Raw genomic sequence first — 573,399 nt, 5'->3', positions numbered from 1 at the left:
CCCCCAGGCAGGCTGCCCCAGCCCAGCTTGGCCCATCACTGCTGCAGGACATGGCCTAGAGGAAGCAGACACTTCACACAATTAGGGGATGGTTTTCTCATTTCAGCTGAAGCTTCGTCTCATCTCAGGCAGTAGCTGCCTGTGATTTAGGATGGTGTCCTGGGTTGCAGTCTGTGGCCCTTATCCTGCAAACACTCACATGATTTTATGTGCAGGTCTGTCTAACAAGAATGGCTTACTAGGGGGTTGCCTCAGGGGCACTGGAACAACTTGTATAGTGGGGGTGCTGAGAGCCATTGAACCAAACTGTAAACCCTGCATATGATGGAAACCACTTCAAGCCAGGGGGTGCAGCAGCATCCCCCACTCCCCTAGTTCCAGCACCTATGGGTTGCCTGGAAGGCTGCTGGGCCCAGATCCAAGGCTCACAAGCATGACAAGAAATTGCACAGAAGGCTGGACTTGCCGATACCGTACCCCTTCCAGAGCGGCATCACCAACATCAAGGGCACTCTCAGTTCTAAGGGAGTCCTCTGTTCCAGCTCCAGTTCAGACTGTAGAGCACGTACCATTGAGTGTGGGGAGGCTGGGGTCGGCCCCTGAGCCTCATGAACTCTGCCATGGAGGTGTGAGGTCTCCATGGCTTCAGGGGCAGTCACTACCTAAGGGGTATGCGCTCCTAGTTTGGACTCACCTCCCACGTTCCAGCGGCACCACTGTTTGAACCAGGCTCTGACTTCTCAGCATCGGAGGACTGGAAGGGGCACAGGGTCTGTCCCTCCCATACCATCGATATGACTCTCCAAAGGTTCTGCCGACTCAGTGGCAGTGCCCTCCTTTTCCCTAGCAAAGGAGTTGTTGGTACCCCACTCCCTGGGGCCCTTCGCAGCAAACGTTGGATCCACCTTGTTTGCTGTACGGGAGACCTGGCCCCAGTATCCACCATCAGAACCTTCCTGCTCAGCTTAGGAGGAGTCCCCCAACCTGCCTCTTCAACTGTCATAGAATAGGCATTCAAAACCGGTATTGGAGGAAGAACCACATAAGCCCGACTCCAACAACACTGCCGGTACCAGAGCAGTTCCCTTCCTTGTCACCAGACATCTCAGTGTCTTTGGCTCCCTCCTTGCCCCTGGATGACTGCCATCAGTTCCAGGACCTACTATACAGGGTGATGAGCACCTCCACCTCCCACTGGAGGAGGTACAGGACAAACAGCACCAGCTGCTTGATGTCTTGCAAGCCTCAATACCGTCCAGAGTGGCTCTACCGATTAACACCACCATTCTTCAACCAGCTCGGACTGTCTGGCACACTTCAGCCACTTGCGCATAGGCACGGGAATTAGGGGTGCTGCAGGAGCCCCAGCTTTTATGCAGAGCCGCTGGCCCCGCACCTGGGGCTCCACTCCCCGGCTCAGGTGCCAGAGGCTGGCCCCATGCCCCACTCCACCTGGGGCCCTGCTCCCAGCCCTCCGCTCCCCAACCCCACACCTGGGGCTTGGGTCCCGGCCGCTGGCCCCGTGCCTGGGGCCACCCACTGCTCCCAGGCCTCTGCTCCCGGGGCCCCACGCCCAGCCCCCCCGCTCCCAGGGCTCCGCTCCCGGGGCCCTGCTCCCAGCCCCACAGCTGGGGCTCTGCTCCTGGACCTGCACGTGGGGTCCCGGCTGCCAGCCCCTGCCCAGGGCTCCGCTCCTGGCCCCACCCCCAGCAGTGGCCACAGCCTGAGCCCCTTGACCCCTGTCTGGGTCCCCTCATCCCGGAAACACATCCCTACTCCCAGCCTCAGCTCGGGGGCAGGGGGCGCGGACAGGGGTAAGGGGGCTAGCTTTCAGCACACCCACTACTAAAAATGTTCCAGTGCCACTGCACTTGCGCCCCCACCCTCAAGGGGGGGGAGAAGAGGTACGCTGTACCTGCAAGGGGGTCTGAGTTTCTGTTCTCTCGCACCCCCCACTCAATTTCCTCATCCTACAGGTGGCCAGGGAGTGAGCCTGACAAGACCATGCACGCTCCACGTCGGTGGAAAAAGAAGTCAAACAACTGGAGTTTTCTCGCCCACCACTAATGCAATGATTCAGCACTCCTCAATTCTTCCATCAGCGGCCCTCTGAGCCGCCTCACAAATGACAGAAGACCCAACGGCCCCGTTCCAGGTTCATCTCCACAGCCTTTGGCATCTCATATGCAGTCTTCGCAGAAGTGATATTTCTGAATGCATCTAGAGAGCCGGCAACCACCTTGCCTCATGCCACACACCCACCCCATCCCCTTCAGGGGGCATCTAGCACTCTTCTTACCAGCTTGGAGTGCAGTAACAGGCAAGTGGGTCCTGGATGTCATTCAACATGGCATACGATCGAGTTCACAGTGCTACCTCCCTCACGTCCCCCGGCCACACCTCAGGGACCACTCTCAGGGCAGTGTCCTTGTGATGTTGCACTCCATATGATTTTATGAAAATATGCTAATGCGTGTGAATATAATGTAACTGGAATATGCTTCATGCAAAAGGTCTATTGTAAAGTATCATTACAAAGCTTATAATCTACTGAGTGTGGCCATCCTATTTGTACGAATGTAACATTCTTGTATCTGAAACTAGAAATATGAAATATAACTCTGAGGTCCTATTGTAACTATGCAAAGTGTGGGCCATTAATGGTGGTTTTGGAATCTTGATGGCTCCCATTAACCAGGACAATTGACTGTAGATGGCTCTGTTTACTTGCAAGCCTTCCTGTGAGTCAGGCCAGGAAGAATGAAAGCTTGGGGTCTCACAGGACATGTGACCATGTCACCTGGTACTGTCTGGAACCCATCTGAAACCTGGTGTTTTTCCATTTAGAAGGAGGAGTGGGGATCTAGAGAGAAAAAAGATTCCTGCCTTGTGCCAAAGCTATAAAAGTGGGTGGAACAGAACAAAGGGGGCTGCAGTCATGAGAAACCCCCTAAGCTAACAAGAACTGTACCAGGGGAAAGGATTGGGCCCAGACTAGGAAGGAGTCTAGTCTGTGAAAAAAATTAATGGAGATATCTTATTTCCTAGAATTGAAAGGGACCTTGAAAGTCCAGCCCCCTGCCTTCACTAGCAGGACCAAGTATTAATTTTGCCCCAGATCCCTCAGTGGCCCTCTCAAGGATTGAACTCACAACTGGGTTTAGCAGGCCAATGCTCAAACCACTGAGCTATCCCTCCCTCCCCGTTGAAACATATTATTGAAACATCTCTGAGGGTAAGAGTTTATCTGGATTCAGTTTTCTACTGTATTAGGCTTAGACTTGTGTGTTTTGGTTTTATTTTGCTTGGTAACTTACTTTGTTCTGTCTGTTATTACTTGGAACCACTTAAATCCTATCTTTTATATTTAATAAAATCACTTTTTACTTATTAATTAACCCAGAGTAAATAATTAATACCTGGGGGAGAAAACAACTGTGCATATCTCTCTATCAGTGTTATAGAGGGCAGACAATTTATGAGTTTACCCTGTATAAGCTTTTTTATACAGAGTAAAATGGATTTATTTGGGGTTTGGATCCCACTGGGAGCTGGGGAGCTGGGTGCTAGATATAGGAGTACTTCTTAAGCTGTTTCCAGTTAAGTCTTCAGCTTTGGAGGACATGGTTCAGACCCTGAGTCTGTGTTTGCAGCAGGCTAGCATGTCTGGCACAACCAGGCAGGGCACTGAAGTCCCAAGCTGCCAGGGAAAACGGGCTCAGAGGTAGTCTCAGCACATCAGGTGACAGTCCCAAGGGGGTTTCTGTGACCCAACCTGTCACAGTTTTCACCTTAGAAGTGGACTCCCTGCTGCAAAGCTGAGTGATAGAACCTGTTCCTACAACCTATCAGGGTCCAGGGTTCTACTCCATCTAGTTCCCAAGAAGATGGATAGGTGGAGACTGATCTTAGACCTCAGTCGTCTCAACCACTTCATATGCAGGCCAAAGTTTAGTATGGTCACCTTAGCAACCGTCATAAGTTTGCTAGAAAAAGGCATGTGGTTTACAGCTCTCGATATACAGGACGCTTACTTTCACATGGATATCCATACTATCCACAGGCATTTGAGCTTCATGGCAGAAACTCAACATGTCCAATACATGGTTCTACCTTGCGGATTCACCACTGCTCCACGGGTCTTCACCAAAGTTCCCTCGGTAGTGGTGGCCCATCTTCAGCATCAAAAGGTCCTTATATTCCCTTATCTCAACAACTGGCTGATAGCAGCGTGATCCAAAAAGAAGGCTCAAGCCTCAATCTCCATGCTACTCACACTCCTCTCCTCCTTGGGGATGAGCATAAACATCAGAAAATCGACTTTGGATCCCAAACAATCCCTAGAATTCATTGGGGCCCACATCAATGCGGTCTTCACACGCGCCTGTCTACCGGAGATCAGGTTCCAGAGACCCCACAAGAACGGATGGTCTCCACCGCCAGTTCTTCTGTTTCAGCCAGGGCTTACCTTTCCCTTCTTGGCCACATGGTGGCCTGCCCGCATGTTACCGCCTTCGTTCATCTTCACTTTCACTGCCTGCAACTGTGGCTCCAGAGGGCCTATTCTCCCATGCACCATACCATGGACTTCCTACTGACAGTTCCCCCTGAAAGTTCTCTCCTCCCGCCAATGGCAGATGGCCCCAGGTCAGGTCTGCACTGGGATTCCCTTCCTCCCGTCCTCTGCACATACCTAAGTGTTTTGCTGGGTTGGGGCCTTGATATTGCGAGTACGAGGACTGACACTGTCTGATTAAGGGCGAGACTGGGAAGGACTGCTTAAAATGCAGCACCGAGGGCACAAAATGGTGCTGAGCGGGTGTCACCAACATTCTCACAAAATGGGCCGCGGACTGGGAGAGACGCCATGCACAGGCTTGTGGAGAACTGACAGCTCAGAAAGCAGGAGCTGCATGGGAGGCCGTGCCCAGACACAAAAGTCTTTCCCTTTGGGCCAAGCTGGTTGTCTTTAAGCGCTCTACCCCAGGGATTTGAGATGCACAAGTGTCCTTGAAAAGTGAAATTCACCTCTGTGCTGAAGGCCTTTGGCTACTTATGTCCCACATAAGACCTCAAATGAGAGCCCACTGCCTGGGGCACTGCCTCCTTTGTGTTGGGCTTGCTGCCCTTTGATGCGAGAGGCAGGAGGGCAAGTAGAAGGGGCTGCTTAGCTCCCTCCCCCACCCCTTATTAAACACCAGGGTCTCTACTCTCGACAGCATCAGCCGCTCTTAACTGCCTATTTGAGGAGCAGCAGTCGTGAAGAAGCACACTAATATTCCTTTGCAGCAAGACGGCAGGACGTGAGCCCAGGCTCCTCCAGCTTGGTGACATGATAAGGAGAACAGCAGTACCAGACCGTGGCCAGGCCAGATAAGCCATGTGGAGTGGGCGGGCTGTTTTTCTCAAACTACTCCTTTTGTAGTATGTAGCCCAACTAACTCCTGAGGCCCTTACTGCGCAGCTACGCTGCTTTTTAGTTAAAACCCAGAACCCCAGCAACAAACTGCAAAGAAAAATGGAGGGCTTAGAAAAGGACCATCCTTACTCGGGATCTTCCCAGCAGCCTCCACCAGCCAGAGAGGAATACACTGTGCCAGGTAACATTACAAAGTTAATGTAATGACGGGTGGAACGGGAGCTTGTTATAGTCTAGTATCAGGGGGTAGCCGTGTTAGTCTGTATCTACAAAAACAACAAGGAGTCTGGTGGCACCTTAAAGACTAACAGATTTATTTGGGCATAAGCTTTCGTGAGTAAAAACCTCACTTCTTCGGATGCATCCGAAGAAGTGAGGTTTTTACTCACGAAAGCTTATGCCCAAATAAATCTGTTAGTCTTTAAGGTGCCACCAGACTCCTTGTTGTTATAGTCTAATGCATCACTAGACGTCTTAGCAGAAAAGAGATAAAATTGCAACTCACCAATAGCATGCAAAAAAAGAGTTAAATGATTGAAACTATGTACGTAAGCTACGGTAGATGCTTGGTATACAGAGTATGGAAGAAACAGATGATTGCCCTGTACAAACTAACAGTCAGGTTATTTTTCTCATTGTCGCAAAGGATACAAGCATTTGGAAATGCTTCCACAAGTACTCCTGTTCTTTATGCAAACCCTAGTCAGTCTGCTTCTCAGCCTTTCGGTCCTCTCTCACAATAATGAAAGACATGGACTGGAGGTCTCGGATTGATCAGTCAAAAAGAATTTGCTTAGGCTGGTGTGTAAAGGTGGCACAGGTTTTATTACACTTAGCCTAGAATATTTTTCTCAGAGTTAATTAGTTTGTTTCTCAGCAAGTTTTGACAGTCTCTTAGCTCACAAAAAGAAATAAGGAGTTGATCTCTGTTACACATGCAAAGTAGAACATGCATCAGTATCTAAATGCATCCTGGTTTAATAACCACCAGTGAATTCATCCCATCGGTCCTGTGAGTGTCCTTCTACCATTTGACATAGCCAGTCTTCTCAGCAAATGTCCTGCTGCTTTACTATTTGACAGACAACAGGTTATCCCCTGATCACTGTAAGCCATGGCAGGTCACTAAAATAATTCCTTCGGAGGGGGCATGGTTATTAGGGATTGTCAATATGGCATTTTTAGACCTTTAGAACGTGATATTTCACAACATTCCTGTGCTGAGAATTAAGGGCAGCCTCTGCCGTTGTATCGGACTATGGCACACACCCCTTACTACATATTGTCCACTTTCTATTACACATTTTGAATCACATTGTAATCTCCCAACCTTTCCCTGTCTTGTCTGTTTAGATTGTGAGCTCCTCATGGATGGGGACTGTCTCTTACTGGGTCTCTATAGCTCCCAGCATGGGGAGGCCTTCAGGCATTATTGTAATAATAATAATTCTGTAGCCTGGTGCTCAGCTCAGGGTGGGATCCAAAGCACGTGAAAGAAGCATTCTCAGAGTTAATTTCCCATCATTGCCTCCTGTTCAGGGTTACAGATCCAGAGAAGGCTATTCTTGGCTTAGCACACCAGATGGGCAGTCAGGAGATACTGGTTCTATTCCCAGAACAGTCAGATTCCTTGTGACCAAGTCACTTTGCCTGTCTGTGCCTCAGTTTCTCCATTTGGTGATAACCCTCCCTGGTGCTCCCAGGGCTTGTTTGGGAAGCTTAATGCATTAACGTGCTTTGCGGCTGTTGGCTGGAAGGTGTAATTATTTCGAACAGTTGTCTGTGTTTAGTTTAGTGTGTGTTGTGCAGGTCTGTTTGAAATTATGAAAGTCACAACTCATTTATTCTTTTAATGTATCAGTTACATGCCACATTCCTCACTCCCGACTCCACACCGTCCCTCACTAGAGCTGGCGCAGAGATGTGTTATATTCTGCCTGCATGGCACCTCTGCGGCCATGAGTCTCAGCCAAGGAGTCTGCTAGCAGCTCTGCCCTGAGCCTTGTTCACATTGCACTGAGGCATAGGGAGGGAGAAACAGGGTATGTACATACAGACCAAGTTACCGCAACTCGGTGCTCCTAGTGGGCAGGTGTCCGTAGCACAGGGATAACTTTGGGGCCGGGCCTCAGAAGATCGGGGTGGAAATCATGGTCTTAGTGAAGTCAATAGGAGCTTTGTCATTGACAGCAGCCCTGAGTTCTGTCCCCAGCTCCACCATTGGCCAGCAAGTCACTGAGCCAAAACCACCAGCCCACAGAGGCAGTGAGGGCTAATTCATGCATGGGTGATGTGCCAGCCCTGTGCCACTGGAGCTTTTCACACAGGGTTAATGGGGGTCTTGTGCTGGGCCCTGCGCTGCAGAGAATTGTGTCTCCTTTCTGCAAACAGCCGTCAGCACAGGGAGTCACGCTGGGTGCATCTGCTCTGCAATTAGACTGCAGCTGGCCTGTGCTAGCTGACTCAGGCTCGCTTGGGCTGCGTTGTAGATGTTCAGGCTCAGGCTGCAGCCCAAGCTCTGGGACGGTCCCATCTTGCAGGGTCCTAGAGCCCAGACTCCAGACCGAGCCTGAACATCACAATGAAACGGCCCCTTTGCTTGAGCCAGCTGGCCACAGGTGTCTAATTGCAGTGCAGACAGATCCTGTGACTGTCATTATTCCCGGCAGTGAGTGCTTGGCCTGTCAGACAGGAATGTTCCTGGTCCCTGACTGGCTGAAACCCATTAGGCCTCAGTCCTGCCAGGTGCCAAGTACTCCGACCCCACTCCAACAGAGCCCGGGAACTCATTCCTGACAGAGCCTCTCCCTGCCCTCCTCAGGACTGCTTGCCCCCGGAGCATCCGAGTGCCTTCCCGTACTGTCAGAGCTGGGCCAGGGTGCATCGCCTCTCGCAGGATCTGGCCCTACAACAGGAGAGGAGCTGATGAGAAGAGCCACGCGTGAGCACCTACTGCAGATTGGCAGATAGTGATCCCTGGCTCTTCTCACTAGTAGATCTCAAAGCACTTTGTAGAGGAGGTCAGTGTCATTACCCCCGTATTACAGATGGGAAGTAAGAATGGCCACACTGGGTCAGACCAAAGGTCCATCTAGCCCAGTATCCTGTGTGCCGACAGTGGCCAATGCCAGGTGCCCCAGAGGGAATGAACAGAACAGGGAATCAGCGAGTGATCCATCCCCTGTCGCCCACTCCTAGCTTTGGCAGCCAGAGGCTAGGGACACCCAGAGCATGGGTTTACATCCCTGACCACCTTGCTAATAGCCCTCCATGAACTTCTCATTCTTTTTTTAATGCAGTTCAAGAGACTTCCCCAGGGTCACCCAGCAGCCAGTTGCAGAGTTGGGATTAGATGCAGGTCTGAGGAGTCCTAGGCCAGTGTGTATCCACTAGGCCACAATGAATACTCAGTGTAGGGAAAACTGGATAAACCTTGGGATTCATGAATACCTGGCAGCTCTCCAAGTACAGATGAGCAATGAATACATGAGCCTTCAAATAGCAGCAAATTCAGCTCAGAGGGAGGTAAAGCCACGTGTCCAGGCCCACTCAGAGCCGAGGAAGCCAAGCATGGGACTAACTAACAGACAAGGGATGGGAAAGACAGAATGACACCCTGCCAATCCAAAAGGCTTTGGGTTAACAGCCTGCAGGCTTTCCAAGTAGCTGCTATGCAAAGATTTAATGGGAGACAATGTTCTGGATGCAGCACCCACTGCCCTGTGGGAACTATTGTCCAAGAAGCTGGGCATGTCCAGTCCATGCCCAAAGCCCGTCTGCTTTCATTAAAGTGTTATCTGCAGCATGAAGGATGTGATCACTTGCCCCTTATCTGCGGCCTCTAGGGCACTGCTGTCCCATGATAGCTGGCTGTCTGGCTGAGGTGACTCCCTTCCACTAGCAGGCCCCACCCCAGGGTGCTCCCGCTCAACTCACCTGCTGTGTCCCTGTCATCGCCAAGGCTAGTCTTCAGTCATGACACCACATTGACAATTGGTCTGTTCTTGTAGGGGCCATCACGCACCGCCTGCGAGACCGAGAGCTGCTGAGGAAAAGGAAAGCAGAAGCACAGGAGAAAGATACTGTCCAGTGGGTTCTGGGGTAAATTATACTTACACCCAGGGGAATTTGATCTTAGGGACAGGGAAGCACCCCTTGTACACAGGGAACGGCCACGTGCTGCACTGTGACTCAGACTATGTGCTCACATGGGGGGTGGAAGAACCCCTTTGCACTGTTATGGTGCGTCCCCTCTGGCAGAGCGGGAAGTGGGCAGAGTCTGGGTGAGCTGGTGCTGGGTGGGAGAGAGACGAGCCCCCGCTGGGAGCCGCGGGGCTGTAACTCTGCCTCCAAGGGCTACTTGTGGGATGATGCTGCCTACACACCACCCCGGCTCAGGGCGGGGCCCAATGGCCAAGTCTAGCCCTGTCCCTTTGAACACGTGCAGTGGTAAGTGCAATGAACGCTGCTATGCTACTGCCCAGGGGAGGAGCACAAGTAAAGAAAGGACCCACGGATCCAAATCTTCTGCTGGTCAAACATTCACACACGTCCTGGTGAGCTCAGGGATCACTGACAGAGCACGTGGGGGAAACCAATCCGCTGCCCAAGGCAGCCATGAGGTTTTACCCAGCATGCCGCACGCAATGGGCTATTCTGCAGTGGGTGGCCGGGCTGGTGGACAGAAAGTAAAGGGGCTCAATACTAGCCCCAGGCTCCCTCATGCAGACACATCCTCCCGCCAGCCCCCAGAGACAGCCCCAGTCCCCTGCCAGCCCCCAGCTAGGACTAGATACACATTAGCCTTCTCATCTACCCTCTAGTTCCCACTGACCCAGACATCCCAGCACCATCCCCACCTCCTCTGGTGCCCCAGACACCCTCCAGCCTCCCCACCCCTCCGCCTGCCCCAGCCTAGGAGCTGCCAAGTGGTGTGCAGCTCCATGTCCTATCTCTCACCGCTGCTCCAGGCAGCGTGTATTGACCATAAGCTGGCATTTATTGTGATACACAGATTGTGTGGGTGCAAAGTAGCTCATTAAATAATTTGCATAAACCGTCAGACATGGAGCCACACAAAACTTGGCAGCTGTGGGAGACCTTGGGCAGGGAGAAGGAATGGTGAGTCGGGGTTGGTGTGAGTCACGCTGCCTCTCAGGGCTGCTCCTGCTCCCTTGCTCTGGACTGGGCCATCTAGCCCTACCTACCTACCCACACATCACAGCTCAGGGCACCTGCACCCACTGTAGGCTCACAGATTCCCAGCCATCTTTCTCCCTCCTGACCAGACTGCACACCTCCCTGCCTACACTGGGAGATCCTCAGCAGTCTGGCTGCCTACGCAGCCTGCTTGACTTTTCTCCTCAGAGACAGCAAACAGGGTAATTGCCACAGCTAAGTTACCACACGGCTCTGCCTAAGCAAGCACATTTATTCTTAAGATGAAAGCATTCCAGAGAAAACAGGAAAACAGTAACAGAATCCAGTGAGCTCACCAGAGATCACCCTGACTCCAGCAAGTCCTTCAAACCCCACTGAGTGGTTTTCCTGCAGTCACAACTTCACCCCAGCTTCAACTCAGAACAAGCCCTCTCAGTCTTATGCTGTCTCAGTAAGCTAAATTCCTTCCAACTCTTCCCTAAGGATTGGGGGCCCACTGGGACCAGAGGTCCGGTCTGTTTGCTGGCTCAGGAAGAAGGCCCTGAGTCAGTTTAAACTCTGGATATTTAATCAGAAGTTCTTTCTTTGGCTGCTGGTCCCTGGAGAAGCCAGCTTGGACCAGTATATGTGAGCCTCTCTCCAGGTGGTGGTACCTCTCTGGAGGCTTTGCCCACTCACCCTGCTGGCAAGACACTTGGCTTTAGGCATGAGCCCCTATTGCCCAGGCAAGCTCAGAATTCACCAGCTGTGTGCATCAATCCATAGGAAAGCCTATGTTGGCCATGGTGCATTATCTTCCCAGGCAGTGATTTCTCTCCCAGAATAGCAAGTTTGCCCACATCTATGTTACAAAGGGGAGAGGCACTAATGCCCAGGCCAGGTCTAACTACAGACTTTTGCCAGCGTCGCTCTATGTGTGACCTGTGACGGATGTAGCTGTGCCAGCCAAAGCCCCTAGTGCAGCCAGCTATAGCAGCAGAACGATACTTCTGCCAGGAGCGTTTAGTTTGCTTGGGCTGGGCTGGGCTGGGCTGGGCTGTGGGAGAAGAGGAGTGGCTGGACTAAGCTACACCAGCAATAATGCTGAGCTTCACTGGCCTAGTTGTGTCCACAGGAGGAGCTCTTGGCCAGTAGAGCACAGCACCACAGCTACACTGACAAAGCGCTCTTTGCGTAGGGGAATCCAACACCCAACTCACATTGAAAGTGCCTGGCAGCTGGGGGCTTCCCTCTCCTTGGTGCCTGGGGGGTTGTCCCCTGGTTCACGGCGCTGGGTGAGATGCTGTAATGTTCCGACAGAGAGCGGGGTAAGAGCACAGGGCCCAAGAGGGGCCGAGGAGCTGGGAGAAGAAGAGGCCGACAGCAGGGTACAGAGCCAGAGCCTCAGCCTGACGTGCAAGAGGAGGTGGAGAAGGAGCCCCCAGAGAAAGCACAGGCATCTCCAGGGCACCATGAGGAGGAGCCCGCCCTGTCTGTGGCTCAAGAGCTGTCTGGTGGGACTCAGCAGGAGGCGGTAGAGGGCCCCCCTGCTCAGGATATTCTGCATCCAGCAGGTAAGCGGTTAGAGACCCTCGGGGATCAGAGCATATTCCCAGAGAACTCTCCCCTAGGTGCATCCTTGGGGAGGAGAGGAATTGCCCAGCCAGGCAATGGAGCAGTGACTGGCTAGCTGCAGAGCCTCTTCCTCGCTCAGGCCTGCCTTTGTACACAGCGGCGACAAAGCTGCAGCAACCTCCTGGCACCCCGCTTGCTGAGCCAGTCTGTTCCAAACGGCAACCCCTGGGAAGGCCCCGCTTCCCTTGCCACAAGTGCCACAAGGCGGGAGTGGAGTGGATAGCTCTGTCTAGGCCTTCGGGGAGGTCCTCGCAGCAGGGATGTCCCAGACAGTCAGTGCAGAGGGGGCAGAGCCGAGCAGGGAACTGGGCCTGGGCAACAAGAAGGGGATCCCGCCAAGTCCAGTCTAGGGTTACCATTCGTCCGGATTTACCCGGACATGTCCTCCTTTTTGTGCTAAAAATAGCGTCCGGGGGGAATTTGTAAATCACTCAAAATGTCCGGGATTTCCCCCTCCCCCGGCAGAGCAGAGCGAGCGGCTGGGAGGGCTGCAGGAAAGTCCCGGGCTGGACTCTGGAGCAGCTGTAGAGGAGCCGGATCTGCCCTGCATTCTGAGCCGGCAGCTCTCCCCTGTAGCCCGGTCCGGCAGCACTGTGCAGGGCCAGGGACCGGGTTTTGTTGTGCTGGGGAGCGCAGCCACGTGTCCAGCTCGGCTCGCACAGAGCCCAACACCCTGTTCTGAGCAGCAGGGTAAGGGGGCCAGGGGGCAGGAGAAGGGGCAGGGAGGTTCTGGAGGGGGCAGTCAAGAAACGGGGGGGGCTTTTTGGGGGGAGTGGAGAAAGTTTTGGGCAGTCAGGGTACAGGTAGGGGGTAGGGTCCTGGGGGGCAGTTGGGGGGGGTCTTAGGAGGGGGCAGTTAGGGGACAAGGAACAGGGAGTCTTAGGTAGGGGGTGGGGTTCTGGAGGGCAGTTAGGAGCAGGGGTCCCAGGAGGGGGCAGTCAGGGGACAAGGAGCGGGGGGGTGGGGGGCTGGGAGCTCTGGGGGGGAGCTGTCAGGGGGCAGGAGTGGGGAGAGGGATCGGAGCAGTCAGGGGACAGGGAGCAGAGGGGTTTAGATGGGTTGGGAGTTCTGGGGGGGGGGGCTGTCAGGGGGTGGGGAGTGGTTGGATGGGGCGTGGGAGTCCCGGGGTCTGTCTGGGGGTGAGGGTGTGGATAAGGGTTGGGGCAGTCAGGGGACAAGAGGCAGGAAGGCTTAGATAGGGAGTGGAGTCCTGGGGGGCAGTTAGGGGCAGGGGTCCCAGGAGGGGGCAGTCAGGGAACAAGGAACGGGGGGAGGGTTGGGGGTTCTGGGGGGGCGGGAAGTGGGAGGGGCTAGGGCGGGGCTCCTCCCGTCCTCTTTTTTGCTTGCTGAAATATGGTAACCCTAGTCCAGTCCCAAGAGGAACCCATTCATCACCAGTGCAGCCTGGAAATGGCAGGTGTGGAGAGTCTGGGGCCCAAGGCTTCTCCCCATAGGTGCCCCATGGGACAGCTACAGAGGTGACAGGGTCCCTGTATTACCTTGGCCTCTTCCTGGCTCACAAGGAACTCACTGGGACTTAGCGCTGTTGACATCAGGCCGTTCATGTTTATTCCACAGGGGGCTACCTGGAGATTGGGCTGAGATTCCTAGAACTGGCTATGGGATTTGGGTGCCCATTTCCCATTGATATTGATGGAAATGGAACATCCACCTCCCCTAGGGGCTTTGAAACCATCCCCTCAGACCCTGTTGCTCTTTTCCTGAACACCTTCCTACCTCTGAACTCGACCTTCTGGTTCCCCCACTCTCTGGGTTTGCCAGTCCAAACCCCCTCCTCCCAGGCAGTAACTGTAGACAACACTCCGCAGCCCCAAAAACACACACTTCTCCCAGGACAGGACTGCAGACTAATTTCCCCACAGCCCCCTTTCTGCTGCCAACTTCCTGGCTTTATTAACTGGCCCAGCTCCTCCCCCAGCAGGACTTTGTCAGCAATTAGGCTTTAGCAATCCCTGGCTTTCCTCCAGGGGCAAGTTAATTGGCCTAATTTACCCCTTCTGGCTCTGTGTGTGGAGGACACCCCCTCACAAAGGGATAGGAACCTTTCCTTTTTTTTTAAATAAAAGCTAAGATTCTCAAGTGATCACGATTCCAGCAGCTGGGGAGTTAAGGAAAATACTGTGACACTCAACATGGAAATGGCTTTTCTCGTTCTCTTTTACAGAGCTAGGGGAAGCACCAAAGTCAGAAGAAGCAGGAATATCAGAGGCTTTGAATATCCCTCTGGAAAATGACCATACAGATAATGGATACTACCCCTCAGTTTTATTTTGATCTTTTTTTCCTTCCCATTGCTTTGGTCAAAGTCCAGCCACCGTAGAATGATTTAGATCTGCTATTCCTGTGTGAGCAATAAAAACTAAACACTTGCACCATCTTCTCCCATCACTGGTATTTTGCCTACCTAGGAATAGTGGGGAAATATTATCCCTCTAAAACTCAGCAGCTGTGTGCTCAGGACTATATCACAGACCTTGGGCATTCTCTTCCAACCCCCTCCCCTCACCCGATTCCCTCTGCTGCTCCTCCCAGCAGCCCCTACTCCCGCTGAAGTCCGGAGGGTTCCATGGCAGAGCCCATGTCTGGATTGGGCCTTGCAACATGGACTTGGATCTCAGGCAGCACTGAAGAGCCAGCTCTTTATCCAGCTTTCCAGCCGCTCTGGACACGTAACTACAGCGTAGCTTCACGTGACTCTCCCAGACAGACCCAGGGAGGTGGGAGGGCCGGAGTTTAATTGACTGTCCCGGCAGCTGTGGACACAGCTCTCTAGCGGTGATGAATCTTAGGCCTTTCCAAAGTCTCTTCACTTTGATCTATATTTTGTACTTTTCCTTCGTGGCCCCTCATCTGCTCCCCGCAGCCCCTTCGCGGACCATGAGGGAGGGAAGCTGTGTTGCGCTTTCACCTTTCACTTGTCAAACTCACTCAGACACTCTTTAGCTGCTTTGCATAAACCATGCACCTTGGACATGGCTTCCTGTGTCGACAGCGCCAGGAGCACACAGGTAAGGCCAGGAAAAGGATAAAGAATGCATTGAAGGTGTCCCAAAGTCTTTCAGAGAGACAGTGCTGTGTTTCTAGCATCCAAAACCATAACAGTGCCCTTTAAGCAGTGTCTGGATCACAGGGAGGATGTGGCTTACCCCCCTGAACATTGAGCTGGGCACATATCTCCACATCCCATGGCTAAAGACAGCCATAGATTCCATGCTTACTGCTATGCTGAAGAAGGCTAGAGGCTGGCAATTTCTTATTCCATGCCTACATGTTATAATGGGGATAAAGGGTCGTCCAGGCAGGGTGCTCAGTGCCTTGCAGGACTGAGCCCAGAATGGCCTCAACTAAGTGGATGCTGCAGAATGTCCTAGCAGAATGGGCCCCATTCTCATGGGTGCTGAGCTCCAGGGCTCACGTTGACTTAAACAGGAGTTGTAGGTTCTCAGCACCTCTGAAATCAGGCACTGTGGCCAAAATCTTCATACTTGGGTGCCCAGAGATAGCCAGTTGAGGCCTCCTCCAGTTCCCACTGAACTCAACGAAAGTCTTCTCCTGAGCTCAGTGGATACTGGCCTAATTTTCAGAGATGGGAGCCTCTGCAACCATATTGCTTTGCTCAGGAACTGTGGGGTTTCAGTGTGTCTGGAACTGGGCTGGGCTTATAGGGGCACCTACCTGTAAGTATCCTTGGTTAAAAATGTCAGCCTGTCAGTGCCTTAGTGAGACTGCAGCTCAGTAGCCAAATGATGTGTTCAGAAGAAGGTCAAGGAGATTTTGGCTAAAATACATGGTTTCTAGTCAACTCTGGATACTGTTACCAACTCATTTGCACCAGACTCTGGTGTGAGCGAGCAGGAGTGAGTGGCCAGTTAACAGTGCATTACAAGGGCAGGTTACAGTGTGCTGTGTGCCCCGGGCTAGCCCCACCAATCTCTCCTGCCCCTCTCCTGAGGTCAAGCACAAGCCTCCCTTCTGGTCCCTGCCAACTCTAGGGCTCTGTGGATGCCTAGGACTCCTGACTTTGCTTTTGACCATATGGACCCCATAGCCCCTGCCACTCCAGTGTGCCGGCCCCTGGCTCCCCATGGCAGGTGGAGCCATGTAGGGTTGGTCCAAGATCCCTCTACCCTGGCAGTACAAAGAGATCTTAGTGGGCCCAGAGGATCGATCATACACCCGGCAGCCTAGTGATTAGCAGGGACCAGGCCCTTGCATTCAGCTTAGCAGAACTATGGCCTGCTTCCATTGGGCCTGGATCTTTTACTAAATTAATCAAAACATTTGCTGTGTGAAGAGACCTAGTCGTGTAAATGTTTCCCTCTCTTCTTCTATTTCCCTCTCTGTCCTATCGCACTGCCAGCAACTACTTTACATCCCCTGGCTACTGAACGCCAATGTGACAATATTGCCACAGGTGCTAGGGTGGAGTCGACAAGAAGTTTGAAAGCAGAAGCTGTGGCTGTTCCTGATAATTTCCAACGGAAAGCTCCCACTTTGCCATTACAGCACTGAGTGCAGTAGATGACTAGCCACAGAGTGCGGTTAGAAAGGAGCACACTTTCCCCTTGGCACACTGCCTTATTCATGCAGTCGCCTGATGAGATAACTCTGGTACAATCCTCGCTTATCTGTAAGAGTCAGATGCGTCAGGTTTCTTTCCACCTAGCCTAGGACAATATTTTCGCCTTGAAATGTGTGCCCAATTCTGATGGGAGCTAGGACGTGCAATGCAGGACACGGTCTCTTGCATTCGCCATATCAGGGGATCATTTTTTGTAAAACTTCAGTTGAAAATGCCAAGAAGCCATTACCTAGCACAGCCTTGACGTCAGACATCCCCTGAGCACTTTCTGACATCCCTGCAGATTGCAGAGGAATGCACTTCTCCTCTAGAGTGATTAAAATGAGAGCGCTACAGAGAGAGAGACATCACTAAAAACAACAGGCGCAGTCCTACTGTGCCGTTTAGGTCCCACAGTGCCATGTAAGAGTTTAGCTGGCCTGGGCTGCATGGCTCAGGGGGTTGTACCAGGCTGGCACTGGAACTGTGACCCTTAATCATTGGTTCTCTCCCAGCCCAGGTCTGTGGTGGCAGAGATACGCTGCTAGTGGATGGCTGTTTGGCAGCTTGTGTGACGTGCGTTAGTGGTGTGGTGCCATGTTGCTTGTAGACAGATGGCTCCGTGGAGCAGAGGCCCAAGGTAGGATCACAAGGCTGCTGAGCTCCCCGCGAGAGGGGCTCCCTTCATCTCACACTGGGTGCCAAGCACGGGGGGGGGGGCAATGCACTGGCCATGCTGTACCTGTGCAGAGCTGGAGAGACCCGGAGCAGTAGTGACACTGAATCTGCTATCAGCAAAATCTTGCTTGGAACAGGTGCTTTAGTACCCAGGCCAAGCCTGGGTTGCTTTGAGCAGTGCGTTCCCAGGCACGAGCTAAGGTTACTAGGGGAGGAAAATCCATGTCACTAGGGAGCAGCGGCAGCAGCAGGGCAGAGAGAGGAGCCGCCAGCTTCCTGCAGAGGATCAGACCTTCACAGTTGTCTCCTTCCAGCCCCAAATCTCTCCTTTCTGGCCTTGCTAGTAACAGCCAGCTCTGGACGCAGAGGGAGAGCTCCTCCGTGGCTGTCAGCAGAGCACGGGCTGCTGTTACAGACCCGCTGGACTCCTCAGTATGTGTCCCGGAGAGGCACCCCCCGCACCAGCCGGGAGAAAGGATCCCCTCTGCCTCAGCCCGTGCCTGAGGCTGGGGAGGAACAGAGGCAGGCAAGACTGTGTAGGTGCGACTCTTCACTGCATTTGGCTGTGTGGAGCCCTTTGTATTTTAGCCTGCACAGACATGGCTTCTGGGAAACCCTGAGGCTCCTTGCTGAGCTGGCCTGTGGTTCTGGCACTGGGCTGGGACCCTGGAGAGCGGCAGTCAGGCTCTCGCTCTGCCGCTGGCATTCTCTCTCTGTGCCTCAGCGTCCGAGCTGTGACAGAGGGATGATGGTATTTGACCTCAATGGGAGTTAGGTGCCCCATCTGCTTAGCCACCTAGTGGGGTCTTTAGAAGCACCTCTCTGCATCTTCAGTGCCTACATCCCTTTGGACGTCTGGCCCGTAGCTCGGTGGGACAAGGGCTGTACCCAGTGCCATGGGGCTGGAGTCTGGCTGGGTGGGACTGTACTACAGAGCATCCCTGCCAGGCTGGCTCACACCTCAGTACTGAAATCCTCAGCCATTGGCTTGGTACAGGAGGCTGCAGTGCAAACCAGCCCCCATAAGAGCAGCACCTGCACCTGAATGGGGCCGGAGCCCTCTGCAATGAGCAGCGTGGTTGTGTGCACAGCAGTGTGGTCATCCAGGAGCTCCCCAGTGCAGCAGCCTGGCCTGTCTCAACCTCCCACAGGCTTTCCTGGGCTCTGGGATCAGCACAGAACAACAGGGGCTTCCAGCTGAGCGCTCACATCTTGCCCTCCCCCCAGATTAGTTGCCAGTGAGCCAAAGCCAGGAAGAGGCTCTTCAGAGGCCCAGTGCCCAGCAAGCACTGCAGGCTCATGGCATGGCAGGGAAAGGAACAGGAGACACAGACAGCTCAAGGCTGCCTTAGCAGATCCCCACTGGCTGCCCACAGCATGATGCTCTCACACAGAGGCCCTGTCCCACAGCCCTTCTCCTCCTGACACAGGGGCAGCTGAGCCCCCCTTCTGCACAGAGGCCCCGGTCCTGTGCTCCTGAAGAAGGACAGGGGTGAGGCCAGGGGAACACTCCCACCCCTAGACATCAGGCTCCTTTCCTCTGGAGAAAACGTGCCAAGGGGGGCCAATATAAACCATAACATGTAGCAGCCCCTCGGCCCAGCTTCCCCGCTGGGGTAACTCCAAGGATCCATTTCCCCTCCTACCGCACCGGTAGCTGGAGGCAGGACTGCCCTACAAATCAAGACTCTGTCTTATCACCTGGCAAACAGGTGACGAATTAAACCCTCTTATCAGTGCTGCTTGTCACAAAGGGCTGATTCACGGTCAGAATCTCCTCCTGAAGGAGCACATAGAAGCCATAAGAACTCTGTTTCGTAAGCATTTCACTGTGTGTCAGCCAGAGCCAAGAAACACCGGCGCCCATGCGGCATCTGCCCCTCCAAGCTAGACCTGCCCATGAATCAGCCACTGGCAAGCTGAAGGCAGGCTCATTACTGTATGGGTGTGAGGAGAGCTGCTATTCCCACAGCCCTGCACACCAAACTGCTGGTCCTGTCCCTTCCACATGCTGGACCCCCACGGCAGCATGGCCTGGCCTTTATCAGCAGACGTTAATGAAGCCCTGATGAAAGGCGACTTTAACCTTATGAAAGAGCTGGTGGAGTCTGGAGCTGATGTGAACAGGTGGGATAGAGAGGGCCGTACCCCACTGATGAACTGCTGCCTCCATGATGGGGAAGGCTGGGTCCTCGGAGCCGCCCAATTGCTGCTGAGCTTCGGGGCCAGGGTTGGGGATTGGGACCGGCACCGATGCAATGCTCTGATCCACACTGTGCAAAAGGGCTTGGTGGGACTGTGCCTGGGTGCCCTGGACTGCGATCTGAACCACACAGACCAGGCCGGGTGCACGGCGCTATGGCACGCAGCAGCCATAGGCCACGTGGGGATTACCACGATGATCATCCTCTCACTGAAGCGATACGGCCTGGAGATCAACAAGGCCAACAAGGATGGACTCACCCCGCTGATGCAGGCTCATCGCCAGGGCCACACGGTCTGTGCCAACATGCTTCGGGATACTGGGACGAGCCCCGAGCAGGGGAGGGTTCAAGTCCGTGCCAAGATGGCTAAGGGCTGGGAAGCCCAAGCCACAACAAGCAGATCGACAGGTTGCTCTGCTCAGTACCTCTTCCCCTGCAAACCCTTGCCCAAAAGCCTGTGGGAGAACAGAAGGAAACTGCGCAGGAGTCCAGAGCCAATCAAGCCGTGTGGGGAAACCAGAGACACTGGAGGCAAAGGGAATCCTATTCGAACAGGAAAGCAAAATCCCACTGCTGGCACTGTGAGACATCCTCCGACCCAGAAAGCTGTGCAGCCCCAAGCCACTCCCAGGGGTGAGACAGTGAAAGCAGGTCAATCCCTTGGCTCCCACGGAAAGACTGGAGACAGGATTTGGAAAAGCTCACAGAGCTCCTTCAAACCCAGCTCACGCCAGCTTTTCGCTGGAAAGCCACCCCCATGCCGGCCCAGAACACTTGCCATCCCCAAGGTACAGGCAGCCCAGCTGAGCTGGAGGCCCTGCTGCTGAGGAGGAGGACCTGGAGGCTGTCCTTTGATGCCAGAAAGGACGTGTTAAAGAAGCCCCCTGCGCCGAAGAGCAGCTCCAGGAGGCAGCGCAGTGTAGCAGCCATTCCACTCATCCCCCTCCAGGGCCAGAGGAGAGCTGTGCAAGGAGGAGTGCAAGGGAAAGCGAGTGTGAGAATATCACCCAAAGCCCAGGGAAAGAACACAGCTTAGTACTTGCAGCTAAATGGGTTCAATTATTGGCAGCAATGGCCCACGCTGAACATCTCTGGGAGACTCCAGCCTGAGCCCTGAAGAGCTGCTCTCAGGGCGTAACCCAGCAAAGGAGAGTGAAGAAAGAGCTCTGAGTGAAGAAATACATCTGTATCTCCCCATGGCAGCTGCACTGGCACATGGAGACAGCACAGAGCTAAAGGACACTCTTTGTTTTACAGGGCAGTGTAGGATAGACATTATTGGCTTCATCCTGGGACTTGCTCTCAGCAGTTTTAGGCAAAGTGCTGATGGTCTTTTAATGTAGTTTTGTGTGGATAACATTCCTTCAATGTTGTCTCTTAGCTCAGTGATCTTAACTATTCCTAAGAGGTAACTAGTCTTGATGAAAGGATGCATGTGCCAGCCCATGAGCCTTCAGTAACTTTTAGTCCATAGACCTTCTCCTTTAGGGCCGACCCAAAGCTCTATGAAGACAATGGGTGGGAGTTGTTCCATTGGCTTCAGTGGCTTAGGGCCAGATCCGCAAAGATATTCAGGTGCCTAAAGAGCTAGTCAAATTCAGGTGATTTCAATGGAAATTAGACACCAGCTGGGCCCACATGTTCTACAGTTACCTACAGATTACACACTGGTAATAAATGAATGTTACTATGGGAAACAAATGCTTGTGTAAAGCACTGTGTGCTCTCTAATAGAGTACAGAGCAATTTCAAATGGACTTTTCTACTATGCCATAGTTACCATTTTTAGTGTACTGCACTAGAATTTGCCTAGGTACAAGCAACATAAAACTATCAATTATTTTTTAACTCATGAAATCATTGTCTAAATCATAAGTACTTTCACAGAGCTGTTCCTTAGCCACCACGTGCCTTGTTAATAACGGAGACCAGGATTTTCAGAGCGAGGCTCCTAAATCCATAGTTAGGTACGAGTGCTGCGCACCCCTTAGCTGCGGTGAATACTGATGACGTGCGACACTTTCGACAATCAAGTCTCTTACTTAGGTCTGAATACGGACTTGGAAGACAAACTACCAGGTGTTAGGTGCTAAATACATTTGAGGATCTGGGCCCAACATTGCAGATCTTGGCCATACTCAAAGTCATTCACTTAAGAGGGAAATGAGTCAAAACTATTAATTTAAATCTTTTTACACTCCATATGTTTTAGGTCCCCTTCCAGCAGTGAGACCTGTGCCTACATGGATATCATTGCAGGATAGAGGCCTTCATGGCTGTAATTAAATTATGTACTAGTTCCATACCAGACAGTTTTAGGAAGTGACAGAACACATATTGTCCTTTGATTATCTGTCATGAGGAAGCCTTTTCTCTTAACTGTTATATTAATTATTAACAATGATTTACAATCTGGCTCTAAAATGTTCACCTCCTATGTAGGTTGTGTAGACAACTGCTTCCATCTAGTCAGTAAACAGGATTATCTTGCTTAGGCTTGTTCTGACATGTCACTACAAAATGTTTGTTGATTTTCTGTTCAGAGAATCCTCATTAATCTAGCTGTAAACGCTGGGTCAAACAAAGAGTGATTGGGCTATAAGCAAACACAAAGAAAACAATGGCAAAGGCAAAGAGACTGGAGTTTGTCATTTGATACAGTTCAAAATTTCCTCCCTCCTTAAAAGTCCCTTGTGAAAGCCAGCAGCATGTCCTGGATCAGACATCAGGAATTCATCTTCCCCATTACTTTAGAATCATAGAATCATAGAACATCAGGGTTGGAAGGGACCTCAAGAGGTCATCTAGTCTAACCCCCTGCTCAAAGCAGGACCAATTCCCAACTAAATCATCCCAGCCAGGGCTTTGTCAAGCCGGGCCTTAAAAACCTCCAAGGAAGGAGACTCCACCACCTCCCTAGGTAACGCATTCCAGTGCTTCACCACCCTCCTAGTGAAATAGTGTTTCCTAACATCCAACCTGGGCCTCCCCCACTGCAACTTGAGACCATTGCTCCTTGTTCTGTCATCTGCCACCACTGAGAACAGCCGAGCTCCATCCTCTTTGGAACCCCCCTTCAGGTAGTTGAAGGCTGCTATCAAATCCCCCCTCATTCTTCTCTTCTGGAGACTAAACAATCCCAGTTCCCTCAGCCTCTCCTTATAAGTCATGTGCTCCAGACCCCTAATCATTTTTGTTGCCCTCCGCTGGACTCTTTCCAATTTTCCACATCCTTCTTGTAGTGTGGGGCCCAAAACTGGACACAGTATTCCAGATGAGGCCTCACCAATGTTGAATAAAGGGGAACAATCACGTTCCTCGATCTGCCGGCAATGCTCCTACTTATACAGCCCAAAATGCCATTAGCCTTCTTGGCAACAAGAGCACACTGTTGACTCATATCCAGCTTCTCATCCACTGTGACCCCTAGGTCCTTTTCTGCAGAACTGCTACCTAGCCATTCGGTCCCTAGTCTGTAGCAGTGCATGGGATTCTTCCGTCCTAAGTGCAGAACTCTGCACTTGTCCTTGTTGAACCTCATCAGGTTTTTTTTGGCCCAATCCTCTAATTTGTCTAGGTCCCTCTGTATCCGATCCCTACCCTCTAATTTATCTACCACGCCTCCTAGTTTAGTGTCATCTGCAAACTTGCTGAGAGTGCAATCCAGACCATCCTCCAGATCATTAATAAAGATATTAAACAAAACTGGCCCCAGGACCGACCCTTGGGGCACTCCACTTGAAACCGGCTGCCAACTAGACATGGGGCCATTGATCACTACCCGTTGAGCCCGACGATCTAGCCAGCTTTCTATCCACCTTACAGTCCATTCATCCAGCCCATACTTCTTTAACTTGGCAGCAAGAATACTGTGGGAGACCGTATCAAAAGCTTTGCTAAAGTCAAAGAATAACACATCCACTGCTTTCCCCTCATCCACAGAGCCAGTTATCTCATCATAGAAGGCAATTAGGTTAGTCAGGCACGACTTCCCCTTGGTGAATCCATGCTGACTTTTCCTGATCACTTTCCTCTCCTCTAAGTGTTTCATAATTGATTCCTTGAGGACCTGGTCCATGATTTTTCCAGGGACTGAGGTGAGGCTGACTGGCCTGTAGTTCCCCGGATCCTCCTTCTTCCCTTTTTTAAAGATGGGCACTGCATTAGCCTTTTTCCAGTCATCCGGGACCTCCCCCGATCGCCATGAGTTTTCAAAAATAATGGCTAATGGCTCTGCAATCTCACTCGCCAACTCCTTTAGCACCCTAGGATGCAGCACATCCGGTCCCATGGACTTGTGCACATCCAGTTTTCTAAATAGTCCCGAACCACTTCTTTCTCCACAGAGGGCTGGTCACCTTCTCCCCATATTGTGCTGCCCAGTGCAGCAGTCTGGGAGCTGACCTTGTTTGTGAAGACAGAGGCAAAAAAAGCATTGAGTACATTAGCTTTTTCCACATCCTCGGTCACTAGGTTGCCTCCCTCATTCAGTAAGGGGCCCACACTTTCCTTGACTTTCTTCTTGTTGCTAACATACCTGAAGAAACCCTTCTTGTTACTCTTAACATCTCTTGCTAGCTGCAACTCCAAGTGTGATTTGGCCTTCCTGATTTCACTCCTGCATGCCTGAGCAATATTTGTATACTCCTCCCTGGTCATTTGTCCAATCTTCCACTTCTTGTAAGCTTCTTTTTTGCGTTTAAGGTCAGCAAGGATTTCACTGTTTAGCCAAGCTGGTCGCCTGCCATATTTACTATTCTTCCTACACATCGGGATGGTTTGTTCCTGCAACCGCAATAAGGATTCTTTAAAATACAGCCAGCTCTCCTGGACCCCTTTGTCCTTCATGTTATTCTCCCAGGGGATCCTGCCCATCTGTTCCCTGAGGGAGTCAAAGTCTGCTTTTCTGAAGTCCAGGGTCCATATTCTGCTGCTCTCCTTTCTTCCTTGTGTCAGGATCCTGAACTCGACCATCTCATGGTCACTGCCTCCCAGGTTCCCATCCACTTTTGCTTCCCCTACTAATTCTTCCCTGTTTGTGAGCAGCAGGTCAAGAAAAGCTCTGCCCCTAGTTGGTTCCTCCAGCACTTGCACCAGGAAATTGTCCCTTACACTTTCCAAAAACTTCCTGGATTGTCTGTGCACCGCTGTATGGCTCTCCCAGCAGATATAAGGGTGATTAAAGTCTCCCATGAGAACCAGGGCCTGCGATCTAGCAACTTCTGCTAGTTGCCAGAAGAAAGCCTCGTCCACCTCATCCCCCTGGTCTGGTGGTCTATAGCAGACTCCAACCACGACATCACCCTTGTTGCTCACACTTCTCAACTTTATCCAGAGACTCTCAGGTTTTTCTGCAGTTTCATACCGGAGCTCTGAGCAGTCATACTCCTCTCTTACATACAACGCAACTCCCCCACCTTTTCTGCCCTGCCTGTCCTTCCTGAACAGTTTATATCCATCCATGACAGTACTCCAGTCATGTGAGTTATCCCACCAAGTCTCTGTATGCTCCACAGCGGGTCAGTGAGTGACACAAGCCATCAAAACTGGTGACAAGTGACCAAGAGTGGAATACCTTCCTTTTACTCAAATAGTATTTTGAATGATAAATGATAAAACCTGTCTTGCAGGATGTTCACTAACTGTGTAAATTAAATAAGCCATTTTAAAAGAAAGCGAACAGGGGACAATGCCATCACATGCAACTATTAGCCCCTCTTCAGGCATCAGCAGGGTTTAGACCTTCACATCCTAGCACATCCTGTGACTTGAGCGGAAGGAGCCACTTGTTTCTAGTCTGGGTCACTCCCTAGAGGGGGAGTGCGTACACTTTGCCAGTGGAGTACATACCCGATTGCTGGACAGAGGTAGTATGGAGGAGCTCAGGAATCCTGAGGAGTGTGACCTAGACGTTAGAACAGTGGTGGGTTAGAGAAGGGGTAGCCCAGCACATAGATTTGGCACAACCTTTCTGCAAGTTTGAGCGGGTGAGTCTTGCATGTATCCCAGTGGAGACCTTTGTTCTGCTACCAAGGAGCCTTGGTTAACATCTCAGCTACCTCATTTGTTATCCCAGGGGTGAGGGGAGAGAGGGGAGATATTTAACTGTGTGTTGAGTGCTGGTGTGAAGCCTTGCTCACTAATAAGGGCTCTGAAGCACACAGCAGTCAGCAGAGGTGAGACCTGAAATGGTCTCCAGGCCTGAGGGTATTTGGATGGGATGCTGGCAGAGTGCTAATGGACTCAGTAGTGCAGACTGATTCTATTGATACGAGGCATGTCCCACAGAATCGGAGCTATCTGAGAGCTCTGAATAAACACACAATACCGGTTGCAGATTTTTAAGCTGATAAAATACCACAACATATTCATGTCATTAGTCAAGATGTTCCATCGTCGTAATTTAAAATTTTATGTTTTAGGAACTGCAAGAAAAATATCTGTAGCAGCTAGTTCAAACGCCTTTCCCAACAAGTTGTTTGTAAAGGTGTATGTTATTTTGTAGAAAAATTGTATTTTTGTTAATAACTAACAACTGCAGTGTTGCCAGTTGTGATTTCAGTACGAGAATAGTGAGATTGGATGTTCTTCGTCAAGCACCAGCTCCTTAAGTCATTTTATTTTCTCAAAATCACATTCTTGTTTTTTTAAAGTAAGTTTCTAGCCCTACGGTTGTAGAGAAAAGCTTGAACCCATGATCCCAATGTGCGTTACAGCTTCCAAAACCAGACGGCAAATAGCAAGAACGCAGATTTCTTTATTTTTAATCTCATGATTTTCATCCAGTCTCCTGATTTTCAGCACTTGAGTTTGGCACGGTTTCTGCTAGCACAGTGCCATTCAGCAACCAGGGCTGTGGGGTACGTTCACCACAGCACAGGTTCCACACCACACGCTGCAGCTTGGTGCCGGGCAGTGCACAGGCCCTAACACGGTTTAAATGCGAATGAAATGGCACATAATCGTTCTAGATGGGCACCTCTGCATGGGGTGAGTGCCAGTCTCTGAATGGGGAAGGTCAGTGGGCTGGGAACAGCTGCCTCTAGTGGCCATTGGGGGAACTGCAGCCACATACTGCTCTGCCTGAAATTCCTGCACAAGAGTATCTGCTAAAAATGGCAGGAAATCTTGGACTTGGGAACAATTCCCTGCCCTGGCGTTATGCTGATGGCAGGAGGGGAGTGTGGGGTGGGCACAGAGGCGGCAGAGTGCTCAGGGCCATGATGCATTGTACCTGGGGGTTCTGATAGATGTGGGTGGTAGAGGGGATAGACTGGCGCACACGCCTTCACCAGCCTGCTCCTGGAGCAGGGCTAAGTGTGTGCATGCACAGAGCTGCCAGAGACCGATGGGTGGAGTGAAGAGCCAGTGGGAGGGGCAGATTTGCACCAGGTCACTGGGGGCCTCATCATCTCTCTCCCAGCCCCCAGATCCCCAAAGCCCCAGGATAAGCCCAGGGCAGGAGACGATGGTGGCACGTGCGGGCTCCTGCATGTAGCTGTCTCTAGAGGACAGTGAGCAGGAGAAGTGCCACATCACAGCCCTGGCCAGAATCCAAACTGCAGGCAGTCCCCCAAAACCTGATCCCCTGCCTCCCGTCCCACAGAGCATGCAACCCCCTGTCCCCACTGCGTAACCCACAGGCCCCTCCTCCTGCCCCCAGTGTCTCTGCGCTCGCAGGGGTCAGGGAGCTCCAGCACAAGCAGCTACCAGCATAGGCTCCTCCGCCCAGCCCGGCGCCTCCCCTCGGAGAGCCCACGGGCTGGAACCAGCTGGAGAGCAGCAGAGAAGCCCCATCTCCTGAGACTGTAGCCCGTGGGGTGCAGAGAAGGACACAGCCCAGGGATGGACTCTTACTCTGCTGCCCTGCCCGAGGGGTGTCCAGCCTGGTTACAGCCGAAGGGTGGGACAGGGGCACAGTGAAGCTCAGCAGCAGCAGCTGGAAGTGGGAGGTGGAATGCACGTGGGTGTGCACACACGCACACTCACATGCACACACACATGCGCGCACATGCACACTCACGTGCGTGCACACACACGCACATGTGCACACATGAACACACACACATGCACATGCATGCACATGCGCACACACATGCGCACACGCACACACACGCTCACACACACGCACTCGCACACACGCACACACACACATGCACCCACACCCACACACGCGCACTCACGCACACACGCACGCACACACGCACACACACACGCACTCACACGCGCGCACACATGCATGCACACACGCGCACACACCCATGCACACACACACACACACATGCACGCACACGCTCACACCCGCGCAAACACACACACACACACACACGTGCACACGCACACACACGTGCATCCCCCCGGCAAAGATTTTCAAAAGTGACCGGTGGTTTGGGGTGCCACTTCCTGACAGTCAGTTGCCTGAGAGGCTTTGGTCTCCCCAGGGCTGAAACGAAGTCTCGCTCTTCCCAGTGGAAGGAGGCTGGGGTTTGGAATTGGGCTACTGCTGCCAGCCAGCTCGCTAAGGTGGGTACATATAGACAGGGATTTGCCATGCCCCCACCCCCCTTCCTAGCACCTTTCATGGTACAGCCCTGCTGAGAACACAGCCTCCATAATCCTAATGCAGGAACGGCCCGCTCAAGTCTCGCTGCCCAATTCCCTGCCACACAAGGGCTTGGCCCTTCCTGGGGCAAACAAGGGCAGCTCAAGGACTGGGCTGAGAGAGATCGTTTGAGGACATGCAGACAGCCTTTGCCGCAGTAAAATCCCACAGCAGAAATACCTCCCGACAGAACACTTTCCATAGCATCCGGCTGGACACACTGGCTGCTCCAGAACCGCCTGGCTCCCTTCTGGACACCCTGCTGAGGGGGGCGTGCCTGCAGTCTGTGCGCAGTCTGGAGGTGCTTTGGTACGACTCATGTCACATGGCACGCAAGGAAGGAAGTGTCTGTCTCTTGCAGTATTGCATATTACTGGTCAGCGCTACGAGGGACATCCAGTCCAGCGCCATGCTCTGAATTAGTGAATGCATTTGGCACCCGTGCCAGCAGTGACACCTAGTGGTAACATCAATAATTGTGATCGTAAGTCCGCAAGTTTGAGTTCATATAACTAAAACACCGTGTTTGCCAACCACCTTGCAGTAGCTATTGGCACGTCGCAGCCACACCCATTCACACGCACACACACCCATGCACACGCGCACACACACAAACATGCAGGGAGCTCTGCGGTCAGGAGAGGCGCTGGTCAGAATTTGCCAGTGGAACTGTTTTTCCATCAGAAATTGCCAGCTTGTCAAAATCCAAACGTTTCGTGGGAACACGTCGATTTGGACAAACCTTCAGACAGAAAGCAGGCAGGTTTCGCACGGAAAGTTGCTTGGCTCCCTGCCAGCTCGCCCGCCTGCCCACCTGCTTGACAGGCTGATGGGGGGCCTGGGCTTCCAGGCTGCTGAGAGAAGCCCTGGCTCCCAAGATCCCAGGGTCCCCGAAACCCTCTCCTCGCGGGGGTAATGTTCTGGTTACTGCACAGCTCTAGGAGGAGGGGAGGTATCCGATGCCCCACAAGCCACCAATCCTCCCTGCCAAGGTCCCAGTAACTACGATAGCCTGTGAGAACATCCTAACCTTTAGGGCACTTTCCCTGCCAGGTGAAAGGGTGCGAGCTGGACCCCTCCCTGCCACCAGAGTCCAGCACTGCCGAGAAAGCCAAGTGTGGACTAAACTAAGCCCCTGGTTAACCCTTTCCCAGAGGAATCCAGAAGCCACTGATAATGGCAGGCTACATGGTGACCTCTCTCTCAGGTCACTCCCCCATCCTGGAATAGGGGTCGGTGAGTCCTGGACGAACGCCGTTCAGCTGGGAACATGCTCCCCCTTCTCGTGCCGAGGACTACATGAGATGGGTGTAGTGGGCACTCCCGATAAAGGGGACAGTGTGACAGCTGCCTTTCAAATAGGCCCCAGGCATGGGGGGGGCCACAGCACCCAATTCCTCTGTCCCCCCAACTTTCTTCGCTGCTTTAACGTACAATCACAACCTGCTCCGCTGACACCTCTGACTCCTGAAAGCCCTAATGCTCCAGGGGAGCAGGCCGTGCCCTGCCCTGCCCTGGCTGCCCCGGGTGTTACCTCGGAGGGAATCGTTCCAGATTCCAATGGGTGGCAGGTCCAGGGAAGAGCCTTATCTGGGGGAGGCTGTACCAGACCCGCCCGACCCAGGCAGGCTCCCAGGTACTCTCTGCTCGGGGCTGATAAGGCTCCTTAGTAGTTTCTCTCCAAACAAATTCCAGTTCAAGACACCTGAGAGCTCCAGAGCAGGGCAGCATCCCCAGAGCGCAGCAGGGCGGGGGTTAGGGGGAGCAGTCGGTAGCAGCACCTGCCCCTCGTACGGCAGGAGCGAGAAGTGCCAGCCCCTCTGCACAGAGCAGCAGCGTTCAGCCTGGGCCAGACGTGCTGGGGTGATGGGTAAGAGCGGGCTCGGAGAGCCAGAGGGTCTGTGGGGCAGCGCTGGGCCCTTCTGCTCCACACTAGGGCCGGGTGGGCGTGTTCAGCTGGGATTGGAACCCACCAGCATTTGTGGGTGCGAATGTGAGGCTGGAACTCAACGTGGGGCGCTGCCACCTCGCCCGGGGGCGACTAGGGGGGAGGGCAGAGAGACACCTGGGCTGAGACCCCAGCTCCAGGGAGACAGTCACCCCGGCCCAGCCGGGTTAAATTGCCCAGCTGTGTGACAGCCCCCCCATCCCCGAGGGGTCCCCCCCCCCGGTATGTCACAGCAGGGTAATGTGCGTATTGAACGGCAGGGGTTGCCAGAGACTGGCTGGGAGAGGCCTTTGGGGATGGAGGAAGCAGCACTAAGGTACATGCCAACCTCCCTACAGAGGAGGGGCCGTGCCCCACAGGTGTGGGGCAGGGAGCTGGGACACTGCGTGGTGGGTCATTGTCTGGCCCAGGCCCTTCCTAGCCGGAGGCCGAGGCCGAGGCATTTCCTTCAGGTAGGGTGACCAGACGTCCCGATTTTATCGGGACAGTCCCGATTTTAGGGGACTTGTCCCGCGTCCTGACCTTACATCGGTCGGGACGCACTTTGTCCCGATATCGGGGGGACCGCGGCAAGCCGGCACTGCTCACGTCTTCTTCCAGGCCCTGGGGCAGTGCAGTTGAGTTTCTGCTGGGCTGGCCGGCAGACGCCTGTAGAGTGCTGCAGCCCCACTCCCCAGGCACGCACAAAGGCAGGGGCGGGGCTTGTAGGCACCCGCAACGAGCCCCCGCCGCCCCTCAACCTGACCATGCCGGAGCTACGCAGACAGGAGCCAGAGGGACGCTCCCTCCTCCCCCCGCTGCCAGCCCTGTGAACATGGCTGCAGCACGGCCCCGCTTCTCCCTCCTGCTCCTCGCCCTAGTTGCCCTGCTCCTGCCCGCACAGTGGCCCCTCTGCTTGGCCGCCAAGCACCTGGACCGGTGCTTCGCCAAGTGCAAGCGCTGCACCGACCCAGAGTGCAGCAGTAAGTGGGTGCGGGGCGCTGGGGTCCCCGGACGGGACCTGCCTGCTGAATCCTGAGGCTAGCACTGCGGCGGGGGGCTGTGCCAGGCAGGCTCTGGGAGGGAGGACGGGGGGGGGTCCGATGCCGCTCTAGGTAGCCCGTGCGGGGTGGGGTGATGATGCTGCAGGGACGGGAGACCCATGGGGAGGCCGCGGTGGAGGCAGTGCTCTCGGGGCCGGCCCTCGGGCAGGGCCATGGGGCCGCACTTGTGGGCACCGCGATCCGGCCATGAACCGGACGTTTCTCCGTCCCTTTAAAGGGCCAGTAGCCCAGCGTCCCGTCGGGCGGGTTCTCCCACACGTGCCGGTCCAGCCCCAGTGCGGGGTGTGAGGGGAGGCGTGTGTTTGGTCATCAGCTCTCCAGCCCCATCTGCAGCGTTGGTACGTTCCAAGCGGAGCGGGAGGGGAGGCAGTTGGCCGAGAGCGGGTGGAGGGAGGGGGCTGGGGGACATGGCCTGAGCGCACCCTCTGGTGCTGGGGGGGGGGGGGGGGGGGGGGGTCCAGGCGCGCACAGGGGAGGGGCTTGTTTTTTGCTCCGCCACCCTCCCCCCCCCGCGTTCCAATTTTTCACTTCTGTCATCTGGTCACCCTACCTTCAGGTCACCTTCCGCTGCAGCTTGGCCACGGGCCCCCATAGCCACTAGCCCAGCCAGGGATCCCAAGTGGGGATTGTCACGGCTGGCTCCTCCCTGCCGCCAGCAGCTCTTCACTGCCAGGGAATTCCAGAAATCCTGTGTGCCCCTCCCCCACCCACCTCCTGGGGCTGTGAGTGCCCCCCCGGACAGCCCCCCCCGAGCTCTGAGTGCCCCTGGCCAGTCCCTCCCCTCAGCCCCCCCGACTTCCTGTGGCTCTGAGTGCCCTCAGCCAGTCCCCCTCCCAGACCCTGGGGCTGAGTGACCTTGGCCAACCCCCGTCCCTTCAGGAGGAACTCCCAGTACCCACCCAGCCCCCACACCTCAGGGTTCCCCTCCCTGCGGCTCTGTGGCCATACCCCCACCAGGGCCGGCTTTAGGCCAATTCAACCAATTCCCCTGAATCGGGCCCCGGGCCCAAGCCCCAGTACGGTGTACCGGCAAGAGCCGGTGCGCTGTACCAGGGTGGCCCGGCTTCCCCAGGGGGCAATTTAAAGGACCTAGGGCTCCCAGCAGGGGCCGGAGCCCCAGGCCCTTTAAATTGCTACCAGACCCCCCACTGCTGGAGCCCTGGGGTAGGGCTGCGGGGCTCTGGGGGCTATTTAAAAAGTCCGGGGCTCCTGCTGCCTCTACCGCCCCGGCCCTTTAAATAGCCACTGGAGCCCCGCTGCTTCCCCAGGGCTCCTGCGGCTATTTAAAGGGCCGGGGCGGTTGTGACGTTATTGACATAAACTGGGACCGTATAGATCATTGTTGCAACCAAGGTCCTGTAGTGGCACCCAAATCTTGTATAAAGGGGGTCAAATGGGGTGTCTAGGACAAGGTTATGGTTTACTGGTTATGATTATGCTGTCTATATGTGTGTATCAGTTTTGTGGTCGAAATTATGAATATTGGCTCTATACTGTCTGTATGGCAAATTTATGCTATGCTTCTGAGTGACATCCCAGACAAGCTGAGATTAGCTCTGCCTAACCTGCTTGATGGCCCATTAAGGACCATCAGCTATACAATGGACCCATTGAGAGAAGGCAGATACGCCTTGTAACTCAGCAAAGTATGCAGGGACTGGCCCATGTGACTCCAGACTCCATTTTGCTGTAATTTTCCACAGTAAGAACAAAGAGGTATTCTTACACCTGGAAAAGACTATATAAGGCTGATGTCTCATCTCCATCTTGTCTTCAATCCTGCTTCATACCTCTGGAGGAACTTCGCTACAAGCTGGAGCTTTGAACAAAGGACTGAATGACCCATCCCAGCGGGGGATGTATTCCAGAGACTTGATTTGAACCTGCAGTTTATTCCATCGCTGCTGCAAGCCTGAACCAAGAACTTTGCCATTACTGTATGTAATTGATTCCATTTAACCAATTCTAACTCTCATCTCTATCTTTTACCTTTTATGAATAAACCTTTAGATTTTAGATTCTAAAGGATTGGCAACAGCGTGATTTGTGGGTAAGATCTAACTTGTATATTGACCTGGGTCTGGGGCTTGGTCCTTTGGGATCAGGAGAACCTTTTTCTTTTACTGGGGTATTGGTTTTCATAACCATTTGTCCCCATAACGAGTGGCACTGGTGGTAATACTGGGAAACTGGGGTGTCTAAGGAGATTGCTTGTGAGACTTGCGGTTAGCCAGGGGGTGAGACCGAAGTCCTCCTAGTCTGGTTGGTTTGGTTTGCCTTAGAGGTGGAAGAAACCCCAGCCTTGGGCTGTAACTGCCCTGTTTGAGCAATTTGTCCTGAGTTGGCACTCTCAGTTGGGTTCCGCCAGATCCGCATTGTCACAGCGGTAGAAGCAGGGGAGCCCTGGGCCCTTTAAATAGCCCCCAGAGCCCTGGGATAGCGGGGGACTCGGGGGCTATTTAAAGGGCCGGGGCTCCAGCTGCCTCTGCTGCACCCCGTCCCCGCACCAGATCCGCACCCCCTGCCCTGCCCGCAGCCAGCCCCGTCTCCAGCCAGACCTGCACCCCGTGTCCGCAGCCAGCCCCTGCGGCACCCCTGCCCTACCTCCAGCCCCGCCCCCCCTGTTCTGCCCGCACCAGCCCCGCCACCATGCCCTGCCTGCAGCCAGCCCTGCACCCCCTGCCCACAGCCAGCCTCTGCCGCACCCCCTGCCCTGTCTCCAGGCAACCCCTGCCGCACCCCCCTGCGGCCCTGCCCAAAGCCAGCCAGCCCCACACACCCCTGTCTCCAGCCAGCCCCGCACCCCTTGCCCTGCCTGCAGCCAGACCCTACCTCCAGTGAGACCCTGCTCTGCCTCCAGCCAGCCCCATGTCCACTGGTGCCCTGCAGTTCCCAGGGCAGTAACCCTGCACACCTGCTTCAATGAGGGGGGCAGGGAGCAGCTGGGACCCACACATGTGCACACCACTAGGGTGACCAGACAGCAAGTGTGAAAAATCGGGACAAGGGGTGGGGGATAATAGGATCCTATAAGAAAAAGACCCAAAAATCGGGACTGCCCCTATAAAATCAGGACATCTGGTCACCCTAGCACACCCCCAGGGAGTGGCGGGGACCCACACACGTGAAACGGAGCTCATTAATAACCGATCAACAGCATATATGATGCAATGTACATAATATAAAATTTTATTATTTATATAGTTATGGAAAGTAAATAATACATGGAAGAAATGAAAGGCATTTTTTTACATTTTTTTTTTGTTAGTCATCCCTGCCGGGGCCCCGCCAAAAATGTTCGAATTGGGCCCCGCCTTTCCTAAAGCCGGCCCTGCTGGAGAGAACGGGAGGATTCAGTCAGCAGGGGCTGCCGATCCGTCCCATTCACCAGGGCTGCCATCCTGCGACTTCAGCATTAGTGGCTGGGGTGACTTGGGGAAAGGTCTCAACCTCCCCACATCCCACTTCACTGCTGCCAGAATCCCTCCTGCCCCCCCGCTACAGTCCCCTCCCTACCCAACCTGGGTGGGGCTGGAGGAGAGGGGTCTGAGAACTTGAGCTGTGGATTGGAGGTGGAACAGCTGTCAGGGGCACTGAGGGGGAGGTGGCAGGAGCTCCCCATACAAGGAGGGGGGTTGCCACTGCAGGTCACTAGGAAGGACAACAAGACTCCATCCTGGGGGTCAGGAGGGGGAATCCATCCCTCAGAGGTGGGCAGGGGCTGGGTGGAAATGCTGCTGGTTCTAGGGGCCGTTAATCCCCCCTGATTCCTCGGAGGCGTCTGAGTCTCAGACAGGTTCTCGTTCCCTTACAGCATGAGGACGTCACGGCCAATGTGATGCGCCAGCTTCGTATCATGCGGCACTTGCGCCAGGTGCCCGAGGCGCTGCAGGTCCTGTGCCTCTGAGGCCACCAGCAACTCCCGCTCCCTGCTGCAGGTACTGCTCTGGCTCTCTGTAAATGGGGAGCTAGTGGAAGGGGAAATAGAGCCCCCTGGCACTCACAGAAAGCTGATTACAGAATGAGCTCGAACTGAGAGGCACCATATCCGCCCCCCTAAAGAGCCAGACTTCAGTGGTGATACAGCCCAGCTGGGGTAGCAACAGGATTGAGAACGAGGTAGGAAGTTCAGAGCAGCAAGGAAAGCCTGGAGAGGAACTTGAGAAGAGAGGTTGGAAAAGTGCAGCAAAGAGAAAGGTGCAGACCTAGCTGTTGGGTCCAGGGCCCTGAGCTGCTATCAATGTCAGGGTGGGACTGGGTTCCCCTACCGGCCCCAGAGGAGGCGGCGTACACGCACCTGGAGAGGGTTCCCAAGCCCAGCAAGGGGGCTACAGGCTGAGCAAGTGCCCCAGAGATGGCAGAAGGACTTCTGTCTGTGGAAAGACCTCTTTGGACTTTTAGTGTGAGGCAAGCTGGGCCCCAGAAGGGTGGACTAAAGGTGGTGACCTGGCCGGAGTTACCAGGCAGAGAAACTGCCGTGGTGCTGGAGCGACCATGGATGGGGGACGCTAGCCCAGCGAGAGGGCTGTGATGCCATGCCTGGCCGCCGGGGGGCACCTAACGATGAGTAGATTCATTTATGATTGGCATAGTTGGCAGGATTGAGTTCCCCCTGTGATCCGTGAGGGAAGTCTTGGTTGCTGAAGGAATCATAGAATATCAGGGTTGGAAGGGACCTCCGGAGGTCATCTAGTCCAACCCCCTGCTCAAAGCAGGACCAATCCCCAGACAGTTTTTTGCCCCGATCCCTAAGTGGCCCCCTCAAGGATTGAGCTCACAACCCTGGGTTTAGCAGGCCAATGCTCAAACCACTGAGCTATCCCTCCCCCCAGCAGGTGTATCAAGGGACCAAGCTGGTCGCTGGATTTCCCACTTCAGTTCCAGGGACTGGCTAAGCAGCCAAAGCAGATCTAGGGGTTTCTCCAGCAGCTCCTAGAAAACCAACAGACGCAGAAGGAAGTGCAGGTGGAGCTACAGACGCAGCAGCAGCAATACCTGTGAGAGATCCTGCAAAGGGAAATCAGCCCAGGGTCTGCTATGCCCATGGACAAAAAGAGCAGAGAAGGAGAGCATGCCTGGGCTGTGCTGAGAAGGTTAGCCCAGGGAGAAGGGCATGAGAAGTTAGAAAGAAAGGAGAAGGTGTCCTCTGACACAAACCCCCATGAGGCAGGCAAGGTGGAGGTGGCTGGGGTGGCCATGGACCTTGCAGACCCTCCACCAACACACCCTGTCGGGTGCTGCAGGGAGATGAAGGACGAAATGATTGGCCCAGAGATGAAGCAGACTGGAGGAGGGACAAACACAAGGGTGGAGCAGTCCATATTGGGTTCTCAGACCCTGACCGAAAAGGTTTTGGCAGATGCAGCGGCAGTAGCAAAAAGGCAACAGAAGACGCTAAAGGCTTCAGAAGAGGCTCTGCAAGCAGCTGTTCATGAGACTGAGTGGCTGCAGGAAGAGCGTGGGGATACTGCAGAAGAGAAGGTTTGCCCTGAGCGAGCTGGCAGTGGAGCTGCAGACACTGGGCACAGGCTGTACAAGCGCGCAGCCGGTGACAGCGATGAGATGACGAGGGATGAAGCTTGGAGAAGAATAGAACTTGCCCCCGCGTGGGCCAGGTTCTAAGGAGGAGGGTATATAACGGGGGCCTTGGCCTGTGGGCTATAAAGCCTGGAGCTAGGCCAAATGGATTACAGAGTGAGCTCCAGCTGAGGGGAAACCAGGGGAAACCGCAACAAAGGTACAGGAGCAGGCCTAGCTCTTCGGTACAGGGCCTTGGGGCAGACCCTAGAATCCAGGGTAGGACTGGTTCTCCCACGGTCTCTAAAGAAGGGGATGTACAGGGCCATAGAAAGGGCTACCAAGGCCAGCAAGGGCAGGCCGAGCCAAAGTCAGGCTGAGGAAAAGCCCCCAAGGGACAGAGGATCTTGTTTCAGTTAAAGACATTTTTTGACTTTTAGTTTGGGATGAGCGCGACCCAGGAAGGAGTGGGACTAAAAGATGGTCGCTTGGCCGAAGGGCTGAGTTCCCAGCCAAAAACCTGCTGGCGGGCGTGCTAGCCCAAGAAATCTATGACCCCAGGCCTTGAAGGAAGGGGCACCTATCGGTGAGTGAACTCTGTTACAAGCCTGCTTCCACTGTGGAAACAGCCTGGTATTGGAGAGTGGTGGGGATGGCCTGTGGGCGAGGATGGCTGGAGGGGTCATACAGGATGGGCAGCAGCGTCAAGTGAGGAGATCAGGGAAGGGGTTGTTTGCAGTCCTGCCACTGAGCGGTAACGTGATCCTGGCCAGGTCACTCTCCCACCTGGTGCCTCACTTTCTCTATCTTTGAAATGGGGATCATCCCGACCCACATTAAGAAAGGGTTTGATCCTCTGCTCTTGCTTCCCAAATCCCTGCCCTCCTTGCCCCACACAGTCCTCTGCCCTGTTGCTCAAACTCCCATCCACATGTTAGTGCCTGTGTCACCCCCGCAACTGCAAGGTCTCATGTACAGTCCCCTGCCAGCAAACTGAAGCTGCCACTATATCCAGAATAGGAATCGCAGTTCCTGTGCGCTGCCCTGAATGGAGTCTAGACCCTGGGCATGGGGAAGGCCAACGCTCACATCCAGGTAGATCATCAACCTACTCCTCTGTCCCAGGAGCAGGAAGGTCTCTGGTTCGTGCTCCCTTCGGTAGCTGGAGCTGCTGAGTTGGGAGTGTGGTGGGCAGAGATGGGAACAGGCCATAGGATGAATCAAGTGTCAGGGGGAGATTCCCTGTGTGTGGGAGATGATGTTGCCCCTCTGTGGGGAATCCCTTCCTTGCAGATGCTGGGCTTTGGGTGCTGGACTCTGCCAGGAAGCCCAGCTCCCATCCCTAGCAGCTTGGCTGTTCCCTACACTGCTGTGCACCAGGCCCTCTGCAGAGAGCTGCTCTGCGCAAGGACTACAGAGCCTGCTGTCATCCTGGCAGGTGTCACCCCAGGTTTCATAATCCTGACCCCTGGTCTCCCTCCGCTGGCAGGCTCTGAGCAAGGCCTGCCCGGAGAACATGGATGACGAGCTTTCGATCCTGCTGACAGCACCCCCCAGCACAAACAAACTCCAGCACATCTTGGAGGTGAGCAGAATGGGGAGGGGTCGCAGGGGTTTTACCTTAGCCCTGGGGACTCCTAGAAAGAAGAGACTGGAAAATCCATGTTTCTATTGGATCCTTCCGAGTATGTATTTGTGATATAAACTCACTGGGTGACCTTGGGGTAACTCACTTCCCCCTTACGGCATCAGTCTTCTCCACTATCAAATCTACACTGGGGAAGAAGGACAGAAGCCCCGACAATCACCTTCACCTCTGGGTGTCTGGTCCTGGGAGCCAAAACCAACTGGACTATCTGCCCCATCTCCTAAACTGCCCTGTCTTTCCCTCCTAGGGCCTGGTCCTTAGTGCTCAGCCTGGCCCCTTCCCAGCTTGTCCCTGACCTTTAAAGGACTCTCCAAGCCCCTCCCATGCCTGCTTCCCTTGGGGTCTCTCTCCTGGCTGAGCACAGGCTGCCCTTCTATCTCTCAGCAGGCCTGGGTCCTAGTCACAGGCTGCGTCTTGTCACGTGACCCCCACACTTATTCCCTTCGCCCTAGGGAGCTGCATCACCTGGGCCAGGTGCAGTTGAGCTCCAACCCCTTTCCTGACCATCTCACCCTGGGACAGGTTGAAACTGGAAACCTGTGGATAACAGTAACTGGTTGCTCCCAAAGGTGCTGAAGACACAATGGAAGAGGAAATCCTTTGGCCTGGATTGAAATTATTCCGACTGAAAGTGAATGAGAGAAAATAGGTCCAGAGTTCTCTTCCTAGCAGCAGAAAATGTAGCGATTGATAGAGGTTCAGGTCAGAAAGGACCATTATGTGCATCTAGTCGCCCCTCCTTTATAACTCAGGGCTAGAATGTGACCAAGTGGTTCCTTCAGCCAAACATAGCATGGGACTGAGCCAGAGCACATCTTTTGGAACGACATCCACATGCAGGAGAGCCAGCTGGCTACCTGAAAATCTCTCTTCTGCAGTGACGCGGGGTTAAGGGACACGGGGGAAAAGACATGGCGGCTGTGACTAAACTTAGAGCAGGGTGGGAAACCGAGACACAGTTGGGACCTGTCTACACTACAGGTCTGTCGTGCATTTGTAATCTGCTGACCCCCACATGTTGTTCAGAGCCTATGGACAACACAGCTCCTAAAGTGTGTTTGTTCTGTGCTTATCCCGTATGTACAAGCAGGGCTGGACGGCCTTTCTCACTGTGCTGTGGGGAGCAGGTCCTGGGTACTAAGGTTCTGAAGAAGCTCTCAAGGACTAATTTTTTAAAATAATTGTTATCAATGAATTGGGAGAAAACATACAATCACTGCGGATAAGATTGGGGGGTGACAAAATACAGGCAGAGTGGTAATTCCTGATGGCGAGAGGGCAGTGAAACACAGCGATCTGGCTCATTCGGCCAGCTGGACCCATTGAAAGAAAACAAGTTTGAGCAGAGACCAATGCAAGGTCCTATACGTAGCCACAAGGCACGCCGGCCACACCTCCAGAATGGGGACGTGTATCCAGGAAAGCAGTGACTCTGAAAAGGATTTAGGGGCCAGAGTGGAGAAGCCACTCAACATGAGCTCCCAGTGTGATGCTGTGGTGAACAGGGCTAAAGCCATCATTAGACGTAGGAGCAGAGCCGTGAGTAGGATAGGGAGGTGACACAGCAGCAGTGAGACTGCTATTGGAATACTGCCTCCAGTGTTGGTGTCCTCCTTTGAAAAAGATGGTCCTAGAAATTGGAGCTGGGGCAGCAAAGAGCCACCAAATGTTCTGAGGGCTGGAGAAAAATGCCTTCTAGTGAGCTATTGAAAGAGCTCAACCTGTTTAGCTTATCAAAAGAAGATTGAAAGGTGACTTCCCTGAAGTGTTGAAATGCCTTAATGGAGAGAAAATATTGGGTATTAAAGGGCTCTTTAATCGAGCAGAGAAAGGCAGAACAAGACCCAATGGCTGGAAGGTGAAAAGAGACAAATTCCTATGACAAATAAGGCACAAATATTCAACAGCGAGGATGATTGACCACAGGAAGAAGCTACCAAGGAAAGTGGTGGATTCTCCATCTCTTGATGTCATTTAATAAAGACTAGATGCCTTTCCGGAATGTGTTTGCCCCAAAAGTAGCTATTGTGGTAGACAGGAGGCCTGTGATATGCAGGGGGTCAGATTAGATGCTCTAACGGTCTCTGCAGCCCATAAAGACCTCTCATTTCTGAGAAACCGAGTGTAGCATTGGGAGTAGCCTCTGCTGTTTTACTGTCTAGCTGGCTTGCTTCCTAGAATGAATATGTGTGCACAGATGGTTGATACTCCAAAGGTCCTTCTCCATGTCTGGCTGTCCAACGGAGAGGGTGTACCTAGTGGGTCTGGCAGGGATCAGTCCGGGGTCTGGTACTATTCAACATTTTCATTAAGGATTTGGAAAATGGAGTGGAGAGTATGCTTCTAAAATTTGCAGATGACACCAAGCACTTTGGAGCACAGGATTGGAATTCAAAACTCCATGGCTGGGCCCCTCTCTATAGACTGGGCTGAAGTGAAAGCCCAGAGCCAAACACTCCTCCTCCTGGGCAGTGCGCTCCGACCTCTAATGGTCAGATGCTGCTTAGCACTGTCAGAGCAGCTTTTGCTGGGGGATTCTCCCAGCACTTTCCAATAGTGGGAAAGTATGAAATCCCCATTTGACTGCTGGGGACAGAGCCTAGAGGGGGCAGCAACTTACCCCAAGTCCCACAGGTCAATAGGAAACCAGCAATGGAACCCAGGTGTCCTGACTCCCAGTTCCCTGCTCCAATCACTCCAGCGGAGCACACTCCCTCTCAAAGCAGGGGGACCGGACATGAGGGTCTGGTTGTAATGGCCAGCTGTGGGAGGGAGTGTGCAGCAGTGGTTAGTGACGGGGCCTGGAAATAAGGACTGCTGGGTCTATTGGAGAGTGTCACTAGGAGCAGTGCATAAGATGAGGTGTCCTATCATGTTTACTCAGAGCAGATTAGGACATAATAGAATGGCTGAAATAGTTTATTTTATTTGTATTTTATTATTTTGCAATTGTTAAGAGCAGCAACTACTTAGCTCAGACTGAAGCATCTTATCTAATTTTTGAGATCTAAGTGTCTCCTCTTTGAGTGCGACGAGACAATTTAACACATTGTGACAAAGAATTTTCATTGCCACTTGTTATGATTTCAAGAATCAAGAAACAAACTGGTTTAGTTTGAATAGGATTTTCGGTCAGAAACGGTTTCAATGACATTTCCCCACCATCTCGATTCCTGGGCTCTATCTCTGCCTTTCGGGGGGGGGGGTGCTATCTGTTAGAACAGGAGTCTGATTTGGATAGGGATAGAGACCTCTTTAATGTTTTTAATGAAGTAAATACTAATGGGAATTGTGTGATCATGGGAGACTTTAACTTCCCAGATATAGACTGGAGGACAAGTGCTAGTAATATAATAGGGCTCAGATTTTCCTAGATGTGATAGCTGATGGATTCCTTCACCAAGTAGCTGCTGAACCAACAAGAGGGGATGCCATTTTAGATTTGGTGTGGGTAGTGAGGATCTCTTAGAAGAAATGGTTGTAGGGGACAGCCTTGGTTTGAGCGATCATGGGCTAATTCAGTTTAAACTAAATGGAAGGGTAAACAAAAATAGATCTCAGAGTAGCAGCCGTGTTAGTCTGTATCCGCAAAAAGAAGAACAGGAGTACTTGTGGCACCTTAGAGACTAACAAATTTATTAGAGCATAAGCTTTCGTGGACTACAGCCCACTTATTCGGATGCAATAGATCTGTGACTAGGGTTTTTTTTTTTCAAAAGGGCTAACTTTAAAAAATTAAGGAAATTAATTAGGGAAGTGGATTGGACTGAAGAACTTGTGGAACAGATGGATCAGACTATACAGGTTCCAAACCTCTCGGAGGCTCTTATCTTCTAAACAGGGGCGTCTGTTTTCTAGTAAAATCAGGAAAAAGAAAGGAGAAAACTCAGAAGAGGTTCCTCCTGGAGCTCACGTACGTGACCCCTAATACTCTCTCAGTCCTCAAAGAGAGACCTCGAGAAGGAGACTTGCTGAAGGAAAGCTACAGGGGACTCAGATGTTTCCCTGGCCCTGCGCCCCTGTCCTGCCTGGCTGATGTCAGCATCTCTCTGTGAGGTCACCACCTCCCCAGCACCTTTGGCCAATAGGCTGAGGTCCTGCAAAAGGCCTTTGTGATGTCACTGTCACACCCACCCCTCCCCTGCAGTGCTCATGTCCTGCCGCAGGCCAGACCCTTTGGAGGTTTGAGCTACTCCCTGTGGATCACCCCACTCAATGCGTCTTCATTCTAGGAAGCAAGCCGGCTAGACAGTAAAACAGCAGAGGCTGCTCCCAATGCTACACTCGGTTTCTCAGAAATGAGTAGACTTTATGGGCAGAAGAGACAGTTAGAGCATCTAATCTGACCCCCTACATATCACAGGCCTTTCTGCACCATATGGGGCAGGCAGAGCTCTGCCTGGGTGCAGGGGGAATGGGATGGGGGTAGATCAAGGAAAGCGGGGAGGGGAATGGGTGTGAGGGAAAGAGCTCCTGTCCCAGATGAAGGAATTTGGGGGCAGAGGAAAGGACCCTGCTCCACAGAGAGGGGAGAGGGTTTCTGTGAGTGCCAGGGGGCTCCATTTCCCCTTCCACTAGCTCCCCATTTACAGAGAGCCAGAGCAGTACCTGCAGCAGAGAGCGGGAGTTGCTGGTGGCCTCAGAGGCACAGTCCTGCAGCGCCTCGGGCACCTGGCGCAAGTGCCGCATGATACGGAGCTGGCGCATCACATTGGCCGTGACGTCCTCCTGCTGCAAGGGAACGAGAACCTGTCTGAGACTCAGACGCCTCCGAGGAATCAGGGGGGGGATTAACGGCCCCTGGAACCAGCAGCATTTCCACCCAGCCCCTGCCCACCTCTGAGGGATGGATTTCCCCTCCTGACCCCCAGGATGGAGTCTTGTTGTCCTTCCTAGTGACCTCCAGTGGCAACCCCCTTCCTTGTACGGGGAGCTCCTGCCACTTCCCCCTCAGTGCCCCTGACAGCTGTTCCACCTCCAATCCACAGCTCAAGTTCTCAGACCCCTCTCCTCCAGCCCCACCCAGGTTGGTTAGGGAGGGGACTGTAGCGGGGGGGGGGGCAGGAGGGATTCTGGCAGCAGTGAAGTGGGATGTAGGGAGGTTGAGACCTTTCCCCAAGTCACCCCAGCCACTAATGCTGAAGCCGCAGGATGGCAGCCCTGGTGAATGGGACGGATCGGCAGCCCCTGCTGACTAGGGTTACCATATGTCCGGTTTTTCCCGGACATGTCCTGCTTTTCGGCAATCAAACCCCCATCCGGGGGGAATTGCCGAAAAGCCAAACATGTCCGGGAAAATGCCGGCCGGGCACTTGCCCTCCCGCGGCTGCTCTGCTCCGCTCCTCCCCTCTCAGACTTTAAATCTGAGCTGCCCGAGCCAGCGCTACCGGCTTCGGTCAGCCCCCCACTGCCTCCGGACCCCGAGCCGCCGGCAGGCACTTCCCTTCCCGGGCTCCAGCTGAGCTGCTCCGCTCCTCCCCTCTCAGACTTTAAAAGCCGAGCTGCACGAGCCAGCGCTACCGGCTGGGCGCTTCCCCTCCCGGGCTCCAGCTGCGCTGGGGAAGTGCCGGCCAGGGGCGCAGGGTCTGGGGGCTGCCCGGCAAACCGTGAAGCCGGTAGCGCTGGGGCAGCCCTCTCCCCATGGCTGGGAGTGGGAGGGAGGAGGGGGTGGAGTTAGGGCGGGGAAGGAGCGGAGTTGGGGCGGGGCCAGGGGTGGGGAAATGGGAGGGGCCAGGGCCCGTGGAGGGTCCCCTTTTTTTATTTATTAAACATGGTAACCCTACTGCTGACTGAATCCTCCTGTTCTCTCCAGAACGGGTCCAGCCTTGCCAGCAGCAGGGCAAGAGTCCCCTGCCCATGTGCCTCAGCCCTGCCTGGTCAGACGCCATCACCCGTTAGTCCTTGGCCTCCCAGGCAGCCGTTGATGGGAGCAACTCTGGGTGGTGGCTCGGGTGACACAGACACCAGACCACTAGGAATTGGGTGCGGCCCTGTGGGACAGGAGAGTCTCGCAGAGGGCACTTGGGGGACTCTCCTGCCCTTCCCAAGAGCGATAGCACCCTGTCCTAAGAACATAAGTCTGGGATGAGGCAAAGCTTGTCATTAATTAGCCTGGCTAAAGAGCTGGGTGGAGCTGCTCCGGGGACAAGCTGGCTCGCTCCTGCTCATGGAGGTGAATTCATCTCCCTTCCCAGGAGCACCTGCTCTCCCTTTCATTCCCCACCAGGCTCCTTGTGCCAGGCCAGCGAATGGCCACAGGATGGGAATGAGGCCTGGGCCCAGCCCCAATCTCCTGAGTCTAATGCAGCTGCTCACCTTGTCCCCCATCAGCTGCTGGGTTTCCCCCAGGAGGGAGTAGGTGACAGGGAGAGAGACACACACACATTTGTCCTTCTGGTTGCAGGGCTTGTGTCCTTCCAATCCCATTGGTGGCTGCACAGTGGGCAGAGTCCTCGCTGCGTGCCCGGCCCAACAGAATTGCAGGGCGTGGTGTGGAACACAGAAAGAGATAGAGAGACTCATCCTCCAGCCGGGGTCAGTCTGAGAGAAATTGGCTGGAGTCCCAGTCTCACTCTTCTAGCGGGTGCCATTTCCCAGCTGGGTTCCTTACCCCTCTGGTGCAGCAGCAGCTGGTAGAGCCGGTAAACCCCCTCCCTGGCCTGCCGGCTGATGTCCTTGGCTGGGTCACTGACGGACAGAGCTACTGTGCCATGTGGTGACCCATCCTGGGGAATTCCGCTGAGTTCTAATGGACGGGAGAGGGAGAGGGGACTCCATCAGCATTTTCCTGTCAGCTCCCAGTCCCCCCTGGGCCAGGACTCTCCTTCCCCTCAGCCCCTCTGCAGGAGATGCTAGAGGATAGGAGCTAGAGCCAGACCCTTAATTTCCTCTGCCCCCAAGGAAGCCTGGAGCACAGGGCTGTGGGCAGGGCCCTCCATGAGGACTTGCTTCCCCAGCTGCTCCAGGATGACAGGGAGGCATGAACCTGGAGCACAGTCCCCTTAAAAGCCCAGAGTCACCACTTAACTAGGACAAGAAGAACTTGACTCAAGCCAGGCTCACTCTCTGCTCTGACTCTGCCTCCCCAAGAGGAACACTCCTAACCCACAGCCCCTGCAGCAGCAGATCCTACAGCCCGTCGGAGCCAGATCACCTACGCCTGGAGTCAGGAAGCTGGGGTCAGAGGGCACTTACGTCAAACTCAGGGAGGATGACGGTGAATCTGAGCAGGGCCGTGCTGCTCTTAACGGCCCTGGCTCTCTCTCGCGGCACCATGGACACGATCCAGTAGTTAATGTGCTGTGGGGAAAGGAGGCATTGCACTGACTGCCCTGACCAAGGATGCCCACTGGGGGCCCGGCTAGGAGGACAGACTGGAAAATGGATCTAAGAGTGAAGGTAAAATTGCCCCCACCCCTCTCATCGGGCTCACCTCCAAGGTGCCTGTCGGTGTCTGGGGACTCTGCCAGCAGGTTCCCCAGCATGGTGTCCAGGAGGTCTGGCAAGACCCTAGGCAGATCCTGAAAGCAAGGGAGAGCCATGGGTCAGAGTTCGGGAAACTGGGGCTACACCTGCCACAGGATGGGAAGTGGGGTCTCTGGGAAGCACTGGTGAGACCCCCAAACACATATCCTGACCTCTCTCATTCACATCCCACTGCAGGCAATTAGCCAGGATTCATGGCAGGATGACAGCTGGCTCTTCTATCCATGACTTTAGCTGATCTACCTGCACTTGGGTGGTGTCCTTCTCCATGCCCAGGGTGAAGACGGCGTGCAGGGCAGCTCGGAGGAGGTGGGTCTCCAGCTCTGGCTCCAGGGCAGGTGTCATGGTGCTGTCAAGAGAGAGGAGCTGGTATTAGACTGTGCAGTACGGGGATGGGACTGGCACCAACACGCAGGTGAAACTGCAGGGAAATAGGCACAGGCTGGCAAGAAGGGAAACTGAGGCACCGAGCCAGGGAATGATAAGGCCAAGGTTTCTCAGACAGACAGTGGCAGGACAGGAATAGCACCTGTTCCCTGGACCCTGCTGCCCCTCCTGTATCTGATCCTGGGAGTGAGCCTCTCCCCAAAGCCGTTGCAATGTTACTGGAGTGAAAAAAACAGCCCAGCCAGGAGAGAGTGACCCTTCCCCGCACCTCTGCCAGAGGAGCCACCCTTGGGCGGTGACCGGGGAGTGGGAGGGGCAGTGACTCCCAGCCCTGGGCCTGAGCAGCACTGGGGTTAGGGGAACCGGTACCTGAGGTTGCCCACAGCAATCAGGGAGTTAGCGAGGACGGCGCCGGGTGGAGAGTTATCAGGCAGCTCCTCAATGAGCTCCTGTGAGACCCAAAGGAGACAAAGGAGCGTGTGAGATTCGGGCCACACTGACACTTCCCAGTGAGGAGATTACACAGCCAGGGCCCCACACAGCCAGCAGGACCCCCCCCCACCTGTCCCCCGCTCCTCCGATTCCTGCCCAATAGTGACCACTCTCCAAATTTCTCCCGTCTCTTCTCCCCAGTCTTCAGCCCCAGCAATCCCTGCCCTCTGCTGCCCCTCCAGCACCAACAATCCCCCATCCATTGGCCTGGGGAGACCCCTGCCCCTCCCATGTCTCTGTCTTCCCTCCAGCTGCCGGGCGCCGTGTCTCGCTCACCACAATCCTCTCCGGCACAGCCGCCTTGCAACAGTGCGGCTCCAATGTGTCCTGCCCTCTCTGCTGTGCAGCGAGACGCGGGGTGGATGGCGTGCAGGAACACAAGCTGCTGGGCCTCCTCCTGCACCCACCAGGAGTGGGGTTAGGGGAGAGATAGCCAGTTAGCCAGGGACCTCCCTGCCCCCACACAGCAGCTGCAGGACTCAGGCCTGAATGGGGGATAGTGGGGACCCGCCCATTGTCCAAATCACCCACCACTCCACCACAAGCAGGGTCAGGAACTGGGACAGTGCCTGTGGGGGGAGGAGACCCGGCTGGTGTGTGACAGACACCCCCACCTCTGGGGTTCCAGATCATGGAGGAGAAAGGTCCCCATTAGGGCTGGTGGATCATCAGGGACAAGACCCTCTGCAGGGGATCAGGTGCTGGGAAGGGGCAGGACAGTCTCGGTTCCAGCACAGCCGGGGTACGTTTGTACCTTTTCTCCGCCTTGGAGCTGCTCTCGGCTGTTATTGAGAGCAGCCTCCTCTGTGGCCACGTCCACCCATTCCTCCTCCTCGTCCCCTGAGTCCCTGGCAGTCCCTGCACCAGGGAGAGAAGGCGACAGGGTGACGCCTGCTGCCACTCGGGGGAAGGACGGGGGCACGGTGGGGCATTGTGCCCCCTTCCCACGACCGGGACCCAGGGCAGATCGGGCCCCACACTCCCCCCTCTCAGTGATGCCTTCAGCCCCCAACTCCTTCAGGAGCCCATAGCAAAGAGACCCCTCCAGACTGTCCTGGACTCCCTAAGAGGTGCCTCCCCCCAACTGGAGCACCAAGGACCAAAGTGGCAGCATCTAGTGTCAGTGGGCTTCATGTGGCTCAGGCAAGACCCCTGGGCTGGGGACCCGCCCCCATAGCACTGATCGAGGGCCTGGGCCCAGGGTGTTCACAGCCCCGCCCTCACCTCTCCCTGAGCCCAGCCTGACTCCTCACCTGGAACAAAGCAGAGGCGCCCATCAGCCTCGCTGCTGCCCGAGTCCCAGGCACTGCTGCTGTCCCATGGGGAGCGGGCCGAGCTGCTGGTGGTGGGACAGGGATCCTCCACCTCCTGCCCTGGGGAGACTGGAAGGTCCTCACTGACCGGGCAGGGCGATGCCTCCTGCTGGGAATCAGGGCTGAGCTCCTGGGGCCGGTGCTTCCCACACAACATGTCCCAGAGTCACCCTGCCCGGCTCCCCTCCTGCGCTGGGTCCTGCCTGCCCAGCCGCATCCTGGCCCAGCTCCATTTCGACCTGGCCTCTCCCACCTCGGCGCCTGCCCTGGGAGCGGGTTTTCTCCGCCAGAAGGCTGGGCACTTCCACCTCCTGGCCTGGCCGGGAGCTCCTTCCCCGCCAGCGGGGACGGAGGAGCCGCTCTGCTCCTGGGGAAGATGGCAGCTGCTTCCCTCAGGCTCTGGGGCCACCTGCAGAGCCTTCTTCCTGAACATCCTCAGGAGCCTGGCCATCCTGGAACGGAGCGGGGAGCGGGCGTGAGTCTGGGGTCAAGGCAGCCTCTCACTACCCTGTTGCCCCGAAAATAAGACATCCTCCGAAAATAAGGCCTACTTACAGTTTTGCCTCTCGTTGTAATATAAGGCATCCCCCTGATAATAAGACCTCCCCGATAATAAGGCATCCACCGATAATAAGGCATTTTTCATTTCTGAAAAATAAGACATCCCCTGAAAATAAGACCTAGCGCATCTTTGGGAGCAAAAATTAATATAAGACACTGTCTTATTTTCGGGGAAACAGGGTAACCAGCCTGTTTGGTCCCTCCCCATCCCTGCCCCAGCCAGAGCAGCTCTTCCTCCCCCCACAGGGGTGCACATAATGCAATCTACACGCACTGGCAGGAGTTCATTGCATGATCTGCTCCCAGCGTTCCCCCTCGTCACCGCCCGGGGAGTCTCCTCCTTTTCCATCACTGGGCTCAGTCACTTTGGACAAGCAGCTCCCTCCTGCCGTCCCAGGCCACACTCCCCCCCAGGCTAGAGAAGGAACAGAACCCAGGAGTCCGGACTTCTCCTGGGAAACCATTCCCCACGTCAAAGTCCCGAGGCAGAGCAAGGCCAGGACCCCTGCCTTTCCCATTGATTTCCATGCTCAGCAGCTCACAGGGTCTGGCCCAGCTCAGAGACGCTCAGCCTGGGGAACGGTCTCCCACAAGGGAAGGGCTGGGAGCCCCATTGCTGGGACCTTTCCAAACACACTGGAGACGGCTCTGGAGAAGCCTCTCCCTGGTCTGAGAGCGAGGGGCTCCTGGGGGCGGTTTGCAAATCCAATCTCCTTTGGGAGAGATTCTTTCCCCCTCTTTCTGCCTCTCCGCAGACAGACAGGGGACGCCAACGGGGAACCCTAATGCCACTCACTTGCTCTGCTGACGGAGCGATGGATGGAGGATGTTCAGTGTCATCCCTCGCCCTTCTCCTCACTCCCCAAAGCCAAGGCAGGCTGGAGAGGGTGGTGGTGACCTGAGGAGTTACCCTGCCCAGCCAGCAGGCAATGTGATAGCACTGGGCGATCGACTGGGACAGAGAAACTCGGCCAGCAGCAGGGGGTGCAGAACACTGACCTAGTGCGGCATCCCGGCACTAGGCCAGTGTTCTGCAGTGTCCTGACATCCCGGCACTTTACACACCTTCCTGGAGCCTCCCAACCCCCCTGGGCTGTAGGGGCTGCGACCCCAACCCCACTGATGAGAACCAGGCCTGGGGCGGGGAAGCTACTGGCTCAGGGTCACACCAAGTGTCAGAGCCAGGGATGGGACCCAGCAGTCCTTATTTCCAGGCCCCTTCACTAACCACTGCTGCACACTCCCTCCCACAGCTGGCAATTACAACCAGGCCCTCATGTCCGGTCCCCCTGCTTTGAGAGGGAGTGTGCTCCGCTGGAGTGATTGGAGCAGGGAACTGGGAGTCAGGACTCCTGGGTTCCATTGCTGGTTTCCTATTGACCTGTGGGACTTTGGGTAAGTTGCTCCCCGCTCTAGGCTCTGTCCCCAGCAGTCAAATGGGGATTTCATACTTTCCCACTATTGGAAAGTGCTGGGAGAATCCCCCAGCAAAAGCTGCTCTGACAGTGCTAAGCAGCATCTGACCATTAGAGGTCGGAGCGCACTGCCCAGGAGGAGGAGTGTTTGGTTCTGGGCTGCTGGAGTACGGGCTTGCAACCATCTGTGCACACATATTATACTAATTGCATCTAGACCACATCTCCCTAGTTTGTTTGTGAGAATGTCCTTATTAACACCAAGATGGATCACATCTACTGTTTACCCACCTCCACTAGGCCCGTAACCCTGCCAAAGAAGGAGCTAGGATTGGTTTGGAATGATTTGTTCTTGACAAGTCCATGCTCACTAGTCCTAAGAACCAAATTGTCCTGTAGGTGCTGACAAACTGATTGTTTAATAAGGAGTTCCAGTATCTTTCCAGGTATGTTAATGGATGGGAAGACGTTCTTTTTCAGGGATCTCTGACGAGAACTGGGGCACAGCACTTAGTTTGTTGAGGCCATAAAATGGAGACAGGCACCTCTTCTCTTCTCCAAACACCCCAGATACCTAAAAGGGTGGGACTCGCATCCCTCAATGGGCTTTAAAAAAGACAATGGTTACAATGTGGCCCCGACCATTTCTGGTTTCTGCAGACTAGATGTTTTAGCAAAGTTTAGAATTCCTTGGTGCTCAACACCGTGAAACTCCCCTTTCTCCTTCACAAAGGGCTTTAACGCCCCTTATCTCACCCAGGCTCTCGACTGCCCAAAGTTGGAGAATTGTCCCTGTTCCCATTGCAGAGCACCCCCCACGACACACACACAGAGTCCTCCTGGTGGTGGGAGGGGAACAGAGGAAAGGACAGAAGACGTAAGAGATGAAGAGAAAGGAGGGAGGGATGGAGGAAAAGGTAAAACAAAAAGGACAAACCCTAATGTCCCCAGTGATTCTAAGGGACAAAATCCCAGATGGGGAATAAAATTCGACCACCTTAAGCTAGTGTTTTCCATGCCTAGAATTCAGCTGGCGCCAGATGCAGCAGACTGAACAGGTTCCAAACCTCTCGGAGACTCTTACCTTCTAAACAGGGACATCTGTTTTCTAGTAAAATCAGGAAAAAGAAAAGAGAAAACTCAAAAGAGGTTCCTCCTGGCGCTCATGTACATGAACCTAAATACTCTCTAAGTCCTCAAAGAGAGACCTCGAGAAGGAGACTTGCTGAAGCAAAGCTACAGGGGACTCTGAGGTTTCCCTGGCCCTGCGCCCCTGTCCTGCCTGGCTGATGTCAGCATCTCTCTGTGAGGTCACCACCTCCCCAGTACCTTTGACCAATACGCTGAGGTCCTGCAAAAGGCCTTTGTGATGTCACTGCCACACCCTCTCCTCCCCTGCAGTTTTAATGTCCTGCCACAGGGCAGACACTTTGGAGGTTTGAGCTACACAAAGAGGAGACACTTAGATCTCAAAAATTAGATGAGATGTTTCAGTCTGAGCTAAGTAGTTGCTGCTTTTAACAATTGCAACATAATAAAATACAAATCAAATAGACTATTTCAGCCATTCTATTATGTCTTAATCTGATCTGAGTAAACATGATAGGACACCTAATTTTATGCACTGCTCCTAGTGACACTCTCCAATAGATCCCCATCCTCCACCTGCCGGGAGGTAGGTAGGGGCGGATTGTTATCCCTACTTGAAAGAGGGAGAAGCTGAGGCTGAGAAAGGAGAATTGACTTGTCTTAGGTCACACAGCCAGTCCGTGGCAGAGTTGGGAATAGGACCCAAGAGCCCTGATTTTCAAACTAACCATCGGATCTTGAATTTCAGACATTGAATGACCTGAATAAAGTGTTCTCAAGTGAGTTCCAGATCAGCAAGAGTTCATAGTAATTATTCAGCAAGTATTTTAGGAGAACTGGAATGGTAGAGAAAATAATGAACGGCAGAGACGCAGCAAAATTTGTGGAACATATGACTGGTTATGACTATTTACTCGGTCTTAAAAGAAAACAACAGGGACCTGAGTCTCCTCCCTGTCAATAATCCCCTGCTCAGCCAATCAGGGTAGAGACCGAGGGGCGGGAGGATGAGGGTTCTCACCAGAGAGCCCAAAGGATGACCCAGGTCACCGCTGGGGATCACTGTCTGAGCACTATTTCAGCCCCACATTTTTCGGTGGACCTCCCACAATGGGAGTTGTAGAGCACCCCCCACGACACCCCCCCCCCTCCTGGTGGTGGGAGGGGAACAGGGAAAGGACAAAAGAAGTAAGAGATGAAAAGAAAGGAGGGAGGGATGGAGGAAAAGGTAAAAGAAAAAGGACAAACCTTAATGTCCCCAGAGATTCTAAGGGACAAAATCCCAGGTGGGGAATAAAATTTGGCCACCTTAAGCTAGTGTTTTCCATGCCTAAAATTCAGCTGGCGCCAGATGCAGCAGACTGAACAGGTTCCAAACCTCTCGGAGGCTCTTACCTTCTAAACAGGGACGTCTGTTTTCTAGTAAAATCAGGAAAAAGAAAGGAGAAAACTCAGAAGAGGTTCCTCCTGGTGCTCACATACATGAACCCAAATACTCTCTCAGACCTCAAAGAGAGATCTCGAGAGGAGACTTGCTGAAGCGAAGCCACAGGGGTCTCTGAGGTTTCCTTGGCCCTGCGCCCCTGTCCTGCCTGGCTGATGTCAGCATCCCTCTGTGAGGTCACCACCTCCCCAGCACCTTTGGCCAATAGGCTGAGGTCCTGCAAAAGGCCTTTGTGATGTCACTGACACACCCACCCCACCCCTGCAGTGCTAATGTCCTGCCACAGGGCAGACACTTTGGAGGTTTGAGCTACTCCCTGTGGATCACCACACTCAATGAGTGTTCATTCTAGGAAGCAAGCCGGCTAGACAGTAAAACAGCAGAGGCTGCTCCCAATGCTACACTCGGTTTCTCAGAAATGAGTAGACTTTATGGCCAGAAGAGACAGTTAGAGCATCTAATCTGACCCCCTGCATATCACAGGCCTCCTGTCTACCACAATAGCTACTTTTGGGGCAAACACATTCCGGAAAGGCATCTAGTCTTTATTAATGACATCAAGAGATGGAGAATCCACCACTTTCCTTGGTAGCTTCTTCCTGTGTTCAATCACCCTCGCTGTTGAATATTTGTGCCTTTTTTGTCATAGGAATTTGTCTCTTTTCACCTTCCAGCCATTGGGTCTTGTTCTGCCTTTCTCTGCTAGACTAGAGAGCCCTTTAATACCCAGTATTTTCTCTCCATTAAGGCACTTCAACAAGCTCTTTCAATAGTTCACTAGAAGGCATTTTTCTCCAGCCCTCAGAACATTTGGTGGCTCTTTGCTGCCCAACTCCAATTTCTAGGACCATCTTTTTCAAAGGAGGACACCAACACTGGAGGCAGTATTCCAATAGCAGTCTCACTGCTGCTGTGTCACCTCCCTATCCTACTCACGGCTCTGCTCCTTCGTCTAATGATGGCTTTAGCCCTGTTCACCACAGCATCACACTGGGAGCTCATGTTGAGTGGCTTCTCCACTATGGCCCCTAAATCCTTTTCAGAGTCACTGCTTTCCTGGATACACGTCCCCATTCTGCAGGTGTGGCCGGCGTGCCTTGTGGCTACGTATAGGACCTTGCATTGGGTTTTCTTTGCATGGGTCCAGCTGGCCGAATGAGCCAGATCGCTGTGTATCACTGCCCTCTCCCCATCGGGAATTACCACTCTGCCTGTATTTTGTCACTCCCCAATCTTATCCGCAGTGATTGTATGTTTTCTCCCAATTCATTGATAACAATTATTTTAAAAAATTAGTCCTTGAGAGCTTCTTCAGACCCTTAGTACCCAGGACCTGCTCCCCACATCACAGTGAGAAATGCTCTCCAGCCCTGCTGGTACATAGGGGATAAGCACAGAACAAACGTACCTTAGGAGCTGTGTTGTCCATAGGTTCTGAACAACATGTGGGGGTCAGCAGATTACAAACGCACGACAGGCCTGTAGTGTAGACAGGTCCCAACTGTGTCTCGGTTTCCCACCCTGTAAAATGGGGAGAACAAACAAAACCTTGATTAGCTCCATTTGATAGCTGGGGAAACCGAGGCACCCAGCGGTGCAGAGACTCGCTCATGGTCCCAAAGCCAGGAATAGAAAACAGCAGATCTGATAGCCAGGCCTAACCCTGGTTTTCCTGGCCTTGCTGCTCTAAGTTTAGTCACAGCCTCCATGTCTTTTCCCCGTGTCCCTTAACCCCACGTCACTGCAGAAGAGAGATTTTCTGGTAGCCAGCTGGCTCTCCTGCATGTGGATGTCGTTCCAAAAGACGTGCTCTGGCTCAGTCCCATGCTATGGTTGGCTGAAGGAACCACTTGGTCACATTCTAGGCCCTGAGTTATACAGGAGGGGCGACTAGATGCACATAATGGCCCTTTCTGACCTGAACCTCTATCAATCGCTACATTTTCTGCTGCTAGGAAGAGAACTCTGGACCTATTTTCTCTCATTCACTTTCAGTCAGAATAATTTCAATCCAGGCCAAAGGATTTCCTCTTCCATTGTGTCTTCAGCACCTTTGCGAGCAACTAGTTACTGTTACCCACAGGTTACCAGTTTCAACCTGTCCCAGGGTGAGATGGCCAGGAAAGGGGTTGGAGCTCAACTGCACCTGGCCCAGGTGATGCAGCTCCCTAGGGTGAAGGGAATAAGTGTGGGATCACGTGACAAGACGCAGCCTGTGACTAGGACCCAGGCCTGCTGAGAGATAGAAGGGCAGCCTGTGCTCAGGCAGGAGAGAGACCCCAAGGGAAGCAGTCATGGGAGGGGCTTGGAGAGTCCTTTAAAGGTTAGGGACAAGCTGGGAAGGGGCCAGGCTGAGCACTAAGGACCAGGCCCTAGGAGGGAAAGACAGGGCAGTTTAGTTGATGGGGCAGATAGTCCAGTTGGTTTCGGCTCCCAGGACCAGTCACCCAGAGGTGAAGGTGATTGTCGGGGCTTCTGTCCTTCTTCCCCAGTGTAGATTTGATAGTGGAGAAGACTGATGCCGTAAGGGGGAAGTGAGTTACCCCAAGGTCACCCAGTGAGTTTATTTCACAAATGCATACTCGGAAGGATCCAATAGAAACATGGATTTTCCAGTCTCTTCTTTCTAGGAGTCCCCAGGGCTAAGGTAAAACCCCTGCGACCCCTCCCCATTCTGCTCACCTCCAAGATGTGCTGGAGTTTGTCTGTGCTGGGGGGTGCTGTCAGCAGGATCAAGAGCTCGTCATCCATGTCCTCTGGGCAGGCCTTGCTCAGAGCCTGCCAACGGAGGGAGACCAGGGGTCAGGAGCCTGCATTAGCACCGGTGTGCCATTGACCAGGAGCTGGCTGAGGTAAGCGCCACCTGGCCGGAGCTCGCACCCAGAAACCCTGCCCCAGGTTGGAACCCCATCCCACACCCAAATTCCCTCCCAGAGCTCACACCCGGCACCCCAACCCCCTGCCCCAGGTCGGAACCCCCTCCTGCACCCAAACTCCCCCCAGAGTCCGCACCCCAACCCTCTGCCCCAGCCCGGATCCCCCTCTGGCACCCCAAACCCCTAATCTCCAGCCCAATCGCAGAGCCCGCATCCCCACCGGAGCCCTCACCCCTCCCTGCACTCCAATCCCCAGCCCCAGCCCCGTGAAAGTGAGTGAGGGTGTGAGAGCGAGCGACTGAGGGAGGTGGGCTGGGCTGGAGTGAGTGGGGATGGGGCCTTGGGGAAGGGCATGAAAGGGGTTGGGTCAAGGGCGTTTGGTTTTGTGCAAGTAGAAAGTTGGCAACTCTACTTAAGGATCTTTGAAAAGCAGCCTCCTTAGCACCGCTCCTGATACCAGGGGCCAAGGCGCCCCTGGACATGAGAACCACAATAGGCCAGAGCAAAACGCTGCGTTAGAAATCGGAGCTCAGGCTGCCAAGCGAACGATAGCTGACAGACAGGAGATGCGGGAATTAAGGTTGTGCCTTCAGCCAGCAACTGGTGTTCATTCGTTTGCACCACACACACACTGTAGGCAGGGCCACTATTTCCTTGTCTGTCTGCCTGTTTAGCGTCTCTCGGTCCTTACTGTGCCCATCACCATGGTGTCTGAGTGGCAAACCAAGGGTTTGACGTGTGCATATGAAACTGCCTGACTGGAAGGACATGGTTTGGTGTGGTTCAGTGACTGCTGGGGCAATTGGTGGCAGAAGGCTCTGAGGGCCTGGCTCATTCCGACCTGGCTCATTCCAATGGCTTCTACAGCTGAGAGCAGCCCAGTCTCCTGCCTGGGTCCGACGCAAACCAGGAAGTACAGGACCATGGTTAATAAGAGCAGCTCAAAAGATCATTTTCGCTGAGCCCAGCCCTGCACAGATTTCCAGCTTAGGTTTGCATTTTCAGCAAAAGTTCTTCTTGATTATTTTCTCCCAACCCCCTTCTGCCTCCATAATAGCCAGCCACCCCATCAGTCGCATCTTGGGGCGCTCCAGGGACAGCGTGTGTGCATGTATGTGTACGTCTGTATATATATGTATGTGTACATGTGTGTACGTGTATGTGCACATGAGTACACATGTGAGTGTGCACATGTGAGTGTGCGTGTGTATGTGTGTACATGTACCCCAGTCAGATGTATACATCTGGATTTCCTTTGAAAGAATTTTCAAATTGAGCTGATCAAGTGCAATGGCAAAGCACCCAATTCCTCTGCCCCCCAACTGCCTTCGCTGTTTAACGTACAACCTGCTCCGCTGGCACCTCTGACTCCTGAAAGCCCTAACGCTCCAGGGGAGCAGGCCGTGCCCTGCCCTGCCCTGGCTGCCCCGGGTGTTACCTCGGAGGGAATCGTTCCAGATTCCAATGGGTGGCAGGTCCAGGGAAGAGCCTTATCTGGGGGAGGCTGTACCAGACCCGCCCGACCCAGGCAGGCTCCCAGGTACTCTCTGCTCGGGGCTGATAAGGCTCCTTAGCAGTTTCTCTCCAAACAAATTCCAGTTCAAGACACCTGAGAGCTCCACAGCAGGGCAGCATCCCCAGAGCGCAGCAGGGCGGGGGTTAGGGGGAGCAGTCGGTAGCAGCACCTGCCCCTCCTACGGCAGGAGCGAGAAGTGCCAGCCACGTGCGGCCTCCAGCCCCAGAGGCCAGGTGAGAGTGAATTCCCACGTCCCCGCACGATTGGTTCCGTCACTCTTCTACACTTACATGGATTTCCAATGTCAATGTTTCTAACATCAGCTTTGCCAGCTCTCCTTACACCTTTGTCTGCTAGAGCAAAAACCTGAAATGCAGCTACCTCCTCCTGCTGGGTGACTAGAGACCTTAATGACAGACCTCGGAACTGCTTAGTCAAGCTGACTAGCTGCAGCCCCTCGGGTTGCCTGCTCGAAGGTGTGCTGGCCAGGCCACAAATCATTTCTGTGCCTCTTCCCTGCTCCTTCTCAGCATTTGAACATCATTTGACTAGTGTGAACAAGAGTCTATACTGGGGAGAGCCCAGGGTGAGAGAGTCACTAGACTCTTGTCAAGGCTGCTTCCCCACTCTGAACTTTAGGGTACAAATGTGGGGGCCTGCATGAAAACTGCTAAGCTTAACTACCAGCTTAGATCTGGTCCACTGCCACCATTCCCAAGTGGATTCCCTTCCCTGGGAAGCCTTGAGAAACCTTTCACCAATTCCCTGGTGAATACAGATCCAACCCCCTTGGATCTAAAAACAAGGAGAAATTAACCATCCCCCTCCTTCCTCCCACCAACTCCTGGTGGATCAAGTTCCAAACCTCTTGGATCTTAAAACAAGGAGAAATCAATCAGGTTCTTAAAAAGAAGGCTTTTAATTAAAGAAAAAAGGTAAAAAACATCTCTGTAAAATCAGGATGGAAAATAACTTTACAGGGAGAACCTGGATTGATGTCTGGTCCCTCTCAGTCCCAAGAGCGAATGACTTCCCAAACAAAGAGCACAAACAAAAGCCTTCCCCCCACCAAGATTTGAAAGTATCTTGTCCCCTTATTGGTCCTTTGGGTCAGGTGTCAGCCAGGTTATCCGAGCTTCTTAACCCTTTACAGGGAAAAGGATTTTGGAGTCTCTGGCCAGGAGGGATTTTATAGTACTGTACACAGGAGAGCTGTTACCCTTCCCTTTATAGTTATGACAACTCTGGTTATACAGTGCTCTGTATACATTTGTGAAGGAGGAGTGCTGAAACCCCAGTCACAGCCGGGGTCCAGCCCCAGAGAGCGCCAGCCTGGCCCTGGGGGGTGGGGGTGGGAGGGCGACACGGAGAGCAGTTTGGTCCGATGAAGGGCACTGCTGCCAGGTGGCTTATGGGGAGGGGTGGGGGTGGGCTGTGGCGTATGAAGAGTTCAGGTTGTTTTGAAAGGGGAGGGGTAGCCATGTTCCGGGGGGAGTTGGGGTGTGGGTGGGACCCCAAGTTGGGGGGAATGGTGCAGGGGAACCCTGGGTTTGGCAGGGAGCCCCCAGGCAGCAAAACGGCTGAGCGAGCTGGCTGCCCGGGACAGGCTGAGGATGTCCCCGCTTGCAGCGTCATGCTATAGCCTGGCGAGGGATAGGTGGCTGGGGAGGGCACCAAGCGCAGCCTGCAATGGGCAGAGTGGGGGGTGGGGGGTGGGGGTGGCTCCCAGCACGGACAATGGAGATGGGAGGCGGGAAGGGGAGAGGTCAGTGCCCTGGGCAGGGGGATCCCCCGCTCTCCCACTGCAAAACAGCACACCACCACCTCACCACCAGCAACCGAGATGGAGGGGACAGCTTAGTGCACGGGGGGGAGAGGTCCCTGATACTCCCAACTGCAAAATAGCAACCACCTCCCCCCTGTCTGCACCCCAGATGCTGAGGAGGGAGGAGGAAACCTTCCAGCTGCACCTCAGCGGCTCCCAGCTTCCCTCCCCCTGAAAACATCCCTCTTTCCAAACCTGCCCACCAAACTCCCCCCTACGCACGCTCTCCACGCAGGCTCTGTCAGGAAGGCCAATTAGACAGGGCCTTGTGTCCTGGGGATGCGCTGAAGGGCCATGGTCAGGAGGGGACTGGAAAGATGCAGTTGGGGGGGGGGGTCAATGCCCCTTCACATTCCCCCCCATCTTCACCCCTGCCAGTGGACCAGCCAGGACTACGTCATGGCCCATCTTTGGGCTACAGCCCACGATTTGGGAGCCCTGCCCGAGGGTGAACTGCATCAGGCCCAGCTGACTTGTTCTTTAGCCTGTTCTTTCCCTGTTTGGGGGGCGGGGGGGGGGGGTGCTCCTGCCCCTGGCTGTTAGCATTAATGGTGTTCAGCATCTGGTCACAATGAACTTTGATTGAAGTGACTGAAGCCAAACAGGCAGGAAATGCTCAGAGATGCTCAGAGGACGTCAGCCTGACAGATAAATACACTGCTAGGAGCTGGATTATACCATGTTATGGGTGGAGTTAAAATCTCATTGACACAGCTGTGAGGATGCACTCTTCATTTAAGACAGCTGGAAGCAACAGGTAAGGGGGCCTCGTGTAGAACAAGCCATGATGGCGTGTGCCCAGAACCTAGCCCCAGGTGGGCAGAGGATGCCACCGAGTATCGTTCTGAGCTGGTACGTGTGTGACAGAGACAAGCCGGGCAGTGCAGCCAGGACACGGAGGCAGAGCAGGAAAGCCGAGCAGAGCCTGTGAGCATGGTGTGATCGTGGGAGGAGCATAGAGAGCTTTTGGGCCAGGTGCTGGCTAAAGAGGCTTGGAGCTGAGAGCAGGGAGGCTAATCCCTGCTGTTGGTTCCTGCTGTGTTTGGAGAAGCAGGACTCTGTATGTTCCTTGTCAATAAACAAGACATCAAAAAATTACCAGACTCCACTGCCAATTTCTGCTCCCCACTGGAACATCCCCAGGGCCCCAAACTTTGACTAGCCCCTTGGGTTGAAGAGGGACACCAATATCTTTATTGTGTGGTTTCGTTGCACGTCTATCTAATCTCAGTGGTTTATCAGCAACTAATTACTGTTGCAATGTTCTCTCATGTAATAACCATATTTATTAAAAACACAGAGGGCAGGTTTTTGAACCCAAACTCACCACTGCTAATACATGCAGGATTCAGATGTAAAGTCCTGGCTTTGAGTCATCCCCCATTTAAATGCTCAATGACAGTTGCTAGAAATCCAGTGTCATGATTCATTGATCACTAATGCCAAGGGGCAGTGGCAGGGCTGGGAGAAGCAGAGGTTAATGTGGGTCTAAAGTTGTAGTGAGTGACATGGCTTCCAGCGAGGCAGAGTGGAAGAGGGGGTCCAGTTATACACACCAATCACACTCTTCGTGTCATTCGAACGCACCGGCGGGGTCGGCTCTCAGCATTTATTCCAGGGGATTTACCGTGCAGAAGCCAACAGGGAAGGGGCTGAGCAGAGTGGAGGCATTGCAGGGACTGCACTGATTAGGTGGGGGATGGCGCGCCGTGTCTGATCTAATATTGTCTCAGCGGTGCCGGCTTCCAAGGAAGATGGGCTCCTCCTGCCGGACCCAGCACACCTGGTTGGCTTAACCAGGATGAGGGAAGACTTGCACTCCCCACTCTTACAGAACCCTGCCCAGTAGATGTAGCCTTTCCCATTGAGCAGGACGTTCTGACACTTGTCGTACCACCAGCCTCCATAGTTACTTGCGCAATTCCCACTGGCCTGGTCCTGATCCTTGTCAGTCGTGCTGAACTTCATGTTGTCGTGTATGCCCCCCAGGCCGGAGTGGTAGGTGGTGAGATAGTCCTCGCCGTCCCCAGAGTACCTGCCCAGACTCAGCGGGTACCCGCTCAGCTCATCCTCGACACTGAAGATGTCGTACTCTGCGTAGCGGGTGTTGTTGGATTTGTCCTCCACCACAAAGCGGACCTTGTAGGTGTTCTGCCGCGTGAGCAGGGACAGGTACTCGTTGCCCAGCCAGTAATCCTGCTGCACGTTCCCAAAGCCGTACTTGTAGGTGCTCCAGGACTCCTTCCAGGTGATCTCTGTGTTGTAAGAATTTCTCTGGACAACGGTCCAGCCTTTGCCTTCGGTGTCCATGTCACACCACACCACTCGAGGGGGAGAGCCTGCCGGCTGGATGACATGGACCCCGCTGGGGCTGTCCCTGGGAATGTTGCTGCAGTCTTTGGGGAACCCTGAAATGCCACGAACATCAGGTTAAGGGGGCAGGTGGGGTGGGGGGAGAGAGAGCGCTAGCTAGCTCGATCAAATCAGCCTGGGGTAACTGGAGGCTGGGTTTTAGAGGCAGGTCCTGTGTATTTCACAATACTACAGCCACAGAATCTGCCCCGGCCATTCCTGGCCACAGAATCCCGCTCCAGATATTACACTTTCATTTTACCATTAAAATAAAATAAGAATAGTTTCTTGCTCTGCTGGTTTTGAAGAAACCTTGAAGAGATCAATCAAGTGTAAACCAAGGCTCTGTATCCTTCCTGAGTCCGTACTGCTAAAGAAATCGTTTGGCGAGGGTGGGGGAGACGCTGCCAGATCCATCTCAGCGAATGTCAATTATGAAACCCATCAGTGACAATTTAAATGGGATTTTTCAAAGAGCCTAAGGGAGTTTGACACCCGACTGTGATTGGAATTCAGTGGGATTTAGGCACCCAACTCCCTGTGGTGCCTTTGAAAATTCCAGACATCCTATCGAGGGGCTTGTCTTTGGGGCAGAAATTGTCCCGAACTATCCCGGTAGAATGAGAGCTCTGTGGTTATACTGCCCCTCCCCTCCCCAGGGCCCTCCCTCGAGCCTGAGCCCCCCAGCTCCCCTACCCCCCAGACAATCCCCCTGTGTGCCCCTCCCCCATAGGTGAGCCGAGGGGGAGGAGCTACTGAGCACTGCGGGGGCAGGAGCTCAGGGCCACCTCTGGAGCTGGTTTGGCCCCTGGCCTGCCTGGGCAAGCCCCTGAGCAGCTCCCAGAGCCACTGGAGGTGTGGGGAGGAGGGAATGAAAACCCCTGACAAGGAGGAACTGGCTCTCCCTGCTGCCTGGACTCTGGGGGCAAGGCTTCTAGGCATGAGCGAGAGATCCCCAGCTGTTAGCCGGGGCTAGCCCTAGTATAGGAGTTGGTGAGATGGAAGGGTAGAACTCCCAGCCAATTTGGGGGGGGTGCCTGGTTCCCACACACTGCCCTGCGGTTGGCACCAGCGCTCTTCAGTCACTGCCGGGGGCTTGGCAGCCGTTACCGGAGAAAGGGATAACGAAGCTGTGTAAAGCAAACAGCCAGTCGAGCAGCACCTCCCCGACCCCGGATGGCCCATTCCCAGGCACTGGAGGCCTCCGAGTGGGAGTAGTGGGCTCACTAGCGCAGGCCGGCCTTGCGTACCCTTCGGAGAACTCAACGTTTCTTTGGACCCAGCGGTGGCGGGGGGTGGGAAGGTGCATTCAGTGGATAAGTGGATCTAGGGGTGACCCCGGCATGGGGGTAGGGTGACCAGACGTCCCGATTTTATCGGGACCGTCCCGATATTTCCTTGTTTGTCCCGCGTCCCGACCGACGTGCGGTCGGGACAACCGGACAAACAAGGAAATGCCCCGAGCCTCGAGCCCGGAAGTGCTCGCACCCCCCCCCCCCCGCCCCGACTCCGCCCCCTCCTCCCCCGATTGGCTCCCTCCCCGAATCCCCGCCTCTTCCCCGGGCTCACCATTCCCCCTCCCTCCGCAAGTTCTGGAGGGAGGCCCGGGAGACTCAGAGGCAGCGCGGGGCCGGGGTGAGTAACAGTCCGGCCTGGCCCAGTGCAGGCAGGACTCGGGTGGTTGGGAGAGGAGGGGGGCGACCCGCGGGGCCAGGCGACGGGGGAGGAAGCGGCCATGGCGCTCGGCGGCTCTGGCGCCCCCGAACCCCCCGAGCCGGGGCCTGCAGCAGCGCGTACGCTGGGCCCAGCCCCTGGCTAGGCACGTCTGGGCTGCCCAGCTAGTGCTATCCCGCGGCGGCCCCGGGACGGAGGCATCGGCAGCCCAGCCCCGTTCGTTCCCCTGCGGGACGGGGGGGCTGGGGCCTGCTGCCCCCACTCCGGGGCCGCCGCGGGATAGCACCAGCTGGGCAGCAGCCCAGACGTGCCTGGCCAGGGGCTGGGCGCAGCGTGCGCGCTGCTGGGTCCCCGCAGCAGGCCCCGGCTCGGGGGGTTTGGGGGCGCCAGAGCCGCAGCCGCCGAGCGCCATGGCCGCTTCCTGCCCCCCGCGGCAGTGGGAGCTGCAGCAGCGGCTGCTCCCGAGTCCCGCTGCCCGGGGGGACAACAACAGCCGCCGCCTGGCCCCGTGGGCCGCCCCCCTCCTCTCCTTACCACCCGACTGAGTCCTGCCTGCTCGGGACCAGGCCGGACTCTTACTCACCCCGGCCCCGCGCTTCCCCTGAGTCTCCCGGGCCTCCCTCCAGCACTTGCGGAGGAAGTTTTTTTTTTTTTTTTTGGCCCCGCCCCCCGCCACGCCCCCCCCCCCCCCGCCCCCCCCCCCCCGCGTCCCGATATTTGTCTTTGGTGATCTGGTCACCCTACATGGGGGAGAGGAGCAGAATCAGGCCCACGATGCCCTGATCTCGGATATGGCAGATGATAGAAACTCTCCGACGGGTTCTCTACTCACCCCTCTCGACCTTCTTGTGGGCCAGGGCCCCGTTGCCCTGCACGGGGGCTACGCAAAGGAGCGCCATCATGGACAGCACAGACAGAAGCAGGAGAGAGCTGGACTGGAACCCTGCAGGGGACAGAAACCGCTGGACATGAGACCAGGAGAGAGTTTCACAAGTGCCTAAATCCCACTAGAACTCACTGGGATTTAGGCACTTAAGTGACTTAGCCACTCTTGAAATTGTTACCCTTAGATGCTAAGGCCAGAGTTTTCAGAGGGCTCAACTACTGGGCCAGATTTTCAGAAGAGCTCAGCTCCCAGGTAGGCACCGCAGGACATGGCTGGATGTTCAAAGGGGCTCAGCATGGGGGGGTGGGCCCAAGTCTCTGGAGACGGGGTGAAGCCCACCATTCACCTCTGCCCCAGCCCGGCCACTGTCTCCGTCTCTGCAGCCGGCCCGATTAGCACACAGCTGGGACCCAGCTGCATGGTAAAAATCATTCAAAGATTGCGGCTCCGATGGCCTGGCTCCCGGGTCCCGGGCGGGTCAGGGCCGGCTGGAGCGCTCCCTGTGGTGGGGAAGGAGCTGCTGCCTCTCTCCCCGCGCTGCACCGCTGCAAGGGGAGTGCTGCTCGGAGCAACCCCCTCTGTCCCAGCTCCCCCCGTCCACAGTCACTACCACCAGCCGGAGGGCAGTGCCCGCTCACCCACACAGAGACAGCAGCTGGGCAGCCTCCGGCAGGGCTCTGCCCCCCTCAGATGAGCTCCAGGTGAGAGGGGCCCAGGGCACAGAGCTGCTGTGTGCCCCACACCAGGCATGCTGCCCCCTGCACTGCAGCCCAGCAGCCCAGAGGGGGACACGCTGCTGACACTGCAGCTGTTCTGTGGGCCCAGCTCAGGCCAGGCTTAAAGTGGGCAGAGTCGCCAGGGGCCACAGTCCTGGCCAAAAAGAGTTCAAAATGGAGCCGGGTCCCTGAGGGGTGCACTGTAAGCGCTGCCCTAGCAAGGGCATGGCCATTTATTTCAGCCGGGATTAACATAGACACACACCCCCCCTCCCCACACATGCTTTTCCCAGGCCACCTTCAGCACTCAGCGCAGGGATTCACAATGACCTTGCCGGGATCAGCAGCCCAGAGCAATCCAGACTCTTGGACAGAAACCGGCTCATTCACCCCCTCCCACCCAGGTAGATCTATCCCGGCCCTGGTATTACATCTTGTGTAGCTACAGCCCACATAACGCAGAGCACGGCATATGCAGCCCCCAATGGTAAATAGGTTGAGAACCCTACAGCAGAGGCTCACGTGTGAAGCTCCAGAGGTCCCAAGTTTGATTACAGCTGCTGCCGGCCCATGACAGGTGCAAAATGGCAGCTTTTTGTGGGGTGAGGCAGGGTGGGGTGGGGTGGGGCAGGCCGGGTGTGTGTGTGTGTGTCAAACCAGAACAGGCAAAAGCCGCACTGGAGTCCGGCACCGTGCTTTCTGTCAGCCATCATTGTATTCATGTGGTGTTGCAAAGTTAGAAAGTCCACAACTAACCCCACAAGTGACCTATACTTCTGTTAGTCTTAAAGGTGCCACAGGACCCTCTGTTACTTTTTACAGATTCAGACTAACACGGCTACCCCTCTGATACTTCCCACAAGTGACCGTGATACAAACGTGCAAATGAATTAGAGAGAGGGAGAGAGAACACCGTGTAAACGACACACCGAAACACACTGTTGCAATGGAAACACTTTGCCCAGACATGATCCCCAGACAGATTTCATTGGAAACACCATCTTTTTGGAGCTGCCTGGACCCCAAATTCTTCAGACAATGTCACAGCCCAAGTAACTGTGACACACTGCCAGCAATCTCAGGTATCCTTGTGAGAGGGAGGAGAGAGGCGTAACCCCATGGCAGGCAAAGGGTTAACGCTTTAAAGGAGAAGGATTTCAGTGAGTCTGACAAGCCAGAACTACAATGTTTGGAACTGAAGTGAAATAACAATCTGGAGTCACTCATCCTTGAAAACATGCCTCCCCTTCTCCTGACGCCCCAGAGGAGCGGGGACGCTACCAGCTAGCAGCCGTTCACACACTCTAATAGTCTAAGACACAGAGGGCCTGAGTTCGACCTGTGACCTTGGAAAACTCATTACTCTGCACCATACCTCAGTTTCCCCATTTTTAAAACATGGTTTATGTTAGTTCCTTTGTGTTCTAAAGTACTTTGGCCCCAATGCCCAAAGGTACCTGGGGCAGGGCGGGAGGATTCCTGCCTAGGGTCCAGCAGAGCGCTGGGCAGGGGATCCCCACCAGGCTCCTGGTACCCCATGGCCCCGGGGGCACTCTTTACCCACCAGGAGGCACTGCCAGACTCCTAGCTAGCCAGGCTCATGCTGCAGCATGCACTTGCTGGGGGAAATGCTGCTCCGTTTCAAAGGAAAAGCAGCATGTACCTCACTGCGCCCCATCCCTTGTGCCTCGGCCAGGCAGGGTCGGGAAAGCAGAGGATGCACCAGGGCTCCCCTCCCCCTTGTGCACCTGCCCGGGCTGAGGGGCGGCACTGAGAGGAGTGCAGGCTGCCCCTCTCTATGCGGTAGTTACTGCGTCTGTCTGGGCACGTTTCTTCCTGTGCCCGGGCACTCAGGGCACATGGTGTCCCACAGGGGCCACATAGCATGCCCTGCCACTGCACCTCCCCCACGTGCCCACACCGCCTGGGGCTCTGGTCCCCACCACCAGGCTCTGGCCCTACATCTCCAGGCTGTGTGAAATACTGGGCATTTCAATAAAACTCACCCATCCCGACGCTGCAGCTGAGTGGGCGAGTTAGCAACCTGAAGCGTCCCCCACTTCCACATCAGAAACCAGAGCCGGGATTCCATGCCTTTATGGGGAAAGCGCCACTCCACACCCAGCTTATCTTGCTTTCTCAACCGCTGGCCTCAAGCCTGGCCTGTGGGCAGGGAGGGAGCCCCCTCCGGAACGTCTGCCCAGCCTTTATTTACCGCAGATACCAGATTTCTTGGGCTCCCTCCCTCCTCCCCGAGAACGCCAACGTTTCTGAAGCCGGGCAGGTGTGAGCCAGGGATTTAATTTCTCAGTGGGACTCTGCGGCATTACCGTATCATCGGCCTTCCAGACAAAGGATGCACTAAATGGAGAGGATCAAGCCAGAGGAGATGGCAGGAATGGGGGTTGTGCAGAACGCGATGGGGGTGTAAAGCTTGTGCCAGGTGGTATTGGCAGCGACAAGGACGAGAATCAGGATCTCGGGGTTCCTCTTAGCATTGCAAAGCAGAACCAGCTGGAGCGCCCCTCCCAGAAACCTGGGAAACTGACCAGCACGCCCCTAACAGGCAGCTGTTCCCCCGTCGCGAGCGCTGAGTCTGAGTCTAACACACGAGAACTTTTATTTAGAGGAGAAAGAAACGCAGCATGAACTGGGGAAACCACCACAAGAGTGACTCAGCAGTATGTGAACTGTGAGTGAAACGCCCGCCCTACAATCCATTGGGCAGCAGCCCCTTGCCTCAGTTTCCCAGCTTGGGATGAGAGAGTCCAATGGACGAATGTCCCTTTGGCACACCCCTCCCATTTTCCCTCTGCTGTCCCCTTACCCAGTTTACGGGCCCAGCTCAGCAGAGTTTGAGAGTTCAGGGGGGGTTCGGGGGGGGGGGTTTCGCCTCCTGCCCCAGGGAGAGAAGGGGTGGGCCAGGGATGCCTCTGCCTCTGCTCTGCACCGCTGCTGCTCCATGCTGCCGTCTCTGCCTGGAGCTGCGATGCCATGCTGTGAGGGGCCTCCAGCCCGGAGTGAGTCCAGCTCTTAGTGACTTCCCTGGCTAGGGGGAACCTCGCTGCTGCTCCCCCCCTGTACTGTCTTTCACCACAGCACCGGCTCTATGGTGCCCAGGCAAACCGGCTTCACAGTGTTTTCAGCTCTAGGGATCACTGAGAAGAAACCAGGACTTCCAGCTGAGTCCAGTCAGCTCTGTCTTTAAGCACTGGGCAGACCCAACGTTTTGTAGGCGCCTTTCACCAAACCCACACACCCGGTGGGAACCCCTCTCCCCACCCCCCTCGGACTTTCAGTTCCATTTGGTATCACTAACCCCTGCTTAGCACGTGGGGTTACAGAGACTGAACCCCTGCTCCCGCCATTGTCCCGACAGGTCACGGCCGGGTGAGGAGATCCCTGAGTGGGATGGGCTGGAGCGAGACTGCGCTGCTGCTGCATCTGTCCCACAGGGAAGAGGATCAAACTGGATTCATTCAGCGACTGTCAAGGCAGCTGCTCTCTGTGTCCCAGCTCTCTGGCTGGGATACAGGGGGCAGGAACTGGTGCATTAGAGGGAACAGCTCCACGTCCGTATAGTTCTGGAAAAGAGCACCCAGGCGGATCACCCGCATGCACACTTCTCGACCCTGCAACTTGCCAGCACCTGGCACACGCCATCGAAATGTGCAACAAAGGACACGAGATGGGACCTGTTTATTTTGTTGCACGTGGCACCAGTTTGCTTAGTGTGATGTGCTCCAGTCTGCTCATTTGGGGACCAGGTTTTGGGATGAGGGGGAGTTTGTGCTGTCACACAAACAACGAATGAATCTCCCACATGCAATTCATGCCGGGGAGGGGGGAAATCCCGGACATTTTGAGTTATTTACAAATTCCCCCCGGACGCTATTTTTAGCACAAAAAGGAGGACATGTCCGGGTAAATCCAGACGAATGGTAACCCTATTCTCCCCCCTCTGGTGAATACTGGGTCAGCCGCACGGACAAGCCAGTCTGGTGCCTTGCTTCAGGGCTCAGTTTCTTCTTCAGCTGAGGAGAAAGGAACCATGGAACAGCAACGTAACATCACAGTCCCGTTCCCCACCTGTCCTGTGGGGTCTTCTGGCCCTTAGAGCTACTGGTCAGGGCCTCCCCGAGTCTGCGGGGGGCCACCGGGCCTGCTGGCCTCCTCGCAGCCTCTGCTGAGGCTACAGGAGAGAGGCCTCTTCAGTTTGCAGAAAGAAAGAAATCTCTGGGGTGAGCACACAGCAGATGTCTGTTTTCCCAGGGCCAGATGCTGCCACCTGGTCACTGGAAGGGCCCGTGTGACCTCTGACCACAGATGAGGGAGGACGCCCAGCCTGGCTAGACAGATTCCTTCGTGCCATGGCTGGGGACAGAAGCCTGCAGCCAAAGCTCACACTGCAGGAAACAACCTGCAGAGGCCTTTCATCTCCCCAGGGTCAGACGTCACCACTAGGAGAATGTGAGTGCCGGAGAACTGGGGGAGCTGGGCTGAGATGGCATCCCAGGGCACAACCACCTGTGTCAAGTCCATTCTGTTTCCACGCTCAGCAAACATGCAGGGAGCTGTGCGGTCAGGAGAGGCGCTAGTCAGAATTTGCCAGTGGAACCGTTTTTCCATCAGAAATTGCCAGCTTGTCAAAATCCAAACGTTTCGTGGGAACACGTCGATTTGGACAAACCTTCAGACAGAAAGCAGGCAGGTTTCGCACGGAAAGCTGCTTGGCTCCCTGCCAGCTCGCCCGCCTGCCCACCTGCTTGACAGGCTGATGGGGGGCCTGGGCTTCCAGGCTGCCGAGAGAAGCCCTGGCTCCCAAGATCCCAGGGTCCCTGAAACCCTCTCCTCGCGGGGGTAATGTTCTGGTTACTGCACAGCTCTAGGAGGAGGGGAGGTATCCGATGCCCCACAAGCCACCAATCCTCTCTGCCAAGGTCCCAGTAACTACGATAGCCTGTGAGAACATCCTAACCTTTAGGTCACTCTCCCTGCCAGGTGAAAGGGTGCGAGCTGGACCCCTCCCTGCCACCAGAGTCCAGCACTGCCGAGAAAGCCAAGTGTGGACTAAACTAAGCCCCTGGTTAACCCTTTCCCAGAGGAATCCAGAAGCCACTGATAATTGCAGGCTACATGGTGACCTCTCTCTCAGGTCACTCCCCCATCCTGGAATAGGGGTCGGTGAGTCCTGGACGAACACCGTTCAGCTGGGAACATGCTCCCCCTTCTCGTGCCGAGGACTACATGAGATGGGTGTAGTGGGCACTCCCGATAAAGGGGACAGTGTGACAGCTGCCTTTCAAATAGGCCCCAGGCATGGGGGGGCCACAGCACCCAATTCCTCTGTCCCCCCAACTTTCTTCGCTGCTTTAACGTACAATCACAACCTGCTCCGCTGACACCTCTGACTCCTGAAAGCCCTAACGCTCCAGGGGAGCAGGCCGTGCCCTGCCCTGCCCTGGCTGCCCCGGGTGTTACCTCGGAGGGAATCGTTCCAGATTCCAGTGGGTGGCAGGTCCAGGGAAGAGCCTTATCTGGGGGAGGCTGTACCAGACCCGCCCGACCCAGGCAGGCTCCCAGGTACTCTCTGGTCGGGGCTGATAAGGCTCCTTAGCAGTTTCTCTCCAAACATATTCCAGTTCAAGACACCTGAGAGCTCCACAGCAGGGCAGCATCCCCAGAGCGCAGCAGGGCGGGGGTTAGGGGGAGCAGTCGGTAGCAGCACCTGCCCCTCGTACGGCAGGAGCGAGAAGTGCCAGCCTCTCTGCACAGAGCAGCAGCGTTCAGCCTGGGCCAGACGTGCTGCGATGATGGGTAAGAGCGTGCTTGGAGAGCCAGAGGGTCTGTGGGGCAGCGCTGGGCCCTTCTGCTCCGCACTAGGGCCGGGTGGGCGTGTTCAGCTGGGATTGGAACCCACCAGCACTTGTGGGTGCGAATGTGGGGCTGGAACGCAACGTGGGGCACTCCCACCTCGCCCGGGGGCGACTGGGGGGAAGGGCAGAGAGACACCTGGGCTGAGACCCCAGCTCCAGGGAGACAGTCACTCCTGCCCAGCCGGGTTAAATTGCCCAGCTGTGTGACAGCCCCCCCATCCCCGAGGAGGTCCCCCCCCGGTATGTCACAGCAGGGTAATGTGCGTATTGAACGGCAGGGGTTGCCAGAGACTGGCTGGGAGAGGCCTTTGGGGATGGAGGAAGCAGCACTAAGGTACATGCCAACCTCCCTACAGAGGAGGGGCCGTGCCCCGCAGGTGTGGGGCAGGGAGCTGGGACACTGCGCGGTGGGTCATTGTCTGGCCCAGGCCCTTCCTAGCCGGAGGCCAAGGCCGAGGCATTTCCTTCAGGTCACCTTCCGCTGCAGCTTGGCCACGGGCCCCCATAGCCAGTAGCCCAGCCAGGGATCCCAAGTGGGGATTGTCACGGCTGGCTCCTCCCTGCCGCCAGCAGCTCTTCACTGCCAGGGAATTCCTGAAATCCTGTGTGCCCCTCCCCCCCCCACCTCCTGGGGCTCTGAGTGCCCCCCCGGACAGCCCCCCCCCGAGCTCTGAGTGCCCCTGGCCAGTCCCTCCCCTCAGCCCCCCCCCCCCACCTCCTGGGGCTCTGAGTGCCCTCAGCCAGTCCCCCTCCCAGACCCTGGGGCTGAGTGACCTTGGCCAACCCCCGTCCCTTCAGGAGGAACTCCCAGTACCCACCCAGCCCCCACAGCACAGGGTTCCCATCCCTGCGGCTCTGTGGCCATATCCCCACCAGGGCCGGCTTTAGGCCAATTCAACCAATTCCCCTGAATCGGGCCCTGGCCCAAGCCCCGGTACGGTGTACCGGCAAGAGCCGGTGTGCAGTACCAGGGTGGCCCGGCTTCCACAGGGGGCAATTTAAAGGACCTAGGGCTCACAGCAGGGGCCGGAGCCCCAGGCCCTTTAAATTGCTACCAGACCCCCACTGCTGGAGCCCTGGGGTAGGGCTGCAGGGCTCTGGGGGCTATTTAAAAAGTTCGGGGCTCCTGCTGCCTCTACCGCCCCGGCCCTTTAAATAGCCACTGCAGCCCCGCTGCTTCCCCAGGGCTCCCGCAGCTATTTAAACGGCCGGGGCGGTAGAAGCAGGGGAGCCCTGGGCCATTTAAATAGCCCCCAGAGCCCTGGGATAGCAGGGGACTCGGGGGCTATTTAAAGCTGCCTCTGCTGCACCCCGTCCCCGCACCAGCAGCCAGCCCCGTCTCCAGCCAGCCCTGCACCCCATGTCCGCAGCCAGCCCCTGCTGCACCCCTGCCCTACCTCCAGCCCCACCCCCCCTGTTCTGCCCGCACCAGCCCCACCCCCCTGCCCTGCCTGCAGCCAGCCCTGCACCCCGTGTCCACAGCCAGCCTCTGCCGCACCCCCTGCCCTGTCTCCAGGCAACCCCTGCCGCACCCCCCTGCGGCCCTGCCCAAAGCCAGCCAGCCCCACACACCCCTGTCTCCAGCCAGCCCCGCACCCCTTGCCCTGCCTGCAGCCAGACCCTACCTCCAGTGAGACCCTGCTCTGCCTCCAGCCAGCCCCATGTCCACTGGTGCCCTGCAGTTCCCAGGGCAGTAACCCTGCACACCTGCTTCAATGAGGGGGACAGGGAGCAGCTGGGACCCACACATGTGCACACCACTAGGGTGACCAGACAGCAAGTGTGAAAAATCGGGACAGAGGGTGGGGGATAATAGGATCCTATAAGAAAAAGACCCAAAAATCGGGACTGTCCCTATAAAATCAGGACATCTGGTCACCCTAGCACACCCCCAGGGAGTGGCGGGGACCCACACACGTGAAACGGAGTTCATTAATAACCGATCAACAGCATATATGATGCAATGTACATAATATATAATTTTATTATTTATATAGTTATGGAAAGTAAATAATACATGGAAGAAATGAAAGGCTTTTTTTTACATTTTTTTTTGTTAGTCATCCCTGCCGGGGCCCCGCCAAAAATGTTCGAATTGGGCCCCGCCCTTCCTAAAGCCGGCCCTGCTGGAGAGAACAGGAGGATTCAGTCAGCAGGGGCTGCCGATCCGTCCCATTCACCAGGGCTGCCATCCTGCGGCTTCAGCATTAGTGGCTGGGGTGACTTGGGGAAAGGTCTCAACCTCCCCACATCCCACTTCACTGCTGCCAGAATCCCTCCTGCCCCGCCCCGCTACAGTCCCCTCCCTACCCAACCTGGGTGGGGCTGGAGGAGAGGGGTCTGAGAACTTGAGCTGTGGATTGGAGGTGGAACAGCTGTCAGGGGCACTGAGGTGGAGGTGGCAGGAGCTCCCCGTACAAGGAGGGGAGTTGCCACTGGAGGTCACTAGGAATGACAACAAGACTCCATCCTGGGGGTCAGGAGGGGGAATCCATCCCTCAGAGGTGGGCAGGGGCTGGGTGGAAATGCTGCTGGTTCCAGGGGCCGTTAACCCCCGCCCTGATTCCTCGGAGGCGTCTGAGTCTCAGACAGGTTCTCGTTCCCTTGCAGCATGAGGACGTCATGGCCAATGTGATGCGCCAGCTCCGTATCATGCGGCACTTGCGCCAGGTGCCCGAGGCGCTGCAGGGCCTGTGCCTCTGAGGCCACCAGCAACTCCCGCTCCCTGCTGCAGGTACTGCTCTGGCTCTCTGTAAATGGGGAGCTAGTGGAAGGGGAAATGGAGCCCCCTGGCACTCACAGAAAGCTGATTACAGAATGAGCCCGAACTGAGAGGCACCATATCCGCCTCCCTAAAGAGCCAGACTTCAGTGGTGATACACCCCAGCTGGGGTAGCAACAGGATTGAGAACGAGGTAGGAGGTTCAGAGCAGCAAGGAAAGCCTGGAGGGGAACTTGAGAAGAGAGGTTGGAAAAGTGCAGCAAAGAGAAAGGTGCAGACCTAGCTGAGCTGCTATCAATGTCAGGGTGGGACTGGGGTCCCCTACCGGCCCTAGAGGAGGCGGCGTACACGTCCTCTGATATTTGGCACCTGGAGAGGGTTCCCAAGCCCAGCAAGGGGGCTACAGGCTGAGCAAGTGCCCCAGCGATGGCAGAAGGACTTCTGTCTGTGGAAAGACCTCTTTGGACTTTTAGTGTGAGGTAAGCTGGGCCCCAGAAGGGTGGTCTAAAGGTGGTGACCTGGCCAGAGTTACCAGGCAGAGAAACTGCCGTGGTGCTGGAGCGACCATGGATGGGGGACGCTAGCCCAGCGAGAGGGCTGTGATGCCATGCCTGGCCGCCGGGGGGCACCTAACGATGAGTAGATTCATTTATGATTGGCATAGTTGGCAGGATTGAGTTCCCCCTGTGATCCGTGAGGGAAGTCTTGGTTGCTGAAGGAATCATAGAATATCAGGGTTGGAAGGGACCTCCGGAGGTCATCTAGTCCAACCCCGTGCTCAAAGCAAGACCAATCCCCAGACAGTTTTTTGCCCTGAACCCTAAATGGCCCCCTCAAGGATTGAGCTAACAATCCCGGGTTTAGCAGGCCAATGCTCAAACCACTGAGCTATCCCTCCCCCAAGCAGGTGTATCAAGGGACCAAGCTGGTCGCTGGATTTCCCACTTCAGTTCCAGGGACTGGCTAAGCAGCCAAAGCAGATCTAGGGGTTTCTCCAGCAGCTCCTAGAAAACCAACAGATGCAGAAGGAAGTGCAGGTGGAGCTACAGACGCAGCAGCAGCACTACCTGTGAGAGATCCTGCAAAGGGAAATCAACCCAGGGTCTGCTACGCCCATGGACAAAAAGAGCAGAGAAGGAGAGCATGCCTGGGCTGTGCTGAGAAGGTTAGCCCAGGGAGAAGGGCATGAGAAAGTGTACAAGCGTGGCCTAATGCCAAGATGGGAGCAAGAGTTCTTTGTTTTGGGGGCAGAGAAGCAGGCCATATCAAAAGACACGGCCTGCTTAGGAAATTGCTGAGTGGCTGAACGAGGGGCCAGGGCCCTAAGAAGTTAGAAAGAAAGGAGAAGGTGTCCTCTGACACAAACCCCCATGAGGCAGGCAAGGTGGAGGTGGCTGGGGTGGCCATGGACCTTGCACACCCTCCACCAACACACCCTGTCGGGTGCTGCAGGGAGATGAAGGACGAAATGATTGGCCCAGAGATGAAGCAGACTGGAGGAGGGACAAACACAAGGGTGGAGCAGTCCATGGTGGGTTCTCAGACCCTGACCGAAAAGGTTTTGGCAGATGCAGCGGCAGTAGCAAAAAGGCAACAGAAGACGCCAAAGGCTTCAGAAGAGGCTCTGCAAGCAGCTGTTCATGAGACTGAGTGGCTGCAGGAAGAGCGTGGGGATACTGCAGAAGAGAAGGTTTGGCCCCGAGCGAGCTGGCAGTGGAGCTGCAGACACTGGGCACAGGCTGTACAAGCGCGCAACCGGTGACAGCGATGAGATGAGGAGGGATGAAGCTTGGAGAAGAATAGAACTTGCCCCCGCGTGGGCCAGGTTCTAAGGAGGAGGGTATATAACGGGGGGCTTGGCCTGTGGGCTATAAAGCCTGGAGCTAGGCCAAATGGATTACAGAGTGAGCTCCAGCTGAGGGGAAACCAGGGATAACCGCAACAAAGGTACAGGAGCAGGCCTAGCTGTTCGGTACAGGGCCTTGGGGCAGAGCCTAGAATCCAGGGTAGGACTGGTTCTCCCACGGTCTCTAAGGAAGGGGATGTACAGGGCCATAGAAAGGGCTACCAAGGCCAGCAAGGGCAGGCCGAGCCAAAGTCAGGCTGAGGAAAAGCCCCCAAGGGACAGAGGATCTTGTTTCAGTTAAAGACATTTTTTGACTTTTAGTTTGGGATGAGCGCGACCCAGGAAGGAGTGGGACTAAAAGATGGTCGCCTGGCCGAAGGGCTGAGTTCCCAGCCAAAAACCTGCTGGCGGGCGTGCTAGCCCAAGAAATCTGTGACCCCAGGCCTTGAAGGAAGGGGCACCTATCGGTGAGTGAACTCTGTTACAAGCCTGCTTCCATTGTGGAAACAGCCTGGTATTGGAGAGTGGTGGGGATGGCCTGTGGGCGAGGATGGCTGGAGGGGTCATACAGGAGGGGCAGCAGCGTCCAGTGAGGAGATCAGGGAACGGGTTGTTTGCAGTCCTGCCACTGAGCGGTAACGTGATCCTGGCCAGGTCACTCTCCCACCTGGTGCCTCACTTTCTCTATCTTTGAAATGGGGATCATCCCGACCCACATTAAGAAAGGGTTTGATCCTCGGCTCTTGCTTCCCAAATCCCTGCCCTCCTTGCCCCACACAGGCCTCTGCCCTGTTGCTCAAACTCCCATGCACATGTTAGTGCCTGTGTCACCCCCGCAACTGCAAGGTCTCATGTACAGTCTCCTGCCAGCAAACTGAAGCTTCCACTAGATCCAGAACAGGAATCGCAGTTCCTGTGCGCTGCCCTGAATGGAGTCTAGACCCTGGGCATGGGGAAGGCCAACACTCACATCCAGGTAGATCATCAACCTACTCCTCTGTCCCAGGAGCAGGAAGGCCTCTGGTTCGTGCTCCCTTCAGTAGCTGGAGCTGCTGAGTTGGGAGTGTGGTGGGCAGAGATGGGAACAGGCCATAGGATGAATCAAGTGTCAGGGGGAGACTCCCTGTGTGTGGGAGATGATGTTGCCCCTCTGTGGGGAATCCCTTCCTTGCAGATGCTGGGCTTTGGGTGCTGGACTCTGCCAGGAAGCCCAGCTCCCATCCCTAGCAGCTTGGCTGTTCCCTACACTGCTGTGCACCAGGCCCTCTGCAGAGAGCTGCTCTGTGCAAGGACTACAGAGCCTGCTGTCATCCTGGCAGGTGTCACCCCAGGTTCCATAATCCTGACCCCTGGTCTCCCTCCGCTGGCAGGCTCTGAGCAAGGCCTGCCCGGAGAACATGGATGACGAGCTTTCGATCCTGCTGACAGCACCCCCCAGCACAGACAAACTCCAGCACATCTTGGAGGTGAGCAGAATGGGGAGGGGTCGCAGGAGTTTTACCTTAGCCCTGGGGACTCCTAGAAAGAAGAGACTGGAAAATCCATGTTTCTATTGGATCCTTCCGAGTATGCATTTGTGATATAAACTCACTGGGTGACCTTGGGGTAACTCACTTCCCCCTAACGGCATCAGTCTTCTCCACTATCAAATCTACACTGGGGAAGAAGGACAGAAGCCCCGACAATCACCTTCACCTCTGGGTGTCTGGTCCTGGGAGCCGAAACCAACTGGACTATCTGCCCCATCTCCTAAACTGCCCTGTCTTTCCCTCCTAGGGCCTGGTCCTTAGTGCTCAGCCTGGCCCCTTCCCAGCTTGTCCCTGACCTTTAAAGGACTCTCCAAGCCCCTCCCATGCCTGCTTCCCTTGGGGTCTCTCTCCTGGCTGAGCACAGGCTGCCCTTCTATCTCTCAGCAGGCCTGGGTCCTAGTCACAGGCTGCGTCTTGTCACGTGACCCCCACATTTATTCCTTCACCCTTGGGAGCTGCATCACCTTGGCCAGGTGCAGTTGAGCTCCAACCCCTTTCCTGGCCATCTCACCCTGGGACAGGTTGAAACTGGAAACCTGTGGGTAACAGTAATTGGTTGCTCCCAAAGGTGCTGAAGACACAATGGAAGAGGAAATCCTTTGGCCTGGATTGAAATTATTCCGACTGAAAGTGAATGAGAGAAAATAGGTCCAGAGTTCTCTTCCTAGCATCAGAAAATGTAGCGATTGATAGAGGTTCAGGTCAGAAAGGACCATTATGTGCATCTAGTCGCCCCTCCTGTATAACTCAGGGCCTAGAATGTGACCAAGTGGTTCCTTCAGCCAACCATAGCATGGGACTGAGCCAGAGCACGTCTTTTGGAACGACATCCACATGCAGGAGAGCCAGCTGGCTACCAGAAAATCTCTCTTCTGCAGTGACGTGGGGTTAAGGGACACGGGGGAAAAGACATGGAGGCTGTGACTAAACTTAGAGCAGGGTGGGAAACCGAGACACAGTTGGGACCTGTCTACACTACAGGTCTGTCGTGCATTTGTAAGCTGCTGACCCCCACATGTTGTTCAGAGCCTATGGACAACACAGCTCCTAAAGTGTGTTTGTTTCCGTGCTTATCCCATATGTACCAGCAGGGCTGGACGGCCTTTCTCACTGTGCTGTGGGGAGCAGGTCCTGGGTACTAAGGTTCTGAAGAAGCTCTCAAGGACTAATTTTTAAAATAATTGTTATCAATGAATTGGGAGAAAACATACAATCACTGCGGATAAGATTGGGGGGTGACAAAATACAGGCAGAGTGGTAATTCCTGATGGGGAGAGGGCAGTGATATACAGAGATCTGTCTCATTCGGCCAGCTGGACCCATTGAAAGAAAACAAGTTTGAGCAGAGACCAATGCAAGGTCCTATACGTAGCCACAAGGCACGCCGGCCACACCTGCAGAATGGGGACGTGTATCCAGGAAAGCAGTGACTCTGAAAAGGTTTAGGGGCCAGAGTGGAGAAGCCACTCAACATGAGCTCCCAGTGTGATGCTGTGGTGAACAGGGCTAAAGCCATCATTAGACGAAGGAGCAGAGCCGTGAGTAGGATAGGGAGGTGACACAGCAGCAGTGAGACTGCTATTGGAATACTGCCTCCAGTGTTGGTGTCCTCCTTTGAAAAAGATGGTCCTAGAAATTGGAGTTGGGCAGCAAAGAGCCACCAAATGTTCTGAGGGCTGGAGAAAAATGCCTTCTAGTGAACTATTGAAAGAGCTCAACCTGTTTAGCTTATCAAAAGAAGATTGAAAGGTGACTTCCCTGAAGTGTTGAAATGCCTTAATGGAGAGAAAATATTGGGTTTTAAAGGGCTCTTTAATCGAGCAGAGAAAGGAAGAACAAGACCCAATGGCTGGAAGGTGAAAAGAGACAAATTCCTATGACAAATAAGGCACAAATATTCAACAGCGAGGATGATTGACCGCAGGAAGAAGCTAGCATGGAAAGTGGTGGATTCTCCATTTCTTGATGTCATTTAATAAAGACTAGATGCCTTTCCGGAATGTGTTTGCCCCAAAAGTAGCTATTGTGGTAGACAGGAGGCCTGTGATATGCAGGGGGTCAGATTAGATGCTCTAACGGTCTCTGCTGCCCATAAAGTCTACTCATTTCTGAGAAACCGAGTGTAGCATTGGGAGCAGCCTCTGCTTATTAAACAATCAGTTTGTCAGCACCTGCAGGACAGTAAGGTTCTTAGGACTAGTGAGCATGGACTTGTCAAGAACTAATCATTCCAGACCAATCCTAGCTCCTTCGTTGGCAGGGTTAGGGGCCTAGTGGAGGTGGGTAAACAGTAGATGTGATCTATCTTGGTGTTAATAAGGCTTTTGACACAGTCCCATAGGACATTCTCACAAGCAAACAGATGCTGCTTAGCACTGTTAGAGCAGCTTTTGCTGGGGGATTCTCCCAGCACTTTCCAATAGTGGGAAAGTATGAAATCCCCATTTGACTGCTGGGGACAGAGTCTAGGGGGGGCAGCAACTTACCCCAAGTCCCACAGGTCAATAGGAAACCAGCAATGGAACCCAGGAGTCCTGACTCCCAGTTCCCTGCTCCAATCACTCCAGCGGAGCACACTCCCTCTCAAAGCAGGGGGACCGGACATGAGGGCCTGGTTGTAATAGCCAGCTGTGGGAGGGAGTGTGCAGCAGTGGTTAGTGAAGGGGCCTGGAAATAAGGACTGCTGGGTCTATTGGAGAGTGTCACTAGGAGCAGTGCATAAGATGAGGTGTCCTATCATGTTTACTCAGATCAGATTAGGACATAATAGAATGGCTGAAATAGTTTATTTTATTTGTATAGTATTATTTTGCAATTGTTAAGAGCAGCAACTACTTAGCTCAGACTGAAGCATCTTATCTAATTTTTGAGATCTAAGTGTCTCCTCTTTGAGTGCGACGAGACAATTTAACACATTGTGACAAAGAATTTTCATTGCCACTTGTTATGATTTCAAGAGTTTGAATAGGATTTTCGGTCAGAAACGGTTTCAATGAAATTTCCCCACCATCTCGATTCCTGGGCTCTATCTCTGCCTTTCAGGGGCAGGTTGGGGGGGGTTGCTGTCTGTTAGAACAGGAGACTGATTTGGATAGGGATAGAGACCTCTTTAATGTTTTTAATGAAGTAAATACTAATGGGAATTGTGTGATCATTGGAGACTTTAACTTCCCAGATATAGACTGGAGGACAAGTGCTAGTAATATAATAGGGCTCAGATTTTCCTAGATGTGATAGCTGATGGATTCCTTCACCAAGTAGTTGCTGAACCAACAAGAGGGGATGCCATTTTAGATTTGGTTTTGGTGAGTAGTGAGGATCTCTTAGAAGAAATGATTGTAGGGGACAGCCTTGGTTTGAGCGATCATGTGCTAATTCAGTTTAAACTAAATGGAAGGGTAAACAAAAATAGATCTGTGACTAGGGTTTTTTTTTTCAAAAGGGCTAACTTTAAAAAATTAAGGAAATTAGTTAGGGAAGTGGATTGGACTGAAGAACTTGTGGAACAGATGGATCAGACTGAACAGGTTCCAAACCTCTCGGAGGCTCTTATCTTCTAAACAGGGACGTCTGTTTTCTAGTAAAATCAGGAAAAAGAAAGGAGAAAACTCAGAAGAGGTTCCTCCTGGCGCTCACGTACGTGACCCCCTACTCTCTCAGTCCTCAAAGAGAGACCTCGAGAAGGAGACTTGCTGAAGGAAAGCTACAGGGGACTCAGAGGTTTCCCTGGCCCTGCGCCCCTGTCCTGCCTGATGTCAGCATCTCTCTGTGAGGTCACCACCTCCCCAGCACCTTTGACCAATAGGCTGAGGTCCTGCAAAAGGCCTTTGTGATGTCACTGTCACACCCACCCCTCCCCTGAAGTGCTAATGTCCTGCCGCAGGCCAGACCCTTTGGCGGTTTGAGCTACTCTCTGTGGATCACCCCGCTCAATGAGTGTTCATTCTAGGAAGCAAGCCGGCTAGACAGTAAAACAGCAGAGGCTGCTCCCAATGCTACACTCGGTTTCTCAGAAATGAGTAGACTTTATGGGCAGAAGAGACCGTTAGAGCATCTAATCTGACCCCCTGCATATCACAGGCCTTTCTGCACCATATGGGGCAGGCAGAGCTCTGCCTGGGCGCAGGGGGAATGGGATGGGGGTAGATCAAGGAAAGAGGGGAGGGGAATGGGTGTGAGGGAAAGAGCTCCTGTCCCAGATGAAGGAATTTGGGGGCAGAGGAAAGGACCCTGCTCCACAGAGAGGGGAGAGGGTTTCTGTGAGTGCCAGGGGGCTCCATTTCCCCTTCCACTAGCTCCCCATTTACAGAGAGCCAGAGCAGTACCTGCAGCAGAGAGCGGGAGTTGCTGGTGGCCTCAGAGGCACAGGCCCTGCAGCGCCTCGGGCACCTGGCGCAAGTGCCGCATGATACGGAGCTGGCGCATCACATTGGCCGTGACGTCCTCCTGCTGCAAGGGAACGAGAACCTGTCTGAGACTCAGACGCCTCCGAGGAATCAGGGGGGATTAACGGCCCCTGGAACCAGCAGCATTTCCACCCAGCCCCTGCCCACCTCTGAGGGATGGATTTCCCCTCCTGACCCCCAGGATGGAGTCTTGTTGTCCTTCCTAGTGACCTCCAGTGGCAACCCCCTTCCTTGTACGGGGAGCTCCTGCCACTTCCCCCTCAGTGCCCCTGACAGCTGTTCCACCTCCAATCCACAGCTCAAGTTCTCAGACCCCTCTCCTCCAGCCCCACCCAGGTTGGGTAGGGAGGGGACTGTAGCGGGGGGGCAGGAGGGATTCTGGCAGCAGTGAAGTGGGATGTGGGGAGGTTGAGACCTTTCCCCAAGTCACCCCAGCCACTAATGCTGAAGCCGCAGGATGGCAGCCCTGGTGAATGGGACGGATTGGCAGCCCCTGCTGACTAGGGTTACCATACGTCCGGTTTTTCCCGGACATGTCCTGCTTTTCGGCAATCAAACCCCCGTCCGGGGGGAATTGCCGAAAAGCCAAACATGTCCGGGAAAATGCCGGCCGGGCACTTCCCCTCCCGCGGCTGCTCTGCTCCACTCCTCCCCTCTCAGACTTTAAGAGCCGAGCTGCCCGAGCCAGCGCTACCGGCTTCGGGCAGCCCCCCACTGCCTCCGGACCCCGAGCTGCCAGCCAGGCACTTCCCTTCCCGGGCTCCAGCTGAGCTGCTCCGCTCCTCCCCTCTCAGACTTTAAGAGCCGAGCTGCCCGAGCCAGCGCTACTGGCTTCGGGCAGCCCCCCACTGCCTCCGGACCCCAAGCCACGGGCCAGGCACTTCCCTTCCCGGGCTCCAGCTGAGCTGCTCCGCTCCTCCCCTCTCAGACTTTAAGAGCCGGGCTGCCCGAGCGCTACCGGTTTGGGGCAGCCCCCGTGCCTCCGGACCCTGCGCCGCCGGAGCCCGGGAGGGGAAGTGCCCGGCTGGGGGCGCAGGGTTCGGAGGCATAGGGGCTGCCCAAAGCCCGAGTGCTACTGGCTTCACGGTTTGCCGGGCAGCCTCCAGACCCTGCACCCCCGGCTGGGCGCTTCCCCTCCCGGGCTCCAGCTGCGCTGGGGAAGCGCTGGCCAGGGGCGCAGGGTCTGGGGGCTGCCCGGCAAATCGTGAAGCCGGTAGCGCTGGGGCAGCCCTTTCCCCATGGCTGCGAGTGGGAGGGAGGAGAGGGCAGAGTTAGGGCGGGGAAGGGGCGGAGTTGGGGCGGGGCCAGGGGTGAGGAAATGGGCGGGGCCAGGGCCCGTGGAGGTTCCTCTTTTTTTATTTATTAGACATGGTAACCCTACTGCTGACTGAATCCTCCTCTTCTCTCCAGAACGGGTCCAGCCTTGCCAGCAGCAGGACAAGCGTCCCCTGCCCATGTGCCTCAGCCCTGCCTGGTCAGACGCCATCACCCGTCAGTCCTTGGCCTCCCAGGCTGCCAGTGATGGGAGCAACTCTGGGTGGTGGCTCGGGTGACACAGACACCAGACCACTAGGAATTGGGTGCGGCCCTGTGGGACAGGAGAGTCTCGCAGAGGGCACTGGGGGACTCTCCTGCCCTTCCCAAGAGCGATAGCACCCTGTCCTAAGAACATAAGTCTGGGATGAGGCAAAGCTTGTCATTAATTAGCCTGGCTAAAGAGCTGGGTGGAGCTGCTCCGGGGACAAGCTGGCTCGCTCCTGCTCATGGAGGTGAATTCATCTCCCTTCCCAGGAGCACCTGCTCTCCCTTTCATTCCCCACCAGGCTCCTTGTGCCAGGCCAGCGAATGGCCACAGGATGGGAATGAGGCCTGGGCCCTGCCCCAATCTCCTGAGTCTAATGCAGCTGCTCACCTTGTCCCCCATCAGCTGCTGGGTTTCCCCCAGGAGGGAGTAGGTGACAGGGAGAGAGACACACACACACATTTGTCCTTCTGGTTGCAGGGCTTGTGTCCTTCCAATCCCATTGGTGGCTGCACAGTGGGCAGAGTCCTCGCTGCGTGCCCGGCCCAACAGAATTGCAGGGCGTGGTGTGGAACACAGAAAGAGATAGAGAGACTCATCCTCCAGCCGGGGTCAGTCTGAGAGAAATTTGCTGGGGTCCAAGTCTCACTCTTCTAGCGGGTGAAATTTCCCTGCTGGGTTCCTTACCCCTCTGGTGCAGCAGCAGCTGGTAGAGCCGGTAAACCCCCTCCCTGGCCTGCCGGCTGATGTCCTTGGCTGGGTCACTGACGGACAGAGCTAGCTGTGCCATGTGGTGACCCATCCTGGGGAATTCCGCTGAGTTCTAATGGACGGGAGAGGGAGAGGGGACTCCATCAGCATTTTCCTGTCAGCTCCCAGTCCCCCCCCCCGGGCCAGGACTCTCCTTCCCCTCAGCCCCTCTGCAGGAGATGCTAGAGGATAGGAGCTAGAGCCAGACCCTTAATTTCCTCTGCCCCCAAGGAAGCCTGGAGCACAGGGCTGTGGGCAGGGCCCTCCATGAGGACTTGCTTCCCCAGCTGCTCCAGGATGACAGGGAGGCATGAACCTGGAGCACAGTCCCCTTAAAAGCCCAGAGTCACCACTTAACTAGGACAAGAAGAACTTGACTCAAGCCAGGCTCACTCTCTGCTCTGACTCTGCCTCCCCAAGAGGAACACTCCTAACCCACAGCCCCTGCAGCAGCAGATCCTACAGCCTGTCGGAGCCAGATCACCTATGCCTGGAGTCAGGAAGCTGGGGTCAGAGGGCACTTACGTCAAACTCAGGGAGGGTGACGGTGAATCTGAGCAGGGCCGTGCTGCTCTTAACGTCCCTGGCTCTCTCTCGCGGCACCCTGGACACGATCCAGTAGTTAATGTGCTGTGGGGAAAGGAGGCATTGCACTGACTGCCCTGACCAAGGATGCCCACTGGGGGCCCGGCTAGGAGGACAGACTGGAAAATGGATCTAAGAGTGAAGGTAAAATTGCCCCCACCCCTCTCATCGGGCTCACCTCCAAGATGTAGTGGAGCCTGTCGGTGTCTGGGGACTCTGCCAGCAGGTTCCCCAGCATGGCGTCCAGGAGGTCTGGCAAGACCCTAGGCAGATCCTGAAAGCAAGGGAGAGCCATGGGTCAGAGTTAGGGAAACTGGGGCTACACCTGCCACAGGATGGGAAGTGGGGTCTCTGGGAAGCACTGGTGAGACCCCCAAACACATATCCTGACCTCTCTCATTCACATCCCACTGCAGGCAATTAGCCAGGATTCATGGCAGGATGACAGCTGGCTCTTCTATCCATGACTTTAGCTGATCTACCTGCACTTGGGTGGTGTCCGGTATTAGACTGTGCAGTACGGGGATGGGACTGGCACCAACACGCAGGTGAAACTGCAGGGAAATAGGCACAGGCTGGCAAGAAGGGAAACTGAGGCACCGAGCCAGGGAATGACAAGGCCAAGGTTTCTCAGACAGACAGTGGCAGGGCAGGAATAGCACCTGTTCCCTGGACCCTGCTGCCCCTCCTGTATCTGATCCTGGGAGTGAGCCTCTCCCCAAAGCCGTTGCAATGTTACTGGAGTGAAAAGAACAGGCCAGCCAGGAGACAGTGACCCTTCCCCGCACCTCTGCCAGAGGAGACACCCTTGGGCGTTGACCTGGGAGTGGGAGGGCAGTGACTCCCAGCCCTGGGCCTGAGCAGCACTGGGGTTAGGGGAACCGGGCCGGAGGGTCTCGGTACCTGAAGTTGCCCACAGCAATCAGGGAGTTAGCGAGGACGGCGCCGGGTGGAGAGTTATCAGGCAGCTCCTCAATGAGCTCCTGTGAGACCCAAAGGAGACAACGGAGCGTGTGAGATTCGGGCCTCACTGACACTTCTCAGTGAGGAGATTACACAGCCAGGGCCCCACACAGCCAGCAGGATCCCCCCACCTGCCCCCCGCTCCTCCGATTCCTGCCCAATATTGACCACTCTCCGAATTTCTCCCGTCTCTTCTCCCCAGTCTTCAGCCCCAGCAATCCCTGCCCTCAGCTGCCCCTCCAGCACCAACAATCCCGCATCCATTGGCCTGGGGAGACCCCTGCCCCTCCCATGTCTCTGTCTTTCCTCCAGCTGCTGGGCACCGTGTCTCGCTCACCACAATCCTCTCCGGCACAGCTGCCTTGCAGCAGTGCGGCTCCAATGTGTCCTGCCCTCTCTGCTGTGCAGAAAGACGCGGGGTGGATGGCGTGCAGGAACACGAGCTGCTGGGCCTCCTCCTGCACCCACCAGGAGTGGGGTTAGGGGAGAGAGAGCCAGTTAGCCAGGGACCTCCCTGCCCCCACACAGCAGCTGCAGGACTCAGGCCTGAATGGGGGATAGTGGGGACCCGCCCATTGTCCAAATCACCCACCACTCCACCACAAGCAGGGTCAGGAACTGGGACAGTGCCTGTGCGGGGAGGAGACCCGGCTGGTGTGTGACAGACACCCCCCCCCACCTCTGGGGTCCCAGATCATGGAGGAGAAAGGTCCCCATTAGGGCTGGTGGATCATCAGGGACAAGACCCTCTGCAGGGGATCAGGTGCTGGGAAGGGGCAGGACAGTCTCGGTTCCAGCACAGCTGGGGTACGTTTGTACCTTTTCGCCGCCTTGGAGCTGCTCTCGGCTGTTATTGAGAGCAGCCTCCTCTGTGGCCACGTCCACCCATTCCTCCTCCTCGTCCCCTGAGTCCCTGGCAGTCCCTGCACCAGGGAGAGAAGGGGACAGGGTGACGCCTGCTGCCACTCGGGGGAAGGACAGGGGCACGGTGGGGCAATGTGTCCCCTTCCCACCTCCGGGACCCAGGGCTGATTGGGCCCCACACTCCCCCCCTCTCAGTGATGCCTTCAGCCCCCAACTCCTTCAGGAGCCCATAGCAAAGAGACCCCCCCAGACTGTCCTGGACTCCCTGAGAGGTGCCTTCCCCCAACTGGAGCACCAAGGACCAAAGTGGTAGCATCTAGTGTCAGTGAGGTTCATGTGGCTCAGGCCAGACCCCTGGGCTGGGGACCCGCTCCCATAGCACTGGTCGAGGGCCTGGGCCCAGGGTGTTCACGGCCCCGCCCTCACCTCTCCCTGAGCCCAGCCTGACTTCTCACCTGGAACAAAGCAGCGGCGTCCATCGGCCTCGCTGCTGCCCGAGTCCCAGGCACTGCTGCTGTCCCATGGGGAGCGGGCCGAGCTGCTGGTGATGGGACAGGGATCCTCCACCTCCTGCCCTGGGGAGGCTGGAAGGTCCTCACTGACCGGGCAGGGTGATGCCTCCTGCTGGGAATCAGGGCTGGGCTCCTGGGGCCGCTGCTGCCCACACAACATGTCCCAGAGTCACCCAGTCCGGCTCCCCTCCTGCGCTGGGTCCTGCCTGCCCAGCCGCAGCCTGGCCCAGCTCCATTTCGCCTGGCCTCTCCCACCTCGGCGCCTGCGCTGGGAGCGGGTTTTCTCCGCCAGAAGGCTGGGCACTTCCACCTCCTGGCCTGGCCGGGAGCTCCTTCCCCGCCAGTGGGGACGGAGGAGCCGCTCTGCTCCCGGGGAAGATGGCAGCTGCTTCCCTCAGGCTCTGGGGCCACCTGCAGAGCCTTCTTCCTGAACATCCACAGGAGCCTGGCCATCCTGGAACCGAGCGGGGAGCGGGCGTGAGTCTGGGGTCAAGGCAGCCTCTCACTAACCAGCCTGTTTGGTCCCTCCCCATCCCTGCCCCAGCCAGAGCAGCTCCTCCTCCCCCCACAGCGGTGCATGTAATGCAATCTACACGCACTGGCAGGAGTTCATTGCATGATCGGCTCCCAGCGTTCCCTCTCGTCACCCCTGTGGCTGCGATGCCCGGGGAGTCTCCTCCTTTTCCATCACTGGGTTCAGTCACTTTGGACAAGCAGCTCTCTCCTGCCGTCCCAGGCCAAACTCCCCCACAGGCTAGAGAAGGAACAGAACCCAGGAGTCCGGACTTCTCCTGGGAAACCATTCCCCACGTCAAAGTCCTGAGGCAGAGCAAGGCCAGGACCCCTGCCTTTCCCATTGATTTCCATGCTCAGCAGCTCACAGGGTCTGGCCCAGCTCAGTAACGCTCAGCCTGGGGAACGGTCTCCCACAAGGGAAGGGCTGGGAGCCCCATTGCTGGGACCTTTCCAAACACACTGGAGACGGCTCTGGAGAAGCCTCTCCCTGGTCTGAGAGCGAGGGGCTCCTGGGGGTGGTTTGCAAATCCAATCTCCTTTGGGAGAGATTCTTTCCCCCTCTTTCTGCCTCTCCCCAGACAGACAGGGGACGCCAACGGGGAACCCTAATTCCACTCACTTGCTCTGCTTACAGAGCGATGGATGGAGGATGTTCAGTGTCATCCCTTGCCCTTCTCCTCACTCCCCAAAGCCAAGGCAGGCTGGAGAGGGTGGTGGTGACCTGAGGAGTTACCCTGCCCAGCCAGCAGGCAATGTGATAGCACTGGGCGATCGACTGGCTGTGAAAACAAGAGTCTGTCTTATTGCCAAGGGACAGAGAAACTCGGCTAGCAGCTGGGGGTGCAGAACACTGGCCTACTGCGGGGGTGACAGCGCCTCCGGGATCCTGACATCCCGGCACTTTACACACCTTCCTGGAGCCTCCCAACCCCCCTGGTCTGTAGGGGCTGGGACCCCAACCCCACTGATGAGAACCAGGCCTGGGGTGGGGAAGCTACTGGCTCAGGGTCACACCAAGTGTCAGAGCCAGGGATGGGACCCAGCAGTCCTTATTTCCAGGCCCCTTCACTAACCACTGCTGCACACTCCCTCCCACAGCTGGCAATTACAACCAGGCCCTCATGTCCGGTCCCCCTGCTGTGAGAAGGAGTGTGCTCCGCTGGAGTGATTGGAGCAGGGAACTGGAAGTCAGGACTCCTGGGTTCCATTGCTGGTTTCCTATTGACCTGTGGGACTTTGGGTAAGTTGCTCTCCGCTCTAGGCTCTGTCCCCAGCAGTCAAATGGGGATTTCATACTTTCCCACTATTGGAAAGTGCTGGGAGAATCCCCCAGCAAAAGCTGCTCTGACAGTGCTAAGCAGCATCTGACCATTAGAGGTCGGAGCGCACTGCCCAGGAGGAGGAGTGTTTGGTTCTGGGCTGTTGGAGTACGGGCTTGCAACCATCTGTGTACACATATTATACTAATTGCATCTAGACCACATCTCCCTAGTTTGTTTGTGAGAATGTCCTTATTAACACCAAGATGGATCACATCTACTGTTTACCCACCTCCACTAGGCCCGTAACCATGCCAAAGAAGGAGCTAGGATTGGTTTGGAATGATTTGTTCTTGACAAGTCCATGCTCACTAGTCCTAAGAACCAAATTGTCCTGTAGGTGCTGACAAACTGATTGTTTAATAAGGAGTTCCAGTATCTTTCCAATATGTTAAAACTATTTCACTAGGAGGGTGGTGAAACACTGGAATGCGTTACCTAGGGAGGTGGTGGAGTCTCCTTCCTTGGAGGTTTTTAAGGCCCGGCTTGACAAAGCCCTGGCTGGGATGATTTAGCTGGGAATTGGTCCTGCTTTGAGCAGGGGGTTGGACTAGATGACCTCTTGAGGTCCCTTCCAACTCTGATATTCTATGATTCTATGATTCTATGTTAATGGATGGGAAGACGTTCTTTTTCAGGGATCTCTGACGAGAACTGGGGCACAGCACTTAGTTTGTTGAGGCCATAAAATGGAGACAGGCACCTCTTCTCTTCTCCCAGCACCCAGATACCTAAAAGGGTGGGACTCACATCCCTCAATGGGCTTAAAAAAGACAATGGTTACAATGTGGCCCCAACCATTTCTGGTTTCTGCAGACTAGATGTTTTAGCAAAGTTTAGAATTCCTTGGTGCTCAACACTGTGAAACTCCCCTTTCTCCTTCACAAAGGGCTTTAACGCACCTTATCTCACCCAGGCTCTCGACTGCCCAAAGTTGGAGAATTGTCCCTGTTCCCATTGCAGAGCACCCCCCACGACACACACACAGAGTCCTCCTGGTGGTGGGAGGGGAACAGAGGAAAGGACAGAAGACGTAAGAGATGAAGAGAAAGGAGGGAAGGATGGAGGAAAAGGTAAAACAAAAAGGACAAACCCTAATGTCCCCAGTGATTCTAAGGGACAAAATCCCAGGTGGGGAATAAAATTCGACCACCTTAAGCTAGTGTTTTCCATGCCTAGAATTCAGCTGGCGCCAGATGCATCAGACTGAACAGGTTCCAAACCTCTCAGAGGCTCTTACCTTCTAAACAGGGACGTCTGTTTTCTAGTAAAATCAGAAAAAAGAAAAGAGAAAACTCAGAAGAGGTTCCTCCTGGCGCTCATGTACGTGAACCTAAATACTCTCTCAGTCCTCAAAGAGAGACCTCGAGAAGGAGACTTGCTGAAGCAAAGCTACAGGGGACTCTGAGGTTTCCCTGGCCCTGCGCCCCTGTCCTGCCTGGCTGATGTCAGCATCTCTCTGTGAGGTCACCACCTCCCCAGCACCTTTGACCAATAGGCTGAGGTCCTGGAAAAGGCCTTTGTGATGTCACTGCCACACCCACTCCTCCCCTGCAGTGTTAATGTCCTGCCACAGGGCAGACACTTTGGAGGTTTGAGCTACACAAAGAGGAGACACTTAGATCTCAAAAATTAGATAAGATGTTTCAGTCTGAGCTAAGTAGTTGCTGCTCTTAACAATTGCAACATAATAAAATACAAATAAAATAGACTATTTCAGCCATTCTATTATGTCATAATCTGATCTGAGTAAACATGATAGGACACCTCATCTTATGCACTGCTCCTAGTGACACTCTCCAATAGATCCCCATCCTCCACCTGCCGGGAGGTAGGTAGGGGCGGATTGTTATCTCTACTTGAAAGAGGGAGAAGCTGAGGCTGAGAAAGGAGAATTGACTTGTCTTAGGTCACACAGCCAGTCCGTGGCAGAGTTGGGAATAGGACCCAAGAGCCCTGATTTTCAAACTAACCATCGGATCTTGAATTTCTGACATTGAATGACCTGAATAAAGTGCTCTCAAGTGAGTTCCAGACCAGCAAGAGTTCATAGTAATTATTCAGCAAGTATTTTAGGAGAACTGGAATGTTAGAGAAAATAATGAACTGCAGAGATGCAGCAAAATTTGTCGAACATATGACTGGCTATGACTATTTACTTGGTCTTAAAAGAAAACAACAGAGACCTGAGTCTCCTCCCTGTCAATAACCCCCTGCTCAGCCAATCAGGGTAGAGACCGAGGGGCGGGAGGATGAGGGTTCTCACCAGAGAGCCCAAAGGATGGCCCAGGTCACCGCTGGGGATCACGGTCTGAGCACTATTTCAGCCCCACATTTTTCGGTGGACCTCCCACAATGGGAGTTGTAGAGCACCCCCCACGACACACACACACCCCTCCTGGTGGTGGGAGGGGAACAGGGAAAGGACAAAAGAAGTAAGAGATGAAGTGAAAGGAGGGAGGGATGGAGGAAAAGGTAAAAGAAAAAGGACAAACCTTAATGTCCCCAGAGATTCTAAGGGACAAAATCCCAGGTGGGGAATAAAATTCGACCACCTTAAGCTAGTGTTTTCCATGCCTAAAATTCAGCTGGCGCCAGATGCAGCAGACTGAACAGGTTCCAAACCTCTCGGAGGCTCTTACCTTCTAAACAGGGACGTCGGTTTTCTAGTGAAACCAGGAAAAAGAAAGGAGAAAACTCAAAAGAGGTTCCTCCTGGTGCTCACATACATGAACCCAAATACTCTCTCAGACCTCAAAGAGAGATCTCAAGAAGGAGACTTGCTGAAGCGAAGCCACAGGGGACTCTGAGGTTTCCCTGGCCCTGCGCCCCTGTCCTGCCTGGCTGATGTCAGCATCCCTCTGTGAGGTCACCACCTCCCCAGCACCTTTGACCAATAGGCTGAGGTCCTGCAAAAGGCCTTTGTGATGTCACTGACACACCCACCCCTCCCCTGCAGTGCTAATGTCCTGCCACAGGGCAGACACTTTGGAGGTTTGAGCTACTCCCTGTGGATCACCACACTCAATGAGTGTTCATTCTAGGAAGCAAGCCGGCTAGACAGTAAAACAGCAGAGGCTGCTCCCAATGCTACACTCGGTTTCTCAGAAATGAGTAGACTTTATGGCCAGAAGAGACAGTTAGAGCATCTAATCTGACCCCCTGCATATCACAGGCCTCCTGTCTACCACAATAGCTACTTTTGGGGCAAACACATTCCGGAAAGGCATCTAGTCTTTATTAATGACATCAAGAGATGGAGAATCCACCACTTTCCTTGGTAGCTTCTTCCTGTGTTCAATCATCCTCGCTGTTGAATATTTGTGCCTTATTTGTCATAGGAATTTGTCTCTTTTCACCTTCCAGCCATTGGGTCTTGTTCTGCCTTTCTCTGCTAGACTAGAGAGCCCTTTAATACCCAGTATTTTCTCTCCATTAAGGCACTTCAACACTTCAATGAAGTCCCCTTCAATCTTCTTTTGATAAGCTAAACAGGTTGAGCTCTTTCAATAGTTCACTAGAAGGCATTTTTCTCCAGCCCTCAGAACATTTGGTGGCTCTTTGCTGGCCCAGCTCCAATTTCTAGGACCATCTTTTTCAAAGGAGGACACCAAGACTGGAGGCAGTATTCCAATAGCAGTCTCACTGCTGCTGTGTCACCTCCCTATCCTACTCACGGCTCTGCTCCTACGTCTAATGATGGCTTTAGCCCTGTTCACCACAGCATCACACTGGGAGCTCATGTTGAGTGGCTTCTCCACTCTGGCCCCTAAATCCTTTTCAGAGTCACTGCTTTCCTGGATACACGTCCCCATTCTGGAGGTGTGGCTGGCGTGCCTTGTTGCCACGCATAGGACCTTGCATTGGGCTCTGCTCAAACTTGTTTTCTTTGAATGGGTCCAGCTGGCCGAATGAGCCAGATCGCTGTGTTTCACTGCCCTCTCGCCATCAGGAATTACCACTCTGCCTGTATTTTGTCACCCCCCAATCTTATCTGCAGTGATTGTATGTTTTCTCCCAATTCATTGATAACAATTATTTTAAAAAATTAGTCCTTGAGAGCTTCTTCAGACCCTTAGTACCCAGGACCTGCTCCCCACATCACAGTGAGAAATGCTGTCCAGCACTGCTGGTACATAGGGGATAAGCACAGAACAAACACACTTTAGGAGCTGTGTTGTCCATAGGCTCTGAACAACATGTGGGGGTCAGCAGATTACAAATGCACGACAGACCTGTAGCGTAGACAGGTCCCAATTGTGTCTCGGTTTCCCACCCTGTAAAATGGGGAGAACAAACAAAACCTTGATTAGCTCCATTTGATAGCTGGGGAAACCGAGGCACCCAGCGGTGCAGAGACTCGCTCATGGTCCCAAAGCCAGGAATAGAAAACAGCAGATCTGATAGCCAGGCCTAACCCTGGTTTTCCTGGCCTTGCTGCTCTAAGTTTAGTCACAGCCTCCATGTCTTTTCCCCGTGTCCCTTAACCCCACGTCACTGCAGAAGAGAGATTTTCTGGTAGCCAGCTGGCTCTCCTGCATGTGGATGTCGTTCCAAAAGACGTGCTCTGGCTCAGTCCCATGCTATGGTTGGCTGAAGGAACCACTTGGTCACATTCTAGGCCCTGAGTTATACAGGAGGGGCGACTAGATGCACATAATGGTCCTTTCTGACCTGAACCTCTATCAATCGCTACATTTTCTGATGCTAGGAAGAGAACTCTGGACCTATTTTCTCTCATTCACTTTCAGTCGGAATAATTTCAATCCAGGCCAAAGGATTTCCTCTTCCATTGTGTCTTCAGCACCTTTGGGAGCAACCAGTTACTGTTACCCACAGGTTTCCAGTTTCAACCTGTCCCAGGGTGAGATGGCCAGGAAAGGGGTTGGAGCTCAACTGCACCTGGCCAAGGTGATGCAGCTCCCAAGGGTGAAGGGAATAAGTGTGGGGGTCACGTGACAAGACGCAGCCTGTGACTAGGACCCAGGCCTGCTGAGAGATAGAAGGGCAGCCTGTGCTCAGCCAGGAGAGAGACCCCAAGGGAAGCAGGCATGGGAGGGGCTTGGAGAGTCCTTTAAAGGTCAGGGACAAGCTGGGAAGGGGCCAGGCTGAGCACTAAGGACCAGGCCCTAGGAGGGAAAGACAGGGCAGTTTAGGAGATGGGGCAGATAGTCCAGTTGGTTTCGGCTCCCAGGACCAGACACCCAGAGGTGAAGGTGATTGTCGGGGCTTCTGTCCTTCTTCCCCAGTGTAGATTTGATAGTGGAGAAGACTGATGCCGTAAGGGGGGAGTGAGTTACCCCAAGGTCACCCAGTGAGTTTATATCACAAATGCATACTCGGAAGGATCCAATAGAAACATGGATTTTCCAGTCTCTTCTTTCTAGGAGTCCCCAGGGCTAAGGTAAAACCCCTGAGGCCCCTCCCCATTCTGCTCACCTCCAAGATGTGCTGGAGTTTGTCTGTGCTGGGGGGTGCTGTCAGCAGGATCGAGAGCTCCTCATCTATGTTCTCTGGGCAGGCCTTGCTCAGAGCCTGCCAGCGGAGGGAGACCAGGGGTCAGGAGCCTGCATTAGCACCGGTGTGCCATTGACCAGGAGCTGGCTGAGGTAAGCGCCGCCTGGCCGGAGCTCGCACCCAGAAACCCTGCCCCAGGTCGGAACCCCCTCTCACACCCAAATTCCCTCCCAGACCTCACACCCGGCACCCCAACCCCCTGCCCTAGGTCGGAACCCCCTCCTGTACCCTAATCCCTCCCAGACCCCACACCCCACCCGCACCCCAATCCCCTACCCTAGCCCTGAGCCCCCTCCCGCACCCAAACTCCCTCCCAGAGTCCGCACCCCAACCCTCTGCCCCAGCCCGGATCCTCCTCTGTCACCCCAAACCCCTAATCTCCAGCCCAATCCCAGAGCCCGCATCCCCACCGGAGCCCTCACCCCTCCCTGCACTCCAACCCACAGCTCCAGCCCAGTGAAAGTGAGTGAGGGTGTGAGAGCGAGCGACTGAGGGAGGTGGGCTGATCTGGAGTGAGTGGGTGTGGGGCCCTGGGGAAGGGCATGAAAGGGGTTGGGTCAAGGGCGTTTGGTTTTGTGCAAGTAGAAAGTTGGGAACTCTACTTAAGGACCTTTGAAAAGCAGCCTCCTTAGCACCGCTCCTGATACCAGGGGCCAAGGCGCCCCCGGACATGAGAACCACAATAGGCCAGAGCAAAACGCTGCGTTAGAAATCGGAGCTCAGGCTGCCAAGCGAACGATAGCTGACAGACAGGAGATGCGGGAATTAAGGTTGTGCCTTCAGCCAGCAACTGGTGTTCATCCGTTTGCACCACACACACACCTGTAGGCAGGGCCACTATTTCCTTGTCTGTCTGCCTGTTTAGCGTCTCTCGGTCCTTACTGTGCCCATCTGTTGTGGAGTGTGGGGGAGTCAGGGCCCTGCACCCCTCTTCCCGAGATTCACTGCGACTCTCAACCAGCCAGTAAAGCAGAAGGTTTATTTAAGGACAGGAACACAGTCTCAAGCAGAGCGTGTAGGTACAACCAGACCCCCTCAATTAGGTCCCTCTGGGAGGTTCAGGGAGCTTAGACCCCAGCTTGGGGTTCCCTGCCTTGCACCACCCAGCCCAAACCGAAACTAAACCAAAACTCCTCCTGCTGCTCCTCTCCTTTGTTCAGTCTCCCGGGCAGAAGGTGTTAATTCTCCCCACCCCCGTTCCTGGCTCAGGTAGCTTCCTTCAAGGGAAGTTCCCCCTCCTCACTGCAATCCCCCTGCAACATTCCCAGGTCAAATCTGCCCTGCTCCCTGCTCCGTCACACCATCACCGTGGTGTCTGAGTGGCAAACCAAGGGTTTGACGTGTGCATATGAAACTGCCTGACTGGAAGGACGTGGTTTGGTGTGGATCAGTGACTGCTGGGGCGATTGGTGGCAGAAGGCTCTGAGGGCCTGGCTCATTCCGACCTGGCTCATTCCAATGGCTTCTGCAGCTGAGAGCAGCCCAGTCTCCTGCCTGGGTCCGACGTAAACCAGGAAGTACAGGACCACGGTTAATAAGAGCAGCTCAAAAGATCATTTTCGCTGAGCCCAGCCCTGCACAGATTTCCAGCTTAGGTTTGCATTTTCAGCAAAAGTTCTTCTTGATTATTTTCTCCCAACCCCCTTCTGCCTCCATAATAGCCAGCCACCCCGTCAGTCGCATCCTGGGGCGCTCCAGGGACAGCGTATGTGCACGTCTGTATATATATGTATGTGTACATGTGTGTACGTGTATGTGCACATGAGTGTGTGCACATGTGAGTGTGCGTGTGTATGTGTGTACATGTACCCCAGTCAGATGTATACATCTGGATTTCCTTTGAAAGAATTTTCAAATTGAGCTGATCAAGTGCAATGGCAAAGCACCCAATTCCTCTGCCCCCCAACTGCCTTCGCTGCTTTAACGTACAACCTGCTCTGCTGGCACCTCTGACTCCTGAAAGCCCTAACGCTCCAGGGGAGCAGGCCGTGCCCTGCCCTGCCCTGGCTGCCCCGGGTGTTACCTCGGAGGGAATCGTTCCAGATTCCAATGGGTGGCAGGTCCAGGGAAGAGCCTTATCTGGGGGAGGCTGTACCAGACCCGCCCGACCCAGGCAGGCTCCCAGGTACTCTCTGCTCGGGGCTGATAAGGCTTCTTAGCAGTTTCTCTCCAAACAAATTCCAGTTCAAGACACCTGAGAGCTCCACAGCAGGGCAGCATCCCCAGAGCGCAGCAGGGCGGGGGTTAGGGGGAGCAGTCGGTAGCAGCACCTGCCCCTCGTACGGCAGGAGCGAGAAGTGCCAGCCACGTGCTGCCTCCAGCCCCAGAGGCCAGGTGAGAGTGAATTCCCACGTCCCCGCAGGATTGGTTCCGTCACTCTTCTACACTTACATGGATTTCCAATGTCAATGTTTCTAACATCAGCTTTGCCAGCTCTCCTTACACCTTTGTCTGCTAGAGCAAAAACCTGAAATGCAGCTACCTCCTCCTGCTGGGTGACTATAGACCTTAATGACAGAGCTCGGAACTGCTTAGTCAAGCTGACTAGCTGCAGCCCCTCGGGTTGCCTGCTCGAAGGTGTGCTGGCCAGGCCACAAGTCATTTCTGTGCCTCTTCCCTGCTCCTTCTCAGCATTTGAACATCATTTGACTAGTGTGAACAAGAGTCTATACTGGGGAGAGCCCAGGGTGAGAGAGTCACTAGACTCTTGTCAAGGCTGCTTCCCCACTCTGAACTTTAGGGTACAAATGTGGGGGCCTGCATGAAAACTGCTAAGCTTAACTACCAGCTTAGATCTGGTCCACTGCCACCATTCCCAAGTGGATTCCCTTCCCTGGGAAGCCTTGAGAAACCTTTCACCAATTCCCTGGTGAATACAGATCCAACCCCCTTGGATCTAAAAACAAGGAGAAATTAACCATCCCCCTCCTTCCTCCCACCAACTCCTGGTGGATCAAGTTCCAAACCTCTTGGATCTTAAAACAAGGAGAAATCAATCAGGTTCTTAAAAAGAAGGCTTTTAATTAAAGAAAAAAGGTAAAAAACATCTCTGTAAAATCAGGATGGAAAATAACTTTACAGGGTAATCAAACTTAAAGAGCAATAGGCCAGAGCAAAACGCTGCGTTAGAAATCAGATTCAAAGTACAGCAAACAGAGGTAAACACTCTAGTAAAAGGTACATTTACATGTTGAGAAAACAAAGTAAAAACTAACACGCCTTGCCTGGCTGTTTACTTACAGGTTTGAAATCTGAGAGACTTGTTCAGAAAGATGTGGAGAACCTGGATTGATGTCTGGTCCCTCTCAGTCCCAAGAGCGAATGACTTCCCAAACAAAGAGCACAAACAAAAGCCTTCCCCCCACCAAGATTGGAAAGTATCTTGTCCCCTTATTGGTCCTTTGGGTCAGGTGTCAGCCAGGTTATCCGAGCTTCTTAACCCTTTACAGGGAAAAGGATTTTGGAGTCTCTGGCCAGGAGGGATTTTATAGTACTGTACACAGGAGAGCTGTTACCCTTCCCTTTATAGTTATGACAACTCTGGTTAGACAGTGCTCTGTATACATCTGTGAAGCAGGAGTGCTGAAACCCCAGTCACAGCCGGGGTCCAGCCCCAGAGAGCGCCAGCCTGACCCTGGGGGGTGGGGGTGGGAGGGCGACACGGAGAGCAGTTTGGTCCGATGAAGGGCACTGCTGCCAGGTGGCTCATGGGGAGGGGCGGGGGTGGGCTGTGGCGTATGAAGAGTTCAGGTTGTTTTGGAAGGGGAGGGGTAGCCATGTTCCGGGGGGAGTTGGGGTGTGGGTGGGACCCCAAGTTGGGGGGAATGGTGCAGGGGAACCCTGGGTTTGGCAGGGAGCCCCCAGGCAGCAAAACGGCTGAGCGAGCTGGCTGCCCGGGACAGGCTGAGGATGTCCCCACTTGCAGCGTCATGCTCCAGCCTGGCGAGGGATAGGTGGCTGGGGAGGGCACCAAGCGCAGCCTGTAATGGGCAGAGTGGGGGGTGGGGGTGGCTCCCAGTACGGACAGTGGAGATGGGAGGCGGGAAGGGGAGAGGTCAGTGCCCTGGGCAGGGGGATCCCCCGCTCCCCCACTGCAAAGCAGCACACCCCCACCTCACCACCAGCAACCGAGATGGAGGGGACAGCTTAGTGCACGGGGGGGCGGGGTCCCTGATACTCCCAACTGCAAAATAGCAACCCCCTCCCCGCTGTCTGCACCCCAGATGCTGAGGAGGAAGGAGGAAACCTTCCAGCTGCACCTCAGCGGCTCCCAGCTTCCCTCCCCCTGAAAACATCCCACTTTCCAAACCTGCCCCCCAAACTCCCCCCTACGCATGCTCTCCACGCAGGCTCTGTCAGGAAGGCCAATTAGACAGGGCCTTGTGTCCTGGGGATGCACTCAAGGGCCATGGTCAGGAGGGGACTGGAAAGATGCAGTTTGGGGGGGGCAACACCCCTTCACATTCCCCCCCATCTTCACCCCTGCCAGTGGACCAGCCAGGACTACGTCATGGCCCATCTTTGGGCCACAGCCCACGATTTGGGAGCCCTGCCTGAGGGTGAACTTCATCAGGCCCAGCTGACTTGTTCTTTAGCCTGTTCTTTCCCTGTTCGGGGGGCGGGGGGGGGTGCTCCTGCCCCTGGCTGTTAGCATTAATGGTGTTCAGCATCTGGTCACAATGAACTTTGATTGAAGTGACTGAAGCCAAACAGGCAGGAAATGCTCAGAGATGCTCAGAGGACGTCAGCCTGACAGATAAATACACTGCTAGGAGCTGGATTATACCATGTTATGGGTGGAGTTAAAATCTCATTGACACAGCTGTGAGGATGCACTCTTCATTTAACACAGCTGGAAGCAACAGGTAAGGGGGCCTCGTGTAGAACAAGCCATGATGGCGTGTGCCCAGAAACTAGCCCCAGGTGGGCAGAGGATGCCACCGAGTGTCGTTCTGAGCTGGTGCGTGTGTGAAAGAGACAAGCCGGGCAGTGCAGCCAGGACACGGAGGCAGAGCAGGAAAGTCGAGCAGAGCCTGTGAGCATGGTGTGATCTTGGGAGGAGCATAGAGAGCTTTTGGGCCAGGTGCTAGCTAAAGAGGCTTGGAGCTGAGAGCAGGGAGGCTAATCCCTGCTGTTGGTTCCTGCTGTGTTTGGAGAAGCAGGACTCTGTATGTTCCTTGTCAATAAACAAGACATCAAAAAATTACCAGACTCCACTGCCAATTTCTGCTCCCCACTGGAACATCCCCAGGGCCCCAAACTTTGACTAGCCCCTTGGGTTGAAGAGGGACACCAATATCTTTATTGTGTGGTTTCGTTGCATGTCTATCTAATCTCAGTGGTTTATCAGCAACTAATTACTGTTGCAATGTTCTCTCATGTAATAACCATATTTATTAAAAACACAGAGGGCAGGTTTTTGAACCCAAACTCACCACTGCTAATACATGCAGGATTCAGATGTAAAGTCCTGGCTTTGAGTCATCCCCCATTTAAATGCTCAATGACAGTTGCTAGAAATCCAGTGTCATGATTCATTGATCACTAATGCCAAGGGGCAGTGGCAGGGCTGGGAGAAGCAGAGGTTAATGTGGGTCTAAAGTCGTAGTGAGTGACATGGCTTCCAGCGAGGCAGAGTGGAAGAGGGGGTCCAGTTATACACACCAATCACACTCTTCGTGTCATTCGAACGCACCGGCGTGGTCAGCTCTCAGCGTTTATTCCAGGGGATTTACCGTGCAGAAGCCAACAGGGAAGGGGGTGAGCAGAGTGGAGGCATTGCAGGGACTGCACTGATTAGGTGGGGGATGGCGCTCCTTGTCTGATCTAATATTGTCTCCCCTTCTCAGCGGCGCCAGCTCCCAAGGAGGATGGGCTCCTCCTTCCGAACCGAGCACACGTCTGTTGGCTTAACCAGGATGAGGGAAGACTTGCACTCTCCACTCTTACAGAACCCTGCCCAGTAGATGTAGCCTTTCCCATTGAGCAGGACGTTCTGACACTTGTCGTACCACCAGCCTCCATAGCTACATGCGCAATTCCCACTGGTCTGGTCCTGATCCTTGTCACTTGTGCTGAACTTCATGTTGTCGTGTATGCCCCCCAGGCCGGAGTGGTAGGTGGTGAGATAGTCCTCGCTGTCCCCAGAGTACCTGCCCAGCCTCAGCGGGTACCCGCTGGGCTCATCCTCGACACTGAAGATGTCGTACTCTGAGTAGCGGGTGTTGTTGGATTTGTCCTCCACCACAAAGTGGACCTTGTAGGTGTTCTGCCGCGTGAGCAGGGACAGGTACTCGTTGCCCAGCCAGTAATCCTGCTGCACGTTCCCAAAGCCGTACTTGTAGGTGCTCCAGGACTCCTTCCAGGTGATCTCCGTGTTGTAAGAATTTCTCTGGACAACGGTCCAGCCTTTGCCTTCGGTGTCCATGTCACACCACACCACTCGAGGGGGAGAGCCTGCCGGCTGGATGACATGGACCCCGCTGGGGCTGTCCCTGGGAATGTTGCTGCAGTCTTTGGGGAACCCTGAAATGCCACGAACATCAGGTTAAGGGGGCAGGTGGGGGGGGGGGGGAGAGAGAGCGCTAGCTAGCTCGATCAAATCAGCCTGGGGTAACTGGAGGCTGGGTTTTTAGAGGCAGGTCCTGTGTATTTCACAATACTACAGCCACAGAATCCGCCCCGGCCATTCCTGGCCACAGAATCCGGCTCCAGATCTTACACTTTCATTTTACCATTAAAATAAAATAAGAATCGTTTCTTGCTCTGCTGGTTTTGAAGAAACCTTGAAGAGATTCATAGATTCATAGATTATAGGACTGGAAGGGACCTCGAGAGGTCATCGAGTCCAGTCCCCTGCCCGCATGGCAGGACCAAATACTGTCTAGACCATCCCTGATAGACATTTATCTAACCTACTCTTAAATATCTCCAGAGATGGAGATTCCACAACCTCCCTAGGCAATTTGTTCCAGTGTTTAACCACCCTGACAGTTAGGAACTTTTTCCTAATGTCCAACCTAGACCTCCCTTGCTGCAGTTTAAACCCATTGTTTCTGGTTCTATCCTTAGAGGATAAGGTGAATAAGTTCTCTCCCTCCTCCTTATGACACCCTTTTAGATACCTGAAAACTGCTATCATGTCCCCTCTCAGTCTTCTCTTTTCCAAACTAAACAAACCCAGTTCTTTCAGCCTTCCTTCATAGGTCATGTTCTCAAGACCTTTAATCATTCTTGTTGCTCTTCTTTGGACCCTTTCCAATTTCTCCACATCTTTTTTAAAATGCGGCGCCCAGAACTGGACACAATACTCCAGCTGAGGCCTAACCAGAGCAGAGTAGAGCGGAAGAATGACTTCTCGTGTCTTGCTCACAACACACCTGTTAATGCATCCCAGAATCATGTTTGCTTTTTTTGCAACAGCATCACACTGTTGACTCATATTTAGCTTGTGGTCCACTATAACCCCTAGATCCCTTTCTGCCGTACTCCTTCCTAGACAGTCTTTTCCCATTCTGTATGTGTGAAATTGATATTTCCTTCCTAAGTGGAGCACTTTGCATTTGTCTTTGTTAAACTTCATCCTGTTTAACTCAGACCATTTCTCCAATTTGTCCAGATCATTTTGAATTATGACCCTGTCCTCCAAAGTAATTGCAATCCCTCCCAGTTTGGTATCATCCGCAAACTTAATAAGCGTACTTTCTATGCCAATATCTAAGTCGTTGATGAAGATATTGAACAGAGCCGGTCCCAAAACAGACCCCTGCGGTACCCCACTCGTTACGCCTTTCCAGCAGGATTGGGAACCATTAACAACAACTCTCTGAGTACGGTTATCCAGCCAGTTATGCACCCACCTTATAGTAGCCCCATCTAATTTGTATTTGCCTAGTTTATCGATAAGAATATCATGCGAGACCGTATCAAATGCCTTACTAAAGTCTAGGTATACCACATCCACCGCTTCACCCTTATCCACAAGGCTCGTTATCCTATCAAAGAAAGCTATCAGATTGGTTTGACATGATTTAAAAAAAAATATATGGAGATATCCCATCTCCTAGAACTGGAAGGGACCTTGAAAGGTCATCGAGTCCAGCCCCCTGCCTTCACTAGCAGGACCAAGTACTGATTTTGCCCCAGATCCCTAAATCCCTAAATGGCCCCCTCAAGGATTGAACTCACAACCCTGGGTTTAGCAGACCAATGCTCAAACCACTGAGCTATCCCTCCCCACAAATCCATGCTGGCTGTTCCCTATCACCTTACCACCTTCCAAGTGTTTGCAGATGATTTCCTTAATTACTTGCTCCATTATCTTCCCTGGCACAGAAGTTAAACTAACTGGTCTGTAGTTACCTGGGTTGTTTTTATTTCCCTTTTTATAGATGGGCACTATATTTGCCCTTTTCCAGTCTTCTGGAATCTCTCCCGTCTCCCATGACTTTCCAAAGATAATAGCTAGAGGCTCAGATACCTCCTCTATTAGCTCCTTGAGTATTCTAGGATGCATTTCATCAGGCCCGGGTGACTTGCAGGCATCTAACTTTTCTAAGTGATTTTTAACTTGTTCTTTTTTTATTTTATCCGCTAAACCTACCCCCTTCCCATTAGTATTCACTATGTTAGGCATTCCTTCAGACTTCTCGGTGAAGACCGAAACAAAGAAGTCATTAAGCATCTCTGCCATTTCCAAGTTTCCTGTTACTGTTTCTCCCTCTTCACTAAGCAGTGGGCCTACCCTGTCTTTGGTCTTCCTCTTGCTTCTAATGTATTGATAAAAAGTCTTCTTGTTTCCTTTTATTCCCGTAGCTAGTTTGAGCTCATTTTGTGCCTTTGCCTTTCTAATCTTGCCCCTGCATTCCTGTGTTGTTTGCCTATATTCATCCTTTGTAATCTGTCCTAGTTTCCATTTTTTATATGACTCCTTTTTATTTTTTAGATCGTGCAAGATCTCGTGGTTAAGCCAAGGTGGTCTTTTGCCACATTTTCTATCTTTCCTAACCAGCGGAATAGCTTGCTTTTGGGCCCTTAATAGTGTCCCTTTGAAAAACTGCCAACTCTCCTCAGTTGTTTTTCCCCTCAGTCTTGATTCCCATGGGACCTTACCTATCAGCTCTCGGAGCTTCCCAAAATCTGCCTTCCTGAAATCCATTGTCTCTATTTTGCTGTTCTCCCTTCTACCCTTCCTTAAAATTGCGAACTCTATGATTTCATGATCACTTTCACCCAGGCTGCCTTCTACTTTCACATTCTCAACGAGTTCCTCCCTATTTGTTAAAATCAAGTCTAGAACAGCTTCCCCCCTAGTAGCTTTTTCAAACTTCTGAAATAAAAAGTTGTCTCCAATGCAGTCCAAGAATTTGTTGGATAGTCTGTGCCCCGCTGTGTTATTTTCCCAACATATATCCGGATAGTTGAAGTCCCCCATCACCACCAAATCTTGGGCTTTGGATGATTTTGTTAGTTGCTTGAAAAAAGCCTCATCCACCTCTTCCACCTGGTTAGGTGGCCTGTAGTAGACTCCTAGCATGACATCTCCCTTGTTTTTTGCCCCTTTAAGCCTAACCCAGAGACTCTCAACACTTCCGTCTCCTATGTCCATCTCTACCTCAGTCCAAGTGTGTACATTTTTAATATATAAGGCAACACCTCCTCCCTTTTTCCCCTGTCTATCCTTCCTGAGCAAGCTGTACCCATCCACACCAACATTCCAATCATGTGTATTATCCCACCAAGTTTCAGTGATGCCAACAATGTCATAGTTGTATTTATTTATTAGCACTTCCAGTTCTTCCTGCTTATTCCCCATACTTCTTGCATTTGTATATAGGCATCTAAGATACTGGTTTGATCTTTCCTCCCAGTTTTGTCCTGACTCTCCTTTCTCTCTGCCAATATAGCCCACACTCCCTCTTGTTTCCGACCCATCTCCCCGGTCTCCATGTTCCTCACTTACCTGTGGGCTTTGCTCACCTGTCCCCGTCGAACCTAGTTTAAAGCCCTCCTCACTAGGTTAGCCAGTCTGTGTCCGAATAGGGTCTTTCCTCTCCTCGAAAGGTGAACGCCATCTCTGCCTAGCAGTCCTTCCTCGAATAGCATCCCGTGGTCTAGGAAGCCAAAGCCCTCCTGGCGACACCATCTTCGCAGCCAGGCATTCACCTCCATGATGCATCTGTCTCTGCCTGGGCCCCTACCTTTGACAGGAAGAATCGAAGAGAATACCACCTGCGCTCCAAACTCCTTCACCCGTACAGAGCCCTGTAGTCACTCTTGATCCGCTCAGTGTCACACCGCGCAGTATCATTTGTGCCCACATGGATGAGTAGCATGGGGTAGTAGTCAGAGGGCTGGATAATCCTCGACAATGCCTCCGTAACGTCTCGGATATGGGCCCCCGGCAGGCAGCATACCTCCCGAGATGAAATGTCAGGGCAACAGATGGGCGCCTCTGTCCCCCTCAGCAGAGAGTCTCCGACCACCACTACCCTACGTTTCCTATTCGCAGTGGTGGCAGCAGACTCTCCAGCCTTAGGGGTACGAGGCTTCTCCTCCTTTACTGTAGGGAGTGATTCCTTCTTTCCTGTATGAAGGAGAGCATAACGGTTACCTATAACCACGGCAGGAGGGTTCGGAGCAAGGGTGGAGCACTGCCTGCTGCCAGAAGTAACCAGCTGCCAGTGTCCACCCTGAGCCATCTCCTCCTCCACCAGTGGTGTATCAGCAGTCCTGTGTACTGGGACAGCTACCTCAGCTGTCACCACATGGACACTGTCGAGGAATTGCTCGTGGATACGGATGCTCCTCAACCTAGCCACCTCCTCCTGTAGCTCTCCCACCTGCTGCCTGAGAGATTCCACCAGCAGGCACCTCTCACATTGGATGGTCCCCCCAGCCTGGATATCAGTAAGTGGTAATTGCAAGTTACAGTCTTTGCAAAACCACACCAGGATCTGGGTAGAGGCATCCATGCTCAGGCACTCTGTCTGGCTACAGGCACAGGTGGAGGAGACAGTAGCAGTGCTGGCACAGGTGTTGCGGGTCTTCCTAACCATCGTAAGCCTCCCTCTGTCAAACTCCCGTCTGCAGCCCCCTGTCCGCTGAAAGGGTTGTTTAAGCAAAAAGTTATGAATGTAGTTGCTTATAAGTATTAAGGGGAATCAAGAGAAATCAGATGGAACCGGCAAGAGACCCTCGCCCCCTTCCTGCTCCCCTTCCCAACTCCCTTGCGAAACTCCCTGTTAGCAGCCCCTGAATCAAGTGTAAACCAAGGCTCTGTATCCTTCCTGAGTCCGTACTGCTGAAGAAATCGTTTGGGGAGGGTGGGGGAGACGCTGCCAGATCCATCTCAGCGAATGTCAATTATGAGACCCATCAGTGACAATTTAAATGGGAGTTTTCAAAGAGCCTAAGGGAGTTTGACACCCGACTGTGATTGGAATTCAGTGGGATTTAGGCACCCAACTCCCTGTGGCGCCTTTGAAAATTCCAGACATCCTATCGAGGGGCTTGTCTTTGGGGCGGAAACTGCCCCTCCCCTCCGCAGGGTCCTCCCTTGAGCCTGAGCCCCCCAGCTCCCCTACCCCCCAGACAATCCCCCTGTGTGCCCCTCCCCCATAGCTGAGCCGAGGGGGAGGAGCTGCTGAGCACTGAGCACCTCTGGAGCTGGTTCAGCCCCTGGCCTGCCTGGGCAAGCCCCTGAGCAGCTCCCAGAGCCGCTGGAGGTGTGGGGAGAAGGGAATGAAAACCCCTGACAAGGAGGAACTGGCTCTCCCTACTGCCTGGACTCTGGGGGCAAGGCTTCTAGGCATGAGCGAGAGATCCCCAGCTGTTAGCCGGGGCTAGCCCTAGTATAGGAGTTGGTGAGATGGAAGGGTAGAACTCCCAGCCAATTTGGGGGGGTGCCTGGTTCCCAAACGCTGCCCTGCGGTTGGCACCAGCGCTCTTCAGTCACTGCCGGGGGCTTGGCAGCCATTACCGGAGAAAGGGATAACGAAGCTGTGTAAAGCAAACAGCCAGTCGAGCAGCACCTCCCCGACCCCGGCTGGCCCATTCCCAGGCGCTGGAGGCCGGCGAATGGGAGTAGTGGGCTCACTAGCGCAGGCCGGCCTTGCGATCCCTTTGGAGAACTCAGCGTTTCTTTGGGCCCAGCGCTGGTGGGGGGGCGGGAAAGTGCATTCAGTGGATAAGTGGATCTAGGGGTGACCCCGGCATGGGGGAGAGGAGCAGAATCAGGCCCACGATGCCCTGATCTCGGATATGGCAGATGATAGAAGCTCTCCGACGGGTTCTCTACTCACCCCTCTCGACCTTCTTGTGGGCCAGGGCCCCGTTGCCCTGCACGGGGGCTACGCAAAGGGGCGTCATCATGGACAGCGCAGACAGAAGCAGGAGAGAGCTGGACTGGAACCCTGCAGGGGACAGAAACCGCTGGACATGAGACCAGGAGAGAGTTTCACAAGTGCCTAAATCCCACTAGAACTCACTGGGATTTAGGCACTTAAGTGACTTAGCCACTCTTGAAAATGTCACTAAGGATATGTCATCCTTTTATGACATCATTCCCATTGATTCACCATTTGTGTTGGATTTTTAGTCAGTGATATCTGCTATTAGCAAAACTCATCCGGTAACGGCATGAAATAGGCTTTGGTTACCTTTTGAAAATTAGATGCCTTAAATTAGGCACCTAAATAACTTATAAGTGGCCTGATTTGAAGAGGAGCTGAGCACCCACAGCTCCTGTTGATTTCACTAGGAGTTTTGAGTGCTCAGCACCTATGGAAATCAGGTCACTTTTAGTTAGTTGCTTCAAAGTGGGTTTAGGGGCTGAAATTCAGGCATCCTAAAGTTTGAAAATATTGGCCAGTTTCTCTGGAGCCCTTAACTTGGTGATGCTTCCCGTCTCTTAGAGAACCCTCATGGCACCCAAGCCCATGGTAAGGGTTCTTTGCCATTCCAGAAACCCAAGTGTTCACCATTTGTCACTCTCAGGTTTGATTAGCCGCTTCTCTTGTTCGTGAGCTATTTTCTGAGACCGGTTTAAAAACAGCATCTGGAGAGAACCCCTCACATCAGGCCAAATCCATTGTGTGATGTTGCACTCTATATGATTTTATGAAAATATGCTAATGAGTTAAATATAATGTAACTGGAATATGCTTCATGCAAAAGGTCTCTTGTAAGGTATCATTACAAAGCTTATAATCTACTGAGTGTGGTCATCCTATTTGTATAAATGTACCACTCGTATCTGAAACTAGAAATATGAAATATAACTCTGAGGGCCTATTGTAATTATGCAAAGTCTGGGCCATTAATGGTGGTTTGGAATCTTGATGACTCCCATTAACCAGGACAATCGTCTGCAGATGGCTCTCTTTTACTTGTAACTCTCCCTGTATACCTGTGTGCTGGCCAGTGGGTAATGTTTTCCCTTTAAAAAGGTGATCAAAGTTTATGTGAACCCCTCCAGGTATTTAATAATTTCAGAAAGGCTGATTCTAGTATCACTTATACTGTATAAATCTGATATTACTCTAAACGAGTCAATGGTTTTGTAATGGGGTAACTAAAACATAACAAAACAAAAAGAAAAACCAGGCCCATAGGCTTTATCCTTCATGTGTAATGGATTAAATTTTTCTGTCATGAGTTTGTTCTGTTTTCACAAAACATGCAATACACATCAACTTCACTATGGGAAAAATGTTCCTAATCTTCAATCTATTGGGGGAAATGCCTGAAAAAAAACCACAGAAATCACCTCCCAGAATCTACACGATTTAGACATTTATGCTCCAATACGTCTGTTGGTCTATAAGGTGCCACAGGACTCTTTGTCGCTTTTTACAGATCCAGACTAAGACGGCTACCCCTCTGATACTTGACACCATTTAGACAATTTCTGATGTAAATTTCTTAATGAAATGATTGAGTTCTATCTTTCTAGGCTTTTATACCATATTATCAATGCAGCTACCTGACCAACTGAATGATCCCTTAAAATTGTAGGATAGTAAAAGAGGAAATTAATTCACAAAAGAAGACCAGGCATTTTAACTGCTTTTATTAGACCAGACTGATGCATTTGAAAAGAGCCTTGCAATCAAGAGAATGTCATTTCTCCCAAATCTGGGGTGGCAGTCTCCCCTTTGCTCTGTTCTCACTTAACAGGGACAGGAGCAGGGGCAATCCTTCTCTTGATGGCTCTCCTGCCATTCCTCTTCTTGGAAGGTAAAACCACAGGCTGATTTAAGGGCAGGACTCTGCCCTGAGAGATGCTGACACCTCCCAGCAGTTTCTTGAGCTCTGAGTCGCTGTGAATGGCCAGCTGCAAGTGCCGTGGGGAAATCCGACGCTCCTGTCGCTGCGTGCAGCGACTTCCCCAGCAATATCCACAATCTCATGAGTCACTTATTGAAGCACCGCGGCCATATATACTGGGGCTCCAGCTCCAATACGGTCTGCAAATTGTCCTTTGCGGAGCAATCTGTCTATGCGACTGACAGAGAACTGCAGCCCAGCGCGGGAAGAACGGGTGATTTTGGCCTTAGGGTCTTTTGCAGTTGAGGTCTCACCAGAGTGCTCAGACTCAGTCTCAGACATGTTGCAGACGTCTAGTGTTCCAGCAACACTTGGCTTGACTTTCTTTTGTTTTCTCTGCTTGGTTTACCTGAGTCTTTACTCAGGAATGGGCCTGCCTAGCTCTTTTCTTGACTTGCTTGGCTTCAGTGGATGTTTCCTTGCTTGGCTCCACTTGCCTGTGTCTTTCTTTGCTTGGCTTGCCTGACTCTCTTTCCTTCTGTTCCTGGCTCTGCTCACTTGGTTTTCTCTCTCTTATTTTGCCTTCTTTGATTTCTTCCTGGTCTGGCCTGATTATGACTGGCCTGACAAAGTGTGGCTTGGCTAAGCCACCTCTTGAAATCACCACAGTGCTATGCTGACCCTGTCTGAGCCTGCAGCCTTTTATAAGCTCAGTGCAGACAGAGAAAACATACTTTCTGATTGGTTGTCTGAGAACCAATGGGCTGCTACTTCATTTGTTACCCAAGCCAGAGGGGATATGTCATCCTTTTATGACATCATTCCCATTGATTCACCATTTGTGTTGGATTTTTAGTCAGTGATATCTGCTATTAGCAAAACTCATCCTGTAACGGCAAGAAATAGGCTTTGGTTACCTTTTGAAAATTAGATGCCTTAAATTAGGCACCTAAATAACTTATAAGTGGCCTGATTTGAAGAGGAGCTGAGCACCCACAGCTCCTGTTGATTTCACTAGGAGTTTTGAGTGCTCAGCACCTATGGAAATCAGGTCACTTTTAGTTAGTTGCTTCAAAGTGGGTTTAGGGGCTGAAATTCAGGCATCCTAAAGTTTGAAAATATTGGCCAGTTTCTCTGGAGCCCTTAACTTGGTGATGCTTCCCGTCTCTTAGAGAACCCTCATGGCACCCAAGCCCATGGTAAGGGTTCTTTGCCATTCCAGAAACCCAAGTGTTCACCATTTGTCACTCTCAGGTTTGATTAGCCGCTTCTCTTGTTCGTGAGCTATTTTCTGAGACCGGTTTAAAAACAGCATCTGGAGAGAACCCCTCACATCAGGCCAAATCCATTGTGTGATGTTGCACTCTATATGATTTTGTTGGGGTCCACTAGGTATAGCTACCAGGTAACTCAGGAGAGTGGAAGGCCAAAAGTGCCGATGAAGCTCTTTTGCTCTGGGTCTGTGAACCACAGTGAATCCATCTGGGGAACTCTCACCTACTTCTATGCTAGCTGCTTACATGCTCTGAAGTAGGCTGAAGCAGAAATGTAATATCAGCTTTTTAGCAGATGGCTGCAGTTTCACTCACACTAGCAGAAATAATAGAGATAAGGAGCGGGAGAAAGGAGGGGTAGTTAGTTTGCAGGCATCTAATCCAAGGTCGCAAAGACTGGGAAAGTTCTCACAAGCTTATGTAGAGCTTATTGTAACAGTTGTCTGGAAGGGAGGGGTAAGGGGGAACAGCCAGACAAAAAGATGTATGCAGTTTGGAGTATAAAAGGTAAAATTTGTTTGTATTTGTTGCACTGGATTTGAGACATGCTGGTCTCCTAGTGCCATTTCAGAGCTCTGAAATAAACTTGGCTTGCTTTCTCCCCTCGGTGTCTTTATTGGTGCCAAGCACACCGGGCGACAGACCATTGTTGTCCCCTCGAGCCCTGTAGGGCGGGCAACAATTTTATGAAAATATGCTAACGAGTTAAATATAATGTAACTGGAATATGCTTCATGCGAAAGGTCTCTTGTAAGGTATCATTACAAAGCTTATAATCCTCTTGTGGAAAATGTTGGGACAGTGTTCAGTGTAGGTCCCCCCTGACGCTGTTGGCTCTCCCCAAGACACAGAAACCCAGAGGACAGTGCAGCCCTGAAACAATCAGTCCCCCTTACTCACCATTTTGAAGCTCCTGTGGGATGTGTCTGCTCTGTTTCGGATGGGAAAATTATGCTATTGTGTAGACCCTGTGTGTTTTCTACTCCTTTAGTGCGGAGGGAATCATTACTTTGGTATAAATTATGCTGCCTTTGTTAAATGTTGCATTTTGCCTATACAGCAGCATCAACCTTGAGCCGTCCCTCTTATCACCTGCTCAGAGACTGCAAAGACTCAGGAAGAGACTGCGAAAAAGCAAAGAAGACATGCTGCAAGAAGTGATGCGGCAATCTATTAAAGAGAATGAGAAAGCACAGAACTGGAGGGAGAGAGAAAGCAGGATCCGCCAGGAAAACGCAGCGCACTGGCAGCAAAGCACGGAGCGGCTCATAAGCATGCTGGAGTGCCAAGCAGACACTATCCAGGAGCTGGTAGCCATGCAGAAAGAGGAGCAGTACCACTGACGCCACCCCCCCCACAGACCTTGTCCCAAAACTCTTTCCGTTGTGCCCCACTGTCACCTCCAACCCACTTTCCCCAACTTCCGTGTTCTTCACGCCACCCGCTGCCTCTAACACCAGTATCTTCACCACCCAGCCCTGAAAACTACGACCCTTACCCTCTGCACTCAGCCCCCATCACCATGCAGTATAGCTGTCCTGAAGTGCAGCACTCACTGCACAGCACACCAGACAGGACATACGCGAGTCTGTGATTGCACTGTTCCCCACTCCACCCCCTTGTTTCTTTTCAATAAATGGATTCTTTGGCTTTGAAAACATTCTTTATTATTGCATGAAGAAAAAGACTCCTTAGCCCAGGAAATAAACAGACACTGCAAGTCTACTTGTCTGCTTAGCAGACACTGATTCCTAAAGATTGGAACTACTGCACTTCACCCCCATGCAGGGCACCAGATATCACTGCTGGTTTTCAGCCTCAAATTGCTCCCTCAAGGCATCCCTAATCCTTGCAGTCCTGCAGTGGTCTCCTGTAATAGCCCTGCTCTCTGGCTGTGCAAATTCAGCCTCCAGGTGTTGAACCTCGGAGGTCCATGCCTAAGTGAAGCTTTCACCCTTCCCTTCACAAATATTATGGAGGGCACAGCACGCGGATATAACCGCAGGGATGCTGTTTTCGGCCAAGTCCAGCTTCCCATACAGAGATCGCCAGCGGTCCTTTAAACGGCCAAAGGCACACTCCACAGTCATTCGGCACCGGCTCAGCCTGTAGTTGAACCGTTCCTTGCTACTGTCAAGGCTCCCTGTGTAGGGTTTCATGAGCCACGGCATTAACGGGTAAGCGGGATCTCCAAGGATCACAATGGGCATTTCAACTTCCCCTACCGTGATCTTCTGCTCTGGGAAAAAAGTCCCGGCCTGCATCTTCCTGATGAGCCAAGTGTTCCGAAAGATGCGTGCATCATGCACTTTTCCAGGCCAGCCTGTGTTAGTGTCAATGAAACGCCCGCAGTGATCCACAAGCACCTAGAGAACCAGAGAAATACTCTTTCCGATTAACATACTCGGAACCTAGGTAGGGTGGTGCCAGAATAGGAATGTGCGTCCCATCTATCGCCCCTCCCCAGTTAGGGAACCCCATTTGTGCAAAGTCATCCCAGACTTCCATGACGACGTGATCCCACCACTCTGTGCTTGTTTCCCGAGCCCCAAAGCGGCGTTCCACAGTGCTGAGCATGTCCGTGAATGCCACAAGCAATTTCGTGTCGTATGTGTTACGAGGCTCGATAGCATCGTCTGACTCCTCACTCTCACTGTCACTTTGGATCTCAAGGAATAGTTCGACAGCCAAACGTGACGTGCTGGGGAGATAAGTCAGCATATGCCTCAGCAGTTCGGGCTTCATTTCCCGCACACAGATCGCGCTGCACAGAAACCATTGAAAGATGGCGCCAAAGGTGAACAGAAACAAAGGGATTTCTGGGATGCGAAGCGATGCATCACGGGGCATTGGGACAGGACCCTGAATGCCCCACACCCACGTCCCCTTCCCATAACCCACGGCGCCAGAATGGGAAAAGGTGCTCTGTGGGATAGCTGCCCATAATGCACCGCTCCCAGTAGCGCTGCAATTGCCGCAAATGTGGCCACGACAGTGCGCTGTCAGCTGTCAGTGTGGACAGACTGCAGCGCTTTCCCTACTCAGCTGCACGAAGTCAGGTTTAACTCACAGCGCTGTACATCTGCAAGTGTAGCCAAGGCCACAGGAATCCTCACCCACCTCAGTGGTTTGTGAGATCCCCTGTCCCTTCTCTGGGCTCTCCTCTGGGACACATTGCTCTATGCTCCCTAGAGCTGGTTTTGTCTCTGGTTCAGCTGCGACGTGCTGGCAGCTAACAACCTGGGCAGTTCTCTCCCTGGCAGGCATTACACCCCCATCCCTTTCTGATGTGGTGCTGCCTCCAGCTGCAGTGCATGAGTTGGTCTCTCCCACCTGGAACCATGTGGCTTCCCCCGGCTGCAGACTCTCCCAGTCTCTCAGCAGTTCCTGAGACCTTCCCCTTTCCCTCGGGGATCCCAGCATAACACTCCCTCCTGCTGCAGGCAAATACTTTGACCTGAGCTATACAGAAGAAATCATTACCAAGAAGCAGATCGCCTAGGAGGTGTTCCATTACCCCCCCAGTCAAAACACTTTCCAAACCTTCCCACACCACATGGATCTTAGCTAGTGGTACGAGGAATCTGCTTTCGCCCACCCCCACAGTCTCTGCCATTTGGCCAGGCAACATACTGGCCTTTGGGACCACATGCTGCTTAACCAGAGAGATCTGGGCTCCTGCATCCCTCTGCCCCAAGCATTTCCTGCCATCAGTTTGGACGGCCTTAACATGCTCCATATCTGGTTCTGCAGAGGCTAACCTCACAGAACCAATATGATAGGTTTCAATTCCCTGGGGGGTTTCTGTGGTGAGGACAGCAGAAATAACATGAGCTATTGGTTGCCTGCTTCCTCCTAGCACAGGGCATGTATTCCTCAGGTGATCAGTGGAATTACACTGATAGCACCTTTGGGGCTCTTCTGCTTTTACAGGAGATTTGGGGTAGGAATTACCAGTAGAGGAATGTTTTTAGGTAAGAGAATGTTTAGCTCCCAACCCCCTCCCCTCTTCCCAGGGGCAAAATGCGATCCTCCCTTCCCACCAGTTTTAAACCCCTCTTTCTGTGGCCTGCCCTCAATAGATGCCTGATTCTGTTCAATGGCATCCGCTAAAAAGAGCCATCTCCTCCACAGACTTTACATATTTGTCCCAGAGACACTGCTTTACATATGCTTAGGAAATGCTCTTGAACAACAAGAACCAATATTCCCTCAAAACTTGCCACCTGTTTATCCCACACCCGTTTCCCCAACAAATCTTTCATGTTGTTTACATATCCCCCATTACTCATACCAATATCCCTCTTAAGATTCCTAAATTTAACTTTCTCTGTTTCAGGGTGTGATAAAGTTCCTCCTCTGCCTTGGTGGGTTCTGCGCTTTCTGGCGGATTTGTTCAACTCAGAGGTTCACAGCAGTCCTCAGTTTGGCTCCTTTCGTTACTGGCACAAACCTGCCGTTCACTTGGCTAACCTCATCACTGGCCCACGTGGGGAAAAGGAGAATAATCCCCAGAGTCTCTGCTGGCCCAGCTAATAGGTCAGGGGACAGGCCAGAGACCTTCCCCTCTGGTTGGACCCACAGTCCAGATCAACTCCTCTTATATCAAATAAGGAGTTGGGGGGGGGGGGACCCTAGGCCTGCCCTCTACTCCAGGTTCCAGCCCAGGTCCCTGTGGATTGCAGAGGTCTATAGTGTCTCCTGTAACAGCTGAGTGACAGCTATAACTCCCTGGGCTACTTCCCCATGGCCTCCTTCCAACAGCTTCTTTATCCTCACCACCGGACCTTCCTCCTGATGTCTGGTAATGCTTGTACTTCTCAGTCCTCCAGCAGTACGCCTACTCACTCTCAGCTTCTTGCACCTCTTACTCCCAGCTCCTCACATGCACCCCTCACTGACTGACGTGAGGTCCTTTTTAAACCAGGTGCCCTGATTAGCCTGTCTTAATTGATTCCAGCAGCTTAATTGGCTCCAGGTATCCTAATTAGCCCATCTGCCTTACTTTGTTCCAGCAAGTTCCTGATTGTTCTGGAACTGCCCCTTACCTTATACAGGGAAAAGGGACCTGCTTAACCTGGGGCCAATATATCTGCTTTCTATCACTCTCCTGTAGCCACCTGGCCCGACCCAATCACAAGGGGTTATCTGAAAACTTCCCAAAACAGTATCTTGAAATTTACAATAGTCTAAAGCCTCTTCAATGGGCATTCCATTGAATACATTTTGAGCTTTACCAGTTCATTTCACAATGAGGATAAGAACTCTCTCATCAGGGATTTCATGTATTACACAGCCTTTTGAAGGTAGTCAGATATTCAGTAATATCATCCTCTTCACTGTATTCAGGACATAATTATTCCCATTTGTGGATTTTTGGAGTGATGAGAGTCGGGGGGGGGGGGGGGGGGAGGAGGGTGTTGGTTCGGCTTCTCTAGCAGGTCCAGTTGGTGTTTTTGCTCTTTCTCCACACACTCTTTTTCTTCCATAGGCCTTCTGTGTACAGCCTCCTCTCTGGCTGCCTCTGCTGCCTGTTTCCCTAGCTGCAGCTGCTTCTTTGAGCCTCATTTGTGCCTGCCACATTTGAAACACGCAGTCCTTTTCCTTCTCTGCAGCTTCCAGTCTGGCCAGCAGTGGCGGGTTTACAATGGGTCCAGTGGCTCCATGGAGCCGGGCCTATGCTCAGAAGGGACCCCCGCCTGCTCCATTTGCACTGCACCCTGAGACCCCACTGGCTCCCCCCGCCCACCACTTGCTCCTCTTGGCCTGCCTGCCAGCTGGCTGAGGGCTCCTCTACACCCCGTGCCCCTCTGGCTCTGGGCAGTCTCTGCTTCCCACCACCTGTCTCCCTGGAGCTGAGCCACCTGGGACTGGTGCAGAAGCCTGGCCAGTCTCAGCCAGGGGAGCAGAAAGATAATATAGGGGAGCTTGACTGGACCCATCCAGTCAAGTGCATCTTGAGGGAGCCTGGCTGATCACCCTACTCCTGAGGGGTCGGAGCGATTTCCGGCCCTGGGACCAGCCCAGGCTGCGCTGCCAGCTCAGCCCGGCCGACAGTCACCTCCCAGCCGGAGCGGTGAGTGTGGCTGGGAGGCAGGGTGTGTGGGAGTGGGTCTCTTGGGGAACGGGAGAAGGTGTGGGTGTTGGGGCATTATGAAATGGGGCTTCTGTGTGGCAGGTGCTGGGCAGTTGTAGTGGGGCTATGGGCAGTGCTGTGCATTTGTGGGTTGGTCAGGGGGGCCACTGGGCATAGTGGGTCCAGGGGGCTCTGGCCATAGGGAGTTGGGCATAGGCCCACACCTAAGGGGAAGGGGCATGCTGGCTGCACAGGGCTGGGCAGGCCACACCACTGTGTGTCTGGCAACTGCCAGTTTGTAAATAGTGCCCTCACGTTGGGCAGAGTGGGGCTGCCCCTGCCATGCCCCATAGCCTCTGGCTCACCCCCCACTCTGGGAACTGACCTCCCCATGCCATGCTCCACTGCCTCCATAGCATCCCACAAGTATGTTTGGCACCAGGTCCACAAAAGGTGAATCGGCCCTGCTGGCCAGCTCTAGTTTTGTAGCTGCCTCACTGGTAGTCATTTTTCTGCTTTCTTGTGCTGATTTCCCTCACCTATAATAAACAAACAGAAAACAAAACTGACCTCTTCCTGACTGTTCTTAGCCAGTGCACTTAAGACTCACTTAAAAAAATAAAATCAAATATCAGTGCTTAAAGTGTGAACTTCACTTGGTAACAAGCTGCACATAGACCCTGCTCGCTGCACCACTGTGATGTTCCCCTCTGGTGTTATCTGGACCAATGATCTGTAGGTGACTCCAACCCTTGACTCTGGGAGCCAGCCTTACCCTGCTCTGCTGTGAGAACCCCACTCCTGGGCTGTAAACTAAGCTACTAAACAGAGAATGTATCATAGCATGTGTGACGTTGTGCAGTCTATATGGTTTTATAAAAATATAAGTGAATGTAATGTAACTGGGATATGCTTCGTGCAAAAGGTCTCTTGTAAGGTATCATTAAGAAGCTTATAATCTACTGAGTGTGATCATCCTATTTGTAGAAATGTACCACTCTAGTATCTAAAACTAGAAATATAAAACATAACTCTGAGGGCCTATTGTAATTATGTAAAGTGTGGGCCATTAAGGATGGTTTGGAATCTTGATGACTCCCATTGTCTGCAGATAGCCGTATTTACCTGCGAGTCTCCCTGTGTATGTGTGTGCTGGCCGGTGAGTGGTGGGGTCTTGCAGTGACATGTGGTTGTGTCGCCTGGACTGGGGTCCATCTTTGACCTGGTGCTCTTCCAGTGAGGGGAGATGGAAACCCAGGGGGATGGGGGGTTCCTGCCTTGTGCAGGGGGTGTATGGGGGGGTGGAGGGGAGCAGGGAGGGAGAGGAGCCATCATGAAGAATCCCCTAGCTACCACCTGAGCTGCAACAAGAGCTGTACCAGGGGAAAGAATTGTGCCCAGGCCTGGAAGGTGTCCAGTCTGAGAAACTTACTCTGAGGGTGAGATTATCTGTATTCAGTTTGATTAGGCATAGATTTGCGCATTTTATTTTATTTTGCTTGGTGACTTACTTTGTTCTGTCTGTTACTACTTGGAACCACTTAAATCCTACTCTCTGTATTTAATAAAATCACTTTTTATTTAGTAATTCACTCAGAGTATGTATTAATACCTGGGGGAGCAAACAACTGTGCATCTCTCTCTATCAGTGTTATAGAGGGCGAACAATTTATGAGTTTGCCCTGCATAAGCTTTATACAGGGTAAATCTGATTTATCTGGGTTTAGACCCCATTGGGAGTTGGGCATCTGAGTGCTAAAGACAAGCACACTACTGTGAGCTGTTTTCAGGTAAACCTGCAGCTTTGGGACAGGAGATTCAGACCCTGGATCTGTGTCTGGAGCCAGACGGGAGTGGCTGGCTCAGCAAGACAGGGTGCTGGAGTCCTGAGCTGGCAGGGAAAACAGAAGCAGGGGTAGTCTTTGCACATCGGGTGGCAGCTCCCTAGGGGGTTTCTGTGATCCAACCCGTCACAGCATGTAACTGTTTCCATTACCAGAAAGCATTACAGATGAAAATGTTCCTGTGAAATATGCAGTTAAGCAAACAAGTGATGGATACACTATCTTACAGGAGAAATGGCTGTGGAGCAAATTAACAACTTTTAGATTCACCTATGGAAAAAACAAGTACATTATTTTCTCCAGGTTATTGCATGGCAGCTTGTTTACAGTCCTACTCCACAGCAAACCTCTTGCTACTGCCTTTAATATACTCTTAGAGCTACTACAACTCTCTTTATTTTAACTTCGTGCTGAATACCATCCAAAGTGTAAGGACCCTCCCTCAACCAGCTTGTGTGATGTGGCTACAGTGCCCTCTCCTCACTCCTTTGAATTACACTGCTCACTTAACTAGCAGGGAATGTCTTTCCCATTCAATGGCAAGGACATTTTTCAAGGTGTATGTTTGTCTGACAACCATACAACACAACTCTCCATTAACTTTAACTGAATTCATCTATAAACAGAGTGGGTCTGCAGTTACTGGACCTCTACAATGAGAAACAGCCACTATCAGTAAATCTGCTAGATTTGTGAAAATATACAAATCTGAAGACAACAGGGGGCACCACCAAAAGTTGGTACAATAAAATACATTACTTCACCCACCTTGTGTGTCTAGAGTATTTTAAGTAGGTAGTTTGACTAAAATGTGCCACTTCATATTTCAATACGTGACCTGACTTGAACACAGCCCTTTTCAGAAACTTTGTGCATTTCCCCCCCTCCAGCCTGAAAGTAGACATACCACAAAATAGTCTCAGGAGCCATTGAATGGTTTTGTTATTATATTGGAAAAGTTTTGCCTACAAGAACTGGAACAATACAGAATCTTTCAAGAATTAGATTAAGATTATGCACATAGAAAGGAGAATTTTGATAAAAATACTGGACTCTCAATTGGTCATCCACTCTTCTGGTTAGTACTGAATTCCCTATACAGGGTCATGCATCTTCCACCTTCACTCCCCAGTACTGGGTCTGTGCTACTTCCTCTAACTTAATGCATCAAGTTGGAGGTCAAACTTCACATCAGTAGGCAGAGACTACTTTAGGGATTTAGAATAGCAAGTTCAGTTGTTCTGCTTGCCTCACTCACAAATAAGGACTATAGGATTAAAAGTCTAGCTCTCCTTAATTAGGCAGGTTAATGCAGTCCCACTGTGCACTAGTGCCTGACAAGTTGCCTGTGCTTATAACAGCAGGAAGCTTCACTTTTCATCCACTAGTGGGTCACAAAAGAATGAAGCTGGCAAGCAAAAGGATCAGTAAAACCTCAAATCCAGAAGGCTGAGGGAGCTGGTGCATCTGTCAGGCATTTAAGTGGGCATGTGAAGATTGACAGCATCCTTGTCAGAGTGAGGTAATCAGTACAGTACTGGGCAGCTGCATTAGAGTAAGTCCTGATTTGATGAATAGCAGTACAAATCCAAGACAGTCACAGGTTAGTCTACAGTCTGATTAGAACAAACTTTAATTGATCTTAACATGAATTATAAATAAATACGTGGGTATACTTCATTAACAGGGCATAGAATCTAAAAGACCACCACTCAATCTTAATCTAAGCCAGTGCATTTGCACACAATTAAAATACAAGAATTACAAGGCCTGAAATAAAGACAAGCAGCCAGGGGCGACTGACTTCATGGTCAACTTCAGCTGAGTTTGCAACCTGAACTTTACATAAATTGCAAAGTCAGTGTGTGGTTTTCTAATATTATTGATTTTATTCATTAACTTGTTTTAAAAAACACAACTATGGTTGAATATTAAAACAAAACAATAGCAAGGAGTGAGAGTGAGCTGCTTGTAGTTCTTCACTCATCCACTAATGCATACAAAACAAGCATCACAATAGGTATTCACTGGCCATTTTAAGATGTCTGACACTGAACACCACCCCTAGGATGATGCTCATCGTCTTCATAGGCTTCTCCATTGTAATGCTGTCTTCTTTCTTGAGATGGGTCAAAGTCCACCAGCTCTACCTGATCCATTTCTTCAGTTTCTTCCACTTCCTTCCTTGCAGGTAGCAGTTTTTCCAACAGAGACAGCTTATCAGAGGGGAGGAAGCCACACTCTGGGAAGTTTACCTGAAAATCAGTAAGAATGGCCATTCGTAAACTTTGCTTGTACAGTCTTTTCTCCACCACAGTGTATCATTACTGCTTTGAGAGGTGTGTGCAACCCTGCTCCTACAAGCATCAGTTCCTAGCAAAGTCCTAGGGCTCTTGATAGCTCTAGGCTCCCAAGCAGAAACAGATAAAACAAAAAACCAAGCTAGCAAGTAGAATACATTTTTACTTCATTGTCCAACCTCTCATACAGTCTGGCTGCCTTCCATTATCAGGTTTTCCAGATCTCCATCTATGCACTATGTTTTGCCTACAAGATGACCGTTCCAATAAAGCAGTTTTCAAAAAAAAAAAAAAAAAAAAAAAAAAAAAAAAAAGTGTCCACATCCAAGATCCTCTCCATGCTATTTTAGGCACAACGTTTTTTAAAAGGTCAGTATTTCAGCTTTATTCTAAGCAGTATAACCCTGTCTACTGGACTAGCTTACACAGCCTTTTGCAGAACTGAATGCAGAAACAGGTAAAGATTGAGTGCCTCGCTGTCTTCTTGCCCCCATTAGAAACAGAAGTCAACTTTAACCGGACAAGTTTCCGCCATGTTCAATGTTAAGCCATGTTTAACTATACAAAGCTGACTGAACTCTTACCTTGAACTCAATGATCAGGCGCCCTTTTTCATATGGTCTGCGATAAATTGGCATCCCCTCGTTCAGCACACATTTAATATCTCCATGCTTGACGATCTGACCTAAAGCAAAAACCCAGGCACAGAAGATAAGCTATTATAGTTGCTACATTTGTGTGATCTCCCCTCAACTCCCTTTCACACTGTTTTCTGGGCTAAGATTTATGAAACTATACTGATCCAGATCCCACTTCATTAAGGCTGCTAAAAACCTGGTTGCCTGTAAATGGTAGTGCCAACTCTCCTCTATCCAGAAGAGGTCTTAAAAGGCTATATAATGTGAATTGAGAGAAGGTGGGTGAGGTAATATCTTTTATTGGACCAACTTCTGTTCATAGAATATCAGGGTTGGAAGGGACCTCAGGAGATCATCTAGTCCAACCCCCTGCCCTTCTGTTGGTAAGAGACAAGCTTTCAAACCACACAGATCTCTTCTTCAGATCAGGGAAAGGTACTCTTAGTGTCACAGCTAAATATAAACAGATAGCACATATTCTAAGGGACCATTCAAGGTGAAGTGGCCTGTTAACACCCCTGTAGTCAGAGGGTAAAAAGAATTGGTGGGTTACAGTTTGGTTAGATACTGTATTTGTGGCTTATTAAAACAATCTATGGTTTTCAGTATCTAGCAAAGTTATGAATTTAAGCTCCCAGGCTCATCTTTTGAAAGTGTTGTGCAGGTGTCCTTTGTGGATGACAACTAATGGTCAGAAAGTGATTGCTTTGTAAAAAAAGTGTTCACTCACAGGTGATTGTTTTTGACTTTATCATTTTACTGTGAGTTCATTTGAGTGTAGCGATTGTTTGGTTTCATCTACATAAGTGTAATCGGAGCAGTTAGTGCACTGAATGAGGTACACCGCATGTGTAGGACCCCTATATCTTGAAAGGGGTGTTGTGGGAGCTGTTATACGTCTGTTCTGGTTGTATCTGGTGTTGCTTTAAGTTGGTATCCTGGTCTGTGGGGTGCTTGCTTCTGTTGAGCTTGGGGGGGCTGCTTGAAGGCCAGAAGTAGGGGTTCAGGAAAAGCTTTTTCAGGATGGGGTCCTGACCAAGCATGGGTTGTAGCAGTTTAATGATACCACCCCACACTGGAACCCGCATAGGGTAAGTGACAACTAGGGGTGTGCTGTCAGAGGGGATTTTTATTTCTGTACTGAATCAGGTCCTCTCAGGGTATTTGGGTGGCCCTTGGAGCATATTCTGTGGCTTTTATCTACAGCCATGCACTCAGATACCACAGAATATGCATTGAGGAGAAAGCCTACGATACACACCTTAACATGCTCAAAACCACTTTCACCAAACAAGGACACTCCAGAGAAGTAGGCCACCCAAATATCAAGAGAGAATTGTTATAAATTAATGAAGATATCCTATCTCCTAGAACTGGAAGGAACCTTGAAAGGTCATTGAGTCCAGCCCCGCCTTCACTAGCAGGACCAAGTACTGTTTTTGCTCCAGATCCCTAAGTGGCCCCCTCAAGGATTGAACACTCAACCCTGGGTTTAGCGGGCCAATGCTCAAACCACTGAGCTATCCCTCCCACCCCATTACACTCAAATGAGCTCTCACAAGAAAGTGATAAAAAGACAAAAACACCTTGTCATCTGTGGGTGAACAGTTCTCAAAGCAATCACTCACCATCAATTGTCATCCACAAAGGACATCTGCATAATGCTGTCATAACTTTGCTAGACTCCCCCATCCCCCCACCTCATGTCACCGATTGATTAGACATGCGATTTGTGGCTCATTACAACAATCTGTAACTCATTAATCCCCTTTTTTGTCCTAGGACTAAGGCTGGGAGTGTGTGTGGGTGAGGGATGTCATGGGTTCAGTGACCTCTGGATTCTGCAGCAGCCAGTGCTAGCTCAGGGTCTGCCTGAGCCAGGCAGCCCATGAGCCAGCAGCAGTAGTTTAGGTGTGTGGGAAGTGGCTCAGGGCTAGGGGAAAGGGGTTGTGGGAGGCAATTACCTAGGGGTAGGAGGCTCCCACAGGCATAGACGGAGGGGATGGGGGCTCCACACACTGCCAATGCCTGCAAGCCCCGCCTCTGCAGCTCCCGTTGGCTGGGAACCGCAGCCAATGGGAGCTGCGCCTGCAGAACCAGCACTTACAGTGGGAACAGTGATTGGAGCCCCTTTGCCGGCCAGAGCTGCAGGACATGCAGAGCTCAGTAGGGAGCTTGTGAGCCCCACCAAACTTTTCTCCCCCCCCCCCTCTCCCTCCCCAGCACCAGCAGGGGCCCTGGGCCACCCACCAGCACCCCTGGACCACCCCCCCCCCCCCAAGTTTTAGTTAAGGGGTATATAGTACAAGTCATGGACAGGCCATGGGCTGTGAATTTTTGTTTACGGCCTGTGACCTGTCCATGACTTACTAAAAATACCCATGACTAAAATGAAGCTTTAAGTTATGGGTAAGGCTAAGATTTTGTCATAGTCATTCTTAGTAAAAGTCACGGACAGGTCATGGGCAAAACAAAAAATTCACAGAAGCTGTGACCTGGCCGTGACTTTTGCTGCTGCGACTCCAGGTAATTCCCCTGCTGGGAGCTGTGGGGTACCCCCTCGATCCATGGCAGCTGGAAGCCAGGGGCACTGCGGTGCTCTGGGGCAGTGGCGTGTGGCCCAGGACTGCCACTGGTGCTGTGGTGGTATGAGACTATCCCAGCAGCCCTGGGGTCAGTCACACCAGCCGCTGCAGAAGTCCCAGAATCCGTGACAGACTTACCTATGACTACAAGGGTGTTAACAGGCCACGTCACCTTCCCTTAGTTTTAGGGCAAGTAGTTACAAAATTGAACAGATAGTGTCACAGCTAAATAGAATATGTCCTGAGTAGATTTCCCAGACCTGAAGAGCTCTGTGTAGCTCAAAAGCTTGTCTCTTCACCAACAAGTTGATCCAATAGAACATTACCTCACACACCATGTCTCTAATATCCTGGGGCCAACACAGCTACATCACCACTGCATACATATGCAATTGTTTGTTCATGCATCCTGAAAGAAGCGCTCTTATGCAGTATGTTCTGACTGAACAGAGACTATTCCATGAATTCTGAGCTCAAGAATTCCAGTTTTCACAGGAGTTGGGGCCTTCATAAATTCCCCCCACATATCTAGTCAAGTTAAGTTAGAAACAGCCGTGCATGTAATATGGTCTTATCTGTTGTGGAGTGGAGTGAAGTTAGTTATGAAAGTTGTACATCATGGTGTACAAGTTGCATCTTTCATTAGTTTGAGTTATTAATCCAATGCTTCATCCACCAGAACATACTAGTTAAAACTTAAAGATTAAGTAGAGTGTTTTTACAGTACAAGACTTTGAACAAGAGATTTACACTTTCTGGCCCACATAACTTTTAGATACTTGAAATGCTCTTTTGGTCCCTTTACTATACAACTGGAGAACTCAAGGATAATTTGCTAGCTGCACAAGTTTAACAGCAATACTTTTAAACACACTTACCAGGATGAGAGGTAATAATTATAGTTCTGTTATCCAGCGTTGCAATAGGTTTCTGAAAGCCACACAGTGCCTCAACCAGCTGTATGTCCATGCACATGAACAGGTCTTCACCTCGCCTACAGAACAGTTTATATTTGAATACATACATCACATGCAAGAGCTCTGAAAATTTTGGGAAAAATCTTTGCGAACACTAGAACTGCCTAGTATGTCTTTGCAGAAATCTGATTTTATTCCAGAAGTTAGTCCACCCTTTCCTCCCCACACAGATTAGTTAATTACAGGAAGATTATACAGAAGCTGTATACCACCCAAGAGACTTTAACCTGATTTGACCCCCCCCGGAGGTCCTTGATGTTTATGGGAACTACCTCCACCACACCCAGCTGCAGTAGACCCACTACCTCCTGCGTGAGAGGACTCATGAGGGACAGGGTGTGAAGGGGGAGTGGGGGGATAGAAAGTAACTGAAGGGTGTAACCCTGCGCCACTATATTGAGGACCCATCAGTCCGATGTTATCGACGCCCACACAGGGAAGGAAGGAAGAAAGGCGGTTGGCAAACAGATGGGAGGAAGGATCTAGGGAACATCCTGGTAGGTCACCCTTGTGTGTACCCTCAAAACGGGCGCTTGCCTGTCTGCTTACTGTGGGCTGAGTCTGCCTGGGATGTAGATGGGGTTGGTGGCCAGGGCGCCTCTTGTAGTCCCTAAAAAGAACAGGAGTACTTGTGGCACCTTAGAGACTAACAAAATTTATTTGAGCATAAGCTTTCGTGGGCTACAGCCCACTTCATCGGATGCATCTTGTAGTCCCTGGATTTTTTATGGGGAGGCTCCTGCCAAGGGTGGCTCCCCTGGCTCCAAGGTGGCTGCGGCTTAAACCGCTCGCAGGAAGGGCCAGGGACGTACAGGTCCAGTGTTTTCAGGGTCCCGCGGGAATCTTTCAAGCCACTGAGTTTATTGTCCGTCTGTTCTGCAACCAGAGCGTGCCTGTTGAAAAGGAGGTCTTGCATTGACTGCCGAGCCTCTGAGGAAAGACCGCCAAGGAGCAGCCACGAAGCCCTGAATGAGATGACTGATGTCATCCATGGTATGGGCGGCAATGTTCGCCATGTCTAACGCCGCCTGGAGAGTTGCTCTGGCCACAGTCTAGCCCTCACCCAGGATAGTCTGGAACTCCTTCCTAGAAGCCTCAGGAAGGGCACTGTTGAACTTGGTCATGGCCTGCCACATATTAAAATCATAGCTGCTTAGGAGGGCCTGATGGTTAGCCAACCGCAACTGTAGACTGGAGGTCAAATAAACTTGATGCCCAAACAAGTCTAGTCTCCTTGAGTCTTTATTCTTGCGGGTAATCCCTGGTTGACCCTGTCTCTCCTTGTGGCTGACTGCCTCTACCACTAGGGAATTGGGAACAGGATGGGTATAAAAAGGTACTTAACACCCGTGGATGGCACAAAGTTCTTGCACGCCACCCTCTTGGAGATCACAGGCAAGGACGAGGGGGTTTGCCAGAGAGCATTTGTGATTTTCACAACCCCCTCATGTAGGGGCAAAGTTACCCTAGCTGGGACTACATGGCAGAGAACATCAAAGGAGTCTGCAGGCTTGCTGTAAGGGCAGATTCTATAAGGAGTGCTGCTTTCAAGTGAATGTCATGCTCCTCCATCCTGGGCTTGAAGGACTTGCAGATTCTGCACTTAGTAGGACCTTCACCCAATCACCGTAAACTGTTATGTGGATTGCTAATGGGCATGGGGGCCTTTTACAGTGATCACAGGGCTTCAAGTCTCCAACGAATAAGGAAACAAACTAGAGGGAAACCACACACGCACAGGAGGTAAATGGGTTCGAACGAACGAGAAGCAACAGTGCTGGCTGAAGCAGCAACAGTTACATGCACTGACACTGGTGGCAAGAAGGAACTGAGGATGGATGGGACTGGTGGTGCCCTATATGCTGTGGCATATGTGCGCCACTCCAGGGGCGCAAGAGCTAGTCCCCTATGTATACTGCTGAGGGAAAAACTTCTGGTACCAAACACACACACACACACGCCTGAGCAATCACTCGAAGAAGAAAGAAGGGCTCTGGAAACATCTACATGTTCAGCCGGTCTCATCTGAGGACAGCAAGGAGTCTGACAGTTTGATTTAAGTGAAAATCTGACAGCATGCTGGTGAGGAACTTCCAGGATCTCAGCATCACCATATCCCTATTGAAAACAACTTAAGAGGGTCTGCCAACAGTGCTTGAATACAACTAACTCCTGTTAGACAGGGGAGCCACCAAAAAGGTGGTTTTGAATGCAAGATGGTGGAGAGAGCAGTTCAATAAGAGTTCAAAGGGGGTTCCGTAAGAACTACATATAGGTCCCAGGAAGTGGCACACAAGTGAGTGGATGGGTCAGAACCAGTCACCATATAAGCTTGAAAAAGAATAGGGCCTTCTAAAGTATGAGTGCTGTGAAGCCCAGACAGAAACTTCTCCTTAGAGGAGGAAGCCCTCTGCAGATCAATGTAAGTATTTACTGGACCTCTGTAGAGCAGTCCCTGTCTGTAGGGCTTCGGGAGCCCATTTCCAAGCAGTCAGATGTAAAGATGGGCCTAGATGGAGAATGTCCCCCAGTTTCCTACAATAAGTCTGGCAGACTGGGGAGAGAAGTTGGTGGCTGTGTGGATGCATACAGTAGGCCTGCGAGTTGCTGTCTGGCCCAACAAGATGCTAGGATAATTACTCTGCTAGCAAGTCTGATAGATCTTCCTTCTGAGCTATGGCAGTGGGGAGGGGGGGGGGGGCAAAAAAACAAACCAAACACAGAAAAGACCTTGAGACCAAGGAACGAGGAAGGCATCGCTGAGGGAGCCTTAGCTGTCACCTGCCCTGGAGCAAAACTGTGGGCATTGCAACAAACAGGTCTATCAGGGATGGTCTAGGTCAGTGTTTCTCAACCTTTTTGGAGACCAAGGACTGGCTTGCCACCTTCCTAAACTTATTTTATCACAGGGAGTCATTTGCTAGGCTTGAGAACAAGTCTCCAGTGACCATTAATGGTTGGCTGAGTAGTGTCTGGTGAAGAAATCTGTTCCATTGTTTGTTCCTGGTAGGTGAAGTGCCATGGAGCCAAGATGTGGAAGTGGTTCCACCTTCACAGGACAATTGCTTCCTGACAAGTTGGGGAGGAGGGGGTGAGTTGGCACCCCCACCTGTGGATATACATTGTAGAGGTGTTGTCTGTCAGATCTCTACAGTAGTTCCTTCCAGTAGCAGTACAAAGGCTCTGGAGGGTAGTCCACTTGGTCTGGAGTTATAGCACACTGAAGTGGACTGAGGATTCTTTCCAAAGTTACATGTATTGAACTTGCAGGTGGTTTAGGTGGGCCTCTCCAACTTGCCATGGATGCATCTGTAATCAGTGTTGCAGTGTGCGGTAAGGTACAGATTACAGAATGGTACCTCTTGCACACTATCAAGGTCATCATCCAGTTTAGGGAAGCTAGTAATCCTACTCCTATTAGGACCATGAAGTGTGTCCCCATATGCTGTTTGACGGGGTCATAAACAGACCTCAACTAGCCTTGGAGAGAGTGGAGGTGAGGTCTGTCAAAAGTCATCATGTAAGTGCTGTGCATGTTTGTCTAGTCATCTCAGGTCCAGCACAAGATGCATCCCTTGTTCTTTGGGGATATGGAAGTATCAGGAATAGAAACCTTTCCCTCTGAACTCCTGAGTACTTATGATGCAAGGATTCCACATCAACTATCCCTCAGGTTGTCATGTAAGGTAGGTCCCTTAAGAGGAGCAGGGAAGTGGGGAGGTGAGGGGCCAGGACTGGAATTGTAGATTAAAAGAGATGTATGTTTTCCACTGGTCTGTAGCAATCCCAGCCCATGCCTGAGAAAAATAGGAAATGCAGGAACCAAAAATGGGGTAGACATAAGGATGCTCTAGTGGGACTGGTACATGGATCTGAACCCAACTGAGAAACCAGCTGTTGGGAAGGGAGGGGGCTCTGAGGGAAAAAGTGAGACATGGAATAATGAGCACCTTCTGGTGCCAATGGGAGAAAGTTCTATCTGAACTAGCCTGGATACATTACATATTTTCTCCTGACAGCAGGTCCTGTGCCCCTTTAGGGTATGTAACTCATCCTTGCAAGAGCTAACAGATTATCAGTCAATGGAGAGCTCTTTGATAGTTGTTTGGACTTCTCTAGAATCCCTGTGGATTGTAAGCAGAATGCCCTTATTGTGTTGATGGCTGGAGTCATGGAATGGGCTGTCTTAATCTGAGACATGCATGGCTAGAGCCAGGCAAACACCTAAACAGGTTGCATCACCAGCAACTCCATGAAAAAGGTTTTGTTCAGATCAAGTCAAATTCACTGCCCTGATGGGGCCCCCAGAATGTCCAATAAGGCAAGGGTGGGAAGCTGAAAGGATCAGATCAAGAAGACGCTGGTGCCCAAAGTGATGTCTACAAAGGGATGTCAACATGTTCTGGGGGATTTAGGAGCCTGCGTTAACCCCTGAAGTTGGTTGGCGTGATTGAGGGGGAGCTGTAAATTGCTTTACATCATGAATCCCTGGTGAAGGGCCTGATTTGGCAGAAAGTGTGCAGGGGAAGATTAACAGCAAATCTGTTCTAGGGGTTAGTGCTGACCTCAGTGGTAGGATAGGGGGAAATACTGGTACCAAAGGATTAATTTTGGTGGCATACTGGGGTTGGTGCTAGGGGTGAAGTGTCAATAGTCAGTAAGAAGTCTGCCAGTAGCATAAGGACTCTGGAACCAGTACCAGACCCAACATGAGGGAGTCTGACCCACTGAGAATTCTGCCAGTACCGGTGTGGACTTCGTTCCACAGGCTGCTTGCAGAGTAAGGTAAAGAACACTAGGCTAGGAAGCTGATTATCAGGCTCTGTGCTCAGTTTAGAATAATATCAGCACTGAGTTGCCCTTAGAGCACTGCTCAGCTCTGTCCTGTCTTGATGCAGTAGCAGACTTTGGTGCCAAGTGTCCAGCTGGTGCTGTTTGGAAGACAAAGGATGGCTGACTGAAGGGGTTGCAGCCCCTCTCTCAATAACTTGAGCCTTTAGGGTAGAGTCCCTACTTACTGGGTGCTGAGGAAGTGGGATCTCTGGGAGAGAAATCCCTTTTGCAGCCAGAGGCAGGTCTTTCCAAATTAAGTGTTCCCCTTGAGCTGCTCCACCACATAGCACATTAGCCAAGTATCTCTGAAGCAATAAGTTCTGTTGGGGAAAGAACGGCCCATAAGAGTAATGGTTCAGAACATGGCTCTTGCCCAAACAGAAGAGACCAAATGTGATTCAGATAGTGGGATAAGTCCATCCCACAATAGGTGTGGACTGAGACTAGAGGGCTTAGGCTTTGCCATTAGGTAGGAGGGTGCCTTGGTGCCAAGCAGTTTAAAAGAAAACAAAGGGACTGTCAACAGGGTAAAGAAGATCCCGTAACTAACAGTGCTAGTATTTACAAAGTTGATTTTAAAGAAGGTACTACAGGGCACCAGGCAGACACCACTGAGTTCCATCTTCCTGCCACTGGTGAGAGCAACTGAAAGATAGTTGTGGCTGTTCTGCTTAATATGCCCTCCAGCCGAAAAGGGGGGGCAGTGGGGGAGAAGAGACATGCAGTACATAGGCACCACCTCAGACAATGCTGGTCAAAAGATTCTAATCTCGCAAGTTTGATGGAGCATGGGCACCAGAAGCAGGATCCACATGGACAAGAAACTAAACCTCAGGTCTGAGTCTATTTTTCTTGAAACCAGGCTTGGTTGTCTGTTTAACAGCTATGGCTTAGCAAAGAAGTAGCTTGAAAAGACAGCTAATGGAGTAGATTGATATTTGATAACATCTTGCAATAATCGCTGCAGATTCAGAGCAAGTCAGCATGAATGCACGTGCTGAACACTCATGGAAACTCATGATTCTGACCCTGATTTCTGTAATAGCCTACTCCCAACTACCCACTCTTTGGTTGGTCTATAAGCCATTTGGAGAGATCTTACATCTGCAAAGCAACAAGTGCAATGACAGCTATAAGACTAATTGAACAAGTATCTCTGCAAATATTCTGAAACTCAACAGTGGTGCCCAAACTCTTCCTGTTGAGCTCCCCACCCCCCTGTAATAGAATCTGTCTGTGCCCCCCCTTTACTGCAGTTGGCTCAGCAACAGCTGGGGCCCCACTGCATACCCTGTCCCTCAGTGTTTCTCCACAGTTTGGGGACCACTGCTCTAAAGGAATAAGCCAAGTATTCATCTGACTCTAAGCCAGCTTACAACAATTGAAGTCTAGTTGGATAGAGCTGGTTGAGTTTAAATACCTATTGGAAGGAATAACCCAGTCCTAATGTGTGAAGTTTCTGGACAACACAGAAGCATCAAGCATGTGAGCGTAGGACTTTCAGCTAGATCTTTACCTTGTAAATGTTGAATGGTCTTTTTGATCCAAGACAATAATGATGTCTCCTGGCTCTAGTCCTGGTTCTTGGTCCCCTTCCCCATGGAATGTTATCTTCTGACCATCCTTCATTCCTATTGCAAAGGCACATGTAATTAGAATTTAAATATCTACAATACAAAAATATCATCACTTTAGCAGGCTCTAACCTGTGCTACAAAACAGATGCAATATCAGAACCTACCTATTACAACTACTTCTCCCCCTCCAAAGCACTACACATGACTAACCAGCTACATTTCCAGAGCCTTGCATAAAGGCAATCCGGGCTATGGCAGCATATTGAATTGCTGGGCACACACAGCTTAGTTGTCAAGCAGCCCAAGTCCAGTCAGGATTGCCACCTATAAAGGTCACTCCTCAATGAAAGCAGAACAGCAGAGATGACTACTTACAACCACCACAGTCCCAAGTGGTTTGCTTAAAGCCCCCCTGTATTTCCACCTACTGGCTGTTTTGTACATAACTGCTGCAGAGCTACTAGGATTAAGCATGATTTTGATGCTGTAAGTGTGTGAATACGAAGCCCTCTTACATAAGGCCTCCAGTTCTCTCTCCCATCAAAAAGCCACTGCTACACAACCAGGCAGGTCTTTCCTTTTGGGGTAACACCCTGCTTTTCTGATTTAGCACATCGAAGTCACTTCATTTCAACTCTGGTGGAATAGTCTACTGATCAGAGAACCCACCGGGGGGGGGGGGGGGGAAGGAAGAGGGAGGAGAAGATTAGCAGGTGCTCAGCACCCACATCTCCTCCCTCCCACCCACCCACCATGCACCAGCTTTTGACAATAAGGAGCACTGGAGGGAGGGGAGGAGCGGGCAGAACAGGTGGGAAGAAGTGGGGAATATGCAGGGTGAGGGCAGGGCCCAAGCACCCCCCCGCCACCAACCATGCTTTTGATATCTGCTTGTCCAGATGCTGTCGGGGTGGGCAAACTACGGCCCGTGGGCTGTATCCAGCCCCTCGGGGCTTTGGATCCGGCCCACGGCACCAAGTCCCTGCTGCCCCCAGGTGGTGGTGGTGAGGGGGGCATGCGCAGAGGGCTCTGTGCATGGCCTCCAGGTACCCCCCCCAGCAGCTCCCATTGGCCGGGAATGGGGAACCATGGCCAATGGGAGCTTTGGGGGAGGTACCTGGAGGTGCAGCAAGGGCAGCACACGCAGAGCCCTCTGCCCCCCCCAGGGGTCACAGAGCTTCTGGGAGTGGCACAGGGCCAGGGCCAGGGCAGGTGTGTAGGGAGCCTGCCCTGGCCCCGGTGCCATCCTACATTTGCACCCCAAGCCCCTGCCCTGAGCCTCCTCCTAAAGTCCACACCCCTGCTCTGAGCCCCCTCGTACAGCCTGCACCCCTACTGCACAACACACCCCCTCCCACACCCTAGCCCTGCATACAATTTCCCCACCCAGATATGGCCCTCGGCCCAAAAAGTTTGCCCACCCCATGCTCAGACTTTGAAGTAGTCTGCAAAACAATGCATAGAGATGTATATGCCTGGAAAAAAAAAAAAAGGCAGCTCTGTGTAAACTGGAAAGCCTGTCTCCCACCCTCCCAGAAGTTGGTTCATTAAGATATTACCTCACCAACCTTTGTCTCAGTGTATGGACAGTCAGTCTAGAAACAGTCAAGCACAGAAATGAATTTTAATCAAGTGCAAGAAAGTGGAATCCTACAGTAATTTAAGCTTGTGTTTTAGGACTTCATACTATATGCTGAAGTTCTCTATTCATACATGAAGTGACCATACAGGCAGTAGTGTAGTCTTTGCCATACTGTATTACCAGTATTCAATCCTGACTGGATGCTCAAGTCAGAACTCAGACCCTGGCTTCGGAGACTGCCAGCAGTGTTAAGCACAGTAATTTGTGGTGATGTGGATACTTGTCCAGAAAGGTTTACTCAACACCAGCTGAGTTGACAGCAAACAGCCAAATTGTAAAGATATGGCAACAGTGTAGAGATTCAGGGTGGTATTGTCAAAAAGCATGCAACTCCCTTAGGCACTAAGGAAAAGCCCTCTGCACCCTGGAGGCCTGCATGCTTCAACCATGTAATAAGAACAAATTTAGGTCTGAATCGTTCAAGATGAAGATACTAGATCCCGGAAGTGTTGCATGTATCTTAGTGCCAATTTCTGCACTTCCTGCCCCCTGAAACTGTTGCTTCAATATTCTCCCTCCTTTAAAATTCTGGGCATATTACAGAGACTTCGAGTGTCGATGTAGAATGCAGTTACTGGGAGGGTCAGGCACATCAGCCAGTTGGTAGTATGCTGCATGCTTGTGAAGCGGTTAACATTTGACTGCTCAAGTTCTTCCACAGCCAGTACTGACCAGCTTTTGACAAGGCCTATTCAGCAATAGAAGCTTCTTGCATCTGTTGCACAATATGGCCTTTCCCCGTCCCCTACCTCAGAGGACAGTTTGTAGTGAACTCTGCTGGTTAACTTTGCAAGATATTGTTCAAGCCAATGTAGGTCAGTAGCACCTGGAGCAAGACTGTTAGGACTGCTTAACAGATTGAGTTCGGAGCATTACAGCAGGGGTGGCTCTGGAGCCACATGTGGCTCTTCAGAAGAGATTTTGTGGCTCCTTGTATAGGCACCGACTCTGGGGCTGGAGCTACAGGCGCCAACTTTCCAATGTGCTGGGGGGTGCTCACTGCTCAACCCCTGGCTCTGCCACAGGCCCTGCCCCCACTCCACCCCTTCCCGCCCCCTCCCCTGAGCCTGCCATGCCCTTGCTTCCCCCCAGAGCCTCCTGCATGCCATGAAACAGCTGACTGGGAGGTGCGGGGAGGAAGCAGGAGGCGCTGATCGGCAGGGCTGCTGGTGATTGGGAGGCGCTGGGAGTGCGAGGGGCTGCAGATATATTACTGTGGCTCTTTGGCAATGTACATTGGTAAATTCTGGCTCCTTCTCAGGCTCAGGGTGGCCTCCCCTGCATTACAGGCTTAACATTATTTTTACACCACAAATTTTAGTAGATCTTACTGAGATACAGTAGAATGACCAGGATCTGTACAATCCTCAAGACTAGTGAAAACGTTATTCTCCTGGGGAGAATTCTGCACCGCCCCTGCAAATTTATTTGCTTCCCTGAAGAAAGTGACGGTGAAGCAAAGGGAAGCTGCAAGAGCAGTCACGTGCCAGCGGGGTTTCTGGTGTCTGGAGCAGCTAGCGGAGAGGTAAATCTACATGGTGGGCATAGGGCTGGGGATGCCCATGGTGCAGTTTGGGGAGACATACAGGGTCATGTGCCACTGCCCCCCCTCCATTTCTGCAAGCACACAGAGCTGCCCAGGTAAAAGAGGGTTCCACAAAGGCTAGCTGACTCTGCAGCTGGACATCACCTCCTGGGTCCTCCTAGTGAATACCTGAAGTGGGGCAGGGGTGGAAGGAAAAGGGAATGAAGGGAAAGGAGGGAGAAGAAGGAGCCTGGCATACAATAGCCCCTTGGCAGCAGCAGCCCCCCCATACGCTTTCACTTGGACACCCCCCCCCCCCGTGGAGTCCCATTGCCCCTGCACCCCCAACGAGCCTGTGTGAATCCAGATCCCCCACTGAGTTGCCAGCACGAAGACTGTCCCACACTAAGCCCCTCCACACTTTGATCCTGCTGGGCTGAGCCTGCCTACACCTGGCGCAGAGAGGCAGGGCCCCAGGGTGTTCGTGGGGCAGCCCTAGCCCTTGCATTGTGTCAGGGTCAAGTGCAGCCTCACTGCTGAGTCCCTGTCTGGGAGGGTGGGGGGAAATGGGGACTGCAGGATGATCTCCCACCTCCATGCAGCCAGGGGCCTGTGCTCCCCACTGCCATGCTGGAGCCTCTATTTATTTATTGACAAAGTTTGCAGAATCTTAAAATATTGTGCACAGAATTTTTGGGCACAGAATTCCTAAAGGAGTAATACTAAAGCAACTTAATTCATCACCAAGTGTTCCACTTGCTTGTTTTATTTTAAAAAAATGTCAGTAATTAGTCAGCATTCTGGCATTAGTCTGCTTGTCAGTTTCTCTTCACTGTGAATCAATCCACTGTTTGCATATCCAGTAATCAATATGCAACTAACATGACACTAGGTGTAGTCAAGTTAATGCTTACTAAACAAGTGAGCAGTAATTTGCACTGACATTAGCCATGAAGATGTATATATTTGAAGCCAAATCTACCCTTTAGAGCTCTGCACATGTTTTACCATTTAACAGTAAGCAACACAATTGCTACGCATTTTAATGTGCATGTAACACTGCCACTGGGTAATAGCTCTTTCGATTACTGAAATTTGTATAATGCAAATCCAAGGTTAATACAAATCTATTAAGACATTACAAAACTCAGCCAAGTTCTCCTTGAATGCTTTACCTTTATCAATATGAACTTCTAGAATCTTCTTCTCTCGAACAATCTTCCTTCCAATGCAGCTTTTACATCTGTCCTTAGGACTGATACGCTCCCCATGTCCCTGGCATTCCATGCACACAGACTGGATTTGCTGAACCATTCCTGGTCCTATCTGGTGAATTCGTATTTGCATGCCTGTACCTCTGCAATTGGGACAGCATTCTACTGCACCTTTCTTACCACCTCGGCCTGATGACAAGACAGCAAAGTCAAATTAGAATTGATTTTGGTTTAACTAGAAGTACATTTACAATTTACCTAGAACAAAGTTACCCTGGATTTAGATGGTTTCTTTAAACCCGGATGAACAGATTTTAATTCCAATATTCAGTTATTTGAAAAACCATCATAAAAATCCAACAGTAAACATTAACATACCTTCACATTTGTCACAGATCACATTCTTCTGCAGAGCCAGTTTCCTTGTTGCACCATTATACAAGTCTTCCAAAGTTACTGACAACTGATGAACAACATTTTTACCTGTAAAGAGCATAACGTTTTACCTAAAATGTCATTCGCTTGGAACCAGCTATGGTTTCTAATCATTTTAGACACTGTTGCACAGCATTAACAACAACAACACCACTGTTTAGTTTGTAAAAAGTATTACACAGCAGTCAGTGTCTAATCTTACACCATACTCTGAACAGTTACATATTCTACAGTAAATACTTCAATAGTAAATGGTCACTTTAGGTAATATCACAGAAATGGTCAAATTACCTCTCCTCTCTCTCTGCATTCTTCCACCTCCTCCAAAGAACATATCAAAAATATCCATGGGTGACCCAAAACTACTGCCAGTACCACCCTCTTTAATAGCCTGTTCACCACCTTTGTCATACAACTCTCTTTTCTTGGGATCAGAAAGTACTTCATATGCTTGAGAAATCTGCTTGAACTGTAAGAAACAGATCAGAATAAGTGTTAAGCGATAGTGACTACATTGCAACTCACCAGTATCCCTCCAATAACTACTAGGAATAAACTGCTTAACACTAAACCTCTTTTGAGGCTTGTATGTGCACTGGAAACTCCACACCCGCTCGATGTTAGGCAGTTCCAGCTACATGCACATGACCTACATTTCTACAGCCTGTAAGAGAGAGCCCGGTTGGGAACCCAATCCCACGTGCAGGGGCCAAGCTCCCCCCGCCCGCCGCCTCGGGGCCGGCAGGGCCACTTGCCTTCTCGCCCTCGTTGGGGTTCTTGTCGGGGTGGTATTTCAGCGCCAGCTTGCGGTAGGCCTTCTTCAGCTCCTCCTGCGACGCGCCGGGCTTCACCCCCAGCACATCGTAGTACGTGGTCTCCTTCACCATGGCGGCCGGCCTGCGAGAACCGACCGTGAGCCCCGAGACACGGACCTCGGCGCGGGGGCGGGGCCGAGAGATGAGCCGGGAGCGGCGGCGGGGGACTGGCGCGACGGGCCGGGAGGCGCGGGAGGGGAGCGGGGCGGCGGCGGAGACCGGGAGGGCCGGGCCCGGGAACTGGAGGGACGGGCCGGGAGGGGAGCGGGGCGGCGGCGGGGGACTGGAGGGCCGGGCCGGGCCGGGCCCGGGGCGGCGGACTGGAGGGCCGGGCCGGCGGACTGGAGGGCCGGGCCGGGCCCGGGGCGGCGGACTGGAGGGCCGGGCCGGGCCCGGCCCGGGGCGGCGGCGGGGGACTGGCGCGACGGGCCGGGAGGCGCGGGAGGGGAGCGGGGCGGCGGCGGGGCACGGGAGATGGGCCGGGAGCGGCGGCGGGGCACGGGAGGGCCGGGCCCGGGAACTGGAGGGACGGGCCGGGAGGGGAGCGGGGCGGCGGCGGGGGACTGGAGGGACGGGCCGGGCCCGGCCCGGGGCGGCGGCCTGGAGGGACGGGCCGGGAGCCGCGGAAGGGGAACAGGGCGGCGGTGGCCACTCACCAGGCAGGCGGGGGCTAGGCGGGCTCCGGGTGTCTGTCTCGGCTACTCGAGCCGCTCCTGACTTTTCTAGAAAGTTCTTTCCGAGCCGGTCTCTGCTGCAGCGCATCCGGGGAGTTTTGTAGCCGGCGAAGCCTCGCCCCGGAAGTCCCGCCCCTCTGTTCCCAAGACGAATCAACGCTGGGAAAGGAATGCGGGGAGGAGAGAGGAGGCGAGAGCCAATGACAGCCCGTGATCTCTCCTCGTCCCTCCGGGGCCGGCCTGCGAGACTACAGCTCCCAGCGTGCCCTGCGAGCCACGCACCGGCGTCTGATGAGGGCACCGAGAGGGTAACTGGCTTTTCCTCGTGGGGAGGGGCGGGGGTGAGGAGGTTTGTGAAGGGGGAGTTGGAGGGAGGGGAGGTTTGTAAATGGGGGGCTGGCGGAGGGGGGAGAAGAGTGGGGCTGGTGGAGGAGGAGGGGAGAAGACGGGGGGCTGGAGGAGGAGGAAGAGGGGGGGGAGGAGGAGGAGAGGAGAAGAGAAGGGGGGCTAGTGGAGGAGGAGAATGGGGGGCTGGTGGAGGAGGAGGAGGGAAGGGGGGGGGCTGGGGCTGATGGAGGAGGAGGAGGGGGGGGCTGGGGCTGGTGGAGGAGGGGAGAAGAGGGCGGGGGGGGGGTATATGAGGAGGGGCTGGTTCTGTTTTAGTACAAGGTGGATGTGTAATGTGCTGTGATTGAGGCCTGGCCTGTACAGAGCTGCCCCATTCTAAGGCCTTGACCAGATGGGACAGTTCTACTAAGTTCTTTGCTGTAGTTATATAGTTTAGGTTAAGCTGAATAGGAACAGGTTTAAACTAAACCAAGTTTAAAGTGTCCAAGCAGAGGTTTGCACCAGTTTAACTACATCACTAAGGGCACGTCTTCACTAGCAATGTTAAAGTGCTGCCGCGGAAGTGCTTTAAGGTGGCTGTGTAATCGCAGCACAAAACCACCTCCATGAGGGGAATAGCTACCAGCGCTGGGAGCCCTTGGGAATAGCTACCAGCGCTGGTGCACTGTCTACACTGGCACTTTACAGCACTGAAACTTGCAGTGCTCAGGGGGGTGTTTTTTCACACCCCTGAGCAAGAAAGTTGCAGCGCTGTAAAGTACCAGTGTGGACAAGCCCTAAATCTGTTTTAAAAACAAATGATCTAAATTGCTTACATTGGCAAGCTATAGCAGTGTAAGTTGAGGTGTGAATTTAAACTGATATAAACAGTTATCCTGTTATAACCCCTCCCCCTGTTTGGACAGTCTCATTCTGGCTTTTTTTCAGTTTAGCTTAAATTTCATAAGTTAACCCCAAAAAGGTGTTTCTGTAAGTGTGTCCCCCGTTGGGTTTTAGCAGTATAACTGGATCAGTGTAACTTGGGAGGAGTCCTGATGCTGCTGTCCTGTGCTGTGTGAGAGAGAGAGAGCACCATTAACCCTCCAAAAGACCCATTGCACTCATGTTAGCTACGTCTTCACTGCTAAAAGAAATGGGGTTCTCAGGGATCAGTGCTAGGCCCAATGCCATTCAATACTTTCAGTATTGATCTGGAAGTAAATATAAAATCAATACTGATAAAATTTTCAGTTGACAAAAATTGGCAAAGTAGTAAATAATTCTAAGGACAGGCCTGTCAGACAGAGCCGTCTGGATCACTTGGTAAGCTGGGCCCATTCAAACAAAACATGTTTTAATGCAGCCAAATGCAAAGGTATACATCTAGGATCAGAGACTACAGGTCAACCCTATAGAATGCGGACCTATATCCTGGAAAGCAATTTTCCTGAAAAGGAAGTAGGGACTATATAGTGGACAAGCAACTGAATGTGAGATCTCAGTGTGATGTTGGGAATAGTGAATAGGAGTAAGGGAGTCATTTTACTTCTGTATACAGCACTGGTGAGACCAATACTGGAATACTGCATCCAGGTCTGGTGTCCACATTTTAACAAGGATGTTGAAAAATTGGAGAGGGTGCAGAAAAAAGCCAGTAACAAAGCTTTGAGGTCTGGAGAAAATGCCTTACAATGAGAGACATAAAATGCTCAGGCTCTTTAATTTAACAATAAGAAGATAGAAAGGTGACTTTATTAGTGTATAAGTACCTTAATGGGGAGAAAATACCGGGTACTAGAGGACTCTAATCTAGCAGAGAGAGGCTGGAAACTGACACCTGACTAATTAAAATAAATATTAAGACACAAATTTAGAATAATTATTGGAACAAACACCAATGGAAATGGTGAATTCTCCCTCGCTTGATGTCTGCAGATCAAGATTGTGGATCCCTTTTTGGAAGATCTGCATTAGCCAAACACAAGTTAATGGTCTCAAGACTGCAGCAACAGGGTGGAATTTAATAGCCTATGCTATATAGGAGGTCAAACTAAATGTCATTTATGGCCTTAGATTCTATGAAAGCTATCTCAATGTGAAAACACTATCTCAGTGTACAATCCTAGTAGATTTCAGAGTGGTAGCCATGTTAGTCTCTATCCGCAAAAACCACAAGGAGTCCTTGAGGCATCTTAGAGTCTAACATTTATTTGGGCGTAAGCTTTCATGGGCTATAACCCACTTCATCAGATTCATGGAGTGGAAGATACAGTAGCAGGTATAAATCCTAGTAGAGACAAAGCACAGGTAGCTTTTTCTCAGTGTAGCTAGTGTTGAGGACAACCTTATTAACCCCCCCCCCCTTTTCTCTACCCTCCCCACACCTCTGGTTTACCTCAGTTAGTTACCTCAATATAGACACGTGCCTTGTTTCCCCTAGGATTTTACATGGAGATAGCCACTGTCTCTGAATCAGGAAGACAGTGTGTCAGCATACCCCACTTGAAGTGATTCATACCCATCGAGGAGATACTGATCCCTTAACTTTTGCAGTCCCCCCCGCCATCCCTGTCAGTACAATAAATAGGTAATATATAGTGTAGAAACACCACCTAGTGCTGTAAAATATAAACTAACATAACTTCTCTCTGCCCCTATTTCTTTGGTCTAGTCAACATATCTTGGGGCTGAACAGAGCCCTTCTTTCATGCTTGTTACCCGAATGAAATTTCAATTGACGTTAATCAAAGTTCTGCTTGAGTAGAGCATGCTGAATTAAGACCTTTACTCTATTTTGTAAAATGCAATAGTAAATGATTAAAACTAACAGTGATCTGCTTTGTGTGTCACCAGATGAGCTGTACAAACCAAGTATTACTCAGCACTGTGATGATCTCTCTTCCAGTTTCATATCTCTGACAGCAGTGCTGCATGTTATGTCCCTTCCTTGTAGGTTGAAAGCTATTGGAATAGACATTCTTCTAGTGCAGCAGTTCTCAAACTTTAGCAACCTGAGGACCCCCATTTTGATTTAGAATTTTTCAGGGATCCCTAAGCTCCCCAGCTCAGTCCCTGCCCTGCCCCCTTCCCGAGGCTATGCCCCCACTCACTCCATCCCCCCTCCCTCTGTATCTCACTCTCCCCCACCTTCACCAAGTTGGGGCAGAAGGTTGAAGGGCTGGAGGGGGTATGAGCTCTGGGAGGGAGTTTGGGTGCAGGAGGGAGTGAGAGTTACTGGCTCTGGGCTGGCAGTTTGGGTGCGGGAGGAGGTGCGGGTTCTGGGCAGTTTGGGTGTGGGAGGGAGTTTGGGTACTGGAGGGGGCTCAGGACTGGGGCAGGGTGTGGGGTGTGGGAGGGAGTGAGGGGTGTTGGCTCTGGGAGGGAGTTTGGGTGCAGGCTGTGGGTAGGGTTGTGGGATGGAGTGAGGGGGGCGGTGCTTACCTCTTGCGGCTCCCAAAAGCGACTGGCACATCTCTGGCAGCAACTCCTAGGTAGGGGGTCTCCACACGCTGCTCCTGCCTGCAGGCACTGCACCCGCAGTTCCCACTGACCGCAGTTCATGGCCAATGGGGGCTGCGGAGTTGGCAGTCAGGCCAGGGGCAGCATGCGGAGACCCTCTGCCCCTGGCCACAGGGACGTGCTGACCGCTTCCGGAAGCGGCACGGACGGTCATAAAGGAGGCAGTGGGAGGGAGAGGGAGGAGTTGATCAGAGGGGCCCACAGACCCCCTGGAGTACCCCCAGTTTCAGAAACGCTGTTCTAGTGCACCATCGGCTGGCAAGGTCTTCCCTGTCTCAGTCACTTGAGTTTATTTTTATTCATGAAAATTTTTTCTTTACTCAATATAGACACTGAAGTACCATGAAGTACATCATTATGACTGGATAATGAGAAAAAGGTTTCTATCAGAGGAGTGAGGTTCTGGGACATGCCCCAATAGTAGTGGGGGGGGGGGGGCAAATAACCGAAGTATTAATTAATTAACAGAGACATCCTATCTCCTAGAACTGGAAGGGACCTAGTGCAGCCCCCTGCCTTCACTAGCAGGACCAAGTACTGATTTTGCCCCAGATCCCTAAGTGGCCCCCTCAAGGATTGAACTCCCAACCCTGGGTTTAGCAGGCCAATGCTCAAACCACTGAGCTATCCCTCCCCTAAGTAGAATCATAGAATCATAGAATATCAGAGTTGGAAGGGACCTCAAGAGGTCATCTAGTCCAACCCCCTGCTCAAAGCAGGACCAATTCCCAGCTAAATCATCCCAGCCAGGGCTTTGTCAAGCCGGGCCTTAAAAACCTCCAAGGAAGGAGACTCCACCACCTCCCTAGGTAACGCATTCCAGTGTTTCACCACCCTCCTAGTGAAATAGTTTTTCCTGATATCCAAGTAGTTTTAAGAGGGAGCTTGATACGTTTGTAAATAGGATTATATGACAGGGTTGCTTGCAATTGCAGAGGACTGGATTCAGTGACTCAGAAGGCCACTTGCAATCCTATGTTCATCTGATAATGGCACTTCTTTGGTACTTGAGCCATATGACATGGTAACTGATTAATATTAAAATTAACTGCTCTGTTTTGAATTTTGATACAAAATCATCTGTAAAATTTAGCTATCCAGTAATCTGTGCCACTTTAAGATGCCACCAGACTCCTTGTTGTTTTTGTAGCTATCCAGTAAGGTATGTCAAGTAAAAATGAAATGGTTGCGGTAATTTATTTGAGGTTTTCCAGAGAGAGAACTTTCCATGCTGGATAGTAGTATAGACATAATTCGCTGTTTGGGAGGTACTTTCTATATTCTGTCAAACTTTGTCCCTTTTAGATTTCAACATGATTAGGGTTTTATCGAGTAGGAAAATTAATGCACATCGTAATTTGAGTGAGATGATTTAAGATGTGCTTATATGTGTAGTTTAAAAACCCCCCACTCACAATACAAATATGTAATTATATTTAGTCGCTTGACTTATTCAGCATAATAGGTAGCAGTTGTCCTGCAGCCATGCAGATGGATCAAAAATGTGGTGGTGGGGGGGAGAGGATGACAAAAAGAACCTTTAATCTATAGTTCAGGTTGTAAATATGCACCAGTAATTTCAGGATGACCCCATCCTGGGAAAATTGCATCCGAGTCTTACATGACTTAATCAGGATCACCCAATGAGTGATTTAGTGGAGTGGTTCTCAATCAGAGGTCTAGGGGCCCTTGGTGGGGGCTGCAAACAGGTTTCAGAGGGTCTGCCAAGCAGAGCCGGCATTAGACTTGCTGTGGCTCAGGCAGAAAACTGAAGCCCCATTGCATGGGGCTGAGGCCCTGAGCCCTGCCACCCAGGCCTGAAGTCGAAGTCTGAGCAATTTAGCTTCCTGGGGTCCCCTGTGGCATGGGGCCCCCGGCAATTGCCCTTCTTGCTACACCATAATACTGGCCCTGGCTTTTATATGCAGAAAAAACAGTTATTGTGGCACGAATGGTCCATGGAGTTTTTATAGGGGAGGGGGGGGAAGGGCTCAGAAAGAAAAAAGGTTGAGAATCCCTGGTTTAGTGGGAATAGAACCCAGGAATTCCAAGTCTCCTGTCGTGGTCCCTAATGGAGATGCAGCTTACATTGGCATAAGGAGATATTTTGTTAATATAGTAAACCACTTCTAAGAATGACATAGGTTATATCAGCAAAGGGGCTGTTTTGCCAGTATAGCTGCCTGTTCAATGTGTACTGTGTGTTTTGTTTTTTCTATGTTGAAACAGGGGGCCAACAAAACTCTGTAGTGTACACCTGGCCCATGAGGGGCTTTTTTTTTTCTAACTGATGTAAGCTAAACCTGAAAAATTCTCATAATCCCTATCTGAATGTAATCCTGCCAGACAATCTCCTCTTGTTTTTTTTTTTTTTTTTTTTTTTCCCCACAGTGCAATAATGCAGGTGTGCTGGCTAGTGAGGAAAGATAAATGCTGTCAGCGAATCAAACTGCCACACTTAAAAACAGTAGTGATAGGGCGTGGCCCAGAGACGGAGATAACAGACAAGAAGTGTTCACGGCAACAAGGTAAGTTACAGCTTCAGTTTACGTGCAACTGCTGGCTTGATGACAATCCAGCAGTTCCAAAAAAAGTGTAAGAAACCTGTGAGGTACAAGTATAGAAATTCTGTGATGGTGTCATGTCAGATTGTGAGATTCATTTCGGTTTCATTGTTCTTATGTTTGGTTACATTATTTTGATAGACTGTAAACTCTAAAGCCTAGCTGGGATTTAATCTTACATTTAAGGGATGGGCAGTTCAGATGGGAACTACAGCTTCTCTCTGAAAACCAAAGCAGGCATCTCTCTGGCTTGCTGTGTAATCATCAGTCATGGGGCTCCAATCCAGTGGGTCTTTTAGCCACAGAAGATCTCTGCTCTCTAGGTAGAGCTGCTTACCTATTATAGCTATTCTGTTTATAGGAGCTCGCAAAGGGCTGTATAATCTGACAGGCATGAGGGAACATGGCCTTTCTGTCACCAGGAGGAGTAGAAATTGATCTTTATAAAACAGTCATAGTCTGTTGAAAACCTGTAAACTCATATAGAGAAGAGTGTTCTGAGTTTGACATTCTCTCCAGGTTCCAGTGAATTTGATTTTTATATATTGTTCATGTTCCTAGAAGTACCAGTAGGTGCATTTCATATATTGAAAAGGAACTATATGCATTTTGTAGTAAGGGTAACAGTCTCTGTTAAATTCTATAGAACAATGGTTCTCAAACTAGGTCCGCCGTTTGCCGCTCCTGCAGCCCCCATTGGCCTGGAGTGGCGAATGCGGCCAGTGGGAGCTGCGATCGGCAGAACTTGCGGACGCGGCAGGTAAACAAACCGGCCCAGCCTGCCAGGGGCTTTCCCTGTACAAGCGGCGGACCTAGTTTGAGAACCACTGCTATAGAACTCTATAAAAGGTTCTGTAGCAAGGATGTGATTTAGTCATAGTTTACTTGGTATCATATCTTCTAGTACAACTATAAAATACCAAGTGGTGTGTCATAACTATAAAGGGAAGGGTAACAGCTGTCCTGTGTACAGTACTATAAAATCCCTCCTGGCCAGAGACTCCAAAATCCTTTTCCCTGTAAAGGGTTAAGAAGCTCAGGTAACCTGGCTGGCATCTGACCCAAAGGACCAATAAGGGGACCAGATACTTTCAAATCTTGGTGGGGGGAAGGCTTTTGTTTGTGCTCTTTGTTTTGGGAAGTTGTTCGCTCTTGGGACTGAGGGACCAGACATCAATCCAGGTTCTCCAAATCTCTCTGAACAAGTCTCTCGTATTTCAAACTTGTAAGTAAACAGCCAGGCAAGGCGCGTTAGTTTATCTTTGTTTTCTCAACTTGTAAATGTACCTTTTACTAGAGTGTTTATCTCTGTTTGCTGTACTTTGAACCTAAGGCTAGAGGGGGGTCCTCTGAGCTCTTTAAGTTTGATTATCCTGTAAAGTTATTTTCCATCCTGATTTTACAGAGATGATTTTTATCTTTTTCTTTAATTAAAAGCCTTCTTTTTAAGAACCTGATTGATTTTTCCTTGTTTTTAGATCCAAGGGGGTTGGATCTTGATCCACCAGGAGTTGGTGGGAGGAAGGAGGGGGGATGGTTAATTTCTCCTTGTTTTAAGATCCAAAGGGTTGGATCTGTATTCACCAGGGAATTGGTGAAGAGTTTCTCAAGGCTTCCCAGGGAAGGGAATTAGTTTTGGGAATGGTGGCAGCGGACCAGATCTAAGCTGGTAGTTAAGTTTAGAAGTTTTCATGCAGGCCCCCACATTTGTACCCTAAAGTTCAGAGTGGGGAAGCAGCCTTGACATGGTGCTAGCTGCAAATTTTTTAAAGAAGCTCTGTTGAATATGTTACAACAAAGCTTAGCTCTTTGAAAAATCTGTACAAGCTTATGAGAGTGGATGCTTGGGATGACTCCAATCTATTTCCTCCTTTGCTCAGGCACATCAGTCAGTTGCTTATGACTGGAATCATTATACAGGTGCGAGTCAAAAAGCCATATGGTTTATAAGCCACATATGACCTCTGGAACTTTAGAAAGGCCAGTGCTGGGAAACTTTATTTCATGTACATTAATACAAATCCCATTGATAAGGCAGGGCAGTCGTTAAATAGTGTCATTGTAATTTCTAGCAATCTGCTGTGTAGATGCTTGTAATTTTGTCTAGGGAGAAGAATATTAGCAACACCTGTTGACACAACTTTAATACAGAAATCTGGGATTTCAGAAAATGTGAACTCAAAACAAGGTCGGTGCTATGTTTGAGCTGCATACAGTTTTAATGTACCTGTCAAAGCTTCTAAATAGATGTGTTGACTCTCAGTATTATTTATTAATTGTAAATTAACTAAATAAACTGAACCAGTGAGTTCAATTAGGATTTATATTTCTATCTTCACCCATTTGATGAAAGCTAATAGGAACATACATTGTGGGCCAGATCCCCAGCTGAATTTGGCTTCAGTAGAGCTGTGTCAATTTACTCCAGCAGCCTGACTCCTATGTTTAGGTAATTCTCTGATGCTTTGTTTCTTTTCAGTGCAGCTAAAAGCGGACTGTAATAAAGGGTATGTCAAGATCAAACAGGTATGTTCATTTATGGATGTCCAGTATTAGGGTTGTCATTGTGCTTGTCGCTTTACAAAACATGGCAGATGACACAATCCCATCACAGAGCTTGCAATCTAAAATGTCCAGACACTGGAGAAGGGGTCAATCAGGGAGTTTAGTGGATAAGCTAGTCCCGTAATACTACTTCTGTATGCTGCAGTGGGAGGGCTGTTTCACTCCTTTTCCCTGCACTGGGCAACATCCTGGAAGGTGGCTAAGATTTACGTCTGGTCCAGATTTAAAATTTAGGTGGTTGTGGCTACGTCGCTTGGGGTGTGAAGAATCCACACCCCTGAGAGCTGTAGCTATGCCAACGTAACTGCTGGTGTAGATGCAGCTAGGTCAACAGAAGAATGCTTCCATCGACCTAGCTACTGTCGCTCAGGGAGACGGTGCTAATACAATGATGGGAAAAACCCCATCTGTCACTAAAGGGCTGTGTCTATGTTATGGCATTGCTATGGTGCTATAGTCCTGTAGTGTAGACATGGCCTAAGATTTCTGCTGCTGCTCGTGTTGCTTCCCCCCCCTCCCCCCTCCCCCCCATTGCTGGGGCCTGGGGGTGGCCTCTCTCTGGGCTGTCTAGACTTGGAGAATAGGTAGTGTTTTAATTAACACAATTTTAAACGCTACTTAGCATGAAGGGTAGACAGGGTTTAACACCTTTACTAGGTTCCTCCCCCAGGGTTAGCAGATATATTTAATAAAACAACCTGTTTTCCTAGCCTTGACAAGGCCTCTGTTTGTTTGTCTGGGTTTCTGGGTGTGTTAATCATCTTGGGAGTTATCCTTGCAGTCCCGTCTAACACTTGACTGCTAGGGGTAGAGTTGAGATCAAAAAACTTATTTTATTCAGGCCATCTAATGGTAATTAACTTTGTCACAACTAATTTGTGTCCAAATTAGACTGATCACCTACCAGAGAGAGAGACTAGCTTTTCACAGAAATCGTTACACTACTGTACTACAAATACCGTACTCTGGATGCAGTGGCCTACTGGTCCAAAAAGCACCACTGCTGTCTCACTGAACTTGGTTAGAAACAAATCTTCCCTCCAAAGACCCCAGCTGCTTGATAAATGTTTTATACTTGGCTGCAAACTATATTCAGTGAAACCCCTAAGGGATCAGCAATTGCTGGTTGCCTAGTGAGTAAGCTTTAATTACAATTTGAATATAACTGTACAAGAAACATTGGGAACACGGTGACTGTATTCAGATAGGCAGTTGCCGCTGAAGATGGCACTTAGTGCAAGTTTCACTGTATACGAGGATTGCTTCTGGCCTGAAGGAAGTGCAGTGCTAGGGTGTCAGGGAATAGTCTTTAAACAGCACATGGTTCAGGATGGAAAGTGATGAAAATTTTATTCAGCTGAAAATTTAGGGCATTATAATTCAGCAGAATATCCTGGGATTCCAGCTGAAACTTGAGAAGGGCTAAAACCTCTACTCATGCAGACTGCCTGGGGCTCCAAGTCATAGTGCCATTGTGTGGACGTTGCAGCTCCCACACAACACTGCAGTGGGTGCTGAACCCGCCTACCCCTTTTGTCAGGGCTATTTTTAGTGAAAGTCAGGGACAGGTCATGGGCTTCTGTGAATTCGTATTTATTGCCTGTGACCTGTCCAAGACTTTTTTACTAAAAAATATCCATGACAAACTTAGCCTTAGTTATAACTGACTTAGAGAGGACAATGCTACCTCTAGAGCCACCAGCAGAGCTTCTGGAAGCACTTGAATTTTTAAAACACTTTTTTGGGGAAGAAATACACAAGGATTATATAGATTTGTAAATAGCTATGAAAGAAAAGGTAGGTCAAAGTTTCAGTTTAACTCACCTTGTGAGTGTACCTTTAATAGGGCAGCTGTGAAGAGCATTGCTGAGTTTGCTGATATATGCCAGCAATGCTCCTCTGCTATGTACGTTGACCAGACCGGACAGTCTATACACACAAGAATAAATGGACACAAATCTGACATCAGGAATTATTCAAAAACCAGTAGGAGAACATTTCAACCTCCCTGGTCACTCAATAACAGACTTAAAAGTGGCAATTCTTCAACAACAAAAACTTCAAAAACAAACTCCAACATGAAACTGCAGAACTGGAATTAATTTGCAAACTGGACACCATCAAATTAGGCCTGAATAAAGACTGGGAGTGGATGGGTCATTACAAAAACTAATTTTACCATACTAATTTCCCCCTACTGTTACTCATACCTTCTTGTCAACTGTTTGAAATGGGCCATCCTCATTACCACTACAAAAGTGATTTTTCCTCCCTTGGTATTCTACTGTTAATTGAATTGCCTCGTTAGACTGACCCCCCCACTTGGTAAGGCAAGTCCCATCTTTTCATGTACTATACACCTGCTACTGTATTTTCCACTCAATGCATTGGGTGAAGTGGGTTATAGCCCACGAAAGCTTATGCCCAAATAAATTGGTTAGTCTCTAAGGTGCCACAAGTACTCCTTGTTATATTTTTTCATTGTTTTTTTTATTTGAAATATTTGTAACATGGGGCCCAGTTCTGCCCATGGCATTACTCCTGTGTAACTGAGGGCAGCATTAGGCCTGTCGTAGTTGTTCTCACACATATTTGGAATGGCAATATCTTCTCACAGAGCTAGTCACCAATGAAATAAACCAGCTTATGCTAAGAATCTTCCAAAGATGCCATGCAGTTGGAGCACAGTAAAACAAATATCACTATAAAGGAGACTGATCAGAAAGTATAATTGTTTGGAACCAAGGTGCTGGTTTCTGATGCTGAATATTGGAGTCAGACTTGATGCAGCTGCTATTTATTTATTTTCCAAGCACCTAAAAGTATGCCAAAGGCCTTAAAACCCAGGTGAAGACACATCTCGATCCTGCAGCCAATATCGCTAACATGGACCCTGTACCCATGTGGAACTGACCTCATGGGGGTCATGGGTTCCGTGGCCGTGTGAGGTCACAGCCAGTACAATTAATGTGGACCCTGTACCAATGTGGGACCAGCTCCATTGAGGTTACAGGGGCTTCATGGCAAGGCAGGGTCACAACCAGCTCCACCAACCTGTACCCATGTAGGATCCCAGTGTGGCTGCATGCTTTGGTGGGGTCACAGCCAGTGCCACCAACCCAGACCCCAGTGGGGTGCAGGGCTTCATGGTGGTATGTGGTCCCAGCCAGCTCTGCTAACCCAGACGCTGTTCCCATGTGGGATCCCATTAGGCTCATTAGGGCTTCATGCTGGTGCAGGGTTTGTTCTAGCAGTTCTGATTGCAGGATGAGGCTCTAAATCTATACCTCCAACTCCAATTTTTGATTTGCATTAAAATGGGCCAGTATGTGGAGCGGGGCGGAGGAAATGCCATGTACTCTTCAGTCTCTGCGTTGCAGGGACAGGGGTGTCTTAGAACAGTTTGGAGTAGTTGGGTTTTAGTATATCTGAATTTAGGGTCTATACTTGTATGCCAATTCCTACATTGTGCTTTTTTCTGATTATCCAAAGATGGGAGTTAACCCAGCCAGTGTTGATTTAGTGGATATTGGGAAGGATGAAGAAGTGAAGCTGAAGCCAGGACAGGTTCTACATCTTGTGAATAAACTTTACCCCTATACTATACAATTCTTGGAAGTCACAGGGGTGTCTGGCGCACGAGCAGAAGGGAAGACAAAAGCAAACAAGAGGCCATACATAGACTCTGGGAATAGTAACATGGAAAACATGTCTGAAAAAAGTATGAAAATGGAGCAACCAGACTTGCAAGATGGTAGTTCAAGCTGCAAGCCAAACAATACCAGCAGTTCTTCCTCCTCTCCCCATGACAGCTCTTCCAGCCACAAGGTGAGCAGTAGAATACCCTGCCCTAGCACGCCCATCATTGCCAGCACTCGTGGAGCTGCACTGATGCTACGGCAATTGTGGGAGAACATCAAAAGCTCTTCCGTGTAGACTGAGCCTCAGTGTAGTCAGTCAAATCAGCTGACTGTAGAGCAGAAACCAGTTCTACTTGAGTGACTCCTGTTCGCATGGAAAACCCAGCATAGCTTTGGGGGAGGAAGCTGAATTCCCTTCTGGCTTGTACATCAGCCACGGAATTGCTAACTAAGGCTTCGATCCTGCAGTCTGATCTACATGGGCGGACCCCTACTGAAATCAGTGGGGCTTCACATGGGTGCACCCAGCTTCCTGCAGCAGACTGCGGGATCAGGACTTTGGTTCCAGCTGCAAAGAACCTTGTTGGTGGGTGATGGTGTGAGCCAGAAGAGCTCAGCTTGACTCTGATTTTATGGTGGATTTGCGGGGTTGGCAGCTAGGAAATCCATTGTTTCTCTTGGAAATAGAGGAGATTTGACCTGGAAATAGCGAGTGGGAGCCAATGAAACCCCTTGATCTTTTCCCAGTCACTTTTCAGAGTAGCACATTTAAATTAAGCATCCATCACATACCAAAAAACTATGTTAAAAGAATGGGAGTTTGTCCCTGCCTCTGCCCTCTCACTGAAACCAAACTTTCCAGAGGTCGCCACTAACTCTGTGTTCCTCGTTTTCTGGGTGCCATACTTGGGGCCTGGTTTTTTTTTCCCCCACAAGACCTAAGCACTTCTACTGGCAGGAGCACAGGGCTGGGAGACAGGGAGTCCTGTGTTCTTCTAATCCTGGCTTTGATACTCATTCACTGTGTGGCCTTGGGCTACTCACTTTGCCTTTGTTTCAGTTTCTCCATCCATAAAATAGACACAGTGGTTCTCAAACTGTGGATTGGGACCCCAAAGTGGGTCCTGAACTAATTTTAATGGGGTCACCAGGTCTGGCATTAGACTTGCTGAAGCCTGCGCCCCACCGCCTGGGGCAGCTAAGCTTGGGCTTTGTCCCCCTGCCCAGGGCAGTGGGACTCTGGTGGGCTCAGGCTTCTGTCCCCCATCCTGGGGTCGTGTAGTAACTTTTGTTGTAAGAAGGGGGTTGTGATGCAATTAAGTTTGAGAACCTCTGAAAGAGCAGTAATGCTTACACACTTGCCTCATGAGGGGGTTATGAGGGTTAACTTGATATCTGTGCCATGTTTTGAATATATACAGTGCTATAAAATGCTACATATTCGGAAAAAAATCAGGCCCAAGTGTCTCAAACCGGGCACCCAGTCATTGAGCGACCCAAAGTTAGTAGAGGTTTTTGCTAACATTGGCGTAATCTCTCAGTGCCTGAGCACCGTCTGTTTAAAAAAACACAACTCACCCACCCTAGCCCATATTGTTGTTGAAGCTACATATTAATGTGTGTGAGGTTAAGATGTTATGGTAATGGGTGCAATAGAAATGAAATTAAAGTGTTTCATTCAGTAGAGGGTTTGAATGGTGACATAGAGCAAGGCTGAGGCCATCCACTGAATGACAAATACACAAAGAAATATTAATGGCTGCCTTGTTCCCAGAGCACCATCTATCCTGTGCATTGAATGTTGCAGAGTCCTGTAGAAAAATGGCCTGTGATCATGTAATTAAGGGCTGTGTCATAATGCAGATGTATAAGAGGGCCAAACTAAACTTGCCTGGGTAACTCTAATTCTGGAATTTCCCAACTGAAAATGTTTTACTTTGCAAACTTTACTTAAAAAAAAGGTTTAAAAGAAATATTTCCTCATTTTTTAAAAAAGAAAATACAAATACATACCTGTGTTAAAATGGTATCAGCAAAGCAATATTGGAGTTATAATAAAAATTATTTAATTGAAGACTTCGGATTCTGCTTAAATATCATTAGATTTTTTTTTTTATTTCTTCTGAAAGTGCCTATTCTATTTATACTCTAGGAACATTTAGGACATTGGAGTCAAGGTCTGAAGATCTCTATGCAAGACCCAAAAATGCAGGTGGGAATGATCCACACTATACTTGGAATAATTTACCAATCCACATTCCATGAGCATTCCATTCAGAATGCTGTTGAGCCAACTGCATGTTACAGTACATGCACATTTGGTAATTTTATGTATATCAACCTGTTTTCTAGATGCATTAGTCCTTTTCCATCAGGCCAGCAGGAGACCTCTATAACCTTGGAGAGCCATTGTTAATATGATGCTCCCCAATTGCTTTTCTTAACACCTGTGGTTAAGGAGAGGTAGATTCTGTGACCCAATTAACAAAAGAGCGTGTGGGTGGAATTTCATGGAATCCAAGAATGCTGTGACAGTCATGTCCTCTAGCACTAGAGTTTCCTCTGTTATGGTCACTTGGTTTCATTTATAGCTTTGTGCATAAAGCATGTATCACTTGCTTCAACATCTGGATCCAAAAAAATAAATCTGAAATGCAATCACAATACCATGCTTAGAGCAGGCACTTATGAGACCCAGGGACTAATTAGGAGAGGTCATTGGGCTGTTAGGTTGACCAGTTGTGTCCCCTGGGTCCTCCAAGGTTCTGGACCCACATTGGCTGGTGAAGAAATGAGACACTGTATTAGTGCCGTAAACTTTATTAAAACACAAAAACTAACAAAAATAAAACCAAGAAAGCTTAGCTTCGGTGATAGGTTATCATCAGTAATATTAAACTAAACTAGAAATAAAGCATTATCACTATCCAATCAAAATCAGATCAAGACTAAACCAAATTAGTCTAAATATTAAATTAGAGTTAACTAATCAAATTAGCACCAAAAATAATCAGACTTTATAGTCTAAAAAGGTGGATCTTGTTTTTGTTATAAATCAAAATCCAATCAAATTGATAATTGGAGTGTTTAAGTATCATAATACTGAACCTGTTGCCTAATGTCTGAACCAGTGTCTCTTCAAACTTCAACTCTTATGTGGTGGTGGCTACCCTCCCTCCCTCCCCCCACCTCCCGAGATATTATCATGCAGACTATAGCAGAGTGCTTTTGATAAGCAGAAGTTTGACTACTCTTATTAGCTGAAACAACAGATGATGATCTTGAGTCTCAAGACTTTGTCACAGATCACACTTTGAGTAATTACACAATAAGTAATTTTATGAGATGGAGACTGGAATCTCCATCTTGATGGAGGAAAATTACTCTAGCAAGATGAAACCTAGGTAGCCCCCTGGCCTCTAGGTGTGCAAGAGGGTGAAGATCCAGTTTTCTGAGCCCATTCATAGACAAGAATTTGCTCACATCCCAGCCAACCATAAACAAATGCCTGAGTGGGTGAATAGTTGGACTTTGCACTAGGTCCTGAAGTTCAACCATCTTGGGAACGCCAGCAAGGTGGGTGCGATCAGGTGAAAGACAATCTTGGTGGAAGGTCCTTGGAAGACAGTGGCTTCCTGCTCCTTCTGAGACCTTCCCAGCTGAATTACCTGGAGTTGCCCCTACCATTAGACCAGGGAAGGAAAGGGCTGGCTGGCACTGACTGGTGCCTTTCGGCTAAAAGGAGTTGCAGGTGGGTGTTTCCCAAAATATTATGGAATACAGCATAGGAGAGCGCTGCTAGGATCATAGCTGCTTTAGTTTGGACTCACTTATTCTAGTATTTCGCCCTCTTGACATCACATAAATTTCCCCTCACTTTGCTGTTCTCAGCCAGAGGAAGATTTGCCAAACAGACTTGGATTTTGACCCCCTTCGGTTATATGATTCTACTGCATCAAGAGAATGAGTTCTAGCAGAAGCCTGGATAGTTTGTTCGTGGATCGCTTACCTCACAAATGCAAGTCTTTCTCCATATGGAAGAAAACAGCTATTTCAGTGCTGATTCATACCCTAAGCAAGTGGCTGAGAATATTGTGTTGATAATCAGGATACCTTACCCAGAAAAGGATAAAGCGTTGTTAAAACTGCTACACAATTAAACAGCTAATTGTTGTTTGAGGTTTTACATCAGATTATTGCTGGTTCACTTGCTTTGTAACCACAATTAAAACCACTTAACTTTTTTATTAAATTCAGCCCATATCTATGCTACTAACTCAAGTTATGTCGACATACAGCCGCCGCAGTCAGTACATCATTTGTGCGTGTGCATACTTGGCTCCTTGCGTTCATAGGCACCAACTTCCCTTCTGCCCCATGTGCGCTTGACCCCTGGCCCCACCCTCGCTCCACCCCCTTTCCCCAAGTCCCTGTCCTGCCTCGTTACCGCCTCCTCCCCGGAGCGTGCCGCGTCCCCACTCTTCCCCCCCCCCCCCGGAAAGTCCTAAGCGCCACCAAACAGCTGTTTGGCGGCGGGCAGGAAGCCCTGGGAGGGGGAGAAGCAGGGATGCGGTGCACTCGGGGGAGGAGGTGGGGGTGGAGCACCCGCTAATTTTCCCCGTGGGTGCTCCAGCCGTGCAGCACCCATGGAGTCGCCGCCTATGCTTGTGTTAATGGTGCGTATACTCACCAGGAGCACTTGTATCGATGCAGGATGAGGTGCACTATGGGTGAGTATCCCACTGTGCAACTTGCCACCGTCCAGTGCACTGTCTTTTGGCAATGCATGATGGGGCCAAAGCAAGTCAATTGGGATGACTGGAAGCATGGGGTCAACTTTTCAGTTTGCAGCTGTCTCCATCCCTTAATGTGATCTATATCCCATGATTTTTGCGCCTTTTTTTTCAAAATCCCACAAACCCATGTGACATGGAGTCTGCGTAGCTCTGCACTACTGTCATGACTGTTGCAAGAACAGGGTGCAACATCCTGCAGTATTTGCAAAGCTGAAAGAAGAGATGCGGGGAACATGATGATTCCTTGGAGGACAGATTGCTGTGGGACATAGCAAGACCTGATTCAAGGTGGTGGTTGGTGGTCACGGAGCAGCTGCAAGATGGTGGAGCGCTGGTTCTGGGCCTCAAAAACAAGCACTAACTGGTGGGATCACATTATTATGTAGGTTTGGGATGATGAGCAATAGCTGCAGAACTTGTACAAGGCCACATTCTGGATATGTGTGCCAAACTTGTCCTAGTCCTCCAGTGCAGGGACACCAAAATGAAAGCTGCACCAACAGTGGAGAAACGAGTGGCGATCGCACTGTGGAAACTTGCAACGCTGGATTGCTTCCAATCAACTGGGAATCCATTTGAAGTCAGGAAATCTACTGCAGGGGCTGTTGTCATGCAAGTGTGCAGGGCCATTAATCGCCTTCTACTATGTAGGACTGACTCTCTGCAACGTGCAAGACATAGTGGATGAATTTGCAGCTGTGGGGTTCCCGAATTGCTGTGGAGCAATAGACGGCACTAGCCCACCTTGCCACAGAGTACATTAACAGAAAGAGCCTACTTTTCTATGGTTATGTAAGTGCTGATGGATCACTGGGGATGCTTCATCTACATCAGTGTGGTGGACTGGTCACAGAAGGTGCATGACACTCACCTCTTTAAGGACCCAGGACTGTTCCGAAAGCTGCAAGCAAGGACTTTCCTTCCCAACAGGTAGATTACCATTGGTGGTGATGAAATGCTGATAGTGATCCTGAGCAACTCAGCCTACCCCTTCTTCCCATGGTTCACGAAGCCGTACAATGGACACCTTGACAGCACCAAGGAGCACTTCAACTACTGGCTCAGGAGGTGCAGAAAGACAGTCAAATGTGCTTTTGGTCATTTGAAGGGTTGCTGGCGTTGTTTACTCACAAGATTGGACCTCAATGAGAAAAATATCTCAATGGTCATAACTGCCTGCAGTGTCCTGCATAATATCTGTGAAGCAAAGAGTGAAAACTTTCCGTGGGGTGGAGGGCAGAGGTGGAGCATCTGTCTGCTGAATCTGAACAGCCAGATACAAGGCCATTAAAAGAGCTCAACGTGGAGCTGTACAGTTCAGGGAAGCTATGAAAGAGCATTGTAACTGTGAGGCAGAGTAGTGTACAGTATAGTCGTGTGCTCCACCTGGCTCTGCTCTTTTGCAGCCCACTATGAATCATGTGGTAAATTCTGTTGTGTATATACAGGAATATAACATTGTTAATGCATCCTTTGATTTTGTTTGTGAATGATCTTCTGCACAGTAACAAGTAATTGGACGCTTTCAGAACTGCTGAGTGCCAGCCACTATATGTTGAGAACTAATAAAGAAGAATTTTGTTCTGAGTAATAGAATTTTATTCTGTAACAGCGTTTAAGACTTTGCTGTCTGGACAGGCTGCTGAATAAAGGACCAGCAGCCTGACTTCTCCAAGGCTATGTCATCCACAGCTTAGTTCTCAGTGGTAGCAGATGACAGAACAAGGAGTAATGGTCTCAAGTTACAGTGGGGGAGGTTTAAGTTGGATATTAGGAAAAACTTTTTCACTAGGAGGTTGGTGAAGCACTGGAATGGGTTACGTAGGGAGGTGGTGGAATCTCAATCCTTAGAGGTTTTTAAGGTAAGGCTTGACAAAGACCTGGCTGGGATGATTTAGTTGGGGATTGGTCCTGCTTTGAGCAGGGGATTGGACTAGATGACTTCCTGAGGTCTCTTCCAACCCTAATATTCTATGATTCTGACTGATTGGACTGTGCTGGAGTTAAAAACAGGTCCTGGCTTGCTGCGTAGCTGGATCCCCTGGTTGTCTGTCTCCCATCCTCCTTTTCCTCACAGTTCATGGCAGGGGCCTGTGACTTTGGCTTCTCGGATGAATCCATGGTGCTGTTTGGGAGTGGTGGAGTCTCCACTGAATAGGGCATTCAGCTCTTTGTAAAAGCGGCAGGTCTGTAGCTTGGCACCAACTTGATTGTTGAAGGCCTTTCTGGCCTTCTGATGTGCCTGCCGCAGCAACTTGGCTTTCACACAACACTGCTGGTCCCTGTTGTAGCCCTTCTGCATCCCCTGAGAAATCTGCTTGTAAATAGCCACGTTTCTAGGGCAGGTTCTGAGCTGTGCCCTGCACAGCCTCCTTTCCCCACAGGCCCAGGAGATCCAATATCTCTTGTCTACTCCAGTCAGGAGTGTGTCTGAAGCGTGTAGCTGGCATGGTCAGCTGGACAGTTGCACTCAACAATGGAGAGATGCTAGGTGTGCTCACCAAGCCAGGCAACTAGGAAAGAGAAGTTCAACAATTTGCAGGGCTTTAAAGGGGAGGGTTCTTCTGATCTCCATGACGGCTCGCCAGTGGAGTTCACAATGATGACCAGAGTGTTCAGTGTGGGGCATTGTGGGACAGCTGTTGGAGGACAGCTACAGTCGCCCTAAGTAATGCAGCGTCTGCACTCACACTGTTGACCCAAGAAGATCAACTTTGGCTCTATGCCGCTCTTGGAGGTGGTGTTAAGTTGGGGTAAAAGGGCACTTACATCCACAGGAGCCATATTTAAATGTAGACATGTGCACAACAAGCTGATGCAAGGCAGGTTTTGTTCACCTTGTTAACTTTGTAGTGTAGACCAGGCCTCCCCGATAAAGAAAGGAAACAGTTAAAGTACCTGAAACTTAAAAAGTTGAGTAAAAGTTTATTTTAACAATTTTTCTGATTCCTTTTTTCATTTGTTGTATAGAAATTTTTATTGGGTGAAATCTCTGCTAGCCAGCTTTGGGTGGTGTTAAAGATGGCATTATCTGTCCTAGTTGCAGGAAAGAGAGCCAGTTTTTTACAGTCTTGAGTTGTTGAACTTTGATTCTGTTTCCTTTAACCCAAAGCCAGGAAGATGTACACACAAGTATAAGAGGAGGATAGCAGGGATGGAAAACCAAGCCTGTCTCCCTGGCAGCCTCACTGCAGGGAGGGCAAAGACACAGCATGCAATCTTACTAGCCACTTCAAGACCTGGCAAGCTCTTACCAGGGTCGGGCTGGCTGGCCTCTGTTCACAGCAGGGTTGTAAAGGTGGCTTTGTCTTGGTTGGCCAAGCCAGACTCTGCTTGGGCAGAAGGCAAAGATAGGCAAGAGGAGAAATTATATGGGGGAGGAAAATGCCATAATAGGGAAGGGGCAACAGTAGGAACTTGAATTTTACATCTCCCCAGGAATTGTGGAGGATTTAGCTGAAGCTGGTGGAGGTGGTGATGTCATTTGTTTCCCCCTTTCTAGTTGGTATGGCTTTAAAGTTCAGGCCAACAAAGAACCGGTGGTATGATGGTAGTTCCCAGGGTCCCAGTGAAGGGAGGAGTCAGTCAGGATGGTGAAACTCACTCCCTCAAGCTGTTGGGTCCACAAGTCTTAGTTATTCAATCCAGCAGCTGCCAATAAGTGATCTCTCCTTCCCACACTAGAAAAGCAGTGCCCAAAAGGGATTGGAACCTCCTCCTACTGGAAGACATGAATATAATTGGAATTGCAGTAGGCCTCTCCTTTTGTTTCTAGAATCCCTTGGCTCATTGGTATGACAATCTGTGACCTCACCAGGAGCCGAGTCACAGGTCTCCCAGCCTGAATGTGCATCCTTCTCTTTGTATTACAGTCAGTCTAGAGCTTCTGCCTGTTTTATTTAACAGGCTGACTATTCTTTTTAATGACAGGTTTCAGAGTAGCAGCCATGTTAGTCTGTATCCGCAAAAAAGAACAGGAGTACTTGCCATACTCTATCAAAGAAACTGAGGAACCACCTGATCAGCATCCTATACAACAAACAGAAAAACATCAAGAAAGAGCTCTCCAACTTGGAGACTCTCATAAATAACCAACCCTCCACACAAACGGATTTCGCTAAAATAAGACAGGAGATCTACATTACACACTTCACCTCTCTACAAAGGAAAAAGGACCGTAAACTGTCTAAAATCCTACCTGCCACATGTGGCCACAACAGTGGTACCCCAACCCACCCAGCAATATCGTCAATCTATCCAACTACACACTCAGCCCGGCAGAAGAGTCTGTCCTATCTCGGGGACTCTCTTTCTGCCCTGCCACCCCCACAAACATGATACAGTTCTGCGGCGATCTGAAAGCCTACTTTCGCCATCTCCGACTCAAAGAATACTTTCAAGATAACACTGAACAGCACACTGATACACAGATACCCTCCCACCAACAGCACAAGAAGAAGAACTCCAGGTGGACTCCTCCTGAGGGTCGAAATGACAGTCTGGACCTATACATAGAATGCTTCCGCTGACGTGCTCAGGCAGAAATTGTGGAAAAACGACATTGCTTGCCTCATAACCTAAGTCGTGCAGAACGCAATGCCATCCACAGCCTCAGAAACCACCCTGACATCATCATCAAAGAGGCTGATAAAGGAGGTGCTGTTGTCATCATGAACAGGTTTGACTACCAAAAGGAGGCTGCCAGACAACTCTCCAATACCAAATTCTACAGGCCACTTCCCTCAGACCCCACTGAGGAATACACTAAGAAACTGCACCATCTCCTCAGGACACTCCCTACACTAACACAGGAACAAATCAACCTACCCTTAGAATAACCCTGGTCGGGGCTCTATCTATTACCCAAGATCCATAAACCCGGAAATCCTGGACGCCCTATCATCTCGGGCATTGGCACCCTCACTGAAGGACTGTCTGGCTATGTGGACTCCCTACTCAGACCCAATGCCACCAGCACTCCCAGCTATCTCTCTGACACTACTGATTTCCTGAGAAAACTACAATGCATTGGGGATCTTCCAGAAAACACCATCCTAGCCACCATGGATGTAGAGGCTCTCTACACAAACATCGCACACACAGATGGAATACAAGGTGTCAGGAACAGTATCCCTGATGATGCCACAGCACAACTGGCTGCTGAGCTCTGTGACTTTATCCTCACGCACAATTATTTCAAATTTGGTGACAATATATACCTCCAGACCAGTGGCACCGCTATGGGCACCCGCATGGCCCCACAATATGCCAACATTTTTATGGCTGACCTCAGCTCTCGTCCACTCATACCCCTTCTCTACCTACGCTACATTGATGACATCTTCATCATCTGGACCCATGGGAAGGACACTCTGGAAAAATTTCACCACGATTTCAATGGCTTCCACCCCACCCTCAACCTCAGCCTGGACCAATTTACACGGCAGGTCCACTTCCTAGACACCACGGTGCAAATAAGTGATGGTGACGTTAACACCACCCTATACCGAAAACCTACCGACCGCTATGCCTACCTTCATGCCTCCAGCTTCCATCCCGGACCCACCACACGATCCATTGTCTACAGCCAAGCACTGAGATACAATCATATATGCTCCAACCCCTCAGACAGAGACCAACACCTACAAAATCATCACCAAGCATTCTCAAAACTACGATACCCGCATGAGGAAATAAGGAAACAGAGCCAGACGTGTACCCAGAAGCCTCCTACTGCAAGACAAGCCCAAGAAAGAAACCAATAGAACTCCACTGGCCATCACATACAGTCCCCAGCTAAAACCTCTCCAACGTATCATCAGTGATCTACAAACTATCCTGGACAATGATCCCTCTCTTTCACAGACCTTGGGAGGCAGGCCAGTCCTTGCCCACAGACAACCTGCCAACCTTAAGCATATTCTCACCAGCAACCACACACTGCACCATAACAACTCTAACTCAGGAACCAATCTATGCAACAAACCTCGATGCCAACTCTGCCCACATATCTACACCAACACCACCATCACAGGACCTAACCAGATCAGCTACAACATCACCGGTTCAGTTCATCTGCAAATTTGACACCATCAGCTCAGGATTAAACAGACTGTGAATGGCTAGCCGACTACAATAGCAGTTTCTCCTCCCTTGGTGTTCACGCCTCAACTGCTAGAAGAGGGCCTCATCCTCCCTGATTAAACTAACTTCATTATCTCTAGCCTTATTCATTCTTGCTTGCATATTTATACCTGTCCCTGGAAATTTCCACTACATGCATCTGAAGAAATGGGTATTCACCCATGAAAGCTCATGCTTCTATAGGTCTGTTAGTCTATAAGGTGCCACAGGACTCTGCTGCTTTTACAGATCCAGACTAACACGGTTACCCCTTTGATACAGGAGTACTTGTGGCACCTTAGAGACTAACAAATTTATTTGCGCATAAGCTTTTGTGGGCTACAGCCCACTTCTTTGAATGCATCTTTTTAAATCTCTCACCTGCTTTGGACAACTAAAAATACAAGCCTCTGCACAACATTGTGGTGCTTGCTTTCTGTTTGACAAGCAATAAATGGCAAATTTCTGTTGGAGCATCCTCTGCTGAAATGTTTGATGAAAGGATTCCTTCACCCTCCAGAAGTGTGTCCCACGCAGCCAAGCGATTTCAGTCTGACCTCAGGAAATATAGAGACTTCAGGGAGTTAGGGATATGTTTTCTACATCCTCTCCTTGCAAGTGGCTTTCTGGGTGAAATCACCTTAGCTGGGTAAGTGAGCACCAAAGGCATTGACAGCTTTTTGCCTCTTCATTATTTCTGTTAAAGCAAGGTGGTCATTAGTCTCCTCCTAGAACGTTTGCTGAATGCAGTCTCTGAGCGCGTCTGCTGCAGCCTAGTGGCTCCTTACCTTAGGTGGCCAATCTGCATAAATCAAGATTGGATGTTTCTCTAAAAGATCCGTTCTAGTTCAAAGGAATTATTGTGGGGCAGTTCTCTGGCCTGTGTTATACAGGAGGTCAGACTAGATGCTCATAGTGCTCCATACGGGCCTTGGCATTTATAGATCTATAAACCAGATATGGAAAGGCCTGTTTGTTATCTCACTGCAAATGCAAGTTTTTGTAAATTATCTTGGTTATGCTACCTGCAGAGAAGTGCCCAGAGGGTGGGATATATTGATCCAAATACTTCACCGGTTGTAGTAAAATGTGTTGAGTATGGCTTATAGGTGACTTATATAGTCAAATAGAAATCTCAAGACTCTTTCCACCACTGTCTCTCAGATAAGTGTTTATTGCTTCGTAATCAGTCAATGTGGATCTCTGGAGGTATGTTTATGATGGGGGGAAAAATAGTGTACTTAACAGTCACTGGAGAGCTCCAAATGTATTTTCTCCACAGATCCATACTCACCCTTCCTCCATCCCTGCTTTGGAAATAAGGAGTAAGTTTAGCCCTGCCTTGTTTCAGAGATGCACTCTGTACATCTGTATGTACATTGGCCCCATACCATACTAACTGCTTTTGAATGGTTCTGCGACACTAGCATGGAGCATATAAGTGTGGATTAGTGAAGCCAAATATTTGGATAATTCAAGTTGATTATTTTTATTAATGATGTTCCAGGAAACCCCAGTCAATGGTAAATAACCTTGATTTTTCTCTCTCTCTCTACTAGGTTTATAAAGATGAAAGGGTTGTAGTCATTAAGGATAAATATCCCAAAGCTCGTTACCACTGGCTAATCTTACCGTGGGACTCCATCTCCAGTCTAAAATCAGTAACAAAAGAGCATCTTGAATTACTAGAACACATGCATGCTGTTGGGGAAAAGCTGATCCAACAATGCCTGGATAAAGATAGCTTGGAGTTCAGATTGGGTTACCATGCAGTTCCCAGCATGAGGTAAGGCTAGATTGTTCAGCCAGTTTTATTTCGGTTATCTGCTGGAGGTGGTATCGATTTCATGCCTATATAGCCAGGTTGTGTACTGGACTCGAGCCTTTTTGATTTACTGAGATAAGGCCTTATTTTGAAAATTTGCAAAATGAAATTCTCTTGATTTATGATGTGTGTGTGTGTGTCTCGAGAAACAGGAATGTTGGATGTCTTAAGAGGTGTAGAGTCTGCAACATAACGATCCAGACCATTTAAACCAGGGGTTCTCAAACTAGGGGTCGGGACCCCTCGGGAGTTGCAAGGTTATTACATGGGGGGTCGCGAGCTGTCAGCCTCCACCCCAAACCCCACTTTGCCTCTAGCATTTATAATGGTGTTAAATATATTAAAAAGTGTTTTTAATTTATTAGGGGGTCGCACTCATAGGTTTGCTATGTGAAAGGGGTCACCAGTATAAAAGTTTGAGAACCACTGATTTAAACCATATAAAAGTTAAACAGGTGGTATTAGCTATCCTTTATTAATCTCAAGATTTTTTTTTTGCTTACTCAGAAATATATAATCACATCTTTAAAAGTAAGAAAATTTTTATAAGAAAATGGCAACTTTTTATTTATCTTCTAGAAGTCAGAAGTAGACTTTTCTTGAAGCCTACATGAAGGCTTGCTCTCCTAACACTGGTAAAAATTGGAGCAGAGTGGTGAATGTTCCAGTTTATGGTGCAGACTGGTTCTTTGAGTAGATTTAGCCATGTATGCACCTAGCACGTCCGAGCTGCAGAATTTTGCCTAGCAGTACTAAGAGGGGGCAGCACTTGCACCTTGTGGCCATAGCCGTTCCCCATGCTACATGATGTGGCACCATCTCGACCCCCCCTTAGTTCGTTCTTACCGTCTGTCCCTGGCTGGAATGGGAGTGCTGTGTAGTTCTTAACCTCACAATTCCTCATCCTTTGACTTAGTTGCATATAGTTAGTTGGTACCCTTAGTATTAGTGTTAGCGTTAGCTGGCTTAGTAAAGTGTTTTCCCTGGTGATACCCTCACCAGGATTTAAACGTCTGTTTTGTGTGGGTGTGGGAAATCCCCAACAACGACCCTCACACAAGGTGCTTGCTCTGCTTAGGCGAGGCTCACGTCAAAGAGTGGTTTTCAATTTTGTAAATTGTTCACAAAATGGACTCAAGTGGCTAGAGACTTTTGCCTGAAGCAGAGCCATCTCAAGCAGGCCACGAGGCCTGTTTCAGTACCAAGGCCTATGTCAGATCAGAGGTTGCCATCAGTGAGTGGTACCGGCTCATGCTCTGGAGCCACTGCCTCTCCAAAGAGGTGTAGAAACCACTCTCCTTTGAACGCGCCAAAGAAAAGATCTCAAGACCAAGCATGACCACTCCAGATCTTAAGGAGACTCTTCTTACTCCTCCAGGAAAAGTATGGCTACTGCTGACACGCGGGATGGAGCATCTGTTCAACCACTCCCTAGTACCACATGGGGATGTGAGAGGCCCCGTATTGCTGACTCTGGTTCCAGGACCAGGGCGTCCGTTGAGTCCGGTGCTGACATTGACGGTGTCCATATCAGGTGGCAGCGATGTTGGACCTCCTGTGCCTTTCCATCCCGAGCTCTGCTTTGGTTCAGGACTTCTCCAAGGCTATGTCATCCACAGCTTCGCTGTCCGGACAGGCTGCTGAACCTTTGGGTCTGTTGGTACTGCATCCTGATGTTGCCTTACCACCAACTGTGGAACTGAGTCTAGTGCCGGGCTCAGCACAATGGATCTCATTGGCACCAGAAAACTCCTTAGCACCGCTGCATGTCATGCTACTAATATTATTGTGGTGGCATTCCCTGCCCTCCACCTCTGCACTGTCTGCTGCTTTGGGACTGCTGCTGATTTTGGGACTGATGCCACTCCCAGCACTGGAGACAATGGTGGCATACTGACTGCTGGCTGGGCCGTTTTCACTGTTGGCACAGGTTCCTCCCTTGCTTTGGATGATTGGACCGGTTGCTTGCACTTTGGGTCTGGCTCCAATCACTTGGCCTACACTGGGAACTGTTCTGTTCTTGTAGCAGCATGGATACAGAGATAGGCACTCTTCCTGCAGTCAGGACAGGGGCCCCTGGCCTGGTGCCCACTGGTCACCTATGCCTTACCCTTATGCCCAGTGACCCCCATGGAACCTGTGGGACACTCCTCGTTCAGAAGTTGCGCTTCTATTCTCACTCATAGACTCATAGACTTTAGGGTCAGAAGGGACCATTATGATCATCTGGTCTGACCCCCTGCATGCTGCAGGCCATAAAACCGTCCCTACCCCTTCCCTGGACTCTGCTGCTGAAGTCCCCAATCCTGTTATTAGTGACTTCAATCGGCAGAGACCCTCCTGCTAGAGATCCCTGCCCCATGCTGCGGAGGAAGGCGAAAAACCTCCAGAGGCTCAGCCAATCTGCCCTGGAGGAAAATTCCTTCCCGACCCCAAATATGGCGATCAGTAAGACCCCGAGCATATAGGCAAGAGTCTCCATCCTGACCCCTTTTAGCCATTATGCTATTTACCTACCATTGCTTGGTTTTCCTTGACTACTATGTTTTACCATTAAACCATTCCCTCCATAAACTTATCTAACTTAATCTTAAAACCAGACAGGTCCCTCGCCTCCACCGTTTCCCTCGGAAGGCCGTTCCAATATTTCACCCCTCTGACAGTCAGAAACCTTCGTCTAATTTCAAGCCTGAACTTCCCCACGGCCAGTTTATATCCATTCGTTCTCGTATCAACGTTAGTACTAAGCTGGAATAATTCTTCTCCCTCCCTTGTATTAATCCCTCTAATATATTTAAAGATAGCAATCATATCCCCTCTCAGCCTTCGCTTTGTCAGACTAAACAACCCAAGCTCCTCTAGTCTCCTTTCATACGACAGGTTTTCCATTCCTCTGATCATCCTAGTGGCCCTTCTCTGCACCCGTTCCAGTTTGAGTTCATCTTTTTTAAACATGGGAGACCAGAACTGCACACAGTACTCCAAATGAGGTCTCACCAGCGCCTTGTACAACGGAAGCAGGACCTCCTTATCCCTACTAGATATACCTCGCCTAATGCATCCCAAGACAGCATTGGCTTTTTTCACCGCCACGTCACATTGTCGACTCATAGTCATCCTGCGGTCTACAAGGACCCCTAGGTCCTTCTCCTCTTCCGTTACTTCTAACCAATGCGTCCCCATCTTGTAACTAAAATTGTTATTAGTCATCCCCAAATGCATCACCTTACACTTTTCACTATTAAATTTCATCCTATTTCTGATACTCCAATTCACAAGTTCATTCAAGTCTCCCTGCAGGATATCCCTATCCTCTTCCGAATTTACAACGCCTCCCACCTTCGTATCATCCGCAAACTTTATCAGCCCACTCTTGCAATCGGTTCCGAGGTCAGTTATAAATAGATTAAATAAAATGGGTCCCAAAACCGAACCTTGAGGCACTCCACTAGTAACCTCCCTCCAACCTGACAGTTCACCCTTTAATACGACCCGCTGCATTCTCCCCATTAACCAATTCCTTATCCACCTCTGGATTTTCATATCGATCCCCATGTTTTTCAGTTTAACCAATAATTCCTCATGGGGTACAGTATCAAACGCTTTACTGAAATCCAGGTATATTAGGTCCACCGCATTCCCATTATCTAATAAATCCGTTACTTTCTCAAAGAAGGAGATCAGATTCGTTTGGCACGATCTGCCCTTCGTAAAACCATGTTGTAATTTATCGCAATTGCCACTAACCTCCAGGTCCTCAACTAGTTTCTCTTTCAGAATTTTCTCTAACACCTTGCACACTACAGATGTTAAACTAACAGGCCTGTAGTTACCCGGATCACTTTTTTTCCCTTTCTTGAAAATAGGAACCACATTAGCTATTCTCCAGTCTAACGGGACCACCCCCGAGTTTACAGATTCATTAAATATTATCGCTAACGGGCCTGCTATTTCCCGCGCCAATTCCTTCAATATTCTCGGATGAAGATCGTCCGGTCCTCCCGACTTAGCCCCATTAAGGCGATCAAGTTTTGTTTCTACCTCGGATACGGTAATCCCCCATTCTGAACGCCCCTCTGTAGTGGTGCTAGTATCCCTAATCCCTTCATTGGCCTCATTAAACACCGATGCAAAATATTCATTGAGATATTGCGCCATGCCTAGATTGTCTTTAATCTCCTCTCCGGCAATAGTCTTCAGCGGTCCCACTTCTTCTTTCTTTGCTTTCTTCCTATTTATGTGCTGTAAAACCTCTTACTATTGCTTTTAATTCCCCTCGCTAGGTCCAACTCTACACGGCCTTTGGCCTTTCTCACTCTATCTCTACATTCTCTGACTTCACTTAGGTACATTTCCTTACTGATCCCTCCCCTCTTCCACTCTTTGTACGCTTTCTGTTTTTTCCTAATCGCCCCTTTGAGTCGGTCGCTCATCCAGCTCGGTCTAAATCTCTTGCTTAGTAATCTTTTTCCCTTTTTTGGAATACAGGCCTCCGACAGCTCATGCATCTTTAACTTAAAGTAATCCCAGGCTTCTTCTGCCTTTAAATCCATTAATACGTTTGCCCAATCCACTTCCCTTACCAGTCCCCTTAATTTGTTAAAATTGGCCTTTTTAAAATTATAAACCCTAGTCTTTGACTTAATTCTGTTACTCCTTCCATGTATTTTAAACCGAATTAGCTCATGATCACTGGAGCCCAAATTGTCCCCTACTACCACTTCCTCAACGAGGTCCTCACTACTTACCAGAATCAAATCTAAAATGGCCTCCCCCCTCGTCGGTTCAGCTACCACTTGCTGGAGGAATTGATCAGCAAGCACATCTAGGAACATCTGAGCCCTATAATTGCTACTAGCGTTTGTTCCCCAATCTATATCCGGGAAGTTAAAGTCCCCCATAATTACACAGTTTCTATTAGTAATTACTTCTCTAAGCACATTAAATAGTTCCTTATCCATATCCTGGGTCGATCCTGGCGGTCTATAGCACACTCCAAGCACTATCCCCGGAGAGGCTCTAGTAGTCCTATTACCCAGTGTGAGTATTGCCCAGACGGACTCTGTGTTGTCTAATCCATCAACTATTATTTCTTTACAGCTTATTTCACTATTGACATACAATGCCACCCCCCCACCTTTACCTTTGTTCCGGTCTTTCCTATACAGCGCATACCCCTCCAAACCTGTGTTCCAGTCGTGACTGCCATTCCACCACGTTTCCGTTATTCCTACGATATCTGGTTTCAGCTCTTGGACCAAGAGCTCCAATTCCTCCATTTTATTACCTAGGCTTCTGGCATTGGTGTATAGACACCCTAATGTTTGTCGTTTAGCCTCTCTCCCATTAGGAGCACTATATGTTGTGGGCCTCCTTGTGTCCATCCCCCCTGTCCTTCCTATGTCCAATCTCATCTCCCCAGCTATGTCTCCTCTCATTTTACTCACCTTCTTCATACAGGAATCTGGCGTGGAGATTAACTGTGCATCTCCCAACCGTCTCCCCAAACTTCCTAGTTTAAAGCTCTTTTGATAAGATGAGCCAGCCTCCCTCCCAGAAGTCTATTTCCTTCCCTACTCAGGTGAAGCCCATCCCTCGAGAACAGGTGTCTGTCCCCGAAAGCCTCCCAGTGGCCATACATCCCAAAGCCCTCCTTATAGCACCACTCCCTTAGCCAACTATTTATTCTCACAATTCTATCAGCCCTTTGCTGCCCTTCCCTCGGAACAGGCAAGATCACCAGGCATGCTGTTGGCTGAGACTGTTGACCCACTGCAAGTTCAGGCACCAGTTGTCCTCCCCTTGTGGAGCCTCTGGAGTTGTCCCATCCAGGTCCCCCAGTTCATCAACGGGACCTGTCATTCGCTCAGTTAACTGCCTTTTCATCATCCCTGAACAATTCAGCCGTGCCTGGCTCTTCCTCCACTTCAGTGCCTGAGGACTTCAAGGACTACCGGGACACTCTGCAGCATCTGGCTGCTTCCCTGGGCATCCAGGTGGAGTTCCTGCAGGAGAACACCCATTAGTTGCTGGACATCCTGCAGTCATCTGCCCTAGGGAGAGTGTCCCTCCCCATTAATGATGCACTCTTAGAGCCTGCAAAGGTTCTTTGGAGCAAACTGGCTTCAATGCTGCCTACAGCAAAGTATTTGGAGAAATGCTACTTTGTCCTGATGCAGGGGTTTGACTCCCACCCAGATCCTAATTCTTTGGTTGTAACTGCAGCGAATGACAAAGCTCGGCTGGGCAGATTTAAGTCTGCTCCTAAGAATAAGGACTCTAATAGAGTGGACTTAGTGGGTAGAAAGAACTACACCACCTCTTCTTCCCTACAAATGCGGATTGTCAACCAACAGGTGGTGGTGTTGTTCAAATACTATTTTGTAAATTGGATGACTGTCTAAATTTACAGACCAGCTGCCTGAAACCTCCAGGGAGGAATTTCGGGCATTTATTGCCGAGGGCTTCTTGGTGCCCAGAACGTTGCTACACTTTTTGTACTAGATGTAGTGAATACTTCAGCCAAAGTGATGGCCTCAGTGGTAACCATGAGGAGGGCACCCCAGCTGCAAAATTTGGGTATTGCTCCAGATGTGCAGCAGGCTATATAGGACTTGCCCTTCAATGGTCAGGTCCTCTTTTCAAACAAAACTGAAATCCTTGGAGGATTCTAGGGCTACTGTATGTTCCTTGGGGGAGTATACACAGGCAGTGCAAAATTGCCAGTATGGTGGTCAGCAGCAACAATCCTGCCTGCAATGCCTCTTTGGGCAATCTTTTCCTCCCCTGAGAAAGTGGAACTACCTCAGAAAGGGGCCTAGGTCCAGGGGCAGAGACATTCAGGTTCTGGGTTCAGCCAGTTGACATGCTGTCCCCAAGCACCCGTTTTGACTCATTTGTCCAGAGCAGCAGTCCAGTTGTGACTTCCGCTACCCTGGTCCCCGCCATTTGGGGACAGGCTAGCTCACTTTCACAATATTTGGTGCTCAGTTACCACTGCCCACTGGGCCCTAAACACCATCACATTGGGCTATGCTATCCAATTCTCCTGCACCCTGCCTCCCCCCTCTCTCTCTCTTCCTCCTCAGGGACCCTTCTCATGAGATACTGCTCCTCGAGCAGGTCTGGTCGCTACTGGCTTTGGGAGTTGTGGATGAGGTCCCTCTGGAGTGCCTGTATTAAGGTTTTTATTCATGGTACTTTATGGTTCCCAAATCTGGTTCCCTATCCTCAATCTCTGCAACCTCAACAAATATATCAGATATCTCAGGTTCTGAATGGTCCCTCTCAGCATCCCTCCCCACGTTGACTCAAAACAACTGGTTTGCTGTTCTGGACCTTCAGGACACTTACTTCCATGTGGCGATTCTCCCAAGCTACTGAAGATTTTTCCAATTTGTCATGGTGAACCACCATTTTCAGTGCATATCCTTCCTTTCAGTCTGTCTTCTGCCCACCCCAGGTTTTTACCCAATGTATGGTGGTGGTGACAGCGTACCTCAGGAAGAAGGGGGGAATCCTTGTCTTCCCATATCTGGACAAATGGCTGCTAAGGGGCAGGTCCAGAGAAGAAGTTTTTTCTCACATACACGTTATGCTGTGCTTACTCAACTCTCTGGATCTAATCCTAGACACTGAAAAGTCAACATTGGTCTCCACTCAGAAAATTGAGTTCATTGGGGCCCTAATAGACTGAGAGTTTGAGAGCATTTTTGCTGACTGACCATTTTCAGATGATTTGGTGCCTTTGTCTCAGTCTGCAGTCTCAACCTTCCATGGCAGTTCGGAAGTGCTCGAAGCTCTTGGGCCACATGTCTGCATTCACTCAGGTGGTTCAATTTGCCAGGTTGCATCTTCGCCACCTTCAAATGTAGCTCAAGAGCAGCCTACTGTCCAACCCTTCACCCTTTGGGCAGTTTGCTCTGCCTCCCTCCATTGATCCTAGACTCCATCCTGGCAGATGGTTCAGGACGTTCCCTTCATCTGGCCCTTACCGAGGGGTGAAGATCACATAGAAGACTTACTGGTGTGGGGGCCTGGCTCCAGCCGCTGTTAAATTGCTGGGTCCGGGGGCAGCTGCCCCTCCCCCCACCCCCCGTTGGGGGGGAGGGCAAAAGGCAGCGCTTTAACGTCGGCTGCATATGGGACGGTACCAGCAGCCACTTCTTACCTGTACTGGCCCACTTTCACCCCTGCCCTTACCTGCTAGGATTGTTGTCACTGATGCCTCCCTCTGGGGTTGCTGAGAGTCCACGGTCTGTGGCGGGGCAGGAAGCTTCGCTCCTGCATATCAATGTGCTGGAGCTTTGGGCCATCACGATACCTGTCACACTTTGCTAGACTGCATCAGGGGCTCAGTGGTTCATGTATTTACTGACCATACAACTGCGATGTATTATTATATAGGCAAGGAGTGTGCTGTGCCAGGAGGCAATGAGGCCGTGGCTGTTCTGCATCGCAGAGTACCACTCTGATAGTCGATCCCTTACCCCACTTCCTGAGAGTGGTGCTTGCGAGTCACTAAGTGGAATGCATGGCTGTATCTACTCAAAGAAGAAATGTTTACTCGTGTAACTGTTGTTGTTTGAGATGTGATGCAGACGTGTATTCTACGACCCAGCCTCCATCCCCTCTGCATCTATGGGCATTCGGTGTGAAGGAAGGGTCAAGGCAGCACCACTTCATATAGCCAGAGGAGGAGGTACAGTCGTGAGGCGCAAGTGCTGCCCCCTATGGGTACTGTTAGGCAAAATTTCCTGGCTCCGGTGCATTGGGCATGCACACAAGTGGAATACATGTCTGTATCACATCTCGAAGAACTACATTTTGTCTTGAGCCTTGACCAAGTCTTTAACCTAGTTACGGTCCAGGCTCTGTACTACAAATTACAGCTAGTTTATGGGATGACCATGTTGCAACCAGGTTGTCAGAGGTGGTTAAATTTGTAGTACAGATAGAGCCAAAGGCTCCGACTCAAATATAAACTTGGGCTAAAGTGCTTTCCTAAGTCCCCCGACGTAATGTTTCCAGCAAAGACGTACGTGTGTGTGTGTGTACACGCACGCACACCCTCCCCCCACCCTCTCCGCTGAAGGTGTGGCATTCATTGGAATTGCACTATTAGTAATTCTGGGCTGCACTCCTTTCTGCCTCTGAATCACCTTGTTTTATCCTACACCACCTTGTGAGTTGCCTTCCTTGCTAACGCCATCTTCATCAGTGGCTAAGTTAACTCCCGGTGAATTACCATTTACAGCTGTTTGATCCCCACATGTAACTGACCTCCCTGACGAATATGTCCCCGAGACATCCCAAGGAGCTGGATCTGTTTAGGGCAGGTGTGAACTTGTGCCACAGTGCTTAGTAGGGAAACACTCTTATCTAGCTAACGGTGGTGTAATTCTTTTGTAAATGTAAAACCATGATTACTTGTGTTTCAGTCAAGTACATCTCCATGTAATCAGCCAGGATTTTGATTCCCCTTGCCTTAAAAACAAAAAGCACTGGAATTCTTTTACTACAGAATACTTCTTAAACTCTCAAGGTAAAGACTTTATAAAATTTACTCCATAATGTATAATTTTATCGTTTTCATGTATTTTCAAAGCTAATGTAAATCTTAAACAGTGTGTTAGAAAAAGTGGAAGGTCCTGCTTAGTTTTGGATATTGGATAACTTGGGTTTTCTGATCAAACTAGCACAGCATTTCATTGGCTTATGTTTAACAATGGGACAGGCTCTTCTAATTCCAGGTGGAATATCTGAAGAAAGAATGTGGAATGTTGGGGTAGAACAATCCTATTCTGCAGTGATAAAATGTTGTATAGGTAAAGCAGCGTGCACACACTCTTCATAGTGCTGAGAGTGCACTTTGTTCTGATACCAAATGTCTTTGTTTCCTTCAGATGTGATAGAGATGGTAGAGACCAAAGGAAAAGTTCTGGTTAAAGATGGGACTTCTGAGCTCCTCAAGTTGCCCCTCAGATGTCATGTGTGCAAGCAACACCAGTCCACCATCCCACAGCTAAAGGAACATCTCAAGAAACATTGGCCAAAGTAACTGTAAAAATCACTCTGAAATCTGATCAGTCTAAGGCTAAAAACAGTCCCCCAAAACTTTTTGTCAAGTTGCATAGACTTTTGTTTTAGCTGAATTACAAATTCAACACTCGAAAGGTTCCTCGCTAGTACAAACAGCATACGACTGACACTTTTGTAACAACTTTTCAGAAGACAAATAAAGCAGCCTCAAGATCAGTACTTTGTAGATTCATTGTGACCTATCAGTCCTGCAGTGTATCTGACTGCGAAGTCTCTCAAGGGTTTTCTGGGGGTAAATGTGGCAGCTTCTTATGCAAAATTCTGCTAAGCACCTGATACAGATGTAATAGATTCCAAGGCCAGAAGGGACCCTTGGGATCATCTAGGCTGACCTCCTGTATAGCCTGGGCCAGAGACCTGCCCTACAATAATGCTTAGAGCCGAGCTTTTAGAAAAAACATCCCACCTTGATTTAGAAATTGTCAATGATGAAGAATCCACCACAACCCTTGGTAGGATGTTCCAATAGTTAATTATGCTCACCGTTAAACATGTCTGCCTTATTTCCCATCTGAATTTGTCTAGCTTCAACTTCCAGCCTTTGGATCGTGTTACGAGTAGGGCTGCCAAGCGATTTAAAACAATAATCGCGATTAAACAACATTAGAATACCATTTGTTTTAAATATTTTTGGATGCTTACTATATCTTGAAATATATTAATTTCAGTTACAACACAGAATACAAAGTATACAGTGCTCATTTTATATTTTTCATTACAAATAATTGTTTTTGCAATGTAAAAAACAAAAATTGTATTTTTCAATTCACCTTATACAAGTACTGTAGTGCAATCTCTTTATCATGAAAGTTGAATGTACAAATGTAAAATTTTGTACTAAAAAAACTGCATAAAAAAACAAAACAATGTCAAACTTTTTAGCCCCTACAAGTGCACTCAGTCCTACTTCTTGGTCAGCCAATCACTCAGACAAACAAGGTTGGTTGCAATTTGCAGGAGATAATGCTGCCTGCTTCTTGTTTGCAATGTCACCTGAAAGTGAGAACAGGCGTTCTCATGGCACGGTTGTAGCTGGCGTTGCAAGATATTTACGTGCCAGATGCACTGAAGATTCGTATGTCCCTTCATGCTTCAACCACCATTCCAGGGGACATGCGTCCATGCTGATGACGGGTTCTGCTTGATAATGATCCAAAACAGTACAGACCGACGCATGTTCATTTTCATCATCTGAGTCAGATGCCACCAGCAGAAGGTTGATTTTCTTTTTTGGTGGTTCGGGTTGTGTAGTTTCTGCATCAGTGTGTTGCTCTTTTAAGACTTCTGAAAGCATGCTCCACACCTCGTCCCTCTCAGATTTTGAAAGGCACTTCAGATTCTTAAACCTTGGGTCGAGTGCTGTAGCTATTTTTAGAAATCTCATATCGGTACCTTCTTTGTGTTTCGTCAAACCTGCTGTGAAAATGTTCTTAAAACGAACATGTGCTTGGTCATCATCCGAGACTGCTATAACATGAAATATATGGCAGAATGTGGGTAAAACAGAGCAGGAGACCTACAATTCTCCCCAAAGGAGTACAATCACAAATTTAATTGACACGTTAGTTTTTTAACGAGCATCATCAGCATGGAAGCATGTCCTCTGGAACGATGGCCGAAGCACGAAGAAGCGCATGAATCGTTAGCGCATCTGGCACATAAATATCTTGTGACGCCAGTGTGACAAAGCGGTTCTGGCGGAACCCAACTGAGAGTGCCAACTCAGGACAAATTGCTCAAATAGGGCAGTTACAGCCCAAGGCTGGGGTTCTTTCCGCCTCTAAGGCAAACCAAACCAGCCAGACTAAGACTTCGGTCTCACCCCACTGGCTAACCGCAAGTCTCACAAGCAATCTCCTTAGACACTCCAGTTTCCCAGTATTACCACCAGTGCCACTCGTTATGGGGACAAATGGTTATGAAAACCAATACCCCAGTAAAAGAAAAAGGTTCTCCTGATCCCAAAGGACCAAGCCCCAGACCCAGGTCAATATACAAATCAGATCTTACCCACAAATCACGCTGCTGCCAATCCTTTAGAATCTAAAATCTAAAGGTTTATTCGTAAAAGGAAAAAGATAGAGATGAGAGTTAGAATTGGTTAAATGGAATCAATTACATACAGTAATGGCAAAGTTCTTGGTTCAGGCTTGCAGCAGCGATGGAATAAACTGCAGGTTCAAATCAAGTCTCTGGAATACATCCCCCGCTGGGATGGGTCCTCAGTCCTTTGTTCAAAGCTTCAGCTTGTAGCAAAGTTCCTCCAGAGGTATGAAGCAGGATTGAAGACAAGATGGAGATGAGGCATCAGCCTTATATAGTCTTTTCCAGGTGTAAGCACACCTCTTTGTTCTTACTGTGGAAAATTACAGCAACATGGAGTCTGGAGTCACATGGGCCAGTCCCTGCATACTTTGCTGAGTTACAAGGCGTATCTGCCTTCTCTCAATGGGTCCATTGTATAGCTGATGGTCCTTAATGGGCCATCAAGCAGGCTAGGCAGAGCTAACACCAGTTTGTCTGGGATGTCACCCAGAAGCATAGCATAAGTTTGAAATACAGACAGTATAGAGCCAGTATTCCTAACTTCAACTACAAAAGTGATACACACATATAGACAATATAATCATAACCAGTAAACCATAGCCTTGTCTTAGACACCCCATTTGAACCCCTTTATACAAGATTTGGGTGCCACTACAGGACCTTGGTTGCAACAATGATCTATATGGTCCCAGATTATATCAATAACGTCACAGCCAGCTACAACAGTGCCATGAGAATGCCTGTTCCCACTTTCAAGTGATGTAATTAAGAGGCAGGCAGCAGTATCTCCCGTCAATGTCTTAGCGATTGGCAGAATAAGAAGTAGGACTGAGCGGACTTGTAGGCTCTAAAGTTTTATACTGTTTTGGTTTTGAGTGTAGTTATGTAACCAAAAAAAAAAAAATTGGCATTTGTAAGTTACATTTTCATGATAAAGAGATTGCACTTCAGTACTTGTATGAGGTGAACTGAAAAATACTATTTCTTTTCTTTTTTTACAGTGCATGTATTTGTAATAAAAAATAATATAAAGTGAGCACTGTGCACTTTGTATTTTGTGTTATAATTGAAATCAATATTGAAAATATAGAAAAATCCAAAAATGTTATAAATTTCAATTGGTATTCTATTGTTATAAGTGCAATTAATTGCGATTAATTTTTTTGAGTTAATCGCGTGAGTTAACTGCGATTAATTGACAGCCCTACTTGCAACCATTCTCTGCTAGATTGAAAAGCCCATTATTAAGTATTTGTTCCTGGAAACAGACTCCCCTTTCCTCTCCAGGGAGACCCCGTGTGGTAAGCCCGCTTGGTGAAGTAAGCAGCATGCGCATCCACCAAGGTACCTTCACCACATGTTTTTCTTTGTCTCCTCTTACGTTCCAGGTACAATACAACCATAGAGCAGCAGTAATGAGGAGCCTCTTCCTGCTCACTGGGTTAGCCTTTTATACTGGTTGGGTTCTTCAGTGGCTAAGCCAGTTACTTGTGAACATGTCAGGCTGTTAACAGTGCCCTGTCATCCACCTCCTTCATTTTGTTTCCTCAGCTTGGTTAGGGGCCCTCTTTTCCACTAGGGCTCAGTTTTCTGCCTGACCAAGCTCTACCTTCCTTATGGAGGCGGCGATCTCTCACCACCCCTGCAGTTCTCTAGTCTGCTTTTTCATGGGCCACCCATGGGGGCTTCCATCCTCCAGCCACAGAATAAGCACTCCTTAGGTGGGGGTTTACCCCACAACTCAATTTCCTCCCATGGGTCATCACACCAGGGACAGCCTACAGATCCTGGCTCTGGATTTGCTCCTTCCTTTGTAGAGCACACTGGGGTTTCTTCCCCAACAGACCCCTCCCACTCCAAGGGTCTCTGAGCCCCCATAAGAGGCTTTGTGTGGTCGCTCCGTCCTACAGTCCCCCTAACTGGGGTATCTTGGTTCACTTCCTGCCCTTTCTTCAGATTGTCCTTTATTTGGGTGACTCCTACTCCTTCATCCCCTTTTCCAGCTTCTTTGCCTGGTATTCCCCACCTAGGCCTTGCTTTCTTAGCTTGTTGGTATTTTTCTAGGGTTTTCGCTTTCCTGCTTCTCCTTTGCCCAGCCTTTCTGATCCACTTTCTTGGCTTATCTGTTTAGGGTTTTCTCATATCACAGCTCGTGGGCTCTGGGTCCATGTTTAATCCCAGCCCCTCTTTTCCTCACTCCCCATTGAGGTTCCTTTCCCCAGGCCTCCTTTCTTCTCCTTAAAGGGAACGTGTTTCACACCGTCCCCTGACCACCGGATGGGGCAAGGTTTCCACTACCCTGACCCCTTTCTATTGGAACCTTCCATGGCACTACTGCCATTGGATATTTATTTTTTTCTCCCTGTGTATGCATTCCACATATAGGGTTTCGCCCTCCCAAAACCACTGTACTTTAATCAGCCTGTTCCGCAAGAGCGAACAGCCAGCTACTAGGTCAATATCCTCTAGCCTATGGCCCACCCTTACGGGGATTGTTTTCACACTCTTCCTAGATGTCTCCATCACCCCAGTCTAGCTGCAAAATTCCCCCAGTCCACATTACATATAAGGGCAGTCCCACTTACTGTAGCATTTCCCCCCAGCAGTGGTAGCAAGTAATATCCCAGCTGGTTGACATGGCCTTTTTCTCCTCCTGTCTCTCACACCCAGACCTTCCTGCTTGAGGGATCTAGTTTCTTCATAGAATCATAGAATATCAGAGTTGGAAGGGACCTCAAGAGGTCATCTAGTCCAACCCCCTGCTCAAAGCAGGACCAATTCCCAGCTAAATCATCCCAGCCAGGGCTTTGTCAAGCCGGGCCTTAAAAACCACCAAGGAAGGAGACTCCACCACCTCCCTAGGTAACGCATTCCAGTGTTTCACCACCCTCCTAGTGAAATAGTTTTTCCTGATATCCAACCTGGACCTCCCCCACTGCAACTTGAGACCATTGCTCCTTGTTCTGTCATCTGCCACCACTGAGAACAGCCGAGCTCCATCCTCTTTGGAACCCCCCTTCAGGTAGTTGAAGGCTGCTATCAAATCCCCCCTCATTCTTCTCTTCTGGAGACTAAACAATCCCAGTTCCCTCAGCCTCTCCTCATAAGTCATGTGCTCCAGACCCCTAATCATTTTTGTTGCCCTCCGCTGGACTCTTTCCAATTTTTCCACATCCTTCTTGTAGTGTGGGGCCCAAAACTGGACACAGTATTCCAGATGAGGCCTCACCAATGTTGAATAAAGGGGAACGATCACGTCCCTCGATCTGCTGGCAATGCCCCTACTTATACAGCCCAAAATGCCGTTAGCCTTCTTGGCAACAAGAGCACACTGTTGACTCATATCCAGCTTCTCGTCCACTGTGACCCCAAGTCCTTTTCTGCAGAACTGCTACCTAGCCATTCGGTCCCTAGTCTGTAGCAGTGCATGGGATTCTTCCGTCCTAAGTGCAGGACTCTGCACTTGTCCTTGTTGAACCTCATCAGGTTTTTTTCGGCCCAATCCTCTAATTTGTCTAGGTCCCTCTGTATCCGATCCCTACCCTCTAGTGTATCTACCACGCCTCCTAGTTTAGTGTCATCTGCAAACTTGCTGAGAGTGCAGTCTACACCATCCTCCAGATCATTAATAAAGTTATTAAACAAAACTGGCCCCAGGACCGACCCTTGGGGCACTCCGCTTGAAACCGGCTGCCAACTAGACATGGAGCCATTGATCACTACCCGTTGAGCCCGACGATCTAGCCAGCTTTCTATCCACCTTACAGTCCATTCATCCAGCCCATGCTTCTTTAACTTGGCGGCAAGAATACTGTGGGAGACCGTATCAAAAGCTTTGCTAAAGTCAAGGAATAACACATCCACTGCTTTCCCCTCATCCACAGAGCCAGTTATCTTATCATAGAAGGCAATTAGGTTAGTCAGGCACGACTTCCCCTTCGTGAATCCATGCTGACTGTTCCTGATCACTTTCCTCTCCTCTAAATGTTTCATAATTGATTCCTTGAGGACCTGCTCCATGATTTTTCCAGGGACTGAGGTGAGGCTGACTGGCCTGTAGTTCCCCGGATCCTCCTTCTTCCCTTTTTTAAAGATGGGCACTACATTAGCCTTTTTCCAGTCATCTGGGACCTCCCCCGATCGCCATGAGTTTTCAAAAATAATGGCTAATGGCTCTGCAATCTCACCCGCCAACTCCTTTAGCACCCTCGGATGCAGCGCATCCGGCCCCAGGGACTTGTGCACGTCCAGTTTTTCTAAATAGTCCCAAACCACTTCTTTCTCCACAGAGGGTTGGTCACCTTCTCCCCATGCTGTACTGCCCAGTGCAGCAATCTGGGAGCTGACCTTGTGCGTGAAGACAGAGGCAAAAAAAGCATTGAGTACATTAGCTTTTTCCACATCCTCGGTCACTAGGTTGCCTCCCTCATTCAGTAAGGGGCCCACACTTTCCTTGGTTTTCTTCTTGTTGCTAACATACCTGAAGAAACCCTTCTTGTTACTCTTAACATCTCTTGCTAACTGCAACTCCAAGTGTGATTTGGCCTTCCTGATTTCACTCCTGCATGCCTGAGCAATATTTTTATACTCCTCCCTGGTCATTTGTCCAATCTTCCACTTCTTGTAAGCTTCTTTTTTGCATTTAAGATCAGCAAGGATTTCACTGTTTAGCCAAGCTGGTCGCCTGCCATATTTACTATTCTTTCTATACATCGGGATGGTTTGTTCCTGCAACCTCAATAAGGATTCTTTAAAATACAGCCAGCTCTCCTGGACCCCTTTGCCCTTCATGTTATTCTCCCAGGGGATCCTGCCCATCTGTTCCCTGAGGGAGTCAAAGTCTGCTTTTCTGAAGTCCAGGGTCCGTATTCTGCTGCTCTCCTTTCTTCCTTGTGTCAGGATCCTGAACTCGACCATCTCATGGTCACTGCCTCCCAGGTTCCCATCCACTTTTGCTTCCCCTACTAGTTCTTCCCTGTTTGTGAGTAGCAGGTCAAGAAAAGCTTTGCCCCTAGTTGGTTCCTCCAGCACTTGCACCAGGAAATTGTCCCCTACACTATCCAAAAATTTCCTGGATTGCCTGTGCACCACTGTATTGCTCTCCCAGCAGATATCAGGGTGATTAAAGTCTCCCATGAGAACCAGGGCCTGCGATCTAGCAACTTCTGCTAGTTGCCAGAAGAAAGCCTCGTCCACCTCATCCCCCTGGTCTGGTGGTCTATAGCAGACTCCAACCACGACATCACCCTTGTTGCTCACACTTCTCAACTTTATCCAGAGACTCTCAGGTTTTTCTGCAGTTTCATACCGGAGCTCTGAGCAGTCATACTCCTCTCTTACATACAATGCAACTCCCCCACCTTTTCTGCCCTGCCTGTCCTTCCTGAACAGTTTATATCCATCCATGACAGTACTCCAGTCATGTGAGTTATCCCACCAAGTCTCTGTTATTCCAATCACATCATAGATCCCTGACTGTGCCAGGACTTCCAGTTCTCCCTGCTTGGTTTTCCAGGCTTCTTGCATTTGTGTATAGGCACTTAAGATAACTCATCGATCGTCCCTCTTTCTCAGCATGAGACAGGAGTCCTCCCCTCTTGCGCTCTCCTGCTTGTGCTTCCTCCCAGGATCCCATTTCCCCACTTACCTCAGGGCTTTGGTGTCCTTCCCCCGGTGAACCTAGTTTAAAGCCCTCCTCACTAGGTTAGCCAGCCTGCCCCAGTTCTTCCCCCCCTCACATTCCCTTCTTGTGGGGGACGAGCCACTTTCCTGGGAAATTCTGCTTCAACACACTTGGCCAGTTTTACTGCTGCATCCATTCTCTGGTTGGCTTCCTCATCCAGACCTTAGTGGTATCTGGGAGGCTCTGCATAAATTGTTCTAATATAATGGTATCCATGACCTCTTCCAAATCTTGCCCCTTTAGACTCAGCCGGTGGTTGGCCCAATCTCTCAGCTTCTGTATGAAAGCTTTGGGCCCAACCCCGTAAGTCCATGTGGCTTCCCTAAATTTCTGTCTGTACCTTTCGTCCACAAGCCTACATAGTCCAGTAAAGCACCCTTTAACGCTTCGTGATTTGTGGCCTGCTCTTCACTCAATGCCATGTAAGCAGACTGTGTTTCTCCCGCCAGATAAGAGGCTAATCACATAATACTTTATCTCAGCTTGCACTAGCAGTGATTCTCTCGAACATCCATAGGAACACTGGATTATCCCCACGCTCATTTTAAAGTTCAAGGCCTGCTCCCCCTTGGCAGGAATTGTTATGTTTTGTAATAACTGCTGCTGTACCTGGCTCTGCTCCTTCATGAGCGCCTGAAACACATGCTGTTGCTCTGCCTGCCATCCCAGCAGATTGTCACTTGGTCTGTTGGAATGTCTGCAATGTCCTCCGCCTCCCCTTCGGAGCACGAACTCCTCCATCTTTTCCAGATCGAGCCTGTCCTGTCACAGGCCACCTCTCAAGCCTTCCTGGTTGTGGCTGACAGATGGATCCTGGACAAGCCCACACTTGTGAACGGGCTTCCCCCTTCCTCTCCAAGAAAACCCTGGCTGGTCAGCCCACTTTTTGAATGAAGCAGTGCACAGGTTCCCCAAGGTACCTTCACCTTGTTTGCTTGTTTGCCTCCTCTTACGCTCCAGGTACATTTCAGCCACATAGCAGCAGTTCTAAGAAGCCCTTTCCTGCTCCCTGGATTAGCCTTTTTTATAGTGTCTGTTTGCCTTCCTGGGTTCTTCAGCCGGTGTGCTAATTACTCATTAACTCATCAGGCTACCAGCAGGTGTAAGTGCGCTCGTCTATTTCAACCTCACCCAGTACCCTGGGGGGGGGGGGGGTGATCAGGGTGCTGGCTTCCATAGAGCTTTGATCAGCACCCTGTTACAGTTCCCCAGGTAGGTATTTATAGATTTGTGTGTATGGTGTGAGGGCACTTCCCTGTGGCTCCCAGTGATGTGTAAGTTGACTTCTCTCTTGGCTGTGTTCCTCTTATTGGGTCTGGCATGGTGATTGCCAAAATATTGTTAGAAAGTGGTGTCCATTCAATCAAATGAAATCTCGACTAAAAGGCCTCTGTGCCACCATACAAAATACCTAGTGTATCTCACTAAGATCATGGATGCTTAACTCTCACATTTAGCTGGGCAGCAGGCCTGAAAGGCTAACCCCTGCAGCGGTCTCTAGCCACAAGACCTAATTCTGAGAGGTGTTGAACACCCACAACGCTAGGCTTTAAAATCTGCCTGTCTTGCGGTTGATGTAGTTCATAACCCCGTTGTTTAACAAAGCATACCTTCTGCTGTAATAAGGGGGTCTGGTCTCTTCCTTTAGAGGGGCTCAATTCTGCAGTATTTTGTCAGAATCCAGGGCATTTATCCTCATAGGACTCCTGCCGGAAGCCGTGTATAGAACTTGTCTACATTAGACTGAGCAGGATGAAGTGGTAACGCTATTGGCTTTGCCATTCACAGCAAAAAGATTGCTTAGAATAACACTAGCTAAGACTAAGATACTGTTCTTCTGCTTCTTGTGAACACTGCAGAGGAATCGTCCAACCCAAGGGACCGATATTCTTGCACTTCTCAACAAGGACTGCTCTAGCCAAGCACTGGCCCTAATGGACTCTGAAGAGAGCCCCATCCTCCTTAGACAGCAGTCCCAGTCCCCTTCCCCTCTCAGACTGGGTAGAAACCAGTACTGGATCTTGCTGAAGGTATGGTTCATAGTGATGTTGTGATGGACAATGGTGCTGTTCAGTAGGAGGCAGCCTCATTGTGGTGGTTTACAACAGTGTCCCTGTTGTACCTCACTGCATGCCAAACCTCTTCATTAACGCGGGCTGTTAGGGCTCTGTATTTCTTAGTGGCAAACACGTCGCTGGCAGGAATGGGGTGATAAGGCTACAAATGGCTACAGCACAAGTCTGACTCTCTGTATTTCAGCATGTTCTTAAGCAAATCAGCCACACCCCATCAATGTGACAGGGTCCAGCAACACATGGGCTGTCTCACACCTTTTTTTTTTTTAAATTACCACAATCACACAGTTTGAGAGATGGAAACTTGTTGAATATTAAACAAATCAGGTCCAAAAGGTATATTGGTTAGTGAAACACTTAAAAATGACTTTAGACCTTCTCAGGAGGCGGCTGGGGAGGAAGTAATTTGTTTCCTTGGAAAAAAATGTAGTGCTAGACATGTCCTAGAACAATCCCTGGTTTATGTGCACTGCAGACATGGCTACTTGCTGTATCTGCACCCATCATCGCTCCACAGCCAGTAGCAGCAGTGGGGAATGTTGGCATAGACCAGTCCCCTTGTCCCCTACTACTACTCCTCAGAGCCGCTTTAGGAGAGATGGTGGTAGAAACAGCTGCAGCCCGACCCCAGTAGCTCTCTGGTATGCTAAACAAGCAGTGTATTTCCCCAAAACGTCCTCAAGTAGAGAAGAGTTCTGAAATACTAAGCCAGGGATCGGCAGCCTTTCAGAAGTGGGGTGTAGAGTCTTCATTTATTCACTCTAATTTAAGGTTTTGCGTGCCAGTAATACGTTTTAACATTTTTAGAAGGTCTCTTTCTATAATATATAACTAAACTATTGTATGTAAAGTAAATAAGGTTTTTAAAATGTTTAAGAAGCTTCATTTAAAATTAAATTAAAATGCAGAGCCCGCCAGACCTGTGGCCAGGACCTGGGCAGTGTGAGTGCCACTGAAAATCCGCATGCGTGCCGCAGGTTGCCTACTCCTGTACTAAGCTGTAGCCCAAAGGCCAGCAGATAGCTGATGTCACAATCAGTGATGTCAGTGGCATGAAAGTTCCAAAATTACCCCTGGGATTTCTCGGCTTGCCATGGCTTCTGCCAGCCCAGTCAAAGGGAATCAACATCTATGACAAAAGAAAAAGGAAATGTCAGTCAAAGGAAGCACCAGTTCTGTAGCGGTAGCAACAATCCAGGAAGGTCCTGCAAAACGGGCGGTACTAGTTAGGACCAGTAAAAAGCCTGAAGAGGATAGCGCTTCATCAACTCAGAGAAGCCCCAAGATTGTGAAGGAGACTAGAGCAGTGATCATAGACATTGGCACAGGTTACTGTAAGTGTGGATTTGCTGGAGAGCCTCGTCCCTCCCATGTTATTTCATCTACAGTGGGCAAGCATTTCCAGGAGACTGCTAAAACTGGGGACAATCGCAAAGAAACCTTTGTTGGAAAAGAACTTCAGGATGTGAAAATACCCCTAAAACTGGTCAATCCCTTGAGACATGGCATAGTGGTCGATTGGGATTGTGTCCAAGACATTTGGGAATACATTTTCCACAAAGAGATGAAGATTCAGCCAGAGGAGCATGCTGTCCTGGTATCAGACCCTCCACTGAGTCCTACCACCAACAGGGAGAAATATGCCGAGATGCTGTTTGAAACGTTCTGCACTCCTGCCATGCATATCGCCTACCAGTCCAGATTATCTATGTATTCATACGGAAAGACCTCCGCTCTTGTGGTAGAAAGTGGCCATGGTGTTTCATATGTGGTCCCTATCTATGAAGGTTATACTATGCCAAGCATTACTGGACGAGTAGACTATGCTGGATCAGACCTCACCCATTACCTCATGAAGTTATTAAATGAGGCTGGGAAAACATTTACTGGAGAACAACTAAATATGATACAGGACATTAAGGAAAAGTGTTGCTATACGTCTCTGGACCTTCAGCATGACATGAGTTTGCCTCTCCGGAAACAGCAGGTTGATTATGAACTTCCAGATGGGCACCTAATTCCCATTGGCAAAGAGAGATTCCTGTGTGCTGAAATGCTCTTCAAACCATCCTTGATAGATTCACAGCAGCCAGCACTTCCATTGCTGACCATGACCTGCCTCAGTAAGTGTGATGCTGATCTCAAGAAGCGGCTGATGGGCAATATCTTGCTGTGCGGAGGCTGTACCCTGCTGAAGGGTTTCTCTGACCGTTTCCAGAGCGAGCTGACAAAGATGTGCCCCAATGATGACCCCATCGCAGCAGCAGCCCCTGACAGAAAGTTTTCTGTCTGGACTGGAGGGTCAATTTTGGCATCACTCAATGCCTTTCAGCAGCTCTGGGTTTACCGAAGAGAATATGAAGAACGGGGTCCTTTCTTCATCTATAGGAAATGTTTCTGAGTACAAAGTGGACAAGATTGAGCTTAGAATCAGTACTGCCACCCTGAGGGGACTGTAGATGTCTAAGAACCTCTGTTTCTTTCTCAGATACTGGTAACAACCCGAGCTGCTAAAATGAAGTTTGGATCTGTGTTCCACTGTGGCTGTATTAAATGCTCATAGCATTCTGTGTTGCACGTTAACAGCTTTTTATCTCATCTGTTTCATAGGAATTTTCACTATAGCCTATTTGACAAAAGAGGATTTACCAGTGTAAAAGGGATATAGCAGCTGGTACAGACCCATTGTCTATTGCAGTGGTTTTCAGCCTGTGGTCCAGGGACACTGGGGGGCCATAGACTAAGATTTTCAAAGGCCTCCCCACCTCCTCTTGAAATTTTTTATAGATTTGCAAATGAAAAAAGGTTAAACTCCTGATTAAGTGATATAGAAAAACAGCACCACTTCCAGCATCTACAGTGAGTCTGCTGCTGACCACCAGCTATGGTCACAATGGAATTTTTCTGACTAATACGTTAGCCCTTAGTGCCCCAAATAGGCCCAGGCTGGTAGCTTAGAGTTTCAGATTAACCGAATATGTAGCTCCATGGTCCACTCTAGGTGTGCTAAACAGGGCTCCAGCAATCACCTGGCTGTGGGCAGGGACCTTTGTCCTACTCCTTTTGAGTGTGTTTGGGTGGTGGGGGGGGTTAAGGGTGCACAGCCCCTGTTTTATGTTGTGATATCCTCAACAAGCCAGTCTGCCTATGGGCCTGCACCCCGGCATTGCTTTCTTTGAGGCCTATGAACAGGGTATAGCTAGCACTTACAAGTCACCACACAGCTCCTTCAGGGCAAGCACATTTACAATTACAGCTGAAACATCATAGAAAACCATAGCTGGATTTAAACACACACTATAGGGCCCTAGTACACTGAAGTCTTTCCAACCCTTCCATGAGGGTTGAGGCCCCTTGGACAGAAGGTCTTGTCCATTTCCTGGATTACAAAGAAGGCCCTGTGGCAGTTTAGATGCAGCCCTTTTACACCAAAAGCCCCTTTCTTTGTCTGCTGGTCTCAGGAAAACCCAGTAGCTGCAAGCGGTCTCAGTTACCGGGGGGTGGTATGGCTTGAGAGGGGAGGGGGCTGTTTACAGCTTGAGTGAGTCACAAAAATCACCCTCCCATTTGTAGAGCCTTGCAGAGCTGTGACAACCCTTCCCTGTGGAGTGGCACACAATCTCTGCCCCAGTAGTCCATAAACCATTCATAACCCACATGCAATTGCAATATCTGTCCCCCTCAGACTGTGGAGTCCTGCTAGCCAAGTGTGTGAAGTGTACAGGAGATTTGTTAGCTGTCAATTTATTCTGTCAGCCTGATAAAAATGGTAAGTCCGTCCCTCTTTTAGCACATCACTTGTACCTGGAGATGGCTTGTGTGCGCCAACCCTTTCCCCAGGATGCCAGGGGAGAACATTCATAGACCGCAGCCATGTGACAGCTCATTCCTGTATCCAGGAGGCTGGGATAGTCTGATTTGAAGTGCTCATGCAAAACATTTGTCCAACAAACAGACTCAGGGCAGTTTGGAGATACAGTTGAAGCAATATCATCTTTATTATGCTATGTTTTGGTAAGAGGAGAAGATGTGTACAATAATCACTCTGCCACAGCACAACGTGCCATAGTCTGCTCTAATGTACAGCAGTGTAAGTCTGGGGCCATATTTGCTGCTGGTGTAAACTGGCAAAGATGCGCTGAGGACCTAGTTGCGTAGAGTACAGTAGCTCTACTGCAGTCAGTGGTGTGACCTGAGATTGAGATTGACTCTGGTGTAACACGACAGAATTTGGCTAATGTCTTGTAACAGCCATCTAACTTTCAACAGTAAAACAAAGCTCAGGGCACCAGGGAGACTGTTGCTCTGTTTAACATTCTTAAAAAATGCATGAGCTGGACTATTAGGGATACAGGATCCAAAGGGTAAAACCGGGCTATTTAAAATGACTGAAATGTCATGGCAGCAGTGATGTACTGCAGCCAGGAAGGCTGGCTTGGAAACTGTCTTCGGGACAATGCACCAGAGCTGCCAAAGGACAGAGGAAGAGAGTTGGTAGATGTTCAACTCAGACAGCACCAGTAAGGGCTTCTCTATGGGGACTACCTCTCTTGTTCTTTAAAGTGTGTGTGTGCGTTTGAGTGTGAGAGAGAGAGAAAGAACAAAATAAAGGGGACATAATGAGCTTACAATAAACTACAGTTGAGTGTCCAGCAGGATTTCTTGGCCTCAGGTTACTGTAAGAGATTCAGTTTCCACTGGATGTTTTTATTGAGTTTTGGAGGAATAAGAAGTTCTGCATCTGAAAAGCAAGAGAAGAGAAGGTTACCTGAAGTTCCCTTAGGAGCTGAACACTGGAAAGCCTCCATGACTCCTCTTTCGCTGCCCATCAATGGTTGCTGACAGATGAGAGTTTCTCTTTTAGGAGACTGGCCTAAGGGGGTTGAAGGGAAGTATGTCTAAGTGGGGCTCAGCAGGACCACTCCAGTTCGAGGGCCTCCAGGGGCAAGTGACACATGTATCAATCTACAACTTGGCCAATCTAACTCTTTTGGGACTGAGGTGGGTTTGCCAGATTTCTCCCCAAGCAAAAGCATTTCTACAGATACCATTGTGACGCTAGTAGAGCAGGTGCCAGCTGAGCACTGAAATTTAGCTGGAAACCAGACCAGCTCACGTGTTAGTATTGTTCAAGACTTGTAAGGATGTGTTTGGACTATAAAATGCTTGTAAATTGCTGCATGCAAATTGAAATGCTTGTATCCCATGCTATAAGGTAATATAAGTTTTGCTTTATAACTGTAAAAATGCCTGCTCTGAACTTGTGAACTGAGGTAGGAGGAGTGGCTCCCCCACCCCTCAAAGAGGACTACCAAGCTAATGGGTTCCTGTGAAACAAAGACTGGGTTGATGGCCCTCTTACACCCATCAAGGTGCTATGTGCAAGAAAACTCATCCCATCAGCTTGAATTCTGGAAGGGAGGAAAAAAAGATAGCTGACATGAAAATTCTTCATCTCTTGCTGTTTAGACTGTCACAGGGCTGGAGCTAGGAAACAAAAGCAGAGATCTCCAAGCTCAACCTGCATTAGCCCTAAAAGACAATCAGTGCTGACCGATTACTGCAGCTTGTCACCTTTTGGAACCACAGTCTAACTCATTTGTGTATATATGTTGAGTTATTTACAGGTTAAAGAAGGCATTTCTTTTTCCTAGTTAATAAACCCTTAGTTAGTTTACTATAGAGTTGGCTATGAACGTTGTCCTTGGTGTGAGATACAAACTGACCTGGGGGTAAGTGACTGGTCTCTTGGGACTGGGAGCAATCTGAATCTTTTGTGATTCTTGGTGTAAGTGACCATTTATCACTTTAGTCCAGCTTGCCTGGGCGGCAAGATAGACTGGAGTGCCCAAGAGGACCCTCTGTAACTCCATGGTAAGACTACTGTAGTGCTTCAGGAGTTCACATTTGTTACTGGGTTGGTGAAATCTAATTCTAGAACATACCACCAGTTTAGGGTGTCTGTCCTGCTTTTGATAGTCTGCCCTGAATAGGCACACACAGTCATGAACAGCTCTGCATAGTGCGACAACCATCACCACCAGTAAACCCTCTTTGTTGCAAGGCAAAGAAATGCTTTCTAACAAAGCCCATACAATATCCCTGCCCAACATTTTAGTTTTTCATTTTCCTCTTGAACGTGCACTGCGGCTCTGAAGAGGAAATCCAAACATGGCATTGTGGAGTTCTAAGTTCACCAGCTCAATTATTCCACCTCAAACGTGTCCACTTACACAAGGAAAACATTTCTGTTGACAGTAAGTCTGCAAACCCAATGTGGGACCTAGGCAAGTTGGATTCTTTCCTTCTTGTAGATCTCGCTAGCAATACATGCTCTTCAGGCTAAAGCAAATTCTTCAGGACCCCAGTGCAAACCAACACTGCAACAGGTTAATACAGGTGTTAACCAGTAGTGGGAGGATGGAAGAACCCAGCTCACCCTCCTCCACTGTGTGGTTTCTGCAATGCTAACACCCAATAGTTTGCGCAGAGGAGTAGGAAAAGCATTACACAGCCTTTCCATGCAAGTAATGATGAAAGGGGTCCTGGCTTGTGGTCTTTACAGGCCTATTACTCTAGCTGTGGGAGATAAGGTCTCAGTGGAGAAGCAACACATCATAGCACACGTTAACACAACCAGCTTCTTGTTGGACATCTCCAGTGAGGATGTCATGCAGCTAGTTGGCATGAAGACACAGCTATCCTCTCACCTGAAGCCCTTCCAGAAGAGGGGTGAGCAACATGGAGGGGGTGCTATGTCTGCCCTATAGGTAGAGGACTCCACTGATCATCATTTAACACCTTCCATAGCATTGATGATCATTTGCACAATGTTCTGAAGGAGCAGAAAGATGCAGTGGAATGGGCTGGGTTCTGAGCCAATGCTTATTCTAGTAGAGATCTCCCCGGCAGCAGAAGGCTTAGGAATAAAGTTGAGCGAATAATGGATTTTTTGGTGCAGGGATCAAATAAAAAAAAAAATCCAGTTTAATTTGACACCAAACCAACTTTTTCATTCTCTCTCCCCCCCCACCCCCATTAAATGAAAGACTCAAATTTTGTTTTGAATCAACTGAAAGGTTTTGGGTCAATTTGAAACTAGATTTGGGGGGTGGGGAGTTTCAGTTAGTTTGTTTCAAGTCAACCAAAACATTTTAGATGACTAAAAATAATTTCCCTCCCAACCTTTTTGTTTTGATCACTTATGGGTGTTTTTCCACTCTTTTTTTAAACTGGCCACATCTGAATTTGACAAAACATTTAGACTTTTTTTTTTTTTTTTAATTGTGTTTTTTCTTGGCCAAAACGATTATTCATCAGCCCAAATTTACAGATAGCTTTGGGGCACCATATGCATTTTTTTTACTAAAAATCTTGTGTGTCAAAAAAACATCACCCAGCTGTGCTCAGGAAGCCTATAGTTCTGATTTCTCAAGGTCCTGACCCAGCAACGGCCAACACTGGTAAACATTCACCTAGGAGTGCATGGGCAGTGTCTTCCTTTTTCAGCATTTCACAAGCTACTTTTGGGTTTCTTTAACTTGGTTGCATTTCATCTTAAAACAACATTACACAGGTTGTGGGGGGAACCCTACCAGGTGAGTTTTTATTAGTGAAAAAGAGCAGGTATAAATGATTTATGATTTAAGTCAGACCACAGAAATAATCTCCCTTCTCTTTAGACTTCCAACTCCTGTGAAGCAGGAACATGGTCTGTCTAGTCAGGTGTAAGTGCCATGCACTCCTAGCACCACAACATTGCCACAGGAATTCATGAAGGGAGAAGTGTAACCCTTACAAGAGACACATCTGTTTAATGCCAAGAGGGAACATCAGAAACACGACTGACCTACCAAATCAATCTCCAAACTGCATCACGAGGCCATAGCTCTGTAACATAGCTAGCCCTAGTGACGTTACCATTGGAGATATCCTGCACCTATGATTAGTATGCCGTATGCTTCAACTAACCTTGTACTGCAGGAGCTGCAATTCTTTGCTGTTGATAGGCGGCCATAATGCTATTTGCAGTTGAATTGGGGCCCAGGACCTGTAGAATAGGCAATACTGGCACATCAGCAATATTCAAGTCCTTATAACAATGAAGTAGAAGATTCCAAAACCAAGCCCCCCAAGCTCCACCCAACTGGCAGTTTTTTTTGTGGAAAAAGCTAATGTACTCAATGATTTTTTTGCCTCTGTCTTCACGCACAAGGTCAGCTCCCAGATTGCTGCACTGGGCAGTACAGCATGGGGAGAAGGTGACCAGCCCTCTGTGGAGAAAGAAGTGGTTCGGGACTATTTAGAAAAACTGGACGTGCACAAGTCCATGGGGCCGGATGCGCTGCATCCGAGGGTGCTAAAGGAGTTGGCGGGTGAGATTGCAGAGCCATTAGCCATTATTTTTGAAAACTCATGGCGATCGGGGGAGGTCCCAGATGACTGGAAAAAGGCTAATGTAGTGCCCATCTTTAAAAAAGGGAAGAAGGAGGATCCGGGGAACTACAGACCAGTCAGCCTCACCTCAGTCCCTGGAAAAATTATGGAGCAGGTCCTCAAGGAATCAATTATGAAACATTTAGAGGAAAGGAAAGTGATCAGGAACAGTCAGCATGGATTCACGAAGGGGAAGTCGTGCCTGACTAACCTAATTGCCTTCTATGATGAGATAACTGGCTCTGTGGATGAGGGGAAAGCAGTGGATGTGTTATTTCTTGACTTTAGCAAAGCTTTTGATACTGTCTCCCACAGTATTCTTGCCACCAAGTTAAAGAAGTATGGGCTGGATGAATGGACTGTAAGGTGGATAGAAAGCTGGCTAGATCGTCGGGCTCAACGGGTAGTGATCAATGGTTCCATGTCTAGTTGGCAGCCGGTTTCAAGTGGAGTGCCCCAAGGGTCAGTCCTGGGGCCGGTTTTGTTTAATATCTTTATTAATGATCTGGGGGATGGTGTGGACTGCACTCTCAGCAAGTTTGCAGATGACACTAAACTAGGAGGCGTGGTAGATACACTAGAGGGTAGGGATCGGATACAGAGGGACCTAGACAAATTAGAGGATTGGGCAGAAAAAAACCTGATGAGGTTCAACAAGGACAAGTGCAGAGTCCTGCACTTAGGACGGAAGAATCCCATGCACTGCTACAGACTAGGGACCGAATGGCTAGGTAGCAGTTCTGCTGAAAAGGACCTAGGGGTCACAGTGGACGAGAAGCTGGATATGAGTCAACAGTGTGCTCTTGTTGCCAAGAAGGCTAACGGCATTTTGGGCTGTATAAGTAGGGGCATTGCCAGCAGATCGAGGAACGTGATCGTTCCCCTTTATTCGACATTGGTGAGGCCTCATCTGGAATACTGTGTCCAGTTTTGGGCCCCACACTACAAGAAGGATGTGGAAAAATTGGAAAGAGTCCAGCGGAGGGCAACAAAAATGATTAGGGGTCTGGAGCACATGACTTATGAGGAGAGGCTGAGAGAACTGGGATTGTTTAGTCTCCAGAAGAGAAGAATGAGGGGGGATTTGATAGCAGCCTTCAACTACCTGAAGGGGGGTTCCAAAGAGGATGGAGCTCGGCTGTTCTCAGTGGTGGCAGATGACAGAACAAGGAGCAATGGTCTCAAGTTGCGGTGGGGGAGGTCCAGGTTGGATATCAGGAAAAACTATTTCACTAGGAGGGTGGTGAAACACTGGAATGCGTTACCTAGGGAGGTGGTGGAGTCTCCTTCCTTGGAGGTTTTTAAGGCCCGGCTTGACAAAGCCCTGGCTGGGATGATTTAGCTGGGAATTGGTCCTGCTTTGAGCAGGGGGTTGGACTAGATGACCTCTTGAGGTCCCTTCCAACTCTGATATTCTATGATTCTATGATTCTATGATTCTGCCTGTTGCCACTGAAGCAGTTAGTGCTCCCTTTGCAGGATGGGAGCTTGCTTGATATTGCCATTGGATTCTAAGGGAGATCTGCGCTCCTGCTCCTCCCCCCATGACAATGCTAATAGCACGTATCCATCCATCTGCAGCTGAGCTCATGCCTGCCCAGACAGCTGCTATCAGATTCAGAACCAGTGCAGGGCTCTGTGACAAACTATGTGATGGGACTGTTGCATAGAGGCTAGTGCAGGGAGGTAAAGCTGCACGACACTGTTGCAATCTGAGGGCACCACCAGAGGAGACAGAGCACCCTGGGAGCCACACAGATCACTGACAGAAAGAGCTGGGGGTTAACATTGAAAGAGCCTACTGAAGCCCTGTGCAAAGACAGCAGTAGGGGCTGGCAGGAATGACATCTTTGGAGCACCTGGACTTCAGGACCATGCGTGAGATCTTTTCCACACCCCCATGCCAGCCCCCTTTGGTGTGGCAGCGTTGCCAATTCTTGAGATTTTATCACAAGTCTTGTGATGTGTGTGTCTGTCTTAAAGACCCAGCTCTTAGAGGCAGGTGACTGCAGGAGAACTTCAACTTACATTAAAAATAAGTTTCTAGCCCTGGTGCTTAGGGAGAAAAGTTTCAAAATGTGACCTGAGTTAACCCTAAAGGCTGGGAAACCAGAAAGCATGGAAAAAAATTTCATATTTTTAAAGAGTTTTGTGATTTTTTAAGCTTGTCATGATATTGACCACGTGGGGCTGCCAATACTGTAGAAAGTCTGATTTAATTCTCCATCTCCTCCTCTTTCTGTCCCATTCATCATGGGGCATGTATATATTGTACAAGAGCAAGGGCACTAGGGAGACTAAAGTCATTGTATTGGTAATGTAGCGAGGCGGTGGATACCCCACAGCCCTGATGAAGGACAAGCCTCCCCGAGCACCAACGTGGGCGGAGCCAGTGGATCCTGCGCCCGCCCCCCAGAGGTCACGGCGCAGGACAGGAAGTAGAAAAGCCAACTGCAGAGCTCACTTGAAAGCCAGCCCCCGGAGAGGCCAGATGCCTGTGGCCTAGCTCCAGGTTGGGAAACGCCTGACCTAGGGCCTGGGCTTATTGGCTCAGCCCCTGCCTGAGGGCCTGAGCTCCTGACTGTTTGTTTGCTGCCCCGCCCTGACCGAGGACCTGGGCCCATAGTGAACTATTGCGAGGCGGTGGGACACCCCACAGCCCTGTGGAGGGACGAGCCTCGGCCGAGCCCTTCTACAGTAACATTAATATTTGAAGTGCAGTGGAGGTAAGACATGTTAGCGGTTAATTCAGGATGTTAACGGTTCAACCATTATAAAGATTTCTTTGCTCAATTCTAAACATACAAAGGAAGAGTATATTGCACTGAACTCTGCAAACTGCATCACTTAACACAAAGTTTTAATATGAAGTCAGTGCATTGAATATGGAAGGAACACACAAGCCATCGAAGTCCCCTAGCTCTAGCGAGACGGGCGGATCACTCCTAACCAGCACCGGAGGTAGCAGGCAGTGCACAGGCTGGCTGGCAGCCCAGGGTCTGAGCAGTGGGAAGATGCAGTACCCCTCTAGAAATACACTGTCTAAAAGGTTTATCTGACAGACTGCAAAAGGGGCAGATCTGGAGGCCTACACTGCCACCGACTCCAGTCAGAGTTTGTCTGAGTTAAAGACTCTGAGGTTTGTCTCTATAAACAATACCACAGCACCACAAATACGTAAGTTGCAAACAGCGACTCAGGTCACAGCCATCAGGGAGCAAGCACCTACTGGGTTAGCAGGATTCTGTTGCAGGTCTCTGGTCCAGATTTCCGGGAGTGACCTCTCTATCAACTGCAAAGCCTCTTCCAGGGCCTGCTGCAGCTCCCTGGCCAGTTCATCGTAGCCAAAGAGCACAAGCCCCTTTAATAAGCTGTGCACTTCACCTGCAAGGAAGAGATCAGAGCAAGCTCCATCACAGCAATCAACCAGGTTCACTAAGCAAGCCGTGGTGCTGTTCTAGCACTGGGGACGGGGCAAAGGGAGCAGCAGAACATAGCTGCCGTTACCCCTGGTGCCAGGTGGGCTCAGCATGAGGGGAGCTCTCTTCACATTAGCACAGTCCAGCTCATCTCACTCGGATTCTTTACACCTGGGGCTGGGACTATTTTTTACTCATCAGAGCAGTGACAGCTCAGAGGTTTGAACTAGCAAAGGCAATCAGTAGTCCTGATCCTGGCTCCTTGCCAAGGTGTCTCTGGGGAAGAGGCTGCTCTCTTCAGCGACCCCCTCCCCCACTCTCGAGGCTTGGGCAGTAGCTACTCTTTGCATCCCAACCTTCAAGATCAGAAGGTGGCACCTGGCCTCAGACAGCCGCACAAGCCGGACGCTGGCTTGGCTCAGCCAGGGGCCTTACCCTTCATGTTCTCAGTAGTGCGGATATTCTCTCCCAAGGCCTCTAGAAGGGCCAGGTCCTCCAGAGGGCTCCCTTCCTTCAGACTGTGCCGCTTGCGCTCTGCCTTGCGACGGTTCTTGGAGGATCGGCTAGAAGAAAGGAATGTCCAATATCACCATGGGCAACAGAACGGGACAGAGCAACCAACATTTCTTCTTCCTCTTACAAGAGGAAGTCATAATCCCCAGCCACGACCCCCCCCCCCCAATAAATCCTGCAAACAAATGCATCTTAACGCGGTACGTACACCTCTTGCTAAAACAAGCAAAAGACAGGTGGGCTGCCAGCCAAGGCACAGAGGGCTGGCTTCCCACTGCCCCCACTGCCTGCTGGGTGTGGCTGCCAAGGAGCTGGTCTGTGTTTGCCGTGGTGCTCCCGAGAGCAGCTGCTGTACAGGAGCTATACCAGCTTCCATGGCAGCTGGACAGATCCAGCTGCTTGCGTCACTGGAATGGCACTAACGGGCTGGACTGCAGCAGAAACTCTGACCCAGCCTGCAGGACCAGCTTTGTCTGCAGCACATTTCTTCTTTTGAAACCAAATTCTACAACTGCTGGTGCACTCTCACGTCTGCACCCATAGCTGCGAGAGTCCACCGCTGCGTAAGTGTGCAGATGGAGTTAGATCCAGCCGTGCATTCCACCTCTCGTCCCCCCAGTACAGCATGAACAGCTGCAATCTGGTTTGAGGGCAGGGACATACGCAGATATCCTCGAGTTACTGTGCGAGTATTTGCCACTCGTGTCACTGGCTGTCACGATGCTGCTGGTTTCGGAAATAAGGTCTGCCTCCAGACAGTTGGGTGTCTCATCGTCTGCAAAACAAATTAGCAACAAGATAGACTTTCCCCCGATCCCCAATGAAGGTAGAGGTTATTTTACAAGCACCAGAGGAAAAAACAACAGCACATGGTTACGCTGAGAGCAGGCGATGCCAATGGGCAGTCCAGGGGAGGAACACAGGACATCCTAGTTCCAAGCAGGGTCTGTCTGGAGAAGTCGAAGTACCATGGAAATATGGAGAATGGGACCATTCTCCATTTATCTCCAACTTTCCCTCCACAAGAAACAGTCTTACCTGGGACCTCTACTGCTGGACCAGTCCCCTGGTGGTACTGGGAGAGCCTCTGTCCCACCGTCAGGCTCCCCCAGGACATGGCAGAGGTGAAGAGAACAGGCGTGGTAGAGGGCTGGTGTAAGATATGGCCCTCATCCCTCTACCCTTGGTGGTGATCATGATCTTTCAACAGCCAAGTCAGAGGGAACAGAGACTTAGCTGGGCTACGTTTACCCTTGCAGCAGGACGAGAAGGTTAGTTACCTGTACAGTACCTTGAATTCAAAATGTTTTGCTGGTATGAGTGTTCCCCAGAAGGATGTGCACGCACCTATACACTCTTGACGGGAGACTGTAAAGCAGTGTGGGCCTGGCAGAGCAGCTCCTCGTGGTCCCATACAAGGGCACATAGGGAGGTGCAGACCCACTGCCACTCAGTTCCTTCTCAACCACGAAGTCAGACACACCACAGCAGAGGGGAAGGAGGGCAGGCAGCAGAGCACCCATTGGGATAAAACACCTTGGAGAACTCATTCCCGTGCATGTAAGTAATCTCTCCTTCTTCGAGTACGTGTCCTTCTGGGTGCTCCATCGTAGCAGACCCCCAAACAGTAACTTAAGGTGGAGGTGGGTGGTGAGGAGGCAAATCCAAGGCAGACTGGAGGACTCACCAAGTGACATGTCAGCTCTGAAAACTGGTAAAATAGCGCAATGCTTGGCAAATGTATGGATGAGGACCAAGTTGCAATCCTGCAGATTTCCTCAACTGCAACATCTTTCAGAGAGGCTATAAATGTGGACTGAGCTACCAGGGAGTGTGCTGTCACTTTATGAGGGGGCTGTATTCTGCCAGTCTCGTAGCATGTTAAAATGCAACCCGAGACCCACGTTGATAATCTTTGCATTGAAATGGGCTGCCCTTTCATCCTTCCACAAAGCATACAAAGAGTCTGGGAGAGGTAATGAAGGCCTTGGGTCTGTGTAAGTAGAAGGCAAGAGTCCTTCTGACATGTAGTGTGTGCAGGTTAGATTCCTGTCTGGAGGCATAAGGCTTTGGATAAACACTGGTAGACTAATTTCCTGATTAACATGGTATTCCAAAGAAACCTTAGGGAGAAAATGAGGATAGGACACAGTGTGACCATATCCTTGTAGAAAGTAGTCAACGGTGTGTCTGCCATGAGTGCACCAAGTTCTCCCATTCGTCTAGCTAAAGTGAGAGCTATAAGGAATGAGGTGCAGGAGAGTACAGATAGTTACTGGTTTCCTTAAAGTGCTGAGTATGAAATTAAGGTCCTATGGGGTAGATGGTTCCATACAGAGGGAAACGAGATGTATAAGCCCTTAAGGAACCTGGTCGTAATAGGAAGGGCAACCACTGAAAAGCCCTCAATGGCCAAGTGGAAGGATTAATCTGACTGAGCTCATTGACAAAACTGGTGTCTACGTCCAACAGGTAGTCTAGGATCTCGGAGAGAACTTCTGAGGCTTGACAAGAGTTAAGAGAACATCAGGGATGGAAATGTTTCTGATTCTGCAGGTAAGTTTTGCAAGTAGTAGGTTTACAGGACACCCTTCTTGAGGGGAGGGCAGGGAGGTGTTGTTACTGAAAGGTGAAGGAGGTTCGAGAACCACACCTGGCGCAGCCATGACGATGCTATGAGAATAAGGCTTGCTCTTTCCTGTCGCAATTTGATCAAGGTCTTGAGAATTATAGGTGGAGGCAAATAAATGTACAGTAGAATATGGCTCCATGGTGTTATCAGGGCATCTCCCAATTAATTGCAGTCATGTCCTCCCTTGGAATAAAGCTGGTTGGGGGAGCAAAGATGTCCGCTCCGGGGAGAGCCCACTTTTGGTAAATGCTCTGGAAGACAGAATTGTTGAGTTTTCACTCATGGTGCTGATGCAAGTTCCTGCTTAGGGCGTCTGCAATTGTATTCTGGAGGCCTGGTAGAACTCTCGATGGCTTATCTATCTGATACGAAAAGCACCAGTTCCAATTTTAGCAATTCTACACATAAGGAATGGGAACTTGCTCTTACTGTGTTGGTTGATATGACACATTTCTGTCCTGTTGTCCAGCATTATCCTGACGAGTAGCCCTGTATGTCGTGAAGGAAGTGTTCGTGAGCATAGCAGATGGCTCTCGGTTCAAAGGGTGTTGATGTGAAGCTTGACTTGTGAGGACCACCTGCCCTGAGTTGTGGCCCCTGAAGGTGGCCTCTCCAACTCAAGAGAGGAATCCATTGTGAGGATTTTTGATGGTGGAGAGTGTGAAAATGGGGTTACTTGCAGCCTTGCAACGGGTCCCTCCACCAGCTGAAAGCCCAGAATTCAGGGGTTCGGTTAAGCAAATGGAGAGACTGTGCCTGTCCACATCTGACAGCAGCTGAGACACGGTCTTGCATAAGATGCGACAAACATGGATGCCAACACATGGCCTAAGAGCTGTAAGGAGGCCCTTGTAGTTGTTTGCAGACTGCCTTGTACAGTTTAAACCTGGACATGGTGGAGAACCTTTCTTTGGATAGGCAGGCCCTGGCAGTTAGGGAGTCTGGCTCCAATGCAGTGTATCCTCTAGACTGGAGTCGGTGTCGATTTCTTCAGACGGATACAAAGACCCAGGGAATGAAATAGGGCTAGTGCCTTTGAGGTTGCTGACTGGCCCTCTACAACTGATGGACCCAGAGGAGTGAGTCATCCAAGTATGGGACTTCTGTGATGATCCCCTGATGTAGATGGGCTGCTGCCACTGAGAGGACTTTGTAAAGGCCCCTGTGAGGGTTTACGCCCCTCGTTACAGGGCAGCACGGCCTAGTGGCCAGAGTCCATAGGATAAACCCTTGTCACAGGGTAGCACGGCCTAGTGGCCAGAGCCCATATAACTGCCCCTGGTTGCAGGGCGGCATGGCCTAGTGGCCAGAGTCCATATAACTGCCCCTGGTTGCAGGGCAGCACGGCCTAGTGGCCAAAGTCCATGGAACAAGCCCTCGTTACAGGGCCGTAGGACCTTACTACTGGCTCAGCAGGGGGGGTCCTACCGAAACACGCTGAGGCTTACCGGGGTCAAGGTACCAGTCCATCACCTCCCCCGGGTTGCTTCCTACCGGCCTGGGAGTTGTGGTCTCCCACGGATCCCCGGGTTCTCCGCAGGTCTCCAGGTCCGTCGCCTCCCCTGGTTCCTCCCGCAGTAGGGGTTCGTGCCGGCCTGTAGAAGCCTCTGTTCCTGGCGGCTTCAAGGGCGTCGGCTGGTCCTCTGCAGGAGCTTCCCAGTTGGGTCCTTCCCCTGCGGCTGCCAGCCCCGACTGAGCTGAATTCCCTCCCCTTATACTCCCTGAGCACTTGAAGCATGCTCAGTACGAACGGGGCGGGACTTCCTCCGTCAGAGCTACCAGCCTGACGTCGCAGGGGCTAATGCGGGGCGGGGCTGCCCCGTCACAGCCCCAAAGGGGAGGACTCAGCACTGGTAATGATCTGAACCTATTTGGAAATGTAGAAAATGCCTGTGGAAGGGGAGGATCAGTACAAGAAAGTAGGTGTCCTAGAGATTGAGGATGACGAACCAGTCCTCCAGATCTAGGGATAGAATTATGGTGGCTGGCGTCACCACCCTGAAGTATTATGAAAGGACACGGGTATTCAATTTGCTGAGATCAAGTATTAGGCTTGACCATCTGCCCCATTGGGAACTAGGAAATAGTTGGAATAGAACCATTGGAATCGAACGGAAACTCAGAGGCAACTGGCTTGATTGCCCCCAAGAACAGGAGAGATTGGACCTCCTGCTCTAAGAACTCCTCATGAAAAGGGTTCCTGAAGAGGGACGGGGCAGTGGATCGAATATTCCACATCAACCACCTCTAGATTCCATTTTTCTGAAGTGATGTGTTTCCAGGCAGACAGGAAGTGGGATAATCAGTCTCCGAAAGAGGGATGGATGGTAGAGAGCAGAGGATCTGGGGAAATAGGCTGCTCAATTCTCTTGACCACATTGTCAAAACTGTCTGTTAGAAGGAGGTGCTGACTGGGTATTGGTAGGGGCGTGAGGTTTGGATCTCCCCCTCAAAGGCTCCGAAGGCCTAGGAAAGGCCTGCTGTGGGTGGTACTGGAACCGTCTGGAAAGCTGTGTGTTTGAGATCTGCTAAAATGTCTTTTTGTCATAAATTCCCAGTGACTTGAATCCTTAAGGGCACGCAGTGAGGAGTCTGTATCCACGCTGAAGAGCTTGGGCTGTTCTAATGGAAGGTCTTCAACAGGGCTATGACCAGTACTGTCTACTTGGAGTGTAAATGGATGCCAACTACATCTGCAGGGATCTGAGGCGTACGTGTGTGTGCTGGAGCACGTCAGTACACGCTGCAATGTGGCCTAGCAGCTTGAGGCATATCCAGGCGGTTGTGAGCGGGTTTGCCCTGAGGTGCACAATGAAGTCCAACATGGCTCAGAATTGGGACTCTGGCAGGAAGGCCCTGGCCAGGGTGGAGTCGAGTACTGCTCCTCTAAACTCTATCCACTGAACAGGGGTCAGAATTTATTTCTGCTCGTTTATAAGCAGGCCCAGATCCCGACTGGTGGGCCACACTAAATAGAGATTGTGCTGAACCCGGGCTTGTGACCTGCCTCTAACAAGCCCGTTGTCGAGGTATGGGTAGATCTGCCTCAACGTCTCAGGAAAACGGCCACTACTGCCATACACTTCGTGAAGCCCCTCGGAGCATACGAAAGGCTGAAGGGCAGCGCCGTGAATTGTTAATGGCGTTGGCCCACTACAAATCAGAGGAATCTCCTGTGCCCATGGGCCCGGACAATAGAAATATAGAAGTAGGCATCCTTTACGTCGAGGGCAGCGTACCAGTCCCCTGGATCCAGAGAGCAGATGGAGGCCAAGGAGACCATGTGGAACTTCAACTTCTTGAGATATTTGTTGAGGCCATGCTGGTCTAGGATGGATCTGAGGCCCTCTTTGGCCTTTGGGATAGGAAATATCAGGAATAAATTTCCCCTCATATCTTGAGGAACTTCCCCTATGGCCCCTACACGTAGGAGGGTTTCCACCTCCTGGATGAGGAGATGCTCATGAGAAGGGTCCCTGAAGAGGGACCGGGGAAGGGAGTGGGAGGGAGTGAGGAAAACTGCAGGGTGTAACCAGTGTTACGGTGTGAGTACCCAACGGGGTCCAAGGTCACCTGGGTCTATGCAGTGAGGAAAGGAGACAAATGGTTCAGAAACGAATGGGGGAAATGGATCCTGAGGCCAGACTGGAAGACTGTCCTCGGGCATACCCTCAAAATACCTGCCATGGGCCAATCTGGGCCCGACAGGGCAGCCGAGGAGGACGGGGTGAGTCAGTAGGGTTTAAAGCCTCTGTCTCTTTTCTTGTAGGAGCTCTGCCACAGTGGACCCAAAAATCTAGGCGGTGGAAGTCGCTGGAAATGTTTCCTAGAGGCCTTCGGCGGGTACAGGCTCAAGGAGCAAGGTGTGGCACGGGAATCTTTCAAGCCATGCAGCTTGGTATGTCTTCTCTGAAAGCAGAGCATTGCCCTCAAATGGGAGGTCCTGAATAGACTGCGGCACCTTCTGAGAGGGCATGGACACAGTGGAGGCCATAGAGCTGGCCACTGAATTGGCTACATCCAATGCTATCTGGAGAGGGGCTCTGGCCACTGGCTTGCTCTGCTCCAAGATGGATGCAAACTCTTGTCTGAGCTCCTGTGGCAGGGAATCCTTAAATTTAGCCATGGAGTCCCAGATATTATAACTAAGGCTGCAAATCATTCACCAAGATCACGGAAAGTCAAGACTTCCATGACTTTCTGTGACCTCCGTGCATCTTGCAGTGCTGACCCCAGAACCAGCCCAGCAGCTGGGGAAGCCCAGAGCCCAGCCGCACCGGCCGCTGCTCCGGCAGCCCCAGGCAGCCGGTCCCTGGCACTGCCCTGGAGCAGCAATCCAGGACCAGCAGCGGTGGCGGGGGGCCCCAGGCATCACCTCCATATTGGTGCACATAACAAAATTCATGTGGCAGGGGTGGGGACGAGGGATTTGGAGAGTGGGAGGGGGCTTAGTGCTGGGGCAGAGGGTTGGAGTGCAGGGGGTGAGGGCTCTAGCTGGGGGTGCAGGCTCTGGGGTGGGGCTGGGGATGAGGGATTTCTGGTGCAGGCTGCCCCGGGGCTGCAGAGGGAAAAGAGGACTCCCCACAGCCCTCTCACCACAGCAGCTCGGGGCCGGGGGAGAGGCGTCTCTCCCTGGCCACGGCAGCTCCACTGGGTGGGCCGGGCCGGACGAGGGAGGGGCTCCTCTCCCCTGGCCAAGGCAGGTCCCCGCTGCAGCCCTGAGCCCCTGTGCAGAGCTTAATAGGCAGCTGCATGGCCACGCAGCTTAGAGGGAACTTAAGTCGGAGCCTCCCACTGTCGGCTATGAGCGGGGCCGGGGAGCAGTGCCGGGTGGAAGAGATCAGTGCCGAGACAGCGGAGAGTGACACGGAGTCAGGGATTAAGGCGTTGGAGACCGGTGCCGAAGGGTTGGTGATTGGCACCGTAGCATCAGGTACCGGTGCCGAGAGGAGGACGACCAGTACCGGAGAGACTGAGACAAACGTCGCTGGGGCTGCGGTGTTGTCGACCGGTGCCAGGACTCTGGGGACTGGCATTGGCCCAGTGACCATTGCGGTGGGCCCATGGTGGGCTTCCCTTTGGAAGGGGATGCCTTCACTGACTCTGCAGCTGAAGGCAAGACCTGCGATGTGGGTGGCACTGGTAGAGCCAAGAGGTCCCTGGCCGCCTGAAACACCTCTGACGTTGAAAGCACCACCAGGTGCAAGGGTTCCCTACCGCTCCTGGGAGTCAGAGGTGGTTCCCTTACTGGGCTTGGAGCCCTGATGGAGAGGCTGCCTCTTGTCACTCTAAAGAGAGCAAATGGCCCGACATGGGTCCTTTGCCTGCCACCCCTTCTTTGTCTTTCTTTAGCGCAGGGAAGCGCCCTCGATCTGTGCGCTGCTTCCTGGGCTGCTTGCTCGGCAACAGTGATGGTGAATGGTGCCAGTGGAGCACTCTGTACCGACATCGACGTGCTTGGTGCCGAGTCAGAGTGGGATGGTCTAAGTGCCGCCTTCATCAGCAAGGCTTTTGGATGGATCTCTGTGTCGTTGGCCTGAAGCCCTTACAAATTCTGCACTTGTCTTTGATGTGTGTCTTCCCCAGACACTTTAAACAGCTTGCGTGGGAGTTGCTGACTGGCATAGGTTTGTGACAGGCAGAACACAGTTTGAAGCCAGGGGAACGGAGCATGCCCCATCCCTGGGACAATGTCCCTGAATGGACTACTAACTATCTGAACTTAACTAACTACTAACACTAAGAACTGTAGAAGAAAAACCACTAGGCGCGCTTGCTGTCATAAAGGAGAAAGGCGTTCCAGCAACTGTCATGGGCAGTAAGAAGGAACTGAGAGCGCGCACAGATAGCAAGAAGGAACTGGGGGAGCCTCATATAACGAGACGAGTGCGGGGCTCCAGGGGGCGCCAGAGCTGGCCCTACAGATTCCTTAAGGCAAAAAATCTCTGGCAGCCACGCATGCACGCACCTAACATGGAATTGACATAAGCAAGCACTGGAAGAAGAATAAATGGACAGCAATCGCTCTGCCTCGATCTTTGAGAAGGTTTTAAGAGGCAGTTGGGTCACACTTCCTTATCTGCCCTCGTCTGGGAGCACCAGGAGTTGCACTGCATAGATGTGGGCCAATGGACACCACTTTACAGTCTCCAGTTCATAGGTGCGTGCACATAGGGACACAAACTCGAAGAAAGAGGAGTAGCTTTCTTTTAAAATAATCCCCATGGGCTTCCCTGAACTGGCAAAAGGGGAATGAACCTGAAACCTCACCTCTAACAGGTGCTCTACAATGCAGCATGTGTCCGGATCATGACTAAACTCCAACTGGCCAGCGTGGAAAGGAAAACATGGTCCTTTCCTGTGGGGCTTTTACATGTATGTGGAAGTGTTTAACTCAGGAAAGCTGTCACACTGACAGCTCTGTAGAAGAAAAAATTTAAATTGTAAAGCAGGAAATGCGAAGATTTCACACAAAGTGAATGAAATCAACAGGTCACATTCTAATTCTCTGACTCTTGGAAAAAAAATGTATAAGAAATATCAAACCAGAAGGCCACTTTCACAAGCTACAGCAGACCCCAGCAACAGGGCCTAAGGAGAGCACAGGAAGACTGTTTGGCTTAGAAAAGAGACAACTAAGGGGGATATAACAGAGGTCTACAAAATCATGAATGATGAAGACAAAGCAAACAAGGAAGTGTTATTTACTCCTTCACGTAACACAAGAGTCAGGAATCACCCGATGAAATTAATAGGCAGCAGGTTTAAAACAAAAGGAAGTATTTCTTCACACAATGCACAGTCGACCAGTGAACTCGCTGGCAGGGGGTGTTGTGAAGGCCAAAAAACTAGGTTCAAAAAGAATTAGATAAGGTCATGGAGGATAAGTCCATCAATGGCTATTAGACAAGATGGTCAGGGACACAGCCCCTTGTTCCGGGTGTCTAGGCCTCTGACTGCCAGAAGCCGGGAATCGATGATTGCCCTGTTCTGTTCATTCCCTCTGAAGCACCTGGCACTGGCCACTGTCAGAAGACAGGATACTGGGCTAAAGGGACCATTGGTCTGATCCACTATGGCCATTCTTATGCTCCTATGGGGAAACCACTTCATTGGTGTTTTCAGGAACTCATTAAGACATCGCTAGTTATTGACACTAGTTATTGACCTGCATTGGTTCAAAAACATACCCAGTAGCCCTTGGCGGGCTTGCTCCTTCAGCTCTCGAACCACCAGGAGGCGCTTTCTGTGGCGAGTGAACGTTGTTTTCTGAGAATCCAGAAACACCAAATAATTTCTCTGAGCTGCAGAGAGAGCAGATGGTGCAAAGGGGCCAGGAAGGTGTTAGGTTCAGACCAAAGATAAATAAGCACATTCTAAACTTTAAAACCCTTTTTCAATTTCCTTTGGAAGCAGAGCTAGAGTCAACACGTGTTCGTATTGTTAACATGTGCTGTGTTCGTTTTCTGAAGCCTGGGAGCCCAGCACAGTGGGGGCAGAACTCTTCAGGGATCACATAGGATGGATGGAAATTCAAAGCTTAAAAAAAGCCAACAGGAGCTTAAAGGTAGTTTGCTAAACCCAGAGTGCCAAAGGCATCCATGTGCCTAGCCTGGGGTTTAGAAGCCTAACTTGAGGCTCTTGTTTGTAAAGCTCGTGGCCACAGTAGTACTGACCCTTCTTCTATTCCCCTTTCATTAAGATGGTCCAGGAGAAGAGAGCACCCAACTCCCAGCTCCAACACCAAGAGAAGGAGAATTCTCCAGCAATATCAGCCCAGCCTTCCTTTAGCCCTCAAAGCAGGAAAGGGAAGGCTAAGCCACCTTGAAACTCCTCCACAGAGGAGCTCCATATACATACACTTTCCCTGCACACAGCTCTGTCAATGCGCTTCCTTTACTAACCAACAATATTTCTACTTTTCCAGCCTCACTCTCCCCCATGCACATAAATCCCATCACACAGCACTGATGTCTTGGCGAATTTTGTCACTGATCTCAAGGAGGACAAGATTGAGTCAAAAGTGCTTGTCACGTTGCTGCATGCTAAGCTGTGCTGAGCAGAGTCAGATGTGAATATGTAACCCACACACCTCCTGGGGTGGTGCTCTGTCCTATCTAGTGGCACCGAGACCACTTAGCGAGAGATTAATGAGTCTGCTACAGCCTTAGCTGGCAGCCATGTGGCTTTTAGCTCTGGCAGTAGAGGCTCATGTATTAGCTCTAGATGTCCCAGGTTCAATCCCGTCCACCAATGAACAGGGTCTGTCGGTGTTACAAGTGGGGGCTCATCCAGGATTTTAACTGGGAAGTCTCTGAAGTTCAGGATACACTTCCTCATCTAGAGGAAGTATGTAACCCACACATCTCCTGGGTGTGGTGTCCTGTCCCATCTAGTGGCACCAAGACCACTTAGAAAGAGAGAATGAGTCTGCTCTACAGCCTTAGCTAAAGGCCATGTGGCTTTCAGCTCATGCAGTAGAGGCTCATGTATTTAGCTCCAGAAGTCCCATGTTCAATCCTGCCCGCTGTCGGTGTTACAAATAGCCATCCACTTGTAACTAGGCAGAGCCAATGAAACGCCTTCCAAACATCTTCCGATGCCAGGTCTCACCACATTCCCTAGGACTCCATTACAAACAAGCAGAGAGCCCTCTGCATGGAGGACTCCTCACAATAATAAGAGACTCACCTTCTAGGATAGCAGGTTTGAAGTTGGTCTCCAGAATGTCTAGTCTGCTGTATTTGTGAATCTGGGGAAAGAGCAAGGTGAGGAAGTGGAGAGTTCTCTCAGGAGATAGACACACTAGGAACTCTCTAGGAGTTAGTACTTTGGAATGCCCTTACTAGTCTTAAGGCTTCTTCCCAGACGGTCCCTTCCAAGAGCAGGAGCACAGCCTCTTCGTAGTCCTGGGGAAAGGAGACCAAGGACGCAATGGTTACTGTCCTACAATCAGGCGTTACCTCTGGCATGGGGCATTGGGCTTCTGGATTGCAACTGCTCAAGCACAGCTCCCATCACAACTGTACTGCAGCCAGTGTCAGGAATCCTGCCTGAAGCCAATCTACATATTTTCAGCATAAGGACATCTTAACTCCAAGTTTTGTTGATTTTCTCCTCCACTATCCTACCTGCCATCCCAAAACCTAGCCCGGCAATGCCAGGGCCAGCACCACTCCTGGGCACTCGCTCACTCCACAGGCATGTGAGAACAGAGACTGGCTTCAAGTTCCTGACAGCAGAGGGCAAAAATCAAGTCTACTTAAGTGTCTATACAAGTGTGATTTAAACTGCAACACATCCAGTGCCAGTATTCTTCAATAGCTATTGCAGCAGCAGACACAGACGTGTTCCTTTCAGGACTCTTGGCAGCCAACTGAAATTTATTACACCCAGCTCAACCATACCACTGATAAGTCCCCCCCATAAACACTTGGAAGCACACCACAGGCTTTGTTGTCCTGTCCTATAGCTTCTGCTTAGCTCCTATTCAGCCCCAGGCTGGTTAATCTTTTTGTCAGAGGTGCCCAAACAGAGAGTCTATACGACAGTGAGGGGACATAAGCCCTGGGTCGAGAGATCGGAATGAGGGCAGGCAAAAGGGAGGTGCACCAGGGTGCATGGTACCTGTGCATATTGCTCCAGGAGTATGGCTGCCTCAGCATGTTTCCTCTGTTCAATTAGTTTTCCTAGAAAAGAAGGACAGAATTAAGCATTTCAGGAATAGCTGGAGTTTGGGTCCAGACAAGAGACCTGATCTAAAAGTGGAGGATGCCCACCATTGGGGCTACTGAACCCGCAGCGTCAGTCTGTAGCATCCATGAGCCCACTAATACTAATTCTTCTGGCTGGCTGAAGGAAGCCTGTTTGCATCCATTTTCCCTATGCCCAGGGGAGAGAGAGAACATGAACATGTTTGCGTGTAAACAACAGCAAATGGAGGTTTCCTTTATTTAAACTTGAGCCAGACCTTACAGATCTTGCTCATGCAGAACTTGCCCCAGCCTTCCCACTGCCAGCACGAGGTCTGCAGGAACAGTCATCCCTTCTCTGCTCAATGAGCGCTCATCTCTCAGACCAGAAATGGGCATCAAGGAGAGAGAGGAAAGGCAGCTGTGCCATGAAAATTCCCCAGCAGCTTTGCCATCTAATCCTCATCAGTAATAATCACGTACATGACAGGAGCACCCAGAGAGCTCAACTGAGGCTGGGGCCCCATGATGTCTGGTGCATCACAAACAGCCTGCGGTCTGTACACAGAGAGGGAAAGGAAAGGGAAGAGATGAGAAATGACTTCCCCAGGCTCACCCAACAGGTCAGGGGCAGGGCAGGGACCAGAACCCAGGTCTCCTGACTCCCAGCCCACTGCCCTGCCCTCTGGGTCCCAGTGCTGCACTGTCCAGTTAAGCTTTTTAGAAAGTTGTTTTACAACCAACAGCTTCTAATAAGAGTCAAATTTTTAAAGTCTGAAGGGGCCACTGTGATCATCTTGCCTGCCCTTCCATGTAACGCAGGCCATAGGACTTCCCTGAATTAATTCCTAACCGAACTAGAGCATCTCTTTCAGAAAAGCTCTTGGTTTAAATCTGCCAGTGATGGAACACTCAGCGTGACTCTTCGTAAGGAGGTCAAATTAGATGACGACAATGGTCCTGTTTGGCACTGAATCTATGAAAAAAAATGGTTCCAATGGTGAACTCCCCTCACGCCTCACAATTTACGCCTTACTTCCCACCACTGGATCTGTCAGACCTCTGTCTGCTGGACTGAACAGCCCGCCACTGTCACAATCCCGTTCCCTATGCGGCGAGCTGCATTAAGTCACAATTTAAGTAACAGGAATAACAACCAATGAGAGAGCGGGCACACAGGAGCCAAGGGTTTCCAGCAAACCGGCAGGGAGGAGGGTACACCAGAGCCATGCCACCCTGCTGGGGGCCAACCCCACTGTATCACAACACACAGTTACATTTACCAGCCCTCGAGGAGGGTGGGGTCTGCTAAGGAGTCATTTTGGTCACATTGTGAGTGGGGAATGGGGGATCAGATTGTACAGGGACCATTAGACCCACTGATGTGTTATTGGGGCCATTTCTAGAACTGTGGTCCCAAACTTTTGAGGGTCACCCCCACCTTACCCCTGTCCACACCCCCCTCTAACCCCGCGAGCCAGGAACAGGGCCACAGCTGGGGGCGGGAACATGGACAGGGGTAAGAGGCCGAGGCTGGGGCCGCAGCCGGAAACGGGGCCGCGGCTGGGGTCAGAGCCGTGGCCAGGCTGCGGTGGGGGCCAGCAGCCAGGCCCACGGCCAGGTGCGCCTCCTCTCCCAACCTTGCCCCCAGCTTCAGCTCTAGGCCAGGAACAGAGTGTTCTTCTGCACCCTGCTAGGGAGGCATGCCCCACACTTTGGGGACCTCTGTTCTAGAACAAGCGAGTACGCTTCCTTCCACAGCCTTTCCTCTCACAAGCAGTCCTCTACGTGGGGATAGCGCTGAGCCATGCAAGAGCTCTGCCCATTCTCATTAGGCTTGGACGAGACATGGGGCTTCGCTGCTGCAGAACTGTGTGAAAACTAAGTGGTTTTGGCAAAGTGTGTCAGAAGAGAAGTTCAACACACCTCCACCAGAGGAGGATGCAGAAGACAGCTCGCTGGGATTGTTTGCTCCAGGCTAGTGGTGCATCCAAGAGTATTCCCCCATGATGGTCCTGGCTCCTGCAATGAATTACATGCCTCCCCAGCAGCTAAACACACCAAGCCTGGGTATGAATGCTGTGGGGTGGCATGGCACACCTCTTAGCAATATTTCAGCTCTATGCTCAGCCCTTTTTCTCTGAAGGTCTTGGCCTCTAAAAAATCTACCCTTTTGCTGCAAAAAGAATCTGACATTCCCAGTGAAGTGTCAGAAAGTTCCACACTGAACTAGTGACTCCAGATGGCCACCTGTGCTCTGTGCACCCAACGACTCTTACCTGCCAGGCTCCTTGCAAGACTAGCCAGCTGATCCACCGTGTAACCAAGCCGAGAGGCCATGCAGAGGGCCTGCTGCCAGCTACCACTACTCAGAAAGGCATCGAGGGCTCTCTCAAATGCACCGCAGCGGGCAAAGATCAGTCCAGCCTGCTCATACAGATGCTTCTGGTTCAAGTGCTCGCCAAAGGCACTGCCGACAGCCTGCGAGTCAGACCAAACAACGAGAATGGAATCACCAACAGGCCTGAAGAAAGAGGAGCCAAGGAAATTGGTCCTGGTTTAGCTCACAGTAGCCAGCTGGCTCAGGGCTTGCCCTGGCCAACATCCCAGGGCACAAGAATGCACACGCGCTCTCTCTCACACGTGACAAGAGCGCACAGGCATGCACACATGCATACTGCTCTGCGCCTCCTGGGGCTGGCTAGGTTCTCGGCAGCTGTCATGCAGGCAGTGAGAAGCCCACCATGGCAAGATCCCATGAGGCCAAGGCCTGGGTTTGGTTGCGGGGCAGCAGTTCTCTGGCTACTCAGGATTCCTGCCCATAACAGGTCAGTTATTGCACAAGCTGCAGGGTGACTTCAGAACGGCAAGGGGGGGGGGAAGAGAGAAGCAGGTCTCTCAGGGAAAACATTGGGGGGGGGGGGCAGGAACAGCAATGCTGCAAAGGATTGGGATCTGAGCAGCAGCCCCCCAAATGGGGGACAGGGAGCATCGCAGACACTTCTCATTATTAACATCCCCTCCCTCACCTACCAAGGGGCAGTAAGAGCAGCTGCAGTTCACCATTAAACAAAACAAAACAGTTTGGAAGTGCAGTGCAGAGAACAGGAGTTCCTGGTTTCAAGCATTCCATATTAATCCCTTGCAACCAGCAGGGGCCAGCATTCCATGAGCACAGAACCACCACTCCCTAGGTTCACAGCACAGGTCACGCACCTTGTGTTCTGGAGTATCAGGTGGATACAACTTCAGGGCTTCGTTATACAAATTCTGATCCTTCACCAAGTTCAGAAATTCAGAGAAGTGCTCTGTACCTGAGGAAACAATTCACTGTCCTCCAGTGGTACAGACACAGCATGGCAGGGTACACGACGCTCACCAGTTCACTTGCCCTGCGGGAAAGGCTGGCTGGCTGAGCTTTGGGGCCATAGCACAACTTACCAGCTACACCAGTGATACTCAGACTGAGGCTTGCGAGCCACAAGGGGCTCTTTGCAGCACATGATATTACAACACTGTGATTTACTTATTAACCAATCAGGATGCTTTTACTATGGTATTAACTAGGGCTGTCAAGCTATTAAAAAAATTGATCGCACAATTAAAAAACTTAATCGCAATTAATTGCACTTTTAAACAATAATAGAATACCATGTATTTAAATATTTTTGGATGTTTTCTACATTTTCAAATATACTGATTTCAATGACAACACAGAACACAAAGTGCACAGTGTTCACTTTATATTTATTTTTGATTACAAGTATTAGCACTGTAAAAAAACAAAAGAAATAGTGATTCAATTCACCTCATACAAGTACTGTAGTGCAATCTCTTGATCATGAAAGTTGAACTTACAAATGTAAAATTATGTTAAAAAAATGCATTAAAAATGTAAAATTTTAGAGCCTGCAAGTCCACTCAGTCCTACTTCTTGTTCAGCCAATCACTCAGACAAACGGGTTTGTTTACATTTGCGGGAGATAATGCTGCCTGCTTCTTGTTTACAACATCATCTGAAGTGAGAACAGGCATTCTCACTGCACTGTTGTAACCGGCGTCGCAAGATTAACTTGTCTTTAATGGTTGGCTTTGGGCATTTAGCCTGCAAGCTGCTTAACCCTTTCTGGCCATACGTTATATTTTGTATAAGATTTGTTGCAATTATATAACAGTGGTAGCCACAGTGATTTGCATGTTCATATTTTAATAGAGTTACCATATTTCCACAATGAAAAAAGAGGACACTGGGGGGGAGGGGAGGAAGCCCCACCCCCTTCCACTCCCTCCCACTTCCTACCCCCTGACTGTCCGCCTCAGAACCCCAACCCCCCCTGCTTCTTGTCCCCTGACTGCCCCCTGCTGAGAACCCCCCATCCCTAGGACCCTACCTGTCCCCTGACTGCCCCAACCCTTATCCACTCGCATGGGTGGCAGGGTTGTAGAAATTTTGGTGGTGCCCAGAACCCCCTCCCCCCCACCTGCCTAAGGCTCTGGGAGGGGGGTTGGGTGGGGGGAGGAGGTCTGGGGTGCAGGTCCTGGGCTGGGGATTAGGGTGCAGGATGGGTGCAGGCTCTGGGATAGAGTTTGGGTGCTGGGTGCAGGCTCCGGGCTGGGGCAGGGGGTGGGAGGGGGTGTGTGGGAAGGAGGGAGGGGGTTTGGGAGGGAGTTAGGGGATAGGAGGGGATGCAGGGGTGAGGGCTGTGGGTCTGAGGCTGAGGGGTTCATGATGCAGGAGGAGGCTCAGGGCTGGGGCAGAAGATTAGGCAGGGGGATGAGGGCTGGGGATGAGGGGTTTGGGGCGTTGGAGAGGCTCAGGGCTAGGGTGGAAGGGCAGTGTAAGGGAAGCCTGTCTTCCCATTAGTGGATGGGGGACGCTAGGACCCGGGGGCAGCTGACAGCAGTTGGTGGATCTGGCAGTACAAGCAGGCGGGAGGGCCCACGGAGGGGGGGGGAGAAAACGTGTGCGGGGGGGGGGGGTGCCAGGTGGAGGCCAGGGATCCATCCAACACTCCCCCGCTCCCTGACTGCCCCCCCCCCCGACTCCCCTTACCATTCTGGCTCCACGTGCAAAACACGTTGACCGGTGGGTCGGTTTGGGTGTTACACAGGGCTGCAGACAGAGGGAGGGGGGAGCAGGGGGGGGCCCCAGCTGCTAGAGGCCAATGGGAGCGGGTCAATTGGCCCAGCTGCCCGATCAGCAGCCGCACTCTGCATGGAAGGGAGGGAGGGAGGCGAGGGAGAAAAAAACCCTGGATGTTTTAACCTTGTTACCAATGCCTCCCGGACGGCTATTTAGAGATGCAAAAGCCGCACATGTCCAGGGAAATACGGACGGATGGTAACCCTATATTTTAATTAGATAACGTCACAGTGCTCTCGGAATATTTCTTAGTCACTGCATCTCAGAGCACATTAAAATGGTAAGGATTGTTAGTCTGATAATTCTGTTCGCCAAGTACAGAGATTTGAACCACCTTGTATCAGAAAAACGTCGTTTTAATGGATAAGCTATAAGTCAAATGATCAGGGGTCTGGAGCACATGACTTATGAGGAGAGGCTGAGGGAACTGGGATTGTTTAGTCTCCAGAAGAGAAGAATGAGGGGGGATTTGATAGCAGCCTTCAACTACCTGAAGGGGGGTTCCAAAGAGGATGGAGCTCGGCTGTTCTCAGTGGTGGCAGATGACAGAACAAGGAGCAATGGTCTCAAGTTGCAGTGGGGGAGGTTTAGGTTGGATATTAGGAAACACTATTTCACTAGGAGGGTGGTGAAACACTGGAATGCGTTACCTTGGAGTCTCCTTCCTTGGAGGTTTTTAAGGCCCGGTTTGACAAAGCCCTGGCTGGGATGATTTAGTTGGGAATTGGTCCTGCTTTGAGCAGGGGGTTGGACTAGATGACCTCATGAGGTCCCTTCCAACCCTGATATTCTATGATTCTAAGATATTTATGTGCCAGATGTGCTAAAGATTCATATGTCCTTTCATGCTTCAACCACCATTCCTGGGGACATGCGTCCATGCTGATGACAGGTTCTACTCGATAACAATCCAAAGCAGTATGGACCGCCACATGTTCATTTTCATTATCTGAATCAGATGCCACAAGGAGAAGGTTGATTTTCTTTTTTGGTGGTTCAGGCCCTGCAGTTTCTGCATTGGAGTGTTGCTCTTTTAAGCCTTCTGAAAGCATGCTCCACACCTCCTCCCCCTCAGATTTTGGAAGGCACTTCAGATTCTTAAACCTTGGGTCGAGTGCTGTAGCTATCTTTAGAAATCTCACATTGGTACCTTCTTTGTGTTTTGTGAAATCTGCAGTGAAAGTGTTCTTAAAATGAACAACACGTGCTGGGTCATCATCCAAGACTGCTATAACATGAAATATATGGCAGAATGCGGGTAAAACAGAGCAGGGGACATACAATTTTCTCCCGAGGAGTTCAGTCACAAATTTAATTTAATCATTTTTTAATGAGTGTCATCAGCATGGAAACATGTCCTCTGGAATGGGGGCCGAAGCATGAAGGGGCCTACGAATGTTTAGCATCTCTGGCACGTAAACACCTTGCAATGCCAGTTACAAAAGTGTCACGCGAACACCTGTTCTCACTTTCAGGTAACATTGTAAATAAGAAGAGGGCAGCATTATCTCCTGCAAATGTAAACAAACTTGTTTGTCTTAGTGATTGGCTGAAGAAGAAGTAGGACTGAGTGGACTTGTAGGCTCTGAAGTTGTACATTGTTTTGTTTTTAAGTGCAGTTATGTAACAAAACAAAAATCTATATTTGTAAGTTGCACTTTTACAACAAAGAGATTGCACTATAGTACTTTTATGAGGTGAACTGAAAAATACTATTTCTTTTATCATTTTTGCAGTGCAAATATTTGTAACAAAAAATGATATACACTTTGATTTCAAGTACAACACAGAATATAATGTATATGAGAAAATGTAGAACAAATCCAAACTATTTCATACATTTCAATTGGTATTCTGTTGTTTAACAGCACGATTAACTCAAAAAAATTAATCTTGATTAAAAATATTAATTTCATGAGTTAGCTGAGATTAATTGACAGCCCTAGTATTAACCAACTGTAGTTGATAAAATAATAATACTTCGTCAGTCATTTTGCTGTAAGAATTGTGTGCGTGTATGTGTGTGTGCAAGTCAAATATGTCCTCTGTCATACTGTTTAAATATGAATCTATAGTACTACAGTAAATGAAACAAGGAGTTCACACTCCTGTGCGGATTGCTAATTTGGCTCCTGAACCACTGAGATCTGAGTATCACCGAGCTACACCTTAGCTTCTGTAGGACATGGGATGCAGGCCCATAGGAGCTTTGTCATAGGAGCCAGGATTGTTTCCTGGCCACAACCTGAACAATAATAAAGTGATCTGAGCCATTCAGGACACAGGAACTAATGACCGTGCCATTATTTCAGCCACACAACGCCATCTCTGCATGCCCACAACAAACAGAGCCTAATGATCAACTTGCTTCCTTTACAAGCCACTTTTACGACAGAACTTGTGCTTCAGCAAAAGAACCCTCCATAAAAAGTGCCTTTCCAAAGCAAGGTATAAAATCAAGTAACGAAGTTAATCTGTGCAACAGCAACAAAGCCAAACAAGGATCCCACATTGGCTTCCTGTGACACTCATTTTCTTTTTATCCTATTCTGTAGAAGGTGGTGAAATGCTACAACAGAGAATCACGTCCCAGAGACACAATACATGCAGGGCACTTACCACATTTGCTGAGGTGGCAGAGTGCCTTCTTGTATCTTTTCAGGTATTTGTCTATAGTGTAGTGTTGATAGTTGGTTTCCATTTTCTGGAGGGTGTTTAAGAACGGTAGATACTCCTTAGGGTCCTGCAAAGCACATCAGATAACTGCGTTGCCTCTTATATGTCAAACTGCTCAGTCAAATAATACTCTGGCAACTGCATCTCCCACAACATGCAGCCCATAATCAGCAAGAAAAGCTGGAACTATCAATCAAATCTGCTAGCTTGAGAGTTACTAAATATCACTCCCTCTGGATGGTTTACGGCAGTGGCTCTAAACCTTTCCAGACTACTGAAGTCCTTTCAGGAGTCTGATTTGTCATGCATACGCCCAACTTTCAGCTCAACTTAAAAACTACTTGCTTACAAGATCAGACATAAAAATACAAGTGTCACAGCACACTAGTACTGAAAAATTGCTTACTTTCTCATTTTTACCATATTATAAAATAAATTGATTGGAATATAAATATTGTACTTACATTTCAGTATATAGAGCCGTATAAACAAGTCATTGTCTGCATGAAATGTTAGTTTGTATTGACTTCGCTAATGCTTTTTATGTAGCCTGTTGTAAAACTACGCAAATATTTAGATGAGTTGATGTATCCTCTGGAAGACCTCTGCATACCCCCAAGGGTACACGTACTCCTGGTTCAGAACCACTGGTTTATGGTTTTAGGCCCTTCTAGCTAGTTCATTACTGAGATTTGAAAATCAACTCCCATTTGGATTTTAGCAGCATGTCATGGGCAGACAGAGGACGGCTCTACTTTCAGTTTACAATTGTGTTAATTTTTGACGTCCTGATTGATCAAAACTGTTTCCTTCTCAGTCTTGTCTGATTTTTTGCCAGCGAGTGGATATTCCAGAATCTCACATTTCATTTTAAAAAAGTGTTTCCAGCCTTAATGGTTGGGAAGAAACCCCTAACACTATAAACAGTGTTTTTACTTGAGGGCCAGCAGCAGCTCCTTCCCTGGAGTTGGGGATCTCTGTGACGTACCAGCCAGTTCCGAAACAGAGTGCCATGGAGAGCCTCTCCTAAACGAAACCCAACTGGAAAATTCACATGCACACGTGCTGTCACTCAGCTGAGGTCACAGTACACCATGTACCTGATCACCTCAAAAGCACAGAAGTGGAAAGCCAAGATTTCTACACCTCTCCTCACTAGTGGCACAAAGTCAGCACCCCATTAACTCTGCTCTCCAAGGACAGAGCACCCTTGCCCCTGGGAGGGTATATTCCCCAAACCTGAGCGGGTGGTTTCCCAAACAGTGCTGAGGAAATAGTCAGGGGCTGGCCTGTGAGGGCGCTTGGACTTTAGGGCTGGAAGATGGGTGTCTGGACTGGTACAGAGTTATGGTTCAGAAACAACGTGTCAATTGATCCACCTTTGAAACTTTGGTAATTTTGTTTTGAAAATTAGAAAACGGTAAGAACAAGTAGTATCACAATGACCTTCTGAGACTTCTCTGCCACCATGACAACCAAATCAAAGTCGTATGTGCCCAGGGAGTGATCGTACAGTTCACTGACGTCAACCAGGAAGAGTAGATACTTCAACGCTGCTTCTGCAGTCACCCCCTCAGCTGCTGGTGAAACAGTCTCTGTAATCGTGGGAAACAGCCATCAAAAATCACTTGTACCTTGCACCAATCAAAGGCTGTTCCGTGAGCTCCAGGCACACCATGAGAACGCATGCTCACTTAGCTCATTAGAAACAGCACGGTCTATCAGGGTTGGAAGGGACCTCAGGAGGTCATCTAGTCCGACCCCCTGCTCAAAGCAGGACCAATTCCCATCTAAATCACCCTGCCTCAGCTATTCACATAGTATCCTGAACAGCAGCATGGCAGTCTTCAGGGCCTGGCCTGAAGCAAGGGACAACACAACTTGCATCCTGCTTATATCACTGCAGAATGACATCAAGTGTGCCACGCTGAGGGACCAGCAACAGGCATGGGGCACACAGAACACCCATGCAAAAAAAAAAAGGGGGTCAAGGAGGCAGCTAAAACACCCAGGCTCATTCACGGATATGATTAACCAATCCCTGACTACAGACTAATGATCACAACACCAAACAACAGTAACCATATGTGACTGTCTCTTTTGTGCTATCCAGTGCTATTTCATTGTGACAGCTAACTTCATAGACTCTGAACTGAACTTTGTGAGGCCTGGACAAATTTCTGTTATTCAGAGTCAAAAATCAGGGGTAAATAATGCTAATAATCAGAGTTACTCTCTGAACTCTCCCCAGATGTGCAGCCCTTTACTTGCCATCTGAACTAAGAGCACTGTACCTCGCAGCTCGTGCACTTTTTGAAGGGCAATTTCCAGTTCTGGGGTGCTTTTCTTCACATGGGATGTCAGTATTGAAAGACAGTATCTGAGGGAAACAGACAACAAGAAACAAAACAAGAAACCAATCAGAAGGAGAAGATCAACAATCTACAATAGAACCTCAGAGTTACGAACACCAGAATTACCAGTCAACCACACACCTCATTTGAAACCGGAAGAACACAATCAAGCAGCAGCAAAGACAAAGGGGGGGGGAAAAAAGAAGCAAATACAGTACATTACTATGTTAAACATAAGCTACTAAAAAAATAAAGGGAAAGTTTAACCTTGTCAAATCTTTTTTTAAGGAAACTGTTTGTGATTGTTTCATTTAAAGTAAGGTTAAAAGCAGCACTTTTCTTCTGCATAGTAAAGTTTCAAAGCTCTATTAATTCAATGTTCAACTTCTGAAAGAACAACCGTAACGTTTTGTTCAGAGTTACAAACATTTCAGAGTTATGAACAACCTCCATTCCCAAGGTGTTCTCAACTCTGAGGTTCTACTGTATTTTTTAAGTTCTATTATTGAATATTTTAGTGTGGTCTTTGCTTTAATGGAAGGGTTGGGATTTGGGGATTTTGTTTTTTATTTGAAAAGAATAAAGGGTGAAGAACATACCAAGGAGGAACATTTTGCCCGGGATGATCCCTGGGATACAGTACATGTATAAACTCTGATGATGCCTTAATTAAAACAGAAAACTGGCTTCCTCACCACATCAGCCTTTACCTCTGGCCAACAGAGCTGAGTGCAAGTTACTAAAGCTAGTCAACTTTTTTTTTTTTTTTTAAACAAAGTTTATTGTTGAAAAAAGGCCTTTTTTCTGAAGCAAAATTTTTCACCAAAACATTTTCCCCACTGTCAAACATTGATTTTTTGTTAAAAGTTTTAAATAAAATTTCTAAAAAAATTCAGTTTTTCACTTATCAAAAGCTAGTTGTCAATAAGTGAAAAGAGTCTTATGTTTTCAGATATTTAAAAAAAAAGAAAAATAGGGCTTCACTTCAACCCCTTTGAAATTAAAATGTTTCTTACTTTTTAGCCAGCTCTAAAAATGACTTTCTATTACTGTTCTGCTCTAAACTGCAGATGGCATTTCACTTACTTTTGTGGATTGATGTTTTCCATGGCAGCTCTCATTGCATCACAGATAAGGTCTACTTTTTTCTGATCAGGACACTGGTGTAGCGGGACGTTGCTGCTAACTGGAGATGGGTACATAGTCTTTGTGAAGTCTTCTTCTCTAAGAAGAAACATGCACTATAAATACCAGTTGGGCCCCAAGTCACAGCCCAGCACAAATACTCGTGCCAGAAGACATATATAGTAACTCCTCACTTAACGGTGTAGTTCTGTTCCTGAAAAATGCAACTTTATGCGAAACGATGTTAAGCAAATCCAATTTCCCCATAAGAATGACTGTAAATAGGGGGAGGGTTAGGTTCCAGGGATATTTTTTTCACCAGACAAAAGACATTATGTACATATACAGTATAAGTTTTAAACAATTTTAAACAAACAGTTTAATATTGTACACAGCAATGAATGACTGTGAAGCTTGGTTGAGGTGGTGGAGTCAGAGGTGGGATATTTCCCAGGGAATGCCTTGCTGCTAAATGATGAACTAGCACTCAGCTGAGCCCTCAAGGGTTAATCAGCTGTTGTTAATGTAGCCTCACACTCTACAAGGCAGCATGGACTGAGGCAGGAGGGAGGAAACACAATAGATGCAGGGCAGTAGCTGCAAACACTTCCCTGCAAAAACTGAACATGATGTTGAGCCCACACTATCCAGCTGGAGCGCACCACTCCCTCCTCCTGACAGCACATGCACGGCTGCACAGGTGCTGACTTTCCAAAGTGCTGGGGGGTGCATGCATGAGAGAGAGAGAGCAACGTGCATTGCCCCTTTAAGTACGCTGGCCCCACTTCAAGTACGCTGCCCTTTTAAGCAGATCAGCCAGTTCAGACAGGAAGCAACAGCTTCCAGCAAGCTCCCTACTTTCTGTCCCTGAGCCCTGTCCCCCTCCTCTGCTTTGTGGAGAAGGGGTACAGAGTGGGGGAGCAGGACATCCTGATATCAGCACCCCTCTCCCCCCCTTCCCCAGCAAGCAGGAAACTCCAGGAGCAGCTCCAAGGCAGAGGGTGGGGGGGAGGGACAGCTGAACTGCTGCTGGGCAGCTGCCGAGCTGAGCCACATACCTTACAGAGAATTTTGGGGAGCCTCCCCACAAGGAGGGGCTGCTCTTCCAGAGACTCCTGCAAGCAGTGGACAAAGCAGGCAGCTGCCAAACGACGTTATAATGGAGCATTGCATAGGGTTACTATACGTCCGGATTTTCCCGGACATGTCTGGCTTTTTGGGCCTCAAATCCCCGTCCGGGAGAAAATCCCAAAAAGCCGGACATGTCCGGGAAAATAGGGAGGGAGGGGCCAGCGGTGTTCGGCCGGGGGCCAGGACCCAGCGGCGCTTGGCTGGGGACGCTCGGCCAGGGGCCGGCGCCCCAGGGCCTGAGCCAAGGGCTCGGCCGGCCAGGGCCGGGGCCAGCGGTGCTCAGTGGGGCCGGCGCCGCAGGGCCCGAGCCAACCCGGGCGGGAGACGCCGGGGCCAGACCCTCTTGGCCTGGGCTGGCTGCTGGAGGGAGCCGCTCGGCCGGGGGGGGCTGGACTGGGCCGCGCCTCCTCGCGCCCCCCAGTCCCAGCCCCAGCTTACCTGCTGCCTGCATGCTTCAGGCTTCCCGCAAATCAAATGTTCGCAGGAAGTAGCAGAGTTGGGGCCGGGAAGGGGCAGGGCTGGGGGCGGAGTTGGGGCCCCGTGGAGTGTCCTCTTTTTGGACACTTAAAATATGGTAACCCTAGCATTGTACAACTTTAAACGAGCTTGTTCCCTAATAGATCAGCAACGTAACAACGAAACGTTAACCTGGACGACGTTAAATGAGGAGTACAGTACAATGCACTTTAAGATTACTAGTACTCTCTCTTCTATGTAGTTCCTTATCCTGTCATTATCTGGCACAACTGGAAAGGACTCATGAAGTGGATTAATATCCATCGTGCATGGTTTATTCTCTTATCCTTTCCCCAGGGAAACATAAAACTTCTACTCTACAAGTGATACAGGGCAATAGGCAGACTCCATTTCAAGATGATTTTTTCTTTGTCAGACAACTGGAGGGCTCAGGCAGAGAAGGGCTCAGACACTTCTGACATGAAGATGATTGGCACTTTTGAAAATTAAGCCATTTGTTTAGGTTCCCAAACAAAGATTTAAGGCTGAGATTTTCAAAATGAGACTCCACACTCTACGTTTAGGTATCTAAAGAAGTGGCCTGATTCTCAGAAGTGCTGAGCAAACCAGCAGCTCCCAGTGCCTTTAAAGGGAGCAAATCATACTCAGCCTTTTGAAAAATCACTTAGTCAGGAGCCTAAACAATAATAGCCTTAGAAAAAAACGGTTTCTTTATTCCCCTCTGCAATTCCCACAGGAGACCCCTAAATCAGAGGATGTCAACTACTGAAGCAACTGCTGAGATTTTCTCATTCACATGGCAAACCAGAAAAAAATACAAACTAGGGCTGTCAAGCGATTAAAAACAGTACGATTAATCACACTGTTAAATAATAATAGAATACCATTTATTTAAATATTTTGGATGTCTTCTACATATTCAAATATATTGATTTCAATGACAACACAGAACACAAAGCGTACAGTGCTCACTTTATATTTATTTTTGATTACAAGTATTTGCACTGTAAAAAAACAAAAGAAATAGTGATTCAATTCACCTCATACAAGTACTGTAGTGCAATCTCTATCATAAAAGTTGAACTTACAAATGCAGAATTACGTACAAACAAGTTTGTTTACATTTACAGGAGATAATGCTGCCCACTTCTTGTTTATCATGTCACCTGAAAGTGAGAACAGGCATTCTCGTGGCACTGTTGTAGCTGGCATCGCAAGGTATTTACGTGCCAGATGCGCTAAAGATTCATATGTCCCTTCATGCTTCAACCACTATTCCAGGGGACATGCGTCCATGCTGATGACGGGTTCTGCTCGATAACAATCCAAAGCAGTGTGGACCGACGCATGTTCATTTTCATTATCTGAGTCAGATGCCACCAGCAGAAGGTTGATTTTCTTTTTTGGTGGTTCAGGCCCTGCAGTTTCTGCATTGGAGTGTTGCTCTTTTAAGCCTTCTGAAAGCATGCTTCACACCTTGTCCCTCTCAGATTTTGGAAGGCACTTCAGATTCTTAAGCCTTGGGTCGGGTGCTGTAGCTATCTTTAGAAATCTCATATTCTTTGCATTTTGTCAAATCTGCAGTGAAATTGTTCTGAAAATGAACATGTGCTGGGTCATCATCCGAGACTGCTATAACATGAAATATATGGAAGAATATGGGTAAAGCAGAGCAGGAGACATACAATTCTCCCCCAAGGAGTTCAGTCACAAATTTAATTAACGCATTATTTTTTTAATGAGTGTCATCACCATGGAAACATGTCTTCTGGAATGGTGGCCAACGCATGAAGGGGCATACGAATGTTAAGCATATCTGGCATGTAAATACTTTGCAATGGCAGCTATTAAAGTGTCATGCAAATGCCTGTTCTCACTTTCAGGTGACACTGTAAATAAGAAGAGGGCAGCATTATCTCCTGTCAATGTAAACAAACTTGTTTGTCTTAGCAATTGGCTGAAGAAGAAGTAGGACTGAGTGGAACTGTAGGCTCTGAAGTTTTACATTGTTTTGTTTTTGTGTGCAGTTATGTAACAAAAAAAATTTACATTTGTAAGTTGCACGTTCATGATAAAGAGATTGCACTACAGAACTTGTATGCGGTGAATTGAAAAATACTATTTCTTTTGTTTATATCATTTTTACAGTGCAGATATTTGTAATAAAAAATAATATACACTTTGATTTCAATTACAACACAGAATACAATGTATATGAAAATGTAGAAAAACATCCAAAATATTTAATAAATTTCAATTGGTATTCTACTATTTAACAGTGCGATTAAAACTGCAATGAATTGTGATTAATTTTTTTGAGTTAACTGTGATTAAATCGACAGCCCTACTACAAAGTACTACAGCCAAACAAAACGTAAGTCCCCAGTTGGCCAAATCAAACCAATAGTCACAAGTGAGTCCATCTTGCTGAATCCCTCTGCCTGGATGGACCAGGCCCACAGCCAGCTCACCTGGCAGTTGGAAGCAGTCACCATCCACTTGGTCAGACTGAATCCTCTGGTTCTTTGAGACCCAGCCCCCATTCTCCAGCTTCCAGAACAATGAAACTGCGGCTTTATTTACCAGGTGTTCTTTTATCAGAAGAACAATACTTACTTCAACTCGGTGAAAAATAAGTTGATGTAATTCACAGAATCTATTTGTTTTATGAAGGTTTCCACATTTTCCAGAAAAACCTGAAGTGAACAAAACCCTTTCAGTGCTGATGCTGTTATTTACAGGCACATTAACACAAAACACACAGAGCGACTTCAAAGGGTCATTTAAATTTGCACATGGGCATATCCAACTCTAAACCCGAGTTACCCTACTCTTGCCATTTGCACACACTACAGTTCTTTGCATGCAGACGGTAGGAGCTGTACAGCACTGGGTACCATCCTTAAGAACCTGTGTACCCGACATGCCCCAAGCTCTCATGCCAGCTGTTCAGTACAAGGCAATGCCAGCTCAGGGGAGATAACCTTCCAAGTGTGACATGGAACAGAATTATCTTCACAGCCCTAGGAGCTCTACCCTTCACTCAGATCTGTGCCCCCCTGCTGAGAATCCATCCACATGGATCCACTTACAGGATCAAGGCCTTAGTAGATACAAGCAGCACAGGTTCCACTAACATTGCTGCCTTCGACCTCCTCTGTTGCCAGGAAAAGCTTCCTCCCCTAATTGGCCAGTGGGATTCTGATGTGGTGTTGACAGAGCTTTATAAACCCTGATTACATAAGAACGGCCATGCTGTGTCAGACCAATGACACAATGGTCCATCTAGCCCAGTATTCTGTCTTCTGGCAGTGGCCAATGCCGGGTGCCCCAGAGGGAATGAACAGAACAGGGAATCAAGTGCTCCATCCCGTCGCCCATTCCTAGCTTCTGGCAGACAGGCTAGGGACACCATCTCTGCCCATCCTGGCTAATCATAGAACATCAGGGTTGAAAGAGACCTCAGGAGGTCATCTAGTCCAACCCCCTGCTCAAAGCAGGACCAATTCCCAACTAAATCATCCTAGCCAGGGCTTTGTCAAGCCTGACCTTAAAAACATCTAAGGAAGGAGATTCCACCACCTCCCTAGGTAACCCATTCCAGTGCTTCACCACCCTCCTACTGAAAAAGTTTTTCCTAATATCCAACCTAAACCTCTCCCACTGCAACTTGAGACCATTACTCCTTGTTCTGTCATCTGGTACCACTGAGAACAGTCTAGATCCATCCTCTTTGGAACCCCCTTTCAGGTAGTTGAAAGCAGCTATCAAATCCCCACTCATTCTTCTCTTCTGCAGACTAAACAATCCCAGTTCCCTCAGCCTCTCCTCATAAGTCATGTGCTCCAGACCCCTAATCATTTTTGTTGCCCTCTGCTGGATTCTTTCCAATTTTTCCACATCTTTCTTCTACAGTGGGGCCCAAAATTGGACACAGTACTCCAGATGAGGCCTCACCAATGCCGAATAGAGGGGAATGATCACGTCCCTCGATCTGCTGGCAATGCCCCTACTTATACAGCCCAAAATGCCATTAGCCTTCTTGGCAACAAGGGCACACTGTCGACTCATATCCAGCGTCTCGTCCACTGTAAACTCTAGGTCCTTTTCTGCAGAACTGCTGCCTAGCCATTCGATCCCTAGTCTGTAGCAGTGCATGGGATGCTTCCGTCCTAAGTGCAGGACTCTGCACTTGTCCTTGTTGAACCTCATCAGGTTTCTTTTGGCTCAATCCTCTAATTTGTCTAGGTCCCTCTGTATCCTATCCCTACTCTCCAGCGTATCTACCACTCCTCCCAGTTTAGTGTCATCTGCAAACTTGCTGAGAGTGCAGTCCACGCCATTCTCCAGATCATTAATGAAGATATTGAACAAAACTGGCCCCAGGACCGACCCTTGGGGCACACAGCTTGATACTGGATGCCAACTAAACATGGAGCCATTGATCACTACCTGTTGAGCCCAACGATCTAGCCAGCTTTCTATCCAGCTTATAGTCCATTCATCCAGCCCATACTTCTTTAACTTGCCGGCAAGAATACTGTGGGAGACTGTATCGAAAGCTTTGCTAAAGTCAAGGAATAACACATCCACTGCTTTTGATGGACCTATCCTCCATGAACTATCTAGTTCTTTTTTGAACCTTGTTATAGTCTTGGCCTTCACAACATCCTTTGGCAAATCCCACATTCCCTGGGAGGCAAAAAAACATGCAAGGGGAGGTACAAGCGCGACTCAAACTTGCCTTGGGATTGTGATCATAAAGAAGGTTGAGGTTGATTCTCAGCTTCCTCATACATTCAAATGCTTCTTTAAACATGAGCCTGTTGGAATGGGTCAAATACAGCAGGTTTTTAGAGGAGTGTGCACTACAATCTAATATACAAAGGGAGGGAGGGGAACAGTTGCCAGACACTAAATAAACCTCTATGGCTTAATTTTCACTGCCTTCCCTCTGCAAATCAGGCTGGCTGTGCCCATGCCTAGTTCCTGTCCTGGCCCAGCCAGACATCACACTGGGGTAGCATTTAACCAGGTGTGGGCCAGTTTTGAAGAGAGTTACATTTGGGTTTAAAGATAACAGTGTATGGGTCGCAGATAGAGCTGGGCAGATTTTTCCCCCCCGTGAATAGTTTATTTGCCCAAAATTCATTTTTCAGATGAAAAAAATATTTTCAGAAATACAGCAGTTTCAGACACCTAAATGAAAAAAACTAGAAAAAGTCCAAACAGTTCATTGACATTCTTGAAGTGAAACTTCCCAAAACTATATTTCACTTTGAAATTTAGCCAGGAGTTGTTAAAAATTTTTAAAAGTAACACACACCCAAAAGCATAACAAAAAAATAAAATCATTTCATTTTGGAGAGGAAAAAGTGAAAAATTTCAGTTCCAGGTTTAACCCGAAATCATTCCCCCTCCGCCCCGATTTTTTGGTTCAATGGCTGAATAAAACAACTATCCATTCAGCTCTAGTCTCGGGCACTTTTCTATTCCATTAGAACAGTGACATTTAGCAAGGTTTTATTCCATGAGACAGTCTTGTCTTCTAGGATAAGTTATAATTATGGGGAGGGGAAGAGATGGCATTTCTCCCAGCTTGTTCTGCAGTGCTGCTCACAGTGAATCCAGATGACCTACACGTAACACTGGTCTAAAATTTTTGAGAAGTCGTCTGCTTCAGAGATAAAATGTGCTATTTATTATGTATTTTGATGTGCTGAATTCAAATATGACAATTAAAACAACTGATTGGCTACTGTTTCTAAGTTATTTAAGTTTTTACATTTTATGTCTATGTATATTGTGTAGATAGAGTTTTAATCATAAATTGTAAACCTAGGTCTTTTCATGTGTTTATGGTTGCTTTACAGGATAATATTTCACCTGTCCTGTTTATGTAACACTTTAAAAATCAGCAAAAGGGTTATGTAAATAAAATTTATTATGAAACAAAAGGCAAAAAACTTTTATGTACAAAGTTTAGTCCTATTCAGTGTCTACTCGGCCCTTCTTGGCTGGTCTCTTGTATTCATTAAATGGAGCATCTCTTGTCACTGTCCAGCAATAGTCTGCAAGCATTGATGGGCTCCATTTGCTCTGATAGCGTTTCTCCATTGTTGCAATGTCCTGGTGAAATAGCTCGCCGTGCTCGTCGCTCACTGCGCCGCAGTTCGGTGGACAAAAATCTAGATGAGAGTGCAAAAAATCTATCTTTAGTGACATGTTGCAACCAAGGCTTTTGTATGCCTTGAGGAGGTTTTTCCACCAACAACCTGTAGTTGTCTGCCTTGTTGTTTCCAAGAAAATTTATTGCCACTAACTGGAAGGCTTTCCATGCTGTCTTTTCCTTGCCACACAGTGCATGGTCAAATGCATCATCTCGAAGAAGTTCACGAATCTGAGGACCAACAAAGACACCTTCCTTTATCTTAGCTTCACTTAACCTTGGAAATTTTCCAAGGAGGTACTTGAAAGCTGCTTGTGTTTTGTCAATGGCCTTGACAAAGTTCTTCATCAGACCCAGCTTGATGTGTAAAGGTGGTAACAAAATCTTCCTGGATTCAGCAAGTGGTGGATGCTGAACACTTTTCCTCCCAGGCTCCAATGACTGTCGGAGTGGCCAATCTTTCTTGATGTAGTGGGAATCTCTTGCACGACTATCCCATTCGCAGAGAAAACAGCGTACTTGTGTATCCAGTCTGCAGACCAAGCAAGAGAGCAACAACCTTCAAATCGCCACAAAGCTGCCACTGATGTTGGTCATAGTTTATGCACCTCAAAAGTTGTTTCATGTTGTCATAGGTTTCCTTCATATGGACTGCATGACCAACTGGAATTGATGGCAACACATTGCCATTATGCAGTAAAACAGCTTTAAGACTCGTCTTCGATGAATCAATGAACAGTCTCCACTCATCTGGATCGTGAACGATGTTGAGGGCTGCCATCACACCATCGATGTTGTTGCAGACTACAAGATCACCTTCCATGAAGAAGAATGGGACAAGATCCTTGACGGTCACGGAACATGGAAACCCTAACATCACCTGCCAGGAGATTCCACTGCTGTAGTCTGGAGCCCAACTGCTCTGCCTTACTCTTGGGTAGTTCCAAATCCCTGACAAGGTCATTCAGTTCACCTTGTGTTATGAGGTGTGGTTCAGAGGAAGAGGATGGGAGAAAATGTGGGTTCTGTGACATTGATGGTTCAGGACCAGAAGTTTCATCCTCTTCCTCATCTGACTCAAGTGAGAATGATTCTGGTGCATCAGGAACTGGCAGTCCTTCTCCGTGGGGTACTGGGCGTATAGCTGATGGAATGTTTGGATAATGCACAGTCCACTTTTTCTTCTTTGACACACCTTTCCCAACTGGAGGCACCATGCAGAAGTAACAATTGCTGGTATAATCTGTTGGCTCTCTCCAAATCATTGGCACTGCAAAAGGCATAGATTTCCTTTTCCTGTTCAATCACTGGCGAAGATTTGTTGCACAAGTGTTGCAGCATATGTGTGGGGCCCACCTCTTGTCCTGATCTCCAATTTTGCAGCCAAAATAAAGGTGATAGGCTTTCTTAACCATAGTGTTTATACTGCTGTCATAACTATAAAGGGAAGGGTAACAGCCCTCCTGTGGACAGTACTATAAAACCCCTCCTGGCCAGAGACTCCAAAATCCTTTTACCTGTAAAGGGTTAAGAAGCTCAGGTAACCTGGCTGACACCTGACCCAAAGGACCAATAAGGGGACAAGATACTTTCAAATCTTGGTGGGGGGAAGGCTTTTGTTTGTGCTCTTTGTTTTGGGGGTTGTTCGCTCTTGGGACTGAGAGGGACCAGACATCAATCCAGGTTCTCCAAATCTTTCTGAACAAGTCTCTCATATTTCCAACTTGTAAGTAAACAGCCAGGCAAGGCGTGTTAGTTTTTATCTTTGTTTTCTCAACTTGTAAATGTTGCTTTTTGCTAGAGTGTTTATCTCTGTTTGCTGTAACTTTGAACCTAAGGCTAGAGGGGATTCCTCTGGACTCTAAGTTTGATTACCCTGTAAAGTTATTTTCCATCCTGATTTTACAGAGATGATTTTTACCTTTTTCTTTAATTAAAAGCCTTCTTTTTAAGAACCTGATTGATTTTTCCTTGTTTTTAGATCCAAGGGGGTTGGATCTTGATCCACCAGGAGTTGGTGGGAGAAAGGAGGGGGATGCTTAATTTCTCCTTGTTTTAAGATCCAAGGGGTTTGGATCTGTATTCACCAGGGAATTGGTGAAGAGTCTCTCAAGGCTACCCAGGGAAGGGAATTAGCATTTTGGGAGTGGTGGCAGCGGACCAGATCTAAGATGGTAGTTAAGCTTAGAAGTTTTCATGCAGGCCCCCACATTTGTACCCTAAAGTTCAGAGTGGGGAAGCAGCCTTGACAACTGCGCTTTTGTGATGCAAAAGTCACTTCACCACAAACATAGCAGAAGTTATCTGCACTGTTCACACAAGCACGAGGCATCTCTGCTCACTTTGGTTAAACAGAAATGTGTCCCTTTGCAAAATCAAACACTGACAAATAAGAGAGCACGACACTGTATGATTTCTAGAGCTGATATAGGGAAATTTGTTCAGCAGAGTGATGTAAGCTTCGTCATGATTGCATCATCCATGACGTCTAGGAATAACATGATGCAATTAATATCATGTATGACGCAATACCAGCTTCAGATTGCATCATTCATTGTTTTGCCTAAAAAACAAGTACTGTCCAAACCTAGTCATAGATTTATTCATAGATCCAGTCAAAGATGTATTTTAGTCATTTCTGGTTTAAATTCAGATCCCTTCCCTTTATAACTCACTTATCCTCCGCCATTCCCAAGTCAAGGGTCGTATATACTGACCCAATAGCATATCTTGAAAACTAGAGCCAATCAACAATTTTAAGCATCATTTTCGTTCTCAGTGACCCAGAATTAGTAAAGTTTGACTACATTTATTTCAGAAGCATTTTGGCTGTGTAATTTGCCTATTGTTGTTCCTGTCCCCTAACCTCTACCTATTTGTCTGTCCTTTTGATTAGCAAGCTCCTTGCAGCAGGGACTAAAGCACGTAGCACGAGCTGTACATCAATAAGAGAAATGTTGAGATGGCTCTGCTTGCAGGTGGCAGTTACCTGGAGTGCCCAACTGCCAGAACTGGTTTGTTTCCACTTGCTAAGTCATAACGATTTGTGAACTCTCCTGAAGCAGTCCCCCTTTCACTCGAGCTTAATGCCCTCATTCTGCAGGTCCCGGTCAATATCCCACCAGGACAGTGCGACCCTCCTCCAGCTGCTCACCCCACAAGAGCCTGGGGGATGCACGCTGATACACATTAGTGACACTCACCTGTCCAGCCACTTCCGAATCTGGGCCAGAACGAGGGCTCGGTGGTGAACAGTCTCCAAGTTTCCTCTTGGCATCTAAAAAATTAATCCCAACAACAATTTCTCCTAAGTATGCTAAGAGCTCTGCACCTCAAATCCTGGTCAGCCATGGCCAGGCCAGCAATCCCCAACTCCCCCTCACCCCCAATGAGGAAACGGGGGCTTCATTTTGACTGCTGGGAAGGGGAGGCAGGACCTTCACTTTGAAGAAAGAGTTTTACTCAATCTAAGAGATGGTTTCAATGTCTTTACAGTTCAGTAAGACATCCCCCTCCCCACAATGGCTGCAGAGGGAGAAGGAATGTGATGGAGCCAAACATCACAGTGCTGTGCTAGTGCAAGAGACCCTCAGAAGAAGAGCAAACCCAAGAGGAGGTTGAATCCCAAGAGAAGACTCAGTGCAAGCAGAGAAATGCAGGAAGCAGACCGTGTCAATGGCCAGGAGGGAGTCCAGTCTCTGAAGGGTTCGGTGTCTACGACGTAAAGTGCTATCTACCCTAACAGCAGGACTGCAACAGGCAGACAGTGTTTTCCTGGAACACCCCACACTACTACTGTTAGCAAAGGCTGGAGCAGGCTCTGCCGACTCTCTGAGGCAGACAGCTCCTTACTCTGCCCAGACAGACAGGAGCTGGGAGTGAGTCCGTAATGAGAAGATCGAGGGCATGGGCTGAGCAGGGTCTGAGACAGGAATGCTCCAGCAGCCCAGCCTGGGGAGAAAGCCTGGGCTAGCTTTGTTCTCCTACTAGCAATGAAACCAAGCCCCAGGAAGGGGCAAGCTGCACAGGCATTTGAGCAAGCAGGTTCCCTCGACTTTACAGAAGGCTTTATGATGTGTCTGACGCACGCTCCACGGCTGCATGGCTTTTCCATAAAACTCAGAAGAGACTTAAGGGGGAAATGTGACACCTTCTAATCAAGCCAGGAACCGCTTCAGGGAGCAACTTTCTTGGGCCCTGGGTTCCAGCAGCTCATTCTGATTGCTGCCAGTCTGGTCTTTAGTGTACCTCTTATTGGACACTAACAGAAGCCTTTGGGACAAAGCATCATAAGAACAGCCATACTGGGTCAGACCAATGGTCCCTCTAGCCCGGTATCCTGTCTGTATTCCACATGTGGGTACGCATACATGCCATGAGTCCGAGTCTGGAAATTCTTTCAAGCAGTGTCCGTTGACCCACACGTGTGCAGTAGAGCTCCTCGTGCTCCTGACAGAGAGCCAGAGGGTGCAGGACGATACCTCTTCAGTTCCTGCTCTTATCATAAATACAACAGGATCCAGAGCAGAGGGGACGGAAGACAGGTGGTGGGATACAGATAGGGACCACACCCCTCGAACAACTTTCAGTTACTGTAAGTAACCACTACTACTTCGAGTGCTGGTCCCTATGTGTATTCCACACGTGGGCGATTGGCAAGCAGTGCTCTGACTGTAGGTGGTGCGAGGAAGCCATCAGCGAAGATGCTTGCAATACTGCTGATCCCACAGTTGCATTTGCAGCTGAGGCATGAACTAAAGCGTAACATGTAGCAAACGTGTAGCTAGAACTCCAGGTGGTTGCCCTGAAAAGGTCTTGTAACAGGATGTCATATGGGGATGCTGTGAAGGTGGCCTGGGCTCTCGTGGAGTGAGCTGTGACACCCTGCAGGGGGAGGGATGTGTGCTAACCTGTAGCACTCTAGGATGAATCCCCAAACCCACTCAGAAATCCTTTGGGAGAATATGGCTTGCCCACGCAATCTCTCTGCCATGGGGATAAAAAGACTTGGAGACTTTCTAATTGGTTTGGTTTGCTGCAGATGGAATATCAGGGCACACCAGACATCAAGAGTGAAGTCTCCTGTTTTCAGCAGAAGTGTGGGATTTTGGAAAAAATACAAGTAAATGAATACTTTGATGTGGAACTCAGAAACAATCTTGGGTAGAAACATGGGATGTAGACGAAGGGAAACCTTTTCCTTGTGGAAAAACTGTATACAGAGGGTCTGCTGTGATGGCTCTGAACTCGCTGACCCTTCTGGCCAAAGCGATAGCCACTAAAAATGCAACCTTCATGGACAGGAGGGTCATGGAACACACCAAACCAACCTTTGAGCCCTTGGTGACAAGTGTTGACAAGATGAGATTAAGGTCCCATTGAGGTGCAGGTTTGATCGCCGGTGGGAAGGACCTGACTAGGCCTTTCAAAAATTGTACTGTAGTTGGATGAGGGAAGGCAGGCACTAACCGCTGCAAGGTAGACTTGCAATGAACTAATGGCAAGACCTGAGGTCTTCAAGGACAGGAGATAACCTAAAATGATGGGAATATTTGCAGCGGCTGGAGAATGTTGACTGAGCTGTGCCCAGGCCGAGACATGCCTCATTTGGCCACATAGCAAGTTCTAGTCACATCCTTCCTATTTTGGGTAACGATAGCCTGAACAGGAGCCAAGCAGGAATGTTCTATTTCTGACGCCCATCCCAACATCAGGCCATGAGATGGAGTGACCATGGATTAGGGTGCTTGATTCTTCCCTTGTCCTGGGTCAGGAGGTTCAGGAAGGGGCTGATCTTGATTGGGGAGCAGGCAGATATTGGCAGAAGCTCCAGGAACCAGAACTGCCTGAGCCAGTAGGGTGCTAGAAGAATGACACTGGCCCCATACACTGACATATTTTCCATATGACCTGTGGAAGCCGGGGAACAGGCAAAAAAACCTATCAGATAATTGTTCCATGATAGCAGGAGGGCGTCGCCCTGGGAACCGCGACCCACTACTACCCTGGAGCAATACAGTGGAAATTTTCCATTAATTTGGGACACAAAGAGGTCCCATTGAGATGCACTCCATTGTATGGCTATCTCACTTAGGATGGAATTGTGGATCTCCTATTCGTGGTCTGCCGAGAAGCGTCTGTTTAGTTTGTCTGCTAAGGAGTTGTGGTACCTCCTGAGAGGTAAGCAGCCTGGATTGTGATGTGGTTCCTGATGCACCTGTTCCAGAGTCTGACTGCTCCCAGGCAGAGGGGACAAGCTCTCACTCTGCCCTGTTGGTTTATGTAAACCACGGTGGTGACATTGTCAGACATCACTTGGACATGGAGTGAGCGTATGATCGGATTGCACGCGAGGTGGACTGCTCTCAGTTCTATTATGCTGATGTGTAGTCTGGCCTCCTGTGGCACTGGAGTGGGAGTATTGAAGTGAAAGCCCACCCCCACCTTTTCCAGGTTCAACCAGCAGGCAAGGGAGCCAATCACTCTGGTGGGAATGGTCACTGCGAAGCTGATGTGGTCCTTGTCCGGTAGGTAAATTGAGTGGACCCAGGCCTGCAAACATTGCAAATGAAGCCTGGCAAACAGCATCACGTAGGTGCACACAGCCCTTTGGCTTAACAATGTAAGGCACGTTCGCACTGTAGTTCTTGCTCTGTGGGTAATGCACGCAACCAGGATGTTTGTCATCTGAAATCTGTCTGCAGGGAGCAATGCTCTTGCAGAAACAGAGTCTAATGTCGCTTCGATAAAGTTTATCATCCTTATGGGCGACAAAACGGACTTCTGTTTATGCAAATACCTGGGGCTGCAAGGAGCTGTATGAGAAACTCTGTTGTCAACCTGACCTCCTAGTGGGAGCAGCTTACCAGGAGCCAGTTGTCTAGATATGGGTAAACTGTGAAGCCCTGGTGTCTCATCTGGGTTGCCACCACAGAGAGGACTTTTGTGAATACTCTGGGTGCTGTCACTAGTCCAAAAGGGGGGATTTGAAACTGGAAATGTTCCTGGCTTACCATAAAACACAGGAATCTCCTGTATGAGGAGTAAATGTCTATGTGAAAGCATCCATCCTTCATGTCAAAAGCTGAAAACCACATCTTCTTCTGAAGGCAGAGAATTATTGATGCCAATGTAATCATGTGGAATTTTGACTTTCGAATAAAGATGTTGAGTTGCCGAAAGTCCAGGATGGATCTCCATCCTCCATCTCTTTTGGGAATTAGGAAATATGGAGAGTAGAATCCCCTCTCATAATACTGAGATGGGACATGTTCTGTGTAGGAGGGATTCTGCTGCCTGTTGAAGAATCATGAGAGAGGTCCCTGAAAGGGGACTGGAAGGGGAAGGAGGGGAACACTATGGAGTATCCCTGATGAATAATCTCCAAGACCCAACTTGCCTGTCGTGATCATCCTCCATCTGTGAGTGAACAGCATGACACAGCCCCCAAAAACGATGAGAGAAGAGGTGGGTGGCATCACTGGTGGCAGGTTAGTCTTGCCCAGTATGTTGAAAGTGGCCCTTAGCAAGTGCCTGGGAATCGGTAGAGGTCATGGCAAAAGAGGGGTCTGAGAAGCGAGGCCTCTGAATGCCCTGCCATTTTTGTGTAGGCTCAGCTGAGTGCTGGTAATAAGATGCATGAGGAGGGGATAGCCTTGGTCTATAGGATGGTCTCTGGTGTTTCCTCTTGGGTTCTGGAGTCTAAATCCCCCGTCAATCTTGAGTCCTTTACTGAATACATGAATCGTCTGTTCTTTCATTAAAAAGAGCAGAGGTCCTGCAGGTATTCTGTACCTCCCTAGGAAATCCTGACAATTGTAGCCAAGAATCCCTTCACATGAGGTTCTGCAAGCTGTGTCTGGAGAGCATTTTTTGCCACTAGCTTGCCCTCCTCTTTGAAGGTCTTAAATTGGGCTCTGTCCTCCATGGGAAGCCTGCCCATAAAGTCTGCAAGCTTGCACTAAGTCCTAAGTCCTGCACTTAGGACGGAAGAATCCCATGCACTGCTACAGACTAGGGACTGAGTGGCTAGGCAGCAATTCTGCAGAAAAGGACCTAGGGGTTACAGTGGATGAGAAGCTGGATATGCATCGACAGAGTGCCCTTTTTGCCAAGAAGGCTAATGACATTTTGGGCTGTATAAGTAGGGGCATTGACAGCAGATCGAGGGACGTGATCATTCCCCTCTATTTGACTTTGGTGAGGCCTCATCTGGAGTACTGTGTCCAGAGGAGGGCAACAAAATGATTAGGGGGCTGGAGCACATGACTTATGAGGAGAGCCTGAGGGAACTGGGATTGTTTAGTCTGCAGAAGAGAAGAATGAGGGGGGATTTGATAGCAGCCTTCAACTACCTGAATGGGGGGTTCCAAAGAGGATGGAGCTAGGCTGTTTTCAGTGGTACCAGATGACAGAACAAGTAGAAATGGTCTCAAGTTGCAGTGGGGGAGGTTTAGGTTGGATATTAGGAAAAACTTTTCCACTAGGAGGGTGGTGAAGCACTGGAATGGGTTACCTAGGGAGGTGGTGGAGTCTCCTTCCTTAGAGGTTTTTGAGGCCCAGCTTGACAAAGCCCTGGCTGGGATGATTTAGTTGGGAATTGGTCCTGCTTTGAGCACGGGGTTGGACTAGATGACCTCCTGAGGTCTCTTCTAACCCTGATATTCTATGAATAGTTATTAAAATCATATTTCGCTATCAGAGCCTAGTAGTTAGCAATACAAAATTGCAGGCCTGCAGAAAGGATGACCTTTCTCCACAGGAGGTCCAGTCTCTTTGAACCCTTGTCAGTCAGTGTGTCCCTTTGATAGTGCGACCTGGCCCTTTCCTTAGCTGCCTGTACCACCAGTGAGTCAGGGCTGGGGTGGGAGAACAAATTCAGCTGCTTTGGTGGGGATGAAATATCTTCTGTCAGCTCTCTTCGGTGTGGGGGCATAAGATCCCAAATAGCTCTGGATGGTTCTAGGATGGCCTCATTAACTGGGAGGGCCACCTTACTCGGTCCCTCTGGTTGCAGGCGATCCAGGAGCTAGTGTTCCTGGTACTGCCTATGGTCATCCGGCAGAGGTGGAGAGGACAGAGTGACAGCTTTATCCAATGATGAAGAAGAGACAGCTATCAGAACCTGCAGGTCCTGATCAACGTCTTCCTCCACACATACTGATAGATCCCTAAGAAGGACCTGGATGCCTGCCCATGGACCCCAATGAAGCCAGAAGGAGGGGTCAGTGAGCTGTAGGGTACCCAAGGAAATCAGTACCAGCAGTTTCTGGGGAAGCCGTATCCGGAGGGATACTGAGCGTGACTCCTTGAATGTCTGTCAGGACTCAACGGTCTCCCTGGAGATATTGGAGCGGCTAGCACCTCCAACTCATCTGAGTCTGAAAATTCCTTCTCCAGTAGTGGCGAGGTCATCTGTACTGCAGCACTCCTGCCTAAGGGCTGTAAGTGGGATGGCTCCTGAGACACCATAGTAGCACCCTTCTCTAGTGTAGTAATATCCCTCAAGAGGGCTAGGCTGGAGAAGCAGAGAGACTGAGGATGAGGTAGGACGATATCCTCCAGTGTTGTGTAAGTCGCCATATGCCCCAGTGTCAGCGGAGTTCCAGCAATCAAGTCTGATGGAACCAGTGCATCCCTGGAAGCCCGGTGGTCCTTGGACAAATTAGATGATCTCTCCGATAAGGGTAGGCCTTACTGGCGCCCTAAGCGCAACTAATAGGCAGTGAGACAGAGTAAGCTTGGCCTTAGCAGAATCGCAACACACTAGGTATTAGCTAAACCAAGTAAGCACATTCCTGAGAGGATGGTACAAGAACATCCGGAGTTCTCAAGTAACTGTGTAAACACATTCCCAAGAGATGGTACAGGAACACACTGACTCCTCATATGGTAAGGATGGGATGACAGGATAATGGAGGAGGATGTTTTGTTCAAACTAGTAGCTACAAGAATAAGGGTGGCAACTAATAACATCTGGAGCGTGATACAGAACTTGTTTGTATCAGTGTATAAAAGAAGAAGTCATAGGAGGGGCATCTTTGTATTGGCCGAGGGGACAGCATCCTGTTATGCTAACTGAGCCGGAGCTTGTCACGGGCATACATTGTCAGTGTCCCTGTGACCGGTTGGTCAGGGTGTTAGTACTGTGTTTTGCTGACAATGAACCCGGATGAGCACCTTTGACACCGAACCAAGCCTGTGGTCTCTCTCTATGAAAACATCAAGGCCTGCTGAATCCACATGCTGCATTTCTCCTAATGCAGCAAACACCAGAGCCCCAAGAATAGCAGCACTAGCAGCATTAACAACTCTGCAGCACCAGCACCGCTCCATAGCACTTGTGACGAACTGGGACTGTTCTTACTGTGGTCTGTGAATGCTGACAGGGGAGTGTGGCTAGGATAGTCTGCATTGGGGGATGGGAGACTGCCCGAAGGAGCATACCTGAGCGTGTAACATGAGAACCCAGGAAGGGGTTGGAGGCCAGGTGACACCTTGGCCCGGGAAACTGAAAAAAGGCTGTGGGAGGGGTCGCTGAAGGCAGAGTGTTGGAAGCGGGCTGGAGAGATGGCTGGGAGGTGAGATGGCTCTGACCTCCCAAAGCGGGGGGCTGGGATGCCCTGGGACCCCAAGCTGGACCTAACTGAGGGGGGCCCCGTTGTCTGTGCCTGCAAGACCTGTCTTGGACTGTATTCCTGTCATCCAAATAAACCTTCTGCTTTACTGGCTGGCTGAGAGTCATGGTGAATCGCAGGAAGCCGGGGGTGCAGGGCCCTGAGTTCCCCAATACTCCGTGACAGCACTAACACAGCTTATAGACAGAACCGGCGCATGTCATTCCTTATGCTTTGATACTGGGGTGATCATCAGAATCAGCAGATCTTTCTTTTTACATGCTCTGGGGGTTTTCAGTGGATCCAGTTCTTTAGATTCTACACACGAAGTCTCACCCGATTTCGACAGGCTCAGGGAGGGAATGCATCTCTTATGGACCATCCTTGATAGGGATCTGCCCTTACCCCCAATGAGTGCCCTCTGCTCTCATGGGAAGCCCTTGAGGAAGAATCTTTGGGCTTAGGTACTGAAAGCTCTGCTACCAAGCCAATGTACAAGGGGGTCTCCCTGGAACAGATTGGAAAGGGGCCTCATAGCCTTCTCCATCAGGTATTTCTTGTAGGCAGAGCTCGTGAGCTGCCAGAGTTCTGGGTGGGAACCAGCAACAAATACTGCACTTCACAGAGATATTGTCTCGCCCAGACAATAGAAGCAGTGCTGATGTTCATCGCTGACAGAGAAGGCGTGAGAGCAAGAGATGCAATTCTTGAAACCTGGGTCTCTAGACATAATCCCAGACTCAAGGAGGGAATCCCCAACCAAGGAAAAAACACACTATACTAACTATACTATGAACTTTAACTAACCAGTAAGCTAGGAAGAATAAAAACTATTTACAATTGTCTTTACAGGTGCTACAAATAGTTGAGGGAGGAGAGGACAGACGATTCCAACTCAGATCATGCAGCCATAAGAAAGACCTGGAGAGGTATCCGTCTGCACGGTGCCTCATATCTTGGCAGAAGCACGAAGAGGTGTGTGTGTGGGCCAACGGACACTGCTTGAAAGAATTCCTGGACTCAGGTGCATGGCATGAATGCATACCCCTGTGTGGGACCAGCACTCAAAGAACTTACCTCTTATCGCATGTCACTTAAGAACTCTTGGTGCAGGACCTTGTCAAAGGCTTTCTGAAAGTCCAAGTACACCATGTCCACTGCATCACTCTTGTCCACATTTGTTAACCTTCTCAAAGAATTCTAATACATCGGTGAGGCATGATTTCCCTTTACAAAAGCAGCTTTGACTCTTCCACAACATACTGTGTTCATCTATGGGTCTGATCATTCCATTCTTTACTACAGTTTCAAGTAATTGCCCAATACCGAAGTTAGGCTTACCATCCTGTAATTGCTAGTATTGCCACTGGAGCTTCTTTTAAAAATCTGTTACATTAGCTATCCTCCAGTCATCCAGTACAGAAGCTGATTTAAGCAACAGGTTACATATCACAATTAGTAGTTCTGCAATTTTATATTTGAGTTCCTTCAGAACTCTTGGGTGAATATTAGTTTTTATTGATTTGTTCCAAAACCTTCTCTACTGAGACCTGAATCTGAAAAAGTTCCTCAGATTTGACACCTAAGAAGAATGGCTCAGATGTGAGACTGTTCCTTGAATTTTCTGCAGTGAAGATGGATGCAAAGAATTCATTTTGTCTTTTAGCTTCCTTGAGTGCTCCTTTAGCATCTTTATCAGCCAGTGGCCCTAGCTGATTGTTTGGCAGGCTTCCTGCTTTTGATATACTTAAAAAAAAAATTCCTATTAGTTTTTGTGTCTTTTGCAAGTTGTTCTTTGAATTCTTTTGTGGCCTACCTAATTATACTTTTACACTTGACTTGCCAGAGTTTATGCTCCTTTCTATTTTCCTCAGTAGGATTTGACTTCCAATTTTTGAAAGATGCCTTTTTGTCTCTAACCACTGCATTTACCCAGTTTAGCCATGGCAGCTTTTTTGGTCCTTGACACTTCTTTATTTGGGGTATACATATAGTTTGAACCTCTATTATGGTGGTTTTTTTAAAAAGTTTCCATGCAGTTTGCAGGCATTTCACTCGTGACTTTTCCTTTTAATTTCCGTTTAACTAGCCTCCTAATTTTTGTGTACTTCCCCTTTTTGAAGTATCAAAACAGGTGGGCAGGGGCAAGAGCATATGATAGAGGGTATCAAAGCAAGTGGGTGGGGGCAAGTGCGCTTGAAACACACACAACAGATGGTATGAAAGCATGAAGCACACACGACAGTTTCATTTTCATGCAAATGAAGCCAAGAGGCCATCTACCTCCCATTCACATGGGGCTGGAGTTCAAGAGTGCTCAGCAGAATGGCAGAGGTTTGGGGGGAGGAGGGGGAGAATTCACCATCCACAATGGTTGAAAATCTGGCCCTAAGTGGAATCTGAAGCAGGGCCTTTACTACAGACAATAAGAGATCACCCTCTGACCCTGTGATTTACTGAGGTGCTTCAGTATCACCAAGAGCAGCCACTGAAGACTTATTTATTTGAAAATCCCTCCCCTGTCAGGGGCTCCCAGAGAGGCAGCATGAGCTGTAATAATTAGGATCCAGTAGGATCAGGATCTACAGTTCAGCAGATTTGTGAGTGGTGATCCCATCGCCTGGAAAGCAAGAGAAGCTGTTACACAGCTGAGCTATATATTGTCAAGTACTAACTACTACCCTCTCCAAACAGCTGGGTGCTGCGTTACGGTGGGGCTTCCCTAGCGTGGGCTAACACATGGTGCTGCAGCAATACCATGAGAGCTGACCTGCAGGATGAGCTTGGTGTCCTGGGGTACAACGGTGACGATGCGGGAGCCCCGCTCCACCTTGCGTAGTGTCTCGTTGGGAGTAGAGAAGCTGCTGAAGCCTGCCTGCAGAACTGAGAATGGCAGAGGTATCAGCAAGGGTATGATAAGTCCCTACATACAGCGCAACCTCCCCAGTCCAGCCACAGGGTGTCTGCTGAGTTTCTGCTGAGAACCCACCCATAGTTAGCAACGTTCTAGTAGCGCCCCCAGGTATCAGTCAGGTTCAGAGTCCCATTGTGTCTCTAGAGGAGACAGCCACTGCCTGAGGAGCTGAGTCTAGACACCAGGCAGATACACACACACAAGCAGCTGCCAGAAGCACAGACCATGTACATTGCCATTCCTCCTCATCCTTTTGCCCCTCCATGACACCCCCAAGCTTCCCGTGTCCAGGTGCCAGTCAGATGCTGCCCCACATGGTTCACCCGGGATCCCTTCCATCCTACCTGCCCCCCACCGGGAGCACTCACCCTTGTTCTGGGAGGTGAAGGCAAAGCCTGTCAAAGAGGACAAGAGGTGGCTCCCACCAACTGACTGCCAGTCTGTCCCCAGCTGCTTCTCCTCCTGGGGGCACCCTGCACAGCCAGTCCTGTCCCAGCCGCTTCTCCTCCTGCGGGGCAGGCAGGCAGCTCGCCCGCACAGCCAGTCCTGTCCCCATCTGCTTCTCCTCCTGGGGGCCAGGCAGGCAATTTGCACAGCCAATCCTGTCCCCAGCTACTTCTCCTCCTGGGGGCCAGGCAGGCAGCTCGCCCGCACAGCCAATCCTGTCCCCATCTGCTTCTCCTCCTGCGGGGCAGGCAGGCAGCTCGCCCGCACAGCCAGTCCTGTCCCCATCTGCTTCTCCTCCTGGGGGCCAGGCAGGCAACTTGCACGGCCAGTCCTGTCCCCAGCTACTTCTCCTCCTGGGGGCCAGGCAGGCAGGTGGCCTGCATGCCCAGTCTTGCCCCCAGCTGCTCCCCGTCTCTCTGCAGGCCAAGGCACAGTGATTTCAAATGTCCTTTGGTCACTCCTGTTGTATCACAGATCAACAATGGTTTGTGGAGAGTAAGTTACTCCTCCCTGTGCTAGGGAGAGCTGGGAAGTGAGAGGGAGCTCCCAGAAGTGGATGAAGAGCCCATGAGAGGATATAGGGAACTCACTGGCACCGATTAGGAGCAGCCACTCTGGACAATCAAGAAGTGGCACCATGGCCATGACATGGGGCCTTGGAAGCGAGCTTGTCTAGGTTCCATCATGAGGGAAAAGGGCCCAGGAAGCAAACAGTAAGGCCTATTACATACCAAAGGCCATATCTGAACGTTTACCTTTCAACGATGTGTCCCTCAAAGATACACACTGGCAGCTGTGGGAGTGGGTGGTCACCAGCAGAAACTCATCATATCTGGCAAATGAGGTAACATTGGAAGCCACCTGTGGAAAGTGAATCCAATGAAATCGATGAGCACAAGCAGCAGCAGATGAAATCTAATAATCACACACAGACAAGTGAAACAGCATCAAAACAAACTTTCGTACCTCCACATCATTTATGAAAAAACGGCATCTATCAGTCAGACCCAGGATGGCTTCCTATAATGAAAAGGATGGACAATTACAATATGTTACAGCACTGGTTTAGCAGCACCATTGTTACAACTGAGATGGGCCTTTGCTATATGCCCATTACCTTTAGACTGTCAGATTTCCAAGAGGACTGGAATGCCTCATGCTTATTTTCAACATAGCAGTGAAGTATTGAAGGAAGTTGGATAGGAATTTGTTTGATCACCGAGGTCTCAATGTAAAAAGTGTTTACTTGCTTAAAAAAAAAAAAAAAAAAGGTCTCCAGACCCTTGCAGTTGGAAACTCAATAATATCTTTCTACTGAAAGCTTCAAACTTCCTTGATAAGGAACTGCACACTTGCCATCTCTGAATAACTCTGGTCGAGCAACAAGAGCTAATGGCTTGAAAGCCATCAGACCCAGCTGTGCAGTGCGCATTGTTTTACTTAGCTTGTAAGCACCCCAAGGGCCTCCATGTGGCAGCATGGAAACAGGACGTTAGGAACCCACTATAGTAGAGGCCAGTGTGTGAATTTGGATATGTGATTAACATCCAGTTTCTAAAAAGGAAGTGAACTGGGAAAATAAAACCAAACCATAATAATGATTTAATGTAACAATTAGTGACAGCCCTGACAGGAAGTGTAAGAAAAAGTCAAGTTGGATGAGGTAATATCTTTTATTGGTCCGACTTCTATTGGTGAGAGAGACAAGCTTTTGAGCCACACAGAGCTCTTCTTCAGGTCAGGGAAAGGTACTCTGAACATCATACCTAAATGCAAAGCGGAACAGATTGTTTAGCATCAGTAGTTAGCATATGTTCTAAGGGACCATTCAAGGTGAAGTGACCCATTAACACATCTGCAGTCATATGACAAAAAGAGTGGTGTCAGTGCATTACAGATTGTTGTAATAAACCAGGGGTCGGCAACCTTTCAGAAGTGGTGTGCCAAGTCTTCATTTATTCACTCTAATTTAACGTTTCACGTGCCGGTAATACATTTTAACATTTTTAAAAGGTCTCTTTCTATAGAAAATCAGCTCGTGTGCCGCCTTTGGCACGCATGCCATAGGTTGCCTATCCCTGTAATAAACCATTAATCCAGTCTCTCTCTTCAGGTCATGATTTTTAGTGTCTAGCAAAGAAATGAATTTAAGCTCCCAGGCTTGTCTTTAAAAAGTGTTGTGCAGGTTTCCTTTGAGGATGAGGGTTGGTAAATCAGATAGAGTGATCGCTTTCTGTCCCAATATTCCTTCAGTAAGAGTGCTGTGGCCTGATATGAGGGGTCTGCCTGGGTGCTTTTGTTCGTTTATTTTGGGTTGGGTTAGGTTCAGGTCCAACTGTGATGACTACCTTAACGAGGCAAACCGACCCCTCTCCACCACCACCTACAGTTCTATAAAGAACTCAAAGACCACCCCACATCACAAATTTACCTTGGAACTCAAGGATATCATCAAATCCTTCCCCAAACAACTCCAAGAGAAGCTTTACAAACCCATCCTCCATGAATCTACACCAGGGACCTTCTACATGCTTCTCAAGATACACAAACAAAGTAACCCAGCCAGTCCCATCATATCTGACCACGGCATTCTTACTGAATGAATGAATCATAGAATCATAGAATATCAGGGTTGGAAGGGACCTCAAGAGGTCATCTAGTCTAACCCCCTGCTCAAAGCAGGACCAATTCCCAACTAAATCATCCCAGACAGGGCTTTGTCAAGCCGGGACTTAAAAACCTCCAAGGAAGGAGACTCCACCACCTCCCTAGGTAACGCATTCCAGTGTTTCACCACCCTCCTAGTGAAATAGTTTTTCCTAATATCCAACCTGGACCTCCCCCACTGCAACTTGAGACCATTATTCCTTGTTCTGTCATCTGCCACCACTGAGAACAGCCGAGCTCCATCCTCTTTGGAACCCGCCCCCCCCTTCAGGTAGTTGAAGGCTGCTATCAAATCCCTCCTCATTCTTCTCTTCTGCAGACTAAACAATCCCAGTTCCCTCAGCCTCTCCTCATAAGTCATGTGCTCCAAACCCCTAATCATTTTTGTTGCCCTCCGTTGGACTCTTTCCAATTTTTCCACATCCTTCTTGTAGTGTGGGGCCCAAAACTGGACACAGTATTCCAGATGAGCCCTCATCAATGTCGAATAAAGGGGAACGATCACGTTCCTCGATCTGCTGGCAATGCCCCTACTTATACTGCCCAAAATGCCGTTAGTTTTCTTGGCAACAAGAGCACACTGTTGACTCATATCCAGCTTCTCGTCCACTGTGACCCCTAGGTCCTTTTCTGCAGAACTGCTACCTAGCCATTCGGTCCCTAGTCTGTAGCAGTGCAGGGGATTCTTCCGTCCTAAGTGCAGGACTCTGCACTTGTCCTTGTTGAACCTCATCAGGTTTTTTTTGGCTCAATCCTCTAATTTGTCTAGGTCCCTCTGTATCCGATCCCTACCCTCTAGTGTATCTACCATGCCTCCTAGTTTAGTGTCATCTGCAAACTTGCTGAGAGTGCAGTCCACACCATCCTCCAGATCATTAATAAAGGTATTAAACAAATGTTGGGACTCCTAGAAACCATCCTCAAACCACTCACCACACAAAGGGCCAGCTTCCTCCAGGACACAACTGACTTCCTCCACAAACTCTGCAATATTAACAATCTCCTTCAGAACACCATCCTGACACCACAGATGTCACCTCTCTATATACCAATATCCCTTACAATGACAGCATAACTGCCTGCCTCAAATATTTACAAGACAACGGACAACCCTCAGATATCCACCCCAACCACATCCATTTCATCCTCACCCACAAGAACAAACACTTTGTCCAAACCATGGGAGCAGCCATGGGTAGTAGGATGGCTCCCCAATATGCCAATATCCTCTTCATGGCCACTTTGAAGATTTTCTGGATAAATGCATCACAAAACCAATGATATACCTGAGATACATCCATGATATTTTCATCCTCTGGACAGATGGCTTAAAATCCCCCATACATTTCCACCACAACTACCCCACATCCATTAAAGTCTCTGGAACACTCCCACACCAGCACCAGCTTCCTGGACACCATGATCAGCTTCAACAATGGAACCCTACAGACAACCATATGCAAGAAACCCATGGATCAACACACATGCCTTCATCCAGTCCACCACACCAAGAAATCTGTTATCGATAGCCAGCCATTTAGATTCTGCAGAATATGCTCCAGGGAGAAAGTTCAGGATATAGACCTTACTACCACCTTCACCAAACAAGGATACTCCACCAGAGAAGTAGATTGCATCATGGAACGGGCCACCCAGATACCCCGAGAGAACCGGCTTCAGTACAGAAATAAAACCACCTCTGACTGCCAGCCCCTAATTGTCACCTACCATCCTATGCTGGAACCCATATGGGTATCATCAAACGACTACAACCCATACTTAACTGGGACCCCATCCGGAGAGAAATCTTTCTTGAACCCCCACTTCTGGCCTTCAAACAACCCCCAAGCCTCTCCAAGTCACCGTCAGAAGTATGCTCCCCACAGATCAAGACACACCAACACCACACTCTGCCAGAACAGATGCAAAACCTGCCGACATATTTCCACTGTTATTATGATCAACACCTCCCACAACACACCTTTCAAGATGTATAGATCCTACACATGCCTATCACAAGTCAAAATGTGGTGTACCTCATCCAGTGCACTAAATGCCCCAGTAACTACGTGGGTGAAACCAGACAGACTGGAATAAACTTTAAAATTTTATTAAGATGATGTTAAAAAAAAATTGTGAGCAGAGTTTGAGCATAGAAGTTTCTGGTTATCAGGGAATAACATACAGATTATCGAGGGTGCAAAGTTTGGCTTAAGATCAGGTGGCATGAGGAATACATAATCTGCAGTATCCCCGATTGGGGGTAAAAGGTTGATGGGTCAAAGTACAGACACTGAGATATGAGGGTATGAAGTTCATAGAGTGATTGTGTTCGGGTGTTGAGTATAATGAGTGGATGATGATGATGAGGATGGATTGACCCTCATTTAGTGAGGAGATTTAATGTTTAGGGAGTTTATGGTTCCAGTTCATATGATCCAACGGAGGTGGTCACTTGGTCCCTTTCTTGTAGTGGGAGAACGATGTCACTCTGGATCACGCCTCCTGGTACTGTCGGTGGCCGGTGATGTGCTCGATGTAAATGTCCCTGGACCATCGGATGACATCTGAGACCATGAGGCGCCGCATGAGACGTGCGTAGCGTCGACCGATCCTGCAGGTCCGCAGCACACGCTCGTTGCAGGGGTCCCAGGCGCCCAGGGCTCCGACAATTAGGGCGTCCATCTGCACCTCATAGCCCTTCGCTCTCAGGGTGTCAGCCAGGGGAGCGTACTTTTCCAGCTTACGAGCTCAGGCTTCGCAAAATGCCGGAGTCCTGTTCTCAAAGGAGACCATGACGTCGAGGAGGATGATCTTTTTCTGGGCCTCGTCGGTGATGACCACGTCAGGTCGTAGCTGGCTGTCGGTACCGGGGATGGTGCAGTTCACGGAGATCACGCCCAGTCGTGGCGCGATGGCTTTCACCAGGCGGTTCTGGATGGCGTTGTGGCGCAGCTGCCAGGCTCTGGAGTGGGGTTTGCAGCTGCACAGGACGTGGGGCAGGGTCTCGTTGGGGTAGCTGCACTTCCTGCAACGCTTGTCTTGGTTCCCGTGGTGGACGGCTCCATTGAGCGGGACGCAGTTGAGCCGGGCACGGTGGATGAACTGCCAGTCGTCAAAATGGGTGAAGCCACCCCCAGCGAGGAAGTGGTTGCTAGCGTCCCACTTGCTGGTCAACTCAAAGGCTTTACCCTGGTCCAGTTTACGCTTCAGGGTTTCCACGTACAGCGAGCGGATGGCGGCCTTCAGAGTCCTCTCCAGCAAGCCCCTGGCCGTCGAGGTGACGGGTGTTGGCGTCCAACCTGATCTGCGGCACCCAGACTCAGAGCTCCTGGCGCTCCTCGCACCACTCCCAGTGGCAGCCGATGCGCTTCCCCAGGTGACGCGTGGTGTTGCGAGTGCGGGACCACAGTGAAGCGATGTTGCGCCCATCCCGTCCGAATTCCCCATCCAGGGAGCCGCTCAGGAAGGTAGCAATGTCTTGGTTCGAGGGGGCTCTGCCAATCCGCTCCTCTGTCACATCACGCAGGGCGTTCGCTGCAATGTTCCTCACCGTGGCGTCGGGACATGTCAGCAGATGGAAGGCGTGGGTGATCACCGCGATGTCGCACAGGTCACCCATGCGGGGGACATTGGCGCCGCCGTGCCTGTGGGCGATGTAGACCAGCTCATTGCTGGCTCTCTGGGGAAGGAACAGCCACTTCTTCACCAACTTCTGGATGATCTTGTCTGCCTTGTTGAGGGGGCACCTTCGCCACGGCGGATCCCCTTAGGGTGAACGAGATGCGTGGGATCAGGAAGATGTTCAGGGCGTTTATCTTCTGCCACGGTGCCAGCAGGGAGGCATCAATCTTGGCGGCGTCCTGCAAGATCTCCTGGATGGTGTCCTCGGGTGTCTGCGGACACAGAACCCTGTTGGCGTGCCCAGGTGCTGGTATGCCTGCCCCTCTGCCAGGGGGATGACGGGCTCACCCTGGATCTGGAACCCCGTTGTTTGCACCGAGTCCCTTTTGCTGCGGTCAATGTGCAGAGTTGTGCACTTCTTCGCATTGAAGCGGAGCTCCATCCAGTCAGTAGCTCGGCTGGTGGCATCTAGCATACCTTGGAGGCTCTCTGGGTCGTCCGCGGTCAGGACCAGATCATCCGTGTAGGCCAGAATGCTGAGTTTCTTGCCGTGCAGGTCGAAGTCGGTCGGGCCAGTGGAGATGGCTCAGATGAACGGTTCCATGGCCAGGTTGAAGATGATGGGGCTAAGGGGGCATCCTTGTTTCACGCTGCGGCGGATGGGGATGGCGTCCGTCTCTCCGTCCGTGGCGCAGATGGTGGTGGTGCAGTCCTTGTAGAGGTCCCGGAGGATCTGGATGAAGGTTTCTGGCATCCTGAACTCTCCCAGCGTGGCAAAGATGTGATGGTGGGGTATGGACCCAAAGGCGTTGGTCAGGTCAAGCCATGCTACTGCGCACTGCCTCTTGGACCTCCTGGCCTCCTGGATGGCCGTCTGAAGGAGGAAGTTGTGCTCGTAGCATCCCTCGCAGGACATGAAACCCTTCTGCACTGAGCTGACGGCGCCCCCGCACACTGACCAGTCTGTGATCCTTGCCGCGAGGCAGTTGGCATACAGCTTGTAGATGGTGGAGCAGAGGGAGATGGGCCTCCAGTTGCCGGGGCCGTCTCGGTCGCCTTTTTTGTGGATGAGCACGGTCATGGACTTTTTCCAGGAGCGGGGAACGCGATGGAACTGCTTGCATTTGTTGAAGATGGCAGCGAGCACCAAGCAGCCGGGGTCTCGCTTCTTCAGCAGGGGGTAACGGATGCCATCTTTTCTAGGGGCAGTGTTTTTGGTCCTCGACAGCCTCACTTGCACCTCCTGCAGGGAAAAATCTCGCTCCAAGTCCTCCGTGAGGTCGATCCGGAGTAGCGGGGAAAGGCACGCTGGACGTCGCAAGTTGGTCTGGGCCTTGTGATCGAACACATCCTTGAAGTAGGAGTAGAGCCTCTCGGGCTGGATGGCACAGTAGGAGGAGGTCCCGTCGAGGATCTCCCTCATGGCTTTCGTCCGGTTTATCCTGTATAGTTTCTGAATATGGGATGCAGCCGCCGGATCTTAGCGGTGGCCGACGTCCCCTCTCCTGCCTTCTTTGGCGGTCTTGTTACGGCTTGGCGCAGGGAATCTGCGAGTGGCCTGTGCGGCTTCCTGGGGTTCCCTCCTTCTGGCTGTAATTTCCACAGACAGTTCTGCAGTCAGTCTGTCCATCAGGGTGTCAAAGTTCTCAAAGTCCTCAGCCTTTGCCAGCTCCTCCATCCAGGCGGATTGCCCCGGTGTGGCGACCCTCGCTCGTGGCCGTCGCTCCTCCTGCTGTGTTGTCTCTGCAGGTTCAGGTGCTACGGGGACGGTTTGCGGCCTTGTTGTCCCTCGGACTGTGGAGCGGTGTTCAGGTGGGTCTTGAGGTGGGGGTCCTGGTGTGGTGAGGAGGGCAGCTCTCAGTGTCTCCAAGGCAGCACTGGATCTTCCGGGAGGGAGTGGGGTTCCGGTGCTGGGCTTTGTCGGGGCGCGGTCGTGTTTGGAAGCGCTGGGGATGGTTCTGGTTCTTCTGCGGGCGGCATCCGACTCGTGGGTCCTTGGTGGGGCATGGGGTTTTTGGCAGTCAGAGGCTCTTTGGGTAACCTTGGAGGAGGTGTTGGGTCTCCCGGTGGTGGGGTCTGGCTGTGGGATCTGAGGGCTACGGGAGGCTCCTCTGTTGGCTGGATCTCGCCGTGCAGCCTGGGGGATGATGCTAGTTGCTCCTACAGCAGGGCGGCATGAGGTTACCTGTGGGGGAGCGCTGCAGTCTCTCGCGTCCGTGTTGTGCCGGATGGTTTTTATGAAGTCGCTGAGGCGTCTGGTGAGGTTGTTGACCTGAGAGGTGGCGGTGGTCCCCCTCACAGCAGGGTCCAGCGTGGGGATTCTGGAGACGGGACTGGTCCTTTTGGTGGCATTGTCAGTCCTCGAGGAGGGGGTTACGCTTCCCTCAGTTGGCGGTTGGTCCCCCCTTATCTGCTGTGACTCTGGGACGCTGGCTGGGGTGCTGAAGCCAGATCATCGGTGGGGGTCAGGGTTGGAACCTGGAGGATGTCAGTGGGATTCACTTTCGTGGTTGTGGGGGGTCCCCTGCACGTGGCTTGACGAAACTTACATTTCTTTTGGGTCTCGAAGGGGAGATCACAGCGGCTACACCGGAAAGCAATCCGTTTGTTGTAGGTCTTACGAACGTGTTTGCTGAGGGCCGCGAGGGTCTGGACTCCATGGACGGGGAGACAGAAGGGGCAGAGGAGGAGACCTGTAGGGAGCGGGTACTGGAGGTAGATGCGGTCTTCTTCCCCACCTCACTCTCCGTGCGGCGGATCTCTGTTGTGCCTGCAGACTCGCCAGGTGATTCCTCTGGGTCTGGTAGAGAAGCTTGGGGAGGTGAAGTCACTCTTGGGGGGGCGCTGGACTCGCTGGCCACGTTGTCTCTTTGCCCGGAAGGACAGCGTGCAGCATCGAGATCTTGGGCTCTGAGATGCATTCCCCTTCGAGCGGCCCTCCTCCGGACAGCCGGGTGGTAAGTAGTTTTGGGGTCTGGGGTTGAGGAGGTGATTCCTTCCGGAGCATCCCTCTCTGGAGCAGTGGGGCAGCGATCAGCATCCTGGTCCTGGGTCATCGGGGAGGCTCCTCCGGTGGTGTCCTTCCCAGCGGGGCGGCGATCAGCATCCTGGTCCTGGGTCGTCGGGGGGGTGGGGTGGGGGGTAGGGGTGGGGGGCTCCCCCGGTGGCGTCCTTCCCAGCGGGGTGGCGATCAGCATCCTGGTCTAGAATAAACTCACATAGGAAAGTGATAAAAGACAAAACCACCCTATCACCTGTGCGTTAATACTTCTCACAAAGTAATCACTCTATATCTAACCGATCAGTCCCCATCCTAACAGGGCACCTGCATACCACTTTCAAAAGATGAGCCTGGGAGCTTAAATTCATAACTCTGCTAGACACTAAACATCATGGCCTGAACAGAGACACTGGATTTATGGCTTATTACAACAACCTGTAACCCACTACCTCCGCCTTTTTGTCCTATGGCTGCAGAGGTGTTAATGGGCCACTCTACCTTGAATGGTCCCTTAGAATGTGTGCTAACTACTTATGCTAAACAACCTGTTCAACCTGGCATTTAGCTGTGACCCTCGGAGTACCTTTCCCAGACCTGAAGAATAGCTCTTTGTGGCTTGAAAGTTTGTCTCTCTCACCAACAAAAGTTGGTCCAATAAAAGATATTACCTCATCCACCATGTCTCTCAAATATCCAGGGACTGACACAACTACACTGCATACAGAAAGTGTAACAAGATCCCACAATAACTTAATTTGGCTATGAAAGGTTTCAGAGTAGCAGCCGTGTTAGTCTGTATCCGCAAAAAGAACAGTAGTACTTGTGGCATCTTAGAGACTAACAAATTTATGCTCAAATAAATTTGTTAGTCTCTAAGGTGCCACAAGTACTCCTGTTCTTTTAATTTGGCTATACAGTTCAGCTGTATTAAGCGTTTAATGCCATATAAAATATTGACAAGTACTGCATGTGCACATGATGCAGAGCTACAGTTGCCATGGGGACCTACCATCTGAACATCCCTACATTTATGTCTCCAAATTAATGCAGGGTTTTCCATAATAATGCTGGATTTTGTGTATTATAAACCACCAGACATTCTCAGGGCAATGCATGTGTAGGTGGCTATGCTGGTCACACACTGCTCATCCTGCCGGCACTAATGAGGAGAGAGCAATGTTAAAGAACGTTTCTAGACCTTGTCCTCCCAATGCTCAGTCCTACTCGCCCACATGAACACATGGTAGGTGTTTGGGGCTAATTTTCCAGACCTAGGCGCTGAACCCACTAGCTGTTCACTTACTTCACCACCAATCATGGCCAGCGCAGTCTGCACACAAGGAGAAGGGAACCGAACAGCAGAGCCAGTGCTGCTCCTCCAAGGTTCGAGAGCTGGAGTGGGAGCCTCTGAAGATTAACAGAGAAGATTAAGGCTATTTTCCAACTCAGCTGATAAAACAAACATTACACCTACACCCTTTGCAACACATACCTCATAAAAACAACATAGGTGTGTTATATAAGTACATTCTGTTGTAAGAGTACAAGCGCATGATATGAAACAGAACTGAGCTCGGAGACCATTTGAGTCCAGCATATAGCAAATGTCACAAAACAGTAATTTTCAGTAATATGTATAGGAATCCTATGTGTGCCTCAGTTTCCCTCTGTACTTTGCACTGCTACCCACTCGGGTAAAAGGCTCGTCTCTCCTCTTGGCGAAGAACAGTAGACACGAGGTGTGTACGTCACCTTGCAATCTGGGGTGCAATGAATGGGTCATCAAGTAACTGCCTGGAACCTGCTGAAATTGACCCACATCAATGGAGAATCCAAGAGGGAAGCCCCAATTACCAGAATGTTCACACCTAGCAAACAACCAGAAAGGAGATTTTCCCTCACCTCTCAGCAGGGAAGCCAAGCCAAGGCCCCAACTTGAGAACAAAGGGAAAGGTGACAGATGGCGGAGTTAAGCGCTCCCTTTGAAGAGACACAGGGCTCTCACCTGGGACTGAGAAAGGGGCAGAGAGAGAGCGAACGCGCATGAGCAAGCCTGGAATGGAGGCCATATCAGCTTGGCTGGCTGATGGCACTGTCTTAGCCAGATGGACTATGTCTTAACTTTTATTTCTCTATGCTAACCTAAGGACTTCCGATGCCGTGTTTCAGTTGAATATCAAACACTACTCTGTTTGCAGGGCCGGCTTTGGTGAAAATGGTGCCCTGGGCGAACTTGTATTTTGGCGCCACCCCTCCCACCATCACCCCTGGCTCCTAGGGGCTCCTCCCACCCCCACCCCATCGCCTCTGGGCCATTACCTATACTTCATATGGAATGTCCACAGGAAAGTCCATTCAATGTAGATGGGCGTCTCCCATGGCCCATTGTGATTTAAGTGTCCCTTGATGAACCACTTACTTCGACTAGTCCCTTCAAAATGTACTGGCTAACTACGTTGTGGGCATTACTCCAGGAGCAGAAGAAAGGGTGGTACAGTACATGGTGTATTGCCACACTTACTTCTGTGCTGCTGCGGTGGCTTGTGGTGCCTGGCACTTGGCCTGCGTGTCAAGGCAGGCTTCACGCTGTCACATGGGCGCTGCATCTTGCCAGAGCCCACGGCCCCCCTGCAGCCCCTAGCCACTCCTGGCTTATCACAAGCATTTTGACAGGAAGTACCAAGCAGTAATAATAATAATAACAATACTCTCACTCTCAGAGAGTGTGTGTGTGTGTGTGTGTGTGTGTGCACCAGTGTGTGAGAGAGACTGTGTGAGAGACAGTGTGTGTGTTGGGGAGTGTGAGACTGTGTGTGTGTATGACAATCTGTGTTGGGGGACTGAGAGAGGCAGAATATGTGGGTGTGAAAGCCTGTGTGTGTGTAGGAAGTTTGAGAGACACTGAGCACACTATCACTTTAAGTCCCCCCTACCTCCCTACTCGGCCCGGCTCCTTCCCCCCACCCCTCACTCACCACGCAAGGCCTCAGGCAGGGTGGGAGTCGGCTCCGCCCCCAGCAGCAAGCCGCGCCACTTGGGGCTCCCCGGGGCTGGGGCAGAGCCGGAGCTGGAGCCCTCAGCTGTCTGGGTGAGGAGTGAGGGGCCAGGGGGGTGGGGGGAACCCTGCCGGCCCAGCGTGGGGGAGGGGCCGGAGAAGAGAGGAGTCTGGCCACAGCCAGCCAAGGGAAGCCTGAGCCCCTTGTGGTGCTGCCCTGGCTACGGCACCCTGGGCGTGGGCCCATTTGCCCGGCCCTATCTGCTTGGAAAAGGCTGCCTGGTGTCACTGCAAATACCTGAGGAGGTTCATTGATCCCTGAAGGGTGTACAAGTCTCTACCAGGAGTCTCTCTCAGGTGGACTCTCTGGGCAGAGTTCATAATGTGAACAGGCATGTTGGAGCCCAGGGGCTCAGTCTCGGAGGTGGTGATGCTCCCGGGCCTACCTTGAAGGAAGAGTGGGACCCCTTGGGGGTCTGGCACACTAAAATAAGGGGTTCTTCCCAGAGACTGTTTAACAGCTGGGGCACAGCATAATTCCTGCAGATCCCAAGAGGGTGGTGGGGTCTATGAGCTCAGCTGAACATTTGTTCCATTAGAGATAAAAGGGCAAAAGTCACTGAGCCCCCAATACCACATCTGTCTTTTGAAAGCCACTGAACTTGGACTTTCATTTCAAAACACAGCTATGGTCATTCTTTTCTTTAAAAATTAGATACGTTCAGATACAAATCAGTACTTTAACAAAGTCCAAAGAGCCAAGTAATGTGAAAAGCAACATCATCAACTTGCAAGGTCCATGCACATTCTTATACTCCAACTGGCTAGTTAAACTGCAGGACAGTTCCGTGACAGGCATCAGTTTCTAAGCCAGCCATCTTGACGGGGATCTTACACTCACCCCAGAGGTACTTCAGTATCTGCCCATCAGCCAGCTGCAGAGCTATTGCTCTGGTCTTCGGATTACAGCACAGGCTGATCACATCCCCATCCACAGGCATAGACAAACTAGAAAAAGTACATGAGAGAGAATGTTACAATGCTACAGTAGATGTGCATCCAGTGCACTGGACATGCCTCTACATTTAATGGGGTGGTAAGGGAGAGGCTAGCAGACATCGTTTCTGGTAGTACTAGTTGGAGGTGAATGGATAGATAACACATTAGTCTCCGTAACAGCTCTCTGCAGAGTGATGTTAAACTTGCACCAATTCAATTAAAGAAGAGAGTAAAAGTCCTGGCCCCGTCCCTCACTGACCTCCACTGGCTTGGAACACGTGTCTGCCAGCAACACTTCACTGATCATGGGGCACTAAATTACTCACTCTCATCATGAGTCTTGGGATGTACAGATGGGCATGTTTTAACCCCCCTTCCCAGATGACCAGAGAGCCTGCAAAGCTCACAGCTGTTGAACATTCAGACACAACTCAAACATGGTTCAGACCTGCCTACATCACAGGACCGCAACATGGGCACTGCCAGGTTTTAGTGGGCCCCCAAAGAAATGGATTTCTACAACATACATGGGCATGTCTGCCCATGTTTCAACCCAACACCCTTTGAATCTAGGAGCTTTAGTAGAAAGAGAACTCAGGCTAAACCCATCAGTAGGCAATGGGCACCACTACAAAACATGGAGCTTTCCCAGCAAGATACCTGGCTGTGGGGCTCACTGAGAGGTGCCTGGAGCATGCTGGGGAGGCAGAGGAGGTTGCAGCTATAGCTCTCTCATTGGTCAAAAGGAGCCATTACTAACTTTTATAGTAACTTGAGTTTTTTGAGATGTTTTGTCCCTACAGGTGCTCAACCACAGGATGCATGCGCTTGTGTGCTCTCAAATGGAGAATGCAAAGCAGCGTCCATGGTCCCATGCTTGTGCGAAGCAGCACCTCGTGTCCCCGCACGAGGGCATGTAAGGAGGACATGTAACCTGCTACCAACTGGTTCCTTCTTGACTGTGAAGCACAGCTGAGGGGGAAGACGACAGGAGGTGGAGCACTCGCAGGGACAAAACACCTTGAAAAACTCAAGTTACTGTAAGTTAAGTAAGCTCTCTGTGTATATGTCCCTAGGAGTGCTCCCCCTTCAGAAACTCCCAAGAAGTAATTCAGTGAGAGATGGGTGCTCAGGAGGTAAGTCTAAGATGGTTTGGAGGACTGTGTCACCAAAGGCAGTATCATCCCTGGAAGGAGGAACAGCAGCATAATGCTTGGCAAAGGTATGGATGGAAGACCAAGTCTCAGTACTACAAATTTCTTATACAGGAATAACCTTTAGTAGAGCTATAGAAGTAGACAGAGCTCTGGTGGAGTGTGCTGTCACGCTGCAGGGGGGTTACATCCCAGTCTCTCTGTTCAGGCCATGATTTGTAGCAAATGTAACAGGAGGAAGCAGACCCCACTGGGGCTAGAGATTGCTGCCTTAGAAGGACCTTGAATCTAGCTCCTCTATCATTCCATGATCTGCCTATACACACCTTACCTGTAGACAGGATGTGGGTGCCTCCAAGGCAGCAGAGGCAGTTCGAATGCATGTCACTATGGGGAAAAGACCTGTGGCAGGTCTGGCAGGGCTTAAACCCCAAGGTCTTTGGCATAACCCAGGATGTGGCAAGCCCAAGTAAAAGAGGAGAGAAGGGATTAGCTCCCTTCTAATCACAACTATAAAATAAACTAATTAGAACAAAATAACTAAGAAATGGAGAAATTGAAAGACTAATGGAATATCGAGAAGAGGCTGGAAGCCGTAGAATCAACTGGATGCACAATCGCTCTGTCTTGAGCTGCAGGCAGTTGAGAAGGAACCGCATGGCGGCTGATCCTTATATGCCCTCGTTAGGAGGCACGAGGTGCTGCTTTGTGCAAGCATAGGCTCACAGACACTGCTTTGCATTCTCTGCTTGAGCGTGCACAGGCACTCCTATGGTGGAGCACCCACAGGTGCAGATACTTAGAAAAGAAGCAGATATTCGGATCAAGCACCCATTCAATTTTACTGCCCCCAAGTGGTAAAGTTAATTCTGGTGGCTCAGCTGCCCCCCGGCATGAGCAGTGGGGACCCTGAAGTTGCTTGGACAGGCCACAGAATCCATTACAAACTACCAGCTGAGTGTGGCAGCAGTGGAAGATCTCTTGGCTATTCCTAGAGTGGGGTGAAGCTCAGGGCTGAGAAGAAATGCTGGACTGGCATCCCTGAAGAGCCAAGTCCCCTATTTAGCTTCTTGTCTCCATGCCCTGAACGTGTCTGGCCCTGACCCAGTGGGAGCTCCCCTGGGAGAAGCATGGCACCACCTTGTGCCCCATACTCATTCAACAGCATCTCTGCCAAGACCCCAGTAATGTGCTGGCCCTAGGGGCAGAGGCCCCACACGGACTCTTGGATTACGGAGCCATTTCCAGCATCCCCTTCGCTGCAGCACACAGGTATCCAATCTGATGCGATACCTTTTGCCAAGAAATCCCCACGATGAGCCACAACACGTAAATGGTAGGGAGGAGCCTGATAGCACCCAGAGTTTACGGGGTGCACTGGCTCACCAGCAGGAGCCAGCCAGCACGTGTACCACAGGCCCATCCCAGGCCCCTGGAGCATAAGAATATAAAGTATGGGCTAAAGCTACATCTAGCCCAGTATCCTGTCTTGCAACAGTGGCCAATGTCAGGTGCCCCAGAACGAATGAACAGAACAGGCAATCATCAAATGATCCAACCCCTGTCGCCCATTCCCAGCTTCTGGCAAACAAGCTAGGGACACCATCCTTGCCCATCCTGGCTAATACCCATTGATGGACCTATCCTCCATGAACTTATCTAGTTCTTTCTTGAACCCTGTTATAGTCTTGGCCTTCACAACATCTTCTGGCAAGGTGTTCAACAGGTTGACTATGCGTTGTGTGAAAAAAGACTTCCTTTTGTTTTAAACCTGCTGCCTATTAATTTCATTTGGTGGACCCTAGTTCTTGTGTTACGAGAAGGAGTAAATAACACTTCCTTATTTACTTTCTCCACACCAGTCATGATTTTATAGACCTTTATCATATCCCCCCTTAGTCATCTCTTTTCCAAGCTAAAAAGTCCCAGTCTTATTACTCTCTCCTCGTATGGCAGCCGTTTCATAGCCCTAATTATTTCTGTTGCCCTTTTCTGAAACTTTTCCAATTCCAATACATCTTTTTTGAGATGGGTTGAACACATCTTCATATAGTATTCAAGATGTGGGTGTACCATGGATTTATACAGAAGCAATATTATATTTTATATCTTATTATCTATAACTTTCTTAATGATTCCCAACATTCTGTTCGCTTTTTTGACTGCCGCTGCACACTGAGTGGAGGTTTTCAGAGAAATATCCACAATGACTCCAAGATCTCTTTCTTGAGTGGTAACAGCTAATTTGGATCCCATCACTGTAGGTGTATAGTTGGGATTATGTTTTCCAATGTGCATTACTTTGCATTTATCAACATTGAATTTCATCTGCTATTTTGTTGCCCAGTCACCCAGTTTTGTGAGATCCTTTTATAGCTCTTTGCAGTCTGCTTGGGATTTAACTATCTTGAGTAGTTTTGTATCATCTGCAAATTTTGCTGCTTCACTGTTACCCCTTTTTCAAGATCATTTATGAATATGTTGAATAGGACTGGTGCCAATACAGACCCCTGCGGGACACCACTATTTACCTCTCTCCATTCTGAAAACTGACCATTTATTCCTACCCTTTGTTTCCTATCTTTTTACCAGTTACCAACCCATGAGAGGACCTTCCCTCTTATCCCATGACAGCTTAGAGGCCTTTATTCATTTCTAGAATCGCTTGCAAGTTTTCATAAGCAGCACAAGGAGTGTAAAGCTCCTTTCCAGTACCGGAGATGTAGGCGCCCTCCCTCTGCCTCAGGACCTCCAGTCAGATGGTGGATGACAGAGTGCGTGGCAAGCTGCCCCTGGCTGACTGCCAAGAAGGTGTCATCCTGCAGCCAGGTGAAAAGCCGGAACGCCAGAGGATTCACCTGCTTGCCCTCGCCGCAGCACACCTCGACTCTGTACGATTGAAAGAGAGAGATTGAGAGTCAGTGTCAATGTGCCAGTCACTCCCACCATCACTACCTGGAGAAGAGGGCCATCCCTGGCACTCCAGTCAGCAAGGGGATAGAAAAGGTTACTAACTTTACTATCCCTGTAACTGTTGTTTTTCCAGATATGTTGCACATGTTCATTCTGCTTCAGACTTTGGTGTGCCCAGCGTGCAGCACTGGAGATTTTTCCCTTAGCAGTACCTGTTGGAACAATGCATGTGTCCTCTGCCCCTTGTGCTGCTGAGCGATGGTATAAAGGGCAGAGTCACCCCCGACTCCCCATAGCGCCTTCTTAGTTGACAGACGGTACTATAGGGAGTGGGGGGATGGGACATGGAATGGACATGTGCAACAAATCTCAAACAAGAATTACAGAACAGGTTATTAACCATTTTTCTTCTCCGAGTGATTGTGCATAACCACTCCATTTCAAGTGATGCACACTTGGTGAATTCAAGTGGTGAATTCAGAGGTGGGATTGGAGTCTATCTGAACAGTCATTGTACAACTACATGTCCAAACCTGGCATTGTTTCTAGAATGTTGAGATATGGCATAATGAGATGCAAATATATGTACCGATGACCAAGTTGCAGCTCTACAAATGTCCTGTAGAGGCACTTGAGTTAGATACATTTCAGAAGCTGTGCGCCATCTCATCAAGTGTGCTACCATGCTATTTGGCAGAGTCACATTGGCAATGTGATAGCACAAACAGGAAATCCATGACAAGATTCTCTGAGTCGAGACTGGAGTACCCGTCATCCTGTCCATGACTGCCATAAACAGCTATGAGAATGATCTAGTTCTGTCCAAGTGAAAAGCTAATGCTCTCCTGACATCCAATATATGGGCACAAGGCTTAGGAAAGAAGGCTGGTAAGTATATTGCCTGATTAGTTTCTCACTTGATGTCACTTTGGTCAGAAACTTAAGATACGGGCATAAGTATACTTTTAAAAGCGTCCTTTTAAAAAATGTATACGGTGGGTCAGATACCAGGGCTTGTAATTTTCCTACTCACCTTGCAGAGGTAATTGCCACCAAAAAAGGCTACTTTAATTGAAAGATGAAGCAACAAACAGGTGGCCAGTGGTTCAAAGGGCAGACCCATCAGCCTTGTTAACATCTGATTTAAAACTAAAGGAGCGATACAATCAGAGAATCATAGAATAGAATCATAGATTATAGAATATCAGGGTTGGAAGGGACATCAGGAGGTCATCTAGTCCAACCCCCTGCTCAAAGCAGGACCAATTCCCAACTAAATCATCCCAGCCAGGGCTTTGTCAAGCGTGACCTTAAAAGCCTCTAAGGAATCCTCTACTTGGGAATGATAACCAGGCCAGACTCTTCAAGAATTTGAGTGACATCAGACTAGAAAAAACGGAGTAACTAGCAATTGGAGGATAGAAAGCAGAGACAGCTGCTAGGTGAGCCTGATGGAACTAACAGAAAGACTTTGTTGTTTCAGGTAGAAGAAATAGTCCAGAATATGCTGTATAGGAACCCGGCCTGGAGAAACCCCTTTTGTTGAGACCACAGGGAGAATCATTTCAACTTTAACAGGTAAATATACCAAGAAGATCACTTTCGGCTATTCAAGGGATGTGCAAAACAACCTCTTGAAGAGACTTCCTGCTGGGGTGTTACAGCCTGCACGCTCCATGGTTACGATGAAGAGCAACTGGCACGGGATGAAGGTGGTGACCATGGTCCTGTGAAACAGCTCTGCTTCTGGAGGCAATGTCAATGGAGTCTCAGACTGATTGAGAGACTCAGCAGAGCGGAAAACCAATGCTGGCAAGGCCACGCCAGTGCTAGGAGGATCATGAGAGTATAATGCTGCTTGACTTTTAACTCCCTGGGGAGGAGTGGAACCAGAGGGGAACCATAGATTAATTTTGTCTTTCCAAGGCAACAGGAAAGTGTCTGTCAGAGACACTGGACTGTGAACCTACTCTTGAACAAAACTGCTGACGCTTTATGAGTTGAGTTACAAAGAGGTCTATGTGGGGAAACCCCAGGCTTAAAATAGGACTATATCAGGCTGGAGAGAACACTTGTGATGACTAACTAGCAAAGATCTGCTCAAGCGGTCTGCTGGAATGTTCCGGACAACCGGATGGCAGGAGACTTTGAGGTGAATCTCTGTGTTCCAAACGCCCAAAGGTGTATCTCCTCTTGGCATAAAAGACACGATATGGCCCCTCCCTGTCTGTTCATGTAGAACATCTCTACTAGTTCTTACAGACAACACAGAAAATTCCTTCCCTTGATGTGGGGCAGGAAAGTATGACAAGCTAGATCAGAGGTGGGCAAACTATGGCCCAGGGGCCGCATCTGGCCCTCCAGACATTTTAATCTGGCCCTCGAGCTCCTGTTGGGGAGCGGGGTCCAGGGCTTGCCCCACTCCGGCGCTCCAGCCAGGAAGCAGTATCAAGGGCTTTTCCCACTCTGCATGGCTCCTGCAAGCAGCAGTATGTCCCCTGCCCCCCCCAGCTCCTATGCATAGGGGCAGCCAGGGGGCTCCGCATGCTGCCCCTGCCCCAAGCACCACCCCTGCAGCTCCCATTGGCCAGGAACCACAGCTATAAGGGTGGCACCTGCAGATGGGGCAGCGTGCAGAACTGCCTGGCCATCCTTCCGTGTAGGAGCTGGAGGGGGGACATGCTGCTGCTTCCGGGAGCTGCTTGAGGTAAGCACCGCTCAGAGCCTGCACCCCTCACCCCTCCTTGCCTCAACCCCTGCTCCAGCCCTGATCTGCCTCCTGCCCTCTGAACCCCTCGATCCCAGCCCGGAGCATCTTCCTGCATCCCCAAACATTCATGCCCAGTCCCACCCCAGAGCTCACCCCCTCCCGCACCCCAATCCGCAATTTCGTGAGCATTCATGGCCCACAATACAATTTCCATACCCAGATGTGGCCCTCAGGCCAAAGAGTTTGCTCACCCCTGAGCTAGATGAATGGCTCTCAACTCCCTCATGTTTATGTAGAGAGCTAAATCTTGGCCATACCAGGGACTGTTAGTCTGTAGATTCCCCAGGTGGGCTCCCCAATCTAGGGCAGAAGCGTCTGTAACCAGAGTCAGTATGGGTTGTGGGAGAACGAAGGTGAATTCCCACACATATGTTGGCTGGGTCCATCCATGAGTCCAAAGAGTCTAAGACTGCCGTGGGCACTCGGACCAACATGTCCAGTCACATATCGGAGAGTACACTGAGCTCAGTCAGCCCTGCAACTTCCTTAGATAAAGACTGGCATGCTGAACCACATACCTACACGAGGCCACATACAGAAGTCTGAGGCAGCTCCTTACAGCCATGGTTGGATGGGTCTTTACGTCTAATGAGGTGGCTGACAGTCTGGACTCTGGTTTACAAGAAGAAAGCCCCGGCTACAATAGGATACAGGACCACACCTATAAACTCTATTCTTTGAGCAAGGAGAAGACTGACTTTTCCTCATTGATCAACGGTTCCAGCACTCTGAATACAAACTTGACCACAGTGAATTCTACCTGGCTCTTGGACGGACCTCTCACCAACCTGTGGTCCAGGTATGGAAAACAGCAGAACTCCTGTTTTCCTTAGGAATACAGACCACCATGCATTTTGTGAACACTCACTGGGCCGCGGACAGGCCAACAGTCAGGAATGTAAACTGATCATAAATCTGAGGAATTTCCTGTGGCTTTGATGGATTGACACATGGAAATACGAATCCCTCAAGTCAAGGGCAGCATACTAGTCACTAGGATCCAAGGAGGGAATAATGGATGCTAGGGTGACCATGCAAAATTCCTTGCATATTTGATCAGCTTTCTCAGGTGGGTTTGAGCCTTTGGAATTAGGAAGCAGCATGAATAAAATCCTTTCCCTCTGTGGAGATAAGGGATCTTCTCTATGGTTCTCAATAGCAGGAGAGATTGGACTTCCCAAAGGAGGACCTCCTGTGAGAGTGGCCTCTCAAATAACCGACTGGAAAAAACAGGAACAGGAGAAGCAGCTGCAAGGCAAACTGGTAAGCTGTCTTCAACAAAAGAATCAGACTGCTTTGCATTTCCAGGCTGTCTGGACAAGCAGATGAGAAGTGAGGAGGTGGTGGTCTCCTCCTATGACTCTTCCTTTTCCTCCTAGTCTGGACAGGTTGCTACGACGTAAAGGGCTGGTAAGCGGCCCTCTGCACCTGGGTGGAAGACCGAGATGGTGGCCAAGTGAACCCTTATTGATGACATGGACAGCCCCTGCTGCTTGAGATGGAGAAGATGGTCTAATAAATGGCACAGAGGCGAGCGTCAGGGATGAACGGTGCTGGACCAACCAGATTGAAAATCTCTTCCACTTGGCAAGGTAGGTGGCTCTCGTGGAGGATTTCCTAAAAGACTCCTCCTTAGTCTGGGCCCAATCCGTTCCCTTGGTACAGTTCTTGTTAGTTCCAGCTCAGGTGGTAACTAGGGGTTTTCTCATGACCGCATCCCCCTTTGTTCTGTTCCATCCCCTTTTATAGCTTTGGCCCAAGGCAGAAATCCTTTGTCTCCAGAGGTCCCCACCCCTCCTAAATGGAAAAGCACCAGCTTTAAAATGGATTCCAGTATCATGTGACATGTCACGTGTCCTGTGAGACCCCCTAGTCTCCATTCTTCCAGGGCTGGTGGGCAACTACCCCAGAAGATTTGCAAGTAAACAGAGCCATTTACAGGTGATTGATTTTGAAGGATCCTTAATGGCTTCCACTTAACATGTTTACCTCAGTAATACAAGTGTATCTATCTTATTCTCCTAACTCCAGACATAGAAATAATACATGCAAACAAATGGGGTGAACACACAAATGGGTAGATCCTAAGCTTTGAAATTATACCTTACAAGAGACCTTTTGCATAAAGCATATTCCAGTTCCATCGTATTCACACTTATAAACATATTTACATAAACTCCGTGTATGGAGTGCAAAGTCACAGTTCCAGCGTACTGTCACTGGCGGTAAGAAGCAACTGAGGGGGTGGCAGGTTGGCAGGGCTCTACAGTGGGCGCCATGAGGGCAAGACTCCAGGGGGCGCCCAGGCCGACCCGACGGAGCCTGCTATGGGAAAACAATCCTGCTACCCTGCTCATGCGCGCGCACACAGCTAGTTGGAATGGACATGAACAAGCCCTCGAAGAAGAAGCTAACATGCGCAGACAACCAACCGTGGACAGTAAGAAGGAACTGAGGGGAATCAGGTCCACCTTTTATATGACTGCACAGCAGCACGAGGCAGCAGAGGGCACATGCATCACCTCAATGGGTACTGCTAAAGGACAAATCTCTGACACTGGTGTCCTGAGTGCACACACACCAGAAGCGGAATGGACACACGCAGTCAGTCAAAGAACGGCACATGCGGGCTATCAGAGTAAAGGATATAGTCATACTCCAGGCTGACTGATCTGTAGCACACACTTTTAACCCAAGGTGGTGCATCTGGCATCCATGCCATGTTCCTAGGAAGCCGTCTGCCTCCTCAAAGTGGGACTCACCTGCCCGGTCGGCTGGGCTTGGTGTGTGAGAGCAGGGGGGGGGGGCTGGCCCTTCCAGCACAAGCAGCCTTTCACTAGTGCACCTCATTCCTCCACTGCCCGTATCCCTGGGGTGGCAAGCACGGCCTGTGGCATGACAAAGTCTGTTGCTAGGGGTGCCAGAACGTGGTGTTTCTTCCTGTGCTAAGAGCTAAGACCCTGGAGATGGTCACAGCCCCTGCTAGTCGGCAGAGCTCCATCCCAAACCAGTCACCCTGGGAGAGAGGGTGCCACACTGCCCGGCCAGGGCTTCGTTTGTGCTTCCTTAGTGTCAGTGGAGGCCAGAGTCCCGGTATAGCACGAACAAGTGCCCTTAAGCTAAGCAGGAGGCACCGCTCACCCAGCAGTCAGCCACTGCCTATATACAGCCCCGAGCCCTGTTTCCCAGAACTCACAATAGGCCTGCAGTACCTGTAGGTTTTTTCCAGATGAGGTGTTTCCACAGAAGCTTTAAATCCACTTCCTCCCAATGTAACAGTGGGGTCTTTCACAGTGCCGCCACCTGGCAAATGGAGCATACAGGCATGTTAGAGCACCCTTCAAGCACAACCACGAAAGACTTGCAAAATACATTGCTCCCAATCTAATCATTACTGAGGGCAATTCAATGTGCAGTGGCCTTTTCATGATGCTTTCTCTTCTACGTCAACTGCCTCTGTAACTCTCACTTGTGCACAGCAAGAGTCATACTCTTAAGTGTGCAGCATGAAACCGAAAACAGGTGACAGCTTTCCTGGAGGAGTGGGGGGAGCCCTCCTATCGCTCAGCAGACTGACAGCTGTGCTGTTCAATGGGCTGCCCACGAGGGACCAATCCTACATTGAACTAGGGCTGAGGGGCCTTTGCCATCTCTACACTCTGGGATCCCAGCCATCTTCAGGACAAGGATGCCAAACCAATCCTAGCAGCCATGCATTCTGCCTCACAGCATTCTGCAAGAAAAGGGGGAACAGGCCACACAACAAACTCACGTGCAGATGCTATTGCTTCAGCAAGGAGTCACCAGAGATGGCATCCAGCTAGATAGGTGTTAAACACAGGTTTTGCTTGTCATGCAAGCCTCCCATCAACTACGAGGCCATAGGTACAAGGCTGGGCTGTGTCTGAGACCTGGGCATTTGAGAGTGAAAGTTCTGTGCGCCAGGCTGATCTGCAAGCACCAGCATCATTCCACACAGCTCACACAGAGGGAGGAGCATGCCTAGGGGCAGGCGTGGAGTACAATATGCAGAAGGTGGCAGATATGAGACCCTGGAAGTATGGAAACTTCAAAAGACAATTATTGTGAGATGTGCCGGATGCTGTGGGCATAGGAGATATTCATTAACTTGTGTATCTAGAAACGTGATCTGTATTCTTGTGAGCTGGGGATTGTATTCTAGCTACACGAGGCAGCATTGCCAAGCTTCCTCCAGGTGCTAAAAATCAGTGGAGAGTAATTATTGGGAGCATGTGAAATTCCGTGAGTGAGTTAGCGATAGAAAGGTAAGAGAGGTGTCATTTGATTCGTAACAATCTACAGACTCATAATTCCAATGGTGTCGTTCTCCGCAGTATGGCACCAGAGACTTGGTGCCGCCTGGCTCCCAGCTCCAGGTCCTTGGATTAGTGGAAATTTTGATAATAATGTAATCAGAAATGGGTTGACTTGGTATCATTCAAAAGCCCTTTCTCGCTCAAATACTATGGTATCAAACATGACAAACCTAGAACAATTATGCAGATATATATGCATGAAAACGTTAAAGAATAATTAAAAATTGGATTTTTAAACACAGGCCTAACACACACCACTCAAAGCTAAATTGTGGCCCTCGACTGACAGTACTGTGTTATCAGCTAAATGCTCAGAACATGATACCTGATTAATTTTTTTAACGTTACAGATTACTATAAATGAAAGGAGTGTTTCAGGTTGATTTGCCATCATCGCCAAAAACGAAGCAGGTCAGTGGTACGGATTATCAGTTTTGTTTATCTATTATGAATGGCAATGAGGCATTGGTTAAGATGTCAGTATCCAGGCAATAATTACTGGACTGCATCTGTTTCTTTATGTGGGTACTGTTTGCAAAGAGTCCTGTGGCACCTTAAAGACTAACAGATGTATTGGAGCATAAGCTTTCGTGCGTGAATGCCCACTTCGTCAGACGCATGTTTGTTGCTTTTTACACATCCAGACTAACACGGCTACCCCTCTGATACTTAGTACCCACATAGTTACATCACATAATTAATTACAATTCCAAAGCAATTTATTACAAAATACTTGTTTTTACTTTGGTCTTGATCATTTTTAGGCATCAATGGGGAGTAGCTGAATCTTTGGAGAATACCTAAACACAATGCTTCCAGGGACCATATACGCTATCGGAAGTGCACATAAACTGAATTTGGCAAGATTGGAGAGGAAGTACAGGACAAGGGCCAACTGTAGATGAGACTTGCCTTATACTAGCCATGGAATGTGTTTTGAGAACAACACTTGCTGTTTCTGCCATAAGCCTGAAAGCATCCATTAAGCACAGTTACAATATGTGAGACAGGTGAGAAACCGCATGAAGCAGTCAGCGAGAAAGTCCCACGGAAAGTAAAGTTAAATGAGTGCAATGACCCAAAAGAGACCCACACACGACACTGCATATCACATAGAGTGATGCACCAAGAATATATGTAATGTGCTGCATCTAAAGGTAATAGCAACAGAAACAAATATGATTTTACTCTTGCAAACCGTGCAGTTCAAATTGTTCATTAATTGCCTTGCAGACGCTGTAATGGGTAGGAAAATAGTGGCGATGGCCAATCTAGAGGCTAAGTACAGAGAAACAGTTGCTCTGAATGGGACTGAAGAGGAACAAACACTTAGCCAAAAGGCTCTGGAAGCACTTATTGAAGATGAACTGTGGGATATGGACATGGTTTGTAGTAATCCTACACATAGAGGTGAATCACAGCACATATCCTTAAAAGCTGCAAAAGTTGTGGTGCTATCCAAAGAAAAAAGGCTGATGTCAACAGTAATATGAAGACTGTTTGCAACTGCTAAATTTTTACAGAAAAGCATTTTGTCCTGCAGTACACGGGAGTTTCATGGATACACAATGGATGACCTACAGGAACTCATTAATATCATACCGAAAACAGTCCTTAGGGATGAAGTTGTTAAAGATGTCAGCTGAATGGATACTTTGGGACATGACTAAGACAACGATTATGTCACAGAGGTCACGCAAGTCACAGAATCCATGACATCCATTGACCTCAGTGACATTTTCTGCCCCAGAACTGGAGCTCCAAGCCAGCCCTCCACCTCCACCCTAGTGGGGGGACCCCACAGCTGCCCAGCCACAGCTGGGGGACCCCCAGAGCTTCCTGATGCCGTGGGGGGGGGTGAGGGGACCCTGCAGTAGCCCAGCTTCCATAGGAGGTGGGGGACCACAGAGCTCCCAATTGCTGCAGGTGGGAGGGAACCCCCAGAGCTGCTCAGCTGACGCGTGGGGAGTGGGGGGGACGGGACCCTGGAGCTCCCACTCACCAAATGGCGGGAGACACCAGAGCCCCAGCAACAGTGGGTGCTGAGCTGAACTCACCTCCCCATTTTGTCAGGGCTATTTTTAGTGAAAGTCAGACACAGGTCATGGGCTTTCGTGAATTTTTGTTTATTGCCCATGACTCGTCCATGAATTTTACGAAAAACATCCGTGACAAAATCTTAGCCTTAGCCATGACTTGTATGAAGCCTTCAAAACCAAAAGAATTATCCCAGGCTCCATCAATCTATGGATTCCAAACAAGAAGAACAGATGAAACCTGTGCTCAAATGCAAAGAAAAAAGTCAGAGTGAAGGTGGCAGGGATCAGTACAGAGCTAATCTCAGACAGATCATGGTTTGTTCGGCTCCAGGTTGTGTCCAGATCTCAGTAGGATGTTGATCTATGTGAGACTTTGGGAAAGTCTGAGTTCTTCATGGTAGCACTATCGATGTTCGAATGCGACGGAACAATGCATATGTGCCAGGCAAAAAGCAAACTCATGGTCATTTTGCATGGTCTTCCTAATCCAGCACCTACTGACAAAGGGACAGAACCTTACGCCAATAGAGACTTTACAACATAGCAAACATGGATGGTGTGGCTGAGGTAAAAACTCGCAAACTAGAAATGTAACACCTGCCAAGATTTGGCTGAGCACTTCATTATGAGACTACAGGGAAAATACTGGACCTATAATGAAGTCCATCTCCCACTTGATGAGTATGCAAAGGAATTAATTACAAATATCACCAGAAAGAAGACTCCGTGGCATTGCACCTGTTCAATGCAAAAATCACTGACTCCAAGAACATCTCCAATGTCACAATGTACCATCTCATACTCACAAGAAGGATGAGTTAACAGCATACCTTGCATGAAAAATGCTTCAGCATGTGAAGAATTGCTCCAAGAATTTTGTTTTTGCGTGGCATAACGAAGCTGCTGCCTCGCCTCACACTGTTCAGTGGAGTTCCTTCATAGTTCCCATGAGGAGGCTGACACAAAGTTTCTTGCATGCCATCAGTGCCACCAAACTCCATATTTTTGCATAAGACACAGATGCTCTAGTACTCTCTCTGAGACGCTACTCAAAACTTCCACAAGATTCTGGTTTTGTGCCTGCTGCTGGGGAACAGAATCGCTGTATATCCATCAGAGACATGTTCCTATCACTCGGACCGTTAAACCCTGCTACACTGCAAGGTTTCTATGCCAAGATTTCTAGTTTCAGAGTAGCAGCCGTGTTAGTCTGTATCCGCAAAAAGAACAGGAGTACTTGTGGCACCTTAGAGACTAACAAATTTATTAGAGCATAAGCTTTCGTGAGCTACAGCCCACTTCTTCGGATGCATATATATATATGCATCCGAAGAAGTGGGCTGTAGTCCACGAAAGCTTATGCTCTAATAAATTTGTTAGTCTCTAAGGTGCCACAAGATTTCTAGTGACACTACTGGAAGATTGGCTGGAAAGACCAAATTATCTTACTGGAAGCCATTTGATTCAGTATCTGAAGACTCTTTCCTCACTTTGAAGGTGCTCGGTACAGCTAAGACAGTCGCTGATGAAGTCATAAATGCACTGGAGAAGTTCATACGCTGAGTTTACCATTTGAGGATCAACATTACAACACTTGCAGAGCTACACTGGTAGATGTTTTCCAAGAAACAGACAGACAGAGAAAAATTGCCCCAGACAAGGGGGTGCATTTATACCTGCTATCAAGAGAGCAAACTCCAGGATGACTGAGCAAATCCAGAACTACCCTCCCCGATCAGGCCTGGATGGATCTTTGAGGATGGACTCATTACACCAGTTGTGTGTGAAATAGCACACACTCCTACATCAATCCTTCAGCTAATCAAATGTGTGCAAAGACCAGATGCTCACCACCCTGCAAATGTTTGGAGAGCAACCCACTTTACACGGACACGTGCAAGCGGAGCACAGAGGAGGATCAATGTCACAATGTGTCTAGCAGTGGTGCCCTAGAGGAGACAACATGGATGAAAACTGATGAATAAAGGTTAACTTCCCTAGAATTACTAAGGGTTGCTTTTTTTTTTTTTTTTTTTTTTTTTAAACATAAGCAATGGATCCTTGTGTTAATGTAGAATTAAAATAAGTTTATTTGTAAACATTTTCTGAAATATGTATCTACATGATTGTTCTAGGTTTGTCATGCTTGGTACCATTGCATGGTGGGAGAAAGCTTTTGAAAGATACCCAACTTGACCCATATCCAAAGACACTATTATCAAAATTTCCAACTGAAAGACATGAAGCTGGGAGTGGGGGTGGGTGGGATGTCAGTGAGTCCCCTCTGCCACACCACAGAGGTAGACACCACTGAAATTATGATTCTGTAGGTTTTTACAAATCAAATGACACCTCCCTGACCCTTCTGTTACTGACTCACCCACGGCATGAGATTTTGCTACACTATATTCCCAGACTAAAATCCTGGGACAAGGAAACAACTCCAGAGAAGTACCATCCCCTAGGAGGAACTGCATAGGCTGGATCAGACCCGGATCAAGAAGCCCAGATGACAAAGAAAGAGCTTGTGCTGTAAAAGGTCAGCCTGAAGTAACTGAGTGTCCCTCATTTAATCCTTGAGCTGACCTGAGACTGTAACCAAGAGGGCAAACCCTGCTGGAAGGGCGTGAAGCCCTGGAACCTGTCAGGGTCTCCACGGGGGGAAAGAAGGGGAAGATAGGGGACACCTGGTAGGCCCAGCATGCGGGTAGACTTATGGTTGATTTAGTATTGTTTTCCCTGTAATTCTTCTGTTCTAAATACAATAAATGCTCTGTGAAAGCTGGCTGCTCACTGTGCTGAGAGAGAGTGAACCACAGGTGCTGCACTCATGTCAGACTTGTTGGGATAGTAAGAGTGAACTGGAGGGGACAGCAAGCCTAGATCCCTTATCTGGAGGGAGAGGAACATGGGTCCCTGCTCATACAGACATGTCACTTGGAGGTCTGAGCCCTGAAAGGGCACCCTTGAGAAGACCACAGAGGGAACAGAGATCCAGCAAACCCAGGAACTGAGAGAAAGAGAAAACACACACCAACTCTGTAAACGGAGATCCTGTTGCTGGCGTCGAGGACAGCAAGGTCTGCACTCTTTGTGGGGTCTGTGTGAAATGCGACCTGGTTCACCGCCTGCTGGAGCTGGAGCTGGAAGGTACACATGGGCGGAGGCACCACAGAATGCTGGAAGGCCGTTACCAGCACCTTATCTGAGGAAACAGAAAAATCAGGCTGTGCACCATCCCGCAACTGCAACTCCAGCTCTGACTCAGACTGTAACAGATACAGCAACACTGCCAGAGGAAGAGGGGGCTTGGAGGGTGGGGAGGGGTAAAATGAAGGGTTGCTCTGTCCACTGAGGCCCTTATTGAAAGCCCATTAATTCAACTCCTGTGGACTCTGAGGGGCTTTGGATTTAGCCCTGAAGGAGGGAGCTCTCCCACACACTGGTGTCTTTTATCATGTCCCTAAGTGAGAGAAGTAGCACTCAAGCATTGCAATGCCCCAGGCAGTCACCTGCTAAACAGCAGACACACAAACGTTTAACACATTCCCACTCCAACCTTGGCCTCCAACCATCACCTCCATCGATAACGGCCACGTTGGCCACAAGGTGGCTCTCGTCCCCAGTGCTGCAGTCGGTGCTCCAGTGCCAGTCATAGCAGAGGGCGTGCCATCCTCTGCAGAGAGCGTGCAGTCGATATGGGATCTCAGGGTCCCATAGCAGTGACACAAGCCGGCTTTTCTCAGCGCTGCCAAAATGCAGGCTCTGCTTCAGATACCAGTGATGGTTCCCTACTGTCCAGAGCTGAACTACACAGAGAAATGTAGTCATTACACACTGCATGGGGGCTGGGGCAGTAAGGTCACAGCTAGCACCCAGCCGCACCCTCCCCACTCACAGCTTGCGCGGATCCAGCAGTTTTAGCTGACTGTTGTGGCTCAGACCCTATCTCTGTCATGGCCGCCACCAAAGATTATTTCAGCAGCCCTTCAGCCACCCTCTGCTCCAGGGAGGAAGACTAGCTTTGGGGTTAACACACTTCACTGGAGACAAGAGATCCAGGTTCAATCCCTGCCCCACCAGACTCCCTACGTGACTAGGGCCCAGTCACTTTGCTATCTGTACAGGGGGGATAACCACCCTTCCTGTCTCCCAACCTCTAGCTTGCCTATTAAAATGGTGAGCTCCTTGGGGCAGGAGCTGTCTCTTTCTGTGTCTGTGCAGCACCCAGCACAAAGCAACCCTGACCTCAAAATTTGCCATAAAGAACCTAAAACTTCTGTGCCCCTCCTCTTCCCCACAAAAGACCTTTCCCCAAGGGGACATTAGCATTAAGGGCTGGGATCTTCAGTCACTGGTGTAGCTGTTTCAGAAGCCCACTGATGGGCAGTGAGCTTTGGTATTGCTTCCACAGCAGCTGGCCTGGACAATGCCTGAGCAAAATCTAGTGAACTAGTGCAGTTTCTTCTGACCTTGCACAGGCATCTCAGAACACTGAGCAGAATCTCTCCATTTCTGGTATATTGCCTCTCCACACCTCCTAATTAACGTGCACTTGGGGGCAGCCAGGACACTGCAAGTATTCTTACCATAGGTGTTTGTCTCGGAGTTCTTTTCTTTCTTAAGATCTTCCAACCAAACTGCCAGGATCGTAGAGTCTAAGTTCCAAAGCAGCTCGTTAACCTGATGGGACAAAGTCTCTCATTGGTGTTTCTGTCCATATACGAGGCAGACCACCATGTCAGAATCATTTACTCAAGCTTTAAAATGTTGGTTGGCTCCCTCCTTGCCCAGACAGCATACAAGTGAGCACGCCATCGCAGGGAATAGAAAGCAGTAACATATTACAAAGCTTATGCCAGGAAATCCCCCAGGCATGAATTTAAAACGGCAGACAGGTCTCCACACCAAGTAGCAGCAAGCACTGCATACACAGAGGGCAACAGCCTGGACCCCTCACCTACCTTGGCTTGGCCTTTCTGAAATGGGAGGGTGAATTCCCCATGAAGGAGACCATTTTTCTCAAAGAAGACAACATCATGTTTGTTGGGCTTCTCCTGTGTGGAGGCTATCAAGCTTCCAGAGGGCCTTAAAACAAATGTAAGGGTAATACATGAGTGACCACAACTGATTGCAAATTTAAGGCAAGGAACACATCTAGCTGCTTGCCCTTGCCCAGTAGTACACAAACCAAAGGAGCAGCAGAGCATGTGCTCTTATCAGGCCTCCAGCCAAGGCTCTTACTCAGACCTTACTCAGGGTTCACAACACCACTGCAGAAATAATATTAGTACAGGAGAGGAGAAGTGCTGCTGTCCCTCCCAAACCTGAGCCAGCCTGGTATGGTGTTGCTATAAGACCATACATAGGGCCTAACCTCTCCTGCCAGCTCTGTTCTCACCTCCTGAGCAGAAGGGGGAGTGGTCCTGGGAAACAGGAATGACTGCCTCTAAACGGCTCTTCCTCCTTACATGTTTGACCAGAAGGAGGGCAGCTCAAAGCAGGAAAACAAAGGAGGGAAAGGATCCTTCAGGCTCTGACAGACGCTGAGGAAACCCCACAGCCAGTGAACAAAACCCAACCCCATCCACCAGGAACGCAGGCTGCTCATTACTCACTTCCAGGCCAGTGCTTGTTCTAGTCCTGGGATAGGCTCACTTGTCGACTGTAAGACCAGCTCTCTGCTCCACACTCTGACCTTCCGGGCCCCTACATGAGACAAGGGTAAGGGGGGGAAAACAGGAAACTCAGGAGAAGCGTCCTTTGCTTTTGGTGGGGTGAGGTGGGGGTGGAAAGGGACAACTTCCTCATGAAGACCCAGAGCACAAATGTGAAGTATGGGTACCCCTCGCAGATAATGGCAGCTGCAGACAGGGTCACTGGAATTGTTGTGCAGCTCACAATTATGACACAGCTGTGAGTGACTATGCACAAGGTTGCACAATCTGATTGTGACCATTCTCCTGCTTAAAGCGTCAGAAAATAACTCTTTTCTGCTTGGAGTTTCTCATGTGTATTCTATACTCAAACTTCCCAAATAACTCTGAGTTTCACATTTCCTTGCATTTCTGAGAGTTCCGATTCCAAAAACGACTTCTTTTGCATTCTGAGATGCACTGAACAGTTTTGGTCCAGTCACAATTAAAAGACAGCTTGATGTGCAACATTAACTCCTTGTGTGCGAGGTCCTGAATGAGAACAGGGACCAGCTGACTTTTGAAATAAATGACAGTCAAAATCCAAACTGTTTGGAAGACCAACTTCTCTGGTAGCAGTTCTATGTTCTGACAGAATGCACAACCCTGCCCCAGATAACAAACGGGGGAGGCTGGGGTCTGGCCCTGCAGAGGGCAGCCTAACTTGCATACTTTGGTTGTATAAGCTATGACGTTCTGTTGGCACTGCCACAGTGTAGGGACATAGCTGTAACTCAGGGTTAGCAGCCAGAACCCAGCACCCGAGGTTTTGATCCAAACAAGTGAAGTATCAGTTAGTGATAGCCAGTAGTGATACTCCCCAATATGTTTGCAAACCAAGCCAAAAGCCACATAAACTGGGTGTTTCTGATGGGCAAGAGGAGCAGTTTGGGAAGGTTTGCTTTCAGAAGAGCCTGGTTTCAAAAGTTTGCTCCTAGCCTGTGACAGGGAGGAGTGAGAGGGAGAAATAAAACACACCAGCAATTCTAGCCACTGCTTTGCTTTCCAGGATGCAGCAGAAACCACCCCACCTCTTGTGGAATAGCCATCACATCATTTCTGACCTTGGCTAATCTCTGAATACGCGCCTGAGACAGACAATTAGGTCAATGGAAAGTGAGAAAGAGCAGAGCTGTGAAGTCAGAATCTGGGCCTGTTTCCCTGCACGGGGGGCGTTTTAGGTCCAGAGTTTGACTCAGACCCATCTATACTGAAAACCAGGCGCAAAATAGAAGGAAAAACCTTCAGCCTTTTTCTTTAATTGCCAGTTACTAAATATGACAAAGTAAGGCGGCTTTGCCATCTTGATAAACTGATAGCAGCCTCCCACACCAGCACAGGTAAATACGTCAATTTGGGGCTGGGCAGGTCTTCTAGATCAGTTAATCCCATACCTGTCTGTGGACAAATAGCGCTCACTGCTACAAACTGCCCATCTCCTCTCCAGGTGACTCGGGGTCGGCCATCATCAGAGGATGAAGCAGGTGGCACTTCCTGAAGTTATACAAAAAAAACCAAAGGATCAGGTGCAAGTCTGAAATGGTTGCTGCTGGAATGGCCTTTGGCTACAGAAAGCTATTGGCTGCCCCTGCCCTTTGCAAGTCCATTATGTAGTTTATTACATCCACAACAACAAAAACAGGTGTTAAAAGAATGTTAAGGTGGCAAAGTTAAGCACTCAACAGTTAGGAAATGCCAGTAATAAGACACAGGGGGTAACTGTGTTAGTCTGTATCCACAAAAACAACAACAAGGAGTCTGGTGGCACCTTAAAGACTAAGATTTATTTGGGCATAAGCTTTCGTGGGTAAAAAACCCACTTCTTCAGATGCATCTGAAGACTGTCCATGCAACCTTAATTTGCCCCCCTTGTGCGCCTGCATTATGATACAGCCTTTAATGACAATCACATCCATTTTAGCCCCAGCTCTCCTCACTTTTTCAGTGCACAGGACAGACTATGCTCTAGGGATGAACCAGGGCTGTGTAGTGAAGGGGACTGTTGTCTGTGGGACCCTGTCTGATGGGCTGCAGAAGTTTGAAGGTGTGCAGGGAACTGCAGAAAGAGAAAGGCTGGTCTTCTGGTTAGAACAGTTGAATGCCACTCTGGAGAAGAGGATTCTATCCCTCCCTCTGCCACAGGGTTCTTGTGCGATGCCAGGCAAGGCACTGACACCAAAACATTAAGAGGTGATCAATCACTAACTGTGTGCTCCTCGTTTTCTGGGACCCTGAACTTGAGACCCTGGGGTCTGATCTGCAGAAGTGCTGAGCACTCACAGCTGCTACTCAGGTCAACGGGAGCTGTGCTGTGAACATATGAAGCACTATACAATAGTATGTATGCTGAAAAGTCATGCCCCAAGTGTCTCAAACTGGGCATCCAAAATTAGTGGAATCTTTTGAATATTTTGGCTTTAATCTGCGCCTCAATTGCCAATAACACTGCACATCTCACAGGGGTGCTGTGAAGATACATTTGTTAATGTTTGGAAGCACGCCCTTTGGTGATGAAGTGCCAAAGAAGAGCCCAGGAGGAAATTCAGAATTCTATCTTCATAGCAGAGTTCAAACTGTGTGAAAAAAAATAAGGCCTGGGACACACATTGAATTATGTGGCTAAAATAAAATATTGACTAGCTCTCATTAAGTCACCACTGTCCATCCTGTACGCTGAACAAGGCAGGGGTCCTGTGGAAAAACCTGTATGTGATCATGTAATTAAAGACAGTATCATAATGTAGACACACAAGGGAGCAGAGATAAGGCTGTACAGGTATCCTTCATTCTGGCTTTTCATCACCTTTGAGTGCTTTGCCATCTTAATGTTTCTTTAACTTAGTTTTGTATGTGTTATTTCCTAGTATTTAAAAAAGTAAATGGAAAAAAAAAATTCCACCATGTGACATCGCACTGAATTTGACACTCACACAGGCCATCAGCAGGGCTGGAACCATAGACCCACAGCACAGACCTCTGCCACGTAAGCTGAGTAACTCTTAGCAGTAGAGTACAACCTCAGAGTTATGAACACCAGAGTTACGAACTGACCAGTCAACCACACACCTCATTTGGAACCAGAAGTACGCAATCAGACAGCAGCAGACACACACACACACAGCAAATACAGTACAGTACTGTGTTAAATATAAACTAATAAAAAAATAAAGGGAAAGCAGCATTTTTCTTCTGCATAATAAACTTTCAAAGCTGTATTAAGTTAATGTTCAGTGGTAAACTCTTGAAAGAACAACCATAAACTTTTGTTCAGAGTTACGGACATTTCAGAGTTACAAACAACTTCCATTCCCGAGGTGTTCGTAACTCTGAGCTTCTACTGTAGTAGGTTGTCATCCTCCACTGGGACCAGCCACTAGAGGGGGATGAGACACTTTGCCAGTGGGTTTCACAGATATTTGCTGACAACAGAGAAATGATGAGACTCAGGGACCCTGGGCTCCATTCCGTGCTCAGGAGCGGAGCATGCTCTCTAGTGGGCAAAGTCCTTTCTGCCCATTTCCCCCAAAGCCTGACCCCCTTCCTGCCCTGTATTCTCCACTCTGTCCCAATTTGTCTCCTAGTCCCAGTCCTAGTCCACTGCTCCCCATGTTCCACATTCCAGGCCCAGTCTCCTTGCCCAGCCAGCCCTCACCTCCCCCTGGGGGCACCTCAAACCAGTCGCAGACTTCCCCTCACACTAGCTCCAGTCTATTCTCCCAGGCACCTTGTCTCAGTCTCCTTGCCCAGCCAGTTTAAGACACTCCCAACTCCTTGTCCTAGGTCAGTCTTCCCCATCTCCCCATCCTCGCATTGGCTTCTTGTCCCAATCTACCCCCTCCCCACCCAGCTCTTGTCCCTCTGCGCTCAAGTCAGGTTGCTTCCTCCTCCACACTCCCTAGGCACCAGCAAAGGGTCACTGAACGCACAGGATACAATATCCCTGCTCTCAGCTCTGGTGCCACAGAAACCCCATTCAGCCAGGGACAGCAATTATAGGGAAAGTCCTGCTCAGCCCCTGCAGCCTGGGATGGTGTATGTGCAGTCCAGCTGCCATGCAGGAGCTATGAGGGGACAGAGGAGGCTCAAAGCAAACAGGATCTTCAGAGAATTTAGCCATTGCATTTTAACAAGTGTGAAATAAGATTTCCTGAAGGCTTGTAACTTGACCAATGTTGGTGAATTTTCATGGAAACAGCAAAAGGCACATCCCTGACACAAATAACTTGCCAAATTTCAAGTTTGTTCCCCAAAGTTTGGGGGTGCTATTGTTTGTCAATGAAACAGCAGTAAGTACTTTTTAAAAACTTGGGTAAAACAAAATACTCTTCCCCAATCTCGCTCTCAGAAAAACAACTGAACCTTTTTAGGTGAAACTTTAAAAAAAAAAATCCTGTGGCACACACCTGGCATGGAAGTTTCCATGCAAACAGTTAAAGTCTGGGAAAGATAGAAGCAACTGAAAACAGGGTCGTATAACGGGAAGCACTGGGCAAGCTGAACTCCGGGCAGCACTATCTGTGCTGCCTATTGTGTTTGAAAACCACTCCTAACCTGTCAAGTGCTAAGTGAGCATTACAGGCATTCAACGCTGCATTACTGAAGTAGAGAGAGGGGCAAAGTATTTGACTTAAATCAAGTGAACAGTGAACAAATTAGGTGATAAAGAAATGGGTAGAAATAGGGACAGAATGCCAGGGAAGAAGCAGGAGCGTGTGAGCGTCATCTCTCTGCATAGCATGGAGGGAAAGACAATAGCTCTCTCTGTATAGCTGTCCCATCTGGGCAGCATGGAGATCTCATATGTCAGTGCAGTACCATTTGCTTGCGATGAGCTGCCTGTTTGCCCTCTGATCCATGGAACTGTGTCTCCTTTTTACCCCAACCAACAGTGATGAACTTTCCTACAGGAGAGACAATTACAATATCTGAAGACTTACAAAATGACACCATGCAGTTTGACAGACAAATAGAACCCCAAGGCAGCATTGCCTTCATAGCCTATTGTGCAGGCTTTTACAGGACAAGCTCTTAGAGCTATTCTGCGGGATGCATTTCCTAGTGATACATGTGGCTAACAGCACTGCAGCAGCTGGGTAACTTTGCAGCAGGTTTGACACATTTAGAGCCTCTGCTGCCAAGAAAATATTTCACTCAGCTGCAATTTACTAACCTGACAGTAGTATCCTGCTGCCTCCTGGGCAGAGTTCACGCAGGTTTGTTTGTTCATTTCTTTCATTTTTATGAGATAACAATGAAATACTTTTGAGTGTCTGTGTCACTGTAACAACTCACCTTCCCCAAAGTCATCCTGATGGATCTCCCTTTCAGTAATTGGTTCAAAATCCTTTGTCATCATTATAAGAGTTTGCTGACCTGCATGGTAAACATACGAGCCAGGATTAAAAATTACATGTGTGGTATTCTCCAGTGCCAGAGAGAAGGTTGAATTCAGCTTCCCTGTTTGTCACATAGCAAAAGCAGAGGGGAAAAAAAAAAATCACTCCCAACAACAAGAAAATATGATTGTAAAGCCATAAAAATTGGCAGGGAGACTCAGAGGCAAGCAGTTCTTGAACACTACTTCGAATTCAACTTTGAAACTGACTAGATTTTAAGTTGACACTAGTTCCTATAAGTAGAGAAGGTCTTAAAGCAAAACCACAAATTCAATGCAGTAACATCCAAAAAAAATCTAGTGAAAAGCACAACATTTCTTACCTCTACAATTACAATTGTAAAATTTCACCTCCGCATGAAGTCATGGTTATCTTTTTAATGAGTCCTATCCATTACCAAGAAAAGCAAGCAGCATATGGAATGTTAACGCTGCAGCTGCTTTGGTTTAGTGCTGTAAGTATTCTGAATGTAATTTGTACCAAAGATAACGCAGAAATTAAGTTGCACTGCATTGCACGTCTGTCCTGCAGACATGTGTAGCATTTTGTATACAGCACTTGATGCCAAAGCAATCAAAGTTAATAACGGTAAATACAGTCACGATAACTTCCTATGGGAGAACAGGTGCTATAAGTATTTTACAAAGAACACAATGCTACTACTCAAACTAGTTGGAGTTGAAGACATTTAGTGCTTTACAGGTAATGTTTAGCACCTTGTAGGATTGGGTCTTCATATGTACAGCACCACTGCAATGCAGCCACTTCTAGGGTAAAGGCCAATAAGCACGCTGCACAATAATGGGGGTCACTTGCCAGGGTTATCTTGGTGTATGTCACTAATCAATTCCCTGCCATTCCAGGGACCTTGGGCACTGGGGCACCTCAGGCCCTCCTGTTCTGTCTGTGGAACACAATAGTTTAGACTAGGGCTGTTGATTAATGACAGTTAACTCACGCAATTAACTCAAAAAAATTAATCGCAGTTTTAATCGCACTCTTAAACAATAGAATACCAATTGAAATGTATTAAATATTTTGGATGTTTTTCTACATTTTCACGTATATTATATTCTGTACTGTAATTGAAATCAAAGTGCATATTTTTATTACAAATATTTGTACTGTAAAAATGATAAGGAAATAGTATTTTTCAATTCACCTCAAGGTTCAACTTACACATTTAGAATTTTTTTTGTTACATAACTGTACTCAAAACCAAAACAATGTAAAACTTCAGAGCCTACAAGTCCACTCAGTCTTACTTCTTGTTCAGCCAAATGCTAAGACAAACAAGTTTGTTTACATTTGCAGGAGATACTGCTGCCCTCTTCTTATTTACAATGTCACCAGAAAGTGAGAACAGGAGGAGGGATAGCTCAGTGGTTTGAGCATTGGCCTGCTAAACCCAGGGTTGTGAGTTCAATCCTTGAGGGGGCCATTTAGGGATCTGGGGCAAAAATCTATCTGGGGATTGGTCCTGCTTTGAGCAGGGGATTGGACTAGATGACCTCCTGAGGTCCCTTCCAACCTTAATAGTCTATGATTTGCGTAGCACTTTTGTAGCTAGCATTGCAAGATATTTACCTACAAGATATGCTAAACATTCGTATGACTCTTAATGCTTTGGTTACCATTCCAGAGGACAAGCTTCCATGCTGATGACGCTCGTTAAAAAAATAATATGTCAATTAAATTTGTGACTGAACTCCTTGGGGAAGAATTGTATGTCCCCAGCTATTTTACCCACATTCTGCCATATATTTCATGTTATAGCATGACCCAGCACATGTTCATTTAAGAACACTTTCACTGCAGATTTCACAAAACGCAAAGAAGATACCAGTGTGAGATTTCTAAAGATAACTACAGCACTCGACCCAAGGTTTAAGAATCTGAAGTGCCTTCCAAAATCTGAGAGGGATGAGGTGTGGAGCATGCTTTCAGAAGTCTTAAAAGAGCAACACTCCGATGTGGTAACTACACAACCCGAACCACCAAAAAAGAAAATTAACCTTCTGCTGGTGGCATCTGACTCAGATAATGACAATGAACATGTGGCGGTCCATACTGCTTTGGATTGTTATTGAGCAGAACCAGTCATCAGCATGGACACATGTCCCCTGGAATGGCAATTGAAGCATGAAGGGACATATGAATCTTTAGCACATCTGGCACGTAAATATCTTGCGACGCCAGCTTCAACGCCTGTTCTCATTTTCAGGTGACATTGTAAATAAAAAGCAGGCAGCATTATCTCCTGCAAATGTAAACAAACTTGTTTGGCTGAAGTAAGACTGAGTGGACTTGCAGGCTCTACAATTTTACACTGTTTTATTTTTGAATGCGGGGGAGGAGGGGGTTGTACATAATTCTACATTTGTAAGTTCAACTATCATGATAAAGAGATTTCACCTAAGCACTGTAGTGCATTGAAAAATACTATTTCTTTTGTTTTTTTTACAGTACAAATACTTGTAATAAAAATAAATATAAAGTGAGCACTGTGCACTTTGTATTCTGTGTTAATTGAAATCAATGTATTTGAAAATGTAGAAAACATGCACAAATATTTAAGTAAATGGTATTCTATTATTATTTAACAGTGCAATTTATCGCGATTAATTTTTTTTAATCGCGTAATTAATCACAATTCATTTTTTTAATTGCTTGAGAGCCCTAGTTTAGACCAATGTATTACAGCCCTCAGGAGACTAATTTCAGTTGTCAGATTTTCGTGTGTGGGTGCTGGATGATGTTAATGGCCTGTGCTACATAGGAGGACAAACTAGATCTGGTGATCCCTTCTGGCCTTCAGCTTTATGACTATTCCTTTGCTGTTGCTTCTAATACAAAGGATTAGACGTAATTTCTGCTATGAAGAATGTCACAAGGAATTTAACACAACCATCCCAGCTTTTTTGAATGCAGCACCAGATTTTATTTCCTTGAGAGAGATCTGTAAAGCTGCTGAACCAGAACATGTGTGTGTCATAATTGTTCAGGGCCAGGAAACTGATTACGTAAGCATAGTTCAGGGGGAACAAAGGGGGCAGAATTTGACCCTATGAAAACTGATGCAAGGCTGTACTAAACTATCTTGTATTTGATCAACAGAGTTTACAGACAGACTATAATCTGTACCTGTAACCAGCAGGACAAGTTCCTGGTCAGGACTCCAGCTCATGGTGGTCAGACCACTGTCCACACTCCCAACACATTCGAGCTGTAAGAAAGCAATGAGCAGCGTGAGGTATTTGGGTATGTACAGGTGCTACATATACAACAGCAAGAAAGGCTGAGTGTCTCTCCAATGTATAGTTCTGATTTACGAGGAGCTGGGGGAGATGACAATTTCACCAGCTGTGGCTGCTCACGATTGCTAGAGCTGTGCTCTGGTAACAGGCCACAATCCCTTTTGGTGAAGAGAAGGGAAACTCCAGTACCTGCAAAATGACTAAGTCTTATACACAAGGAGTCGCAGTACACAAACAGTGAATTGCAAGACACCAAAATATATTCCAAGCAAAAACTGTAAGCATTAAAACAACGTTAAACCTGAGAAATCAATTTGTAAAGCCAAGACATTTAAGATTAGAAGCTAAACCTTAACTCTGACCCTAGTGTTCATGCCAGAAAGTGTCATCTCTGACTCATTAGACAAGTTGTTAATACATACTATAGGACATGATCTTTCATACACTAAATGACAATACTTTATGCAGTCTTCAGGCTAAGCTTGATTTTTTTTAGTCTGAGTGACATTTGCAAAATATGCCACATGTGAACAGTGCTGGCTGAGATGGCAACAGCAGCTATCCAAGCCCTGGTCTACACTACGGGGTTAGGTCGAGTTTATAATGAATGCATCTACACAACCAACCCAGTTCCGTCGACCTAAATGGCTCTTAAAATCGACTTCTGTACTCCTCCCCTGCGAGGGGAATAGCGCTAAAATCGACCTTGCTGTGTCGAATTTGGGGTAGTGCAGGCGCAATTTGATGGTATTGGCCTCCAGGAGCTATCCCAGAGTGCTCCAATGTGACCGCTCTGGACAGCGCTTTCAACTCTGATGCACTAGCCAGGTACACAGGAAAAGCCCCGGGAAATTTTGAATTTCATTTCCTGTTTGGTCAGCGTGGTGAGCTCAGCAACACAGGTGACCATGCAGTCCCCCCAGAATTGCAAACGAGCTCCAGTATGGACCGAATGGGAGACACTGGATCGGATTGCTGTATGGGGAGAAGAATCTGTGCAGGCAGAACTCCAATCAAAAAGAAGAAATGCTAATATATATGCCAAAATCACACAGGGCATGATGGACAGAGGCTACAACAGGGACACACAGCAGTGCCGCGTGAAAGTTAAGGAGCTCAGGCAAGCCTACCAAAAGACAAAGGAGGCAAACGGTCGCTCCAGGTCAGAGCCCCATACATGCCGCTTCTATGATCAGCTGCATAGCATTCTAGGGGGAATACCTACCACTACTCCACCACTGTCCGTGGACACCTGCAAGGGGGGAGTCTCACGTAACAGGGAGGAGGATTTTGCGGATGAGGAAGAGGAGGAGGAGAAGAATGCGCAGCAGGCAAGCAGTGAATCCGTTCTCTCCGGCAGGCAGGACCTTTTCATCACCCGGGAGCCAATACCCTCCCAAGGCGGGATCCCTGAAGGCGGAGAAGGCACCTCTGGTGAGTGCACATTTGTAACTACAGTACAGGGTTTAAAAGCAATAGTGTTTAATGTTTGATTTGCCCTGAAGACTTGGGATGCATTCATGGCCAGTACAGCTAATTGAAAAGTCTGTTAACGTGTCTGGGGATGGAGCGGGAATCCTCCAGGGACATTTCCATGAAGCTCTCCTGGAGGTACTCTGAAAGCCTGTGCAGAAGGTTTCTGGGGAGGGCTGCCTTATTTCATCTCTCAATGGTAGGACACTTTACCACGCCAAGCCAGTAGTCTGGAATCTTTGCAGCACAAAGCATGGCAGCGAATGGTCCTGGGTTTTGGTCGCATTCAAGCAACAGTCGGTCTATATCGTTCTGTGTTAGCCTCAGGAGAGTGATATCATTCATGGTCACCTGGCTGAAATAGGGGAATTTTTGTAAGGGAACAGTAAAAGGACCCCGTTCATGCTGGGCTGTTTGCACTTGGCTAAAAGGGCTCATCCCTGAGAACAGCCATGTGGTGGAGGAAGGGGTGAAGGGATCATCCCAGAGAATAGCCATGCGGTGGGGTGGGGAGAGGTGCGTGCTACATATCCACCCGAAAACCGCTGTCCCTCCTTTTAAACGTGAAACCCAATAGGCATTGCTTGCTATGGGAAAGGAGGGTGCTGCAGTTTGAAAACATTCCCACATGTTATGAAGGCGGAAGAAGTCAACCCCGCGTACCTCTTGGCTTACCATGGCTGCCTGGAAACCAAATACTGTTGCCCAGCCGTGTGTGATGTGTCACCATACCGGCAGGCGCTCAATATAAAAGGCAAAATGTGACCTTGTACCTAAAGCACATGTGCTGTCTGCTGTGAATTGCTTGATTCACTGTGAAAGTCTCTCCCTTTTGTTCTCAGAAAAGTATCATTTTAAATTTTACTCTTCCTTTTTATCCCCCCCGCAGGTGCAAATGTTTCTATGCTCCCCCTACCATCTCCATCCCTGAGTTATTGCAGATTAGAAGGTGAAAAAGACGCACTCGCGATGACATGTTTTCCGAGCTCATCCAGTCCTTCCGCACTGATAGGGCACAGCTGAATGCATGGAGGCATTCAGTGGCAGAGTCCAGGAAAGCATTAAGTGACTGCAATGAGAAGAGGCAGGATGCGATGCTGAGGCTAATGGGGGTGCAAACGGACATGCTCAGGCATCTGGTGGAGCTGCAGGAAAGCCAACAAGAGCACAGACCGCCACTGCATCCACTGTATAACCGCCTGCCCTCCTCCCCAAGTTCCATAACCTCCTCACCCAGATGCCCAAGAATGCGGGGGGGGAGGCTCCGGGCACCTAGCCACTCCACTCCAGAGGATGGCCCAAGCAAAAGAAGGTTGTTATTCAAACAGTTTTGATATGTAGTGTGGCAACAATGAGCAATTAATTAATAAAGAATGCATGGTTTCAAAACAATAGTGACATTATTTCCTTTGCCAGCTGTGATTGAAGGGGGGAAGGTGGTTGGCTTACAGGGAATTAAAATGAACAAAGAGGGCGGGTTTGCACCAAGGAGAAACATACACAACTGTCACACGGTAGCCTGATCAGTCATGAAACTGGTTTTCAAAGCCTCTCTGATGTGCAGCGTGCATAGCTGTGCTCTTCTAATCGCCCTGGTGTCTGGCTGCTCAAAATCGGCCGCTGGGCGATTTGCCTCAACCTCCCACCCCGCCATAAACGTCTCCCCCTTACTCTCACAGATATTATGGAGCACACTGCAATAACAATGGGAATATTGGTTTGGCTGAGATCTAACCTAGTTAGCAAACAGCGCCAGCGAGGTTTTAAACATCCAAAGGCACATTCTACCACCATTCTGCACTTGCTCAGCCTATAGTTGAACTGCTCCTTACTACTGTCCAGGCTGCTTCATGAGCCATGGGAGCAAGGGGTAGGCTGGGTCTCCACGGATAACTATTGGCATTTCAACATCCCCAACGGTAATTTTCTGGTCTGGGAAGTAAGTCCCTTCTTGCAGCTGTTCAAACAGCCCGGAGTTCCTAAGATGCGAGCGTCATGCACCTTTCCCGGCCATCCCACGTTGATGTCGGTGAAATGTCCCTTGTGATCCATCAGTGCTTGCAGCACCATTGAGAAGTACCCCTTGCGGTTTATGTACTGGTTGGCAAGGTGGTCCAGTGCCAAGATAGGGATATACGTTCCGTCTATCGCCCCACAGTTAGGGAATTCCATTGCAGCAAAGCCATCCACTATGACCTGCACATTTACCAGAGTCGCTACCCTTGATAGCAGAACGTCAGTCATTGCATTGGCTACTTGAATCACAGCAGTCCCCACAGTAGATTTGCTCACTCCAAATTGATTCCCGACTGACCAGTAGCAGTCAGGCGTTGCAAGCTTCCACAGGGCTATTGCCACTCGCTTCTCAACTGTTGGGGCAGTCTCATCTTGGTATTCCTGCGCTTCAGGGTGGGGGAGAGCAACTCGCAGAGTTCCAGGAATGGGCCCTTACGCATGCGAAAGTTTCGCAGACCTGCAACACTATGCAGTCCCACCAGTCTGTGCTTGTTTGCCGGGCCCAGAATCGGCATTCCACTGTATCAACCTGCCTCACTGCCGCCATGATGTCCCAATTGCCACAACCCATGCTTTCAGGAACGTCTGTGTCCATGTCCTCCTCACAATCATCCTCATGCTGCCGTCTCTTAGCCAGGTTCTGCACATACTGCAGTATAATGCGCGAGGTGTTTACAATGCTCAAAACAGCAGTGGTGAGCTGAGCGGGCTCCATGCTTGCCGTGCTATGGCGTCTGCCCGGGTAACTCAGGGAAAAAGGCACGAAATGATTGTCGGCAGTTGCTTTCACAGAGGGAGGGAGGGAGGGAGGGGAGACTGACGACATGTACCCAAAACCATCCACGACAATGTTTTTGCCCCATCAGGCATTAGGAACTTAGCCCAGAATTCCAATAGGCAGCAGAGACTGCAGGAACTGTGGGATAGCTGCCCACAGTGCACCGCTCTGTGAGTCAATGCTAGCCATGGTACTGAGAACGCACTCCGCCGACTTAATGCACTTAAGTCGACACAGTCGACACAATCGACTGTATAAAATCTATTTCTAAAGATCGACTTCTATAAAATCGACTTAATTTCGTAGTGTAGACATACCTCAAGTGTCAGCACAGACTGGCTGCCAGGATCATGCCCTGCCTACTCTGGAACTCCCCTTCGCTACTACTTCCTTTGCAGCTGCACCAGTTGGAGTACAATAGCAGATCTTCAGGAAGTGTCATTGTAGATAGGACCCTAGTGAATTTAAGCAACTTGCCCAAGGTCGCACACGAATCCATAGCAGAGCATGGACTCTTACCTCACCCCAAACCAAGTCTCAAGTCCCAGTCCCCTGCGCTATTCCCTGGGCTAAACAGTTCTGGTTTCTCATTAATGTTGCCTGGCAGTTATGCTTCATGACCTTTAATCATGGAATGTAAAGCCTCTTTAAATGAGATCGATACATCAGAAACATGATTCTAATATACATTAGTTTTCTCTGAAGATGTTCTGCACTATCTGATAAGTATGTTAGGTTTATAATTCAGCTTTGTTTTTAAATAATATTCTGCTCTGAGGTTAACAAATTAACTGATTTCAGTAGGACTCCCAGTGCAGGCACTGGGGTGGGTTGGTGGGGGGCATAGTTCCCAATGCTTCATTACTTTTCATTGTCAAGCAATTAAGCAGATGACCAACACTTCCAAGTTATATACATTCTGCCCTCAGTTACTCCCAAGAAACCCCAGAGAAGTCAGTAAGGCTGCATGGGTAAGAATGGAGGCAGGCTATGACTTCTCCTTTTATCTCACATGACTGGAGTCCTGTCATGGATGGATATAAACTGTTCAGGAAGGACAGGCAGGGCAGAAAAGGTGGGGGAGTTGCATTGTATGTAAGAGAGGAGTATGACTGCTCAGAGCTCCGGTATGATACTGCAGAAAAACCTGAGTGTCTCTGGATAAAGTTGAGAAATGGGAGCAACAAGGGTGATGTCGTGGTTGGAGTCTGCTATAGACCACCAGACCAGGGGGATGAGGTGGACGAGGCTTTCTTCTGGCAACTAGCAGAAGTTGCTAGATCGCAGGCCCTGGTTCTCATGGGAGACTTTAATCACCCTGATATCTGCTGGGAGAGCAATACAGCGGTGCACAGGCAATCCAGGAAATTTTTGGAAAGCGTAGGGGACAATTTCCTGGTGCAAGTGCTGGAGGAACCAACTAGGGGCAAAGCTTTTCTTGACCTGCTGCTCACAAACAGGGAAGAACTAGTAGGGGAAGCAAAAGTGGATGGGAACCTGGGAGGCAGTGACCATGAGAAGGTCGAGTTCAGGATCCTGACACAAGGAAGAAAGGAGAGCAGCAGAATATGGACCCTGGACTTCAGAAAAGCAGACTTTGACTCCCTCAGGGAACAGATGGGCAGGATCCCCTGGGAGAATAACATGAAGGGCAAAGGGGTCCAGGAGAGCTGGCTGTATTTTAAAGAATCCTTATTGAGGTTGCAGGAACAAACCATCCCGATGTGTAGAAAGAACAGTAAATATGGCAGGCGACCAGCTTGGCTAAACAGTGAATTCCTTGCTGATCTTAAACGCAAAAAAGAGGCTTATAAGAAGTGGAAGATTGGACAAATGACCAGGGAGGAGTATAAAAATATTGCTCAGGCGTGCAGGAGTGAAATCAGGAAGGCCAAATCACACTTGGAGTTGCAGTTAGCAAGAGATGTTAAGAGTAACAAGAAGGGTTTCTTCAGGTATGTTAGCAACAAGAAGAAAATCAAGGAAAGTGTGGGCCCCTTACTGAATGAGGGAGGCAACCTAGTGACCGAGGATGTGGAAAAAGCTAATGTACTCAATGATTTTTTTACCTCTGTCTTCACGCACAAGGTCAGCTCCCAGATTGCTGCACTGGGCAGTACAGCAAGGGGAGAAGGTGACCAGCCCTCTGTGGAGAAAGAAGTGGTTCGGGACTATTTAGAAAAACTGGACGTGCACAAGTCCATGGGGCCGGATGCGCTGCATCCGAGGGTGCTAAAGGAGTTGGCGGGTGAGATTGCAGAGCCATTAGCCATTATTTTTGAAAACTCATGGCGATCGGGGGAGGTCCCAGATGACTGGAAAAAGGCTAATGTAGAGCCCATCTTTAAAAAAGGGAAGAAGGAGGATCCGGGGAACTACAGGCCAGTCAGCCTCACCTCAGTCCCTGGAAAAATTATGGAGCAGGTCCTCAAGGAATCAATTATGAAACATTTAGAGGAAAGGAAAGTGATCAGGAACAGTCAGCATGGATTCACGAAGGGGAAGTCGTGCCTGACTAACCTAATTACCTTCTATGATGAGATAACTGGCTCTGTGGATGAGGGGAAAGCAGTGGATGTGTTATTTCTTGACTTTAGCAAAGCTTTTGATACGGTCTCCCACAGTATTCTTGCCACCAAGTTAAAGAAGTATGGGCTGGATGAATGGACTGTAAGGTGGATAGAAAGCTGGCTAGATCGTCGGGCTCAACGGGTAGTGATCAATGGCTCCATGTCTAGTTGGCAGCCGGTTTCAAGTGGAGTGCCCCAAGGGTCGGTCCTGGGGCCGGTTTTGTTTAATATCTTTATTAATGATCTGGAGGATGGTGTGGACTGCACTCTCAGCAAGTTTGCAGATGACACTAAACTAGGAGGCGTGGTAGATACACTAGAGGGTAGGGATCGGATACAGAGGGACCTAGACAAATTAGAGGATTGGGCAGAAAAAAACCTGATGAGGTTCAACAAGGACAAGTGCAGAGTCCTGCACTTAGGACGGAAGAATCCCATGCACTGCTACAGACTAGGGACCGAATGGCTAGGTAGCAGTTCTGCTGAAAAGGACCTAGGGGTCACAGTGGACGAGAAGCTGGATATGAGTCAACAGTGTGCTCTTGTTGCCAAGAAGGCTAACGGCATTTTGGGCTGTATAAGTAGGGGCATTGCCAGCAGATCGAGGAACGTGATCGTTCCCCTTTATTCGACATTGGTGAGGCCTCATCTGGAATACTGTGTCCAGTTTTGGGCCCCACACTACAAGAAGGATGTGGAAAAATTGGAAAGAGTCCAGCGGAGGGCAACAAAAATGATTAGGGGTCTGGAGCATATGACTTATGAGGAGAGGCTGAGAGAACTGGGATTGTTTAGTCTCCAGAAGAGAAGAATGAGGGGGGATTTGATAGCAGCCTTCAACTACCTGAAGGGGGGTTCCAAAGAGGATGGAGCTCGGCTGTTCTCAGTGGTGGCAGATGACAGAACAAGGAGCAATGGTCTCAAGTTGCGGTGGGGGAAGTCCAGGTTGGATATCAGGAAAAACTATTTCACTAGGAGGGTGGTGAAACACTGGAATGGGTTACCTAGGGAGGTGGTGGAGTCTCCTTCCTTGGAGATTTTTAAGGCCCGGCTTGACAAAGCCCTGGCTGGGATGATTTAGCTGGGAATTGGTCCTGCTTTGAGCAGGGGGTTGGACTAGATGACCTCTTGAGGTCCCTTCCAACTCTGATATTCTATGATTCTATGATCTTCCAGCTTACCTGCTTTGTGCTGAGGTTGCACAGTATAACATCTCCAGCTGCCGTAGCAACACACACACACTCCTGATCTGGCAGATCTTCAATGCCCACAATGTGGCCACTTCCATCTTCTGGCAGAAAACCACCCACAGTCAAAGAAATGTCATTCGTCACCTAGACAGAGAGAACAGACAATCAGAAAATGACTACATATTGCTCTGTTTAGATTTATACGAATCCAGAGGGGGCAACTATCTATACACTCTAGGCACCCAACACCTCCAAGAAATACAGCACAAATATTACCTCACATGGAGCAGTAAGATTTAACGGAACTCACCACCACTGAGCCAGGCAACTCAGACATCAGACAGGGAAATACCTGGCTTTATTCTCAGCTACATGGGAATAGTTCATTGCTTTTCAAACTGATTATTTAAGTGAAAGATCAATCAACAAATGGCAATGCTCCTGCACAGAATGTGTCCCATTAAGTATCATTTTATGGCCCCTATACCCCCCCACCCCACCTCAAAGGGACTATAAGAAGGTGCAAGTTCCTGCTGAATTTGCTCCAATATTTCTGAAGGATCATATAGACAGTAGAGGGATAGCATCACCTTAAATACACATGACTGAAATGTTTTCATATGCTGGTTTTACAAACTACACATCAGAATACTACAGCTAGAAGATTAGAGGAAATTGGTCTCTCCTCTCCTTTAGCTTCTTTACTAGGTACACCGGAGAGCACATTTTTTAGAGCCAGTTTGACTCTACAAATACATCAGTTTCACCCCACTTGTGTGGGCCATTCACACAGCAACTGAGGAGAGAAAAGCAATTATAAAACCCAAAGCTGTGATTGTAGATCCATACATACTGGCTAGTGGTATGTGTGTGCATGTCGGGAGCAGGATGAGCATATTTAATGACTTAACTCAATTTTTGTAATTCACTAGATTTCAAGTTGATGGTGTCACTAGAATCAGTATGGAGATTCTATAGAAGTGTCTTTCCTCATCACGTGACACCAGGAAACTAAGAGAACTCTTCCATCCACACAGTTACAGAATAGAGTACAGGGGAGCAAGCTAGCTGCAGGGCAGTAGCACAGCATACTCTTACGCAAAATGGGAGGGATCGAGCTGCCAGAGTAATTTAGTCACCTGTTGAAAAGCTGCGGCCTGGGACTGCTGCAGACAGAGTGCACTCAGCAAGGGAGAGAAGTGCCTCATGCTGCTCTGCAGCACGCCTCCCAGAGAAATCTGTGCAGTACTAACAGATTCCAGAGACAACTGGGCCCAGACCCACCCAGAGGAAGCACCGCCACAAAGCGAGGGCTGGTAAGGAAAACAGAAAAACTTCTCTTCCCTTGTGTTCCGAGTGGAACTGAAATTTACACCATATTCAGGTTACATCTTCATCTGCAAGGCAACTTCTGTACCTTTTCAAACCCTACCTATGAGTTCACAGCTGCTGTAGCTAGAAGGAAGAGCACTCAACACTCCTTGTACAAGTTTTGCAAAACATTGGCCAAATACATCCCTGGGTAAAACCACCCACAACAATGCAGTTACAATTTCTTTCCTGCTGTAACCCTGATCTTAAAAGCAGGGTGGATAAAAATCACTTTTTTTTTTAAATCAGATTTTTTTGATAAAATGCTTTTGGAGGGAACAAAAAATCTATCTAAAGATATATTATAACTCATCATGGAATGGGGATTATAAATTCTATAGTATAAGACAATATATTCATGTAATGTTTAAGAAAAGTTTTGTAAATAAGTTCCAATCGTTCATGGATTAGGGACCCAATTTTATGGAGTTCCAGGGGCTTAGATTATTTAGGTTAATCTTTCTATCTACCCAATGGGACTCAGTGCTCAGTCTAGAATATACCATCAGAGATGCTTAGTTTTGCAGTTCTCAAACTGTGGATTTGGGTCTCCAGAGATAACATGCTTGTTACCGACAAAAATGTTTGTAAATAAATAATATATAGAGGTGAGATATAACAGACCTCAACCCTACTGTCCCTCTGCAAATTTGTGTACACAGAGTCAATCCCTTACCTCTCTCTAAAAGTGCAAAGTTTCAAAAAGTTCAATGAATAAAAGATTGTTGGGGCAGAATAGATCTGGATAAGGAGAAGAAGTCTGTGAGAAGCGAGGGACAGGCAGTAGAAACAAAAGTAAAACTGTTTGAGCAGCATATTCCAGAAGTCTTGAGATCGTTTTGAGTGTAGCCTTCATTGATTTGAGATCTACCATACCATTCTCTCACTAGAAGGGAAAACCTATAATGGCAGCAGGCCGTAAAAGAGACCCAGTGTGGGAATATTTTAATGAAGTTCCTCTACCTGTGGGTAAGACAGCCATGCATGCAAAATGCAAACAGTGCAACAAAGAAATGCAAGGCCTGGTTTCCTGAATGAAACAACATCGTGAGAAGTGTTCCTTCTCAGGAGGAAGCTGCATTGAAGATGATGAAAGGAACATGTCTGAATATGCAGGATCTTGAGGCTGGTAAACTTTTTTATTCCACGCTTCTTTCTTAACGACTGCCTGTCTTCCTTCTGGACTATTCTTGAATTCTCATGTTTGAGCAAAAAATATAGTTGTTACTCTACGGTTCTATCATTTCAGATGCAGTTGTGATAAAAAATAAGTAGCTGAAATAGGCAGATCTTCCTTTTACAATTTCATCTTTAAAGTAGTGCTGAGTGTCAGTGAATGCAATGAGCAATACTAAATGGTGGTAATAATTAAATAACTGCATTGACTTATTTTGTTTAGGAGAATCCATCCTCAACATACAGGATTCTGAAGACTGTCCACCTTCAAGGTCACCATCATTTTCTAGAGTTTCAGAGTTATCTGCCAATGATAGTGTTTCAGTCACATCATGTATGTCACATAACCATAGTATAGCAACAAGAAAAAAAAAAATCTCCATCATCCAGAAACAACCATAGATAAATTTGTGACAAAAGCGGATTACAAAAAGAGGTAATTGATCACATTTTTTTTAAACAAAAACAAACCTGAATTCAAAAATTCATATGCTTGTTTTGTTAAAATATTATGTTTGCTGTTGAAGAAAAAAAATCCAGAATATGTAAGGTTGTTGTTTTAGTTAAATAAATTTTTTTTAATGTCTGTCTGGCGATGTTCTCCTCCTAATACGGCATGACAAGAAAACCCTCCAAATATTAATGATTAACCTGTTGAATTGGAGATATTTATGAAGTCATTGGAAGGTGAACTATCTGCTTCAATTACCTTTGGTAAATAAAATAACCAAACAATCATTCATTTTCTGATATAGCTGTAAAACTAACTGAAAAGTTTTAAAAATAAATCACTGTTTAAAAATGTATAGTGTGTACCTTCTAAAAATGAAACCTACATCTGAGTTGCAAAGAATATGTATTAAGTTTATAACAACCAACAAGAATGTACTTTTATGTAGAAATCCATGATTAAATTGAGTCTTCCTGACTAGTGATTTAAATCAAATCCACCATGCTTAAAAGGAAGTTTGAGGGTTGAAATGACAACATTAAATACCTGAGATCATCTGCCCCCGTTGCGGGGCAAGCACACCCTGTTCTCCTTTGAGGCAGGGAAACGGGCGTTATAGCCCCATAATTGAGTCCACCTGCCCACCCTTAGCCTAGTGACCAGAATCAATATGGTGGCCCTCCCTCGAAGACTGTGTGGCCTAGTGGCCAGAGTCAATATAACTGCCCTTCCTCCCAGGGCTGCATGGGCCAGAGACCAGAGTCAATATGGCTGTCCTCCTTAGCCAGGCTGTGTGGCCTAGTGGCCAACGGTAATATGGCTGTCCTCGTTAGCCAGGTAGTGTGGCCTGATGGCTGGAGATGGTGGCCGACGGTAGGGGGACCCAGGCCCTCCCTAGTCCACCAGGTCCCAGCTCAGGGCCTGGTCAGTGGCAAGTGTATTCGTCACTGGCTCAGCGGGGATCCGACCGAAACACACTGACTTATTGCTTAGTTCTACAACCGGATCAACAGCTAATCTCTCCGGGCTGCTTCTGACTCAGTCTTCCAGTGACTTGGTCCATGGGTGTCCGGGGTCTTTGGCCTGTGAAGCTCCCAACGGGTCCAACATCTCTCAGGCGTCTGCAGGTAGCCAAGTATCTGCCCGTGTCTCAGCATGGCTGGCTTCCACAATCTGGGGCTCCCGGGCAGGAGCCTGCAACGTGCATCCTCTCTCCTCTGTGGTCCACCCTGACTGAGCAGGGCTGCTCCTTTTTATATTGATGCTCCAGTTGAAGGGGGCGTGGCTTCCTCTGCCCAGAGTCACGATTAACACCTCCTTGTCCAGTGCAGGGCAAGTTCACTCCATCACACGTCCATAATGAAATGGCTTCAAACTAGATTCAATGTCAGAATTTAAGTACTCAGCTATGTCCCTTTATCATAGAATATCAGGGTTGGAAGGGACCTCAGGAGGTCATCTAGTCCAACCCCCTGCTCAAAGCAGGACCAATCCCCAACTAAATCATCCCAGCCTGGGCTTTGTCAAGCCTGACCTTAAAAACCTCTAAGGAAGGAGATTCCACCACTTCCCTAGGTAACCCATTCCAGTGCTTCACCACCCACCTACTGAAAAAGTTTTTCCTAATATCCAACCTAAACATCCCCCACTGCAACTTGAGAGCATTACTCCTTGTTTTGTCATCTGGTACCCCTGAGAACAGTCTAGATCCATCCTCTTTGGAACCCCCTTTCAGGTAGTTGAAGGCTGCTATTAAATCCCCCCTCATTCTTCTCTTCTGGAGACTAAACAATCCCAGTTCCCTCAGCTTCTCCTCATAAGTCATGTGCTCCAGCCCCCTAATTATTTTTGTTGCCTTCCGCTGGACTCTTTCCAATTTTTCCACATCCTTCTTGTAGGGTGGGGTCCAAAACTGGACACAGTACTCCAGATGAGGCCTCACCAATGTCAAATAGAGGGGAATGATCGTGTCCCTCAATCTGCTGGCAATGCCCCTACTTATACAGCCCAAAATGCCGTTAGCCTTCTTGGTAACAAGAGCACACTGTCGACTCATATCCAGCTTCTCGTCCATTGTAACCCCAAGGTCCTTTTCTGCAGAACTGCTACCTAGCCATTCGGTCCCTAGTCTGTAACAGTGAATGGGATTCATCCGTCCTAAGTGCAGGACTCTGCACTTGTCCTTGTTGAACCTCATCAGGTTTCTTTTGGCCCAATCCTCTAATTTGTCTATATAATTAAGGCTCCTCCTGTCCTTGAGAACTATGAAAAAATGGGACAGGGAAGATATATCTGCCTGTGGCAGAGCCAAGAAGCTGAGCAGAAGTGTCGGAAACAGGGGTCGAGAACGAAGCAGCATCCAAACAAACCTGACCGAACCTGATAACACACCTCAGATGCTTTACCCTCTAGGCATCAAAGTGCTTTAAAAGCCAAGAGAACTTGATGCACTGGTTACAAGACAATGTGTCTAATGGTTACAGTCAGAGTTCTGGGTCTGACCTCGGCTCTTGCACCGACTCACTGTGTCTGTGGGCAAGGTACTTGGTCTCTCTGGGCCTCTTAGTATAGCCCCTTTTTAATGAAGATCCAGCCTTCTGAAGAGCAACTAAGCTGTGCAGGCTTAGAGTGGAGCTTTTGAGGAGCTCCCGCACACTGCAGGAACAGGCCTACAGAGGAGATCACTCATGGATAAGCTCATGTCCATGACAGTTCTTTGCTTATGAACCTCAACTAAACAGTCAAAAATAATGACTCATAACATTCTTTGTATTGGTGTCTATTCAGCTCGGTTGACTCCTATCATTCCTGTACAGAAGAAGGGAACTTCACCAGGCACCAATCTAAAGGCCTCTTTTATGAATTCAGTGAGAGTTCGACTTTCCTGTTTTAGCACCTTCAGAATGCAGTGGCACAAAGAACTGAATTGGACAGGCCATGTCACTTTACCAGGACATATGCATAATAATGAAAGTGTAGATTTGTCTGTCTTCTAGACTGCAAGCTTTCTTCAGAGCAGAGACTTTTGCAGGTGTACCCTACCGTGCTGCAGACATAATGTCGGCACTAAACAAAGTCCATGTGAAGGCCTAGTGTGTGCTCACTGCTGTATAGAACCCGGTGGGGACAAGGACTGAAACTAAGGAGTTTACAATCCAAAGAGATGACTTGATCTTTATAGGTGGATGGAACACGAGACACTGCAGCTGCAACACAACAAGACTATTGGCAGCAGAACGCATTTCCAACTATGCATAGCCAACCTACTGCGTGTGTGTGTGTGCATGTGTCTGATCACAAAGTATTGTCACCAGGTCCAATCCAGTAACACTCAGAGTGCTCTGAATAACCAGTAAAGTCAATGGGCATGAAAACATTTACCATCCTGCAAGTATGAACCCACAATTAGCATCAGGAAAACAGCCCTAAACAAAGCTTTGGAACTTCCACCAGTAACTCACCCCTCGAATGGCTGGGTCGAGCTCCAGGATCCCATATTCTGAGCCAATGAGCAGCGTCCCTTGGTCTGCACGGAGGCTGAAACACTGAGGACTCCCCAAAGCCTGGACAGGCCCATGCTCCCGAGTGTGCAGTAACTTCAAATTTCTCATTGTATCAGCAACACAGGAACTGGAGAAATACAATCCCCCAAAGAGCTATTAAACAAATGCATAGAGAGAGCTGTAAACTGAGCCTGAGAAAGGATTTATGTGATTGCCTTCAGAGGAAAAAGAGTCCGAGGCAGGATGGCAACTACTTACTTTAGAGAGAAGGTCAGCAACTGATGACAGCACACAAGATAATCAATGAGCTAAAGAAGACAAGGCAGCTACTGCTATTCACCCTGACGCTGACACAAGAGCAAGGGCACTCCGGGAAGCTGAAAAGGGAAGATTACAACCAAGAGCAGGAGTTTTATTTATTCTCTTTGTCTCCAGCGGGTAACTCGTGGTCACGACGATAGCACCGAGCCCGGCCGACCCAAGTAGGGCAGCAGGATTCTCCGTGAGGCGCGAGCGCGCCCGGGATTACGATGCTCCGCTCGCCCGCCAGAGCGGCTGGTTTGCTGGCAGCGTGCGGGCGAGACAGCCCCGCTGGGGGCGGTGTGGCCGCTGGAGCGGCCCCCGCCTGTCAGGCCAGGCCAGGCCCACGGGCGGGGGGGAGACAGGGCGGCAGCGCAGCTGGGGCTCTCCGGGGAGGTTTATCAGCCCCCCCCCCGAAGGTTTGCAGGCGCCGCGGAGGGTTAAAACTCTGCCTGGAAACAAGCGGCGAGAGGCCGGGGCCCCGCAGCGGCGCAGGCTGCACGTCCCGCCCAGACAAGGCGAGAGACCCCCGGGCAGCGGCCCGCACCCCCGAGGAGAGCCAGGAGCTGCCGCAGCAGACCGAAGACAGGCCACGGGGACGCGCGCGCGCGCGCGCACCCCCTCCGCCCCCGGGCCCGGGACGCTCCTCACCGCGCGCGTGCACCACGACTCAGGAGACGGGCGCTGCCATATTGAAACCGCTAGCAGCACGCGACCAGCAGTTCCGGGAGGAGCATGCGCAGTAGAGACCTGACGCCCAAGCAGGGCAGCGGCGGGGTGCATGCTCAGGCGCGTTTCGCTTTTCCCTGTCTAGGGGTCGAGCTGCCCCAGCCCGCTGAGTCGGTGTATCGGCTCAGTCCCACTGTCACGTGGTAGTCCCGGGACAGGACTCGCTACAGCATCCGAAGCCTGGCCAGGCGGGACGGGTTCTCAGCGCGGCCACCGCCGCGAACCTGCGCAGGGGAGCGGCGGCGGCTCGCGGTTTAACCCAGGCCCCTGGATACTGCGTGTAACCGGGTCCGAGCCCGGGCTGTAGCCAGCAGCGCTGTGGCGCGTTTCTGCCCCGCAGCGAGGCCGGCGAACGTCCCGCTGGACGCGGAGTTGTGCCCCCACAGTACGTCCTGGGCTCCCGAGCTCAGCCACCGGGCAGCGGGGGCTCGGACCTCCGGCCTCACGGGGCTCGCCAGGGCTTCTGCCCAGTGGGGCGCACGGGGGTCGGGCCTTCCGCGCTGCGGGAAGCGCCGGGGCTCGCGGCTTTAGCCCGGTGGGTTTGAAAGCATTGACCAGAGCCCCCCTCCGGCCAGGCCCGCGGGCCCGGAAGCCCTGGCGAGACACATGATGTTCTTTCACCCGCGCAGCTCCCGCCGCCGGGAGGGTCATGTCCCCTGCGTGCCCGGGCGGGAGGGGCTGGGCCTCGCTATGGCAGACCGGCCCCGCGGGAGCTTTGGCCTCTCACGCAGGAGCCCGGCGCTGCGGGGGAAGCGCTGACCAGGCAGAGCCGAGCGGGGTCTGCGTGGGGCGCGAGGTGGGCTTTAGCTGCCCAGACACACCGGACAGTCGCCGCAGACGGTGGCGCTCACCCCGCCTGGGGCCGGCTCCTGTGGCCGGGCAGGCGGGGGCGCTGCGGACTCCCGGGCCCTGGCACTGGCACTGCGCGCCCCGCCTCTCACCGCCCAGCGGCCGGTGCCGTCAGCCCCGCCGCGCCCGCCAATCCCCGAGCGGAGGGACGCGCCTGGCACCGCCCGTGCGCAGGAAGCGGCGGGGGCACCGGGCGAGCGGACCGGCCGGGCGCTGCGAGCCGGGTAAGGGCAGCGCGGGCCCGGGCGGACAGGGGGAGCAGGGCCCCCACCCAGAGCGTGCGGACCCCGGCGGGAGCGGCTCAGCCCCGCCCTGGGCTCCCTGCAACCCTGCGGGGCCGCGCAGCGAACCTGGCAGGAGGCTCGTCATGGGGGCGGCAGCGGTGTCCTGGGGTTACCCCCCACCCCGGCAGTGCGGTGCCTCCGGCACACGGGGCACAGGGGACAGCAGCTGTGATCTGGGGTTACCCCCACCCCGGCAGTGCGGACAGTGTCTCCGGCACATGGGGCAGCGAGTGTCCTGGGGTTACTATCCCACACACACACACTGCCCCAGGGGGCAGCAGCGGAGTCCTGGGGTTACCCCACACACACACACCGCCCCACGGGGAATGGGGGGCTGCAGCGGTGTCCTGGGGTTACCCCACACACACACACTGCTGCACGGGGGGCTGCAGCGGTGTCCTGGGGTTACCCCACGCACACACACCGCCCCATGGGGCACAGGGGGCAGCAGGCCTGGACCTCCTCTGGCCGATGTGCCCCACAGCCAGAGTTGATCTCTGCAACTGGCACAACTCCATGGAGGCTTTCCCAGCTCCCACTATGGGTCCTCGAGCCAGGGTGGGGTACAGCCTTGCCCGGCACTTGCCCTGAGTCAGCTTGATGCCATCCAGGAGCTGCTGCTGACCCCTGCATGCTCTGTTCCCCATTGGGTGTGACCCCTTCCCAACTGTCAATGTAGCTTCTCATCTGTCACTCAGAGAACCCTGGAACTGCCCCGGGTCAGCTCAGGTCTACTCAGCCCAGATCCCTGCCTCTGGGGCTATGTTGACAGTACCCGCTGCTTTGGTGGCTTGTCACATACATACACACGTACCCCAGAGCACAGGTATAAGTAGCAGTGTAGCTGGTGAGGCATGGCTTAGGCAAGCAAAGATGCCAGAAGGATGTGGGTATGCCCCCGAGTACATACCCTGCACGCTCTCTACTCACCCAAGCCGTGCCTCCCTAGCTACACTGCTATTTCTAGCAGTGCAGTGTCCTGCTGCCCATGCCCTTCCTGCAGCTGGGAAGGGCTCTGGCCGTGGGGAAAGGCTCCAGCCTGCTGGAGCCCTGCCCTGCCACAGGGAGAGGCTGAAGTTTTTCCCCATTGTCTCTCTCCCACCAGAGCCTTGCACTGACATGTGAAGCTAGACACTGTAGTGTGGACGCAGCCCGCTTTTCACTGCAACGTATCGCTACACGTACGCAACATGCTGCTGAACGTGGTGTGTAGTGTAGATATAGCCTGGCAGTGGCCAGCGCCGTCTGCTTCAAGGAAGATGCCAGAGACCCCATAGTGGACAGTTGTGGAATACAGGTTTCAGAGTAGCAGCCGTGTTAGTCTGTATCCGCAAAAAGAAGAACAGGCGTACTTGTGGCACCTTAGAGACTAACAAATTTATTAGAGCATAAGCTTTCGTGGACTACAGCCCACTTCTTCGGAGGCATATAGAATGGAACATATATTGAGGAGATATATATACACACATACAGAGAGCATAAACAAGTTGTCAAGACAACTCCCACCTGTTTATGCTCTCTGTATGTGTGTATATATATCTCCTCAATATATGTTCCATTCTATATGCCTCCGAAGAAGTGGGCTGTAGTCCACGAAAGCTTATGCTCTAATAAATTTGTTAGTCTCTAAGGTGCCACAAGTACGCCTGTTCTTCTAGTTGTGGAATAGCCAGTCCAAGGGGAGGTAAATTCCCTCCAGCCCCTCAGTGAGAGGCAGACTTGTCTCCTGCAGCCAGGAGGATTTCTAGTTTTCTCAGCCTCCAGTTGTTTATCCCTGGCAATGGATGGGCTGAATGGTGCCCCCGGATAATTGCAGGCTGGGTTTGATTTTTTCGGTCACTATTCAGCAGGCCTTGCAGTGTGTTGTCAGTGTTCCAAGTCCACATGTTAAATACCTGTGTATGTTGGGTGTTTGGCCAAGGCAGGAGGAGTTCCCTCTCTGAGACAGGCAAGGTTAAGGTAGTGGGTACAGCCGCATTGGTCCCTGCCCTAATCCAGCATTCTCCACTTGCCACATCTAACTTTTCCTGCATTTTACATAGAAATATAATTAGGCTCTAAGTCCCTTGGCTCTCCTGCAGCTTCTGAGGTAACTTCCAATGTGAGGGTTATCTGATGTCAGTGTAACAGGAACTTCCTCCAGTTTGGTATGAGTTTGGTATAAAATACAGTTGGGGCGAGGTGTGTGTCTGCCCTGCCCAAACAATCAGGGTGAGGTGTGTGTATTCCTGGCCTTTCTTCAGTTTTTCTTTCTGAATCAGACTTAAAACTTATATTGGCAACTCCCAGGTTAAAGATCCATGGCAAAACTATGGTCTTTGAGCAGTGTGCTCTTGATTGCTCACAGCTAGAGAAGCCCCATGGTTAGCAGCCATTCAACAAGTTGTCCCAAAGCAGTTTCTTCTCTGTCTCTGAGGATTTGTTTCCAATTGTCTTGTCACTGTGGGGCTGGTTCTCCTCTCCTTGACATCAAACTTATAAATTTGCAGAACAGAAACTGACTTCAGTGGGGGCAGGAACAGGCCTAGGCCTGGTCCAGGTCCTTGGGCAATAAAACCTTTCTGCAGTTAACTAATGCATAATTTAAGAATATAATATAAATAGAGTAAATAAAACAATACAAACGAGTAACAGCCCCTTGTCATGCTGTCTAGAGTGGCTCACAACTGCGAGTGCCCACCTTTTCCTTCTCCAACCAAGGCATCATTCTGAGCTGTAACCCTCTCTTGTTCAGAGATGGGTCTTCTTGCTGGGAAGTCACAAACTCCTTTTCAGTTTCACTTAAGCCCAGAGCAAACTCTGGCACAACAGAAACATTTTCAAATCCTCTTGAGGAGGCAACTGAGGGCATTTCCCTTCCCTTCGCAGCCTTCCCTGCTGACCACAGACAAAGCAGGTGAATCAGATCCATACTTTCTTTGAGACTGGGGTATAAGATTAGACATCGCTAAAATGTTATTACTTATTAAAATATCTGCGGGCAGTAAATTTCTGATGCCTACACTATCACCCTTGAATCCTTCCACTCCGAGTGAACTTAGCCAGGGGCACAGTCGCAGAAAATTCAGCCAACGCTAAAATATTAATAAATTCTTTACTACCTTTCCAAGACTCAGTCCTAATATAGTTTATGAGGCCATTCTCCTCTTTTGCAACTTTTTCTGGGATCAAGTTGGTCGTATTGGCACTCATGGTTAGGGTGGTGGGTGCCAATTGTGGCCTGACCTTACGTTTTGGACAATTTCATTTTATATGGCCAGGAGCCCCACAGTGATGACAGACTGTCTGCTTTCCCTTAGGGTAAGAGGTTTTAAACTCTGGGCTCCCTTGAGGCTTTTTAACCAAGTTTGGGTTAGGTTTATTCCTAGACCCCTCCCCTCTTTTAACCTGGGGAACAAAAGGATTTCCCTTTCTTTGGGGTTTGCACCCCCCATGTGCACTTGGCTCAATATATTCATCAGCAATTTCTGCTGCCTCCAAACTGTGGAAGGTTTTTTGTCAGAGATGGCTGCTTGTACTTCATCAGTGACTGTTCACAAAATGATTGCTCTTGTGCCATCAAATTAAACCATTTGTCATAGCTACCTTCAGCCCCTGCCTCTACTACCCATTTTTTCATATAATTACACATCTTACGCACTTATTCCACGTGGATGATATTGTCAAACATTTTAAGATTTCTTTACTTCAATCGATTGGACTGAGGAGTGATCTTAAACTTTTTCAATACACTTTCTTTAAATCTCTTGTACACCGTAGCATCACCCTCCTTCATTTAATTAAAAACTTGTTTTGCTTTCCCAGTTAATCTGGTTAAGAGGATAGGCTTCCACTTAGTCTCTGAATTCTTATGTATCCCACACAGTTTCTCAAAGGTCGACAGGAACTCCTCAATGCAGTCAGTCTCTGGGTAAATTGGGCAGGCTTTCTCCCACTCCCTGTTGTTGAGAGGGGATGTACTCAGAGATTGAGCCTACTGCTTTTGTTGCTGCAGGACTTTAAGATGCAGTGTGTGAGCTTCCATCTGTCTTTGATATGCTCTTTCCTCATCTTCTGGTTGTTCTCGGTGTCTTTGATGAACTTCCTCCTTGATTTCAGTGCGGGGCTTTGCATCTTTAGTAGGCTCTCTCCTCAGCCTCCTTAGTTTCTTTCTTCTCCCTGACTCTGAGTTCCACCATCTGGTGCTCACGTTCTTTCTGGGCTTCCAGGAGCTTCAGCCGAACAGTTCTGCTGCAGCGGTCTCTCCGGCATCTGGCGTGTAAGGGAATGCTCAAGCCCTGCTCCTTGGTCAAAGTCTATGAGCAAAGCTCTCAGTTCCTGATCTGAGGCTCTCTCTTTATGGGCTATTCCCATATTTCTATGTAATTTTTCAAGGTCTTTTTGTGAAGCCCTTCCTATGACTGTGAGTCACTCGTGACTAATCTTTAATCCGTAAAAACTCTCAGTATTACATTAAACTTTTAACAGCACTGGTGTTATGATCTATAAACCCAATTGACCTGTAGCATGTGAATCCTGCCAAGACTACACCGTTGTCACGGTGTCTGGAGTGGCTCACAACTGTGAGTGCCTGCCTGAGGGCAGACTGTCAGAAACCATGCAGACAGCCCAACCTGGTGATGTGTTTTATCATTAGATTTCTCCAAGCCAATAACAAATGTGAACTCCCGGATCATTATAACTGCCTTACTGTGGAATCAAAGACATTCCCCTTAGTCTATCTGGCTACTTAGACAAACTGGACTTAGTGATAAATGGTCACTTACACCAAAAATCACTCCACATTCAGGTTGCTTCCAGTCCCAAGAGACCAGTAGTCGCTTACCCCAGATCAAGTGGTAGCCTAGATCTGACAACAAAGACAACCCTTGTAGCCAATCGTGTAATAAACTATCTAAAGGTTTATTAACTAGAAAAAAGAAATGAGAGCTGTTTACAGGTTAAAGCAAACAAACACATACACACAAACAAGTTACCATCTAAATCCTAAGAGTGATAGAGTTGTGGTGATCTGTCAATTCAAACTCTGTGCAGGCAGACCCAGAACGCAGTCCCTGGGGATCTCTGGCTTCAGTTTAGAGTCTCTGGCACTTCAGAGTTCAAACAGTCAAAAAGATGGAAAACTGTCTCTGATGGGTTCCCCCCCCCAGGGTGCCACCTGGAACTGCGGTACCACTGAGCCTCCCTGACCCACCAGCCTGGGCTCCCTTTACACTGACCTGCTGCGTCCAGCCTGCACTTTCACCAGCACACATACAGGTAGGGACACACCCAGCTGCAGTTACATGCAGACACTGTAATCGGCTCTGCATGGGAAGGCTCCAGCTGAGGAACTTCCCAGCTACTCAGGCACACACTCCCTCTGGAGTGTAAACCCAACATTATACCATTTTGCGCTGCACAGGGAACGGTACAGCGTAAGCTCATGAAATTCATCCCCTCAGTGTGGAGAGGAATATACAATGGCTTTCTGCCCCGAGTTAGAACTCCCACACACTGGTTTTAGACAAAGCAAAAACAAGTTTATTAACTACAAAAGATAGATTTTAAGTGATTATAAGGGATAGCAAACAGATCAAAGCAGATTACCTAGCAAATAAACAAAACCGCCAACTAAGCTTAATATACTACATAGATCAGGTATGAATAGCATTCTCCCCCTAAATGATGATGCAAGCAGGCTGCAGATTCTTAAGGGACAAGCTGCACTAGCTTACAGCTTGGAATCCCTAGGTGTTCTATTCACAGGCTAAAAATCCCTCTAGCATGGGTCCAGCACTTCCTCCTGTTCAATCTTTGTTCCTCAGGTGTTTTCAGGAGTCTCTTTGGGCGGGGAGTGAGAGAAGAACCACGATGATGTCACTCCCCTACCTTAAATAGCTTTTGCATATGGCTGGAACCCTTTGTTTCAAAGCTCGGTTCCCACCCGGTCAGTGGAAAAACACTGGTATCCCAAGATGGAGTCCAGCACCAGATGACCTAGTCACATGTCCCTGAAGTGTCACAGCAGCCATGAATCAGAGGCTGTCTGCAGCGTCCTCAGGAAGGCCCCAAGGTGGGAAATAAGCTTCTTCTAAGGCCTATTGTTTTCCCCAATGGCTCTTCAACCTGAATGGGCCCTTCCCAGCCAGCCATTTAGACTGAGTGCCTTTTGCCTAGTGGGCATTCCCCAGGTGTAAACACGTTTGTAATACAGATATATAGTCAATCTTCCTAACTCCAGATACAAAAATGATACATGCATACAAATAGGATAATCATATTCAGTAAATCATAACCTTTCCAATGACACCTCACATGACTTATCTTGCATAAAATACATTATGATTAGATCTTAACCATATAATAATAATATCACTGTGAAGAATATGGGGTGCAGTGTCACACTGTCCTGTAGCTTTGTTTTATTTCCCTCATTCAGCCTCCAAGCCCACAGGATGAGCTTCCTTGCATGTAGCATTGTCCAGATGAGATAGGGCCCGTAACCAATCCTTTGCATTGTGATGTTCCTTGATGGCACATCTGATTTTGATAATCCTTCTGGATGGGCAGGGAGGTGGTTTCCATGCCTGAGCTTACAAATTCAGAGCAAACATTTTCAAAGTTCAGAGGGGTAGCCGTGTTAGTCTGAATCTGTAAAAAGCAACAGAGGGTCCTGTGGCACCTTTGAGACTAACAGAGTCTCTGTTAGTCTCAAAGGTGCCACAAGACCCTCTGTTGCCATTTTCAAAGTTATAAAGTAAAACTTACATATTTCCTTATAGCATGGAATACAGACATTGTAAAGGAGATTAATGCATGCAACAATTTACAAGCATTTCATAGAGTCTAAACGCTAATTGCATTCTTATGAGACTAATACCTTTTCTGAGCAAAACTAACATTCTGATGAACTGATCTGGGGTTTCCAGCTATAAGTGTGTTACTGCCTTAGCTAATGCCTGCAGCCTGGGCGGCAGCTGCCTTCTGGCCTACCAGTGTCACACCCCTAATCATAGAATCATAGAATATCAGGGTTGGAAGGGACCTCAAGAGGTCATCTAGTCCAACCCCCTGCTCAAAGCAGGACCAATTCCCAACTAAATCATCCCAGCCAGGGCTTTGTCAAGCCGGGCCTTAAAAACCTCCAAGGAAGGAGACTCCACCACCTCCCTAGGTATCCAATGCTTCACCACCCTCCTAGTGAAATAGTGTTTCCTAATATCCAACCTGGACCTCCCCCACTGCAACTTGAGACCATTGCTCCTTGTTCTGTCATCTGCCACCACTGAGAACAGCCGAGCTCCATCCTCTTTGGAACCCCCCTTCAGGTAGTTGAAGGCTGCTATTAAATCCCCCCTCATTCTTCTCTTCTGGAGACTAAACAATCCCAGTTCCCTCAGCTTCTCCTCATAAGTCATGTGCTCCAGACCCCTAATCATTTTTGTTGCCTTCCTCTGGACTCTTTCCAATTTTTCCACATCCTTCTTGTAGTGTGGGGCCCAAAACTGGACACAGTATTCCAGATGAGGCCTCACCAATGTTGAATAAAGGGGAACGATCACGTTCCTCGATCTGCTGGCAATGCCCCTACTTATACAGCCCAAAATGCCGTTAGCCTTCTTGGCAACAAGAGCTCACTGTTGACTCATATCCAGCTTCTCGTCCACTGTGACCCCTAGGTCCTTTTCTGCAGAACTGCTACCTAGCCATTCGGTCCCTAGTCTGTAGCAGTGCATGGGATGCTTCCGTCCTAAGTGCAGGACTCTGCACTTGTCCTTGTTGAACCTCATCAGGTTTTTTTTGGCCCAATCCTCTAATTTGTCTAGGTCCCTCTGTATCCGATCTCTACCCTCTATTGTATCTACCACACCTCCTAGTTTAGTGTCATCTGCAAACTTGCTGAGAGTGCAGTCCACACCATCCTCCAGATCATTAATAAAGATATTAAACAAAACCGGCCCCAGGACCGACCCTTGGGGCACTCCGCTTGAAACCAGCTGCCAACTAGACATGGAGCCATTGATCACTACCCGTTGAGCCCGACGATCTAGCCAGCTTTCTATCCACCTTACAGTCCATTCATCCAGCCCATACTTCTTTAACTTGGCGGCAAGAATACTGTGGGAGACCGTATCAAAAGCTTTGCTAAAGTCAAGAAATAACACATCCACTGCTTTCCCCTCATCCACAGAGCCAGTTATCTCATCATAGAAGGCAATTAGGTTAGTCAGGCACGACTTCCCCTTTGTGAATCCATGCTGACTGTTCCTGATCACTTTCCTCTCCTCTAAGTGTTTCATAATTGATTCCTTGAGGACCTGCTCCATGATTTTTCCAGGGACTGAGGTGAGGCTGACTGGCCTGTAGTTCCCCGGATCCTCCTTGTTCCCTTTTTTAAAGATGGGCACTACATTAGCCTTTTTCCAGTCATCTGGGACCTCCCCCGATCTCCATGAGTTTTCAAAAATAATGGCTAATGGCTCTGCAATCTCATCCGCCAACTCCTTTAGCACCCTCGGATGCAGCGCATCCGGCCCCATGGACTTGTGCACGTCCAGTTTTTCTAAATAGTCCCGAACCACTTCTTTCTCCACAGAGGGCTGGTCACCTTCTCCCCATATTGTGCTGCCCAGTGCAGCAGTCTGGGAGCTGACCTTGTTCGTGAAGACAGAGGCAAAAAAAGCATTGAGTACATTAGCTTTTTCCACATCCTCGGTCACTAGGTTGCCTCCCTCATTCAGTGTGGGAAATGGAGTGAAAGCATAAAGGTGAGAATTGAATGAATGGAGCCTGCTGATGGAGCCAATAGACTTGAAGCTCCATGGACACTGGGCAAAGAGAGAAAATTGCCTATAACATTGTGAGAGCAGATTCCAATCCACTTGCTCATATTGAATAGCACCTTGCTCCACAAGCAATTCTATCAAAGTCACCACTTGTGGAATGCGGTGCCATTTGGGGTCAGGGGATTTGAATGTGGCTCCCCACTCACTAGAATGTGCTAGACCTGCCTGTGTGACTTTGCTACACAGGAAAAGGTAGTTGAGGAACTAAAGTTTACTGATGGTGTGAAATTCCATATGGCACCATGCCTTTGTGAAATATGCATGTTCATGTCAGCAAATGGAATATTCAGCAGTAGGTTGTATCCCAGTTCATGGCAACTACACCTGGGTTTTCCCCTCAGTGGTCCAGCAAGGGCATCCACTCCCAGGCTTCTGGCTCCCCAGCCAGTCTCTCTTAGGTGGAGAGACACCTGTCTCTCTCCCTCCTGACCAGGGTATTTCCAGGCTGCACAGTTCCTTGCCCACACTTTGTCATTGCCAGCAAATGACAGCTTGCCTAAGCAGGCCTGCTTGCTTTCTCTTCAGAGACTGATCACAGTGTAACTGCCCAGTTATAAGAACCAGAGGGCCAGTCTGTTTGCTGGATCAGACAGAAGGCCCTAAGTCAGCTTAAACTCGGGTTATTTATTCACAAGTGCTTGCTCTGTCTGTTTGTCCCTGGAGAATCCACTCTGAACTGTCCTCAGGTAACAAGTGATCAGCATACAAAAGATCCCCCTCCCACATGGCAAACCTTGAAAAGCTGAGTCCTTAGGTGGGCATTTGCAATGCCTTTTTCCCCAGTATTGCCTTAATCCTGTCTTCCCGCTAGAGAAGTTCCAGAAAAATCCTACAATATTACATAGGCACTTGCATTTTTAATACAATGGGCTCTCCTAAAATATGCCCAGAATATTGCCATCTGTCACAGGTGGATCCCCCTCACCATTAAAAATGTACGCCCTTATTTCTCTCTGAATTTATCTAGTTTCAGGTTCAATCTATTGTCATCATACACCTTTCTCTGCTAGATTGAAGAGCCCCTTATTAAATATTTGTTTCCCATGTAGATGCTTATGGGCTGTAATCAAGTCACTCTTAACCTTCTCTTTGTTAGGCTAAATAGATGGAGCTCTTTGTGTCTCTCACTAGATGGCATGTCTTCTAATCCTTTAATCATTCTCATGGCTCTTCTCTGAACCTCTCCAATTTATCAACATCCTTCTTGAATTGTAAGCACCAGAACTGGACACACTATTGGAGCAGTGGTTGAACTAGTGCCAAATACAGAGGTAAAATAACCTGAGATTCCCCTGTTTATGCATCCCAGGATCACATTATCCCTTTTGGCCAAGGTCCCACTAGGAACTCATGTTTAGCTGATTATCCACCATGACCCCCAAATCTTTTTCAGAGTCACTGCTTCCCAGGATAGAGCCCCCCATCCTGTAAGTATGGCCTACATTCTTTGTTCCTAGATGTATACACATACATTGACATTTAGCCATGTTAAAATGCATATTGTTTGCCTAGGGTTACCATACGTCCTCTTTTTCCCGGACATGTCCGGCTTTTCGGCAGTCAAACCCCCGTCCGGGGGGAATTGCCAAAAAGCCGAACATGTCCGGGAAAATGGCGGCTCTGCTCCTCCCCTGACTCTTCGGCTCTGTTTAAGAGCCGAGCTGTCCGAGCGCTATGGGCTTCAGGCAGCCCCCTTGCCTCCGGACCCCAGCCGCCGGCTGGGCACTTCCCCTCCCGGGCTCCGGCGGCGCAGGGTCCGGAGGCACAGGGACTGCCCGAAGCCGGTAGCGCTCGGGCAGTCCGGCTCTTAAACAGAGCCAAAGAGTTGGGGAGGAGCAGAGCCGCTGCGACTGGAGGCTCTGCTCCTCTTCAGCTCTGTTTAAGAGCCGGGCTGCCCGAGCGCTACCGGCTTCGGGCAGTCCCTGTGCCTCCGGACCCTGTGCCGCCGGAGCCCGGGAGGGGAAGTGCCCGGCTGGGGGCGCAGGGTCCGGAGGCATAGAGGCTGCCCAAAGCCCGAGCGCTACAGGCTTCACAGTTTGCCGGGCAGCCTCCAGAGCCTGCGCCCCCAGCTGGGCGCTTCCCCTCCCGGGCTCCAGCTGCGCTGGGGAAGCACCGGCCGGGGGCGCAGGGTCTGGGGGCTGCCCGGCAAACCGTGAAGCCGGTAGCGCTGGGGCAGCCCTTTCCCCGTGGCTGGGAGTGGGAGGGAGGAGGGGGTGGAGTTAGGGCGGGGAAGGGGCGGAGTTGGGATGGGGCTAGGGGTGGGGAAATGGGCGGGGCCAGGACCCGTGGAGGGTCCTCTTTTCTTATTTATTAGATATGGTAACCCTAGTTTGCCTGCACCCAGTTTACCAAGAAATCTAGATCATTGTGAAACAGTAACCTGTCTTCCTCGTTATTTAACACTCCCCCAATTTTTGTGACATCTGCTAACTTTATCAGTGATGATTGTATGTATGCTTTCTTCCATCAAGGTCATTGATAAAAAATGTAAAACCGTGTAGGGCCAACAACCAATCCCTGCAGGTCCCCATTTGAAACACACCTACACTCCCCATTTTCAGTTACATTTTGAGATCTATCTATTAATAAATTTTTAATCCATTTAATGTGTGGCATGTTAATTTTATATTCTAGTTTTTAATCATATAGAAGTCTAAGTATATTACTGCAACACTATTACCTTTATCAACGCAACTTGTAATTTCATAAAAATAAGATATCAAGTTAGGTTGGCACAATCTATTTTCCATAAATCCATGTTGATTTCCATTAACTAAATTACCCTCCTTTAATTCTTTATTAATGAAGTTCCATATCAGCCACTCCGTTATCTTGCCCAGGATCAATGTCAGGCTGACAAGCCTCTAATTATCCAGGTCATCACATTTACTCTTTTTAAAAATTTGACACAACATTAGCTTCCGGTCTTCTGGAACTTCCCCAGTGCTCCAAGACTCATTGAAAATTAACTTTAATGGTCCAACAAGCTTGTCAGCCAACTTTTTAAAAAGTTCTAATTTAAAAATGCCTAACTTTAATGGCTTCTGTTTAACATCCTCCCACGATACTGGTGGAATGGAAAGAGCGTTATCACCATTTGATGAGACTATATCATCTGCTTTTCCCCAAATACAGAACAGAAATATTTATTAAATGCTTCTGCGTTTTCAGCATGATTATTGTTAATTCTACCATTTCCATATACTAATGGACCAATACCACTGTCAGAATTCTTTCTGTTCCTAATATATTTTAAAAAACTCCTTATTGCCATTAACTTTGCTGGCCATAGATTTCTCCTTGTGTCCCTTTGCTTCTTTTATGAATTTTCTACAGTTTCTATCATATATATAGCTGCCTTGTGCCTTAACTTCCCCTCTAAAGCAGGTTGGTTTTATGGTCTCTTCCCTCATTTTTGGCTTTTTGGGCATCTAGGAAGGTATTCTTAAATTATTACCAATTGTCATTCACATTTTTCTGTTTAAATTCTTCCTCCCAGCTGATTTGGTTCATAATTGTTTTTAGCTTTGTGAAGTAGGTCCTATTAAAGCACCAAGTATATATATTAGTGGTCTGGATTTTATTCTGCTTGCACATTATAAATGTAATCAAGTCATGATCGCTTGTACCTAAGCTACTCCTATAGCTAATTCTCTGTTATGCTTCTTTCCTGGTGACTCAGTGTGTAAATCAGGCTTCCATTGGGTTGGCTTACAATGCTTAGTTTACATTTGGAGAGATACATATCTTACCTCCTGTCTGGAAGAAACCAGTTTTTCTCTTTGGTTGGAGACAGATTATAAAACATATTTTCAGTATATATACAAAGGCCTTAAATGTAATTCGTATATGCATCTTGCAATGATTTGAGGATCAGCATGATATAAGCTTTTATTAGAGACTTCTATGTGACATCATTTATGGATAAATACCACAAAAGTGGTGTGCTAGAAGTACTGAGTTTGTCAGGCCCGTTAGGAGTTGCTGTTTTACAACAGTGGACCCTGTTGTTGGCCTTTAGGCAATTCACACTGTCAGAGATTCTTAAACTGAACTCAGTAAGGTTTGTCAAGGATATGACAGGAAATTGCCACATCTGCCACATTTCTGCTTCGACTTGCCAAGATACTATGTCTAGTATGTTCGCTTCTAAAGCTCACGGTGTCGTGATGTCACTTCTCTCCTGTCAGCCCACTCTGACTTCAGAGTGGAAAAGGGAATGGCAAGATGAATGGATGCTAGAGGAAAGGCGATGGGGAAGGTGAGAGCTATGTCAGGGAAGTCAAAGGTTAATGTCAGCACCTTTGGAAGTCAGACAAACAAGTGATTAGGAGTATGGAACAGTTTCCATGTGAGGAGAGATTAATAAGATGGGGACTTTTTAGCTTGGGAAAGAGACGACAAAGGGGGGATCTGATTGAGGTCTATAAAATCACGACTGGTGTGAAGAAAGCAAATACGGAAGTCTTATTTACTCCTTCTCCTAACACAAGAACTAGGTTTCAGAGTAGCAGTCGTGTTAGTCTGTATCCGCAAAAAGAACAGGCGTACTTGTGGCACCTTAGAGACTAACAAATTTATTAGAGCATAAGCTTTCGTGGACTACAGCCCACTTCTTCGGATGCATATAGAGTGAAACATATATTGAGGAGATATATATACACACACACACACACATACAGAGAGCATGAACAGCTGGGAGTTGTCTTACCAACTCTGAGAGGCCAATTAAGTAAGAGAGAAAAAAAAAAACTCAGCAGTCTCTCGTTGGAGTCTGTTTTTTAAGTTTTTCTGTTGTAAAATAGCCACCCGCAGGTCTGTCATAGAATGACCAGACAGGTTAAAGTGTTCTCCCACTGGTTTTTGAGTATTATGATTCCTGATGTCAGATTTGTGTCCATTAATTCTTTTGCGTAGAGACTGTCCGGTTTGGCCAATGTACATGGCAGAGGGGCATTGCTGGCACATGATGGCATATATCACATTGGTAAATGTGCAGGTGAACGAGCCCCTGATGGTATGGCTGATGTGATTAGGTCCTATGATGATGTCACTTGAATAGATATGTGGACAGACTCCAACGAGAGACTGCTGAGCTGGAATTGATATGCAAACTAGATACAATCAACTCAGGATTGAATAAGGACTGGGAATGGCTGAGCCATTACAAACATTGAATCTATCTCCCCTTGTAAGTATTCTCACACTTCTTATCAAACTGTCTGTACTGGGCTAGCTTGATTATCACTTCAAAAGTTTTTTTTTCTCTCTCTTACTTAATTGGCCTCAGAGTTGGTAAGACAACTCCCACCTGTTCATGCTCCCTGTATGTGTGTGTGTGTATATATATCTCCTCAATATATGTTTCACTCTATATGCATCCGAAGAAGTGGGCTGTAGTCCACAAAAGCTTATGCTCTAATAAATTTGTTAGTCTCTAAGGTGCCACAAGTACGCCTGTTCTTTTTACAAGAACTAGGGGGTCACCCAATGAAGTTAATAGGCAGCAGGTTTAAAACAGACAAAAGGAAGTATTTCTTCACACAACACAGTCAACCTGTGGAACCCTTTGCCAGATGACGTTGTGAAGGCCAAGACTATAACAAGGTTAAAAAAATAACTAGATTAATTCATGGAGGATAGGTTCATCATTGGCTGTTAGCCAGGATGGACAGGGATGGTGTCCCTATCCTTGCTTTTGCCAGAAGCTGGGAATGGGCAACAGGGAATGGATCATTTGATGATTATCTGTTCTGTTCATTCCCTCTGAAGCACCTGGCATTGGCCACTGTCAGAAGATAGGATACTGGGCTAGATGGTTCTTGGGTATGACCCAGTATGCCCATTCTTATTCTACTTTAGGCGTATGGATGTAGGAGCCAAACTTTTAACACTTCATTTTGAAAATATTGGACCATTACAAATCAATTCTCAACAGTATTTGTGAGTTGCCGTTATACTTTACCTAGTAAGTTTCCTGTTGCAATTCTAATTCCAGGTTTAGGAGATCTCTCCTGGAAGAGATGGAAAGGAGACCTGAAAGTGGAGAGTGTCTCCTGGCTGGAATTCCAGGCAAGCCAGTTGAGTCAGATTCCGATGATAACAGCGGTAATGCAGGCTCAGCGAAAGAGAGAGCTGTATCGTCGCCTCAGAGGGACTTGGGAAATGCACAGCTCAATCCTAGCAGAGAAGAACCCAGAAAAAAACTCTGTGGCTATTTAAATAAACTTGGGGTCAAGGGGCCAATCAAGGCCTGGAAGTCTCGTTGGTTCTTTTATGATGAAAATAAATGTCACTTACTGTACTGCAGGACAGCTCAAGATGTTAACCCTTTGGGGAGCATTGATCTCTCCAGCGCTGGTTTTGATTGCAAGGTGGATGCAGATGAAGGGGTTTTTGAAATCAGAACTCCAAGCAGAGTGTTTATCCTTAAGGTGAGCACAATGTTTTCTAGGCAACTACTGCCGCTGGCTATTGTGAAATGTAGGAGCTAGTATTGCAGCTTGTTAGTATGAATGGACCAGCATTAAAATGGTCCAGGTAAAAGTTCAATAGCAAGGTTTAAGCACTACCATGAGAGCATGCGGGCCTTTAGCTTTTGGGCCTGATTCTCTCACTGATTCTGTTGTAAAACTCCACTGGTTTCAATGGGAGCAGAATAAGACATGGAGTTCAAAAGGAAAGTTAAGTCAGGAGCAATTGAACTCCAGGATGTAACCTTTCTGATACAACACTGAGCTATCCTGGCCTGGGGACGGGTGCTGGGTCAACTTGGAAGCTCACTGTGACGATTTGGGTGGGAGAGAGGCATGTGGTTACTAATTAAACGCCTATTCAGTCTCGTTAAAGTCAGTAGCACTGGCTGGGGTCTATGTCTGCCTGAATTTTGCCCAAGTGCCTAGAACTTCCCCTGTAAAACATATACATTTACCTCTAGTTACAGTCAGATGCAGGGGTCACAAGCCTGTCTTTCCCCACCTAGATTTAATAAAGGATGGGACTTGAGGACACCAGGCCTGACCTGACTCACCTGCAGAGCCCCATGGTCAAATCCCAATCTCGGTGGGACTCCTCTGGCAAAGAGCAATGGATCAGTAGCAACGAGAGCTGACTGAGGATGGAGCCTTTGCAAACTAACTCCTACAGCTTTCAACTCCCTCTATATCACTCTCTGCCCAATGCAGCAGGGCCAGAAATCTCCAGCTGTGACAGGCTTTTCCTTTAAAACAAGGAGACCAGCCATCTAATGTAGTAGACAGTCAGCGGTATGCCTGGGAGACCAGGGTTCAGGATTTACCCCAGGCCTCTTGAATCAGGGTTACAACTGGGGGCCTGGTGCTCAGGGAGCAGGTGTCTCCTGCCTGGCCAACAGCAGCTGGACTAGAGCAGGGAGGTGGTGATCAGCTCTTCAAGGACCTCACAGCAGGCTGCAACTGGCACTTCAGAGAGCCACTTCAAACCTGTTCTATGTAATGTTAGGCATTCAGCAAACAGGCCATGATGTACTGGCTGCAGCAGCTGCAGATGAAGCGTTGGGCGTTTTGCAATACCCAGACTGGGCTTCCTGTGGACAGCGTCACTGCGGCAGCCCTGCCTGCGAATGAATCTCTGCTCAATGAAACCAGTAGGTATTAAAGAATGAACTGTTTCCCCCTAATCTGATCAGTGTACAGAGATTTTGGGCCAGCATTTTCAAACAAGGCACCTAAACAAGTTCCAGGTCTCAGAGGTGCTGAGCTCCTGAAGCTCCCACTGACTTCAAGGTGGTACTGAAGTGCCAACATGGAGGGCCCCAAGCTTGAAACGTTTGGCCTTTGTAATGAGAGCAAAGCTAGCTCTCATTGTAGCGCTCATCTTCTGAAATAAAGGGACTGACTTTCATACACAGCCAGGGCTCTGATTGTCTAGCTGGGGCTGTCTGAGGGGCAGCGGGGCTGTCTGAGGGGCAGCAGGGTTGGTGGGGTCAAAGGCATTCAGATGTATGTCTACAGTTGCTCTTGTTTTTTCCCTGGAGTGAACCCTGTACGGTTCTTAGGAACTCCTGAAGGGGCTACAGGGCCTGCAGCGAAGGGCCTACCTTTTGTTCCATTTGCAATCTGTGTCAGGACATGATCACACAGTTACGCCCCTGTGACTGGTGCAGGGTGCCCCTGGGGGCTAGTCTGTTGCTTAGCTGTCACCAGGTGCACACTTTCCTGCTTAAAAAAAAAAAAAAAAAAAATTTGCCAGCAAATGCTGTACCTCTGTTTAAGAGGCATAGATGTGTGTTGGTCTCTCTTTTACTTGGCAGCTATCACTGTCTTTTCCAGTAATCCAGGCTCTGTGGCATCAGTTTTATTATGAGTATAAATACATACAAATGATACCGTCTGCGGGGGGAAATGATGCCAGCACAGTTCTGTTTTTTCCTTGTTTGGCTTCTGTGTGGACATTACTCAGGGTTACTGCATTGTACACTTTAAAATGTAAACAGTTAAAGTCAACTTAGGTTACCTTGGCAGTGGATGAATAGAAAGATGTTTGCATCTGCCGGCCTCTGGGCTCTTATCTGTGTAGCAAACTACAATTGTTGTATGCAGTGTTGTAGCCCAGGATATTAGAGAGACAAGGTGGGTGAGGCAATATCTTTTACTAGGCCAACTTCTGTTGGTGAGAGAGACAAGCTTTTGAGCCACACAGAATTGCTCTTCAGATCTGGGAAAGGTACTACGAGTGTCACAGCTAAATATGAGATCAAACAGATAGATTATGTGCTACTTACTTATGCTAAACCAGTGGTGGATTAGCCACTAGGCCAATGGGGCCTCTGCCCAGGGGCCCCAGCCAATTGGGGGCTCCCAGGAAAAATGGGCACCCCCATACCATGACGACTCCTCCCGCCCACCCAGTGCTCCTGCCGGGGAGCAGGGTCAGGGCGCGGTGGCCTCATGCAGGGGGGACTGCAGGCAGAAGGGGTGGGAAAGGGCCCCTACTTGCTCTGGCCAGGGCCCCACAAACCCCTAATCCACCTCTGTGCTAAACTATCTGTTCAATCTCATATTTAGCTGTGACACTGGTAGTACCTTGCCCAGACCTGAAGAAGAGCTCTGTGTAGCTCGAAAGCTGGTCTCTCTCAGCAATAAAAGATATTACCTCACCTACCTTGTCTCTCTAGAAAACTACATGGAAGGTTGGATGGCTTCCTCTGATCTGTCTTGAACAGATATACAGACTGAGCTGAAAGGATATGACAAGGCTTAATGCCTAATGTAAAGAGGCAGAGTTTGATCAAAGGTTTAGGAGCTCATCTAATTTCTCTCCTGGTTTTCTAGTTCACACTGAAGGCGAGGGGTTCTTGCCTCCTGTGAAAACCCCTACAGATGTGGTAGGTTTAAAGGCAGCCTCTCTGCCCGCTCCCCAGCTGTCTGATGCCCTCCAGAACATCTCCCTCAAACACCCTTGGACTGAAATACAGTAAGTGGCGATGGAGGTGTGGCTGGTGTATTGGGCTCCTGTCTTGTGGTGCTCTTGAGCATTACTATAGCACAAGACAAGAAATGTGTCATGTGGGTAATGCCTTCATGCAGCATGTGGGAACTCAAATGCAGTAGAGTGAATACCGCCCAGGAGGAAATGCAAGCTCTCTGCAGTGTTTCCTTGTCCGCTCTCTGACCAGTAAATCTCAGCAGCAGGTCTACAGCCTGGATTTTTTTAAATGCCAGTGTCCTTTTGCATGAGCACTTACGTTGATGTGCACAATCTAATAAGTGCGCTCACAGTTGTGTCTGAGTGCACGCAGTAGAGCTTGATCCACAGCCCACTGAAGTCAATGGGACTCTTGCTGCTGATTCCAGTGGGCGTTGGATCAGGTGCATTGGGCATGCGCAGAAGTAGTCATGTAGTGTTGGCCCAAAGCAGCTGACCTTGCAAGGCGCTGAGCACTCTAGAACCGATTCAGCAAGTGCTTAACTCCCAGTGGGTGAGCAGTTCCATTGCTGTCAGTGGCACTGCTCAGGGCTTAAAGTTAAGCTCATGCTGAAGTGCATCAGTGGATCAGGGCCAGAGTGCTCAGCCCCTTGCAGGATCAAGCCCCAAATGCACATGGACTTCCAGCCTCTCCAAGGGCCTGATGCAGCTCCCATCGAAGTCAAGGGAAAGGTTCTCACTGACTAAGGTGGGAACCGAATCAGGCCCTGACCTTCCGAGTTCTGATCCAGCAGAGTGCATAAGCCTGTGCATGGCTGTATGTAAGTGCTTTGGGGATTGGAGCCCTAGCATTCATCGTTGGCACTGGTTGTCACAAGCACCAGATCATGGAGGCTAGAGCTTCTAGCCTCTAATGCTAGTCAGGGAAAAAGATACTAATGTTGACAGCTAACACTGTTGACAGTCCTGGTGGCTAACACTGCTAGCCAGCCCATTGGGACCACACGCTGTGTTTTCCTAGGAGGAGAATGCCACAAATTCAGGCTCCGTGGGGACTGGAGAACTTCCCGGGTGGGGTAGGACAGTCTGATTTGTTTCCCACAGCATGGTAGTTTAGCTAGGGCTCTTATCTGTGGGTCAGGTGGGCAGCAGAAACAGACACTCTGTTAGGAGCCTGAGGATATAAGTGTGTCCTTGCATCCCCTATCTTCAAATCCAGCCTCTGCTGCGTGGTTTGTTTCTCTCCCTCAGTATTTCCAAAGCACCTGTTGCTGTCATAGCCAGGTACCAGTTTTGTTAGGAGTCTAGTTTGGCTATATCCAGCGGACCCCATATATTGTACTTACTGTAACCAAGACAGATTGACACAAATAAGGGAACGGTGTGATGCAAGAGAGACAAAGAAAGAAAGAGCTGGCTTTGCCTACTATCTATACTGTACCAGTCTTTTCTGCCACCGTCACTAGCACAACATTCACTTACAGGAAAGACTTGGGGCCAGATCCTCAGCTGCAGTGAATTGTCAGAGCTTATGGGACGCTCTGCTTAATTCATAGCTTCATAGACTCTAGGACTGGAAGGAACCTCGTGAGGTCACCAAGTCCAGTCTCCTGCCCTCATGGCAGGACCAAATACTGTATAGACCATCCCTGATAAAAAATTAACTAACCTACTCTTAAATAGCTCCAGAGATGGAGATTCCACAACCTCCCTAGGCAGTTTATTCCAATATTTAACCACCCTCACAGTTAGGAACTTTTTCCTAATGTCCAACCTAAACCTCCCTTGCTGCAGTTTAAGCCCATTGCTTCTTGTTCTATCCTTAGAGGCTAAGATGAACAAGTTTTCTCCCACCTCCTTATGACACCCTTTTAGATACCTGAAAACTGCTATCATGTCCCCTCTCAGTCTTCTCTTTTCCAAATTAAACAAACCCAATTCTTTCAGCCTTCCTTCATAGGTCATGTTCTCAAGACCTTTAATTATTCTTGTTGCTCTTCTCTGGACCCTCTCCAAGAAAGATGTTGAGAAATTGAAATGCGGTGCCCAGAACTGGACACAATACTCCAGCTGAGGCCTAACCAGCGCAGAGTAGAGCGGAAGAATGATTTCTCGTGTCTTGCTCACAACACACCTATTAATGCATCCCAGAATCACGTTTGCTTTTTTTGCAACAGCATCACACTGTTGACTCCTATTTAGCTTGTGGTCCACTATAACCCCTAGATCCCTTTCTGCCGTACTCCTTCCTAGACAGTCTCTTCCCATTCTGTATGTGTGAAACTGATGTTCCTTCCTAAGTGGAGCACTTTGCATTTGTCTTTATTAAACTTCATCCTGTTTACCTCAGACCATTTCTCCAGTTTGTCCAGATCATTTTGAATTTTGACCCTATCCTCCAAAGCAGTTGCAATCCCTCCCAGTTTGGTATCATCTGCAAACTTAATAAGCGTACTTTCTATGCCAATATCTAAGTCGTTGATGAAGATATTGAACAGAGCCGGTCCCAAAACAGACCCCTGCGGAACGCCTCTAATTATACCTTTCCAGCAGGATTGGGAACCATTAATAACTACTCTCTGAGTACGGTTATCCAGCCAGTTATGCACCCACCTTATAGTAGCCCTAAGTTGTATTTGCCTAGTTTATCGATAAGAATATCATGCGAGACCGTATCAAATGCCTTACTAAAGTCTAGGTATACCACATCCACCGCTTCTCCCTTATCCACAAGACTCGTTATCCTATCGAAGAAAGCTATCAGATTGGTTTGACATGATTTGTTCTTTACAAATCCATGCTGGCTATTCCCTATCACCTTACCACCTTCCAAGTGTTTGCGGATGATTTCCTTAATTACTTGCTCCATTATCTTCCCTGGCATAGAAGTTAAACTAACTGGTCTGTAGTTTCCTGGGTTGTTTTTTTTCCCTTTTTGTAGATGGGCACTATGTTTACTCTTTTCCAGTCTTCTGGAATCTCTCCTGTCTCCCATGATTTTCCAAAGATAATAGCTAGAGGCTCAGATACCGCCTCTGTTAGTTCCTTGAGTATTCTAGGATGCATTTCATCAGGCCCTGGTGACTTGCAGGCATCTAACTTTTCTAAGAGATTTTTAACTTGTTCTTTTTTTATTTTCTCTTCTAAACTTACCCCCTTCCCATTAGCATTCACTATGGTAAGCATTCCTTCAGACTTCTCGGTGAAGACCGAAACAAAGAAGTCATTAAGCATCTCTGCCATTTCCAAGTTTCCTGTTACTATTTCTCCCTCCTCAGTGAGTAGTGGGCCTACCCTGTCTTTGGTCTTCCTCTTGCTTCTAGTGTATTGATAAAAAGTCGTCTTGTTTCCCTTTATTCCCATAGCTAGTTTGAGCTCATTTTGTGCCTTTGCCTTTCTAATCTTGCCCCTGCATTCCTGTGCTGTTTGCCTATATTCATCCTTTGTAATCTGTCCTAGTTTCCATTTTTTATATGACTCCTTTTTATTTTTTAGATCATACAAGATCTCGTGGTTAAGTCAAGGTGGTCTTTTGCCACATTTTCTATCTTTCCTACCCAGCGGAATAGCTTGCTTTTGGGCCCTTAATAGTGTCCCTTTGAAAAACTGCCAACTCTCCTCAGTTGTTTTTCCCCTCAGTCTTGATTCCCATGGGACCTTACCTATCAGCTCTCTGAGCTTACCAAAATCCGCCTTCCTGAAATCCATTGTCTCTATTTTGCTGTACTCCCTTCTACCCTTCCTTAGAATTGTGAACTCCATGATTTCATGATCACTTTCACCCAAGCTACCTTCCACTTTCAAATTCTCAACGAGTTCCTCCCTATTTGTTAAAATCAAATCTAGAACAGATCCCCCCTAGTAGCTTTTTCAACCTTCTGAAATAAAAAGTTGTCTGCAATGCAGTCCAAGAACTTATTGGATAGTCTGTGCCCCACTGTGTTATTTTCCCAAAATATATCTGGATAGTTGAAGTCCCCCATCACCACCAGATCTTGGGCTTTCAATGATTTTGTTAGTTGTTTAAAAAAAGCCTCATCCACCTCTTCCACCAGCTGGGATCTGGCCCCACTGACGCCAGTGGAGCTACGGCCGATTGACACCAGCTGGGATCTGGCCTGTTTTTTATCTATTTTTTAATGATCACTGATGACTAGGGCCATACCAAATTCAGGGCCATGAAAAATGCATCACAGACCGTGAAGTCTGATCTCCCACCATGAAATCTGTCTTGTGTGCGCTTTTACCCTATACTGTACAGATTTCACGGGGGAGACCAGCGTTTCTAAAATTGGGGTCCTGACCGAAAAGGGAGTTGCAGGGGGGGTCATCACAAGGTTATTTTAGGATGGTCATGGTATTGCCACCCTTACTTCTGCGCTGCCTTCAGAGCTGGGTGTCCGGAGGGTGGCAGCTGTTGGCCAGGCGCCCAGCTCTGAAGGTAGCAGCGCAGAAGTAAGGGTGGCAATACCATACCAGGCCATCCTTACTTCTGCCTGCATCTGGCAGCGACTCTGCCTTCAGAGCTGGGCTCCTGGCCAGCAGCCACTGCTCTCCAGCTCCTCAGAAGTAAGGGTAGCAGTCCCACAACCCTCCCTACAATAACCTTGCAAACCCCCCACAACTCCTTTTTGGGTCAGGACCCTACAATTGCAACACTGTGAAATTTCACATTTAAACAGCTGAAATCATGAAACTTATGATTTTTAAAATCCTGTGACCATGAAATTGACCAAAAGGACCAATGATCACTGACAGGGGATGGATCACTCAATGATTACCTGTTCTGTTTATTCCCTCTGGGGCACCTGGCATTGGCCACAGTCGGAAGACAGGATACTGAGCTAGATGGACCTTTGGTCTGACCCAGTATGGCTGTTCTTATGATGGATGTTTGTCTGGATTTTCTTATTCCAAGTGATGGTACCTCCCAATGACCCCTCTCCCAACTCCTCCCCTCTGCCTTACTTTTTCCTTCCTGCATAACAAAGTGAGGAGCAGCATCCAGGGGCGTGGCAATCCAGGGGAGCCAGTGATCAGGCTGGTCTCAGTGACCACGGCTCTCCTGGCCCTCGGGCTCCTTGGGTTTCTTTGTCTTTTCAGAAATACAATCTACAATATCTGTGGCACCAGGCAGCACCCGGGCAATGGCAGGAGCATCTCCGGTGTTGAGGGATTCCCGGCGCACCCTGGGACTCCGGTGGAAGAACAAGAGGTGGAAGGGGAGGCAGAATGTCCAGGTACTTTTTCCTCACTACCCTTTGTGGCCTGTATCCCAGCCTGGCATCGTGAAATCATTGTGCAGCAGCCCTGCCAGCTGTTGAAGGAGACGGGTTTCTCTGGGCATGGCTTCACTTGCAGATGTAGAGCGCTGTGAGTTAAACCCGCCTTTGGAGAGTGCAGTAGGGGAAGCGCTGAAGTCTGTCCACACTGACAGCTGACAGCGCACTGGCCTGGCCACATTTGCAGCACTTGCAGCGGCAATTGGGAGCAGTGCATTATGGGCAGCTATCCCAGCATGCAAGTGACTGCAATGTGCTTTTCAAATGGGGGGGGGGTGTGAGGTGGAGTGTGACAGGGAGTGTGTTGTGTGTATGTGGGGGGAGAGAGAGTGGGTTTTTGGGGTGCTGAGAGTGTCAGCATGCTGTCTTGTAAGTTCAGACCCCCCCCACCTCTCTCTCACTCACTCAAAGCAAACAGTAAATGTTTGCTTTTTCTTGGAGCTGATAAGCAGCCGGCTTCTCCGAAACGGAGCTTTGAAAGGGCATTTCCACATTCCTGCAGCCGATTTCACAACAATGACCAGAGTGGCCACTTGCCTTAAGGGGATTATGGGACGTTTCCGGAGGCTGATCAGAGCGCAGTAATGCAACACCTCGTTCACACTGGCGCTACGGCGCTCCAGCGAGGGCGCAGCAGACGTTATTCCTCTCGCCGAGGTGGAGTACCAGCAGTGCTGTAGCCGCGGAGTCAGAGCGCTCTGCGTGCCTTGCCAGTGTGGACAGGGAGTGAGCTAGTGTGCCCGGGGCTGCTTTATTGCGCTGTAACTCGCAAGTGTAGCCAAGGCCTCAGGCAGCGTCGCGATGTCCTCTGGGGACATCGAACCCTAGTGCTCTGCTCTCCGGGGCTCCAGAGCAGCTCCCGCTCATTGCTATGGAACATCGCAGGGCTGCGTCCCCAGCTGGCACTGACTGGCATAGCTCCCTTGAAACCACTTTGCAGGAGCTGGGGACCTGGCCCTGTTTTCTTTTTGATGCCTGCAGCAATGGGGTACCTTGGCAGTGGGCATGGGCTTTGCCAGCACTTTCCCAATGGCTGCAGTTTAGAGCAGCCACTCCTGCCTCTGCTCTCTGTTCTGAGCAGCAAATCCTCCCACCAGAGCGGTCAGGCTTCGCTTGGCAGCCGGTCTTCCCTCCAAATGGCCATTACTGGTGTAAATCATCAGAACCCTATTGACTCCAGTGGAGCCACGCCCATTGGCACCGGCTGGGATCAGCCCCATTGACTCCAGCAGAGCTACGGCCAATCGAGCTCGGCTGAGGCTGGAGCCCTGTGTATCTACGTTAGATATAGCACTTCAGCTGGCCCTGTGTGTCCGTCATTCTCCAGCTGGTCATTCAGTTTGGTGCTGGTTTCCCAGAAGAGAAGTGACTCCCCTCCTCTCACTTGTCTCCCTCAGTCAGGGAGCAGGCCCGAGAGGACACACGGGCTGGGCCCAGGTCACACTGGCCTAGGAAAGCGAAGTGGCTGACCAGCGGTTTCCCTGCCTTCCCTGAAGGGTTGGCACGTGAGAGAAGCTCCCCTGACAAGGTGGCTGTTCTGCAGCAGCAGGTCCTGATGCTGACAGAGGAAATCAAGTCTCAGAAGGTAAGGCTGGTCTGGGAACCATTGCTCCAGAGCCCAGCAAAGCCATTGGGATGGCTCTATAGACCCCAAGGAGCTTTGGATCAAGCCCCTAGGTGCTAGCATGAGCACTTCTTGGGGTGCCATTTGCTAGCATGTTATGCTTGGTTCTCCAGTGATGTTCCTTTGGAGCTGTTCTCAGTTGGGGCAGGGGAGGGGTCACTCTGGGCTCACACCAGTGTGACTCGGGGTTGGGGGGGTCAGTGGGCTCACCCCGGTGTGACTCGGGGTGGGGGGGTCAGTGGGCTCACCCCGGTGTGACTCGGGGCAGAGGGGTCAGTGGGCTCACCCTGGTGTGACTTAGGGTGGGGGCAGGGGATCAGTGGGCTCACCCCGGTGTGACTCGGGGCGGGGGGGGGGGGCATTGGACTCACACCGGTGTGACTCGGGGTGGGGGCGGGCGGGTCAGTGGGCTCACCCCGGTGTCACTCGGGGTGGAGGTCAGTGGGCTCACCCCGGTGTGACTCGGGGCGGGGGCAGGGCGGTCAGTGGGCTCACACCGGTGTGATTCGGAGCGGGGCGATCAGTGGGCTCACACTGGTGTGACTTGGGGCAGGGGCAGGGGCGGGGCGGGGGGCGGTCAGTGGGCTCACACCGGTGTGACTCAGGGCAGGGGGGGGTTGGCTCCGTCCTTCGTTTACTTCCTGGAGGCGATGGCCTTCTCCCAGACCGTGCAAGCTTCCTCTGTGGCCATGTGCCATGAGTCAGAGCCTGCTCCGGGGAGGGGAGGTGACCGTGAAAGTGTTGCCAGGACAAGGGGATTTCTGGCAGCCCCGGAGCCAGCGCGCGCCGCCCCTGCCCGGGGCTCTGCATCCAGTCAGCCTTCAGGAATCTGCCTGTGGAGAGCCCGGGGCCAGGTGGGATGCACAGCATCCCCTTGCAAACAGCACAGCACCTCTAGGGTGGTACAGGCCCTGGAGCATGGAGACCCATCCATGCTGGGTGCTCCCAGGGCAGGCTGGCAGCACAGCTCCGCTGTTATAGACACATAGGAATTGCAAGTCATTCTCCGACACTGGCTAGTGCCCACATCTCAGCAAAAGGCAGCTATGGGGTGTCCTGCCCAAGGGACGTCTCTCCAAAATCCCCTTAGATAGTGTCCCCATCCCTTAACCAGAACCCCAGGCCTGCTGCGACCTCATTCAGAGCCGGTGCTGTATTGCCTGTGGTTCGTGTGCTGTGACGATCACTCCATGTCCCCGCAGGAGCTGGTTAAGCTTCTCCACAAGGCTCTGGAGGCTGCGCAGCAGGAGAAGAGAGCATCCAGCATGTACCTGACTGCTGCAGAAGACAGAGATCGGCTGGAGCTGGTGCGGCACAAAGTGAGGCAAATTGTGGAGCTCAGCAGTCGGGTGGAAGCCCTGGAGACCGACAAGCAGGAGCTGGAGCAGAGCGTGGCTCTGAGGGACAGGCGTGTGGAGGAGCTGCAGGAGCACGTGCAGCTCCTGATGGACAAGAACCAGGCCAAGCAGCAAGTCATCCTGAAGCTCACGGAGCAGATTGCCCAGGATCTCTCTGAGCCGGTGCAAGAGGCTGATGCTGTTGCCGCGGATACCTTGTACAAGCAGCAGGAGGAGATTGAGCATTTGAAGGTCTGTGAGGCAGGCACAGCCAAATCAGCAGCTGGGGGGCTCTGTAGTATATGGTACAGCAGGCGCCTGGGACTGGTTTGTGCCGCTCCTTTGCTGTCCAAAGTGCAGGCAGTTTGCAAGGCTGATATCAGTCCTGGGCTTTGAAGGGTTTGTCTGGCTCAAGAGATGGGGAAGTGGTAGCCTGACTCCGCTGAGTCATCCTCCATTCAACCCTTAGCTCCTCCTCTGTTGCTGCTTTCACTCAGTCTGTCCAGATGTGTCTTCTGTGTAAACAACATTTCCCCTCAGACAGCCTGGCCCACCGTGCAGCTCCCAGCCTCCTCTGTGCAGTTATAATGGACGCTTGTGTCTCTCAACAGAGAAGCACTGCGGCCAACAGTGGGGTTTTGTCTGCAGTTAGGTGCCTGGAATGCCTTTAAAAATGAACCAAACCCAGATCTCTCTGCCTGTCTCCTTGCAGCATCTCCCAAGCATTATGCACTATTACAGGGCAGAGGTAAGGTGGTTTGGGTGCCCTACCTGTACATTCCAGACCTGAATGTGTCTGAATTTCTTTTAAGTTTAGCCTTACGTCTAAATTTCCTGGGTCTCTGATGTTATTTGGGAGAATTATGCCCTCCCTGTAATGTATTTTACCTTAAATTATGGAGCCATCCTCTCATTCTTTAGTTTTTCTGTGGGGATTTAAAACAGAGAGGAGAATAGCAAAAGCCTGCCTGCTGTCTGCGAGCTGCCAGCCTGGTGTGAGCACCTGCTCTGCTTTCTGGCAGGATGACCTAGATGCCTACAGAACTCAGAACCAGTTCCTCAACTCAGAGATCCACCAGGTCACGAAGCTCTGGAGAAGCGTTGCCGAGAAGGAGAAAGTCCTGCTGATGAAGGTGAGATGAGCTGCGGAGAGAGGTGGCAGCTGTTCATTTAGTTATTGTGAAGTGAGCACCAATGCAGGAGTTTCCCTTCCTACCCAGCCCCGGTCCCAGATGCACAGTAAGCCAACAAGGGTCTTGTTCCCAGTAGACTCCCATCCACTCCTTCACTCTGCATTTTGGTGGCCCTGACATGGGATCTCTGATCATCTTCCCTCAGGAGTTTCCCAAATAACATACAGGCAAACCCTAATTTTTGTTTGGGTCTCAAGGGACGATGAAGCATTAGTAGAGTTGGGGTCTTGCAAAATCAAATTTCTGCTTCTCTACAAATTTCAACTCCAGGCCAGACACAAACTTTAAAGTCACGTGAGGCTCTGGGGTTTACATAGGAACAGGCTCACCCCAGGCGCCATCCAGTTCAGTAGCCTGTCGCCGACAAGGGTCAGTGCCAGCAGGATGCAGCGCTGAAGCTAAGATGCCCACAAGGAAAGTTCCCTTCAGCCCCCAGGAGTTAGAGGTCGGCTGACACTCAGTGCTTGGAGTTTGTCCCTGCTGAAGCACTTGTTTGCGTTTTAATCTCTGCTATCATAACTCTGGATACTCAGCCACAGAAACATTCAGTCCTTTTTTGAATCCTGCTCAGCTCTTGGTCTCAACACCTCATGTGGCAGTGAGTTCCGCAGGTTAATGGTGTGCTGTATGAAAAAGTGTTTCCCTCTCTGTTTTGTCAGAATTTGGCACCATTTGATTTCACCAAGTTTCTCCATGTTATTGTATTGTGTGATGGCACGGGCACTGCCCTTGGTCCTATCTTTGCTGTTCCATTCATGATTGTACTCTTGTCATGCTCCCTCCTATTCATCTCCTCTCTACAGAAAACAGTCCCAGTTAATCTGTCTTCAGAGCCCTTAGTTCTCCTCCTCCCCCGCTATGGTCCCCTCTAGTTCTGCAGTGACTGTCGAAGTGGGGTGCAGTCCTGCCCACACGAATCAGACAGCGGCGAGGCAGTGCTGTGTATAATGGCACTGTATTAGTTCCATGTTGTTCTCCATCCCATCCCTATGCACCCTAACACCTTGTTTGCTTTCCTAACTGCTGCAGCCGATGCGCAGATGTCTTCAGTGAGCTCCTAGCATGGCGTGCCCTTGGGTGAGTCCCTCAGCCTCTCACCTGTATATCCAGGAGAACGACGCTTCCTTTCTCCCACCCCTTCTCTGGCCTGGCTCTGAGCTTTCTGGGGCAGGCCTGTCTCTCATTACTTGTCTGGGCAATGGCCAGCACACCGGAGTCTCAAACTCAGCTGAGCCTTCTGCTAGTCACTAGCACTGTCCCTGCCAGTAGAGGAGTAGCACGGCCTGGCTGGGAAGCTGCAGAGGAGCAGTTGGAATAGATGAGACAGGGCTAAGGCTTTAGATGCCTCTTCAAAATGGTCAAGGTATGAACCCAGGTGTCCTGGCCAAATTTCACTCTGGGCAATTCTGACACCCCCCTAATAAAATTCCCTATGCAGTTTCCTCCACATGCACACACACTCCCGTGGACTCCCGCTTTACCCTCTAACACCCCCCAGCTCACCAGCCCCCGCTTGCCCTTGCTGCACAGCAGTGACCTACTGCCGGCACCCAGGCACCTCTCCTTGCTCCTGTGGGGCTCTGGCTCTTTCCTGCTGCAGCGGCCTTGCTGTGGCTGCTCCTTCCAGCCTCCATTGCGCTCCGTGGCATGTGGTTGACTCCGTAACTGCTTGCCCATGAACACGGGAGATGCAGGCAGCTGCTGGGACAGACCCCTGGCACTGGGTGCCTTTGGGTGGGGGGTTTCCAGGGGCAAGGGCAGGCGATGTGGGCTTTGCTCCCCAGCCATGCTCATGGCTGACACACATGTCAGGTATCAGGGGGTAGCCGTGTTAGTCTGTATCTACAAAAACAACAAGGAGTCTGGTGGCACCTTAAAGACTAACAGATTTATTTGGGCATAAGCTTTCGTGAGTTAAAACCTCACTTCTTCGGATGCATCCGAAGAAGTGAGGTTTTAACTCACGAAAGCTTATGCCCAAATAAATCTGTTAGTCTTTAAGGTGCCACCAGACTCCTTGTTGTTTTTACACATGTCAGGGGCTGTCAGTCTTGTGCATCTGCAGCAAGCCACTCTGATGGCACCCCCAACGCTCTCTTCCAGTGTGCCCGCCTGCAAGCCCGCAGCTGCCAGGTGGAGAGCAAATACCTGATGATGCTGCGGAGGCTGCAGGAGGCCTCCCCTGACCTGGCCAGAGGTGAGGCCGAGCTGGTGAAGAGCCTGATCCAGGAGGCGCTACAGTGGGATGCGAAGGAGGAAGCAGTGGAGGCTCTTCAGCTGAACCCTGTCAGGTAAGGGGCACGTGGGTGAGAAGGGCACATCACTGCTTTGTGGCAGGGATGCGGCAAGTGCAGAAGGACTCTCTGTCACGGGATGGGCCCTCGGTTCAGAACAGTCCTGGGGCGGCGCCTTCTGCCAGGTTCCCAGCTGTCCCGTGCTGAGGCGGACAGGCTTGCTGTCCTGCACAGTGTGCATAGCTCAACTCCAGGATCTCTGGCAGCAACTGGTTGGACGGATCTGCATGTCTCCCACAGCCCAGTTCAAGGCTGCTGACAGTCACCCGTGGGTTACAGATTCTGGAATAGGAAGATGCATCCCTAAAACAAAGCACTCCCAGGCCCCTGCGATGGAGCCTGTTCTGTGCATTTAGCCAGACGAGGTGCCATCAGCAATAACGTTTTCAGTACACACCTCACTGCTGAGTTTGCTATTCCTTCCCCTCCCTGAGCTGGGACGCTCTGCTTAGCCAGGCAGTGCAATTAGCCTGGGGTGAGCACAGGACTCATCGCCGCTCTGGAGGGGAAGTGACTGAGCAGCTGTCACATGCAGGCAGTTTGGGGTTTCTGTGCACACATCTCCCATAAGTGGATACTGGGGATGAGCAGAGGCCGGGTGGAAGTGTGAGGCTGGTCTTCTTCTCAGCAGGGTCACCAGAGTGTGAGCAGCTGCACTGCAAACCCACACTCGAGTTACTGGGACCTCACTGGACTTCTGGGTCTTGGTGCTGCAATGAGCCGAGTGGCTCTGAGAGTCTTTCAGTGAACTGTGGCAGAATTTGTCTGTCCTGAGAACGTGGGGGAATTGTGGGAAGGCATTGGAAAGCCATCAGCACTTGAATGGGTTAGTCTGCAACCTCCCTGCAAAGTGGGCAGGTTACCAGCCTGAGTGAAAGCGACTCCTGCGCTCTGCTGGGCCAGCTAACCCAGGTGTCAAGCACCACCGCAGCGGGGTGAGAGGGTTATGGGTGTGGATGGGAGGGGTTAGGGCAACACCTGGGGTGGGTGGGTCGGTGGGAAACTGCAGTGAAGACAAACCCTGGAGTCAGGAGAGGGGTTGTTATGTGATGGGGAAATCTGTACCATACCTCTGGCAAATGTCTGTCTGGATGTTCAGCTTGTCAGCGGCTGGGTTAGGACCCAGCAGGGCCCCACTCCTGGCTGAGGTGCCACGGGACCAGGCTGGCTAAGGTTTGAACACAGTTACAAAGGGGGCACTGGAAGGACACGTGGAAGTGTTGGTGCTCAGGGGATAGGAGGCCCAGCAGTGTGGTGGCTCCTTCCATCTGTAGCAGCTGGGGTTCCAGGAGGAGGGGCCAAAGCTGGCTCTCGCACAGGCGCTGCCCAGGGAGACAGCCACTGTGCCTAGGGCAGCAGGAGTGGGGACTGGGCACAGTAGCTGCCTCTGACTCAGTTTGCCCTGCGTACCAGTACCCCACTGGGCAAACTGTCCAGCATCTAGCACGTAGGTTTCAGCCCCTGCTCTGCTCTGCCCTCTCCAGAGAGTATGACGACTACGGGTTTATGACCATTCCCAAATACGAGGCTGAGGACTGGAAGCTTCTGGCTAAAATCCAAGCCCTAGAGATCAAATCCAACAACCTGCTGAGCCACACGGCGGTAGAGAAGCCTCTTGGTGAGAGATGGGCCGGCATGGCTGAGTTGAGCCCCTCAGCAGAGCTGAAAGGCTTGATCCGCTGCGGCATCCCCGTGGAGCACCGCCAAAGGGTCTGGAAATGGATAGTGACCCGGCGCCTGTCCCATCACCACACCGCCAACCACTACGAGAGCCTGCTGCGGCAGTGTGAGCGCACGGAGCACCCCGCCTCCCGGCAGATCGAGCTGGACCTGCCCCGCACCCTGACCAACAACAGGCATTTCACATCTCCCACCTCCCAGCTCGTCCCCAAGCTCCGAAGGGTGCTGCTGGCCTTCTCCTGGCAGAATCCCGCCATCGGCTACTGCCAGGGGCTAAACAGGTGAGACGCTGAGGTGCCACTGCCGGAGCAGCAGGGAAGGCTGCTCACTGCGGGGCTGTCTCTGTACAAGGGGATAAGAGCCGCCCCTGAGTCCTGGGAGCTCCTGGAGGATCAGTCCGTTGCAGAATAGGGTGCTCAGATACCCCAGCGAGGGGGCCAGAGGAGTACCGCAAGGAGAGGAACCTGCAGGGAAGGGAAGCAGGTGGACATTTCCTGTTAGAGTGATGGTGTCGGTTCTTCAGGGATTCCCCCGTCTGGGGGAGCTGGGATGGCTGCTTTTGTATTAATTTAGCTGGAACGTGTGGGTTAAAGGTGTTCACATCACCCAGTCACTTTCCAACATTAAACAGTGTTAAACAAGGCCCAGAGCTTGGCATACAGAGACCTCGGCTTGCTTTAGTGCCATGGCAAACACAGCATTAAAGAGCCCTTTAACCTTTTACTGGAGATACAGAAAAGAAGGAAAAACAGCTAAAGCCTTTGAAATGTAAAGTATTAACTAAGGCTTCCATTTGTACAACATCCCTTCTTCCCTTTGCTGTTAGCTGGAGAGCGTTTTAGAAGGAAAATCTCCCTTGTTTGAGAGGCCTTAGATCAGGGTGGGCAAACTTTCTGGCCCGAGGGCCACATCTGGGTATGGAAACTGTATGGCAGGCCATGCATGCTCATGAAATTGGGAGTTGGGGTGTGGGGGAGGTGAGGGCTCTGGCTGGGGGTGCAGGCTCTGGGATGGGGCTGGGGTGAGGGTTTGGGGTGCAGGAGGGTGCTCTGGGCTGGGACCAAGGGGATCAGAGGGCAGGAGGGGTATCAGGGCTCGGGCAGGGGGTTGGGGTGTGGGAGGGGTGCAGGCTCCAGGCGGCGCTTACCTCAAGTAGCTCCAGAAGCAGCGGCATGTCCCCCCTCCGGCTCCTACGCAGAGGCACAGCCAGGCAGCTCTGCACACTGCCCCGTCTGCAGGCGCCACCCCTGCAGCTCCCGTTGGCCATGGTTCTCGACCAATGGGAGCTGTGGGGGCAGCGTGTGGGGTGGGGGCAGCGTGTGGAGCCCCTTGGCTGTCCCTACACGTAGGAGCAAGAGGGGGGACATGCCGCTGCTTCCAGGAGCCACGGTACGCACCGAGCGGGGTAAGCCCACAGACCCTGCTCCCCGGCGGGAGCTCAAGGGCCGGATTAAAATGTCTGAAGGGCCGGATGCGGCCTCTGAGCCGTAGTTTGCCCATCCCGCCTTAGATGGTACCAGAGGTGGTGGTAACCGTCGTCCCAGGTGGGGGTTGACATTCAGTTGGAGCCAGCAGGGGTGGCGATGTCATCTGGGTCCCTCTCTGGCCCATTCTGGTCACATAACACCTCTCAGGATCAGGGTGATGAAGGCCAGAGGTGCCAGGAAATGGTGGGATTGGCAGCCATGATGGTGAAGCTCGCTCCAGTAGCCTCTGCCTGTTCTATCCATCTGTTCTTTTTGTTTGTTCTTTCGTTCTTTCCCCACAGAATCTCTCTTTAAGGGACCCCAAGAGGGAGTGGTGGGTGGAATAGCCCATCCCCTCATTATTATGTCCACCAAAAAGGCCTAATATCCAACATACCAGTTTTGGCTCATGAACTTCCAGCTCCACATCTCTTTTTAACGAGCGTAGTTTAATTTCATCGCAGTCCTTGAGTCATAGCGACTTGGCCTTTTTTTCTCAGAGTAATTCAGTTATTCTCCCTTCAGTTGTCTCCCTTCCGTGCCTGTTCCCATCAACGTTTGTTGTTATAGGTTATTGGAACAACTTGTAACTTTTACATGCTTTTTACAACTGCGCTCCCAAGTTGGGTGGATTTGTAGGCCCATTTGTCACAACACTGCTCGTAGCAGAGTTGGCAAGGAGGCAAATGCCCTGTTGCCCGCATACACTGGCGATCAATGTCCTGCTTAAAAATGAAGGCTTGTTTGTGTTTTGTGAGTTTGACACCTCTTCCTCCATCAGCCCCATGCTTTCCCTGTCCCCTGTTCAGAGCTAAGAGAGGCAGACCAGTTCCTGTGCCCAGCATTCATCATGCCCTTTGTTCATGGGCTGCAAACCCACACCTACTAACCTCCAGCCAGGAACAAACTTCCAAAGCCAGGTGATCAATCCCGTGACAACAGAAATGCTGTCACTCCTCCTTTGAAGGAAAGGTACACAGCCATCTCCCGAACAAGTACTTTCCTCTGAGCTCATCAGTGACTGTTGAGCATCTAAAGAACAATGGGATCAGATTCAGGGAATAGAAGAGAGGCAGAATAAAGTGACTTTTTCAAAAGACTTCGTGTAGCCTCACTCAGTATTCTTAGCCCTCATGCGGTGATTTAGGATGCCTGGAGCATTGCTGTGATGTATATTAACATGACATGAAATGTACATCAGTCATTTGTATCACGTTGGCCAAATCCTGGGAGCTGCTCAGCACCCGCAGTCGCCGCAGAAGCACTTGGGCATGTGAGTGCAGCAGCCTCTGGAATTGGCTTGCTGGCAGTAACAAGCACTTAGCTTTTCCGGGAGCTGCCCAAGCAGTACGATGTGAAGCGGGCTGCTGCTGTCAGCCTCTGCTTCCTAAGCAATAGGAAAAGGCAAGGTCTGAATTGGTGTGTAATAATTGAGGTTTGGCATGCATGGCACACAACTGTCCTGGTGACACTCCTCTTAGTGGAGAAGACTTGACATAGATATTGGGAAGCCTTCTTTATTCTTCAGAGCCTGCTCTCTGCACGGTGTCACCCAGCAGCTATGTGGTTCCCTCTCCCTGCCCAGCTCTCTGCAGGGCATTGCCTGGCAGCCACATGGGCTCCCTACCCCCCAGTGCCTTCTGCTCTGTGCGGAGTCACCTGGCTGCCACGTGGGCCCTCTTTCTCCCCAGCTGTTTGTGTGAGGTTGCCCAAAGGCTGCCTAGGACCCTCCCTCCCATCCGGCTACGGGAGCAGGCTGGGATGTTGTATGTATTATCTGGCACCTAGGACATGCATGGGGCTCTGCAGACTACCTCGGGAAGGCAAGTTCCCTGCCCCGGAGAGCTCATCCTGTCCAGCACAAGGCACCCGCTGCTCCTCTAAGGCTGATCGCAGTCGAGGGGGCTCAGGCTATGGCGATGAATGGATGATCGGCGAGGGGGGGGGAAGGGAAGGATCTGTGTCACATGGATCTATCAGGGTAGAGCCCCTCCCATCTCAGAGTGCCAGGAGGCTGGCTCCCACGTGGTGTAAATCAGCACACCTCCACTGGCTTCAATAGAGCCCCCCCCCCCCAAGTACCCGAACTGGGGCGCTGGCCCCAGGAGTCTAGCTCCATTGCTTAGCCCTGCCTAATCTCTAGTGCTCTGGCAGTGCTGCCGGACGTGGCAATGAGCTCCAGCCAGCCTTGTTACTCCAGGAGATACAGGGAGATCTTTGAGGCCCTGGAAAAGCACACTCGCTGGCTGGCCTGTCACTGCTCAGCAGCCTGTGCTCCCTGCACCAGCGCCACACAAAGATTTCATGTCAAACCTGAAGCTAGAAGACCAATGCCAACCAGAATCTCGGATTCCCCACCAGTGCTATTGCAGGTCAGTGTCTGCTCAGTAGGTAATAGAGTGTGTCTGCTTTGTTTCACGGTGTCCTGTCCATTGCAGGTTGGCAGCCATTGCCCTCCTGGTCCTAGAAGAGGAGGAAAGCGCATTCTGGTGCCTGGTTCACATTGTGGAAAACCTGATGCCGGCGGATTACTATAGCAACACGTTAATAGCATCACAGGTGAGCATGAGAATCCGGCTACGTCACAGTGGTGAAAGACAGCAGGTACTTGCACAGAGATGTTAAAGGGACATGGTCGACTCCTGCAGCCCAGCCCCTGGACTCTCTGCAGCCCTCCTGCATAAGCCAATTTTAGGATTACTTTGCAGGGCCCATGAGAATCAGGCCCATGCTGTCCAGCAAGTCCTTGGAAGTCTGGCAGGTTAGAGAGGAGACACTTTTATTAACTGCACAAGCAGGGCAGGTTCTAGGCACCAGCAAAGCAAGCAGTTGCTTGGGGCGGCAGATTTGCGGAGGCGCAATAATCCAGCATGGGAGCGAAGAACCAACAGGGGCCTCTGGGAGCTGTAGTTCCTTGGTTAGCTCCCTGCCTATAGAGCCAGCCCTGGAGCAGGGAAAGAACTACGTTTCCCAGCATTCCCTTGGCCACTAGCAACAGGAAGGGGTGTGGGAAAGGCGTATGGAACTGAAATCTGCACCTTGCTGTGAATGGTAGGAACAGAGCCAGCTCTAGGTTTTTTGCCGCCCTGCCCACACCCCCTGCTGCCCCAGCTCTGCCCCCCCCTGCACCCCCAGCCCTGGGCTCTCCCGCACTCGCAACTCCTGCCGCCCCAGCCCTGGGCTCTTTCCCCCCTCCCCCCCGCACCCCCTGCTGACCCAGCTCTGGCCCCCATCCACACCTCCTGCCACCCCAGCCCTGGGCTCTCCCCTGCCCACACCCCCTGCAGCCCCAGTTCTGGCCCCCACCTGCACTCCCCTGCTCCCCCAGCCCTGGGCTCTTCCCCCCCCACCCGCACCTCCTGCCGCCCCAGCCCTGGGCTCTCCCCCAAAGAAGGAATTGGGGGGACTAAATGGACTGTGCACCTCTCTATCTGAAGCCTAGCAAGGGAGGTATGTGGATCCCACTAGAATTTAAAATGAAAAGTAAGGGAGGGGAGGCTCTGGACCTGGGCAGCTTTAGATACAGTACCAGGCACTTAGGAGGATTTCCACTTCTGAGCCATGGAAGCAGAAATTTACTTTTCCTTTCCAGATATAGCTAATATTCAGAAAGGGAATCTAGAACCTGCCTTCCAGATTTGAACACCCTCAAAATTCAGGAGTGCTCAAGCTCAATTTGGGCAGCTGTTACTTCATTTCCCCCAAATCAAATATACTGATCCACTGTAACCTGCTGTAGAAAAAGTAGAATAAATTGAGCAAGAAATGCTTCCCAGTGGTTATTAGGACTGGAATTGCTGTTTTCAACAGCCATTGCTTTTTTTTTTTTTTTAAGTTTTAGTTTTATTTGTTTAAAAGAAAGACCATGATAGTGCATTCCCCATAGAAACAAAGAATGGAACAAAAGAATAATAAAGGCACCTCAACTTTTCCTCATTTATGTAGGACTGTCTTATAATGTGCATCCAGATATCCTCCAATCACACAAGCTGAAAATTGTTCCACTTTACTGCAGTTCTGTAACCATATGGGAACCAATCCTGTCTGTGTTCTGTGCACATCCAAAATTCCTGCTGAATGACCCACCCTGGGAGCGAGTTACCAGTGACCCAGGGCTGGGGCAGCAGGAAGGTGCAGTTGGGAGGGGGAGAGCCCAGGGCTGGGGTGGGGGGCAGCCAAAAATTTTTTTGCTTGGGGCAGCAAAAAACCTAGATCCGGCCCTGTGCACAAGCACTCAGCATTGTCTGAATCCATAGGGTTTTCTCACATCATAGGTAATCTCATTAACTCTTTCCACTACTTCGAAGTGTCCATTCTAAATGTCTTGCATTTTATTCTTTCTCACAGGATCCAGCACAGGCACCATATCTCCTATTTCAAATGCTCTTTCCTCGGCATGTCTATCATGCCAGGCCTTTCAAACTCCCTTGCTTTCCTTTAGATTGTGCTGAAACAACTCCATCATACCTTGCAATTTTTCGTTAAAATGAGACACATAGTCCATCACTGGCTACGCTGTTTCCTCAACATTACCTTCTCAAGAACCATGAATCAGATCTAGGGGTCCCCTAACCTGCCTTCCATAGAGCAGTTCAAAGGGAGCAAACCTAGTAGATTCCTGGGGTACACTCCTGTACAGATTCAACAGATATGGCAGTCGAACATCCCCATTGTTCTGTCACCTGTCCACATACATTTTCATCATAGATTTCAAGGTTCCATTGAATCTTTCCACCAGACCATGGTCTGACAATATTGCTCTGCGGAAACCCACTCTGCTAAAAATAGCAAATGACCTGTTGCCACTATCTCTGCCTCAATATTAGACAATGCTGCAGCCTCGGGGTACCTGGTAGCAAAATCTACCAACACAAAAATATACTTCTTCCCATTCCTGGAAGGTTTAGGGAGTGGTCCTACAATATCCACAGAGATTCTGGCAAATGCCTTCCCAATAATGAGTTAAAGGTTGGAGAGGTGCCTCACTAGGTCCCTTTAACGCTTTGCACTTCTGGCACAAATCACAGCGCCTGGAATAATCTCTCACTGTTTCAAAAAGATAAGGCCAGTAGAAATTTTGCTTCAGCCTGTCACATGTTTTGCCTACACCCAGATGTCCTGCAAACAGACCATCATGGGGCCTCAGTTACACAGTGTAAGCTGGAGTAACTTCACAGAAATCACCATCGTTCAATGCTTCTGCTAGGGTGGGGCAGCCCCACAGAGCACCTTGCCCAGGATGAAACGCTCAAATCACACATGAAGGGCCTGACCTTGCTGTGACACTGGTAGGTGTGGGAGAGTTAGGCCCATCATACATGTCTCCCCTGCTCCACAAAGAGAGACCGCCAAGACTCCTCTGAGTTGGAGCCCAGTTGCGACTCAGTAAGAGTGTGTAGACTCTTAAAATCTCCCTCATGGACACAGGGTTCCTCTGTCCGTCTGGTGCATCAGAATCTAGGGCAGGTCTGCCAGATTTTCTGATCCTTCAGCGTGCTTGCAGCAGAAGTCACGGCAGTCACAGCTGCTGGTGCCATTCCATTGCATTTGTTTTGGTGGTCAGCCAGCAGGAGGAGGAAGAGCTGTTGTGTGTGTCACAGTCAGGGCAGGGGTATATGTTACAGAATGTGCTCTCTTGACCTAGTGGCGCCGACTTTCTAATCTGCTGGAGGGGGCTCAACCCCCCAGCTCTGTCCCAGGCTCCACCCCCGCCCCACCTCTAACACAGCACTGACTTTCCAGGCACATGCTGCTGCAGAACCAGCCTTCGTACTGCAGCACTCTTCTTCCAGTTAATTAAGGCGAACATAAAAAGGGCCACACTGGGTCAGACCAAAGGTCCATCTAGCCCTGTATCCTGTCTTCCGACAGTGGCCAATGCCAGGTGCCCCAGAAGGAATGAACAGAACAGGGAATCATCAAGTTATCCATCCCCTGTTGCCCATTGCCAGCTTCTGGCAAGCAGGGGCTAGGGACACCATCCCTGCCCATGCTGGCTAATAACCATTGATGGACCTGTCCTCCATGAATCCATCTAGTTCTTTTTTTGAACGCTGTTATAGTCTTGGCCTTCACAACATCCTCTGGCAAAGAGTTCCACAGGTAGACTCTGTGTTGTGTTTTGTTTGTTTTAAACCTGCTGCCTATTAATTTCATTTGGTGACCCCTAGTTCTTGTGTTATGAGAAAGAGTAAATAACACTTCCTTATTTACTTTCTCCACACCAGTCATGATTTTATAGACCTCGATCATATCCCCCCTTAGTTGTCTCTTTTCCAAGCTGAAAAGTCCCAGTGTCATCATGCGGAACCTTTCCATATCCCTAATCATTTTTGTTGCCCTTTTCTGAACCTTTTCCAATTCCAATATATATTTTTTGAGATGGGGCAACCACATCTGCACACAGTATTGAAGATGTGGGCGTACCATGGATTTATATAGAGACAATATGATATTTTCTGTCTTATTAGCTATCCCTTTCCTAATGATTCCCAACATTCTGTTCGCTTTTTTGACTGCCGCTGCACATTGAGTGGATGTTTTCAGAGAAGTATCCACAATGACTCCAAGATCTCTTTCTTGAGTGATAACAGCTAATTTAGACCCCATCATTTCATGTGCACCTGCCTCTGTATCTCATGGATTCCCGCTTTGTCAAACACAGGTGGATCAAAGAGTCTTTAAAGACTTCTTGTCAGAAAAGCTCCCCAGGCTTACAGCTCACTTTGAGCAGCACAGGATTGACGTCTCACTGATCACCTTCAACTGGTTCCTGGTGGCCTTTGTAGACAGCCTGGTCAGCGACATCCTCCTCCGGGTCTGGGATGCCTTCCTGTACGAAGGAACAAAGGTAGGGACCCACCCCTAGCCCTAGCTATGCCGGGCTCTCAGAGCTGCCGTTCTTGGACACTCGGACCCAAGTGGGACACACCCCACCTTGAGCTGGGCAGCAGACCGGTGTCATAATCATTTTGGTCCCACAACTCCCTGGATGAGCTGCCCAGCCTCTCTGCGTGTCTCTGGCAACGATAGTGGGCCTGTGGCTGGAATGGAAGGATTGAGCCCAGCCCAGGGAGACAAACCCACACTAACTCTCACGGAGCAAGCGTGCTACCCAGAGCGGGCGCGGGGCTAGCCACACAAGCACGTATCTAGGCTCTCAAACGGGCAAACGCTTGCGGCGGCTAGTTCTCCCGCTGTTCACGTTGCCACAGCTACGTCCTATTCCTAGCATGCTAGCTCAGTGAGCACTCCTGCAAACGCCTCTCTGAGCTGGGAATCCCACCCCAGCTATGCCCTGAGGAGCAGCGCTGTTGGCTCCCCCTCCCTCACTGTGCTCCACAAAAACAGTTAGAAAACAGACAAGCCCCATGAAAATCTACTGATCCACCCTTAGCACAACCTCCCACCCCCCGGCACACGCATGCCCACACACACACCTCGACCTGACAGACAGACACCCCCATCCTGTTTCTCTCACACAAACGGCCCCCACATGCATAGATAGGGCAGCATTTGCCCCATTACCAGGCACACACACACACCACACAGCCATTTCTCACCCCAACCTCCCTGGCTTGGGGACACATACCCCAGCTCATCAGGTCACTCCCCTGCCTCTCGTTCTATTACCCTGGCATCACCTTGTTGGTGCTGGGGCAGCTGGGCCCAGACCTCCCCCAGCTGGGCCTCACGCCCTCTCCTGGCCTTCCCAGCTTCTCCCACTACAGTCCTACATCATTACCCTGAGGAGGGCCTGGGGACCTGCTCCATCTCCTCTCCTGTTTCTAGAGGGGGCGCTGGAGCTGCAGGGGTTGGGGAAAGGAGCTGGGAGGGGATCTTCTCTTCTCCTTCCTCGGCCTGGAGAGCCTGGAGGGCAGCAGACCAGGCATGTTCTGGCCCTGGCTTCAGCCAGCCAGAGTTGAGGAGGGTACAGTCTCTGCCCTCGGTAGGGCGATCTCAGAGAAGTTGGAGCTGGGCAAACGCAATGGATGCCAGTGCAGCTGCTGCTGGACCATGAAGTGGCCAGGAGAGGGCATGAGGATGCGGGCAGCCACCATGCCTGTTCCCTTGGTGCCAGGTACCACTGCTTGGGGAGCGGGCCAGTCCTGAATTCTGTTCTCTGTTCCCCACCACCTCAGAGAAGGAGAGCGTCCTGTGCATTTAACTCCCAGTTTAGCCTCTGCTCTTGTAGCGCATTCACTCTCCAAGGGGAGCATAGAGAATGAACAGTGCAAATTGACAAAGAGTGAGAGGAGACGTGCGTTGGCTTCTGAAGGCCCCCTCCTCTGGTGTGCAGCACAGACACCTGCTGTCCCACCTCATCCCATAGTGCACCAGTGCCAGAGTGCTCCACACCCTGAGCTTTCAGTCCCTCCATGGGTAGGTGCTGGGGGCCCTGTGCCCACTAAAACACATTTTAACTTGTCCTAGGTGATTTTCCGCTATGCTCTTGCCATCTTTAAGTATAACGAAGAGGAGATTCTGCAGATCCATGACAGCCTGGAGGTTTACCAGTACCTTCGCTTTTTCACCCACATGATTGGAGATGGCAGGTGAGAGAAGAGCTGCTCTCAGCTTCCTCTTTGGCCAGTCACTTGTGCGCAGACCTGTAAACTTGATGAAATAATGACAAGGCCTAGGACTGTCGCCCTTGTGCTTGCAGGTTGGGGAAGGAACAAGAGTTGGCCATGTGCCTTTGTTCAGTGATGTTCACTGATCTCTAGTTCAGCCTAGAAATTGGTGCCTGTACAATTGAGTTTGTGCCCAAAACAGAAAGAGCAGTTAGGTTGACACATCCAGGATTCACAGCCACGAAGGCCATTGACCGGACAGCGGGGCTGGGGCTGGGGTTTGCTTTTGTTCTGCTGGAGAAGAAGGATCCTGCTCTTCTCAAAGTCGAGTGTGCACCGTGGGCATGGGATGAGAGACAGGATTTGGCCAGTGAATCTCTTCCCTGGCAAACAGCCCCTCAGACTAATCCCACCACAAGGGAGTCCTGGGACATACCACTGAGCCTGCTAAGGGGACAAGGGCCCAGCCTCTCACAGGAGCAGGATCCATCCTAGCAATAGGTGAGGAGCATATGTCTGCCTGGAGAAAGGTGCCCCTGGGTGTTCATGGCTTGCCCTGCCAAGCTCAGAGGCTTCTTTTTGGGGCTGGGGCAGAGGAAGGTTGGCTGCTGAAGCTGAAACACTTTACACTGGGGTAAGGGGGGACTGACACTATCAGCTGATTAGTCCTTGGGTGGGGGCCTCAGAGCCTCTGGCTGCCAGCTGTAGTCCAGCCCTGGCTACAAGTTGGTCACTTGGTTACAATGGAAGGGCAGTGCTGCCCGGCAGGAGGGAACAGCACTCTCACACTAGGACCAGGTGTTCAGCTGATTAGCTCACCCGTGCACCCTGTCTTCTCCCGGTAGGAAGCTGATGAGCATCGCCTTCAATGACATGAATCCCTTCCCAATGAAAGTGCTGCAGAACCGGCGAGCAACTCACCGGGAGGAGCTGGAGGCGGAGCTGAGCGAGCTGGAGCGGATCAAGGCGCAGTACGTGAAAGAGCAAGCAGAGCAGGTGGCCTGGCACCTGGACGGAGCCGTTAGCGAAGAGGAGGAGGAGATGTAGCCAGAGAAGTGGCTGCTGTCCTGCACCTGCATCCCTGGAGCTCTGCAACAGCATCACGCTCCTTTCTAGGAGAGATGGAAAATCCTGAGGCGAGCAGGGCCAACGCAGAGGATAGGCACAGTGTTTCTGAGGAGCTCAGCTGGGAGGACTGTGTCCTGCCCAGACCTCCTGGCTCACTGTCCACCCAGCACACAGCTGCGGGCTCAGGGCCAACACAGGTTCTGTCTTGGAAAGGTCCTGTCTGTCTCTCTGAACCATCCTGTCCATTCCTCCCCACCATCTTGCTGCAGCTGGGGTGCCCAACCTATGGCCCGCGGGCTGTACTCTGCCCACCAGAGCATTTCGTAAGGCCCACAGCCTGCTTCAACACAATATACTAACAGCCAATTCGTTAGCGTTTTGTCGTCATGTTTATATCATTTTAGTTTAGTTATGAGTTCTGTATGGGTTTTGTTTTTGTTTTCTATAATTCTGATACACGTTTTTTGCACTGATTTCTCTATTTGTTTTTAAATAGGTTGGTATGTACAGTATTGTCTATCTAAACACCTACGAAACAGAATCTGTTTGGCCCACTCCAGGTTGTGCTTAGGTTCATGTGGCCCTCCTGTGTAATAAGGTTGGGAAACCGAGTGTCACAGGATGCTGCTTGTTTGATCATAGGTGACTTTAATTGTGTGCACCATATTGGAGGCTGATGAGGCACATGTGATCCAGAAAGCCTTCCGATGTCTTTGCGTGTGCTCTGCTGGCACTGTCAATGGGGTGTGTGTATAATCATAGCAAGTATGAAGACAAAAGCACTTGCTTGAGAGTTAGTGTGTGAAGCCCCTGAATAGTGAAGGAGAGAGACCTGATGGAACTCTTGAAGCTACCATGGCCTCTTTCTGCAGCTACAGTAACTCTTCACTTAACGTCGTCCCGGTTAACATTGTTACGTTGCTGATCATTAGGAAACACGCTCGTTTAAAGCTGCACAATGCTCCCTTATAACGTTGTTTGGCAGCCGCCTGCTTTGTCCACTGCTTGCAGGAAGAGCAGCCCGTTGGAGTTAGCTGGTGGGGGCTTGGAACCTGGGTGGACCGGCAGCCCCCCTATCAGCTCCCCGCTCCCCTGAGTTCCTTGTGCAGCAGCTGCTCAGCAGGTTTTCAATTTCCGGCAGTTCAGCTGTCCCTCCCCCCACTGGCATGTGCTGCTCCTGCCCTCTGCCTGGGAGCCTCCTGCTTGCTGTGCGAGGAGGGGGCTAATGTCAGGGTGTCCCCCTGCTCGTGCCCCTCACTTACCCCGTTTCCATAGAATGGGGGGAACGGGGACATGACAGGGCTCCGGACGGAGGGAGCTTGCTGGCAGCAGGGGCTGTCTCAACTTGCTGATCTACTTAAAAAGGCAGCGTACTTAGAGTGGAGTCAGCGTACTTAAAGGGGCAATGCGCATCTCTCTCTCTCTCACACACACACATAGGGTGTGTCTCTCTGTCTCCCATGCTGTCTCCCCTCCCTCCATTTGTGCTGCCTTGTAGAGTGTGAGGCTACATTAACAACGTGTTTACCCGTGAGGGCTCAGCTGTTCTAGTTAATCATTTAGCAGTAAGGCATTCCCTGGGAAATATCCCACCCTCTGACTTCACCACCTCAACCAAACTTCCCAATCATCATTGCTGTGTACAGTATTAAATTGTTTGTTTAAAACTTATACTCTGTGTGTAAGTGAGAGAGAGGGAGTGTGTGTGTGTGTGTGTGTGTGTATATATATACACACACACACACACACACACACACAGAGTCTTTTGTCTGGTGAAAAAAATTTCCCTGGAACCTAACCCCCCTATTTACATTAATTCTTATGGGGAAATTGGATTTGCTTAACATCGTTTCGCATAAAGTTGCATTTTTCAGGAACATAACTACATGGTTAAGCGAGGAGTTACAGTAGTTTGCCAGGAGGTCACATGTTTGATGTTCAAGCATGCTCAGGATTAACCCAATTAAACTATGTTCCCTGGGGCAGTGCACTGATACCCCTGAGGCCATAGCTGACCTCCTCCTTATTGAGATGGTCAGTGGGCACTTCCTTGCAAACAGATTGTTACCCTCTGCTTAGTGAGTTCACATTCTGCTGTAGATAATAATAGAGCTGATATGATAACAACAGCAGATGGTTATGAGTAGAGTCTGTACTGGGACTGGTATTGAATACATCTCTTAATGAGCAGGAGGTGGTAAAATGTACAGTTGGCACGAAAGGGCAGAGGTGAGGCAAGACCAGAGAAGACTGTACTGTACTTAACCAAGCTGGGGCAGTGCACAACATGACAGCCCAGACAAATGAAAGGTGTTGCAATGAGAAAGGAATAGTTAGAACCACTTGTGCATGCTGCTGGCTTCTTAGTAAAATCTAACTGCTGGGAAAAGGAGCTGGGTGTTGATTGGACAGCGGGGGGCCCCTTCTGCCCAGTGCCATGGCCATCCACCCTCAAGCAGCATCAACAAGTGCAAAGGATGGAATGCAGAGCAGTATGGGGACGGGGACAGTGCTGGACGGTATCTAAACCAATGGGCCTCTCACCTGCATGATGCCTCCAGCGCTGGGCTCAGCAGCTGACTCCAGTGACACTACCTGCAGGAATCAGGCCTGCTTGAACAAGAACCTAAGAACGGCCAGACTGGGTTAGACCAATGGTTCATCTAGCCCAGTATCCGGTCTTCTGACCGTGGTCAATGCCAGGTGCTTCAGAGGGAATGAACAAAACACGGCAATTATCAAGTGATCCATCCCCTGTCGCCCATTCCCAGCTTCTGGCAGTCATTGAGTGACTTTTCCCCCCGTCCCCCATAGTTCTTGTATTATGTGAAGGATTAAATAACATTTCCTTATTCACTTTCTCCACACCATTCATAATTTTATAGACGTCTATCATATCTCTGCTTAGTCGTCTCTCTTCCAAGCTGAAAAGTCCCAGTCTTTTTAATCTCTCCTAATATGGAAGCTGTTTCATACTCTTCATCATTTTTGTTGCCCTTCTCTGTACCTTTTCCAATCTAATGGAACTTTTTTGAGATGGGATGACCAGAACTGCAGGCACTCTTCAAGGTGTAGCCATACCCTGGATTTATAGGGTGGCATTATGATTATTTTCTGTCTTATTATCTATCCCTTTCCTCGTGGTTCCTAACATTGTTAGCTTTTTTGACTGCCGCTGCACATTGAGTGGATGTTTTCAGAGAACTATCCACAATGACTCCAAGATCTCTTTCTTGAGTGGTAACAGCTAATTTAGACCCCATCATTTTGCATGGGAGTAAGGACTGCATCAGGTCCTTAAATAGCTCAGACCTTTCTCTCCCTCTCCCTCCTCTACATCTGATTCCTGTTGCTGTATACCCAGAGAGCTGATGGCACCTAGCAGGGCAGGGAAGGTGCAGTGAGCCAAGGGGCAGACACTGGCTGAGGAGAAGGGGGGATGTAATGTCTACCATTTCCAAGCCCCCCTGGGGCACACACAGCCCCAAAGTGGGTGGAGGAGTGGCTGGAGTATGGTGCTGCTCCCTCCGCCCCAGCCCATAAGGCGAAGCAGACTGCACTGTCCCCACAGCACATTCCCTCCCAAGATCCCCCCTGGCTGTGGGGCTCCACACTGGCCCTTATCTAGGGCTGAGTTAGCCCAGCCTAGAGAGGGGCTTGCCCAGGTTAGGGGCCAGCACAGCTTTTCAATAAAGCCATTTCTTCCAGGGTTTGGCAAAAGCCCTGCTCCAAAGGGGTGAATCTGATGTTGGGTAACAGCGAAACCCTCCAAGCCAGCATCTGCCCAGCCTGAGCTAAGGCATCCGCCAGAGTGGAGAAATTATGGAGAAATTCTGAAAAGTTAGTCAAAAAAGGAGAGAGGAAAAGGTGACAGAATAAATGTAGATGTTCATCTATTGCACTCAGGTAAAAAAGGAAAAATTGGGAGAAATAGGAAAAAGCCAATCCCCCAAATTTTGAAATCTTGAAAATGTTTCAGTTTTCAGCAGTTGAATCAAAACAAAAATTTGGTTCAATCTCAAGATTTGGGGGGGGGATCAAAATCTTGAATTTTGAACTTCTGGAATTGGCAATTGTGGCCCTAAGAGCATCCCTGTGCCAGAACACAAGTGGGTCCCTGGTACCTACCTGGCCTGACTGCTCCATGTACCCCAACTCACCACAGATATAATCTGTATCTCAAAGGTGTTGTGTCATATGCCATTGGAAAACCAAAAACTGATCATTGATATTCTGGCATGATGTTTGTATGCATTGGCGCAGACTCTGTGGGTGCTCCAGGGGTGGAGCACGCACGGAAAAAATATGGTAGGTGCTCACCCACTGGCAGCTCCTCCCTCACCCGGATCAGCTCCTCCTTCTCCCACCAGCGGCTCCTGTCCACCAGCGGCCCCGCCGATCAGCACCTCCCCCTCCCCTCAGCACCTCCTCCACACCAGTGATCAGCTGTTCAGCAGCATGCAGGAAGCTCTGGGGGAAAGGAGGAGGAGCGAGGGCAGAGCACACTGGGGGAGGGAGAGGAATGGATCAAGAAGAGGTGGGGTGGGGGCAAGGCAAGGTGGGGCCTTGAGGGGAAAGGGTGGAGTGGGGGCAGGGCAGGGGTCAAGCACCCCTCGGCACATTAGAAAGTCAGCGCCTATGTTTGTATGGTCAACCCACAAAGGATTATACTATTGTGCTGGAATTATGACTAAAATGTCTTTAAACCAGGCATGTTGGGGGAATTGATCAACAGGATTTTTCCAGACAAAGGAATGAGGTTCTACTTGCTTGAATGTGTCTCCCAAGTAAATGGAGCAAGTTGTTACCAAAACCAAGAAAAGCATATTTGCATGCCAGGCAAACCAAGCCATCAGAAGAGCAAATGGGGAAAAGTGATCACTTAATATTCTCAACAGGGGATGGAGCCAGCACCCCCAGGAAGTCTTCCTGCCTCGCGAAGCAGGGTCAAATAACTGTGAGAGAAATGCTTTTCAAAGTTTTCCTGGACTATCAAGAGAGGCGCAGCGACCCCCTGTCATGGAGTCACCAGGGTGATGCTCTGGAACTACTCCATTGAGGCCAGGCAGGACTCTGGGGAGCCTCCTCTCTCTGAGCAGACTGTCACCCGGGCAAGAAGCTCACACAGCTTTGACCTTCCTGGGTCTGACCTCGGCACATTCAGCATCCCCTGCCCCACCGTGTGCTTCCCACAGCGAGTCCACCCGTGCGGGGCTCCTGGGGAAGCCAGAGGGCCCTGCACCCCAACTCCGCAGTCAGACGTGACTCTCAGCGAGCATAAAACGGAAGGTTTATTAGTTGACCGGAACACAGCATAGAACAGAACTTGTTAGCACAGAAATCAGTGACTTTCAGCCAAGTCCATCTGGGGGGAACCCCAGGCCAGACGCCCTGGACTCCCCCTCTTCCAGTCCCCTACCACAGATTGCTCAGCTTCCAGCGACCCGACCTCCAACACACCCAATGCTCCTCCTCCTGGTCTTTGTCTCGCTTCCCAGGCAAAGTGTCACCTGGTTGCATCCCCCTCCTGGGTCTCAGGGTACGAAAGGCACTGGCCATAGCATACGTGCAGGCAGATGGAGCACCCTCACCCGCTCGAGGGTCTCAGTCAAAGTCACATACCCTTATTCCCGCAACCTAGGCACTGGTACAGCAGGCAGGGAAACGGAGGCACATGCAGTATTCTTGCAAACCAGTAAAACTCACCTAGGCTCTACAGTAAGACTCACATACAACATAAGGGAAAATCCCCACTTCATCACACACCCTAAATTACCCTTCCCCTGAGGGGAAGAGGAAAACCAGTGCCCTGTGTGATGGGTTGGATTACAGAAACTCCCTTGGGACTGCCAACTGATGTGCTGAGACTACCTCTGAGCCTGTTTTCCCTGCCAGCTTGGGACTCCAGAACCCTGCCTTGTTTGAGCTAGACATGCTTGCCTGCTACAAACCCAGACCCAGGTCTGAGTTACGTCCCCTAAACGCTGCAGGCTTAACTGAAAACAGCTTAAGAAGTGTTCCTGTCCCCAACACTCAGATACCAGTTCCCAATGGGGTCCAAACCCCAAATAAATCTGTTTTACCCTGTATAAAACTTATACAGGATAAACTCATAAATTGTTCGCCCTCTATAACACTGATAGAGATGCACAGCTGTTTGCTCCAGGTATTAATATATACTCTGGGTTAATTAATAAGTAAAAAGTGATTTTATTAAATAAAAAAGTAGGATTTAAGTGGTTCCAAGTAGTAACAGACAGAACAAAGTGAATTACCAAGCAAAATAAAATAAAACACACAAGTCTAAACCTAATACAGTAAGAAAGTGATTACAGATGAAATCTCACCCTCAGATGTTTCAATAAGCTTCTATCACAGACTGGACACCTTCCTAGTCTGGGCACAATCCTTTCCCCTGGTACTGCCCTTGTTCCAGCTCACGTGGTAGCTAGGGGATTTCTCATGATTGCAGCCCCCTTTGTTCTGTTCCACCCCCTTACATAGCTTTGGCATAAGGTGGGAATCCTTTGTCTCTTTGGTCCCCATGTGACAGGTTGGATCACAGAAACCCCCTTGGGAGCTGCCACCTGATGTGCCAAAACTACTTCTACCCCTGCCAGCTCAGGATCCCAGCACCCTGTCTTGCTGAGCCTGTCACTCCCGTCTGCTCCAACAAAGACCCAGGGGCTGAATTACTTGCCCCAAAGCTGCATGTTTACCTGAAAGCAGCTCACAGAAGTGTGCTTGTCTTTAGCACTCAGATGCCCAACTCCCAATGGGGTCTAAACCCAAATAAATCCGTTTTACCCTGCATAAAGCTTATGCAGGGCAAACTCATAAATTGTTCACCCTCTATAACACTGATAGAGAGAGATGCACAGTTGTTTGCTCCCCCAGGTATTAATACAAACTCTGGGTCAATTAATAAGTAAAAAGTGATTTTATTAAATACAGAAAGTAGGATTTAAGTGGTTCCAAGTAGTAACAGACAGAACAAAGTAAGTCACCAAGCAAAATAAAATAAAATGCGCAAACCTATGCCTAATCAAATTGAATACAGATAATCTCACCGTCAGAGATGCTTCAGTGTTTTTTCCTCAGACTGGACACCTTCCAGGCCTGGGCACAATTCTTTCCCCTGGTACAGCTCTTGTTCCAGCTCAGGTGGTAGCTAGGGGTTCTTCATGATGGCTCCTCTCTCTCCTTTGTTCTCTTCCACCCCTTTATATCTATATCTTTTGCATAAGGTGGGAATCCTTTATCCCTCTCTGGGTTCCCACCCCCTCCTTCTCAATGGAAAGACACCAGGTTAAAGATGGATTCCAGTTAAGGTGACATGACCACAGGTCACTACAAGACTTCATTGCCCACTTGCCAGAACACATGTATACAGGAAGACTTACAGGTAAAACACAGCCATCTGCAGACAATTGTCCTGGTTAATGGGAGTCATCAAGATTCCAAACCACCATTAATGGCCCACACTGTGCATTATTACAATAGGCCTCAGTTATATTTCATATTTCTAGTTTCAGATACAAGAATGATACATTTATACAAATAGGATGACCACACTCAGTAGATAATAAGCTTTGTAATGATACCTTACAAGAGATCTTTTGCATGAAGCATATTCCAGTTACATTATATTCACTCATTATCAAATTTTTATAAAATCACATAAAATGCAACATCACCCCCACCCCTCCTTCTAAATAGAAAAGCACCAGGTTAAAGATGGATTCCAGTTCAGGTGACATGATTACATGTCACTGTAAGACCCCAAGCCTTCACTCCTCCCAGCCTAACTCACAGGAAGGCCTGCAAGCAAACAGAGCCATCCACAGTCAATTGTTCTGGTTGATGGGAGCCATCAAGATTCCAAACCATCATTAATAGCCCACACTGTGCATTATTACAATAGGCCTCAGAGTTATATTCCCTATTTCTAGTTTCAGATACAAGAGTGATACATTTATACAGATAGGATGACCACACTCAGTAGATTATAAGCTTTGTAATGATACCTTACAAGAGACCTTTTGCATGAAGCCTATTCCAGTTACATTATATTCACACACATTTGCATATTTTTATAAAATCATATAGAGTGCAACGTCACACCTTGGACTCTGTGGGGATCCTGACTAAGAGCTAGTCAGCCACTGCTAGAAAAGGAAGATGGGGGAGGAAATGACCTTGAACAAGGATTGTAGCTGGTTACTCGGTCCTAGCCATTAGAAAGCATATTTTTACTTTGATTTGTAACCCTGCACAAAGGCCCTGCTTCTCCTCCCCCTTGCACCAGCTTTACATCAGAGTCACTTCAGTGACTTGTGTGGCCTTTCTCCTGACCTGCCTGGGGTGAGAGGAGGATCACGCCCAGACACTCCCGGGCCCAAGGCTATGAAGCTGATCGTTCCTTAACAGGGAGCACACCAGTCCTGCTACCAGGCATTAATCATTCACTTCTCCATAGGGACTTTGCTACTTGCAAATGGTGCCAAAACAACCAAGAGCCTGTGGGAGGGGCCTTATTAAATGAGACCCGGGGTGTGGCTAATAAGATGCTTCTCTCCACTTGCCATGGCTCACTGAGCGTTGCTATTTGTCCTGTCAGCCATAGGGTTGGAGAATGCACTTTGGTACGGTGGAGCGGGTGTGTGCAGGGAGTGGGATCTAGCCAGTTCCTGCACTGAGAGATTTTGTTAGTCTCTAAGGTGCCACAAATACTCCTGTTCTTTTTGCGGATACAGACTAACACGGCTGCTACTCTGAAACCTGACTAACAACATGAGCTCAGGAAGGCAGGCCATTCCCCTCACTCAGTGCCTGCTGCAGCCGCTCTTTTCCGAGGGTGCACATGAGGGAGTTAAATGCTGCACATATATTAGTAATTATTAATTAATTATAGCTCACTCAGCCTGCTGAAACACACCCTGCCCAGGCAGGGCTCAGAGGAAGGTTTTGTTTGGAATCAGCTGGAGGTTTGGGGCAGGGAATGCTTTTGTGTGTATCTAAAGGTGGCTGCATGGACATGGATGGCACATACCGATCCTCTGCTGCTTGCTGCCTTATTGAGAGGAGGGAACAGAACAAAGAAATACAAAAGATGAGAACTCAGAAAAAGACAATCTGCCTGTCCTCACTACAGTCTCTGCTGCTGTATGCATTTAGGGCCAGATTGCGTCCCAAGGACGCAGCTGTCCTAAGAGGTACAGAGCTGCACTGTCCCAGCTGCATCTCAGGGAGTCACAATTCCCTGATTGCTCCTATTTGCACCAGAGGGAAGTACTTACCTCAGCAGAAAATGACACTCTGCCTCAGGATGAAAGTAGAAATAGGGACTTACCAGTACAGGGCTGGGTTGGGGCTGGCTCTGGCCCCTGGAAGGGGCGGGGCCTCAGGCAGAAGGGGCAGGTATGGGGGGGCTCAGAGCCAGCCCCGGCTCGCCCTGTACTGGTAAGTGCCTTCCCCTCCCCTGCTGGGGTAGTAGCAGCAGCTGGGGGCACCGGCAGCAATTTAAAGGGACCAGGGCTCGGCCGTTGCTACCGCCCTGGGGCCCTTTAAACCGCTGCCGGAGCCCCCAGCTGCCACTGCTACCCCAGGGCTCAGGCAGCAGGGCTCCGGGGGCTATTTAAAGGCCTGGGGCTCCCCTGCCTCTACCTCCCAGGCCCTTTAAATAACCCCCGGAGCCCTGGGGTAGCGGTGGTGGAGCTCCGGCGGCTATTTAAAGGGCCCAAGGCAGTAGAGGCAGCGGGAGCCCTGGCCCTTTAAATAACCCCCAGAGCCCTGCTGCTGCTACCCCAGGGCTCCAGCAGTAGGGCTCTGGCAGCAGTTGAAAGGACCTGGGGCTCCAGACGCTGCTGGGAGCCCCAGGCCCTTTAATTGCTGCCTGGGGAAACCGGGCTGCCCCGGTACAGCGCACCGGCTTACTTTCACCTCTGCTCTGCCTGCAACAAACAGGGAGCAGGGAGTGGGTTGTGGCTCTTTGAGCTGTTTCCTTTCTAGTGTGGAGCTGCAATGTGCTACCCCTTGTTGGGCAGTATGGTCGGGAGCTGTGATCTAGCCCTTTGTAAGGTATTCATACAACTGTGAAGAGAGAGTTTTGTTTTGTATTTTTCAATAAAGATTCTAAGGGCCTTGATCTTGCAGTGGGAACATCAAGCACAGACCAGTAAGCCTGTGCTGAACCCTATTGACGTTAATGGGCTCCACACGGCTGCAGGGGGCTGTGCTAGTGGATGCAATTGCAGGATCAGGGATTAAATCAGAACAGTAATCTCTGCTAGTTCTTGGGGGCCTAGTTAAATGGTGCCCCCCAACTGGGGCACATGCTTTGTGTTGAATGTCCTGTGCTGTCGATGTCCACTGGAGACACAGAAGAACACTGCAGACATCATTTTTAAAAAGTGCCAGGAAAGGCACCTTGGCTAATGAGTATAGACTCAACATGTCAATGAGGGGATCCAGACCTGTGCATTTTTCAAAGGGCGATGATAACGGGGCTATTTGGAAAGCTGTCCATCTGCCCTGACCTATAAATATGCACGACCAATTATCCTTGGAACAAGGCATTGCTGGCAGATGTTGTGTTTCTCGGAATACTTGAAGTTTGGCAGCAGATAGTTTGGGCCTTGCAGGCATCCTTCAGCTCTTTGTCATGCTTCTTAGATGGATGCCATTAGCATATACGTGAATTCTCTGCAGTGATTTACAGACTGCACTAAATAAACTGAGTTACGTTCCTGCTAACTAACCCCCCAAAATGACTACATTGCCCCACCCTCCATAACATGGCAGTCTCACATTTATATCACTAAATCAGCGGTTCTCAAACTGGGTTGGGACCCCAAAGTGGGTCTCGACTCCCTTTGAATGGGTCGCCAGGGCTGGCTTACATTTGCTGGGGCTCAGGGCTCTAGCCTGAGGACCGCTGCCCAGGGCCGAAGCTAAAGCCCAAGGGCTTCAGCCCTAGGCCACAAGGCACAGGTTGCAGGCCCCCTGCCTGGGGCTGAAGCCCTTAGCTTCAGCTTTGCCCCCCCTGCCCATAGCTGTGAGGCTCGGGCTTTGGCTCCCCCACCCAGGGTCGTGGGACTCAGGCAGGCTCAGGCTTTGGTCTCCCCTCCTGGGGTCATGAAGTAATTTTTGTTGTCAGAAAGGGGTCACAGTGCTGTTAAGTTTGAGAACCCCTGCACTAAATCAGTCCCTCAGGCCAGAAGCTTGGTGTAGGGAAGCCTTCCCGGGCAATCCAGGAAGCAAGAGCTGCCATTCTAACAATCGCCTGGGAAAAGCAAACATTTCTAGGTGCTCATTCCAAATGGGGACCTCTGGACTGAGGCTGATGTTCAGGGGAGTGCGTTGCACATGACTGTCCCCATGGCAAATGCACACTGTTGCTGTGTGAGCAGAGAGGCACAGTAAGGGCCGACTCCAGGCACCAGCTTGTCAAGCAGGTGCTTGGGGCAGCCACTACGGAGGGGGGCAGCACTTCCAGCTATTCGGCGGCAATTCGGCAGAGGGTCCCTCACTCCCGCTCGGAGCGAAGGACCTCCAGCCGAATTGCCACCGCAGATCGCGATCGCGGCTTTTTTTTTTTTTTTTTGGCTGCTTGGGGCGGCCAAAACCTTGGAGCCGGCCCTGGGCACAGTGGTGGGATCCCAGCACTCAAGGGATGGCAAAGTGCCCTCACACTCTGCATGAAACTCCGGGAGGCAGCACCCATGCACACCATTGGGGTTCAACCCTGGCAGGCCAGCCCAGTGTCTGTCCAGCTCCTGACACTTGTTATGAACCCAGTGTGAGTGTCCCCAAATAAGGCAGGAGACCCTCGCTGAGGGTAGCATTTTTAAACATAATCTTCAGCTTCAAACTCCCAGGTGATCCAGAGAAATGCAAACAATTCATTTTGCATGATGGATCATGTCAGTATTGCTTATGAACCCACAGCACAGGGCTTTCGATGAGAGGGCCGCTTCCATTGAAAGGGAAGAAATTTCATTTTGATGTTGGCATGTTTATCGTTTGGAAGCTGCCAGCTACTAATCTAGGCTTATTAGAAGGAGCACCTGGCCTTGATGCAATCTTATCATGTGCCATGAATTGCATGCTGGTTCTCATTTTGAAATGGTCTCTCTGTGAGGTTATCATCTCTAAATCTGGCTCCTGAGAAATTCTACCTGCTGTTTTTATACTAAAATTAGAGTGATGCCTTATGTTTGACTTGCAAAATCCTTCCCCACACATCTTGAAGGTTTTCTATCTGTCCATCAGTCTGTTCTCTGGCTTTGTCTGGCATGCTCACCCCCCATGGTATCTGAGCACCAAGAATGTCTCTGCATCCCAAAGCCCTGTCCTCCATGAGAGCTGAAATGGCCTCATAACCTAGCCCCATGGCTCAGTTTGGCCCCAGGGCTCTGGGGCCTGTACTAGATGTCCTTCTTTTACTCCAGAACCTTGCAGGCATCATAGCAGGAATGGTTAGAGGTATGGTAGCTGTTTTGTATTCAGGTATAAGAATTCTAGGCTAGGGTATATCAGCATCACTCAGTTGACTTCAATGGAGCTATGTTGATCTACACCAACTGAGGATCTGGCCTAGAATTTCTGCCAGTTGTGGGTTTCAATCCACTAAAGTAACCAGGCCAGAATGTGCATAGCTGTGCAACTTTCATTTGTGTGCCTGCTTAGCAGCTCTGTTCTTTCTCCAGACATTCCTGGGAGAATGAAGACGTGCCATTGTGCATTTTGATAGCACCGTTCACCTAAGGATCTTTGAATGCTCTACAAACCCAAGTTAAACTTCCCAATACAGTGTAATGTAGGGATGCAGGGAACTCCCCACTCAGAACCTCAAACATTTTGTATTCTCTTTAATGGTTCCTTGTCTATACAAATCTAATTTGTACTGCCTGGGAAATAAACTTGCATGCATCAGTGCGGAATAGTCAGCACACAACAGATGCATACAACAATTAATATCAAATTCTCCGTGTTTACTTACAGGTCAACAGAGGAGTCACTGGGCTAGTGAATGCGCTATGAAATACTGCTAGCTCTGTACTAGTGCAGGCTGCATTCTGCGTTCTGTGGGGACACGCCCCAGCTTTGGGTGAGCTGGCTGGGCCAGTCTATATTAACTCTGATATTCTAAGAGTTGACAAGACTGTGAGGGACAAAAGACATGTCCCTTTGTGTCCATTCATCCCTCTCACACACAGCCAGATACTGCAATCACACCCTAGTGTCACAGCCATCTGGCCCCATCGGGCTGGACTCTGCACGCTGCCATGCCAGCTGGGCACTGCAGGGACCTAACCTGATTCACCAGAGCAGAGTGGAAAGGCAGGACCATTGGCTTGGCACAAATGCCCTGGTGAATGAGAGCAGGATCAGGCCCAGCGGGGCCCCATGTATGTCCCAGGTGAGCAAGAGCGGGATCAGACCCGGCCAGGCTGCAGGGACACCCTGAGCAAGTGAGAGCAGGCTCAGGCTCAGGCCAGCAGGGCCACAGGGCCCCAAGCAAGTGGGGAGCGGAATCAGACTCAGTGGGGTCCCACTTTCCTCCCGGATGAGCAAGAGCAGGATAGGGCCGAATGGGGCTGCACAGACCCCGCCGGCGAGAGCAGATGTGTCAAGTGGCACTCCGTGGGTGTGAGACTCACACCTTAGCACAGTGTCTCACTCACACACATTCCTAAGCTTGTCTCACTCGTTTGGAGTAAACAGATAAAGATTTAAAGTCGTTTTACTCAGGCACTGCGAGAGACAACAATACCCCGGGCCTTAGAGCTGGGAAGCTGCTTTCCAAGCTTGTGTTCAGTGGTCCCAGGGCGATGATCGGCCCTGGGCCGCAGGGTTCGCACCTGGCCCGGATTGGACCGGCCTGGCCGCGTTATTTAGGGATTTGCCACTTGCCCAAAAAAAGAACAAACAAAAAACCCCAATAATTTAACCTGCTGGGTTTTTACGTGGGGCTAAAGATTTGCATTATTCTCCCAATACAGTGGGATGGCGCCTGGCGGACGTGTGTGTGTCCAGCTGGGGACGCTGCAGTGTTCCCGCTTCCGCGGCCTGAGCCGCAACTGTCGTGAACACAGCGGCTGCCTGCCCCGGCCGGGAGATGATGTGATCAACCGGGTCTGCCTGTGTGCGCTCGCCGGCTCCTGCCGGGCGCGGGGCGGGGCTGCGGGCGGGACCCAGGGGAGCGAGCCCGGGCGGGGCTGCGGGCGGGACCCAGGGGAGCGAGCCCGGCCGGGGCGGGACCCAGGGGAGGCGGGGAGCAAGCCGGGTAGGGGGCCCTGCTCTCGGCAGGTGCAGCGCCCCGGTGAGCGGAGTTTGTCTCCCACCCGGCGGGACCGGGAACCCCCCCCCGGCACGGCACGGCACGGCACGGCACGGCGGCCGCCCGAGGGTGCCTAGGCGAGCAGACTTTGGCCAGGTGTCTGCCTGGCTCCTCCCGCCGCCTCAACACGCAATGGGCTTCCCCGCAGCGCTTCCCGGCCCCGCCCGCAGGGCTCCTCGGCACACAAAGGGCCCCCGCCCCTCTGTGCCTCCCCCAGCCCCGGAGCTCTGCGGCGTCCGCTCCCTGCGCCGGGCGTTTCCCCCGCTCCCCCTGCCGCCGGCGGGCCGCAGCCGCTGCTAAGGTGGGTCCGCGCCGATCTCTCGTGCCTCCAGGCGCCGCAAGGAGAAAGCCGGGCTCGTAATTGCTGAATGAGCGTGACTCAGGGCTCGCCCAGCCCCTGCCAGGGACACCCCAGCGGCGGGACAGAGGCAGGCTCTGGCAGACTGCGCCGGGGGGGCTGGCTTGCCGCTCCGCCAAGGGGGCAGAATTTGGGATCCTTCCTGCGGAGAGAGGCGAGCTGACTTCACGCTGCCCCTGGAGTGATTCTGCATGAGCATTGCAAAGGTAGGAGACCTTCCGCAGGGAGACTGGCGCTGCACCTGCCGATGCGCATATATGCTGCCATGTATTGTGTGAGCTCTGTATGCACAAGCCCCACATCTCTGCAGTGCAATAGATCTGCTGCAGCAAGTGACCTCCGTAAATCTTAATCCACCTGTGACATTCAAACCTTTGGAGTAATCTGAAAAGTTGGCATTCATAGGCTGCCTTCCTGGTCCGCTGCTGGGGTATCCAGCAGTCAATCTGCATTCCCTGGAAATGGACCTGGCATTTCCTTTCTCAGCTGTGTGGATGAATTTGGTTCTATACACTTTCCCTTTCAAGAACTCCAAGGCTGCTCTGGAGATGGGGTGAGCCCTTTGCAGCAGCCAGCCCGGTTAAATACAGTTACAGAGAAGGGGTAAAACCTGATGCTGACAAACTGTTTTGCTGTGGGCTGGGGTTCAGGAGGATTTGAGTGGTTTGTCACTTGGGCTCCCATCAGAGGGAGGGAAGCTGCAAATGCTGGCTATGGAAATAGGGTGACCAGACTGCAAGTGTGAAAAATCAGGACGGGGGTGGTGTGTAATAGGAGCCTATATAAGAAAAAGACCCAAAAATGGGGACTGTCCCTATAAAATTGGGACATCTGTCACCCTATATGGAAATGATGTGCGTTAACTGTGAAGCGCTGAGCGCAATAATATGATTGTGTTCTGTACTGCCTGGGAGAATAGCCCTGCCTTGTATCTTTGTGCTCTGCATTAACCTGGGCAACACAAGGAGTCTGTCAGCCCTCGTGAAATGGGTACAGGCCTGTGCTGAGTCCCTGCACTGGGACAAGGGTCTTTGCTGCTCCTCAGAAGAGGGGACTGACTGGGGGATCTTGCCTAATGTCATTTGTCCTGCCTACCACTTGCTAATTATTCCAAAGGGCTAGGGCCCTGGTCCTTTGTTGACAATGCTGCAAGTAAAGGGCTTAGGAAAAGCTCAGTGACCAGTGCAAGGCCAGAGACTGATTCCAAAAGACCTTGGAAGCCAGCAGCTCTGGGGGGACTTTGTGGATCCTCTCCCGACAAGTACCATTCCCTTATTATCTTTGTCATACCAAATGCAGGCCTTGATGGGATTGCACACATTTACGCAGCTGAAGATCTGGGCCAATGTATTAATGGAGAACCGTGTTTGGGGAACATGTGTGAGTGTACAGGCGTATGTACGGGCACACACAAACTGTACATAGACATAGACACGCACATTTGCGCTCTCACTCCAACACACACTACACGTACACACACACAAGTAGGAACAGAAGACCGTATCTGGTGTATATGGGGATGGGGTGAGTGGCCTGTATTCTCTGTGATGCAGTGGCCTGATGTGAGCAATGGACTCTCCCATGCTAAATTCAGTTCCAGCGTTTCACCTTCTTCTAGACTCTGGGCTTTCTCCTTTTTCTGAATTAATCTCCCAGAGACAAACGCTGTCTGCTCTCTGCTCCTCCAGGGAGGTGAATGGTGCACCTGAGTGAGGAGGTGGATAGCCACTCTTCACTTCTCTGCTGTGACTCCGGCAGCAGGCCCTTACCACGTAGGGGCTGGGTACAATATTTCTGCACAGAAAAGTCCCTGTTCCAATAGTGTAGCTGGCCCTGTACCCGGAGGCTGCTGCTTCTGGACCCTACCTTGCTTTTAGTTGGTCATCTGGGTGGGACTCCAGTATCCGGTTCTCTAGGATCTTTAGGTGGGTCTCTCAGGAAGCGGAGCCATGAGCTGCAGACACCAGTTCGAGCTGGTGGGTGGGCCGTTATCTGTTCATGGTGACAGGGCAGCCGTTACAGTTCTCCATTCGGATTCCTGGCCTAGGTTTATTATAATGTCCTTTGCACTCTTCTGGTCACCGTGGACAGAGAACGGCCCACCCACCAGCTTGAACTGGTGTCTGCAGCTCATGGCTCTTGAGGCCGTGTGGGATCGGGGATGCAGAGTGTGGGTGGGGGGTCTGCTATCTGGTCAGTTCCCCAGGTGATGTTTGCTCCTGGAAGACTCTAGACATCTGTGGGACGCTCTCAGCACTGGTGTCAGTGGGGATGTGTGCAGGGGAAGCAGGATTGTGTAGTAAGAATGAAGCAGCTCCTTCCTGTGCCTGCAAACCGCTGAGGCAGGTGTGTCGCTCTGTCCGTTTTACCATGTGATACTCTTTTGGGAGTCTTCCTCCGGTTAATTCCAAGTAATTTTGTATTGTAGCCATTACAGGCCCAAATCCAGTTACATCGCTGTGACCCCATTGACTTCACTGGAGTTGCAGGAGCCTAACTGTGGGCAGAATACGGCCCATGGATTTCATAGCAGACGTACAAAGGGCTCCCTGCTGCAGATGCATTTGTAACATAAGGCAGAGTCCCTGCTCTGTCAGCCAAAGGCAATAACTACTGTGAAAACCCTCAGGAAAAGTGCAAATGGCCTAACAAAGTAGTTCTGACCAGCACTGTGCAGCCTGTGTCTTGCTCCATTCTCCACCTCCATCACACATGGTGAGGAGGGTCTCCAGCACCCCCAGCGTGCCTTTCCATTGATGAGCAGCAGTGGCACTCACAGCTTTGGGCTGTTGTATCTTTGTGCTGTCTCCATTGCACTGAAGTTAATGGGAGTTTTGCAACTGACTTCAGTGGAGCCAGGTTTTCATCCATAATTTAAAAAAATCCCTAAGGAAATCAGACCTGCTGCTATGCTCACATTACAGTCACAAGGGCCTAATCTCCCTCCTCCTTGCCCAACCCTCCAGGAAAGACAAACTCTACTGGCTGACTCAAAGGTCTTTCAAATGCACTGGGATATTCTGAATTCAGAGCATTGCAGCTTTTTGTGGGCCTGGGCTAGGTCCAGCCCAGTCTATGGGAGCTCTCGCATCAGCACCCTTGAGGCTGTATGTGGTGCACACGTGTGCCACTGACTTGCGAATCATGTGGAGCAGTGGTTCTCAACCAGGGGCACACACATCCCTAGGGGAACGCAGAGGTCTTCTGGGGGTACATCAACTTGTTACCTAGTTTACAACAGGCTACGTAAAAAGCACTACCAAAGTCAGTACAAACTAACATTTCATACAGACAGATGACTTGTTTATATTGCTCTATGTACTATATTGAAATGCAAGTATAATATTTTATATTCAAATTGATTTATTTTATAATTATACGGTCAAAATGAGAAAGTCAGCCATTTTTCAGTACTAGTGTGCTGTGACACTTTTGGATTTTGTAAGCCAGTAGTTTTTAAGTGAGGTGAAACTTGGGGGTACACAAGGCAAATCCGACTCCTGACGGGTGTAGTGGTTTGGAAAGGTTGAGAGCCGCTTCTCTGGAGTATAAGGAGGATTGCTGTTCTCCAGGCCACTCTGTGTAGCACAGAGCTCGATCCGCTGCACACTCGGCCAGCACGATGCCCTCCCCTCCCCTCCGCCAGGGCCACGGTCCAGTCCATGGAACACAGGCACATGGCTGTCACGGAGTGTGGGGGGACTGCACCCCCAACTTCCTGCGATTCACCATGACTCTCAGCCAGCCAGTAAAGCAGAAGGTTTATTTAGACGACAGGAACGCAGTCCAAGACAGGTCTTGCAGGCACAGACAACAGGATCCCCCCCAGTTAGGTCCATCTTGGGGTCCCAGGGCACCACAGCCCCCTTGGGAGGTCAGAGCCCTGTCTGCCTCCCAGCCATTCCACCAGCCAGCTCTGAAACTCTCCCCCCAGTGTCTCCTCCCCCAGCCTTTGTCCAGTTTCCCGGGCAAAGGTGTCACCTGGCCTCTAACTCCTTCCTGGGTTCTCACGTTACATGCTCAGGTATTCTCCCTCACAGCCAGTCTCCCATTCCCCCATGCAGACCATCCTAGCCACACTCCCCTGCCTTCCCAGCCAACACTCCCCACTCAGCATTCAAAGACCACATACCACATTAAGAACAGTCCTAGTTCGTCACAGTGGCCATTCTACATCAGACTGGCACTCCATCTCGCCCTGAATCCCGGCTCTTACACCCGCACCAGCAATAGGGGACGTTTCAGCCTGAGCCCAGGCAGTTTGTGTTTGGCTTCTTCCCTGAAGCACGAGGGCTTATATCTGTTCTATTTTAACCCGCGTAACGCTTGGACATGGTTGAGAGATTGTGGCAATGCGTTCCACAGACTGATTATGCATTTCTGTGTATCGGTTTGTGTATCCCTTTTAGTTTCGTTGAATGTCTCCTCTTTCCTGTGTTGGAAAAAGGGTCTGTAGGAATGGCCCAATTACCTTTGCTGTCCCATTTGTTATTCTGTATACCTCAGAACATCCTCACTCATTTGTCTCCTCAACATTGTACAGCCCTCCTCTTTTCAGTCTCCCTTGAGAGGGAAAACGCTCTAAGGGCCTCTGATCATTTTTGTTGCCTGTCTTTGGACCCCTTTGATTGTCTTTTGAGCTGGGGTGATCATCTCTCGCCACAGGAGGGGGTGAAGGAATCATTGTTTTATCCTTAGCCACCTGGAAGGCCCGCCAGCGATTCTTTGGATGTGGAGACAAGGGAAGGGGACATATTTTAACCCAAATCAAGGTGATTTGCAGCAGGTTCGTTCAACGAATTAAAATGATTGCAAAACAAGCTCCAGCTCCATCAATCAAAGTAATTTCAAATTCGTTCAGTCCACTAGGGTGTGCCAGCAAATCAATCCATGTCCTCCTGCCTGTCCAAGAGCTGCCATGGAACCTGGACAGAAACACCCTGGAAAGGCCCAAGCCCCCATCCAGCTGTATGCACAAAGCCTCTGCTCCCACTAGCTTGTCTGTCTACCCTGTGATCCCAGCCTGGATCCCAGCTTCCCGGCAGAAGCATAGCAATCAGGTCCATTTCATTGGAATAACTGGGCTTGTGGGAGCTGCAGGGTGTGCGTTGGGAGAACTGCCCTCTGGAGCTGCAATGAGCTGCTCACTAATCACTGCGGACTCTGAGATACTGCCCCAGCCCCCTTAGCTGATGTGCATTTGAAGAACCCCCAAGAACTTCACAGCAGTTTCTGTCACTGTGCAGAGGGAAGCTCTAATGGAGACATGCCAAGCCTGGCACTGAGCACAGCTGGTCAGAAACAGGGATATGCTTTTCACAGCATGTTCATGTCCAAAACTGTAGGAATTTGATATTTTTGATTAACTGTAGCTCTGAGCAGTCAGCTTGGGCTTTCAGTTGGCCTGAGCTGCGGAGCTGGCATAGGGTGAGGCTCAGGAGAGAGCCACCACGGCACCATGATCATCTTCATTCAAAAGCAAAGTCCTTGCAGCACCAGAGCCTGCAGGTGTCGGCGGCACAGGGGAAAGGGTGTTAAGGGCACTGACTGGGTTTGCTAGACTGAGCAGGAGGAGGAAGATTGGCATCAAACTGGTCAGGATTCACAATCTGTACAACTGGAGGGTTTAGAGGGAAGGTGAGTCTGGAGAGACCTGCTCCTGCATACCAGGAGGGCTGGCCGGGTGGCTAAGGGACCTTTGTGCTATGGGGTACCCTTCTTGTGTCTGTGCTGCCTGCTTACATGAGCTCTCTGGGACCTGGACTTTCTCTCACTATGGTAGGTTGAGTGCCTGGCACAATATGGCATTGAGCTTGGGTGGGGCCTGTAGGTGCTATTGTGATACAAATGAATAATTATTGTTGTAACCAACTCAGCAGCTGTTGGGCTGGGAGGTGCATGTGGGGGATGCTGATGGGGGCTGCTAATAGTGGGGACCAGCGGTGAGATTTGCCTCCAGCAAAGGCTGGTTGTGACATAGTCATCAATGAGTCACGGTTGGTCAGTGGCCTGTGTGCAATGAACTCCTGGGCCTAGCCCTCCTCCTAGCAGACAAGCATCCATATTAGGCTGGTGTCTAGCTGGTACAGTGCTAGGTGCAATGGAACTGCCTACGCAGAGCTCTCAGTCACAGAGATCACTGTCACAAGTGGCAGGAAGTTGGCAGTCTTAGCAGAGGCCAGGCAGATTTCTATATCCTCCTGCCAGTAGAGGTGGTGAAGGGGCTGATGCTCAGCCATGGAGTGAGGTGGAAAGGGCAGGAATTGTCCTGCTGTCCCTAATGGTGTATGAAGAATTCATAACACATGGAGACGCCTCCTGCACCTTGATGCTTTTGTGATGCGTTCTGGCGTATCTTTGAGCAAAGCCTGGCTTGTTTTCAAGCAATGTAATCCAGTTGTCTTTGTGCCAAATATACACACAATCACTGGCTTTGCAGAGTGTGACACAACCTCCTTCTCGAGCAAACAGTGCAAGGTGGGGCTGCGAAGCCCTGGGATGCAGAGAAAAAACAGGATCTGCTCAAAGCTGTGTGAAAGTTGTAGTGAAACTCACTCCTACACAGCAGATTTCAGACCCCACAGCTGTGTGAGTCCAGCGTCTTTCAGGGCCACTATATTCAGACCAAAATAAAGAGAGGGTTGGTGGAGAGGAGTTTCCTTGTGTTCTCCTTGCACCGGGCATCCTCCAACCAGCTAAGGTGCAGCACTGCACTCTGGAGACTGTGTGTTCTTGGGCGTAGTCAACTGCGGTGACGATCTCAAGGACAGGAGGGCAAGCTGGCACTCAGTGAAGTTAGTTCCAAGCCAACTTATGGAAATTTTCCTCACCTAAGGCCAGGTTCTCAAGAGAGCTCAGGGCCAGATTCCCAAGGGCACAGGACCCACAATTGGAGCCAGGTTCTCAAGATAGCTTACCTCCCATTTGGACCCCTAAAAGTGGGCGCATTGCATGCTGGGAGATGTAGTCTTGTCCATCTTTCCGAAAGAGTCAAGCAACACCCATTGTGACCCTCATGGGTGGCCCTGACATGCTGAGCTCTTGTGAGACTCTGTCCCCAACCGGGGTGCTGAGCCCCTTGGGAAGCTCAGGCCAAAGTGGCACTTGCCAGTCACTGGAGCAGGAAGTCAGTGAGGTAAATACTTGGCTGGATGTTCTTTCAAGATTGACCCATTGAATGCAGGATCAAGCCCTTGATGAACGTCAGTAATGTATAATTCTGCAAGTTGAGATGATGCTAAGATTAATCCATTTTCATGCTTCAAGGTGTAAACTGGTCACTAGAGCTGGTTCAGGCAGGAATTTCACACATCTACCTACATAACGCTTCATAGGCAAATAGGCTTACTACTGGGACTGGTCAACAACTCCTATTTAAAACATCTGCTCTCGGGTGCTGCGTCAGGATAGCACAGGAAATGGTCTGACCCATTATGGCAGCTCCTTTTGCTCCCACGACAAGAAGAAAACTGTGTGGTGATAATGAAATGCAGGACCCCCTATTTACAGTGGTTTTGTGCTTCCTACCTTGCTCGGGCTAGTGAGTGCAGCACCCACCTTTGGCTTCACAGGGGCACGTTAGGCAAGCAACACAACCGGTGATATATATCTTGACTGTCTGCAGAATATGCTAGAGATGCCTGGGAGGCTGTGGAGGCTTGGGTTGCATGGCACTGAAAAGGTTAAGTCAGTTTTGCAAATAGAAGAAAAGCAGCCTGGTCTCCAGAGGGAATCCCCATGACAACAGCAGAAAGTGCCCAGCTGATTCTCTGCACTGGACATGTCCCTGCAGGGCCACAGGATGTACGATATCACATGTACCATCTCCACAGCCCTTCACAGCATTAACTCATTGCCCCTGCCAGCTGCCTTGCACGGCACTGAGCTGCCTGTTGTCACACAGCAAGCCAGTGGCACCCAGCAGCTCCGGGCTCATTTACTATGTGACACTATCTCCCCTCACATGGAAACCCTTCTCCCAGGGCAGCGGTGGTGTTTGGGTCAACAGGACAGAAATGGTTGTGTGTCGATTTTATTGTGCCTGGGAATCTTTGCATTGCAGTGAATGAGCTTGGATCTGGACTTACACTTCACCCTACCCTGAAAGACAAGCAGAGACTTCCCAAGGACAGGGATTTTCAGAGAACACATCTGAAAGCTTCTTGTGTACCTGGCTGGGACAAAGTGACAGAGAAAATGATAAGGAAGAAAAATGAACCGAAACTTCCAATCTTTATTACATTGTATCAGTGAACTCGCATGCAAAGTCCATGGAAACTGATTAGATAACTGCCAGGAAGGCACTAGGGGCTGCATGCTGCCTTCATCTGTGTCCACACAGCCCCACTGAACTCTGAGGGATCAATGAGGGCAGGATTTAACTATGGGGGAGCTTCTCACTAGGTTTTATGACAGGCAAAGCAAGGCAAGCCAGATAACATTAATATCACTGAAACTCAAACAACGGGCCAGCCCTGCCACCCCCTCTCGTGTGGAATCAGTGGGGTGGATTGCAGAGATTACCATCCTCCTGCCACAGTTATCATTTACACAGCACCGTTGCTGTGCCTGGCCGGGTACAGATTCAAAGACAGGCTGCTGCACCGAGGCCCTTATAGTCTATGTTAGACATCACACATCCAGCGACTAGAACAGACGCAGAGCTGGGAGGGGGTTGGGAAAAGAAGGGGTACCTCAACCCCAGCAACACACCGAGAAGGTTGAATCTCTGGGTCCAGTGCTGCTGTTAATAGTCACAGGGTGCAGCTCTCTTTGCGTGGATGGAAGAATCCAGCCATTGCTTCTAGACCGACTGGGTTGCTGAAGAGCCTGCTGAGGTTATGGAGCCTCTTAACACCCTGGCCTGGGCTCCAGTCTAGCCTAGCTACGAGCATGTGGCTGTGAGTAAATAGCATCAGCCTTTAGTTCCTGGCAGACAAGCATCCATTTCACACACACCCATCCTCCCCCCATCGCCACGGGGGCTGTCTTGCTGGCAGGCAAAGCAAAGAGACCAAGGACTGAATGGGGATGGAAACTGGAGTAACCACTTGTCGAACAAGTGGCCTCCTTCCCTTCCCCCTTCTCCTTCTACTCACTGATGCCCCTTACTGACATTACCTGAGAAAGACCTACTAGTGTCTGCCTCTGCAAAGGCACAAATTGCGGCCTGCACTATCAGTTCCCAAGTGTCCTCCCAGCCCTCTCTGGAACGGACCGAGTGCTGGGCTTTCTCCTACTATCCTGGGCAGGGTATTTTCTGGTCTGACAGATCTCACAGCTGGGAAATTGGTCCTGTCCTTCATGTCACATGACGTCCCATCTCTGCAGGCAGTGTTGAGCTTCTAGAGCAGCAGCCCCACACGCAGGCTCGTGCTGAATTATTTGCTGGGCCGCACACGGTGCCTATGTTATTGAAAGGAAGACGATCACGTAGGGTGACCAGATGTCCCGATTTTATAGGGACAGTCCCGATATTTGGGGCTTTTTCTTACATGGGTGCCTATTACCCCCCTCTCTCTGTCCTGATTTTTCACACTTGCTATCTGGTCACCCTACGATCACGTCTTTTTCAAACCAGTGTTTCATAGAGCTTACCCTGAGCCAGGCCCCAGATCATTTTCTGGAGCACAGATTTCTTCACTAGTTGAAACTTTGGTCCAGCTTGCTTAGGAGCTGAAGTCGGAATAGCAATCAGAACTCGGAAATACACCCACAGGAGTGCTAAGAGAGTTCTCCTAGGTAACGGTCAGTGACATCACAGGCCTGACCAAAGCACATTTTATAGATTTCATTCATGATACATAGGGTTACCATATTTTGTGCCTCCAAATGGAGGACACTCCACGGGCCCCGGCCCCGCCCTCCAGCCCCGCCCACGCCCCAACTCCGCCCCTTCCCCAAAGTCTCCGCCCCCTCCCCTGCTTCCCGCGAATATTTAATTCGCGGGAAGCCTGTAGCAGGTAAGGGGGAGTGTGGGGGGAGGAGGCGCGGCCCAGGCTGGCCCCCCGGCGGCTCCAGCCTGGGTCGGCTCGGGCCCTGGGGTGCCGGCCCCGGCCGACCACCCCCGGCCCGCCCAGCACTGCCGGCGGCCCGGCGCACCTCCCGGGCCCGCGGACCTCCCGGCCCCGCGGGCCCGGCCCAGCGGACCTCCCGGCCCCGCGGGCCCGGACCGGCTCCCGGCCCAGCGGACCCCCCGGCTCCCGGCCCAGCGGACCCTCCCGGCCCCGCGGGCCCGGACCTCCCGGCCCAGCGGACCCCCCGGCTCCCGGCCCCGCGGACCTCCCGGCCCCGCGGGCCCGGACCGGCTCCCGGCCCCGCGGACCCCCCGGCTCCCGGCCCCGCGGACCCCCTGGCTCCCAGCCCTGCGGACCCCGCGGCCCAGCGGACCCTCCCGGCCCCGTGGACCCTCCGGCCCAGCGGACCTCCCGGCCCAGCGGAACCCCCGGCTCCCGGCCCCGCGGGCCCGGACCGGCTCCCGGCTCCCGGTGCCCCGCGGGCCCGGACCGGCTCCCGGCCCCGCGGACCCCCGGATTCCGGCCCCGCGGGCCCGGACTGGCCCAGCGGACCCCCCGGCCCAGCGGACCCTCTGGCTCCCGGCCCCGCGACCCCGGCCCGGCCCCGCACCGGCCCCGGCCAAAGAGGCCCCGGCCGAGCCCTCCCGATTTTCCCGGACATGCCCGGCTTTTGGGGATTTCCCCCCGGACGGGGATTTGAGCCCCCAAAAGCCGGACATGTCTGGGAAAATCCGGACGTATGGTAACCCTATGATACAAATACCTAAAAAAAAGGTTCAAATTGGAAATAAGAATGCCAGGCAATCTAACCAAAGGCCAGCCACCTCTGTAACTACATTAGCCAAATATAACGAATCAGTGTTTATCTTACTGCTTTCTCTTGAAACTTAATCAGCCCATGTCATTATTTCTCTGAGGTTTCATCTAATTTGATTTTAATACAAACTAGACATGTAATCAAAGAAGAACACAAGTAACCAAACACCTTGCTCTGGGGCCCTGATCCTGTACACCCTTACATATGGGCTTCGATTTACACCTGGGCTTCAATGGGGCTACTCACCTGTGCAAGAGTTTGCAGGGCAGGGTCACAGGCTTTGCTCTGAAGTGCAACACTCATGATCATCACCATACACTGTCTAGACCAGGGGTCTCAAACACGCGGCCCACGGAGCTCTTCCCTGCGGCCTGCCAAGCTCCTCGCGCCCCCCCCCCCCCCCGTTACTTCCTGTTGCTGCCAAACACCCCTCACCCCGCCCCCCCCGAGTTATTTTATGTGGCAGGTAAGCTCCCTGTTCGCTGCTCCCCAATGTTTGGGGCCAGATCTCTCCCCTGGCCCCTTCTGCCACCCACACGTACCTCCCCCGAGTGTTCCCCGGGCTCACTTGCTGCCCCCTCACCGCCCCGGAGCCTGCAGCTCATGCTGACTCCGCTCCGCTCTGCTGGCTTCCGGGTCATCCTAGTGCCCCCCCTCCACTATGGCCAGGGCAGGCTGCCCTTCTGCCCTAGTCTTGAGCCTCTCCAATGCCCCAAACCCCTCATCCCCAGCCCCACAGCCCTCACCCCTGCACCCCCTCCTATCTCCAAACTCCATCCCAGAGCCTGCACTCCTGCCCCAGCCCGGAGCCTGCACCCAGTACCTGATCCCAGAGCTTGCACCCCAGACCCCCTCCCCCACCCAAACTCCCTCCCAGAGCCTTAGACAGGTGTCGGTGGAGTTTGGGGGGGACAGGTTCTGGGCACCACCAAAATTTCTACAAACCTGTCACCCCTGGAAGAGGCAGAGCAGGGGTGGAGTGGTGGTGCAGCCCAGTGCAGTGCGGGGCTTTAACCGAAGTAAATCTAACTAAGTGCGTGTTTTGTCCTTTGAGTGAGGTGCATTACTGTTGGTGGCGCTTAGCACTTTCCAGGAGGGAGGGGGGGAAGAGCAGGGAGCCGCGCGCTCAGGGGAGGAGGTGGAAAAGAGACGGGGCAGGTGCGGGGCCTCATGGAAGGGGTGGAGTGGGGGCGGGGCCGGGGGCAGTGAGGGGGGGTGTCAGTGATGTGGCCCTCGGGCCAATGCACTAGTCCTCATGTGGCCCTCGTGGTCATTTGAGTTTGAGACCCCTGGTCTAGGGTGATTACCTCTGTTGGATGGAAGTACGGGAAAACCACATGAAAACACTTTATTTTAGGGGACATTTTGGGGAAACACCATTTCTCTTAGCATATCATGTATTTTTCTCTTACGTGTACATTTCTACTATTCTCAAGTATACAGTGCAATTATCAGAAGCTTCAATTTAATGTTTAAAATGCTACTTAATAGTTTTAATACATTTCACAACATCTTTGTTGTTTGAAATCCGTTCATAGAACTCTGTGTACAACTGAAATGAACTTCAATCTGACGCTCATCCTTAAAAGACTCAATATGTTGCAGGTTTCTGCAATCTGTCCCAGTCTGTTTATGCAAGGAAAATATACCTTCTATGGCTGCATTTGAAATGAGAAAGGACATAATAAGTTCCACAAGTTTTAAGGAATTGGGAGAACTAGGATTTGAAGATCGAGCATTAGACCATTTCCTAGTACAACCAGACTCCTGCAGCATGCACACGCACTCTACAGAGTCTCTCAGTGCATGCTATTCCTTAAACAAACAATCCATAGCCAGCCTTTTGTCGGGTTTCAACCCTTCAGTAATGCTTACAATTTCCTGAAAAGTCAGCATTTTTTTTCAGCGAAAGTGGCTGAATCAGATTAAGGTTGTTTTGTTCATTGAATAAAAATATGAAGTCAGGTATGTGAGAGCTATTGCACACCACTGAATGAAAACCCTTTCCATTTTGCTTTTTGATGATGTGTTTTTAGATAAAAGTTACAGTTATGACCAAAGAATCTGTCACCACTTCGTTGTTGTTACTTTCTCTTTAATGAATCCATTATGTCATAAACTTCAGCACATACAAGATCAGATTTTTAATTTTAAAACTATATCGTAAAAAGTTTTTTAGCACATCATGGAAGAAATATAAGTAGTTTTCAGTACTGAAAGTTTTTCTCCATTATCCCCATCTTTGTCATCCTTTAAAAAAGTAAGAATTGCAGCTGCGCAATCCTCCCCTAATGTACACAAATAACTTTGAATAGCTGGAAAACATTTTAAGATCCTTTCAACTGCAGGGTGTAGAGAGAATCATCCTTGGGGATGTGCCTCAACATTTCCATGTATTCAAGGTTAAACAAATGAAATATCTCCTGTAACTCTGAAACTCGTTTGGCAGATGAGGAAAATGATTGATTGAAAACTTTTTATTAAAAGACCTTGAAGATCAAATGTTGACTTATCTATAGCGTAGTTTGCTGTATTATTGCAGTATATGAGCTGAGCAATTAGCTGGAAGCAAATAGTCATTCTTATTTTTCATTCATTTATAGACTGAGTGGTATCTCCCAAAGTTAACATTATCAGCTGCAAATGATGATCCATTGTCAAAGGTCAAACCATTTTTGTATGCTTTTCACATTTTCAAATAGTCCTAATGCAGTTTCATTGCTGTCTTGAAAATAATCAAGTAGACAATGTCCTTCCTGTATGGTGAAGGACAACTATCAGAAACATTTTTGATATTCCCATGGTTTGAGGCACAGGCCTCCAACCTCACTCGGCCCTTGAGGCCCCACCCTTGCTCTGCCTCTTCCTGCTCCTCCCCCTAGCGCCTGCTACCAAACAGCTGATCGGCGGTGGGCAGGACGGGAGGCGCTGGGGGGAGGGGGAAGAGCTGATCAGTGGGGCCTGCCAAACAGCTGATTGGCGGGTGAACGGTGAGTGCTGAGCACCCACTATTTTTTTCTGTGGGCGCTCCAGCCCTGGAGCACCCTCAGAGTCAGCACCTATGGTTTGAGGCATCAATGGACACAGAGAAAATATGCCCTTTTCAGCCAAGTCTTTAATTGTTTTCTCAGTTGAAAGAGGAGCTAATATATTGTTGGCAGTACACAAAGTTTCTGTCCTAGCAAGATGTATCAATAATAGCTATGAGTGATTCTTGGGGGAAAAAAACACTATTTAATTTGCTGTCACAATCAAGTGATTCATGTGAGTAACTCTGGATAATACTATGGTATGCTTCTGTTGCTTCTGCAGCAGCGACCTAGTAATTTTCTGTATTTTCACGTTTATTAACAGCTAATAATTAGGTAAGCCTAACTGTAGTACGAAGCCAATTAGTTGAAACTATAGTAAAGAACAGAATTATCAGACGCACAGATGAACATGATTTGTTGGGGGAAGAGTCAACATGGTTTTTGTAAAGGGAAATCATGCCTCACCACTCTACTAGAATTCTTTGAGGGGGGTCAACAAGCATGTGGACAAAGTTGATACAGTGGATATAGTGTACTTAAATTTTCAGAAAGCCTTTGACAAGGTCCCTCCCCAAAGGCTCTTAAGCAAAGTAAGCTCTCATGGGATAGGAAGGAAGGTCCTCTCATGGATCAGTAACTGGTTAAAAGATAGGAAACAAAGGGTAGGAATAAATGGTCAATTTTCAGAATGGAGAGAGGTAAATAGTGGTGTCCCCCAGGGGTCTGTACTAGGGCCAGTAGTATTCAACATATTCATAAATGATCTGGAAAAAGGGGTAAACAGTGAGGTGGCAACATTTGCAGATGATACAAAACTACTCAAGATAGTTACGTCCAAAGCAGATCGTGAAGAGTTACAAAGGGCTTTCACAAAACTGGGTGACTGGGCACTAAAATGGAAGAAGAAATTCAATGTTGATAAATGCAAAGTAATGCACATTGGAAAACATAATCCCAACTATACATCTAAAATGATGGCGTCCAAATTAGCTACCACCACTCAAGAAAGAGATATTGGAGTCATTGTGGATAGTTCTCTGAAAACATCTACTCAATGTGCAGAAGCAGTCAAAAAATCTAACAATGTTGGGAATAATTAAGAAAGGGATAGTCAGATATAAAATATCATATTGCCTCTATATAAATCCATGGTACATCCACATCTTCAATACTGATGCAGATCTAGTTGCCCCATCTCAAAAAAGATATATTGGAATTGGAAAAGGTTCAGAGAAGGGCAACAAAAATGGTTAGGCGTATGGAACAGATTCTGTATCAGGAGAGAGTAATAAGACTTGGACTTTTCAGCTTGGAAGAGAGACGACTAAGGGGGGATATGATAAAGGTCTATAAAATCATGACTGGTGTGGAGAAAGTAAATAAGGAAGTGTTATTTACTCCCTCTCATAACACAAGAACTAGGGGTCACCCAATGAAATTTAATTGGCAGCAGGTTTAAAGCAAACGAAAGGAAGTACTTCTTCACACAACCAAGGCCGTCCCTACCCATACGCAAAGTACGCAGCTGTGTAGGGCACTGGTGCCGTACACAGCTGCTTGCTGCTCCAGCCCCTGCTCCACCCCAGCCCCACCTCTTTCTGCCCCAGCCCCGCTCCCACTCCATCCCTTCCCCAAAGCCTCCGCCCCCACCCCACCTCTTCCTGCCCCTGCTCTGCCCCAGCCCCGCCCCCACTCCAACCCTTCCCCTGAACACACTCACCGGGCGGTGGTAAGTGGAGTGCTTTGCCGGTGAGTGGTGGGGGACGGTTCCCCCAAGGCTAGGAGCCAGGGAAGCAGAGCGGATTGGGCTGGGGCCAGGTCACTCCACTTACCGCCGCCCCGTGAGTACGGGGTCGGGACTGCCCTGCACTCACCAGGCGGCAGGAAGTGGAGCGACCCAGCCCCACCCTGCTCCGCTCCAGCGGCTCATGGTGGGGGACGGTTCCCCCTGTCCCCCAAGCCTGCTTCTGCCCCCGAACACAGAGGCCTGGGGACAACCCCCCCCCCCCAAACCCCGTTGAGGCCTGCCGCGCCCCCCTGCCCCCCAGGGCGGGCTGCGTAGGGCACCAAAATGGCTAGGGATGGCCCTGCACACAACACACAGTCAGCCTATGTACCTTGTTGCCAGAGGATGTTGTGATGGCCAAGACTATAACAGGGTTCAAAAAAGAACTAGATAAGTTCATGGAGGACAGGTCCATCAATGGTATTAGCCAGGATGGGCAGGGATGGTGTCCCTAGTCTCTGTTTGCGAGAAGCTGGGAATGGGCAACAGGGGATGGATCACTTGATTCCCTGTTCTGTTCATTCCCTCCGGGGCACCTGGCACTGGCCACTGTTGGATGACAAGATTCCGGGGTAGATGGATCTCTGGTCTGACTCCGTGCGGCCGGTTTTATGTTCTTATGAACTGTGTATAATAGCAAAGCACATCAGAAACACTGTTGACTTCAGTGAGAGCAGGATCAGATCCACAGTGACTCTCTGTACTGAAGTAGGAGAAAGAGTCTTGCACTACTTTAGTACAATGTAATGTGCAAAGTGCAGTGTCAGTTACAGCAATGTTCACTCAGGAAGCTGTTCTGAGAAAAGCCTGACTTTGGTATAGGATGGTGTCACTGCAAAGAACACACAGGGCCAAAGTCTGGGCTGCTTCCCTCTTGGGGCAGACTTGGGGTCACATGGGTGGGGGGGCTCAGCCCAGAACCTGGTTCACAGAGTTAAGCAAAGCTTTAGAGTCCAACAAAGAAGGGTTTTTGTAGGAAGTGGAGGTGGGTGGAATGTAAACTAATGTAAGGAAGTGAGAACACAATCCAATAATCTGTGTCTGGGCACATCCCTCCATGCAAAGAGACAGGATGTTTCTGTGGTGTTAAATGCACTGCTGCCATTCTAGAGATCTGCTTCCTAGTCCCAGTAGCTGTGGAGCTTTTGTTGATGTCCCGAAGGATTATGATGGGAATTTACAGCATAAAGATGTGTGCGCTTAGCTGGGCTGTTTCTGATTAGATCCTTTAGGAATGCTCTCAGATAGGTTCAGACTAAATGAAGGCTCATTCGTGCGATTGTGTTGTAGCCGTGAGATCACCATACAGACAATCAGCAATTCCAATCTATTGGCCACTAGAACTCCAAGTAGCAAAATGTGGACTGAAAACAGCTAAACTATCAATATTCTCCCTGCTGTTCTGTCATATCAAAATCAGAGACCATTCAACTGGAATAACGAAAGGCCTTGTGATCTGTGTTGTGAGCACAAAGATTGCTATGAACGCTGAAATCATCACTGACCCAAACCACAGACATTGTGAACAGGACAGCACAGCCGATCAAGTACAGGCTTTACTGAAAGCAGATGGACCTGTGGGCCAGTTTCAACCTGGCTGTAACTGCGTTGGGCTAGATGCTACTCTGTTACACAGGTTAAAGCCAGAGTAATTGTTGATTTTGGGGGGGAGGGGGGGTGCGAGTGCCTCTTGATTCACATTGTTGTGAATGGATGATTGAGCCCAACAGAACAATGAATTTTTTCCTCTTGTAAGGGAGAAACATTGGGTGTGATTCTCCCCTCGCTTAGACCGGTGTCAAGAGTAGCTCCACGGGAGTCAGTGGTGTTACGCCAGTGGAAAAGTGAGTAAGTGAGAGGAGATCAGGCCTGGTGTCTCCATGTTAAATATCAAATTGATTTTCAGACTGATGAGATGGCTGGTGAAAAAATTGCCCCTGTGTATGCGTAGCATCTGCCTGAGCCGTTGTCATGTTCTGAGCTGCTCTAGCATTGATTGGAAGAGGCACTGGAGAGCATCACTGCACTGGACTGGGCCTTTCTACAGAACCCAGTTAGGAAGATCTACATCTACATGAAGATGAAGTGGTATATGTGGGCTGTCAGAGGGCTGATCTGTCAGTCGTGCAACATGGCATTTATTAAATACAGACGCTCCCTGAGTTACGTAAACCCGATGCATGCAAATCCAAGCTTACAGAAGAAGTTCCGTAAGCTAGAAATAGGAGGTTTTGTGTGTTTGGGTTTTTTTGCGTAATGGTCGGAGATCTGTTTCCGACTTACGCAAGGCGTTCCGGAATGGAATGCTTGCGTAAGTCGGGGAGCATCTGTAGACTGAAAAGGCATTAAGGAAAACTCTTGTAATAGATCAGACAGCAAAACCCCCTGCTTTTAAAGTGCTATTAAACTCTGTTATCAGCATCTGCAACTGGGATAGATTGGGTTTTTCCAGAGACTAGGCCAATGCTGATTTTTGATTTTATCAGCAAATCTGAGTGCAAAGCATCCAATGGAATTTTACATCAATCCCACTGGCAGTGCAGATCCACAGGAGAGAGGGCAAGCACTCTGGCAGCACACCTGTAGTTTGTGTAGGCCCATAAGTACCTCTGTGTTCAGATTCTGCTCTAAAGCAATACTACAGGCTTCAAAGAGCAGGCCCGAGGCAGAGCTGAAAGAATGCAGAAGCATATGAAGGCCCTGATTTTGCATCTGTTGGCGCTGATTTGCAGGCTCTCTTTTACAGCTCGTGGCTCGCAGTAGGGAAGCTCCGAGCAAATTCTTGGCTCGGCTGTACTAGCAGGTGCCAGGGCCCTAGCTTTGTCTGCTATGGCCATATTTAAATATTGCCTCCATTTGCTTGCCATTTCAGTGCCCAGAAGGCAAAGCGCCCCAGCCAGTTCTTGCTGCTCCTTCACAATGTGCATTTTTCCTTGTTAAAGTTCAGTGATTCCTGCTGGGTCCAGACTCTGCCCTCAGTTCCACCAGTAACTCCACTGATGCAAAGGATAGCCAGATTTGGTCCTAAGATTTCCCTACATTATCCCCTACAGCAACTGTACCTGCCATGGGCCTGGGAACTGAAACCCTATGGGCCACATCCCCAGCTTGTGTAAATCAGTCGTACTCCGCTGGAGTCAGTGAGGCCAGACAGAGAGAGGCATGAACAGACACTTGAACTGGCAGGTCCATGCGATTGCCATGTTAACAGGGATGTATCACCGGGACATTGGCTCATGTTCTGGAGAAGCCAGAGAAGCAGGTTGGTGTAGTTAGCACTTCATTAAGATTCTTTGTTGCTTTACAAAGCACACAGCATGGAAAGTGATGCATTTTGCTACCTTGCACACTACAGAGCAGTTGGCATCTGACCCAATTAGAGCTTCCCCTTTGCAAACTGAACAGATGGGAACAGGGGAACCCGACATCCGTTCTTCCTATTGCCCCAGTGTCCCCAGCTAACTGGTATTGGTCCATTACTAGATGGAAATGGTAGCACTGTCAATCATAAAAGGCAGAAGTGTTCAATACATTATTTCTATGATGTATTTGGGAAAAAAACAGATGTAGTCCTACCACATTCTTTCTATTCCACTAGTATCTCAGAAGGATGTTAAATAGCAGTTGTTAAAGTTAGACATTTTTAAATGGGTAGGTCTGGATAACTTGTATCCAAGAGTTTAAAAAGAGCTGTCTGAGAAGCTCACTGGACCACTAATATTGATTTTTTTTCAATAAGTCTTGGAACACTGGAGAAATTTCAGAAGACTGGTAGAAAGCTAATGTTGTACCCATATTTAAAAAGGGTAAACAGGATGACCTGGGTAATTGTAAACTAGTCAGTCTAACATTAATCCCAGGCAAGATATTGGAGTGGCTGATAAAGAATGAATCAAGGAGAGTAATACAATATAATGTAATCAATTCCAGTCAACATGGATTTATGGAAAAGAGATCCTGTCAAACTAACTTGATATCTTTTGCTGTGTGATTACAAGTTTGATTGCTGTTTGGTTGACACTTAGATTTCTTTCTAAGGTGCCACAAGTACTCCTGTTCTTCTTTTTACTTAGATTTCTGTAAGCCATTTGACTTGGTACCAGATGACATTTTGATTACAAAACTAGAAGGACACCAAATCAACATGGCACACACTAAATGGATTAAAAACTGGCTAACTGATAGGTCTCAAGATGTTATTATAAACAGTGAATTATCATCAAGCAGGTGTATTTCTAAGAGGGTCCTGCATGGATTGGGTTTTGGCCCTATGCTATTTAACATTTTTATCAATAACCTGGAAGAAAACATAAAATCATCACTGATGAAGTCTGCAGATGACACAAAGCTTTGGGGAGTGGTAAATAATAAAGGGGACAGGTTATTGATACAGAGTGATCTAGATCTTTTGGTAAACTAGGTGCAAGCAAAATTATGGGTTTTAACATGGCTAATTGTAAATGTATGCTTCTAGGAACAAAGAATGTCGGCCACATTTACAGGGGGAGAGAGGGACTCTATCTTGCGAAGCAGGGACTCTGAAAAAGGCTTGTGGGTTGTGGTGGATAATCAGCTGAATATGAGGTCTCAGTGCGACCCTGTGGTGTGGCCAAAAAGATTAATGCAATCCTTGGATGTATAAACAGAGGAATCTTGCTTAAGAGTACCAAGGTTATTTTTAACTCTATATTTGGCACCGGTCTGACCATTACTAGAATATTGTGTCCACAATTCAAGAAGGGTGTTGATAAATTGGAGATGATTCAGAGAAGAGGCACAAGAGTGATTAAAGGATTAGAGAATATGCTTTGTCGTGATAAACTCAATAGATTAAGCTCCCTGAGTCTCACAAAGAGAAGGTGAAGGGATAACTTGATCACAGTCTAGAAGTATTTACATGGGGAACAGAAATTTTGATAATGTTGCTTAATTCTAGCAGACAAAGGCATAGCAAGATCCAACAGCTGGCTGTTGAAGCTAGACAAATTCAGACTGGAAATGAGGTATACATTTTTGATAGTGAGGCTAATTAATGGGGCAGTGCCAGCCTCTTCCCCTGCAGGAGGCTAGACAGAAAAGTGGGAGGGTTGGGGCGCTATACATCTTCTGGGCACACATTTATTTTTTTAACAATACGCACTTAAATGTGTGTTTTATTTGTTATCCTCAGAAGGAGGATGGATAAATATATATGACAGATCAGTTTTAAACTTCATCTATGGCAGCTCACTGATGCAACATTTATTCACAGAAAATCAATAGGCAAAAACCCTAAGCCAATACATAAATAAACTAATTATATTAACAATAATAATAAACAAATGCAAACTTCTGGGATAAATTACTGGTTAAATTAATACTAATAACTAATTACCGGTACTTTAAATCTGAGAATGTGCTGTATTGTATTTTAAAATTAGCCACTTGCACATGCAGAGAAGATGAAACAACAACCACACACACACAAACTACTATTTAAAGCTACCGACCAAAACTATGTACACCTTTTTCCTTAGCCAGTCAAGCCCATATTTCCATTACAGTCAAATCAAACACCAATCAAATACACTCTGAAAATTCATATAATTTCATGTTAAAAATTATATGAATTTTCAGTGTGTGTATTTGATTGCACTTTGGCATTGACCCAGGAAAGTACTCAAAACTGTGCTGAGATTTAAGAACAAGTCATCCTATTGCAGGGGTCGGCAACGTTCGGCACGCGGCTCGCCAGGGTAAGCACCCTGGGGGGCCGGGCCGGTTTTATTTACCTGCTGACGCGGCAGGTTCGGGCAATCATGGCCCCGGGCCAATGGGGGCGGCGAGAAGCTGCAGCCAGCAGATCGCTCGCCCGTGCCACTTCTCGCCGCCCCCATTGGCCTGGGACGGAGAACCGTGGCCAGTGGGGGCTGCGATCGGCTGAACCTGCCGTGTCAGCAGGTAAATAAAACCGGCCCGGCCCGCCAGGGTGCTTACCCTGGCGAGCCACGTGCCAAACGTTGCCGACCCCTGTCCTATTGACTATCCAGCCACATGAAATGTTTTAATTGAACAGGGCTGGAGTGCTCAGTATCTTGCAGGACTGAGTCTTAGAACATCTGTCATTAAACTATGAACTAATAAAACTGGCAGAAACTGGACCAACTAATAGTCTGATTTAAAAAACAAAAACCAAATAAAGAGTTATTGAAATTGATAGTCCATGACGAGTGACCCAAACAGAAGGGTGTTGTACTAATTCCTGGGACTCAGGTGGAGGCTCAGAGAATGAGTTCCACAAGTGAGGGCCTTAGAATCGTAGAATATCAGGGTTAGAAGGGACCTCAGGAGGTCATCTAGTCCAACCCCCTGCTCAAAGCAGGACCAATCCCCAACTAAATCATCCCAGACAGGGCTTTCTCAAGCCTGACCTTAAAAACCTCTAAGGATGGAGATTCCACCATCTCCCTAGGTAACCCATTCCAGTGCTTCGCCATCCTCCTAGTGAAATAGTGTTTCCTAATATCCAACTTAGACCTTCCCCACTGCAACTTGAGACCATTCCTCCTTGTTCTGTCATCTGCCACCACTGAGAACAGCCTAGCTCCATCCTCTTTGAAACCCCCCTTCAGGTAATTGAAGGCTGCTATCAAATCCCCCCTCACTCTTCTCTTCTGTGGACTAAATAACCCCAGTTCCCTCAGCTTCTCCTCATAAGTCATGTGCCCCAGACCCCGATTAATTTTCGTTGCCCTCCACTGGACTCTCTCCAATTTGTCCACATCCCTTCTGTAGTGGGGGGACCAAAACTGGATGCAGTACTCCAGTTGAGGCCTTACCAATGCTGAATAGAGGGGAATAATCACTTTCCTCGATCTGCTGGCAATGCTCCTACTAATACAGCCCAATATGCCATTGGCCTTCTTGGCAACCAGGGCACACTGTTGACTCATATCCAGCTTCTCGTCTACTGTAACCCCTAGGTACTTTTCTGCAGAACTGCTGCCTAGCCACTCGGTCCCTAGTCTGTAGCAGTGCATAGGATTCTTCCTGCCTAAGTGCAGGACTCTGCACTTATCCTTGTTGAACCTCATCAGATTTCTTTTGGCCCAATCCTCCAATTTCCTCTCGGTTCTGGGAACTACCCATGAGCTGGTCCATTTGGAACCTCAGTGCCCATACCGGACAGACCAACAATCACTTAAGTACCTGAGGCATGGATAACGATCAATTTACATCTTCTATTAAAGGGACAGGATTTGGCAAATAACTATAGGTATTTAAAGGCCTGTTATTAGGGGTCAAAGTCTGACCATGGGTGTATTCTTGTTGCACCTATTGAACTCAAAGGGAGGAGCACATCAGTAGTCAAGGGCAGAAATTGATACTAAGATACTGTTTTTTAAAAAGTAATTACTCCTGTGTCCACATAATGGCCGAATGACATGAATGCATTTAGGGACTGAGTCTCACTTCCACTAAGGGCCCTTGGCACTGCTCTGACTGTGTAACATGGACCCTTACAGCGGGCATAGACGTAATTTCCTTCCAAGTCTAGGCTCCTATATGCTGATTGAGTTGTGTAACAAGGACTTAGTATAAATGAGAATCAGGCTCTGTACTTAAAAAAAAAAAAAAAAAAAAATAGTTGCTTTTTACATAAGAATACATTAATTTCCTTTCTTTTTGCATTTACAAAACTCTAAAACCAGATAAAGCTCCTTTTTTGTTTGTTTGTTAGAAACTATGAAAAATATCATCTGGGCTAAAATTCTTTAATCCAAAAATTCAGCCTGGAGCAAATATCTATGCCTAAAAGATAATTTCCTAATGGTTGAAATATATAAAATACAACTGTTACAGAGCCTTTAACCATAGCATCACTTATGCAATGAAGCTGAAATAATACATAGTTCCATGAATTCCCTCTTTCAAAATATGAAAAGAGATATATAGAATAATAGAAGATTAGGGTCAGAAGAGATCTCAGGAGGTCATCTAGTCCAACCCCCTGCTCAAGCAGGACCAACTAAATCATCCCACCCAGGGCTTCGTCAAAATGTAAAAATAGCTATTGCATTAGTTTTAATTATGAATTAAATGGTTACAGATGTTGGAACTCTTGCAGCCTATCATGTTAACAAGCTAACTATTTAAAGTTCTTAAACATTTATGTAAGACATACTTTAAAATGTGTAAATGTGTTTACATAATTCAGTGTAACGGTTCAGCATATAACATTCTATTCTATCAATATGTGGCTTTATTCCCTAAAAAAAATTAAAGTGAAAATAACCAATGTTTTAGACATCTTAAAACTTACAACAATCCTTAACTCTTGGTTTTGCAGAGGTCTCAGGTCAGCAAGTGACTATATATATCATATGTGTTGCAATAGTTAAAAATAATAGGGCAAGTTTAAGAAAAGTGAATGTTGATTTTAAATTGTGCCTTTCCTTTCTAGATGTTGATTGTAATAGCAAGGTAATACTGAAAAAGAATAAAAAATTTCTTGTTCATTAAAGTACCCTCTTCCATTAAAGTTAGTTATCAGACTTGAAAACAAATATAAATTTAAGTGGAAACAAAGGAGAAGGTGTGGGAGGACACTGACTGGAGTCTGTGATTTGGAGTGCCTGGCTCTCGCTGGCGACTGATAAAACAGTATTTTTGCCAATGGACTGATTTAAAACCCGCTGAAGTTAATGGGAGGCTTTATACTGAAGTCAGTTGGCTTTGGATTGGACCCTTAATGTATATATGTGCTTGAACAAACTATGGCTAATGGGTCCATTAGACACTGTTGTCGTCTGAAAATCTACTTGAGTTAAACAGTATTTTCCACAATAATCTTGGTCAGTGTTGTGGGGTCCCTGCTGGGCTCCCTGCTGGGCTCCCCGGCTTCTGCCCCCGCTGGGCTGAGAAAAAGTCACTCAGAGTCCTTTGTTGCAATGCTCACCTGGTGCTTTATTTTACAAGTAGTGTTCCCACCACCTTTTCACCATAATACACACAATCCCTTTCTGCTTGTCTACCAGCAGGAGAGAGGGGACAAGCTACTCCTCCCTGCTTACACACGTTTAGGACAATGCACAGAGCTAAAATCATTTGGGGGAACTAACTTTGGTGCTTCTGGGCTGGCTGGATTGAGTCCTATGAAGCAGGGCCGGCTCTAGGATTTTTGCCGCCCAAAGCAAAAACAATTTTGGCCGCCCCCTCCCCCTTATTTAATTACCCCACCCCCGGCCCTGCCTGAACTCCGCCCCTTCCCCAAATCCCCAGCCCTGCCTCCTCCCCCCAGGCTCTCAAGCCTAGGAGGGAGGGGGAGAAGCGCGGCCACTCGGAGTCTCCCCCTCCCTCCCAGGTTTGAGAGCCTGGGAGGGAGGGGGAGACTCCGAGTGGCCGTGGCGCGGGCGCCGCTTCTCCCCCTCCCTCCCAGGCTCTCAAGTCTGGGAGGGAGGGGGAGCAGTGGCCCGCGAAACGGCCGCTCGGGTTCTCCCCCTCCCTCCCAGGTTTGAGAGCCTGGGAGGGAGGGGGAGACCCCGAGCCGCCGCGGCGCGCGAAACAGCTGATTTGCGCGCCGCTGCTCCCCCTCCCTCCCAGGTTTGAGAGCCCGGGAGGGAGGGCGAGTAGCGGCGCGCGAATCAACTGTTTCGCGCGCCGTGGCAGCAGCACCGGAGGTGAGCTAGGGCGGCCGGGGCACATTTTTAGGGGCGGCATTCTGGAGCCGGCCATGCTGCTCCTAAAAATGTGCCGCCCCAAGCACCAGCTTGTTTTGCTGGTGCCTAGAGCCGGCCCTGCTATGAAGGTGCAGATAAAGGTACACTCCGCTAAATATACGAACTGTTAATTTCACCAAAGCCCAAGTGTGACTCCACTGTCTGAAGCCACTGCAGTGGAGAAGGAGAAGTGTCCTCTCCCATTACACACAAGCCCACCCAACTCTAGCACAGCCGTTCATTCTGCAGCATTGGAGACATAACACCCCTTCCCCATCAAAGAATAGGAGCAAGTACTTGCCACTCCTGAAGCTGCTGAACAAAGTAGAAGCCGGTTGTTCCTGGCAAAGCCTGGCTTTCAGAGAATTGGCAGGAGTCATGGGGGGGAGGGAAGAAGTTCAAAACTTCTGGACAAAGTATTAAGTAAAGGGAGTGGGAAAACCGCTAGTGGCACAAGAAGGGACTTGAGGAAACTGGGGAAGCAGTTGGGGTGGAGAGTTCCCACGTGAGTGGCATTGGACTGGAGGGCTTCAGAGTGGGTTTGGCCCCCCTTTTTTAGCTTGTCCCAGTCTCTGCTGGGGTCTCTGCTTCAGGGCTTGCTCCAAGGCTGCTCCAATGGACCCCACCCCCAGGAGGCACCCAGTGACACCTCCCCTAGCCACCTCTGACCTTGCTGGCAGGGTACTGCTGTCAGAGGGGCCATGTTTGCAGAGCTGGGAGTTCAATTGCCCAGAGGGAAGCTGACCTCAGAGGGGGGCGGTGGGCAAGCTCCTCGATTCCCCTGTGGCCTCCTGCCACACTGGTCGGTGTCTGTGAGCAGCCTGGCCCCACTTTAACCCTGTGCTGGTGCCTTGCAGAGTTGGGGCCAAGGTGTCCCCACAAGGCAAAGGCACGGGCAAGCCACTGCCGCTCCTAGTCGTGGGTCCTGGGGTGGCAGACTTGGGAGGGGAGTGCAGGGACGGAGCTGCAGCAGGGGCTCTAAGGCATGCTCACCCACCCTCCCTTGCAGCCTGGCCTCCAGCAGTGTTGGGGGAGGTGGCTACAGGGGGCTAGGGCAAATTTTGGGGTGGCTATAGCCCCCAGAGTGCTCCCTTCTGGCCTTGGTATCTATGAAACTGAGATTACAGGCCACTAAGGCAGCAGTAGTGCTGGCGCTGAGAGTGGGGTGACAATGGGTAACGCTGGCTAACAGAGCTCGCAGCATCGTCCAATGCAATGAAACTCTTGTGCTGAACTCATTTCCTCACCTTGTGGCTCACAGTCATAGCACTGTGGTGATGATCCCATTTGTACAGCTCCTGTCACACAGCCACCATTGCTGGCATGTCCCCAATCCACTGTACACGGAACCAGGCCCCTTTCATGTCATTTCCCTGCTTCTGGATCTCATGCACCCGCTCTTATTCTGCTAAGGGCCCGAGTATCCTTCACTGATGCCAAATGCAATCCCAGAGCCTCCCAGCTGTAATTTGGGGTGTCTCCCCCCTGGAGCTGGAAGGTGTCATTTCCATTGTAAGGAGACCTGCCGTGCTAGCTCTGAGCAAGCTAGCGCACTAAAAATAGAAGTGTAGTCGTGGCTGCACAAGAAGCGGGAGGGGCTCTCTGCCCTGAGTACTTGCCTCTGGTCTCAGACGGGATTGTACTCAGGGTGGCTAGCCCCTCCCATGGCAACTATACTTCTCTTTTTAGTGCCTGGGCTTGCTCGAGCTAGTGGGTGCTGAGCACCCACTATTTTTTCCCACAGACTCAGCACCTATGCTGTTAGCTGGCATTGCTTCAGTGCACATCCAGGCAAGAAAGAGCCCTCAGGCAAGTGCAGTGTGGTGTGTGAGCAGGCTGACAGGCATGTGTCTCTGGAGAGCTGCCAGTGAGCTTCTCCTGACCAAACCATGACACACTGGCATCTGATTGGCCCCATTCCCCCATGGCACCTATGGCAACTTCCCCGGGGTCAGTCTGGCCCCTGGATGACCCACTCTCCTATCTCAAAAACCAGTGGGAGAACACTTTAACCTGTCTGGTCATTCAGTGACAGACCTGCGGGTGGCTATATTACAACAGAAAAACTTCAAAAACAGACTCCAACGAGAGACTGCTGAGCTAGAATTGATATGCAAACTAGACACAATCAACTCCGGTTTGAATAAGGACTGGGAATGGCTGAGTCATTACAAACATTGAATCTATCTCCCCTTGTAAGTACGCTCACACTTCTTATCAAACTGTCTGTACTGGGCTATCTTGATTATCACTTCAAAAGTTTTTTTTCTCTTAATTAATTGGCCTCTCAGAGTTGGTAAGACAACTCCCACCTGTTTATGCTCTCTGTATGTGTGTATATATATCTCCTCAATATATGTTCCATTCTATATGCATCCGAAGAAGTGGGCTGTAGTCCACGAAAGCTTATGCTCTAATAAATTTGTTAGTCTCTAAGGTGCCACAAGTACTCCTGTTCTTTTTCCACTCTCCTATGACACCAATGGCATTGTCACCAGGGCGTGCTCCGATGTCAGCACTGTAGCAGGATCAGCAGCAAAGGTGGCTCACACAGCCAGTCACCTCTTTGTAGCTGGAACAGAGACGTGTTTCTAAGTGCACCCCAGTGCGAAGGGCTCGCAGTTGTGACCAAGGGAGGAGGGGTGTGCGTGGAGGCAGCAGAGGAGGACAGGATGTCTTTATATACCTCAGGCACCAGAACTAGTCCAAGGCAGTGCCTGCTACCCTCTAGAGAGCAGAAATTTTTCAGTGGCGAGGTGGGTGTCTTCTGGGATCCCTGTCTCTTCCCCCAGCTGCTAACTTCCTTGTTCCTCACGGTCCCCTATTTCAGTGACCTTTCCTGCTCCCTCCGCTGGAAAGGGCTTGATGTGGCTTCAAGCAGAGCCTGTCCATGATACTCCATATCTCCAACAGAGGGCAGCACTGAAGAGTGCTGGCAATGTAGCTTCTCTCTTTAGCATGCTCAGGCCTTGTCCACACAGGCAAGTTACACTAAAATCTGTTTTAAACCGATTTAGTTACATTGCAGTGGAAACCCCGCCCTGGGCATGCCGGCCTCCATTTACAACTGCATTGTATTAATTTACTTTAGCCACACTGGCAATCAGTGGGAGTTGGGCACCTATCTGCCATCTGTGCCTTTGAAAATCTCTCCCAAGATTTAGACTCAAAGGCCTAAAGGCAATTGCACCAAGGCTGCTGTTGAGCCTGTGTGAATAACATTCAGGCCTTGGCTACACTGGCAATTCACAGCGCTGCACTTGCTGTGCTCAGGGGTGTGAAAAAACACCCCCCCCCCGAGCGCAGCGCTGTAACGCGCCAGTGTAATCAGCCCCTGCAGCGCTGCACGCTCGCTCGCAGCACTGCAAGCTATTCCCCTCCGAGAGGTGGAGTACTTGCAGCGCTGGCGGCGCGACTACACTCGTGCTTCACAGCGCTGCCGTGGCAGCGCTGTGAATCCGCGAGTGTAGCCAAGGCCTCAGAATAAAAAGAACGAGGAGTCCTTGTGGTACCTCAGAGAGACCAACACATTTATTTGGGCATGGGCTACGAAGCCCACGAAAGCTTATGCCCAAATAAATTTGTTAATCTCTAAGGTGCCACAAGGACTCCTCTTTCTTTTTGCTGATACAGACTAACATGGCTACCACGCTGAAACCATTCAGAATAAAGGTGCTTGATTCCTGGACCATGGCTTTTTAACAGCCTTTCTGCCTGTGTCACAGGGCTGCTCATGGAGTCAACATTGGTAGTGTTGCCAACTTTCTAATTGCACAAAACGGAACACCCTAGCCTCACCCCTTCCCTGCCCCGCTCACTACATTCCTCCTCCCTCGGTGCCTTGTTCTCCCCCCTCCCCCCCCACTGGGCTGGGGCAGAGGGTTGGAGTGCCGGAGGGGGTGTGAGGGCTGGGGGGTGGGGCCAGAAATGAGGGGTTCAGGGTGCAGGAGGGGGATCTGGGCTGGGGCAGGGAGTTGGGGTGCAGGAGGGGATGAGAGCTCTGGCTGGGGGTGTGGGCTCTGGGGTGGGGCTGGAGATGAGAGGTTTGGGGTGCAGGTGGGGACTCCTGGCTGGGGGGTGGGGCTGAGGGATTCGGAATTTGGGAAGGGGCTGTGGGTTGAGGCAGGGGCTTGGGGTGTGGGAGGGCATATGGGCTCTGGGGTGGGGTTGTGGGCTCTGGGGTGGGGCCAGGAATGAAGGGATTGGGGTGCAGGATGGGGCTCTAAGCTGGGGGGGTGGGGCAGAGAGATTTGGAGTGCAAGAGGGGGCTGCAGGTTGAGGCAAGGGGTTGAGGTGCAGGAGGGGATATGGGTTCTGGGCTGGGGGTGCAGGCTCTGGGGTGGGGCCGGGGATGAGGGATTTGGGGTGCAGGAGGGGGCTGCTCCCGCCCTCAGACATTGCCCCCCAGCTCCCATTGACCGTGGTTCCTGGCCAATGGGAGTGCAGAACCGGTGCTTGGAGTGGGGGCAGTGCATGGAGCCCTGTCTTCCCCTCCCCCCCCCCCGAGAGCTGGACCTGCTGCTGGCTGCTTCTGGGGTGCAGCATGATGCCAGGACAGGTAGGGACTAGCCTGCCTTAGACCCACAGCACCACTGACTGGAATTCTAATGGCCCGGTCAGTGATGACCTGAGCCACCAGGATCCCTTTTCAACCAGGTGTTCCAGCCATAACCCGACGCCTGGCAACCCTAAACATCGGAGTGAACTCCTGGCCCCACTGAAGTCAGCATCAAAGCTCCTGACTTCAGCTAGTTAGTAGACACTCTTTTGCTGATTGATTTTTTTTTTTTTTCCCATGAGCTCAAATCAAATTGGCAGCACGTCCCAAACCTGCTCTTTCACACAGAAGCACCTTCAAATCTCATCCCAGTCCTTCAGCATCTGCTTTTCAGTCACTGAATTGCTTGGGGAACCTAGGGTTGCCAACCCTCCCGGTTTCGCCGGGAGTCTCTCGGAATGAGATCCTATCTCCTGGAGGCTCCTGAAGCCAAACCAGGAGATTTTAGGCGCTAAAAATCCGGCAGGGCAGTGGGGCTAAATCAGGCTCCCTGCCTGCCCTGGCCCCGCACCGTTCCTAGAAGCAGCCGGCATGTCCCTGCGGCCCCTGGGGAGGTGCAGGGGGTCTCCATGCACTGCCCCCACCCCGAGCGCCGACTCCGCAGCACCCACTGGTTGCTGGCTTTTATGCTTCTCATTGTTTATTTTCCATGCTAGCTGCTGCTACGTAGTTACAGTTTATATGCCCATTACTCTTCACTTAGCCTAAGCTTTTAGCCTCCACATATGCAGCTGGCTGGTGGAAGGCATTGCTAACATAACTGACACTAATGAGGCACAAATACAAGAGATCCGCAAAGAACAAATGAACTCCGCGCTTGCTGCAGATCCAGTGGATGGAGAAGCCATTAGTAAGAAGTTAGAGCTAGACCCCACTATGCATCTAGAGTCAATAGTAAACATTGTCACTGGTATAGTGGCACCACCATCAGTTAATGTAGGTGTGACACAGAGACCCCTTGGCAAAGGGTCCCCTCTTCTTGGCAAACAACTCTCATCTCAGACCTGACAAACTCACTACACCAAACACATGTTGCAGGGTTTGTATCTGAAAGGGGTATCACACCCTGGCACCCCAATATTCACCACTGTCATGTAATTAAGATATCTTTCACACAAAGTATGCCTTGTGGGGTATCATTCTAAAATTCTTGGTCTTCTAGACATTAATATGTCGTTGGCTTGTATGTGCTACCATTGTATGTGAAGTTATGAAGTTTGGCTACATATGTGTTACTGAAACACGTTGTGAGGTTAAAAACACCCACAAGCAGCTTTTCAGGCACAACAATAAAAAGGCCAAGCAATGTCAATGGCTTATTGAGGATATGCACACAAGCACCAGGATTACCCCAGGAACTGTGTACAATAGAAACCTCTCAGAGATAGCACTACACAATGGGAACTGTTTGACCCAGGTCTCAGCAAAAGAGCTTTCCAGAAATTGGGAAGAAGATATAAAAGGGGGACAATGGGGGGGACATGCTCTCCCTACAACAGCACACCTGGAAACACCTAAGGAACAAAGACTGAACTGGGGGAAGTGATAAAGGGATTTATAGTCCGTGTATGAAAACCTGGGAAACCCAAGCTGCAAAGCAAAGGCAGCTTGTGCCTTAAGAATCTGCCAGCCCATTTATCACTCGGTGAGAGTTTTCTAATTCATATCCCACCTATCTCGTATGTTAAGCTCAGTTTGCATTTTTGTTTATTTACCAGGTAATCTGCTTTGATCTGTTTGCTCTCACTTATAATCACTTAAAATCTATCCTTTTGTGGTTAATAAACTTATTTTATGTTTTAATCCAAACCAGTGTGGGTTTGACTAAGGTGTCTGGGGAAAATCTCAGCTTGGTTACCACCAGTATGCATGGTTCTCCTCACATTGAGGGAGAGACGGAACGGGTATTAAACCCATATACTGGCCCAATTTGACCAGGGCAGGATGGTACTGCTGTGGGGTGCTAGGCTGGGAGGCTGGTGTTAGAGAGCCTGCATGTAACTGCAGCTGGGTGTGTCCCTACCTGTGTGAATGCTGGTGAAAGTGTAAGCTTGGAGGGCTTTGCAGCTTGTCACAGCAGCACAGTGTGAGAAGGAGCCCAGGCTGGTGGGTCAGAGGGCTCAGTGGTACCCCAGCTCCAGGTGGCACCCCGGGAGGAACTCGTTACAAGGGATATCGTGTAAAATATCTACAGAAAGCTCATAACATAATATGTCTTGGTAATGGCCCATTCAAGCAGGAGGGAGGTGTCACCCCTCAATGGTGAGCTGGTAATGTAATGCAAGACTCAGTTGTCCAGTCTTGCTCCATCCCAAGACTATCAGCGGAAAACCACCCGAGACAACTGCAAACAAATGAAACCACTTGGAGGTTAAAAAGGAACATTGCAACAGTCAGGGAATCACCCTATCTAGGAATAGAGACAAAAGAGTGTTTCGGTATAACACAGAGTGGGTTCGCTCTGGGTCCATTCACTGCAGAAACATCATGTGGAGAGGGGGGTGTTTTTCACGAAAATGTTGTATCCTGGCTCCTAATGAAGCCAGCCAGCTCTGCAACTGACTGAACTTTGGGGGGAAAGCCAACTTTATTAGTTAGGGAAGATAACTCTTACTCACTTTAGGCCCTAGGTCACCTTTTATGATTTTGCTTTGTATTGTAACCATTTATTTCCACCACTTTCACTTGTTTCTAAATGAAATTCTGTCCTCTCTTAAATAAACCATCTCTTATTTGATTACACGCACCATGTGTTATAAAGGAGTGGTGTTTTAAGGTAAAACTGGTAAACTGGGGCACACTGGTCCTTGGGGGTAGAGGATCTGGAATTTCTGTGAATAGCCAGTGTCAGAGGTTGCATATCACAGAAGGGGTGCTTGGTGGCTGGAGGACACCTCTTGTTAACCTGTGAGGCAAAGATAGGGCTGGCGTAGCCCAGAGGAGAGAGCACGAATGGCTAACAGGCTGTTGTGGTTCTCAAATTTTTGTATTGGTGACCCCTTTCACACAGCAAGCCTCTGAGTGTGACCCCCCCCTTATAGATTAAAAGCACTTTTTTTATATATTTAACCCTATTATAAATGCTGGAGGTGAAGTGGTGTTTGGGGTGGAGGCTGACAGCTTGCGACTCCCAAGAAATAACCTCGCGACTCCCTGAGGGGTCACGACCCCCAGTTTGAGAACCCCTGCTGTTGGTGTTTGTTACTCATTGCCTCAGAATGAGGGAACCTAAGTGACTCACAGTCCAGGGTAGCCCAAGAACCGTCTCCATAGACAACACACTCTCAATGGAATTAGTCAAATGCAAGAATTTTAACCTAGCTGGTCCACATGGTTCAATGGCATCTATTGGTTTTATCTATTCAAGAGTGATAGGCCTACAAGCAAGAGGTGAGAGGTTGACATCAAGAATATTTTGTCATGTAAGTTGGCTCCTATACCAATGTCAGTGTTCACTGACTCTGGTGACATGAGGATTCCCAAAGCTAAGTCTAATCTAAAGAAGCAGCTCCAGATGGAGGTATCAACTAGACATACCTCACAATAAGTCACCTGCACAGTCATTGACAGTTCCGCAGTTCTTGGGGGAGTATACTGGTGGTATCATCAAGGACTTTGTGAACAGTTTGAGTCTACACTGAACTCAAGCTAGCAGCAGGTGATGTAAACTTTGTCTTTGACAGGTAAAAAGACTTCAGCACAAAGTGTGTCCAAGATATAACAGAGCTATAGAAGCAAGCAAAGTCCATCAGTGGAGTACAAGTACACAGCTACTTTCGCAGAAAGTTGTCTTGATGGTTACTGAAAATAAGAAACGATTGACATCATTGGGACAGAACTCATTCAAGGCAAGAAGTTGCACCAACAGCAGACACTAAAGCACAAGGTAGTCACCACAGGTAGAGACAACACTGTACTTGAAATAAATGAGGGAGGTGTGGTGATCAACAGCGAAGATATGGCCACCTTGCATGAGGAAGCTGACAACATCCTTGTACAACAAATGGTGATGGCTGCAAAGGAGGAACTGGTGAGAATATCAACATTATCAGATGGCAGTGACATATTTGTCTTACTCTTGCGCCATTACCTTGAACAGAGTGGAACATCTTCAGTGATTATGGAACCCCCAGTCCAAAAGAGGACTGTAATAGACATCTATGCTACTGCAGAGAAACATCAGAGCATTGTACCAGGATTGTCAGCTGACCATGCACTCTCAGGCTGTGATACAGTAACTGTTTATCTTGACCCCAGCAAAGACGGGGTGTTGAACATTCTATGAGGTGGATATTCCCTCTGTCTGCTGGGTGACAGCAATTTAGTAGTGCCTGATGTCATTGAACAGGCAGCCAAATTCATGCCTGCATGCTATGGACAGTCCCATTGTGCCACCATGACAGAAGCATGGCAGAAATCAGGGCAGAGAAAATTGGCAAAGGTACCACATCAGCACCAAACCTCTGCTCCTTACCACTGAAGGATATACAGAAACTGTAAAAATAAGCACATCTCCAAGAATGTGTGTGGAAGAAGTGCTTTGGATCTGGACATATGACCACTTGATCCTCTGAAGTATGGATGGATATGCGATGACAGATGATGGAAGGCTGTTTCCAAAAACTGTGTAACCATGTTGCTTCTCCAAATATTCTGAAGTTAATCAAGCGCTCTTGTGAGAGTCATGCACCTTGTAAATCTATGAGATATGTATATAACCATGCCAAACTGCCATGTACCATATTCTGTGCATGCCAAGGAGGTGTATTGTGTTGGATTGCAATGACCTGGCAAAGTCAGCTTTAGTATTTGCAGAGGAAAATAGTCATGACAAGTGGTGACCTGTGATCACTCCTATCTGAACAGGAGTACTTGTGGCACCTTAGAGACTAACAAATTTATTAGAGCATAAGCTTTCGTGGGCTACAACCCACTGAAACCACTCCTATCTGGACACTCAACTGCCGTTTGGATGAGAGAGATCGCTAGTAATCATTTATAATGAGTCTAAAATGAAGTATATGGTTAAAATTATAACAACTATAATTGTATTGAATAATATAAATATTTTTCATATTAAAAAGAGGTCACTGTTTCAAAAGAAAACTGAGGTCTGTGCTATGCCCCCACCCCAGTCCCCTCCTCATACCCCCATTGTTATTGATTCATATTGCAAATATTAAATACATGCATTTCATAGATTAGCCTTCTTCTGCCTTTAGTTTGAATCACCAACTCATGCAAACTCTTACTGATCATGGGTGGGGAGAAGGCAAAGCTGGGATGAGTTGTCGATATTTCAAAATGCTCAACAGGGATCAAGTATCTTAAGACAGATTCTTAAAATGTATGGTATTGAGCTACAGAATCCACACACAAACCTTGTATGGGCCTTAAAGAAAGATTGACCAGACTGGTTGCCAGACTAATCTGAATTATATAGGATAAAATATCCACCTTAAATTAAATATGAAAATCTGACAATGAACTAAAAAAGAACAAGAAAGCAGACATGAAATATTGAGATTATTGGCCTGGGGCCAGATTCTGTTCTCAGTTACATTGGTGACCATCTGACTTCAGTGGGGTTATTCAAATTTCGTTCCACTCCGGGACTTGGCCCACTGTGTTGGTATAAGTAATATGTGATTCTAGTCTTTTGAAACTGCTCAGGATAAAGGTAACTGGGCTTGGCTCAGTGCCTGATGTGATGGCTATGGGAAAATATATTTTCTTAAACCCTTGTTAACATTGTTTATCTTTAGGATTCAATCAATTCACTAGTGAGAGATAGCGGAGAATGTGCACCTCAGATACATAACGATGAACAACAAGCCAGGCCACTATAGCGTATGCAATTAATCCTGGGCAACTGCCGTACTCTCCACGAGCATACCAGCCAGCTAGTGCGGAATAGCAGGGCTGATGACAAGGGTCTCTTTTCAGAGCGATGTGAGTGATATACACCGGCAAATACAGAGCCCTTTCCAAGCCAGAGTAAACTCTAGTTCAGCCCGGCCTGTCCCTGCATCTAATTTGTGGTGTATAGACTGGACCAGCTCTAAGGGAGGCTTTGCTAACTTTATTCACGCAGATCCTGATCCCAAACCCACTGGAGCTGGTGTGAGTCTTTCCATTGATTTCATTGGGCACTGGATCAGGCCCTACAACCTATCCAGCTCACAACCTGGATTGGAGTCAGACTATTTGACTGGGAACCCAATCGGAACTCAGCTTGTCAGCAGCTGCTTTGTTTGTTTTATTGTCTCTTAGTGCAGTGGCACCCCGATTCTGCAGAGCTGCCAGCAGGAACAGTGGGGACATTTGCCAGGAAGTGGGCCAAATTCTACTCTTCTTTGGACAGATGCAACCCCAGTTAAATCAATGGGATTACACTGATGCCAATGAGAGGAGAATTTGGCCCAGTATAGTAGAACCTCAGAGTTACAAACACCTCAAGAATGGAGGTTGTTTGTAACTCTGAAATGTTCGTAACGCTGAACAAAACGTTATGGTTTTTCTTTCAAAAGTTTACAATGAACATTGGCTTAATACAGCTTTGAAACTTTACTATGCAGAAGGAAAATGGTGCTTTTAACCATCTTAATTTAAATGAAACAAACACAGTTCCCTTAGCTTGTCAAATCTTTTTTTAAACTTTCCCATTATTTTTTTAGTAGTTTGTTTAACACAGTACTGTACTGTATTTGATTTTTTGGTCTCTGCTGCTGCCTAATTGCTTACTTCCGGTTCCAAATGAGAGGTGTGTGGTTGACGGATCAGTTCGTAACTCTGATGCTCATAACTCTGAGGTTCTACTGTATCTCTGACTACATTGGTCTTGGTAGACTGATGTAAAACCAGAACAATGCAGTGGTCAAACTATTGAAGTGTTTATTCTGGCATAGGATTGGAGTCAGGCAGTGGTGCCTCTGGCCCAGCGTTTGGCCAGTACCATGCACACACGTATGTCACATCACTTTTATTACATGTAAGCTCTTGCGCACAGGGTCTGCCCCAGCTCCCATTGAAGGCGATGAGATCTGGATCAGGCCCATGATGTCATCATGTGCTGAATACACACAGGACTTGGGTAGTATTATTATTAGAACCATTTTCGTATAACATGTTTATTGCAGAGATGTTCAGTCTCCATGTAGATGTTTGCAAAGCCATTTAGGCCCTATGCTCAGCCATGGAATACACAGCCCCCCACCTGTCTGGGCTCAGAATAGCTGACTGTTCCCCTTTTCTGCCAGCCTGGTCACACTCATGGTACCTGACCTACTTTGGGTAGGATTCCATTTGTATTTTTAGCGGGCTGTTAAAATGTCCTGGGCAGTTTTTCTCTCTAAGATCTGGTCATCTCCTCTCCACTGTCACTCTACAAGCAGCCCTGGCCCTGTAGTCTCAAGCGCAGCTGCAGTGTTGAAAAGGAAGTGGGCATTGTAAGGACAGAAGGACTCCAGACCCTCTTTCTTGCTCTGCAGTTGGGTGGGTCTAGCAGCATGCCTGGAATGACAGTAGGTCCTTCTAACCAGACCCCTGTAGAAGGCACTGCAGAGCATACCCTGCTATTGCCTAAAGATGTGGCTTTAATAAAATAATAATTCAACCTCCCTAATATTTTGTGGAATACTTCAGGCTGCTCTTCCCAAAGGCCCACCCTCCACTGCTTCTAATAAAATTAATCAGAACTGGGCAGCTTGCCCAGATGAGCTCAAGAACAAGAGTTTTGCTTTCATTTAATGGGAGGAGTTCATTGCAAATCGGAGGCCATTAAGCAGGAGAGGACAGGAGAGAGGAGGAGAATTTGCCTTGATGATCCCTATCTCTGCTGTCTGCCTGATGACATCCTCGTTTTACACTGGGAGCCAGAACAGTTGACTGTGTTCACCCACCTGAGAGCAAGACAGTGAAAGATAAACTCCGCTGAGGAAGAGCTGGATCAAACTAGTCCTGGGGGCTTTCTAACTGAGGAGTGGCCATAGAGGCTGCTGCTGCCTACCAGCCGCTATGGCCAGCAAGTTTTTGCCAGTGGGAGGCAAGGGCTCTGTGTGCATGTGACAGGGACACAGACAGCAGTGAGAGAGGAGCCAGGGGCTACCTCATGGAAGGTAACTGCTCTTGTGCCAGTTTCACTCTGTGAATTCAGGGGAGTCGCTTCAGATCAGGCCTTTACAGCTTGAGATCTCCATTAGCTGCTAGTACTAGAAGGGCTTTTCTCCTCTGTGAGCCAGTTGGGGATGGGCTGGGGCACTCCAGCCTGCTAGCCAGTGTCTTATACGTGCAGGAATGCATAGTGGGGGAGGATATGACGGAAAGTAGGGAAGTGGCTGCCACAAGTGTTAATTCAGCAAGGCACTGAAGCACCTGCTTAACTTTAAGCACATGCTTAAGCCTAATTGACTTCAATGACATGCTTAGGTGCTTTCCTGAATCAGGGCCCAAGTGCAGAATTTAGCTGGAGAAGGTAAATTATCTCTCTCATATGATTCCTCTTATAACGGGGATAACTGGAGGGGCGTTGGGAGGGTGCACAGGGTGTAGGGAATGACAAGGCTGAAGACGTTTCTGCACCATAATTCTGACTCTAAAATGCTTTAATGGTAATATCTGAAGAGGGATTATTGGGATAATATTTGAAGAGGGAACACACTGCGTCAAATTCTGCTCAGTTAAGCACATGCCACACCATTGACTTCATGGGGCTTCAGGGGCAGAACTGAATTTGTTCCATGGCCTGCATGAGCCCTTTCTGTGCTATCTTCCAAAAGCCCAAAGGAAAGGACTGGACAGGAAAGAGAGTATATATTCCATATATATGGGCTAACAGGAAGTTTCGCCAGGGAGTTCTCCAGGTGAAGGAGGAGCAAATACAGCACTGTTGGGGTAAGTGGCTGTCTGTAGTGTGTGTTTGGAGGTTACTTGCTGTGTGCTGAGCTTGTGTTTGTCTGTCTGTCTGTTTGGTTGTTTGAAGGACCATGTGCTGTGGCTGGCAGTTGGAAGCTGTGAGCTTCAAAGTAAGGTTTGAAAGCTAGAAGCCTCTGTTAATTGGCTGAGCCTTAGTCAGTGGGTGGGGCTATCAAGAAGGCCAGGGCTTTATAAAGCAATGTGCAAGCGACCAGGGAGCTTTGCGACCAGGGGCTGCTAACAGGGATTTTCACAAGGGAGTTTGGAAGGGGAGTGGGAAGGAGGCAAGGTTCGCTTGCTGTCCTTTTAAAACCTGTAAACTAAACTACATTCAAAACTTCTTGATTTAAACAAAAACCCTTTCATTAACTAGGCAGCTGCAGGAGCGAATGCAGGCAGAAGCCCAGCAGCAGAGTGGGGGCTATCCAGTTTATTGCACTCAGTGCAGCATGTATGATTACCTGCCCTGTAGGCGAGTGGCGTATGTGTGCACTCAGTGCAGGGAGCTCCTGGCCCTCAGAGACCGCGTACGGGCTTTGGAGGCCAGGGTGGTGGAACTGGAGGAGCTAAGGGAGGCAGAGAGGTATGTTGATGAGGCTTTCCGGAACGCTGTAGAATTGTCCCACCTCCGGTCAGACAGCCCCTGCGCTGTTAAGGAGGATGAAGGGCTCAGGGAAGTAGAGCAATCAATGGGAGCAGAGGAAAACCTTCCCATAGTTGGGACCCTCCTTCCAGATGATGTTGGGGTATCCTCTCGCACTGAGGTTACCTCTCCGGGGGAGGGAACTCCAGTCATTAGGAAAAGGCAGGTGTTAGTAATGGGAGATTCGATCATTAGAAACATAGATAGCTGGAATCAGAGGGGTAGCTGTGTTAGTCTGAATCTGTAAAAGGTAACAGAGGGTCCTGTGGCATTTTTAAGACTAACAGAAGTATAGGGAGCATAAGCTTTCGTGGGTAAGAACCTCACTTCTTCAGATGCAAGGTTCTTACCCACGAAAGCTTATGCTCCCTATACAAGAACCTCACTTCTTCAGATGCAAGGTTCTTACCCACGAAAGCTTATGCTCCCTATACTTCTGTTAGTCTTAAAGGTGCCACAGGACCCTCTGTTACCTTTTATAGATAGCTGGGTTTGTGATGACCGGGAGAACCGTATGGTGACTTGCCTACCTGGTGCGAAGGTTGCAGATCTCTTGAGGCATCTGGAGAGACTTATGTGTAGTGCTGGGGAGGAGCCGGTGGTCGTGGTACATGTAGGTACCAATGACATAGGGAAGGGTAGGAGAGACGTCCTGGAGGCCAAATTTAGGCTGCTAGGGAAGAGACTGAAATCCAGGACCTCTATGGTGGCATTCTCAGAAATGCTCCCAGTTCCACGCGCAGGGCCAGGTAGGCAGGCAGCGCTTCAGAGTCTCAATGCATGGATGAGACGATGGTGTAGAGAGGAGGGGTTTAGATTCATTAGGAACTGGGGAAACTTTTGGGATGGGGGAGCCTATACAGGAGAGATGGGCTCCACCTAAACCAAAGTGGAACCAGACTGCTGGCACTAAACATTAAAAAGGTTGTAGAGCAGTTTTTAAACTAGGAGATGGGGGAAAGCCGACTGCTGCAGAGGAGCATGTGGATCGGACAGAGACTTACCTTAGAGGAGAGTCTAATGATAGAGAATCTCCAGGTTATAGTCAGGAGCAGAGGATGGAAGAGGATAATGTAAGGGCCAGATCAGATGAGAAACATTCACATAAAGAATTGGACTCATCAGAAAAGGGCAGACAAATAAACAGTGACAAGTTTTTAAAGTGCTTGTACACAAATGCTAGAAGTCATGCGGGGGGAAGGGAGAGTGGCACTATATGTGAAAGAAAGTGTAGAATCAAATGAAATAAAAATCTTAAGTGAATCCACATGTTCCATAGAATCTCTATTGATAGTAATTTCATGCTCTAATAAGAATATAACATTAGGGATCTATTATCGACCCCCTGACCAGGACGGTGATAGTGATGATGAAATGCTAAGGGAGATTAGAGAGGCTATCAAAATTAAGAACTCAATAATAGTGGGAGATTTCAATTATCCCCATATTGACTGGGAACATGTCCCCTCAGGACGAAATGCAGAGACAAAATTTCTTGATACTTTAAATGACTGCTTCATGGAGCAGCTGGAACGGGAACCCACAAGGGGAGAGGCAACTCTCGATTTAGTCCTGAGTGGAGCGCAGGAGCTGGTCCAAGAGGTAACTATAACAGGACCGCTTGGAAATAGCGACCATAATATAATAACATTTAACATCCCTGTGGTGGGAAGAACATCTCAGCAGCCCAACACTGGCATTTAATTTCAAAAAGGGGAACTAAGCAAAAATGAGGGGGTTAGTTAAACAGAAATTAAAAGGTACAGTGACTAGAGTGAAATACCTGCAAGCTGCATGGATGATTTTTAAAGACACCATAATAGAGGCCCAACTTAAATGTATACCCCAAATTAAGAAACACAGTAAAAGAAAAGCCAAAGAGGAGTTTGAAGAATGACTAGCCAAAAACTCAAAAGGTAATAACAAAATGTTTTTTAAATACATCAGAAGCAGGAAGCCTGCTAAACAACCAGTGGGGCCCCTCGATGATAGAGATAGAAAAGGAGCGCTTAAAGACGATAAAGTCAGTACGGAGAAACTAAACTAATTCTTTGCTTCAGTCTTCATGGCTGAGGATGTTAGGGAGATTCCCAAACCTGAGCGGGCTTTTGTAGGTGACAAATGTGAGGAACTGTCACAGATTGAAGCCTCATTAGAGGAGGTTTTGGAATTAATTGATAAACTTAACATTAACAAGTCACCGGGATCTAGAGTGACCAGACAGCAAGTGTGAAAAATCGGGACAGGGAGTGGGGGGTAATAGGAGCCTATATAAGAAAAAGACCCCAAAATCAGGACTGTCCCTATAAAATCGGGACATCTGGTCACCCTACCGGGATCAGATGGCATTCACCCAAGAGTTCTGAAAGAACTCAAATGTGAAGCTGCGGAACTATTAACTAGGGTTAACTATTAACCTGTCCTTTAAATCGGCTTCTGTATCAATGACTGGAAGATAGCTAATGTAACGCCAATATTTAAAAAGGGCTCTAGGGGTGATCCCGGCAATTACAGACTGGTAAGTCTAACGTCGGTACTGGGCAAATTAGTTGAAACAATAGCAAAGAATAAAATTGTCAGACACCTAGAAGAACATAAATTGTTGGGCAAAAGTCAACATGGTTTCTGTAAAGGGAAATCGTGTCTTACTAATCTATTAGAGTTCTTTGAAGGGGTCAACAAACATGTGGACAAGGGGGATCCAGTGGACATAGTGTACTTAGATTTCCAGAAAGCCTTTGACAAGGTCCATCACCAAAGGCTCTTACGTAAATTAAATTGTCATGGGATAAGAGGGAAGATCCTTTCATGGATTGAGAACTGGTTAAAAGACAGGGAACAAAGGGTAGGAATAAATGGTAAATTCTCAGAATGGAGAGGGGTACTAGTGGTGTTCTCCAAGGGTCTGTCCTAGGACCGATCCTATTCAACTTATTCATAAATGATCTGGAGAAAGGGGTAAAAAGTGAGGTGGCAAAGTTTGCAGATGATACTAAACTGCTCAAGATAGTTAAGACCAAAGCAGACTGTGAAGAACTTCAAAAAGACCTCACAAAACTAAGTGATTGGGCAACAAAATGGCAAATGAAATGTAATGTGGATAAATGTAAAGTAATGCACATTGGAAAAAATAACCCCAACTATACATACAATATGATGGGGGCTAATTTAGCTACAACAAATCAGGAAAAAGTTCTTGGAGTCATCGTGGATAGTTCTCTGAAGATGTCCAGGCAGTGTGCAGAGGTGGTCAAAAAAGCAAACGGGACATTAGGAATTATTAAAAAGGGGATAGAGAATAAGACGAAGAATATATTATTGCCCTTATATAAATCGATGATACGCCCACATCTCGAATACTGCGTACAGCTGTCTCCTCATCTCAAAAAAGATATACTGGCACTAGAAAAGGTTCAGAAAAGGGCAACTAAAATGGTTAGGGGTTTGGAACGGGTCCCATATGAGGAGAGATTAAAGAGGCTAGGAGTCTTCAGCTTGGAAAAGAGGAGACTAAGGGGGGATATGATAGAGGTATATAAAATCATGAGTGATGTGGAGAAAGTAGATAAGGAAAAGTTATTTACTTATTCCCATAATACTAGGGGCCACCAAATGAAATTAATGGGCTGCAGGCTTAAAACAAATAAAAGGAAGTTCTTCTTCACACTCCTGTGGAACTCCTTACCTGAGGATGTTGTGAAGGCTAGGACTATAACAGAGTTCAAAAGATAACTGGATAAATTCATGGAGGTTAAGTCCATTAATGGCTATTAGCTAGGATGGGTAAGGAATGGTGTCCCTAGCCTCTGTTTGTCAGAGGGTGGAGATGGATGGCAGGAGAGAGATCACTTGATAATTACCTGTTGGGTTCACTCCCTCTGGGGCACCTGGCATTGGCCACTGTCGGTAGACAGGATACTGGGCTAGATGGACCTTTGGTCTGACCCAGTACGACCGTTCTTATGTTCTATTGATAACCTTTCTTGATTGTCTATTTGGTTTATGTATTGGAAAGTATTTGCCCAAGGTAAATTGGCTTTGCTAGTTGAGTGCTATTCATTTTCATGAGAACTGATGCCAATCAAGGGCAGATGGGATCGACAAATAAAAAACCAGCATTGATTACTTTTAACTAGAAGGCATTGCAAGGGAGCTGCCGGCCAGCATAACAAGATAACCCTCTCTCACTGCTTACTGTACTACTGCCATGTTTATATCATTGTCCTGATTGAGTGAATGATGTGCTCTGCATACATCTGAGCCTCGGTTCTATGTTATATGGACCAGAATCTGTGATGAAAAGTTCATAAAATAGTCTAGGTTTGAGATTTACAAACGAGTGTGGGGAGTAAGATATAGCTCTTCCATGCATTTCTATGAAAGATGCATGTCTATCTCCTCTAAACTGCCTTGAAAATCCCTCTTAATCCCAGGGTCCATACTTACCTGGCAATGTGTGGTACACAGTGGGGTATCTTGGGAAAACTGTAATCCTGGCCCTTAAGCTTTGCCCTTGTGGGAGAAAAGACATTTCAGAAGAAATTTAAAAAGATTTTTATAAGTTATTTTTATTGCAGAAATTTCCTGCTTCAGCTGAGTAAGACTTTAAATCAAAGTCATTCCAATCAGGAAGCCTGTGCTCACATTTCTTAATATCCTGGCCAAGTTGTGCCCTCACACCCATCTTATTAGTGGGCTGTGTTGGTGTCGTGAAGTACAGAGCTTGCCCACTCTTTGCCTCACGGTCCTTTTGTTGGGCAACTGTTACGCATGACCTAGAGCTTGCAGAGACTTTTCTCATGCCTGGATCTTTCTGGCCATGTCTGCATGGGCCCGGGAAGTGATGCTAGTGGAAGCCATATGCTTATAGTAGTGCCTTTCAGGTGAAGTTTGCTTGAACGTGATTTTTGCTAGCAAAGTGCTAACACGCTTTCCCTACCAGTATAGAGAAGGGGTTTGCCCCAGTGACCTGTTGTCAGTGCTACACGCGACCATGAAGAGCTAAAGCCATCCTTTGGTCCTAGTTCAGTAGGACAGGGAGCAGAGCCCTGGAGAAGGTGAGAAAGTGCCCCACACTGCTTTGTATCGATCCTTCTGGACATTTCAGCAGCCACACTGTTTAATGCTGCAGTGAGCTAGCCACATGCAGTTCTCCTTGACAGGAGGGAGTGTCCATCCACAGCTTCTTTACAATGGAGACACTGAAATCAAGAGTTGGGACATGCACAAAGAATTAACCCTCTGTGCCAACAGACAGCTATCAGACTCCCCGGACATGTTTCTTCTTGCTCCAGAAGGAAACTGACTGTAGGAAACAGAAGAGAAATAGTGGAGAGATAACAATATGAGATGAGTGTTTCAGGCCAGGAGGGTGACTCCTCACAGATTCACATATGTCATGAGACTTCTGGCATGTGTGGCTAGCTTGCAGGCAGAAAACCATCCACCAGGGACTTTTAATGATATTTTAATTTAAAAATAAAAAAGTCCTTTCTGTTTTCCTGCATCTCCGGTAGTGTTTGGCACAGCAATCCACTCCTTTATCCCTTTCTCTGCAGCCTGTGCCCAAGCCGGCATGTCGGTGGGGTGTGGCTGGCTGGGGCTCGAGAGTCATGTGATTTTTCTTTTTCTTTTTTTTAAAAAGAAAACCCATGCAAAAGCATTTGTTTGGCAAGGAGAACTGTGCGTTATTCTGGAGGGTTGTATCGCAGGAGCACTTGAGCCTTGCACACTCACAGAAAGAGACAGTCCTCGTCCCAAAGAGCTCACACGCTACACAGACACAACATTGGATCGTTGGCCCCAGTTCAGAGTTGGGGAGCTGAGGCCCAGAAAGATGACAACCCCCGTTCAGAAGAGTTGATAAGCCTGAAAAGGCAAGTAAGCCTGTTAGCGAAGCCTAAAGCTGTAATGGTCCCTTCTGGGCATTAGAGAATTAATGAAATCTTCCCCTTCTGCTAATTCTGGTAGGTGTGTTAGTTGTACTGGTGCTGCAGCCTCCTCTGGTAGGTTTTTAGGACAGGGGAAAGATTCAAGCAGAAGCCTGCTTGGCACAGAGGGAATACAGTGCATTGTGAACAGCTGGGCTAAATGGTTTGCTCTTGGCATTTAATGCATAAAAACTACATCTGATTTATTCAGACTCTGGGGAAAAGGCTGGGTCAAGTGCTGCTTCTGCAGTTCCTGGTTCTCTGCTCAGCTGATTCCATTAGCGGGGAGCACCCCACTCTGTCATACTCCTGTAATGGAAAGCAAATGCTGCCCTGAGGTCAGACACTGGATTTTATTTAAGATGGGTTGTTCTGCACATGGTGACCTTTCCCCTTGGGCAGAACCTGGCTTTGAATGAAGCATGTAGGAAAGGCTTGAAATGATTGAGGTCTAATAGTCCTTGAAATAGGGATCATGCAGATTTCTCTTGGTTTGTAGCACTTGTGCGAGCACACATGCTGCTGCAGGTTCAGATCAGTAAGGCTCTAGTGCGTGTTGTCACAGAAAAGCAAAGAGGCAGATGCTCACTTCAGAGCCCCAACCTGACGTGGGGAGTTACACAAAGCACTCGTTCCCCTGGCCAAGAGCTGCCCATTTCCTGTGCAAGGCCCGCTGCCAGCAAAAGGACACATCACACCACTGAGAACAGGCTCACAGGCAGTGCCTTTCACTATGTCAGCCACTGATGGGTTGCCATGCTGTCCTTTCCTTTCAGTCAGCCACAGCACCCGGTTTGCTGTGGGCTGAGGAGACTCTCTGGGCATGTGGGGAGGCGGGGACAGAGGATCTGACTGTCCTGGGACAGATGGATGCACAATTGGAAATGTCTGTGAGGTGTTTGTCAATTAAACCCCCCCCTTTCTTGCATTTGAACAGCTATCTGACAGTGTTCCTGAGCAGAGAAGCAAGGCTTAAAGGCAGTGTGTGAGATACAGGCTAATGAAGATACAGGCTTCTTTCTTTTGCTATTGTTTTGTACTCTCTCACACTCTGGAACCTTTATTTCTGTCTGGCTGCAGAGGCCTGTAGCTTCAAAAGGTCTGATTATTCCATAATCTTTTAGTCAACAGCAAATCCTGGATGTGCAGGACTTGTCTAGGTGGAGACTTAACGAGTGGCAAGGCAGGATGTGCATCTAGAGCCCCCCAGCCGGTTGAGCACTACATGGCTGTGTGAACCCTGCTACCTCACACTAGAAGTTCCTGAGTGCACTTTGACAGGCTGCGAAACAGCAAGAAGTCAAAGTGCACAAGGGAACTTTTAATGCATGACAGCCTGGTCCAGCCAGGAGAGAGCTCTCCCGCCGACAAAAAACTTCCACCCCCAATGAGCGGTGGTAGCTTTGTTGGCAGGAGAGCTCTCCTGCCAACAAAGTGCTGTTCACACTGGTGCTTTTCGTTGGCAAAACTTTTGTCATTCCAGGTGTGTGTGTGCGTGTTTTTCACGTCCCTGAACGACAAAAGTTTTACTGACGGAAGTCCAGGGTAGACAAAGCCTTAGTGCACAGCAGGATGGGGCCCCGTAGAGTCACAGCCCTGCTTGCCACACACTAAGTCTCTACATAGACAAGCCCTGAAGTTCTCCCCACCTCTCAGCAGCCCTTGTTCAGCCCTTACAGGGAGCCTAGGAGGCGACTGGAAAACAAGAATTCCATTGCGTGACAATTTTTGAAGTTTTGACATTTGTTTTGCATTGGAACAATATGCTGCACATATCTGTGATTAGCAGTATTAACAAAAAAGAACAGGAGTACTTGTGGCACCTTAGAGACTAACAAATTTATTAGAGCATAAGCTTTCGTGGACTACAGCCCACTTCTTCGGATGCATATAGAGTGGAATAAATATTGAGGAGATATATATACACACATACAGAGAGCATAAACAGGTGGAAGTTGTCTTACCAACTCTGAGAGGCCAATTAAGTAAGAGAAAAAAAACTTTTGAAGTGATAATCAAGATTGATAAGAAGTGTGAGAATACTTACAAGGGGAGATAGATTCAATGTTTGTAATGGCTTAGCCATTCCCAGTCCTTATTCAATCCTGAGTTGATTGTGTCTAGTTTGCATATCAATTCCAGCTCAGCAGTCTCTCGTTGGAGTCTGTTTTTGAAGTTTTTCTGTTGTAAGATAGCCACCTGCAGGTCTGTCATTGAATGGCCAGACAGGTTAAAGTGTTCTCCCACTGGTTTTTGAGTATTATGATTCCTGATGTCAGATTTGTGTCCATTAATTCTTTTGTGTAGAGACTGTCCGGTTTGGCCAATGTACATGGCAGAGGGGCATTGCTGGCACATGATGGCATATATCACATTGGTAGATGTGCAGGTGAACGAGACCCTGATGGTATGGCTGATGTGATTAGGTCCTATGATGATGTCACTTGAATAGATATGTGGACAGAGTTGGCATCGGGCTTTGTTTCTGGGTCAGTGGTTTTGTTCAGTGATGTGTGGTTGCTGGTGAGTATTTGCTTTAGGTTGGGGGGGGTTGTCTGTAAGCGAGGACAGGTCTGTCTCCCGAGACTCTCTTATTTCAGTATGAAAATGCCTACTCCACTGTAATATAACTGAAGTCAACTCCTCACTGACTTAAGTAATTCAGTATAAAGGCATTCTTATCCCAAAATAAGAGCATCCACATTCAGACCTAAACCAAAATAGCGGAGAAGGTGAATCACAACAGATAGAGTGATTCTGGTGTCCATCACATAGACAAGTCCCAGAATTTCCTGGCTGAAGAGGGGAAGTGGAAGTTTACTCCACTACAGCTCCTAAATGATCCATGGTCCCATTTTCTCTTGACTGCCTACTTATATTTCAGCAGATAAGTCTCCTTTAACAGAGTCCTACCAGGAAATGCTGTCTCGTGGCCGTTAACAACGGTTCCAGTCAGGTACACTCAGTTTACAAAACATATGGAGTTGCATGCGTCTTTTCCTTTGGAAAATTAAATATGGTTTTCTTTCTTTCTTAACAGATCCAATCTGCAGCTCTCTAGGGTGTAACATTTTTAAAAGATTGCCACCATCTGCCTTTTTCCAGCCTTGTGCCTTCTCCTGAAGGCACAGCAGAGAGCAGGAAGTGTACATTAAAATTACTCAGATGAAACTGACAAACCCTCCCACCTTTTTCTTTCCAGTTAATCCGTTAGGCTATTCTGACAGATGCTATTCCAAGAAACGCCCTGTAGTGCTGAAGAGGAAGTGCTTTGTCCCACTACTGCTAACACATGTGAGTCACTGGAACTACTCACCTGCAGGCAGTGAGTTACCTGTTTGCAGCAGTGTTTGCTTGGTCAGGGCCTTAGCCTAGTAAGTTGGATATTGCTGCAATGTGCAAAGGTCAGACTAGATGATCATGGTGGTCCCTTCTGGCCGGAAAGTCTGAGTCTATGCTGCACTAGCCAGTTTACAGGAGGAGACGTGAAAGGGAAACTCACATACCTTCCTAACGAGGCCAGCAACTGTTTGCACCAAGGCTGTTGACCCACGTACCCTCCGGCTATTGCAGCTGTTCTCATCACAATAGGTTTCCGCTCGCAGAGTATCATCCTATGCAATATGACATGATCTGCATGGAGGGGGAGCAGATGCCAAGGGTTTGTCAATTTGTTAGATGATGTAGTCCTTCCGGATGGGTAAATAGCAGGAGACTGCTGCTCTAGGCAACATGTGTAATAGTGATCCTGGAGAAGTGTGATCCCTCTTCAAATCATGGTCCGGTTACACACCCATCTAGCTGAATGCCCTTGTAGGGTGAGGGCCTCCCTGGTATAGTTCCATGGCAGCCAATGAAGTTCTCCTAGGGAGGAATGGGACCCTTTGCCTCCTATTCTCCCACTGGGTTCGTAACATTCTTCTAACAGGTAAACTTGCAGAGGTGCAGTTTGGGTCCTGACAAGCTTCTCCAACGGTGGGTGCTACCTCAGTTCTAGCTTCATCTGCTGAGTCTGCAGAGTGGGGTTGGAATTCGCAGGAGAGCTTGAAGCCAGCCCCTTCTTGGTCTAGCTGGAAATACAACGAGAAAGCGTTTCCTCTTGGCATTTTGGCACTCCTGTTTCTGTAGCGCACCTACCCAGCACGCTGCCCCAATTCCACTCCTGGGGCAACTAATGCAGCCTTTTAACTTACTGAACATGGAGGGGAAGAAAGATCTCATTATTACTGCCTGAGCCAGTACATTGCTGGCTTTCCTGCCACGAATCCTCCCCAAGCCCTTGAACAGGCAGCTCCCACATGCTGGATGGATCTCTCTGAGCCCTGGGCCACATACAGGCTGTCAGCTAGTTTTCACTGTAAAAAACCTTGATGGAAAATCTGCAAGGGTGGGGATAGGGTCCTACCAGCCATTCTGACTTGCTTTCTCCTGAGAGCCCTAGGGACAAGGGAAAATCACTCTTGCCCTCGAGCTGCTAATGCCCAGTGAGAGTTCTGTTTGCATGCAATAAGTGCCTTCTAGCAGAACTTGCTGCTCTGTGCTCATTCTAGGGCACTGTCAGCGTCATTGTCTGGCTCACTCTACCCGGGAGCCAGTTACCCTTGGAAAGTAAATCTCAACTGTGCAGGTTTGAGTGGGACTGGAGCCTGCATATCTCAGCTAAGTAAATTTCCTTGGGGAGGGGAAGGTTGGGCCAGGGGTGAAAGTAACTTACAGGACTTACCGGTACTGCCGGAGTCCTGAGGGGGCATGGCCTCGACCGGAAGAGGCGGGGCCTCTCAAGATTTAAAGGCCCTGGGCACCGGCTGTGGCTGGGAGCCCCAGGGCCTTTAAATCAACCCAGGGCTCCCAGCTGCAGAGATGGGGCTCTGGCCGCCACGGAGCTCCAGGGCCTTTAACTCCCCACCGCAGCTCCGGTCGCCGGAGCTGCAGGCAGGATTTAAAGGGCTCTGGGCTCCCCGCAGCTGCGGGAGCTCCGAGCCCTTTAAATCCCGGCCCCAGCCTGGCCACCGGAGCTGTGGTGGGGAGTTAAAGGGCTGAGCCCCGCTGTGGAAGCCGGTGTGGTCCGGCACAGCATACTAGCTCTTGACGGTACGCCGGACCGGACCGGCTTACTTTCACCTCTGGTTGGGACCCCCAGAGGACTAATTTATAAAGCTTTGGACTCCCAGGGCACCAGTTTAACTTCATGTTAAGTCGTGCCCTCTGGTAGAGGAGTTGTGAAATGAGTGAGTTTGTGGGTGGTCTCAGCCCAGCTTGTAACAGAGAGGTGTCCTCACCGCAAAAAGCACCTTTCCAGCTGTAGCTAACTATTGATTTTCGGGGCCTGCCTCTTCTCCCCCACCAGGGCAGGAGGAATGTGCTTTACCTGAGGGCAACGGGGTCCCCACCAATAGCTTTGAAGGATAAAAGTATTTTACGAGTATGTGACTAAGGTGATCCATTCCTTTGCTCTGCAGACTGCCCTGCTGTTGTTTTGCTCCTGGATCTCCTGGCAGGGTACTTTATTATATGTGGGATGTAGCTGAAACTTTGGATTTGGACTAAAGCATTCAAAAGTCATGAGTCAGGCCACCAAAATCGCGAGATTGGCCTAAAAACTAAGCTTTTTTTAAGCAAGATTGGATTTGGGGTTCTTTTTTTCTCTTTTGATTTCTAAGCCATTAGGTTGCACTTACATCATCTTTTCAAGTTTTCACCACAAACACAATGGCTAGAAATGGACTTTTCTTTAATGGAAGCCTAGAGGCTCATTATATCACTTGACTCCATGAGCTGGGGCTTTAAGGGAAATACCAAATATCTCAAGAGCTGGCAACACTGGGTTTTGCTATGCTGTATTTTTTTACCTCCCCAAGTTTTTTGTATCCTAGTTCTCCTGACTGGTTCCAGTGTATTGTTTCGGAGCCCCCTCCCTTGCGAGCCCCGTTTCACTGCCTGACTGGAAAGCCATGTTACAGCTTCTCTTGGATGACTTGCTTTTCAACCTACTAAGGACTCTGCCTTGGGGAGCCTGTCATGTAAAATGTTCCAAACTTGCACTGTGCAAAGAGTTGCTTTGAAGCCGTAAAAAATAGCACCCCCCACACCATTTCTTTCTGATGATGTCGCTGTATTCTGCGGGACAACTGAGTCAATCACAGGGATGTTGCCCTGAATGATGTTGATATTAGTAAAGTGCTTTATGGATGAGAAGTACAGTCTGTGTGCTAACCCTTATTTAATAAGGACAAACAAGGAAAGCCTTCCTCAGTAACAGGCATTTACCTAGCTTCCATTGAAATATAGGCACTCCTATTCCCTAGCTGATGTTTTGGCCAAGTCCTGGTTGAATAACCAGATGTTGAATAACCAGGTGCTAAGATGGTGGGCCCCAAAGGTGCCTGAAGCCCTTGAGATAGGCAGGGCCGGCTCTAGGATTTTTGCCGCCCCAAGCAAAAAAAATTTTTTGGCCGCCCCCCCTTTTTTTCGTGAACCCCTTCCCCAAATCCCCAGCCCCACCTCCTCCCCTGGGTGTGCCGCATTTCTCCCCCCCCATTGCTTCCTGTGGGCCCCCTGCAACCTCCCGCCCTAGCTCACCTCCGCTCTGCCTGCTCCCCCGGGCGCGCCGTCGCTCCGCTTCTCCCTCCCCCCCCCCTCAGGCGAGGGAGGGGAGAGAAGCAAAGCAGCGGTGCATTCAGGGGAGCAGGCGGAGCGGAGATGAGCTAGGGTGGGGGGGCTCAGGAAGTAACGGGGGGTAGAGGAACCACTCCCCACTCCAGCTCACCTCTGCTCCACCACCGCCGCCTCCCCCAAGTGCCCGCCTCTCGGCTTTTCCCTCCCTCCCTCCTTCCCAGCCTTGTTGTGCGAAACAGCTATTTCCTGTGCGGCAAGCCTGGGGGGGGGGGAGAAGCGGAGCGGCGGCGGCACATTCAGGGGAGCAGGCGGAGGCGGAGGCGAGCTGGGGCGGCGAGCTGGGGCGGCGGGGGCACTTTTCCCCCATGCCCCAGAGTTGGCGCCTATGATGGCCGGCGCCAGAATGCCGCCCCTAGAAATGTGCCGCCCCAAGCATCTGCTTGTTTTGCTGGTGCCTGGAGCTGGCCCTGGAGACAGGACAGCAGGGTGCAGCAGCAACACTTCACAGGCTTCTGTATGATGACTCCTTTCACCATAATCCGCCGTGTGTTCCCCCTCCAACAGAGAGGTGGGGGGAAACTTTTCCATGCCCGCATGCAAATGAAAGGAGTGTGGGAGGGAAATATCCTCTTGAAGCTTCTGTTGCATTACTCCTGTGCCATGCTGCACTGCAAAGGAAACAGGCTTATTCTGCTCTAGGGAACCACCAGTGTAAATCTTTAGCAGCAGTCTGTGGGAGTAGCAACCCCTGACACTATACGTGATCAACTGCTGTGAGGCTGGTTAGTCACAGAAGGAGCAGGCAGCCGATCCCTGAGGCCAGAGGGAAACAGGCCAGGGGTGACAGCACAGCCTGGTTACCTGACTAGCAGGGAGGGAAGGCGCTAGGCCACGCCCTCCCAGCCAGCATGTCAGGTTCCCCTTTCACTCTTGGCTTGCACACAGACACACACACACACATGCAGGCTGGTACACACCACAGACACACAAGCAGTGCGCTGTCAGGACGGCTCACTAAGCTCCTTGCTTTTAGAATGTGTTTTTTTTATTTAGCCCATTATATTATTGCCTTCCAGAGATGGACAGAAGGTAAAAGCCAATAAGATCCATAAACACTTCCTCCTTGTCCTTCCAGCCGGTCACACCTCAAAGGAGATGGTAAGTGGTTGCATGCTAAACAGGCTGTGTTGTAACATGTGCAGTACAGCCCTTGGTTGATTGGTTTTTGCCAGAAGCGTGTGAGAGCAGCCTGTAGGGAATGGTTTCCATTCCCAAGCAGAAGCGAACCGGTAGGGAAAGACTGCTCCACGCACCCACCCAGGGAGACGTGTGCCTGGGCAGTGTGCGACAAGCCCTGGCAGCCCACTCTGGAAGGCAGTAGTGTGTTTGACGTGTCTGGGACTGCACTGGACTGGGGTACTGGTCCGGATTGTGCCTGGCCTAGAGCAATTGACTCTCTTATCTCAGTGCTTATTGCAGGAGGGGGAGCAGGTGTGTAGCTCTTAAATTGGCAGAACTGGAGGCATTTCTGGTGTGGTTTCATTCTCTCTCTTTCTGGGACGCTGAGTTTCAGTTGGCATCACAACTAAGAGGGATTGTTTTCTTGGTTGCCTCACTATCTTGGAAAGGACTTGCTGCCAGAATCTGATTACACCCATTTCAGAAATCCCCTCCACAATGGATCCTCACTGATTCACACCCTAGTTTATCTACAGGTGTGTTTTTACACAGCTTTTGTTAAACTGGTGTGAACCCCCATATGGATGCTCTCAAATGGGTTTAACCCTGGCTAATTACAGGGTGACTGTTACAGATTCATTCCCAGTCACACTGGTGTAAAATACAAAATACATGAAGCTAAACCCAGTAAGCAGACTGTAATGTATTTGCATGTCCGCACAGCAGTCTGCACCATTTTAATGAATTGCTTTAAAACCTGGTTTAAGTTATACCAGTGCCACTTCTGCATGGAGCCTAGCCCTAGACATGGTCATTGCTGCTGGTTTCGGCTCCTTGCTCTGCCTGCCAGCCGCTGTCAGTGAACTCCGCCCACTTGCAGAGCTCACTCTCCCATGGCTTGCTGTGTGCGTGTAACAAACAGGAGACTAAAATAGGGCTGTCAACTTTCTAATTGCACAAAACCGAACACTCTAGCCCTGCCCCTTCCCCGAGGCCCCGCCCCTGCTCACTATCTTCCCCCTGCCTCCATGGCTCGCTCTTCCCCACCCTCACTCACTTTCCCTGGGCTAGGGTAGGGAGTTGGGGTGCCGGAGGGGGTGAGGGCTCTGGCTGGGGATGTGGGCTCTGGGTTGGGGCTGGGGATGAGGGGTTTGGAGTGCAGGAGGGAGCTCCAGGCTGGGAAGTGGGGCCGAGGGATTTGGAAGGTAGGAGGGGGCTGCAGGTTGAGGCAGGAGGTTGGGGTGTGGGAGGGGGTATAGGCTCTGGGCTGGGGGTGCAGGCTCCAGGTTGGGGGGGGGGCTCAGGGCTGGGGCAGGGGGTTGGGGCTCAGGGTTGGGGTGCAGGCTTACCTCGGGTGGCTCCCGATCAGCAGCGCAGCGGGGCTAAGACAGGCTCTCTGCCTGTCCTGACGCTGCATTGCACGCGCCCTGGAAGCGGCCAGCAGGTCCAGTGCTAGTAGGCAGGGGGTGGGGGCAGGAGTGCAGTGCAGAGCCAGTGCTTGGGGCGGGGGCAGCGCATGGAGACCCGTAGCCCCCTCCCCCCGTACCCCTCACCCCCCTGCTGGCTGCTTCCGGGGCTCAGTGCAGTTCCAGGACAGGTAGGGAATAGCCTGCCTTAGCGCCGCCGACCGGACCTTTAATGGCCCAGTTGGCGGTGCTGACCGGAACCGCCAGGGCATAGGCGTCGACTTCCCCTAAGCCAGTGGGTGCTCGACCCCGGCCCCGCCCCTGCACTGCCCCCATTCCATCCCTTCCCCCAAGTCCTCACCCCTGCCCCACCTCTTCTCCTCCTCCTCCCTCCCGGAAAGTCCTAAGCACCGCCAAACAGCTGTTAAGGGGTGGCATGGGAGAGGGAAGCGCTGGGAGGGAGGGGGAGGAACAGGGACATGGCACACTCGACGGGGGAGAAGGAGGTGAGGAGGGGGAGCTTGGCTTCCGGTGGGTGTGGAGCACCCGTTAATTTTTCCTCGTAGGTGCTCCAGCCCCGGAGCACACACGGAGTTGGTGCCTATGTGCCAGGGTCCCTTTTCGACTGGGTGTTCTGGTCGAAAACCAGACACCTGGTCATTTTAGACTAAAACCAGGTAATCTCTGGCCGGAGGGCAGTTGCATTGCCAGGGGAGCAGAAGGGCAGCCAGTCTCATGCACTGACCCTTTGGGGGCTGGATTCGGCTTTATTGAGCTGAAGACCCCCCCAGTGTATTATTGGGATTATTGGCGACGCTCTGGCAGTATATGCAGCACTGAACAAGGTGCAGGAAAAGTCAGGCCTGACTATGTTTTTAATCAGCAAAACTCCCAGTGAGCTAGCGTTTGCCTGAATAAGGACTCAGCAAAAAACTGACCAGTATTCTCAGGATGTAGCCCATAGTCCCTCTTCTGAGATATTTGAAATGCAAGGGGCAGATGCTCAGCTGATGTAAATTGTCATAACTCCATGGAAGTCAACATTGTATAGTTACATTAATATCACATTACACCCAACATTGCTTGTCCAGCTTTTCCTTGTTTGCTTATGCCTGCCAATAACTTAACAAGTTCAGTTTGTTGTCAGGAAAACCTTGACAAGCATCAAAAAGAGAATGTTCCCGGAAACATGAAAACAAGCCAAGACTTCTGGGAAAGCAGAGGACGTAAAAGCATTGCACGAAGCAGTGAAGAAATCCCAAAGATGGGATGAGCCAAAGCTCTGAAAAGAAGAGGCTCAACAACTCCAGGAGGTGTCAAGAAAACAAGATCTGAAAACAATATACAAAAGAATTAAGTTGTATGGAAACACAATCAGGCCAACGATGCAAGCAGCAAGAAAGGTACCAGTGAATTGACTACAAATGTCGACGAGGTGCTGGAAGTATGGAAGGAGCATTTTGACAAAGTGCTGACTCCTGCAGTTCATCCAGATGCAAGCATTCGAGACATGCTAGATGAACAGGGCAGCTTGCAAGACAGAATGGATATCAGCACTGAAGCATCCTCAGAAGAAGAAATAGAAAGAGCAGTGAAACAGTTAAAAATGGGAAAGCTGCAGGAACAGACAATATAAGAGCTGAGCTGCTAAAAGCTGGTGGGACCAGTGCTCTCAAAGCATTAGGAAAAATAAATAAGATGGTATGGGTGCAAGAGAAGGTACTGGATGACTGGCTAAAGACAATAGTTGTATCAAGTCTGAAGAAAGGAGATCCTGTCAATCTGAATAACTGTAGAAGTATAGGCTGCTGCTGCTTCTTCACATGCTTGCACACGTCCATTCCAATGCAGGTGTGTGCACGCCCCAACCAGAGTTACTGGAATTTTTTCCCTTAGTGGTATCCATAGGGTTGGCTCCAGCGCCCTCTAGTGCCACATGCCCATAGCACCAGTATAAGGGGCCCTGCTGACCCCACGCCCCTTTAGTTCCTTCTTACCACCCATGATGGTTGCTGGAACTCCTCTCATTGCTCAGGCAGTTCTTCCCAGTGGTTTCCTTCTCTTCCCTAGTTCACATAGTTATTGTAGTGTCATTAGCTTGGTAGTTAGTAGTTAGTGTGTTTGGACACCTTCGCACTTGGTTGGTGAGGCTTGTCTGCTCCCCAGTGCTGGGGCATGCCTCGGTCACTGGGCTTCAAGCCCTGTGCTTCCTGCAGCAGGTCGATGCATCCGACGAAGTGGGCATTCACCAACGAAAGCTTATGCTCCAATACATCTGTTAGTCTTAAAGGTGCCACAGGACCCTCTGTTGCTTTTTACAGATCCAGATTAACACAGCTACCCCTCTGATACTTGACTGACAATGGACTTTCGGAGACACCAATTTTGGTAAGCTCAGAGAGCTGATAGGTAAGGTCCCATGGAAATCAAGACTGAGAGGAAAAACAACTGAGGAGAGTTGGCAGTTTTTCAAAGGGACACTATTAAGGGCTCAAAAGCATGCTATTCCGCTGGTTAGGAAAGATAGAAAATGTGGCAAAAGACCACCTTGGCTTAACCACGAGATCTTGCATGATCTAAAAAATAAAAAGGAGTCATATAAAAAATGGAAACTAGGACAGATTACAAAGGATGAATACAGGCAAACAACACAGGAATGCAGGGGCAAGATTAGAAAGGCAAAGGCACAAAATAAGCTTAAACTAGCTACAGGAATAAAGGGAAACAAGAAGACTTTTTATCAATACATTAGAAGACCAAAGACACAGGGTAGGCCCACTGCTCAATGAAGAGGGAGAAACAGTAATAGGAAACTCGGAAATGGCAGAGATGCTTAATGATTTCTTTGTTTCGGTCTTCACCGAGAAGTCTGAAGGAATGCCTAACATAGTGAATGCTAATGGGAAGGGGGTAGGTTTAGCAGATAAAATAAAAAAAGAACAAGTTAAAAATTACTTAGAAAAGTTAGATGCCTGCAAGTCACCAGGGCCTGATGAAATGCATCCTAGAATACTCAAGGAGCTAATAGAGGAGGTATCCGAGCCTCTAGCTATTATCTTTGGAAAATCATGGGAGACGGGAGAGATTCCAGAAGACTGGAAAAGGGCAAATATAGTGCCCATCTATAAAAAGGGAAATAAAAACAACCCAGGAAACTACAGACCAATTAGTTTAACTTCTGTGCCAGGGAAGATAATGGAGTAAGTAATTAAGGAAATCATCTGCAAACACGTGGAAGGTGGTAAGGTGATAGGGAATAGCCAGCATGGATTTGTAAAGAACAAATCATGTCAAACCAATGTGATAGCTTTCTTTGATAGGATAACATGTCTTGTGGATAAGGGAGAAGCGGTGGATGTGGTATACCTAGACTTTAGTAAGGCATTTGATACAGTCTTGCATGATATTCTTATCGATAACTAGGTAAATACAGATGAGGCTACTATAAGGTGGGTGCATAACTGGCTGGATAACCGTACTCAGAGAGTTGTTATTAATGGTTCCCAGTCCTGCTGGAAAGGCATAACAAGTGGGGTTCCACAGGGGTCTGTTTTGTGACTGGCTCTGTTCAATATCTTCATTAACGACTTAGATATTGGCATAGAAAGTACGCTTATTAAGTTTGCAGATGATACCAAACTGGGAGAGATTGCAACTGCTTTGGAGGACAGGGTCATAATTCAAAATGATCTGGACAAATTGGAGAAATGGTCTGAGGTAAACAGGATGAAGTTTAACAAAGACAAATGCAAAGTGCTCCACTTAGGAAGGAAAAATCAGTTTCACACATACAGAATGGGAAGAGACTGTCTAGGATGGAGTATGACAGAAAGGAATCTAGGGGTTATAGTGGACCACAAGCTAAATATGAGTCAACATTGTGATGCTGTTGCAAAAAAAGCAAACATGATTCTGGGATGTATTAACAGGTGTGTTGTGAGCAAGACACGAGAAATCGTTCTTCTGCTCTACTCTGTGCTGGTTAGACCTCAACTGGAGTATTGTATTCACCTCTGGGCACCACATTTCAAGAAAGATGTGAAGAAATTGGAGAGGGTCCAGAGAAGAGCAACAAGAATGATCAAAGGTCTTGAGAACGTGACCTATGAAGGAAGGCTGAAAGAATTGGGTTTGTTTAGTTTGAAAAAGAGAAGACAGAGGAGACATGATAGTAGTTTTCAGGTATCTAAAAGGGTGTCATAAGGAGGAGGGAGAAAACTTGTTCACCTTAGCCTCTAAGGATAGAACAAGAAGCAATGGGCTTAAACTGCAGCATTGGACATTAGGAAAAAGTTCCTAACTGTCAGGGTGGTTAAACACTGGAATAAATTGCCTAGGGAGGTTGTGGAATCTCCATATCTGGAGATATTTAAGAGTAGGTTAGATAAATGTCTATCAGGGATGGTCTAGACAGTATTTGGTCCTGCCATGCGGGCAGGGGACTGCACTCGATGACCTCTTGAGGTCCCTTCCAGTCCTAGAATCTATGAATCAATCCACATCTGAGCTTTCCTGGGAACGTGATTTTGCACAGAACCACCAAAGGGGTTTCTGCCCATGAGAGAGAGTATAAAAGGCCCCGGAAGCCTCTCCATTTTGTCTTCAGCTGGCTCAAGAGATGGCCTCTCCACCCCGAAGAGATGCCTGAAAGAAACTGGAACAAAGAACTGTAACTACGGGGGTGTGAGTGATTGCTGGACCCAGGCCATAAACCACAACGTTGGTCTGAAAAGGATTGGGCCCAGACTAGGAAGGAGTCTAGTCTGTGAAAGAAGCTAATTGGAACATCTCTGAGGCTGAGGTTTCATCTGTAATCAGTTTCTTACTGTATTAGGCTTAGACTTGCATGTTTTTCTTTTATTTTGCTTGGTAACTTACTTTGTTCTGTCTGTTATTCCTTTGGGGTTTAGGCTCCTGGAAAGACTGAATACTGGGTGCTGGGAAAGTCTCTGTTAACTCAGAAGCTCCTGGGCTGAGTGAATCTTTGTTTCTGTGAACTGCAGGGGGCATGGCCTAACCTCTTGGTCTGTGCTGTAGCCAACTGGTGTGTCTAGCTCAGCAAGAGGGGAGTGGAGGGAAGCCTTCTCTGGCAGGGGGGTTTGTTCTCAGTGGTATCCCAGCACAGCTAGTGACAGTCTTGAGGGAGTTTCTGTGACCCAACCCGTCACAGATATGTCTCTCTTATTATTGTCCATCACATCTGCTGTGGGCACATGAGCATGTGTGATTGTTGGAGTGCTTGGCCTGCTGTTTGACATGTCAGTAGTGAGTGTCACGAAGCTTAGAGGCTGAGGAGGGCTCCCCAGGTGACACTGGGCACACACATGAGATTTCAGAAGATTTGTAGACCGCTCCCTTCAAACATTGGTTGCGAACGTCTGTGCTGTTACACCTTCCTCTCTCAACATTCATCTCCCACTATCATGTGGCACTGCAGGTGAAAGGGATCGACAGCTCTGGAGACACTGGAGAGCCTGGCCATTGGGTACCTTCCTGTAAGGCCTGTTGTAGTCGACTATAGCTTTAGAAGCACTTTCCTGCTGTTTGCTGTGTGGCAGGAGTAAAAGCGCTAGTGCTGATGCAGCAGCTTTCCTGTGATGGGGGCTTCTGAGAAGGGCTACTAGGAAAGTCTGTGACGGAGCCAGGGCTGGGATAGTCAATTCCAAGACCAGAAGAACCACTGTGATCATCTAGTCTGAGCTCCTGTAGCACACAGGCCAAAGACCTTCCCCCAAATAATTCCTAGAGCAGAGCTCTTAGAAAAATAGCCAGACTTGATTTAAAAATTGCCAGTGATAGAGAATCTCCCGTGACCCTTGGTAGATTGTTCCAGTGGTTAATTACCTTCACTGTCAGAAATTTATTCCTTATTTCCAGTCTGAATTGGTCTAGCTTCAATTTCCAACCATTGGTTCATGCCATCTCCAATATGGTGGGAGAGAGGCTGAGGGACTCACTACCTAGCCTGGCACATGGGTTTGCTTAGCCAGGTATTTATGTGGAATATTGTCTAGTGAGGGATTATTCCTGGTGAAAGTCCTGGGGGCTGGTGTCAAACTGGAGCAAGGAGACGGTGGCTTGGGTCCTGGGTTACTAATAACATTCTGGCAGTTTAAAACTGAATGCACCTTAAAAACCAGCCCTATTGAAGCCAATGGCAGAACTCCACTGGACTTCCGGGGGCCAGGCTTCACCCTGAATTTACTTGTACCCTTACGCTGATTGCATTCCACTCCCCTTGTGCAGGAAAGCTAGAGTGCCACTTTCACCCTCTGGCCCTCATGCATGAGAAAATGCTTTTGTGCAGCAGGAGGATCTTTACACTGGACGTAGTTTGTACTATTATCACACTTCCATGGGAAGAATAGCTTTGATGGGGGTGTCTAGTGCCTTTGAGCAGGGTTGGGTGTTACCATTCTTGGGTTGTATTCGCTACCTGAGATTTACTTGACTGCCTATTTTCAATTGGACAGGTCAGTCGCATGGTGTCTCGCTATCCATGCACAGAACTGGGCCAATATCAATGAGCTATGGACTCTTATTCATCTTACTTGGTCACTGTTTGAAGTACTGTGCAATCCTCTAACAAACTGGTGCAGAATAGCTGCTGGCCTTACAAAGGAATGAATGTTTCTGTTCCTATTGGGTTTATTAATCTCTCTTTTCCCTTTTAGTGGTAAAACCCAATTTTCAGGCCTTCGTGAATGGAGGGTTCCCCAGCCTCTGATCTAGGTGCTTGGGATCAGAGGGAGGGACATTCCCTTTGGCAATATAGTGAAATCTAATGAGAGAGGGAGACATTGCTGTGACCTTGCACGCCATATGATTTTATGAAAATATGCCAATGAGTGTGAATATAATGTAACTGGAATATGCTTCATGCAAAAGGTCTCTTGTAAGGTATCATTACAAAGCTTATAATTTACTGAGTATATTCATCCTATTTGTATAAATGTACCACTCTTGTACCTGAAACTAGAAATATGAAATATAACTCTGAGGGCATATTGTAATTATGCGAAGTGTGGGCCATTAATGGTGGTTTTGGAATCTTGATGGCTCCCATTAACCAGGACAATTGACTGTAGATGGCTCTGTTTACTTGCAAACCTTTCTGTGAGTCAGGCCAAGAAGAGTGAAGGCTTGAGGTCTCACAGGACATGTGACCATGTCACCTGGTACTGGAATCCATCTTAAACCTGGTGTTTTTCCATTTAGAAGGAGGGATGGGGACCCAGAGAGACAAAAGATTCCCGCCTTGTGCCAAAGCTATAAAAGGGGGCGGAACAGAACAAAGGGGGCTGCAGTTGTGAGAAATCCCCTAGTTACCACTTGAGCTGGAACAAGGACTGTATCAGGGGAAAGTATTGGGCCCAGACTAGAAAGGAGTCTAGTCTGTGAAAGAAGCTTACTGGAACATCTCTGAGGGTGAGATTTAACTGCATTTAGTTTTCTACTGTATTAGGCTTAGACTTGCATGTGTTGTTTTATTTTGCTTGGTAACTTACTTTGTTCTGTCTGTTATTACCTGGAACCACTTAAATCCTACCTTTTATATTTAATAAAATCACTTTTTGCTTATTACAGAACTCAGAGTTAGTGACTAATACCTGTGCATATCTGTCTATCCATGTTATAGAGGGCAGACAATTTATGAATTTACCCTGTATAAGCTTTATATAGAATAGAACGGGTTTATTTGGGGTTTGAACCCATTGGGAACTGGGTATCTAGATGCTAGAGACAGGAGCACTTTCTAAGCTGTTTTCTGTTAAGTCTGCAGCTTTTGGGGGACGTGGTTCAGACCTGGGTCTGGCTCAACAAGGGCACTGAAGTCCTAAGGTGGCAGGGAAAACGGGCTCAGAGGTAGTCTCAGCACATCAGGTGGCAGTCCCAAGGGTGGGGGGGTGTCTATGTGACCCACCCCATCACAATTGCTTTCCCAGCATTACAGCAGGGAGATGTGCTGTGTAGTTCCAGGTGGTGCTGAGGTCAACCTGAGAACATCCTGTGGCCTGGGTGGGTGCCATTTGGATCCACCCATTGCAGGCCTCATGTATGGCTGGCAGCAGGGGGAGAGGCGGTAGGCAAGTCACTCCTAATCATAGAATCTCAGGGTTGGAAGGGACCTCAGGAGGTATCTAGTCCAACCCCCTGCTCAAAGCAGGACCAATTCACAACTAAATCATCCCAGCCAGGGCTTTGTCAAGCCTGACCTTAAAAACCTCTAAGGAAGGAGATTCCACCCCCTCCCCTAGGTAACCCATTCCAGTGCTTCACCACCCTCCTAGTGAAAAAGTTTTTCCTAATATCCAACCTAAATCTCCCGCACTGCAACTTGAGACTATTACTCCTTGTTCTGTCATCTGGTACCACTGAGAACAGTCTAGAGCCATCCTCTTTGGAACCCCCTTTCAGGTAGTTGAAAGCAGCTATCAAATCCCCCTCATTCTTCTCTTCTGCAGACTAAACAATCCCAGTTCCCTCAGCCTCTCCTCATAAGTCATGTGCTCCAGCCCCCTAATCATTTTTGTTGCCCTCTGCTGGACTCTTTCCAATTTTTCCACATCCTTCTTGTAGTGTGGGACCCAAAACTGGACACAGTACTCCAGATGAGGCCTCACCAATGCTGAATAGAGGGGAATGATCACGTCCCTCGATCTGCTGGCAATGCCCCTACTAATACAGCCCAAAATGCTGTTAGCCTTCTTGGCAACAAGGACACACTGTTGACTCATATCCAGCTTCTCATCCACTGTAAACTCTAGGTCCTTTTCTGCAGAACTGCTGCCTAGCCATTCAGTCCCTAGTCTGTAGCAGTACATGGGATTCTTCCATCCTAAGTGCAGGACTCTGCACTTGTCCTCGTTGAACCTCATCAGATTTCTTTCGGCCCAATCCTCTAATTTGTCTAGGTCCCTCTGTATCCTGTCCCTACCCTCCAGCGTATCTACCACTCCTCCCAGTTTAGTGTCATCTGCAGACTTGCTGAGGGTGCAGTCCACGCCATCCTCCAGATCGTTAATGAAGATATTGAACAAAACCGGCCCCAGGACCGACCCTTGGGGCACTCCGCTTGATACCAGCTGCCAATTAGACATGGAGCCATTGATCACTACCCGTTGAGCCTGACAATCTAGCCAGCTTTCTCTCCACCTTACAGTCCATTCATCCAGCCTATGCTTCTTTAACTTGCTGGTAAGAATACTGTGGGAGACTGTATCAAAAGCTTTGCTAAAGTCAAGGAATAACACATCCATTGCTTTTCCCTCATCCACAGAGCCAATTATCTCATCATAACTAAGAAAGGAGTTGGCAGCGCATGGGTCCAGGATGGCCAGTTCATGCACTTTCTCAAGCCTGGGCTATACTTACAACTTAAACTGGCATTGCTCTGTCAGTCAAGTGTGAAAACCCCACTCTTCCTAGTGATAGCCATGCCGACAGCTCCCCCAGCGTAGAGACAGCTATTCCGACAGAAGTGGGCTTCTGTTGACAGAGCTACTGTTGTTTGGGGAAGTGGTGTTCCTACACTGGCAGAACTCCTTCTGCAGGTGTATGCTACCTGGCTAACCCGGCAGAGGCAGTTTAGTGTGTGTGTGTGTGTGTGTGTGTGTGTGTGTGTGTGTGTGTGTGTGAGTTATAGGAGGAACACAACACCTGGCATCTCTAGCCCCTGCAAGGGCTCTCAGGTGGCCAGTCCCATCACAGGTGAGTATTGGAGTGATCTGGCTTCTTTCCAGAAGGAGAGCACAATGCTGTGTCTGCTGAGCTGCTGGCAGTTTGATTTAGGGTGTGGCTGCATGGCTGGGCCTGGCTGACTGCACTGGTGGCCTTGGGAAGGGCTTCGGGGTGGGGCGAGATAAGATAAAGGGAGAAGGGCCCATGAGTGGTCTGAAAGGGGAAATGTGGGGAAGTCACAAAATAGAGGAGAGGGAAATAGCTCCAGGGGCGTGTGTGCATTGCCCCCAGGGCAGGACCCGGCGTTCTGGAGACAGATGTGTACTGGGGCTGATTGCGCTGCAGGTGTAAGGAGCATGAGTCAATGGGAGGTGCAGGGCTGAATTTCAAACCCACGCTAATGTCCGATAGCAAGGGGATGGTCCCTGCCTCATCCTCTGTCTTGTGTTTTGACTGCTGCAGATGTCATGGCACCCTCAGTACCGGAGTTCCAAGTTCCGCCATGTGTACGGCAAGCCTGCTAGCAAGGAGAAGTGCTACGACTGCGTCCCCATCACCTGCAGTGTGCACGACAACCACTTCTGCGCTGTCAACCCCCACTTCATTGCTGTCGTGACAGAGTGTGCAGGCGGCGGGGCTTTCCTCGTGATACCCATCCATCAGGTGAGCATGGGCAGCAGGGCCCAGGGAGCATGGGCTGCCCCTTTTCCTGATCGCCCCTGCTGGAGTGCGAAGGTGGAGCAGCAGGGATCCCAGATGGTTGTAATGGCAATGGGAAGGCTTGGTTATTGCAGCTGCCTGTTTTTCAAAATGCATGGTAGGGCCAGAGGCTCTCTGGGACAGGGACCATCTATTACATGTTTGTACAGCACCTAGCACAGTAAGGGTCTGCATTTTTATCCTGATGCTCATCACCATGGTGTCTGGGTGCCTTCCATGCCTCTGGGAGCAACTGCAAACCAATAATAAATAATAACCATCATTTGTAGGACGGGAGAGCGCAAATAGCTCTGTAATTACATGGTTCTAGCTTTTGTTCACAGACAAGGAGCCTTTTCGGCCTTTGAACTACTCCCTGATTAAAGAATAGAGGAGATTCCATGGTCATGCAGCGCACTATAGGCCCCTGATCCTCCAGAGCACTGAAGCACATGCTTAGCTTTAAGCACATGATTTTAGTGGGACTATTCATGTTCTTAAAGCTAAACTCTTGCTTCCGAGTTTGCTGAATCAGGGTCTAGAGCATGACAACAGAAAGGAGAGGATTATTTGACATTTATTTATTTAGATCCCACTTCAGGAGAGTTAAGCACATGCTTAAGAGCTGTCCTGCATTCCTCTATTGAACTTGCTTTAGACTTTAGTATGAGAAGAGAGGGCTCTTGGTGCCTGGACAGCACATCACAGCGCCTGTGCAGGGGTGCCGGAACAGAGGGAACCAAGGGGCCATGGCCCTCCCACTTTTGAAAGTGGATGGGCCTAGACTGTCCACTTTTTGCCACAGGCACAGCCCCCTGCCCCTCCTCTTCCCCTCGAGGCCCCACCCACCAGCCTGGCTGGAAGCTGGAGCCCAGTCCAGGTAAGAGCAGCCCAAGAAGCCAGGGCAGCTCTGCGGAGCCGTTCACCCTCCACATGGCTCCCCATGGCTGCCTGCTGATCTTTTACCCTGACCTAGCTCCGGCTTCCAGCCTGGCCAGGGGGTGGGGTCTTGGGGGCTGAAGAGCCGCAGCCGGGCCATGGTAAGAGCTGGTCGGGCAGCTGTAGACCCTCCAACTGTCCAGGGTGGAGAGCCTAAGGGGCGGAGACACGGGCTGGGGGCTGCTCTCTGTGGGCCCCCCCCATCGTGGACAGCAGTTTTAAAATAAATATAAGGAAGCACTTCATCACACATCACACAACACACAGTCAAGCTGTGGAACTCATTGCCAGGGGATGTTGTGAAAGCCAAAAGTATAACTTGGTTCAAACAAGAACTAGATCAGTTCATGGAGGATAGGTCCATCAATGGCTATTAGCCAAGATGGTCTGGGATGCAAAACCAGGCTCTGGGTGTCCCTAAACCTCTGACTGCCAGAAGCTGGAACTGGACAACTGGGGATGAATGACTTGATAAGTGCCCTGTTCTGTTCATTCCCTCTGCCATATTCCAGGGTGCAATCCAGACCAGCGAGGGGTTGTCACCACCTGCCTCACAGTGCTTTGCTGCTGTAGTTCCCAACCTGGGAAATGCACAAACTGCCAAACAGCATGCAGGTCACCCCCTGAGTCTCAGTGTATAGCTGCAGTCCTTGGTCCAGCAATCCTGACCTGAGCAGCTGGTCAGCAACACCCCAGCCATACTCTGGCTTCCAGCAGCCTTGGTTAGCCACTTGCAGGGTGACTTGCCCACATTCCTAGTCCCAGATTTTCCCCAAAACGTGTGTTCTGCAGTGTCCAGCCCTTTGCTGGACAGTTCAGATATTAGAGGGCCATAGCTCCTGTAAGGGGTCAATAGCCAACAGTTTGCGACTTTAACTGGAGTTACCCAAACTCCAGTTTAACTGGAGTTACCCAAACTCCAGTTTAAACGCAGCACTGGATTAGTTTAGATTTAAAAAAATAAAACAAGTTTATTTAACTACAAAGAACTAGATCTTAATTGAATACAAGTATAAGGCATTAAAGTCAGGTTACAAGAGAAATAAAGATAAAATGCTTCCTAGTTACTAAAACTTAACAAACTAGACTTGGTTCAAGGTAAAATCCTTACCCCAGGTTCCCAGTAGCATTGCTGACCAAATTTTCAGGCCAGGCTCGCTCCCAAAGTCCAAGGGCTGGTTCCTTTGTCGTGTTAGGTGAAAGAGAGAGAGGGGTAGAGAGGGATACGTTGGGGTGTTCTTGCCCCTCACTTTTACAGTCCAGTCCTCCTTTGAAGTGGATTCTCCGGAGGATTACCCTCAAAGCAAAGATTATTCAAGAAGTAAGGAAGCAATGTGGAGTCTGGGAGTGAAGGTGGCTCCCTGTGTATGGTGAAAAGCAGATTTGCCTTGGATCCTACCACTTCCCCCTCTTGCTGTCTCAAGGACTCTGCTTACTACTTGTATGTAAACGGAGGTAAATACACACTCCTTTGTTTAGGAGAGACCTGTGCTTTTACCTAGTCAGGGCTGGGTGGGTTTGAACATGTGCTAACATCATCATACAGAGGGAATTCATAACTTTACATATAATGTTGCTACATAAATGTACCATCCAATAATTGACGCACGTTGTTTTCAAATGATACCTCATGAGGCATATTTTATACAAAGATTTTTACAGTGGTGTGTATGGTGTGCGTACAGGAGTGCATTCGGTCATGCTCTCTGAAGATTCTGGCACTGGCCACTGTAGGAAGACAAGCTACTGGGCTAGATGGACCAGTGTGACCCAGTATGGCCGTTCTTCTGTTCACTACTGACTCACTTTCCTGTTTTCCATTAGCAAGCGTAGGCACTGAGCTGTAGTGTCTTCCTGATGCCCTTTGTCTGCAGTCAAATCCATTCCAGTCAATTACAGCCCCCTTGTGATGAGAGCTAGGAATCGGGCTGCTCCTTACTCATTATTACCATGTCCAGTAAACTGAGCACTGTGGATCTTGCTATGTGGGGTGCCAAAGAGCTTAGCTCAGGTCTTGTGGGGCCAGCCTGCATGGAGACCTCCTGCTGTTCTGTGGCCAAATGTAGCCTTTCTGCGCTAACAGAGACTTGCTGTTCTTTTCAGACAGGCAAGCTTGATCCTCACTACCCCAGGGTGTGCGGGCACAGAGGAAATGTCCTGGACATCAAGTGGAGCCCTTTTGATGACTTTGTAATCGCTTCCTGTTCTGAAGATGCCACTGTAAGTTTCCCGGCTCGTTCTGTGTCACTAATTTGCTAATGCTCTTAGTTGGGAAAGAAATACGAAGTACCGTGCAAGAGCCTCCGTGAGAGGGTCTCCTCTAACTGAACAGGGCTAACAAGTGTTGTTCTTCCACAAAGTCACTCCTCATTACACTCAAGCCCCTCGGTTTCAGTGGGGTTCCGCCTGAGCAAGTGCTAATGATCCAATTGTGAGACCTTGAACACATTTACATCTGAAAACAAACGAGGGGGGAAATCAGCTCCATGTCTGTGCAGAGCTCAGAACCTTGTGTTCCCACACAGATGTGGCCACACACATTCTGTGGCAGGAGGATGCTCTGCTGTAGATGCATTTGTGGTGTGGTCAACTCTTGAGGATTGTTCCTTCTCTCAGCTACTCTGTGGAATCACTCTGGATTAATGCAAGTAGAAGGGAGGTCAGAATCTGGCCCAAGCAAACACACAGGACTAGAGTCCATCCCCCGCTTATTCCCGTTGATTTGCACAGTATTCCACGAGGAGCCCTTTTTCTTTTTCACACAACACGTAATTAGCTTGTGGAACTCACTGTCCCAGGAAGATGTTGAGGCCAAGAATTTAGCAAGATTCAAAAGGGGCTGGATGCTTATATGGAGAACAAGAATAGTCAAAGTTACAAGAGTTAATGCTAACACATATTTTGGAAGAGATATTAAACCTGCAGCTTCGGGGTTTAAACTACACTCTAACCATTAGGTATTAGGACTCCTCCTTCATGGTGGGGTGCAAGTGTGATGTGGGGCGGTGGCACTTGTCTCTGAAATATCTGGGACTGACCACTGTCTGAGACAGGCTACTAGCTGAGGTGGGCCTTGGGCTGGATTTACCCAGGCAATTCCTGTGCTTCTTAAACTAAACCCCTTTCAGAAATTATATTTGGTCCATGTTTTCAAATTGATGTGTTGAGGTTTTCTTTGAGCAATTAACATAACACACTCATTAAGGTTTTCCATATCCAGTGAACAATCCTGCACTTTCAATACAAATGACTTATTTTAGGAGGAAAACAAAACAAGAAGGAACAAAAGTAAAGTTTCCACAAGATGGTGCATGTGGGTGTAACAGGCAGCAGATGCCTTGACATACTACTGCCCCGGCCTCTGCGCATGGGCAGAGTTCTCAGATATGTAGAAGTAATTGTCCTGCTCTCGTCAGCACTGGTGAGGCCCCAGCAAGAGGAGAGCAACAAAAATGATAAAATGTTTTAAAAAAATGGCATACGAGGAAAGGTTGAAAAATGTATATGTAGTCTTGAGAAAAGCTGACTGAGGGGGGACCTGATAATATTCTTCCAATATGTTAAGGGCTGTTATAAAGAAGACTGATCAATTGTTCTCCATGTCCACTGAAGATAGGACAAGAAGTAACAGGCTTAATCTGCAGCAAATGGAGATTTAGGTTAGCTATTAGGAAAAACTTTGTAATTCTAAGGGTAGTTAAGCTTTGGAACAGACTTCCAATGGAGGTTATGGAGTCCCCATCATTGGAAGCGTTTAAAAACAATTTGGAGAGGGATGGTCTAGTTTTACTAGGTCCTGCCACAGCACAGGGGCTGGGACTAGATGATGTCTCAAGGTCCCATCAGCCCTACATTTCTATGAATGCGTGTGTTTTACACACACAACCAAGACATGACATAGCTGCATTGCTGCATGCACTACAGGTCTGTGGAAACTAAAATAACTTCTCAATCTGGCTGAAATTGACTGAAGGACCGGGGAGAAAAGAGGCGTGAGAGAGAGACCCATGAACCTCATTTGTCCTGCCAAATACCACCCCCAAGACACAGAGCCAATGTTGCAGGTTGACACATTCCCCTCTGATGTTATCTGGACTGGTGATCTGCTAGGTCACTCCAATCCTTGACTCTGGGAGCCAGCCTGAACCTGCTCTGCTGTGAGAACCCCACTCCTGGGCTGGTCACGCACAGCCTCTGGCGTGTAAGCTGCTCCTTGGATTGTGCAGCCGAATGACACTAGCTGCTATCTTCAATCGCAGCCACAACCCTAGGAACCTCCGTCTTGCAGTGTCCAGTTATGCCCACTGGACACTGCAAACTTATATGAGTTCATTAATTTACCAAAGAAATTGATATGTACCAGGCTTGTTATCCCAAGGGGAGTCTGACACGCTTCAAACCAAACGCACTGCTTCAGGTAGAACAAACAGATTTAGTAACTATAAAGAGATTTTAAGTGATTATAACTCAAAGCCTAATAAGTTGGATTTGGTCAAATGAAATAAAAACAAAACACATTCTAAGCTGATCATAACACTTTCAATGTCCAATGCTCTTCAGCCAGGCTCTCCCCTTTGATCAGCTCTTCAGTCGCGTGGTGGTGACGTCTGTAGATGGAGGTGGGAGAGAGAGAGAGAGTGCATGGCAAACATCTCTCCTTTTTATCATGTTCTTTCCTCCCTCTTGGCTTTGCCGCTGCCCTCCCCCCCCCCCCCCCCCCCCCCGAGTCAGGTGAGCATTACCCAAAGGAAGAGGTGCAATTCACTCAAGAGTTCAACAGATCCTTTTGTTGCTGCCTAGGCCAGCATCCTTTGTTCCTGTGAGGCTAGGCTGGGTTTGTCCCATGCCTGCCCTGATGAGGTGTGAACTGCCTCTCTGCTCTTGGAGAGTTTTTGCCTGGGTTTATTTTAAGCCACGAGGACACATTTTCAGCCTCATAACTATATACATGAAATTATAACCTAACAGTACTGTAACAACAATTACTATATCACTATAACAACAATGCTCAGTGCAACATGAGTCTTCCGAAGACACCCAACATGACAAACTTTGCATTGGATACCACATCATCATTTTATAAAGAAACATGGGGGTGTAAGGTGTTCCCTCGAGATACAGAACGTCACACAGGTGCTTGGGGGCAATGCCCTTGATTGTGGTGTGTTTGTGCCAGGTTGTTTTTTACTGAGAGTTTCAGCAGTGACAATGTTCAGATATCCAGCTCTCCCACATACCAAAGAGGTGTGAAGTAATTAGAAATGCATTCGAATGGTATCTCTCACATTGGAGTTCAGGATTCCATAGTGTTTTCCTTCCTATCCCGCACTACCTAGTCCACGTTGCGATGGGTCTCTCCCTGCCAGCAGTCCAAGTGCTCAGCTTCCACTGCCACGGATGGCAGCTTTGCACAAAACCCAAAAGCTGGATCTGAGCCTGAATGGATAACCAGGGAATATTAAATCCCCCCTCAGACATTTCAGCTTATGTCAAGTCTTCTATTTCATGGTTTTTCTAAAAGCTGTCTGGGAGGCCAATTCGAATGCATATAGCTCCAATTCATACTCCTGGGGGAATTCTGTGCCAAAATATTGAAAATTCTGCACACATTTTAAAATTCTGCATATTTTATTTGCCAAAATAACACTATATAATCACACTAGTTTCAATTATTTTGTATTTATTTCAAAATACTGATCAGCAACTATGTCTGTAACAATACAGACACCAAAAAATCCTCCAGGAGTAGAGTGTTAAGGAAACCCCTATGACAACCCAGTTCCTATTTCTCCACCCCCTCCCCACCAGAGCCCAGCAGGGGGGCCAGACACCCCCTCACCTGCAGCCCCCTAGTGGCAGCCAGCAGCTCTGCAGCCCATTTCTGTGAGAGGAAATGGAAATTCTGTGCACATAATTAATTTCTGCACAAATTCTGCATTGTGCAGTGGCACAGAATCCCCCCAGGAATAAATTCAGTGCCCACCGAAATAAATGGAATTAATTGGTTATTGGATCATCTCTGCAATGATTAGGCAATTTCTGTCAGTGTGGCCTGCCTCTGTACTGCTGGTGAAGAGCAGAACCATAAGAGTTCGTGGTCAATTTTACAAGTTTGCTGAGGTGCCAGTTAGATTTCAAAGCTGAAATCTAATAAGCTAGATTTGCCAATTGGATAAACATTATAGCCAATATTAGAATGGAACCGAATATGATAAGGCCTTTTTATTGAGTCCAGGGATCATTAGCTTACCAATTTAATGCTAGGTTCTTTTCAGGTCAACTTTTAACTTGAACAATTTTTAAAATCAGGACACTTGCTTATTCTTAACCAATCAACAATTTATAATTCAACCAGAACCACATCAATATACAATCAATCAAGTGTAGACAAAACCAATGTTCTAGTTATGTACTGCATGCAGCAATACAGTCTAACCCAGCGGTTTTCAAACTTCTTTTCTGGTGACCCAGTTGAAGAAAATTATTGATGCCCTGCGACCCAATGGAGCCGGGGATGAGGAGTTTTGGGTGTGGGAGGGACTCGGGGCTGGGGCAGAGGGTTTTGGTGCGAGGGCTACGGGGTGGGGACAGGGATGAGGGGTTGGGGGGCTCAGGGGTGGGGCAGGGGGTTGGGGAGGGGGGTCAGGACTCTGGGCTGGAGGTGCAGGCTCTGGGATGGTGCTGGGGATGAGGGGTTTGGGGCACAGGAAGGGGCTCCAGGTTTGGGGGGGGCTCAGGGGTGGGGATAGGGGTGCAGGGTTGGGGCACAGGCTTACCTCGGGCGGCTCCCGGTCAGCAGTGCAGCGGGGGTGCTAAGGCAGGCTAGTCCCAATCTGTTCTGACACCGCGCTGCGCCCCGGAAGCGGCCAGCAGCAGGTCCGGATTCTAGGTGGTGCACAAGCGGCTTTGTGCAGCTCTTGCCCGCAGGCACCGCCCCCTCCCCAGTGCGGAGGAGGTGCTCAGGAAGGGGGCAGCACATGGAGCCCTGTGGGGCCCCCCCCCCGCCTAGGAGCCGGACCTGCTGCTGGCTGCTTCCAGGGCACAGCGCGGTGTGAGAACAGGTAGGGACTAGCCTGCCTTAGCCGGGCAGCACCGTCTATGAGACTTTTAACGGCCCAGTCGGCAGTGCTGACCAGAGTCGCCGTGACCCAGTACTAGGTCGCGACCCTCAGTTTGAAAACCACTGGTCTAACAAGCAGCTGTCAAAGACTGAAGTTGAGGCTCAGTGGTTACACTAAGGAACAATGGAAATCACCAAGCTTTCTTATGTTTACTTATGATAATCAGTTCTTTAGTACCCAACACATTTATCACCTTCCCAGTGTTTCTCCAAGCAATAAGGACATACTTGTCTTAAAGACACTTAAGAATGTGGTTACCTGCTATTGCAATGGATTGGTCCATAAGGGAATCTCTGATTATGCAGCCAAAGATCACATTAGCACTTTTGGCCACAGCATCTCATGGATCTCATGTTCAGCTGATCACCCACCACCCCCCTCACATATTTTGTCAGAGTCACTGCCTGAAACAAGCTGGCTGAGGAGCTTGCTGGATCGTTAATGTTGATTATCAATAATTCTCGGAGCATTGGGGAAATTCCAGAAGACTGGAAGAAAATGAATATTTGCCAGTGTGATGGGGTTGGGACTCACCACTGCAGCACCTCCTGCTGGCACGCCTGGGAATTAGCTCTGTCCTCTGCAGGGCACACTCTGCCGCTGGTGTCCCGTCCATCGTCTGCTCCCCTGTTGGTGTCCGGACCCACGTTGCTCCCCGCTCGGCAGCATCCTCTTCCGGACACTGCCCTCCAGCACTGCCCACCGCTCTGGTCGCACCCCCTTCCAGGGGTCTGGTGTTATCAGCAGTCCTCCGTCTGTACCTGTTCTAGTGGCTGGCTGCAGCCTCACAGTCTAGCCCCTTTGTCACAAGGGCCAGCCACAGTCTGTATCAGGCCCATGCTGCTCCTCAGCCAGGCATAGTACAAGAGGGTGGGGGGGACCCAGGCCCACCTGCTACTCTGGGTCCCGACCCAGGGACCCTCTAGCGGCAGCCTCCCTGCCCTCCTTCTCTCCCTTGTCAGACTTTGTCCCTGGGCCGCTTCGCCTTTGGCCCTGTCCCCCCGCTCGGCCCTTTGTAGGGAGGTCTGCGGTTTTCCTTGGCTGGAGCTCCCCAGCTCCTTCTCCCCTTTCCCAGCACTGCTCTGTCCAAGGTGCTACCTTTCAGCCAAGGAGCCAGTTCTCCTCCCTTGGCAGTCAGGGAGAGACTCCCTTTCCTCCTCCTAGGCAGCCTTTATATAGGGTCTAACCCGGCCCTGATTGGCTGCCTCTGCCCTGCCCTGATTGGCTCCTAACAGGCCTCTCTTGATTGGCTGCTGGCCTGCGCAGCCTCAAAGGCTTGTTCCAGCTTTTTTCTCAGGGGGTGGGGCACCACCCCACCACAGCCTGTTTTTTAAAATGGTAAATGGGGTGACCTGGATGTGACACTTTGTACCTCAAAGTAGCACCCTGGAACCCCAATATTCACCACTGTGGAATAATTATGATATGCTTGGTATAACGTATACCTTGTGAGGTATCATTTTAAAAGTCTTGATTTGTTGAATATTATTAACATTCTGTTGGATTGTATGTACTATCATTGTTATGAAGTGTTGCTATATGTGTTACTGAAATATGCTGTGTGGTTGGGAATGCCCACAGCGAGTCAATCAACAAAGGAGGGCCAGACAGTGGTGATGACCCATCAAGAAAAGAATACACTATCCCAGAGGCTCTATAGGGAAGGCACATACACAATGGAGACTGCTTGACCAATGTGGATTTCCTAACCCCCACGTACCAGTAGGATCTTTCTAGCATCTGAAAGAAGGTATAAAAAGAGAGACCGAGACAGGGTCTCATCACATGACCTTGTAGAGTCATAGCAGCCATTACTTGGAGGCTGTTTGTAGCATTTTCAGGAAGGCTCCCCGGGTGGGAGATAAGCTTCTCCTAAGAAGTGCATCCGAAGAAGTGAGGTTTTAACTCACGAAAGCTTATGCCCAAATAAATCTGTTAGTCTTTAAGGTGCCACCAGACTCCTTGTTGTTTTTGTAGATACAGACTAACACGGCTACCCCACTGATACCCTTCTCCTAAGGCGTGTCATTTTCTCCTAATGTCCCATTGCCCTGAATAGCCCTTCCCCACCCAGCTAGCTAGACTAAAAGCATCTTGTCTAGTGGGCATTACCCAGGTTTAACTACATTTGAAATACAGATACCTAGTCAATATTCATAACTTCAGATACAAAAACGATACATGCATACAAATAGGATAATAATATTCAGCAAATCATATCTTTTCCAATGACACCTCACATGACTTAGCATGCATAAAATGCATCATAATTATGCTATGACCATATAATATCACTATGAAGAATATGAGATGCAGTGTCACATGAGTAATGGGGAATATGTAAACAGGATGAAAAATCTGATGGGAAGATGGATGAGGGGGGGGGAAACGGCTGCAAGCTTTGAAGAAATGTTTGACTTTGTTGCTCTGTAGTATTTCCTAAGCATATATAAAGATGATGTGAAACAGTGTCTATTGGACAAAAGTGTGAAAACTATGGATGAGATGCCATCTCTAGCTGATGCCTTTGAGCAGACCTAGGCATCTACTGAGAGCAAACCACAGAAAGAGAAATTTAAATCTGGTGGGAAGCCAAAACTATTCCTCTAATCCCCATCCCAAATCTCTTGTGAAAACAGAAGAACCCAGAAGGTGCTACCACTGTAATTTCATTGATCACCTGTGTTTGGAGGAAGCTGATAATACTCGTTAAAAAAATGTGTTCATTAAATTTGTGATTGAACTCCTTGGGGGAGAATTGTACGTCTCCTGCTCCATGGTTTTACCCACATTCTGCCATATATTTCGTGTTATAGCAGTCTCGGATGACAACCCAGCACACGTTGTTCAATTTAAGAAGACTTTTTCACTGCAGATTTGACAAAATGCAAAGAAGGTATGAATATGGCATTCCTAAAGATAGCTACAGCCGTCGACCTAAGATTTAACAGTCTGAAGTGCCTTTCAAAATCTGAGAGGGATGAGGGTGGAACATGCTGTCAGAAGTCTTAACAGAGCAATGCTCTGATGTGGAAACTACAGAACCCAAACCACCAAAAAAGAAAATCAGTTCTGTTGGTGGCATCTGACTTAGAAGATGAAAATGTTCGTGCGTCGGTCCGCACTGCTTTGGACTATTATCGAGCAGAACTCGTCATCAGCATGTACGCATGTCCTCTGGAACGGTGGTCGAAGCATGAAGGTGCATATGAATGTTTAGCATATCTGACACATAAATACTTTGCAACGTCGACTAGAAGAGTGCCATGCAAACTCCTGGTTTCACTTTCAGGTGACATTGTAAATAAGAAGCAGGCAGCATTATTGTCCATAAATGTAAACAAACTTCTTTGTCTTAGTGATTGGCTGAACAAGAAGTAGGACTGAGTGGACTTGTGGGCACTAAAGTTTTACATTGTTTTATTTTTGAGTGCAGTTATGTAAAAAAATTCTACATTTGTAAGTTGCACTTTCATGATAGATTGCACTACAGTGCTTGTATGAGATGAATTGCAAAATATGATTTTTTCTTTTTTTACAGTGCAAATATTTGTAGTAAAAATAAGATAAAGTGAGCACTGTACACTTTGTATTCTGTTGTATTTGAAAATGTAGAAAACAGCCAAAAATATTTTAAAAAATGGTATTCTATTGTTGTTTAACCATGCAATTAAAACTGCTATTAATTATGACTATTTTTTAATCTTGCAATTAATTGTGATTAATTTTTTTAATTGTTTGATAGCCCTATTTAAAATCTGTTGTTCTCCAAGTTAATAAATCTTTTTTATATTTTACCTATAAGAGTATGTTTTGGCTGAAGCGGGGCTGGTGCATGCCCACTTTCCTCTGAAGAAGTGGCAAACTAGGTAATTTGAGCTTACACTGGCCAGGCTTCTGGATAATTACAGGCCTGTCAGCCTGACGTCGGTTCCTGTCAAGATAATGGAGCAACTGATACGGGACTTGATTAATAAAGAATTAATGAAAATCAACATGGGTTTATAGAAAATAGATTCCGTCAAACTAACTTAATATCTTGTTTTGATGAATGTACAGGTTTGATTGATAACAGTAATAGTTTTGACCTAGTATACTTAGACTTCTGTAAGGCATTTGACTTGCATGCTTTTTGCCACACAACATTTTGATGAAAAAACTAGAATGATGTACAACTAACAAGGCCACACATTAAATGAATTACAAATTGGCTAACTGGTAGATCACAAAATGTAACTGGGGAATTGTCATTGAGTGGGCATGTTTCCAGTGGGGTCCCATGGGGATCAGTTCTTGGCCCTATGTTATTTAAGATTTTTGTCAATGACCTGGAGGAAAAAATAAAATCATCACTGATAAAGTTTGCAGGTGACACAGAAATTGGGGGTGTGGTGAATAATGAAGAAGACAGGTCACTGATACAAAGCAATCTGGCTCACTTGGTAACGGGGCATAAGTAGATAATATGAATTTTAATAAGGCTAAATGTAAATGTATGCATCTAGGAACAAAGAATGCAGGCCATACTTACAGGATGGGGGACTCTATCCTGGGAAGCAGTGACTCTGAAAAAGATTTGGGGGTTATAGCTGATAATCAGCCAAACATGAGCTCCCAGCGTGATGCTGTGGCAAAAAGAGCTAATGCAATCTTGGGAGGAAAAAAGGGGCAATCTTGAGTAGGAGTAGATTCAAGAAGGATGTTGATAAATTGAAGAGGGTTCAGAGAAGAGTGATAAGAATGATTAAAAGATTAGAAAGAGACAAGGTGGGTGAGGTAATATTTTTTATTGAACCGTCTTCTGTTGGTGAGAGAGAGAACTTTCGAGCTACACAGAGCCCTTCTTCAGGTCTGTTTAAGCTTGAAAGCTTGTCCCTGTCACCAACAGAAGACAGTCCAATAAAAGGTATTACCTGACTCACCTTATCTCGCTAATATCCTGGAACCAGCACAACTACCATAACACTGCCTTATAATGAGAGAGTCAAGAAGCTCAATCTATTTAGCTTAACAAAGAGACGGTTAAAGGATGACTTGTTTACCATCTGTAAGTACCTACGTGGAGAACATCTATTTAATAACAGGTTCTTCAAACTAGCATAGAAAGGTCTAACACAATCCAATGGCTAGAACTTGAAACTAGACAAATTCAGACCAGAAAGAAGCATGCATTTTACAGTGAGCATAATTGACCACTGGAACAATGGTCAGTGGTGGATTCTCCATCAATGACAATTTTTAAAATCAAGACTGGATGTTTTTCTTTCTGCTTTAGGAATTATTTTGGGGATGTTCCCTGGCCTGTATTGTAGTCAGACTTGATGATCACAATGGTCCCTTCTGGCCTTGGAATCGATGACTAAGAGAGATGGAAAGCTCATCCATGAGTAAATTATAGGAGTCTTTGGTTTGAGAAACTAACAATAGTTGGAAAATTCTTTATCAAGCATCAGAGAGCTTTCCTTTCCTTTCCTTTCCTTTCCTTTCCTTTCCTTTCCTTTCCTTTCCTTTCCTGGGAATTGTGTGTCTTAAGCTTTAGTTTAATTATGCTCCCCAGACAAATGTCTCACCTTTGGAATCAAGCTATGGACTCTCATTGCTTTTAGCTCTGAGAGGAAGCAAAGGTTTGGAATATGCATAAAGGTAATAGAAGAGTCATATAATTTAGTTTATGTTCTCCCCAGATAGATAAAAGGGCAGAAAGAGAGAGAAGCTGTTAAGAACATATTTTCAAGGCATATTTTAATGTCTGCACATCTTACAGTGGCAATATCATTATGTGCCTGCAAGTCAATAGGCTGCTCCTCATTTCTATCCTTTGAGACTAATCCACAGCTGGCTGCGCTGACAGTGTACTTGGCCTGGATCTTAGTGATAGGATGTCTCACTGCAGAATAAAGACTCTGCTGCTATTTGCTGTTTAGGTGAAAATCTGGGACATCCCCAAACATTTACTAACAAGGAACATCACCAGTGCAAGGAAGGAGCTTCTGGGTCATGCTCGAAGGGTGGGACTCATTGAATGGCATCCTACGGCCAGCAACATTCTCTTCAGTACTGGTTATGATTATAAGGTGAGTCAGCTTTGCCCTTCTCTCCAACCTGCTGCAGATGCTGTGGGGCGGAATGTGCGGCCCAGGCCCAGGGGAGGGACCCAGAGGGTGCATCTGCAGGGAGAGGTTGCCCATACTTGCTTTGTTTCTTCACAATCAGTTTTGTTGTACTCCTACATGTAGTTGCTTTCTGTAACAACGGGTCATGTAAGTTGTATGAGGAGAACCCTCCTGGAGCCAGCACTGTGTGGGTCACCCCCACCTGGGGCAGAGGACGTAGAGCCTGGGTTTGTACAGACACCTATGCTGCTGGTCCTGGTTGCAGGGGCAAAAGCTGGGGTTCCCCAAACAGAGTAGGCTCACCCCAGCCCTCTCGGGGTGAGGGAGTAGTCTGGCTCTTGGGCATTCCAGCCAGTCTCTCTAGAGAGAGCAGGGCAGGCAGGGAAATGTTTCCCCCAGGACAGCCATGTTGTAGTTGTAAGCTGGGGCAAAGCATGCGGGGAAATAGGGGTGTATATAAACACTAGCTTTTCAAGCGATGGAGAGACTGGGAGGCAGTCAGACTGCATAGAAGGTCTGGTGTAGGGCAGAGAATGGAAATTCCAAGTCATGGCAGATTTCAAGATTTTGAAATTTGTTTTCATTTCAATTAAGAACAAAACCTGGAAGATTTGAAATTTTTCACAAAAGAAAATTCAGAAAAAAATGTTTTCAGATTTGTCAAAACATTTTGAGTCAATTTTAACTTTTTTATTTATATTCTAATATAACACAATATAATTATCACATCATTATATTTCAGCGTGGTAGCCGTGTTAGTCTGTATCAGCAAAAACAACAAGGAGTCCTTGTGGCACCTTAGAGACTAACAAATTTATTTGGGCATAAGCTTTCGTGGGCTAGAACCCACTTCATCGGATGCATGGAGTGGAAAATACAGTAGGAAGATGAAGTAGGTTTTAGCCCACAAAAGCTTATGCCCAAATAAATTTTAGTCTATAAGGTGCCACAAGGACTCCTCGTTGTTTTCACCGTTATATTGTTGAGAAAGGAAAATGGAAATGTTTCATTCTGAAGATGTCAAAACAGGACATTGCAATATCATCTGAACTTTTTTCCTCTTTTTTTCTCCAAACCAAAACTTTTGGCTAAATCAACCCAGTTTTGCAAAGTGTTTTGATATCGATAGAACACAGTCCTGTCTGGGTTCCTCTGGCAGCCCTAAAGTGAACCCACTTTTTGTGTTCTGGGTGCTGCTCTGTGTGCTTTTGAGTAGAGGTGGCTTTGATGTGGTTTGTGTAACCTGTGGGACTGCAGGCCCTGGCTGGGGTTTTAATAAGCTACCCTGGGCAAAGGGACATGGGTACAAATGCCAAAAAGGAGCCTTTTGAACATTCACGACTTTCAGTGACCCTCTCTTTCCTCTAAGGTCTGTCCACAGTGCAGTCAGAGAGTTGACATATCCCCATGGGCGACAGGCACGTGGCTTCCACATTTGGGGAAGCTGGCCTGAGCGCCGGAAGCTCACCGGTGCCTGGACCGTGGCACCCCCCTTGCTCCACTTGAAGCCCCTCCCCCACTCAGCCTCCTCCCCTGAGGCCCCGCTCCACCCTAGGCCCTGCTCCCACTCAGTCCCCTCCCGCAAGGCCCTCCTGCCTGCCGCTCGCCTAGTCCCTCTCCTTCACCCCCTGTTCCCTGAGGCCCCTGCCAAGTCCATCCAACCCTCCCGAGATTCCACCCCCCATCAAGTCCATCCCCCCGAGACCCCACTGCTTGCTGAGTCCCTCCACTCCCCCACTCACTCCACCCCACCACCTGCCGAGTCCCTCCACCCACTCCCCATGGCCTCCTCGTTTGCCGCTCGCCTAGTTCCTTCTCTTCACCCCCTGTCACCTGAGGCCTCCACCACCCGCCAATTCCATCCACACCCCCTCCGAGACCCCACTGCCCGCTCAGTACCCCATCTTCCCTCAGAGACCCCACCACCATCCACTGCCCATTGAGTCCCTCCACCCCCCTCCTCCAAGACCCCACCACCTGCCAAGTCCCTCCACCCCCTCCGCTGTGGCCCCACTGCTCGCCTAGTCCCTCCACCCCCCGCCCCCCGAGACGCCACTGCAAGCTGCTCGGGGGAGGAGAGGAGGGACTCGGCAAGCAGTGGGTGGGGGAGGGAGGGTGGAGGAGAGGAGGGAGTTGGGACTTGACAAGTGGGGGGGCCATATGGGGGGTGGAGGAGGGGAGAGAGCAAGTGGCAGGGGTCTCTTGGGGGAGGAGAGGAGGGACTCAGCGAGAAGCTGCAAGCGACGGGGGCCTTCGGGGAGGGACGGAGCAGGGACAGGAAGAGGTGGAGCATGGGTGGGGCCACCACAGCCCAGGCATCCGTGCACTCAAAGGCGGCAGGTTGGCAGCTGCGCTGCAGGGGAGGCTTACCCTCCCCTGGCCTACTATACCTGCCGCTAGGCATCCCCAAGCTAGTGTTGATCTAGGGAACGTGAGCACCAGTAGGTGTGAAGCCACAGCAGCATGGGCTAGCTGCTCAAGTACAAGTCCTGGGCGGGCTTGTTCAGCCTGCATTGCTATGGCATTGCAGCCGTAAGTACTCGCACTAGCTCCATCAAAACTAGTGGGGGGCATGTCTACAGGAGCTGCAGTCACCCCTCTGATTGCAGTGCAGGAGACCCTAACGGAGTCGCAACCTGCATAACATTCACTTCCCCATCGTCTAGTTGTAGGTTTAGTTTAGTTGATGTTAATGTAAATGGCTGCTGTTCATTCTACCTGTTTTCCGCTGAAACAATTTCCCCATGCAATAAAAAGTCCCCTGGGAATGAGAATGTCAGCTCTCTGAGGCAGACTGCTGTAAGGCACTAAGCAGGCCATAGACAGACAATTTGTGATCATAATAATTATATGGGTAAAGAAGGGTGTGAGTTCACTAGGGGACATTGTTCCAGAACTTCACTCCTATCTCTCCAGGGGAGCAGCCATTTCATAGAATATCAGGATTGGAAGGGACCTCAGGAGGTCATTTAATCCAAGCCCCTGCTCAAAGCAGGACCAATCCCCAGACAGATTTTTGCCCCAGATCCCTAAATGTTCCCCTCAAGGATTGAACTCATAACCCTGGGTTTAGCAGGCCAATGCTCAAACCACTGAGCTATCGCTCCCCCTATTTGGTGTGCAGTGTTGTACTCGCTGACTGTCAAATAGGCTGGTTTGAGGGAAAGGTGCTAAAAATTTGTTTCTTTGCCTCAGATAATGATCTGGAACCTCGACACAAAGGAGCCCATAATTCAAAATCCGGTGAAGACAATCAGCTGTCACAGGGACGTGATCCTCTCCATGTCATTCAACACAGATGGCAGCCTGCTAGCCACTGCCTGCCGGGACAGGAAAATACGACTCGTTGACCCACGGTCAGGAGCAATCCTACAGGTATACAGGGTTAAATAGCTTGATCCACAGTGCGTCTGACTGTAAGAGCTCTTTCTTCTTAAAGTGTTTGTTCATGTGGATTCCAATCAGGTGTGTGCGCGCGCACGCACACGATGGCCAGAAGATTTTTCCCATAGTACCATTGGTCAAGTCAGTCCGGGTGCCCCCTGGAGTCGCGCCTTCATGGCGCTCAATTTAGAGCCCAGCCGACCCGTCACCCCTTCAGTTCCTTCTTACCACCAGTGACGGTACGCTGGAACTTCCTGTAGCTCTGGCTTTAGCAAGCGTGTTCAACTCCAGTTGTTTGTACATGGTTAGTTTATCTTAGTAGTTAGTGATTAGTTATTGTGGGGTCCCCATCCCCCTTCTGACTCCCCGGAGCCATGGTATGCCGCGGTCCCTGGGGTTTAAAAACAGTGTGGTCTGAGTGAAGCTCATGCCAAAGAGCGATCCACACTCCTCGTGTTTACGGTGCCTAGGAGAGGGTCACCAAAAGGATCACTGTAAGATCTGCCGCGAGTTCCACCCTAGAACTCTTAAAGAAAGGGAGCAGCGGCTAAAAGTGATCCTCATGGAGGCAGCTCTACACCCCCATTCGGACCCGGGCTCCTAACACTTCCTTGTCGATATGGAGCGCTCCGGCGCCATCGAGTTCGGTGCCGAGAAAGGACTGGTCCCGGGACGCTCGGCACAAGCACGGCACTTCCCGAGGCCCAGTAGAGAGCAGGCACCGGTCTCACTCGCCGGTGTCTCAGAAGAAAACGAAGCCAGACAGTCAGTCACCCCCTGCTAAATCTAAGGAAGTGAGACCCCAGGTGGGCCACAGCTTGAGATGCCCCGTTAGGGTCGCGTCATCTCCTGCCCAGCTGAGGCAGTTGAGTCCAGGCCCTCCACGTTCACAGGTCCCTATGGGCCAGCAGCTGCCACTTCCTTCAATGCTGGAAGCTTTCGAAGCTGCTTGGGAACTGCTGCACCTTACGGCGCCGTTTTCACCCCCTAGGAGGGAGGAACCTACGGTGCTGGCGGTCCCACCCCGCCCCCAGGTGCAGTCAAGAGGGAAGCTGGCAATGATGTCCAGGCATTCCCCATCTCCATGTCCTTCAACATCGGCCCACTTGGACAGAAAGCCTAGTCGCACCCAAAGCTCTCAACGCTCGATGCACTGAAGCTCGGTTCCTCTGTGGTCTTCAGTCTTGGAGACCTTGGAGTCAGAGTCTGACTCCTACCGCTCTCAGAGGAGCAGGAGCCGACGATTGAGGTCAAGGCAAGAGAGGCGAGAGCTCCAGGCGTGGCCACCTCAGTGGCAGAATCCACTGGGCCATTCTGGACCCCCTGGGCATTTCACCAGAGCCAGGGAGGGATCCAAGGGCACTGCTCCGCAGCATCTTCGGTGGCCTCAGCCACATTCGTCCCGCCATCAATCACGCAGCTCGCCTTGGCGCCTACCCACATGTTGATGCCTTCGACTGCGACATCATCACCGGCCTCGGCACTGGCAACTCTTTGGACCTCAGCGACGACTGCTGCTCCGGTGACGACAGCATTTTTGGCATTGATGATGACCTCGGCACGAACAGCAGCATAGACAATGGCCCCGCCACCTTCATTGGCTCAGGCAGCTGGTTCAGCACTGGTTTCACCGGCGGCACCATCAGTGTCTCCGGTTCCCGTACCAATGCTGAGTTCGGTGTTGACAGCTCCGGCGCTGACAAGTACTCCATTGCACTGACATTCCCCTGAGAGTCGCGGGACCCCTTGGGAGCTGATGGCAGGGAGCATCTGCTGCTTATAGGGGTTTCCTCTTCATCGTCTCCGGACGAGGCATTGGCAGGCACAGCCATAGCCCCGGCGCTTGAGGACAACAGGGTGCTACAACAGTTGCTGCGAAGGTTGCTCAGGGTCTGGGCATTAAGGCTGAAGAAGTGGTCGAGGAGGCTGATCCCATGGTGGATACCCTTGCCCTCTCAGGTCCTTCTCCTATTGCCCTACCACTTATTAAAACTATTGTGGACACCACCAAGACCCTGTGGCAGACTCCAGCTTCCTTGCCGCCCACTGCCAAGTGCAACGAGAGGCATTATTTCGTGCCCTCCAAGGGGTACGAATATTTGTACTCCCACCCACCTCCCGGCTCTCTTGACGTGGCTGCTGCTAATTAGCATGAGCGGCAGGGTTTCCAGGGGCCTCCCCTAAAAACAGGGAGGCTAAGCAACTCGACCTTTTCAGGAGAACGTTCTACTCTCCAGGGGGTCTGAAGCTCTGTATCTTGAACCAACAGGCAATCGTCAGCAGGTACTCTTATAACAGCTGTGCAGCAATGAGCAAATTTGAGGAGCTCCTTCCTTCAGACTCCTGAGTCGAGTTCTCGGCCGTGGTGGAGGAGGGAAAGCCAGTCTCCTGGGTTCCCTCCAGGTGTGATGCCGCCACTAGGGTCATGGCTACTGGGGTGCCCATGAGAAGGGGCTCCTGGTTCCAAGTCTCGGGGCTCCCTTATGAAGTCCAACAGACCATTGAGGACTTCCCATTTGAGGGTGTGACTCTTTTCTCTGAAAAGACAGACAAGAGGCTGCACAGCCTGAAAGACTCACGAGCCACCCTCAGGGCCTGCAAACTCCCGCCACACTTTAGGTCGCAACCTCCTCCGAGGTTCTGTCAGCAGAACCGCCAGGATGGTTCTCGGAGGAGGAACAGGAGTGTCAGGAAAAGACAACATCCATCCTTAGGCCAGGGCTCTGACCAATCCAAACCACCTTCTGGCCCGAAACCAGCCTTTTGAAGGTGCGGTCAAGGATGGCGCACCAGATCCCCAACTGGATCCACCCCACCTTACCTTCTTGTCCTGACTGTCCCCTTTCTACTGCGTATGGTCCTGTATCACCTCGGACTGTTGGGTGCTCTGCACAATAGAGAGGGGATACGCCATCCAATTCTGTGCCCTTCCACCCTCCTTCCCTGACCCTCTTCAGGGACCCTTCTCACAAGCAGCTCCTATCCAGGAGATGCAGTCGCTCCTATCTCTAGGGGCAGTGGAGGAGGTTCCTCAGGAGCACAGGGGCGAGGGCTTTTATTCCAGGTATTTCCTAATACCAAAAGCCAAAGGCAGCCTCAAGCCTATCTTGGACCTGCGAGAACTCAACAAGTTTGTGAAGAAACTCAAGTTCCACATGGTGTCTTTGGCCTCCATCATCCCCTCACTGGTATGCCACTCTCGACTTGAAGGACGCGTATTTTGATATCGCAATCAATCAGCCCCACAGGAAGTACTTCAGGTTTGCGGTCAACAGTACCCACTACCAATTTACTATCCGTCCATTCGGCCTGTCTTCACATGCATGGCAGTCGTCGCCACGTTCTTGCGCAGGCACCAGGTACAGGTGTTTCCGTACCTCAACGACTGGCTGATCAGGGGCCCTCCGGGACCCAAGTGGAAGCTCAGGTCAGATTCATCAGAGCCACCTTCAACATCCTGGGTCTCCTTCTAAACGAAGCAAAATTGACTCTGTCCTCCGTCCAGAGGATAGAGTTTATAGGGGACTTGACCCAAGCCAGGGCATAGCTGCCAGAATCAAGGTTTCAGGCCCTGACTGATATCATTCCAGGCTTCAGACAGTTTCCCACCACCACAGCGATAAACTGCCTGAAGCTTCTCGGACACATGGCTGCCTGTACCTATGTGGTGCAGCATGCCAGGCTCAGGCTTCGACCTCTTCAGTTGTGGCTTGCGTCAGTGTATCACCCAGCCCAGGACAGCTTGGACAGGATTTTGACCCTGCGTTGTCGGTCCTCTCCTTCCTCCTGTGGTGGCTCGACCCTTGGGGTATGCTCGGGGGTGGGGGGGAATAGTATGCTCCCCTTCGCCACTCCGCAGCCGTCTCTGTCGCTAGTGAAGGACGCATCAGACTTGGGCTGGGGAGCACATCTGGGAGACCGCAGGACTCAAGGCCTCTGGTCTCAGGAGGAACTAGGTCTCCACATCAATGTCAGAGAGCTGAAAGCAGTGTGCTTGGCATGCCAGACCTTCCAGGCATACTTAACGGGTCAATGTGTATCAGTCATGATGGACAATACAACAGCAATGTTCTACAGCAACAAACAGGGGGGTGCACACTCCTCTCCCCTGTGCCAGGAAGTCCTGATGCTGTGGGACTTCTGTGTAGAGCATTCAATACACCTGCAAGCGTCGTACCTCCCCAGGGACCACCTCAGCAGGTTGTTTCATGGCCATGAATGGTCCCTTCGCCCGGACTTCGCGATTTCAATCTGCCAGAGGTGGGGATTTCCCTAGATAGACCTATTCGCCATGTGACACAACAGGAAGTGCCAGCAGTTCTGCTCCTTCCAGAATCACAGCCCAGGCTCCAACGTGGATGCATTCCTCCTCCCATGGGAAGGTTGTCTCCTATACGCCTTTCCACCCATACCACCCGTTCACAAGGTGCTCCTCAAGATCAGGAGGGAACCAGCTCAGGTTATATTGATAGCACCAGCCTGGCCCCACCAGCACTGGCACACATCTCTCCTAGACATGTCCGTGGGAGCCCCGATCACCCTGCTGCTCTTCGCAGACCTTCTGACACAAGATCACGGTCGTCTTCAACATCTGAACCTTGAGTCATTTCACCTCACGGCATGGAAGCTCCATGGTTGAATCCAATGGAGCTTTCCTGTTCAGACCAGGTTAGACAGGTCCTCCTTGGCAGCAGAAAACCCTCTATGAGAGCCACATTCCTTGCCAAGTGGAAGAGATTTTCAACCTGGTCGGCGCAGTGTCATTCGTCCCCGACTCTAGCCTCAGTGCCACTCATTCTCACTCTAACATCTGAAGCAGGAGGGTCTCTTGTTGTCATCAATAAGGGTGCACTTAGCTGCCATCTCAGCCTTCCACCCAGGCGTGGAGGGCCGCTCTGTGTTTGCTAATCCTATGGTCAGCCAGTTCTTAAAAGGACTCGACAGGCTATACCCTAACGTGTGTCAGCATGTCCCTGCCTGGGACCTCAACCTGGTCTTTTCCAGGCTCATGGGACCCCCCTTTGAACCATTAGCGACATGCTCCCTGCTCTACCTCTCTTACAAGGTGAGGTTCCTGGAAGCGATAACCTTGGCCAGGAAGGGGGTCTGAGCTCAGGGCCTTGACATCAGACCCTCCCTACACTGAGTTCTATAAGGACAAGGTGCAGCTCAGACCTCACCCTGCTTTCCTCCTGAAGGTTGTGTCAACCAGGACATCTTTCTCATGGTGTTCTACCCTAAGCCACACTCCAGTGGCAGGGAGCAGAGACTCCACTCTCTAGATGTCTACAGGGCGCTGGCCTTTTACATCGAGAGAACGAAGCTGTTCAGAAAATCGGTCCAGTTATTCATGTCAGTGGTGGACAGAATGAAAGGTCAGCCTGTGTCGTCACAACGCATTTCGTCATGGATAGCATCCTGTATTCATGAGTGCTACAACCTGGCAGGTGTTCCTGCACCTCCAATCACTGCACACTCCACCAGGGCGCAGGCTTCATCAACAGAGTTCCTGGCTCAAGTTCCCACTCAGAAAATCTGCAGAGCGGTGACGTGGTCCTCCATCCAAAACTTCACCACGCACTGTGTGATTACCCAGCAGGCCAGAGACGACGCGGCCTTCGGACAAGCAGTGCTTCAATCAGTGGAAGACTCCGACCCCACCACCTGAACTTGGGCTTGTGAGTCACCTGATTGGAATCGACATGAACAAGCACTCGAAGAATTAAAAACGGTTACTCACCTTCTCATAACTGTTGTTCTTCGAGGTGTGTTCATGTCCATTCCAATACCCACCCTCCTACACCTCTGTCGGAGTAGCCAGCAAGAAGGAACTGAAGGGGTGGCGCGTCGCCAGGGCTCTATATTGTGCGCCATGAGGCCGCGACTCCAGGGGGCGCCCAGACCGACCCGACAGACGCGGCTATTGGAAAAATCTTCCGGCTACCGCGCCCGTGCGCGCGCACACACTGATTGGAATAGACATGAACACCACATCTCGAAGAAAAACAGTTACGAGAAGGTGAGGAACCGTTTTTTCTCTTCTGCACTGATGTATTCCAGGTAGGGATGGCTGCTTCTGTGGGCAATGCTGCACAAGGGGCGAGTGGAGGCAGGATCTGTGACTCAGGGCTGATGTGGTGCAGCAGATTCTGGAGCAGATTATTCAGTGTGCTCTGGTAGAGCGCCAGTGTTATAGAGTGGCCTGGCTAAACCCGCCAGTTAAACTGGAGTTCGTCTGTGGAGCAGTGCACGCCATCTGGAGCGTAGCCCTGTGCAGCTGTGAGGAAGAGGGGCAAATTGTTTCAAAAGAGCTTAAATTGGAAATGTTTCCATGATGTTTCCCAACGTGGTGCCGCAAGTTCCTCCAGCAGAAGCCTGAATGAAACCGAGCCTGCTCACAAGAGGCAATCAATTGGATGCTGTGGCTCTAATCTCTAGCAGCCATTTCTCAGCCTCTCTCAACACAGCTTGGTGTGACTTGCTCTTCTTGGCAGCCTGGCCGCTGCTTTTGGACAGTCATTAGCAAGTTAAGAAACATTGTGCTGTCTTACAGCTACACCCCTTCCCCGCCTGCAGAATAAACCTGGAAACTGCAACATAACCAGAGTGACTGGGGAGGAATACTGCACTCTTCTGTGAGCTAACACTTCTTCTTCGAGTGATTGCTCAGGTGTATTCCACAGTAGGTGTGCGTGCTCGCCATGTGCACCGGTGCCGCAAGTTTTTCCCTTAGCAGTACCCATAGTGGGGGAGCCCAGCTGCGACCCCTGGAGTGGCGCCTGTATATTGTGCCATAAAGGGGGCTGCGTGCTCCCCGCACCCTCAGTTCCTTCTTGCCACCAGTGAAGGTAGTGGGAACTTTGTGCTCCAGCCTTGGCTGCAGCGATTCTAGCCTCAGTGGTACTTGTTCGTCAGTGGAACACACGGTCTTCCATAGGGATAAGGTCCAGCTCCGCCCACATCCAGCTTTCCTGCCGAAGGTAGTTTCGGCTTTTCACATAGACCAGGATATTTTCCTTCTGGTCCTCTGTCCTAAGCCCCATTCCTCCAATGAGGAACGGTGCCTGCATATGCTAGATGTGTGTAGAGCGCTGGCTTTTTACCTAGACAGAACCGGGTCATTTAGGAAATCCCCCCCAGCTGTTTATTGCATTGGCCGAGCGCATGAGGGGGCGACCGGTCTCCAACCAGCGGATTTCCCGCTGGATCACCTCGTGCATACGCACACGTTACGACCTGGCAGGGGTTCCCCCGCCTCCTGTAGTGAAGGCTCATTCGACCAGAGCTCAGGCCTCCTCGGCTGCCTACGTGGCTCATGTCCCTATTCAGGACATATGCAGGGCTGCTACATGGTCCTCTGTCCACCCCTTCTCATCACACTATGCGATCATCTCCCAAACGAGGGATGACGCTGGGTTTGGTAGGGCGGTGCTCCGCCCAGGTAACCCTTAAACTCCTACCCACCTCCATCAGGGATAGCTTGGAGTCGCCTACAGGGGAATACACAGGAGCAATCACTCGAAGAAGAAAGGACAGTGACCTGTTCCGTAACTGGCGTTCTTCGAGATGTGTTGCTCCTGTCTATTCCACACCCCGCCCTCCTTCCCCTCTGTCGGAGTTGTCCAGCAAGAAGGAACCGAGGATGGAGGGAGCCCGTAGCTCCCCTTATAGCGCGATATAGAGGCGCCACTCCAGGGGTCGCAGCGGTGCTCCCTCACTACGGGTACTGCTAAGGGAAAAACTTCCGGCACCGGTGCACGTGGCGAGCACACACACCTACTGTGGAATACACCTGAGCAACACATCTCGAAGAACGCCAGTTACGGAACAGGTAACTGTCCTATCCCACATCTCGGAAAGGAAAACACAAAGATTTCCGTTGCTCCTATGCACCCCTGCCTCGTCCCCTCACCTAACTAGACCCAGTAACACCTCATGCCACTCTTGCCTGTCTGCCTTTCTTATGCTCACCCCAACCTCCTGCTTCTTGCCCACCTCATTCTCTAACTTCCCCCTGAAATTCACCAGGTTTGTGTTAGTTTCCCACCTAGACACTATGGTGCATGGTGTCCTGGGAATAGATGGCAAGGGATCCAGGTCTGTGTTGTCCCCTTGCCAGCACCTGTCTGAATAGTCCTCTGTGACTGTGTGGGAGAGATTGCGGGGCCACACTGTGCAAGTACACAAAAGCTTCTACATTAAAACACATAACTAGCTGCAGCCTAAGTAACATTTCTGCTGGCAGGGTAGCAGGATTCTGGCATGGGGCTCCTGCAAGCTGCAGCCGCTAGAGGGCCCCATGGTCTCCCCCTTATGTACTCCAACGCGGTGTAGAGCTGATGGCTGGGCCCCAGGGGAGCTGGGCCTCTTGCTGCCCTCAGCCCCTTTGAAATCTGTGCCACACTGCTGCCGTTGTTGCAGCAGGACAAGCAGCCCAGCCCCGTACGACTAGGGTTGCCAACTTTCTAACTGCAGAAAACCGAACACCCTTGCCCTGCCCCACCCCTTCCCCCAAGGCCCTGCCCCTTCCCTGCTCCTTCTCCAAGGGCCCACCCCCGCTCACTCCATCCCCCCTCCCTCTGTCGCTCGCTCTCCCCCATCCTTGCTCACTCGCTCATTTTCACCAGGCTGGGGTAGGGGGTTGGGGGCAGGAGGGGTTTGGAGGGTGGGGTCGAGGGGTTTGGAGTGTAGGGGGGGGCTCTGGGTTGGGGAAGGGGATTGGGGTGTGGGAGGGGGTGAAGGCTCTGGCTGGGGGTGCAGGCTTTGGGGTGGGGCTAGGGATGAAGGGCCTGGGGTGCAGCAGGGGGCTCCCGGGTAGAGCCGAGGAGTTCAGAGTGTGGGAGGGGACTCAGGGATGGGGCAGGATGTTGGGACGCAGGAGGGTGTTCGGGGTGCGGGCTCCAGGCGGTGCTGACCTCAGACAGCTCCTGGGAAGTGGCGACATGTCCCTCCAGCTCCTGGATGGCCAGGGGGCTCCATGTGCCACCCCCCCCAGGCACTGCCCCCACGGCTCCCATTGGCTGCAGATCTTGGCCAATGGGAGTTCTGGAGCTGGCACTCAGGGTGGCGCCTGCGGCCGGGGGCAGGACACGGAGCCCCCCTGGCTGCACCTCTGCCTAGGAGCCAGAGGGACATGCCGGCTGCATCCTGGGAGCTGGGCACAGAGCCTGCCTGCCCCGTTGGCACTGCAGCCAACTGGACTTTTAGCGTCCCGATCAGCTGTGCTGACCAGAGCTGAACTGGGACTTCCGGTCAAAAACCAGACGCCTGGTAACCCTATGTGCGACCTACACTGCTGTTGCTGTAGCAGGGCGAGCGGCCCAGCCCCATCAGGACCAGTGCTGTCACTGCCGCAGCAGGGCAAGCAAGCCAGCCCCATGGGACCTGCGCTGTCATTGCTGCAGAGGGCCATGTTAGGAGAGGCAGATGTGCAGTGAGATCCTCATTGGGTGGGGCTTCAGGAGAAGGGTGCAGTTAGTGCCTTTTCTGCTCAGCAAACTCAAATAAGCTTCGGACAGCAATGAGAAAAAAATGTCTCCCCATGCCTGGATTTCCCATGTGACCATGATAGTAGTGTTCTGTGTGTCTCCTTACAGGAAGCCAGCTACAAGAATCACAGAGTGAATAAAGTTTTGTTTCTAGGAAACATGAAAAAGCTGCTCTCTACTGGAACATCCCGCTGGAATAACAGGCAAATTGCACTATGGGAGCAGGTGAGTCGGAGCCAGCAATCCAGCCATAGTTTCCTCACCAATTGGGATTCCTCATTACTTTCACTTTAACCCTTGTGCCTGCCAATACCCAAGAATTAATTTGTAGCTAAGTTCCAAGGTGATCTGTCAAGCTAAAAACTCTTAGGTGGATCCTGGCTTTTGTGTAGAAAATGTTATGAAATAGAAATGAATTGGTGAAGAAGCAAGGCAGGCTGACAGCATGGCAATAATGCAAACAGAAACGGAAGCAATTTTCTAGCATTGGAAGGGGTGCTGGGTATGGGAGGGAGCAGTTTCAAAGGAGCTAAAGGCTGGCAGCAGGCAGACGGGAGCAGCATGTCCATACTGCAGACCTGCAATAAGAAGTGTGAAGAGACTTCTGTGTATCCCTCCCTCCATGGCCATGGGCCCTCTCAGAACTGCCCCCCCCCCCCAAATCAGTGGAAGCAACAGTGGGACCCAGGATCAGATGCTCTAGGGCATTTTCAAGCAAAACACTAAGGTCCTGAGAGCAACTGTTTCTCTCTCCTTTGACATGCCCAGGGTGATCTTTCTGTGCCTTTAGTTGAGGAGGATCTGGATGGCTCCTCGGGGCTGCTGTTCCCGTTCTATGACTCTGACACTCACATGCTGTATGTGGTGAGCAAGGTAAGTGCTTTTTCTATGAATTAACATCAACGCCACCAATTCGGTTCCCAACTACACTGCTTTGCCATCGGCTTCAGTGGGGTTACTCCTGATTTACACTTGCTTGAGTGAGGGGAGAATCCTGCCGTTCTGCTTTAACTGAAGGTCCCCGATGAAGCAATAAGACACTTATTGGATAATAGACCGATACTAACTGTGAATCAGGTCTTCAGCATTAACTGCAAAATCACGTGTTCCCAGGACATCCCACAGGCTTAGCCAAAGAGGAGCAAAAAGGTAGCAGGAAAAGACTTCACTTGCACTCACTAGACGTGAGGCTGAAAAGATGGGATTAAAAGCCTTTGGGGCTCACTTGTCCAAGTATAGCTCACAAATTGCTGTGCATTGTCTAGTGTGGTGCGCATTTGGGGATCCACATGTCCTCCTGTTTGCTCGTTATATGACAGGCAGAAAAAAGTGCTTTCGTGTGTTGATCTGAAAGTTCTCAAAGTCCTGATGTGTCCAGCTCTTTAATCCTTACCCCATGGCCCCGATCCTGCGCAAACAAGCCTAACACTAGGCACATGAGCTACAGCCACTGCCTTTGTGGGAGTGAAGTTCGGCAGGGGCAGGGCCCAGGTGAGCAAAGGTCTGTCAGCTTCTGTCCCCTCCTCTTTGCAGGGACTGAGAATCCAATAATAGAGAGATGTCTAGCCCCAAACTGAGCCGCACTCCCATGCAGTGGGCAGCCCAGGGCGGAGGTACCGCTGAACACTTAGAATCACAGAATCATAGACATGTAGGGCTGGAAGGGATCTCAAGAAGTCATCGAATCCAGCCCCTGCGCTGAGGCAGGACCAAATATACATAGGACATCCCTGACAGGTGTTTGTTGAACGTGTTCTTAAAAACCTCCAATGATGGGGATTCCACAACCTCCCTTGGAAGCCTGTTCCGGAGCTGAACTACCCTGAGAGTTAGAAAGTTTTTCCTAATATCTAACCAAAATCTCCCTTGCTGCAGATTAAGCCCATTACTTCTTGCCCTACCTTCAGTGGACATGGAGATCAATTGATCACTCTTCTTTATAACAGCCCTTAACATGTTTGAAGACTGTTATAGGGTCCTACCTCAGTCTTTTGCAAGACTAAACATGTCCAGTTTCTTTAACCTTTCCTTATAGGTCAGGTTTTCTAAATCTTTGAGCAGTTTTGTTTCTCTCCTCTAGACTCTGGCAACTCACATATTACTCCAGCTGAGGCCTCACCAGTGCTGCATAGAGGGGGGCCGTTACCTCCTGGTGTCTTACATATGACACTCCTGCTAAAATACCCTGGATTAGCCTTTTTCACAACTGCATCACATTGTTGACTCATATTCAATTTGTGATCCACTAAACCCCCTGATCCTTTTCAGCAATAGCCATCATTCACCATCTAGCCAGTTATTCCCCATTTTGCAGTTGTGCTTTTGATTTCCCTTCCTAAGTGTAGTTCTATAAATCAGTGATACACCTTCACCTGGAATACTGGGTTCCATTCTGATAACTCTCTGACGAAAAGGACATAACAGAAATAAAAGGGGTTCAGAGACCAGTGGAAGAAAAATATTAGAGGCCAGGAAAATACTTTTATATGGAAGGAGACTGGAAAGATTGGGACGGTTTAGTTTAGAGAGGAAACAAATACAAGGTGATATGATAGAGCTTTAAAAGAACAATGGATGTTCTAGAGAAGGCAAACCAGGTGACCACCTTGGGCTCCCCCTCTCCTGCAGCAGGGGATAAGCAATGCCTTTTGTTCTCTCTTGTCGTCTGTAGGGTGATGGGAACATACGATACTATGAGATAAACGCTGATAAGCCATACCTGAACTACCTGATGGAATTCCGCTCCCATCAACCACAGAAAGGAATCGGTGAGTTTGTATCGTGTATTTCTCATCTCACTAGGGGCCCAGTGCCACACCCTGAGGGAATCCAGTGGGAGTACAAGACTGGCCCACAATTCCATAGGTTTTGGTGAGAAGACAGGGGGCCCAGTTCTGCTCTCACTCAGTGTTACACTGTTGTAAATCACAGATCCATAGACTCCTAAACCAGAGGTATTGTAATGACCATCTAATCTGAACCCCTCTCTGTCCCTCCCCCTCTCCTCCCACCCCCAGAGCTCCCAGCTGAACTAGAGTGGATCTTTTAGAAAGAGACACCCAGTCTTGATATGGGTGTCTGCAAGACTGCAAATGCTTGAAAATCCCCCACATCGTTCGGAAACTGCTTTCAGTAGCTATTTACCCCGCTGTTAAAATGTGCGTCTTATTCCTAGTTTGAACTCTGCTGACTTTGCTTCCAATCTGGGATCTCCTTGTGCCTTTGCCTGCTACACTAAAGAGCTCTCCAGTATCAGCCAGCTTCTCCTCAAGCAGGGACTTACAGACCGCCCACCACAAATCCAGGTTCCAAGCCAGGGACCCTACAGCACTCAGCCAAGACCTGCTCAGTCCCCAGCCTTGCTGCTCTCTCCCTGGACTGCTTCCTACTTGCCTCCCACAGGCTTTATTCTCCACCCACCTCTCTTCTGGGAATGCCCTTCCCGCTGGGTCAGGCTCACGGGGTCTTACTCTTTCCCTGTTGTAATGGGGTCACCCACCTCTCGCCTGCGCCCCTCAGTCAATGGTTTGTTCAGCGGGTCTTCAGTGACTCAGCCCTCCAGCCAAGTCACACACACTGTCTGTTGGTGGAACAGAACAAACCCTTTCCGGGGTATGCAGTCTTTACCTTCTCCCGGCCCTGGTATGGGGCCATACCCCCAGCAGCCAGCCAGGAGCTCCTTCTTAGCTCCTTGGTCCCTGCATGCACTGAGCTGGCTGTGGTCCTGCTGCTCTTCCAGCCAGGCAGGAACCCAGTACTCTCTCTTCCAGGTCCAGACAGCAACTGACTGACCCTGTCTCTGCGGTCCCTCTGTTGGCTGCTTCCCCTGCAACCACTCTAGGCTGCTTGGAAGACTTTTCTTCTGCTCCTCTCTGGGATGGGGTGTAGCAGGTCCCCCAGGCCTCCAACAGGGGGCCTCTGGGCCTAGTCCACCTTTTCATACCTGGATTCCCTCCTTCCCTCTCTAATGCACAGAGGGTGGCTGTAGCCTTCCTCACTGCAGCCATCTCTGTTGGCAGCTTCCTGGCTTTATACTAGCCCAGCACACACCTGTTCAGCTGAGCTTCATGCTGCAGTCAGGGGTTGCTTCTCCAGGCTAATCCCCTCATGTGGTGTCTATCACAATTGGTCTTTCTCAGCCTCCATAAGCCTTTCAGGGCTGTTGTGGGGTGAACACCCCATCAGAGTTCCACAGGCTAGTAACAAGTTGTGTGAAGAAGTGAATCCTTTTTATTGGTTTGAATTTCCCACTTTTCAATGCCACTGAATGTCCCCTTGTCCTTGTGTTCTGAGACAGAGAAAACAGGAGCTCCCAATCGCATGTCTCTGGGCCAGTCACTATTCTTAGACTTCTGTCATGTCCCTCTCCAAGATAACAAACCCAGTCTGTTCAGTTACTCCTCACAGGGAGTGTTTCCAGGCCCTTGATCATTCACCCTCATTTCTGTGGAGAGAAAGGAAATTCTGCACGCTCAACATTAATTTCTGCGCAAATTCTGCATGCACAGCAGCACAGAAATCCCCCAGGAGTATATAATGGTGCTAACACTTTCCTATCTCTACTGGAAATACTTTGCCTGATGCAACTTAGGAGTGCATCGACCTTTTTCACAGCTACATCACATTGGTAGCTCATAGTCATCCTGTGATCAACCAATACATGCAGGTCTTCCTCCTCCTCTGTCACTTCCAACTGATATGTCCCCAGCTTATAGCAAAAATTTTTGTTGTTAGTCCCTAAGTGCATGACCTTGCAATATGCACTATTACATTTCATCCTTTTTCTATTACTCCAGTTTTCAGGGTCCTCCAGATCTTCTTTAATGATATTCTGATCCTCCTCCATACTGGGAGTACCTCCCAACTTTGTGTCATTGTGATGGGGTGTACAAACCCCTCACTGAGCAACAAGGGCTTAAGGGCTCATTTTGGGCTCAGCCAGCCCCACCTGTCACACCTGCAGCAAATGCTCCATCTGCTGGAGGAATTAAAAGGCAGCGAATTAGCTCAGTTGAGGAGCAGCGCTGGAAGCAGCCCACAGCTGCAGCAGAGCAGAGCAAAACCGAAAGGCTCTGACCCAGCTGCCCAGAGGGGCCCTCCGTGAGGAAAGGGCGGACGCTCTGTAGAGACAAGCAGAGAGGGAAGTATCCTGTGGCCCTGGACAGTGGCAACCTCCTCCTGCTTTCTTGTGATTTGGATTTTCCCACCAGGCGAAGGCCTTGGACTGAGGTGATCCCAGGTGGGGAGATGAGAGGAAGAGGCCCAGGAAGAACAGCTTTAAGTAGTCTTGGTTGCCAGGTTACTGGTAGCCCAAGGGGCCCTGGGTCGGAGCCCAGTGGAGTGGGAGGGCCTGGGCTCCCCTCCCCACACTCCCCTTGACAGTCCAGGGTTGTGGCTGTGACCACTAGGTCATGCTTCCCAACCAGACCCTGAGTGGAGACAAGTACAGTTTTTATTATCTCACACTCCCTTTATGCCAAGGGCATTAATGAAAATGATAAATAAGTTTGGTCCCTGTTGTGGGGTCACTGCAGTCAGGGTAGCAGACCCCGCTGCCCCTCTCCATGTCTGTGCAGTGGGGTCACTGGCAGCCAAGACAGCCCATCAGCAGGTGCTTGGAGCCTGTCTGCTTCAGAAGGAATCCAGCTCCTCCAGTATCATCTCCCTAGATGAGAATTCCCCCCAGGGTCCCACAGCTGTTTGTCCACTACAAGCCACCTGGAGAAGGGGCTGTACCTGCCCTCTGGTGGGAGGTGCCCGCAGGGGTTGTTTGCTGGTGGAAGGGCACTGTTACAAACCCCACCTGCCATTTCTTCTGCTCTCCCCTCAGGAATCATGCCAAAGAGGGGCCTTGACGTGTCGGCCTGCGAGATCTTCCGGTTCTACAAACTGATCCCAGGCAAAAGCCTGATTGAGCCCGTCTCTATGATTGTTCCTCGCCGGGTAGGTGTGGGTCAGCAGCCCTCTCGCTCACAGCCACTGTGCCTGAGCAGGGCGGGGGAGGCAGGGCTGAGCGGGTTTCCTTTGTAAGCTCTGTGGCCTAGAACCGACCAGAGAAAGGAGCGGACAGGGCGAGGCAGTACCTCATTTATATAGGAACTGTGCATCATTTGGGGACATTGAGGTATAATTGGGGTACAGTTTGTACCCAGGGCTCCTGTTGGGAACCCCTTGGGAAAGGCCTGGACAATGACTGGGCTCGGGGTCTCCCTGGTGCAGAGTGATGGTTGCCAAGGTTGGGTAAGTTGAAAGCCAGGAGTGGGGAAGGAGAGTGCATGCTTCTGGGCTGCTGCACCCATCTGGGGGGTAGGGAGTCTGGGGAGGGTCGTTGCTACCACCCATGCTTTTCTAAAAGAGCTGAGCTGAAAGAAGCGGCTGTATTCTGAGGGGAGCAGAGCAGCTGTGGGGAGCTGGTCTCCAGCAGAGCGCTGGTGTTCACAGGCAGAGTGGAGTAGCTGTTCCCGCGTACTAGCAACACCTTGCTGAGAGCAAAGGATCACACCCAAAGGCTGGAGCAGTGCAGCGGTTTGACCAGCTAACAGCACTGTGTGAGGAGCAGCATTACGAAGAGCTGAGCTGATAGGAGGGGATGGCTCATTCGGAGGATGGGTTTGGTTTGGGACTGACGCTCCTGCACATTAGGGTCGTAGTGATAGAAATTGGTAAGTGATAAGTTTATACAAGTTCACCGTGTCATTTCCCTTCCCTTTCTTCAGACAAGTTTTCCTGTTTAAAACCCTCTGCAAGTGGGGAATAAATTGCCTATCAAAGGCACCGGAGTGCTCTAGATCTACATATAGGCTCCCAGGTTACTGGTTTGGGGCTCGAAGTGGAGTTATTTCAGTTTTAGAAAAAAAGACTTTAAAAGTGCTTCCCCAGCCCTTAATTGCTACCAAGGCCACTGGCAGAGGGGTTGCTCCTTTCTGAGACTGCCTTGGGGCCAAATGCTTGGCTGAGGTAAAGGGGGAATCTGCAGTGAAGTAACAGCCCTGAGCTGATTCTCACCAGCCCAGGATCTGGCACAGGTTGTTCCCTCCTGACACATCCTTATGGACCCGTGCTTCAGAATGCAGGAACTGTTCTTCTCCTGCCTGGTGGTCACCTGTGTCCCCTCATGTGGGGATGGATTCACTGAAATGAGTGTGAATGGCTTGAGAACTGCCTGGCTGTGAACTTCCTGAAATGCAGCCTCCCCAAGGAGAGTCATTGATAAGAAGGGTGACTTGGAAGGGTGTGATGGCATGACCTTATCAAGCGCCACTCACAGGTACCAGGCTGTCTACACTGCATGTGCAACACAGTCATGCTGTGGTGTAGAAGAAGCTTATAAATGTGTCCAGCCTCAGCCCTGGTGCAATGAGAGGGCAGGTGAGACTGGAACCAGGACCTCCTGTCACTTGCTCTCTGATCTGCTCATGTCATGGCTCCTTGAGCTACTGAGTCTGACAGTGGAAGCTGCAGCACAGTTTATAAACCTATGGCAGCATTGCGCAGGGTGCTGCCATGGGTGAATGCACAAACTCCATTGTGGTGCTGTGGTAGTGCCAGTGAGTCCCTGTCCACCCAAAAGTGCATGTTCCTCAGATGCTGCTCTGTCTAACAGCTACATGTGCTGGGATCCCCGGGGTGCAGCCAGGAAACAGGGTGCTGCTGTGCTCCCTTAACTCTCCAGCCTGGACTATCTCTCACAATGCTTTGCCAGTGACAAGCAGCAAAGCCCTCCAGGTGCTGTTATCACTCAGCACAACCGTATGTGGAGCCCCATGCCCAGCTAGATTGCATGAATGCTCCCAGAGCCACTCGTGAATCACACAGAGAAAGGCACCAGCCAATTCCCCCCACCTCCTTAGCCTTGCACCCCAGAGCTGTACCATCTTGCCCTGCCTGGTTAGAAGCCTGACCAGTGGAGAGGATGTGCACCAGGCTTTGTAAACTGAGTTGAGGTTTCCCAAGCATTTCACACAAAATACACTGTTTTAGGTAAAGTATAAAACAGATTTATTAACTACAGAAATATAAATTTTAAGTGATTACAAGTGGTAGGCATAAAAGATCAGAGAAAGTTACTAAAGAAAATAAAGGATAAACACACAATCTAAATCTTAACCCTTATTACATTAAACAGCATTTAGATCAGCATTTTTCTCACCCCAGTGGATGTTACAGTTCTCAATGCACAGGCTTCTCTTAAGCCTGAACCAGTCTCCTCAGATGACCATCGGCTTCTCGGCATTCCTGTTGCTGCCAGCGTAGGGGGGGGAGGAGAAAGGCAAAGGCATACTGCAACTGTTTCCTATTTTATATCCTCAGTCCCTGGGCCGAGAAGACGCTTGCCCAGACATGTCTTGGTGGACTTTGCTGAGTCACTGGCCTGAGCAATCTCCTGGTGTGGTCTTGTGCAACTGAGTCATAGAGTTGAGCAGTCCCCATTGTGTGGTGCTTGGGCAGCTGTCATTGAGTTGTAAACCCCTTGATTACACCTCCCCTGATGATTAATAGTCATTGAGCACCCTCCTGGGCGTGGTTTGCCTTCTTTGTATGTCACTAGCAAACTTACAAAGGTAACAACCATACAGCAAAATCTCATAACTTTATACACACTAATGATATACATATTTGGACAAAAGAACAGGTTTCAGGAGATCATGACCTTTCATATGATACCTTACATGGCATGTGTTGTACGAAATATCACAACAATATGTGAATAATGAATATGGGGGTTACAGGGTGCCATTTTGAGGGACAATGCATCAGACTACACCAGCACTTTCAAACCATCCAGCTCCTTCCTGCTTGTGCTTTGTCTTTAATATTCATTTTGGCTGAAATCTTGACCCTACTGAAGTTAATGGGAGCTTTGTCACTAACGCCAATGGTGGCTGGATTCCCCCTTCATATGGTGCTTGCATGAATAAAAGTCTTACTGAAATGAACTAAAAAGTGTCTTGCAAAATTTCCCTCTTCCAATGCAAGTAAGTGTTGAGCAAAGGAGAGGAATGTCTCTGGCTATTTTGTTGTCATCCTCCTCCTAGTAGAAGGGAGCCACGTGGATCTGGTGTCAGGCCTAGTACATTTTCATGGCAAATTTGAAAGTCCTAAACAAAACGGGGCTGTTAGGGATCAGTCATTGTGAAATGCTCCCATCGCTAGTCTTTCATGCTGAACATGCTTCTTCTCAGTAACGTGTTGAAGCTGTCAGTAGCTGGCAGCGGCAGCTGTGATTGTGCTGTCTGTATTTGCAGTCGGAGTCGTACCAGGAAGACATCTACCCAATGACAGCTGGAGCCCAGCCAGCACTCACGGCGCAGGAATGGCTGAACGGAATTAATAAAGGTCAGGCTTGCAGAAAGAGGACAGAGTCAAACATTGATTGGATTGTCTGGCGTATACACAAAATGTCATTAGCTATTTTACCCTTTAGCTACTGGAAAATCTTGGCAGAGTAAAAATTATATCAATAAAAAATCTGTTCTGAGTGGCTCAGAGCGGTCTCTGTTGTGTATTGCCTTTGGAAATAACTCCAACCTTGAGCCTGATTATTTGAACCTACAGATCTCCTGTGTTTTGTTCAGTGCTGATGTGTATGCTCTATATGTGTGCTAACCATTCACCTACTTACATTGTAGGTCCTGTCCTGGTATCTTTGAGACCAGGCTCTGAAATCCTGAATTCTCTGCCACAATTTCCTGAGAGAGAACCATCACTGCGGTACCAGGACAGGACAGAAAGAATGGCAATGAAGGAAATTCAGAAGCAAAGTGAGATCCAAGAAAAGAGAGGCCAGAAAAAAGTGGAGGAAAGATTGCAGGAAACCAGACAAATGCGGCTTTCAAATGGCTTCGACTTATTCGAGTGTCCTCTACCCAAAACCGAGAATGAGGTCTGGCTGTGGGAAAGCATGTGGGCATGGGGGGAGAATTACATACAGCTGGCAAAGCGTGCAAACTGCAGAATGTTTTGTATGGGCATAGATTGAACTGAAAAACAATGCCAAAGGTCTGCAGTGTGGGACTTGGGTGCATAAGCAGAGCTAAAGAAACCCCCCACTTCAGTGCCAGCATGCTGGTCACACAACTACTGCTGGCCAAGACCTGTCCATGTCCCTGCCCCCTGGGAGTTCACAATGTAAACACACAAAGGAATGGTTACCATCGCCATTGGACAGATGGGAACTGAGCCCCAGAGAGGCTGAACCCTGGTCTACACTGCAGAGTTAGGTCAACATAAGGCAGCTTACATCGACCTAACTCTCTAAGCGTCCACACTAAAATGTAGCTCCCACCGATGTAAGTCACCCACTACACTGACTTAATAACTCCACCTCTGTGAAAGGCATAGCACTTAGATTGATGTAGTTGGCAGTATCAATGTAGACACTGTGTTATTTCCATTGCCTGTTGGCTATCAGCCCTGCGCAGGGCTCACCGCTGGAACCTGCCCTCCTCTGCTGGGCCAACAGCAGAAGCTGTCAGCCCACCTGGGCTCAGTTTCACAGCAGGGAGCCTACCAGAAGTGAAATTGACATTCTTGTCAGTTTCATGGCTCCTATGATTTCAGGTTTGGTCTCTGGCTGTCAGCCCCCGGGGCGAGAGGGCTGTGGCAGGTGAGCTCTGCACAACTGTCAGTGTCCCACGCTCCGGCTGTCAGTGCCCCACGTCAGTCAGTGCAAGCTCTTCTGGTGAGGGCATACACTGCCGGAGGAAGGAGGGTAGTGTGGACACCGGTAGTCAATTGAGTTACTGCAGTGGCTGTAGGTGGACCTAACATAAGACATGCCCTCAGTGTCTTACATCGTGGGAGATACATTTTAGGGTACTCACCCACCATACTGATTTAATACTCCACCTCCATGAGAGGTGTCGTGCTTAGGTCGATGTAGTTAGGTCAATGCAGCATCAGTGTAGACACTGTGTTGCTTACATCGTGTGTGGCTGCCTTTCAGAAGCCGTCCCACAATGCCCCACACTGGTGCCTGGCATGGGCAAGGTGCTAGTCTAAGCTGTCAGGTAGTGGCTGCAGTGCCTAGCTGCTTTGGGAGGGTCTGGGCACCCTGGTCTATGCTGTGATGCTGTAGAGCTTCAGTGGAGCACAGACATTCACGTGCATTATGCCTAGACCCAGCTGGGGCACAACAGAAATAAACAGAATGCTGTTTGTTTTACAGCTGTTGCAGATGTTTTACCGACAGCAGGAAGAAATCCGGAGACTGCGAGAGCTGGTTAACCAGAGGGACGTTCAAATCAAACAGCTAGAACTGGAGATTAAAAACATCCACATGGACTCGGGCAGGTACTGAGGTGACAGCCATGGCATGCACTGTGCCTGCAGCAGACCCCCAGGTGCCTCATGAGAATGACTCTTTCTATGTTTTGCATTGGGAAAAAGGAGGCGAATGCAGCGCACACTTCCCTTGGCTCCAATAGCCGCCTGCCTGCTGTCCTGGGTGCTGCACATGGATCTGCTTGGCTGCTCTACAATCTGCTGCCAGCCAGTTCTCTCACTGCAGGTGATCCCAGGTTAAAGGTACTTCTAGAGCTGCACCAAGTCTGGGGAGACTGAGGCTGGAACAGTGCAGGAAAGGCTCTGGTCTGCGGCCTCCATGCAACTCCCCTGTGCACCCCGAGGGCGCTGGAGCAGGGCTGGCTGGGCTCCGGGCCTGCATCCTCCTTGGGACTCCCCTGTGTGCTACAGGCATGTGGCGTTAAGCATGGGGCCTGCTGCCAGCCTGTGCTTGGACTGCAGCTGCAGTGGCCCTGCCCTCCATGGCAGGTGGGGAAGGCTGCCAGTGCCAGACAAGTGCTGTGTGGAGTGGAGCCCTCAGAGGTAGCCCCTATCTCAGAGGAACCATCACGACATCCAGAGAGGAACTGGTCCCTGCTGCTGCTCTTCCCCTGGCCCCCACAAAAAGGGCGTTTAATGGGGAGGGTCATGAGAGCAGTGAACTCTTGCTGCAGGCTGGACACTGCCTCCCCTTGTTCTCGTACAGCAGAAAGCCCCCAGGGCAGGCTGGATAGCAGCCCCTGTCCCTACAGGCACTAATCCAGCCCAGAGGCACCGGAACAGGGGGAGCCAGAGGCCATGGCCCCCATCACTTTTAAAAGTGGGAGGACATAGCCACTTGTTTCCTGTCTTAAGGGCAGTGGAGAAGAACAAGTGGCAGGCAGGGCCTTGGGGGGGGGAAGAGGTGGAGTGAGGGTGGGGCCCCGGGGGAAGAGGCAGGAGCGGGGGTGGGGCCGCAGTTCAGGCACCAGTGGCCCCTCCACTTCTAGCGAGCTTCTGGCGCTCCTGATCCTGCCCCAGGGAGATCAGGCTGCATGCTGGCATAAAGGCCTGTGGGCACAAAGGTGATGTCAAAGGACAGCACACGGCACTAACAAGGGACGGGATTATGTTACACAATGCTCTTGGTGCTCCCTGGAGGAGGGCAATGCAGGGGAGCTCTGCCCAGGACATGCCTCCCAGGGCACATAAGCAACGAGACTGCCAGCCGCACTGTTTTAGGCCTTAGTTTCCCGGAAGAGTGAGAGAGTCACTGAAGGCAAGTGGGTGCTGAAAATCCACGTGGCTACGGTGAGAACATCTCTGCCCCTGCACAAGGGCTGGGTCAGGGAGTGTCCCTGTCATAAGGCCAGTACCAAAGACCTGGACAGGCTCTGCCTAACGCTGCAATGTTCTCCTTGGTGTCACTCAAGCTCCACATCTCTAAAGCTGAGGTGAATATCTCCCCTGATGTTTCCCCTCCTCTGGCTTATTATTAACACCTAACTGCTCTGCATAGAGCTCTGTAGGCCTGCACTGCACTACACTGGATGCCATAAGCCTTCAGTGCACTGCACATGGTGTTCCAGGGTTGCCCTGCTGCACAAGACACTGTAGGCCTGCACTGCACTATACTGGATGCCATAGGTCCACACTGCACTGCACATGGTGCTCTAAGGCTGCACTGCAGCACAGGGCACTATAGGGGCTACACGGCACTATACTAGATGCCATAGGCCCACAGGGCACTGTAGGGCTGCACTGCACTAGGCATCATTGGCTTGCACTGCACATAGGGAGTGACATCCTGGAGTCATGTTAACTCTGGTATAAATCTCTTGGGCCCATTGCTTGCCCCAAACAGCTTAAAACTCTCCAACCTTCCCATTGAACAGGCTTGAAGCCTGTGTCTGTCTGTGAGGCTTCCTTCTCCTTGTACATGCAGCCCATTGCCACCATCTCAGCTTTGTCCCATGTCATCTCCTGCCTTAACACCTGCAATTTCCCCTTCCCTGGCCTCCCCCAGTCCCATCCTGTCCCTCCATCCCATCTCACCCCACCCCCCTCACCACTTGGGCACCCACCTCATTTCCCTACCTGCCTGGATGCCCCATTGCTGCCAGCCTCTGCCTACTGCTGGGCTCTGCCGCCTCATCCAAAGCGCAGGTCCACCCACTCCTCTGCCTCCTTCAATCATGCCCCATTGCAGCTCCTTCCCCACTGTCCCACTCCCCGTGTCTGCAACAGCTTCCCAGCCAGCCACCGCCACTGCCCTGTACCCCAACACTGTGCACTGCAGTGTCAGGCTTCTGGCCCTGCAGAGAAGGTGTGGGTCAGTTACAGGCTTGGCCCTGACCACTCCCACCTCTGATGCTATGTGAACAGAACACAGGGGTGTAGGCGGGAGCCAGCTTTCATCTGCACTCTGATAAGGGGAGTCTGTCTGTTGGGGATGGGTGGGAACAGGGCTGCATGCCAGGCCCATTCTCTAAACTCAACCATTTTCCAAGGGACAGAAAGAAGCATTGCTGTAACTAAAAGTCACTGCAACAACGAGGATTCATCTGCAAGAGAGAATTGAGGGCTCTGTCCTGCAAACACTCCCATGGGCCCAGAACTTGCTAGCCCTGACTCCAAGGAGAATGCCCGGAAGAGACGTGTTTGCAGGGTTGGGCCCAAACATGCTTAAACTCTGGTATGTAAGAGTCAAGGAAGAACTGCAACATGCCTCTCCTTTAGCTGTGCTGCAGGGAGAGTTCACACAGCCCCATGCAGCTCTAAATAAGAACCAATAAACTTAGGTGCTAAAACCAGTCACACACTTCCTTGCTTCACTATAAACTGGTCCCCTCTATTGGCCAGGGGGAAATTATGTTCTTCTTTTAGTAGTGTCCCTGTGTGTGCTCCACTGCACATGCATACGCGCCGCTTGAGCCCTTGATTGGAGATTTTCCATTAGCAGTGTCTCTCCAGCCACACACGTGCTCTACACAACCTTGCGGCGCCCTCCAAGGGTGTATAGGGCTGTGCAGGTGAACGGTCCTCAGTTCCTTCTCTGCCGCGTTGCGGAGACCGGGCTCCAGCGTCTCTGCCTGGTGCACACTGCAGCGTGTTTACAGTCATGGTTACTGAGGGCATGTCTGCACTACAGATTTAGGCCAACTGAAGTCAGGCTGGCCTACAGCCACTGCAGTAATTAAATTGGCTGTTGGAGTCCACGCTACTTTCCTGCCGGCGATGTGCGTGCTCACCAGGAGAGCTTGTACCGACTGAAGTGGGGCATTGTGGGGCACTGACAGCTGTGCGGGGCTGACAGCCGGAGCCCCCCCCCCCATCCCAGGGCTGACAGCTGGAGCTGTCAACTGGAGCTCCCCCCCCCACCTCTGCCACTCCAGGCTGATAGCCGGAGGAGCCGGAGATGAAATGTGAAATCATAGCAGCTATGAAACTGATAAGAGTGTCAATTTCACTGCTGGTAGGTTTCCTGCTGTGAAATTGAGCCCTGGGCAGGACTCACAGTTTGGGCTGCCAGCCCTGGGGTGGGGTGGAGGCTCCAGCTGTGAGCTCCATGCAGGACTAACAGCCAACAGGAGATGTAAGTAACACAACAGACCAGGCCTTAATTAGTTTTTATTGCTTTAGGATTAGTTTGATAGCTGTGAGAGATTCAGCTTTTCCTCTCCCTGTTTTTCCTGCGTAATTTCTCTGGCCTGGCTGGGCAAGCCTGGCTTGGCAGGTTTCAAATGCTGCCATCCTTGTCAGGAGCTAGCCTGATCAGCAATGGCACTCTAAGTGGACCTGTTGCTTGGGAGAGTCTCTTATCTCCCAAAAGTGTAATTTTTTTTTTTGGCTCTCAAATCTAGAGCACAGAAGAATCGAGAGACTAAACTGAAGCTGATGCTGATTGAGCACTCCCTTCGACCACCTCTGAGTCAGGTCAGGAGATACCCCAGCCCATACATCTGTCTCTAGGCAGATCTAGTGCTCCCTCAGTCTTGGCAAAGGTATCTCCTAGGAAGGGGAAGACCTCAGAGGACTCAGGAAAGGCTCCAAGAAGAGGAGCTCAGTCTGCCACCTCAAGCCCCCAAGAAGTTCTGAGCTCCCACTAGGTCTACAGGGTCAGTGGCCTCGACTTCTTGACTCAGAACTGTGGAGGCAAAAGACCCTTCCTCTAGTACTGGCAGAGCTGAGAGATCCTGGAGCACTTCAGAGAAACACAGCTCCAGCAGGGCCCCAGTACCATCTGTGAAGGACGGGGAGGTACTGGACATACAGTGCTCCAGAACAGCACCATCTACATCATACTTACCAGCGGTAACTTCCCACTTGGCTCTGTTGGTACTGACAAAAATCAAAGTCTTCAGCACCGGTGCCTACGCGCTCCAAACCAACAGTACTGTCCACGTCAAGTGCTGCATCAGTACTGACCCACTCAGTACTGAGGAATTCCACTACTCCAGGGACTTGTCAGTGTTAGACAAGCCAGAGTCCCCACTGCTTATGGGTGCTGAATGACTCTCAGTACAGAAACCCCAGTCTCCGGCTTACCATCACTTCCCAGTACCACAGGATTCTCCACCCTTTTCTATTGGAGACAAACCCACCCCCCATTGCAGGACACTGAGGAGGATGAAAGAGACATTCAATCGGTCTCATCCTTATCAGTGCGAAGTTCCTTTCCAAATCATTACAGAAACCCATACTTTGATAAGATTCCTTGTCCATGTCAGGGATGATGGGTATTACCCCTCTCACATATGGTCCTACCCACTGGGCATACTGGGATCCTTGGGAGACATATTGGCAGCAATTTGCCAGACCTCCAGCTCTATTCCACTGGGAGATTAGGGTTACACAGTCCCCTACACCAAACCCCCAACATGAAGAGACCTTCGAGAAACAGGAGGATGGGGGAGAAGGAGGATACTCTTCAACCCTATTTTGTCTTTGTCTCCAGATGAGACAGTCATGCTCTCAACACCATTGATAGCTGATGATTTTTGTCAATTCCAGGTCCTTGTGAAGAAGGTGGCTAACCTCAGGGGGTATCTGGAGGATGAGGTTAAAGACTCTCAATGCAAGCTCCTGGATATTCTGCAGTCAGGAACACCCACCCAGGTTGCACTATCCATTAATGAAGCATTCCTGGATCCAGCAAAGACTGTGTGTCAAACTTCTGCCACCATCCTGCCAACGTGTAAACAGGCAGATGAGAAATATGTTTATCCCAGGGACTCAGAATGTTTGTTTTCCTACTGCCCCCCACCCCAATTCCCTTGTGATGGATGCCATAAAAGAGAGGGGTAAACAGCATTACTCCAGGTCTCCTCCTTATGATAAGAACCAGGAAAGGTTAGTCCCTTTTGGACGAAAGGCATACTCATCTGCAACCTTCCAATTTTGGACTGCAAACTATCAGGCAATTGTGGCCGAATATGATTACACAAATTACAACATGTTTGCATTCTTTATTGAACATCTTCCACAGAAGCACAATGAACACTTCCAGGCCATCATTAAATAGGGTCAGTTATTAGCCAGAACCTCTCTTCAAGTGTCTTTAGATATTGTTGGATGTTGCTGCTAGATTAATTTGCAGTGTGTTTGTCATGTACAGGGTGTCATGACTCCAGTCGTCGGGGTTTCTGAGAGAGGTTCAGAATATGTTGAGGACCTCCCCTCTGACAGTCAAAGGACTCCAGGGCCATGTCTCTGGGTATATATACCCCTACAAACAAGATTTAGCAGGTCTCAAGCTGCCCAGAGATCACACCCAGCTCGGTTCTCTAGTTTTCACAGAACCACCAAACCTACTAGAAAAAAAACAAGGAAACGAGCTTCTCATCCTCCTTTAGTGACACTTGCTGGAGGATTCTCTGCACCTTGAGGTCTTTAAACCACGATTTGAGGATTTCAATAACTCAGACATAGGTTAGGGGTTTGTTACAGGAGTGGGTGGGTGAGATTCTGTGGCCTGCGTTGTGCAGGAGATCAGACTAGATGATCATAATGGTCCCTTCTGACCTTAAAGTCTATGAGTGCCCAGTCATCATTAAAACAGCAATTTTGACAGGCTTGACCTCCTCCCTCAGCTCCAGTTTGCAAGCTAGCAACCTTTTACCCACCTCTCCTCTTTTGGAGCCCACCTTCCCATTTCAAACAGGCCTGGTGATGTACTGCAACAAACAGGTGGGTCAGCACCATCCACTTCACATCCTCCCATCCTGTCCATCTTCAAGGACCCCTCTCACAAAACTATACTGAGCCAAGAGGCACACTGAGCAATAGAACACATCCCATCCCCTCACACAGGAAAAGGGTTTACTCCAAGTATTATCTTGTGCCAAAGAAGGATGGAAGGTGGGGTCTGACCTCAGATCTAAAACAACCGAACAAATTTGTAAAGCCTCAGAAGTTCAGGACGGTGACTCTGGCAGCTATAATTCCCTCTCTAGAGCCAGGAGATTGGTTTTCAACCCTCGACTACAGGGACGCCTATTTCCATTTAGCGATACATCCTGCACACAAGAGATACCTGTGTTTTCACCATGGGACAGGTGTATTTCCCTTTGGCTTGTCTTTGGCCCCAAGGGTGTTCTCAAAAGTTCTAGCAGTAGTGGCTGTTTACTTTCGACAAGAAGCAATTTTAGTCTTCCTGTATCTCAACAACTGGCTCCTCAAGGGCCAATCTTACAAAGCAGTACTAACTTCCACCCAGACAGCTCTCTCTCCTTTGTGACTGAGTACACAAGATTATGCCCCCTGCTGCTTTCAAGACCAGTTCAGGAGGAACTATACCTCAACCAAGACAGCTTGGACAGACAGGTCCTGTCCAGGTAAATAACTTCCTGGACTGGTGGAAGAATCAACTCATTGTCCCTTTCATCCACACAGCTGACAATAACTGTGACAATGGATACATCACTGTTAGGGTGGGGAGCATATCTCAATACCCTCACAACTCGGAGCAGATGGTCATCTCAGGAAACCAGTCTCCTGTTGGAACTCAGCGCAGTCAGGAATGCCTGCCTTCCATTCATATCTCTCATCAGGGGCAAATCCATCAGGATCATGATGGATAATGGCAAGATCCCCTCCCTGTGCGCCAAAGTTATAAAATTGTGGAACTGGTGTATAGCCCATCAGATTCAGATCTCTGTCCTCTCCCTTCCTGGAGCCCAGAATGTCACCACTGATATGCTCAGCGGGTGCTTCTCCAAGGGCTACAAATGGGAGTTGGACTCAACTTCTTCACAGGATACTCCAGAGGTGGGGACTTCCCAAGGTGGACCTATTTGCCACATTCAGCAACAAGAAGTGCTCCCTTTTCTGCTCAAGAGGAGGCTTAGCTTTTCTCTTTCCCTGGTTGAAGGGCCTGTTTTACGCATTCCTCCGACACCACTAATTCTAATTCTGGCAGATGAATAAAATCAGACCGGACAAGGCCAGGGATAGCCTCATAGTACCAGCTTGGCCAAGGCAAGCTTGGTATCCATATCTGCTTCACCTGTGTGTGCAGCCGGCATTCAGTCTTACTGCTGTCCCCTCATCTCCTCTCCCAGGATGCAAGTTGGGTGCTTCACCCCAACCTGGGGGCCCTCTGTCTCCAAGCATGGCTCCTAGATGGTTCACGGGATTAGAATCCATCTGCTCAACAGGAGTACACCCAGTATTACTAAAATAGTAGAAGGGAGTCACTCAATTACATCTCTTCAGAAATGGAAAAAGTTCAGCCACCAATGTCAACATCACCTCCTTGTGCCTGAATCTTGGCTGCTCTTGGTCATCTTGGGTTATCTGCTGGATTTAAAAATATTGGGTTTATCAATGAGTTATATTAAGATTCATCAGGCTGCTAAATCAGCATTTCATTCCCAGTAGAGGGGTTTTCTGTGTCTGTGACCTCTAGATTTATTAAGGATTTTGGGAAACTTTACCCCCAGGTTAAGGATCTTTCTCCAACTTGGGACCTCAACCTGGTACTTAGGGCTTGTCTATACTTACGCGCTGGTTCGGCAGCAGGCAGTCGAACTTCTGGGTTCGATTTATCGCGATAAATCGAACCCAGAAGTGCTCCCCGTCGACTCCGGTAATCCTGCTCGCTGCAAGGAGTACGCGGAGTCGACGGGGGAGCCTGCCTGCCGCGTCTGGACCGCGGTAAGTTCGAACTAAGGTACGTCGACTTCAGCTACGTTATTCACGTAGCTGAAGTTGTGTACCTTAGTTCGAATTGGGGGGTTAGTGTAGACCAGGCCTCAGATACTTTATGGGACCTCCATTTGAGCCTATGGAACCTTGGTTCATTTATCTATTACTCCTGGGGGGATTCTGCGCAAAAAAATTAAAAATTATGCAAAATTCTGCAAATGTTATTTGTCAAAATAATGCAATATAATCACACCCGTTTCAATTGTTTTGGTAAGTTATTTAAACTACAATACAGAAAAAAGTCACAATAACTATTAAGTATTTCCTAAACACATGAAAGTTAAGTTACAAATACTTGGTAACTAATACCCTGCATTCCAGTTATAATCCTGGATTTTCATTTAAATTATGTTACAGAACACCAAACAGGAAAAAAAAAAAAAAGTAAAATGTCATTTTAAATTGCTCAGACTTTCACACGTGAAAGTCGTAGAGTTTTGCTAATCATTGTCCTGGACCTAGCTGGGTACTTTGGGAAGTGCTTGGTTCTGATTGTCCTGACATTTTATTGACTGCTTGGCAAATGTTTTATTTGCCCTCACAAGTCGTTTTTTTTTTTTTTTTAAATGGGTACGTAAAAACGTAAGCCCATTGTGCCACTTTGGCACAGGAAAAAAGTGAGAACGCGCATAGATCTTCCTAGCTGATTCCCTTACTGTCATTTATAAGGCTTTACATCACTCTGGCGATGGAGGGGCTTTAAAACTTTTACAGGATTTTTTGCTCCTGGGGGACTTGACTGAGAATGGGAGTTAAGAATAGAATAATTAACAATGTTACATTTCTGCCTCACAGAATGAGATCAATTAACCATCAACAGAAACATTAACAAAAGGTGGTGTTGTTTTTTACAAAAGCTATTTTCTTTTATTTTAAAACAAACAATTTTCAGTAACATGATAGTAATATTTAAGTGTTTTTTCAGTTCTCAAGAAGTTCCATTTCACTAGGCAGGCAGGCTGCTATGCTTCTACCTTGGGGGCAAAGCCTTCCTCCTGCATAACAAAAAGACCTGCCCTCCTCCACGCCCCTTGAGCCGCGGTATGGAGAGAGGGACAGAGTCTCTTTGCTTGTTGGCCAGCCCCGCCCCCTGATGGTGAGCAATGGCTCCCCGCAGTGATTTGCGTCCTGCAGCTGCTCCAGGCAGGCAGAACAGCCACACTGCCTGGGCTGCCGGAGTAGAGACGCGTGTCCTCCCCCTCTCCGCGCTAGCCGGGGCACATCTGCAGGGCAGGGAGTCCCCCTGCACCCTGGCTCCGGCCGCGCCGCAGGTTTTTTTTGTTTTGTTTTTGTTTTTTGCTTGGGGCGGCCAGAAAGCCAGAGCCAGCCCTGCCTCCCAGAGATTTCTTTTGCATTTTTCTGCGTGGGGGGCACAGAAATATGCGGGGCATATGAATTCTGTGCCCCCACATGGGCGCAGAATTCTGTCAGGAGTAATCTAGGAAGATGGCCTTTCTAATACCTACCATTCAGCCTGCAGGGTGGAAGAGATTGGAGCCTTAATGGTATGTTTCAGGGACAAGATCTCCTTACGGTCACATCCAAAGTTCTCACCTAAGTGCTGTCAGCTTTCCATCTTAAACAAGTATATTCATATACCAATATTTTTTTCCTAAACCCCAGAGATCACAAGACCTCCTTTCATACGTTAGATGTATGATGGGCATTTGCCTTTTACCTGGATAGGACCAAGCAATTTCGGAAATCACCTAGAATGTTTGTCTCCATCACAGAAAGATCTAGAGGGTCCATGATTTCTTCACAGAGACTGTCGAGAGGGATCTTTGGGAATATTGTTGCTTGCCATGATCCAGCTGGTGCTTTGACTCCCCAGAAGACAATAGCACACTCTACCAGATGACAGGCAACTTCCAGAGTGTTACTCAAAAACATGCCAACATCCAAGAGATGCAGAGCTGTTACATGAACATCAGTTCATGCCTTTACTGAACACTACCCCTTGGTCTATACCACTAGATCAGATGTGGCACTTGGTTCTGCTGTACTGTCTTCAGTCTTGGACTTGATTCCAAAGCTCCCTGTTCCCTATGAGGATATTGCTTGGAAGTTACCTGAAGTGGAACACCTATAGGGACATTACCTGCAATAACTGTGGTTCTTTGAGATGTGTCCCCCTATGGGTGCTCCACTACCTGTCCTCTGTCCCCTCTGCTTTGGACTGTTCTTTGTTGGATGGTGGGATAGAGAAGGAACCAAGGATGGTTTTCCCGCACAACCCTCATAGTGTGCCACAAGGTTGTATAGAGCACATGCGTGGGCTGAACAAACAGTGCTAATAGAAACTCTCTAATCAAGGGCTCAAGTGGCTCATGCACCTCTGAAATGGAGCATCTGTAGGTTCACCCATCTTGAAGAACCACAGTTACTGCGCAAGGTGAGTAACCTTTTCTTCATATGCTACAAACTGCTTTATACTTGGCTTTCCTCGTCTGTGTCTCCACACTGTGGTGTAAAAGAAATACTAGTTATGCTGGTGGTTGTTTTGTATGGAGTGCTGTCTGTAGAACACACCTCCCCGCATGGTTCAGCATCATCTTCATTGCAGAGGTGGCTGTGAGGTAGCACCTCACCATTTCCAAAGGTTAGGTAAATTAGAGTTGGGCAGATTTTTTTTAACCAGAAATGTGATACTTTGTGCAGTTTATCATCTACACCTGAAAGCTCTGAAAATGAATATTTCAATAACCAATTTTCATGGAAACTTCCAGACATAATTGGTGTGATAAATCATCATTTTCCAACCAGCTCTGATAAAAGCCAGACACATCAGAGACAACCTTATTGATAAATACAGTATCATGCCTTTTCATGTCAGCACAAGGTGTATTTTCTTTATTTTTAGTTTTGTTTTTCATTCAGAATAAATTATTTAAATTATTTGTCAGTGAAAATAACAGGAAAATCATCTTTACACGGCATTTTTGAGTCTTCTTACTGATTGTGCTTTTGTTTATGTATATGACCAGATAGCCTCGAAATTGATCAGGAATCACGGTTTTTAACCAATTATCAATAGACTTGTTGATCTCAGTGTTTACTTGAAAAGATAATATTTGTGTTTATTGTTTACTATCAACCTTTCAGAGAACAAAAAATATCTAATCAGCACTTGAATATGATCTTTTAAATAATACCTCTGTGTCAATGTAGACATTGAAATTAAATTCATTCTGGAGCTGAAATGTAGTCATAAATCTTTCACAGAATGAAATGTAATGGCAGACTTTGGTTTATGCTTTATTAACCTGTGCCTAAATATGTGTGAATGACGATTTGACATTGTTTCTTAAATTCCTTGTATCTTTGTAAAAAATAGAAAAAAGGGAAAAACACGAAAGGAAAATGGAATTGTGCAATCTGTAAAGCAAATATAACTAAAGAATGAATAGCTGGCTAGAATTTTACTTTTTAATATATTCAGGGTTTGTATTGCTAATGGTTAATTTACTTAAAGAAAAATTCAACACCAAGGACTACCTGCGCAGGCTCGGCAGTGTGTGTCTCCGATTGTTCCCTTTGCTCATGTGGCTGGGGGGGCCGTATGTTACTTGGCAGGAACAGTACGTTATTGTAAACCCATGTGTAGTATGTCTTCCTTTGAACCTTCCCACCTGGGCACCAAGTAGGGTACTCATCTCAGTGCCCTTTAGATTATATTGCTGTGTATAGCCAATTTCTAATAAAACTGATATTTAAACATTGAAATCTCTCTCTCGCTGCTAGGTATTTCCTGCCTTTCAACCATTACACTGTTCTGGGTACTGAAATGTTTGTGCTGGACCCTAGACTTGAAGGAACCATAGCTAGGAGCTCAAGCTTTGAATACCTCAGCAAAGGGGTTTGCATTTCACAAAAGGCAACCATTGTGAGACATTCCCCCTGTCTGAACTCGAGAGTGGGTAGAGAGGAATTGCCAGCAAAAGAAAACTCTGGTCCTCCCCCACAAAGTAAGTGTGCATGTGTCTACTTCCTAGAGACACATCCTGTTGTGCCAGGCTGCAGCTGAAGGAGAAATGGCGACTCCCTGCCTTCGCAGTCACAGTGTAACCCAAGGCTCTGTACAGCACTTTGGGGTACAGCACTGTAATGGGCCAGATGGAACCAAAGTTAGAGCCAGATCTTCAGCAAATGGAAATCAGTGTTGCTCTTCATGTGTTAGGGTTGCATTTCGGGTTTCGAGTTAGGGGCGAGGTTGGGGTTAAAGGTAGGGTTAGGGTTTAGGGTTCGGGGGTAGGGTTTAGGGGATAGGGATTGGGGTTAGATTTAGGGTTAGGATTAGGGTTTAGTGTTTGGGTTAGGGTTCAGGGTTAGGGAAGGGTTAGGATTTGGGGTTTAGGGTTGGGTTACGGTTTAGGGTTAGGGTTGGGTTAAAGTTTAGGGATTAGGGGTAGGGTTGGGGGTTTGAGTTTAGGTTAGGGTTAGAGGGTTAAAGTTGGGGTTAGGGGTTTGGGGTGAAGGTTTAGGGTTAGAGGTTTAGGGTAAGGATTAGGATTGGGTTGGGGTTTGGGTTAGTGAGTTAGGCTTAGGCTTAGGGGTTACGGTTAGTATTAGAGTTAGGTTAGGGTTAGGGCTCAGGGTTTAGAGTTAGGGGTTAGGGTTTAAAGTTAGGGGTTAGGTGTTAGGATTTGGGTTAGGGTTTAGGATTAGGGTTGGGTTAGAGTTTTGGGTTGGGGTTAGAGTCAGGGTTTGGGGTAAGAGTTAGGGGCTTAGGGTGAGGGTTAGGGTTGGGTAGGGTTAGGTTAGGTTTAGGGTTGAGTGTGAGGGGTTAGGGGTTAAGGATGAGGGGTAGGGTTTAGGGGAGGGTGGGGGTTAGAGGTTAGGGTTGGGGTTCAGGGTTAGGGTTTTGGGTTAGGGTTGTGTTTTGGGATAGGGGTATGGGTTAGGGTTAAGGGTTTAGGGTTGGGGTTAGGGTTCAGATTTGGGGTTAGGGTTAGAGTTGATTTAGGGTTAGGATTAGGGTTTTAGGGTTAAGGCTAGGAGTTAGGGTTTAGGTTTAGGGGTTAGTATGACAGTGAGGTAGGGTTAGGATTGGGTTTTGTGTTAGGGTTAGGGTGAGGGTAGGGGTTAGGTTTAGGGTCCAGGGTTTAGAGTTAGAGTTTGGGGTCAGGGTTAGGGTTTAGGGTAGGGGTTAAGGGTTTAGGGGTTGGGCTAGCAGTTAGGGTTGGGGTGAGGGTAGGGGTTAGGGTTAGGGGTTTAGGGTCAGGATGGGGTTAGATGGGGATATAGGGTTAGGTTAGGGGTTAGGGTGAAGGTTGGGTTAGGGTGGGTGTGAGGGTTTAGGGTTAGGAGGTAGGGTGAGGGTTTAGGGTTAGGAGGTAGGGTCAGAGTGAGGGTTGGAGGTTAAGGGGGTTAGGTTTAGGGTTACGGGGTTACGTGAGGGTGCCCCTTGGCAGAGGTTAGGGTTGGGGGTTAGGGTTTGGGTTAGGGGTTTAGGGTTGGTCAGGGTTAAGGGGTGAGGGGTTGGGGTTTAGGTTAGGGGCTAGGGGTCAGGGTTAGGCTTAAGGGTTTAGGATTAGAGGTAGGGTAAGGGTGAGGGGCGGGATCAGGGTGAGGGGGTTAAGAGAGTTGTGGTTAAGGGGTTGTGTGAGGGGCAGGGTTAAGGGTTTAGGGGGAGGGAGGGGAGGGATGAGGTTGGGGGTTAGGGTTTAGGCTCGGGTTGGGATCAAGAGGTTAGGGTTAGTCAGGATCAGGGTTAAGGGTTATGATTAAGGGGTGAGCGGTTGGGTTTAGGGGTAGGGGTTAGGGTGAGGGTTTAGGGGGAGGGTGGGGATGGGGGTTTGGGGTGCGGTTAGGTTTCAGGGGTTAGGGTTTGGGCCAGCATTTGGGGTTAGGGTTGGGGGTTAGGGTTTAGGGTCAGGGGTTGGGGTCAAAGGGTTAGGGGTTAGTTGGGATCAGGGTTAAGGGTTAGGTTTAAGGGTAAAGGGTTGGGTTTAGGTTTGGGTTAGGATGAGGGTTTAGGGGTTGGGGTTTAGAGTTCAGGTTGAGGTTTGGGGGAGGGGCGAAGTAGGAGAAGGGGTTAGGGTTGGGTGGTTTAAGGTGAGAGGTTGAGGGTGGGGTTTGGGGTTGGGTTAGGGTTAGGGTTTAAGAGATTGGGTTAGGGTTTAAGGTTAGGGGCTAGGGTTAAGGGTTTAGGGCTAGGGGGTAGGGTTGGGGTTTAGGGTTCGGGGTTAGGGTTAGTCAGGGTTAAGGTTAAGTTGAGGGGTTGGGGGTTAGGGTGAGGGTTCGGGTTTAGGGCTAGGGTTTAGCGGTGGGGTGGGATTTGGGGTTTGGGTTTAGGGTCAGGGTGTAGGGTGAGGATTAGGGTTGGAGTCAGGGTAGGGGTAGGTGTGATGGGTTCGATCACAGAAACCCCCTTGGGAATGTCACCTGATGTGCTGAGACTACCTCTGAGCCCATTCTGTCTGCTAGTTTTGGTCTTCCTTGTCGAGCCAGACACGCCAGTCTACTCCAACACAGACCCAGAGTCTGAACCATGCGCCCCAGTGCTGCAGACTTAACTGAAAACAGCTTAAGAAGTGCTCCTGTCTCCAGCACCCAGACACCCAGCTCCCAATGGGATCCAAACTCCAAATGAATCAGCTTTACTCTGTATAAAGCTTATGCAGGGTAAACTCATAAATTATCCGCCCTCTATAACACTGATAGAGAGATATGCACAGCTGTTTGCTCCCCCAGGTATTAATTACTTACTCTGGGTTAATTAATAAGCAAAAGTGATTTTATTAACTATAAAAAGTAGGATTTAAGTGGTTCCAAGTAATAACAGACAGAACAAAGTAAGTTACCAAGCAAAATAAAACAAAACACGCAAGTCTAAGCCTATTATATTAAGAAACTGATTACAGATAAAATCTCACCCTCAGAGATATTCCAATAAGCTTCTTTCACAGACTGGACTCCTTCTTAGTCTGGGCCCAATACTTAGGCTTAGGCTTAGACTTGCATGCTTTTGTTTTATTTTCCTTGGTGACTTACTTTGTTCTGTCTGTTATTACTTGGAACCACTTAAATCCTACTTTTTATACTCAATAAAATCACTTTTGTTTATTAATGAACCCAGAGTACCTGATTAATACCTGGGGGAAACAAACAGCTGTGCATATCTCTCTATCAGTGTTATAGAGGGCGGACAATTTGTGAATTAGCCCTGTATAAGCTTTATATAGAGTAAAACGGATTTATTTGGGGTTTGAACCCATTGGGAACTGGGTGTCTGGCTGCTGGAGTCAGGTAACCTGCAGAACTGTTTTTACTTAAAGCCTGCAGCTTTGGGGGCATGGCCTGGATCCTGGGTCTATGTTGCAGCAGGCTAGTCTGTCTGGCTCAACAAGGCAGGGTTCTGGAGTCCCATGCTGGCAGGGAAAATGGGCTCAGAGGTAGTTTCTGCACATCAGGTGACAGTCCCAAGTGGGACTCTGTGACCCAACCCATCACAATCACGTTCTCATTTTTGGTTGGAGATGAGAAGATTGGCGCCATGGGGTTGTACCATATATTAATAGTTTGAAACATATTTGTCAACAACATTGATCTATCATATGATCCTTCTCTCTCCCGTAACATGGTATTCAGGATCAGAAACAAATAAACCCAGATAACTGATTTTTTTTCTTGACTGTTCATGTGCAACTAACGGCTTCTATAATTCTTCTGTGCTCTTCATGGACAGTATTCAGATCATGTTTTCATGTATGTACAAAATGGAAACCAAAGACTTTAAGGCATGATTCTCCACTCAGTTACAATAGTCTTATGCCTATAACTCTGCATGGAATGGTGCCCCACAGGTCTAAAACTTGTACGACCAATCAGGCCCTATGATTATTTAAAAAAAAAATCTTGAACCACTTTGTATTGTTCTGGGTTCACAAGTATTGAGACAAACTGTGAATAAGGGAAGTTTAATTACTTTCTATTACACTTGTACTCTAAATACAGATTTTTCTTTTAAGAAACTGTATACAGTGATAACAGTATCTGCCAGGCAGGGCTGGTAAACATTTTCTTAATTTAAAAACTTAAAAACTTAAAATTAGGTGAAAAATTAAGAAAACACCAAAGAAACTTTTTTACCAATTTTTTTCAATCCACTTTAGGGTGGGTTGTACAACTTTGACATTGAGAAGAAGCTCTATTGGCAGAAGACTCTCCTTTTAGGGGGTGCAGCTTAATGATGTGCTCATGGGAAACTTTACATGCCCTTCCTCAGACTGTCAATATTAGAGAGGGATGAATTCCATGTATCATCCATAACAGAATATGTAGTATGGCTTTGGTTTGAACAGCAATCAATTTGCTTTCCAAGAACTCCACCTGTGGTAGGTCTCTTCAGCTATAAAACGGAAATGCCAAAGCAGACATGGGCCATTGCCGTTCATTCAATAGCCACGTACTTCACACCAAGGAAGATCTTGGCAAATTCTTCCAGCAAAAGTAGGGATGTCATGACCTGGTATTTCTGATATTTAAAAAAAACACAAAATGTTTGATCCTGTAAACACTATAGCTCAAATCCAGAGAGCCTGAGCCTGTTCCAGTGAACTGAAATGATCCTTGGTGACGCCAAAGATGCTTTCTGTTGGTATTGGTCATTCTATGATAAGCAGCTTTGTTACTACTAGGTACTGGGTTGCCGTGGCTTGCATTGATCTGTATCTTCTACAAGATGACCCCAGCAGCTTTCGATGTGGGATATTAGTAATGATTGTGGAGGATGTTGTGTTATGCATTAGGCAGAGTAGATGAGCACTTTTTGGTGGGGCTGGTCCCTAAATGAGAACAGCTCATCTAACAAGGTAAGAGGATGTAGTACTTCTTACATACAGCACACACTTTACATATCCATTATGTGCAGTACCTGTAGTTACACACACATATATACAGTGATGTATATAGAAACACACTTCTTCCACCAGTGCTAAATAACTTCCAAGGGAATGCTGTCATGTATCATGCTAGGGAGCCAAGACCCAGTATGAGCCCTGTGTGTAGGGTATCATAGAATCAAAGAATATCAGGGTTGGAAGGGAGCTCAGGAGGTATCTAGTCCAACCCCCTGCTCAAAGCAGGACCAATCCTCAACTAAATCATCCCAGCCAGGCTTTGTCAAGCCTGACCTTAAAAACCTGAAAGTTGATGCTAGACAAATTCAAACTGTAAATAAGGTGGAAATGTTTGACAGTGAGGGTAATTAACCATTGGAACAATTACCAAGGGTTATGGTGGATTCTCCATCAATGGCAATTTTAAAATCACGATTGAATGTTTTTTTTAAAGAGATGTCTTAGAAATTATTTTGGCGAAGTTCTCTAGCCTGTGTTATACAAGAGGTCAGACTAGATGATCACAATGCTCCCCTATGATATTGATAATCATAGAATATCAGGGTTGGGAGGGACCTCAGGAGGTCAATTAGTCCAACCCCCTGCTCAAAGCAGGACCAATCCCCAACTAAATCATCCCAGCCAGGGCTTTGTCAAGCCAGACCTTAAAAACCTCTAAGGAGGGAGATTCCACCACCTCCCATTCCAGTGCTTCACCACCCTCCTAGTGAAGAAGTTTTTCCTAATATCCAACCTAATCCTCCCCCACTGCAACTTGAGACCATTACTCCTTGTTTTGTCATCTGCCACCACTGAGAACAGTCTAGATCCAGCGTCTTTGGAACCCCCTTTCAGGTAGTTGAAAGCAGCTATCAAATCCCCACTCATTCTTCTCTTCTGCAGACTAAACAATCCCAGTTACCTCAGCCTCTCCTTATAAGTCATGTTCTCCAGCCCCCTAATCATTTTTGTTGCCCTCCATTGGACTCTTTCCAATTTTTCCACATCCTTCTTGTAGTGTGTGGCCCAAAACTGGACACAGTACTCCAGATGAGGCCTCACCAATGTCGACTAGAGGGGAATGATCATGTCCCTCGATCTGCTGGCAATGCCCCTATTTATACAGCCCAAAATCCCATTAGCCTTTTTGGCAACAAGGGCACACTGTTGACTCATATCCAGCTTCTCATCCACTGTAACCCCTAGGTTTTCTGCAGAACTGCTGCCTAGCCATTCAGTCCCTAGTCTGTAGCAGTGCATGGGAGTTGTCCATCCTAAATGCAGGACTCTGCACTTGTCTTTGTTGAACCTCATCAGGTTTCTTTTGGCCCAATCCTCTAATTTGTCTAGGTCACTCTGTATCCTATCCCTGCCCTCTAGCGTATCTACCACTCCTCCCAGTTTAGTGTCATCTGCAAAATTGCTGAGGGTGCAGCCCACGCCATCCTCCAGATCATTAATGAAGATATTGAACAAAACCGGCCCCAGGACCGACCCTTGGGGCACTCCGCTTGAAACCGGTTGGCAACTAGACATGGAGCCATTGATCACTACCCGTTGAGCCCGACAATCTAGCCAGCTTTCTCTCCCTTATAGTCCATTCATCCAGCCCATACTTCTTTAACTTGCCGGCAAGAATACTGTGGGAGACCGTATCAAAAGCTTTGCTAAAGTCAAGGAATAACACATCCACTGCTTTCCCCTCATCCACAGAGCAAGTTATCTCATCATAGAAGGCAATTAGGCTAGTCAGGCATGACTTGTCCTTGGTGAATCCATGCTGACTGTTCCTGATCACTTTCCTGTCCTCTAAGTGCTTCAGAAGTGATTCCTTGAGGACCTGCTCCATGATTTTTCCAAGAACTGAGGTGAGGCTGACGGGCCTGTAGTTCCCTGGATCATCCTCCTTCCCTTTTTTAAAGATGGGCACTACATTAGCCTTTTTCCAGTCATCCGGGACCTCCCCCGATCGTCATGAGTTTTCAAAGATAATGGCCAATGGTTCTGCAATCACATCCGCCATCTCCTTTAGCACCCTCGGATGCAGGGCATCCGGCCCCATGGACTTGTGTTTGTCCAGCTTTTCTAAATTGTCCCGAACCACTTCTTTCTCCACAGAGGGCTGGTCACCTTCTCCCCATACTGTGCTGCCCAGTGCAGCATTCTGGGAGCTGACCTTGTTTGTGAAGACAGAGGCAAAAAAGCATTGAATACATTAGCTTTTTCCACATCCTCGGTCACTAGGTTGCCTCCCTCATTCAGTAAGGGGCCCACACTTTCCTTGACTTTCTTCTTGTTGCTAACATACCTGAAGAAACCCTTCTTGTTACTCTTAACATCTCTTGCTAACTGCAACTCCAAGTGTGATTTGGCCTTCCTGATTTCACTCCTGCATGCCTGAGCAATATTTTTATACTCCTCCCTGGTCCTTTGTCCAATCTTCCATTTCTTGTAAGCTTCTTTTTTGTATTTAAGATCAGCAAGGATTTCACTGTTAAGCCAAACTGGTCGCCTGCCATATTTACTATTCTTTCTACACATCAGGACATTTTGTTCCTGCAACCTCAATAAGGATTCTTTAAAATACAGCCAGCTCTCCTGGACCCCTTTCCCCCTCATGTTATTCTCCCAGGGGATCCTGCCCATCAGTTCCCTGAGGGAGTCAAAGTCTGCTTTTCTGAAGTCCAGGGTACGTATACTGCTGTTCTCCTTGTGTCAGGATCTGAACTTGACCATCTCATGGTCACTGCCTCCCAAGTTCCCATCCACTTTTGCTTCCCCTACTAATTCTTCCCTGTTTGTGAGCAGCAGGTCTAGAAGAGCTCTGCCCCTGGTTGGTTCCTCCAGCACTTGCACCAGGAAATTGTCCCCTAGGCTTTCCAAAAACTTCCTGGATTGTCTGTGCACTGCTGTATTGCTCTCCCAGCAGATATCAGGGTGACTGAAGTCCCCCATGAGAACCAGGGCCTGTGATCTAATAACTTCTGTTAGTTGCCTGTATCTGTAACAAGAGGCTGGATCTTAGCAGTGTTACAGAGAAAGTGTCAGGATTTTAGTTAGAGCCCTGTACATCCAGACTGAAGGGAGGGCGGAACCAAAGATGGATCCCACATCCTCCTGCTTTGTTTCACTATACCACAGAGGGCCTGATCATCTCCTTTAGCCCAGTTTTACTCCTGGCTAGTACCAGAGTAAGTGAGAAGGAAATCAGGCTAATGTGTATGGGAATTTTGAAAAACTTCCCTGATACCTTCTAATCTGAGAAGCTGAAATTCCTTCTTCCAAAATATCCAGGTCTCTTTGGGTCTGAGCTCGAAGGAATGTCTTCAAAGCTGAAACAAAAGGAGAAATTACAGTTACATCTGGGAAAAAAAATAAATGTACATTAAACCCAGTCCTTGAGTCAGTCTGAGCTATGCTAGGCACAACACCCAGGGCAGGGAAAAGTGTCCCTCTCACATTCCCCTGAGCATTGGGATTCCTGGGTGCTGCTTCAGCCCCCTTTGTAAGTTGAAGCAGCCTCATGGCCACTGGAAGGTTCTGGTAGCTTTAAGACAGCTCTGTGTCACCGGGATTGTGCTCAGCAGCCCTCTCAGCAGACAGGATCTGGCTCCTGAGGTATGAAATGGTGTCCCAGAAAAAATGGGCGGGCCTGACATGAGTTCCTGGGCATCATTACCCAGCTGGGTGAAAGCCCATTGCCCGAGACATTCAATCACACATTTTCCACACTCCGATGAAGCCAAAACCTACCTGCTTGCAGTTTCTTCTATCCCCACTGACAAGCTCTGACTATTCATCCACCACAGATCTAGCAGGCCCTAAATAATGGCAGCGTAGATAAACCCCAAGCACTGTTCATAATGGTCGATGTTCCCATCATGTACCCAACTTGGTCTTTTACCACAAATAGAAACTCCTGGGTTAATTTTAAAAAACCCAAACCCCTCAGCTGCACTGGATTCCCCGTGCTGCAGACCTGCATTTAGAACAGCTTGGTGCTCAGCAGTGGCCTGAATATTGAAGACTTACTACGGGTCTTGTTTTCCTTCTCCTGGGTCTTAGGGCTGGATTTTCAAAAGATCTCAGAGCGGGAGTTTCAAGTGGCACGCACAACTGGGACAAGATTTCCAACTCTCATCTAGGCACCTAAAGAAGAGCCAGATTTCAATAGAGCTCAAACACCCAGAATCTGTCATTGTGACAATTGTTGCCACATTTTCAAAGGCACTCAACATGTTGGGGTAGCGGGATGGGGTGTTAAAATGGCAGAACCTTTGTCAAAGTCACAGTTGTTCTCTGGAGTCACATGGATGGAACAGAATAAAATCTGGCCCATTCTCCAGAAAAAATGTAACACTGAAAGGAATTCAAAACAGAAATTATTTTTGCTACAGGCAATGCAGATGCACTGGATGGGGTGACAGGAGCTCCCTTATGGCTCCATCTTTTCTCTCTAGATTTTTACTTTATCCCCTTCTATTGAGTAGCTTCACTGCTGAGGGTGGCAGGAAGAAATGTTCTGTAAGATTGTCAGACCTTTGCATTTTTCAGCTCGAAAGCCTGATCTTAAGCCATGCTATTTTTCTTAACCATGACCTGTTATTTCTGTATCAGGGAACATGCAGGACTTCCAACATCAAAAAATCAAATTTGAGACAGGGAAAGAAAATCAGAATAACTCCTGAAGAGGCCAAAACATACCTGCGTGCAGTTTCTTCTATCCCGTCTGTTTTTCTGAGTTAGTCTCTCCTTTCTCATTTTCTGGGAGCTCATGTTCACCTAATTACCTCCATGACTCCCAAATCTTTTTCAGAGTCACTGCTTCCCAGGATAGAGTCCCCCATCATGTAAGTATGCCTGCATTCTTTGTTCCTACATGTATACATTTACATTTTGCCATATAATTTCTATATTAAAACACATATTGTTTGCCTGCACTCAGCTTACCAAATAATTCAGATCGTTCTGTATCAGTGACAGATTTAAAATTTATATTAAAGCTAATGTTAAAAATATTATATAATATATAGGTTGAGAAAAGCGTGTCTGTACATCTGAGTACAGTGCTTAATTATCCACAAACATAAAGTTTGTTTTTAAAGTCATAAGATACATATAATGCATAATCAGCAATAATCACCCAAATTTAGGTGAATACAGTTTAGCTATTAGAATCCGAATACTCAGGTACATCACTCATGAAAAGTTGTACAGAGATTTGGTTATGGAAAGCAAAAATATATCAATGAGTGGGGATTGTCTCTCAGTAATTGAGAATTATGTTGGTTGTCCATTTAGAAAATATAGATGCTCCCCGGATTACGCAAACCTGATTTACAGAAATCCGCACTTACGGAAAGCTTTTCCGTAAGCTTTTTTTTGCGTAATTGTCGGAGATACATTCCCGACTTACACAAAATTTGACTTACACAAGGCTTTCCAGAACCGAATGCTTGTGTAAGATGGGGAGTGTCTGTACAATCCACGAAGAAAGTATTTGTTACTTTCCTGACTGTGCTTCTCATCGGCACTCTAGCTCATCCCTCCTGGTATTGCTGATGTCCGGTGATGTGTTCTATGTAGATGTCCCTTGACCATCTGATGGCATCTGACACCATGAGTTGCCGCATCAGCTGAACATAGAGTTGACCGATTCCACATTAGCTCACCACTTGCTCGTTACTGGAGTCCCATGCGCCCAAGGCTCCGATGATCAGCGCGTGTTTCTGGACCCGGTAACCCTTAGCTCTTAAGGTTTTGGCCAGAGGGCCATATTTCTCTACCTTTTGAGCTCGGGCATCGTGAAAGGCTGGGGTCCTGTTCTTGAAGGGCATTGTGAAGTCCACCATGCTGATCTTCTTCCGGTCTTCGTTGGTGATGACGATGTCCGGTCGCAGTTGGCTGTTGGTTCCAGTAATGGCGGAGTTCATGGCAACCTTCCCCATAGGTGGTGGGATGGCTCTGGCCAGGCGATCATGGATGGCATTGTGTCGCGGCTGCCAGGCTCTGGAATGGGGCTTGCAGCTACACAGGACGTGGGGTAGTGTCTCATTGGTGTAGCCGCATCTCCTGCATCGCTTGTCCCGATTCCTGTGGCGGATGGCTCCATTCAGCAGGATGCAGTTGAGCCGGGCCCGGTCGATGAACTTCCAGTCAACAAATCGGGTGAAGCTGCCCCTGGGGAGGAAGTGGTTGCTGGTGTCCCACTTGCATGTCACCTCAAAAGCCTTGCCCTGGTCTGGCTTCCGTTTCAGGTTTTCCACATATTGGCAGCAGATGGCATCCTTCAGGGTCCTCTCCAGCATGGTTCTAGCTCTTGGAGTGATGATGGTGCACTCCGTGTTCTTCACTTGTGGCACCAGGACTCCCAGCTCCAGGTGTTCCTCGCACCACGTCCAGCAGCAGCCGATATGCTTCTCCAGTCGTAGCATAGTGTTGTGGGCATGAGTCCAATGTGAAGCAAAGTCTCCCCTGTCTCTTCCAAATTCACCTTCCAGCGAGCCGCTCATATAGGTGGTGACATCTTGGTTGGAGGGGGTCCTGGTGATTTGCTTCTTGACGCATCCTGCAGAGCACTCGCCGTGATGTTCCTCAAAAGGCGGAAGGTGTGAGTGATCACGCAAAGTCGCACAGATCATCCATTCGAGGGACATTGGCACTGGCCTGCCTGTGCAAGATGTATACCAGTTCATTGCTGGCCCCCTGGGGAAGAAACATCCACTTCTTCACCAGTTGCCAGATGGTGTTGCCTGCCTTGTTCAGAGGTACCTTCGCCATGGCATATTCCCTCAGAACAAATGAGATACGGGGGATCAGTAAGGTGTTGAAGGCGTTGATCTTCTGCCATGGTGCCACTAGGGAGGAGTCGATCCTGGCCACATCTTGTAGGACTTCCGTGACGGTATCCTCAGGTGTCTGCTGGACACGGAAACCCGTCAATGTGCTGTGATGTTGATATGCTTTTCTGTCCTTGAGGAAGATCCTGGGTTCACCCTGGATCTGAAATGGCATTGCCTGGACCAAATCCCTTCTACTGCCATCGATATGCAGGGGTGCATACTTCATGGCACTGAAGTGGAGTCCCATCCAGTTGACAGCCTGGCTGGTGATGTCAAGCATTTGTTGGAGACTCTCGGGGTTGTCTGCGATCAGGACCAAATCGTCTGCTTAGGCCAGGATATTCACTTTGTTGTCATATTGATTGAAACCACCTAGACTGCTGGTGATCGCTTGAATGAGCGGCTCCATGGCTAAGTTGAAAATGATGGGGCTCAGGGGGCAGCCTTGCTTCACGTCACTACGGATAGGAATTTCGCGCGTCTCTTCTTCCATGGAGTGGATGGTGGTGGTGCAGCCTTCATACAGTTCCCGGACCAGTTGGAGAAAGTTTTCAGGTATCCCGAACTCTTGCAGCGTGGCAAAAATGTGCTGGTGGGGCATCGATCCAAAAGCATTAGCCAGGTCGAGCCATGCTATGGCACACTGCCTCCGTGTCCTCCTGGCCATGTGGATGGCAGTCTGAAGGACAAAGTTGTGTTCATAGCAGCCTTTACATGACATGAAGCCTTTCTACTAACCCTCAATGCTGCAGGTTCCCTTGAGATGCAGTCCCCCTGATTTTTGTGTCATCTGCAAACTTTATCAGTGATGATTTTATGTTTTCTTCTAGGTCACTAATAAAAATGTTAAATAGTTTAGGGCCATGAACTGGTCCTGGCAGGATTCCCTTGATACACACCAATTTGATGATTCCCCAGTTAAAATTATATTTTCAGATCTAACACTTTTAATGCATTTAATGTGTGGCATCTTTCTAGTTTTTTAATCAAAATGTTGTGTGGTAGCAAGTCAAATGCCTTACAAAAGTCTAAGTATGTTACATCAATGCTATTACCTTTATCAACCGAACTTGTAATCTCATCAAAAAATGATATCAAATTACTTTGACAGGATCTATTTTCCATAAACATATGTTGATTTACATTAGTTATATTACCCTCCTTTAATTCTTTATTAATTCAGTCCTGGATCAGCCGTTCCATTATCTTGCCTGGGACCAATGTCAGACGGACAGGGCTATACTTACCTAGGTCATTTTAAAGCATTGGCACAACATTAGCTTTCTTGCAGTCTTCTGAAACTTTCCCAGTGTTCCAAGGCTTACTGAAAATCCACAATAATGGTCCAGCAAGCTCCTCAGCCAACTTGTTTACATTTCTTTTATGCATGTTATCCAGACCCACTGATTTTTAGACTGTGTAAGTTAAGTACACCTCTACCTCGATAGCACGCTGTCCTCGGGAGCCAAGAAATCTTACCGCGTTATAGGTGAAACCGCGTTCTATCGAACTTGCTTTGATCCACCGGAGTGCACAGCCCCCCCCCCCCCCCGGAGCACTGCTTTATATCTGAATTCATGTTATATCGGGTCGTGTTATATCGAGGTAGAGGTGTACCTTCTGTTTAACATCTTCCAGAGATACTATTGGAATGGAAAGAGTGTTATCATATATGACATGACTACATCATCTCCCCCCCCGCCCCGGTACCGAAAAGTAGTATTTATTAATCACTTCCACCTTTCTATATTATTATTGATAATTCTATCTTTTTCCATCTAGTAATATAAGTTAATTAGATATTCACCTTTAATATCACTTATAGCATGGTACCTTTGCACTGTAGTGCTGTAACATTACAAATCTCCCCAGCTGAACTTAGTTTAATTCTACAATTAATTTTATGCCACCAACTAAACAAATCTAAAATCATAGCCTGGAACAGGGGACTTAACAGTGAGCTGCTGCGTCGTAGCTCAGCAATGGGAAATGGTTTGCACAGTCCCCAGGAAAGAACTGTCATCGGGATTGAATTGGAAGGGGAATCATTTCAGGTGGTATTTAGGATTCAACTGGTACAGGTGGCAATGTCATCTGAATCCCTTTTTCTGGCCCGGTCTGGTCAGGACATGTCCCAGGATCACAGGCCCAGGGTCCCAGGAGACAGTGGGGGTGGCAGTCATGATAGTGAAGCTTGTTCTAGTAGCCTCCATCTGTTCTTATTTTCCCCTCACAAAGTCTCTTTGTGCCAACTCCATGGGTGCTCTGGGGCTGGGCACCCACCAGCAGCCCCCCATCAGCTCCCCTCTTCCCCCTAGTGTTTGCCACCCACCGGCAGGCCCCACTGATCAGCTCCTCCTCCAGCTGTTTCAGGGCATGCAGGAGGCCTTGGGGGGAGGGGGAGGAGAGAGGGCGCTGCGTGCTAGGGTGAGGGAGTGGAATGGGGCGGAAAGAGGCAAGGCCTAGGAGGAAGGGGTGGAGTGGGGGCGGGCCCTTGGCAGAGCTGGGAGTCGAGCACCCCCGGCACATTGGAAAGTCGGTGCCCGCACCACTAGGGACTGTGTGTGGGGGGGTGGGGGGAGCGAGGAGCAATGCCAGGGCTCCCTGCATATCTCTCTGGGAGCAGTTTTCCAACCAGTTTTGCACCCACCTTATAGTAGCTCCATCTAGGTTGCATTTCCCTAGTTTGTTTATGAGAAGGTCATGTGAGACAGTATCAAAAGCCATACTAAAGTCTAGATATACCTCCATGTCTACCGCTCCCCCCCCGCCCCCCCCCCCCCCCCCGCATCCACAAGGCTGGTTACCCTGCCAAAGAAAGCTATCAGGTTGGTTTGACATGATATGTTCTTGACAAATCCATGCTGACTATTGCTTATCACCTTATTATCTTTTACATGTTTGCAAATTGATTGCTTAATTATTTGCTCCATTATCTTTCCAGGTACAGAAGTTAAGCTGACTGGGCTGTAATTCCCTGGGTTGTCCTTATTTCCCTTTTTATAGATGGGCACTCTATTTGCCCTTTTCCAGTCTTCTGGAATCTCTCCTGTCTTCCATGACTTTTCAAAGATAAATAGTTATTAGTGGTTCACAGTCATGCTGGAAGGGCATGAATGGACTGCAAGGATCAGTTCTGGGTCTGGTTCTGTTCAATATCTTCATCAATGATTCAGATAATGGCATAGAGAGAACACTTATAAAGTTTGTGGGGGGCTGGGGGAGGACTGCAAGTGCTTTGGAGGTTAGGATGAAGATTCAAAATGATCTGGACAACCTGGAGAAATGGTCAGAAGTAAATAGGATGAAATTCAATAAGGACAAATGCAAAGTGCTCCATTAGGAAGGAACAATCAGTTGCACACATACAAAATGGGAAATGACTACCTAGGAAGGAGTACTGCGGAAAGGGATCTGGGGGTCATAATGGACCATAAGCTAAATATGAGTCAACAGTGTGACACAGTTGCAAAAAAACAATCATTCTGAGATGTATTAGCAGGAGTGTTGTAAGCAAGACACAAAAAATAATTTTTCCACTCTACTTCACGCTGATTAGGACTCAACTGGATTATTGTGTCCAGTTGTGGGCATCACATTTCAGGAAAGATGTGGACAAATTGGAGAAAATCCAGAGAAGAGCAACAAAAATGATTAAAGGTCTAGAAAACATGACCTATGAGGGAAGATTGAAAAAAATGGGTTTGCTTTGTCTGGAAAAGAGAAGACTGAGAGGGACATGATAACAGTTTTCAAGTGTATAAAAGGTTGTTACAAGGAGGAGGGAGAAAAATTGTTCTTCTTAACCTCTGAGGATAGGACAAGAAGCAATGGGCTTAAACTGAAGCAAGGGCGGTTTAGGTTGGACATTAGGAAAAACTTCTTAACTGTCAAAATGGTTAAGCACTGGAATAAATTGCCTAGAAAGGTTGTGGAATCTCCATCATTGGACATTTTTAAGAGCAGGTTGGACAAACACCTGTCAGGGATGGTCTAGATAATACTTAGTCCTGCCATGAGTGCAGGGGACTGGACTAGATGACCCCTCGAGGTCCCTTCCCAGTCCTATAATCTATGAATACACCAACTGTTGGCCTCTCTCTGTTCTGGGAGTCAATGGTAAAGCTCCCAATGGCAGCAGAGTTAGGCCAATGATGAGTGCTTTTGAGAATCCAACCTGTAGATCCTCAAATAAGGTGCACCTCTATTTAAGTGATCTTATATTGCACTGAAAAGTGCAGTTTAGTCAAACAATTTTTAAGGAGGGGTGAGGGAAGATGCCATGTGTAATTCTGGCCCTATTGAAGACAATGACAAAACTCCCACTGACTTCAATAGAGCTGGGATTATCCCCTCTTATGTCTTTCGACTGCTGTTCTCAGCCTATAGTCCAGGTGTTGGTAATCTCTTGCAATTTGGAAAGGGAGATGAAATGCAGGATGTTGTTCCAGCTCAGCTTCTAGGGTACAATTTTAGAAATGAAGCTGATTTTGACATTTTCTGAGACTTCGTGTGTGTAAGCAGGGTCAGGATGAGCTCTACCCTGACATCTGGTGGTGAATTATGGCTAGTGTGGAAAATATCTTCAGGGGCTGAACTTGTTTGCATAGGCACACCCACCCCACCTAGCATGAGCCCACGGCAGCCTCAAATGGTCACTTTGGCTGCTGTGGGATCCCCAGTTTCTCTGTTATTGGGGCAGAAGGAATAAAGTGTTGTTACCCTGATTATGTGAAACAAGGACAATGAAACTGTTTTATGACAGAGGGTCTCACCATCACCTAAGTAGCACTCACTAGACGAGGGACATGGGTTCCAAAACCCAGTGAATTGAGAGAGGTTGGGGGTAGGTATTTGTACCTGGTGGTTGGGCCACTTTTGTGAGCCTGAAACACCAATTGCACCTCCTCCTCCTCTCTCCACTGTTGAATGTCAGAGCTGTTTTTGATTCCATTAGGAGTTTAGTTACAGGATCCTGAGATCAATTCACTTTGGGCCAATGGTGCACCAGCACTGGGGCTCCCCTACTACTAGCTGAAATCACAAGAGAGCTAAAGTTACTAAGAGCTGAGATCACTGAGTGCTGTGTTAACTAGTGGGGGAGCCTGAAGCTATATTGTTAAGCGGCTGGCAGAGCAGTTTGTGGGGATGGCTGGAGGAGCAGCTAGCAGAGCGGAGCCTTGAGGGGACGGTTGGAGCGCCCCAGGGAACGGCGAGCAGAGCGGAGCCGTTTGCGGGGACAGCTGGACTGGCTTACGGGTCGGTGAGCAGAGCAGCTGGTAGATCAGAGCAGAACAGTTTGTGGGACGGCAGGAGCAGCTCACGGGACGGCTGGTGGAAGTGGACTGGCTCATGGTGAAGGCTGCAGCGGAACCCCACGGAGAGGCAGCCGGTCAGTCTCAGATCATGTAAGATGCCCCTTAACAACCTGCACGCCCCCCTTTGAACTCATAGACTCATAGACTTTAAGGTCAGAAGGGACCATTATGATCATCTGGTCTGACCCCCTGCATGCTGCAGGCCATAAAACCGTCCCCACCCCTTCCCTGGACTCTGCTGCTGAAGTCCCCAATCCTGTTATTAGTGACTTCAATCGGCAGAGACCCTCCTGCTAGAGATTCCTGCCCCATGCTGCGGAGGAAGGCGAAAAACCTCCAGAGGCTCAGCCAATCTGCCCTGGAGGAAAATTCCTTCCCGACCCCAAATATGGCGATCAGTAAGACCCCGAGCATATAGGCAAGAGTCTCCATCCTGACCCCTTTTAGCCATTATGCTATTTACCTACCATTGCTTGGTTTTCCTTGACTACTATGTTTTACCATTAAACCATTCCCTCCATAAACTTATCTAACTTTATCTTAAAACCAGACAGGTCCCTCGCCCCCACCGTTTCCCTCGGAAGGCCGTTCCAATATTTCACCCCTCTGACGGTCAGAAACCTTCGTCTAATTTCAAGCCTGAACTTCCCCACGGCCAGTTTATATCCATTCGTTCTCGTATCTACGTTAGTACTAAGCTGGAATAATTCTTCTCCCTCCCTTGTGTTAATCCCTCTAATATATTTAAAGATAGCAATCATATCCCCTCTCAGCCTTCGCTTTGTCAGACTAAACAACCCAAGCTCCTCTAGTCTCCTTTCATACGACAGGTTTTCCATTCCTCTGATCATCCTAGTGGCCCTTCTCTGCACCCGTTCCAGTTTGAGTTCATCTTTTTTAAACATGGGAGACCAGAACTGCACACAGTACTCCAAATGAGGTCTCACCAGTGCCTTGTACAACGGAAGCAGGACCTCCTTATCCCTACTAGATATACCTCGCCTAATGCATCCCAAGACAGCATTGGCTTTTTTCACCGCCACGTCACATTGTCGACTCATAGTCATCCTGTGGTCTACAAGGACCCCTAGGTCCTTCTCCTCTTCCGTTACTTCTAACCAATGCGTCCCCATCTTGTAACTAAAATTGTTATTAGTCATCCCCAAATGCATCACCTTACACTTTTCACTATTAAATTTCATCCTATTTCTGATACTCCAATTCACAAGCTCATTCAAGTCTCCCTGCAGGATATCCCTATCCTCTTCTGAATTTACAACGCCTCCCACCTTCATATCATCCGCAAACTTTATCAGCCCACTCCTGCAATCGGTTCCGAGGTCAGTTATGAATAGATTAAATAAAATGGGTCCCAAAACCGAACCTTGAGGCACTCCACTAGTAACCTCCCTCCAACCTGACAGTTCACCCTTTAATACGACCCGCTGCATTCTCCCCATTAACCAATTCCTTATCCACCTCTGGATTTTCATATCGATCCCCATGTTTTTCAGTTTAACCAATAATTCCTCATGGGGTACAGTATCAAACGCTTTACTGAAATCCAGGTATATTAGGTCCACCGCATTTCCCTTATCTAATAAATCCGTTACTTTCTCAAAGAAGGAGATCAGATTCGTTTGGCACGATCTGCCCTTCGTAAAACCATGTTGTAATTTATCGCAATTGCCACTAACCTCCAGGTCCTCAACTAGTTTCTCTTTCAGAATTTTCTCTAACACCTTGCACACTACAGATGTTAAACTAACAGGCCTGTAGTTACCCGGATCACTTTTTTTCCCTTTCTTGAAAATAGGAACCACATTAGCTATTCTCCAGTCTAACGGGACCACCCCCGAGTTTACAGATTCATTAAAGATTATCGCTAACGGGCCTGCTATTTCCCGTGCCAATTCCTTCAATATTCTCGGATGAAGATCGTCCGGTCCTCCCGACTTAGCCCCATTAAGGTGTTCAAGTTTTGTTTCTACCTCGGATACGGTAATCCCCCATCCTGAATGCCCCTCTGTAGTGGTGCTAGTATCCCTAATCCCTTCATTGGCCTCATTAAACACCGATGCAAAATATTCATTGAGATATTGCGCCATGCCTAGATTGTCTTTAATCTCCTCTCCGGCAATAGTCTTCAGCGGTCCCACTTCTTCTTTCTTTGCTTTCTTCCTATTTATGTGGCTGTAAAACCTCTTACTATTGCTTTTAATTCCCCTCGCTAGGTCCAACTCTACACGGCCTTTGGCCTTTCTCACTCTATCTCTACATTCTCTGACTTCACTTAGGTACATTTCCTTACTGATCCCTCCCCTCTTCCACTCTTTGTACGCTTTCTGTTTTTTCCTAATCGCCCCTTTGAGTCGGTCGCTCATCCAGCTCGGTCTAAATCTCTTGCTTAGTAATCTTTTTCCCTTTTTTGGAATACAGGCCTCCGACAGCTCATGCATCTTTAACTTAAAGTAATCCCAGGCTTCTTCTGCCTTTAAATCCATTAATACGTTTGCCCAATCCACTTCCCTTACTCTGGGGCTGCACTGACCAGGGACAGAGACTTTGGGGGTTGTTGGACTTTTGGGACTTCGGGTGATTCTTGGGTTGCTGGTTTCAAGAACCAACGGGAAAGGATATGGCCCAATTTGCTGGGGTGGGTCTTTGCTCATGGTTTGGTCTATGAACTCTAGTTGTGGTGTTTTCCCAATTTAATGCTGATGTCGTTTACCTCATGTTATTAAACATTTTCTGCTACACCGAGACTCTGTGCTTGCGAGAGGGGAAGTATTGCCTCTTTGAGGCACTCAGGGGCGTGTGTAAGATTTTCCCAGGTCACTGGGTGGGGGCTCGAGCTGGTTTTGTGTTACGCTGTTCGTAGGGGACCCCATGTACTGAACCTGGCCCTTGCTGCTAGCAACTCGGCTTGGCAGAAGGGTTACATGTGTAGTAAACTGGAAAAAAGGGGAAGAAAGTGAATTATATATATACGAAGAGAGAAAGTAACTTTTAATGAAAAAAAGGAAAAATGGTAGTGGCTGGGGAGTATATCATTACTTTATTAGTAATTTGGGCATTGACAAAGGCTAAGAAGGACAAATAAATACTCTTTAGAAATACTAAAGCATAGGAAAGGGGAGTTGGGGACCAAAGATGGGCCACTGTTTTCATTCAATTTGCTAATGTAGTTTATGATCCTTTATGGGTCCGGTGTTATTTACTGACACGTTCCCCCCACATATCATGAAGCCTGGTTTTGCTTTTATCAGCATAGTTTTTACTGAGCGCAGTAGAAATACATTCAACACAGTTTCTGGCTTCCCAATCCCATTCTCCATGTGAGATAACACGTACATGAAACAGATAATACAGAAGAGTAGGGCGACAATGAAAAGCCTGCCTGGCTTTGTTGTTGCCTCGCATAATGGCAAGCCCCTTGCAGACACTCTGGGAGCTGGCGGTACCGATCCAGGTCTGAGAGACTCTTTTCCATTACGCAAGTACGTCAGAAATGGCTTCCCAGCTCCTGCCAAAGCAAAATGGCTTCCCAACTCCTTTCAAGTGACAAATAGCTACTGTTTCTGTCAAAGCTAATCCCTTCCCTCTCCTGTGCTCCTGTCATGGTATTCCAAGCTCTGGAATATTTGCTGATTTGTCTAGGTCTGATTCTTGTGTGACTGCCTGACACAGATATTACTTAAAGGCTTGGGCAAAGCAGTCTGAGGAGGCTATGCACACCACACACCTGTGCTCCATGACATGTTCATTTTAGCGTGGGCTGTAGCAATGCAGATGGAAAGAATAAAAAGTTGCAGCATGAGCAGAATGTATCTACTCCTTGGCACAGTTAGTCCTTGAGCACACCCCCTTCTGGCACAGCAGGGCCTTATAAGCCTGCGGTCCTCTTTCACTCCACCTTGCTGTCTTGCGATGATATACTCAGACACAGCAACAGAGAACAAGACACTTTCTTTGTGCGTTCTCATTTATTAACTCCTTGTACAGAGTGCAACCCCCCCCCCATTAGCCCCTCAAATCCAACCCTTCTTCTGGCACTGGGGCTAATCCCAACAAGTATCCTCTGCCAAGTCCAGGAATCTCCAGCTCTCCTCCCAGAGCTGGTTTATCATGAAAAACAGACTCATGCGCCTCAGAAAAGGAGTCTGCATCTCTCCGCCCAGAAGGTTTGACTTTAGGCCAGCTGTAGCACTCTGTCAGATTCAGATTCTTCCCAGCTAGCCCCTCTTTGCTAACTCCTTTCACCTGTCAGCTTTAAATCCTTAGAGGTTTTTAAGGCCCGTCTTGACAAAGCCCTGTCTGGGATGATTTAGTTGGGGATTGGTCCTGCTTTGAGCAGGGGGTTGGACTAGATGACCTCCTGAGGTCTCTTCCAACCCTGATATTCTGTTCTATATTCTAATTTGTCAATTTGTTCCAAAAACTCCTCTACTGACACCTCATTTTGGGACAGTGCCACAGACAGTTCCTGCGGCAAAATCATGGAGCAGGTTCTCAAGGAATCCATTTTGAAACACTTGGAGGAGAGGAAGGTGATCAGGAACAGTCAGCATGGATTCACCAAGGGCAAGTCATGCCTGACCAACCTAATTGCCTTCTATGATGAGATAACTGGCTCAGTGGATATGGGGAAAGCGGTGGACATGAGATATCTTGACTTTAGCAAAGCTTTTGATATGGTCTCCCACAGTATTCTTGCCAGCAAGTTAAAAAAGTATGGATTGGACGAATGGACTATAAGGTGGATAGAAAGCTGGCTAGATTGTCGAGCTCAACGGGTCATAAAGCCGGCCCTCAGGGTAGGGATAGGGTCCAGAGTGACCTAGACAAATTGGAGAATTGGGCCAAAAGAAATCTGATGAGGTTCAACAAGGATAAGTGCAGAGTCCTGCACTTAGAAAGGAAGAATCCTATGCACGGCTACAGGTGGGGACAAATTGGAGAGTCCAGCGGAGGGCAATGAAAATGATTAGGGGGGTGGGGCACATGACTTATGAGGAGAGGCTGAGGGAACTGGGATTGTTTAGTCTGCAGAAGAGAAGAATGAGGGCGGATTTGATAGCCGCTCCAACTATCTGAGGTGGGGTTCCAAAGAGGATGGAGCTCGGCTGTTCTCAGTGGTGGCAGATGACAGAACAAGGAGCAGTGGTCTCAAGTTACAGTGGGGGAGGTTTAGGTTGGCTATTAGGAAACTTAAGCATGCACCACTATAGGCTGGGGAGGCCACACCTGGAGTATTGTGTTCAATTTTGGTCCCCCCCACTACAGAAGCACTGGAATGGGTCCCTAGGGAGGTGGTGGAATCTCCATCCTGAGAGATTTTTAAGGCCCGGCTTGACAAAGCCCTGGCTGGGATGATTTAGTTGGGGTTGGTCCTGCTTTGAGCAGGGGATTGGACTAGATACCTCCTGAGATCCCTTCCAACCCTGATATTCTATGATTCTATGTGTCACCTAAAATGAAAGGCTCAGGTGTGGAAACCTCCTCCACATCTTCTGCAATGAAGACCAAAGAAAAGAATTTACTTAGCTTCTTCTCAATGGCCTTGTCTTCCTTGAGTGCTCCGTTAGCACCTCGATTGTCCAGCGGCCCCTCTGACTGTTTGCCAGGCTTCCTGCTTCTGAAGTATTTAAAAAAATGCTATTAGTTTTTGTGCCCTTAGCTAGTTGCTTGTCGCATTATTTCTGTCTCTGTCTTATTATACTTTAACACTCGAGTTGCTTGAGTTTATGCTCCCTTCTATTTTCCTTACTAGTTTTGACTTCCAATTTTAAAAGGATGCCTTTTTGCATCTAACCGCCTCTTTTACACTGCTGTTTAGCCATGATGACATTTTTTGCTCCTCATTTTTTTAATTTGGGATATACATTTAATTTGAGCTTCTATTATGGTATTTTTAAACAGTCTCCATGCTGCTTGCAGGCTTTTCACTCTTGTGATTGTTTCTTTTAATTTCCATTTAACTAGCTTCCTCATTTTTGGATACTTCCCCTTTTTGAAGTTAAATGCTTCTGTGGTGGGTTTCTTTGGAACCCTATAAGGATGTTAAATTTAATTACATTATCATCTCTATTACAAAGCAGTTCAGCTATATTCCACTCCTGGACCAGATCCTATGCTCCATTTAGGACTAAATCAGAATTGCCTCTCCCCATATTGGTACCAGGATAAGTTCTCCAAGCAGAAGTCTTTAATGGTGGCTAGAAATTTTCTCTCTGCATCCCGTCCTGAGGTGACATGTTCCCAGTCAATATGAGGAAAATTTAAATTCCCAATATTTTTGCTTTTTCTGCCTTTGCATCCTCTCTAATCTCCCTGTGCATTTTACAGTCACTGTCACCATCCTGGTCAGATGGTCGGTAGTATATCCCTGCTGCTATACTCTTAGGGCTTGTCTACATTACCTGCTGGATCGACGGGCAGTGATCGATCCAGTGGGGGTCGATTTATCGCGTCTAGTGAAGATGTGATAAATCGACTGCCGAGCACTCTCCCATCGACTCCGGTACTCCACTGGAGTGAGAGACACAGGCGGAGTTGATGGGGGAGCGTCAGCTGTTGCCTCACAGCAGTGAAGACACCATGGTGAGTAGATCTAAGTACATCGACTTCAGCTACGTTATTCATGTAACTGAAGTTGTGTAACTTAGATCGATCTCCCCTCCCCCCCAGTGTAGACCAGGCCTTATTGTTCAAGCATGGAATTTCTGTCCATAGAGGTTCTATGGCACAGTTTGATTAATTTAAGGTTTTTATTTTATTTGACTTTATGCTTTCTTTCACATATAGTCCCTCCTCTGAGCACAACCTACTCTATCATCCCTATACATTTTTTACTGTAGTATTTCTATGTCCCATTGATTATCCTCTTCCACCAACTTTCTGCTATGCCTATTATATTAATATCCTCATTTAATTCCAGGCACTCAAGTTCACCCATCTTAGTATTTAGTCTTCTAGCATTTGTATATATGCACTTGTACGTTTTCTCAATATTCAGTTGCATTTAAAGGGGACTCTTTTATGTTTGACTGTTCCTCACTACCTCCTACCTGTACTTTACCAACTTCTTTTCTATCCTCTTTAGTAAGATACAGAGCCCCCCTTTAATAAATTCTTCCCTAGAGGATGTCTCCACCCAAATCATGTGCTCTTCTGTCCCCTTTGGCTTTCTCCTAGCCTTTAGTTTGGAATCCAGCTTTCCTGTGGGTAACACAACAAGGAGTTACCATTGAGCATGGGAGAAGCAGCAGGCTAATCAAATAAAATCACACATTGAGCAGTTATCCACTGTTCAGAATGGAAATACAGTAGAGGGTTTCTTTCCTCTAAGAAGTATGAGGATGACTCAGTATTAGAGGTGGTAAAAAAGAAGAAAGAAAATCTCAGGAATTCTTTTTGTATTTTTTCTTTTTTTCAAAAGTGTGAAATTTGAAACATTTTAACCAACTCCAGAGCTGGTCAAAATAAGGATGCAATTGTGAAAATTTTGTCTGATCTATTTGCTGATAAATTTTGAATTTCAAGATGTTGGTGACTTCTTTCAAGGGAAAGCTTTCGAGCAGCTGTACTCATTATGGACTTTTATTGTTATTGGCAAAATAAAGATGCTTGAAACACATACTAAGAAAGGGGGAAAGATTACAGCCTCCAGAATGAAAGTACAGAGCGACAATTAGTCTCAGTGGGGCAGTTCCCTAGCTACCCCCAATGACAGAGCTGCCACAAGATTAGCTTGATGTTTCCCATGCTGTCAGTGGCCCAGCATAACCAGATCCAGGTTTGCATGAAAGCTTAGTGAATGTTTTCATAAATGTGGGCTACATATTTTTTGAAATAAAATCTCAAACCTGGTGAATTTGGCTGGGATTCGGTTTCCCATATTTAAATAAACTTCATAAAACAAAAACAATTCTAGCCTGTTTTCCAGGCTTGAGGGCCTGATCCAAAGGTCACTGAAGCCAATGGAAAGACTCCTACTGACTTCAGTGTGCTTTGGATCAAGCTCTGTCAGCAGACCTGGAGGTAGAGACATAGGGTGAGATCCTAACCTCCCATTCCAACCCCTTTATATCAGGGAGCAGACTCAGAGCAGTGTAAATGGACCCAGGTGGAGCAGGATTCTCTCACTGCAAGCAATGGGGAGAGGAGTTGTTAGACTGTCTTTCAAACGCCCCTGGCAGAGCTGGTGTAGAAGGTAAGTGGGGCAGGGGCTGGGTGGGGTGTATTGGAGTTCACAGCACACACTGATGTGGAGATTCCAGGCGGTGCTGCAGCACATAGGCAAGCAGAGACATAAGGCCCCCAGGGCTGTCTGAATTATGCTGGTAGCCAGGAAGCACTGAAAGGGCACAAGGTGACCACCATAGGTGTCGTTCTGTGCCACACCCTGGGCTGCAGGTTTCATGCCGTGAAGATGATGATGCATGTGCTTAGAAACGGAGCTACATAGAAAGTACAGCACACACTGATTATTTAAATGTGGCAATTGCAATAAAATCCAAGGACATGCCTTTCAAAACGTACATCATTAGCAATGAACTGAAAATCACCATGAAACATTTTGTTAAGCTGCCTCTCCTAACTGCTTCCCAGGGGAACACTTCCCAGAGTGATATTGTAATCTGGGATGTTCTGCTTGGCTGACGGAGTGATGGCAATTCCACAGCGAGTGATGGCACAAGGGTACTGCAGCTTCTTTTGGTTTGGATGCATGCAAGGAATACCCCTGGCTGGGTTCTTCTCTAGTACACATTGAGATGGCTGTGAAATTAAACAACTTTATGGAAGCTGAGATGGCTGTGAAATTAAACAACTTTATGGAAGCTAATATGTTAATCTAAACTCAATGTGATGGGGACCTCATCTAAAACCCACTGAAATCAGTAGGAATATTTCCATTGATTCCAGTGGGCATTGGATGAAATGCTATAAGAGATTTCTGACTCTAATTGTTTGTCATGTAGAGTTGGTTGAAATTTTTCAGAGGTCCTAAAACCAGAAGGGACTATTGTGATCACCTCGTCTGAATTCCTGTGGAGCACAAATTCAGATTTCAACATTTTAACTTTTAAAAAAATGTTTGAAAAAAGAGACAAAATGTAGAGGCATTTTCCTCGGTTGTTAATAAACTGTACAGTTGGTTTTTCAGCATTTCCGTGGAAAACAAAAGAAAAAAATTAAAAACCTGGCATCGCTGTAACCCCCATTTTCTTTGAGCAGCTTTATTGTTATGCTAACTCTGAACAACATTCTGCCTGTGGCTTGCTATGGTCCCCTTTTGGTGGATTATATAATATACCGTCCTTGAGAAACAAAGTGACCTGGACTGACAATATTAGTAAAAAAAGGTTGTACCTGTAATGATTTTGCTGGCTCCAAGCCTGCTCGGCTGAACACGTCTCCCACTTGCCATGGTTTCTAAATGAGTGGGCTTGTCTCTCATCGATAAAGTGATGGTTCTGGAGGCCCTGCCTGAGCACAGTGCCAAGCAAGTGTGAATAGCGGAGAAGTGTGGTGTCTCAAACTCTGCATTCTGCATCCTAAAACTAGCGGTAACCTTTCAAAGGAGCATGAGATCGTCACAAACTGAGTTCACAAGCGTCAATTAAATGGCAAGGAGTCAGTCATTGAAGAAGCCTTGTGCCTCTGTCTTCGGCAAAAGCTTTGCCAAGGTGCTCAACTCTCTGGACCGATGCTGAAACAGAAAGTGGTTCAGCCGGAAGCGGAGCAGGGGAAGGAGTTCAGCCCTGCAGACGGCTGGCTCAGTCATTGGACAGGCTGACCCAGGGCTGTTCAGCACAAGGAGCGTAGCGAGAAACAAGACGCTGACCTTCCAGGAGCTACTGAATGGAGGATGAACACCCTCTCCTGCATTCTGTTCATGTTCCTCCGGCCACGTGACACCTCCAGTGCTGATCAGGCTGCTCTCTTCTACTGGGGCTTTCTGGACACAGACTTTAGTATGCTGCAGGAAGAGTTTGCAGGAGCAGAAAAGGCTATGGCCCACATCACATTGTTGTACTGTGCAAACATAGATGGGATGAAGAAAAAAACGCTTATGGTGATCAGAAAGAGCAAGTGATTTTGATGTTTCCCAAAAGATCACTCATAGCTGTCCATGATCTACGGAAACTTTGTCAATGCCTGAATGAGTGGCTATTTATTTTTTTCCAGGAGTGGCTGAAAAATTAGAACAAGGAGCTGTGCCTACGGGTCCATCACGTGTGCTTGTTGATTGACAACTGTCCAGCTCATGCAATCAGTCTGGAGCTGTAAGCTTGTTTTGAAATTTTTGCCTCCAAACACAACCTCAGTCATGAAGCCATTGAATAGGGGTGTCACTAAAAACTTGAAAGACCTTGTGATCGGTGTCGGCCCACCTACCCGCTAGGGGGCGGTGGGGAGCTACGAGGTCACTGGCCGGCCTGGGTCACGCCTCCGTCAGCGGGGAATTAGCGGCGGGGCGGCCGCCAGCCAGAGTCTGTAGCGCGCCCCTCAGGCAGGGGAGCGCCGGCAAAGGTCAGTAGCGCGCCCCTCAGGCAGGGGAGCGCCGGCAAAGGTCAGTAGCGCGCCCCTCAGGCAGGGGAGCGCCGGCAAAGGTCAGTAGCGCGCCCCTCAGGCAGGGGAGCGCCGGCAAAGGTCAGTAGCGCGCCCCTCAGGCAGGGGAGCGCCGGCAAAGGTCAGTAGCGCGCCCCTCAGGCAGGGGAGCGCCGGCAAAGGTCAGTAGCGCGCCCCTCAGGCAGGGGAGCGCCGGCAAAGGTCAGTAGCGCGCCCCTCAGGCAGGGGAGCGCCGGCAAAGGTCAGTAGCGCGCCCCTCAGGCAGGGGAGCGCCGGCTAAGGTCAGTAGCGCGCCCCTCAGGCAGGGGAGCGCCGGCTAAGGTCAGTAGCGCGCCCCTCAGGCAGGGGAGCGCCGGCTAAGGTCAGTAGCGCGCCCCTCAGGCAGGGGAGCGCCGGCTAAGGTCAGTAGCGCGCCCCTCAGGCAGGGGAGCGCCGGCTAAGGTCAGTAGCGCGCCCCTCAGGCAGGGGAGCGCCGGCTAAGGTCCCGGCGTGGCTCTGCCGGGTAGGGGAGCGCAGGCCCACCCTACACCACTGCGCTCCAGCCCAGGGCCCTGACAGTGGCAGAACGAGGGTCCCACCACTGGGTCAGCGGGGTCGTCCCGCTACATAGACTCACCACTGTGCAGCTCTGTCCCTGGGCTACTTCCTACCCGATTGCTCGCCCGAATCCCTCTGGTCCCGTGAGTGCGTCGGGGTAGTCCGCTGCTGGCAGCTCCGGCTCCCCCTCAGGCTCAGGCTCCTCCAGCTCCTCTGGGTACTCGGCTGCTGGCAGCTCCCGCTCCCCCTCCGGCTCCTCCAGTTCCTCTGGGTACTCGGCTGCTGGCAGCTCCCGCTCCCCCTCCGGCTCCTCCAGTTCCTCTGGGTACTCGGCAGCAGGCAGTCCTGGCAGCCCCAGTCCGTCCTCCAGGTGAGGTTTCCACAGGTCCAGGGCCTCCCCTGGTGTGGCAGCAGGCTCTGAAGGGAGCAGCCCGCGGTCTGCGTCTGCCTCCCTCCCTGGTGCTGCCCTAACTGAGCTAAGGGCCCCGCCCTTTATACTTCCTGTTCCACCCCTCCCCTTCCTGGGGGTGGAGCGAGCTTGGGCTGGCCCCGCCCACTCAGGCTGAGGGAAAGGCACTTTACCCTCAGGGTCGGAGGGAAGCCACCCTGGCTCCCTACAGACCTCTACCGCACTTGTCTGAATGCACAAGCCATTGCTTCTCTGGTCCTTCTCTTGAAGGCTGGTGGCCTTCAAGCACCCACACCTGCAAGCTCTGGATGTTGAAAAACCAACCCAAACCAAACCAAACAGAAAGCACACCCCATCACTGACGCACTTCTTCTTATGATCTCAGGCCACTCCTCTCCCTGAGCTCTATTTGCTGTGGTACTCTATTCGAATACTGACCTCGGTAACAAACATGGCATGTTCGCTTTTTCCTTTTTTTAACATTGTATCAAACACAACTTTAATAAACAGTTTCCATGTTTCTGCAACTACAGTGTATCATAATTCCTCACTCACACATGCATGTATTCACTTGAAACCAAGACTTTCACTTATTGGCAACTGTCAGTTAATGACAACTTTTGGGTGTGAACTGAGTTGCTAATAAGTGGCAGTGACTGTATTTGGTGCTGGAAAAGTAAACCATGAAAACTTTCAGGACTTCTGTGCCAAAATCAAAGTTGTGACATCTCACATGTTGTTCTATAAGCTTTTCCAATTCATAGGTTCATATATTTTAAGGCAAGAAAGGACCATTACATCTAGTTTCATCTTGTGTATAACACAAGTCATAGAATTTCATGCAGTTATCCCTGCACTGAGCCTGATAACCAGTGTTTGACTAAAGCATATCTTCCAGAAAGGCAAGCAGGCATGGATTTAAAGACACTAAGAAACGGGAAATCTACCACTTATCTTGGTCATTTATAGTTGAGCACTCTCGTTGTTAGAAATGTGAGCCTTATTTCTAATTTGAATTTGTCCAGCTTCAACTTCTATCCATTGGTTTGTCTTATCCTGAAGCATTGTACACCTGCACAATACAGGCAATTTTAGAAAGGTATAATTCCCATTATCTTTTCAATAAACTATGATTCCCAACAAAACACTGCTCCCTTGGTGCCATCTAAGCCTAACAACATTTTTTTGACTAAACAAGATACTTGTTGATGCATCTATAAAATGAGATTTGGTGGAGCTAACTCCTGTCATATCAGTCAATTTCAACAGGACACTTTTAGAGACCTAGGAATTGCTGTAATTGGAACAGATCCATCATCCATCTACTATTACTACTACTGTTTATATTGTGGTAGAGCACAGAGGCCAGTTAGATCAGAGACACATTTTGTTAGGTGCTGATATAGTCCGGATTCCTGTTGCTGAGACTGGTTAATACTGGGTGCATCAGAGAAAGATGTAAGCACTCACAATATGTTGAATTGTGCATTGATGTACCATAAGGTGAAATGTAGGGGACAAAATTAGGGAGCCATTTTATCATTCAAATAGTAATTAAAAGGTCTATTTTTAAGTGGATTCATGCTTATGTTTTCTTGAAGTCGAAGAACCATCCATGGTACCCTCTGATTTCCAGATAAAGACTGGCAAGTATGTATACCACAAAACTACAATGCTGATGTGCACCACTAGTCCTCTTTGTTATCTAATGCACTAGCACAAAACACAAAAGGAATCATGAAAACACAATGCCAGGAAATGTAGCTAACATAACAACGTAATGGAGCAAGGAAAGTATAACCAGACCAACTTATAATGCAGTAATGCAGCTAACCCACTAGGGAGAGCTAATGTATTGTTTTCTAGTAACAGAGAAAAGTGTTTCAACAACCCTCAGGACTATGGTAGATGCAGAAAAAGACCTGCTGGTATATTTTGGGTGGGCAGGATGGGGCAGGAAATCCACACTTCAGCCCCAAAACGTCTTGTCATGAGCAGTTATATCAGCTTGTTTTTAAATCATGAGAGTTTAAACAGGAAAAGCAAAGCACAGTGTGCATCTGTTGCATACATTTTGTTTGTTTGTTTTTTCTGCAAGTCATCAAATCCTGTCCCCCACCCCATCTGTGTAGCTTGGAATGTGGAACTAGTCTCTCTGCATCTTTGTTCCCCACCTACAAAATGGAGATAGCTTAGTGGTTTGAGGGGAGGGATAGATCAGTGGTTTGCGCATTGGCCTGCTAAACCCAGGGTTGTGAGTTCAATCCTTGAGGGGGCCACTTAGAGGGCTCTGGGGCAAAATCAGTGCTTGGTCCTGCTACTGAAGGCAGGGGGCTGGACTCAATGACCTTTTAGGGTCCCTTCCAGTTCTATGAGATAGGCATATCTCCATATATTATTATTATTATTATTATAACAGTCTCTTGGTTTGCCTTCTCTATTTTGTTGTCAGACTCTTCAAGGCAGAAGCATATGAAGCCTTGATGTGTTCCTGTAACATGAATACTACATTAGATGAGGTACACTGCCAGCCTGGAAAGGAGATACTGATCCTTTGGGAAAGAGGTAAGTTCCTCGTGGAGAAAGTTGGGCATAAGAGGAGAAGGTGGGACACTTTTCTAACCGCCAAATCAGACTCAAGTTACATTCAAACTCTCATTTGGGTGAAGTCTCTTCTCTATTCTGAACACATTCTTTCAGTGCTAATTTTTATTATGTAGCCGTAGAAATAAGCTGTAGTTCATCAACAGTTGTAAAGGTTGTTTTAAACCACCAGAGGCTGCTATTACCATATGAAACAACAAATCCCCGACTCCATTAAAGGGCAGGCTAAGTCGGAAAAAGGAAAAGGAGGACTGGCAAAAGAAAGGGTTGCCGGCCCTTTAATTTTGAACAAGCATGAGAGGGAAAGTTTCCCTTTCAGTTTGAGGTCTTCAGTGGAATCCAAATTGCCCACACGTCTGGCATTTCTTCCTCTCTCTCTTACACAGACCGTTATCGTTACATTCTTGGCATGCAAAAAAGGCATATAACTAGTCATAGGAGCAAGGATTTCAATGCCAGGGCAATACTAAAGCAATTACACTTAGAAACTAGGTGCTAGATTCTAGGTCGCACCTCTGGAGGGAAGCAGCAAAGGCACAGGCCAGGAAGAGGGGGAGCAGATGGTGCCACTTCTGTGCTCCCTGGACTCTAGACTGCAGCAGAGACCAAAACGGTGTCAGTTAGCGCAATGCCTGGGGTATGCTGTAACTTAGGGCAGCCTTACCCAGGCTGCATATGGGCTGCTCCCAGCCTAGAATCTCCATAGCTCTAAGCACTAGGAGCATGTCCCCTCTCCCAGCCTCATTCTGCCCACTACATCCCCTGTATGCCAAGCTCTGAGGGGTGACAGAGTAGGGCTACTGCGCTGTTCCTGCATCAGAGGAATTTTTTCCTAGCACCTTGTGATCTCTTGATGCTGATGGAGCAGTAGACAGAGCCTGGAGTTGGAGGCCAGAATCTAGCTCAGTGCATAAAATACCTGTCTACAGCCCTGTATTCACACATCACGGATCTCTCCGAGGGAAGCCGTTCACACCTAAGGCCAGGCCAGCACGTCTCTTGGACACCCCTTCCAAATGGTGGATTTCACCAAGCTAGAACTTATTACACTGAACAGCAAAATATAGCGAGCGATTGTTGCGGGAAGTGGGGCAGGAAAATTCCTTGATTTATTTCCCTCACACAGCCCACGTTGTCCATGCAGCCCAGGGCAGCTGAGGGCTGCTCTTCTGCAGCTTCTTGGCGGTGGCTGCTGGCCAGAGATGGCTGCACAAGTGGGGAGCGGTGTGAGTCCGTGTGTGGAGAGTGCTGAATCCACATTGGAGACACGATATTCTTACTTTTTAAGGGTTTTTCCACTGGCTTCAATAGGCACTGGATTGGGCTCAATTTTCAAAAGCACTTATGGGATTTAGGAGCGTGAGTCCCATTGAATTTCACTCCTGCCACTCATCCCAGTGTTATTGGGATGACTCATTTCCATCATTTCTTTTATACATTCAGGGCATGGTTTTCAAAAGCACCTATCAGATTTGGGAGCATGAGTCCCGTTGACTTTCAATGTGACTTCCGCTCCTAACTCCATTAGCCACCCTAGGTGCTTTTAAAAATCTGTCCTAAGTGCATAAACCCCAACATGGGCCATCTCAGCCACTTGGCAGGAGCTGAATTCTGTGATCCCCACATACTGGACTCAAAATGAGTTGCTGAAGCTCCTGGTTTCAGATACATTATGGAGGTGACACATGTTCTGGCTCTGGAGAAGAGAAGGAGAAAATAGTTTCATACCTACACAAGTGACTATTTCAACATAATTCATGGAATGGGCGAATATTCAAATATTGCTTTTTTATAATATTTGTTATACTTTTATCAGCTGTACACAGTATAGTCATGTTATGTGTTTAGGAAAATGTTCATTTACCCAATGGGTTCCACAACCAGATGGTAAACTTTGATTATATTTTTTTTAACGTGAATGATGCCAGATAGAATTCACTGGAAACTGACAGCCTCTACTTATCTGTATAGCAGCTACAATACAATGCAAACCTCCTCATACGCCACAGCCCAAATGACTTCCTCTAGGTATGTCATAACTATAAAGGGAAGGGTAATAGCTGTCCTGTGTACAGTACTGTAAAATCCCTCCTGGCCAGAGACTCCAAAATCCTTTTCCCTGTAAAGGGTTAAGAAGCTCAGGTAACCTGGCTGGCATCTGACCCAAAGGACCAATAAGGGGATAAGATACTTTCAAATCTTGGGGGGGGGGGGGGAGGCTTTTGTTTGTGCTCTTTGTTTGGGAAGTTGTTCGCTCTTGGGACTGAGAGGGACCAGACATCAATCCAGGTTCTCCCCATCTTTCTAAACAAGTCTCTCATATTTCAAACTTGTAAGTAAACAGCCAGGCAAGGCGTGTTAGTTTACCTTTGTTTTCTCAACTTGTAAATGTACCTTTTACTAGGGTGTTTACCTCTGTTTGCTGTAACTTTGAACCTGAGGCTAGAGGGAGGTCCTCTGAGCTCTTTAAGTTTGATTACCCTGTAAAGTTATTTTCCATCCTGATTTTACAGAGATGATTTTTACCTTTTTCTTTAATTAAAAGCCTTCTTTTTAAGAACCTGATTGATTTTTCCTTGTTTTTAGATCCAAGGGGGTTGGATCTTGATCCACCAGGGAAGTGGTGAAGAGTCTCTCAAGGCTACCCAGGGAAGGGAATTAGCACATTTGGGAGTAGTGGCAGCGGACCAGAGCTAAGCTGGTAGTTAAGCTTAGAAGTTTTCATGGAGGCCCCTACATTTGTACCCTAAAGTTCAAAGTGGGGATACAGCCTTGACAAGGTATGAAACTGTAAGCCAGACTTTGACCACTCAACCACTGGGATGGCTGATGAGCACTGGCCATAGTGGTTTTCAAAGAGATACTCGTCCACCAGGAGCTGAACTTAGATCTTCAACTCTTTGTCTATTATAAGCCACTGAGCAGTGGGGTGATGGTACCACCTTTCAGTCACCACTGTTTTAGGTGGTATCTGTATCAGACATATAGGGGATAAAGTCCCTGGCCCTCTCCACAGCAGGCTCTGAAGCCAACAATTCTTCTGTGAGAGCTATCATCCATCATGGCTAGACTTAAATGGGAATTAGGCTGTGGTCCTGCAGACAATTACACAAGTGTTTAAGAGACTTTTAAATATGAGAGGAGGGGCAGAGGGGACGTCATAGAGGTGGGATGAATGCCCAATTGCATTGTGGGGAGAAGACACACCTTCAAAGATCTTGCAAAGCTGTGAGTTTGGAAGGTCACACTGTCCCCCTTCCTTGTCTCTCTGAAGGAATGGTTTGAAGAAAATTCTGTGACGTGAGCTTTCGCATTTCCAGGCACCTCTGTTTCCACAGGAGGTGTGTAATTTGGTCCTGTGACAGCGTGTTGTGCAAAAAGCAACTGATGCAGAACTCTGGTCAGTGAAACTATAAATAGTTGCTCTGGAGTAGCCTAGGGTTACCATACGTCCAGATTTTCCCGGACATGTCTGGCTTTTGGGGCCTCAAATCCGCGTCCGGGGGGAAATCCCAAAAAGCCGGACATGTCCGGGAAAATAGGGAGGGAGGGAGGGACCGGCGGTGCGGAGCCGGGGGCCGGGCCTGGGGTGCTCGGCCGGGGCCGGGCCCGGCGGTGCTTGGCCCGGGGGCCTGGCCGGGGGCAGCGGTGCGGAGCCGGGGGCCGGGGCCAGGCCAGGGATGCTCGGCTGGGGGCCGGCGGTGCCGGGCCGGGTGGTGCTGGGCCGGGGGCTGGCAGTGCGGAGCCAGGGGCCAGGGCCCGGGGCCAGGCGGTGCTTGGCTGGGGGCCGGCGGTGCGGAGCCGGGGGCCGGGGCCGGGCGGTGCTCGGCCGTGGGCCGGCGGTGCTCAGCCCAGGGCTGGGGGCTGGAGCCAGCAGTGCGGGGCCGGGGTTGGGGGCCGGTGGTGCTCAGCCGGGGGTTGGGCCGGGGCCGGGCGGTGCTCGGCCATGGGCCGGCGGGGCTGGGGGCTGGAGTCAGCAGTGCAGGGCTGGGGTCGGGGGCCGGCGGTGCTCGGCCGGGGGCCGGCGCCCCAGGGCCCGAGCCAAGCCGGGCGGGAGATGTCGGGGCCAGAGCCTCTTGGCCTAGGCCAGCTGGCCGCCAAAGGGAGCCGCTCGGCCTGGGGGGCCGGCCTGGGCCGCGCCCCCCCGCCTCAGCTTGCTTGCTGCTTCAGGCTTCCCGTGAATCAAATGTTCGCGCGAAGCAGGGGAGGGGGAGGGACGGGGGGGGGCGAAGCGTCCAGGGGAGGGGGCGGAGTTGGGGCGGGGCCAGGGCCTGTGGAGTGTCCTCTTTTTGGACACTTAAAATATGGTAACCCTAGAGTAGCCTTGATAAGGAAGAGCTGAGCCTAATTAGATTAGGATGGGCTGAGGAGAGACCAAGAGGCTAATTAGTCTATTTCCCAGGGGATAGAATAATAGAATCATAGACTGTGGGACCTTGAGAAGTCATCTAGTCCAGTCCCCTGCCACTCATGGCAGGACAAGTATTATCTAGACCATCCCTGACAAGGCACAGGAAGGAAGTGCTCAGGTGTGCGGGGTGTGTGAGGGAGACTAGCAGGATTTTCAGCAGAGCCAGGTAAGATCTCTCAGGGGGAATTTCCCTTCTCTCTTCACCCTCCTTGGCTGAGTGAACTAAGGGTTGTATGGTGCATAGGCGCCGACTTCCCCTGTAGCCGGGGTGTGCTCAACCTCCCTCTCCACTCCTTCTCCAAGTCCCCGCCCTGCCTCTTCCCGCCCCTGCTCCACCCCGTCCCGCCTCTTCCCTGCCTCCTCACCCGAGCGCGCCCCATCCCCACTCCTCTCCCTCCATCCCCGAGCTTCCTATACCCCGTGAAACAGCTGTTTGCAGTGGGTGGGAAACTCTGGGAGGGGCGGGGAGGAGTTGGTCAGCAGGGTTGCTGGCAGGTGAGAGGCGCTGGGGAGCTTGGCTGCCGGTGGGTGCTGCTGTGCAGCACCCGCTAATTTTTCTCTGTGGGTGCTCCAGCCCTGGAGCACCCACAGAGTTGGCGCCTATGGTATGGTGTTGCAAATACAGAGTTGCACTAGTTTGTATAGATGGCCGGAAGAACATGGTGAAACAAACCACCAGTTGTTTGACCAGGAAAAGATCTCTGAGCGGTTTGTTCCTTGGAAAGAGGCAGGAGCGAGATCCCATCCTAGGGTGACCAGATATCAAGTGTGAAAAATTGGGACGGGGGTGGGGGGCAATAGGTACCTATATAAGACAAAGCCCAAATATCACAACTGTCCCTATAAAATTGGGACATCTGGTCACACTATCCCACCCTGTCACAGGCCCCAAAAGCTTTGGACCAAAATCCCTATGAAGTCAAAATTCTAAACTATAAATCTTGAAAATAAAAAATCCAGAGAGGGTCAGTTTCCTTTACTGGTATTTAAATGCTTTCCCCACAAAATCATACCGTACTAGCATGCTGGTAGGAACATTGTCACAGGTGGATTTTCTCTGTCCTCATGATAATAGTTAACCCCTCGATAGTACTCATCACCATGTATTCTTTGACAGGTTTCCATGTCCTGTTTAGGGTTTATGTGCTGCCCTCCGTTCCCGTTTCCAGTTGTGTACAGGTTTGGTGTGGTCGGCCATTTTGAATTTTTTTTATTATTATTATTTTTCTGTGTTGGACAGGGGAATGTTGTGTGCTTGTGGTTTGGTTGATTTTTTAGAGAAAAAGTATGAAAGAATAGAAAGACAGGCCTTAAAGGAAAGGCGTTTTTTAAAAAGAAAGATTGTTTGGTTAGGTTTAGTAAGGAGAGATGTTGGTTATGAAAGAAAAAGTTTGAAAAGAGTAAAAAGGAATAGAAAAATAGAAAAAAATGAAATCATAGAAAATATTTGAAATAAATTAAAAAAGCAAAAGGTTTATTAAATAAAAGAGGAAAATATAAGGTGGATTGAGAGAGGTTGGTTATTAAAGAAAAGAAAGATTTTTGGTTAGGTTTATTAAGGAGAGAGGGTTTTAAAGAATAGAAAGAAGAAAAATAAGCACAGGGCAAAGAAAGAAGGGTTTTAGAGAAACAAATAAAAAATAAAGCAACAAGAGAGTCTGTGTTGCTGAACACGTGCAGAGCAAAGCATGGTACCCCTACGACTGCCGGTAGTGAAATGATAGCTGTCCTGGGTGGCGAGACTCGGGAGGAAATTACGTCGGACCAATCAGAAGCTGTTTTACAACTATGTCATAGAACACATTTTTTCAGATGCAGGCTATCGTGGAGCAGATTATTTGAAAAACTCTAGCCAATGAGCATTTGACCATGTGTATAAAGCTGTGCATTTTTGTGAATGGTGGTTTTAAAATTGGGAGCCTAGACACTACGGCCATGTCCTTTTACAAGATGCCTACAGACATCAAGAAGCCCGAATTGTTTTTGGGTGCCCCTAATTGTGTTCAGAAGAGACACCCCATTTACACTTTTTTTGCTAAAGAGGCAGCTGCAATGCCGAACCCAGCGTTTCAGCCTGAAATAGAACCGAAGAACCAGGAAGACTTTTTGGAGTCGTCGCTGGTTGTAAAAAAGGAAAGGAATAGCATGTGTGAAAAAATTGTTGCCAGCTTTGGAGGAAGTAGACTCGAAGGTGGAGGTAAGGTGATTTGTATTCTTTTATAATAAAATGTTGAAAAATTATAAATGTTTTATATTTTATGGTTAAATATATTTGTGCTTTTTATAGGTAGGACTGGAAGAAGAGTCTGTATATGGGGACATGGCAGCTGAGGGATCGTTGGAGGATAGGGATGCTGAAAGCCAACTGACAGACCCTGAGTCATGAAAAGATGGAATCATTGTTATGGTAAAAGCAACTGAAAGTTTTGTGAAAAAATTATTACAATTATGTGCTTAAAATGGATTTTTTGGTTTTTTGGCAGATAACCAAGCCAGGACCATACAGGATCACAGCTCTGGTGTGTAGCGAGTGGCCATCAGATACAGAGCTAGAAATGCATGATGAGGTAAAAACAGCTTAAATTATTCTGAAAGAAAATATATATATATAAGGTGGGGTTAAACACAGCTATATGTCTGTGTTTAATAACAGGGACCTGATACGGTTTCTGACGGCGCGACTGCTGGGGATGATGATTTAGAAACAGACGAGGGTATGATTTAGGTAGCACAAGTAAATTGTTTGCCTTTTTTTATTTTTAAAAGATTGCAACAAAGAATTTAAAACATTCTTTTTTCTCTGCTTTTGACAGACATCTTCAGAGGATGAAGAGGATAAAGAGAGACGTACTTTGAGAGGAATAACCATAATATTCACCTGCTGGTTTCGCATGAAGCATGATTTAAAAAAAAGACTGTGAAAAGTAAGGAGGTTGATCAGCAGAGCTGCAAAGATGACATTATGGCTGACATTATTAGGGCCGTTGTAGTAAAAACCATTTACCACTGTTTGAAAAGAGAGCTTTTTGAAAACTCTGCAGCCTGCGCGAGAGAGGCTTCCAATGATCTCAGCCATGTCTGTTTGTCTTGGGATTGCTCAGAAACATTTCACCAGATTAAGATATATTTCTTCTCATCTCAACGTGGTTCAGGTCCTAAATATAATTATGGCTGAAGCCTACAAACTGAAGCAGCTTAACATGACCATTGAAACTGTAACCAAAGTTGTCAAAACGATCAGAGAGGGAACAAAGACACCAGATCCATTGGTATTGCTGGTAGTTCTTTCAAAGAAGGTGTCAGCAGAAATTGGCCGATAGGTGTGTAGTATGGTTCGTAAAATGAGTCCTAAAACTTTTTACATGCCAGTTCCTTATCCTAAAGGGTCAAAAATAAAAACCTGACTTTTGATTAAGATGCAATGTAAAATAAGAAAGACTTGTATAACTGTTCTTTATATTCCTTTGCTTCTGTATTAAATAAATTTTGTTTAGCCATATCCCATATTACTCTGCTTCTGCATTAAATAAAAACTAGTCTTTCAAAAAGTAAGATGTGTATAGCCAGTTCTGTATTAAATAAAAACAAAAGCAAATATTGATCATGCGTATACATGTGTTTTAAAGTAAGACGGGTTATACATGGCAAGGTTGCTAAAGAAAATTACCCCTCTACCCCGATATAACGCGACCCGATATAACATGAATTCGGATATAACGCGGTAAAGCAGTGCTCCGGGGGGGGCGGGCTGCACACCCTGGCGGATCAAAGCAAGTTCGATATAACGCAGTTTCACCTATAACGTGGTAAGATGTTTTGGCTCCCGAGGACAGCGTTATATCAAGGTAGAGGTGTAATTACTTTCCAGGGGAAGTTGGGAGTTTTGGCAGTGTAGCACCATTATTTCAGACCACTAAAAACACTGTCAAACTTTGAGCAGAAAGCAGTTGGAGCTTGGCTTGCGGATCAAGCTGCTTACACTTTACATAAACAGGCACGAATTAAATTTAAAAGAAATGAAACGGTTGTGTCTGATGTGGACACACAAGGGCAGGCGGATTTGGTCGACATGGCCCCACTATTCTAACCACAGCAATGGTTGTAAATATATTTTAATGGTGATAAATATTGTGTGTAAATATACCTGGGCGGTATCTCTAAAGAATAAGATTGGGGAAGAGGTGGCAAAGGTGTTTAAAACTATTTTTAGACAAGGCTGCTTGCCTCAAAAATTACAGACAGATCGAGGATAAGAATTTTTAAACAGCTTTAAAGACGTTTCTGACATTCCCCTGGAGTTATCCGGACCGGATGCTCGGTCATTCCAATCCTTAACTCTGGGAGCCAGTCTTACTCTGCTGTAAGAATCCCCACTCCTGGGCTCCCCTCAGTCAGGTCCATCTTGGGTGGCAGGGAGCCTAGACCCTAGGTCTCTCTCCGTTTCCCCAGCCAGCTCCAAACTGAAACCCCGTCCAGCCGTCTCCTCCAGTCACGCCATCCGGCTCATCCTCCAGCCTTTGTCCAGTTTCCCGGGCAAAAGGTGTCACCTGGCTCCAACCCCCTCCTGGGCTCAGGTTGCATGCTCAGGTATCGTCCCTCAAGTGAAGTCACACCCTGATATCCCATCACCAATGCAGACAGTACCAGTAAAACTCCCATGGACCATTCCCAGGTCAATACTCCCCACTCCCTACTCCATCACACCACAGCAAGCTTATATGAGTTCATCAATTTAACAAAGAAATTGATATGTATCAGGCTTGTTATCCCAAGGAGAGTCTTTGACACGCTTCAATCCAAATGCACTGCTTCAGGTAGAATAAACAAACAAATTTATGAACTACAAAAGATTTTAAGTGATTATAAGTCAAAGCACAAGAAGTCAGATTTGGTCAAATGAAATAAAAGCAAAATGCATTCTAAGCTCATCTTAACACTTTCAATGCCCTTACAAACTTAGATGCTTCTCACCACAGGCTGGACGTGTGCTGCCAAGTGGTAAAAGAAAACGGGTCAGACATTGACAACGACGCCAGGGTTGCCCTAACAAACTACCCCATCACCACCTTTTTTAACCAGCTGGATATCACACTAGGCGGCCATCTTATCAGCCAAAGCAACAATTGTTACCCTTATAGAGACTTGATAGAGCTGATTCTGACCTAACCTAACCAAACCTAGCCAAAAATCTTTCTTTTCTTTAATAACCAACCCCTCTCAACCCACCTTTATAATTTCCTCTTTTATTTAATAAACCTTTTGCTTTTTCAATTTATTTCAAAAATTGTCTATTCTTTCATTCTTTTCTCTTTTTCTATTCTTTTTTACTCTTCATACTTTTTCTTTCCTAACCAACATCTCTCCTTACTAAACCTAACCAAACAATCTTTCTTTTTTTAAAAACTCCTTTCCTTTAAGGCCTCTCTTGCTATTCTTTCATACTTTTTCTCTAAAAAAATCAACCAAATCACAAGCACACCACATTCCCCTGTCCAACATAGAAAAATATATTTTTTTCCAAAATGGCCGCCCGTGCCGAACATGTACATGACCAGAAATGGGAATGGAGGGCGGGACATAAAACCTAAACAGGGCATGGAAACCTGTCAAAGAATATGTGGAGATGAGTACTATCGAGGGGTTAACTACTTATGATAATCCTCATGTGATTGTTGAGGACACTCAGGTGATGCTTGGAGAGAGTAAGCATTGCTTATCTGCCGTTCCATAGTTCAAAATCAAAACTCAACTGTAGCTTTTGATCTCTTTGCATCTTCCTTGCAATCCACATCTGTTTGCACGATTGCCTCCGCATTGCCATTTCATAAATATTATTATGACTTCTTATTTTTGTAGCATCAATGGTCTGCTCTGTGTTTTACAGACAGACAGTGGGACATGGCCATGGCCCCGAAGAGCTTATAGCCTTGACGTGACAATTTACATACTTTTACTACATTCTAAATACAATAAATTAGCCACCACTGCTACAGCAATAAGGGAGTGAACCAAGTTCTAAGCACAAAGTGATGACATGTTGTTGCTGTTTTTTCTGCATATTCAGACACCGCATCTGCTTCAGAGGAAGAATCCCTGCCAGACAACAAACAGAGAAATGAAACTAATAGAATCAAGAGACAGAAAAGACCTACTAGATCTTCTGGTTAGTCTGCCTGCCAGTGCAGTGTGGTTCTCTCATGTATATTTACTAGAGTTTTGTACAATCTCATTTCAAATGTTCCAGGTATTCTACATTGTCCTCATCTCCTTCCAAAATGGGTTTGAGGTCCCTGCACTTATGGGGCAGAGGCTTAATTATTCCAAAGACTAATTCCCTCTCTATACTCCACAGGGGGAGCTGCAATAAACATGTGCACTGAACCTGGAGGCCCATAGGGTGAAATACATGAAGCTCAGGGGCAGAGTGTTCTCAGGGGTGGACATTCGGCTACGGAATGCTCTATGGCTGGAAATCAGGACTATCTTGAGTCTAGCAACATTCAAAGCATGGTCCACTTCTTTATGCAGTCCTTCTCTCAATAACATATCACAGATCCAAGTTCAGCAACGTACTTAAGCATGCCTAACCTTAAGCAGGTGAGTAGACCCATTGAATTCAATGGGAAGTTAGGAAAAAATAACTGGAAATAAGACACAATCATAAAATGGAAGCAGCATTGCCCAGTGCTTAGGACTGAGACTCAAGAGAAATAGGCTCTATTCCCAGTTCTGCCACTTGATTTCTGGGTGACCTCGGGCAAGTCACTTCATGCCCCTGTGCCTCAATTTCCTCCATCACCGATATCTACTATTATAAAACACATATGATTGTTTCCATAGGCTGTATGTCACATGTAAGCATCTGAGAGAGCTGGTCAGTTCTTGCTTCCAAGTTTTGATGGTCACACTAGTTTTCAGTATTCTAAAATCCAGAATTTATCTATTGGCAATTAAACACAAGGTATTAGCGACTTCCTGATCCATTTTGTTCCAAACCTCATTACAGTCTATTCCCAGAAGGCATAAAAAAGTAATAAGCTCCGGATTTCCAGTGTTTTCCAAACAGAATTTATAGATATGAGAATGCGAATTGTGCATTTGGGGAAAACTCCAAAATAGTGAAAAATGCATTGATTGGGGGTAAGGGCTTTGGGACATTTTGTGGGGCAATCCCTCCAGATTTTGTTAATAAGAGTCAGGGAATAGTTTAATCTGTGTGTAATTGCAGTACTGCATCTGGATATATTTGGTGCATATTGAGGGATTTAGAGACACGAAGCAGAGCATCATTCCAATCCTTGTCTGCAATTTCAATCCCACATTTTTATTCTGGGTTTATGGAGTGGCATGGCAATTTTGTGTCCAATGCTGACAGCAGGAAAGAACAGAATCAAGTTATAAATTATTTAGGATTAGTGGTTAATACTAGCAGCTTTTCAATATTGACTGGTTGAGAGGGGAAGAGAGCTTGATATTGCTTCAGATATGAAACCACAGAACTGGAGAAATACACATCTTAAAAAAAATCTTGTTAGAATTTTCCCATTCTTAATGGCATCCTGCTAGTCCTAGAAACACATGTTTATTTTAGATTTATTTATACACGGCTTAATTAATTATTTATACAGGCTAATTTTTTGCAATTATTTCAAAATAATGCTTTAATAAAGGGTTCAATCCTGCAGGATGCTGAGTACTCAGATCTCATCCAGCAAACAGATGCTTAACAGTCCCTGCCCCGTGGAGGTTACAACCTGAATAGGCAAGACAGAGAGGGAATCAGGGAGGAAGCGACTTGCCCAAGGTCACACAGAGCATCAGTGGCAGAGCTGGGAGTATACTCCAGGTGCCCTGATTCTCAATCCAGTGCATAGGCGCCGACTCCGTGAGTGCTCCGGGGCTGGAGCACCAACGGGGAAAAATTGGTGGGTGCTCTGCACCCACCAGCAGCTCCCAGCTCATCGCTGCCTCCGCTCTGCCTCTGCCTCCTCCCCTGAGCATGCCGCGTGCCTGCTTTCCCCCCTTAGCTCCCAGCACTTGCGCCGCGAAACAGCTGTTTTGTGCGGCTGGGAGGGAGGGGAAGGAAGGGGAACGCAGCGCGCTCGGGGAAGAGGCAGGGCTGGGGTGGGGATTTGGGGAAGGGGTCCAATAGGGGCAGGGAGGGGGCGGAGTTGGGGTGGGGACTTTGGGGAAGGGTTTGGAGTGGGGGCAGGGCAGAGGCGGGGAAAGGGTGGAGTCGGGGCGGGGCCGGGGACTGCGGAGTGCGAGCACCCACAGGTGCCGGGGAAAGCTGGTGCCTGTGACCAGTGCCCTAGCTGCTAGAGCAGTGTTTCTCCACTGGTGTTTCATGACCTCCAGGGGGGTTATGAAAGGCAATCAGCGAGGACTGCAAGGCACTGAACATTTTACTACAGTCTAAAGTAAAGAAAACCTTGCTCCCCTACTCCCCTGTGCTTCAAGGTCAAATATTCTCCATAAATCTCTCTCAAGACACACAAATTATCTAAGCTTAGCATTATTAGCATAGATATATATTTCACAAATGTGATGGGGAGAGGGGTTGAGAAATTTTTCTACAACAAAGAAGGGGACACCCACCTGAAAAAGTTTGAGAAACACTACTCTGGAACATCCTACCTCTCTTGAACAAAAGATGAATAATGAATGGAAGATGTGCCTCCATTTAACAAAATGCTTATTTCCTGGGACTCAGCAGCCCTGGATTCTATTCTTGCCTTTGCCACTGGGTGTCCTTGGGCAAGTTACGCTTCTCTGTGTCTCGGTTTCCCAACGGGAAAATGAGGATAATGATCCTGCCGTCCTTTGTAAAGTGCTTTGAGATCTACTGATGAAATATGCTACATAAGACCTATCGTTATATTATTATTAGCCTCAAAATATTTGCGGCAATTTGGGCTTTATTGCAATTCACTTTATATTTTACTAATGTTTAGAGATTCTCGTGACACAAAACCATAGATCTGAATCCCACCCCCCCAGCTTTGGAGTGTTCAAAATCTGCCACCTGGGTTTTTAGCTTGGGTTCGTCTTTACTATCAATATTTAGTCTCATGCGACCTAATCCTGAGATTCCCTACTTAGTTTTTTTACTCAGATTTTACTCAGGCAAGATCCCATTGGCAAGACTGATAAATCTGTACTCATTGAAAATAACCCCATAGAAATCAATGAATATATTCCAATGACTAAGGATTTCTCATATGAATATTGTCTGATGGATCAACTTCTAGTACCATGGGATCCAGGCCATGTTGATTAGTTTTGGCTTTGAAAGACTTCTGTTGGCATGCAAGCACAAACTGAAGGGGACAGACACTTGGTACAACAACATGTATTTCCGGCGCCACTGTGGGTAGGAAGGAATAATTCTGGAACAATCTCCAGACTGGTGAATCTACAAGCCCATTAGAAAAGAAGTTCCCAAGAAGGAAATTACCAATCCTTCTTCCTACATGTTTGTAACAAGGAACAAGGAACAAGGCCTTCTGAAGAAACAGACATCTTCCTTGTTCAGACCTGCTCACGTAACAATCACTTCCTGCTCAGATAAAACTGAAACATCTACTCCTTCCCCTGCCCTTCCTTTCTATTGTCTCTTGACCTTTGCAAAATGTTGTTTCTTTAAAACAGATATTGAGACATAGCTTAGCTGTGGTGTAACTGCTTTGCACAACTACACTACAGATATACTGACATCATGCCTCCCTGGAAAAGAAAAGTATATAGAAGGTGAAATACAAAACTGGCCTGGTTTTTATAATAATTATTTTTAAAAGCATGCCAACAGTGTCCACCGCCAAACACACAAAATCTGTAAACCCAAATGTGGATTTTTGAGAGCAGGCAAAGTGAAATTCAGCAAATGCTCGCTCAAAATTACATCCAGCTCTTACCCACCGTACACCGTAAGGGTTTTGTGATGCTTATTTAGTGCTCAGAGAATCTCAAATGACAGGTGCTACAGAAACACAAGAAAGGGCTCGATTTTAGCTCTGCCACCAGCCCTCAGTAATGGTCAGCATGTGGCTCTACTCCCTGAGGCGGAGAAATAATCTGTGTCAGACATTTACTGGTGTAGATTACTTCCCCCCCACAGCAGTTCAGCTGGGTTGGCCAGCATATGGTGAGCAGAGAGACAAGCTCCATCTACTTCCCTCCTTTTCCTGCATGCCCCCTTCTGGAAAGAGGTAAAGAGCAGCCCCACAGAAACGTCTCTGCCCCCATGCACAGATGGCAAGGCAGGTAGATCACAAGTGGAGTGTGTATAAATGAACAGAGCTCAGATTCATCCATTAATTATTGTCAGACATTGATTCCAGGTAAGCAGGGAAGGATGTTCTGACTGTCACGATTTTCTGCTGCTCTAAAATATTCCAGGGCTGGAGTACAGAGTTATTAAAGCTTTGTCTACATCAGTCGTCCGCAAACGTTTTCTGTTATGCCTCCCCTTACCTGTAACAGAATCTGTTCGTGCCCCACCCCCCCAGAGAGCTGCGGTCAGGAGTGGGGCCAGGCTGGGGTCATGAGCCAAGGGGCTGCAGTCAGGGCCAGGGGCCGTGATCGGGGCAGGGAGCTGGGGGCAGGGGCATGGCCTCGGGGGCTGGAGTTGCAGCTGGGGCCATGGCCAGGAGTGGGGCCACAGTACAGTGCACAGCAGGCTCCGGGAACAGTGATTTACCCTGCCCCTGCAGCTACGGCTACTCACCATGTGGGGGTCTTGTGGCTCATGTGTGCTTGCCTGGGGTCAGCCAGTTAGTGACAGGTGTGTGAGTACTGGCTGTGTTTTAAAGCACTGAATCAGTGTTGTCTGTGTTGCAAACAATACTGCTTCTGTAAAATGTAGCGTTTAAACTTCACAGAGATGACCTTGGGAGCCCAGCCTCCCTTATCGGCGGCAGAACAGCTGCGCAGAATTAGAAAGTGACCAAGAAGAACTAAGGAGGACTTTCTCTCTGAGGTTATGATGCACTCCGCCGCCGAGAAACAGGAATTGAAGGAGTGGCGGGACAGCGAGAAGAGGGAATGAAGGGAGAATGCAGCACACCAGAATGAAGCCACAGAGCGGTTTTTAAACGTTATTGAGCGCCAAGCAGACACGCTCCAGGCGGTTGTAGCTCTGCAAACTGAGCACCTCTGCGCCCGCCCTCCCATGCTGCCACTGTCACAAAACTCTTTCCCATGCACCTCCCCTCCACACACACATACAACGTCAACACACTGTTATCAACCTCCTGGCTCCACTCTCTACCCGCAGTATTCCACTCCTCCCTCCTCCAGTCCAGCAGTGTGGCCTCCCACTACCCACTGCACTCAACACCCAGCCCTCTGCAGTCTGGCCCTGCTGAAGTACAGCACCTGCTGCATTGTACGTCAACGGAGAAGGTTGGGTATGATCCCCGGACGTACACAAATCTTTAGCCGTCCCAGGACGCCACCTCCTTCTGGGACCTTCCCTTCCCCCATCCTCCTCACTGCTGATGTTTTTTTGTGTTTGATTCTCTCCTCCAGTTATTGTGTTTCTCTCCTCCAGTTATTGTGTTTCTCCTCCAGTTATCTTTCAATAAAAGAATTGTGTTTGTTTGAAAGCAATCTTTATTCTATTAAGTGAAAGCAAAAAGAGCCCTGCAAAGCAACATATACAGCTATGTTAAACCCACATATTGCATTGTCTGCACCAATCACCTGCTAGCATTACAAGCACTGCACTCCCAAGCATAGTAACAAATATTAGTGGCTTTCAGCTTCAAATTGCTGCCTCAAGGCATCCCTGATCCTTATGGCCCTGTGCTGTGCCCCTCTAATAGCCCTGGTCTCTGGCTGTTCAAATTCAGCCTCCAGGCACTGAGCCTCTGCGGTCCAACCCTGAGTGAAGCTTTCACCCTTCCCTTCCCAAATATTATGGAATGTACAGCATGCGGCTATAAGCATAGGAATATTGTCATCGGCCATGTCCAGCTTCCCACAGAGGCATCTCCAGCGGGCTTTTAAATGGCCAAAAGTACACTCAACAGTCATTCTGCACTTGCTCAGTCTGTTGTTGAACCGCTCCTTGCTGCTGTCAAGTTGCCCCGTGTATGGCTTCATAAGCCACGGCATTAAGGGGTAGGCGGGGTCTCCCAGGATCACAATGGGCATTTCGACTTCCTCTACGGTGATCTTCTAGTCTGGAAGAAAGTCCCGGCTTGCAGCTTCTTGAACACGCCAGTGTTCCAAAAGATGCGTGCATCATGCACCTTTCCGGACCAGCCTCTGTTAATGGCCGTGAAATGCCCACGGTGAGCCACAAGCGCCTGGAGAACCACTGAGAAATACCCCTTGCAATTAATGTACTTGGTGGCTAGGTGGGCTGGTGCCAGAATTGGAACGTGCGTGCCATCTATCGCTTCTCCACAATTAGGGAAGCCCATTTGTGCAAAGCCATCCACAATGTCACGCATGTTGCCCAGAGTCATGGTCTTTCAGAGCTGGATGCAATTAATGGCCCTGCACACTTCCATCAACACGAGTCCAACAGTCGACTTTCCCACTCCGAACTGGTTAGCGACCGATCAGTAGCTGTCTGGAGTAGCCGGCTTCCACAGTGCAATCGCCACGCGGTTCTCTAACGACAGGGCAGCTCTCATTCTCATGTCCTTGCACCGCAGGGCTGGGGCAAGCTCATCACATAGTCCCATGAATGTGGCTTTCCTCATGCAAAAGTTCTGCAGCCACTGCTCGGCATCCCAGATGTGCATCACGATGTGATCCCACCACTCAGTGCTTGTTTCCCAACCCCCAAAGCGGCATTCCATTATGGTCAGCACCTCCGTGAATGCCAAGGGCAATCTTGTGTCGTAGCTGCTACGCGTGGTGAGATCAACGTCGCACTCCTCTTGCCTTTGTAGTTTAAGGAATAACTCAACTGCCACTCATGACATGTTGGTCAGAGCGAGCAGCATAGTGGTCAGCAGTTTTGGATCTATTCCTGCAGCCCGAAGAGGCAGGGTGCACAGTACACAAACCATTTCTTCTTTCTTTCTTTCTTCTTCATTGAAAGATGGCGCCAAATGCGGACGGAAGAACAGGGATTGCTGGGATGCGAAGCAATGCATCATGGGGCTTTGGGACAGGACCCAGGGTGCCCAGCAATCCCCTCCACCTTCCCACAACTCTTAGCGGCAGAAGAGGAAGAGGTGCTCTGTGGGATAGCTGCCCAGAGTGCACCTCTCCAAATAGCACCACAAGTGTGAACATGCTATTGAGCAGGCAGCTGTCACTGTGAACACACAACAGCGGTTTCCCTTCAATGCTCTCTGAGAGGCGCTGTAACTCTGCCAGTGTAGACATGCCCTAAGAGTGTCTTTGTGTGCATTAGCTTAATACTCTTTGGAAGTGTACTAAAGCTAAACTGCCTGAGGACACACCTAGTGCACAGTAAAAGTGTCCATTTGGAGAGTTAGTGCAGAGTAGCTAGTGCATTTTCAATTTGCACCCTAGCTTACTAAGCACTAACTTCCCCATGTAGACAAGCCCCAAGTCTCACAATATTTGGTGGTTTGCTGAAAGCCCCAACTTCTGGAGTCATGTGAATGTGCAAAAATTTGTACCCCAATCAAGAACGCCTAGGTACTTCCAATGTAAGATCATAAAATGAGCCAGTTTTCATTTGAAACTGGGCCTACGTTCCTGCATTAGCAATTCTTTCAACACACCAGGCAAAACCAGGTGAGAGGATTTGGATTCAATTGCAAGCACTTTACACTGATCTAATTAATTTTCATATTGAATACAGCATTTAGCAACAAGAGAGGCTGAACGTTCCATTTTCTTTCCCATTTGTTCTCTTCCTTAGCTAGTTACACGCAGCCTCCAGTCATTGCTATACACAGCTAATTAGATGGCAATGTATGTTGTTTTTAGCAAAGTACGGTTGTTAGTTTTTCTTTAAGCAGTTTCCAAATCCAGCTGTGTCTAAACCACCACAATCTTATTACCATCTCAAACCTTTGCTTCCCACCTCATGCACAATGCTTTGATGATCTTATTTTCTGCAATGTTGTCTTCCACCTTGAAGGCACTATTCGCTGGGCAGGTTCACTTGGATCACAAATGCACAAATTGTTCAGCAGCAGTCAATTAAATGCCATCGTAACCTGCTGCTTTTAATTATCCTTCCTTGCGCCATAACAGCTGTGAAACACAAAGGGACAAGCCAAATGTAATGTAAATACTGTGACATGCTCCAGATGTAGCCAGACTGTGCCAGGTGTTTATTTTGAATGTACAGCTTGACGTTTTACCCCATTAACTCATTTCTTTCCCTCTAGAAAAATCGACTTACAAAATATAGGTTCATAGCCATGAACACTGAAGTACATGCCCATGCTCATGTCCCTCTAATCGGACTGTACGTACATCAAGGGCTTTTCTACTTCCCTCTGGGTGCAAATATTAATTACGGAAATTTCTGCTACTGCTTTGAACCAGAGCCACACCACATTTAGGGCCTGGTCCAAAGCCCATGGACATCAATGGGAGTCTTTTGTTGAGTTCTATGGACTTTGGATCTGGCCTTTCAAGGCTTAACCATGGGTTATATTAGACCGATGCAATACAAACAAACACACTCACCCACGCGCATGCACACACACACACAGACACACACACTCACACCCACACACACACTCACACAGACACAGACACACACACATTCACACCCACACGCGCGCACACACAGACACACACACTCACACACGTGCATGCACACACAGACACACCCACACACAGACACACACAACCACACCCACACACAGACACTCACACACCCACACCCACACACAGACACTTACACACCCACATGCGCACACACACAGACACACACACTCACACACGTGCATGCACACACAGACACACACACTCACACCCCCACACACAGACACACCCCACACCCCCACACCCAGACACAGACACACACACACCCACACACGCGCACACACCCACACCCACAGCCACCCACCCACCCACACACTTTCCTCCAGCATTCACAGATTTCGAAGATGCAAACAATGCTGTACTTTGTATCTCTTTCTCTTTTTTTTTACGTCCACAATCATGACCTCAGTGCCTTTGCTGGTTCTCTGACACTATGTACACCGCACTGTCCACACAGCATTCAGGGGCTATTTTTATAGGGAATTCAAGAACCTCTTGTAGAACACAATAGAAATGAACTGCCAGCTAGACAGGCCTGCTTTATTATAGTGCATTTTCTCACACCATAATCTGAAACTCATACTGCACGTAAGATCTGTTGATCATGTATAAAAAAACCCAGCTGTCCTTTAAAGTGTTCCATAAAGGGGGAAAACCATACAGCCTTAGATCTCAGAATAATGAAAAATAAAGACAGTCCTTTTGTTCTATTACGTTGATCTCTATCCTTCTTGTCTGAACTGTAAAGAGATTTACCTGACACTAGGGGATGATATAACATCCTTAGCGGATGCATAGTTGAATTGGTAAGTTTGAACAATAAATAGCAACTGCTAATAGGACTGGGAAAACTATGAAGAGAAGAATCCCAGCCAGCCAGGGTCTAGTATGTGTAAAAGAACCAGGATAGTATTATGGCATTTGCAGTTCTGAAACAAAGGAGAGGCTGTTCTCTTTTCTGCACGCTGCACCTTTAAAGGTAGAGAAGTTCCCCACCTCAGCTGCCATTTTGTGTTTCTGTTCAACTAAAGAACGGTACAGTACCAGAGAGACAGATTGTCCCTGGCATTTGCGAAGGCCTAGGTAGGAATTATGGGGGACACAAAGAGACTGCAGCTTTCACGCACCATTAGGGGCACGTGTCCTCCAAAGAAACAGAATCATGAACTCACTGCCTTTGTGAAGACCACACTTGGGAGATAGGCTTCCCCTCCTACAGGAAGCTGCTTCAACGATCAGAGGACGCTGTGGATTTAGGGAAGATCCCTGAGGCACATTCCCACCCCAGGCTCTATGGGATAGAATGGCAGTGCCTAGCCCAGGGAGAGTGACACATTCTGCATTCCAGCTCGTGGGGACTTACCATCTATTCATCCTCGCCTCGTCGTTTTCCCTCCCCGAAAAGGAGAGTCTTTGGGAGGGAACATGCGTGATCTGATTTTTGTACCTGGAAAAGAGAATAGTCAGCACGTCAGTTTGACAAATTTTTGTTTCATGACTTCATCATCATCACATAATGCAGCACATATGGCAGAGTGAGTGAGTGGAGAGAGCTCTGCAGCATGGCTGAAAAGATGGTCCAGAAGACCTTGCGCTGCAATAGCCAGCCATGGAGAGGGGCCGGCAGGAGGAGTTTTGCTGGATTTGGTAGGCAGAAGAACAGAATTACTGGGATGGAACAGATTCCAAAATGGGTAATTATTAGGGCTGTTTGAGAATCACAGGGCCTGATACTGCATCCTACGTAGTCATTTGCATCTGTGCAAAGTGAGTACACTCTGATTTTTATGCCCATGTTTCATGGGTGTAAATGACTACACCAGATGCTGGGCAATGGAGAACCAGACCCACAATAGGGGTGGATAGGAAATGGGAATCCTGTGAGAATTTTTGAGATTTCAAAAACTGTTCCCATCCCAAATCGAGACTAAAAGATAAAATCTCAAAAATGTTCATGAGCTGACCGACCAAAAGAATTTGGCTTGGGTCAACTGAAACATTTTGTTTTGATAATTTCAAAATGTTTTGTTTCAATTTTGACCTTTTCCCCCTTTAACCATTTTAGGCTACATTTACTAAAATTGCAAAATAAAAAGTCCCATTTCAACAATTTTGAAACTTTTCTCCCAAAAATTATTTTTTAGTTTGGAGATGTCTCTGAACCATCCCTACTTCATGAACAGTCTAAGTTTTGACAAATCAAGCTTTTTTTTGTGTGTGAAAAAGTTTGTTGAAAAACTCCCAGCTTGTAGCTCAATGCTCCAAATTTTGAAATTGAGAAAATTCTGGAAAAAAGAAAAATTATGATTCTCCTCCTTTCCCTGTCTTTTGAGCAGTGCTAATCAGTAGGTTCTCAGCATTTGTGGACTCACATAAAGGCAGTGATCAGAACCATCTTGTCTGGGCCAGAGGCACACTCAGATCACTTCTCTGGCAGAGGCAGAGAAAGATCATGGTCTTAAAAGAAGGGACTTCTAAGTAAAGAGAGAAGCCTTTTTTAAAACCAAAACTCCTCTGAGTCCTGTTCAGATGGATTGGCTGAAGGACCTGCAGTTTGTGGTGATGCTCTGAAAGATGAGTAATGCAGGGGTGATGAAGTACCCTTCTATTCAGAAGTAACTAAAGGATTAATGTGACCCTGGGGTGCATAAACAGGGTACTCTTGAGTAGGAGCAGAGAAGTTATTCTATCTCTGTATTTGGTACAGGTGCAACTGCTGCTGGAATACTGTGTCCAGTTCTGGTGTCCACAATTCAAGAAGGATGTTGCCAAATTGGAGAGTGCTCAGAGAAGAACCAGGAGTATGGTTCAAGGATTGGAAAACATGCCTTATAGCAGTAGACTCAAGAAGCTCAATCTATTTAGCGTAACCAAGAGAGGGATAAGGGATGACCAATATGCTCGGGCCATACTTGGGGCAGCTAGCCTCTCCCACCACGCATGCTGCTGTGGCTGGTCTATTTTTAGCATGCTAGGTAGATCAGAGCTAGCAAAAGTACGTTTCCTCAAGCTGGGAATCACCCCTCCAGCTTGCAGTGTAGACATACCTTAGATGTACCTACACAAGACACATAGTTTATAAAAACTCTTCAGCCGAGTAGACAAAGGTGTAACAAAATCCATGGCCAAAAGCTGAATAAGACAAATTCAGACTGGAAACAGGGGGTCTATTTTTAATAGTGTGGGTAACTAGCCATTGGAAACCTTACCAATGTTTATGGTGGACTCTGGATAATTGGTAATTGTAAAATCAAGAATGGATTTTTTTATTCTATGAGCTATGTTCAAATGGGAGTTAATTCTGGGAAGTCCTGTACCTGTGTTATAGAGGAGATCAGGCTAGACGATCACAGTGGTCCCCTTTGGCATTGGAATTTATGAATCTATGACCTGGGTGCCTCCACGCTGAGACACAATTTGGCTAAATTCTGTCTTTAGACCCGCTACCTGCCAGGTCTACTTACCCCAGTGCAATGTCATTGACTTCCCTGGGGGTGGATGGGGCACAAGTCAGCACAAAATATCAGCCTGGAACTGACTTTTCAAAAAAAGTTCAGTTTGACTCCAGATAAAGGAGAAACCTAATTATTTTAAAAAGACTGGAGATTGTTGAATCTGGTTTTAAATAAGTTTATTTTGGAATGAAGAACATGAGAAAAAAGGACTGTCTTGTGATATTTCACTATCATCACATCATAAATCAGAAAACTTGGAAGCAGCTCTTCCATTTTTATATGTAAAAAATCAAACAACTTTATGGATTAATTACTGAAGCGAAGATGCTGCTAGAATGCACGTGAACGATGCCAAAGGCACAAATGTTCTGATCATGTACATTTTTCTTAGCTCATGATGTGCTGCCAGTTAAGGCATTTTTACAGTCTTTTTTTTTTTTTTATAAAAGAGAGGCTGATACAAATGGAAAATTGTTGTAAGGAGTGATATGTGAACCGGCAATGTTGAGAACAAAGCCACAGAGAAGAGACAGTTGTGTCTTTTGCCTTGTGCAGAAAATCCACCTAAATGACAGTGAAATCAAACAAGAAATAAAACAAAGGGTCATTTATGTTATGAGTAGAGTTTCTCAGTAAATCAGAGTGCAAAGCTACACTTTTTATTACCCAGATAAATGCCTGCTTTGGTAAACATGGGTGAAACTGATTCTAGTACACATGGAACCAGATCTTCAGTCCCTGCTAAGATCCATTTACAAGGGGACCTTAACCCAACACTAAGAGGGCTGATGAGGCGTCCCCTGATATAGAAGAATCCTGTGTTTGCATAAAGTCATTATGCCCAGCTTTACATGAGCTCCTCCTAGATCTTCCATGACAGCAGAAGCAAGTCTGTCAGATGGAGGTGGGGCACAAACGTTCTGGGGCAGGAAGGGAACGTGATGGGAAATCTCATACCAATCTTACACTGGAGGAACAGCTCCTAGAGACCTATTCAAGCCAGTACAATTTAGAGCAGCTCTGTGACTGCTTGAATGGCAAGATTTGGTCCCAGTGATTGTCATGGTACCTTGTCTCTGCTCCCACATCACAACCTAATCCCCTTCCAAAATCCGGAATAGGTAGTGGAACTATCACAGTCAAAATACTGCTGTTCTCCCAGTTCAGTCCTCCCCTCCATTTTCAGGGCTAATGTAGAAAAGCATCATTTTTAAATGTGACTAACAGGGTTTTGTCACAGTAGTTCCTGATGCTTTGGAGAACTGAGTGCAACAGCCGGCATCAGTATTCAACAACTCCAGCCACATACAGCAGACGATCTATCTTAGGGGTTTATACTGCTTCCCATTGCTGCAGTATCTGAGCGCCCTGAGAGATCAGGTTGCTCTTAAGTCAGTTAACAATGAAGTGCAATTCCTTGCAGTCATGTGGTTTACCATTAAAGATAGGGATGGGTCAGCATCGGGGAAAGGCCTACTGGTGGCCATATAGTTACTAATATGGGAATGCTTAGTCATGACTAGAGCTGAGTGAATAATTTGAGTTTTCAGTAAAAAAAATTGTTCACATCAAACAAAATATTGTGTTCAATTTGAAATGAGTTTTTGTTTCATTTTATCTGTTTGTTTTTTAAAAGTAAATCTAACTCAATTTCTAAATGAAACTAAGGACTTGTCTATGCTGCCCACTGTTCAGATTACTCGGATGCAAACAGCAGTGTACACCAAAGTGTGGCACTAAAACTCCCCCATGTGGGTACCGTGGGTGCGAAATAAAAGATTCTCAGTTTGCGCTAACATAGTCCTCTTCCTGCAGCAGCCATGCAGGGGGGCAGGGTTGTGTGTGTGGTTACAGCAGAGTACTTGGGTGCATACTGCTATTCACAGCCCAGTAGTCCAAAGTGTGGGGATAATGCCTCATTTAAAAATAGCAAAACAAAACTTGTTGACTTTTTCAATTTTCTTTTCATTTCTTTTCAATATGAATTTTTGAATAGTTCCAACGACCTGTAACTGCAATTTTGGTGAACAAACTATTCATCCAAAATATTTCACCCAGTTCTACTCATGCCTGTGAGAGGATTACCACTCAAATCCTTGTAGCAGCCCAGGCCATGCTCTTGCTGCACAGGTTGCATCTAATACCCATGAATGATTGACACAATTAACTGCAGTCCCTTAAACAGAGTTCAGTTACACAACAAAATACTGGATACTGATCTGTACTAAGTTTAACTTGCAATCTGGAGACAGTCTAACAGTAAACACAGGTTTACATAATAATTCACCTACCATTTGTCTACTTCCAAGTCTGGACTCTGGATTACTGACCTCCAATTGTAACTATACCATTTCTAACCCACAATACTGGGACAATGCTAGAATTATAACTTGAGATACCTTTACAGTGAAAATAAGCTCATACAAACTATAAGGGTGATCCTGATCATTGAAATTAGTGCCCCTAAATTACCAGCTCACCCTTAGAGATGGTCCCTTCAGAACACTGTCAAGGACCATTTGGTGTGAGAAAGCTAATGTTCAAACTCTGCTATGAATCAGTTCTATGTATGAAACAGAGGATGTCATTCTCTGCATTACCAACCCCAAACATTCAAAAAACAGGTGTCAGGTTCCAAAATATCATGAGACTGGTTTAAAGATCATGGGATCTGACTTATTTTTTGAGCTTTTCTCTATAACCATGGAGCAATTGTGTTAAACGAAAACTGAGATTCTTACATATTCACATGATTCCAGGACCTGGGGCTTTAACAAAAACATCAAATATTGGGAGACACAATAAAAATCAAGAACGTTGGCGACTGTGCATTCTTCAGTGCTATTAATTCAGCACCATGCCTGGGAACTAAACTTTGCATTAAGAAAGAAAATTAATGGTATAAGAATTAACTCATTCTTCCCCCTCCTCATAAACAATGGAACAGCCAGTCATGTTCACAATATTTTGCTCTTGAGCTTCTCCAGTCAAAACATGAAAACACAATGAGATAGAATGTCCCCATCTGGAGCGAGCTGTGAATAGTGGTTAATAGTGTACTATGTTGGGCTGAGGATGTTGTTTGCAACTCTGTTTAAAAAGCATTCAGGTACAGGAGGAGCCCTACAACACAATTTCTCTCCTGATTGCTTTTTTCCTAAAAGGAAAGTTCTAAGCACAAATGTTAACCACAAGTTTGAAAAATTGCGAAAGGAATTGAATTCATTTAAATGTTACAGATGGAGATAAATATTAACTTTATTGCTTCTTCGTAATCACTTTCTACTTCTGAACAGAGATAAGTATTCAAAGCCAGTGGCTGTCCATTCAATTACCTGCATTTCTCAAGCCAAAGTCCTTATTTCCTCTTCTTGAAAACCCCACCCTGACAAAGTGCTCTACGTAAACCTAGAGTAATAGAAGGTGCATAATTAAACTTTGTACTGCTCTTTTGAGCTGCGCTTCTCCCATCCTAAATCATCCAATTGTACTATTTTACAAGCCAAATGTGTGTCAGTTTGATGCCATTAAAACCCCAAATCCCTTCCCACATTCCTGCCTTTTTTGTTACTCATTGTTTATTGCAGATAGACCTCAAAGATTTACCTACATTTTTAGGATTTTTTAAATTTTTTTTTACACCAAAATAGATTCTGTAAATATATCAGATTTGATCCTTAACTGAAACCTCAACAAAACTGGAATTTCTGCAGTTTTATTTAGCTTTCCTGATTTTTAGTGAAGTCTAGATTCTTTCCACTGTAATCTGACAATAGATATTTTGAGGGACAGACATGCAGAACATGGGGCTGAGTTCTGCTGTCATTTCCACAGGAGGAGCTCCCACTAAAGTCAATAAGAACTAAGAACGGAGGGAAAAAATAGACCCCTCTGGTCAAGTTCACCCCTAGTGGAACCTCATGGAAGTCAATGGAGTTGTTTCAGGGGTGAGTGTGGCCTCTAATCTCCATTACATAGTATGTTGTGTACTTGCTCTCAGGACTGGAAAACAACAGTCTGGACAGGGATGAATGCAAATGAAAAGTATTGAAACCAATGGGAGTTTGCTAGGGATGCAGGGTTGTTTATTTTTTTTTAAAACTTGCTCAGCTAGTGTGGAAAAATGCTGACACTATTCAGGGATGTGAAAGTGGCATTCAGTGTAAGATGGCTGCTGCTACTTCAGTCATCTAACAGAACAAAAGGGGCTCAGTCAAGCCCTGTTTGTAGTGGGGCTTAAAGTGGTGCCTGTGGGTATGTCCACCCTGTAATCACAGGTTGTGACTGCAGCTCATGTAGACATACCTGAGCCACCTTTAAGCCAGCTAGCTCTGGTACTGGTAACAGTGAAGCTATGGCAGAGCAGGCTTCAGCATGAGCTGCTCAAGTAGGTTAAAGCTAGCATGGTACGTCTCATGAGCTGCAATCACCCCCTTGATTGCAGTGCAGGCATTTCCCGTGCCTTGTGCTGCCTTTCTGTACAGAGGTGAATTCCACTCCTTTCCAGCAGGCAAAAGTAGCTGGATTTGATTGTCCTACCTCGGCAACCATAACAGCCCATTTTAGGCAATAAATATGTGGCCAGATTTTCTAAAGAGCTGGCAGATGCTAACCTGTTTTGGGAATCTGACTTTCAGTGTTAAAATGGGAACTGCTGGGCCCTTTGGAAAATCTGACCTCTTCGTTTGCCTGTCTAAATGAGATCTCAGCTCTTTTAAAATGCTGGGTGGGCACTGCCGGGTACTTAAAAGTCTGGCCCCATAGGATTATTCCAGAGGTGGACTTTAGTAATGTGCAAAGTCTATTCCTACAGGGGGCTCCAAAGCAGCACCAGGAGAATTCCAGCTTGTCAGCTTCAATAACACTGTACCAAGGGGCTCCTTTCAAATTCACCCTAAGTAATGAGCACAAGTGGAGCTAAGGCAAGTTGTAGTGACCTAGCTGCAATTTTGACCCCGAGTTGTCATCACGTGAAGGCACTAATATTAGTTTGATAGTAGGAATGGCAGGTGAGTCCTTGTATAAAAGAGATGTTTAGTAGTCATGTATAAGGGCACTATTAGGTTATTTTTTTTTTAGAAACAATGATTAGTTAATATATTTCAGATTGACTTTTCTCTTCCCCTCATCAAGAATGAAATCAGCATGTATGCATCTGTATCCCAGGAGTGATTATGTTAGATTTATTGGATAACCCATAAAAACCCACATGATCACAGGGATAAAAGAGAAATCATTTCCCAAGCTCTGTTGAAAAGACTTTTTTTTTGTTTTTATTTAAAGCCTTAGCACAACATCAACATACCGACAATTGGGCATGTCAGTTAGTATTGCAGATTCCTAAAAGGATTGTGCTTGATAATTAAGATTTTTTTTGGTGAGGGGGGGAACATTGGGGATTTAGTTACAAATATTTATTTATTTTAGCGCTTTGCTAAAAGGAAAATAAATCCTCATCTTTACTTCAGTAACCATGGTGATGTGCACAATAATGGTCCAACAGAGGAAATAAGAAGCATGCATTCTCTGAACAGCTTCCATATATTTTCCATGTTCTATTACAGCATTAAACTAAACTATCAAATGTAGACGTGGTCAGTGGAAGAAGGAAAAAGCTCCCTCCCATTCAGATTCAACTCCACACCCAGCATCCTAAAGCAACCAGCTTCTCTTTAACCTGAAGCACCTTCCAGATATCCACACACCCCTGCAACCAGCACATCCTTACAGCTGATAGGTCCATCCTGGCCAGTGTTATTGCATGTCAGTCGTGTTACATTTCCCTCTATCCTAGGATCCTCTAGAGCCCCATCATTGTAATATCTGAGCACCACACAATCTCTAGTGTATTCCTCCTTGCAAAATCTCCCTGAGCAGAGTAATGCTGTTATCCCCATTGTACAGATGGGAAACTGAGGCACAGAAAGACTGGAATGGAATTCATGCCTCCCAAGTCCTAGGAGAGTGCCCAGCCACTGGACCACACTTCTCCCCTTTGTTTTTCAATGTCAGTTTCCTGACATAGCAGAAGAATGGAAAAACAGCTTCACAAATACCTTCGGATAAATGGAATGACTTTGCTCTGCTGCTATGTACAGGTCTGTATCATTTATTCATGAGTATTCAGATGACTGCTGGGTATTCATGAATATGCTCACAGATCCCAAAAGTTACACAGATTTTAGCATGAATGATTATTCCTCTGAACATACATAGCTAGAGATGTTATTTGTCAGTCATTATTCTCTTGTTTAGAAAGTCATCCAATCAGGGATGCACTAAACAATACCATGTGACCAATCGTTCACCTTAAGGGACAAACAAAGACTAGCCAAGGCAAATACTTTGTGAACAAGACATATTCATCCAAATTATCTGGCAAACACTCATCAACTGCAGATGTAGAAAGTAGGGTCAATTGTGAGCAATCCACAACCACGAAAAACGCTTAAATTCACAATGAAAGTTATTCACAATGAATAATTCCACCAGCTTGTGTCCTGTGCCCTAGCCATGTTAGTCTCTCATTCCTTTAGTCAGTCTCTCTTTCCTGTCCTAAACACTTCCTTCCTTCCCCAAAATTAGGGCTAATACTTTCATGTTTCATTTTGGATGCTTATTAAATTCCCATGTATGAACAATCGCTTTGCATCATGCACTCTTCTGATGTCACTTTCTTGTTATGTATTTGCCTAATGTGACTTTCCGATTTTGACATCAATATCGAATAATAATAATGTGCAAACACATTTTTTACAAGCTTTCACGGGCTTCCATGTATTATATCATGGAATGAATGAAGCAAGTGCCGACAATTAGTTTCAATAATGGAAGAGTATCTGCTGTAACTTGCACTCATCAAAATTAAAGGCGGAAAAGGCCAGCAGTATTAGGTCATCTTGCCCGTGCAAGAGCATTCCTAGTATGGTAATTACACAGCTTTTCCTTTGGCTTCAAAACAACCCTTCTAGATGGCATTTCATTCTGTGGCAAACTCGGCTGCCTTTAGGTCTCTCACAGGTTTGCCACATATAGAACCATCTCTTAACATGTGATGTAATTGCTTATTCGTGGGAATGAGGTACATAGTATTTCCTTGATGGGAGGAGCTGAGTGAAATTCAGCTTGCATTAAGAAGATGAGAACATGCTCCTGAGGGAAAGCATTGTTCATATACCATGTATTTAGCAAACTTTTTGACATTACATTTTCCACAGGCAATTCATTGGGTGGTGCTCTTTTCTCTGAGCCAGTATTGATCCTATGTCCCAGAACTGTATGAAGGGGTACAATGTGCTGGAGGTGCTGTCTTGCAGAAGAAATTTAAAAGTAAGGCTCTGACCACTTCTTGTCACTAGGACTGAGATTTCCTGAGGCCTTAAGAGATTTGAGTGCCCAATCCCTAAATCCCTAAAGTGGCTTTGAAAATCTCAATCCTACTGAGCATAGAATCATAGAATCATAGAATATCAGAGTTGGAAAGGACCTCAAGAGGTCATCTAGTCCAACCCCCTGCTCAAAGCAGGACCAATTCCCAGCTAAATCATCCCAGCCAGGGCTTTGTCAAGCCGGGCCTTAAAAACCTCCAAGGAAGGAGACTCCACCACCTCCCTAGGTAACGCATTCCAGTGTTTCACCACCCTCCTAGTGAAATAGTTTTTCCTGATATCCAACCTGGACCTCCCCCACTGCAACTTGAGACCATTGCTCCTTGTTCTGTCGTCTGCCACCACTGAGAACAGCCGAGCTCCATCCTCTTTGGAACCCCCCTTCAGGTAGTTGAAGGCTGCTATCAAATCCTCCCTCATTCTTCTCTTCTGGAGACTAAACAATCCCAGTTCCCTCAGCCTCTCCTCATAAGTCATGTGCTCAAGACCCCTAATCATTTTTGTTGCCCTCCGCTGGACTCTTTCCAATTTTTCCACATCCTTCTTGTAGTGTGGGGCCCAAAACTGGACACAGTATTCCAGATGAGGCCTCACCAATGTCGAATAAAGGGGAACGATCACGTCCCTCGATCTGCTGGCAATGCCCCTACTTATACAGCCCAAAATGCCGTTAGCCTTCTTGGCAACAAGAGCACACTGTTGACTCATATCCAGCTTCTCGTCCACTGTGACCCCTAGGTCCTTTTCTGCAGAACTGCTACCTAGCCATTCGGTCCCTAGTCTGTAGCAGTGCATGGGATTCTTCCATCCTAAGTGCAGGACTCTGCACTTGTCCTTGTTGAACCTCATCAGGTTTTTTTCGGCCCAATCTTCTAATTTGTCTAGGTCCCTCTGTATCCGATCCCTACCCTCTAGTGTATCTACCACGCCTCCTAGTTTAGTGTCATCTGCAAACTTGCTGAGAGTGCAGTCCACACCATCCTCCAGATCATTAATAAAGATATTAAACAAAACCGGCCCCAGGACCGACCCTTGGGGCACTCCGCTTGAAACCGGCTGCCAACTAGACATGGAGCCATTGATCACTACCCATTGAGCCCGACGATCTAGCCAGCTTTCTATCCACCTTACAGTCCATTCATCCAGCCCATACTTCTTTAACTTGGCGGCAAGAATACTGTGGGAGACCGTATCAAAAGCTTTGCTAAAGTCAAGGAATAACACATCCACTGCTTTCCCCTCATCCACAGAGCCAGTTATCTCATCATAGAAGGCAATTAGGTTAGTCAGGCACGACTTCCCCTTCGTGAATCCATGCTGACTGTTCCTGATCACTTTCCTCTCCTCTAAATGTTTCATAATTGATTCCTTGAGGACCTGCTCCATGATTTTTCCAGGGACTGAGGTGAGGCTGACTGGCCTGTAGTTCCCCGGATCCTCCTTCTTCCCTTTTTTAAAGATGGGCACTACATTAGCAGAAGTGTTCAGAACCTTGAACTGAATCCCATCAGAAAGGCATCACCACTAGCAGTACTGATCTCCTGGAATTTTTCATAAGAGTTATAATAGTTATATGTTGCATTCATGGGCTACCATAAAGAAGAATTTCTGGACAAATGAACCACAAAACCAATGATATACCTGAAATACATCAATTATATTTTCATCCTCTGGACAGATGACTTAAACCACCACCAATCCATTAAACTCTTTCTGGAATACTCCCACACTAGCACCAACTTCCTGGATACCACAATTAGCTTTGACAATGGAACCCTACAGACAACTCTACAAGAAACCCCTGGATCACCACACCTACCTTCATAGATCCTGTAACCACACTAAGGCTTGGTCTACACTACCCCCCCTAATTCGAACTAAGGTACGCAACTTCAGCTACGTGAATAACGTAGCTGAAGTTCGAAGTACCTTAGTTCGAATTAGTTCAAACTTACCTTGGTCCACACTCGGCAGGCAGGCTCCCCCGTCGACTCCGCGGTACTCCTCTCGGCGAGCTGGAGTACCGCAGTCGACGGCGAGCACTTCCGGGTTCGACTTATCGCGTCCAGACTAGACGCGATAAGTCGAACCCAGAAGTTCGATTTCCAGCCGTCGGACTTGCGGGTAAGTGTAGCCAAGGCCTTAGAAATCTATTACCTATAGCCAGGCACACAGATACTGCAGAATATGCTTTGAGGAGAAAATCTGGGATATATATACTCCTTAACACACTCAAAACTGCCTTCACCAAACAAAGACACTCCACCAGAGAAGTAGATTGCATCATGGATCGACTCATCCAAATATCCCAAGAGAACCTTTTTCAATACAGAAATAACCCTCCCTCCGACTGCACACCCCTAGTTGTCAACTACTACCCCATACTAGAACACATATGGGGTATCATCAAACAACTACAAGTTAATGGGGACCCCATCCTGAAAGAAATCTTTCCTGAATCCCCTCTTCCAGCCTTCAAACAACCCCCAACCTCTCCAATCAGATGAAGCTCCCCACAGACCACACCAACTCAAAGCAGCACCAGACCCTGCCAGAACAACAGATGCAAAACCTGCAGACAGATCTCCACTGCTACAATGATCAACACCCACCACAACACACCTTTCAAGTTCCACGGGTCCTACACATGCCTGTCACAACATGTGGTGTATCTGTTCCCATGCACTAAATGCCCCAGATACAGGCAATTACAGGTACTTGTAAGGTAACTCCCTTCTCTTCATGTGCCAATATATATTTATGCCTGTATCTGTAATTTTCACTCCATGCATTTGAAGAAGTGGGGTTTTTATCCATGAAAGTTTATGCCCAAATAAATCCGTTAGTCTTTAAGGTGCCACCGGACACCTCATTGTTTTTGTGGATACAGACTAACACGGCTACCACTCTGATACTTAATAACAACTATGTGGGTGAAGCCAGACAATCACTACACTCTCAAATGAAGTCACCCAGGAAAAATGATAAAAGAAAAACATCCTATCACCTGTCAGTGAACACTTTGCACAAATATCAGAGTGGTAGCTGTGTTAGTCTGTATCCACAAAAACAACGAGGAGTCTGGTGGCACCTTAAAGACTAACAGATTTATTTGGGCATAAGCTTTCGTGGGTAAAATCCCACTTCTCCAGATGCAACTTTTCACAAAGCAACTACTCGATATTTGACCTATTAGTCCTCATCTGCAAAGGAAACGTGCACAACGCTTTCAAAAGATGAGCCTGGGAGCTTAAATTCATAACTTTGCTAGATACTAAAAATCATGGTCTTAATAAAGACACTGGATTTATGGTTTATTACAACAATCTGTAACCCGCTAACACCCCTTTTTGTCCTATGACTACAGGGATGTTAATGGGCCACTCTGCCTTGAGTGGTCCCTTAGAATATGTGCTAACTACTTATGCTAAATTATCTGTTCAACCTTGTATTTAGCTGTGACACTCTGAATTCCTTTCCCCAGACCTGAGGAAGAGCTCTGTGTGGCTTGAAAGCTTGTCTCTCTCACCAACAGAAGTTAGTCGAATAAAAGATATTACCTCCCACACCTTGTCTCTATAATAATACTTGATATACTTGGTATAATAAGGACACAGATTTGCAGTGCCCTAGACTATACCTTGAGTTGACGTAAGAGCAACAAATAGAACTCAGGGCTCCTGACTCCCAGTGCTCTGATGATGAATTCATTCATGTTTGTGAGGTGTTGAGCTAACGCAGTGATCAACACCATAAGAAAGTGTGTACACAAATAAAAATAGAAGCTGCTGCATGTTAGAAAAGACAGAGAGTTTGGGAATCAAATTCAACCCTGGTGTGTGTATCTTGACTGATTTCAGGGGAGTTACACCAGGGATGTGTAACTTACTCTGCAGTGCATTTGGGGAATGTAGGGCCTTACACAGATTAGATCTCACTACCTGGCCTGTAGGTTGTGTTTTCAGGGAAAATATTACATTATATTCCCACAAGAGAAAATGAAATCATAGCTGGGCACAGTGGTGTTTTATCTTTCCTTTAATAACCCCTCTCATATCTTACCTAATGGTAAATTAGATAATTAATTCTTCATTTTTCTAACCTCATTCAAAGGAAATACACTAACATTAGTAATAAAGCTCTCTTGGTGCAACAGCTCTGTCTTGTGACAACTGAAATCCATACATCCTCCATCAGCTAGACTTAGAACATGTATCACACCAGCAGTTTGATAAATAGCAACTAATCTTCAGTGGAGGCCTGTTCACAATCCCCTAGTATTGTATTTAAACATAATATTTAAGTGTTCCTTAAAAGTACTCTTAACTGTATGGTTATGTATAATATGTATTAAATATTTACACACTGTACATACACATATATATACAGGGCATGATTTTCTTCTTGCACTAATTTTATACCTATGTAACTCTGTTTCCTTCAGTGGCATCATTCTTGTAATCTCCCAATCTCTAATGAGATTAGAATCTGATCTAGTATATTTTTCCAGGTATAAAACTATAGTCAACTGGAATTAAGTTTGCGAGCACACCAGTAACTTGAGGGTAAAACCTATCATGATTATTCCCAAAGCAAGCATTACAAACTCAGGAAATTCAGAGTTAAGATTAAAGTTAAAAGATATCCACATGTGGTAAAGTATGGAAATGCACAGCTAGGGCACATGAAAAAACCCTTAACTTTGCCCCGTGGAATTATTATTAGTGTATAAATATTTGTAGCCCCAGATTAAATGATCACCTTGATCTATCGGTCCTTCAGCCCTCGTATAGATTGCGCTGATCACAACATGTCTTACATTCTTCTCGTATCCTGGCCTTCCTTCTCCACGTGTAGCCATGTCTTTTCATGATATAATCTTCTCATCTCTTTGGAGGTTGGCCGAGTGGTTGTTTCAGTTCCCCTGGGTATCATTCGGTGACAGCTGCAGTCTATCAATTGTCAGTGAGCCTCGCTATATGCCCAGCCCATCGCATTTTACTATGCCTGCTCTCAACAACAACGTCCTGCACTCCACTCTGCTGTCTGATCACTTCATTCAGGACTCAGTTGCAGATTGAAATTCCCAGAATTCTTCTTTCCATCACCCTCTCTGTGACAGACAGTTGCTGCTCATCTGTCTTCGCCCAGATGAGCGAAGGTTTTGCTGCCCAGGTTTTGCTGCTGTACAACATTTCTCACAGTACTGTTGAGTTGAAGAGGCTGGTGTGTGTTGCCTTATTGATTTTTCCTTGGAGGACATCCTTGATAGAATTGAATGTGCACCAACCTGCTTTCTTTCTTCGTGAGAGTTCACCTTCGTGATCGTGATGCATGTTAATTTCTTGGCCCAAATAGACATATTGCTCAACTTCTTCTATTTGTTTTCCCTTGATTGTTATTTGGGCTTTTGGCAAGGTATCAGACATTTTGTTTTGGAGTGGTTAATTTTCAGTCCGACTTGGCTGCTTTTTGTGTTGAGTTCTTGGAGCATTTTCTGTAGTTTGTTAGTATTTTCAGCAGTCAAGACAATATTGTCCATGAATCTGAAATGGTTTAATGGTTTAACTGCTCTCTGTTGACGTTGATTCCACCCTTCCAATTCATCCGCCCCATTACCATTTTGAGGCAGGCTGTGAAGGGTTTTGATGAAACCGTGTTTCCTTGTTTCACACTTTTCTTAACTGGGACCCAAAGGGGGGTATCAAATAAAGTTATATCTGTAATGCAGTCAGAATTTGCTTCCTTTAATAGTTTGATATAGTTTGTGTCAATGCCCTGCTCTGCAAGAGCTTTCAACACTGCATTGATCTCTACACTGTCGAACGCTTTTTCATAGTTGACGAAGGCAATACAAAAAAGGAATTTGTATTCCCTGGAGCATTCCAATAGCTGGTTTATAGTGAAAATATGGTCCATTGTGCTGAAATTCCTTTGAAAGTCTGTCTGCTCTCTCAACTGCTGCTCGTCCAAACACTCTGAGAGTCGGTTTGTTATTATTTTGGTGAACAGCTTGTAGACATGTGAGAGCAGGCATATTGGATGATAGTTCTTTAGATCTTCATGTTCGCCCTTCTTCTACAGCAGAATGGTGTTGGACTCCTTCCAGCTAGATGGTATCTTCTGCATTTCCAAGTAATGGCTAAACTTCAGAGCAAAGATTTCCCAGAGGTTTTGGCCTCCAGCTCTTATCATTCTATTGTCAGTCCATCTTTACCTGGGGCTTTTCTTTCCTTCATTTGGTGAACTGCATGTTGAATTTCACTGACAAGGACTGGGAGTACATGCTCATCGGTCTGTTGAAGTGTTGGTACTGGGACATTTATCTGAGATGCGAACAGTTCGGTGTGAAGTCTTTGCAGACTGCTTCCATCCCTGCTCTGTCAATTACTGGTTTTCTGTCCCTGTTCTTCAGCACCATTATTGTTGCCCTTTTGCATTTTTTGAGGCTCGTGTGATCTTCAGCCATCTTTAAGAGCCTTTCATTTCGGTACTTCTCGAAGTCCTCCTTTAATCTTCTTCTTATCAACTTGCAGAGGAGGGAGCACTCAAGTTTGTCACCATCATTTTGCTTCATATTCCCCTGCTTCTCTAGCAAGTTCTGCATTTCCTCTGAGATTCTTCCCTTCGCTCTTTTCACTATTTCTTTCTCAGCTAATTTCACGCATTGCCTCAATTTACCAGTGAAGTTTTTATAATCCTCATTGCAGTTATCTATGAGACTCCAGTCTTCCTTGGAAATGTTCACTTTCAAGATTGCCTCATCTAATACTTTTGGCCGCTGTTTCTGATTTGCCATCTGTAGTGCTTTCTTCTCCACCTTTGTATATCGTGTAGTCACACAAGATGGGTGAAGCCAGTGGTACTGGAATGGGGGGGGGAGCGGGCAAGGGGCCATGGCCCTCCCACTTTTTGAAAGTGCATAGGCCTGGCACAGCCACTTTTTGCCTCAATGGACCTGCCCTCTTCCTCCCGAGGTCCCACCCCCAAGCTTTAAAAGCTGTGTGTTTCTGTTTTTTTTCCCCTTGGAGCCCGGCTGGGGAGCCTGGGCAGTTGTGGGAGACACTCCACCTGCCCGCGGTGTTGGGGGCCCAAGAGCAGCCCCTTCCCCGTTGGGTTCCCCGCCCAGGGCAAGTGGAGGTGGAGGGTCTGCGCTGGCTCCCCATAGTTGCCCGAGCTGCTCTTACACTGATTCAGCTCTGGGGAACCATGGTGGACCCTCCACCTGCCCATGGGGCAGGGTGCAGAGAGCAGCCCCCAGCCCATGTCCCTGCCTCCCGGGTTCCCACCCAGGCAGGTGGAGGTTCTGCACTGTGGCTCCCCACAGCTGTGCGGGCAGCTCTTACCAGGGCCGGGCTGCAGCTCTGAGGCTCCACCCTTTGCCTGGAGCCAGGTTGGGGTAAGAGCTGAGCGGGCAGCTGTGGGGGAGCCTGTGTCCTTCCACCTGCCCTGGTCGGGGGAATTCAGGAGGCGGGGGACATGGGCCGGGGGCTGCTTTAGGCTTCTGGCTTGGCCAGGGATGGGACCTCTGGGGGAAGAGGTGAGGTGGGGGGTGGGCTTTGGGGGAAGAGGCAGGGCCTTGGAGGAAGAGGAGGGGCTTCAGGGGGAAGGGGTGGGGACAGGGCCTTGGGGTGAAGAGAAGGGGCCTTGGGAGGAAGGTGCGGGGGTGGGGCCTTCGGGGAAGAGGAGGGGTGGTGCCTCAGGAGGATGGGTCCCCTGCCCCCCCACTCTTGGGAAGGCTCCGCTACCCCTGCGTGAAACACTTTCTAACCAGAAGGGTATCATTTTACATGCATTTCGCACATGAGTCAATGGCCATACAAGGTACAAAGCTCTGGTGAACAGGGCATCTCTGTTACTCACATCAGTGAAACCAAAAGACGCATTTGACCGTACAGCATAGAATGTTCATGAAAGGAATGATATTTATAGTCTAAATCTTAACCCCTCATTTTTCAGCTTTTGGCCAAAACAATTTACCTGACTGGTTCCAGCCAGAAGATGATTTTCATGTGTAACTAGAATTCAAAAGTTAAAATCTGTTCCAGTGTCTGCTAACATAATCTGCCTAGGGGAAAAATGGTCACATCACATTCAGATTACTAGCTTAAAGCTTTAAGCCTTAATGAATTTTTCAATGGATACTGAAACACACCACACCATTTTCACTGAATGAAAATTAAATGCATCATCTTCACCAATGAGTTTAAGTCAGTGACTCTGCAAACGTGCATTGGCTTCCACGAGTCATTCTTCAAAAATGCATCAGCTTCCACCAGAGCAAAAGTCACTTGCATGTACACACACAACCACGCACAGATACAGAGTCTAACCAGATCACAGCGGAAATAGATCCCATGGCAACAGAAATATAAACAAGGATTCCCTCAGTGGGAGTTTCGCTGGCATGCGTAATACAATTTAGGTAACTGTTTGCAGGTTGTGGTTGGCAGTTTCCATGGAGACTGACAGCCGAGTAAGGGAAACCCTTCTGAGTGAGGCGCCAACAGCTGTTTACTCCTTTGTGCCTTGCACGCAAGCATTTTTACCTCACACCCTGCGTGGGAGGCAGGAGGGCAGTCACAGGTGTGTGTTTGGTTAAGCTGGGAAAGCACCAGAGTAAACTCCTTTTCTAAAAATATTCCTAACTGCGGTGTCCCTTGTTGACTTGGATTTAGTTTCAATCTGCTGCAGTTTGAACATACATTCCTCATGAGGGGACAATAGCAACAGTGTTCTTTTGCAGGGTCGAAATCTCTCTGCACACATAATGCTCCATTATATCCCCTGCCAATGCGTTGGAAAAGGGCACAGCATCTATCTTTACCCTGAAATATCACATGGCTATGTTGGTCTTTTTTGCTCAGACTCTCACAGAACATCACTGTTTGCACATACCTTTCCAAGCTATACTGTAAATAGGCCCAGACAAACAGTCAACACCGCTAGGAAGCTGGAAAAGGGCATATTTGAGAAGGTTCATCACCCAGTCCTAGATTCTTCAAAGAAGATTCCTAGCAAAGCAAGCAGCATAATTCTAATGGCCTGATACTGTGAACAGCTTTCAATCTTTTGGTGTTACTCATCATGGACCACAGCCAGCATGGTTCTGCAGAGCAGAAAATTTCAGTCAGTTCTTCTTGAAATTAACTAGGTGATCTGATTTTACAGTTTAAGGGGATCACTTTCTTTATTATTGTTCCGCAAACCTACCAAAGTGTGAGTTTCTCCTCACAACCATTCACACTGCTGAGATCATCTCTGAAGATTTTTTTTTCACATAGCGTGGCTCATCATCCTATCCACCTACCACTTATGGATGAGTCTCAACTGTTTTGGAGTTCTGTGATGGCAAGAACTGAAAAGTCTCGGTAATAGCTAAGCTATCCAAACTTGGCTAGAAAAGGCACAAGAAAAGCTGTTCTCCTAGGATTTCTGCTTCTTCCTCCTTTTGATCAAGCTAGAAATACCACAACACTTCCTTTTCTGGTGGTATTTCAACACTTTTCCTTCTGATTTTGACTGACTCTTAAAATGCAGAGGAGCACAAGAAAAAATAATGAAAACATAGTGACAAGATCAATTATTTTATAGAGCATCAAAATTAGTTCAGGAAGTTTGGGTGAAGATTCAGCTGTATCATCTCCCCCCTCCTCCAAATGGGCTTTCTTAGCATTTACTCTTACTCCTCCTTCCCCATTCATGTATTATTTCATTATAAATCCATAGCTGACCAATACTTCTGAAGCCATTAGAAAAACAGAACATCTAATCATTGTTAAACTAGGATAGATACTGCTTTTCCTACAGATGTTATTACTGAACTGACTCCCATGACAGGTATTTCATAGGTGATTAATACTGCAGATAAATGCATAATTAACTAAGTGCTCTGTGCAGGCATCTAACTGAAGCCAGTGGAAAAGGTAATGGGTACAATTGAGTCATATTAGCTTGTCAAGGGAAAAAGGCTCTATTAAAAATGGTGTTCTGTATGAGTCCCAGCTGTAAACTGCACGGCAAATTGTTCATATTATGCAACAAGTTTCATGAACACGATGAAACCAAACGGGCGCTTCTGTGTCAATTCATTTTTTTTAACACGTCATCAAAAGATGAGTAAGTTTTAATAATCTCTGAAGTAGCGAAACAAAAAAGACAGTGTCTACTGCCTGTTTGCTAAGATCTACCTGACAAATAGCAAAGAACGTTTCCATGTCATTCAGCTGGCCAATTTATAGCCAGTCCAATGCTCTGGAACAAGAAGAGTTCCATCTACATTTAGAGTAGAAATCTGTGCGTTCCCTTTTTCAAACATTGATTCTTGGTGCTACTACAGGTCATAGGGCAAGATCCGTCGCTGTGCCTCTGAGCAACCTGGAGGGAGTGGGTGCTACCCTGAGTATAAGCCACCTTTACACCTTCCCAATCCGGGGCTGCTCCAGAGACTATACGGGACTATGCCATAATTTAGGCAGCCCGGGGGCCTATGTTATGGCAGTCTCCCTTGGGCTGCTCTGGGGCCACCAGAACTGCCTGCAATTGCTGCCGTCCTGCCCCAACATGCCCTTCCCACCACTGACTTGCCATATATGCCAGGACCTGCGTGGGTCCTTGGAAAACAGCTTACAGATGTCTTCCACGGCGCCTTCACTGAGGGAATCTTTCCCTGGCTGAACACGGGGTGTGTAGGCTCAAATGTTGCTCTAGTCCTTTCACACAGTGAAAGAGGACAAGAACAGGGGTGAGGATCAGATCAGTATCTCCTACAAAGTGATGGCTCTGAAGTCCAGCAGCTGAACTTATCTAACGGTTTTACACTACCACCCGTCATTGCAGGAACTGAGTGCCTTCCACATAGACTGGATAGCAGTAGCACTTAAATATGCATTTGAGCATATGCTTAAAGAATCTGACCCAACATCTATTAAAATAAATGCAAAAGCTTCCATTGACTCCAACGGACATTGGATCAGCTCTATGTGCTTCATAGAATCATAGAATACCAGGGTTGGAAGGGACCTCAGGAGATCATTTAGTCCAACCCCCTGCTCAAAGCAGGACCAATTCCCAACTAAATCATCCCAGCCAGGGCTTTGTCAAGCCTGACCTTAAAAACCTCTAAGGATGGAGATTCCACCGCCTCCCTAGGTATCCCATTTCAGTGCTTCACCACCCTCCTAGTGAAATAGTTTTTCCTAGTATCCAACCTAGACCTCCCCCACTGCGACTTGAGACCACTGCTCCTTGTTCTGTCATCTGTCACCACTGAGAACAGTCGAGCTCCATCCTCTTTGGAACCACCCTTCAGGTAGTTGAAGGCTGCTATCAAATCCCTCCTCATTCTTCTCTTCTGGAGACTAAATAAACCCAGTTCCCTCAGCCTCTCCACATAAGTCCCAACCCCCAACCCCATTTTCATTGCCCTCCGCTGGACTCTCTCCAATTTGTTCACATCCTTTCTGTAGTGGGGGGCCCAAAACTGGATGCAATATTCCAGATGTGGCCTCACTAGTGCCGAATAGAGGGGAATAATCACTTCCCTCGATCTGCTGGCAGTGCGCCTACTAATGCAGTCCAATATGCCATTAGCCTTCTTGGCAACAAGGGCGCACTGTTGACTCATATCCAGCTTCTTGTCCACTGTAATCCCCAGGTCCTTTTCTGCAGAACTGCTGCTTAGCCAGTGGGTCCCCAGCCTGTAGCGGTGCATGGGATTCTTCTGTCCTAAGTGCAGGACTCTGTTGAACCTCATCAGCTTTCTTTTGGCCCAATCCTCCAATTTGTCTAGGTCACTCTGGACCCTAACCCTACCTACCAGCATATCTACCTCTCCCCTCAGCTCAGTGTCTTCCGCAAACTTGCTGAGGGTTAATGAAGATGTTGAGCAAAACCAGCCCCAGGTCCCTGGGACACTCAGTTTCATACCAGCTGGCAATTAGACATCGAGCCTTTGATCACTATCCATTGAGCCCGACGATCTAGCCAGCTTTTTATTCACCTTATAGTCCATTCATCCAGCCCATACTTCTTTAACTTGCTGGCAAGAATACTGTGGGAGACCATGTCAAAAGCTTTGCTAAAGTCAAGATATATCATGTCCATCACTTTCCCCATATCCACAGAGCCAGTTATCTCATCATAGAAGGCAATCAGGTTGGTCAGGCATGACTTGCCCTTGGTGAATCAATGTTGATTGGTTCTGATCACCTTCCTCTCCTCCAAGTGTTTCAAAATGGATTCTTTGAGGACCTGCTCCATGATTTTTATGGGGACTGAAGCTGTAGTTCCCCAGATTCTCTTTCTTCTCTTTTTAAAATATGGGCAGTATATTTGCCTTTTTCCAATCATCTGTGACCTCCCACGATCGCCACGAGTTTCCAAAGATATTGGCCAATGTCTCTGCAATCACATCAACCAATTCCCTCAGCAGCCTCGGATGCATTAGATCTGGACCCATGGAGTTGTGCATGTCCAGCTTTTCTAAAGAGTTCTTAACCTGTTCTTTCACTACTGAAATAGGTATGAACTTAAGCACATGCTTAAGTGTTTTTCTGAATTGCAGCCCTGATTCATAGCTTGTTGCATGGGAATCTTTTCACTGTGATGAGTGGGTTTTAGATCAGGCCCTAAACTCTGAATTTTTTGGCTTTTGTGGGATTAAATTTTTAATTTCACGCATATACAATTTAGTGACTTTCTTTCCTTTATGGTGTTCTATTTAAGTCTTTAGAATCTGGGTCTTAAAACTCCCAAACATTTATTTATCCAAAAGCTTTCTAAGGTTCTAGCTGACCAGAAGGTTAAACTGTAGGTGGGCTTTTTCCATTCAGCCCTATAAGGCAGTGTTTCCCAAACTTGGGACACTGCTTGTGTAGGGAAAGTCCCTGGCAGGTCGTGCTGGTTTGTTTACCTGCCCCGTCCACAGGTCTGGCCGATCGCAGCTCCCACTGGCCGCGGTTCGCTGATCCAGGACAATGCGAGCTGCTGGAAGTGGCACCGCCCTTCCCGCAGCCCCCATTGGCCTGAAGTGGCAAACCGCAGCCAGTGGGAGCCGCGATTGATCGGACCTGCGGACGCGGCAGATACACAAACTGGCCTGGTCTGCTAGGAGCTTTCCCTGAACAAGCGGCGTCCCAAGTTTGGGAAACACTGCTATAAGGAAACAAAAGGAGATTTTTTTATACAAATACCTTGGTGTCTTTTCAGTTTTTTAAAAGTGTACTGTCATCACACATTTTTGTAATTGTAAAGTATATGTGCACCTATTTGTGTCTAGGGTATATTTAAAAATCTGGATAATTACAGCAATCTTTCAAATATGTATTTGAGAATTTTTTAAATCCATGTATTATTGACCCAATGGACCAAGCCGAAATACAGACGTGAGAGCTTCTCATCATGTGAATTTGCCTATGGCAGACTGGGCGGTATAATAGAAACAGATGCATGAGCAGGCTTCCTCTACTTGCTTTGCCAGATTGTTAGCTTATATAGATAGTACTAGGCCTATTTGTGTACAGGCCAAGTACGTCGGGAAGAAGGATGCCAGATGTCTATTATTATTTGCAACATAAAGTGATTTTGTGATGTAGCCCCACTGGGAACTAAGGATGATGAACTCAGTTTACTTAGTATTCTCTAGAGGCATAACCATAGTATCATGTGGGCCCGTGTGCATGAGAATACTAACGAAGCAGAGCTCTGAGAAGATCCCCTCAGGAGAAGAGACAGCTCAGCATGTGCATGAGAAGCAACAGCCGGTTTGTTTCAAACTGGGGTAGGCAGCTTTTTCCAGAGAATATTACTCTCTCTTGCAGGAGAGTGTGTGTGTATGTTCGTGTTAAGACATTTGGACACTCAATTCCAAGCTTGTTTGGGTGCCTTAACTGTGCATTTTCATACCTCAGCATATTTTGATTTTTATTACATTTAATCATAGCTCTGAAATTCCTGGGTTTGTAATGGTTGTTTTAGGGTTAATGATAATATTCTTGCTCTATTTTATACTCTTAAATTACTAATATGAACCTCTCAACATTAATTCTAGTTTAACTTACTTTTTGGTACACGAATACATAGGTGTATTCATGTGTGATTGATATATATCAGTCCTTCATTTTCTGAAATATGCCTAAAGGAAGATTATGGGGATCAGGTTGTTCCATGGTATGGAGGTCAGGTTGTTCCAGAAATGTATTATTAAATTATAATATTCAAAGTCCTTGGAAGCAGTGATAAGGAAACAGTTGCATTCCCAATGTTCTGACTCACTACTTTATGCTGATGCATTCTATCTATGTCTCAATTGATTGTTTTAGACAGTGAATGTATGAGAAATCTAGCTAAAGGGCACACCATAAAGATTCCTGCTGAGGACTGTACCAAGCATTGAAGCATCTGTGCTATACCACATTAAAGAAATACACCTTGAAAAAATTATTTTAAGCCAATGTGGGCTGATTGAAGCCCATCTTGGCTACTTTCACAGCTACTTTTCTCTATAACAGCCTGGATAGCTGATATTAAAGTGAGTGATGGCCAAGATCTCTCTGAATTTCTGAAAATGTTATGCTGAATGGTATATACATTATATACCATAGATTGATTATCATTTATTGTTACTATCACAGAAGCACTGACAAGCCCAACCCACATCAGGGGCCCATTGTGTAAGGCCCTGTACAACTAGACAACTTCCAGTCCAAATGGACAATGGATGGGAAGGGAAACAGTGGCACAAAGAGGTGAAGTGACTTACCTAAGGCAAAGCCTGAAATAGGACTCCCAAGCCAGTGCCATGTCCACTAGGTCAAAAATAGTGCCTTCCCAACAAGCTTAATCCAACCGTAACTCCAAGATTTAAAACCAGCTACTTCCTTACATGAGCATAATCTTAAAAATCTCCAATGTGAACTGACAAAACTACTTTTCCAGCTCTTAATTCTGGCATGTACAGAGCACAACCAGTCACTCTTCACTAGGGGTGAGATACTGGGGAGAGGGAAAACACTGGAGAGCTATAATCCAACTCCTGATATAGAGAAATGACATGGAACTGCAGCCCACATATTCCTGTGGACACCACTCCTTCCATTGGGCTGGAATAGCCACCACAGCCCTAAGGATGATTTGCACAAGGTGCTAGCGTCACTGGATCCACAGAACAACAGATGCCACAGTCCCTCCTCTGACCCATTCCTGGCCTGTCCCCAATGATTACCTGAATCTCCAGAGCAGCTGCTTTGCAGTAACTCTGTGTATGCAAGAAGCTTCCCCCTTCTCCCTAGGTTCTGCTAGTCAGAAGCAGAACCTATGTTTTATTATTTTGCCAAGGTTCTCATAGGAGTTCTGCTGACAGAGGCTACTGAGGGTGTGCTCTGAATCTGAGCATCCTTTGGCCATTTTACTCAGGCTCTCCCCCAGGCCAGAAACACCCACTCTTGTAACTCTGCTAGATAACGCCTACAGACCTTCCGAATGGCGAGAAGGTGGCAGGTGTCTTGTGCCACCAAAGCCTCTCCTGACCCACCTCCATGGTTTTATCACCCTGGTGAATTTGCCTCCTCATCGCTCTCCACTCAAAATCCATGATTCTAATCAACAGAAACAAAGTCCTCGTGGTGCTCTTCATTCACACATATAGATCAAAGAATCTGAAAGCTGGCTGTATAGTGCCATCCATATTACAGGGTATTTCTAAAATTCTATCAGTGCTGAAAGCATCACATAGAACAACCATTCCTTGTATTACCCATTGAGGTACATTGGTCCCCAGTACCAGTACCTCTTGCACAATTCCCCACACATAGACACCTTCATGGAACAAGACAAATTCCCAGGGCAGATCTCTAGGGCAAATTTGGCAACTTCACTTGAAATTTTCCCCTTTTGCCCATCATGAAACATTTCTTTGTTCCCATCCATTTTTTTTTTGTCCTCAGAAGCCACTGGCATCAGCCACTGTCAGTTGCAGGATAAGATGAACCACTCGTCTACTCCATTGGATATGGGAATTCCTAGAATGGCTTCTGGTAGGTGAAAGACATGCTGTGTGGAGACACGTTTGTTTGCAGAAAGGCTGATTCACTGCTGCTAAAACCAACAAGAAGTTGCTTCTTCAAGAAAGGATGAATCAAGTGTGGAAAGGGGCACAGCCTCGCCCAGAGGGCAGGTAATGGAATAGATAAACATACATCTCTCTTACCGGTGGCTATTTCCACAGTACTTATAGTATTCCTATATCTGACAGTCTCCAAATCTCTACAGGCATGTCTGATGAATTCCTACTCCCAAGTATACAAAGGTGTGGTGTGACTCTGAACTGTGCTTGAACCAGACCTAAGATGACAACTAATGCTTGGGGTGAATCATTTGGCATTTCAAGTTTTAAGAATGTTCCCTTTCCCTGTCATCTCAGCAAGTGGGGAGGATGTTTAATCAAACATGCAGGGGAAAGACAGCTCCTGAACTCCCGAGAGGAGTGGGTAAGGAGTAGTATGCTTAGTTCTGTGGGGCTTTCCCCATTCCCAGAATACACATGGAGATCATGTCTGATCTGGCGGGGGAGGGAAGGGGGGAGGAGAGGAGACAACTTCCTCCTTCTCCTTCCTGCTATTGGCTGGGCTGCGGGGGTGAGGGAAGAAAGGAAGAGTTAATTGTCTCTCACACCCACCTCCTGTGTGGAAAGTCCTCAGGGCATGTAGTTGCTGCCCTGAGCTCCCTAACCAATAAAGTAGGTATAGTTTGAGCTGGATTTCCAAGATACTGTGGGGCTATCTGAGCTCTAGTTTTTGGGATCAGGAAGGAATTTTTCCCTTGGCACACAACTGACAAAGTGTCCGGTGGTTTTTTTTGCCTTCTTCAAGGCATCTGGGAGATGTTAAACAGCTTTAGGTTAATAAGCAGAAAGGAGAGGATTTTAAAGTTGTATGTTTATACGTGAATTAATCATTTTGTTGCCGATCCCAGTGCAGGTGAAAAGCACAAAGGAGCTCTCTTCCAGAAGTAAACATGAGACCTGGGAGATATCTGTTGGACTCTGTTACTCTGGAGGAAGAAGGGGAGATCTTAAGTCTTCATAGGCTGAGGTACCCTACATGTGTCCTCTCATTTCCCCTCACTGGGGAGTGTAAGAGGAATTGGACGTGGGCTGAATCCTAGGAGTTTGGATGAAGGAGGCCAACACTGAATATTAATTATTTAGTACAGAGGCCATTTAACAGAACACTGGACCCAAATAAATACCTGGTATTTGCAGGTGGGGCACCTTAGCTCTCCTAAAAGAAAATTAAAAGTTATAAAATTGCTTTTTAAAAGCCATCCCTGTGTCTGTATTTCCTTCCCATGATCAGCCTCTCATACTATTTTATTGGGGGTGCAGAACTAGTCAGAATTTGCTAATCTGTCATTTAAACCTCTCTCTCTTTTTAAAGGGCGATTCAACTACAAAAAATAGCAGAGAAAAACATGTGTTCTGTTTTAGACAGAGAAAGATTCCCATCGCCACCAATCCCACTCACAAGCAAAGCCAATCAGATCATTTCCCACATCTTTATGGAAACCAGAAAAAATATTGTATAAAATTTTTCACAAATTTCCCCCCCATTAATTTACCAGATTACTGAAAAGCTAGGTTAAGTGCTGGTGGCTTCCCAATGTATGGTATATAGGATACACTGTAATATGCTAGGCCAGATCCTCAGCTGGTGTAAATTAGCATAGTTCCATTGACCTCAGTGCAGCCACATCAATTTACGCCCGCTGAGGAACTTGCCCATATTTGTTTTTTATCTGCATGCTGATCTCTTCCATCTCTGCTTCTTTCCCCCAGCCACTCTGGTTAGTTCTCAAGCTGCCCCTTTTCTTCAATTTTCTTTGGATTTTTTTCTCCCTGACTGCTTTTTTCCTACCTCTCCCATGTCCTCCCACAATCTTTCCTAGTAGAATGCAACCAAAATACAATTTACATTCGAGTCAAATGCAGTGGGAACATATGAAAATTACAAGTGAAAAAGTCTACAGAGTTCAAACAAAGCCTTGTCCATATTTAATACAAGAATTTATATTATGTAGTTTATCTTGGAAGTAAGAGAAAACTTACTATGTTCACATGTTTTATCTTAGCTGAGTTGATAAAGAACAGGATTTTTCTTACATTTTACCAAGAGTCTCATTAAAAAGGTTTATTTTTCTGCTGTGGCTGTAAAATAATACCACAAGAATAAAGTCCATGACTGATCATTCATTCACCCAGTGAAATACCAAGCCCCCTTTTAAGTATCTCAAACTTAGCACTTAATAACTGAGGCAACCCAAAATCATTAGTCACTTTTGAAAATGTGGGTCCATGTTCTTGATATTGTCAGGGAAATAACCCAGATTCCATAGCAAGTCTGAACTTACATAAATAACTATAATCAGGCTTTTTGTTTTCCCCTGATTTGGGGCAAAACTTGCATTGTCTCCAGGAGGAGTTGGCTTTTGTCCTTAGTTTGAGTCAGCGCTGTAACTTTAATTTAAAGCTGCATGGAATTGACGTCAAAATGTGTGCAGGGAACAGAGTAGTAATATTCTGAGTGTGATTGCAAGCAACCTCAAAGAACACATATTTGGAATGATCATAAAACACATAAAAATAAGTGTGGTGTGACAATGGTGAAAAACCACAGAAATCACACTTCCTTCTAGCCATGAACAAGGAAAAACAGTAATATCCCTAAAGCTATTCTTCCTCTTTGCTTCACAAGTAGACGTTCTTCCTACAACATTCCTCAGCCTCTCTCTCTCTTACTACAAACTTAAAGGACTAGTACTCATATCCTCAGATTCATATACTATTATTTTCTCTAACAAGATAAAGGAGATATTTACACTATCCAACTTCTGAATAAAAGGTTAGTTCATGACCTTCCCAAAACTAAAAAACAATATTAAGTGAGCACGATAAAATAGGACTCCTCTGCATCCAAACATGCCTTAAATAGCTAATAACCTTATTACCATTAAAAGTTCCAAATCTTTATTTCCCACAAATGAATCAGGCCACCTCCTGATTCTTATGAGAAAAGAAAAATAACTTGGGTTGAAGCATGATAAATTACAAATCTCTCCACGTTAAGAAAGTCTCAGGATGACAAATGTAAAATGTGAACTGACCTGAATCCATCCTTCAATGCTGGTTAAATAATCATACTAAATAAAGGAACTTCAGTGTTTTAAAATTAAATGTTTGTTTTTTAATATTCAGCACTGAATGTTTTCCTAATGCTTGTCTATCCAATGTTACAAGTGGGAGACATTTTTCAGCCTGTTACAGTTGGCCCTTGTAGTCTGAGACCCAAAAACATAATTCAGCAGAGAGGGGCAAAGGAAGCAATGTCCAGATGCAGATCATCTTGGTCTTGGGGTTTAGGACTGAGGCAAGTTAAGGTGAAGTTTCAGATTTGATAATATTGAAATCTCTTATGTTGTTCCTGTGAGATTTTAGCCCCAAGTGGTAAGAATCTCCTAAGTTCAGATGACTTCATGAGACTCAATCAGGGCCGGCTCCAGACACCAGAGCAGAAAGCAGGTGCTTGGGGTGGCCAATGGAAAGGGGCGGCACATCTCTCAGTCCCACTCGGAGGGAAAAACCGGCCGCCGAATTATGAAGTGGCGTGGTAGAGCTGCCGCCGATCGCTTGGGGTGGCAAAAAAGCTGGAGCCGGCCCTGGACTCAATCATCTTGAACTACATGCAAACCAGAACTAAAGAATGAGACCAGACCTGATATGGATCCAACCATGAACTGTAGGGGTAGGTTCAGATATGGGTGAGTTCAAATCAGTGGTTCCAATTCAGATATTTCTTGAGGGGAGCAAATTATAGTCACTCCATCTCCTGGCAGGGACTGTATTTCAGTCCCCGCTTGTTCCCCTTCCTTCCCTAGGGTCCCCAAGTCTCCCTCAGCCAGGGAGTTTCCCCTCTCTCTTTCCCACAAGGTGCATGAGCTGGTGTTTCCAGGAGTCAAGTTCTTGGCAGACTCCCCTGCACTCCGCTGTACAGGAACAGCGTCCCCATGCATCAGGTCACAATGCCATTTGACTCTGCTGCCCCTCTGTCTGTATGGAGGAACAGCCTGGTCAAATGTTAGTAGTGTGACTGGAGTGTATCTAGTTAAAAAAGAACTAGATAAATTCCTGGAGGATAGGTCCATCAATGGCTATTAGCTATTAGCCAGGGAATAGGCGACAGGGGACGGATCACTTGATGATTCCCTGTTCTGTTAATTCCCTCAGGGGCACCTGGCTTTGGCCACTGTCGGAAGACAGGATACTGGGCTAGATAGACCTTTGGTCTGACCCAGTGTGGCCGTTCTGATGTTCTTATGTTCCATGGCCTATGGAACTTTGAGAAAATGCAAAAACCTTGGGGAGGGACATTCCCCCTCTGTCCTATTTCCCTGCTGGAAACATTAAGTACAACATCCCAGGAGTGTGTTTTACCCAGTAATCATGTATTTCATCATGTTCACTGTAATCGAGATGGTTTAATTGATGCCTTATGATTCTGTTAGGCCTTGCTCATTTTTAAATTCTTATTGGGTTCAGTTTATTCTCATTCAAGTTTTAGGGAATAAATAATTGAGTTTCTGGTTGGGAACCCCATAATTTATTTGAAGAGCATTTGGCATGCATATATTTTTCATGTATTTGTTTTTTGTGTGTCTGTCTTATTTCCAGCCTACACACATGCATGCACTTGAGGTAATAGCTTTTATAACATCTACCAATGCTGTCTACAGTGTTGGGGGACCTGCCAGGAAGAAAATACCTTTCTATTATGTGACCTATTTCCTCCTCTGCAATAATCTCTCTTTAATTGCACACTGCGTTTAGCCTCTATGCAGCCTCAATGAGTCACAAGAGTAAACCTTGGCTTGAGCTTGTGCCTCCAGGGTCCATCTCAATTATCATCTGGCACCCTCTAGTCTTGCCAACTTTACAGAAACTTTTGTCTCTCAAAGCATGTCAGGCCCAGCGTGAATCATTTTATTATTTTTTTCTGACCAGTATCAGTAACATCATCTACTTTTCCATGTAAAACCATTTTACTCTCATACCATTGAACACATTGAACATAACACACGCCTTATTGTGACATTAGGAATAGAGATGGCTATAGTTGAGGTCGCAAAGTGATTTCCCTTCTAACTCCTTTTCTTTAGTCCCTCATGATTTTTTGAAACTTTCACCTTTCAGGCTGAAATGTTCCCGGCATTGTCTTTGCCCACAGGACTATTTTAAAAGTTTGAATAAAATTGATGTGGAGTGGAAACCTCGTCTCCCTTTGTTCCCCAATATGCAAAACAAACGTAGGATGTTGTCCTCAAGATATCTAGTGGCAGAGTAGAGAGGTAGAATGATGACATTTTGCATGGAAAAAACTCTAGAGGTGGAATAATTTCAGGTGTTCTGATGAAAACTGGTCTTGGTCTGGCTGTGTCATAGTTCTTTGAAAATCTCACTGTGCACATGCACATGACATTTTGTCTTACCATGTTTTTTTTGCTAAGCTCAGTAAGAACATAGCTGAGGAATACAAGACTGCTCATACAAATGTACCTGCTGTAGACCCTGATTCAGCAAAGAACTTAAGCATGTGCATAAGCCGAGAATGTATTTATGTCCAATTGACTTCAATGGGATTTATGTGAATGCTCAAAGTTATGCACATGCTTAGATACTTTGCCGAATAGAGATGCTTTTAAGAACATGCTTAGGTGCTTTGCCTTTACCGTGCTGTAAAAAAATATAGTGACCAGTGAATAAAGGCGATCTTATTCAATCCCTACATGTATTGCAAGGTGCCCTATTTATTGCTTCTTTTCATAGGGAGTACATAATATTTTCCATGTGAAGTAATGGATCCTAAGCTGTTGTTTGCTTTTCCCTCAACATCATCCTTCCCTTGACAGTAGCCAGCAAACCACAGCCCTAAACAAACCTATTGTTTTCTTACTCAAGGTCCTATAAGTACTTTATGAGAAGTTTGACGGACACTGCGTAAGTCTCCCTATGCCAAATGGTCTCACCTCCTAGGGAGACTCCTGGCAGTTACTGACCTGATGCAGCTCGCATGGACATCAACAGAAAATATCCCATTGACTCTAATGGCAAGCAGAGCAAGGCCTAAATCAGCATGCTGAGAGGAGAATAAAGGGAGAACGGTATTATATTGTATCATCTCAGCTATACTGCATGATTTTGCAGTTAATGAATTGGGGTGACAAGTGCATTCCTTCTCCCCTCCCCACTAAAATGACAGACTATCGCCAGCGGAAAGGACCCACACTACATGCTAAAGTGAAAAGTTCCTTTTGCTCCGTTGTTATTTTATCTCTTGTTCTGCTTGGAGGAGAATGGAAGAGCTAGATTGAGCTAGATGAGTTCTGATCAATATCGATTTCCCAGTCTATTAATTGAACGAATTCTCATTCAAACTGTCCGGCATCCTCCAAGTCTGTTGAAGGCCATAACAAGGTTCTCGCTGATTTGAATAAGCATTGGATTAGGTGCTCAAAGGGCAGGCTGTAGTGTGAAGCACTCCTGAGGAATTAGCTTGACCAGGTTTTGATCTAGGCTAGTGTGATTCTCGTCAGAACCAGAGCTAATGGAGGTTAGATGAGGACAGACAGTAATGAGACAAGCTGGGCTCTGTATTATATACTTCCTGTGCGGCCCTATTGACTTCATCTGGTTGCACAAGGTGCAAGCAAAGGCGTAATTTATCCCGCCAGCTTTGCACTCCAACTCAGCTTTCAGAGGATGTTTCAGAGTCTGATGTCTAGAACAGGTCACCTCTTGTGTTTCCTAATATTCTGTTGTTCCCCTCGTTCCATTTACCACTGGGGAATATAGCTCTGGGGAGAATATACAGGCATGGCTAGAAGTATCAGAAAACACAGAACACCAAAAAAGGAGAGACAAAGCAAGAAACATCAGAACTTTGAAAACAAATAAAGCAATCCAAAAATATGTTTCTATTAGTTGTATAGATAAGAAATGTACATTTGCTAGCCTGGCATTTTTCCAGTGCAGCTTGTCAAACCAGGTTACATTTGAAACGTGCCTAGAGCAAAGTATGTGAAAGATCGGCATAAAGATGTGCTGAACTATGCACAGGCTTGTTTGATTTGGGGTGATTTTCACTTTTCATCAAAGGAACCACCTGATCCTCTTTCATGGGTAATGTCTAAGTTCATTACTATTCCTCTGTTTGCTTTGGTTACTGGGGCTCATTAGCGAAAACTTCTTATTTAATTTCTTATTTCTCCATTAAGAGCCATTTCTTATAAAGATAAAATGTTCCACTTTGTTCTCTTGACTTCTAATCCACAAATCCCTCCCTGCCTGTGCTGTGTTTATTTACACCCAAGGGAATCTGTACTGCATAACATGTCACTCCAGGTTATTTTTTCATTTCCCAAGTTTTATCTTTTCTAGGGGAAAAAAATACCCCCAGACCTAGGAAAATATAATTCCTTTCATGCACAGAAGGGGAAAGCATATATGTACAACATGACGGACTTCAGCATGTGTAGGTCGCAAAGCATACTCAATTGCCTTGCCTAAGGCGGATCAGCAGATTCAAAGAAAGGGTGGATGCATGACCTGCTAAATACACGGGCCAAAGCAGTCACAAGTGGGTCCCTACATTTAAGTTAATGATTGCACACTAGGCTCCTGAATAATAGAGACCTGCTTTTCCAGGTGCTGAGCATCTGCCGCTCCCCTTGACTTCTGGGCAAGTGGTGTTAATTGGCACCTCTGAAAGTCAGGCCAGTTTTATTGAGGGGCCTAAACAAGGATTTAGGAGCTTGATCCAAGTCCACTGAAGTCAACCAGGGTTCTTCCACTGACTTCATTTGGAGTTGGGTTAGCTCCAAGGTGCCTAACTTCGAACACCCACCCCCCCCACACACACACACTGTGGGGGGGTTATGCTGCTGTCTGACCCCTGGTCTTCAGCTTTGTCACTGCTTACCCTACAAGGCTAACAGAAACGGGGAACTGGAATGTATTGCTTCTCTGAGCAGCATTCTGTGATGTTTTTGATGCAAATGTTGTTGGTTTTGGGGGGCTGGTGAGGGCAGGTTTTAGGTTTGCTCATCCCAGCTGTGAGCACAAAGAAAGGTGCCTATTGTGAGAAACATATTTATAAGAAACAGAGAAAAAGCTACATGCTTATTATCACTTGATACTCCAAGTATTTACATGCATGAGTGGGCAACTGAACTTGTGTATTTGCAGGATTGAGACCCTGTAAACCTATCCATGAAAAATGGAAAAAAAAAACTACTAACACAAAACTGACTCACGGGAAAGAGACAAAACTGCCTACCCAAGCTGCTGTTCCTTCAAAATGGCTGCATGTTTCCTGCGACATGATTAAAGGGCAATGTTGTTCTCCTGAGAGTGATACCAGCTCATAGGAAAAGGCCAATTGGCAGATGCTGTAATGTCTCTCAGGAAAGTCTGTCATAGGTTTTAAAGCCAGAAGGCCCACCAGATCATCTCTCTGACCTCCTTTATATCATAGGCCACCAACACCAACCAGTTACCTGCACACTGAACCCTACAACCAGATATAGCCAAAATATAACTCTCAGGCAGAGAACAGGAGGGACTGAGGTGCATCAGTGCTTGAGGGACCTACAGTGGCAGGGAACTGATTAAGTGAGATATAACTACAGTACTTCTTTTCCATTGTGCACTAGTAGACACAGTAGGTAGTGACTTCGATACCTAAAGTATCCATTGGCATGCTAGATATTTTTGAGATATGTGGAATACCCACTGTTACTCTGCTATGTTATATACCCACTACCTGCTCATAATAAATGATAGGGACTGATCCCAGCCACATGATACCAGTATAACTCCATTGACTTTAATGGTGCTACCTTGATTGACACAGAGAGGATCCCAGGTATTTCATAACTTCATGCAGGTAAAGATCTCAAATTAACAATATCCTGGAAATCCAAAATTTCAGGCTATCACACAATCCATAACTTTGACTAATATTTTGTTTCACAAGCTTAAAATATTGAAAACTAGTTGGTTGCAGTTAATTTCCTTGCTTTGAAAAGATCAATAGAATGTTGGAAAAAGTCATCCAGGTCTCTCAGACTAGCTTTGTGAATTAAATATGTATTTAGGCTCAACTGCATTAATATGTTTGTGTATCATCTAGTGTTGATTCTTTTCCTTCTGAGTTCCAAACTCTTGCATCATTCTTCTTCCCTTTCATCACTCATTATTTATTGATCTCTATGCGCCAGTCTTTCCTTCCTCATTCAAGCAAGCTTTACCTCTTCTAACCTCAACAACAACAAGATCTCTTGGCCTCTGTACCACTTCTCAATGACTGTAACCCAATCTCTCTTCTCCTTTTATCCTCAAAATTTTGAAGCACATTGTTCATTCACAGCTTTCAAGATTCCTCTCCCTCTTTCTCCTTCACACTCTTTCTCCTCTTTTGAATAGAACTCCATCCAACTGCTTTCTCCTTTTTCCTTCCATGTTGCTGTCATTGACCATCCACCCAAGTCCTCCCCCTCAGCTGTCCTGTCTGATTTTGACTCCTGGTTATCTCTCTTCCTGTCCTCACAATCTTCCACATTCATTCTTGGCAACTCCAGCTTCCATGCTGAAAATCCATCTGACCCTTTAGCTGCACTTTCCCTCACCCTCACCATTCCATTCAACCTGCCACCCTAGTTCAGCTCCCCCACTCACCAAAAGGGCCACTCACTGGACTAGGTCTTCCCCAAGCATTGCTCTCTCTGTTTCCGAGTCCCCCTTCTCCGACCATCACCTGCTCTCTTTTAGCATCACCCATCAGCTCTATCCTTCATACTCTGCCACTCAACCGTGACTTCTTGTTCACTCTCAGTCTCTCCTCCCTGCCCTCTCTTCCCTTTCTTCCATTAACATGATTCTTGACTCTTCCTGTACGTCACTCTCCTCTACCCTTGACTCTTTTGTCTTTCTCTCCTATTTCAAGGTTCACTTGGCCAAAAATCACCCCTGCCTCCCCCATCATCTGCTTCTGTCATGCTGAGGAGCATCCCTGGCAGAAATCCTGTCACTAGGTTGATTACCTCCACTACAAATTTGTTCTCCCGCTTCAGCTCTTCCATCTTTCTTGCTAAACACCTCTAATTTTCCAACTTAACTGAGTCTCATGCCTGCAATTCCAATTGCCATTTTGCTGCCTTTGGCTCATGCCTCAAACCCTCCCTTCTTCTTGATTCCAGTTGTCTCTCCACAGAAGGACTGACCAATTTCTTCCAAGAGAAAATTGACATGAACTTCCCTCTCCTATCAGCTTGCCTTCCCTTTCCCCCACAACTCCTGTCTCCTTCTCCTCTGTCACAAACACATCTTCTCTCCTCCTATAATCCCTCCACTTGCCTTGGTAACCTCATCCCATCTCCCTCATACCCACTCTCATGTTCTCCCTTACTCTTCTCTTAACCTATCACTCTCCCCTCTTTCCTCTCATAGTAAAAAATATGATCTAGTCTATCCCATCTTAAAAAACGCCTTTGACCCCACTTGCCTTTCCAACTACCACACCTTCTTCCTTTTCATCTCTAAGCTAACTGAATGTACTCTCTACAATTGCTGCCTGGAGTTCCTCTCTTCCAATTTCATCCTAGATCCACTTCAGTCTGGCTGCTGTTCCTTGCACTCCACTATGACTGCTCTCATCACTTGTTCTGAGGTCCCAAAGGAGGTGAGAGGCAGACCAATTTAAAGTTTTGGGAGGAAGATAAAAGGAGATAACATCAGGGGTGATGTCATGATAGGGATTCATTATAGATGACCAAATCAGGAGGAGGAGGTGGATGAGACATTTCTACAGCAGATAAAATAAATATCCAAAACATAAACCTGATAGTAATGGGGGACTTTAACTGCCCAGAGATCTGTTGGAAAAGTCATATGGCAAAACACAAAATCTCCAGTAAGTTCTTGGAATGCGTTGGGGACAACTTTTTGGTTCATAAAGTGGAGGAAGTATCTAGGGGGACAGCCATCTTAGACTTGATTCTGACTAACAGGGAGGAATTGGTTTTAAATCTGAAGGTGAAAGGCAATTTGGATTGAAAGTGATCATGAAATCATGATTTCATGATTCTGAGGAAAGAAAGATGTGAAAGCATCAGTATAAGAACAATGGACTTCAAAAAGCACACTTTAACAAACTCAGAGAACTGGTAGGTAAGGTCCCATGGGGAAAAAAATTAAGGGAAAAAGGAGTTGAGTTGAGCTGGTAGACAGCAAAACATCCTGATGAGAAGGAAAGACAGGAAGAATAATAAAAGGCCAATATGGCTCCATCAGGAGCTCTTTAATGACCTGAAAATAATAAAGGAATCCTGCAAAAAGTGTAAACAGGATGAATTCCTAAGGAAAAATAGAAAACAATAGTGCTAGAATTTTGGGACAGAATCAAAAAGACTAAGGCATAAAATGAGTTACACCTAATAAGAGACAAAAGGCGATAAGAAGAGGGTCTACAAATACATTGGGATCAAAAGAAAGATGAAGGAAAGTGTAGGTCAAATACTTAGTGGGAAAGGAGAGCTAATAATGGATGGCATCAAGAAGGCTGAGGAGTTTAATGGCTTTATTGCATCAATCTTCATTAAAAAATATTAAGTGCAACCAGATGCTTAACACAATTAATATTAACAATAAGGGGGAAGGAACACAAACCAGAATAGGGAAAGATCAGATTAAAGAATATTTAGCTAAATTAGATGTTTTCAAGTCATCAGGGCCTGATACAATTCGCCCTAGGGTACTTAAGGAACTAGCTGAAGCAATCTCAACCATTAGTGATTATCTTTGAGAACTCATGGGGGATGGGTGAGGTCTCAGAGGACTGGAGAAGGGCAAACCTAGTTTCTATCTTTAAAAAGGGGAGCAAAGAGGAACCAGCGAATTATATGCCAGTCAATCTAACTTCACTAACTAGAAAGATACTGGAACAAATTATTAAACAATTAATTTGCAAGCATCAAGAAGATAATTGGGTTATAAGGAATAGCCAACATGGATTTGTTCAGAACAAATCAAGCCAAACCAACCTAATTTCCATCTTTGACAGTTACTGGCTTAGTGGATGCAGGGGAAGCAGTAGATTTTCTATAGCTGGATTTTAGTAAGGCTTCTGAGACAGTCTCACATGACATGCTCATAAGCAGACTAGGGAAATGTAGTCTAGAAGAAATTACCAAGAGGTGGGTGTACAACTGGTTGAAAAAACATATTCAAAGAGTACTTATTAATGATTTGCTATCAAACTGGGAGGAGGCAACTAATGCAGTCCTGCAGCGGTCTGGTACTATTCAACATTTTCATTAACAAAGTGGATAATGGAGTGGAAAATACGCTTATAAAATTTGCAGATGACATCAAGCTGGGAAGTGTTGCAAGCTCTTTGGAGGACAGGATAAAAATTCAAAGTGACCTGGACAAATTGGAGAATTAGAGAGACAAGGTGGGTGAGGTAATATCTTTTATTAGACCAACTTCCGTTGGTGAGAGAGACAAGCTTTTGAGCTTACACAGAGCTCTTCATGTCTGAAAGCTTGTCTCTCTCACCAATGGAAGTTGGTCTAATAAAAGATATTACCTCATCCACCATGTCTCTCTAATATCCTGGGACCAACATGGCTGCAACAACACTGCATACAGATTGAAGAACTGTCATGAAGTCCATAAGATGAAATTCAATAAATACAAGCACAAAAGACTATACTTTGGAAGGAAAAATCAATAACAACTACACAATGCGGAAAAACTGTGGTAGTACTGCTGAAAAGGATTTGGGGGTTATAGTGGACCACAAACTGAATATGAATTGTCAATGTGCTACAGCTACAAAAAAGGCTAATACGATTCTGGGGTACATTAACAGGATTGTTGTATGTAATATATGCAGGTAATTGTCCTGCTCTATGCAGCACTGGTGAGGCTTTAGATGAAGTATTGTGTTCAGTTTGGGGCATCATACGTTAGGAAAGATGTGCTTAAATTGGAGACAGTCCAGAGGAAAGCAACAAAAATGATAAAGGTTTAGAAAACCTGTCCTCTGAGGCATATTTGGTCTTGAGAAAGGAAGACTGAGGGAGCACCTGATAACAGTCTTCAAATATGTTAAGGGCTGTTATAAAGGGATCAATTGTTCTGCATGTCCACTGAAGGCAGTACAAGAAATAATCAGCTTTATCTGCAGGAAAGGAAATTAAGGTTAGATATTACAAACAGCTTTCTAACTATCAGGATGGTTAAACTCTGGAATAGGCTCACTGGAGGTTTTTAAGAACAGGTTGGACAAAAAAACACCTGTCTGGGTTTGTCCTTCCTCAACATATAAGGCTGGCCTAGATGACATCTCAAGGTCCCTTCCACCCTCACATTTCTTCCTAACTGTTCTTGCTATTCTTCTGGGTTGTCTTCTCTCTGTCATCATTCTTTCACAAAGATTCACTTCTCAATCTTTTTCTCTTTTACAAAACTTGGTAAATACAAGGTTAGCTATTTGGTACAATGTGTATTTCATTATGTATTTTTGTTTTGACGGTAAAAAACCAAAGCTGGGATTTAGTCACTCTGCTCAACACTGGGTAGTTATTTAGTAGAGTGTCCATGCATTTGAAAATCACAGCCTGGGGTCCTGGTTCAACTTTAGAGCTGGTTGAAAAAAAAAATTAAAACTTTTTATATCGTAAAAATAGCTTTTTGACAAAACTATTTTAAGTATGATAAAGTTTCATTTTCACTGCATTGTTTTTTATATGAAAACCTAAAACATTTTTGAGGAAAACATTAAACAAAAACAAAAATGTTTATTTTCATCCACATTTTTTTCAGAAAAAAATAATCATTTCCTGACCAGCTCCATTTATCTTTGCTAGTCAGTTTTATGCTGGTATAAATCCATTGATGTCAATGCAGTTGTAATCAGTGAAGTTTCATAAACTTAAAGCTGGAGTATTGTAGTGGTGAATCAGACCATTTGGCTTATGCACAGATAGGGTTATTTTCTTTGAGAATGGATTTACTATGCACAATCCTTCATAAATGTATAGCCTGCTGTAACATGAACTCCTTAAAAGCTTTGTTTGTCACTCATAACTTCCCTTGGACCCAAAGATACTCCCATTAAAGCACCCAGGATCAAGCCCATTAGGAGGAATAGTTCTTATTTTAGCCACACTGGGTAGTTATTTAGTAGAGTGTTATCTTACTTTCGTTTGTATGTTGAAAATGGTTTGATTTCTTGGGCAATGCTGAATTCTCATGACAGCAAGGCCACAGACAATAGGCATAGTAGGCCCTCCAACAGTCTCATGCATAACAATTTGGACCAATGTTATTTATGTTAAAGAAATCAGTACACAAGTGATACCTTTGTGCTTTATGTTTTGGCTCTTTATCCCCCAAATAGATGTCTTGGCAGTTTCCATCTACGTCATAAATATTCTAAAGACTGTGAAACCAAATTCAAGAAGGGTGGGAGACCACCTAGATAGGAAATCCTGGAGAAAACAAATGATGTACTTTTCAGCTATAGCCACTGCGTATTTGCAGAGCCCATGTTTGCAGATCAGATGCGGATACAAATTTTGTATCCATGCAGGGCTCTAAGTATTTACACTGAGATTCAGGCTCTTTATGGATTTCACACAAAGGATGAGTTTGTGATGCCATTATGTTGAACAGTATCTTACTCCACAAGTACTGACGCTCCCCGGGTTGCACAAACCTGACTTATGGAAATCCGGACTTACGGAAAAAGTTCCGTAAGTGCCTTTTTTGTGTGTGTGTAATTGTTGCGTAAAACTCGATTTACGCAAGGCTTTCCGAAACGGAACGCTTGCGTAAGTCGGGGAGCTTCTGTAGTCCCATTAGTGTTAATGGGTCTATTTATAGAGTGCCAGTCAATGTATGTAAGGGTGTCACAGTCTAGCCCAAAGGAATCACAACCTTGCCCTCACGATTGGTTAGGGCTCTAGTCTGGGAGATGGGAAAGCCAGGTTCAATTTTCAGCTCCTTCACAGACTTCCTGTGTGACCTTTGGCAAATCACTTAGGCTCTCTGTGTTTGTTTCCAATCTGTAAAATGGGGATAATAGCACTACCCTACCTCACAAGGGTGTTTGTGGGATAAATATATTAAGGATTGTGAGGAGTTCAGGGCAGGTCTACACTACATCTGGGAGTAAGCCACCCAGCCTGGGTCCACAGACTTTAGTAGCAGGGCTTGTGCTAGTGCTCTAAAAATAGATGTGTAGACAATGCTTGGATGCTGCGTGGCTGGAGCTGGAGCTCTTAAGCTCCCCCTGGTCCAGGCTTCGGAGCCTGAGCCGCAGTGTCTACACAGCTATTTTTAGAGTGCTAGCGCAAACTTCACCAACGTGAGTCTGGGGACCTGGCTGAGAGACTCAGTCCCCCATGCAGTGTAGACATACCCAGATACTAGAGTGATGGGGACCAAATAAGAACCTGGCACAGGATTATGCTTGGAGCTGTCCAACCTTAACTTTTTAGCTAACCAAATTTCAACTAGATTTGATGATACCACCAGCAGCTTGCTGCTTGGAGAGCTGATCCAATGCAAATATGTCCCAATTCTGCCAGCTTTCCTCACAGCAAGTAGTAACGTATTCTGTACGTACCGGTAGTCCCGCTGAAATCAGTAGTGGTAGCACAATGTTGGCCGCTACCCAGAGTCAAGGTAAAACTAAAAGCGTTCTGCCCTACTGGAGAAAAAACACTAACACCCATCCAAAGAAGCCAAACTGGGGACAGATGCTATTTGGAGTAGTAACAGTGAAAAATAGATGAGAATGATCCCTTGATACAGGAATCTCAGAGAGCATCATGTTATTTCCAAGGAGTACATCATTTTACATAGTTATAACCTACAATTATTTCTCCCCAAGTAAACATCTTTTATGACAGCCCTTAATGTTGGCACCCGGCCAGTCACATTTAAGAGCAAGGTGCAAGTGTTACAAAGGCTAGAACAATCATTCCTCCATGAGGGAGATTATGTTCTCTGAGGTCAGTGGATAGGCTAGGGTAGAACATTAAAGAGCAAGCAAACAAGGATAGCATTATCACACTCAAAGCCCTTTTGTGTTTGGCAAGAGGACGAGGACTCGTCATGAGAACGGTGCCCAATGAGGTGCCCTCTGCAAACTAATCCGCGCAGTTCAGATTAAGAGGAACCCTTTGCAATAAGAGGCTTACGGCCCAGTGCCAAGCCTCACCTAGGATTGGATGACTCAGAACTTCCCACACATGCACGGAAAGGATGCCAATACTTTCTTCTATGATAGCCATGTCCTTGGAGCCACACAACAAACCTAAATTCTTCTCTTAAATAAACGTTGCTCGGGTGCTTCCAAAAAAACAAATATTGCAGCTAAACTGCGGGGTTGGAAGGCAGGTTACCAAAGTGATCAGAGAGAGGATGGAGAAACATAGCTAACGAGGAGTTTTGACTGAAAACACATTTTTTGTTTTCTTGGCTCAGTAGGATCCTTCCCCCCCGGCACTGGGCAATGCATTCCAATATTATTTCAATATGTAACTAATACAATGTGGTTTAGGTTTCACTCTTTCTTCCTTGAATAAACATAAACTAAATTTTGACTCCACACACTGAGAAATTAAAAACAATGTTATGTTCCCATCAGAGAGGGCTGATTTGAAAGTTGTTGGTGGAAAGAAAAATGACAGAAGATTGTTGAGATGACAGGAGTGCTAATGGCACCTGAACAAATGAATGTGTTCTCTTTCTCTAGCGGTAGATTTTCTGCCAGTTTATACCTTGTATAGACATTTCTAGTAGTGCAAAGTTGGTGTAAAGTGCTACCAAATCCAAATGGAAGTGATTTGCACATATTATGCACTTATATAGCTGACAATGCAACATGCAAAACAATCAAACTTTCATTCTTTAAACACACAGACAAGAGGAACTAGATATTTTCAGAGTTGTTAGCATGTAGAAGTTATAATCCTCTCTGTAGCTACTCCAAAATCCAATGCAGTCCTTTGCCATTACTAAGAGAACATTGTATGTACTTTTCTGGTCCCATCATTCTGTAAGCACAGAGACAGGGCAGTTGAGTTGATCTAAAAGGCAGTAATATAAGTATTCATGCAATTTTAGCACTGGAGAGAACTAAGGCAAATATACTTGGCAAAAGCAGTCATGACAATACTCTGGATATCCACTCAGAAATGATGTCCCAGATGTGTTAAATTTCCACCACAAAGAAAGGGCCATATTGTGCCAGGTTTTCATATGGATGCAGCATTAAGATGGCACCTGGAGTGTTCCCTGTCTTGTGCATGCAGTGTAAAGACTCCTGTTAAAGCTTCTGTGTTCTCTCCCCAACTGCCCCGAGGGTACCCAGCATCTTAGTCATTGGGCACGTGAATGTTTTAACAAAATAAATCATGACTAGGATTTACCAAGAATCCTAAAGGAGTTAGGTACCCAACTAGAATTGAATTTCACTGGGAACTGGGCACTGTTGTAATAATTGAGGCCTAGCAGGCTTCCTGTAATTGTGAGCCTAACTGGCGAAAAGTGGGTAAAGGTTCACGAATTGTCACAATGAATTAGGGTTACCATACGTCCTCTTTTTCCCGGACATGTCCGGCTTTTCGGCAGTCAAACCCCCGTCCGGGGGGAATTGCCAAAAAGCCGAACATGTCCGGGAAAATGGCGGCTCTGTTTAAGAGCCGGGCTGCCTGAACGCTACCGGCTTCGGGCAGCCCCGTGCCTCCAGACCCTGCGCCGCCAGAGCCCGGGAGGGGAAGTGCCCGGCTGGGGATGCAGGGTCTGGAGGCAAGGGGGCTGCCCGAAGCCGGTAGCGCTCGGGCAGCCCGGTTCTTAAACAGAGCCTCCAGCGGCTGCGGCTCTGTGTAACTGACATTATGTCAGTTACACACAGCCCCGGCGGCTGGAGGCTCCAGCCGCCCCCGCTCTGTTTAAGAGCCGGGCTGCCCGAGCGCTACTGGCTTCGGGCAGCCCCCGTGCCTCCAGATCCTGCACCCCCAGCCGGGCACTTCCCCTCCCGGGCTCCGGCGGCGCAGGCTCTGGAGGCACGGGGCTGCCCGAAGCTGGTAGCGCTCGGGCAGCCCGGCTCTTAAATAGAGCGGGGTTGGCTGGAGCCTCCAGCCGCCGGGGCTGTGTGTAACTGACACAGTGTCAGTTACACAGAGCCCCAGCCGCTGGAGGCTTTGTTTAAGAGCTGGGCTGCCCCAGAGCTACCGGCTTCGGGCAGCCCCGTGCCTGGAGACCCTGCGCCGCCGGAGCCCGGGACGGGAAGTGCCCGGCTGGGGGTGCAGGATCTGGAGGCACGGGGCTGCCCGAAGCCGGTAGCGCTTGGGCAGCCCGGCTCTTAAACAGAGCGGGGGGCGGCTGGAGCCTCCAGCCCCCGGGGCTCTGTGTAACTGACCCAGTGTCAGTTACACAGAGCCAAAGAGGAGCAAAGCCTCCAGCCCCCTGGGCTGTGTGTAACTGACACAGAGGCTCTGTTTAAGAACCGGGCTGCCCGAGAGCTACCGGCTTCAGGCAGCCCCCTTGCCTCCGGACCCTGTGCCCCCAGCCGGGCACTTCCCCTCCCGGGCTCCGGCGGCGCAGGGTCCGGAGGCACGGGGGCTGCCCGAAGCCGGTAGCGCTGGGGCAGCCCGGCTCTTAGAGCCTAAGAGGAGCAGAGCCTCCAGCTGCGGGGGCTCTGCTCCTCTTCGGCTCTGTGTAACTTATACAGTGTAAGTTACGCAGAGCCGCCGGAGCCCCGGAGGGGAAGTGCCCGGCTGGGGGCGCAGGGTCCGGAGGCATAGGGGCTGCCCAAAGCCCGAGCGCTACCAGCTTCACGGTTTGCTGGGCAGCCTCCAGACCCTGCGCCCCCGGCTGGGCGCTTCCCCTCCCAGGCTCCAGCTGCGCTGGGGAAGCGCCGGCCGGGGGCGCAGGGTCTGGGGGCTGCCCGGCAAACCGTGAAGCTGGTAGCACTGGGGCAGCCCTTTCCCCCTGGCTGGGAGTGGGAGGGAGGAGGGGGCGGAGTTAGGGTGGGGGAAGGGGCGGAGTTGGGGCGGGGCTAGGGGTGGGGAAATGGGCGGGGCCATGGCCCGTGGAGGGTCCTCTTTTTTTATTTATGAGATATGGTAACCCTAAATGAATTATTATATAAAATTGTATAAGAAAAGCTCTAAGAAGGAGACATTTAAACAGAGAGGTCTACTGATTCCACCCAAGGACTGTGTTAAGATCATGTCTGGTAAACAAGAGGAGTGTGGGACCAGAAATTAGGCCTAACTGGTGGATAAAATAATGAGGAGATAAGCTGTTCTGCTCACCACTCCTTTGGGAGGCCTTTAAAAAGAGACTCAAGGGAAATAAATGACTACTACCATCACTACGACAGCCACTGCTAATGCATTTTTCATTGTGACACCCAGACCTTGGCACAACTCACCATCACCACTGCACCAGCAAGAACGCCTCCCTTGCGCATCCCTATCTGTCCTCCAGTAGCTTGCTTCTGTCCTAACTCTCTCTGTCAGCTTTTCACCTGATCCTGAAATCAACTTCACCGCACAGCACCAGCATTACAAGATGAGACCGCCCATCCGGTTGTGCTTGGCCTGAAAAGAATTAATGAAGGGGAAGGACCTACCAGACCAACCAGATGACGTGTCTCACCGGATAGAATCATAGAATCTCAGGGTTGGAAGGGACCTCAGAGGTCATCTAGTCCAACCCCCTGCTCAAAGCAGGACCAACCCCCAACTAAATCATCCCAGTCAGGGCTTTGTCAAGCCTGACCTTAAAAACCTGTAAGGAAGGAGATTCCACCACCTCCCTAGGTAACCCATTCCAGTGCTTTACCACCCTCCTAGTGAAATAGTGTTTCTTAATATTCAACCTCAACCTCTCCAATGCAATTTGAGTCCATTGCTTCTTGTTCTGTTATCTACCACCACTGAGAACACCCTAGCTCCATCCTCTTTGGAACCCCCCTAGTTGAAGGCTGCTATCAAATCCGCCCTCACTCTTCTCTTCTGCAGACTAAATAACCCCAGATCCCTCAGTCTGTCCTCGTAAATCATGTGCCCCCCCAATCATTTTTGTTGCCCTCCGCTGGACTCTTTCCAATTTGTCCACATCCCTTCTGTAGTGGGGGGACCAAAACTGGATGCAATACTCCAGGTGTGGCCTCACCAGTGCTGAATAGAGGGGAATAATCACTTCCCTCGATCTCCTGGCAATGCTCCTACTAATACAGCCCAATATGCCGTTGGCCTTCTTGGCAACAAGGGCACACTGCTGACTCTTATCCAGCTACTCGTCCACGGTAATCCCCAGGTCCTTTTCTGCAGAATTGCTGCATAGCCAGTTGGTCCCCAGCCTGTAGCGGTGCATGGGATTCTTCCTTCCTAAGTGCAGGACTCTGCACTTGTCCTTGTTGAACCTCATCAGATTTCTTTTGGTCCAATCCTCTAATTTGTCTAGGTCACTCTGGACCCTATGCCTACCCTCCAGTGTATCTACCTCTCCCCTCAGTTTAGTGTCATCTATGAACTTGCTGAGGGTGCAATAAACCCATCATCCAGATCAGGGGTCAGCAACCTTTCAGAAGTGGTGTGCCGAGTCTTCATTTATTCACTCTAATATAAGGTTTTGCATGCCGGTAATACATTTGAACGTTTTCAGAAGGTGTCTTTCTATAAGTCTATAATATATAATTAAACTATTGTTGTATACAGAGTAAAGTAAATAAGGTTTTAAAAATGTTTAAGAAGCTTCATTTAAAATTAAATTAAAATGCAGAGTCCCCAGGACCCGGGCAGTGTGAATGCCACTGAAAATCAGCTTGCGTGCCGCCTTTGGCACGGGTGCCATAGGTTGCCTACCCCTGATCAAGATCATTAATAAAGATGTTGAACAAAACCAGCCCCAGGACCGACCCTTGGGGGACTCCGCTTGATACCAGCTGCCAACTAGACATCGAGCCGTTGATCACTATCCGTTGAGCCCGATGACCTAGCCAGCTTTCTATCAACATATAGTCCATTTATCCAATCCATACTTCTTTAACTTGCTGGCAAGAATACTGTGGGAGACCGTATCAAAAGCTTTGCTAAAGTCAAGATATATCACATCCACTGCTTTCCCCATATCCACCGAGCCAGGTGTACTGGGGTACAGAGCAACAGCTGTCATGTCTGACCTGCCACCCCAAAGCATCCATCCTTACTGACTAGCTGCCCTCTATCCTGAAAACATTGACATAAGCTATACTTCCCCCTATCTTTACTATCTTATCTCTTCTCTCCCTTCTTCATCTATCTGTTTTGTCAAAAGCAGGAAAGTGACTGTTATTCCTGACTCAAAACTGAAGAACAGAACTAATCCTTTCTTCCCCAACAATAAGGATCAGTTGGCAGAATAAGAGTCTCTAACCAACATTCACCCTCTCTTTAAAAAGAGACTTTGATAGGTTTTGATTGTTGCTTTTGCATAATCATTCAATTTCAGTTTCACTGCTTTTTGTCTTGTCTTGATTCTTTTCCTTTTTTTTTGTTTTTCAGTCTATAAATTGGTAGCCGTTGGTATGAATGTCCTCGTGTGTTTCCCATGGTACTAAGTAGACTGAGGTCTCTGTATACTAAACCCCAAACCTTGTTTAACACTGGTTAATGTTAAACTGTGACAGGGTCATATTAAGAACTTCGACTCTCACCTCACTCCATTTGGCTTCTTAGAAAATCAAGGCACTAATTTCTTTTGAAATATTAATGTACAGCATCTGCTTTCACTTTCCTCAATACTGTATTTATCGATGCTTAAGCGCTGTAAAAATATATTTAAAAGAAAAATGAAGTGACCCTTTCCAGGATAGCCATGTTTGTACTCCTGGAGAGAGAGAGAAAGAGAGAGAGATATCTTTGGGTGTAGGCATTGTCCTGTTCTATACATTTGCAATATGCCTTATGCAATGGGTCCCATATCTGGTTGGCCTGTAGGTGCTATCACAATGTAATAAATACATAAAATCTCTCTCTCCTTTTCCTTCTCCATTGACATAATTCAGTAGTAGAGTTGCATTATACACATCTTTTAAAATGTCCTAAAGCAAACAGTGATCTCATCCTGAATGTTACCTCTCATTTCTGCTGCTTTCCAGGCTCCCTTGATTACAATACTTGGAAATTCCAGTCAGGGTTCAGTGGATTCAACAAGACTCCCAAGCTCATCCTGCAGAAGAAGGAGTTTAAGGGGTATGGATGGCAGTTCGTGGGATGTCCTCTGAAGCTTTGGCAATTTGTTCCCAGCAACTCAAATCGTGTCACGTTTTATCATCATGGCACCATATCTATTATTTTCAGTCCACACTGTAAAGCTGGGTAGAGTATATATGTTTGTGTCAAACAGTTCATCCACGGTGAGGTGTCTTATTCTTCATATCTAGCTCACCCTTTCATATAGTTAATAGACCTCCACTTCAAACAGCTTGGTATTTCATGGTGGCCATTTCATCAGGGTCGTTCAAGGAATAAAACATTGACTGTCATATATATTTCGTCATGGCATCAATAAATCTTGACTTGTACAAGTACAAAATAAGGCTGTCGATTTCCAGTTCCAAATTGCACAGTTGTGTATATGTAGAGAGTCAAATAATAATTAATTGAATAATGTATTCAATGAATTTCACAATGTTTATCAAAGAAATTACTCAACAAGGCTGAGATTCAGGAAGCATTTAATCATGGGCTTAAATTTCATTGACGTCAATATGAGATATATATTATCAACCAGGACCCATAAGATAGGCAAATGGAACATATAGGTGTAGGTGTGTGTATCTATATCTAAATCTATATAATTTGCTTATTTTATGGAGCACGGCTGATAATTCAATGACTATAGTCATAAATTATTTATTCTGTGAATTTTGAAACATTTTTGAATCAATTATATATTAGAGTTGGTTGAAATTTTTTTGATTGAACAATTTTCCATAGAAAAATGTAGTTTTGTTGAAATTGAAACATTTTGTGGGAATAATTTTGATGAAATTTTCAATGGGAAAAAGTCAAAATGGTTTGATTAATTTTGTTTTGACTTTTATATTAGATTAGAATATTAATTGAACATTATTTACTTATAATAGTTAACATGATATATATACAATATATATTATATTTATCATTTGAATATATAAAATGTCAAAAAGAAACATTTTTTTTAATTTTAATTCAATTTTTGGGGAATTTTTTCCCTAAAGGAAATTTCTAAATTTCAGTTTTTCAATTACATTTTAGATTTTTTTAAAATGTCATAATTTCCTAGAAAATGGAAATTCCCATACCTGACTAATTCTAATATAAATATAACTATTTGCCCAATTCTACTAATAGGAATGGATTTTACTTTGCAGGATGTGTTCATATAATTTAGTACTTTACCAGCAGTTGAACATTTTTCAGTAGGTCTATTTTCATGCCTGCTATAATTAACCAGGGCCAAATTCTCTAACCCGCATCCTACCTTGATATTTAATGATCTGAAAAGAAGTGTCCAGGTTTTGTGCAGCTCACATGGACTTCAGTGGGAGCTGGGGCTGCTTAGCATCTTTGAAAATCAGCCCATTTCTAATTGTCACTCGTGCTTAAAAATACTGGCAAACGTCTCAGTGAGAAAGTATTCCCAATAAGCTCTTACAAGACCAACTTCATTGATGAAACATGGGCCAGAGTGTTTCAGCCCAAAATAAAAGGAATACAGTGAGATCATTTGGCACCCCTTTTCCTATTTAAGTCATTAGAAAGCATTTGCTGAAAAGGTTTGATTAGATAAATCCATTGCATAGTGATAACATGGTTGTTGCTGATGAAAGACAGAGCTGCTGTACTGTGAGCACAAAAGGCCAGATTAGAGCTGAATTAGAGACATATTATTTGGATCCCAATCCTGATCTCAAGCACCACAAAGTTTGAGGGATGGTTTGACCTAAGGTTTGATTCGGTCCACAATGGAGGCCATTAGAAAAATTCAGATATGGCTTCAGATTTCAAACACGCTCGAGATGGGTTTTTGGTTCAACCCATGTCTAGTCTGGACATTTGTGATTTACCATCATTTCCTGATATAGTCCTGTTGAGTCCTGTTCAAAACCTTCTTAGTTAGTTTTATTCCTTTTTAATATACATGTTGGCAAGTTATGTCTTGCAAATCAATCCCTCTATTTCCTCTGGCAATATGTACTATAAATATCATAGAACGTACTGAAATAGTGTGAGAACAAAGCCCTTATTCCTTTCCAGCGCATGATGTGGGAAACAACTATTGCTATTAATTATATTCAATTGTATCTGAATTCAGTAGGTGCTCTACTTTACAATCTCCATAAACCCATGTGGTTGTTATCCAGTACTGAGATTAACTTTTCATTGCGAGCCTTTAGAGATGACTGCCTAGTAAATCTATGCCACAGTCGATGTAATTTTTGCTGGTGACAATGATACTTTGTCTCCCCACTGAGTTTACATCCTCTGCATTTGGCAGGTAACCCTTAAATGACAGGAAGAGCTTTGTTGTGGTCCGTGATTCATTTTACTTATCCATCTACCACTCCCTGGGTGTAGTTTTATATGATCTAGTTGTTTCACAATGAGAGCCAGTGCATCTCTGTAACAATGTGGCACTGCATGCAACGTAAAAGAAAATCTAGTGATTCAGCAGCTCTAAAATGAGGCAAAAGCAACATTCATTTACAAGTCTTCTACTGCCTGAGCCACCCTGAAACAAGTCTGACAAACTAAAATGCTTTCAGTACACACCTCTCATGTATCTTTCGAGAGGTGTCATTCCTTTTAGACCCAGAGTTACGTGCACTCCATGAAGATTTGGCGTCCACTCACTTTTATTGTTGCAAATGATTTACATCAGATATAATGAGTCCTGAAATGGAGATTTTAGAAAGAGTTATTTACACGAAAGGAATTAACACTGCAGCACTTGCAGTGGGAGCATGCTCTAGGGTAGGGGTTCTTGAACGGCCACAACAACTGGTTTTCTGCATATAAAAGCCACAGCTGACATTAGGGGGTAGCAAGCCGGGCAGTCGCCTGGGGCCCCACGCCATAGGGGCCGCTGTGAAGCTACATTGCTCAGGCTTCAGCTTCAGCCCCAGGCAGTGGGGCTCAGGGCCCTGGGCTTCAGCCCCATGTGGTGGGGCTTCAGCTTTCTGCCCTGGGCCCCAGCAAGTCTAACACTGGCCCTGCTTGGAGACCCCCCCGAAACCTGCTTGCAGCCCTCCCACCCCCAGGAACCCGTACCCCTGGTTGAGAACCACGGCTCTAGTGGATAGGGCATTGGACTGGAAGTCAGGGAATTTGCTTCTTTTTCCAGATCTGCCACAGACCTGCTGCCTGGCCTGGGACAAGCTATTTCACCTCTCTATGACTCTATTTCCCCAGTCCACCCTTGTCTATTTAAACTGTAAGCTCTTTGGAGCAGAGATTGTCTCTCATTCTTTCTTTATATAGTATTTAATGTAATGGGGCCCTAATCTTGGCTGGGACCCCTAGGCCTTGCTATAATATATCAAAACAATTATTTTAAGTATCCTGAATAAATATTTTTGGGTCCCTCCTTATTGGGGTTTGTCCATACATTGCGTCACACATCTGGGCCCTGTCAGGTTGAGAAGTATGTGTCGAAAGGGCATCAATTAATGCATAGATGTTATAGGTAGCACCTCTGATCAAATTTGGGAACCTCTTTTTTTGGGGGGGGGGGGGTGCACTACTGACTAGTCAATGCCTTCACTGCAAAAAAAGGTGTGTTTTTTACCAGGAATTAGTTAGCCCAGGTTAAATCTCAGTAAAGATACAGCAATATGGGTTTTAACCCTATGCTCCCCTACAAGCTTTAACTCAAGCTGCTAACCTCAGTTAAAAGCCGAGTTGGTGTGTCTTCACTGCTATTTTAACTTGAATTAGCTAATGTGAGTTAAGGTTACGCTCCCCCCCGCCCAAGTGAAGAGGTAGAGGTACCATAGAAAGGATTCTAACCCAGAGTTCCAATCCTCTAGGTGAGCGCTAAGCCCATTTTGCAAGAGGATTGCCCTTGTCTTTGCAACAGACACCCTAATTTGCATGATTCTGTTACAAAACCAATAGTGAAATGAGTAAAGTATGACTCAAGAGCAATTTGAGGGGTAGGGCTTATGTTGACATTAGCACCACTGCATGGATCGGGGTGAACATACAGATTACAGAACACTAGATGTGACTCCGTGAGCACCTTTCCTTATTGTTTTGGGTTTTTTTGTAAGTGCAGTCTGGGCTTGTGAAAGGTTCCAGGCCTGTTCACAGTCACTCTACAGACCACAAATTATTTGTAAAAAGTTATTTGGCTATACATTTTGAATGTTGAAAAATAATCTGAAAACATTGTAAGCTGTTTGTGAACAAAAGAAGAGGCTAATTTCATTGAATGGTTTATTTGCTATGAGTTACTTGATCAGCATGAAGGACATTATTTGGCTTTCTGTTTGAATGTGCCAGCCACCTCTTGGGTGACCTCAGGCAAGTCACTTCACCTCTCGGCGCCACAGTTTGCCCATCTATAAAGGGGTGGGGGGTAATACTACTGACTTCCCTTGTGAA

The 573,399-nt window shown here is 48.8% G+C and overlaps 10 protein-coding genes and 2 long non-coding RNA genes across 44 annotated transcripts; 6 read left to right on the top strand and 6 right to left on the bottom strand.

Moving 5' to 3' along the window:
• The first annotated feature begins 5,255 nt into the window (after positions 1-5,255).
• On the top strand, positions 5,256-51,619 carry HEMGN (hemogen). Of its 8 annotated transcripts, XR_010588745.1 has the most exons (7): positions 5,260-5,600; positions 9,430-9,508; positions 11,879-12,132; positions 14,379-31,588; positions 32,954-33,187; positions 35,065-37,353; positions 50,468-51,619. XR_010588745.1 is itself a non-coding variant. In XM_065549893.1 (5 exons), the coding sequence occupies exon 5, from the start codon at positions 19,462-19,464 to the stop codon at positions 20,482-20,484; it is 1,023 nt and encodes a 340-aa protein (XP_065405965.1). In that variant the 5' UTR covers positions 5,256-5,600; positions 8,241-8,439; positions 9,430-9,520; positions 11,879-12,132; positions 14,379-19,461; the 3' UTR covers positions 20,485-24,007. The 8 variants fall into 8 exon arrangements, 7 of the variants coding, with proteins under 7 accessions (XP_065405965.1, XP_042700696.1, XP_065405964.1 ...); XM_065549893.1 differs by lacking the exons at positions 32,954-33,187; positions 35,065-37,353; positions 50,468-51,619 and adding an exon at positions 8,241-8,439 and having other exon boundaries at positions 5,256-5,600; positions 9,430-9,520; positions 14,379-24,007; XM_065549892.1 differs by lacking the exons at positions 32,954-33,187; positions 35,065-37,353; positions 50,468-51,619 and adding an exon at positions 8,241-8,439 and having other exon boundaries at positions 5,257-5,600; positions 14,379-24,007.
• A 7,070-nt stretch (positions 51,620-58,689) lies between these two features.
• On the bottom strand, positions 58,690-66,505 carry LOC135972319 (fibrinogen-like protein 1-like protein). Its single transcript, XM_065549896.1, has 3 exons — positions 66,453-66,505; positions 63,677-63,787; positions 58,690-61,226 (listed from the first exon to the last, which is right to left on the bottom strand). Exons 1-3 carry the CDS (start codon positions 66,454-66,456, stop codon positions 60,442-60,444), a joined length of 900 nt encoding a protein of 299 aa, XP_065405968.1. The 5' UTR covers positions 66,457-66,505; the 3' UTR covers positions 58,690-60,441.
• A 31,184-nt stretch (positions 66,506-97,689) lies between these two features.
• Positions 97,690-106,146, bottom strand: LOC135972321 (fibrinogen-like protein 1-like protein). The gene is made up of 2 exons (XM_065549898.1): positions 105,676-106,146; positions 97,690-99,898 (listed from the first exon to the last, which is right to left on the bottom strand). Exons 1-2 carry the CDS (start codon positions 105,743-105,745, stop codon positions 99,219-99,221), a joined length of 750 nt encoding a protein of 249 aa, XP_065405970.1. The 5' UTR covers positions 105,746-106,146; the 3' UTR covers positions 97,690-99,218.
• Positions 106,147-117,769: 11,623 nt separating this feature from the next.
• DNAJA1 (DnaJ heat shock protein family (Hsp40) member A1) lies at positions 117,770-136,170 on the bottom strand. The gene is made up of 9 exons (XM_005283474.5): positions 136,033-136,170; positions 135,317-135,458; positions 134,853-135,030; positions 134,505-134,609; positions 134,088-134,315; positions 129,685-129,799; positions 123,237-123,352; positions 119,720-119,820; positions 117,770-119,090 (listed from the first exon to the last, which is right to left on the bottom strand). Exons 2-9 carry the CDS (start codon positions 135,446-135,448, stop codon positions 118,872-118,874), a joined length of 1,194 nt encoding a protein of 397 aa, XP_005283531.1. The 5' UTR covers positions 135,449-135,458; positions 136,033-136,170; the 3' UTR covers positions 117,770-118,871.
• A 47-nt stretch (positions 136,171-136,217) lies between these two features.
• Positions 136,218-171,667, top strand: APTX (aprataxin). 12 transcript variants are annotated; one of them, XM_008171883.4, is made up of 9 exons: positions 136,218-136,358; positions 142,288-142,424; positions 144,568-144,648; positions 144,940-144,986; positions 148,518-148,853; positions 150,819-150,878; positions 161,145-161,371; positions 170,851-170,954; positions 171,316-171,667. In XM_008171883.4, exons 1-9 carry the CDS (start codon positions 136,342-136,344, stop codon positions 171,468-171,470), a joined length of 1,164 nt encoding a protein of 387 aa, XP_008170105.1. In that variant the 5' UTR covers positions 136,218-136,341; the 3' UTR covers positions 171,471-171,667. The 12 variants fall into 12 exon arrangements, 11 of the variants coding, with proteins under 11 accessions (XP_008170105.1, XP_008170107.1, XP_065405959.1 ...); XM_065549882.1 differs by having other exon boundaries at positions 136,221-136,399; XM_008171885.4 differs by lacking the exon at positions 144,568-144,648.
• Positions 171,668-181,603: 9,936 nt separating this feature from the next.
• On the bottom strand, positions 181,604-295,527 carry ELP1 (elongator acetyltransferase complex subunit 1). Of its 9 annotated transcripts, XM_008171887.4 has the most exons (39): positions 295,387-295,527; positions 294,694-294,812; positions 294,394-294,562; positions 287,926-288,078; positions 279,795-279,876; positions 276,547-276,627; positions 276,070-276,155; positions 272,649-272,748; positions 271,177-271,267; positions 270,523-270,646; positions 270,148-270,241; positions 269,137-269,367; positions 268,593-268,763; positions 262,395-262,485; positions 256,215-256,388; positions 252,248-252,354; positions 249,655-249,758; positions 240,026-240,079; positions 239,815-239,920; positions 238,469-238,581; positions 228,286-228,359; positions 223,658-223,736; positions 221,530-221,609; positions 217,267-217,404; positions 216,121-216,206; positions 215,273-215,421; positions 213,770-213,893; positions 209,224-209,321; positions 208,287-208,488; positions 205,943-206,004; positions 205,162-205,224; positions 205,007-205,067; positions 203,506-203,619; positions 194,347-194,458; positions 193,606-193,733; positions 192,981-193,135; positions 189,287-189,365; positions 185,945-186,056; positions 181,604-182,444 (listed from the first exon to the last, which is right to left on the bottom strand). In XM_008171887.4, exons 3-38 carry the CDS (start codon positions 294,541-294,543, stop codon positions 185,989-185,991), a joined length of 3,984 nt encoding a protein of 1,327 aa, XP_008170109.2. In that variant the 5' UTR covers positions 294,544-294,562; positions 294,694-294,812; positions 295,387-295,527; the 3' UTR covers positions 181,604-182,444; positions 185,945-185,988. The 9 variants fall into 9 exon arrangements, 8 of the variants coding, with proteins under 8 accessions (XP_008170109.2, XP_065405943.1, XP_065405947.1 ...); XR_010588743.1 differs by lacking the exon at positions 194,347-194,458; XM_065549871.1 differs by lacking the exon at positions 181,604-182,444 and having other exon boundaries at positions 185,290-186,056; positions 294,394-294,588.
• ACTL7A (actin like 7A) lies at positions 182,440-183,861 on the top strand. Its single transcript, XM_005283479.4, has one exon. The coding sequence runs from the start codon at positions 182,466-182,468 to the stop codon at positions 183,714-183,716; it is 1,251 nt and encodes a 416-aa protein (XP_005283536.2). The 5' UTR covers positions 182,440-182,465; the 3' UTR covers positions 183,717-183,861.
• On the top strand, positions 295,504-342,199 carry TBC1D2 (TBC1 domain family member 2). Of its 6 annotated transcripts, none has more exons than XM_065549877.1 (14): positions 295,504-295,849; positions 311,424-311,859; positions 312,905-313,049; positions 314,737-314,878; positions 319,934-320,070; positions 321,510-321,697; positions 322,939-323,325; positions 324,096-324,206; positions 326,370-326,557; positions 328,045-328,521; positions 332,145-332,265; positions 336,371-336,556; positions 338,140-338,261; positions 339,125-342,199. In XM_065549877.1, the coding sequence occupies exons 2-14, from the start codon at positions 311,449-311,451 to the stop codon at positions 339,324-339,326; spliced, it is 2,817 nt and encodes a 938-aa protein (XP_065405949.1). In that variant the 5' UTR covers positions 295,504-295,849; positions 311,424-311,448; the 3' UTR covers positions 339,327-342,199. The 6 variants fall into 6 exon arrangements, with proteins under 6 accessions (XP_065405949.1, XP_065405952.1, XP_065405951.1 ...); XM_065549880.1 differs by lacking the exon at positions 295,504-295,849 and adding an exon at positions 296,343-296,537; XM_065549876.1 differs by lacking the exon at positions 295,504-295,849 and adding an exon at positions 302,447-302,652.
• Positions 342,200-353,579: 11,380 nt separating this feature from the next.
• Positions 353,580-469,263, top strand: CORO2A (coronin 2A). Of its 2 annotated transcripts, XM_065549869.1 has the most exons (13): positions 353,580-354,255; positions 407,134-407,215; positions 418,786-418,986; positions 422,065-422,181; positions 433,007-433,156; positions 436,391-436,570; positions 446,176-446,292; positions 446,836-446,940; positions 448,739-448,835; positions 451,898-452,010; positions 455,313-455,403; positions 455,697-455,950; positions 457,235-469,263. In XM_065549869.1, exons 2-13 carry the CDS (start codon positions 407,213-407,215, stop codon positions 457,364-457,366), a joined length of 1,560 nt encoding a protein of 519 aa, XP_065405941.1. In that variant the 5' UTR covers positions 353,580-354,255; positions 407,134-407,212; the 3' UTR covers positions 457,367-469,263. The 2 variants fall into 2 exon arrangements, with proteins under 2 accessions (XP_065405941.1, XP_008170115.2); XM_008171893.4 differs by lacking the exon at positions 407,134-407,215 and having other exon boundaries at positions 353,581-354,255.
• A 4,160-nt stretch (positions 469,264-473,423) lies between these two features.
• Positions 473,424-482,684, bottom strand: LOC112060057 (uncharacterized). Its single transcript, XM_065549868.1, has 2 exons — positions 478,413-482,684; positions 473,424-477,712 (listed from the first exon to the last, which is right to left on the bottom strand). Exon 1 carries the CDS (start codon positions 481,073-481,075, stop codon positions 480,044-480,046), a length of 1,032 nt encoding a protein of 343 aa, XP_065405940.1. The 5' UTR covers positions 481,076-482,684; the 3' UTR covers positions 473,424-477,712; positions 478,413-480,043.
• Positions 482,685-500,525: 17,841 nt separating this feature from the next.
• On the top strand, positions 500,526-508,610 carry LOC122174758 (uncharacterized). Its single transcript, XR_006177035.2, has 3 exons — positions 500,526-507,276; positions 507,367-507,646; positions 507,893-508,610. It is a non-coding gene; the product is annotated as an uncharacterized LOC122174758 (long non-coding RNA).
• Positions 508,611-519,099: 10,489 nt separating this feature from the next.
• On the bottom strand, positions 519,100-569,353 carry LOC135972512 (uncharacterized). The gene is made up of 3 exons (XR_010588977.1): positions 568,885-569,353; positions 521,155-521,238; positions 519,100-519,269 (listed from the first exon to the last, which is right to left on the bottom strand). It is a non-coding gene; the product is annotated as an uncharacterized LOC135972512 (long non-coding RNA).
• Positions 569,354-573,399: the final 4,046 nt, after the last annotated feature.

This window comes from Chrysemys picta, chromosome 6, assembly GCF_011386835.1.
Source record: "Chrysemys picta bellii isolate R12L10 chromosome 6, ASM1138683v2, whole genome shotgun sequence".
Classification (NCBI taxonomy): Eukaryota; Metazoa; Chordata; order Testudines; family Emydidae; genus Chrysemys; species Chrysemys picta.
Note: the sequence above shows the minus strand (reverse complement) of the source record. Positions and strands in the feature narration are given on the sequence as shown.

Bases quoted from the DNA above. Each gene is read 5' to 3' on its own strand.
- HEMGN (XM_042844762.2), top strand. From the start codon at position 19,462: ATGCTGGACCCCCACGGCAGCATGGCCTGGCCTTTATCAGCAGACGTT.
- LOC135972319 (XM_065549896.1), bottom strand. The intron at 61,227-63,676 runs GTGAGTAGAGAA...GTGGCATTTCAG, and splicing joins CCACAAGAAGGTCGAGAGGG to GGTTCCCCAAAGACTGCAGC.
- LOC135972321 (XM_065549898.1), bottom strand. From the start codon at position 105,745: ATGATGACGCCCCTTTGCGTAGCCCCCGTGCAGGGCAACGGGGCCCTG. The intron at 99,899-105,675 runs GTGAGTAGAGAA...GTGGCATTTCAG, and splicing joins CCACAAGAAGGTCGAGAGGG to GGTTCCCCAAAGACTGCAGC.
- DNAJA1 (XM_005283474.5), bottom strand. From the start codon at position 135,448: ATGGTGAAGGAGACCACGTACTACGATGTGCTGGGGGTGAAGCCCGGC. The intron at 134,316-134,504 runs GTATGTTAATGT...TCTTGTCATCAG, and splicing joins GATCTGTGACAAATGTGAAG to GCCGAGGTGGTAAGAAAGGT. The intron at 119,821-123,236 runs GTAAGTGTGTTT...TTTTTGCTTTAG, and splicing joins AATTATTACCTCTCATCCTG to GTCAGATCGTCAAGCATGGA.
- APTX (XM_065549882.1), top strand. From the start codon at position 136,221: ATGCGGGGAGGAGAGAGGAGGCGAGAGCCAATGACAGCCCGTGATCTC. The intron at 144,649-144,939 runs GTCGGTGCTATG...GTTTCTTTTCAG, and splicing joins AAATGTGAACTCAAAACAAG to TGCAGCTAAAAGCGGACTGT. The intron at 144,987-148,517 runs GTATGTTCATTT...GATTATCCAAAG, and splicing joins GGTATGTCAAGATCAAACAG to ATGGGAGTTAACCCAGCCAG.
- ACTL7A (XM_005283479.4), top strand. From the start codon at position 182,466: ATGTCAGTCAAAGGAAGCACCAGTTCTGTAGCGGTAGCAACAATCCAG.
- ELP1 (XM_008171887.4), bottom strand. From the start codon at position 294,543: ATGAGAAATTTGAAGTTACTGCACACTCGGGAGCATGGGCCTGTCCAG. The intron at 288,079-294,393 runs GTGAGTTACTGG...CTCTCTGTCTAG, and splicing joins TCGACCCAGCCATTCGAGGG to GTGACGAATGACATTTCTTT. The intron at 217,405-221,529 runs GTAAGTATTGTT...GTTTCTTCTTAG, and splicing joins TTATTTTTCACCGAGTTGAA to AGAAGAAGACTTCACAAAGA.
- TBC1D2 (XM_065549876.1), top strand. From the start codon at position 302,585: ATGTCCCTGAAGTGTCACAGCAGCCATGAATCAGAGGCTGTCTGCAGC. The intron at 320,071-321,509 runs GTACTTTTTCCT...TGTCTCCCTCAG, and splicing joins AGGGGAGGCAGAATGTCCAG to TCAGGGAGCAGGCCCGAGAG. The intron at 332,266-336,370 runs GTGAGCATGAGA...TGTCAAACACAG, and splicing joins ACACGTTAATAGCATCACAG to GTGGATCAAAGAGTCTTTAA.
- CORO2A (XM_008171893.4), top strand. The intron at 418,987-422,064 runs GTGAGCATGGGC...TGTTCTTTTCAG, and splicing joins TCGTGATACCCATCCATCAG to ACAGGCAAGCTTGATCCTCA. The intron at 433,157-436,390 runs GTGAGTCAGCTT...TCTTTGCCTCAG, and splicing joins GTACTGGTTATGATTATAAG to ATAATGATCTGGAACCTCGA.
- LOC112060057 (XM_065549868.1), bottom strand. From the start codon at position 481,075: ATGAACTGGTATACATCTTGCACAGGCAGGCCAGTGCCAATGTCCCTC.